This window comes from Hippoglossus hippoglossus, chromosome 12 (genome assembly GCF_009819705.1).
Source record: "Hippoglossus hippoglossus isolate fHipHip1 chromosome 12, fHipHip1.pri, whole genome shotgun sequence".
Lineage (NCBI taxonomy): Eukaryota > Metazoa > Chordata > Actinopteri > Pleuronectiformes > Pleuronectidae > Hippoglossus > Hippoglossus hippoglossus.
Window position 1 is genome coordinate 12,794,340 of NC_047162.1, and position 511,632 is coordinate 13,305,971.

At 41.1% G+C, this 511,632-nt stretch overlaps 28 protein-coding genes and 3 long non-coding RNA genes across 56 annotated transcripts; 14 read left to right on the plus strand and 17 right to left on the minus strand.

The window, feature by feature from the left end:
* Positions 1-5,568: 5,568 nt before the first annotated feature.
* drg1 (developmentally regulated GTP binding protein 1) lies at positions 5,569-11,472 on the minus strand. Its single transcript, XM_034602095.1, has 9 exons — positions 11,267-11,472; positions 9,837-9,960; positions 9,363-9,538; positions 9,197-9,266; positions 8,774-8,943; positions 7,668-7,798; positions 7,123-7,290; positions 6,799-6,921; positions 5,569-5,923 (listed from the first exon to the last, which is right to left on the minus strand). The coding sequence occupies exons 1-9, from the start codon at positions 11,303-11,305 to the stop codon at positions 5,824-5,826; spliced, it is 1,101 nt and encodes a 366-aa protein (XP_034457986.1). The 5' UTR covers positions 11,306-11,472; the 3' UTR covers positions 5,569-5,823.
* Positions 11,473-12,228: 756 nt separating this feature from the next.
* kcnn2 (potassium calcium-activated channel subfamily N member 2) lies at positions 12,229-38,165 on the minus strand. Of its 3 annotated transcripts, none has more exons than XM_034602088.1 (9): positions 37,127-38,165; positions 36,675-36,767; positions 24,244-24,662; positions 23,809-23,950; positions 23,523-23,633; positions 23,303-23,430; positions 21,230-21,238; positions 18,112-18,181; positions 12,229-14,228 (listed from the first exon to the last, which is right to left on the minus strand). In XM_034602088.1, exons 1-9 carry the CDS (start codon positions 37,934-37,936, stop codon positions 13,953-13,955), a joined length of 2,058 nt encoding a protein of 685 aa, XP_034457979.1. In that variant the 5' UTR covers positions 37,937-38,165; the 3' UTR covers positions 12,229-13,952. The 3 variants fall into 3 exon arrangements, with proteins under 3 accessions (XP_034457979.1, XP_034457978.1, XP_034457980.1); XM_034602087.1 differs by having other exon boundaries at positions 36,675-36,770; XM_034602089.1 differs by lacking the exons at positions 18,112-18,181; positions 21,230-21,238 and having other exon boundaries at positions 14,075-14,228; positions 36,675-36,770.
* A 1,738-nt stretch (positions 38,166-39,903) lies between these two features.
* LOC117771579 lies at positions 39,904-44,476 on the minus strand. Its single transcript, XR_004615616.1, has 3 exons — positions 44,419-44,476; positions 42,025-42,097; positions 39,904-40,092 (listed from the first exon to the last, which is right to left on the minus strand). It is a non-coding gene; the product is annotated as an uncharacterized LOC117771579 (long non-coding RNA).
* Positions 44,477-48,939: 4,463 nt separating this feature from the next.
* slc2a11l (solute carrier family 2 member 11, like) lies at positions 48,940-53,535 on the plus strand. 2 transcript variants are annotated; one of them, XM_034602094.1, is made up of 12 exons: positions 48,940-49,030; positions 49,341-49,439; positions 49,915-50,066; positions 50,210-50,334; positions 50,525-50,654; positions 51,086-51,234; positions 51,342-51,529; positions 52,161-52,271; positions 52,513-52,614; positions 52,721-52,796; positions 52,909-53,036; positions 53,120-53,535. In XM_034602094.1, exons 1-12 carry the CDS (start codon positions 49,007-49,009, stop codon positions 53,330-53,332), a joined length of 1,497 nt encoding a protein of 498 aa, XP_034457985.1. In that variant the 5' UTR covers positions 48,940-49,006; the 3' UTR covers positions 53,333-53,535. The 2 variants fall into 2 exon arrangements, with proteins under 2 accessions (XP_034457985.1, XP_034457984.1); XM_034602093.1 differs by having other exon boundaries at positions 49,007-49,030; positions 49,915-50,075.
* A 900-nt stretch (positions 53,536-54,435) lies between these two features.
* nt5c2l1 (5'-nucleotidase, cytosolic II, like 1) lies at positions 54,436-61,155 on the plus strand. Of its 2 annotated transcripts, XM_034602090.1 has the most exons (19): positions 54,436-54,658; positions 55,737-55,810; positions 55,961-56,078; positions 56,417-56,512; positions 56,830-56,877; positions 57,606-57,697; positions 57,920-57,977; positions 58,112-58,205; positions 58,292-58,345; positions 58,431-58,514; positions 58,601-58,636; positions 58,716-58,823; positions 58,912-58,978; positions 59,304-59,474; positions 59,571-59,622; positions 60,169-60,229; positions 60,380-60,556; positions 60,644-60,731; positions 60,809-61,155. In XM_034602090.1, exons 1-18 carry the CDS (start codon positions 54,585-54,587, stop codon positions 60,728-60,730), a joined length of 1,551 nt encoding a protein of 516 aa, XP_034457981.1. In that variant the 5' UTR covers positions 54,436-54,584; the 3' UTR covers position 60,731; positions 60,809-61,155. The 2 variants fall into 2 exon arrangements, with proteins under 2 accessions (XP_034457981.1, XP_034457983.1); XM_034602092.1 differs by lacking the exon at positions 56,830-56,877 and having other exon boundaries at positions 54,438-54,658.
* Positions 61,156-76,506: 15,351 nt separating this feature from the next.
* sppl3 (signal peptide peptidase 3) lies at positions 76,507-97,678 on the minus strand. 4 transcript variants are annotated; one of them, XM_034601933.1, is made up of 11 exons: positions 96,959-97,678; positions 86,393-86,470; positions 84,594-84,682; positions 84,310-84,429; positions 84,022-84,100; positions 83,009-83,127; positions 82,296-82,402; positions 81,419-81,582; positions 80,146-80,336; positions 79,922-80,031; positions 76,507-79,550 (listed from the first exon to the last, which is right to left on the minus strand). In XM_034601933.1, the coding sequence occupies exons 1-11, from the start codon at positions 96,982-96,984 to the stop codon at positions 79,479-79,481; spliced, it is 1,155 nt and encodes a 384-aa protein (XP_034457824.1). In that variant the 5' UTR covers positions 96,985-97,678; the 3' UTR covers positions 76,507-79,478. The 4 variants fall into 4 exon arrangements, with proteins under 4 accessions (XP_034457824.1, XP_034457822.1, XP_034457825.1 ...); XM_034601931.1 differs by having other exon boundaries at positions 84,588-84,682; XM_034601934.1 differs by having other exon boundaries at positions 83,009-83,121; positions 96,959-97,474.
* Positions 97,679-105,120: 7,442 nt separating this feature from the next.
* Positions 105,121-131,786, plus strand: gnaz (guanine nucleotide binding protein (G protein), alpha z polypeptide). The gene is made up of 3 exons (XM_034601935.1): positions 105,121-105,450; positions 119,003-120,332; positions 129,677-131,786. Exons 2-3 carry the CDS (start codon positions 119,610-119,612, stop codon positions 130,019-130,021), a joined length of 1,068 nt encoding a protein of 355 aa, XP_034457826.1. The 5' UTR covers positions 105,121-105,450; positions 119,003-119,609; the 3' UTR covers positions 130,022-131,786.
* Positions 131,787-147,161: 15,375 nt separating this feature from the next.
* slc5a1 (solute carrier family 5 member 1) lies at positions 147,162-154,978 on the plus strand. Its single transcript, XM_034602572.1, has 15 exons — positions 147,162-147,412; positions 148,029-148,100; positions 148,938-149,042; positions 149,247-149,306; positions 149,468-149,572; positions 149,694-149,799; positions 150,244-150,324; positions 150,433-150,641; positions 152,069-152,204; positions 152,297-152,404; positions 152,491-152,641; positions 152,742-152,910; positions 153,301-153,516; positions 153,634-153,739; positions 153,825-154,978. Exons 1-15 carry the CDS (start codon positions 147,263-147,265, stop codon positions 154,037-154,039), a joined length of 1,989 nt encoding a protein of 662 aa, XP_034458463.1. The 5' UTR covers positions 147,162-147,262; the 3' UTR covers positions 154,040-154,978.
* A 3,831-nt stretch (positions 154,979-158,809) lies between these two features.
* On the plus strand, positions 158,810-167,377 carry rnf208 (ring finger protein 208). The gene is made up of 2 exons (XM_034602573.1): positions 158,810-159,538; positions 165,243-167,377. The coding sequence occupies exon 2, from the start codon at positions 166,237-166,239 to the stop codon at positions 167,014-167,016; it is 780 nt and encodes a 259-aa protein (XP_034458464.1). The 5' UTR covers positions 158,810-159,538; positions 165,243-166,236; the 3' UTR covers positions 167,017-167,377.
* A 260-nt stretch (positions 167,378-167,637) lies between these two features.
* si:dkey-106l3.7 lies at positions 167,638-172,085 on the minus strand. Its single transcript, XM_034603051.1, has 6 exons — positions 170,957-172,085; positions 169,322-169,474; positions 168,986-169,148; positions 168,779-168,861; positions 168,526-168,623; positions 167,638-168,238 (listed from the first exon to the last, which is right to left on the minus strand). The coding sequence occupies exons 1-6, from the start codon at positions 171,572-171,574 to the stop codon at positions 168,130-168,132; spliced, it is 1,224 nt and encodes a 407-aa protein (XP_034458942.1). The 5' UTR covers positions 171,575-172,085; the 3' UTR covers positions 167,638-168,129.
* A 609-nt stretch (positions 172,086-172,694) lies between these two features.
* On the plus strand, positions 172,695-176,348 carry fam166b (family with sequence similarity 166 member B). The gene is made up of 6 exons (XM_034602373.1): positions 172,695-172,992; positions 173,714-173,919; positions 174,563-174,717; positions 175,092-175,209; positions 175,761-175,970; positions 176,104-176,348. Exons 1-6 carry the CDS (start codon positions 172,928-172,930, stop codon positions 176,196-176,198), a joined length of 849 nt encoding a protein of 282 aa, XP_034458264.1. The 5' UTR covers positions 172,695-172,927; the 3' UTR covers positions 176,199-176,348.
* A 301-nt stretch (positions 176,349-176,649) lies between these two features.
* Positions 176,650-187,514, minus strand: LOC117772028 (iporin). Of its 4 annotated transcripts, none has more exons than XM_034602950.1 (11): positions 187,354-187,514; positions 183,386-183,742; positions 182,272-183,253; positions 181,710-181,974; positions 180,577-181,581; positions 179,265-179,341; positions 178,944-179,118; positions 178,727-178,832; positions 178,580-178,626; positions 177,702-178,383; positions 176,650-177,567 (listed from the first exon to the last, which is right to left on the minus strand). In XM_034602950.1, exons 2-11 carry the CDS (start codon positions 183,685-183,687, stop codon positions 177,456-177,458), a joined length of 3,753 nt encoding a protein of 1,250 aa, XP_034458841.1. In that variant the 5' UTR covers positions 183,688-183,742; positions 187,354-187,514; the 3' UTR covers positions 176,650-177,455. The 4 variants fall into 4 exon arrangements, with proteins under 4 accessions (XP_034458841.1, XP_034458842.1, XP_034458840.1 ...); XM_034602951.1 differs by having other exon boundaries at positions 181,710-181,926; positions 187,215-187,514; XM_034602949.1 differs by having other exon boundaries at positions 187,215-187,514.
* Positions 187,515-188,423: 909 nt separating this feature from the next.
* On the minus strand, positions 188,424-189,946 carry LOC117771821 (liver-expressed antimicrobial peptide 2). The gene is made up of 3 exons (XM_034602604.1): positions 189,527-189,946; positions 189,271-189,410; positions 188,424-188,987 (listed from the first exon to the last, which is right to left on the minus strand). The coding sequence occupies exons 1-3, from the start codon at positions 189,638-189,640 to the stop codon at positions 188,954-188,956; spliced, it is 288 nt and encodes a 95-aa protein (XP_034458495.1). The 5' UTR covers positions 189,641-189,946; the 3' UTR covers positions 188,424-188,953.
* A 490-nt stretch (positions 189,947-190,436) lies between these two features.
* scarb2c (scavenger receptor class B, member 2c) lies at positions 190,437-199,675 on the minus strand. Its single transcript, XM_034602603.1, has 12 exons — positions 199,436-199,675; positions 197,849-198,006; positions 197,076-197,220; positions 196,768-196,959; positions 196,577-196,668; positions 195,692-195,811; positions 194,441-194,619; positions 194,212-194,330; positions 192,806-192,879; positions 192,329-192,380; positions 191,948-192,100; positions 190,437-191,582 (listed from the first exon to the last, which is right to left on the minus strand). The coding sequence occupies exons 1-12, from the start codon at positions 199,556-199,558 to the stop codon at positions 191,544-191,546; spliced, it is 1,446 nt and encodes a 481-aa protein (XP_034458494.1). The 5' UTR covers positions 199,559-199,675; the 3' UTR covers positions 190,437-191,543.
* Positions 199,676-201,946: 2,271 nt separating this feature from the next.
* Positions 201,947-234,014, plus strand: rai14 (retinoic acid induced 14). 2 transcript variants are annotated; one of them, XM_034602553.1, is made up of 20 exons: positions 201,947-202,256; positions 203,796-203,877; positions 221,136-221,266; positions 222,983-223,071; positions 223,267-223,331; positions 224,433-224,490; positions 224,785-224,855; positions 227,535-227,641; positions 227,770-227,954; positions 228,573-228,598; positions 229,004-229,093; positions 229,469-229,558; positions 230,347-230,472; positions 231,039-231,140; positions 231,508-232,167; positions 232,370-232,857; positions 233,168-233,338; positions 233,435-233,602; positions 233,699-233,860; positions 233,948-234,014. In XM_034602553.1, exons 2-18 carry the CDS (start codon positions 203,842-203,844, stop codon positions 233,478-233,480), a joined length of 2,541 nt encoding a protein of 846 aa, XP_034458444.1. In that variant the 5' UTR covers positions 201,947-202,256; positions 203,796-203,841; the 3' UTR covers positions 233,481-233,602; positions 233,699-233,860; positions 233,948-234,014. The 2 variants fall into 2 exon arrangements, with proteins under 2 accessions (XP_034458444.1, XP_034458445.1); XM_034602554.1 differs by lacking the exon at positions 229,004-229,093.
* LOC117771788 lies at positions 224,793-231,620 on the minus strand. Its single transcript, XR_004615649.1, has 3 exons — positions 231,502-231,620; positions 227,546-227,665; positions 224,793-224,925 (listed from the first exon to the last, which is right to left on the minus strand). It is a non-coding gene; the product is annotated as an uncharacterized LOC117771788 (long non-coding RNA).
* Positions 234,015-239,290: 5,276 nt separating the features above from the next.
* LOC117772104 lies at positions 239,291-322,340 on the minus strand. The gene is made up of 3 exons (XR_004615714.1): positions 322,210-322,340; positions 319,362-319,442; positions 239,291-242,071 (listed from the first exon to the last, which is right to left on the minus strand). It is a non-coding gene; the product is annotated as an uncharacterized LOC117772104 (long non-coding RNA).
* Positions 266,615-283,205, plus strand: fgf10a (fibroblast growth factor 10a). The gene is made up of 3 exons (XM_034603046.1): positions 266,615-268,058; positions 280,392-280,495; positions 282,329-283,205. Exons 1-3 carry the CDS (start codon positions 267,608-267,610, stop codon positions 282,527-282,529), a joined length of 756 nt encoding a protein of 251 aa, XP_034458937.1. The 5' UTR covers positions 266,615-267,607; the 3' UTR covers positions 282,530-283,205.
* Positions 322,341-324,490: 2,150 nt separating the features above from the next.
* LOC117771587 (NAD(P) transhydrogenase, mitochondrial-like) lies at positions 324,491-353,438 on the minus strand. Of its 3 annotated transcripts, none has more exons than XR_004615617.1 (22): positions 351,010-351,163; positions 347,736-347,965; positions 347,437-347,654; positions 347,167-347,254; positions 346,963-347,051; positions 346,381-346,568; positions 345,755-345,888; positions 345,425-345,616; positions 343,863-344,016; positions 342,503-342,664; positions 339,630-339,740; positions 337,072-337,217; positions 336,668-336,863; positions 335,807-336,040; positions 334,742-334,902; positions 333,520-333,699; positions 333,013-333,172; positions 330,281-330,362; positions 328,813-328,931; positions 328,109-328,224; positions 325,210-327,047; positions 324,491-325,179 (listed from the first exon to the last, which is right to left on the minus strand). XR_004615617.1 is itself a non-coding variant. In XM_034602132.1 (22 exons), exons 2-22 carry the CDS (start codon positions 351,161-351,163, stop codon positions 326,898-326,900), a joined length of 3,264 nt encoding a protein of 1,087 aa, XP_034458023.1. In that variant the 5' UTR covers positions 351,164-351,212; positions 353,353-353,438; the 3' UTR covers positions 325,567-326,897. The 3 variants fall into 3 exon arrangements, 2 of the variants coding, with proteins under 2 accessions (XP_034458023.1, XP_034458024.1); XM_034602132.1 differs by lacking the exon at positions 324,491-325,179 and adding an exon at positions 353,353-353,438 and having other exon boundaries at positions 325,567-327,047; positions 351,010-351,212; XM_034602133.1 differs by lacking the exon at positions 324,491-325,179 and adding an exon at positions 353,321-353,430 and having other exon boundaries at positions 325,567-327,047; positions 351,010-351,215.
* A 2,543-nt stretch (positions 353,439-355,981) lies between these two features.
* Positions 355,982-361,317, plus strand: ccdc80l2 (coiled-coil domain containing 80 like 2). 2 transcript variants are annotated; one of them, XM_034602896.1, is made up of 13 exons: positions 355,982-356,179; positions 356,248-356,622; positions 356,692-356,780; positions 356,863-357,036; positions 357,131-357,282; positions 357,717-358,043; positions 358,236-358,476; positions 358,576-358,729; positions 359,511-359,647; positions 359,741-359,889; positions 360,105-360,208; positions 360,366-360,446; positions 360,797-361,317. In XM_034602896.1, exons 2-13 carry the CDS (start codon positions 356,328-356,330, stop codon positions 361,120-361,122), a joined length of 2,229 nt encoding a protein of 742 aa, XP_034458787.1. In that variant the 5' UTR covers positions 355,982-356,179; positions 356,248-356,327; the 3' UTR covers positions 361,123-361,317. The 2 variants fall into 2 exon arrangements, with proteins under 2 accessions (XP_034458787.1, XP_034458786.1); XM_034602895.1 differs by having other exon boundaries at positions 355,982-356,175.
* Positions 361,318-362,399: 1,082 nt separating this feature from the next.
* On the plus strand, positions 362,400-374,707 carry fybb (FYN binding protein b). Of its 3 annotated transcripts, XM_034602893.1 has the most exons (19): positions 362,400-362,573; positions 364,912-365,887; positions 369,057-369,183; positions 369,280-369,353; positions 369,525-369,547; positions 369,969-370,024; positions 370,496-370,628; positions 370,878-371,037; positions 371,253-371,373; positions 371,563-371,582; positions 371,714-371,786; positions 371,960-372,046; positions 372,448-372,488; positions 373,169-373,235; positions 373,365-373,464; positions 373,660-373,822; positions 373,930-373,963; positions 374,043-374,074; positions 374,164-374,707. In XM_034602893.1, the coding sequence occupies exons 1-19, from the start codon at positions 362,571-362,573 to the stop codon at positions 374,184-374,186; spliced, it is 2,313 nt and encodes a 770-aa protein (XP_034458784.1). In that variant the 5' UTR covers positions 362,400-362,570; the 3' UTR covers positions 374,187-374,707. The 3 variants fall into 3 exon arrangements, 2 of the variants coding, with proteins under 2 accessions (XP_034458784.1, XP_034458785.1); XM_034602894.1 differs by lacking the exon at positions 371,960-372,046; XR_004615692.1 differs by lacking the exons at positions 373,365-373,464; positions 373,660-373,822; positions 373,930-373,963; positions 374,043-374,074; positions 374,164-374,707 and having other exon boundaries at positions 371,960-372,063.
* A 1,386-nt stretch (positions 374,708-376,093) lies between these two features.
* Positions 376,094-377,629, plus strand: LOC117771985 (ATP synthase subunit e, mitochondrial-like). Its single transcript, XM_034602897.1, has 4 exons — positions 376,094-376,221; positions 376,767-376,821; positions 377,314-377,412; positions 377,542-377,629. The coding sequence occupies exons 1-4, from the start codon at positions 376,186-376,188 to the stop codon at positions 377,565-377,567; spliced, it is 216 nt and encodes a 71-aa protein (XP_034458788.1). The 5' UTR covers positions 376,094-376,185; the 3' UTR covers positions 377,568-377,629.
* A 1,057-nt stretch (positions 377,630-378,686) lies between these two features.
* pde6b (phosphodiesterase 6B, cGMP-specific, rod, beta) lies at positions 378,687-388,752 on the minus strand. Its single transcript, XM_034603045.1, has 24 exons — positions 388,620-388,752; positions 388,219-388,520; positions 387,743-388,054; positions 386,373-386,525; positions 384,655-384,744; positions 384,423-384,563; positions 384,249-384,323; positions 384,085-384,149; positions 383,758-383,824; positions 383,595-383,642; positions 383,311-383,460; positions 383,033-383,176; positions 382,817-382,882; positions 382,529-382,678; positions 382,296-382,403; positions 382,031-382,140; positions 381,638-381,725; positions 381,419-381,519; positions 381,216-381,323; positions 380,995-381,058; positions 380,808-380,882; positions 380,613-380,696; positions 380,036-380,189; positions 378,687-379,837 (listed from the first exon to the last, which is right to left on the minus strand). The coding sequence occupies exons 2-24, from the start codon at positions 388,375-388,377 to the stop codon at positions 379,785-379,787; spliced, it is 2,565 nt and encodes an 854-aa protein (XP_034458936.1). The 5' UTR covers positions 388,378-388,520; positions 388,620-388,752; the 3' UTR covers positions 378,687-379,784.
* A 4,609-nt stretch (positions 388,753-393,361) lies between these two features.
* rbp4l (retinol binding protein 4, like) lies at positions 393,362-395,437 on the plus strand. The gene is made up of 5 exons (XM_034603052.1): positions 393,362-393,499; positions 393,884-394,001; positions 394,098-394,234; positions 394,613-394,725; positions 394,818-395,437. The coding sequence occupies exons 2-5, from the start codon at positions 393,885-393,887 to the stop codon at positions 395,039-395,041; spliced, it is 591 nt and encodes a 196-aa protein (XP_034458943.1). The 5' UTR covers positions 393,362-393,499; position 393,884; the 3' UTR covers positions 395,042-395,437.
* A 3,202-nt stretch (positions 395,438-398,639) lies between these two features.
* Positions 398,640-406,957, minus strand: si:ch211-243g18.2 (uncharacterized protein LOC559906 homolog). Its single transcript, XM_034603042.1, has 10 exons — positions 406,856-406,957; positions 405,026-405,298; positions 404,748-404,873; positions 404,256-404,338; positions 403,800-403,956; positions 402,325-402,489; positions 402,071-402,196; positions 400,762-400,979; positions 400,505-400,533; positions 398,640-399,238 (listed from the first exon to the last, which is right to left on the minus strand). Exons 2-10 carry the CDS (start codon positions 405,287-405,289, stop codon positions 399,123-399,125), a joined length of 1,284 nt encoding a protein of 427 aa, XP_034458933.1. The 5' UTR covers positions 405,290-405,298; positions 406,856-406,957; the 3' UTR covers positions 398,640-399,122.
* Positions 406,958-432,744: 25,787 nt separating this feature from the next.
* ndufa8 (NADH:ubiquinone oxidoreductase subunit A8) lies at positions 432,745-437,882 on the minus strand. Its single transcript, XM_034601921.1, has 5 exons — positions 437,691-437,882; positions 436,024-436,187; positions 433,991-434,156; positions 433,040-433,269; positions 432,745-432,985 (listed from the first exon to the last, which is right to left on the minus strand). Exons 1-4 carry the CDS (start codon positions 437,739-437,741, stop codon positions 433,132-433,134), a joined length of 519 nt encoding a protein of 172 aa, XP_034457812.1. The 5' UTR covers positions 437,742-437,882; the 3' UTR covers positions 432,745-432,985; positions 433,040-433,131.
* Positions 437,883-437,887: 5 nt separating this feature from the next.
* morn5 (MORN repeat containing 5) lies at positions 437,888-473,137 on the plus strand. Of its 2 annotated transcripts, XM_034601918.1 has the most exons (7): positions 437,888-438,086; positions 439,260-439,367; positions 439,776-439,923; positions 441,331-441,442; positions 441,558-441,689; positions 449,311-449,460; positions 473,090-473,137. In XM_034601918.1, exons 1-6 carry the CDS (start codon positions 437,953-437,955, stop codon positions 449,427-449,429), a joined length of 753 nt encoding a protein of 250 aa, XP_034457809.1. In that variant the 5' UTR covers positions 437,888-437,952; the 3' UTR covers positions 449,430-449,460; positions 473,090-473,137. The 2 variants fall into 2 exon arrangements, with proteins under 2 accessions (XP_034457809.1, XP_034457807.1); XM_034601916.1 differs by lacking the exon at positions 473,090-473,137 and having other exon boundaries at positions 449,311-449,530.
* On the minus strand, positions 450,548-464,971 carry lhx6 (LIM homeobox 6). Of its 3 annotated transcripts, none has more exons than XR_004615598.1 (9): positions 464,361-464,971; positions 463,346-463,417; positions 462,971-463,153; positions 460,905-461,026; positions 453,375-453,595; positions 452,886-452,986; positions 452,687-452,782; positions 452,258-452,412; positions 450,548-452,112 (listed from the first exon to the last, which is right to left on the minus strand). XR_004615598.1 is itself a non-coding variant. In XM_034601913.1 (9 exons), the coding sequence occupies exons 1-9, from the start codon at positions 464,436-464,438 to the stop codon at positions 452,033-452,035; spliced, it is 1,125 nt and encodes a 374-aa protein (XP_034457804.1). In that variant the 5' UTR covers positions 464,439-464,970; the 3' UTR covers positions 450,548-452,032. The 3 variants fall into 3 exon arrangements, 2 of the variants coding, with proteins under 2 accessions (XP_034457804.1, XP_034457803.1); XM_034601913.1 differs by having other exon boundaries at positions 452,258-452,432; positions 453,375-453,592; positions 464,361-464,970; XM_034601912.1 differs by having other exon boundaries at positions 452,258-452,432; positions 464,361-464,966.
* Positions 465,820-479,121, minus strand: rbm18 (RNA binding motif protein 18). Of its 2 annotated transcripts, none has more exons than XM_034601920.1 (6): positions 478,887-479,121; positions 477,847-477,960; positions 473,735-473,861; positions 472,729-472,809; positions 469,549-469,649; positions 465,820-467,602 (listed from the first exon to the last, which is right to left on the minus strand). In XM_034601920.1, the coding sequence occupies exons 2-6, from the start codon at positions 477,951-477,953 to the stop codon at positions 467,419-467,421; spliced, it is 600 nt and encodes a 199-aa protein (XP_034457811.1). In that variant the 5' UTR covers positions 477,954-477,960; positions 478,887-479,121; the 3' UTR covers positions 465,820-467,418. The 2 variants fall into 2 exon arrangements, with proteins under 2 accessions (XP_034457811.1, XP_034457810.1); XM_034601919.1 differs by having other exon boundaries at positions 472,723-472,809; positions 478,887-479,084.
* A 119-nt stretch (positions 479,122-479,240) lies between these two features.
* Positions 479,241-494,877, plus strand: mrrf (mitochondrial ribosome recycling factor). 5 transcript variants are annotated; one of them, XR_004615601.1, is made up of 9 exons: positions 479,241-479,378; positions 482,788-482,961; positions 483,087-483,239; positions 487,745-487,863; positions 491,983-492,074; positions 493,360-493,519; positions 494,041-494,142; positions 494,176-494,201; positions 494,255-494,877. XR_004615601.1 is itself a non-coding variant. In XM_034601915.1 (8 exons), the coding sequence occupies exons 2-7, from the start codon at positions 482,790-482,792 to the stop codon at positions 494,116-494,118; spliced, it is 774 nt and encodes a 257-aa protein (XP_034457806.1). In that variant the 5' UTR covers positions 479,241-479,378; positions 482,788-482,789; the 3' UTR covers positions 494,119-494,142; positions 494,176-494,877. The 5 variants fall into 5 exon arrangements, 2 of the variants coding, with proteins under 2 accessions (XP_034457806.1, XP_034457805.1); XR_004615599.1 differs by having other exon boundaries at positions 494,041-494,201; XR_004615600.1 differs by having other exon boundaries at positions 494,041-494,201; positions 494,258-494,877.
* A 7,833-nt stretch (positions 494,878-502,710) lies between these two features.
* On the minus strand, positions 502,711-510,461 carry LOC117771561 (CD276 antigen-like). 2 transcript variants are annotated; one of them, XM_034602063.1, is made up of 10 exons: positions 510,364-510,461; positions 509,348-509,408; positions 508,990-509,246; positions 507,984-508,080; positions 507,424-507,690; positions 506,231-506,341; positions 504,460-504,528; positions 503,975-504,020; positions 503,503-503,631; positions 502,711-503,381 (listed from the first exon to the last, which is right to left on the minus strand). In XM_034602063.1, the coding sequence occupies exons 1-10, from the start codon at positions 510,436-510,438 to the stop codon at positions 502,916-502,918; spliced, it is 1,578 nt and encodes a 525-aa protein (XP_034457954.1). In that variant the 5' UTR covers positions 510,439-510,461; the 3' UTR covers positions 502,711-502,915. The 2 variants fall into 2 exon arrangements, with proteins under 2 accessions (XP_034457954.1, XP_034457955.1); XM_034602064.1 differs by having other exon boundaries at positions 503,503-503,626; positions 503,973-504,020.
* Between the last annotated feature and the right edge of the window lie 1,171 nt (positions 510,462-511,632).

The following is a 511,632-nucleotide window of genomic DNA, read 5'->3' on the forward strand; positions in this document are numbered from 1 at the left end:
ATAAAACTGCAGCTGTATCCGAAAGCTTCACTACATACTAATTCTATACTGGATGGGTTGTCCTCTGATGGTCTCTCCATACAACAAAAATACAAAATTATTTTAATATTTATGTTTATATGCATGAAGGGCAATGTGCATGACGTTGGTTGTCAGTCAAAGTTAGTTATATTTGAAAATAAAAAACTACATACAAACCTATGAAATAATTAACATGGAGTATATAAACATGAAATCTTCATCATAGTTACTGCCAATATAGTTTATTTTCTAATGGTCAATACTTATTTTTTGCTTCAAAATGTTTTATTTTAAGCTGCATCACCACCTGCAGTGCTTTGAGAAAACATCTACATACTAAAAACCTGCTTAGAATATATATGTATGTTTTCTGGATGTGGGACAAAATCCTTAGAATAAACTTATTATGATCACATTTTTTATAAACATACAAGTATATCATATAATGTCTGCTCTGATCTTCTATAGCTTGACAAGGCTTTCACTTAGTTACAGTTTTTATTGTAGATGAAATTCACAGGTTTTGTTTTGACAATGTGAAGGTTCCTCTAAATGTAGCTTCTGTGATCTATTTTTATTTCCAGGTTAAGTTTGTGCTCAGTCTGAGGTTATTGAAGGTTGAATTCCATTTAGCAGCGTCAGTTTCAGGGTCCTGAAGAGTCACTGTCACACTGTCACAGTTTATTGAGACACCAGAATAGAACACATTCATGTAATTCGACACGACTGTCCTTTTCAAAAACAACTTTATAATAAATACATTTCATAAAGAAGAAATACTGAATGAAATATATAGTAGCGATGGCAGCTGCCGCAAAGGTATAGCAAACAACCTTATTCGTAGTCAGAGTGCAGTTTGACAAAATGAAGGTGAAACCAACAACACTATCCATCATTTTAACTCTGGTGTTGGTAAGACTGTATTTCCCAAACAAAGCAGGGTGTCTTTTTCAGGAAATATGATGAATGCATGAATATATATATTTTCCAGGATGAAGCTTATTGACTCATACAACACAACAAAACAAGTCTCTTGATGCACTTCATGACAGCAATGGTCTTCGTGATTCAAACCAAAAACTGCTGCAACAACATTTCATATTTTGTTGTATAAAGTTAAGTACAAAGTTGGATCATAAAGAAACAAGTCTGGTTTAATCATCTCAAATTTATTGGTTGAATGCACTTGTTGTGATTGACGTTTTGAAACACCACATACTGAATTAGAAATAAGTATCCAAGCACTTTATGGAAACAGGAGCAATATAATGTTATCATCTTTTCAAGAACTCGCTGTCTGAACCCGGTCGGCTTGTCTGTCTCAGGAATTGCGCAATGTGTCACAGTTTGATTTATAGATGTGTGGTGTGTCCCGTGGTCTGAACTGAGAGCTTGTTGCTTTAATATATGACCTCCACCAGCTGGAATTATCCGCTTTAGTTAAAAGCCACTGGGCACTTACTGTAATTGATCGTTTCCACAAATCTACCATTTTGGAACCAACCAGCTTGTAGGAAATGACAGGTTTATCTGTGTGAACGCTATAAACCCAGCGACACACACGCACACACACACAAACACATACACACACATACACACGCACACTCTTGAAGAAAAAAGAAATTGGCGCCAGTAAAAAAACACACAGGATGTTTCGATAATATTTATTGGTCATACTCCTACATCTTATGACATCATGAGATAATAAAAGAATAAAGATTAAAGAATAAAGATTAAAGAATAAAGCATAAAGCATAAAGCATAAAGCATAAAGAATAAAGAAGAAGAACATCAACGCCACATAAAAGATCTCATGGTTATTGGTCCTTTTGTATCAAATGTATCATTTGCTCCAGAGTTGGTGCCTATGTTCTCTACAGTCTTAATTTTGCACTATTACACTATCATAGTGCTAGTTTATTTCTTTAATATTTTTAAATATAGAAAAAATGCACAAGTACATCAGTGACTTGAAAATGGAAATCTGAATTTTCTTAATTGCTTGTAAGTTCACGAAGAAGGCAGCTTGTGCTCCGAAGCCTCCAAGGTGCTTGGCACAACCATGGACAGAAGACAAACTGCATGGTTAGATCAAGCACAATGGAGTCCTGGGCAAAGACGAAAAACCCAACACAGGATCCAGCGTAGTGTGAGGTATCCGAGAGACTGGAAAGCTACGTTGAAGATGTAAAGTTAGAGGAAAATAAACAGTAAAACAAAAAAAATACATTTTTACTTTCTTGTCATTCTTGGTAAATGTGGTTCAGTGTCAAAACATCTGAAAGAAATAAAATATCGAAGTATTTTCTGGGTTCTTACAGTTGAAAGAAGGTCCAGTGGTTCGGTGGCGTCTGCAGGACAAGAGACGAAGAAGTCTAAAGGTGTGAGGGCGGAGATCCGCACTCAAAGACTGATTGTCAAAAAATAAAAATGGCAACGCTGGTTTACACAGTGAATACAAAAGCAAATGAACACAGTCGCAGAATAAAAAAAAAGATTCCCTCCAAAAAAGATTAGTCATAGGTCACACTCAATGCGGAAAAAAGGGCTACACCCTTCCTGCGCACAAACTGCGTCAAACCCCTCCCTCCGGGTCTTCGCGCCCAACGCTACCAGACACGAAGAAAAAAATCCCCCAAAAATGAAATCCTTTGATACAAACGTTTAATTTTAAAAAACATTTTTCAAGGAAAGATTTACAGAAGGCCCAGATGGGTGGCTTAATCAAATCAGTTCTCCATCAGTCTGTTGGGTGTTCTTCAACAGATCAATGGAAACTAAGTTTGGGTAATTCATCAGCGATCTTGTTAAGAGCTGCAGCAGACTCCAGTCACTGAAATTGTACTTGTAATTGACTAAAATAAAGAAGAGTCTTGCCGGCCAGTGACACAATGAACTCCAGGATGACAGTTACAGCTTTATCGCCGTTGTCCATCTGAGGACATTCACCGTCTCCTTGGACTAAAGACGCGGCCACTCCTGACGTTTTATCCCTAACTGCGTTAACGGTCACTGGGCGCAATGCTAAAGAGTCAAGTCAAACAGAGAGAGCGGTTTCTCCAAAGGCTTTGACAATCTCGTTACCTTCTCCTGCCTGTTTTGTTTCAGCTCCCCAGGGATGTCTTACTAGAATGAGAAAGCATGGTGCCATAATCAACTTATACAGCTCAGGCAACTGAGCCACTTTGTGTGATGAAATTACACCGTGATGCATATTTATGTGTCATGGAGAAAAAAACCTGGCGCCTGTGTTGGCGACCAAATGGCGTGAAAATGGGAGCACTTTGGGTGAGGATGGTGGACGGTGGCATGGGAAGAGATTTTCTGTTTTTCACAACAATGGGGATGTTTTGAAGTGATGGCTGATGGGATGGTGAGATGGTTTTTAATGCGTGGATGATTGTGACACATTAGGATGCTCTCTTACCTTGAGTTTGGTGTTTTTTTTCCTTCTTCAAAAATGTACAATTCTTTTGAGTTTCAAAGTTTTGTATAAATCTCAGAATCTGATTCTAAATTTAACTGAAGAAAAGTTTAAATGTTTCCAAAAATAAATTATCATTAGAAATAAATGATTTAAAACACAAAATTACACACCAACAAATTATTAAAATTTGAAACTTAAGTCATACCTTACTGTGCTTTACTGACAACCTCAAGCTGCTGTCTTTGGAAGGTCTTCCCATGAAACCCACCTTTCCATCCGCTGGACCCAAAGTCGATGCTGTAGCTGCAGCCGGTTGAGAAGAGTTGAAGTCGGTCGGGTGCTGAGCAGTCTTTGGAGGGGTCCTCCAGCTTGCTCTACTTGAGACAGACTGTCCAGACTGCGTCCTCAGCACCCTTCAAGTCCCCGTCTCCTGCCCCTCCTTCAAGCTAGGAGGGGTTTGGGATGTTCTCTTGGGATAGGTGCAATGGCAAGGAGGACTTGGTCAGGCTAGGATTGGACGTGGGTTGGGGAGTTTGGGGGGGGCCACCGGGTTCCGCATTTCATAAATATTAATACAAAGTCCTCCCTCTCCAAATGGGTAGATTCTTTAATTTTGTTAGAGGGGGAAGTGCTTTATTCACTTAATGGCTTTTATTAGTGCCCGGTCTTCAACTCTTTCATTAGCTAAAGTGCTGCTATAATTTACAGGGTAAAAGGGGGTGGGGAAGAGGCGGTGTCTGAGGAGGGTTGATCCTGCTGCTGCTGCTGGACAGCCATGCATTACCCTCCACCACTGCAGCTTTCCCTAAAAAAGTGCCTTTTCTCTCAGTAAGAACTGTCGACTATAACATCAGATACACTCTCAATAGCAGCTTCATTGAAGCATAAAGTCCTGTGGTAGGTGTGAGCACATTGTCTCTGTTGCACCTTTTATTCATACAGTCATTGGAAAAGAAACCCTGTTGCACATATAACATTAATAATAAAATAAATATCTTGTTCGCCATCCACGTTGTTCCGAATCACACACTTTGTAACCACAGAATAACCGAGTGCATCGATGGCTGCTTTTGTATAAGTAGAAAAAGATTTTGTGGTCATGAAAAACAGTTTTTCTCCACAACTACACATTTAATGAATTTTGTGGATTGGGTTAACTGGGGATCCGGATTTGAGATATTTTTTTTCTTTGCCATTATGTCTTTTTTAGTAAATGCATACATGCAAGATTGCTAAAGTTGCATTTTTATATACAATATATTCTGTATTGCGCCAAAGAAGATGCCTACTTTGATAAGTTTTATATATTGTGTATAATTTTAAATTATAGGTGAGTTTATTTCACTTGACAAATCTGCTACTGCATCTTTGCAGTTTATCAAATATGCTGTAAAACAATCACACACACATTTGGAAAATCTCAGCTCAACAGTCTTTGCTCGGTTCACTGGTCTTTATTCTTCAAATTTCCACTCGGACAATATCGTACTATTTATTCAGCTTTGCACTGGCGCCATCCACTGCAGTCACTGGCTGCAATAAGGTGCTCAGACACAAAATGGCTGCTACACTTCATACAGGTTGCAACATATTGACATTAGATAATGCTCGCCTCCAGCAGTGCTCCTGGGTCTGATGAAATGCTCTGGATTCTTACTCTGTGGAGTCTTGTTAGTTGTGAACAGCTGGCGGATGATGTCCCCAGACTGCGTCTGAGTGAATGAACTGATTAACCTGAGTGGCCGTCCTTACGAGAGAGAGGGGGTGGGCCAACAGCCTGAATAACTGCCTTCATCATCAATGTCACATAAATCACTTCTCTGGACAGGGCTTTCAAATGAGACCTTTTTTCCTTTCCTGTCGGAGGCAGACTCGAGTGGTCGTGGTAACGCTGCTGCTTAGAACTGCTGTGATTCTGAGAGGGCTGTCGAACTGAGAGCAGATTCAATGATGCAACGTTTCTGTGGTGCTTAAGCAGCAGTTTGCATGTAGCACATTAAATCACATCAATTTAAGTAAAGTAGTGTGCCTGGTTATACTTCTTATTCAATACATGCTAGCGTTCATATGTGATTAATAAACCTAATTTAAGATGGGTTAATAAAAAGTCAGAAGCAACGTTCCTTGAAGTTTTTATTGTACAGATTTTAATGCAAGTCTTAAACCAATATTCAATATGAACTATTCATGGTGGTAAGTACTGTAGGTTCTTTTAAAGGTGACACTCACATTCATTTCATTGCTTTTAAATTACAGCAAAGAATCTGGGAACCACACAACACAGTTGGTCTGATGGATATGTTTGTCGATTTACCCAGCAACTGTACAGAACACTTTGTGATACGCAGGCCATGCAGTGAAACGGAGACTCCTTTTTACTTCTTCACCAGCTGGATAACGTCTTCGTCATCCATAACGTGGTCCTTGCCCACCTTTTGAGGGTTATGTTTCACGGACGCTCCCCACACAAGAGCACTGAAAGAGGAAGATTTGAAAAATGAAAGTATAGTAAGTGAAGGATGAATTCATTTTTACACCATTTTAAAGAAAAGTAAAAGATGAGCAAGCTCGTCCGGCGGTCGTCGTCTTTAATAAACAAATAAAATAGATAAGAGAATTATTTATTCTTTCTTTGCTGCAGAAACACTGGATCTGCAGCTATAAAGTAACCTAGAGGGTACAATGACATCCTTTAGTTACAAAGGCTCTCTAATCGCATATGTGACCTGTTCATTCCCTGGAGGACGGCTAATGCTTAGTAGCACTAACGTATTGACTGATTGACGATCTTGGCTCCCCCCCATTTGAAGATGGTGGAGCAACACACCATCTGAGATCCTAATCCAAACTCTCCAATTAAAGCTTATATGGCATATCTCACCACTAAGAAGGCAATGGCTGTGATTAAAGCGACTGTATTGTTTCAATAAACACGAGTCATTTTGTTGTAAGGTGGTTCTAATACTGACTGTTATTAAAAAACCTTAAAGAAAAAAGCAAATGAATGAGATGAAATGCAGAATAAAGCACACAACACATCAATATGTTCTAAAAACTGCTCTAAAATTGATCTTATAGTCTTGCTTTGAATTAATTCAACCACGTCTTTTCTTTTAATCGTGACATTGCTTTAACACTTTTCAAAAAATATTTTATTGTTTTCAACAATCTTTATAGATTATTTAACCATCTTAATCATGTAAACCTTGAGCTGCATTCTATAATAAAATTATGAAAAAGAAAATTATGGAATAAAAATAAAACAGTTACTACTCTGAGAGCAGCGTTTAAGAGAAATGGAGAAATTATCAAATCTATGCTGGTGCTCAGAGACGGAGAAGGATACTCACTATTTCAACTCTTTGACGAGGTTTTTGTGAATCTTTAAGCAGAAATCCTCGACTGCAGTTCGGCCGTCAGGGAGGACAACAGGAGACGTGTAGTCAGGAAGCTGGCCTTTGGGTTTGGTGTAGCTGCGAATTAAAAAAATCATCTGTCAAATTTTAGCAAATGCATTTGTAAAGCTTCAAATTCACACACATTCATACAGCACTTGTATGTAACTCATCAAATTTTCCAATGAATCTGAACAAATTAAAATATCCATATTCTGCAGCTACCGTCTTTCCCCTCCATTCACACACCCCTGTGAAAACTGGATTAACATCTCTTACATGCGCACAAGTCTTAGGTAATCCCACATCCTCTCCAGCAGGTCATCGAAGTTCCAGTGGTGGTGGGCCGAGATGGGGACAGTGTGGGGCACCTTGTAGATGACGTCCAGCTCCTCAATGGAGATCTGATCGATTTTGTTGAGCACATATATGCACGGGACGTAGACCCTGTCGTGACAAGAGACTGTAAGTGGCTGCTGACCATTAAGTTACTGCACAATCCGCAACCATCAGTGTTCAACAGACGGAAATGAATTTCCACCTCTGGGTTTTACATACACTCACATCGTCCATATACTAGATTTTAATGCAATTGTTGTATTCTTATATTTAAGGTTTCTAAGTAAGTGATGATATTTGACTAAAGATTTCTAATAGAAGTGGAAACACACATGTGGTTGGAGCCCTGCACGGGACATATAACACATTTACTAATGTATCTGCATTGGTGTAGCGGGAACAGATATCAGATTTTTAAGGCTCCAGCAGGCCACACCCACTGGGGATGACTAAGGCTGGCCCATTCTGGCACTTCAGCAGCTTACCGATTTCCCTCCACCATATCAATGAGGTCATCGGCTGTGGAGTCGCTACGCAGAGTGATGTCGGCGTTGTGGATCTTGTACTCGGACAGGATGGATTTCACCGTTTCAGAATCCAGCTCAGTTTGTGCACACTAAGAAGGAAGAGGAGAGAGGAAGGGTATGATGTCGGTTAACACGAGAGGTAGAGGACACATATTCAAAATGTTAAATAAAACCAAACTGATATACAAGTCTATATCAACCCATCAAAGAGGCAGAATATGTACACACATTATATGTATATATATTGGAAAACAGTATATATATATATATTACATATAACGTAATGAATTGTCTGAGCAAATAAGGTGGAGACAGTGTTTGCTAAGAATACTTTTTTGGGGGGGAAGGCATATTCCTGAATTTACTTGGGTTACACATACACACACAAACATACACATATATAAATGTCAATATATTGAACCTAAAATTGGTTTAGGCACTGGATCCAATATTCCAGTGCTGGTTGGGCTCTAATATTAGGTACAGACAGTATTGAATATTTTCACATTGTACAACTAACATCACGCTTCGAGTACTCTAATGAAAATCTATAACTAAAAACATGTTAAGTCAATGATAACTGTTTATCAGATACAAACCAAATGTTAGCACATTACGGAAATTAAGTGTAATCTCATGCATGTCCACCGGGCAACAGCATCGGACGGTTTTCAGGGTTTGGTACCAGGGTGAAATCACATTTACCACATTTATTTCTGCAGATCGGTTCCAACTTTAAACAACTTCTTTGTTCCCAACGGATTCCACACATTTATTTAAATTAATGGGGTGCCAGAAAAAATCCCATCCTCAAAATACACTGACAGTTGACTGCAGACACCTGACAGCTGAAATAGTGGCAGTATCACCCCACGCTCTTGTAGTCTCCTCACTTTTCTGGCACATCAGTCGGTTGAAGGACAAGTAAACACAGCCTTTTATAACAATGTCATAAATCTCGTCACTGAAATCTAGTGGGAACTCAGACCTGCAGTACTTTATTAATTCCAGTGACATTTTAAGACGTGAAACTTTAAATTGCTGTTGTGCTTTGTGAGAATTACTGTGGCTGTGAAGTTGATGCCTCCTTTGTCCTTCTTCTTGAAACCGATGTTGGGTGGTTGCTTGTTCAGTCGGATGCCAAAGCCCTCCAGCTCATGTTCTATTAGTCTCTTATGGAGAAGAGGCTTCAACACATCGAGCACGATGAGGATCAGGTTGCAGGTTCGAGCCACTGAAAAAGAAAGGAATGACATGTAAAGACAGCACTCACCTCCACTATCATCAAAACACCAAATGAGGGAATTTAATTAGCAAGAAAGGTGTTTCATCGCTCCGGTAGAGGCCAGAGACTTAGAATAAATGACATGGTATATTAAATTCGTTCGAGAGGCCCATGGACGCACAACAACTTACTAGGACACGTATTTGTATTTGGCTAATAAAAACCTTCATTAGTCTCAAATCTTCACAGATCAAATCTTTACCTGCGATGACCTGTCGGCCTCTGCCCTTGCCATCCTTGGCTCCCTCAATGATTCCTGGGAGATCGAGGAGCTGAAAAGGAAGAAGGCAAGAACATAAAATAAGTCACTTAAAACATCACAAACAGAAATAAAGCTTACATGTATCAAACAAAATAAATTCTTGTACCTGAATTTTGGCGCCTTTGTAGCGAATGACTCCGGGTACTGTGGTGAGAGTGGTGAACTCATAGGCGGCAACCTCAGAGTACACGCCTGCAAGGTTACTTAGCAGTGTAGACTTTCCTACGGAAGGAAATCCAACGAAGCCAACACGAGCATCGCCGGTTTTTGCGACATCGAAACCTAAAACACAAACAATAATCATCAAACTTTAATCAAATATGTATCTAAACACGTCTTAAAGATGTGTTTAGAATAAAACTAAGCAGGACTAGCACAGTGGTAAAAATGTATTCAAACCATTTAAAATGACCTAATTCACCCAACTCTAAGACACCCTGATTAACTTGGTCAACCAGCTCCAAAGATTTTTGTAACTTGGATGAACATCTGACCATATACACAAATACAGGTAATCATTAATGGATCACTTGCTTTTCTTTCCACTGTAAGTAGACTGAAGATTTACAAATAATCGTACCTTCTCCTGTTCCACCACCGGTGCCTCCTTTAGGTGTGATGAGCTCCCTCCTCAGTTTGGCGAGACGCGCTTTGAGCAGACCCAAGTGGTGAGCTGTGGCCTTGTTCCTCTGCGTCCTGGCCATCTACAATCAACAACATGAGGTTTCAAACCTGTTCTTTGCACGACAGTTTTGTAATAACCAGTGAGCAGCACAGAAAAGACACTTTTTACCGCATAATAAAGCTAATGGCGACCAATAAGGTAACTTTGGCTGAGAGTAATGATTCTTTTTAATCTGTTAATTATGTTTAGAATTAATCAATGAATGGGTTGCTCTGAAATGTCTCAGAGACATGACTGGTCATTAAACTGCATCTGACAATAACAGAGCAGATGAGTATTGTATAACAATGAAAGCCGGTCCAAGGATCTGTTGGTTTTCATAACAGCTAATTGTAGATGGACTAAGGTTATCTTGTTATTACCATTTATGATTTTCCTGTTCTATTTCTGCTCAAATGATCAAGCTACTCAAAGTAAGACTACTTCTCTCCATCTTTAATATTTCTATTTTAACTAATACTTTTATTCTTACAATATTTTCTCCTTGTGCTGCTACTTTTTGGTGCAGTTTTGTCATTTTGGTGAATTTCCTCTAAGGACAATCTTATCTTACCATATTTAACATTAACAACGTAGTTTCGATATGGAAAAGCCTCTTGTTCAGAGCCACTTTCAAACCTTATACATTACTATAAACTCATCCAGGTTCAAGTCATTTAATTGTGCTACACTAATCTCTATCTGTGCAATTCAATGGCTTAATGCTTTCACACTATATATATTTACATATTCTGCTCACACTATAATGTATTAACAACGTATTAGTTGTTTCTATTCTATTCATTTCTGTTTTTCATTGCATGTTCACTAGTTTATTACTTTTACTGATGTCTATCCAATGCTGCTGTAACGCATAATGGGACTAAAATGTCTGATCTGATCTCATTTTAATTTCTCTCTTTGGAAACCACCCTTGAAAGCAAAGGAAACATCCAGAAACTGATACAAAACGCAGGCTACTGTGTAAAATTCATATTCCACTGATTTTTATCAAAGTTAACATTATTTGTGAGCTACAAGTTACATTAATGTGCAGTAGCTAACATTAGTTTAGCTGTGAGCCGGTTAAACCTGATCTAAGCCAGCAACTCGAGGGTTAGCAACAACATTCAATCAGTTTTATTCTATTTATAATGCAGCTACAAGTTAAATGAGCACGTTCAGATAAACGCTGTAACGTGTTAGTGAGCTGAATACAGAGATATGTGTGTGAGGCCCAGCTGTGGGAGCATCGCATGCTAGCAGCTAGCGGTTAGCCATTAGCTAAAACGTGACTGATCCACCGGGCTTCTTCTTCTTCTTCTCTCTCTGCTTTTAAAACTCACCTCGCTCTCAATCTCCGCTATTTTGTCGAGTATAGTCATGGTGGCGGTGATTCCTGTTGACGACCAACGATGCCGAGGGAAGCTGGGGAGGTTGTTTTACATGAGGAGTTAGCAAAGCTAGGTTGAGTCCGCCGAGCCCACGTTGAGCCGCCGAGCGCCGGTTCGCGGGAAATCTCGCGAGAGCACGGTATGCACACGTCACGCTGCGCCCAGAGCGTGGACTCACAGGAGGAAATATGATAGTAAGACAAGAAATACGGTAAAAAAAATCTGCCTGAAATCTAAAAATTACATTTGAAAAAATAAATTTTGTTTGGATGGATTTTACTCAACTGTGCTAATAGTAGTTTACATTTTTTTTTAAATAAAATTAAACATACAATGGTTTTAGTTTGTGCAAGATAATATTTTCCAGTCAGATGTTTGTTCATGATAAATCAAATAAATCCAAAAGCTAAATAATCAGCTGATTTTACCTCTATTTAAATAATCAAATAACATTTTTAAGATCTCTTCAGATAGAGGCTGCCACCTGCTGTTCATATTTCTTAACAGCAACAATTCTACCTAACACAAAACAGAGCCATAATAATACAAGCTTACATTTAATACAATAAGAGGACAATGAACCTTTATGAAACAGAATCATGAATAATCACACGTTTAATAAACTCCGTAATAAATATTGCAAGGTGTTCAATAAAATAGACAAGTGTCCAAGCTACTCTACCGAATTGCATATGAAATAAAAAAATTGCTGCACCTTTAACATCTCTAAAATTACATTATGCTACACCAAGTTAAAAAGACAGTAAACTGAAATGGGATTTGGATTTGGATTTGGACCACACATTATACATATTATAGTTTGATGTAAATAACGTTGGTTGCTTACCCAAAAAACACATTTTCCTATTCGATACAAATTCTCACCCAATTTTAAAGAAAAGGATACAGGCCTGTCAAATTGTATATTTTTATTGTTTAAGTCGCATACAGTGTAATCTGTCATTGGTTTCTATATTTGCAGAAGTTTGTGGACTGAACATCGGACATTTTCTTGACCATCTAATTGGCTTATTGGTGGGTTGGTGGGTGGGCTGGTTGAACTGGATCAGTGCTGCTGATTAGGTGAGTGAACACCACATCTTCTTTGACCCACTCTATATACTCTGTGAAGAGGTTACATTATAACTACATGTCCATGATGTCCAGGGGCTTTATTAGCCACACAGTTGATATGGAGATAGATGTATTTTTTGACAGTAAAACCTTTCAACCTAAAACACGCCAGCCACTATAGGTAGATTTACGTGTTCTGCCCTTGGATACTGCTCATCCAGCTCAGCCCAGAGCATCTTCTAAAGCTTATGTTAAAAAAATAGATGCAAACTTATTAATAATCTAATTAAAGATATGTAGAATTCAGGAAAGACCAAATCAGCAATTTAATGTATGTATCTTATCTCCAGTCCAGGAAATATGAAACCAAATGCTAGATATGCTGAATCTGTCACTTCTCACATCTCTGTTGTTGTCTGCTTGGTTGTAGGAGGTGTGCTTGTCCTCATCAAAATATATAAAAATAGGCATTTTCTTTTTAAAAGGTAGATACGGTCTCTGCGGGTTGTTGTTTAGCATTTGTTGTCACCCGGCTGGGATGACAGCGAGCATAAATAGCACAGGAAGGAGGAACAGGAGGTGAGACACAGCAAGACAAGGGGTAATTACAGATTATGTGATCACTCAATACATTTCTGTTGACTTCTGCAGGTCTAAGTTGATGCTTCTTAGTAAAAAAAACAAACAACAGAAAAGGGCTTTGACTTGATTCATCAACGTTATAGCCACGACTTGAGAACTGACAGTAATAAACCCATGCCCAAACATCTCAAATGTTCTTCTTTTTAATGAGCAACGCATCTTTATATCATATGTCAGTCAGCATTGAAGTGCATTGATTAAAAAGTAAGTGCAAGTACAGATTTTAATGCATTCATTTCGACTAGAGGATTAAATTATTTGCAATTTCGCCCCAAAAATAGTCATTCTACAGGGGCACTCTGCAAAAAGAAAACCGCTATAGTTGATGCTGTTTCTAACCTAAAAGATATATGCTTTTTTTCCCCCCTCATTTCAAGCTTTTTAAGTTATCTCTGAGTGACAGTGTGCAGGAGAGATTTTCATCTTCTCCTGCTATCAGTTCACTCCAGACCGTCAAACACAGCACTTTTCCTCAACATCATCATTCTCCCTGACTGATTTCTCACTGGTTTGCTTTGAGGAGCTCAGAAACTGAATCAAGCCCGCTGAAGCACAAAGTCCGTGAGAAGCACTATTTTAGTGCAATAGTTTCACACTTGTTAAACCTTGCCACCTAAAACTGGCTACCTCTGCATAGAGATGGAGTAGAGTCCTTATCGCAGCCCCATCGATAGGCCTTTTTTACTGAGGGAAGCGCCATTATTTGAGGTCTTGTCACCAGAGCAAGGATAACAACATCTTTTGAGGTAATAAAAAACAAATAACAGCATGAAGTTATCCATTAAAATCCATCTGTCCCCAGTATCTTGGATTCTGTCATCAGAATTTTGGATAATACGTATTGAAACCATAAGGCTTTACGATAAATGCAACTTTGCCATATGATGGCAAAAGTCTTCAGTGGAGGCATTCCCCTTGGACTCTAGCTGCTCTCGGAGGAGGTGGGCGGTGCAGTGGAGGACGACCTCCGTCGGGACACTGACTGTGAGCGCTCAGGGCTGTGTTTGTCATAAGGCTGGAGCTGCACCTCCAGGAAGTCCCTGTGCTGCTGGCTGATGACCTGGCTGATGAGTCCTGGCAGAGCCTGCAAGTTACTCAATAGAGTCTCCAGCTTTGTCTCCAGCAAGGCAATCCTCTTCTCCATGTCCTCGCCTCGCTCGTTCAAGTCCGATATCATGTCATACATGATGTTCTGAGTCTGGAATGAGGGAGAGGAAACACACTTAACATCAGCATTTCCCAATTTGTATATTAGTAGCAAAAAGAATAAAGATTAAAAACACAAGCTTCTTCAATTCCTTAGTAAATGTACAGATGATAGTGCTCAGCGTTATCAGATCATTCTGAGAGGAAAGAGAAGGTTCACATTTAAAACACATCCTGTTCAGACTGCAGAAAAATGTAAAGATGAAGATACATGTGTTTAGAGATTCCAACAGCAACTGACACAAATAATAAAGGATGCACTCATGTTTTTTTCAGGTCCGTCTCAAGACAATACTCACATGTTCAGGCCTTACAGAGGTCAATGTCTGAAACAATTTCAGTGAGTGATGGGGGACAGAATATTGTGTAAAATGCATTTAAAAGTTAAAATGAAAAAGTATTTGCTTACTACACCAGGACAAAATGTTAGTAACGCAACTAGAATTTGTTCGCGTGTGGTTGTGTGCCTCCACCAACCAGTTTCATTCACTCAAATCAGGTCACTGTGACCTTTGACCTCTGACCACTGAAATCTAATAAATTAATCTGTAAATCCAGCTTAACAAATGGTCAAAAAAGGATTCTCTCAAGGTATTCTTAAGATAACACATTTACAAGGCAAAAAAAGAGGTTTGTGAGGTCACTGTGATCTTGATTTTTAAACTTTGACCTCAAAATTCTAATCAGGTTAGCTTTGAGTCCAACTGAAGTTTTGTACCAGATTTGAAGAAATTCCCCTGAGGTAACACTCAATAAAAAGATAATGCCACAAACCACAATATATGATTACACCAGACTGTTGAGTCGTCACACCAACTTTGAGGGAACTTTTAATTGCATTGTTGCAGGACCTTGCAATACAATGGTTCATGTGCAATCAACTCACTGTACATATTCTCACACTGCACACATTTGTCTTGTTTTTACACTGTATATATTATTTTTTATTCCATTCATATTTTCCTATATCTTTTATATTTCCTTACACTTAAGTAGTATTATCTTTACACTTAAGCTTTGCATGTCACTTATTATGTACTGATGCCTATTTGTGACTCTTGCAGCGCTAATATTGCAAATCTAATGTTGTCCTCATCATTAAACGAACAGTAACACAGCTTTAAAAGATATCTCTTTATGACCAGTATGAAACAGGAGAGACAATAACAAACAAGGGCCCTTACAGTGCACGAACAGGCAGGTGGGCAGGTATTCATTGGAGACAGAGCTGACGAAAATGTGAACCTCAGGTTATCGGCCAAAAATCGTCCAAATTGGCTTTTACTATAGTGCTGTCATTGAGTCTATGTTATCTGTTTCCCAGTGACTGTCCCATTCTCCTCCACTGAGTTGAGCAAAAAAGTTGGTTACAGGTTTTAAGAGGACCGGAGGAACATCGGGATAACTTCATTTTTATTTTAGGATGAGAACCAGCACATTGTCTGGTGGCTAATAATTGAACATGTCTCAAGAGTGCATGTTTCTATGACGCAGGCCTGGAGCAGACAGCAAAGGTGCCTGCTGACGTTGCACGACACTTTTTTTCCTCTTTTGATTCATCAACCATCTGCTCACAGACCTTTGAAAAAACACACCGTAGCTGCAGTTTTGTAACTTCCAAAGTACAGCCTTCCAAAATAGTCAACAACACACTGAGAAATCTATGTCACACTGAGAATGAGGAGTGGGAGTGTTGCGGCTGGAGGGCGGTCTCTTAGGTATTATTCAGTGGAGGACTAATAATCCCTCACGGTGCGGAGGCGACGCCGTAATCCATCACTTACCTCGTCCTGCTCTGATTTAAGGCTTGAATAATGGGGTGGGTTGTTTATGTGAATCCGTGAGTGCTGAAGTTGCACCGACACAGCTCAACCTGACAGTTAATCTAATCCTTTGTTTCTGTGAAGATTGCTCGGTGGATTAGAAATGGAATTCAGCATTTAAAATGGCCATGTATGAACAAATAATACATGATGTATGGATGTCTTCTTCTTACTATGAACTCAATAGAGAATAACAGTGATCGCCCAACTTTAGAGCAGCCCTGGTTCTGGAAGTAGATTTCCCATTCATTTTCTCCAATGAGGTGTCAGAAAATCCATAAAGGGTTTAATCCATAAAATGACCATGACCATAAAAAGGAGTGAAGGAAAAAAGAAAGAAGGAACTACACATCCCAGGCGAATGATCACTTTCCCACGACTTCCAGTGCTTCATCTTAAATTTAACCTTAGTGTTACAATATACTGTAGTTTGTAGTTATCATGCAGGCTTGTTGCTACTACAGGAGCATATAACATTGTGTCACAATGTCGTAGCTTGTAGTAGGTCTACCTCGGATGGTAACAACATTACGGCTGGTAATCAAAATCTTTATTCAGAAAATGAATGGTATTTTTTACTTCTTTTGAGCTCTACAGCAACCAGGCAAAGGTCTACATGTAGCACTGGGTTAAATCAAGCAAAGACCTCATCTGTAAATCATGAGACAAAACAATACAGAGCATGAAAAGAGACCTTGTACACTGAGGAAAAAAATATACATAGAGGATACAACTGATGGAGCAAGAATATATATTGTTTCACTTCAACCCTACAATAAAACCAATGATGGACATTATCAACCTATAAAGAAGGAGGGGAAAGGAGAGTGGAGGAGATCGTTTCAGTGAGCAGCTTGTGGGCATGTTTGCAATTTTAGGACATGAAGTTTATCCCGAAAGGTGAAAGAGAAGAAAAATCTGTGGAGAGAAACAACATTCAACCAAATTCTGCATCACTTCATTTACACGATTGACCGGGGGAGAAATATGGTGGGAAAATAAACGGAATTTCACCTTTATTTCACTAAAATCTAACTTGGATCATATTTTATTCGCTGCTTCTCCTGTCATTGTTAATAACGGATAAATATTGTGGGGTGGGGCGTGAGGTTTCTTCCAGCCTCCGAAAGGTGGGGGCCACGCCAGAACCATTTTTACATTGCACTGCAGTGGCGGTGCAGCTGCCAGTGATATGCTGGAGTCCATTTAGCTCCATCTTCCCAGTGCAAGCAGGAGGTGACTGAAGCTACACTGCCCTCTCATGGCTTCAGACTCTCACAACAGCGATTACAGTGCCAGCTGAGTGGCACTGGGCCGCACGCCACCTCATCTAATGTCACATCCCCCGCCTCTCGCCACTGTTTTACAGCACGAGGCGACTGGGCAATATTAACTACTACCTTTCATGACACGCTGGCCTGAATCCAGTTTGACTGTGGTGTACTTGTGAATGTCAAAGCCCCCTGCCCGTCTCCCCTCTCCTCCGTTCTCCCCTTCTTTCTCTGCCTGTAATTCTGGCTGAATCATCACATCAGAGTGTCTCCCTTCCCAGGTTACTGTTTCTGCTGTGTCAGGCTGGCGCACTGCCTGGTCTTTCCCTAAGGTTTGTCAACTTCTGTTTAGTGCATCTGGAGACAAATATCAGAGAATGTATTAAAAGGGGAAAAACTGCACTGGGTCTTTTTATTTTATTTTTTTTCGCAAACACAAAGATTTTTTCCTCATTTGGTAATTTTCAGGGGAACATGTCCTGGGGATAGTAATTTTAACTGTAGAATAAAAATGATGTTATTTCACACCCACAGGATCCAAAGTGGAGGTGAGTGCAGTGCAACCACAGAATCATCACACAGATTTATCTCTAACACCCTTTGGAAAGCCTGTCTGTTTATTTGACACCTGTAGACTTTGATTATAGTAGAAAGCACAGCTAGCTAAGCGGGTGAACCAGCATGCATTGAATTCAGTCACACACAGGAAAGAAGCTTGTCAGGATAATTTGTCTGTCCTCGTGCACAGTGCAGCAGTAGACTGTTAGTTAGTCTAGCTTACCTTAGCAAGGTCCACTAGAGAGTTTGCTTGGTCATTCAGCTTGCGTTGCTCCATTTTAACACTTCTCAATCTGAACACAAGACCATTCAGAACCCAATGAATTAACGCTATCAAAGGTTTTATTTTACACTTTGCTTATTTTTTTGAAAAATGTGTGCACACACAAAGGCATACACATGGAGGACACTCCCAGGACATGCACAAGATGTGTGTATAGAGAATGCAGGGATTGCAGGGGTCGGTCTGTTTGGTTGAGCTGCATGCAAGTGGAAAGGAGACCACGGAGGAGGAGGAGGAGGAGGAGGAGGAGGAGGAGGAGTAGGAGGAGGAGGAGGAGCAGGGGGAGCTGCCACTGGAGGGAGAATGAGAACAGCTCTACATCTTACTCAACCCATACATAACTTAAAGGAATGAGGAGATGTCATATCAGCTCACCTATGTAATGTAAATTGCATTTATGAAGCGCAATAGCTGCACGACATGTCCGATTATAAAACACCTAAAAAAGGCTTTCGTATCTTTAAACTTCTCCTACTGGTTAAATCAACTTGTCCCTTTTTTTCTAAAGTTAATGAATATTTTATCAACAGATATCAAACACTTTTAAATAAACCATTTTCTCTCTGAGACTATCCAGTACAAACATGAAACAAATGTGACGTCAGTTAGAAAAATCCCCAGGTCTTCACTAACCCCTTTAATCAAAGCTTGTTTAAAAAAGGACGTAATTTTTCTAAGTAGCTGTTCACGTGTGAGGTATAATGATAATATGCAATACACCCCCCTCCTCACTTATTCTTTTTCATCAGCCAAAAATCCTACTTCTAACTTCTGCATAAAATAATCCATACAACACGCTTTAATAATTAACATCTCCTGTTTAATTAGGCTTCTAAAGCCTGTTTTACTTTTTCTCTCAGGGGGCTAAAAAACAGCAACTGTGCATATTGTGTAGAGCGTCGACCACAAATGGTTTCAAAATAGCAGAGATTTTTTTCCCCCTCCTTGAATCACCCACACATGCTAAATTACACTGGGCACAAAAACAAAATATCATCATGATGGCAGGGTTGCAAACATTTCAGATCTTTTGAAAACACTACTACAAATAATACAACTCGATAACTAACTGAGCCAATAATGCAGTGTGAGGTGATCATTAGGTCGTGTAGGTTACAGTAATGATGAGCACAGGGGGGGGGGGGGATTTGAGGGACCCCTGGGGGAGTCGGCTGATTCGCCGAGATTCACCCATTCTCATGCAATGCAGGATCATTTCTCAGTCTCCTGATGACAGGCAGATGTGGAGCGAAGATGACAGGTCAGACCAACAGAGGGTGCCACAGGAGGCGCTAACGGAAAACTACAGGCAGGGGAACATGTCCTGACAACTGAGGACCGAGATGCTTCACACCGAGCAGACTCTGAAGACAAGTGCAGAATGCTAAAGCAAAATATCACTTTTCTCAATTCATCAGTTGAATGCAAGAAAAAGAAAAGAAGGAGGTACTCGATCTAAAATGATGGGAGATAATAGATACTCAATGTTAGATGGTTTTTAGAGTTGATGTGAGACTTTAGATAGAATTATACATTTCACAGTTGGATGACTAATAGCTGTCGAATGGGGTCAAAGCAGAGGGCAGCTGGAGGTCAGGTGGAGGAAGGCCCACCGTGTTCTGTGTCTTTTCTGTGAGTCTCGCTCCCCCGGTCAATCACTCCTCGTGGGCAGTTGTGCTTTTGAATGGGCGCTCTAAATCTGCTCGCTATTCATCAGGGGGGAAAACAGCAACGCTAAGCTTTTCACTACCTCACTAAATCTGTTATGGCAATCTCAGTTAGTGCTATGCCATATTTACTACCCCCACATCTTGCTTTCTTTGTCGTGACCTCCTTTTACCTCACCGGGGGAAGGAAATGCTAATTCCTCCTCAGTGTTATGGACAGGGTGAACGTGCTGCAGCCCCCCCTTGTCCCCGCTGTGACAGCTTCACGCTGCCGGTTACAGTCGCAGCCTCTCGGGCACCAACAGGATTGCTAGGAGGCTTTACGCTGACCTTCCTCTCAGGTCACTTTCCTGTTTCAATCCACTGATCTCGGCGCTAACAAGCACTCACTCTCCTGACTCTCCCTGTTATTCCCCCACTTTAACCTTGTGGATGGGAAGGGACAGCACTCCCACGGGGCAGGGGATAGTAAAACTCTACTCACTGAGACGCTTGACTTAGCAGCTGTCGTGGCCTAAAACACATGGCAATGTCTGGCCCGTGGTGTGGTAAATCGCACCATCCAGATAACCTCAGGAGTGCTTCGGCTGTATCTGTCACTAATTCTGCAAAAGTCCTCTTAGCGCAGAGATGCATGACAGCTCCGTGTCCTTCATTATTATGCTGTTTACAAGCTGTGATAACACCGGATCAGCGTCTCCGCTACTGTGTCATCCAACAGAGAAATGGAGGAAATGCGGCTGCAAATGTAGTAAACAGGCGTAACAATGGTTCCACACGCCGAAAGACGACCCTGAGCCCTTATCTGCATGAGCATGACCGCTAAGAGTGTATAACATGACTTGAGGGATAGTTGTAAATCATGTACTTGAGCTATACTGCAGGTCTGTCTCCTGTAGAGCTCTAGTCGTCATCCTTCGGTACGTGAAAGCACAGTTGGTTGGAGTTTAATCAGTGGCTTTCTGATTAAAGATCAAATTCTCATCACATCCATGCAGAAATGGAAAGAAAAACACCCTCCATCACCGATAATTGAAATTCACTTAATATGCATCTGTGGGCGTGTTTAAAAAGCGAGGCATTGGTCTACTCAATAAAAAGGCGTGAGAGGTGTTGGCGCTGGTTAGTTAAAGTTGTTTGGTTGCAACATGTATGAGAGTGAATGTGATATTCTAGTGTGTTTTCATCAGATTAACATGATACTCGTAGTCTCATTAAAAAAAAAAAACTTTGTTGCAGTTTAAATGAATTAATCTGGAAACATGGTGGCATGAATTTCACTTATCAAATGAGGGAGTGTAATTTTTGGTCACATTATTGGGTTCGAGGACAAGCTCTCGTTGGCATGCACACAACAGGTCTATATCTATACATGTGAGGCGAAGACTTACTTTCGAGCTCTATTGCATTGTGTAGACACAAACAGGAAAAAAAAGGAAACATGAAGTAGACAAATGAATTATTACAACATCAGATCACATATTCAGATGGTAGAAATCTCTTCACGCTCAAGTCTGGCTGCTGTGACCCTCGTCTCTAACGCTTTCCCCTCAACTCTGAACGCCAGCAACTATTATTCCTGGGCTCGCATCTTCCTGCGCCCGGTGCGTTATCTCCCTGTGTTTGTGCTTCTCGAAGCTGCAGCTTAGCTCACTCTCTAAGTCTTATCCCTTTTTCTCCCCCACACAAATGCTGGTTATCACAGTCCAACCTTCCTGTAAACATCTGTAAACATCTGCCGACAGACGCGGAGCCGCACGTCACCTACGTTCCCATTTAACACCTCACGTTCTTCACTGTCTTCCCCGCTTTGACCAGAGGAAACGAATCAGAATATAATCTAATTTGATGTCTGCTATCGCCTCATCAAGGTGAGCTCTAGTCCTTATCCGACCATCCACTTCCTGCTCACTGTCAGGCAACTTCCTGTCCTGCGCTCATCTCAATCGAGGATGTTTTATAACACACCCTGAACACAGGCTACAAACAAGACTTATATATCTGTCAGATAAGGGCTATGAAGCACAATTCCTCACAAGCCAAATAAATCCTTATAAGATAAAGCTGTGACAGGAGCATGTGGGCACCATGCAGAGTCGTCGTCCTTGCACACAGAGCGGGACGTGACTTTTTCTCATGAAATCTAGTTCTTCATAGATTTAACTTGAGCTCAGAGGGATTTCCATTTCCAGGCTGTGCTAGAGAACAGGAGGTGGACATGACACGCTGTCACCACCGCTGCAAATCGCCACAATACGGCAGCAAGGACAAAAGGACTCGACAAAGCAACCACGACAAAAGGCTTTTTAAACGACACAAATTTGGATGCGGGTTGCAGCAGCAGACGGTTTGTGTGCTTCTACTTGCAAGCTAACATCTTAATGTCTGTAAAACATGAATGTCTGTTCATGAGCAAAAGATTCATGAGCAAATCAAAGTTGTACACTGGAGACCACATATATACTGTAAATATATATATATATGTACGACCCATATACGTACAGAAAACCACAAAACTAAACAAACATACAAAAAAGGGGACATTTTCTTTTTGTATAATAACAAAGTCACTGTGCATCGAGTTCTTTACTGCAGGAAACACGCCACAGATTAGACGCGCATGTGAGCACTGTAGGTTGAAGAAAAACAAGCGTGAGGTGAGACTAAAATCAATACTGTTTTGGAGTTAGATAGCACTCAGGGGGTCATCGGGGACCCGCTTAAAGACTGGCTGACAGGTAAGTGTCCGACCAACAGCTAGAAAAGTAGGAACCCAGATGTATCGGCCCTGAGGTCAGCCTGACATCTGACTCACAGCGAAAGAGACACGCAAGAGCCGATCTGACAGCAAAAGGTGAGAGAGTGAGAGAGAGAGAGAGAGAGAAGGAGAGAGAGAGAGAGAGAGAGAGAGAGAGAGAGAGAGAGAGAGAGAGAGAGAGAGAGAGAGAGAGAGAGAGATCAATATCATACTGCTCTGTGAATGCCGTAACTTGAGATAGATTAAATTGGTTTTTCTTTTCAGTACTTCTGTAAAACTGAGGCTGCTGGGAGACAGTAACCCCTCGTTCAAAGAAAGAGCCATTTTACACAGATTAAGTATGTCTCCTTCATACTGAGAAAAAAGAGAATCACAAGAATTTCTTGTGTTTCAGGGATTAATATTAACACGGATTTAGCTCCTCGCATCTTTTAGCATTCCCTATGATCCTGAATAAAGAGGCCAACTCTTTACCACATCTGCAAATTTAAAGTTAGTCACGTCAGCTGAAACATGGTCATGAGGCAACAACATCTTTCAACAGTATAAGCACATGTTTTTTGCTACAGGTGTCAAACAAATTCAGATTTCAGCTTTGTGCTGCACTGGTGAGTCATACGAACACACTGCAGGGGAAGAAGGTTTGTAACCAACGCGAGTAGCGGAAGTCGGTTAATAGCCGGGGAGGGGGGGGGGGGGTACCTACTGGTGAATGGCTTGGAGGAATTTCCTCTGGTGCTTCCTGACTCTGGCGTGGTCCATCTTCCTCACCAGTTTAGTGTTCTTGTAGATGAGCCACGTCTCCCTGAGAACATTCGCAGCTGTGTTTTTCACCTAAGGCGACAGAAGAAGAAGACATGGGTCAAGAACGCAGACAGGGGAAATATCTGCGATGTCATTTTACTGAGCATTGGCTGCTCACGTACTCTTTTTGATAGCTGGGTGTCCATCATAAAATTGTGGACGTGTTTTTCAGCTTTGGTTAATTCCAGTTTCTTTGCCACCACAGCGACCACCAGAGCAGTGCAGCCAGCGCCCTGTGGAATAACAAGAATTGACCCAAACAAATGTACAACGTGGATTTTCACACATTTCATTTGCTTGTCATAAAACATTAACAACACATTAGTCACAAAGGTGATGAAGCCTCCTGTCAGTCTGTCAGCAAAAAGAAAAATTCAAACCCTGAAGCGCTCAGGCTGAGTTTCTCACCATGATGCCAGTCAGGAGGCAGACTCCTTTCCCACAGTATGTGTTTGGGACCATATCCCCATATCCAATGGTAAGAAACGTGATTGAGATCAACCACATGGCTCCTAGAAAGTTGCTGGTTATGTCCTGGTTGTCATGGTACCTGTAATAAATAATAAATGCAATAGGTTGACCAACATACATGTACCTGCAGAAACTGATGCAGAAACTGATGCACTCCAGCTTCCTATTATACTTATTACTTTTAAAATGTTTGAATAAAGATTTAATCCAATGTGCATAAGACTAAATGAAAACTGCGGGGCTGTGTAAACCTTTCTATCTTAATGCTCAGACGTAGAAAGAGCTCAGGACTGTGTACATTATCTATTTTTATGCCTTATCTATGTTTCATGCCGAGCAGCGCAGCATAACGTGAGAAACGGATCCAGGCACCTCTCGCAAGCTCTCACAGTCCATGCAGCAATGATCCACAGCGAGATGGTGAAGACCAGCAGCACAGTGCCAGGACAGATGGTCATGAGGGTCTTCATCACGAAGCGTGTGTTAAAGTTAATCTTGTTGAGTGCCCCGATGCTGCGGGATGAGGCGTCCGTGAAGAGCTTGCTGTGCAGCAGCATGACACGGGCGATGAGGTACAGCCGCAGGAACATGGGTATGGACAGGATGATGTCCACGTCCGCATCTGTCTTGGATGGCACGTAGGAGTAGGCCAGGCGCGCGGTCCAGGTGAAGGTGTAGTTCCCTGGGATAGGGTGGATGGCGCACACCAGGATCTCCAGGCAGATGAAGAAGATGCGCTCATACGTCATGGCTATCCTCCAGTCATCGGCTGCGTTGTCCACCATAAATAACTGCAAGGAAAGGGCAGGGTGAGGCTGATGGAGGGAGGAAGCAGGCTAACGTTTTCATCACGGTGACACAGCCCGCTACAGGAAATCATTAAACCCATTAAACAATAAGTCACATATTGCCCGGAGTCATTACCTCATGTTCTTGGGCCACATTTTTCTAAAGACCTTCGCCACATATATAATAAATAACTGATATGATAAGGGAAGGACGAAAGGCTTTTTCAAGGCCAAAAATGGCCAATGATATATAGTGTTGAAGGTTATCTGATGAAGGTTATAAGACTGAAATATCACACCGGTGTTTTTATAGAATAAATTCTGCAAGAATATCACTGTATTTTACAAGTTTTCAGGTGGTTTTCCTACTTAGTGGGGACCTGTATTTCCTATATATGTCTTTAAGAAAATCTGCCTTGAAAGTAAAAAGTAATTCAAACTTTTAGACGGTTAATCGATTTATTGATTAATTTCTCTTATCAGCACAATAATAATCTTTGAAGTAAAAACAATGAAAAGATAATGAGCAAAATGAGAATCTTTGGGTTTAACAGAACCAGCCATAAAACGATGTCATCCTCGGCTCTTGGAAGTCATAATTTGTATTAACATTTCACTGGATAGATTAAACAATGAATCGGTACATTAATGGATAATAAAAATAAGTTGTTATTTAAAACAATTAAAAATCCGAAAATCATATAATTACTGGCTGTATGATTCATTTCGATTAAATTCACATGTTCCTTTCCTACCTAGTGGGGACCATTCACTACTATTTATGCCTGTATGGTTAAAAAAAAAAAAGATCTGCTAAAAATAATAACTTATTCAAGCCTCAAATCTGCAGTTTTATTTTAATAATTTGGCACAATAGATGTCTGGAAGGTAAAAAGTCAGTTATTTGATTAGTTGCTTTAAACATCACAAGAATAAAATGTTTTCAAGTAAAAATTGTGATAAAACAAAACAACCCTTATGAAGATGTCGTCTTGGGCTATAAGGAGTTTTCATATAGTCCTATTTTCACTATTTGTCAAACCACTAAATAGACTAAATAATGAATCTGTACATCAATAGATAATGAAAAAATAATAGTATATAATTCAAAAATAATAAAGAATTACTCTAATTCATAGCTAAATAGTCTTATTTCACATTCACACATTTCCCCCTCACTCTCTTTCTCTTTACGTTCACACTACCTGCATTAAAAAAAGTCTCATGTATTATCAGCCCTCAGAAGCATCTTTAACTTCAAAGTGTCGTAAAGACGAGAACATCTGCCGCCTCCAGATTTGCATTAGCTTCCAATCACCTGGCCGCCCTGACCAGAAGGTAGCTCATCTCACGGGGGATTTCAGCGTGGGTGGATTTCAACACCCCCTCATCACTCTTCTGCACCGTGTCCTCTGTCATACACCGTAGCCTCCTCACATAGTCACCTCTGCTGCTGCTCCCTTTCGCTCTTCCCCTCCCTCCTCTTCATCACTTTCAATCCAATACACAGTCATCTTGGGGCCAGAAGATTCACTGCTGGGTGTACTCACCCTGAACTAACGGGCTGAGGCCACGACCACCATCAGCAGCTCATTCGCAGTGATCCCTGATCACGCTCATGGCTGCTTCTCAATCTTACACTCTATATTTACCAGTTGCAGATTAAACACTATCAAACTGTATTAGCCTCCCCCTGCATTTGTCAAATATTTCCTCCCTCTGACATCCCACCACTGATTTCCCTCCACAGCTGCTCTTGTTCTCTCCACTCAATCACCTCGAGGTCCTCTGCCTGGGTACAGACCATCACGACTGGCAGTAGATATTTCACAAAATGTGGCTGTCAGCAAATTCAAGCGAGGTTTCCTGGTGGCTGCGTTTTTTTTTTTTTTCTGCCGTGAGAGCAGAAGTCTCTCTAACGGAGAAGATAGAAACGCTGCACATGATTCCATTTCGTCACAAACCTCCCTCGTACGCTTGGGTAAAGAATTATATGATGTCCTGTGAAGAAAACTGGCACGCATGATGTTTTCAAGCCTCATTGTGAACAACATTGTTACTCAGGTTTGTCCATCCGTCAGCTCAGCTCATTTTTAAAGTGTGCAGTTTTGTCCTCTGCACGAATACCTGCCTGCATTACATTGCATGAGAGGGAATTTAATATGCATTTTAAGTTGCATAAATGTTTCTAGGGGCAGGAGTGGACAGGAAATGGGATTGAGTTATGTATTTTTTTTCTTTTTGGTGAAAGTATTGAGAGCAAAAGGGCCTCTTTCAATTTTTGATGCCCAAGATTTATATTTTATTTCTTTCTGGTCTTGCAGGATTTATTGTAGGAGCAGACTTGCCACATGCAGAAAACAACACTAACCAGCAATTGCCTTCCCTATATTCCGCACCATGTGGTGAGTTACATAGCATTAACCTACAATATACTAATGCAGTGTCAGCCCCACCCAACCTGCTTTACTAATGGATGAAGCAAAGAATATTACAGACCGGAAGCTGCTCACCTTTGCCCCTTTGACTTATTTAGTAACGGTGGCAATATCTGCTTGTGTAGCTCCTGGTTCAAAAATAGAGAGCAGCTGGAATACATGGTTAAAAAAGAACCATCATTTATTTATTATGTTTTTATTAATTTTGGAAATTGGGATTCAACGTCTTACTTGCAATTTGGGCATGTTTAAAATGACTGTTCCATTATGTATGATAAAAAAATGAACAATTTATTTTATAGGTTTTTTATTAAGTTTGGAAATTGGGACTCGACGTCTAACTTGTGATTTGGATTCGTAAAAATTATTGTTCCATTAAGATTAACTTTAAATTGAGGTTTAAATTAAGAAGGTGGTTTTCTGTGACAGAGGCAGAATCCAAACCAAATATTAATAACCCAGGACTTTAAAAAAAAAAGGCAAATATAAGTTTTAAGCCACATCCATCCATCAATCCTTCTTTGAGGGTCACGCTGTATTGGGCGAGAAAGCGTGGTACGGCCCCGGACAGGTCACCAGAGTAATGCAGGGCAAACAAATGGAGACAAACAAGCATTCACACTGACAATTAAGAGCATGTCTCTGGATTTGGGATTGGAACTAGGAACCTTCTTGCTGTGAGGTGGACCACTGCACCACCCTTTTAACCTCCTCTCCACCCAAATAAAGCCCCTTAACTATCTAAGTCTGAAATATGCTGTTTATGTTGATTCATCAGTCAACGAGCAGTTTTGATTGAATGAGAAATAAAATGCTGGAGGCGCAGATCATGACTCGGCCTCTTGCCAATTAGTCTCCGTCTACTTTTATTTGAGATTTCTCATTATAGCAGTAAAACAAAAAAACGTCCCAATCCTGGAGGGCTAATGGGATCTGTGACCCAGATTGTAATTGTAGCCCCGATATGTTACATAAAAAAGGAAAAGTCACATTTCTCGCATTGAAGAGAAACATGTCCTATTCAAGGACAAAGAAAGCAGCAGAGAATAATCAATACCGCTGTGCTGGGCTGCCACTCTTCTCACAGACATACATGAACGCTCCACATGCTGCAGTCTGACAGCTCTAAAGGCTCTGCACAAACTTCACCGGACACACAACAGCAAACACTGCGCACTCATTAGAGCTTCTGAGCCAATTATATGCCCAACAGCTACTGTACGAGAAACATCAACTCTCAACAAGCTGGCACTTAGCAGCGGCAGCAACAACAGTGGACACATGTCCCCGAACAAACAGCGCCGCTGCCCCACAAAAGCCTCATTTATATTTATTCAAAAGCCACAATCAGTTTCCCCCAAACACAGAAAGACACATGAATTAAAATTTCAGGGGCAGTTGTTCATATCAAATGAGCGACACCGAGCTCCTTTAACAAACTGACATCTGTCAGAGAAGTGTGTAACTCTAACCACAGCTCGTCTTGTTCAGCTTTCCAACCGAGTGTAATGTAGACATGGAAACGCAAGCTGGGGTTGCACTCTGCTGCGGTTTCTTACTTACAGAGTTAGGCCTCTGAACGCGGCTAAATCTATTGTTTGCACACAGCACAAGCGCACGTTTTATCTTACATTTTAAACAACAAAACGCGTCCTGTCAAAAGCAGTTACAAAGTTTGTTACCTCAAAACAATGTAATTAAAGATTTAAGCGGCTGGGTTGCATAAGGAAAGCCTACTTGGTGGGTAAAAGCAATTATGGTAATGGATGACCTGAAATACAATACTCAAGGGCCCTTTACCTCAGAGCATCAAATATTCCATGCTAGCAGCAGAAGCAGCAGTTATGACGGAGCGGTGGAAAAACATTAAACTGTGCGGTTTAGACCGTGTCAGAGACACCGCAGAGTCAGGAAATTAAAACAGACAGCTGATGAGCCAGGAAACTTCTAAATTAGTTACAGAAGGCTGACGAATAATTTAAACACCGCAAGTAAAAGCCTTTTTTTTTTAATTGAGCCAAATTAATGACAGTTTAACACATGTCTACAATGATTGAGGTCTGCAGTCTTGTAATCGGCACTTTGATATGTGAGATTTTAAATCAACTTGAACAACTACAGTAGCATAATCATAAACAGGTCTATGTGATAATCTGTGGATATTCTGCTTTATTCAAATTTAGTAAATCAATAAATGATGGTCACAGAAACACATTCATTTTCCACCTTGATCCTAGGCAGATTTTCCAAACTATATATAAATAACCTAGAAACTATAAATAAATAATAAAGACAGGTAAAAGAAAAACAGGTCAAGAAAGAGGAGAAAATCCCATCTGTCAAAATCAAAAAAACTGCATCAATACACCAGTTTCAAGCAAATTATGAATAAAAATAATGATTACAGTGTAAAGGGAGCTGTCGTTTAAAGGGTCAGTTCATCTAAATTGCTGCAAACATATATGTCACTGCGATTTCCTACCTCACTCGAGCACAGTGGAAGTGAATGGAGTTTTATCTGTGGATTCAACCCAAGCACTATATGCAGCAAAAGTATAAGGGGATCTGAGCTTCATCCTCTGGGGAACATGAATATCTTTACAACATTACATGGCAACTCATCCAAGAGCTGTAATATTCCTGAAGCTACACAGCAAGAATATTAGGTAGTGTGGTTTTTTTTTTCAGACCTAAATCTCCTTGTACAGAACTCAGGAAAACCTACAGAACAAAAACACAGGTGAATAACAACAAACACATGTATAATGGCACTTAGTAGAGCACATACCGCCACCAAGGCCCATTAGTCCTTTAAATTCAATGAAGCTGAACCAAATTAAACACACTGATTAGTATCAGTCCCCTAAATGAGCCTGTTTTTTAAAATCAAGATCCATTAATTATTCCCTGGGAATCAAACAAAATGCACCACTTCGCAATGTTGGAGAAAGTAAATGAGTAATTCTTTGAGTATTTCTGCTCCCTAATAGATTATGAATATATAAACTCCTTGGTGAAGGTAACAAACAAATATGTCTCTGATATTTCCTCCCTAACCTGAGCCTGAATGAAGTTTCATCTGCGGGGTCAACCTAACAGTAGCGCTACAGAGGAAACATCAGGGGATCAGCAAAGTCGCAGAGCTTCATCCTCTGGGGAACATGAATTTCTTTATATTTCATGCTAAATCACCAGAGAGCTGTGATATAACTATTATCCTAAATAATCCTATTATCCTAATCCTAAAGCCACAGAAATAGATTCCTTGTTTAAAACGTGCAGCTGCAGGGGTTTTGTGTCTTTCCAGACATGGATGCCCTTGTGCTCTGGAAAAGTTCAAACATAAACAGAGGTGGTTAAAAACCAAACAGAGGTAAAATAAATCAAAACGTATCTGCCTGATCGGGTACCGATAAAGGAAATTGTGAACTAATAGTATATTATTTTACCCTTGAAGTTATTTTTCTATTTATGTTTCCCATGTGGCCTTTAGAACACATGATTTATGACGTGGCCATGCTCAGACATATTTGTGACTCAGCACACACGGGGACATGTCCTCACCTCACCCCTAAAACTTAACCATTTAAACGGTCCCCGAACTAGAAACAATTCTCCTCTGTTTCCTCACAGTGACAACATAAGAACAAGAGCACACACAATAAACTGCTGCACCGTGCAACACATCTCAGAGAGCAAACATCCTGGTAATCACTTCTAAATGAGGACAAATCTATTTGTCACAGGCTTTGACATGCAGCTTATTTTTGGATGTATATACAGTCTTATCAGTAGGAGTGCACGGCATTTGCTCATCATGTGAAAGTTTCATTCACGTCAGGGTGAGAGATAATGCGGCTGAATCACTCCTGAGGTCTTCCCCCCGCCCGCCGCCGTCCTGCGTCTCAACCGCACGGTCTCCGAGGAGCTCACCTGCGACGCTAGCTGGGTTGGTTACTGGTTTCACCATGCTCAATATAACTAATGCAGTCCAGCTCAATATTTAATCTGTGTAATGTGGAGATGGGAGCATATATCTTGTCACTGAGAATGAAATCGCTCAATCTCATTAGTGAAATAGGTTGCGAGGTTCTACGCAATTAGACATTAATGCAATGCTTTATTTATGATATCAAAGTGAGCCTGTAAGAGGCCACTTTGCTGAGTAAATCTGAAGCTGTTGCAGATTTTCTTTGCTTTTGTTTGTGAAATTGCGTTTTCCCTTTGCTTGAATAGTTTCTTCTCTTCTCTTCATGCAGAGTGAAGCATCTCCGAGCCAAAGAAAAGCCTCGTATAAATCTCTCTTTTGACCATCGCTGTTGCAGCCAAGGTAATAAACTAAAATCATCTGCATGTTTAAAGCCACGTGCCGAGCACAATTTACTAAATGCCATCAATAAATATTCTTTAAGATTCTCAGCTCTTGGGGAGGATGAGTGTGTCTGCCCTTGAACGCCTGTATGTTCAGCGAAAACGCTGAGGTCACCAGCCAGTGGTGGTTATCTGACTCCAATCTGGAGTCCCAGGTAGAGGACAGATTTCACTGTGAGGAATGCAGAGCGTCTCCTGCAGTTACACCATATCTCTGACACAAACACACCACCCAGGGGCGGTCTGATGCACACGGCCAAGTTTGGCTTTGGCAGGACCCACTGGCACACTTTGGAGCAGGGTGTTGTTATTTTATCTTTTCCGCAGATTGTTAAATGTAATACTGTGCGAGTGTGAAACATCAGCGATGATTTTTATCACAAAAGTACACATCAAAGACAGAATAGCTCCCAGAGCATTTTGCATTAGTCTGAGGAATCTCTGCAGAGCTGTCGTCACAACGCACAGCAGCAGAGTAATGGCCTGAGCACAAATGCCCCCCCCCCCCAGCAAAACAACCTTTGATGTGAGAAGAGGAGAAAACTTTGAAAATGTCAGTTTCTGTCTGCTCGGGGGGGGGGGAGGTGAACTCATCAACCATCTAAGCAGTGAGAGCAGAAAGATGCTCCCAGCTCAAAGCTCCTGTCAGACTCTGACAATGAAAAAACAAAGTCAGGAAGGAGCTTCGGACTCTGACCTCTCCATTTCCACTCCAAAGTTCCTGCCTGCCAACGCAGCGAACTCTACCAAAACTCAAAAGTCTGGAAACTCCTTGGGCGGATCGCCAGCTGCCAACAGACGACATTACTGGGACTAAAACAGGCCGATGACATTTCAAGACGTATAAAGAGAAATGTGCTTCAGACTCCTGAACAATGCAAAGGCGGATTAAACATTAAAGTGGCTGAAGTGTCCCTGGAAATTCAAAAAATACCTTAAGAACGCAATGCTGGGAGGCGGGGCTAAGACACCACCATCGGTCCCCCATAAAAACACAAAGACATCTTAAACACACACGTCCAACAAACCAATTAGCTCAATAAAGCCAAGTTATCTTGATTCTCTGGATATGAGGAACGACTCCAGTAGCAGCACACACACTGACACAAATTAAGTAGAGGCTTCTGGCCAAGACCACATTTGAACCACTGGCACAGGCGGCCGGTGGTTCAAACGGTGTGTGTGTGTGCGTGCGTGCGTGCGTGAAGACAGCCGCGGGGCAGGGGAGGATGGGGGACGTCTCTGAGTGGTGGTTTTGGGGTTTAGTTCCAGCATAGATTTGAGATTCCCACTCATGAGCAGTCACTGGTGCCAGGGCAGCACCCACCTTTGATAAGAGAATGTCAAACTTTTAAAATATAAATGTCAAGATGTAGAGACATCCCAAACGGTCGACTCTACGCAAGCATTGGCCACTAGGTGGCATTATGAGCCATGATCAACCGATAAATTTGGTAATAAATGTAATTTTATAACCAGCGTTAATTTAATCAAAGAATATATATGATTTAGATTACAGCTCCAAAACACATTTAAGTGTAAAGCATAACTTTATTTAGTGTCTTGATTGTAGATGCTGATACTAAACTTTAGAGAATTGTGTAAGCACCGTCTGTGTGTGTGTTAACGCATTTGTCTCTGGGTCACCCATCACTGCCACCGTAGCACAAAAGATCCCTCAACAATTCAAATGACAGCTTGTGTCCGATATCTATCGTGTCCGACCTGACCTTTGGAGTCTTCAGTCACTCTGAGGAGAAAAAACGTTGTGTTGTTATAGCCCAGAAAAATGAGAGGGCAGTCTCTACTGAGTTTGACAAGTAAATCAGTTGTAAGGGGCCCGGAGTGCTGGGGAAACATTTCATCATCTTGACTCATGCCTCGACAGTGCGTCTGACAGGCATCTGTGAGTACACATGGATGTGCATCCATAATCTATTTCACTGCAGGGGCAAAATTTCCCACATGGAGGAGAGCACTTTGGAAACAACTCTAAAGTGCCTTTTTAAAAAAACAAAAAACTAGTGGGGGGTTCACAAACAAGCTACTTTATACTGAATAACTCAGAGGATGGTGCAATAATGCATCCAGGTGATGAGATGAAATAAGGAGTCATTGGGTTTGTGTTTGTTTAAGAGGAATAAAATTCTGTGGCGGAATAAATCAATCAATCAAAATGTATTTGCATTGCCCATATTCACAGATCACAATTTACCTGATAGAGCTACAACGTGTGACATCCTCTGTCTTGAACCCTCGACTAGAGTGAGGAACAAGTACAAAACCCCCTTTAAACAGGGGTAGAAACAGCATCTAACTAGAAGTATTTCAATGTTTAAGATGTGTATCATCTGATAAACATGCAGTAAAATAACTCACGTGTACTTAAGTTTATATTTCATGACTTGTGAGGAGTCAGTTATTAAAAAATGTTTCCCCAACTGGTTAGATAATGGATTAAATTTGAGGTTTGAAGGTGTCACTTTGAGCTCTGGTTTACTTATAATGTGCATCTCTCACCATTTACTTATGTTTTACAAAATAACCAGTAGATTAATCCGTAATGTAAAAACATTGATGTTTGAGGCTCTTTAGATAAAAAGGGCTTCAATTACTCCTCAGCCGACATCACTCGGACTAATGATGTTATAAACTGAGGGGCATGCAGTTTGAAGGACAGTGTTTACCAGGCAGAGAGGGTTTAATGAAGAGAAAAAGATTAAACAATTAGTCCATTAATTGATTAGTCAATCAACAGAAAATGAATTGACAACTATTCTTTTGATTGCTTAATATAAAATACAAAACTCTCACTTCTTTAAGCTCCTCTGAGGATTTGGTTTGTTTGAATAAGCTGCTTTTCTCTGTTTTGTACCGCAGTGACTTGAATTTGAGGTTCTAAATCAAATTACCTTCAGGTTACAGTATATTTTAGGTTTTGAGGCGATGTTCCGGTCTTTACATTTGACACATCAGTCTTCAAAGTCAAATGAAATGTGTGTCGAATCACATTTTCACGTCACGTCAAATCACATTTTTCAAACATTCTGGATCAGTTTAAAGTCTGAGTTCAGAAGCAAGACGCAGAAGCACAGAAATTGTTAGGGACATCACTTGAGCACCTTTGTGTGTGCATGTGTGGGTCATTAGCCAGTGTGCGTGTCTGTGTGTGTGTTTGTGGGTATATGTCAGTCTGTAAGAACCAAGTAATGACAGATTAGCAACAACAGGCACAAAAGCCCCTGAGGCAGGCAAAGCGAAGGAGCAGCTGGTGCTGGAAGTTGAAATATAAACACTATGAAGTGAAGTTAAATAGTGAGACAGAGTCAGTTTCCAGGTTCTGGACGATAGTTTGTTCCAAATGACTTAATGAACTAGAAGAGGGCCTTTATAATCAACTTTAGAGAGATGCAGCAGGAAGTGAGCGAGGCTGTGGTGACGCGACAACGTTTTTCTGTTTCATTCAAGTGCTCGGGCTTTCCACATCTGAATAAATTGTATATAAATGATGTGAAGAGAAGGAAAAGTCTATTGCAGTAATCAACTCTGAGGCAAACAATGGCTTTAAATTAAGTTTTCTAGGTCAGCAAAGGAGGAAATGCCTTTATTGTGAGGAGGGAGCTATCTCGGATGAAAAATGTTTTGGATATTGACGCGACTGTCAGAGGAGTGTGGATCAAAGAGGTTTGAACAGCCTGCCTGTGAGTTAAATCTGCAGCAACTGACAATGAAAGAAACAGAAAGAAAAGAAGCTCATTCTAGAGCTGAAATTAACATTTCACCTCATCTGTGATGAAGGCGAGGAGGCGGCTTCGCAGACATTTTTACTGTGTAAAAAGAGATGATCAGAGCTTTTAAAAGTTGATATATTCACCTTGTTTCAGTGTCCCAGTATAAGAATGTACTGTCGTGGTGGCCTTTAGTGTGTAGCACAATTAGGAATTTAAGGGGTTTATTGTGGACATAAATATGTGTCTGAATTGAACAGAATATGTTATAAAACTCATTAAATTAAACAAAATACACTGATGAGAAAATGCACCTTTTCTATCTATAAGTCACACTTAAACCATTCCATTATTTAGCGTCAAGGAAAGTTTGTCCAAGTAAGAGGTGAAAAAACTGGGTTTATGAACTGAATAATTTACACGGGATTAGAGGCAAAGGTGCGGAGGCCGAGGGAGGCAAGAAAGAATACGATACTCTCAAACTTACAGTATAGGCTCTCTAATTTATAAACGGCTACTGGGAGCTGACTGCGAGCAAAATGGAAACACTTTTGTTATGCATTGAAATATGGTAATGATGCCTCTGCATTTCTATCATTCCTCATAAAAGAAAGGTTTACAATGAGACATCTGAAGGGGGACGACACATTTTACTGTTGGGCTATTTCCATGATTGATACTCCCCCGAGACGTGCAAATCCTAAATATACCAACAAGGCTGATGAATATATACTGCTGCTGAGGCAATCTTTAAATTTTTTTTATCCAAATTGAATGTTTTTTCTGCTTCACAAAAACCTCTTCTACATCCTGAGTGAAGAATTAAGATAAAAACAGATGAATCCGCTCACTGAATTTAGCTAAATAAGCATAATCTTGTTTAAAAGTAAGAAAATCCATCAACATGATTTGAAAAAGAGAGGGGAACATACATCAACCCTGCGGAAAGTAGTGCAATTAATAGTGGGACTGTTCAACAAAGACACGAGTGCTGAGCAGAAAGAACTGTAAGTATTGCAACAATGCTCTGAGGCAGGATCGTAAAACTGTCCGAGAGTTGGAACATCTCAGGGGAGGCTGACAATCCATATTCATCCTCCAAACACAGTGAGGAGTTTCTAAATCGTATCAAAAATGCATAAGAAAGCGTTAATGTGGCAATAAATCAAAAGATGATCAACGCACAGAGCGCAAACCCCCACTGCCATTTGATTGAGACTGGAGCAAACAACAAGACATTCAATCTTAAGAGCAATGAAAATGAAAATAAGACTGTGTTCCTGCTGTAAAGATAAATTCATTGAACAATTACACTGTCCCATGCTGCGGAGAATCTGTAATTCAACACTTCACTTTGTTACATTGGCAAATCAATATCTTTTTTTTGGTTGCACTTTTATAGCTATGTAGAAATATGAGTGTTTATTAAATGTTATGAGTCGTAGAGAGAGGAAAGGATGAGAGTGGTGCTTCCTTACCTGTATCTCTCTGGCGTGGTAAATGATAATCAGCCCCAGGAGGATGATTGTAGAAAGGCTTATCAGGCATTTTAGAGCTAATGAATACAGGGACTCCTGGAAAAGAGCAATAACACTAAAGCCAAACAAAGCACAGCATCATGACATCTTCAAAATATGGAATAATATGGAAAGAATACACAAAAGTGGTTAAGAAATTTAGCTTCTGCAACAAATCCTGACATGACATCTTCTACTATGGGGTTCCCATTCATAGTTGGACAGCAGTGGGCCTTTTGGCCTACATGTGACAGGCAGTGTGACTACATGTAGTTTCTAACGACTCCTGCTGCAAAAGTGACAGCCTGCTTTTCTTTAACACTTTGGAGTCAGAAGTTGTTATGTGCTGCCTCAGTCACATGCCACTAAATTAACTCTGGACTGCACAGCATGAGCTCCGAGAAAATACGCACCTTTCCATAGGCTCCCCATGAGAGTTCAGTCTCTATAACCATAACAACGATCCCAAACATCCCAAAGATTAAAGCATAGTCGCTGAGACGCTTCCTCTTCTCGAACAGGGCCCTCCGGTGCCCGAGCTTCTCCCCAATGTTCTGGTTCTTCTTCTTCCCCGATTTGCCGCCGCTGTGGCCGCAGCCTCCCCCCGCGTCCCCCGATGCGTAAGGCATCAGGGTGGTGGAATTGTTCTCCGGCTTGGACGACAGAGGGTCCGACGCATCCGCGGCTGAGATGGGCTGCAGAGGCTGGGACTCGGAATCAAACTCGTGTATGTTTCTGCGGGACGAGCTCAAGTTGCTCAGCGGACGCATGACGCCGCCGTTGTATCTGCAGCTGCTCATGGCTATTTCATTGTAGGAGTTACTGTCTTTGTGGCCGCTGCCCAGGCTGCCCCGACCGCGGCACTGCTGCTGCTGCTGCTGCTGATGGTGGTGAGGAGGAGGAGGAGGAGGAGGAGGAGGCGGAGGATGGTGTCTGGATGAACTACCATGACTAGAAGGTGTGAGCTCGCACACGCTGTACTGGCAACCTTGCCTGGAAGACGTCTCCGAAGGTGTCCTCAAAGTTCCCACAGTGGTCGGCGACGTCCCGCGAAAGACGAGGCTTTTCCGCGCGTCACAGGTGCAGCTACTGCAGGTGCAGCATCGGTCGTGCGGCTGCTTGCCGAGACGATCCTCCCGCCCGCAGTAGTGCTGGTACTTACAGTGCTGGAACTGCTGCCGCTCTGGGAAGAAATCGTTGTGCAGCTGCAGAGGGGTTTCCATGTCAGTGCTGCCGTTTAAAGCAGCAGCAGTCGGGCACCACACGGCACCCGACGAAGGGCGTTATGGTGCTTACGGGAGGACGGAGCCGCCGCTGCACGGACAGACCCATTTCGGCTCCGGTAGAATGTGAGAGGAGCCTCCGATTGGGCAGGCAGGACCAAAACAACTGGCTCGACGTCATGAAAAGGTTGCAACCACGGGACGTGAAGCCCAGCCTCGTTCCATCAGGATCAACAAAAACTACACAATCATGGCTTCTTGTATACATTGATCTCTACCTGCACTTTTACACCTGATTGAGCTGCAATGTCCAATAAAAACACTTTACAGAAACTGCAGCCAAAATGCATTCAAATAAAACTTATATAAGTTAAAAGTCACTACAGGTGTATTATGTAATTTCACCACCTCTGCACTTTGAGGCTCCATTCTCCCACATGTAAATCAACTTTATCAGCCAAACCCTATTCATAAATCCCTGACTGATTCCCCATGTATTGACTTCACATGAAACGCACACACGGTACACGGCTGCATCCACTGATTTACAGAGTTGCACCTTTTCATTCAGCCCATTGGCCGCTCACCATGTGACCGCGCATGCATGCAGGCCCCGTCGCACGCACCTATATGACTCCCTGCAGCCGCAGATTGATGTGACCGCTGGTGGCTGCGTTATTAACGGAGCACAAGAGTTATATCACCCCGAGGAAATCCAGCCAACTGCCCGGGACTGAGCAGCTGCGGGGGCATAAAGCAAAGGCTGGGACCCAATCACCCACACGTCCCGGCGTTACAGCAGCAACAAATCCAGTCTTGGGGCTGTTAGGGGCTATATCTGGGTTGTGTTTTTGTATTTGTTGAGCATGCGGGGTTATAGTCAGAGGTGCAGTTTGCTCCAGCTGCATTGAAGTAGTAAAGTTGTGTCCCTCCTTTAACCGGAGTTCATATATAAATGCAGTATTTCAGGATGCAAACAGGATCAGGTGTTTTTGTTTCTGGTGACGGAAGCGGAGCTGTCCCCGGTGCTGAAGGGCAGTCCATCATGGAGTAACTTTCAGCACCGCGGACAGCTCCACTCTCCCATTGATCACCAGCGAGCCTTTAATAAAACAATCCTCCTGCACAGGATCGCAATGCGCACTTACTCCTCATTGGCTGGAGTCAAGGACCACGTGACACCTCCCCCCCTTACACCGTCTCCAGTCGGAAGCCCTCTCCTCTTTTTTTCCTGTGTGTATGTGTGGAGTCTGGTGAATGAACGCCAGCCTCATAAATTCAAGGCACATATCGCCCACAGGATGGACACGGTATCCAATCCGGTCCGAGGGAAACCGATGAGACACCACGGGAGAGCTGTTCGTTTAAAACTGAATGGTGATCATACTATATTGTATCAGCCGGAAGCACGAGACCCTTCTCATGCAGATCTTGGTAAATCTTGATCTGCACAAACAAGTCTGCATTCTGCACCCCCCCCACCCCCCTGATTTATCTATTGAGCCTTTCCTTGTCGTGATTGTGCTGGTTATTTAATCAGCTGTCCTTAATCACCACCTTTGTAATCGTATCCATAGTTTTTGAATTGGAATGAATGGACCTTAACTTTAGATGAATACAATATATCAGTGACAAGATCACAGTATTCCCTACCTCAACATGCAATACAAAACTTTATTGAAAGATGTTTCATATTCTGTGGAGCTCATTTCAAACTTGTCACATTTGGATAAGATTTACTTATTTGCCTGTTTGGTATGTGGTATCATTTTCACTGCCTGTATGCTGTAAAAATGGCAATTCAGAGTCAAATATCTCGTACAAGGCCTCCACAAGATGGAACTTCTATTTTCAAGGTATACAAGAGTACATGTAAAATTAATATAGGATACTAGAGAACAGTAATATGCATAACACTAAAAAGCTGAAATTATGTAATTATTTCAAAAAGGAGGATCTGAATCAGGAGGATGGGTGATGAGCTTCTGTTATTGGAATATGTCCAAATAGATGTATTTCGGCTGCAGACTTATGATCGAAGCACTATAATTAGTACAAGTGCATGTGTCATAATATTATATCCTGTTATTGTGTGTGGACCTGGTTATTGCTCCTCCTAGTGGTGGAAACGGTTATGAAGATACATCACAGTGCACCTGAAAGAGAAGTGGAAAAACATTTTACTGAGGTTCTTGTGCATAAAAGGCAAACGTGATTTAAGTTTTTATTTTCTATTCTACAAACTGCTGATGAGCATTTTTCATGATGATACTAAATTTCAGACAAAATTACATTCACAGGATGACTGGTTCCAAACCAAGCTAGATAGAAATCTAAAATCTACTATTACTAAAAGAGGTTTTTATCCTTCAGAAGGTAATGTACATCAAAATGTTGATTTTGGGGTTCCTGGATACAAAAACAATTGAGTTGACTTGAGCCCATGCAGCTCAGTTCACCTTGTGATGTACCTTGAAAGAGGAACACAACAGTCCCTCAACACAATCAGAGAGGCAGCATCACTTTTCTTCATTGATCCATGTGTTCACCTCCTGGACTGTTTTCATCATACTGACACAAGAAGGCAGACAAACTTGTTGTCCACAGTATTGAGTAGGGTCGTCTCTGTTCCTTTGCTGCCTATTGAATGCAGTCCCACACCCACATGTACTGTTGCTCAGGAAATTATCAGTATCTCTCTGCACCAATGCCGAGTTGTTTGAAGAACACTGATTGCTTGTGAATTCCCATGTTTCCCATGAAGGTGTGAAATTGCTTTTGTTATATTGTGATACGCAGAGGTCTCATTCTGTTCAAGTACTTTTTAATAACTTAAAAGCCTCGGGTGACCGACGGCACAGATGAGACTCCGCATGAGCAGAGCAAAACAATGGGCGAGATCAAGAACCTAAACGCTAAGTGACCTGGAATGACTGCTGTGAAAGGTTTTCATGTTATTCATAATGCTTCAGCACTTCATACAATATGCATTAATGAGTCTGCTGAGATCAATATCTGTTCATTGGTCCTTTGACACAGAAATATTGTTGAGAAATGTATTCACCCTTAAAACAAAGAAACAACAGACAAGGACAGCAACAGCTAAAATGGTACAAAAGAAATGAAATATCCCAAAATAGAAAATACTACCAAATTCTATCAAAAGTTCAGAATAACTGTGAAATTGCATTTTGAGATCCATCATTTCCTCCAGGTTTCACCAAAAAAATCCAAGGTCACCTGTGTCCATTGTGCTGAATATCCACTGAACATGATTTATCTGAGTCATACGAACAGAGGACACCTGACTTCAGTTAGAAACTCGCCCTCCAGCAGAATTCCACACCTGTTTTTTTACTCCAATTCCTCCTCTTATGTCCCTGATACCTGAATCCAGGAGGCTTTTAGGCAGCATCTCACCTGACAGAGAAGCCATTTGTGTTGAGCTGGAGATTTACTGGCAATCTGGTTTAAGTGCCACGCTCAAGGGCATGATGGCACGATATACAATGTGGGATTTTGACTCTCGGGTTTCAAATTTCCACAGGCGGAGTGATAGACTTCTGCTGCGCTGGTTCATTTGTAAATCTGTCATTTGTAACACGAAGCATGTGCAACACGCTGGCGTGCCCGGGCAGGAATTCACAGCGTAATTGCTCTGTCTCTCCGTCTTGTTACCTTATATGTGCGTTGGTCTCAGACTCTGGATGAACGAAGTCAGGAGTGCGTTTTCAAACTGGTGTCACTTTGCAAAGTCAAGAATACCTGGTTATTTAACAAAAACCTCTTTGACATCAATGCTTGCAAACTTCTTAAATTAAACTTGTTTTGTTTTTAGCGGCACCAGTTTCCTGCCACTGGAGATTAGAAAACGTATCCCTGGTGACTGGCACTTCGATGAGCTCTGCATGTTTCATCCTTAAATGTCACGTGTGCGTCTAACAAAGAGAACTTGAACCCAGGAGTCTTTGACATTCTAGATAAACACAAATCACAAAATATAGCTTTGCTCTGGCACTGTGCTGCCTTGAGTGCATCTACACCGACGACCGCTTATCCCCACGTCTGACACCAGCTGCATCACTCACCTCAGCTCCTGTTTGATCTCTTGACTCCTGCAGCCGGATGCAGTTTGGTGAATTAAGAGAATTCCTCCAACATCTGTCACAAGAGTCAGATACAACAAAGAATGTTAAATGAAGCTCTTCCAGGTGACTGAGCTTAACAGTAAGATAACAAGACAACAGGTGCACAGACACTGCTTGTTGCTCTGTTTGGCTGAAATGGTGAAGCATGTAAATATGATCACACACCAACTACAAACATGCTATAGAACCATCAGCATACACAATGCACTTACTGTGTAATGTTTGCGGTGTTGACAATCTCATTTTAACATTTTAGCTTGCTCACATTTGTTAATTATCTAAAGGTAGAGTGGCTGGGAATGTTGTTAGTTTTGCAAGTTGATCATAAACCAAAGTACCGGATAGAAATGGCTAAATGGCGAAAATGAAAGGTGAAGGGATCATCAAGTTTAGAAGGGAAACATGAATGTGATAAAGTTTCGAGTTTATGCATCAAATGTCATCCCTTGACTCACTAAGTCAAGCGAATCAAAATTCATCTTCTCTCTGTGACCCCAGGTGATACTCAATTCACAAGACCCAGAATAAACTGAAACCAGAGACGGCTGCACCACAATACACAGATTTAATTTACAACGCATGTAATAAAAGACTTTCATTGAAGTAGATGGCAGCAAAAGGAGCCCTAAACACAGGCCACAATAAACAAGGGATGGGGGCAAGTTACACAAGCAACACAAAAATCTAAATATTAAATGAACAACCCCTAAAAAATTAACCGTGTGAGAACAGACTGCATCAGGAAGACTGGGGTAGAGGTATACGAAAACTATGTAGGCAGATTACAACTGAATCACAAATACACACAAAACTATTTAAAATACATTAAAACTGTTCTGCAACACTGATATTTTCTTGTTCACAGCAAGCTTGTGTGACTTAAAGCACAAACACTATCACACACATGCAAGATGGCTGCTCTACAACTCATTTCACCCTTTAACACAGCAGAGAACGGGACACAAGAGAAACAGTGGTTGGCTCCTCTAATGCTTTTTTTGTTTGAAAACTAAAAGGAACCGAATCACATTGACATACAAAAGAAAAGGTTACAACCATTTTACAAAAATACACTTGTATGTAAACCTAACTATTATACCTTGCTAAACAATAGGAGACATGCAGTTTACTGGAAGTCATATGTATAAAAAGTCATGTTAGTATTATCTTAAAACGTCTAAAATCTATTTGAAAGCATTTCCTTGTTGGCCTCAGCTTTCACTTCAAGTCTCTGAAGAATCTAACAGATCACATTTCAATCACTTAACAAAACTTTAATTTGATACAATGAGATAAAAGATATATTTCATGTTCCACAGTTTCAGTATAGAAGCCATGCTTTTATTTAAACAAATAAAAAGGGATCCTACCAAATCAACCACCAAACTAAATTGGCCTCATGCTCTCTCTCAGGTGGGACTCAATACAGGAAGTGAGGCCCAGGTGAGCTCCCCCACCCCCCTTTATAGACTCCGCCCTTTTCCCTGAGCTTCCTGTTCCCTTTCCTTCCACATCCAGCTTTCACATCTCCACAAGACTGGCTTTGTGCTTGTTTCCAGTTTTATAGGCAAGCTGTTTCTCCCCCTCCTGTTTCTTATTGCTAAACTAGGCTAATGACCAGCTGGCTATAGCTTTGTATTTAGGAAGAGAGTCTAACTTTCAAACATTTCTGTCGCTCCAGATAAAAGTAGATCAGTTTGAGTACAGGTGCACATTTTATTTCAGGCCTGTCCAGTGGATAATGCTCAGCTCTCCTGGTGTAAAAACAGAAAATACAGTTTATCTCGCTCTCCTCTTTTCCACCCATCTCTGCTCTCTTACCCATTTTTCTCTGCTCACCCCAACCAGTCGAGGCAGATGGCTGCCTACACTGAGTCTGGTTCTGCTTGAGGTTTCTCACAGTTTCTTCTCTCCACAGTCGACAAATTGCTGCTCATTGTGGAAACTGTGGGTTTCTCTATTATTTTGAAGGTCTTGACCTTCTATGTACAGAGCCTTGAGATAATGTATATTATGATGTTATATACAAATACAATTGAATTGAATTGAAGTAATTGTTCAAATGGGCCTTTCTGGATTCGGAAAATACACAATTTCTTCATTTCTATCTAAATTTAGCTTCACCTGCATTTCTAATGTCCTGAGCATGCAGGGTAGCTTATACAGTCTTACTGGACACAATCATCCGAGTAGAAGTTGTAAACTCGTCAGTTGCTGCCGGACTGCAGCCCCCACTCAGATAATGAGAATGTAGTGAGTATGTGTCTGAGCCTGAAAAGCTCCTTGTAAAGTGAACCTGTGAGACATTCATTATTCATGGTGATAAAGCGTTACCATGACTCTCTGTCTGCTTGGGAGGACCTTAGGAGTTTGGCTCGGGTCCTTAAGTGTCTGTTTCTGCTGCCAAGTGTTTGATGGCCTGTAACAGAGAGTCCAGACTCAGAGATACATGCAGCGTTTGTTAGAGGATACATGCAACTGTCACTGCCGCCTCATGGCAAATTTAACGTTAATTCAAGAGAGCGACAGAGAGACGATGTCGCAAGGTCAATTATTTGATTCAATGATTACTCACAGCTACATTTTGGGAGGTTCTTCATGCAGAACTTCATCATAGTTCACAGAGTAGTTAAAGGTCCAGTGTGTAAGATTTAGGTGAAAGGGATTTAATGGCAGAAAGTGAATATAAAATAATCCTAGTGATGTTTTCACTAGTGTGTTTCAGGTAAATTGTACGAATTGTTGTTTTCTTTACTCTAGAATAAGCTTTTTATATTTAAATACTTTATATTTACATCGGGAGCGGGTCCTCTCTACGGAGGCAGCAATGTTTTTTACAGTAGCCCAGACTGGACAAACTTAACACCTTGTGAGTTTTTAAGACAACTGAAGGTTTCCACAGGTTCTCTTTCCTGTCTGGAAGGGGAGGGTGAGGTGAGGGGTATTCAGCTGCAACATGCACCTTCACCACTAGATGTCACTTAATTCTACACAATGAACCTTTAAAAGCTAAATGACAACACAACAAGTAATTTATTCCAATATCATATATATTAAATGGTTTGAATGGCAAGTTTCCCAGGTGCTGTTAACCTTTACAAAATCTTATTAAACTGTGTTGGATATGAATACTGCTGTGGATAAAATACATTTTAAATGCCACTGTGATAAAGACAAATTGAAACGGTTTTATTTCATTCTTTACTGGACTGTATTTTACATAATGCTATTCCACTCTTCTCGACCACTCAAAGGTCTTTACAGGACAAGTCACGTCCCCCCTGTTCACACAGTAGCTTGCCCCAAGGACCCTTAACACAGGTTAAACCACTGTCCTTCTAATCAGTGGACAACCCCCTCTAACCCCTGACCCACAGCCACTTACAGTATTTTGCAAGTTTGCAACAGATTAGTCAAAACAAGCTGTTGTGAAGCTCAGGAGAAGCTTTTAATGTGAATAAAAACTATTGTTATTGTTAGTGGTGGAAGTAGTGGTAAATATCATAACAATATATATTAGTGGTAGTAGTGTAGTTGTAGTAATAGTAGTAGTAGTAGTAGTAGTAGTAGTAGTAGTAGTAGTAGTAGTATTGTTGTTGCTATTGTTATTTTGTCACTTTTATTCTAAAAAATCTAAATGATAATGTAACATACTGTTGCTTATTAGACATGTTTATCATAATTGTATCCACCATCTTTCAGTAGCATATAAGCATGCTAACATTTGCTAATTATAAGTTAACATAAAATACAGGAAAGGATAATAGTTTTACTGTTAGTTTTACAAATATTCTTGTGAGGGGAGAGGATCTTTCATCGAAGTTACCAAAGTCATGAAGGATCATCCTTTGGGAGCCATAGATGTTTCTAAAGTCAACATGCTAACATGGTCAAAGTGGCAATATCAAATTTAGCAGGCAAAATGTTTACCACAGTTACTATAATTAGCACAAAAAGCAAAGTTGCTCATGACTCAGCGTGTATTCTGCTGTAGTAAATGTGTAACAGTAGCACAGGTAGAGCATTAAACTCAGTAAGTGACTCAGTGATGTCAGGCCTTGTTCATACTTCACATGTTACTGGTAATGCACTTTGATGCCAAGTATGAGCAGGGTTCATACTCAAAGTTACACACAGCCCCAGTTCCCCTGCAATCCCATCAGACTGTAGCAGCAAAGCCTTTCACTCTTTTTACATGAAAAGTATTGGTTGTGTGATGGAAATCTGGAAATACAAGAGGCTGGAAACACCAAAGTTATCCACGTGTATTTTAATAGGGGCTTTCTGCAGAAAGGATCAACACAGAGAGTCACAAGGATCTCAGAGTGAAGATGCAGGACACTCAAATGCAAGCATCTTATATAGGAGGACTAAGGCTGTCTCTCAGAACCAGTTAAGACTGGTTCTGTAGGCGCAGGAGAGAGAGAGGAATCTAAACACAAACAACTGATTTACATGTGTTTCCTAAGGAGATAAGCAGACATACATTCCGTTCTTTGGAGAGTAAATAAGTGGCAAAAGGGTCTGGCAGTTTTCAGGTCATCAACAGTTTGTCAATCATTCTTAGTTAATTTTTCTACTACAGTTGTGTCGTGTACTTTAGCTTTAAATGCAGTGATCTTCACAGCTCTCAGTGTCTTCCACACAGCGTTGTTTGTTTTGTGGCTGAAGCTGCAATCAGAGCACATCCGCCTCACAGTGTGCGGTCTGACAAATAGACTCACAGCTGCTCAAAATAACTCCTATCCAGCAATAAAGTCCACAACGTTCAGCTGGTTTGCAGTTGAACAGCTGGTGTGCGTTGGTGTTGCTGAAGAGACCCTGACCTTCGTAACATGTGCAGTGTAAGAAGTGTGATTTCATCCTGCAGTTAGCAGACGTACTTCATCTGTTTTTATAATCTCAGTTTTACAGCCATAGGATTTAGTTTGTCTCTTTTCTGATACAATTTCAGGCTTTTCTATCTCCTATCTGATCTCAGTGGCTGTAAACCAGTCACCCTGCTCCTCTGCCTTTGTTAGGTTCAGTGTACCCACCAGCTCCAATTCATAACACAGTATCTGGGGCCACTTTTCCATCATTAAACACAATGAGGTGCATCTCTATCGCAGTGCCCCAATTTTCTCTCTTCCTCCTCCCTTGTTTTCTCTGGAGGAACAGGGTGACACTCGTTCTCCAGGATGTCTTCAATATCCCGTCAGATTAAAGATTGATTGTCTCCTTAGTAAAGGACGATGCACAATTGGTCTTCCTCTGATTCTTAATCACAATAAATTCTTCTGGCGTTTACAGCAGAGAGCTATTGAAATTAGCTGTTTGCTTCGTCATGTTTTCATCCTCAATGATTATAATTGTTTGTCTGGTGATAATTGTGTTGTATTTTACCTTTAATCACTCAGAAGTATAACTTAACAATATTTTCACAATATAGCGATATGATTTTGATACATAATGATATCATTTAGGTTTCTTGTCAGTGATGCCTTTGTGGATACATCAGAGATTACTCCCTAGACTTTATATAAAGATGGACGATATGAAAGCTCCAAAAGTGAAGCCAAAGTGTCTCGTTGCCCGTTCACGTCATTTCAGGTCGTTTTAATCACACTGATGTGTTAATTTTCCCGGTAAGTTAAACTTTTGAATAGTTCTTTACATGGGGTGAAAATAATGAGAAAGTGGAGACATCTTTATGTACAGCTGATTCATTCAGTAACACAGGGCAGGTATGTTTGTGCAGCATTAGCCACTTTGATTTGAGTAAAGGTTGCTTTTTTGTACACACTGATACAGATGATAGAATAAATGCTTTTGTTGTTACATCGTCAGTCGTCCCTGCTCGCGTAGAGCTGTAAATAGAGCCCCTCTGGCACCTGAGAGGACTTTCATCTCCTGCAGGAACGTTTCCCCCTGCTGGCTTTTTAGATCTTTCAGTTTCTCAGTGTCTCAGTATGTGGGGCGTGTTGTCATTTAAAGCCGCCACCTCCCGCGGAACGATGCAGGACAGCCGTCAGCAGCTCCTTGCTGGAGGTCAGCTCTGTGACGTGTGGCAGGGTGCAGTCTGCTCGATGCAGAAATAAACCTCAAGAGGTTTCTGTTTTTAGTTCAGTGAAACCCTCATTAGAATTAGGGTTGCATCAACTTGGTACAAGGACAAAATTCAACAAAGGTTTCTAGCTAATGGTAAATTCCCCAAGGTTATCAGGGGAATTTATGCATCTTAAAGGAGCAGTTTGACATTTTGTATAATAGACGTAGCTTATAATACATGTTGAACGATTGGATCCATCAACTCCTTCCTGTTGTGATCTACGCAAAATGACAAACTCCTGATTCTTCTCATCTGTAAACCTAGAGTTTCAGTTAACTTGTGAAAGGCTGTTAGATTTTAAGGAAGGAGTGAGGGAGGACGTTGTCTTGGTAATTTGAGTTTTACAGCAGGATGAAGTTACTGTTTCGTTGGTTTCCCAAGCTTTTAAATAAATTGCATGACAATAAATAACTTTCTTTTAGTACAGCCGGTCCAAAGTCTCTCATCATAATTTGGCAAAATCCCTCAGCGAACAGATCCCAGATCCACAGATCCACAAACACTTTCACTAAGTGACATAATATACTTCCTAGCCCCTCAATCTAACATTAAGCAACACAAACAAATGCCTAACCCAGACCCTAACCTAAACCCCAGTCAAACATATGGTCAAACTGATCCTCACACAGATAGAAGAACCAGTACACACTCAATGACATAATGTTTTATGTTAACCAAACCCTAATTCTAAACCTGAAATCAATCATTTGCGTTCTGCCCTTCCATTGCATGTGGCCTATGCAGAAAGTTAATAATTCCTGTGTGTCTGTCACAGCTGTTTAAAGTGTGATTTGAAAACACTCCAAAGATCGCAACGACCAGACTCCAGCTATGTCACAATACTTATCGCTCCTGGTAAGTTGCCTTTAAAATAATTTTTGGGTCTCAACATTGCATTTGTTTACCGTGTGAAAGCCCAGGTTTGGAGAACGCTTCATTATGTAGACAAATAGCAGGAATACACTTAATTAAAGTTAAATGCTCTGAGTGATTGCCGTAGTGCAGCTTGCAGAATCAACATTGAATAATTTAACACCAGCGCTGACGAGTGTAAGCTTTTGGCAATGTGTTAATAGAAAGGTAGAACTTGTTGTTTTACATCAAACAAGAATGTACGAAGCTTTGTCATTTCTGAACATACTGTACGCACGCTCCTTCTCGGCAGCTGGACTGCCCTGTGGTGATCGCTGCCATTTTTATCACTGGCATTGGAGGAACGTTCCAGTATGGATTCAGTGTATCTGTGTTGACCTCCCCCTCTGTTGTAAGTAGAACTATTATTTTTAAGAATCACGATTTAATGTCAACAAATTAAGAGACATACAAGAAGTTCTTTTGTAAAAGGTTGTAAAGGTTCAGTGTGTAGAATCTAGTGACATCTAGTGTTGAAGGTGCATGTTGCAGCAGAATAACCCTCACCTCCCCCTCCCCTTTCAAACATGAGAGAGAACCTGTGGTAGCCTTCAGTTGCCATAAAAACTCAAAAGGTTTAGTTTGTCCAGTCTGGGTTACTGTAAAAAACATGGTGGCCTCCATAGAGAGGACCATTCTACAACAATTCGTACAATTTAGTTGAAATACTATTATTTTATATTCAATTTCTGCCAATAGATCCCTTTCACCTAATTCTCACACACTGGACCATTAAACACAACTGCATTGCACCTCGATGGAAAGAAAACATGATAAATGCTGCTTTTGAAGAAAAGTGATATTTAATGCACTCGTGGTTTGTTCAGTTTATAAAGGAGCTGGTGAACAAGACGTGTCAGCAGAGATATGGCGTCTCGCTGGAGCAGTGGCAGGTGTCTCTCATCTGGTCCTTCACTGTCTCCATTTTCTGCATTGGGGGGTTACTGGGGTCACTGGTGGCCGGTCCGTTGATGTCGAAGTATGGCAGGTTAGTGTTGACAAGCAGAAAAGACACAACTTTTGCTTATGTCACATCCAAGAAGAAACAAAATTCAGTTTTTAGCTTTGTTTTCCTGATTTTTTTGGCTCAAACGCAGACGTCTCTGTCTCCTCATCCATCAGAAAACAATGTCTCCTGTTCAACAATTTTACGGCTATTTCTGGAGCCCTGTTGATGCTCTTCAGCCAGAAAGCCATGTCCTTTGAGATGATCATGGCGGGACGATTCCTCTACGGCATCAATGCAGGTAAATCTACTCTGTGTAGAAAGCCATTACATCTCTTTCTTTCTTTTTCTCTCCATCACTCTCAAACAATCCATTTCTATTTATACCTGCGACTATTATATTTCGAAATTCTCTCAGCCATTTGTCACCCAGTTATTGATCCGTATTGACTCCCCCGGAAAATGTGTGATTCCCTCGTGGACGCATCCAGGAGTGAGTCTCTCGGCTCACACCATGTACCTTGTTGAATGCACCCCCAAGAAGCTGCGAGGGATGGTGGGAGTGACCATCGGCACCTTTATCTCCTTCGGCAAGTTCAGTGGTCAGCTGCTGGGGATCAGGTGAGGTCGATCGCTATGGGAGCAGGTGGTGGTCAGTTCAGATGACAGCTCAGGGGTTCTAATGAATGGGTGGGTTAAGGGAGGACTCCCAATTCATAGGCCGTGGTCAGATCAGTTAACTATATGATAGATTGCTATGAAAATGTGTTCAGATATTCTAGTTGATGATCAATAAATGGAGAAGACCTCTGTAACTCTCTGACTTTTCCTCTAGCACCACCATGAGGCTGACATGTCAGTTTTTGTGAAATATTATAACATCTATTAATAATAATAAACATAATTTTTATTCGTATTGCATAGATAAAAATAAAAGCATGTTGATAAAAATAAAAACATGTTAGAATGTAATTCCTACTCAAAGCTCGGGGCCTCTGGCCTGCTTTGCCTTTACCTGTAGCAACGCCCATGAGCTGATGTCTCTCTTGCAGCGAGTTACTTGGAACAGAGCAGAGGTGGCCCTGGCTGCTCGCTTTCAACGGTTTCACTGCGTTACTTCAGCTCGCCACCCTGCCCTTCCTGCCGGAGTCTCCCAGCTTCCTGCTCCTGAACAGAGGCGACCACGAGGCCTACAACAAAGGTGTGAGAAACCTTCTTTTTTAACCTCAGGGGGGATCCTTTCTACAAATAAAAGCTTTTTCACGTTTGTCGTGTTATCACCAACTAAATCTTTGTTTTCCCCCTCAGCTTTAAAGAGGCTGTGGGGCGATAAGGACTACACCTTTGAGGTGGAGGAGATGATGAAGGAGAAAGCTGCCATGCAGGGCGTCCGCAACCACTCAATAATGGAGCTGATTCAGAACAAAAATGTCCGCTGGCAGCTGATCACCATCCTCATTACCTTCATTGGACTGCAGCTCTGTGGCATCAATGCCGTGAGTTACATGTAATATACAGATGTAGATGATAAAGTGCACTTACAGCATCTCTCTGCACTGTCTGACATTTGACCTCCTATTCAAGGAAATGTGGCGTGAAGAATTAATAATCACTTTTATGTTGAACAATGTTTGCTGAACAATGTTGAGGCTGAACATACAGTATCTTTTGATATTTACGATATTTGATTAAGTTAAATGATATATTTTGTTGGGACATGAAAGAGCTTGTTGATCCGTGTTTGATTACAGATGTCGAAATGATTCTTACATTTATTACATTTTTACATTTGTAAGCATTAGCTAAATTGAGGTTTGTAAGTGATGTGTTCAAGGAACAAGGGAAAACACTTGATCCTGTGAAGAAAATCAGGTTGAAATCAAGAAAACATAAAAAATAAACCTTCACACACGCAAACAAGCAGGGCGATTTAGAAGTTATGATATACAAAACAGACTGAATTAGCATTTTCACATTTTTTTAAATGACCATCGTCAGTTTCCAGAGCTTCGTACTGATTAACTTTCAAAACTAGAACATCTCCTACCTTGCTTGCTGAAACCAAACAAACACCGTGTGCACATCTGAGCTCTTAAATATCTTTACTTTCTGTGTTCTATTCTCCAGGTCTACTTTTATTCTTTTGATATCTTTCGTGAAGCAGGAATTCAAGAAGGGCAGTTACGTTACGCTGCTTTGGGAACGGGGCTGTGTGAGGTGTCCACCTCCATCGCCTGTGTGAGTCTCATTTCTCTGATCTCACATCATGTCCCACATTAGTTTTATGGTCTATGAAATATCCTTCTCACGTCCTGACATGAATGCTTCGGTGATTTAGGGGAATTGTCCTATGAGAAGGCCCGTTCCTGTGCTCTCTCAGTGTTCTCCTGTAATGGGACTCCTCTGTGACAACCTGTCCCAATGTGCAGTTATAGCTTCCTCGTGTGGTCGGCTGGTGAAATTGTGTTTGATGTTGCAGTTCATGATTATTGAGAGCACCGGGAAGAAAGTGCTGCTGTTCAGAGGATACATGGCGATGTCAGCGACGCTGGTTCTCCTCACCATCACTCTGTTCCTGAAAGTGAGTCGCCTCTAAATCAGCCGCTGTTCGCAGCTTATCTCTGCAGAGGTTGATGACGACTGACAGCCACTGACATTACTCATGAATGTCTTTCTTTTCCCCTCAGACTCACATCTTCTGGATGCCGTACTGCAGCATGTTCCTTATTTTCCTCTTCATCTTTTGTTTCGCCAGTGGACCATGTGCGTTTACCACTGGAGATCTCAGCTATTTATTAAGGGTTTCATTTTTAAGTATTTCCTCTTTGAATCAACAATGAGCTGCATAAATCTCTCTAATGTTCTTGTCCTTCAGCTGGAATAATAGCTCCTCTTCCAGGGGAACTCTTCACCCAGCCATTTAAATCAGCTGCATACACCCTCGCCTGCACTCTCAACTGGACAGGCCTGTTTCTGCTGGGGATGCTCTTCCCTGTCATAGTGGTAGGCACATTCTTTTCCTCGCAGAAATTTGTATATTTTTTAACTGGAAGAAGTTAATTGAGATCAACATCTTTCCTCTCCAGGATAATATGGGTTACTTTTGCTTCCTCATCTTCCTGGTCTGCTGCACCGTCTGTGGCCTGTTTGTGTGGTCCAATGTCCCCGAGACCAGGCACAAGACAGCGTTGGAAATCGCCGCAGACTTCGATAGGATGCACTGCAAATCTGGGAAATCAAAGAAACAATTCAACGAGCAGGACCTCAACGGATTCAAATCACACGAGACCAGATTCTGATCCTATTCACCAAGCATACACAGTTTAAATTGCATTCTTGAGTTTCTACATGTGTGTTTAAGAGAGTGTGTGTTGCTATTTTAGTGATACTCTGAAAAGTGGACATTGGTGTAGAGACTTTTCATCTTTGTCCTTTTAGTTAAAAGCAGCTTCAGCTTTGGCCCTGGACATTATCAGTGGTGTGCGTGTGTGTGTGTGTGTGTGTGTGTGTGTGTGTGTGTGTGTGTGTGTGTGTGTGTGTGTGTGTGTGTGTGTGTGTGTGTGTGTGTTTGACGTCAGGCATCAGAACATCTACTGACCAGTTACATGCTGCAGAGGGTGGGGGCACTTTTGCATCGTGCGTGTTTATCTACAAGAAACGTGTGTGGTGAACATTTACTTTTTCTGAGGTACTTGATATTTCTTCTGACATGAATATTGTGCTTTTTGCTTCAGTGCATTATTTGAACAACTGTATCCTGATCTTAGAAAATATAATAAATTAAAGTACATACAGTACAGTGAAGTAGTAAAAAGCATCTGCATCAATGAAATGCTGCTCATTTCATCTACTGGGATCTATATTTAGCTCTGACAGGAGTGTTTCTGCTTTTGTATTAATATATATATTAGTAAAGGTATATTATGCAAATAATGCAAATTATGAGACAAAAGCTGTTTTTTTATTACAGACATCAGACACGTCATTAGCACGGCCACAACAATAAAACCAGAGCACAAACACAACAAACACAACAATAACAAACACAACTTCACAATAACAATATTTCATTGTATCAGGTTTGAGCAGACTCAACAACCTCAATAACAAACTAGACAAATGAATGTGAAACTCTGAGGTTGTACTCTGAGTCGTGAATCCTTGAGGTGTGTGAGATCTTCTTGTTTTGGTGAACATGGCTGAGCTGCGGGCCACAGCAGGACTGGTGCACCACGGGGAAAGTCCTTCCAATTACGCAGGCGCGCAGCCGCCGCCCATGTGCGCGCCTCTGATAACACAATCTGCTCCGCAAAGCTGAAAGTTGTGCAGGCGATTATGTCACAAACGTGCAGGGTCAGAGGTCTGGATGCGGCTGTCACGTTGGCTTTGACGTCACCGAGGAGTTAAAAAGTCACAGGGAGGAGTTCCAGCATCAAAACGAAACTGACTGCTAACAACACTCAGGTGTTTCGTTTAAATGCCTCCTCCAGTGAAGTGTAGGGTTTAAAGAGAACATCCCTCCACTGCAGCAGGACGCTTCCTTCCCTGTTCATGATGGACGTGATGGAGACTGGTCCCAGCAGCTCCCCGGATGAAGCCAGGGTGGAGAGAGGCTTTGACCAAAAGTGAGTTGATTTATTTCTGGTCTAATATCACACATGCAACTGAGGAACTGAGAGGAACTGAGCATCCTGTCAGGGGAAAGCTGGGATAATAATTTGTGTGGTTATATTAAAATCCAGCCTCCTTATGTCTTCCTGGTCAATAAATGGCTTATTCCTACATTATTAAAGATATTAGTCATGCAGTATTTTATCTGATGCCACAATTACAATTTACACAACGTTAATAATCTCCATCAGTCTCTCCTCACCTGCTTCTATCCTCTGCAGGTTTAAACCCTATCGAATGAATATTTAAACCAGTAGATACTGAAACCCGTCTCCCCCGCTCCCAGCCTCAGCTTCACTCACACTCCTCGCCAGCTTTTATTTGCTAGATTGATCTCAGGAGGAAAATCTGCTCATCAGCAACGCGCTGACATAAACAAGAGCTCGCAGGTAAATTATTTACAGCAACCCTATATGGATGAACTGTCAGGGAGTGTTGAGACGGGGGCCCGGCCAGCCCGGGACCTGCTGCAGATATAGGCCTCTCCGTCTCTGTCAGGGTGTCACTGATAAAGAGGAGCATGACGGGAGTGGGTGACACAGGAAACCATGTTCTGTTGCACCACCGAACACGCCAGTGAGTCAAAAACATATCACACATCTTTCGGGTTTTTATGATGCTCAGACTTTAATTGGTGGTAGAGATAGTCGAGGGCCATGATAAGATCTCCAGCCTCCACCCTGCTCCACTCCCTATAACAAGGTAACTCAAGTTGAAGTCTGCAAGGTCCTTCATTTCTGAACAACTTTCTGTGACAGAATTGGGTCGTTTAAAAACTCAGATACTATGTGAAAACAGCCTATGGTAGGATTAGTGCAAACATAAGCACAGAGGCGCTGCAACATGGTGCATCTCAACAAACCACATTCACACAATTCCACCTCGGACATGGTTGGATTGTCCACTGAACCCCAAAATCCACACGTCTGAGGTCTCCTCCTCTTCTCCTCCTCTTCTCCTCGGGCCACGCCACGTTCTCCTGGTCATGTGGCCGCAGACTTCAGCTGTGCTTCTTGTGTTGTTTGATCGCAGGGTGTTCGTCAACAGAAGTCTGACGCTGGAAAACATCAAATGCTACGGCTTCGACATGGACTACACGCTGGCCGGTACGTGAAGTCAAAGGTCGCCGTGTCGCGGCCGTAGACTGACCTCTAACGTGCTGAATTTATTCTGGATTCTCTCATGAACAGGCCACTCAAGATTCTCCGGATTTTTGTAAATGTTGACACTGTGTGTGCGTTTGTATTTAATTCAAGTTTACAAGTCCCCTGACTACGAGAGCCTGGGCTTTGAGCTGATAAGAGACAGAATGGTGTCTATTGGATATCCTCATGAGCTCCTACGTTACACATACGACCCCAGCTTCCCCACACGGTCAGTTCTTAACTCCTCCTCTTTACCTGAAGCTCAAAATCTCAATTAAGTCAATGGAAATACAAAATACAAGTCAAACTGATGCTCAGTGAAGTAAAAATATATTTTATAGGGTTTGTGTTTATACCTTATCTTTCATTTTGCCTGTATTTGTTGCCTAGGGAACACAATTTGTGAAAGGCATGTTATTATATCTTACTAGTGATGTAATCAACAATACAACAATGATTTTGTTTCTAAATTCAAGGATAAAGCCAGAACATGGAATGAAATAAGTAGAAAACAAGAATTAGTGAATTACTCGTTCTCCTCCTCCCTCTTTTCTCCTCCATCTTTAGCGGTTTGGTGATCGACACCATGTATGGGAACCTCCTGAAGGTGGACTCCAACGGGAATATTTTAGTTTGCAGTCACGGCTTCTGCTTCCTTAAGGGGTAAAGTTAAACTTTTTTTGAGAATACAGTACAAATACTGTTGAATCAATAAACTGTAAAAAACTCCCTTCAGTTTATAAAACTCTTACAATCAGCTCCATTGAAGACAGATATGACATTAAAACGTTTGCATGTGTTAATGCAGCAGAAATAACAATCAAATAGTTTAATAGACAGTTTTCTGCATGAGAACTTTAACTTTTATACTTAATGTATAATGTGCTGATAATATTTATGTACTATTAATTTTACTTTTAGTTGTAATGGAGTATTTTTACCCCACGGTGTTGCTACTTTTACTTGAGTAAAACTTCAAGCTCTCAGATGCAACATCCGTCGGACTCGCAGATGTTAACAGCTGCCCTGTGAGTGAGAGAGTAAAAGTCTTTATTTCAGTTGGATGAGATCAAATATGTATTTAAGGTGCATGTATGAATCTATATTCCTTCTTTCTACTCAACAGTTAATGAAGCAGTTAATATGTTTGTTAAATAAAATATAACAATGTAGCATTCTACATACTGAGTACTTTTATTAATGATATATATTCTTACTGATTCCTCAACCTCCACGACCTCCATGTGTTTAATCAAATTTTATTCAGAAAAGTTAGATATACTGACTGAAATATAAACTCATTTATCAGTTTGGAGACTTTTATTACTGAAACAAAAATGTATTCTGTTAATGTAGCTTGGAATTATCTATAAAAAAGTGGTAATTATATAATTTGATTAAAAAATGATCCACCTACAGTTTAATTGAAATCTGACTCAGCCAGTTAGTTATTTAATGAGAAGGGAAGCACAAACAGCCGCAGGCAGTGTGACGGTCAGAGAGGAGCTGTCTGAGGGTGATTACACACGTTTTCTGCTGGTTACACATACGCAGACACACACACCCACACACCCACGCACATACGCAGACACATACGCAGACAAGCACACACCCCACTGATATCAGCTGCAGATACACATAAGTGTTTCTCAGTTATGTTTTTAATAGATAATCACAAGATTTTTACCATTTGAGTGTGTTGGATTTTGTGTGTGTTCAAATGTCAGATTGTATAATGTGTGTGTGTGTTCCACAGAGAAGACATTCACAAGTACTACCCCAACAAATTCATTCAGAGAGATGACACCGATCGCTTTTACATCCTCAACACACTCTTCAATCTGTCAGGTTTGTTTTTTATGAATTTTTATTTATTGTATATTATTTCCAATAGAATCAGAAATGTTTATTTTTCAGTGTAATTTTTTGCCTTAGCTCCTCAGAATTATTTTTACACTATTAAATTAATATTTTGTTTGCTAGAATTTTAAACTAACTGAAAAAACGAAAGTAGGTAAACCTGAATCTGTCATGTGATTGGCTGGTGTTTTCTTTTTTTGCGCCGTGCAGAGACGTATATCTACGCCTGCCTTGCCGACTTCTTCACCAGATGCACCAGATACACAAAGTGAGTTTTATCGCCCCCCTGAGGTTTCTTTCTTCTTCGGTTACCTCTCAGATTTGGACTATAATAAATAAGCTGGTGAACTAATTGTTATTTAACCTCCCACCCCTCTTTCTCTGCTGTTAAATCTCCCGCAGCCTCTTGAAAGGTTACCAGCACGGAGACTTGTTCATGTCCTACAGAAGCATGTTCCAGGACGTTCGAGACGCCATGGACTTCATTCATGAAACGGTGAATCAACGCAACACATAAGACATACAGCAGATGTGGGTCCTAATTTGTCAATATTCTAAATGTAAAATCTGTGTGCTGCATAGGGAATCCTGAAAGATCGGACTATCAAGAATTTGGAGAAGTACGTAATCAAAGATGTGAGTAAACTGCCAACGTTACGCACCAAAATGTGTTTTATTTTGAAAACAAATGGCTGAAGTTTTCAATTCATTTTTTTTCCAGCCAAATATTTGTGTTCTCTTGTCTCGGATTAAAGAAGTAGCCAAGGTTTTTCTTGCCACCAACAGTGACTACGGCTACACTGAGGTGAGGAATACACAAACTGATAAATCAATGGAAATTAAAGGTAAACAAAGTTATTCTGACCTTTTGTTTTTTCTTTTTTCATCAAGGCCATTATGAAATACCTGCTTGATAATACTATCAAGGTAAGGAGATCTTAATTTAGATTTGAATTCTTTGGAAAATATAATGTTTATATGAGTTTAACATCATTTTTCAAACTAGACTGGAAATCCGAAAAAGTCCTGGCGCTCCTTCTTTGACCTCGTGGTCGTGGACACCAGAAAACCTCTGTTCTTCGCTGAGGGGACGGTGCTGAGACAAGTGGACACGGTACCAAAGAGTCTCACTGCAGATTTACATACTAATGTTAGTAGTGACCGACGGCAGCTTCTGATAATGTGTTGTATTTCTAACGCAGAACACAGGAAAGCTTCGGATCGGGACGTACACAGGCGACCTCCAGCACGGCACCGTCTACTCTGGAGGCGAGATTCAGAGTTTAGACGTTTGTTTTCAGAGGATTAGAAGCAGCAACAAAGAACTCCTACTTCATCTTTGCTGCCTCTGCTCAGTTTTGAGTATTTAAACCTTATTGGCAAATGAAATTTGGCCTATTTTGATCACCAGGCAGAAGGTTTGACTCCTACAGGCCTATTATTGAGGTTTGGGTGTAATTTAAGTGTGGGGATTGGAAAGTAAGCTTATTCTTAATTAAACACTTAAAAGTTCAAGCCTACTCTTCACAAGACTAGATAAATAATATGATGCATGGAAGAACAGAAAGGCCTTACATGTATTTCTCGGGTGCAGGATCCTCGGACATTGTGTGTGATCTGCTGGACGTCAAAGGTAAAAACATTCTCTATGTTGGAGATCACATCTTTGGCGACATCCTCAAATCTAAGAAGCGTCAGGGCTGGAAAACCTTCCTGGTTGTGCCAGAGCTCTCAAAGGAGCTGCATGTGTGGGAGGAGAAGAAAAGTGAGAATAAACGACGTTGATGTTGTGTCATCGTGATCTCTTTAGCGTGGTTCAGAGTTGTAAAGTTTGCTGGGGTTGTTTTTGTTTGTTTGTCAGATCTGTTTGAGGAGCTGAAACGTCTCAACGTCTTCTTAGCTGAACTTTACAAGTGAGTTTATGTATCTTACATTTTAAAATGCTGATAAGCCCAAAGTAAACACTCGGTTTGATCAATGATGAGTTGATAAGTTAACAAATAACTTATTCATCATCAGTAGTTGATATCTAAATTGTCAATAAATCAATCAATTTGGCCTCTACAATATTTGTGAGGATGGTAAAAATCTCTCAAATATTTAGGGTTACGAGATATTCGTTGCCACTAGATGTCGCACTAGCACCAGCGTCTCAGGCTTAGTCGGCCACACCCTCATGTTCTCAGCAAGGTGTGTGAAGGCCCAATGAGCGTGGCCCCTAAACAGCACAGGTAAATGAAGTAAACTTGGATACACGAGAGGGGGCTCAAATCAGCACGTCCACCCATGTTTACATCTTTACATCACATATATAACCTTTAAAATGGGAAAAAAATATTATTTAGCATTCAGTGAAAACTAGCAACTGTTGCCGGGAATTGAACATTTTATATTTCGACACTGTTGTGTGACACAAACCTGCAAGTTGCTAATTGTCCGCTGTGTTTGTGGTTTTGAAGACACCTGGACAGCGGCAGTCGAGAGTGTCCCGACATCAGTGCCATTCAGACACGAATGAAGGTGAGCTCCACATTTCATCATTTCATTTTTGAAGCTGTAGTCATACACAAGGCTTTACACTGGATATAATAAGTACTACAGTGTTTTTATTTTAACTTCTGTTGCTGAGAGGTTTCTGCTGTTTCTGCTGTTTCTTCTTCGTGCTCTCAGGTGTTGACCTACAGGATGGACATGTCCTACGGTCAGATGGGCAGCCTCCTGCGCAGCGGCTCCCGACAGACGCTGTTCGCCAGCCAGCTGATGCGTTACGCAGATCTTTACTCATCCTCCTTCATCAACCTGCTGCACTACCCCTTCAATTACCTCTTCCTGGCTCCTCCTGTCCTGGTCAGTCACCTCTCTGCACAGTTAATAAATCTACAGCTCATCGTGGTCACGTCGGTCGTTCTTCATCCCTCACTCTCACTGTTTCAGATGCCCCACGAGGTAGCAAGTCAAAACTCGGCCGAATTTGCTTCATCAGACCTCTCTGCCGTCACCAAAAACATTGTCCAAACCTGAGGTTAGTATTGATTGTAGCATTTTAACTCTTCTTTACTGACTTTTATTTGCAAACATTAACATGTTCCTCTCTTGTAGGACTGAGATGAGACAGAAGAACGTTCTACAGAAATCTTCAAATGACCTTCGACATGTCGTAGTCCCCATTTTTGAAGCTGACTTTTGCACAAGGAGTTTGTTGCAGCTACGATGCGTCTCCTTTAACAAACAACTCACTTACTGCTCCACCCACTGGACATGAAATACATTCCCGTGCAACATTTACCATAAACGAAGCTGTGATGATATTTTATTTTACAGGGTTATTGTATATAAGAGTGATGACTTATTTTTGTGAACTTTTGATGTGATGTTTAAGAAGTGACGTATTTGTTGTTTGAGTAACTTCTGTTAAATTATTCCAATAAATCTTCATTGAAGGACAAGAACTCTTACTAAGGTGCATATGTTGTTAGAGGATCTCAGCTGATGTTAAAGGTCCAGTGTGTAAGATTTAGGTAAAAGGGATCTATTGGCAGAAATTGAATAGAAAATAATATGTTTTCCTTGGTGTGTTTCATCTAAATTGTACGAATTGTTGTTTTCTTTACCCTAGAATGGGCCTTTATAATTAAATACTTTATATTTACATCAGGAGTGGGTCCTCTCTACGGAGGCTGCCATGTTATTTACAGTAGCCCAACCTGGACAAACTTAACACCTTTTGAGTTTTTATGACAACTGAAGGCTACCACAGGTTCTCTTTCATGTCTGGAAGGGGAGAGGGAGGTGAGGGGGTATTCAGCTGCAACATGCTACTTTACCACTAGATGTCACTAGATTCTACAAATTGAACCTTTAAAAGACCACGTTTTATATATCCTTTTTCTATATCGCTAATCCTTTGAGGGTCGGGACAAGCTGGAGCCAATCCCAGTTGACATTGGGTTAGAGGCGGGGTCAGGTCACCAGCGTATCACAGGCCCGATGTACAGAGACAAACAATAACTCATATTCACACCTACAGACAATTAACCTAACTCCATTCTGTATGTCTTTGGAGTATCCGGAGAAAACCCACACAGACACAGGGAGAACAAGCAAACTCCAAACAGAAAGACCCCAGCAGGGCCAATATTCAAACCACAAACTGTCTTGCTGTGAGGCAAATGCTGACCACTGCCCCACTGAAAATGAATGTGTTTTGTGGATTACTTAGGGTCACCAGGAAACTGTTTCTGGATAATACCTGTTGTTGTTTTCAGCTCTCTGAGTGCCAAACACAAAAATCCACACCTCTCCAACCTGGGTTCACAAAATCAGAGGCAAGTTGGAGAATTTTGTTTCACTCTTTTGTGTGAACTATGCCTTTAAGGTTTCAGTTGCCATTACATCGGTTGTCCACTGGATGGCAGCGAATCACCTCTGCATCCAAGTGTGTGAAATGACTAAAAGAGTCAAGATTATTTTTATTCACTGCAAAAAAGATCAAATCTCCCATGAATCGTCCTGGGGACAGTAAAACACTGTAAATACAGCAGCTCGTCTCTGACAGGATTTACACCAGTGTGTGTTTTTGTATTTCTTTAAATCTAATTTTGCTCCTTGAAGCGACTCCTGGTGTCAGGGGACTAAACTAGTGTCTTCACTCATCAACAAAAGCAGTGAAATAACCCAGATGTGATATTTGTGCTGCTTCTAACACGTGAACCCTGGTATGCACTCGCACACACACACGGAAACACACACAAACCTGTGAATTGTTGTAGTTCACACACTGTGTATTTGCCCCTTGTTCTGTCTGTGGATCAGACAATCCTGCTCCCACAAGACTGAGGCTTTATCAAGAGATAGCTCAGAGGAATGTGTCTCTCTCTCTGTCTCTCTCTCTCTCTCTCTCTCTCTACACACACTCACACACCCACACACACCCACACACACACTATGATATCAGCACTCACTTGCGTTTATCTATAAGTTGTGTTTTATCTTTGTACAGGAAATACACATTGTCCTTGCAGGGCTGAGGTGTGACAAGAATCACACTTTTCCGTCACATGTATTAAACTCTGTAGAAAATCTTCACAGGTGAAGAAGAGGAGGAGGAGACGAAGAGGAAATCTTCAGGGATCAGGAAGAAGTTGACAAAGAGATTTAAGTTTAGCTTAAAGAAAATAGAAGCATCATTTTATTCATGTGAAATGTGACATTTGTGCGTTTGCTGAGAAGCTTCCAACAACTGCTTTTAAAAATAACATTTCAGATAATTCAATGACGTGTTTATGTGATTCATGCAAATGTTAAAGAATTAATTCATGGTCCAACTTAATTATTTTCTTTCAGTTTGGATTTTAAGACACTTGCTTCTGCACAGTACTGCTCTTTCAAATAAAACTTGAGAGGAAGTCCAAATTAGGAAACACCCACTGCATTTTATTGGCACCTCCTCCTCCTTGTACGCACACACACACACACACACACACACACACACACACACGCGTTCCCCAGATGATTTCATTTCCTGAATGAGAGCTATTTCGGTTTATTTGGATTTCCCTTGTCATTGTCTGCCTGTCACCTGAATTCATTGTTTTTCTGTTTCTTTTTTTCTTTTCTACTCAATTAGTTGTGTTTTATTTTCTCACCTGAACAAATCCTCAGTGTTCAACTGTCCTGGCTGATTTTTAATCCACTGTTTAAACCAATACGTTTTGTCCTTGTGCACAGAAACTAACCTCATCTCTTACATTTTAAGACACATAGAAATAATCCCCATCAGCTTTTCTACACAATGATCTTGACATAAACTTTCATTTATGTGTCATGTTATTAATGAATGTCTATGTGAGAGATATGAAACTGAAGCCAGATTTTTAATTCTCCTGTCGTGTGGTCGACTCTTGATTTAAAAAGCTGACTGATGAGTGTGACACCAGACTGATCTGTATGCATGAACGTTATTATCTGGATTTATCTATTAACTGAATAAATGGTTGTGACAAACTGTAAGAAATTATGTTAAATACATATCTCACACTCATGCATGTGCAGTTAATCGTGCTTCAAAAAAATCTCTGAGTGAAAATTAAGCCTCAGCCATGACTTCAGCCCTCAGTATAAAAACTGTTATTTCTTTCTTTGTTCTTCTTGGTCTGTGTCTCCAGTGGGAGTTAAATCTTAGATTCACACCCTTGTCAGGACAAACACACACATGCACACCTTGTCACACTCGCTCTGTGACACCCTCCACCCATCCCCACAACACAATGTACACTGCACTGCACCGCACCGTGACACGAGAGCCGGCTCCTCGTCACCACGCACCTGTACAGCCGAGGTGTGAAAAGTATCAGTTTCTCTGTGCTGTTGTTTCCAGTTTCACCCTCATGACACTGCAGGAATATCTGTTTACCTTAAAATAACAAGGGACCTAATGACACCTTTAATAATCCTGTGAACATCAGAGAGTATCAGACACAATCAGAGGTTCCACACCTTTAAATCAGTTGTTTTCTGTGCAGTTTCATATCTTGTTAAATATCTTTGCTGAGGCCTTCAACACCAAATTTGGATTTTCAACCTTGTTTATATTATTTACATTTTTGCTGTCCAAATTTGAAACCAATAGATTTTCACACCCCAAACTTTAAGCAACTCAAAGTGTAAATTTCCCTTTACATCGTAAGTTCCAGCTTTTTCCAGTAATTTAAACATTAAACATCACTACACTACATTTGTTGTATTATTATATATGTTAGCTAACATAAAACAGGCCCATCTAAGCATAATATTTTACAATGAAGTGTTTGAACAAGGTTTTGCTTCAAATTGTGGGGTTATAATACTTTAAAAAATTGACTTGATTGCAGTTAGAAAAATACATCAGTTTTTTACTGAGTGAAAACTGTTATCATAAAATTATTAAAAAGTCACCAACAAGTCATATTTACACTGTTGATTTATTTTTAGACTCTTTTCATTAGCAAGCAAACGGGACCATTACCAGGCCTGAGATTTCAGTACAAGAGTTTCATAAACATTTCATTTAGAGAGAAAGGTTTTTTTGTTTTATTGAGTATTTATTCTTTTTCTCTTTAATACAGTCAGTCAGATATAAAAAGGTGTCAGACTGGCTATTTGAAGTCTGCAACCACATCTGATAACCTCTCACATGACTTCTTTTAATCATATTTAGCTTTTAAAATATTTTTTTCCCCAAGAAAAACGCAACAACTCAAAACATGAATTTAAATCGTCTTTATTCAGAGAGAAGGTGACCGAGACAAAAACCACACAAGTGACTAAAACAAATAAAGATATACATTCACATTTATTTCCTGCTAAATATTTAATAGTGATTTAAATGATGTTGAATAAATGAATTGGCAGCAGTGGGATGAAAACCACTCCTGAACACCAGACTCAAACAAGAGGGGAGAGGAAAATAAACAGTAGTTTTACACAAGGCGGTTTTGAGAAGGTTCTGTTTTATGTGTGTGGTGAAAAGCAGATGTCATTATCTTTTAATTCTAGGCAGTTTATTCTGCACTGTGGCTTCTCTCATTTACATTCAAAGCTGCTCTGACATGTTGGGTTTCAGTGCAGGATACTTGCTGCCTCTATGCAGTCAGATAACTGCAGAAGCACCACCGTCCCCCATTCCACACATTCCAGGATTTCCCAGCAAGCATTGCAAGCAAGCCTAAACAAGTCACGTTCTTTACTCCGGGAGAATTTCACACAGTCAAGTGACTGAGGTCTCCTTTTGCTTTCCTTTCACAGGGCGACCACTAAACACACTTTCACACCTGAGTCACTTTTAAGCAAAATCCAACACCGTTTCTTTTTGACATTACAAACTGGTTTTTCATACACGGGCTGGACAATCTGTTTTTAAAACACTGCAGTGTGTAATCTGTGCCCTGGACGTGTGCTTCCTCTCTGCTTTTTAATAATTACTCGTGTCCTTCTGCAGCAGCTTGTAACAGCAACTGGACTGTGGTTAAACATTTCCACCCCGAGAGGGTCTGCCGACAGTCATCAAAACAAACAAACCTCTTTACTCTCTTACTTCAGGGTTCAAACACGAGGCGCACACACACGCACACGCACACACACACACACACAGGAGCAGTGACACCTAATCTCAACACAGAAAGAAAGGAAGAGAAGGAGAAAAAAAACGAGGGGTGGGGGGGAGGAAGAGAGAGAAAGAGAGGGCCTTGCTCCCTACATTCCTCCCTCCCAAACCTCCCCTCCCCCCATCGACCTGCTACCACCGAGGATGCTCAAAACCCACATCAACCCCCCCTTACTCACCCACCCTCCTTCCCCCCCCATCTGCTTATTTAACCATCACCGATACACACGGTCACAGTGTTTGGTGTGACAACAACACAACATACAGGTGAAGACAAACACACAAGAGTCAACTTTATGAGGGGAAAAACTGTGGATTTAACAGAGAAATGTGTTCAGCGTAAAAATTTGGAAAAAGTCAGATTGAGATAAATTAAAGGTATTTGGAGGCATCAGGATTATAATTGTGTTTACCATTAAAATCTCACCTATTGGCTTTTATGTTCTTTATTTATAGATTATTAGTATTCATGCACGAGCTGTGACGTAAACTAAAAGTTGGGTAAATGGCAACTTCTAATCCAGGTCCCATCTCATAATGAGAGCAAAAAAATATAAATCTACATTAAAGCTTTGGAAACCACTTCATATAATTTATTTCCTTCATAATAACTTACTCTTCAACATAAATCACTTTACTGCTACTTGTTAATTTTTATTTTACGTCACATGTGCTTATGTCATTCTACATTTGGGTTTAAACAGTTGAAGAGATTTTTTTCCCTGCACCACCACCACCTGCTACGTTCATCACTTCCTCACCTTCTTTTCACACAAATTCATTTGAGACGAGCTCTTTAGCACCAGTTTAGTGTGAGCTGAGGCCAAATGCTATGACAATACTATTGCACTGCTAGAATGGATGGTACAGTAGTGCAACATTGTCAAAGCAGCTGACCTCAGCATGTGTCAGCACGTGGACATGGGGACAGCCATTCTTCACTGCCAAACTCCAATTTCATTTAAATAAGCAACAATGCTGTTTGCCTGGACGGCTGTTCTTTAAAAAAGATGAAAATAAAAACAGAACAGAATAATGCTGAAATGTTCAGATTGTGCTGAAATTTGAATTTAGATGGTTCGTTTTGTGTAATAGTGATAATGGCTGTTAAATGTGGGACAAATGATGATACATTCTGCATCTTTCCACCTTCAAAATAAAGCACAGGGGATGATTTGGTTGTTTTCTCGGACACGAAGAATTTTAGTTTCTCAAACACACAATCACATTTACAGCTGCATGTGTAGGTTTAGAGTTAAGGCAGTAAAGGGAGGTGTGGGTCTGTGTTTCATCAGCCAATGCCCTTTTAATATTGCACTGCTCATTTCAATGTCCAGTAGTGCAACAGAAAAAGGGCAGTGGACAACAACATGGACACCAGCAGCATCCACTGCAGATACTGACTCAACTATCCACCTTTTATCTCATTAAAAAAAAAATACTTAATTTTTTTTTACCATAAATACATTAAAACCAGATTTTAAAAAGCAGTTAAGCTGCATCACAAAACAATAAAAAGCAGGGAAAGGGTTTCAAACTGCTGACATTTCTTCTCTGGAGTTTCTTCTCTGCACAAAAATCACACATTAGGAGGAGAAATACTTTTGGTTCAGTGTAATTACAGAGTTAACAGTTTTAACAATGCAGCTTTTTTCAATGTAATGAGTCAAAACGAGCTTCCCAAATTAAACAGCATTGGTTTCTCTCACCCTGGGAGAAGGGGAATTTCCCAGCATGTGGGCCCATACTTTTCTCTCCTGTGAATGACATGCATTCTAATTTTGGGGGAGAAATGGGAGGTTGGAGACAAGAGAAGGGGGGAGACACACTCCTAAAGCTCCCACTCCACTACAGGCGTCACCCCTCTTTAAATATAACTATCAAATACATTTTCCTTTGAATAATTCCAGTTTTCACTCTGTCCTCATGGGTGCAGATGGTCGCTGAGAATCAACGCAAGATAAGAAATTAACTGGCTTCTTCTTTCGTGGAAAACCATAAAAAAAACTTTAGAGAAAAGTTGCTATTACGGTTTAGGGTGAAATTGCGAAGGAATAAAGTGCAGCAGCCGCATTCAAACACGCAGAGTGGGTCCCTGCAACTTAGCACACACACAACGCGTGGTTACACAACGTATAGAAACTATAGCATGAGAGGGAGAGAGGGCGCTGGGAGCCTCGAGGACACCGTGTGGCGTCCTCATGCTCGATCACACCGACCCTTAAAGCACATGAAGGTGTTTCCTCGTCGTTTGGTTTTTACCTGTTCGTGTAAAAGCTCTACGGTTCCTCCGCCACACACATCTCAGACAGCGGCCTATACGCCTCCTTCGCGTCTGAAGCGGTGGATCCGCTCTGCCAGCTCACAAGCCCCCTTCGCTACAACACTGACGACTTGTTAGATTGCACAACCGCCTATAGGCTGCACACACGCACGGGGGGGGAAATGTCGGGAGAGCCCGTTTACACTACACGACGGCAACGCGACGAGGAGGCAGGACGCGTTTTTAATTCTGCGTCCGAATCGCGTCCTGGGTTAAGTTTTTGGAGCGAGCGTCCAGATGCGCAGCAGCGCGCAGGATTCAATCAGCTCTCCCCACCGCCGCCGCCGCTGCTGCGTGGTTTTTTCGTTTCCCTCTCCTTCCCCTCAAGTGTCGTAAATACACGCACAATCCTCACACCTCGACCTTTGCAACTCCCAAGTTTGCGCCGAGCTTCCTGACAATTTGCGCAAAAGACGAAATGGAGAGAAAACGGGAAAAAACAAGAAATCGGCTACAACTCACAGTGGACACCCCCACCCTCCTCCTCCACCACCACCTCCTTCTCCTCCTCCTCCACCCCCTCCTCCAAAATCATGAATAGTATCTGGCCAAGGGAGGGACAATCCGTTATAGGCAAAGAGAGGGAGAGCAAGAGAGAGAGAGAGGGAGAAGGAGGAAAAAAAAGTTGTCCATAAAACAAAGAAAAGCAACCCTCTCCACAAACCGCACTTCACGCTCCGCCGCGTCGAGGAGTCGCTGCGTCGTCCCTGAGAAAAAAGCTGCGGGCGAGGGGCGACCGAATGCGCGGAGCTGCGGGAGTCGGGAAAAAATCGCCAAGTCTTCCACGCACAAGCACACGGCCTCGCAGATCCGGACTCCATCTTTGACTACTTGACATTCAGAGCCTGCCGGAGCAAATTCCTCGTTTGCATGCCTCCCACTGATTGGCCTCTTCCTGCGCTAGTCTTTGCTATATGATGAGCCATTGGTTTGGTTTCGGCGTGTTCGACATTCCCAGCGCGCTCGGGATTGGCTGCGTGCTGAGGAGCGTCACAGCGCGCAACGAATACCTGATGATTTGACTCCCATTCACAAATTTCTCATAGCCTCCGTGCACTGTATCTGGATACTTGATCACTAATTATTGTATTTACTTTTTGAGCGCAAAAAAGGCTTTGTGCGGCAACAAAGGAAGTTATAATGAGCCTTTAATTGGCCTCTGGAGGGAGAGTAATGCTGTTCATTAGTTCAAATATGGACTAAGCCCGGCTTATCGTCTCACACAGGCAGCAGGGATCAGGTCCACAATATTGATCGATTAAAAATAAGGGATTTCGATGTGAATATGGACACACAGACATACATTTTAGCCTTTGATTGTCACATCAAAGGCGAATTGAATTTAAAACACAAATAAAGTTCATGAATGAAGATAAGCGACTGTAAAAAGCTGCCGGTGTGAGTGAGTATGAAGAATATGTTGTATTGTATGTTATAGTTTGTGAGGGATCCGACTCACACAGCGCTGGAGGCGGACCCATGTGGGCGCCACGGCCCCTTGCGAAGCTTTGATTGACGCACAGCGAGGAGTAGCGGGCTGTGAAATTTGGCATTCCTGGCCAGAGGAGCTGAAATAATGGCATTATCCAGTGGGAGAGGGCCCACTTTTTACTCCCCACACACCCACCCGACCCCAGCCCACTCAGAAGGGATCTGATTGTGCAGCCAGTCGGCAAAAAATGTTTGATGTAAGGCGGGGCAGGCATGATGGATCCGGTGCAGGTCTGCAGCAGCAGCAGCAGGGATGTGCCCTCTGCCTCTGGGCTCTCCTCAAACCCAGGACTCCCAGGGTCCCGTCAAAGTTTACCAACCCGAATCAAAGTTCACCCCCTGAAAGGAAACATGAGACATTTAGTTATTGATCAAATCATAAAATTAAAATAATGATTTAATAACTTGCTGCTGATACTTTTCTTTTACTCACTTTCCTATTCCACTAACAGACAGAAAGGCAACTCATGCCTAAAAGCCTAAAAGATGAAGTCATTTAATTAGTCTGAAAATACAAATCATACACATTTCAAGACACTGATCATGATTATTTGTGTTAAAAAGTAGAATGAGATGTTAATACTGTGTGAAAATAAAAAAGCTGCAGCTGTTTGCCACATTAGATGAGATTCTTTTCTGAGATACAACAATTTCAGGGAGCGTTTAAATAAATGAAATGATTCAGAGATGATGTTGGATTTATTTAAAGAACTGAAATCTGATCTCATGTCATAAAAACAATCACAATCTGCTGAGATTAACTGTCTAAATGTTTAGGTGGAGATTAAAAAGTATTTTAAAGGTTTTACAGGTCTAATATTTCTATAATCACTTTTCCTTTCTCGATCACACGTTTGGTAAAATCATTCCACTTTGAACAGAACACATGAGACAACATACCTCATGTTTAATGTGAATAATTGATTTGTAGAAACGTTTGTTTGTTCATATGTTTTTGTGGCTTTAAAGCAAAAGAAACTCAGTGAAAGTTCATCCACAGACGTTAGTTCATCAACTTAGTTAAAGTAAAATGAACAAACTTAGGATCTAAATAAAGATCCTGTGAGATTTCCGTCCAGATTTATATAAACTAAATATCTATTTACCATTTAAATCAAACATCACCCAGATAAAAATTTACTTAAATGTAATTTATTCATTTACCAATTTTTAGTTCTTCAAATTACAAAATACAAAAATCCTCAAAGCAGTTTTTGTTGAACCTTGATACGTTAAACCTTGACAATCAGTTGAATTTAATCAAACTTTAACCTTTTTAAAGTTTTTCAAATAAAGAAAATCCTGCTATTGAATAACAAGAAATTAATTAATTGCAAAACAATGAAAATTAATAATGATGAATTTTTGAAATGTGCCTTTTGTGGGAAGACTAAAACAATTTCAAACGTTTGTTTCAAACGCGTGTGTTCAGGTTTTCACGTCACATTTGGTTTATTTTTACAAGGTTTCTGAAAAGAAAACATACTTCACAACTTTAACAATTTAAAAATGAACATTTAATTAATAGAGTCCTTTCAAAGTAGATACAATAAATATATTTGACTTCCTCTGACAACAGGCCTAATGTCAGGATAACCTAATTCATTTAAGTTGTTATACAATTCTTCACATAGGCTGTCTGATTGTTCTCTAAATGTTGACTTAGTACATTTTATATTTATTCCAAAAACATAAAGAACTAATGAGATCTCACCTAATGTATTAATTTGAACAAATGTATAAAAACTTAGTTAAGATATTTAACGTTTATTTTTCCTTCTTTAGATAAATGTCTTGTTTGGTTTCATTTTTAAAAAGCTTTTATGAAAGATCTTGTTAAAAAAAAAGAAAGTCAGTAACTTAACTTTAATTTAAGGGTTTCATTTAAAAGAAAAGGCAGATGGTGGGAGTTTTTAATGAAAGAAAATACTAAGAAAAGAAAAGAGAACAAACAGAGACAAAAGAACGAGCTTCATGTGTTGGAAAATGTTTCTTCTTAAAAATGGGCCTGAGGGGAAAGAGCCTGAAACTACCACTCCCTGCTGAACGGCCTGACTTCAAACTGCTGCCTGTGTGAGGTATCATGGGGGCTGAGAAAAGCCTTTTAAACATGGGAGTTATTGTTCCCTCTTTTTTTTCCAACCTCCCATCCTCCGAAAATGTACCTCCTTTCTTCCTCTGCCCTTTAACCTCTCCCAACCCCCATCCCTCCATCTCACGTCTCTCTCTCTCTCTCTCCCTCCACATTTCCCCTCTCCTCTCATCGGCCCAAGACCAAACAACTTTGATGGATCGTCATTGATAATTTCCCACCTCCCCCCCTGAAAAAAGAGTAAAGAGAAGAAAGAGACGAAAAATGTTAATGGGGAAGTTATTTTGGTGGAGGATGGGAAGTGGCTTTCCTGCTTCATCTTTTTCATGAAGCCGTGGCAGCAGAGGTAGCAGACCCCACCTCGAGCTCCGAGCCCCTGTGCACCCTGTCTCTTCCAAAGAGGGTTCCCCTTCCCCACCACTCCTCCCCCTCTGCCTCCCTCTTGAAACAGACTCTATAGACTGCATGCATGACATTCCAGCTGTGTGGGTGGCACAGCCTTTTACAGCGTCTCCAACAGTACACAGGGCTCCTAAAGCACAGCAGCGGAGGAGCCTCGACCCATGATCCATCCCCAGATACACTTGGCTCCGGGGCTCGGGTGTCCTCGCCTGTCTCCATGATCTCACCTGGGAGAGTCCAATGAGAAATGTTGACGGTTTGCTAGTAAAAGGCTCAGAGGTTCCTGTAGAGCAGGATGTTTCACACGTGTCTTTGCCCTTTCTGTCTTAAACCCTCCAACAATCAGTTTTTTTAGACGCCAGAATCCTCGTAAACAGCTCAAAAACATTCAGATCTTTTTTCATACCTTCATACTTCATGTCTCCTAACAAAGGAAACACTGGGATCCTTTACTTATAGGAAGCAATAACAACCCCAAGGCAAAAATGCTCACTCACAATAAATGTTCTGCATCCATTCAGATTTTCATTTACGTTAGAGTCAAGTTTTATCATCAAAAAATAATTCAAATGCATCAAAGGTAAAGCAGGATTTACCAGTTTCACACTTTCCACCACTGGATATTTTATGGTCAGGATGTTATCGTTGATTAATTTAAATGTAAACTGTATCCTCTGTTGTGTGGGGTCAAGTTTGGACTCATTTTAAATTACTTTCTATGCTATTGTGTAGTTTAACCTATAAAAGTGCATCATACTTTATTTGTTCACAGTAACCTGGATCTGCAAAGAATCTGCTAATTCCCACTGTCACACAAATGCGGTGAAGTAAAAAAGTGTTTTCGTTAGTGCTCTTAAATATGTTTAAATTGCAATGAAACTTTACTTCTGCTATAAAACACGTTTAAATACAGCGGATTTTCATCTGTTGCATATGTGTGATTGGTGAACGCACATTTGGATTCTTGGTTTGTTCATACGAGGTGAAACAGGGAATCAAACCTCTGGTAAAGAACATCTCAGTGTTGTTTTCTCTGTATAACTTTTTTTAGCAAACAAAATGAATGTTACATTTTTAATGCGGAGCTAAAACTTATTTTTGTACTTTTGTGGATTGTTGAGGTGTGACTGTGTCCTCATTTAGTAGTGAACTTGTTTTACAAATACGTTTATTCTCCACCTGTCGAATACAAAACTTTCTGCACTTTACTATTCATCAGTCAAACGTGTTTAAAACTGGTTTAGGTTTGTCCTGTTTCGAAGTCAAGAACATTTTATTTGTTCAGCTTAAGATAACACATTTGCATCAATGGATGAGATTACAACCTGCAGCACATACAACACACTTTATCCTCACGTGTAGTTTGTATAGGGGAGAAAAACCTATTGTCTTTATATGTCTCAGTGATTATTTAATTGATATTAAAGCAGCCATTTCCGTCCACCAACCGAGGCAGCAGCCAACGGAAGAGCTAATCAAGCTCCACTTCCTCAAACCTTCACACTTCCACTCTACAACATCCCCCATTAAATCAATTGGTCATGATCCCACAGGATTATCAGGGAGGTTTGCTGAAGCCTCCATGTTGTGACCTGCTGCTGCTGGATACTGTTTTATTTCTATTTTTATTTCACCACCACAGACAAACAGCAAACTTCATGTAAACTCCCAGCAGCCCCCGGTAAACGTGTACATTGAGCTTGTTTTTCACATCTTCCAACGCCCGAGTGCGGGAGCAGAGTCCAAAAGATGAAAAAAACTCAACCCCATTAACTGAACTTCAGAGGAATTCCTCACTTTACATATGGAATGCACTTTAGGTCAAAGGGCAAAGGGCCAGAGGGGAATCCACCCGCGCCCAGGCAGGCAGGCCTTATTTAAACAAGCCAGGAATGCCTGGTTGGAGGAGCGGAGAAGAAGGAGAAGGGGAAGGAACCTCTCAGCCATTAACATGAGCAGGGGGGCACCGCCAATAAATACCAGCGCTTTTTAAATCACCGGCACTGGTTGACTTCATGTGCTACTGACTCTGAAATTTATTATGAGCTTTTCCCACTCATATATTTCTCCAGTCAGACGGGGAAAAGGTGTGTGCTGCTGTACTGAGGAGGTGAACTCACTGGAAATGTGTGAAATGTGTTGAGCAGGATCAAAGAAGTGAAGTCAAACTCTTAAACTTACACTTTTTCCTCTTTACCTCCTTATGAAGCTTTAAAGTTTGGCAAATCCTCGTTTTCCACACTATGTAACTCTATTATAAAGATTCTGTACGTTGCCTTTTTGCAGCTTGGACTGGAAGCTATAAGGTTTATATGGTAGGTTTATATTGTGAAACCACACAAACCTATAGAATGGGGTGTTTTCTTATGCCTTTGCAAAGTTTTAAATACATTTCCTTCCTTAAAACAAATGTTTGGCATCTTTAAAAAGTCTGAGATCTCGTGTGTGAATGACAAATCCATTATAGATTAAAAGAACACGCACAAAAGGATTGAATGCACATTTTGTTGCTTATTTCAAACCGTTTCAGTCATTTAACATCAGAAGAACATTCTCTAAATTCACACACATCAACTGCAAATCAGTAGACTTTTGCTCAAACTGTACATTTTGGACTTTTCAGTTGAAACCTGGATGATTCCTGGACTGGTTGTTCTCTAATTGGCTGATCACCTGCCCATCTGTAAAAGTGCCTGTAAATACAAAACCCTGCATTCCAGCCGTGGGGCAACATTCTCCGTTTTTAGGACCATCTCGCCAAAATTTCGTACAAATGACATGCTACAATCCCCATGGCCGTGGTGGAATTCTGTCCACTTCAGGGCTTCAAAGCTGCACAGGACCCGCTGGGCGGCCTGGCCAATAGGTGAAGAGGGGTGGACCCTGCCTGCCTTGACCTCACCGACCTTCTCCAACCTCCCCCACCCAACCACCCACCCACCCAGTGTCCTGCTCCTCATCCCCCCACCCCATCCATCCATCTACCCAGCCAGCCAGTCAGTGGGTCGGGCTGTCCATCTGTCTGCAGGTTTAAATGTATTTCTGCTCATAATATTCAAATTCACAGCCACATTCCCCCTCAGCGTCGTCAGAATTAAGATCCCAATTAATTAAGTCTTTTCATATCATTAAACTGAAGGTTCACAGGAGGATAAATGGATTTGCTCAGTGAGTGTAATCACATTTTCCAGAAAAAATGTCTTTTCTTCTCTTCTGACACTGCTGAAAACCATCTATCCTGCATTTGTCATATAAACACACCGATTCTCCACAGACGTGTAATCGCTGAGCAGCTGAAGTGGAGCAGACAGACAAAAAAATGGTTTTATATCCACGTAGATACATAAACAGAAAAGTCTGAGAGAAACAAATCATCTCTTCTGGGTGTTATTCTCATTCTGCTGCAGCCGTTCTATAAATTCTTGACTCAGCGTCTTTGGTTTGTCATTGAGGCAGCAGCCATCTTCCCATGAAGCCTCACAGAACCTGTTCCCAGCACCCTGCAGGAATCAATTATCTCACCCTGATGAGGACGAGCTTCTCATTTCAGTTCACTCCCTGATTTATTCCTTTTATTGCTCCGATTCTGCTGCTTCTCGTGTCTCATTGAAAACTCACTGTGGAAACGTGAACTCCATACAGTTGTGGTGTGTCTGTGTTTCTGGTACATTCACATGTAAAGGCTCTGTTAAACTGCATGAAGATGGCTAAACATACATATGCATGTATAAATGTATACATATACTTGTTCATGCAGTAAGTAAAAAACAAATTAAGCATGAGTTCCAACTCCCATAATTCTGACTTCTGTGTGCATATTATTGGACTGTGTCGCCATCTGCTGGAGAAGACGTAAAATACATTTGACAAACTCCCATCAGTTTCTTTAAACCCCACAATATGTCAGAGTGGCAGGTGCTGATGTTTGACTTCACCCAAACACTGCAGATTAAGAACACTGCAACAAATTTCAAATGCATTGATCTAATTGGAAAAGTAGAATAAAAAATGTGACGTACACACTTTTGTCCATGGCTTCACATTCCTTGTTACAAGTGTGTGCACGTGCTTTGCATTTTTGCGTTTTGTGAGAGCAGGAGTTTGGGATTTGTAACATAAGATTTGTGCAGCACGTGTAATATCGAATTTGAGAAGGTGTAGCTGTTGTGCATTTGAGAGAGAAAAAGGAAATCTGCAAAAAGAAGCTTTTCGTCAGCGAGCTACCGTTCAGGCAGGTACACGTTCCTCAGGAGAGTCTATATCTCCTGCAGCATAATGCTGGTATTGTTTTAAAGGGACCTCCTGAATTAATGCAAATACGACTTTGAATAACAGACGCAGACACAGCGTTACAGTTAGAGTCATGTTTATTTACAGCAGAATCCTGAACAGGGAGGGAGAGAAGGGCGGAGGGAGGGAGGGAGGTTAAAAGGAGACAAAGTGTTTTAGATCAAGCACTTCAGGATTCATATTTCACTACACAGTTCTTAATTTATTTTATTCACCAGTTTTCTATACAGAATCCATTCAGCCGAAATATCAACGCACCAACAGAGCTGGAGTCCTCTGCCGGAGGGGAGAAGAGGTGGGAAGTAAAATAAAAAAAATAACTAAAGCACTAAAGAAAAAGAAAAAAAAAACTAAGGAGGGGTGAAAAGAAATCCATTTTCTATAAAAAAGAAACTTTGTCATTATCACCATCTGTTATTTATATATGTATATATACACACACACACATTTATGTATATATGTATATAAATCTATATATTTTCTTTCCATGTCTATGAGGAGGTGAAGGGAGGGTTTGTGGTTCTATAGCGTCCGAGTTGAGAACTGCATTGAGCGGCAGGCCGGGAGTCCCGACCTGACGGCATCCAGGTCCTAATATTCTGCCTGTGAGAGTCAGTCAGAGCTGACCAACCGCAGTCTTTCCGACCCAGTGGCCTTTGCGCACGCTCATAGGTCCAGTGCCTCGTTTTGTCGGCCAGGAGAGACTCAAAACTGCAGGAGCCCTGTCAACACAGTCTGAGAAATGATACACTGTACACGTCACATGCACGGCCAGATACATTAGAAAAGTTTTTAAAAAAGAAAAGAAAAAGAACGGAAAAAAGCCAGCGCACTGCATCGTCCTTACTTCCGTGTGCTCTCTTGCACGTTTTCCTTCCAGTATACATTAGATATTAACTGACAAGCACCACAAAACAGTGGAAGGACCAAAAAAAAAAAGAAAAAAAAGTAAGACTCTCTGGTACAAAAATGTTGAAAAAAAACATCCTATGGGTTCGATTTCATTTCTAATTTTTATTTCCGATTTCTGAAGGGCACCACTGATTTTCCCTCTTTCCTATAGGTCCAAACAGACCTAATGATATCAGGCACACTCTCTCTCACACACACACGCACATATTTAACTGTCCACCCAGAAAAACATGTATCTGTAACTACATAAGAATCCAACCACAGTACGTCTTCATCACCCACTGACCCTCATCTCCAGTCAGAACTTTCACAATAGTCAGGTCTTCATCGACTGAGGTGAAACACTGACATTTACAAAGTTCAGATACGATGTGCTTCTCGTTTGTCAAAACATATAAAAAATTGATCGGATAGAATCATGCTCAGACGTTTAAAGACTCGTATAAGCCGACATAAGATACGCTTAGTGTTTCCATGACCATAAATGTGGAAAATTTAGGATGTGCACAAAAGAAGCTCAGTACAAAAAAACCCAGCATGATGCATGGTGAGGTTTCACGATGAAAACATACTTAAAAATTAATTCAACATTCATTTATTTGGAAAAAAAAAAAAACTGTTTACATTTTCACCTGTCTGCAAAAAGACAGATAAAAAATAAAAATGACCCCTGTTGAGAAGAAGTTTTCAGTAAATCTTTACAAGATGAAACACAAACTGTTTCCATCGGACATGTCATGCGTTTATGACAGTTTGATCCAACACGCCCAGCTCACTGGAAACCTGACTATTGCCACCGTTTATGATTTCAAATTAAAACTGAGTAAAACAAACACTCATCTGTTTCGCTCACTCAGACACACACGCGCGCGCACACACACACACACACACACACACACACACTTTAACACTAGAGCAGGAAACTTTTTCATCAACCAGCCACTGATGAAGATTTTTTCTTTTGTGTTTTTCTTTCAAAAATCCATCAGCTTTGTTTCTATCGCACAAGCCAACAAACTTTAGAAAACAGTCTCCGAATGACGGAGGCTCGACTCGACACAACTGGCAGCCGAGACTTTACCAAAACTGGGCTGTCGTCAGTTTCCCACTCCACACGACATGCTCCCGATCACAAATACAAACTCATGATACTGCAAATACATGTGTACACATATATACAAATAGAAGCGGCCCCTCAAACACTGTGGGGCAGCTTAAGAATTTATAATGCATAATTTCTGTATATGCCAAGAATAAAACTTTACTAAATAAAATACATAGTTATCTGGTGGGGTGAGGAATGGGGACAGCAGATGAACAGAGAGGAGGAGGAGGAGGGTGGGGCTTGCAGTGTCTGAGGAGGGCGGTAGTGCCGGGGAGAAGCCATCGTTTGACGAGTGACGACGAGAACAGACGAAGAGAAGCAGGGGGGGGGGAAACGGGGAGACGGGGGAGACGGATGGAGGGGGAAGACTCTTCTCCTTCACTGTCGCTGCTCCCGAGCACTGTCCTGTGCCACTGCAACACTCTGCCTCTTCCCTGTTTGTTTAAATCGTTCCAGAATAATAATATTAATAATAATAATGACCACGACAATGCTAAAAAAATATATATAAACCCCAGCCATGTCTCACATCCGTAAGTCCACAAAAAGGGGGGAGAGGTCTGGCCCTCGAGTTCATCTGAGTCGGCGAAGAACAGACGCAGAGGAAATTTAAGATGCAGGGGAAGAAGGAGAGACGAGGCCTGTTGAATGGAGCGGGCCATGGGAAGGAGGTGGAGAATGAGACCGACTGTAGAAGAGGAAAAAGGGAAAGAGAGAGGGGAAGGGGGCAGAACAAAAACAGCACAGGCAGGATGTGCTATAATGAAGAGGAAATAAACAGAAAAGAGGAAGCGGAGATGAAACGGGGAGGTTGTGGGGACCAGAGATGAGTCGTGTTGGGGCGTTGTGATCCACACACTGGTGTCCTTCTGAGGGTTTTCACAGAAGATTGGCGGAAAGCATGAACAAGTGATGACAACATGGCCTCACTGTGAGTGTACCCTCTCTCCTTCCATCTAATGGAGGGAAAGGATCCGCAGTCCTCCCCGCGCTGGTGGTTCATCCCAGGGTGCATCATACCTCCAGGAAGCGGGAGCTGCTGTTCTTGGTATGGAAGGGCTCGGACCACATGCGCCGCAAATCCCCCTGTGGACCACAAACACTGCTTCAAACACGAGTATCGAGTCTTCAATGTCTCTTTCTGCTTCAGAGGCAGAGAAATTGAAGTTTTCGGAAACATTGGTAAATCAGTCAGCTCTTCAGAAAACCCTCTGTTTGAAAACAACCACCTTAAAACTATGCTTAGGTGTTAGAGTGCATTTTAATTCAGAGCTTTAGGTCTTAATAGGTTAAAAGAAATAAACCTCAATAGGTTGAGCTACACGGTAGAAAGATCTGCGAGTGGAATAGTACCACAAAAACTCAACCACTCCATCTGGAGTATTTACACAAGCAGTTTGCAGATGTAAATGTATAAATCTTCCTTTAACTGATAATGTCCCATCCCATCAATGTACCTTCAGGTAGGCCATAGTGAGCAGAGGCAGCAGGGTGAAGGGCACCAGGTAAAGCAGAGCGGGCTGAGCAGCACGATGGATCCTGGAGGCCACAGTGGCAGTCAGCAGACCTGAGGACATTTACAGAGTCAAACATCAAACAATTTAAACTATCACCTCCATAAGATTGACACAATAAATCTCTTGATCTTCTACATTCATCCGTACATCAATCGCTTGCTTACCCACAAAGTATCCGATGAGAGTGCAGTGGAAATAGGAGACGCGCTGCATGCGTCCGGGCGCGTTACCAGGCCCCGGGACTTCCCCTGACGCTTGCTTCTTGTAGTTGTCATACCGCAGGACGAAACATAACAGCAGCCCCGGCATCACGATGTCTCCTATTCCCAGCATTGAGAAGTGACTTCCGGTGGAACTGCACGGATGGAAAGTAAAGAGCTTTAGAGAGGGGTGTAAATACTAGAAGGCAAAAGCAGCAGGATCACAGCGGCTGTACAACACAAATCCCAAGTGTATCATTAGTGCGTCATCACTTCCTTCTGAAACCAACCAAGACTCATCTCTGCACCAGACAGAAAGCGACAGTCACAGTAGCTGTATCATGAGGTTATGAACTACATTTTGGACTGAAGGAAATTACAGACAATTTGGGGATTCTTATGTTCTTACCACTGGCCAGGCACAAAATGTTTGGCCTCAGGGTGGCGCCAAAGAAAAGGCTGCTTAATGACAGACACTGGTTATCGACTGAATAGTGACCATTTTGTGACGGATCTACACTGTATCTACACGTCCTGTAAATAAAGATGTATGTGAACTGTAGACCCAGCTGTGCTGCTTTTCATCCGTCTTGCTATGTCCAAATAAAATAAAAACCAAATATATAAACTATTAAATAAGAAAGGAAATCCTTATAATTGAGAATTTAAATTTAAGGAATGTTTGGTCTTAATCTACAATTTAAAATGTTTCCTCTAACGGACAACCAACCATAACAACCACCTGACAACATTAAAATGTTATAATGGATGAGTGTCTGGCGCATTTGAACAAGCATTTATTTTTTAGAGGTGCAAAAAGTTGCATAAACAGTAGAAAATAAGGATTCATTCATCATCACACACTTGCAGCGCTGTAGTGCTCGGCTTTCTCATTCACACCCATCTGTCACAGTCAGGGGAAATCAGACACTTCAGTGGCTCCTCAAAACACCATAGTTCTAAGTTTTTACCATGTAGGGCAGACAGACACCAGCATAACTTTCTGCCTTAGCTGTGCGTGTTCCTGCAGCCGTGACGGACATACAGTCACCCCGATGCACATGAAAGTAAACGGTGTATATGTTCAGTGGGCAATCACAATAACCAACCCTCAATAACAGATTAACTGATAGTGTTAATCAGTCAAAATTCCTATTATCAGTTAAAATAAAATGAATAAATAAATAAACAAAAATAACACAGCACCACTTCGTTCGCCTGGTTACTTCAGTCTTACCTGGGAAAGACGAGTTTGCCAGGTAGTGAGAGGCGGGGGACATCACGGCCCATCCCTGGCCCCAAGTGGAGCTTCCTGGACAGAACATCTATGGGGTTTTCAGCAGGTTGGGTGGCAACTTTGACCATCACATTACTATTAAAGATGTAGGCTGAGAAAAACACCTGCAACGAAATGTAAGAAGACAGTTTAGCCTCTAGTCATGTTGACAAATGCTCATCACAAATGCTCCCTTTTGAGAGGCTGTGACAAATTAAATTTTCCCATCAATAGTTTCAACTCCAGATTATAAATGTAATGCTAACATTTGTAATAAAAAGTCTAGCAGTGAAGTGGAACATTTCTGTGACATTAAAACTCATCTTTATTCCTTTCTGAGAAGCAGTAGAACGGCTAACAAACATATTACATGACTGGAGGAGAAAATATATCTGAAGCTTCCGTGTACTGCTCTTGATCCCGTACTACGCTCAACTCAATCTGAATTATAAACCCTTTATTAGGCTCAGTGGTATAATGAAAATGTGGAAAATGCACTTAAATAAAGTCATAAAATCTTTCGTCACACACGACTGAAACAACCCTCGTAATAAAACGATCGTTCATGAGACACGTTCTTCTTGACTTCCAATGTAGTGACAATTCAACAGTGGCTAATAAATCACATCTGAATTCACAACAACCAGTGCAGAATTTCTCCAAAGGAAATATTGAAGTCCATCCTAGTGGTTTAAGAAGACAGACTCCTTTATAACAACTCACCTTACTGTTAGTGAATATTACGGTTTTATTATGGTATATATTTGCTGTAATTCACACAGTGGTTTGCATGTTAGCCGTGACAAAGGTAAGGTTTGTGGATAGAAGAATTTCTTACCCAGAACACATCATAAATGAGCAGTCCTGACAGCAGCAGGCAAGACACCTTCAGACTGGGTAGCCGCACGAAGGCGATCATGGCGACACACAAGCCCATGGCTAAAGCTAAGGGGAGGGAAAAAAACACACATGACCATTAACAACACATACATTTGAGTGGAAATTGGGTGAAAGAGCAACATGGGAGCAGATTCCATCAAGTTTATTTAAGACACATTAATTACTGTGGATGTAGGACTAATTAATTAGTTTAATGTGATGAAAATACTCCATCCTTGTCCCACTTTAATTTCATGAGGCCTGAACTGATCTGATACGTGAGATGGTGTTGAGATTAAACATGTCAAGGTTTTCAAACACTGAATATTTGTGTCATTAAAATTACAGTAAGCTGTATTCTTGTAGTCACCCGAGTCAAACAAAAGCAGTGAAAACAACCACACACTCAGAGTTAAATGCCAGTTATGTTTTACAAAGCAGCTGACAAGCAGGAGTATATTCTCCCTGTGTTGGCACGTAGCTCACTGTAGCAAGAGCCTGAAAATGTCCGTACTGATGCAAACACCTCTCACTACTGTTCAGTGTGAACTAATCCCACCGCCCTACAGTTCAGACAAATGTGCCATGGGGATCAATGGTTAACAACATCTAGCACAACCATTTCCTGTGAACCTAGAAACAAATGTCTTGAGTCACGACAGAGCAACACACCATCCATGAGAAGCCAGTGTCCAGTCAGCACCCAGATGAGCACCAACAAAACAGAGAGGGAAAAGGACAGGAGCTCGGCCAGAGTGAAACGCCCACAGCAGCCGAACGAAATCCTGCATCAAGAAAGAAATAAAACATAAAGTATAAATCACAGAGGACTATTAGGAGAAACACAGCATTACCGGAAAACATTTACAGGCTGATATATTTGACCAATCAGCAGCATTTGTTTACTTTAGTTGCTTAGAACAACTAGATAGAGAGAGAACTGATGCGCGCGTGTGTGTGTGTGTGGCGGTTGAGTAAGTGAGGACCACTGAAGATTCATTCATGCACTTCTGGTATATTAGCACCACCTTGTGGACTGTTGTGGGAGGGTTGTGTTGTTCTATAGCCTTAGTAAAGCAAGACTGATTGTTAACAGATAAATACATGGTTACATCTCAATTAATACATCTGTAATCTCATCTGGATTTTATCTCAATATGAGAATGACAAGATATGAAATGCATATTTCATTAAAATGCTAATTTTTGCCTATACAGCCATTTTAGGAGGGTGTCAAGATACACAAATAACAAACTACATATGTCAGAACATAGTTTTGGTTGAGAGGTTCAGTTATTACAGGGTCTGTAGAGCAGACAAAGGTTTAGTGAAACTCGATCAGAGGCTCTGAATGAGTAACCAGAGAGCAGCTGGTCATGCTGGCTATTGAGTAGGTGGGTTGCGCTGCTGGTAATTCCTCGTGCACTCGTTCACTCAGATCACAACATACATTTCTGACTTACACCATCTAAACCTTGCAGATATTTTCAGTTTTATTTTATAAAGATATAATGTACCTGCCTTTTACAGAGATGTTACTACTGTTGCAGCATTGACACTTATCTACTAATAGACAGAATCAACAAGCTTTCTGTGAATTTGTGAAAGACGTACAAACACACGGAGCAGTTTGTGCAACAACAAACTCAATTTTAAGACACAAATAATCGTCATGTTTTTCTTACTTGTTCTGCGGGGAGCAGGGTCTGGTCAGATACTGGCACATTGGCAACAAGAGGAATGCAAATGCAATTGTTGCAAGAACTGAGGAGAAGAAGAGAACACAGCAGTGAGACCAGAGGCCTTGCACACCTAGTCAGCTTGTTCCAGCCGTTTTCTGTCGGCTTAATGGGCCAGTTAATGGTCTTCACAGTTTCAATAATCAGCGCAGAGAAAAAGTCCTCCCCAGAGTGTAACTACAGTTAATTCTATAGCTGCGGCTTTCTTATGTTATGTTGACGAGCGGTACTTACCTGCAGTGCAGATGGTGAAGACCACCTGTACCGAGTCAAAGAAGAAGAACATAACTAGCAGAGACACGGAGGCTCCTATGGGCAGAAACAGGGCCTGTGTGGAGTCTATAGTCTGAATACCTGCGAAACAAAACAAAAACTGGGGTGAAAACACAACATACACAAATGCTATGACTTAAAAAATTTGGTTCCGTGTAGGAAGCTAATAAAGTGTGAGGTGTAAAATAAAATACAAGAAAACAAGTTGTCGCTGTTTTCAGGTCTTGGCAGTTACTAACACTCACTGTTGTTCGAGCTGCCATTATTAAAAGCACCCGCTATAGGGTTACCATCTTTATCCTTCTCCTGGTTCTCACAATCCATGTTTAATGACCTGCAGTCGGGGGGGACAGAGACAGAGGAGAGGGGAGAGAGCAGGAGAGTGTTTGGACACAAGCATCAGTAATCAAAACCCCCCCCAAAAGTAAGTAGCCTGTTAACAGGAGGAAGAGGCTGTACAGCAACCACAACAACACAGCCTGCTTTTACAGTGAATGAATCAGAGACTGACTCCCAGTGGCTCTTAGTGCACATAAATATCTCTGTCAATGGAAGATGAGTCAATTTTGCTTTGGGGGAAATTGGATTCAAAGTATTTCAAAGATAAACAAAAAAAACATCCTTCCTCTCCTTAAGTGTGCAAGTCTGTGAACTTAGACAGAACTGTGTCTCTAAAATGAATTTAAATTTAGTTGTTTTATTTTCCTGCAGACAGTCCTGAAAACATTCAGGCATTTTATTTTATATAAAAGATGCTTTTAGTGGGAAAAATAACAAGTAATATCACTTCAGTCCTGGTTTAATGTAGGTTAGTGTATGTCACATTGTCATTGCTTACAGGTAGAGGAGACATTGTTGATGTTATTAGTAACATCTGTTGTTTTTTATTATCATCATGGCCAGTCAGAAAGGCTTATGGCTCGGATAATCGCATTTAGAGTGTGAAGTATTTTTGAGAAAAAGAACCGTGACGGTTTCATATATTTAATTAACAAATGTAATATTTATTTATTGGTCAACACAAAACTAAAGTTTTCATCTATTGCCATTTTCTGTCTCTTCAGGGAAACAGAAGCATCAATGACATTTAGGGTCACATGCTTCATATATGTCAGGACTATTTCTTTTAAGCAAAAAACATCATATTTTGAGTTTTTTCCCCACTCAGGGTTTTTAAGCACAAATGGACAATGCATTTAAAACCATGTGGAGGGAAATGCACAAACTGGAAGAGCGTGTTGAAAATTGCAACTACAGCAATCAAAACACCATTAGGTGCAGCCGTGTAGATGTTTTTCGGTGCACATAATGCACCAAAATCATTACCCCACCATTCACAGGGTTCACTTAGCCTGCAAGAGAGCTGAAGAGTGCAGCAACAACAACCCAGCAAACATGTCAACTTAGAAAAGAACTGAAACATCAAAACCAAATCGAAACAAAAACTGAACTGAAATGAGGCCACAAGGTCAATCTTAATTGCATTGAATTATGGACAATAATTCTATTGCTCATTAAGCAAACATAATTTAGGTTATATATTACCCACACTGTAAGGGTATGAATTTAACTGGTTAAACATTTTCCTAATTCTAGTTGTTTTATGGTTCAGGTGCGACCTGCACATCATTTCCTCCCATGTCACAAAAGAAGTTGTACCATCGCCCTGCCATCAACCACCAGGATGATAAAATGTTTGCAGGAAAGTGTTTTTTAGTCACATTATGATGTACGATCTGATTTAACCCGGTGAGCCAGGGCCATATCTCTACTTCATGGTTAATAAACAACTTGTGGTATAAATTATTATCTAAGAAATTAAGGGCTGAACAGAATGCTATAAAACGTATGCAAAAAAAGCCAAAGGAAACTCCTTTTGCTTTAAATATTTGTGGGTGACTCTCACCAAAGCCCCAAAACTGAACTGTAGGACAATCCTAAACAAAGATATGACTTATAGGTTCATGTGAGAAACTAGACATGATCTAAGAGTCTATTTCCACTGTCCTCTAGACAGCTGAAGTGACCATGTATTGATGCTCACCTAAAGCTGCCATAGACGATGAGAAGGATGGAGATGAGGAAGGTGGACACCTGGCTGGAGTCAACTAGGGAGTACGCCCTGAAGAGGGAGAGAGAAATACAAATGTGAGAATCCATGCGCATAAAACTATTTAATAAAACAGTTAATACATATCACATTGTGTTTGATGTGAAGGAAAACATACACCCTTAACATACACAAACAATATTCACAAAAGCATATATTTTTCTTGGCCCGAACTGAAACCGTTTACACACCACAAGTTGTACCAAAGCCAATGAGTTGACTTTTACAACAATGGTTTAATTTTTGACCATATTGTTTATTCATTATATGCAGAGGTCAGTAAAACACACAAAAGGTTTGAGCTCAAACGTTCCACGATTTCCTGATACCTGTTAGAATGATCATATTTTCAATATGTAATGCATTTCTTAAAAAGCCTCTGATGTTTTTACACTCTTAAATCAAACATTCAAAATTAAGTAAAGATCTTTCAAAACAGACATTAACTTATGTTGTATTTCATTCATCAACCAAACAAAACACTTTAGTGCAAACATAGAATCTCGAAGCTTGAATGAAAAGGAGCAGAAAGAAGAATAATCTTATATAATCTGCCCACTTGAATCATAGAAGACTTCTACATGTCAAGGCCAGTAAACTCCATTCTTCCTCTCCGAGTTGTTTAACTGTGGTGAATTGAGCACGTATCCTTTGCTCTTGGAATAAAGGTGGTTTTTTTTCCTACTGGATTCGGCTCTATAATCATTTCAGCTTAAGAGTGCACACCCATATACACACATACCAACCGTCAGACTGACATCAGAATACATCGCGGTTGCACAATTCTCGGATTTTTTTTATACCACCATACTGTGGAAAATAACAAAAATGGAGACAAGTATGCAACTGTAATTTCAGTCAATCGCGTCAGACTCCGCACTGACAATCTCACACTGGTCGGGGGGCAATTTCATCACCATCACACACACACACACACACACACCCCCCAAAATGTATGTGCAGGGCAAATGTTGCAACAAGAATTAAGATGATACTCATATTGAACCATCTATCCATTAAATACAAAGCCAGTCTCTACTGTGCATTGGATGCTTAAAGGGAACTAGGTCAGTTGAGTTTTACTGTTTGATTATCGTCACAGTAGTATCGTTTATGATGTTGGGAAATCGAAAAATTCTTTCCAGTGATCGTCTATGAGAACATCTAATAGAACGTGAAAGTATATTGAATGCATGTTGTATCACAGCACGCGACATGAAACTGTCTCACAGAGCACATATTAACATATTCTGTTCCCCTGAGGTCACTGGGCCTCGTAATTACACACAACAAAGCAGCAGAGGGTAAGAAGAGTGAAACGATTCGATAGCAAAAATAAGAATTGCAAATTTTGTTTGAGTTTCTAAAAAAAGAACTGGTGGAAAACAGGTTATTGATTATGAAAATCAATCGGGCAAATGGAATCCATAGAGTCCCAGGCACATTGGAAACGGTCTACAGTGAAGGGGGTCTGTGCTCACAGCAGCGGGAAGTATAGGTTTCTTTGTTTCCTCCAAATTTTGAATAGGTCAATTGATTTAAATTTGGGTGCATATGACCAACTCATCGGATAATGAGCAGAGTATATCTATATATGTGTACTTTCTCTCAATGAATATCTTTTATACATTTTTATTTTATTAACCTTGAAAAATGCTTTAACTACTTTCAGACACGCACTAAACTCCAGACACTTTGTGGATCCTTTCCTGCCAGCCTTCCAGTAAAATGTGGAAATATTCAGAGGGTGTGTTGACGACGGACACCAAAAGGAGAAAAACACAAAGAATATAAATATCTCGGAATGAAAAAGAGGTTCCATACAAGTACAAGACACAGATGAAGATGTCTACGTTTGAGAGCTTTTGGTGAAAAGGGTCAGCGCTGATGTGCCGTAAACCAAAACACGTGATATTTGTAGTAGAATTGATACGTTATTTCCTGCCTTCTGCATAACCAGACGCCAGCCCTCGTCTAAACGTTCCAGACATTGTCCTGTTTTTGTGAATGAGCCTAAAATCGAGTAGTCTCCTGTTGCATTCTTCATATATGAAAGACAATAACAGTCTTAACAGCTATAACCTCACCCATGTAACACGGCATCTGTAGCACAATTTAAGTTGAATTCTAGTCAGTAGCAAACTCAATCTTCACACATATTTGACAACTGTACACCCTTTGAGAACTCTCAAACTTTCTATCCATCTGTGCAAAGTGTTTTGTCGATCTCCACTACAGCAGCCTTTTGACAAAGACTAGACTTGAGGCTCTGCGCCAAAGTATTTTCCACACAAAAGGAAACATTTTCCTTTTTATGTCGGAAAAATAGGCAAGAACATTTGTAAATGCTATTGTGATGTGCGAGACAGATGGATCTGCTAAAAGAGGATCCATATGTTTCAGTTTAATAATGATGGCATTTTCATTACGTTCTAGAAAAGACGAGCAGCACTGTCTTGATGAAGGATGAATATGACTTCACTCAACCTGCATCTTTTAAGTCTGCTAATCATCAAACAATTAATCTTCTAATTTCAACATTAAGTAAACGCTCTGTTTTTTCACACAGATGTGTAAACACGCTGCTAGTTTGCACACTGATGCTGTGTGTCCCAGCACCAAATTGTTCCCATATCAATGATCTGGGGCCTTGACACAGCGCAGTCTCAGCATGCACCCTCATAATGCAGGCCTTCTTTCTGGGGCAGAGGACAAGGCCGGCATTGTGAAGTGCTGACTTCAGGTGAAAGGTGCAGATTTGACCCTAACCTTGACCCGTCTCTCTCCTGTCAGTCTCTGGTCATGGTTTAGGCATGGAAAAACAAAACCTATGAGCCCAACAATGTCATTATCACTGGTCTATTTAAAAAAGTAGAGTTTACTCAGAGACTGAGGTCAAATTCTGCAGGAAATAACTTAACTCCTCAACCCCCTGAGCATTACTGGGGCAGGCCAAACATTTTAGGGTAAATTTAAAAAACACAAACATAATAGGCTGTGTCTTTTGTTACTTAGCGCACATTTACCCTCCACCATCTTGCTGTCCTTAATCCATAATGCATGTAAAAATGAGCACTTGAACAAACACCAGTGTGATAAAAAAAACAACCTAAAATGAAATGTATTTGATGTGTCCATGTCCCATCTGCTAACATGGAGGAGGCTGGGTTTTTAAGCTATACTGCAGCCAACCAACAGGGGGCGATTAAGCTTCACTTTTGAGAAGCAGCCATGTCGTAACCCTACACCGGTTCACACAAAGATGATACTGATGATTAATGATTTAAACTGATAAATTGGAATACAGTACATCAGTATCAATGAATATATCAGCTAATAAACTGCAGTACAGAAATGCTAATGAATGAGTTTTAAGCTTTTTTTTTTTTTTAAATGTGAAATGACAGTCAGCATAAAACAAATCCCAGGATACTAAATATTATAATATATTTACTATAATATATATCGTTTGTTTTATTACTTATATTTGAATCAAATTCGCTCAGCGACTACATACAGTCACTAAATGTGGCTGAATTTACTGCTCACTGTGGAGTCAAATACTGAGTTTTAATTATTCAGAGAACAGTAAATGAAAAGAAGAGGGTCACAGTGTTGGTGGGAGACAGTGACAGAGAGGAAGTATTCAAAAACAAGATGACAGATGCTCCCCACAGAGAAACCACATTAGCTTAGAGGAACATTAATCACGAGCTGACCAGCACTCACACTCACTGGATAACACTAAACAGGATATTTGTTACAACAAACTCAAGACCTAAAAATAAAACCTCTTGAGTTGGGAGTAATATTAGTCAAACTTTCCTTGATTTTTGCCACCATTACACTTCTAATTTAAAGCGGCTGTGGGTCATCTTTTCAAGAGGCAAGAACATCTCCCACTCTAGACACAGCCAGCAACGCCATCCTGTCTCGGTTATTGTGAAGCAACATACAGAGAATATAAATGGGTTTCCTCTGCAACATACTGTATTATGCAGGCTTTGTTTCAGTTTGTGTTGGCAATGCCAGCAAAACTCGAGTGTAACAGGTGCAAGCCTCTTCTGTGAATTACATTGAGAAGAACAAGTTTGAATGTCTGAGTCAGCAACAATATATTTGGACAAGGAAAATTAGATAAACCTGGCTACAAAGCATGAACAGAAGACAATGAACACAGTCATGGAATTGGCCTTATGAGAAAATGCACAGGTCAAATCATTAATTTGGATATCTGCTCACAAGGTGCTAAAGTGTTATTTCACGTTGAGGCTCTGCAAGTGGAATCTGTGTTTTCCTGCTGCCATGCAGGGAATACTGTTTCAGCTGTGTGCTACTGAACTGCATTACTAGTTTTCTGACAGAGTCCTGACAGAGAAAACAGCTTTAAAGACTTTAAATCATTGTTCATTCTGGTAAACATGTGAAAAAGGAATTCACAGGTTCCAATGTGATGCTGGGGAAAAGGAAAAAAAGAAAACAAGAACCCCCTGTCTCGTTCATTCATTTAGTAGAATGACTCCAATGTGTCTTGGAGGGGAGGGGTAACATGTAGTTCAGTGTAGAAACAGGACACCAGGACAATGCTGCATCGTGTAGCTCTGCCCTGGCCTTGTTTGTCCAATACAGGCCCTGACTTAATGACTGAAAAACACACTCAGCAGGCATCATCTTCACAGACAAGTCAAATTACAATGGGGCCCTGTATACTTGACCAAGACATAGGCTCTAATGAACATCTAACAATATAGCCGATGCAAATGTGACACCGTATTCAGGAAAGTGCTCCGTCTTTGTGAGTTATAACCTAAACGGGTTAAATGTCTTACACAGCAGTTTGGCTTCAAGCATTAAGAAAGCGATTAAGAAACTGACCTTGTTCCACACACAGACACTAATGATGTCACTGCCTTGCTGTCAACACTACAAGCAGATAGACAGCTAGCCCCCCCCCACAGACCTAATTCATATTCTAGCATCGAACGGGTTCGTCTGAATTCTGTGCACACAAGCCTGTAGAACATGGGTGAGATAGATGAATGGAACATTTAAAAACAAAATACAATCCCGGACTGTTGAAGGCTGGATGGCAGCCCAAAGTGCCATAAGACGTCCTTGTTCGCTGACAGACTAGGTTTTCAATAACACAATTCCAATACCGTCCTCCATCAAGTCAGTTGCATGCATGATTTGACCACTAAAGGCCAGGTCACTGGACCACAATGAAGACTTTCGCAAATGCTGCCCCTGTGAAGCAAGGGTATTTAAGACGAGGGTCCACTCATTTATCTGCCCGTGCATACTCAGAAGTGTGAATGCACTGAGCTACAACCTCCAGGAACAAATGCAGTTTGTGACCAGCTGTGACCTTTTTGCCTTCAGGAAAATATGTACACCTGCCCTGCATTGCTGCTCTGGTGCATGTTAACACTCTTCAGTGGGATTTTATTTCTATTGGATTGATCTGAGAGTTGATAAGGGATCAACTGGGAAACGGGCAGGAATGACAGAGAGCAAATGAGGTCTTGGGTTGGGTTTGTCCGTGATGTAGGCTGCATGCCTCAGCTAAGAGTCACAAGGATCGCCTGCAGCATAATGTCTACAGATCTTTTTTAGGGATAATGCAGGTCTCTACCAGCTGCTGGTAATACCCATCACCCAGTCCTAATCATGTTGGTTGAATAAGCTTCAAAATTTGAGATGAGCTGGTCTAGTGCGTTTCCTAATTAAAACTACTTAGTCCTTTACGTTCTAAAGAATCTAATCGTTAGTGCTGTTACTGTTCAGGACGCAGGCAACAGGTGTTTCAGTAATCCATCATGTTCAAACGGGTCAGTGTGTGCTTTAAGCTGAGATACTGAAATCTAATTCATGTCTATGAAATTTTAACATCTATAACAGAAGACCTAAATCATTTACTGCTCATTACAAAGCCTCCTTAACTATAGATATTACAATTCATTGAGTCTGATTGTAAAAATGTGTAAAAGTCAACATTTTCAGCATTACCTACTTAGTAAGTTGAGTGAATGATTAGTTGATTGGTCCGTGTCTAGAAAGGCCAAGCTTGAATTAGATTGTAGTGTGGATAGTCTGAATAATAGGATTTTAGGATTAGATCTTAATATCCATGTTTCCTGAGGAGGTTTTTTACGTAGATTCGTGAATAAAAAGGCTAAAGAAGAACTAAAGTTGTTATGGACCAGGACCAGTTATCTCTAGGGTTTGCAAAAAAGAAAAACTGTTGAAAAAAGCTATTGGCCCATGTTAGCTAATAAACACTGCTTTTATCCATAAGCCAGGGTAACTTTATCAAAAGTACAACATAATACACAACAACCTCAGCGACACTTGTAAGAACCATGATTTCAAAAACATTTTTTAAAGTGAGCTGCAGTAAGGGATTCTGCCTAAAGAAGACATGGTGAAGACACTAAACTATAGCAACAGGCTCAGCGTTTGATTGTGAGGATTAAAAATGTCCTCTACCTTGCTGCAGTTAACCCACTTGAAAACTCAACATGGCAGACCGTGTTTTCAACTATATGATGCGTTTCCTTTTTTTTGTTTTTTACTCCAGGCCGAGGAGGGTGAGACCCACATTAAACAAATTCGGCTGGCTTGCTCATGAGGCCAGGTGACGCCTCTGTTTACCGATGTGTCACAAAGAGATTCTACCTGCTACTTTACTTCTGCTTAAAGCTTTCAACTCACATCTCATCAAAGCCAGTGTATACCGGCTGCACTGAAGTGGCTGCAACGGTTTGCATCATTAGAAATGAAACAGATGTAGCTACACTAAAATGGTTTTCAGTGTTGTAACTCTTTATACAAACAGACAGTCTTCACAGCAAAGGGACAAAAGATCACACTTATTGGTTTAAATTTCGTCCTTGTGATTGTAATTGTAATTTCGTCCTTGTGATTGTTTTGACACAGTTTCATTTTGTCATCTTATGTCACTCTGTAGTTTCATGTCTATAAGCATTTCTACATAATAAGAAACAAAGTCAGGTGTGTGACTGCTAGGAAGATCTTGCACACAACACAAAAATAACACCTCATCATATTAACCTTTGATTGTTGACATGACTATCATTCTTACAGATTACTCTCCACATCACAAAACTCCTTCCTCACTCATCATATCGTAAATCTTACCCAGACACCTGCTCTGTGCAGGGCACTTGCCACATAATCACACTTGTACAACCTCCCCCGAAGATAACACAGATTGATCCATTTGGCACAATTTGTTAAAAATAAAAACAATGGCTGGGGCTAAATTTATGAATGAAAATTACAGACCAGAGGCCAATATTTGTCTTTATTTACACTGGGTCGCCAAGTGTTGGCAAAATGTAATGGGTTATGATTAAAGGAGTTGTTTATTTAATCTCACAATGAACAGATTAAAAGCTTTCACAAGATGGCACCAACAAGTGCTGCGAATAATCAGCGTCTATCAGACCAAAACACAAAGAGAGGTGACAGTGTTTGACAATTGCCTGGATGGAGAAGTAAGATGAAATAATATATGACAGCTGCATTAGTCAGCTCTTTCCTAAAATGTCTATATGACTGTACTCTTCATGGCTGTGTACACATCAGGAAGCACCAAATTCACAATCATACCATGTGAAAGGTTCTAACCACAAGCTCTAAAACATAGGAAATTAAACTAGACAAAACTACTTTCTACAGAAACCACAGAAGAGTACCAGTGTGACAGTGACATAAAGCCACTCACCAATTGTTAGGAACCGAACCAAGCTGCAAAGCCACCTGCTGCAGTGAAGGCTGTTCAAACCAGCATTACACTACAACTTAACAATCTTCAATTAAGACATCTTCAGAACTATACAATAGCACATTGGTTACTAAAAAGGGTTGATTAAAATAAATTACATTAGCTAGTAAGCAGCAATTTATCCAGGCGTAAATATAAAGGCTTTAAAACGAATTGTCCACAACGGAACTTGCAAATGCTGCCGAGTACAGCATCGTAACCCAGGATCTGTACACACAACCACACACTTTCATTACAGATCTTCAAAGGCTTGCTTTAGTGAAATGCCACCAATACTAGGATATATATCTGCCCATCTATGACTGTGGTTACTTAATTTAAGGGTTTTAGTTGTGTTTTCCTAATTTCAACATCAGCTTTGTTCTACAGCCCGCAAGTTATACACAGAAATAAAAGATATGTGAAAGAGTAACCCGTCATGTGCCAATGTTGTAAAACCGCAGATGACTATATGTTGAGAAACAATGTGAAAAACTGAGATATTTTTATGGTTACAAAGCAAAAATGTTTCCAGTGTGAAATGTACCAGCTTCGATTTAGTGTCAACTATATTGCTCATTATTCATCCGTGAGGGTCCTTGGTGACATTTAGGCTTTTTCTGGCACAATAGATGGCCACTGTCCTTAATATTTTTTCTTCTTGGCTTGCACATTAACACAAACATATATACACTCAAGCCCCATTCAGGCAGAATTTATCTCTGATGGGGAGGTTGAGTGGTTTTAAAAAGGAAAACACTAATATATATATATATATATATATATATATATATATATATATATATATATATATATATAAATAAATAAAATAAAGCAGCCAATTAATGAGTCAATTGAAAAATCACAACTGTTTTGATAATCCAAAGATCATTTTAGTTCGTTTTTTTTTTAGCAAAAAGTAGCTATTTCTGCTTTCTGAAATATGAGGATTCAAAGCTTTTCTTTCTCACGTGTGACACTCAATATCTCTGGATTTTGGTCAGACAAATTTGACATTTGAAGATGTCAAAAAAACCAAACACATTAATAATAACAGATGAGGTGATAATGACAATCCATCATTTGCCATCCCAATGTTAATATCAATGTGCTCCATACAATGGCGCACTTCACATTTAGCCTAGCTTAAAGCAAAGACTTGAGTCCAGGGGTCGTGTGTACAAGATGATCCTGAAGCTGCCAGACGGCGTATTTCTGTTGTTTGGCTCAGTTTGTGTATTGCTTGGCTTACCCCTTGTATTTCACACACTGTTCCACTTCGCATCTATTTCCGGACGAGAAACTATGTAGATGAACGTGTAATAAACAATTGGAATGCAATCAGATCAGTATGTCCATATTTCAAGTTTGCCTGACTCGCACTGAACAGTGTGTCCCCTCGTTGTAAGAAATAAGTCCACGAGTTCCAAACTAACTTTCATATAGTTAAACCTAGAACGTTTAATGTTAAATCAGCTCTGACATAGGGTGTGAATATTGCATTGCAGAACGAACTTCAAATATAAAATAAATAAATCAAGACACCAATTAAATGAGGTGACGATTAATAGTTAATAAATGTGACCTGCTTGTGTTCATTATGGACATTAATAAACATGGGATTTATTAAGAGGTGCAATCCTACATTCAAGTGGAAAACTTTGGGGCTGGGGTTTTAATACTGGAATTTATTTACCTCAAATCAAAAATATATAAAGACAGACGTACAAGGTCTACATTAGTGTGACCCTCAGCCAGTCAATGAATCTAATGTGGCCTTAGAGACATTGGTTTGCATTCATCATACACAAGAGGATGTTGGGCTAAAAACCATCATATTTAACAGGAACCCGTGTTACTGGGAGCAAACAGGTACAATTTAGCCTTCAGAAACGAGCAAGGCCTCGACGGAGTCAGGTCCTTTTCATTCATAGGGATAACGACAGTCACCCATCACATCGTGTCTATGGCTTCTCCGCCACACAAATTAAAATGCAGCCACATCATTAACCCTGTGCTCCGGGAGCTGGTGTCTCGCAAATTCCGCCAAGAGGAACCGTAGCAGCCGGCGGTGTGTCACGATGCCAGGCTCACCCTGAAACTAGCATTTCTGGGACTGCGATGCCAGTTAGCTAGCTTACCTCTACGGCAGAACCTTTGTTATTGTGTGCAAGCGGCTCGACGGCGGATGCTAGCCGTTTAAAAATCAGCTAACGCTAATTTGCTGACACGACCAAACATCCACTAATCTGCCCCGCACCATCACGCAACGCGGGGTTCACTGTGCAAAATTACCATTTTCATAAAAGCAAGCGAAGGAGCCAATTCACCAACTGACTCACCCCCCCAATGGGCTTTATCGGGGGGCAGCTAGCTCGTTAGCAACCGTTCACAATAGTGGAATCGAGCGCTGCCGTTAGCATTAGCATCAGCTGGTAAGGCTTGCTAGCCTGAACACCCAGCTGAGGTTAGCGAGTTAGCAACACCAGAGCTGCAGGGGGGAACAAATACACACCCGAGCAAACACATTGTCCCTCACACTGTGTTAAATACACCTAAATGCGTCCGTGTGAAGAGCCACGTGTTCTCGCTAATTGTCAGGGACACAACCCATTGTTTCTGTGACCCATATCGATCAAGCTTGGCATTAGCATCGGCTAGCGTTAGCTGAACGCGGCTAGTCGGGCAGCGATGTGCCTGTGCGCACTCACCAGGATGAGTAGCCCTGCTCCGCCATATCGCCGAAAACAGTGGGCTCTGCGACGGTGGCTAACGCAGATTCAGGTCCCGGTGACAACCCGCTGGGACCTCGGCGAGCTGGTTCTGCTTCTCCTCCACAGATCCGACGTCCTTCAGCGGTTACTTTTAGGTGACAACATGATGACACATCCCGGCGGCAGCTAGTGATCACTAGCTGAATATCTTGCGAGTGAAACGGGGGATGATGGTTCGCTCTCGTTAGGTGGACAAGACAAAGCACCCCGAGAAAAAAAAAAAAAAAGGAGAAGAAGAAAGACACGCTGGTGTTATGTTCGTCGGTTTTCGCGGATGTCCTGCCGTCACCCCTGCCCGGGAAGGCTCCGTCTCTAACGATGCTACAGCCGCTGTGGATCCATACTCAGCGCGATGTGTCCGGGATGAATTCGGTTATTCCTCCGGTCTGCAGCCCTCGCTGTTATGGAAGACGCTCAGCTTTGTTTTCTATGGCGAGAGTCACGGGAGCGCGCAAAATCGCCCCTGCTGTAGAGGTTTACAAGTAGGACGTGCACTGAAATGTTTTTTTTTTTTTTGCGTGCACGGCTCGCGACGGTTGGCACCCTCCGCTCGTTATTGCATCGCAGCCAATCACACGCACATGCAACCAAACATCACGTCCATTATATGAGGTCGTCGGTGGTTGGAAGGGAGGAGGTTTAATTAATGGCTGCATCATGTGGTGCGATAGTGAAACCGATTGTGGATTTTAGTTTCTGATGATAATAAAAACAAACTTAACAACCCCTCGCTATTGAAGACAGGTTACAGAAATACAAGTTTGTGACTCATGAAACATTAATGGAATGATTTATAAAAAATAACAAAATGTATGAATATCTTATGCTTTGTGGTTGTTTTTTTGTTGTTGCAAAGACAGCGATGGATGTGCCCTGAAATCACTGGGCAATAAAACAATATCACTAATTACCTCAGAAGTGCATATACTTGTATACATATTGATAAATGCATCGTGTAAGCACAGTGAGGAGGTATAACACGTAATTGATCTAAAATGTGTTGCTGTTTAAAAATAAACCAGGAGCAAAATCAGTCTTCAAACTTAACAGAAATAATAATGTGACATTTATCTGATAATTATCTGTATCGACTGATATGAACATTTTTATAATCATCTCCTTTTCAGCCATATTTCCCACTCCTATGCTGCAGGGGCCTCTCAAAAATATGGTGTGCAGAGTGGTCTGTACATTGTGTTACGTCTGTAACAGGTTATTTCAGTCATAGTCTGCAATACACAAGACCATGAAGTAACACACTATTAAAACACTACGGTGTGTTGCAATAAGCCAATCCATTTAAATCCACTGAAATTATTTAAGGCGTAGTTTTGTTTCTACACTTTTGATTATATGATTGCTGTAGGTATAAGGCAATTAAATGAATTTCGTGGTTAATTACAAACATGCTGGATCCATTGTTGGCCATCAGTCGCCTGCGTTTGGTAAAAAACTCAACTCCACAGCAGGCAGGATTTTGCAGATGATGTATTGAAAGCTAAATAAACGTTGCTAGGCCATCATTTATCAGGCAGAGCAGAGCTCTCGTTAGTCTTGTAATCGCAACTTGCACTGATTGCCAAACTTGCTAGAATGAGCGATGACACACTGTTTCTTGAGTCATGTTATTCACAGCAGACTTTCTGACATGTCACTGTAGAGAAACGTACAGGATGAGGGATGTCTGATGTCTAGGTCTGGATGTTGTACGTGCTGGTTCAGTAACACCTGAGCTATTCTTTCTGTGATATGTCAAAATGACTCCTGTGATACTAAGCGTTTTGGGACCTTTATGATCTTTGGATTTCTCAGTTTTCCCAGTTTGGGAGTCTTTACTTATGAGTCTCTCACAGGATGGTTGAGCATTTGAATCAGAGCTCTTGTAGCCATTCACTGCCCCGGAGCTGTGCTGGTGTTAATTTTACTTGATCTACATATACATGACAAACTTAAATGGATAGTTCACAGAAAAATGACAATTCACTCATTATCTACTCACCACTATGTCGATGGAGGGGTGGGTGAGTGTTTTGAGGGTGTTTGAGTCCACAAAATACTTAGTAAACGGTGACCGATTCCTAGTCACCATAGTGGTGAGTAGATAATGAGTGAATTTTCATTTTTGGGTGAACTATCCCTTTAAGCAAAATAAGACGTCCTTATTGTCTGCATTTTGTACATATCTAAGTTTTTCCTTCTCCGTCATTGAACTCTTGTCAGCTCTACCAGAGTTTTTAAGTGTACAAATAATTCAACAAACATTGTGATTCTCCATTTAGGCCAACTGCAGCACAGCCTCCATTATCACCATCAGGCTACAATATGCACCCTTCAGTATAAAAGTGGTTGACAGAGCAAACAGCATACAAATTTTATGAGCTACATTAGCAGCATGGTTTTAGGGACGGCAGTATCAGGAAACATTTCAACAACAACTGGATAGATTGCCATGAACGTTTTTGTGCAGCCATTCATGGTCTTTAGATGATAAAGTCCACAGATTTTTGAAATCCCCTGTTGTTTCCTTTAGTGCCATCATAATGTTGTAGTGAAATGCCTCAACAACTCTGGGATGGATTGCCGTGACTTGGGTTGTCACCCGACTTTCAATTCAATGGGTAAAAAATTTCACATACCCAATAATCTATCTCTCTTCTTTTGCAACATGAATTGGTACAAATTGTAAACAGCTATTCATGGTCCTTAGAGGATGATACCTGCTGACTTTGGTGATTTGTGGTTCATAGTGCGATGGTCAATGGTCCAACCCAAATGGTTAACAACTGATTTTAACAGCCTGTATACTAATCAGACTATAAGAGATACTGTGTGCAAAGTTGACATTTTCCCCACAAGTGCACACAAATTAGGATTGTATTTGTGCTCAGTAAATTGAATTGTTATCTGCCCATTAGGCTTAGTGGATATTTTGAGGGTGGGGATGAGTGTTGAGCGTCTAACACAGAAACAATATGTCCTTTGGGGAGCATGGATGTGGTCAATGCATTTCATGGAAATCTGCCAATTTAGATTTCTTGAGGTCAAGAAGAAATGTTACTTTGATTGTGACACTAGAGATTCAGGCGACCGCCACTTAGATTCACTCTCTGAGGACCATGACTACCCACAGCAAATCTCATAGACTTTAATTTTAAGAAAGGGTTGGTTGTGGTAAATTTTGATTAACAGTGTAATCAGACAAAAGCTCATAGATGCTGATTAAATAATTTTGACTAATCTACTTTAGTCTTTGTTAAAGTGTGAGAAAAGGCTGTCTGGTGGAGTCATCTGTGCTCGGCAGCACTGGAGCGTGAACCTGTACCTGTTGTTAAGACTGGTGTTGTTCAACATGACACAGCTTATACTACAAACACCTTTAAAACAAAAAAAGCATAGCTGAGCAATAAACAAGGTCAGGACCTGAACTGACAGGACATTCATGAATGTGCAATGCACAGAGACAAGATGTGTATTTGAGAATGCATAATTTTACATTAATGCAGCAAGCCTTTGCCTTTGGATATGCACATGCAACATTGAAAAAAAGAGTCATATAGAACTCAAGCTACTATTTAAAAATCTGATCACGTAGCCTAATTATAAATGTGTGAGCACATTTGCATTTCAAGTTATATGCACACAAGCCCCAGTGCTCAACTTGAAATCTACATACAAGGTTGTATATCTTGCCACACCTTTGCAAACGCCTACTGTAGATACTGTACAATATCTACTGTAAATGGACTCTAATTTTGTTCAGTATATGAATCCATGTAGATGCTTTACACGTGGCTGTTGGTTGCAAAAGCTTTTAATTCCCCCATCCTGATTAAGTCTAAATCACAAAGAAAATGTGTAGGAAAAGACTTGTTTTTCATTGTCAGCATAACCACTATTAGATTTTCTACAAATTTAACTTCATGCTTCACAATAAAAAAAAAAAAAAAAGTTCAGATTAAAGCTTAGCCAAAGGCTGATGAGACACTGTCTTTTCTGTAGATAAAGATGGCTTTAGGGGTTTAGAAAGGGGTCATTGGGATTCCCTCTTGCCAAAGAGTGTGGGGATTACCAAAGTCTGTAAAGAGCTGCTTTTCTTACAGATTATGTACAATCTGTTGTCAATGGCAGAGTCTCATATTCACAAGACACAGGAGCAGCGTTAACCAAAAACCTCACTAATTCACGCACAGCCAAGTTTTCTTCTGGGCAGCATCCACCAGCCTCTCCTCAGCTACACAAAACTAGAGCTCCCTAAGGTTTATTAGAGACAGTTCAGCCTTTATGAAAAGGATTGGTCTGTACTTTTTGGAACATTTAGTTTATTCTGCTTCAGGGTCAGATTGAAAACACTTCACGCCACATCAAACCTTCATAGGCATCAAGAGGAGAGATTTATTTTTCTGTCAGGAGACGAGGAAGGACAAAATAACACTTACTGAAATTAGCCACCTGAGACTGGAGTGTCAATCATTCTGAGCTATCAGCAACACTTAGTCAGCGTTCAGGCCGATGAACTGCTAAATGTTCTGTAATATAACGAGCATCATGAGACTCACAATAACTGCAGATATGAGAGCATCGCAAATTTAGGCAATTTAGCTCAAAATTTGTGAGTCAGTAGAGCCTCTGAGAAGAATAGTCTGTTAGTATGTGATAAAAGTCTGTACTAACATTTAAAACAATCACACCTTTACAAAGATTCCAGTAGGGAATGTTTGTTAACCACATAATTTAGCAGAAGAGAAACAGAACAGCCGGCCACATAAATAGACTGCACAAATTGCTGTGTGCACTGTCCCATTTAAATGAAAGAAATGCCAAAAAGTAAAAGCCTTTCACGTTTTAAATCAATTGAATTTTTTACTTTTACTTTCTGTCATATTTTTGTTTTAAAATTCAAGTTAAATCATGTTATTTCTTTGTTGGCCTTGTTCAAATCCCCTACAAAATAGTGTAGGACATAATTATGTCCAGTAGGTGTCAGTGTTTACTCAAAGAAAGGAAGACAGACAAAATGTGGCAGACCATTTATGCAGGGGGAGTGAATTGTACAACAAAAAAAAGTAGGCATAACAGTTTATTCAGGAATATACACTTTAAGAAATGCAGTCTTCATTGCATGATCTTATTGCCATTATCATGTGCAAGATTTAATGCAGATACCACATCACTTCACTTCACTTTCACATTTAAAAAGCTGGACGGTGACGACATAACATCAGTTTTGATCATATGATTATAAAATGTGATGTTTTACAATGATATTCATTTTAATCTATTAACCCTCGCCACTTTCCTCCCAACAGGTGGTCACATATCAGACGTTGCACATCCGGCAGCGCGGCCCTGCTAAATGCTTCATTTGTCGAGCTGATTTAAAGCACCTGACTACACTTCTGAACTGATTAAACAGGGAGACTGAGTACACTGTCAGTATTGTTGTAGATCTGCAAAAAGATCCAACCTCCAGGTCATGTGGTTGTGAGAAGGAGAATTACCATTTCTGTTGGTTCTGCTTTGTGAATTACTCATAATATACAATACTAATCTAACGATGTATGATCAACTTCCATCTCAGACTCTGGAAGCAGAAACAATGAATTACTAAAAGAATGCGGGTTTAAACTACCCAATTATTCCAATGTTTCTTTCTTCCTGCGCTGAACCTGAAGTGAGAGCAGCAGATTTGTTTGAGTTACTCTATTGCAGTGATCCTTCAAAACATCTCCTCAGGGTTGGATGCTTGGACAAAAATGTGGGCACATAGCCGAAATCGCTTCGGCACAATTCAGTTTTTGTATTTGTTTCAGATGCTCTGTACAAAGCTGACCTTTAATGAAGGCTAACTGTCCTGCATTGTGCATTTGTGCCACAGGATGTGTCAGGGAGGTAATATCCCCTAACTATGGATTGCAACACCTAAACACCAGTGACACTGATTCCATGCTTCCTGTCACAGACACCACTGACAAAACCAGAACTGGCTTTCACATGTCTGTATTGTGCACTTTTCATAACCACAAGTGGCTGCTGAGCCATATTCCCACAGCAAGTTCACTTCATGCGGAAAAAGCCTTTCCTGAAGCAAATGTGTTATCTCAGATAAATGGTGTCAAATCATGATTTGCTGAATCTAAAAGGCGAGAGACTGCTGTCAGAGTCTGTGGCTGCCAGTTGAGACAGGAACTCTGCCTCTGCCTCCAGTTCCCCTTCCTATCAAGCAGAGTCGGGGGCTGAACACCTGTTTGAAGCTCTCCCTCTGGGCTCCAGGGTTCTGTGGGATCCGGGTGTGCTGACACTGTTAGCACGCCTGATATGAGAGTCTGATCAAAGCTGGCTCATTCTGCCTGACCGATTTCCACAGGATTAAGGATTAGGGAGACAGGAAGCTGGGAGAGGCACAGAGACAATCTGGGTGAGACAAAAAAGGGATAGTGAAGGTTATGGAGAGTGAAAGGGATGGAGAAAGGGTGAAGGAGACAGAAGAGTCATAAGACAATGGCAGAGACCATATTGAGAAAAGACGAATAGAGAAAATAGGGACAAATAGTGCATTAAAAAGGAAATCATTTTGAAGATCTTGCTTCTTTATCTTTATGTTTCTATCCCACCTGGACATTCATCTCCTTTGCCACGTTGTCAGGTCGTCGCACATTTGACATCTGAATGTTAAATATCAACTACAGCGATTGAGCCTGAGTGGAAACACTGACCTAATTCAGATCTGAGACGATTGAACGTGAGGTTTTCTTAGGTTTTGAAAATGGTGTTCTATTGACTGTCAGATAGATTTCAACTGGATACAAACTGTAACATTGTGGGTTCTTGGTGGCAGGTATCAGTTCTCTGCACCTGACTTACAGTAATTTATTGCACTATTGTATCTAGTTCCTGGTTTTTTCTTTGGAGAAGTTCAGCCAACGAAACCGAGAGATGATACTTATCTGCAGTATTAAATGGCAGTGAAAGAGGAGGGGACTGTGTGTTGAGATTCAGTGGCTGTTAAAGGTAATTAATCATATACATTAAATGGGGGTAAAAGGGACGAAGAGACACGCTGAGGGAGAAAGCTAGAGGGAGAAAGAACGGAGACAACACACCACCTGCCTGTCGGATTAAAAGGCCCAGATGAAAGGTCAGGGAGAGGAGAAGTTGTTCACCCCCACCAGATGTGCAGTTGCGCTGGTCAATAGCCAATTAATTATCTCACAGTTCAGGACACCAGGCTCGGTGTCCAGGCAATTACATAACACTACACACCCTGAGCAACCCGATCTGGGGGATTTTACTGCTGGACAGTGTGTGTTTATGTTTGATTGTGTTTGGAGGAAAGGGAGGAGTCTCTTTACACACTGGTGGCGTCCATAATGACCATGCAGTAATTCACGTCATGCTCCATTATGTTTTCCGTGTGTTCACGCATGTGTTCTCTGGAGCTGCAGTCAAGCAAAACACATTCTCTTATTTTCCTCCCTCGCCTTCTTTTTCTGTTGTTTTCCCAGAGATTAACAAGAAGTGGAAGAAACACATGAAGAGAACCACCCATTCACACCCCATGGCACGCTGCCTCATTTGCCCCAGCCTCTATCAATTCTTGGTTATAGCCAATAGCAATAAAGGAAGTGGTCCCACTGTCACAGAAACAGTTGGCACGGAAACAGCACATTACACCATCGTCCAATCCCCCTCCCATTCCTTTGTCGTCATGTCTCCCCTCCCTTTCCTCTCCTCTCCTCGCCGGTCCCCTCCTCCTCTTCACTCTCTCCCTATCTTGTATGTTTTTTCAGGCATCAATGAAATCACAACCAATCCTGCTGCTGGCCTGTCAGCAAGCATATAATACCCAAAGAAACAGATCCCTTCACTTTATTGCCTCCATTCTAGCCAGCAAGGCTCAGATTCCTTAATGGCCAATGTATATTTTATCATTCCAGCATGAAATAAATATACGCTGGATGTTGTAGCTAACCCATCAAAGCCTGTTTTCCCTCTCTCCCTCTCTCTCTCTGTTACTCTCATGATTTAATCCTGACCATTTCCCCCTTCGCTCTCTATCCCTGCTGACTCCTCCCTCCATTTCTGTCCTGCACTCCCTAGCTCTGCCTCTCTGTCTCTGGCACACTCAAACACACGCACACATATATACACGCCCTCCACCCCCATCGCTGCAGTGTCTCAACTGCCTTGGAGCAAACAAGAGAGGATATAGAACACAGACGTTAATAAGACAGCGAAAGAGGGGTGCTGGAAGAGAGATGTATGCTTGTGTCTGTGTTTGTGTGTGTGTGTGAGAGAGATCTCCTCTGAATATGAGGAAGAAATGAAGATGAAGCAGCAGGACTAAAGGTGGATTGCATACAGCCTTTTCTCTCCCTGCAAGGGCTTGTCTGCAGTATCCTTTTGTAAATGGATGCTGGCTTGTGAACACGGTAAGCCTGACTACTCTCACACAGCTTATTTTTCATTTTATTTTTTTATTTCTCTGTAATCACCACAAGGTGGGCCTGCCTGTGAGGAGTGAGATGTTTCATTACAGCAGCTCTGGGGAGGGCGAGTGTGTTTTCTTGATGAAATGGGGAAGGTGATGTTCAGAGATGGCACCATGGCAGGCAGCCTGTCCAGTCCCCTCCTCCACCCTCCTAGCTCTGTGCCAACGGACGCTGCTATCTTGCAATTTGACTCATCATCTCCCCAGAGCATCCTTGATTCTTCATTCTGAATGCAGTGCTGCTTTCATGTAATTACTGTATGTAGGACAGGCAGAGGATGCATCACATGTATGTGTGTGTGTGTGTGTGTGTGTGTGTGTGTGTGTGTGTGTGTGTGTGTGTGTGTGTGTGTGTGTGTGTGTGTGTGTGTCCATAATCTATGAAAGGGGAAATGAGAGCGTAAAAAGCACCACCACACACACAATCAGGTGTTCAGTACTTACAACTGGCTTTACGAGACACTGGATGTGAATGTGCAGTGGGAGGTGCACAAATCCCACGGAGCCTGGCTCTGCAGGCACTGGGATAAGCGGGCAAAATTTGTGGCCCGACAGCAGCACAGGAACGTTGTGAGATTTGCCAGCGGAGCTCGTCGTCTGCCGTTCGATGGGAGGGAATTTATATTGACAATGATTAATAATCTAAAGCTGGGATTTGTTCGGTTCATTTGTGTCCAGCTGTTTGTGTCTGCTTGTGAATGCATGTCTTAATGGTGAGAGCGGGGAAGAGGAAGAGAGCCGAGCGTGGTCATTACTCAGCAGCCTAAACAGGATGATTTGTGACATTTTTCTGTCTCTACAATATTTCATATTAGTAACGGAGCATTATCGATTTTTTTCTCCCAGTGGGGGGTTGGGATCGGTTGTGTATCATCGGGAGGGCATGAGTATTTGTGTGTACTGTATGTGTGTTTGTGTTACATGCTTGTGAGAGAGAGAGGAGCAGTGCAGGGAGGGGTCGAGGGGCTGGGGGGGTTTAACAGTAGGGAGGCAGATGGGGCAGAGGGGCGGAGGTTGATGCAGCAGAGAGCAAGCGAGAGAAAGAAGGAGAAGAGAAGATTTGGATCAGATTGGATGAAAGAGAAAAGGGGAAAGGCCGTGATAATTTCATGGGTGTAGGAAGACGGTGCTTTTCCGAGCATAGAAAGAATGCTGGATGTGTCTGTGATCCACCAGCAGCCGCTCACACCGAGGCCTTCAGACATCTGTGAATCAAGGCAAAGATGGTGGATAAATTCCTCTTGAGCACTAGAGGAAAAAAAAATCTATCAGGAATATTAGAGTCCTACTTTTGCTGAATCTTCTGTAATGTTGCTCCTTTGGGGCTTGTGAGCAAAAAGCAAAAGCCCGATGGGAATATTGATCGTTGTCATAGCCAAATGCTGACAGATTGGGATAAGCCTCTACGGGTAGATTGAATTTGGGTTTACTCCTCTTACTCAAGACATTGCTTCACATTTTGGAATTCAGATGAAGTAGCTTTTACAGAATACAAACCATATTACAGCAACTAGCTAGGCACAAAGATGCATCTACTGTACATCATTTCTTTTATCCTTTATTTCTATTTCCGATCAGTTCCACAGATTATACGACCAATATCGATGAATCTAATTCATTAAAATCAAGAAGGAAATGACTGAAAAAACTCTATGTGTGTATTGGGGTTAGTACAGTCAATGTAATATTGTTAGAATTATAGCTTGTGTTGAGATAAAGTGGTATCCAAAATCTGCAAACACTAAATTTTTCATGATGCCGTCTTGAGAGACAATACGTGTCAAGTTGCTGCCATGTCAGTTACTGAAAGAAAAACCAACAGTGGCCCATAATACCACGTCCAGAATCAGACGCATAACAACACATTTTCTGTGGGCAAGACTGTTTTACGTCCCCAATTTTGAATCTTTTAGAAGATTTTTGTCCACTTGAGATCTTGTTCTCTTCTCAATATGAACTACTACAGGCTGATTCAGTGGTTGGTTACCATCGTAAAACAAACGAAGGGCACGTGCGCCAAGACAACGGCTTCAATCAGCCCTGCAAGCTGCGTTAACATCTGATTCGTGCCTCTTGTTTAAGCTGTAAAATTTCAAAAGTGATACAAATTTTTCTGAGGTCTCTGACGCCCTTGGTTTTTAAAATGGCAGTATGCCGTATGCTCCCACTCAAGTAACCTTTATGCATGTACAAAACGAGAGCAGTAGTGTGGCGAAACCTACGCTGAGTTGACCTCCTTCCTCCTCTTTTGTTACTTGCTACATCCACTCCACCGGGTGACATAATGGCAGGGGACAGCAGGGACCGACTTGGTTTTAAAGTGACAGCGGCTGTCGAGGCAGCAGCTCTCGCACGGCGGAAGGCCAATGTATCAGGTGCACTTTTAGCCATCCATAACCTTGTAGGTGAGCACACGGCTGATTTGGACAATTAGACAGAGCTCTATTACAGCTAAGTACCAAGGGGGCCAAGTGAGGCTCCCACGGCAGCCTAGTTAATAAGATGATTAATCTGAGATGTCATTTATTTCCTGGAAAAGGAGTCACAGAAATATCACAGATTACTTACACATTTACTTCAGTAGATGAGAGAATCAGCATCAAGACTGATTGTCATGCAAAGGCAATGAAATATCCTATTAAGCAAGTATGTGTCCTTTAAGTCTGCATCTATCAGCTGCTTTGTCACTGTGTGTTAAGACAAGGCCTTGCTCTTATTCAGCTGGCTCAGCATTTGTGTTTGTTGTGGGTCTCTAATCCTCGGCAGGTACAGGGGCAAAGTGTCATCTCCACACAAACGGCTGCAGGAGACACTTTTTGGCAGCCTCCCCTTTTAGACACGCGCTGATGTGGAGACTAATAATAATTAGCTAACAAAGGTTGACTTAAAGCAACAGCGAGGAAGGCTCGGACCAAATCTTAGGGAGGGGCTCTGTGAATGAGTAAGGATTAAGTTATCTTTTTTCGGTGTTACATAAAACAACATCAGCTCAATTCATCCCTCTCCTTCCTCTTTGGCCTCCTTTCCAATCTTTGCTGGTAGTGACATACAGGGGCCTGTCTGTTTTCCTGAAGCCAGCGAGTGAGACAGCCTTACTTCCAGCACTCAAATCAGAGAGGGCAGAGCAGAGGGGACTAACAGAGCAACTTTGTGTTCCACTGCACACACATAACAGCGGTCATATGACAACAAGGAGGTGGTGGAGTAGCCGTGTGGGGAGGGAGGAGGAGGAGGGCTGATGAGGGAGTGGAAGGGCCTACTACCCACTGAGGGATGTTGGTCTGAACTGAAATAAACAAGAGAAAGAAGGTGTGTGTGTGTTTGTGTGCGTGTACGTGGATACCAACATGCAGTGTGTATTGCATTCGGTCATAATAATACAGGTTTTGTGGAATACAGCCAAAATAGAGTTGTGTACTGATGACGGTGTGCAGAGCTGCTTTTTACATTGGAAAGTTGGTCATGTGTGTCAGTGACCTCTACAGTCCTTTCTTTCTGCTGTTACCTTATTTACAATAAATAATAGAACATGATACTGTCTGGGGTATTGTCGTCCTGTAGAGGAGTCCACTCTGATTCCCAGTGTTTCACAAGAAGTAAAATTACCTTTTCCTGTTTGAACAGGTGACATTTTCTCATATCTAATTCTTCTCATATCTGTCCCCTACCCTCACACAGTCCTTATGTAAACAGAACACAGTGCTACCATTGTTGTCTGTTGGGGTATTGGCAACGGCAAGATTATACATATTTGGATTAAAAGATAGATTAATTTAGTATTTTGGACTATGATTTCATCGTTCGTTGTACGTTAATAGTGGTAATGGATCAAGTGGGTTAATTACATCTGCTGGAGCATGAGATATTTTCCTTTTCCTGTTCCAGTTATCGAATCAACTGCACATCACGTCTGTGGGTTGAAGCCTGAAAGTGTCCATTACCCACAATTACCCTCTGTTGCATAAAGAGTTGATCTTATCACGACCAAAGTGAAGATCACACTGGAGTATTTCTGAATGTAGAATAGAATGATTATAGCACTAACCTGAATATTTGAGATTCACAAATTATACACTGCACAACAGAAGTTCATTCTTTAAAAGCAGAAAAACGTCTGCATTCATCAGCAGCAAATGTATCAGACAGATAGCCAGAGGCTGACACACGCATGTCCACCCTGTGCCATCTTATCCCTTCACATCAGACAGCCTGCCCATAGCTCGGCCTTCGCACAAACATGCCATTGTCATCACTGGCTGGCCTTGTGACTCAGTGTGACCCGCTGGATTGGAGCAGGGGGAACACAGCCATCGAGATCAGGAACGTTAAACAGAGCATTATCGCAAAAAAGCATCTCGCGTACAGAGGCTCTGCCCCCACCCAATCTCCAACCTCTAAACAGCCCACTGTTTTGGGGGAGTGGAGAGGAGAACACTGCCCATCATTGTTTTCCGTAATGAATGAGTAGTGTCCTCACATGTGTACAGGCATCTTTCTCAGAAGCCTGCATTCAGTGCAGCATGTCGGGAAGTGGAAACACAAAATGTTGAACAAACAATTTTTAGAGCTAAGTTAAGAGTTTAAAAAGCAAATTTTTACATGTGTCTTTGCATGTTACAGATGTCCAGAGACAAGAACAATTAAAGATATAATATAAACAATTCTTCATTCAAATGTCTAAAAACAACTAGACCTCTATAATGTTTTTTTTGACTTGTGCTATCCAAAATGTTTTCAACAATGTTTAAACCAAGAGAAATCCCCAATTTTATTCAGGGGAACGGGACATTTAATTTTGGTCGCCTTTTAATTGCTACATATTGGCTGCTAGCCAGTTAGCCAGTCGGCATTAGTCACACTTAGTGGATCAGGATTATTCAATACGGTTTGCTGCGAAACAGGAATAAAACTTAAATACATTACCTCTTCCATGAGCATGATTTGGGCCTAATGGTGGTGATAAAGACTAAAACTCCCATGATCCCACACTTCTTCACAACATAATCAAACTAGGTCTTTTATGATTGTTTTGTTTGAGAGACCCCTAGTGGTCAAAGTTGCATATCGTGCGTTAAAGCTAAAATATTTTTTTTGCATTTGGGGAGCACAAAAATGGACTTTAGCTACACAGCGAGCTACACACACTTTTGTATGAAATTGTTAAGAAAAATAATTTGTCTACTTACGAAACATTAGCACTCATTTGGCGTCATAATTCTGGTCACCTGATCAACACCACTTACTTTTAGCTCCATTTTGGTCTCTAGATCTGTTTGCGTCACGTTAGACTTTCTTCCCCAGTAAATCATTGATATTGTCGGTCTACCATTTTAATGCTTTGCCTTTCCTCTGCCTTTTAAGAGACTGTAAGAAGCTGCTTGTGGTGTTAATAAGCGGCAGAGACTGAATTATCGTAAAACCTGGAGGCTGCAAAACAACAATATACTAAAAGAGGAGTGACCACAGAGTGATCCATATCAAAAGTATTCTTTCAGGCAGGTTTAAGTAGTTTTCTTTATCATACACATAGCTGAGTTGAGGGGATTCTGAGTTTAACAGCTAATTTCTAAGAACAAAAATCCCCTGATGTTCTCACTATGAATTTAAAACAAGAATCCTGCGTAATCTATTAGATACAATGACTCATAATTTCAAGGAGAAGGTGCTCTCTGCCATCGGTGGCTCTCAGACACCTCCCCCAGGAGTTTTATTCAATCCCAGACACACGGTTGCTGACAAGCTCATTCTTGAGACTCTGACAGCCCATTTAAATGTGTCTTCACTGCATAAATGTGGTTAACTAGCATCTCTTCTCTGGCCTGAATGACGAGGCCCGCTGCTTGTTCAGTATTCGCTATACAGTCCAATCTTTTTCCTCAGGAACAGATGACATACAAGGAGACAGGTTTTTATTATTTTGTTATTTTTTAGGTTTTTAGACGATAGACTGGTTTATCATAGTAAAATGAGTGTTTCCTGCATTTTTACGTGGCTCTTTTATGATTATATGGCGAATCTTGCACAAAGTGGTACAAATGGTTGAGTAGTGCTGAAGATCACTCCGTCTGCAACCTATATCTCATTTGATTCTGACGCAGGATAGAACGACCACAAAGCTCTGACTCATCTAAACAGGCCTCCTAGGTTGGAATACTTCGCTGTGTTCCACTGAGATTTGCACAGCGGAGCATGCATTCTGCTTATTACATGCAACGAGACACACAGTACATTTTTCAGACGCATCACATGATGCACTGTTATCTACGGAATCTGTGTTACTAACTCTCATTGGGGTGATTTTGTACTGATCGTTCTGCCGCTGTAAGCATGACATTGACTGTCTGGTTTTTGTCCCAGATTCCAGAGCATAATAGTGGCAGCACATCGACTGTAAAAATTAAACACAAAAACCACTCAGTGCCGTGCCCTGCAGATCACCAACCTATAATTTAAAGATTCCCCTTTTTTGCTGTGGCAAATCAGAAATCTCTCCATAAACATGATCTGATTTGTGCGGCCGGATTTCTGCCTTGCATGTTCTGCTAACTCAATACTGGCTTTATTTGGTAAAGAGACGACTGTCGATTCAAGTCAATCTCAGTTTTTGTCTTTGGCCTTTGAAACTGGAACAAAATATTCATCCTGTTTGTGACATTTACTAATCAGTTAAAGATACCTTCACTTGTTTGTTTTAAAGGAATCACAAACACCAATTTAAAACCCTGTCGGTTCCCTGTTTATTTTTAACAGAATAAGATCATAATTGCCAAAGAAGCCATTTCCATCTTAACTCATATCATGTAGAGTAATAGCTGCCAGATATAATCAAACCAAGCCAGACTGTTAACATGTCCACTCCTTCTTTCCAATAGCTCTCGCCGAACTGATTTTTTTCCTTTAAGGCAGGACACACCACACTAACCAGAGAGTATGATTAAACCATGTAGTCTCTTATTAGATTGGATTATGTAACAGCTTGCATTGCATCTAACCAATTTGTCATCGGTGTCCACGGGGACTTTTTCAATATTGTCTTCTTATTTTAGATTGAAAGATTCCACCTTGAGATTGAATGTAAATGTTTTTTTAATCAATACAGCAGTGTAGCTGTATTTTTATTTGGTGATAAGAAACGCTCTGGTTAATCTTCAGAATGTTAATAAATAAATATACACACAATCATCCAATATATTAATGACAATATTGCCCCTCATATAAACTTCTAATTAATAATTATCCTTCTAATTAAATTCTTCATTATTCATCAAACTGGTCAATATTATTACTGACAACCAATTAAAATATAGTGAATCACTAATTTATAATTTATATTTTGTCCAATACAATACAAGACACCTGCAATAAATCCTTCCTTTGTCATGTCTAGTTGTGTTTTCTGAGAGGTGTTGATTCAACACTGGCCATTTTAGAGGCTGCACTTGATGTACATAAATATGACAACATCTCTAAATAAAATCCCTTTAATGTAAATAAATAATGAATGAATTATTAAAGAGTTGCTATTTATACAAAATGCATCACACCCACATATTATAGGTCCGTGTAATGTCCAAATTCAAATTGTATTTGTATTATAAGATTTTCTTTCATGAGTATCAACCTCCCTCAAAAATGCAATGCCCCCAGGCAGAGTAGCTAAAAGTGAGTTTGAGCTTTAAAGACTTGATTGGTGTCATGTGTAGCCCATCAGACACAAAGATGTCATGGTCCACAGTGTGAAGCATCCTACTGCAATGATTGAAACCTCATGTCTTCAACTCAAAATTGAATTTTTCTTTAAAATAAGAGTAAAATCAAATATTTCCTCTTAATGAAAGACTTGCCCTTTTGCATTAATCAATGTAATCGCTCGATCTTAACAGACTCCAAATGCATTGTTTGCCTAAAATAATTTATTTCCTGTAATTTTTACTTCCAATTTTGTTGGTAATCTTTTTATTTGAAAAAATTAAATGCTTTTTTTGCAGGTAAATTTAATGGAAGTTCAATTTGTCGGTTCAGTAATCACAAAGCACAAAAGAATACTGAAGTGGGCTTGATTTCTATCAAGATGTGCACTCTGAAAGCTACAAGTCATGGGAATATTTACCTTTGCAGTGCTCTATTGAAAAGGCAGGAGCTGCTATAACATGTCTGCTCCTGATTAAATATTTAAACAGCTCCAGACTGTTACTGCTATGTCAATGACCAACCAGGCACGGCTAACATTCATATATCAATATGCACAAATGTACCCTCCCACAGAAATTATCTTGTGATTTTTTACAACGAAACTTAAGTGTGCTCTTTCTAAAAGGAGTTTACAGTTTACAGCAGCAACCGGAAATTTTCTGATAGTGTGTCACCCGTGTCAATACCACAGTTTTTTTTCTCAACCCCCTTCAATGCTATAAAGTTATTTGCTACCATGTTATGTGCTTTACTCTATGTTCACAAAACTTTTAGCAGGTGTGCAGTGCCAATGCTCCGCTGTAGCCTCACCACAGCACCAAGTGACCTTCACATACCGGTCAATGTCACCCTGCCCTCCGCCCCAAAGTTTCATACACAGGCACAGATCCACTTCATTTGATCTAGATGTATCCACCGTCATTCTGTTTTCCTCACAGTCTCTTCCTCCCTGGCACATTTCAAACCACTGCCCTGTGTGGAAAGAATGCCAACAATCATGTCAATGCGAAAGAGGATTAGTCGGCCAAAACATCGGTTTACTAGATTTTCTGTTATGTATGCCGTCATTTGAGAATCAAAGCTTTCCATGAATCCCTTTTTTCCTCGTAACCAAACCGTCAACCTTTGGTCAAATGCCTTTTCTGGCTACTGTCTACAGTAAACAGTCTGTGACCGTATCAATGACTGGTGTGGCCAGTAAAAGCAGTTGGAGACAGTAGCTGAGGAGAGCACGCCAATTGATGACCTCAGACGTTCTCACTAATGCCTTGGTTATTCACAGCCTCTGTGGCACCACAGAAATGAATAGCGTCTCTACAGCCATCTCGCTTATAGAGGCCGTCTTTGCTTGGCAGGGAAACTTTCTGTTCCAGCAATTTCTCTTATTTGCTTGAGCATATTTTTATCTGTTGATTTATCTAAAAAACATTTTTTTCAAAGAAAGATATTTTACATTTTAGGAAACAACAATATGAATACACAGCTAAATAAAAAAACATATGGCTGGACTTGACAGCCGTCTTAGAGCTCATAAATAACTGATACAGCCCAGAGGTTTGATCAAAGTTTCATTAACTGCTTAATCTTGGCACAATAGCAGGATTTAGTACAGATTTAGGGATTAGCTACTGTTTCACTCCTGGGGTTTCGGATATTATTGTAAGAAATCAGTCTACTAGATCCCAGTAAGACTCTGACATTGTATATGGACACTGACCAGACAGCCTTAAGTAATTCAGTAACCTGTTTTTGTCAGACAGCCAGGGGAAACAGGAAACCACCCTCCAGCTACTGAAACTGCTGCCTTTGGATTAGAAAGAGTTCACAGTGCAGCTGATCGTAAGGCATGTGAGCAGTTTTAGTTCCTCTGTGCATGTACTGTATGTTAGCTTGCTGCAGGGACTGGAATGCTTCTTTATGCCATGCAGACATCCGTCATTGAGATAGCATTGCACTTTCTGCTTCTGCAAGGATCTAATGCTAAGCTCTTAAACTAAAAAGGGTGGAGGAATCGTCTACCTCTTCTCCATTTGAACATTTCTGTCGTCCAATAGGATTTATTGGGGGCCCGCGCCGGCAGGTCCCAGCAGCTTTTCCTCTAGCCATGATGAATGATGGTGACACACAGAGTTCAGCAGGCCTGTTAACCCATCGGTCAAATGGATATGAATTACAGTAGAGTTGCACATTTTCCGAGCACAATATTCTTGTGAATGGTCACATTTAAATTGGCCGCACATGTGCATTTCTGAAAAGCCGAATGAGAACACGTAATTTAACAGTAGCGGTGTTTGTCATTTTCCCGACACAGGTGCCGATCCCCTGGTCGCTGCTATCAAGTCTTTGTCCTTCTTAGTTGTGATGAATGGGCCATTTTCTTGCTTTGGTTAGTTTTGATGTAAATGGGCACTGGTTAAGTGCTTCATAAATGGGAAATTTGATTGCTCGCTGGTCCCCTGTTGACTGGCAGATGTTGTGGAGAGCACTGCTCTTCCTGCCGCCTGTCCACTGCAGGTTTATTCTCACTGGAACACCTCATCCGATACCTCTTGAAATGCAAGCCCGCTGACCACGGCGCTGACAAACACACCTGCACCCCTCATTCATAAACCATGACAAGATGACTAAAAGGACACCTGCGCCTTTCTCCCTCCTTTTTAACGTCGCACACTTTTGCTTTTCATTCATGGAAATAAAACACCTTCTGTGTTTGTTCCTCCTCATCTCTGACACACCTGCGTACAAGCTGGGCTCGGATGTGCTTTAATTTGATTTAACTCATGTGGTTTCAGAAGATTGATTTCACACCAACATGTACAATTAACATGCTTGTATAGCTCTTTAAATAGCTGCTATACAACTCAATGTACAACTGTACACTTGACTTGACTGTATATATATGCTTTACAATAACTGCTCTGAAGTGGAACCAGTATATTTGCGTTCACTCAGTCTCATACAGATGAGTGTATACCAGAAAACTGAGCTTATTTCCCCTTTTTAAAACTCATGATTTCGATTAAATGATTAAAACACTTGTTAACTGACATCCCGAAGAGTGTAACACTTTATCCCCTTAGGGTTGGATAGGAAAATCCACACTATTTAAACACAAGTACGTCCTTTTTCTTTTTAGCTAGCTATAAACACACTTTTAAAAAGCAGATTTAGATTTCTGTCTGAGCGAAAACATCCAACCACTGATGGATTCAAATCACCCCTCAATCGTATGTGATTGACTCTAATTTTAATAGCATCTTTGTGGACTCAACAACCGCAGTGAGAGCGGTATACAACAGAAACACTGACTACATGTACTCATCTCTAATAAAGGGCATGGTTGTAATTATTTGCAGCTTGGTAACTAAATAATAGGTGGTACGCACATGGGAGAGCGCTGTGCAGCAAAAGCTGTAAAGGAAAAGGCAGGAGAGCGAGCGGACTCAGTCTCATCTCGGCTATCACATTACCTCAGCCCTCATGATACATTGAGATGCTGCACCTCTTTCTCGGTGGCCCCCATGGCTCTGCCTCCACTCACTTACTCTTAAAGTGACACGCTTCTTCTTTATACCAGAGCCAACTGCACGATAGCACGGGTGGTTTTTTCGGAGATGGGTTAACGTATATGAGGGTAAATACAAGTTAGGCCTGAGGAGGTAAGCCTGAAAATGTATTTTGACACTGGAGGCCTCATGTGAAATCCTGATTAAGGAATATTGCAACTTTAAACTAGACTATGTAATTTGTTATAAGGTATGTTTTCATCCTGTAGGCGTTTTAATTAATTAATTTTGTTTCTTTATTCTGTAAAATTTAAAAGTTCCAGGCATTTTATCCCACTGAGTTATGCTCCAGTTATTAGGGCGAAGGTAACCACAAGACTGCGTTTTCTTCTATACTCTATACTAGCATGAAAAATAATTAATACGAATTTCATGTGATAATAATATTTACCGATATTGCACTGCCGGCGCTCGACTTCCTTAGCCATTATCTTAAGTGGTGTAAAACTTCAAAAAGTGTAGAAATGCGAGTGCTGCATATTTTTCTGGGGAAAAAAAAGCAAATTGGAAAAAACTTCACACGCAGCTTTCATGTGTTCGGTTGGCCCTCGAAATCGGTGATGTGCATTAACCGGTTTGGCTGGCTATGCCATTTTGAGAGGGTAGTCAGGTTTGTGTTGTGATGCTTTGTTATGGCTTTGTTCTACTCTTTGTCCTCTCAGTCTTTTGAAGACTGGACCTCAACCCTGAGAAATACTCTCTCCATCTATCTATCTATCTATCTTTCTATCTGAGGGGTCTGCAGAGTTTCACCACCAAAACTAGGCCACAGTATGATTTCACATTTGTTACTCAGCCAGTAGCATGCAGCCTGTTTCAATGTGCATCTATTTATCACAGAATCCCACAGGCATCCACTGCTCCAAATTTGTTTCTGCTTTAAATTTGTCACATAGTAAAATATTGTATTTTATTAGAATTCATGTCCCCAAACGTATTAGCATTCAGTATTTGTTTTATCCAAGTAAAAGTGCTGCCTCCTGAAAAGCTAATATATGAAGGCAGGATCAGGAATATTCTCAGAAACATGGTTTATTATTTTTCTGATCACAGTGTGAATCAGAAGGAATCTGGAGGATAACAGCACAGATGTCTGGGTAAGGAGAAGGGGCTTTACAGCGGTATGAAACTATGAGAGGCCGGTTTGAGCCTGTTATTTTCCACTGTGGTAGTAAATAACCATTTCATCTTATGTCCACCAGAGAGAGGACAGTCAGAGGCAGTGGGCTGTTGTGTGAACAGCAGGAGATGCTATTGGTTACAAGGAAACACAGTCATCTTGTATATTCTACACCATTTTCCTTGGACAAAGGAGTTTGTTTTCCTCTGCCTGTTTCTATGCATATGTTTGACCTTGTTTGTGTATATAATGAGTGTGTGTCTGTTTGTGTGCATACGTGCTTGCGTGCGTTTGGTGTTAAATGGATAGGCGTGGTCAACTGAAATCTACTTAAGCTAAGAGTCTATGGTAACACAGGACTGCAGATGGAGCGAGAAGGGGTGTGTGACTGTTGGCAGCAGAAATCGGAAGAGGTAGTGAAAACAGAAACAGGCAAAGCATAGCAGTGGTTGAATGGGAAGTGTGCAGGTCAGAATCCATGTGAATGTACATCCTTTCAATGTCAAACATCCGTTTACTAAATATTATATTTGGTATTTTGGTTTTGAAGTTGTTATTACACTAGTAGTTCACAAATAGAAATGTGTTTAATATCCAAGAGCGAGATAAGAAGATTGATGTCACGTCTTCAGTGTGGTGCTAAAACCGGGAGGCAATTAGCCTCTCTTGTTCGTTTAATTAGTTTACAAGCAGAACTGGAAAAATTGCTACATGTGGTTAATCCATCTACCAAGCACTTCTGTGGAGAGTGTAGCAGGTGGCTAGGTTCAGGTTAGTTTGCAGCTCGGTCTGCAGCTCGGTCTGCAATTGTCAAAATGTGTGTCCCGACGGGCTCAGGTTCAACTCCAGTTTTGGGTCAGCAGGTCAAGTCTCTCAAACTGTTGAAATTACCATTTTTACAAAAAGTATCAGTTTATAAAAGGTTCAAACCGAGTGAATTTGGATTTTGAAGAGAGAGATGCAAGCTATTTTTCGCTGATTTATGCTAAGCTAGGTTAACTTTCCTCTGGCTCCAGCCACATATGGTATACATTATTATCTCGCTTTTTGAAGTGAATACTACTACATACAAACATGTAGGTGAATGATTTCTCTCTGTCTTCTTATGTTGGCAGACTCCGAGGACTTGAGTTGTCGGGACGAAATCACACCACAGAAGAACCAGAAAAGATTTCATCAGGAAGATCAAGTGAAACTGGCCAAATATCGGACTGAAGTGGATGTTTGCAGAAGCCAAACAAGGGCAACGCACCACAATAGCCATGTGGGAGGAGAGTGAGGGGGTTTTGCTTTTCATGTGCATCAAGTCCAAACACTTTCTCTACTGACATTTTGTAGCCCTCCTCCAGAGCTGTTCCTGAGGGGGAGCCCCTGCTATGAACCCCAGCTACCTTGAATTGAGCAGGCAGTCCAACCTGGGTGCCAGGCGTTGTGTTGGCATCCCACAAGTCCGCATGGGTTCTGCCCACACAGTACTCACAGACTGCCCCTGAACAAAAAGAATGAAATACTCCTTAGTCGCTCCTCTGTGTGGTGACTCTCCTGTCTCTTTTTAAAATTGGTCTGTTGTGAACTTGTATCAGCCTCCTCCCCAGTAAGCTTCTACCTTTATTAAAACCCCTCTCCAACTCTTCCACAAACTTAAACTTAACTTCGTTATAACTTGCTTTCACATCAAGCAGCAGCACGAGTTCCTTTGTGCTCACCACGTGGTGGAGGACCATGGGATGCCGTCAGAGCTCGGAGGAGAAGGAAGCTGCGCGACGCTCACGGCGAATCGACCGCCACTTGCGTTCAGAAAGTCAACGGCAGCGGCGTGAGATCAAGCTACTGTTGCTGGGAACCAGCAACTCAGGCAAGAGCACCATAGTCAAACAGATGAAGATCATCCACAGTGGTGGCTTCAACTTGGAGGCATGCAAGGAGTACAAGCCCCTCATTCTGTACAATGCTATTGACTCTCTTACCCGCATTATCCGGGCCCTCACCACCCTCAAGATCGACTTTCACAATGCTGATCGCGCCTACGATGCCGTGCAGCTCTTTGCCCTCACAGGGCCAGCTGAGAGCAAGGGAGAGATTACTTCAGAGTTGCAGGGGGTCATGAAGCGTCTGTGGGCTGACTCAGGGGTCCAGGAGTGCTTTCAACGATCTAATGAGTACCATTTAGAGGACAACACTGCCTACTATCTGAATGACCTGGACCGCATCTCTGCAACTGAGTTCATCCCTACTGTTGAGGACATCCTGCGATCCCGCGACATGACCACAGGGATTGTGGAGAACAAGTTCACCTTCAAGGAGCTCACCTTCAAGATGGTAGATGTGGGTGGACAGCGTTCAGAGAGAAAGAAGTGGATCCACTGTTTCGAGGGCGTGACTGCAATCATTTTCTGTGTCGAGCTGAGTGGCTACGACCTCAAACTCTATGAGGACAACCAGACGGTAAGAAAAATCTATTATAAAAGTTAATTCCAGTATTTTTAAACCTGGACCTTATTCTACCCCTTTTTTGGCGAGGAGGCTAAATGATTAATGGGGTTGAAACTGTTTGGAATGAGTCCAATATCGAGCACTATAACCACCAACCGCGACGCGGCTGCAATGTAATCCCACGGGGCATTTGTCAACTCAAAGAACTGATGCCTTGTCAACCAAAACATTTAAATAACCTTACTTCCTCTCTGCCTGCAGCCAGTCTCTCCATTCTTGGAAAAGCATTTATATGAAAAGGGGTAGGATTTCTTCTACAATTTGACATCCTCCAGTCCTCATCCTGGTCAAAATGATGCAGGCACAGTGTAGGGACCACAGTTTTGTCCTTCATTTGCAGCAAAACTAGCCTCAACACCAGTTGTTTTGCTGCCACAATTCAGAAATGTGCAAACATGAAGCATTATTTGTTGTTTAAATAACAGTAAGCTATGCGCTCCATATTCGCTCTGCCTAACTTTCACTGTTGTTTACTCATACTGTACTGTTTCACTTCCTCTCTGTGCATCCCCGTCTACGACACAACCTGCTGTGGTTACATAGATAATATACTTTCTCAATTTTTAAGATGGAGTCTGACAAAGGGGGAGTTTTATTTTCTCGGGAAATTGAGAAAGAGCGGAAGGTCTGAAGGGTGCGTGCTTGTGTCTGCGTGTGTGAGTACGTCTGTGTTCCTGTGCAGATGGATGCGATGCAGTTAATCAAGACATCAAGACAAGAAAATGATATTTTCAGTTTCTTATCATTTTAAGCAGGAAATTGACAACAAATGTGTATAAGTTCACTCAACTAAGTGGATGCTGAGATAAACAGGTCTTAAGCAGGATGCGAAGATTTAAAGCTCTAGTTCAATTTGAAAATAATAATTTATCCTAAATTCAAGGTCAGTAGTTACAGTACATAAACCTAGAATAACTAAATATATAATTTCTCGTAAAGATTAATAACAGCATAGATAGACTGTTGACTGGATTCATTGTATTAATTTGTTGGAAAAACTAAATATACAAACCTTGACTCAGATAATAAACAATTGGGAAAGTCTAATCCAAATTTAACCTTGTCGAAAGCTGTTTTTCTGTGGTCACGAGTGAGTTTATTTTGTTGAAATCGTTGAATGCATTCAATCATCAGCCATTTTAAATCGGTCTGAATAAAGAGTGGTCAGTGCCATCTCCTTTTAATAGTTATGGAATTTGAAATATTTCTGCATATCCAACTTCTTATCCGAGTGTTATGGAATAGTCAGGCAGCAATTGTTTGTTTAAGGCTCTTTTATGATAATGGAAGGTCAACATTAGATAATATTTTACCTTTTTCTGACCAGGACAACTATGAGGGGTCAGCTATTCTCTTTTTCCTCACAGGCATGATTACATTTTTTAACCTGAAGAGGTTCCAGTATGCAGGGTCACCTTGATGTCTTTATACAGTGTGGACTAAAAATAGCTTGAGCAGAGAGGAAACTTTGTTATGCCTGTAATTGAACTGGCCTGATAATGCATGGGTTTCCCGGATAAAACAGGGTGTGCATTATACCAGGCTGGAACATGAAATCAATTAGTTTTATAGGTTAAAAATAAAGTCTGAGGAGGAAAAATGCAGTATGGTGTTAATTGAGTTCACAGAATAAAGTGTGAGTCTGTACCTGTGAGAATTAGCAGATCGGAGGCACTGTGTAGCAATGGGAGTTCACAGGTACAAGGAAAAAAAACAACTTTTTTTTTTTATTCTAAAATGGGAGGGATCAAAAGAAGGAGAAAGAAAGACATCCTGAATTTGGAGCAGCCATCCTGCTGCAGAGTCTCAGGAAGTGTTGATTAGCAAAGAATCACAAGTTCAATATTTCTAATCCATGGTGCATTCCTTTTAATTCTGACATTTGGTCTGGTTGATCAGCCCTCAGTCAATTTAGTGCATTTTGTACATTTGAGATTCCGATGGATTTTGAGGTGTTTTATGAATGGCATTATTGTCTGTTTCTTAGTGCAACCGCCTGAGTTTCTGTGATGAGCACACATGCACAGTGTTAAACCCCATTACAAGATGGATGCTGTCCACATGCAGTCATATGCTTTTCTTGCGTAAGGTCGAAGGAAACTCCTTAAATGATTACCCATATATTTTAGTAACCACTTAATCTATTCAGGGTGAGAAGCTGGAGCTAATCCCAGCATGTCATTAGTTATGGGTGGAGGACATCCTGAAATCGTTGTCGGCCTATTGTGTAACTATCTTTGCTTTAAGCAAAAAAGATTAAATCCAAATTACTGATGAAATCATGTAGCTGATTGAATACCATTAATAGTGATGATATGGTTTCTTTAAACTTTCTTGCATGGGTGTGGCTTGGATGTACAAAGCGACAAAACACACATTACATGTAAATTCTGAACACATTTCATGGCTGCAATGTTGAAGTCATTTGTGACATAATGTTCACTCATGAAAGGAATGCTGTACTGGCATATAAAAAGAGGCTATACAGGACATCTGGCCACACACACACATCACACAGTGCAGTGAGACTCAAAGTCATATTCAGTCCACACCTCATCTAAATGTTACTGTTGCAGGTACAACATGTTGCTGTCGTTACTTCAATGTCTACAGAAAAAGTGAAAGTCTGCATTTTGGAACCACCCACTTCCATAACCGCAGTCAGCTGACACAACACGGCTGAACAGCTGTTTCCTAAGACACAGTTTAGATTCTCCATGCTCAACAATGTGAGAAAGAGAAGAACGTTTGTATGAGTGGACTGTATATATATTTTTGCATGGCTTACATGATGTTTGGTTTCGCTAGTGCAGATTCTCAGTCATCCAGGTCATGGTTATGCAAGAATTCCATTTAACCGCAAATTAAGGATGGCTTGTAGGAAAGAGAAATTCCAAACCCACTAATGCCTATGAACACTAAAACGCTGAAATCCAGGACAAACATGGTTCCAGATAAAAGGTGTATCAGTGTTCTGAGAGGGCCAATTCATTAAATTACTTTTATGGTACATTGAAATAGCAAAATGTTCGCAAAAATCAGCTCATCAAACTTGTGTGGTACAGACACTGTTCTCACACATCTTTCCCAGGAAGGCGGCAGGACCAGTCACTACTTCTGGCCTTCTGTTGAAATCATGCAGTGAAGAGCTGGCAGAGGCCCGGTGCCTCATCCACCAGAAAACTCTGGACTTGCATCCAGTTCCTACCATCTGGAAAAATCTGTTCCCAAACACCAAGCTGGAGGAGAACAGTGACTACCATCCAGTCACATTGACTTCAGTAGTTATGAAGTGCTTTGAGAAAATTGTGATCAACATAGTGAAAACAGAGGTCAGCTGCTCTCTAGATTATTTTCAGTTCGTATATAGATGCAATATGTAGAACATGGTAGTAGGATGTGGTCATAGTAGTAGCCATAGTACATTTAATATCTAAGGACTTAGAGGACCCTACCTCAAAAATGCATCTTTTTTTTAAAGATTTCAGCGTTTTATATGTTTCAGCTACATCTATTGTCTATTATCTAAGAAGCTGAATGATCTTAATGTCCATCATCTCTTTACTAAACGGTTCAACTCGTTTCTAAACAATCAAAGGCAACAGGTCAGTGTCCGTGGTACTTTCTCAGAACCTAACTTGAGCCCTGTGGCCCTAGGGTTTTAATAGTTTTTGAACAGTGCAAGTGCAAACTGGTCCAACTGATGCAGACTGCATGGGGAGAATATACAGACTAAAAAAACACAGGTCCCTGCTGTCTATTTACAAACAGGCTAATTTGTGGAGATCCAATAGGATAGTAACTAGACCATTTCATTTCATTTTGCATGCTCAGCAGCTCCAGAGTCCTTCGTAGCAGATTAAATAGTGTTAAAATTCCTCCTTTTGCAATTAAATTTATGTTGATTACAGTTACGATTCCTGGATTGTTTCAGTGGAGCTGTAACCGTAAATATGTTCAATTGCCTCAGCAGTGGAGGTAATAATGTTCCTGCATCAGTAACATTTGCTTTTCGACTCAATGACACTGTGACATCTGGTTAAAAGACCTTCCAGAACTGAACATCTGTGAATCCTGAGGAGTATATGTTGAAAAGCATGTTTGAATAGAGGCTCCATACATTTTCTTATCTCATGGGAAATAATACAACATGAAGCCGAATGGCACAGACAAATCACCACTGTCATTAGGAATATGGAGACATTAATCAGTTGTAGATCAGTGGCTCCTGAAAACAATCACTGTCAATGTACACAAACACGTCTCAGATACTTTGATGGTCCTCCTTAAAAGGGAATGGGTCGTTTTTTATAATGATAGCCTGCTGTGTCCAGTGGTCATCTTTGTGATCTTCAAAGCTTCACACACGTAAAGACCAAACTTAGTCGAACCTGTCATGGAAATTTCTATTTAATCATACACAAAGTCATGCATTGTCTCTCGGTAAGTTCAATTCTAACACCTGCAGGTGGACTCACCCCACACATCACCTAGCGTGAGGTGTATCAATGAGCAAAGAGCATAGGAGAATCAATACATGTTTACATTACAGGCCCCTCCCTGCGAGGAGCAGAAGGTTATCAATGAGTCTCTTCGATGTATGATCAGGGTGGGCAGACATCCTGTCTCCATCTCTGTCCCAGCCCCCTGGAGTGACTTCTGGCCTGAACCATCTGTCTCCGAGATCCTTATCTTCATTTACAAGACAAAAGACCCCAGTCCTGTATACATGACAGAGATCCCCTCACCCATCTACTCAGACACCTTGACTGACCCCTGCAGTGAAACCTTTGCCCAGTGACATCAAAGGGAGGAAGCCATAAACATCTATTACCTTAAGCAACATTCGTAAAGTGTAAGTTAACTCACGGGAAACACATCTGTTCATACATACATGTCTGTTCTTCTATTAAACATTACCCAAATGCAGAAATTCCCATCACAAACCAGACAGACGCCCGTTCAGTTCCAATGCACCAGCTCACACAAGCCTGACAATAAACTATAAAAATTACAGTACAACATTTGCCCATCAAGCCATTCCCTGATGCATTTTCCCTGTCCCATCCCTGTCTTCATAATGAATCAGTTGCCATGGTTACTGTTGCTTAGCAACAGGCCAGTCAAATGCTCCTAATCCTGCGCTGTTGACAGTGAGCTGTGACTAGGGAAGGGAGGATGAGAAGGGGAGAGGAGAGGAGGGGAGGAGAGGGAAAGGGAGGAGGGGGGCTGTACAACAAACAACAGCGCTGGAGAGAATCAATGCGAGTTGTATATGTGCATGCATTGTGTGCGTTTGCGTGCGTGTGTGTTTGGGGGCACGTTTTTCTGAATGTGCAGTGCAGGTTTATAGCTGCGGCTGAGCGACTGCAATGAATTCTGTGTGTATGTGACATGAATATGTGAATATGAGGTTGACGATTGTTTCAGCTTGTGTTAGTCAAACATTAATTAATGTAATTTCATGTTTTTAGGACCGAGTCTGTCATAAATCAAAGCAAAGACAACATCAGAATCACTATCAGTCCTGTGTCTCCAAAATGCATTCAGGAATCTTTCCCCTCACTCAGACACAGCATTTTCACTGGCTAATGGATTAAGGCATTACAATCGTGTGATTTAATCAGTCCATATGACATAATGGAGATTTTCAGAATAGCTCAAAGACACAACGAGTGAAAAGAACAGGTTATGCTTTTTGCCTATAATTTCCATATCTGACTGTACATCTTCAGCCAGGTATCAATTCCTCATCTATATCATCGGGATATTTCATTTATAAATGATAAAAGCGATGTTAAAAAGATGGCAAACCTCCAGTCTGCAACTACAACGACTGTACATATAGAATTTATCTCTAACTAGTGCAGTGCCTGTTCTAAACCTGCCTGCTAGGAATGAGCTGTTTGCTTGGCCTGTGGTGATGCTGGTTGCAGCTTCCTTTCTTAAAACTGTAAAAGTGTCCTGCAGTTATTGAGCCAGAGCAAGTTGAGACCGGCTGCTAGACTCAGTCCACAGAACCCTGAAGCTGCACCACCGCTGCTGCACAAAGATCTTTTTTTGCCTGTTCATTCATAGTTCAGTGAAGCTCGACTCAGTACGCAGAATCCTGAACTGGATCATCGTTTTTTTATTGCTGTTGTCGTAAACGTCGCAGCTGCCAACGCCAGAGAGTAGTGCTGGTCGCCTATTTATTTTAGGTTTATTAATATTGAATGTATCACGTGTCCAAATTGCACCAAATTGCACACTGCACTTCCTTGGGCCCTTAACAATACACACACCAGATGGACAGATTTCTGGACAAAGCTACTGTGTCATAACTTGTTGAATTTGATATCAAATTATCTCCATCATGCTCATTTCACAAACGAATAAATATAGAACAAATGTGAGCCTTTGTTTCACGTCCAACCCCTGCATTTACAGACACATTAATACAACAGAAAAGCAGCACCTTGAACAATGTAATTCTCAGGCGCAGCAGAAAATAACATGGTGACAAATGGAAACAAATAATCTCGCTGGATAAGTGCAAATCACACATTTAAAATGAACCCTGATGAATTACAAAGGAGTGGCTGCACACTTAGGTGATTTGTATTTGTGGGAAACAAAGCAATTACACTGGGTTGAACTTCCTCATTAATACTTAAGTTTAATTAAGGCCTGCGCCTCTGGAGTACTCTGACAGGAGGAGGCGAGGGGGAAAGCGGTGTGTGTGTGTGTGTGTGTGTGTGTGTATGCCACAGGTATCTGTATCCGTGGATGTCTGAAGCAAAGGAGGGGGGTCTGCGTGCTTTAGCGCCCCTGGTGCCGTCCTCCCCCTCCCTTCACTCCCCATTAAGAAACGCTTACTGTACGAGCGTCGCAGCGGCCAGGTGAAGAGACGAGAGACCCCCTGGGCTCAGCTGGTTGTCTCCTGCAATCCTCTCGCCGCAGCTGGGCTCTTGTTTTGACTCCCTGAAAAGAGGAGGAGCGAGGTCAAACAGCCTGACATAACTTTGTGCAGTGTACAATGTTTAGCGGCCAGCCTCAGTCCCCGGGGGCACATGCTCATACAGAAAGGAGAGCTTATGTTTCGATCTTATCGGGTGACCACATGTGGGAGAAAGGGATAAAGAAAGTGTCGTCTTAACAGGAGTTGAACAGAATTTGCAGACACACGCTTATGCAATTTGTTTTGATTCCCTTCTCTCTGTGGTGTCTCATTTTAGTTGTTCCTATCCAGCGGCTAGTTTTCTTCAATTGTGGTTCAAACAAACGTCAATTTATGTTTATTGTGTTTTTGGTATACTATGTGTAGCAGCTTCCTTTAGGGAGGAATTTTCTATTACTCAGATTTATCAGACTGCTTAGAAAATGTCTTCTATTAACAGGGACCAACCAACATATCCAAAGAGCTTCTTGCAACCAATGTGTATTGCTATTATTACTAAGTGAAAACATCATTATTATTTAATTGTAGACATAAATAATTCACCATGGTAACTTCCTTTTTTTAAACCACATTAGCTGAAGTTGAAATCATTTTGGAAGCTGTATCTTTGGGTTACACACAACTTTGCTCTCTCATAACTGGTGCCTTTTCATCATTATCCCAAAATAGTACACTTACACCACTGAATAATCAGGGTTTGCTTTGAATCTGCACTATGATTGTCAATTCCTCCACTATTTGCCTCAGTATCTTTTTTCATGCTGTGCAGATCTTGTGATTTGCTCAGAGCATCATGTTGTTTCCGTAACCTTTTAAACAGCAGTCTTCTATCAGACAACCTCCCAGTCACAAGCTACTGGCCAGTCGCCACATGCCAGCAGCTGCCATGAACAGCTCAACTTTCTTTTTTATATATTTTCTCTTATACATTCTACCCTCACATGAGCAAAAAAAAAAAGTGTAGGGCGCACACAAATGCATGCCACATACACACACACTGACTCTTTTCTTCTGCAACAGAACCAGCAATATTTTCTGCAAATCAAATGAGGAAATTCTACCCAGTTTCAAATACTATCTGAACATTTCTATTCAAAATAATTGATGTTTGTTATATCCAGCATATAGCTAAATATGATGATGTCACAGCGAAGCTTTTGAGTTTAAAATGTCATTACTCCATCATTTCGTTCTATTAGACGTTTGTGTGAGATTAACGAATTATGAATCCTGAGTCATGGCCCAAAATGGGTTTTATGAGGTCGCAGTGACCTTGTTATTTGAACTTTGACCACCAAAGTATAAAAGATTCCCTTTGAAATATTGTGTCCAATGGAATGGACGGACAACATGAACATTAATATATTGCGCCTGGCCTCATCTGTCGCTGGGATGGAGGCATAAAACGTTTTAATTACGGCATAGTGTCGAAGGTGAGGCCCATATTTCTTTTCTTATGGCAAAGTCTTGCAGATACTCATCCGTATGCTCCATTTACTGCATCGTATGAGCTAATTTGTCTGAAGGACGCGGCAGACATTACTGATTTCAATTATATAGTTGTGAAATAAATCTTAGAATTCTATTTAACTTTAGAGAACAAAAAAAAACTGGGACACATAATCTGGTCGTACTACCGAGAAAGAATAAAGTAGCTTTTAAGCATTTAAATGATCCCCATTAGCACAGAGGCGGACGCTAAGAGGAAGAAGTCAGTATTTTTCTTATCATTCAACTATAAGCCCTGAGAAGTCCCGCAGGATGAGTGATTGTGTTATGACACACTGTATAAGGTCAAACCTGTCTGTCCTCAGTGTAAACAGCCTGTCTGTCAACAGTCTTTGTCCCCGTCTCCACAAGATCCATTCACATTTTCATACAAACAGTCATTGCCAGTTTATCAGCTATTCTTCTCTATGGAGGTTTCTGTAACGAATAGGATTAAGTCTTCCACACTATGACTAACCAATGTACAATTTTGGATTTAGTGATGGTAAAAGAAGTAATGTGCCGTTTTAGAGGAGAATGGGAAAGTTCAAACGCAGGTCTTCAACTGTCTGAGTCTCAAGGCTCTGTTGACATAACAGAAGCCGTCCCATTGGCTGGTCAAGTGTATCTGTGACGTGTATCTTGTCTTCATTTTCATCCTCAAATGGTGCCGTGACCTTACACGCTCTACTTTTCCCTCTTGGGTTTTGCTAAATCATGTGAATTCAATTGTCTGAATGAGATCTGATAGTGTGATAGATTGGGCTGACTTGGGTTGTTGCTTCAAAGTAAATACTGCATTTGGCTGTGAAATCATTTGATCGTAGTCTGATTTTCTTTTATCTTCTTCTTCTTCTCTCTCTTTCAGAGCCGTATGGCCGAGAGCTTGCGCCTGTTTGACTCCATCTGCAACAACAACTGGTTCACCAACACGTCGCTCATCCTCTTCCTCAACAAGAAGGACCTGTTGGCTGAGAAGATCAAACGCATTCCTCTGACAGTGTGCTTCCCCGACTACAAAGGTCAAAACACCTATGAGGAGGCAGCCGTCTATGTGCAACGGCAGTTTGAGGACCTCAACCGCAACAAGGAGACCAAGGAGATCTATTCGCACTTCACCTGTGCCACTGACACCAGCAACATCCAGTTTGTGTTCGACGCTGTCACGGACGTGATCATCCAGAACAATCTCAAGTACATTGGGCTGTGCTAGGACCTGATGCTGGGGGTTGGGGGGTGGGTGGGTGGGGGTACAGCGGGCTGCTTGGCAGCAGTCAGCCCGCCAGTGGGCTGGATAAAGAAAAGGCGCATCGGCCTGCCCGACGGTTTATCTCTTTGAAGATGTGCAAGAGGGAACTGCAAAGGAGAGAAGTAGTGAGATGGTCAGGGATTGACAATTCTGTAGATTTCAATTGAAACAACAGAGATGATGGGCCGTGGTGAAGATGGGATTTTTTTAACCCAATGTGTTTGCACTGAATATGAGTATGCAGAGACACCCAAACACACACACACACACCAACACACAACCTTATGTTTGCTCACACACAAGATCTCCGGATCGACAGTCAAGCACTTGTCTGACAAGGCAACACTGGAAATTTTAGACAGCTACCCCTACCTGCCTGCCGAACCTGAGACTGAGTAGTGCCGGTGGTTTTTGGTTTCTTTTGTCTCCTTTCAATTTATTTGCCTGAGTCAATTAATGCTGCTTCACAATTTGAATTTTGACAGAAACAATGTTCTCTTTTGGATTTTCACCCCCAACAATGGTGACCAGTGAGCGCACCTGATGAGAAGTAGAGAGAGGCTGTATTTCTGGGGGCAAAAAAAAAAAAAAAATGTCAGTCGACATGATGTCACAGGGTTTCTGCCTAAAAGAGGAAACTGCCACAGTCTAAAGCTGAAGTGAAATAATGTTTTCTTTTTCTTCACTTTTTTTTTTTACACACTATTTCTGTTTCCCCCTGGTTGACTCTCTAATGTTGTTCTGTTCCCCACTTCCTTTTTATGTTTTTTGTGCTTAAAAAAAAAAGAATATGTCTCTCTAACCTGCCTTTTACAGCGGGTCACTGACTTATCTTACCAGGAGTGTTATGCTCGGTAGAGTCAAAAGTATTCTTTATGATCATTCCAGTTTCCAGCAAGAGACAACAAAAAACAGTGCCAAGATCAGTTTGTAAATAAACCAGATCCCATCCATTTACATTACATTATTTTATTTTATTTTTTTGTTTTTATGGAGAAATACATTAAAACATGCATGATTTTGTTACTTTGGGATACTAATATATTTTCTTTGGGATTATGTTCCTCTTTTCTTAGGTTTAAATAATATATTCCCAAAAATATATATAAAAGTCAAACACTGTGTACGAGTGTACAGTTGTCAGAGAGGAATCTATTGAAAAGAATTATACGAATAAAATAACAGTGATTGTGATGTTATGATGATGGGGATGAAAAGGATGATGATTATGATGATGATGATGCTGATGATTACAGTGACGACACAGAAAAATCTCACTACAAAGTTAGCATGAGATGAGAAAGTGGATCAAAAGGAGAACAAGACTGTAGAAAAACATGAAAAACGAAGATGCAAATCTAGAAACCTTCAATCTTCCTTGCATTACCTAAGTGGGAATTGTTAAACAGTCAGTCAGTATGATGTGTAAATATACGGTAAGGTACACTCTTTGTTCAAACAAAATGAAAAGAAAGGTTGAGTTGGGATGCTGTTTGAGAGATAGAGAGAGAGAGAGAGTGAGAGAAAGAGACGGAGGAAAAAGAAAAAAAAAACCTCTCCACTCCTCCTCTTGCCCTTTCTTTTCAGTTTCAGAGGGTGATGTGCAAACAACCCAGCTAAGGGCTTCAGGCTTGACTTCATGGGATGTCCACTTCAACAAAAGACAAAACAATTAAAAGAGAAATATAAAAAGAACAACAACTATGAATAAAACAACTTATGCAAATTTCCACGGTGTAGTAAATGTGTTTTTGGGGGTGGTGAAGAGGGTTTTCAGGGTGTTCTCCGGCCTCCTGCGTCACTAATCCTTCCTATTATTTCATAAACTTGCCGCTTTCAATGATCCGCAACTTGGAAGAGAACGTTTCGTCCAAAATCCTTGCTTCTGTCCTCATGACATAAAAAGTGTTTGTCCTCGCCGTACAATGTGGCCGCTGGAGCAAGAATAATTCGGACATAGAGTATGCAATTAAATTACTCCTGAATGAACTTGGCCTATGTGTGACGGGGTGACAAGCGTACAGTGCCATACAGATTCCACTCTAATTAGTTTATAAACCTCAGCTGACCCGACATGTCAGCTGACGGGTTTGAGTCCCCGTTCTCTGTCTTTTAAAAGCGTTCAAATTGTCACGAACATGATTTCTTCCAATGACGAATTTATCTGATGTCTTTTCGGGGGAAATGTCAACCATTAGATGAAAACTGAGATGCTGTTATGTCTTAAGCTCTTCACAAGCTCTACATAAAGGGTCTTTCAGTAGTGTCTTCACAAAGACACGCAGACGAGACATGACACCACATGTGGCTATGATCAAACATCTGTAGCACGACAATGTTTCCAAGCACTGCTAGCTCGCTGTTATGCTCATATGCTATTGATTATTTTTCATGTTTTGACATTATTTAGTATTGATGAAAAACATTACAGCATTGCAATGCTACGTTTTTTTTTAACATAATTATTTTCTACATATTTCTTCAATCTAATATGGATTAACATCCCCTCTTGGGGTCATAGGGGGAGGGGGCTCTATGTGGATTGATTTAAGCAACACTGGGAATTTGTTTGTGAGATGAACATAAATAAAACACAGAAGAAGGGAGAGTTCCGCTGCAATCATGCCTTGTGACTATCATGTGGTCCCATTCTGTAACCCATTCTGAGTTACAGAATGGGAGAATAAACTGCTAAAAACAAAATGAATCAAACAAAATAATCAAAGGAGGTACAGAAACGTTCTCTATTTATTCATCCAGATGAACCAGAAAGTAAATAAGAGGAATTTGTAGTTTTTTTAAAGGGCAAAGTGGTCGGTCTAAGGACTGCTTGTCACATGGTGGTGCTACGCAGCTGATGTTGATGCCACTGACTGATTCATTGCAGGGGCATTTTTCATAGAGGTAGCTTATAAACAGTCTAGTTTGAGAATCAACACAATTAGCAACATGCATAAGTACAAATACATGTTAGTGGCTATTGCTAATCTCCCATTGGGTGAAATTCCTGCGGCTATGAAAAAGAGACAGAAATAAAAGTAAACATCCCATGTTACACATCATCAGAGCAATAATAATGTAATTTATTTCAAATACCTCATAGTGTTCACTGTGGAGGGTGTGTTTTACAAGCATTAAACCTAAATGAGCAAATACAGACTTACAGTTTCAAAGAGAATATTTTCACATAGAACTAGTATGTCACTCAGTAGAGCGCATATCTCTGTCAAGGCCCAACAGCCCCATTATGAAACCACATTTAAATTCACTAGAACTGGATTTTTATTTTAATCTGCACCAAATTGCACAGACTCATAAATATCCTTCCCCTTTCCGTGCCACATTTTTTTAAATCAAGACCAATGAATTATTCTCTGACAAATCAAGAAAAAATTCAAAAGCCTTAAGGTAAGTGAAAAAAAAATCATGGATCCGCCTCCTCATCCGGCTCTACAAAAAAATTCAGCGGGTTCTTCCCTGACCCATACCGCATTCTACTAGCAGGTTTTGTAGTAATCCGTCAATAAATGTTTGCATAATCCTGCTAAATAACAGACAGACAAACAAACAAATAGAGATGAAAACAAATGTCCTTGGAGGAATTTAACTAGAAGGTCGATCAAGAGAGGCTATATCATCATATCGAAGAAAGTGTGATATGATAAATGTTAATAAGCCCTGATCAGAATTAGTTCTGCCTTTACTTTTAGATTTTGGAAACGTCAAAACATTTTTCACTGTCGATGTCAGATTTAAGCTGGAGCCGGTCCAAACCCAGATTTATCATCAGTATTGAGACTTCCAATATCTAATAAGGAGAAGAGATTGAGGGCATTTCTAAAAAGTAGTTCACAAACAACCATGGGCACAAACAGAAATTCTTGGCCCTATGAAGACAGTTGTGAAACAATAAATATCTATAATCCCTGCCATGTTCCGTGGCCCTGTCTATTTCTAGGACTCGTGAATCATTTAGACATTTGTAAAAAAGAAAAAGGATAAAAGGAGAAGACGAAGGTCCTTGCCACCAGCCTTTTACTGTTAGCAAATTCCACAAATCTGCTTTCCTGGAAGACTTTTAGAATCTCATCTCCTCTTTTCTTCGCCTCTATCCGCTGTCAGATCAGCTATTTACCGCTTTAAATCCACATCTCTGCTTCTGACCCACAGAGGCTCGTCTCGATCCTCTGCTCTCGACTTGGCACCACTCCCCCCCCCTCCTCTCTTCGCTCCAGAAAGAGGAGCGATGAAAGCCGAGGATCATCCTGCAGGCTACCCTCTGGTCACTGTCTCCTCCACTGACCCCTCTAACATGAGCTTAATGTCTCCTTCATCCCATCCTAAATGAAGTCCTAAAAAAATTCCCATGGGTGGACTTATCTTCTGCCTTCCGTGAACCCGCTCCCTTCTCTTCCCCTCGCGGACCATCACTGCTGATCTGCTCTACTTCCTGACTGATATCATCAACCCCTCCCTGACATCTGGCTGTGAACCATCTGTCTTTGAGGCAGTTAAAGCCACTGTCCTCTCTTGACCCGTTTGACATCTATTAAAGTCTCCTGTCAAACCTTTCTTACCCTCTATGCTACCGCTGCATGTAGTTTTAATCAATCCACACATTGGATCCTATCTAACGCAGTGTCATTGTTAGAACCATGACTGATTAAGAGATAAAATATTGCTGAATTTTGAATTTTTTGAATTTAAATAATGTTAATTTATCAATGTGCTGGTCTAGATTAGTGGATTTTTAAAAGGAAGTGATGTGTGCCTGTGCTAAAACTGCATATTAACACAGCCAGAAGCCAGTGAGCTGTGAGAAACAGAATTACAATCAAGTCTTTGAAGTGTAGGCAATATTATATCAGTGATTTATGCACGATATCCAAATTCAGACGGTTAATACGTCGTTTTTTTTTACTAACATTTGCTCAAATGAAGTTATAGACCAATTTAAAATCTTATATCTTATTACGTCTCAGATGTTGAAAATGTGTTGTGTACTGAAATAATTCCTTTTATACACAGCCAATTTGAGACCTTCTCTGCAGGCTCAGTTGTTGTTTTGTTAGGCCTCCTCTTGTGCCAGCCGGATATGCCAGGAGACTGCAGGCCCCGCAGACAGTCTGGCCAGTGAACCATCTACAGTCTTCCTCTGCAGCTATCTACACTGAATGTAACCGTTGTCTTGAGCATTTCTCTATCGACCCCAATCACACATGGCTTTTGTTCTCTTATGTGCTCCCTCTGAAAGTGACGCTCGCAGGAACAGTTGGCCCAGGACTAAACCTCTCGCTTGATATCATTAACAGCAGAACAATGTTCGCTGAAGTTGCGTTGCTATTGTGTGTGAAACAATACCAGGAATCTCTGCTGAAGCCTGGATGCTCTGAAAACAGTGGTCTACCTTACCTGACCTCTGGTGAAGCCAAAAACTTTGATCAAGTCCATCTTACAGAGCTTTGCCGCATCAGTTAAATATGTGTGCCAACATTCTTCTGCTGAATCAAAGGATATCAAATGTGACTTATATTTAACTCAGCAGCGAGAGGTTGTGTGTGATGGCACATGACTGATCAGGAAATACTATCATAACAATAAGACTAAGGGTTCAGGCTCAGTCATATTGGTGTTTAGAGATTTTGGGGATTCAATCAATCAATTCAATTCATTGAATGATGAGGGTTCAAATTCTATTAGTTTTAAAGATTTAAATGAGCAACATTAGAAAACAAAACCAATGCAAAACTAGGTCATTATGTGGAACGGATATCAAGGCCCGACAGACAAACAAAAAAAACCTCCTTGGTAACCAGTGGTATCAATCAGGCTCTGCAGAGTTGGCAGTGATTATATATAATACCAATTCAATCATGATCCTCAAGCCTAACAAATACAGTGGCCAAGAAAGCTAAATGCATCACAGCTTAAGAAAACACATGATGAAAAAATGTGGATACATAAGACTCACTTGAGAAACAGATTCAACAGCAAACAGATTGTGGAGGGCGGAACTGAATTCCACAGAATCTCTAAAAAGATTTATTTCAAAACAACTTTATTTGTCCCCGGAGGACAATTCTAATTAATAGATTCCGACTGTCCTGGCAGTGGCACCAACAAACCCGACACAAGCAATATGAACTGAATACTAGAGTATTAAATCTGTATTTCTCCCTCTTTTATTCCATATTTCAACACTCATTACTCCCAGTGAATGAATGTGTGGTTATCTGAATATGAAGCTTTCATGTTCTCAGTTATCTTTTCAAATGATCACAGTAAGACTGCTGAAGTAAAGTTTCTGAAAAAGAACAGCATGCAATGTCATACAGATAATACTGTGATATGTTACCGTTAAAAGATAATGGGGGATTCAGTGATATATTAGTCATATCATCTGCCAATCATGGGTTCAGGACAGTGTGACATGTTCGGGTGGCACGGGGGGTTCAGGATGTGAGGCGTGTTCTTTCAGTTTTCTTTCATTCTACAGATGAAAAGCACCCGACTGTCACTGCGGCACACCGTGTCTCTTCAGCCTCCCTGTGCCTCTGTGCCTACTCTTTTCAGCAAGGGAAAAAAAGATTCATCTTGGCACTTTTTTTTTTTGTGATATTTTATAAACAGCTTGCTCTGTATTCACTTGCAACACAACTCAGAAATGTAGAGGGTAAAATATCATTTGTGGCTTATCTGTATCGATTACTGCATCATCCGAACTGTTTGGATGTTGATAGAAAAGCCTGTGGAAACAAATATACTGCCTTAAGTTAACTCCACCTCATTTGCTGCTCTGCTTACTGTATACAAACACACTGCATTGCCCTTATTGACTGCCTGCGAGGCTTTGTGCATCTGCTGCTCTGGGCGTGAACTGGTGTGCCACTTTTTTCTACGAGCGTGATCCTGATTGGCCACGGTCCTCGATTAACTCGCTTTTCGTGACTAACTGACACATCAATGTGCATATGCATGTTATACTACAGCAGCTCGGAGAGCGGCGTTCAGGCAGAGAAGCAGCAGTTGCTTTGCATCAATCAGTTTCCTCTAGTTAAAACAGTGCCAGCTGTCCAGATGAAGACCTGACCTGTTTGAGGGACTTCTGACTCAGCCCCTTAACCCAAATCCTCATTCTTATCAACTTGTATTAACTCTATTACTGAGTCTTGTTTTAGATTTGTTGATGGGTGCATTTTTTTTTGGGGGGGGGGGGGGTCTGAAAGGTCGCCTCTTAAAGCCCCCCTGAGGAAGTTATATAAGTGTTTGCACAAACTCATGTTGAAAGAAAAAACGGCCAATGAGAAAACTCCAACTATCTGTCATTACTTAGTCATGTAGGAATTTGGCTGACGGATGGGCGTAACTCTGTCACTCAAACATTGGCGTATGCATTAATGGCTTGTTTTTGTACAAAAGTAGGGTTACAGGTTATATCAGGCTTTGGAAAAACAAACAATACTTTCTAGCAGGATAAGTAAATTATAGGCTTTGATTTTTGATGAGATTAGATGAATATAAAGTTATCCTTCCAAATCAGAGGAGGGTGATACTATTTACTGTTTCACAAATGCAGCTTTTACAAAATTGAATTGACTGGTTCAAGGGCATGTTGCACAAGACCTGGTTGCACAACTTATAGAAATGTTGTTTGAACTGCTGGAACGATGGAACATCTTTCCGGTCAACTAATGTATATTTTGCATTAAGGAACAAAATAGATTATTCTTCAAACTCCGGGTAAATACAACACCTGATGACAGGAATCATTTCTTTATGATTACTGACTAACTCTCAAATATATAAATCCTCATTTCCATCCACATCAAGAACACAGATGCAACCCGTTTCCCAATTTATCTCCTTTTCCATCGTGACCCGCAATCCCATGACCCCTCGTAAAGACATGATACATTTCCAGCCTCTGTAAATCCTTTCATTGCCATTTGTTCCATTACTTCACAAAGATCACAAAGATACCATTTCAGAGGAGCAATCCACCTATAATTAATAGGCTTACTGGCTTCCAAATTCTGGGCAGTCTGCCCTCCTGCCATACTTTATTACACAACTCTAAAAATGCCTCTAATGCTTTATCACTAACACCATATGAGCTAACATTTTTGATCATTTTAGTCTTGATGTATGTGCATCTAATAATATTAAAACTTAAATTTATAACTGGCTATCACTCTAAATATTGTTAACTTTGTCCTTGTTGCTTTTATCAATGTCTTGTCTCATTGGACATTTCACAGGAGTATGTGGTAGAGCTAAAAAATATATATATATCTTTAACATTTAAAATAAAATATGTGGATCCTTGATATTTTGATATTCCAGACATTATCTTTTGACATATTCATTGTTAGAACGTTATAAAATGGAGGTTCTATGAAATACATTTGAATTTGTGTTTATACGACAGAGATATCTTTGTATATAAAAACCCCAATTCAAAATACAACTCCTCCTCAGCCACCAACCTAAGTGGTTTAAAGCAAGTCAAAATGTCTGCTGTGAGAAGGGCCTGTTTGTCTGAGAATACACACAACGACAGCAACAGAAATGGCTTCAAAATGGCTCCTGCATTATAAATCTGTTTATTTTAAAACCAAGCCAAATACTGAGTTTTAAAACTGATCTGTACAATATGTCTTTCTCTAATTGTGTGCTTTGTGCATGTTTCTAAAAAGCTGTTCATCACGTTGCCACATATTAATTGCAGGATGGTCACTGAGGGTCAGGCAGAAGCACTGGTTGGAGATACTGACTGGGTTCAAGTGAGTTGTTTTCACTGATGGTGGACATGAAATCCACAGACAGTGGGAGGACAAGGGGGAAGTCAAGTTTGGAGTCATGACTTTGTCTTTCCACGTGAAAACATCAAGGATTGCGATGAACGAACGCGTACGTTAAATGAATAAATACAATTTTCTTGAATTACTTTCTCATCAAAAGTAGGTTTTGACACAACTGATTTATTCAAACATTTTATAGGTTTTATTCATTTTGTTTCATATTATGTTATTTTCCTTTTTGCATGACATCATTATGAGATGCATATAAGTTAAAGTGCACTAAAACTCTCTAAATATATTTACACATGTGTAAGGCCTTAAAATAAAAAGTCTGAGATACTGCTACACAAAAGAACACCACCGCGTGCTGTAACCGTCATTGAATCCAGACATACGCATTTATCAGATTGTAGGAGGAAACCTTTGCACATGTCATCGGTGATTTATAGTTCAGGTACTGTATGTTCAGACTGCATGTTCAGCAAGTGGGAAGGGTTCAGATGAGGGGAGGAGAGGATGGTACATTAGGACACCTGTATAAAAGCATCCAGGGCTAAATCAATTCAAGGTGTCAGATTTAAAAGAAATGTCAGCATTTATGTGGAATCAGAATGAATAGGCAGTTTTTTTTTCAATCGGTATAAAATAACCTGCAATTTGAAAATGGAAAAATGGTTTAAATGACAGGTGATAAACAATCTTGGGTACAAACTGCATTTTACATTCATTTTAGGTAAAGACATAAATGTTTCCCTGAAAATAATTCCTAAAGTAAATGATATTTGCCACAAAATAAAAAAATTAAAAACAGGAGAGGGCTGGAAGATAATGGGGGCTTAAAAGCAGGAGGTTAAAAAAAAGGAAACTCAGGAAATTTGACTGAAATTGGTGCAAGATTGTTGACAGGCCAATCTCTCTCTCTCTCTCTCTATGCCATTAGGCAGTAAATGGTCTCCTCTCTGTGATGGAAGGTTTTCTTTTTCCACTGCTGCTAATAGCTGCTTCAATCAGAACTCTCTCCAATGAACTTTGGATCAGATGTGCAATCAGGGCAGATTTTACTTTGAAATCTTCTGAAACTCGACATACTGACAGTGGGGGGTCCATCATGAACAAGTATTAAAAAAAAACATGTATATAATATTCAATTTCTTTAAACCTCCTATTGTGTTGTTTGGAAATCAAGTCAAACGTCCATTATAAGTGTCATTAAACTTTCCAGGTTGTGACCAGGTTTTCACAAACAACAACAAACAACAATAATGTGTTGTTGTTGTTGTTGATTACTTCTAATGACTAAACCATGAAGCTCACCTCTCTGTAGCTTCGTCCACACGCGGACCCAGTGACAGCAGGTGAATCCCACCTGGGTTCACGTCAGGCTTCGGGCTCGCTGTCTTCCTGGGGGTCCTCTCTGTCCTGGTTAGCGTTAGCGTTAGCATCCCCGGATATAACACTCCCTCTGCGCCATGTTTCTTGACCTGAACTTGTAGAAGCTGGTTCTCCTGTGAAAGTCTCTTCCACCACTTTCCACTGACTGAAAAAGTACATATACATATATATATTTTAAAAAACAGGAGGAAGCAGAAAAGGATCCTTGTTGTTTAAACTGGACTAAAGACTGACTGGTGGGACTCATGCTGAATACAACACTACTTTTTTTAAAGGAAATATTCATTTTGTTTCAATGACAAAAATGTATATTTGTATTTTAACAGCATTATATGGACTGTGCAGTGTTTCACACCCAGTACATACAAGTAACAATGTGATACACGATATTCAAGATTCAATACTTTACGATTACAACAAAAACACATAACCTCCTCCCCATATATCTGGGGATGTAAAATACAGAATAAAATCAAGTACAGTAAAAACTAGTGCAATTATAATAGGATATCCGGTGCTTAAAAATACGCTAAAATACAAAATACACTAACATTCAGCGGTAGTTATTGCTTTGTGTTAGTAAAGTGCTGATGCAGGATTAATGAGCCATTCAGTGAGTTGATGGATCTGCAGTAAGTGCTAAAGAATTCACCTGCAGTAAAACATTATGAGAAGATTTTAAAGATTATTAAAAGATCACTGTTGGGTCATTTATACTTTACTGTTGCTGATGTGCCGCCAAACACAACAGGAGCTGAGCTCAGCCTCCGACCTGCAGAATAATAACACAGTACAGTTGATGAAATGAAATGAAAACATGGACTCCATCTCTCTGACTGTGCTTTTGTGTTTTTAGTGCAACCAGAGCTCTTTCAGTTTATTGTCCCTCACGTCACAGTGATGCATCATTTCTGCAGAGCTGTGTGACTGCGCCACCTAGTGGCCAACACAATAACAGAATGAAGAGATAGATAGATAGATAGATAGATAGATAGATAGATAGATAGATAGATAGATAGATAGATAGATCAACTGAAATTACTAGACCCTTATAAATAGATATATAGATGACAGGCACTGGATGGATGGATGGATGATAGATGGATGGATGGACAGACACGTCAAAAGAAAGGTCAACTGAAATTATCAGACCCTTAGATTTATAGATGACAGACAGTGGATGGATGGATAGGTGAACAGAAAATATCAGACCCATACCCCTGTCCTTAAGTACCAGCCACCTGGTCAAAGGTCAAACCCACGCCCATAATAATCATCAACACAGGCTAAATATTAATTACTCGTGTTGTACTCGTCATGTGGCCCTAAAATCCATTCCTTCGTTTAAGAGCCCCTTTTTCCTGCTCACGTGAACCCAAGTGTGATCAGCGGGAGGGGGGGACATCACCGGGAAGCATCACTTCTAACGACCGCCTCCGGGGGGGCTTGTGTGTGCAAGTTCCAGCTTATCACCAGAAAGCTCTCCCCTCACCCTTGTCTTCCCTGCACGAAATCAACAGCTGCTTGTGTGAAAACCCCTCAGTCTTTGTCATGGCTTGTGGTTACAAGGCCCCTCTGTCATAGAACATGGAACCATGCCCAGGGATGGTGTAGTGATTACAACTCTTGAACTCCTGCAAACGAGTTATGCTGGCCCACAAGTGAACTCTGCCACGTCTCTCTTTACTGCTCATTCATTGCACAGTAGATACATCCAATCATCAAAGTATTGGTGGAAGTGAACTTTCGTAATTCAGTACGTGAACTACAAGACAGTTACATCCTCAGCCCATTTGAGTGTATAAGAGTTATCAGAATGTGTGTGACTCAGTTCCAGGCCAGTCTCCACGGTGTTTCCTATTGACTGACATTGGCATCGATCTGGTTCTTTGATTTGTGAGAGATGCTTTATCAAACTTCTGGGTGAGGCCTTTATGTGAGAGTCATTCAAGAAGACACAACCTGAATCAAACAAACTCTGATAATGTGAAAATAATCGTGTGAAATGCTGGTTTTGTTTTCTGATGTTTAAAATAATCAGTTAATCCAACAAAAATGATAACAACAAGTATTATTATTACTAGTATTATATTCACAGCAAAATAATAATACAAACTCGCACATTTAGTATTTTCTAATTTAAAAAACAAAAATGTAGGTCTTGAAAATAGGCCATTGCCACTGTATATTATTAGGATATTAACTCTGACAATTAATCAAGCTAAATGTAAAAGCATAGATACGTATTTAAATTCGAAGTGCCGTAGTGTATTTTAAGGCTTCATTTTAAGGCTGCATTTTAAGGCTGCATTTTAAGGCTGCATTTTAAGGCCTGGATAAATGTGTTCTCTCCTCTTGGTTCTGGTCTTGTTGCAGTAAAAGAGTTCCATTCAAATAAGGAAAAATCTTCCATTCATAGATGTTTGTACTTGAGATTTTTTAACCTGAAACATGGACAAAGCACAATGTGAAGCAGTAACTTGAAGTCACAAGATAAAATACTTCCCATACGCCTTCCGTCTGAGGTCAGGCCTGAGGGGTTAGCGTCCCTGCTTCAGTCCATGGGCCCCTCCGCCTGAATCATACATGTAGACACAAATTCGTGTAAGATACAATTGTGACTGTCTTGACCACAGGACACACACACACACACACATCGCTGCTCCGTTTGCCAGGACAACTACAGTATTTTCTCACACTTTCATATAGACTACAGGCTGCTGTGTATGAGCAGCCAACTCCTGCCAGAGATCAATTCCTCGCACTACTCAGCACTGTTTGTTTGCAGTCTCGCTGCTGTTTGCTGATCTGATCGGCTCTGAGGCATTTTAAACACCACTCAGGCACTCGCCAGCTTTGTGATCAGATTTCTCGTCTTGGAGGACAATAGATTTAAACTGAGCCTCATGAAGTCAAACACGTCTGAGGAAACATTGACCCGTGCGGAGGTGTTAGAGGAGGGCACAGATCTCCTCTCTGGGTCTGAAATCAGCAGGTGTGACCGAGGCTTAATCCCCACTGAGCGCTGGCCTCATTCCAGTGATTGATTCTCATTCAAGTGAATATTGATTGTCCCCATTTAGAGATTTCAAGCAGCCATTCGTAACAATACTGGTCTGATAACTCCCTCATCTCACCCACATTATGTCTTCCTCTCCACAAAATCCAGGCTGTGGTGGTCATTTCTTATGGTTTTGTTTCTTCCTCTGTTGGTTGATATGGAATGATAACACAAATCCAATAACATTGTTAAAGGTTTTAACTTGTTTTTTTGCCGCTAAATTGGAAAAGCAGGCACTTTATTTGATGACTTTCTTACTGACTGGAATTAGTTGTATATAGTTGTATATATAATATTCAAATAAAAATAATTTGTCGTATATTAATGCGTGTTAGATTAAAGGAAAAATTCAATACATGCATGTAACCATTATCAATATCAACATTAAATCATTATTGTGAGTGCACACCTTACTCAAGAGTTAATGTTATGTCAATGTCAATGTCAATGCATAAACTATACTGTAAATGATCAGTTATTTCTTGTACATACCTTAAGGTTTTGTTTTTGTGTGTGATAATCAATAAAAGAGATTTAATTGTCAGTGTTCTTCTTTGAACTTGATTTTCATTGTAACTCTACCATCTCACGTTAACCACAAAATTCTCGATGCTTGAAATTAGATGTTTATGTTGTGCCATGGGCTTTGACAAGGCTTCTACAGTGGAAGCTTCACATATTCCCTGTGTGTTTAGTGAAAGATAACACAGATAAAGATAAGGGTGCTTATCAAGACAAGGCAAGTGACCCTCCTCAGAAAGCACTAGATAATCAATTTATTCTAAAAACAAGGCTAACTAGTTCTTTTTAATCTGTAGGATTATTGCACTTGGTTCTTAGATCTTCAGTTTTTGCAATGAATATATGCTTTTATGTTTCTGTCACATCATCAATCATAACACCAATAACTACCTCTCTGCTTCCTCGCCTGGTTCCACCTCTGCTCTTCCCCCACTGCTTCAGCGGTGATGGAGACTATAACCTTGGACTTGGATGTCGGCATTAAAATGACAGATCAAGCTGCAAGCAGCAGTTTAGCAGGTCAAACTGGTCCAGACTCACTGGGGGCATAGGTGCTGAGGAACGACTCGAATGTTGTCAAGAGGTTGGTGCATGAAATCAGCCACAGATTGGATTTTGTGGCCGGAGTAATGGGGGGGGGTTCAATTCAAGGTCTGAAGGAGTGACAGAAATTAACTCATATTTGAAGACATCCCTACTCACTGCTTCAGGATCACACATATTTCATTTCAGTAGAACAGCTTTAAATAAACTGAGTGCAAACTAGATCACAGACATTTAATAACAAGAATTTAAAAGCATTTTAAATTTTTTTATTGTCTATAATCAACTTTATGGGTGTTTTCAAAAAGGGTCCCAAGGTGAAATGATGCATTTTGTTGGAGGAAACATGTCTCATGTGCTTAGTGGACATTTGTCCTGTTTATCGTTATATGACTCACAAAAACTACAGGTCAGATTATACCACGAAATGCAGGGGAAGGATGAAGTATGGGTCAGTGTATCCAGGAATCGTTTATCTTTAACATTGTGAGATAGATCATACATTTTTTGGACATTTTCATTGATTTCCCTGTGAATAATTCATGGTTCTTGATTACATAAATCAGGCATATTTAGGGAATTAATATCTATTAATGTGTGGAATTTGCTGGAGCTTGATTAGATTTTTGACTTTCACAGTTTTAATCTCTGACAACGACCAGAACCCCTTAAAGGTTCAACTGCACAGAATTAATGTCTCTGGCTGATTAGACCTGCAGTCAGGCTGAAGGTGTGATGATGTCATCTGATTCAAAGCTAACAGGACAGTGAGGGAGCTGTCAATCAAGCACCGTCTGTAGAGAAGCAGTGTGATCATCCAACATGAGTGTAAACACCCGGGTGAATGAATGTGAAATCAATACTATTGTGTGATTTGTTCTCAGACATGATGCAAAATGACCGTTAAATATGAAATATCTGCTTCTCTTTGGTCTGAGCTGCTGTGTCACTGATTAGTGTCCTGCAGAGACACCTACAGGCGGCTGAGAGTCTTTATAGTTGTACAGATAATAAGGCCTTAGTGTGTGAGGGGGGTGGTTATTTAAAGTTATCATTTCCATTATTTCTTCATCAATTTTACCTTTATTTTAGCATTTTTAGTTTTCCAATGTATTGTTTTTGCAGGAAGCTTCCTCGAATACACAATCAGTACTGATTCTGGTCCAGAGGACAAGAAATGTCCACACACCAGTAGAAGTTCCCACAAACACTTTAATCGCCTCCCATGTTCACTTACAGATTTTGTGTCGATTCTGTCCGGCACCTTGTGCTTTTCCAGTTTGGACGTGTGCTTATATATTGTTTCTGAACCATGCTGTCTTAAAATCAGATTTACAATGGAGGACAACAATTCCACCTTGTGTCCAAAGATGGGTACAACAACAACGACTTATTTCTATGATATATTTGGAAAAACATGATTTAACAGCACAAACTGAACAATCTCATGCACCTATTACTAACATATCTCTCAGAAGATGTTTTCCATTACATGAGCAAAGATGTGTTGACCTCATTCTGATGCATTTGTGAGTCAGCAGGATTAAACAAAAAGCACTGAAACTATTTGCAGCAAACTTGGTGCAGAGGTGGGGCCTGGATCAGGGAAGAACACACTAGACTTTGGTTTGTATGTAAGGTGCAGATCCAGGAATGTTTTTAAAAAAAAAGTTTTTCAGGAGATAATGTTGGAAACTTGATTTCTTTGCATACTTACACATATTTATGGTGTTGAGATCTATGAGTTCAAACAGATCCTTCATTATTTCCATGTATTTATCTATTTGTATAAGTGCGAGACAGACTTGAAGAGATTGCTCGGCCTTGATTGAGGTACAGACAGAGTCTAAACAATGAAAACTGACCGTCATCTTCTCTGTTTATTATTCCCTCAAACTTTGGCCTTTCGAACTAATAAGTAACACAGAAACTCTCGAGTGTATTAAGATGTTTGGTGTTCTTCACTATGGGCGGGAGGAGTCAGGGTTAAGTGCCTTGTATTTGTCATCGAATTACAGTAAATGTGATCGTATTTCCTTATTGGCAGGTCTTAAGTAGAGCTCAAAGGTAAAGGACTTGCTTTGATGGAAAAAATATTCTCATGTATTTGATAATCGTATTTTACAGTCACTCGATACAGCTAATTGATCTATGATCCTACAAACATGAATACATAAAACTATTAATTTATTAATCACCAGGAATTATGTTTTTTTTCTGTTGTATTTACTGACAGAGTCAGTGGGAGGGAGCAGTAAATGTTTGTTATAACACACAGTAAAATGGTTTTACTTCCATTATGAGCTATCTATTCAGTTGTGTTTTAAAAATAGTTTTAAAAACAACACACTTTTATTTTTACAATTTAAAGGAAACTTCTGTAATTACATTTAAATTGAATTAAAATTATTTAAATTTATAACTTTATTAATTTATAATGAATTCAAAATTAAATGATTTAGTTTTAAATTAATTGAATTGAAATTGATTTTAAATTGAACTGAAATGAATTGAATTAAATGGAATTGAATTCTGATGAAGTTTATCTGTAGGTCCTTTGTTCATGAGCCATTTCCTTGTGGGTTAATGTTAAACAGAATTATTTGCTAAAAGGTTAAACATTTTTACATATTTAATTTTCACATGAACACTTATGTTTACTGGCCAGGTTCATATGTACATTCAGATACAACCAAACACCATATCTGGTCATTTATTAGATAACACCCCCCTCTCCTTCCCACACTCATTTACACACATACACACATGCACACACACTCTATCAGGCAGGACCCAGGTACACACAGTCAGTCTGAAGCAGGTGCTTCAGTCAAAGAGGAGCGACTCCAGAAACTCTCCTGTTCTCTGGTCACACTCTCGGCCAAGATGTCTCAAGACTACTTTGGATGGTCCCTCACAAGGAGCAACATGAGGAGCAACACGAGGAGCAACACGACCACTGTGGCCCTGAACAATGCAGCAGATATCTCCGTCATTGTGATTTACTTTCTGGTTGTGTTGGCTGTCGGAGTATGGGTGAGTTGTCCAGTAACATTATTTGAATCCTTCCTGTCTGTGAATAGTTGACTCCTCTTCGGCTTTATGGCTGTGAGAGATTCTGTCTGTTTGGGGCCACGATGGAAAATGTCATTATAATGCTAATAATAATAAAACGTAGCTAAACAAAGTTATAAAGTGATTATGAAAATACATATATTGATAATATGTATTATTTCATCTGTGGGAAAACACAATAAAATCATTATTTATGGGCCGATTTAAGACGCTTCTCACTTTTGAAAACAAAGTTGTCTTAGTACCTTCACAGCAGAAACTTGGAAACAGAACAGAGTTCACTCATATTCTGCAGATATATTATCTTACTTAACAACCTTTAATAATTGTTTTACAGCAGATCAGAGGATTTTAACACTTCCTTTGTTAAATTTGCATCATTTATTGCAATAATTTTACCGAGATTTTAAATTTGCATGTTTCTGCTTTTTTCCTCTTGACCACTTTTACAGCAGCTATGTAATGAAATAAAATGCAATCATTGACAAATGTGCAGGGAGTGTTGGAATATGTGCTGTTGCTTTTCCACATAATAGCATTTATGGTTCCTCTAAAATGTCCCCGTCTCACGTTGCAGGCGATGGTTCGCACCAACCGATCCACTGTCGGTGGCTTCTTCCTCGCAGGGAGGAGCATGGTGTGGTGGCCGGTGGGTAACTCATTGATCAGAGAGCCACTTCCATGGTTGTCAAGGTCAATCTCTTACAGTCAGGACAAAGCAATAACAGCTGCAGAGACACAAGCTTACTGTGCTAATTGGTGGTATGAAATATGAAGCACTAATCAGGAGTGCGTATCATCCGGTGGGCTACTTATTAATTACACTGGTTACGTGACACAGCACAACACACGCTATGGGATGGTGTAACGACTGTGGTGCATCAGCAGGAACAAAGGGATGATGGGACGTCATCATCACTGATATTCATTTACAATTATTAGACAGTGCTATAACTAATCATTAATCAGTGTTAGGGCTAACAAATGCAAATGGCACTTCCCATGACTCTATACACCTTAATGTTAATTAACCTAGAAGAGTGATTGGCAACTCGATGGTATTCCAAGAGAGAAATACACAGTAGGCTTAGACCACTGTCAGTGTTGATGCACTTCACAACATAAATGTGGACTCTGCAATAATGGATGCAACAAAATACATTTACGTAGTTACTGTGCTTGAGTAAATCTTTCATGTATGTGTACTTTAAATATCTGTACTTTCTAATCCACTTGACCACATTACAAAGAATTGTAATCAATAGTTGCAGTTCACTGTGGATTTACGAAGAAAGTACTTCAATTGGCAACACACAAATGAATTAAGTTTGTTCAAATTAAAGTTAACAAGTTAAAATTAACTTAAATTAGACATTTGGTGGGGATAAGGCTACACTTGACAAGTTCCACCTGATGTTTTTGTTGTTTTAAATTTCAGGAAATTGTGCATCTACATCACTTTCATATTTAACGCTGCACTCCACAGATCGGAGCGTCACTATTTGCCAGCAACATCGGCAGTGGCCACTTTGTAGGAATCGCTGGGACTGCAGCGGCCTCAGGAATAGCCATTGGTGGATTTGAATGGAATGTGAGTATAACTGATGTTCCAATTTCCCAACTATCACTTCTTACACAAATGTATTTCTGATCTGTAACACAAATCTGTACATTATCATGTGAATGTCACTCGATTCACAACGTCAGAATTCAATTTTTGCCGTAAATGGTGATTGCTTATTGCTTATATCCTTGTGTGTGTGTGTGCGTTTGTGTATGTGTGTGTGTGTTTCAGGCTCTCATCGTGGTTGTCATTCTGGGATGGATCTTTGTGCCCATCTACATTAAAGCTGAGGTAAACACAACAAATATTTTAGACACAAAAAAACACTCACTTTTTACGCACACACAAATGTATTCCCCTTTCCACATGTGCATTTACATCTGTTGTGAACTGATGTTTGTATTTACAGTTAGAGAGTTCATTTAAACCTTATGATTTGTGGGTGTGTTAAGATCATCACCATGCCCGAGTACCTGAAGAGGAGGTTTGGGGGTCATCGTATTCGCATCTATCTCTCTGTGCTCTCCCTCTTCCTGTATGTCTTCACCAAGATCTCAGTAAGTCACCCTCAGACATGCCCTATAAGCTACCATCACTCAAATGCAATATTTCTATTTCATCCATGAACCAGTGTTGGACATATTGATATAAATTATATGTTTTCTCTTCTCCTCTCAGGCTGACATGTTCTCTGGTGCAATCTTCATCAACCAGGCACTTGGACTGAATATCTACCTCGCTGTTATCATGCTACTATCGATCACCGCCTTGTACACCGTCACAGGTCTGTTCACTCAGGATGCACTCGCTTCCTTTAACTTTTAGTAGACCGACATGAAACTCGTAAACAGCAGCCAGAGGAGTCTTATCTTACTTTCTGAATGGCACCCTGACTGGGGGTAAAGGTAAGGCCATACATAGACATATAGATATGCACACGCTCTTCTCCTGGCCCGTTTATCTGTGGTGTGTTGTTGTGGTTAATTACCCGTGGACTGTGATAAGCAGAGAGTGGCCTTCTGTTGCTGTTCTGTGACAATGAATCCACACATGAGTTTAGTTTCGCAGGTTAAGCAGTGAAACCTCACTTTAGACGTAATGCTGAATTTGGCGAGAAGAATTGGATGATGTATGAACATTAGTTGATTTATTCTCCACAGTGATTTTACTATGTAGATTAGTGGAAATAAATGTTGTTGATTGATAAAGTTATTGTTGTGTATTCTAGGTGGATTGGCTGCCGTGATCTACACAGACACCCTACAGACCATCATCATGGTTGTTGGATCCTTCATCCTTATGGGCTTTGGTAATATTGTATTATTTTGATTTTTATACGTTATTATGACAGGACAAACCCAGTCTGTGACAGAGGAGTAAAAATGTACTTTATTCCACCTTGTTCACATATCTTCAGCTTTCAATGAGGTGGGAGGCTATGAGCGTTTCCAGGAGCGCTACATGGAGGCAGTCCCTTCTATGACGGGTAACATCAGTGCAAGTTGCTACGAGCCTCGGGCGGACTCCTTCCATATTTTCAGGAACGCGATAACGGGAGACCTGCCCTGGCCTGGCCTGGTGTTCGGGCTCACCATTCAGGCCACTTGGTACTGGTGCACTGATCAGGTCAGTCAAGCAAATCGGCCGAGCAGTCAGGGCCTTTGTCTTGTCTTGGGAATTTGGTGAAAATATCTTATGCTAAACAAAGTTTAACAATGTTAAAGAAATTGAAAAAAACAAAAACTCCTGGGTTCCAAATTTTAATGGGTTCTTCCTTGGCACATGTCTCATCCTTCCACCAAGTTTTGAGAAAATCTGTTCGTATCTTTTGCGTAATGCTGCTGACAAGCAGACCAACCAACAATAGCAACCAACACAACCTCCTTCAAGGGCAATACATTTATAAACAATACCACCAATCCACAATCACAATCGCACACACACCGACTCATTCAACTGATTACAGACCATTTGTAAACACATAATGCATCTTTATCTCTCCTGTTTTTGCTGGACCGCACTAAAGTGGACTTAGTTAGCGGGCGGCTGTGGCTGAGGGGTAGAGCGGTCGTCCTCCAACCTGAAGGTCGGCAGTTCGATCCCCAGTCTTCCCCATCTGCATGCCGAAGTGTCCTTGGGCAAGATGCTGAACCCTGAATTGCCCCTCATAGAACAACAAAGTGCTGCTAATAGATGCACTGTATGAATGAATGTGTGTGTGAATGTAAAACTGTACTGTAAAGAGCTTTGAGTGGTCATCAAGACTAGAAAAGCGCTATATAAATACAAAACCATTTAGTTGGCCTGCTTTTAGTTGCCCGATAAGATAAGACGTAAGATACACACATGAACACTTTATGGTCAGTTTCCCTTTATTCTTGTTCAGTTAACAAAGGAGAGTAGCAGTTCAGTGAGCATGTCCGATTGGCGCCTTTGCCTTAAGGGTTGTATTTACTCTGCAAATATTTTGAGTTGAACCTGAGACTTAGATAATAGTTTGGAGTCAACAACCACTTACCGTTGACTGTATAATGGCTCTCTGCCGGAAAACAGTGGATGGCTCTCTCCTGGTTGGGGGTGATTTGCTGCGCCAAGTGAAGGAGTCTGGGTATCGCAGGGTCTGTGTTTCCGTGTGAGGGGAAGATGGAGCTGGAGATGGACAGGGCGCTTGGTACACATCAGCGTCGTACTGTAAGGCAATAATATTGATTTACTGGCCCATCTACATTCCAACCCTCATGGCCACGAGCCCTGGGTAGTGAATCAAAAACGGACAGTTGAGGTGGTTCAGGTATCTAGTCAGGATACTTCCTGGGCACCTTCCATTGGAGGTTTATAGGAGGAGACCCCAGTGTAAACCCAAAACTCGCTGGAGGGACTACATATCCCATCTGGCTTGGTAATATCCCAGGATCCCCCAGGAATAGCTGGAAATGTGGCTGAGGAGAGGGATGTCTGGGAAACCACAATCGAACTGGCTACCTCCACGACACTAGCCGGATAGGCAGAATAAAACGGATGGATGGATAATGGCTCTTTCTTTCTTTCCGTAGGTCATTGTCCAGCGCTGCCTCTCAGCTAAGAACTTATCTCACGTGAAGGCCGGCTGCATCCTATGTGGCTACCTGAAGCTGCTGCCCATGTTCCTCATGGTTTTCCCTGGAATGATTAGTAGGATCCTCTACCCCGGTTAGTGTGTTGTGTTTTCTTTTTTTAAATAACCAATGAATGAAGGATTTAAATAGTCTAAATGGTTGCTGATCTTATTCATTGTATTCTAGATGAGGTTGCGTGTGTGGAGCCAGAACTATGTGAGAAATACTGTGGGGCCAGTGTGGGCTGCACCAACATTGCTTATCCCAAACTGGTGGTGGATCTCATGCCCAATGGTCAGTCGCATGCAAAGCTTTGCCTGATGCCTTTTTCTAAAAGTTATCTACTTCTCCATTTCAATCTGTTATTCTGTCTGTTTCAGGTCTGCGAGGTCTTATGCTGTCTGTGATGATGGCCTCACTGATGAGCTCACTTACGTCCATCTTCAACAGTGCCAGTACTCTCTTTACAATGGACATCTACACTAAGATCCGCCAATCCGCCAATGAAAAGGAACTCATGATTGCCGGCAGGTAAAACAACACGCTCGGGGGTTGTGTTCAATTTGATTTCTGATTATTGTACAAATTCCTAACTGCTACTATTCCCGTGTGTGTGTTTGACTGTGTGTAGAGTGTTTATCTTGGTCCTGATTGGTGTGAGCATAGCGTGGATCCCTGTGGTGCAGTCGGCCCAGAGCGGTCAGCTCTTTGACTACATCCAGTCCATCACCAGCTACCTCACACCACCCATTGCAGCTGTTTTCCTGCTGGCCATCTTCTGCAAACGTGTCAATGAGGCTGTGAGTTTCCATTTCTATTGCATCTTTATTTACACTTGTTATTTGTAAGAGTCCACAACCAAGTCAATGGCACTGTGACACGCTATGGCCGGTTAAGTATTTGGAGTGTTTAATAAGTTAAAGATGTTAGTTTAGGGTGACATGTCGCCTCACAGCAAGAATGACCAAGAAGGGTCATTTGTAATATCGTTTTACTGCTTTTCTGACTCCTTGTGGAATCGAGTGTCTTCTCACAGTAGACCAGATGAATATCATGGACATAATATGTTATATGTTGTAAAAACATGGAAAGCCTTTACATTTGAAATGTGAACACGTAGCCTCTGTTTGATTTTTACATCTATGATCGTCAGTTTAAATCCATGTATCTAAGCTTCTTTCTTTCCTCAGGGTGCGTTTTACGGCCTCACTATTGGCCTGCTCGTCGGCCTGTCCAGGATGATAGCCGAGTTTGCGTACGGCACGGGCAGCTGCGCCAATCCCACCAACTGTCCCACCATCATATGCGGCGTCCACTACCTCTACTTCTCCATCATCCTGTTTGTGGTGTCCTGTATCATCATCCTGGGCATCTCTCTCATGACAAAACCCATCGCAGACAAACACGTACGTGACTGCTGCTGCGAGATAAGGCCAGATGAATCATTGATTTACCCGCAGCCATTTACACAAGGACACTGCCATGACAAACGTTATAAATATTTCGTTTGGTTGTTTTTCTAGCTGTATCGACTTTGCTGGAGCCTGAGGAACTCGACGGAGAAGAGAGTGGATCTGGAGAAGGACGACTGGGTTCAAAACAACGATACTGACTCTTTGGAATTAGAAGGTAATCAGCAGACAGTACATTACATTACAGGCACACACAATTGCACACTGGCTGGTTTTTCTCACAGATTTTTCCCCCGTCCCAGAACCTGAGGAGGATCCCAGCTTCTGCAAGAAGGCAGTGATGCTCTTCTGTGGCCTGGAGCAGAAAAACGCCCCCAAGCTGAGTCCGGAGGAGCAGGCGGAGCTGCAGAAAAAGCTCACCGACACCTCAGAGAAGCCTCTATGGAGGAACATCGTCAACGCCAACGCCATCATTCTCCTGTGCGTGGCTGTTTTCTTCCATGGGTTTTACGGTTAAAGAAACTCAACTCACTCCACTTGCTGTATGGTAATTTATATTTAAGTTACAGGATTTTGCATGAATGTAATGTATGATTAAATATGTATGATTAAATAAAACAGAAAGTATCTCTCGACACAAAACTCTCACGCAAGAACTGCATTCACCTGAATTCTGCTCGTTGCAGTAGAAATGTATTTTGTATATACGACCTTGATCAAATAATCAAAAGGCTTTTAGCATTAGCAATAATGACAACACTTATTCTAACTCAACCCAGTCACCGCTCAGCCACAGCATTAAATCCAGTTTCTAGATCTAATGAGTGTAAATGCTTCTTTATAGTTTACAAAACCCCCCGGCCCCTTTTTCTAATATTATCGTGTTTTATTTCAACATGCTGCCCTAAATCATGGAAAAAGACATCACATGATAGATAAAAAGCCTGTAAATGACATGTAACACATTATAAATGTAGGTTCATGTACAAAATATGGGATTTTTAAATTCCTGACTATTTCTGTATTAGCTGCCTCATTCTACCGAAGGCCTATTTCCCCATTATGTGTGTTCAAAGTCCATGCGTGGTGTCAGCTCTGAGATCTATGCACCACTACAGTTTGTTATTTCAGGTGTTAATGAATAAAAACGTCTCAGGAAACAGAGGTTGTGAATTACTTTGTCACTGTCTGAATTTCTTTACTGCCCCCTGGTGGCTGCTGCTTCAGAACATCTGGTTGAATCTGCTCTCACTCAGGATAAATGCTCCTTCTTTAATGTGCTTGTTAAATCAATGCTGAATAACAAACAGATGATCACTTTTTAATATGCTGCATATCTTAAGAGACATTCACCGTGATGGCTCCATAAATATTTATACCATCTCTTATCGTTTTTCTCTTTTAACCTGTCATAATTCTCCACCAGCTGCATATCACCTAATATCTGTTTGACTCATTAGTGAAACAAGCAGCGGTTAAAGGTCAACATGGAAAAGTGTCTCGCTCTCAACAGTCAGGACACACAGATCGGTTGTGGTGCTGCAGCCACATTAACCCACTGTGATGAGGACTGAGGAGACCAGACAGGATTTGAATTCCTTGAAAATTGCAAAGACTGGATAGTTTGTGAAAGACGAGTGGAAGAGGATACATTACAAGTATTCATGGCTTTTCTTTAATAATAGTAAACGTAAAAAGTATTTCCTTTTCTGTCAGTTTCCATATTCTTTTTTCATTTTATTGGGGTCGGCTCCAAACTATGAGGGTTTTTGTCTACTTGATCCAGAGGTTAAATGTCACCCCACAGGGGCGAGATGATCATTTTCAACATAAGATACACACTATCTCTATTAAGGTTTGGTTACCACCTCTTTGTGATCCTCAAACGATAAGCGGCATAGATGATAGATAGATGGAAAGATGTGTTAACAATACGCCCATTTAAACTCTAAATACAGATAAATTGCAAAAACATTTAAAAACTAGGGTACGTTACATTTTTTCTAATGATACAAAATTGACATAAACACAAATTTATTTGGTTATCCACATGGAAATAATCACATAACCGTACAAATGTTTCCCTGAGACGTCAGAATAAACATCCATCACATGCAATGAGCATCTGCCATACGTTAAAACAATTATAATGATGCAGTTAAAAAGAGAGAAGAAAAACAACAACTCTCTCCCTTCAAATGTTTAAGTGAGGAAATGCACAAACGTTGCAGGAGGTATTTTGTGCAGCCCTGATGTTATGAGATTGAGATAGTGCATCATCTGATTGAAGAATAACACCTTTGAAAAATGTCACAATCATGATACAAGCACAAGTCCATCCTGAACCTTTAAAAACACGTAAAAACCATAGACTGTATATAAAACATGGTGAGACGCCTCCTACTGGCACAAGATGCAACATTACAACATGCAGGTTTTTTCAAAATTAGCCTAACAGCTATAGTGATGTACACATTAATGCATTCAACAATAAAGTATGTAACATTAAATTATTCTGAAATGGTGTATTATGCATGATGAGAACGTTTGGTACTCATACACTTGGATGCCACTGCTTGTGCACTTTTATTTTGATAAGGTTGTGAATGCAGGAGTTAAATGCAGAGTATTTGTGCTCTGCAGCTGAAGTAGAAATCAGGCCTTGTTGACAGAAACATGCCCGAGGCCATTTGGAGCCTCGGTGCATGTGACAGGTCTCATTGTCCCGGCAGCTACAATTATGGAGGTCTTCAATTCCTAATCTCTGAACTGCACTTTTATCTGAAGACGACAGTGGGAATATTATTAAAGGAGAAAACACACTGCAACTTTGTGACTGTGCAACTGTGACTTTGTCCTGCACACACATTTCAGGAATGTTTCGGGTTCACGGTTCAGATGTTTTAATGATTTGTAATGAAGTTGCTCATTCAAGATTTGGAGCCATGTAGGTGTATTGAAAAATAAACAATGCTATGGTCCCGAAAAAGTTTTATTTTGTAGATTTTGTTGTTTTGATCTGGATTAACTTTGTTTTGCTGCTTCAAATAGAATAAAAACCTTGAACATAATTTGTCAACTTTTAGTTATTTCACATGAGAGATTTTCTGTTTATCTTCAAGTTATTTTTCAGAATTTTAATTCGAGTCTGACTTGAGCCAGAAGCAGAATCACTAAGTTCATGACGAGTGTCAAACTCAAAGATGTTTTTTTCTTTTCAACGTTTGAAAGACTTTGATTCTTATTTAATAATTCAGTAGATTTGACTGTAAGCATCCACGCAGCCATAAAACTCAGTGAAAATGTACTTTAATAATTTAATAATTAGTCAACGGCAAAAGGAATAAGTGGCATGAGAGCACAGAGGACTCAAACAACTCCAGAGGCTCCAAAACCCCACACTACATCTTTTATATATATCTGCCATGTGGAAACATTAAACAAGACGTTGTGGTTGGTGGGGTTTATTCGGTTGTAGGCTCCTCACTGTGAGGCCACGCTGATCAAACAGCCTCTAACTCTGGACAAAACCACGCGATTCACTGTGTGTGAAGAAAACAAGTTTGGACTTTACCTGGAGGTTTGTTTCTCTTTTCTGTTCCTAAAAATAGGCTCAACACATCCTGCACCAGACTGTCCACCATGCACACACAGAGATGAACCACAAAGCTGAATGTGACTCCAAATGATAAGCTAATGCAGCATCACTGGGATAAGTAACTGTTTTGTAGTTAGTGAATATTACATTTGAATCCCTGTAACACATTTATACACTTTATGAAACATTTAAGAATTTTCAAAAGGTGGTTTTAAATCACACTTTTATGACATTTTTTGCAGAAATAGACATTTTGTTTATTAATGTCCAGAATTTGTCAAGAAATACAAGTTCTCTTCTGAAGACATATTTAACATTTATCATTTAATGTCTGTTTATACAGAAGCTACAATACTAACACACAAACAATTATTACAACATCATAGTGTGTTATAAAACATGTATTACATTACTTATCAAAGTAAAGTGTTGCTTTATCTTAAAATAACTAAAAAAACATTACTGCAAGACATTAATAAGGAATATATTACTTCACACTTCGTCTTAAAAATTATGATGAACATGACATATTTACCTAAGAAAGGCTGCGGGGTAAAATAAATGAGAACATAACAGAAAACTGAACAGCAAATAACCACAGTTGGAGGAACTCAGATTACATCAGTGATGTGTTGAGCTGATTCTGTGGCTCTTTCACAATCATCTCACTTCTGAGAAGTCTGAAGATCTTCAGAAGAGTTTAGTGAACTAATACACAGACAGCTGACTTCTCAAACTAATCTAACATGCAGCTATTTGGTGTTCAGATGTTACAGCCGGTAACTTATTGCTTCCATTACATTATGCGTGTCATGGCCACATTATGTAAACAACCGTCTTACAATGACTGACAGATCACAACAGCATTTGATCAGATGATTATTTATTGGTCAGCATGGCGGCTCCATCCAGCAGCAGATACAAAAACCCTCATTATGCAACATCGCTGCATGTGCAGATCTGTGGTGGGAGCTTATGATGCTGCCTTCAAGTCAGCGAGTGAATTTATAGAAACTCGGCCGTGTCAGATTTAGCAGTCAAGTCAAGGACGACTGAATGCAAATGACACCTCTCTGCTGTACTGTTCACATTTTGTGCTTTGAGGCCGAGCTTGCAGGAATCCATTTCCAGGCCTCGACAAAAATAAATACACAAAGCATGTCGTCGGTGCTGAATGCGATGGGTCTGTTGTTGTTTTTTGCTGCAGCCTCCAGTCAGCATCCTGACAGAAAATTAATTTGAGAGTGAATTTATGTTTTGTTTTCATTTTCTGAGATGAGCTGCACAGTGTAGATTAGATCTATTTGCTCCTTAACTTCCTGTGTGTCTGGCTGGTGTGTGCAAAACTGTGCGTGTGTGTGTGTGTGTGTGTGTGTGTGTGTGTGTGTGTGTGTGTGTGTGTGTGTGTATGTGTGTGTGTGTGTGTGTGTGTTGATGCATATGTTCATTGGGGGAGGTGGGGTGGGTGGGTAGCATAGTTGACGTTCCTCATCGGCTGAAATATTTTCTCTGGCAACCAATAACAGTGATCCTGTCTGCAGAGCCACTGCAGTGTGTGCTGCAGTGAGAGAGAGTGGATGAGAGAGAGAAAGAGAGGGAGTGTGTGTGCGTGTGGATGAGAGAGAGAGAGAGAGAGAGAGAGAGAGAGAGAGAGAGAGAGAGAGAGAGAGAAGAGGGGGTGGGGAGGCAAAAACAAGCCACATGCAGAAGGAGGGAGCCAGAAGCACAGAGACAGAGAGGGAGAGCGTGTGCGAGCGTGCATGTGTGTGTGTGAGTGCATGTATGTGTGAAAACACTGCGCATGTGTGACTGTGAGGCGCACTGACTGAAGCAGACAGAGGAGGACGAAGAGGAGTAATGAACGGCAGCTGAGGCGAAAGGAGAGGGACAGAAGGAGAGGAGGTGTTTCACTGAAGACCAGAGGAAAGAGACGGGCAGACAGAAAGAGAGAGAGAAGCAACACAGATCCTCAAGTCACTGCACAAAAAAAGGCAGAATAATTTAAGCTCAGCAGGAGAGAGAGAATAGAGGGATGGAGGGAGAGATACCAGAGGGAGACGAACAGCCACAGCTCATCAGAGGAGGAGTGAGGGCGGGAGAGTGAAGGACGAAGGTACCAGGGAGGAGAGGAGAAGATGCAGAGCTCGACGAAAGCAGACATGACGCATCCACCTTGCAACAGCCTCCTCCATCTTACTTCCCCTCCATCTTTTCCTGCCCTCGCTGCTGCTCGCCGTTCACCGTGCTAGAGCCAAATGGGCAGAGGAGCGCATCCTCCCTCTGGCAACACATCCCCCTGAACAAAGAGACAGAGAAGCTTGGGTTTATCATCACGGGGCAGCATCAACAACATCGACAAGGACTGGAAGAGGAGGGCTGGAGAAAGGACTGGAACAAGACGAGTGTGTAAGCAGACAGGTGAGGATGAGGAGAGGCGTGTTCATCTTCATATTCTGTATCTGTGTCATCCGTATGTTCCAGATGTGCGACGCATAGGGCTCCTCTGAGTGTGTTGCATACTGACATCTATTCCTCCCTCTTTGTGAAAGGACGCAATAGACAATCTTTGCCGTTTGCTTTGTTGCTCTGAGCTGGGATTTACATGGTTGTTGCATCATGGCCGTCCATTTTGCAGACACACACACACACACACATGGCTGCATGAATGGCGGCATACGTGCCCACACACACCTGCACCACCCTCTTATCTGAGCAGACAAATAGAATGGTTTGAATGTGCAAACAGGCCGTGATGATGCATGAATGTGGGTGCGGATTGGTGTCATGTAGGTGTCACGTCCACAGCGGTTATGACATTTGACAGAACTCTGCACACACACAGTGGGGGGGCGGGGGGATGGGACGAGGAGGGGAAGGTGGGGGGTGACAGGGACAGGGCAGGAACGGCCTGTTCTGTAGTTGTCAGCAGGCATCTCTGTGTTGGCCATACATTGGCGCTGCAGTGAGAGTGCTGGGTACACCACGCTGCGATTGCATAACTGCTGCTCCCCCCCCCCTCCCACAGGCTCAAGCTGCTGCTCCATCTCACACTGTGCTGAAAATTTTAGCCACCTCACCTCTATCCCCCTGATGACCCCACCCCCCACCCCCTGTCGAGTCATGCAACATCAACAACCGAGCGCTGAGACAGCCTCCTCCAAATATGAAAATCAATCACCTCAGTCAGTCAAGTCACCGGTGCTTTTGCAGAGCTGAGCCTCTCCCTCATTAATCTTCCACGAGGTCTGTGTCGGGCGCAGAGATGCTGGTTATCGCTCACGTTTTCCTGCCTGTGTGCAGCTCTGCCATGTTGCTGTGGGGGCAACTCAGACGAGAACAAAGAGCACTTGAGTTGTAATGAATCGTTAGGCAAAATGGCCGATGTCTGCCATGAATGAACGCAACCTCCCCACACGCCCACCAGGCAAAAACACAAACACTGGACTGCAGGTGTACAGTGCACGTGTTGCAGGTGATGACAGTGTGACGGACTATATACATCGTCCCCCTGAGACAAACATTATATCTGGAGTCAGAATGTACTTTAATGTGCATCAGCCTGAAACCAACCTACTGTAACATGTGCATGGGATTTATTCTGCAGAAAATGATGGTGTACAAAGAGTCTTTGCATTTTAAGTTTTGTATATTACATCTGCAACATACGACTACAAAAAAAGCAGAAAGAGAAAAACCAACAAGATACAGAGCTGCATCTCTCATGTGCAAATAACATCAGCGTGCATACAAACAATTCACAATACTTCCCTAAATCCCTAAAAGCAACATGATTGCCACAGAGAGGAGATGCGGCCGGCAACCCTACAAAAAAAATCTGGGGATTTGTTCCCAGATTACGCAAAATAAGTTATGTAATCAAAAATATAGAGCATTAAAAGCCCACACGGACTCGAGCAGCTCTGTGGTGGCAGATGTTTTTTACCAGCCAAGGCACGAATGTGGATACACATCTCGACATAGCTGGCATACCTGACATACTGCAGGTATGTGGTGTGCGGGGGCGCAGAGACCCCGGACCCCTCTGCTCTGATCGAGAGGCAGATTTTCATTCAGAGGAAAGAGGGAGAGGGAGAGAGAGAGAGAGAGAGAGAGAGAGAGAGAGAGAGAGAGAGGGAGGGAGGGAGGGATGCATGCAGACTCATGTGCAGGGTCTGTATGACTCATTCAGAACATGGTGCCCTTCTCCTGCTCTTCGATTTGCACAGGTGGAATCAATTCATTGAGATTGTGTGTGTGTGTGTGTGTGTGTGTGTGTGTGTGTGTGTTTGAGAGAGAGAGAGAGAGAGAGAGAGAGAGAGAGAGAGAGAGAGAGAGAGAACACAGTGGGTGTGTGCAAGGCCTGTTCCTGGCGTGTGGAGCATGTTTGTATTTTCCTCTCCTGCAGGTCAGGTGTGTGTGTGTTTAATCAGACAGCGGTAAATCTAGACTGACTGATAGTGTGCACGTTCAGAAATATTCCTCTTCTTGGCTCCTGTCTGCTTGTTATCAGTTTGTTTGTGCGTCCACTGGAATGTAAAGGGTGGTTCCGTGTACGTGATGGGAGTATGTCTGAGGGTGAGAATGTTCTAGGTGGGACACGCGCTTGTGTGTGCGTGTGTGTGCGTGTGTGTGTGTGTGTGTGTGTGTGTGTGTGTGTGTGTGTGTGTGTGTGTGTGTGTGTGTGTGTGTGTGTGTGTGTTTTAATGGCATGAGGAATTCGCTGCTCAGACAGACTCTTCTGACATCCCTGTGGTCAGCTCTCCTCTTCCTCCTCTTGCTTGTGATGACGAGGTCAAATGCCTGCCATGATTTCATTAGTGTGATAATTCCTCTGCAGGGAGAGGAACCAGAGATATGTACACACACACACACACAAACTCACACACACATACACACACACACACACACACCCTCTCATGGTGCAGCAGTTTTAACTGTGGTAATATGATGGCTGCATGGGCCCGAGATGAGCTCCTTACGTAACCGGAGAGAGGGCTTGTGTTGATGAGGAGGAGGCTGCGCCAAAGTGGGCCCATCAGCAGGTCGTCTGCATCAGTTATCAGCCCTTTTCATAGCACTGTCACCAAATTAGAGGGTAATTTTAGCTGCTTCATCTCCCCCAGGCTCAAAGGCTCCTCTCATGCAGTCTGGCTGCTTTATCAACTCGAACCTATCGGCCAGGATCAGACTGAAGTATTCTCACAAAAGCTGTTTACAACCACAAAAAACAGCTGAACATATAATATCTGATAGAGAGAGATGTGAATTTCCTTCATGGGAAAACAACAGTCCACCTGATGTTGGATATAAGGACACTATATATTACTATCTAAGAGTTTTAAAAACTGTAAACTAAATATAAGTCGGAAAAAAATATAATATAAATACAACATATTATATATAATATAGATTTTTTTGACTATATACACTGATAACAAAATATCTGCAATAACAGTGGAAGGTGTGTGATGCAGCAGATTCTTTAGTCTATGTTTAGTTTTTTTTGTAAAGTTTGAATTAATTTGGAAAAACTCACACATTCCTCAACAATTTAATATAATATATTTTAGGTCATCATTTTGAATCATTTGATGCTGATGTTATCATTATAAGTACTAAATGATATATTTTGAATGCCTTATGTTGATGAATACAAAAATGTATAAATACAAAACAGTTTGATGGAGCCAGAACTATCAAACTGTGAATTATCCAAACACAAGCAAAACCTTTTCTAAATACAACAATGACTTTATTTTTATCTGTAAACATCTGATCATAGAAATAATAAATAAGACTAAGAACCTGTTCAGGCATGAAACACCAACACATCGGACAGGTTTAGATACACTGTGGCAAAGAGACACTGTGATCAGCAATTTTAGTATTTTCTTTAGATGTTCTAACATTTGTTCTAGCTATACATATCCAACAAGTGATTATTAATTTCAGGATGTTTTGTTCCCACCAGATCAGTCAGCATTTGTGTAGTGATATCAAATTCACAATCATCTTCGATTGTTCTCTGGTGATGCAGGAAAGATTTGGTCTCACAGCCAAATCCATAACTGTGAAATGGATTCTAAAGATATTTTCCAGTTTCTGTTCTAGCTTGGGCCTGCTAGGGAATCATAAAAACATTCTTGATGGTGGTTTCTCAAAAATGTCTTGCGTAAATATCCTCTGACAGCAACAAGAGGAGATGCACCTGGGTGAAAATGATTTAATATTTATCTTTGTAGCTGATTCCTCTGCAAATGTGTGTGAAAATGTGCATGCAGCGGGATGAGAAAGAAAAAGGAGGCTGTTTTTAGTGTTGCAGCACTGCAGGGATGCAGAAACCCAATAGGTGACTCTATGTGTTTGAGTGTGGAAACACGTCGAGAGATTCAGACAGAAAGAAGAAAGGGGACAAACAAACGTCTGCCTCAGCTTCACATATATGTGCTCAGTGCGTCACATGAACATAATCGACCAAACCACTCGGGACTGTTACATCTCTCTCATTCAATCTTGCAGGTTGAGGGCAGGAAACCACTGAGAGGTGCGTAGATAAACAAACCATAAATAGAAACCTGGACCAGTGCTGCGCTCGCTCCCTCTTTCTTTCTCTCTCCATCTCCGCACCATGTAGGTCACCTCCTCTGCTCGGTTCTTTTATTTCTCCCTCTAATGAATCATCGCTCATGACAACCGTGCGCTGAATGAGAGATGTGTCATCCTCCCTCTTGTGTTGTTTGGCAGCTATTGTTTTGGTCATGCTAAAAACTCGTTCTCTCTCATAAACCCACACACAGTTTGACACAGGCCCTGCACGCAAAATTAAAAACCTGTTCCCACTCAGGCCAGAGAGGAACTGACGCAACTCGCGACGTGATTGAGTGTTGTCAGGAAGCAGCAGCCGTGTCGAGAGCAGGGCCGCAACGTGTGTCACAATCACCTGCTCTGAAAATACAGTGTGTGGTGGACGTTGTTTGTCAATTTAGTCTTAATCAGCTTAAATCCTGCATTAAGGCTTGATTTTTACAATATTAGTGTCTTGCTCGTGCTCAGGAAAAGATGATTTCCAAACCAAGCACATCATATCATCAACAGAACGACAGAACTACGGAGCAAATTAATCTTAACCCTCCTTTCAGAAGTGCAGCAGTGGGAAGGGAGGACGCTGCAGGTTGAGTATGATTGACACAGACCCAAGCAATACATGTATTTTTTTAAATATACATCAGTGTGATAAGAACTACCGTAAAGGACAAAAAACATTATAATAATTTTAGCCTATACTTTGACTTTTTAGTTTGGTCCATGCCCTATCCACTAACATGGAGGAGATAGGGTTCATGACATATACTGCAGCCAGCCACTAGGGGGTGAGACACCTTGGCTTCACCTTTGGGGAGCTGTTATGTCGTCCATATTAACAGTCTATGGTCTCAACATATGCTTCATATGACCACACCTTTTATTTGTGTTATAGGAAAGAAAAGTAAAATTTGTTTCCACCACTGTGTCAAGGAAAATGGTAAAGATTAGAAATAATATTTTTGACAAAACGTTTGCTGCCCCCTTGACCCAGAACCTACTGACCAAGCGTGACTAAAAATATTTTCATTATAGAAAACTAACATCTCAAAGCCTGTATTCTGTCGTTACTAAGTTTAGCAAGTCCTCCATGTTTGTATATCATTTGTGTTCCATGTTAAGTGCCATTGAAATTCAGCAAAACTAGAAAATGTTGGTACAGTGGCCAACACTGTCACCACGCAGTTCCAATCCCGGTTTGCCAAAAGGACGTTCTGTGTGGAGTTTACATGTTCTCTTTGTGTCTGCATGGGTTTTCTCCAACTGGGCTTCATCCCACAGTCCAAACACATCCAGATTATGGTCAGGAGATTAGAAGACTCTCAATTGTCTGTGTCTGTGTGAATGAGTTTGAACGAGTGTACGTTGGCCCTGCGATACGTTAGCGACCGCCTCTTGTCTGATGTCTGCTGGGATTGGCTCCATCACCCCCATGACCCTCCCAACAGTATAGATGATGGAAGGATAACAAATGTGTTTATAAGGGCAGAAATTTGTATTTGATATTAACTATATCTTCCTTTTTTAACTGTTTTCACAGGTGGATTGACCAAAGGAATCAGTTATCAAGTCGGACTCACTGAAAAAGGGAGACAAGCACAGAGGCACCTTTCTGACCGTTACCACTTCTGCTGCTCGGGTGGGAGGACTGTTTGAAAACCAGAAAGAAGAAACACCCTTCACTCCCACCTTTGAGGAATTCAGGAGTCTTGGAGCTCATTCCAACAGCTCTCTGGAACACTATAGGAAACCTCCCAAGAGAAGACCTCCCTCCCTCTTATCAACGAGACACCGGGAGGGGTCGCACAGGGTCACCTGACCCAACTGGACCAAGAGCAAGGAGAAAGAGGTTGTTCTCATTTTCAGAGAAACAGACTCGCAGCCAAACACAAGGAAGTTCAGCGAGTGTTTTAAGTGAGACACATGTAAAGGCAAGAGTTTCCCTTGGCAGGCCACAGGATCTAGTTAGAGACAACAGACTTCTTGGACTTTTCTGAACTGCCTGTATTCAACCCCTCACTCCCTCCCCCCCTCTGTGAACGCAGAAACCCACCACCCTGTACTGTATGTATATATGAGCATCTGTGTGCATATGAGATTATTTATTGATGTTCACCGAGTGAGAACATATCTTTGTGCTGAAGTTCTAACTGTCCATGTGTGTGAATATTTGTTTCTGTAACTAGACATCAGAGACAGCACAAGAAACTATCTTAAAGTCGCCAACACTGGTTCGGTTCTGTAAGCCGGACTGTTAAATCATCCACATATAAGCTGTGACAGTGTGAGAGCTGCAGGTTGTGCTGCTCTGGCGGAGCTCCACTATCTGTCTTCCCCTCATAAAGACTCAGGCTGACAGGGACGTACACCAGGGGGGGTCTCTGAGGGAAAACATGGAGGCAACCATCCGTCCCCATGTCCCCTCAAATGGCTGACTTCAGACAAGGAGCCCAATCCGTTTCCCCCTGTGCAGAACCAGGCAGGGGCGTCAAGCGCTGATCTCTCTCTCACGACCACCTCCACACAACGTGTGAATGTCCTGCCTCAGGCGTCCGACCGTCACCATCCCTATGGACACCGTCAAGATCATCCAGTCGGAGAAGTTCCCCAGAGAGTGCCCCGTGCCCGTCACGCAGCCACGCTATGCCCCGCCCCCCAGAGTGGCGTGGGACGGCGGAGGCGAGGGCGAGATAATCGTCAACCAGGCCTGCAGCGACCTGACCCTGGACATAACAGTGTCTCCCAGGCCAATGGTGTCCACCCCGGCCCCCGTGACGCGCAGGGAGCAGAGCTTCCTGGCGCAGCGCAAAACCAGTGCCAACGAAATCTGCTACCACCAGTTCCAGTACAAGATGGAGGACGTCATAGTCAACCAGTACGTGCTACGCTCCTCCTCCACCTCCTCTTCCACTTCCTCCTCGTCCACCTGCTCGGGACCCGTCATGCCGTGCGAGCCCCTGGACTGCCCCACCTGCGGCCACACCTACAACTTCACCGGCAAGCGTCCACGCATCCTCTCCTGCCTGCACTCGGTGTGCGAGGAGTGCCTGCAGATCCTCTACGAGTCCTGTCCCAAGTACAAGTTCATCTCATGCCCCACGTGCCGGCGCGAGACGGTGCTTTTCACTGACTATGGCCTGGCTGCTCTGGCCATCAACACCAGCATCCTGAGCCGCTTGCCCTCTGACCCCAACGGGCCCGTGCAGTGGGGCGGGGACGCCGACCGCAGCTGCTACCAGACTGTGCGCCAATACTGCCAGTCAGCCTGCACCTGCCAGATAGCCAACCCCTTGTCCTCCTGCGGTATCATGTAGGCAAGGGGGGGCACTGCAGGTATGACTCGACGTTGGCCCCCCAACACCACTCTTATCGTCTATAAGCTCGACCCTTTCTGCCAATTCCTTCCCCCTCACACACACATACAGTAAATAAATCCCTCCACAGATGTTATCTCTATATATTTAATAGCACAGATGGATGCTATGTGGGACTAATGGATGCTGGTGGTTCGATAAATAGTAAATACATGTATTTTATGTATGGACTGGAATCCTATTCGCCCTCTCTTGTTTGGTTGGACGTGTTTGTCATTGACATCTCTTTACATGGGAATGCCAGGGGAGGTCTATCCCCCCCAACCTCGGTGAATAAAGATTAAATAATGATAAAAGGAAACGCTGTGTGGCCTGGACTTGTTATACGTCAAACGAGTGATTACAGCTGAAGATTACAGCCTTTTCTTCCTCTAATTTATTATTAGTAGTATTTTGTGACTTCAATATTTGTCTGGGGAAAGTTCATGGATTAAATAATGATTATGGATTATATTTTCTTATGGATACTGTCCACAGTTTAAGTTTTTTTTTAGGGTTTTGTGAAAACTCATTGAAATGCATTAAAACACAATCCATTTAAATACAATTTACAAAATGTATTGAATTGGTTTTAATGCTTCACAAATTAACATTTTCATTGTTTTTTGTTAATGTGAAGGGGTTATTTACATATTATAAACCCACATGTTTACCTGCAGACAAAAGCAGCTAAACATCTTTTAATTTCTCCCTAAATTTTCTCCAAACCTGAAACAATTAATTTATCAAATAATTTACCAGCAACTCCAGACGAGGACGCAAATAAAGAAGTTATTCAAACAAAAATAACATTTATTGTACATTGAAATTTATAATTAATGGATTATTAACATTTTATGTACATGACTGAAAAAATATACATTTATTTTGTTCTGAGTTGCACTTTTTCAGTATAGAAAATGAAGGCAGGTATACAGCGTAGATACATGGTGGGCAATAAATTAATATGGCAGATTGCTACATCACATGGGCCGAACAGGAAGTAGGAGAAATCAGTGGTCGTGCTCCGACAAGCTCATTCCACTGCAGAACCTGAACCAACAGGTCCAAACATCATGGCTGACTCTGTGGTTCGTCAAATACAGGCAAAGGCTTCCTCCTCCTGAACAACTGACTGAGCCGTCTTCGGGCCGAGTTTTTCTCAGATGACTGCATCTGCTGGCTGTGGAGATAAAAAATTCATCAGACATAGCTGAGGCAAGGCATTGAGGAAAACATGGGGGGAGCTGTGTTTCATGAGGAAAGGACAAACTGTTCAAGAGGAACAAATCCACGGACTGAAAATGAACTCCCACCAGCGGCTCAGCATCCACTGTGGGCCTCTGCCATCACTGTGGGCCTCTGCCATGTTTGAGCAGCACATACACTTCCTCAGAGCATCGTGCATCACATGAGATGAATAACACTGCTTCCTCAGAGGAGGTTATAAATGCTTAATTAATATTTTACCCCTTCGTGTCTCTCAGAAAAGGCTCCTCTCTTCTGAAAGATGAAAATTTGGTCCTCCAGTTCTTGTCAGTTTTATTCCTCTCCTTTTTTGTAGACTCCTGAAAAGACATTGAAATATTTGTCATGCATTTGTAAAAATAACATATTTCTTACAAAAGTCAGTGTAAAATAATATCTATATTATTTTGCTGTTTGATTGATTGTATTTATTACAGAGATAAAATGTTATATTTTGCATTAGAGTGTATGTTACCTCCTGTAGATGCTCTTCCTCTATCCTCTCCTGCAGGACATCTGTGCTCAGATGCTGCCCCCTGCAGTCTGACCTTATCTGTCCTGCACCAAACACACACACGCACAAAAATATTACACAGCATTCTTCTCTTCTCTCTTAAGACAAGGTGTCCATTTCTAGAAATATCTTGAATATACAAAAAATATCAGGTAGGGCATGACTTACTTAAATGCAGCGTTGTAAGCATTGTTTCTGAAGAAGATCTCTGTCGAAAATGTCCATAAAGGTTCCTCTTAACCTGCTGGGCTTCACTGGAACTGTGTTCTTCGTTTTCTACATGTCCATCCTCCTCAGCGGCTTCACAGTCAGTGTGACAGCTGTCAGGAGCCTGAAAGACAATGTCTTCATGGTTTAATTCATTTCAACCCTCCAGCGGCAAGAAGACAACTCGTCCTCCCCCAGCTCGACAAGTCCGTGTCATGTTCATGAACCCAGCACCGTGTGATGACTGTGACAGCTTCTTAATTGTCTTGCAAAGATGCCATACACAAAAGTCTTCACCTGCACGTCTTTCTGTTCCCGCAGGGCGTCCACCTCCATCCGTAATGCTCGATTCTGAATCTGCTGTCTGGCGATGTTCTCCAGCATTTGGCAAACCTGCTCCAGGTAGCACAGCCCAGGACTCGGGCCCGACATGTCCTCCTCTCCGAGCTCCTGCACAGAGCATTGAGCAAGAAAGTGTTAGGATATATATTTATATTGATGACCTCTCCTTTTGTGGGCAAACCGTTGTGGTTATCAGAAGACGAATGTTGATGACTTAGGTTTTCCTATGGCGCCACCATGAGGTTAATATTTGTAGTTTAGGTGAAACAACCATTTGACAAATTTCACACATTTATGATAACGTTTGTGTTTCCTTCACGTCTCATACAGAACCATCACCAGATCAAATCTAAGTTTTGTCCAATGCTTTGTGTTTATACAGCATCAGCCTCTGTGGTAACCCGCTTTGCCAACGTGTTAAACATTCATTGTGCACATGTTAGCATGTTGATTTAGCATTTAGATCAAAGCACTCTCATGTCCAGGCATCGACTACATACAGTATAAATAAAGATGGACGACACAACAGCTCAGCCAGAAGTGAAGCCAAATCATCTTGATCTCCCCATTTTGGCTGGCTGCTGTATAAGTCACAAACCCTGTCTCCTCCATGTGAGAGGACGAGATATGGACCAAACTTAAAAGACAAAGTTCGCTTCACTTTTTTTTAACCCTAACCCCTTTATTAATTTTTTTCAAAGATGTTTTTTTATAGGTTTTTATAATGTAAATAAAGTGATTATAATATTTTAGACTTTGTTTTACTTTGTTTTACTTTTTTTAATTCATTCTCTCGTTTACCTTTAAATTAACTTTGTAAACAACAATGATGATCTCAACCTGTTCTGTCAGAATATCCAGATGTGTCACATTTTTTATTAATGCTTGCATGCATGAGGTGAACAATGGAAGTGTAATTAAATATAATTATAGGAATATATATGTATATAATTGAGTAATTACAGCTGATTGGTACAGTTTTATATTTTACCTCTAACCCTGATCCTCATACAAGGAAATAAACACAACCATAGTTTAACGATGATACTCGAATGACTAATATGAAGAGGAGCCAAGGTGTCAGTCATCGTAAATCAAAATCCAATCTTGAATCCAAACTTTTTTTCCCGGGGCCTTGTTAACAACATGTCGCAGGTATATCAAATGAACCTCACAGACTGCTCCACTTCCCCCACATCTATTCCTCTCATGCCTGTGGGCATAGAGTCAGCTGGGCAGACTGGTTTACGATCCCTCACACCACAGACGGACTCATGTCACGTTGCGAGCATTAAAGAGATCCTGCTAAAGTAGTGACACACCTGTCTTTCAACTCGTATGTTGAAACCCTGTAACTAGGTGAGAAATAGAATCTTTGTTAAACTTGTTTGACTCTCTTTCATGCTTTCCTTTAACATTCATAAGCCAGTGCTGCTGTGCAGGACCGAACATGTTTGGGTGAAACTCGTGTCGTTGTGAAAGTAGGAGCAAATGAGAACAACCCTTTTCATTGACGGGAATAAGACGCAGCGTAGATTTGTCTCCTGCTTTTCCAAAAATGACAACACAGTTTGGTTTGTGACATCTCACCTCTGATTTCGGCTTGTCCCATCTCAAAGAAATCGGCCGTCTGCACGTCTCTGACGTCTGTCGGAGGGACGCTGATTGGTTAAGTGTCTTCCTTGGCCCAAAGCTCTCTGACCTTTGACCTCTCAAGAATCCTGCTGAGTGCCGTTTGGCCAGGGAAGATGCTCGAGGCTGTCTCCTGAGCACCTCCTCCACTGTGAGGAGCTCTGAGTTGTCCTTCTGATGTTTGGAGTCAGTCCTCTGCAGCGCTTGCTCCACTTTCAGCTGCAAGGCACGGGAGCCGTCCGGAGATTTGCTGGGACAGAGGCTCGGGGACGAAGAGGAGAAGGGGGAAGTCAGAGGAGAGGACAGCACAGGAGACAGTGAAGTGGAGGTCGGAGTGAGTCCCGTGGCTTCTGGTATGAATGCATCTATCTCTGCATTATCTGCTGAGATGGGGGAGGTGGGGGAGGACAAAGCAGGAAAGGATGTGTCCGTGCTGGCCGTCTCCACTCCAGAGTCCACCGATTCTGAGCGGAAGTTTGGTCCAGTGTCAGAGGGCGGTGTAGGAGAGCCTGGGTACGTCCCTCCTTCATTCACCCAAGCCTCCATGAGGTTTCCAAAGCTCCTGTAGAGATTCATCCCTGAAGGTTTCTGTCCCTCACACCTGAGCCGCTGAACTGCAGCAGGAACAAGAAAGAGACGCGCTCACCCACGCCGTAATTAGCTGAAGTGAGGTGGTGATGTAGCATTCAAGACATTCCCAGAGATCCACCTCCTCTGCTACACCACGCCTCTGCCCATCATCCGTCCTGTCACAGAGCCGTGCTGCATGTCCACACCTGCTCCTTCCTGTCACTGAATATAGGAGACATGCTGTGACTCACCCGCAGCAGCGTTTCACATGATTTATTTGTCCGAGCATCTGTAAGAAACCCCCCAAAAAACAACAAGAGCAAGTTAGGACCTGGGTGCACAGATTTAACCTGTGTTCACCCTGACAGTCCTGCAGCAAAGGGAGTAATTACAGAGGAATGCTGGTTGATATTAAAGACACAACAACAAGTCTGTGGGCTGTTTTTAAATATCACCAACGAGGCAACACAGAAACAAACACATCTTATGAGCCACACGTCCTAGTGTGAGCGACATCCGTTCAAATTCCTTTGTGGATATACAGTACAATGGTATGTGTGTGAAAGGAGTGTGTAACAATGAGCTGGAGCAGATAACACGTCTGTTTCGTCATTACAGCAAACTGAGATTGACCTGAGACTGCAGGAATGTGTGTGTGTTGGAATGGACTCCTGTCACATCTGTTGATATGATCTCCATTCCCCAGGCGAGGAGAGACAGAGCAGCTTGTCAGATAAAAACAAACCAACTCATTCACAATCCTGGAAACACAAAACAAAAGCATGTTAATACTGAGTCACTGCAACGGTCTGGTGACATTTATGTTCACTGATGTGGTAATGAATGTTGACAGAGAGGTTACTCAAGTGGAAAATACTGCAGTTCTCCATATACTCCTACAGATACCTGAGAATTTGTTCCTCATCAAATCATGTAAACATAGGGAACACTCCTTTTTCCTGTTAATGAATCTGTGATCACAACTGCACATCATATCTGGTTGTATGGAAATTCTACAACATGGAAGATAAATAAGTATTATAAAATATATAAAACAATATCTGTAAGGCTGAGCCACTGGTTGGCTGAAGTAAATGGTTGTTATAGTCAGTCAGTAGGTTACGATAACTGAAACTGCGTTCAGGCCACAGACCAGCTGAGAGCAGCAAAGCTCCACTGATGACTTATTGTTGGGCATCATTGTTGTCCGGGAAGTTTTCGGTTTCAGTTTGTCGACACTGAGCTGTGAGCCACTGTGCGTCTTTGTTTGATTCTCTGTAGCAACCAACACACTCCACAGGCAGGAGGCCCCCAACCTCAGTCCTCAGTCCTCAGCCTGCAGCCTTCAGAAGGAGCAACATGGAGACGTACGCCCCCAAACTCAGCAAAGCTCTGCTGACACCTGATCCACATTATATTCCGGGGTGAGTTCACATCTGCAGATACGATAACGCTGTAAAATATTCTGAGGATTAAAAGAGATCACATGTAGGCTCGCTGCTAATTGTGCTACATTACATTTGTTTGGGGGTTTAGGTTTCTATAGGCTATGTTTCTCATTTAAGGGGGGCATTAATTAATTAAATTACATTTTTGAAGCTCTAAATGAATCAAAAGACACACAATGTTAAATAAAACTGAATTTGTATTGATTAAATGATGATATAATGTTAAATCATCAGTTGAACTCAAACAAAACATTTCTTTAGTTCATCTATTCTTAATTGTCGAAATACTATTATATCAAGGTGAAAACCTGATGATAAATCATTGTTAGATTTAAACATTGATTCAATGATAGTTTTGATGATATATTATTGATTCAATATTGGTTATTTATTACATTATGAGGAGATAATATAAAAACGTAATACAGTCAGTTATCACAATTATAATAATTTATTTATTCAAAGTTGACTGGTAATTAATTACCAAAATTATTTGTCATAAAAACATAGTGAAATCATGGATCCTTTGCTCAGGCCCCCCAAGTCTGGTGGAAATTAGTTTTTCAATAATTCTAACAAATAAACCAATTGATCAATTGTGTATTAAAAATATAACCTACAGTATACTTTACGTTAAAAAACCTTAAAATTTAAAAACCTGCGACACCTTTACTACAGATGCTTCTTTATTTCCCAGGTATTCAGGGTATTGCCCACAGCTGAAGTTTAGCATGGGGAAGACTTACAGCCAGCACACGGCCGAGCTGCTGAGCAGTCCTGATGTGAAACACTCCAGTCGCCTGGTCCTCCACACGGGTCACTCTCCTTCCACCGACACAGCTGCTCTGACACTGAGAAGCATCCCCGACGGTAACCTGAAGAAGGTGATACCTGGATACACAGGTAGGTGTCACACACTCACTCACACTGGGAGTCAGCAAAGTAACCGAACACCTCGTGGAAAAATCATTTTATACTGGAGACAAACAAGGTTTTATAATTCACTTTAACTCTTTATTACTTAGTTATTATTACTATTACTATTATTATTACTGCAGGTGTCAGGTATAAATAATGTCAATTAGGCAACATGAGAAGAAATAATCTGTTTGCAGCTGCTAAATTATGAAGTGCACACAACCAGGCGAGTGCAGAAGTGTTGAAAATCAGGTTATAATACACACACACACACACACACACACACACACACACACACACACACACACACACACACACACACACACACACACACACACACACACACACACACACACACACAACAGACAGCTGCATTAGGGGTCACAGGCTGAAGCTCACAGAGATATGATGAATTTAACGTGCAGCGTGTGACTGTTTGTAATAAGACCAAGTTAGTGTTTGCAGTGGTGTTGTTAAGGATAAAGTTTTTTTGGTAGTTATTTATTATCTATTTATATTTGCTATTTACATTCTATCACTCTTCCTGATAAGCCATGTGGATAGCCTTATTGTGTTGTTTCAGATTAAGGTGAAAACAACCCTTTAATGTTGCTTGGTGCCGTTTCAGGTTTCATCCCAAGGAGTCAGAACTACTTTTCCCGCAGCTTCTCTGACATCTGCTTTAAAGCTCAGGCTGAGTTTCACCAGGAAAGAGAAGCGAGGAACCTGCAGCGATCAACAGAGCTGCCGCTTGTTTTCACCTCCACCAACCGACAGTTTGAAGTAACCCCTCTCTCACCTCTGTCTTACACATACATGACCACTGCACCTCAGAGTAGGTTCACTCTGGTTTAATTATCCATGGTGGAGCTCTCCTGATACTCACTGCGATGTAATCAGACTAAACACAAACAGAACAGGAGGCCTCGACAACAACCACGGACAGATTCCCCCATTTTATTTCTTGATTTTTTTATATTTAGCAGCATAACCACACCTCATCTATATAAGTTGCCAATGTTATTCTTATTAGAGTGTTTGTATTCATTATATAGTATCATACAGAATCTCGCATCCATAAGAATTATGTTACATTTTGTAAACAGCCTCATAGATTCATGCATGTTTTAATTATTCTCCATCATCATTCGACCCAGAGACCAAAACGCTCCCTGACAGCCAACAAGATGGTCTCCTTCAAGCCGTCCTTCACCCCCGTCACCATTTCACCGTATTTAATGGACGATGATAACCAGCACAAGCACTTTATTTCAGGTACAAGACAGAGTTTGAGTTGGTAAGCATGAAATATGCATGATTCTTACTGCATGTTATTGCTTATTTAAACATCCACACGGAGCAACATTAGTATTCATTTGTGGTCACATTTTCAATATTTAAATATCGTTTTAGCTCTGTTTTGGTCTCCACCAACCCCTTAAGAAATATCTCAATAATCGTCAGCTTTGCATGTCACTTGGTGGTTGGCACAAAAATAGATACATTTTATAATTATACTGACTGATTTAAAGCTGTGTTTATCAGTGTTTGACCTATAGGGGGCTTAAGACGTCACAAACAAGCTGACAGACGCATAGTCCGAAAATGCTATCGACTTGCAAAACCTTTATGGCTAATTAATTAACAATAGCAGTCAACATGTCCATCAAAGCCAGAAAACTATCCAGGTTGTTAGCTGATAGAATTTTAAACTGTGCAGGCTGTAAAAGCAAAACTAAATTTCCTTTCAATGTGTACCCTCGCATAAAAATACCAAAGAATTACTAAAATATTCCTCTGACATACTGAGTAATGTTTTTCTTCAGGTTTTACGGGGCACGTGCCAAAGTCCCGTTTCCTGATGGGTAAAGGTTACCCCATCATCACCAACGAGGCACTGATCAAGTTTGGAAAGCAGCAGCGGAGTGACCCCACTTCCCAGGAGATCCTGAGGAAGGACAGTACAACACCTCCCATGCCAACCATCTACCAATCAAAAAGCGGTGCGGTGCCATCATTCACGGGACACATCCCAGGTCTGTATCAGAGCGACAGACACATTTAACACCACAAAAGCCTTGTGTTGACATAAATTATGAAAGTTGATTTAAATCAATCACTCAGTGGGAGGAAAGCATCAATTACGTCTAATGATAAATCATCCCACAGGAAACAAGTTCATGTTCGGACACACCTTTGGTCAGATTTCCCGGGAAGCGCTGGAAAGGTTCCGCATCGAGAGGCTCCTTCGAGAAAAGTCCTAAAACTGTTGTACACTTCAATCTAATGATCATAACCGGCATGATGGAAATCTACTAATTTATCAGGGTCTTCACATTTACACAAGAGCATCTCAGGGGCCCCAGGCAAAAGGGACCTGTGGGGTCCTACATCAAACCAAACCAAGTAACACATTATACATGATACACATTCTCATCCTCTAAAATGTGGATGTGTTTTACAGAAAGCTAGTGGCACGGGGTCTTGTTAGGGAGGTTCTGATCATGGTGCAATTGCAATAATTTAAGGGGTTTCTCAGAAAGTGGTTGTTACCATGAATCAGCCTTCCTGAGGGGGCCACCTCCAAGCTCAGGGGGCCCCAGGCAATTCCTTGCTTTGCCTACCCTGTTGCAACGGCCCTGCATTCACATGAAAACATGTATGACACACTAATACATTCAAACACAGATAAACTGCATACAAGAAGAAGACAGGTAAATATATTAGTTCTTTATTAACAGAGTTTGATTGTCACTGGGCATTAGAGGAAGCATTCAGAGGCTGAGGAGAAAATACTGTGGTATAATATCACAGACTTCACATTACTCAATGCAGGGAACATATTTTTCTTACTTCTTATCCAACTATCAGTCTATCAAAATATAGCTTACACACATCTAAGTACCTGAAACAGCCGGACGATGGCTGACAGTTGTGTAACTGAACAAACCTCACATGAACATACTCATTATAACAAACTATTGCACACATTTGAAATTCTAGTGCCAGAAATGTTTCCAGAAGCTCATTCTACGGCTATAAAAACATTTACAAGAGAATAACAAAAGAAACACAGAAGCACCTATAGCAGCCGACTGCATGTTTTTCAACTCATGCACCTAAAGTAAATCCATGCTTGGAATTTGCTAAAAAAAACAAGTCGATAAAAATCACTGACACTACAAGAGGTTGGCGTGTGGCACATTTGCCACTTTAACAGTGTATTGCTTTCTTTCTTTTTTTCCAGACGATCAATAAGAGGAAGGATAGAGACTGACAGTGTAATATGAGAAATTTATGATTTTGTACCACATGAATGTTTAACAGTCTACTTTGGGTCAATATTCACATTTTATGATTGATTTTTGCCCTCAAGGAAAACAGATTAGAGTAACAGAAGTGACTACTTACAGTTCCTCCACAGGGCAGGTGCAAACTGAGGCTTTGGCTCTCATTCATCAGGAGGTTGAAACTTTTGTTACTACAGTAAATAGGCCTTCACCCATAGGGGGCGTAAGTTTTCAGTAGTCCTTGGTTTTGTTTATCTGTGCTGCTACTATCTTCATTGACTTTATGGATTGAGCCAACAGTCCAAGCTGCGATCTGTCCAAATGAAGCCACTGTGATGGTCGTCTGAAATCAATCACACAGAAACGTCATGAGAACATTGTCAAACTTTCATCGATCTAAGAAAGAAAAACTGATTAAAGTAGTTTAAAAATCAAAGAACAGAGTCTGTGCTTGTTTTGATTGAACATGGTTCTCACCTTCTGGTTTGTGCTCCGATGGGACTCTGAGAAACTGTCTCTGCTCTGCTGGAAGAATCGGCCGCTCCAAACAGTTTGGCCCAGCGCAGCCCCCCCTGACAGGGGCTCTCCACCTGGACACAAGCTGATGCATTCAGGGTCCCATTGTCTTTATCTCTCCTCTTCTCTTCTTGCTTACTGTCCATACTTATCTGAGACCAAGTATCTGCATAATTCTGGCTGCAGTCCTCCCCTTCAACCACACCATCCACGAGGTCAGGCTCTTTCTGGCACCACTCTGGAATAGGAGCTAACCATGGGCTCCTGTTGGCCTGCGTCCCTCCACATTGCAGCTTGATGGAGCTTGAATTGAGACGACTGGGTGACTCTTGGTGATGCACACCTATGTGTTGTGACATCTTGGTTTGCTGACTGATGTAGCTGCTGTCCACCTTTCTGTCGGCTTGCAGAAGTGGCCAGTTGGTCGCTAGGAGGGCTGAGCACGGCTGAGGTGGGGAGACCCCCTGCTCCTCGGGACACAGCTGTCTGTTACACAACAGTCGGGGCTCCAGGAGCAGGTTGAGGTCAAAGGGCAACACGGAGAGCGGCTGCAGCAGAAGCAGCAGTTCCTGAAACAAGGGCTGACACTGGCCCAGGGACATTGACAGGAACCCCCAAGAATGGTAGTTTGTTGTTATTAAATCTGTGGAGTTCAGAACATACACAATAATTTGTCTCAATAAGTCAAAACTCTTATTTATAATTATTTAAGGGTCTAAAGGGATGCTAACGGAGGTGTGTACTTCAGCAAAATGCTAAACACAGCATGCTAACATGGTCACAACGTTACAAGTGACGCTGCCAGTTTGAAAAACAAACATTAAAGTTGGTTCACTCACTTTTTTGACTCTGAAAGTGACTGAGCCAGAATTCCAAAGCCCTTAAGCTGAAAAAGAGCAAATCAAAATCAAAAGATATAAAGGTTTTCATCTACAGTAATTTTTATTAGCATCATTTAGCATCACTAAGTCCCAGATGGTCCTTACTTAAGCAAACCCATTATGAAGGCCCTCATTCTCATACAGTGGCTGGAGAGCTGGGGACATTGTTTGATTTTGGACACCAGGCTGTGGAGGACTCTGGTGGATGGACCTGTCAACATCAAAGAGAGTTCATCAAAGAGCCCACAACAAGGGCTGTTACATTCATGACAGTCGCTTTGAATCACATTCACTTCATTATGCTTTAACTACTCACAAATACCTATTCTTGTAGAGATGTCCACCAGCGTCCAGGAGTGGTTTCGGCGCTGCCCGATGATGAGATCCAGTTTGTGATCCCTGAGCCCGTCCTCTAAAATATTCTGGATCGTCGGACACAGATGCTCCAGGACCAGACCTGCAATGGTGGGACTCCAAGAGCTGTTCCCCAGACGCATCTGTGCCAGAGAGATATAAATATGATACAGCACATCTCCTGCTGACTCAGGTTATTTGACTCCAATCCTATAATGTAAGTAATGGCAGTTTGGCGCTCCTCCATTGAGTCACATCGCTCGAGGGGCTCAGCTCTGCCGGTTCATACCTTTTCTTCTGGGTCTCTGCTGCTGCCAAAATGAGCCATGATCAAATCCACCGCTCTGCTCACAGATCTGAGCAAACCTACAGACAATAGACAACAAAGAGGTTTTGACAGGTTGAAATTATAACTGATGCTTCATGCATTCTAAAAGTCTAGCGATGTAATTACCCCCGCCAAGGAGGTTATGTTTTTTTGTGGGTTGGTTCTATGTTCGTTGGCAGGATAACACAAAAACTACTCAACCGATTTCCGAGATTTCCGTACATCATTGCAAGAAGAACCTGTTAAACTCTGGTGCTAATCAGGATCAGGAGGCTGAGATAATCATTCTGATGTTAAATATACTTGTCTGTTTAGGAGAGTGCAATGTGGTGCGGATCCAAATAAAAATCAGGATCTAAATGATTTAAATGTGGTTTCATAAGGGGAGCGAGGGCTGAAAGTCTTATTATTCTAGAATAAGCTGTTAACCTGTTTCCAGTGCAAATCAACTTGTTTCAAGAATCTTCCACAATATTAATTTTAGTGCAGCGATTTTATATCTATCTTAACAGTGTCATCAGATTTATTTTTTACTTGAAAGACTCCTTAATAAATTAAATGAATTTTTTAAAGATTTTCCTTATGAACTAGGTCAGTGGAAAGATGAAAGAGAGAGAGCGCTTTCAGTATTTAACCTATTGCTGGAATGCAAATGTGAACGAGAGCAGAAGATAATTGAGTCAGTTTTCCATTTCAGCAGTGACCCTGATTGAATTGCCTCCCTCACAGTCTGCCTTTCTTCATCTCATGGCTAGCCTCTGCAAATGTCACGGTGAATTCTTTATGCATGTTGACGCTGCCTGCAGTGCTGCACCACACTACCTCTCCACCGCTGCTGCAGATACCTCCACGGACAATCCCCCATCTCAGGGTTCACACTTATGTAATTACATTGGCACCAAGATTCCATATGGCAGCACTGAAACAAAATGATTAGGTGCGTAATAAATCATTAGCACCGTTTCTACCGCATCATTCTCCCTCTCGCTCTCTTGCAGCCTCACTCACATAGGCTGCAGAGCAGGAGGCTCAGCCAATCCCGAGCAGGGAGAGTTAAAAATAGGTCATGTTTGAAAGAAAGCCCCTTCAGGGTATTGAAGGCACTGCTGCAGCACAGTGAGATTTTATTGCTGTTCTCAGCGGCTCATCACTGAATAGCCAATCCAATTACGGTGGAATCCTTGAGTCGTTCCTGCAACCGAGTCACTTTTTACCCCATTCAGATTCTTATGTGTGTCATACGCTAGTGTGTCAGTGATGAGTTGACCCTCACCTCTCCTCTGAAGATGGCTGATAGACAGGGACTCATACGATGTTTCAGGCGAGAGGCAGAACTCTGTTGGCGGCCTGTCGCTCAGGATCAGAGATTCACTGTGCTGACTCTGACTCTGTCTCCCACTGTGCCCGGCAGAGTCCTGCATTTGCTGTGGATGGAGGCCAAACGCAGCAGAGGAGAGCAGAGAACTCAAAGAGGAGAGAGGAGTGACCGAGGAGAGGGCAGCTGTGAAGCTCCCGTGGAAAAAGCCAGAGTCGGCTGAAGGTGTAGCTCTGCGATGTGGCAGTTTCTTTTCTGTTTGTGAGAATGTGGGGGTGGATGAGGAGACCTGAAGGTTTGGGTGACGTGTATCAGTGGTTAGGGGTAAAATGGGGGGTGTATGAGAGAATATTGAATGGTAGGAGGTGTTGTTCTGGGGCTGATGGTCGACGTAGCTCTGCTCAGGGGTGAGCTCGATCAGGTCCTCGCAGGTGGGAATTTTAACTCGGCTCGACTGATTTGGAGCCGAGGTCAGATTTAAACAACTGTTAGTCTGAGTTGTGCCTGAGCATGTTTTATCCAGCTCCTGACTCGACCTGGGCTTTGGGCTGGTGTGAGATGGACCCAGGCTGCTTTTTGATGTGCACGGACTGACACGTCCTTGGCTTCTGCTGGCCTGGCTCCACGTGTGTCTGCGGCCGAAGCACTCCGGGCTCGGCGTGCAGGTGGAGCAGGTATCAGAGCTTGACGGGGCTTCAAGGAAGATGGGGCGGCGACTGCTCGTGGGCGATGGCTGAAGATTAGAAAAGCACCGACTACTTTTGCCCTTGCCCTTGCGGCCGGGCTCGGAGCTGCTGGACCTGCTGCTCTTTTGGTTGATGTACTGCTCCAGGAGACAGCCCAGGTGCTGCGCCTGAGTCTGCTGTTTGTCCGCGGGACTCAGAACGAAGGGCTGAATGGGCAGCGAGGTCGGCCTCTGGGCTTTACTGTAGCGCACCAGTGCGTTTTCCAATGAACACGCGCCTAGGAGGAGGTAGAGAGGATAAGAGAAAGAGAAACAGATTTAAGATTTTACACTGAACAAAAACTGCTTCATCTTTTTCTGATATCTTTGCATGGGTATGTGCTTTGTGTTCCCCCGCTTCCCTTACCCTCCTCAGCAGCGTCAGTATAACAGTGCTCCCGGTTCAGAATCCCAGATGGCTGAATGGACGCATCACTTGTGTTTTGGCCTTTCCTGCTCTGTGGGCTACACGGGCTGGGGCACAGTGAACAGGGCGTGCGGCAGAGGTCCTGGATGCTGTCTGTATGTTTCCTCCTGCAGAATCCTTTGTCAGTGGAGGTGGAGGCAGCCTGGTAATCATCGGTCTGGAAGTGGGAGGAGAACATGTTTTCTTTTTGTTGATCAACTTTGTCCTGAAAGGAAGAGAAAAAATAGAACTGCTTTAATTTATAGAAGCAAATCAACACTTTTAAGCCTTTTAAGCCTTTATAAAGGATTATACTGTCAGGTATAACTAAAAGCTTTATTCATTTACTAATGCTGTACAGATCTATGATAACCTAGGCTGCAAAATATTAATAATCACTCATTGTTTCTCTTTAGGGGAAATCTGTATCTAGTGGATTTAAATGTGGTGTTATAAGGGGACTGTTGCTTGGCAGATGTATCCACTCTACTGCACACAGTACGATCAGAAGTGTATTAATTACCTTCTTCTCTTCTTTGTGAGGTCCTTCTTTCACATAATGGATGAAGAGGTGCTCAGAGGGAGGGAGGGGGCTGCTTCTGCTCGGACCCTCTGGGCAGCTGTTGACGCTGGACCAGGCCGGGCTGGGCGACTGGGAGGAGAGGTCGCAGGTCACAAGCTTGTAGTACTTCTGATTGGTCTCAATGGCCAGTGTGCTCTGGCTTTGTAGACAGGCAGTCAGGTCTGATACCTCCAGAGAGGAGAGACCCGGGGGCAGCGGCTCCAGGGAGAACAGGTTACAGTTAGAGTCGAGGCCCTGAGGTGACCAGCGGGAAGCAGAGGGCGTCAAGTCGACCTCATCTTTTTGGGGAGAGTTACCCGTCATGTCAGCTTGTTGGAGGTCCTCGGTCCGAGTCTGGGGGACAGGATGGAGGTTGAGGAACACAGATCCCTCATGCGACTGAGATGGGGGAAATGCAGGACTGCTGAGGTCACGAGGTGTGGCGGGGTTGTTGCTCCGGTTGTACATCGTGCAGAAGTTAACCAAGACGCCATCTGAACTGTTGCAGGAAGAGTCGCTGACATACTCTGTGTTAGACATCACCTCCGGGGAACATTTGTGTCTGTCGGAGTCCTGCTCTCCACAGGCCATCCTCGTGACACCAGATCTGTTCACATGAGAGTCCAGGGGGTTGGGCTGGTTAGACAGCCACTCTTGGTTGCTCTCAATTCCCAGCACGGTCCCTTCCTTGCCCCATTCACCCTCCATGTCTCCAAGGGGCACGGCGTAATGTCTGGCACCATTACTCAGTGGCCAATTAGAATTTCCATGCAAAAGAAAAGAGGAGTCCTCGTGATATCTGTGCAGATTATCTCCATCGCTATCCTCATCTTCCTCATCCTCATCGAGCTGTGTGCAGGGAAGGAATGAGTTGTGCGACCTCACACTGCCTCTCACCTCAGAGCTTTCCTTCTTCAGGTAGGAGCTCGTCTCCTCTGGTGACAAACTCACACTGCCTCTCACCTCAGAGCTTTCCTTCTTCAGGTAGGAGCTCGTCTCCTCTGGTGACAAACTCACACTGCCTCTCGTCTCAGAGCTTTCCTTCTTCAGGTAGGAGCTCGTCTCCTCTGGTGATGAGGTGGAGTCGTATCTCCCGCTGCTGTCGCTGGCCCCCCCCTCCTCCTCTGCTCGGTCCTCATTGAGTCTGCTGTAGCTGCTGGAGAAAGGTCTCCTGCCACCGACGAAGCCTTGTTCTCGGTTGAGCGAGTCTTGCTCTGGGAGCGACACAGCTCGGGTCAGGCCTACGGCGCACAGACGGCCGGACCTCTTGGCCGAGCTGCACAAGTCCTGGACAGGAAGTTGCCATGTGGGAAGCTGGACCACAGGGAAGTGGCACGCTATCAGGGTGTCGCCTGAGAGACTGGATGCTCCAATCATAACGCTGGATGAGGTTGGACCAAGGAAACTGGCTCCATGTTCCTAAAATTAAATCCTGCAAGAACACAATCACTTGTAAGTGTAGTAAAAATAGACGAGTAGAAAATAGAGACTTTACTCTTGCTGCACATTCAGATCAAGCACAGGCTGGTTGTCGAAATCTGATAAAAAATCCATGAGAACATAATGAGAATTAAAAATGGATATAATTCAAACGTTTAATGGATCTTTAATACACTTCCTGAGGCTCATCAGACATTATCAGCAGTGCAGAATTCTTCATGCAATGATAAAGTTGAACTGAGGGATTCTATGAGGGAGGAGGTGACATTATTTCCAATTTGATTTCCTAAAATTTCAACATTTTGAATTTTGTCCTGACAATGGTGACATGCTGCATGTAAATGTTATTTGTATAAATCATTTACTTGTTTTTGGTGTTTGCTGCATATGAAGTGTTTGTTTTTATCTCCCTGTGAGTCGGCTGCTGGGTTTTCTGGCCTCAGTGATCTTTGTAATTCAGGTCTCATCACAAACACACATTCATGAGTGAACACGACTTCTGTAGGTGTCAAAAATAATCCAGTGGCTTTTCTAGCTGCAGAGCTGAAACAAGCTCAGCGCCTCAGGGATCCAATTATTTTTTTTAAGTGGTTAGTGAAGAAAAATGTGTGTTTAATTCTGGCGTAGGAGCTGCAGACAGAGCAGAAAAAAGATAAATATCTAGAGAACACCTGAAGACTCCAGCTGTCCGAGTCTGCTCCATCACTTCACTTCACTGGTCCCCCAGTAAAACTGTGTTTTCTGCATCTGGCCCTCAGCCCCCAACACAGCCAAACCTCCACGATTCAGTCAACCATTTACTAACTCCTCCTCTCGCTGCCTGAGCCAACCAGCATCTCTCCCTCTTACTCAGCTGCTCTGTAACTAGGGCAGCTGCACTGCAGAGATGCTCCGCTGGCTCTGCTGAGAGTAAATACTTTTCCACATGAGTTTAGTTAAAGCCAAGAGTCGTAGTCACACATACTGCTCCTGATTGGAGACGCACCACGCTTAGTAACATCATAGTAAACGTCATCTCATCATGAAATGCAACAAAAAGATCATTTCCAGGTAAACAGGTGATTAGAAAACATCAGGAAGCTGGATGTGAAATATTTGATGACACTTAATCTTAGAGAAGAAGAAAGCAAAGTGAATAGAGATCATTCATGTCATTAAATATTATTAGTGTTGCTAGGATACAATTACCACTCTTTTGATACCTGCCTTCAATGGTAATACATAACCCTGACGCTGTGTTACGAATTTAAAGTAGATGGAAAATCATGTTTGAGATGAAATATTTTAGATGGAATTTAACCTTCATTTGTGTCACAGGCATCAGTTCAGGGCTGTTAAACCGCTGTGCTACTGTCTGCAGCCACATGATGTGTAAACAATCTAAACATCTGGCACAGACGACCATGAGGATTGTAATCCTCTTTATCGTCACGCCGCTACAATAACAACAGCCTTACCATGGCAACAAAGAGTCAACACGTCAATAACATGCTCACAGGCAGTAACGCACATTTACAGAACCCTCTCATCATGAGCACCAGCCATGATAAATCTGGTTAATCAGTGTTTACGGTGCAATGTTAACACAAAAACCACAGAACAGACAGATTCATTCTTGAATTTCATTTAATTTAATTTAATTCTCTTAAGCTGAAAATCCCAAACATTTGTCTCTAGTTTTATTTTAAATACATATAATGATATTCATGTTGCTTTGAGGTGCAGGGCAGATTATTAGTGCATCCCTCCATCACCAGAGGGGTTTTATTCTGCACTGTAAAGCATAAAGATCAATACTTTGATCCAATTCTTTTTGCTGTGTAAAATGTTTTTGCTCAGACCTGCCATTTCATGAAGGGGATCTATCAAAATGATGTAAAGAAAACCACGGTTGTGTTCTTGTGATCTGAAAACTGAGGCACTTTTGAGGATTTGTGTCTCTCTTTCTCTCTGTGTGTGTGTGTGTGTGTGTGTGTGTGTGTGTGTGTGTGTGTCCATTCTTCCCTTTTCACTGGCCCCTAATCACAAAGTTGGTGTCTTGTCCTCGAGCCTCACTCTGAAGCCAACACTGCTCCTGACGTGTATGTGGAAAGAATTAAAAAAATGTGTTTTTCTCATGATCATCATAATAAAATCAATATGTTAACATGTAATTAGTGCCTCCTGTAATGTGTTATGATGATATGATTGAATCTGGATCCATCCGTTCTCTGCGTATTGTCACAGTTCAACAGTTCAGCTCCACAGGAAACTAGGACACTGTGACTGACGAGTCGTCTGCAGAGGACTAACAATTTCACTGCAAAGCGGATACGACTCCTGCGTGTTTCATCGCTGCAGGAAGTCCCCTAAACTTGCAGCATTAAAATCCATGGCACAGAACTCTGTCGTCTGGATACTGGAGCGCACTGAGATGGTTGTGATGAAGGGAACTACTTCACTGGAAATGTCTGTCAGGTCGACTCAGTCGTCTTGAAGGAGGAGACTGTGGGTCTGTGAAGAGGCGTCTGACTTTCTGAGTGTCTGAGTCTCTGTTCTTGTTGTCGTGACAGACTCCGACCGTGATGCTGCTGATACGTCACTACAGCTCAACTTTCACTCACAACTAAGTGACAGTGTGTGTGTGTGTGTGTGTGTGTGTGTGTGTGTGTGTGTGTGATTTCATTTCCTCATTTTTGTTACCTCGTTGGGACCTTTTTGAGCTTGTCAGGGTGGAGACCTGATGGGGACCAAGGCCCAGTGCTAATAGGGCCATTTCTGAGGTCCTGGTTAAGGTGGTAAGATGTGAATTGTGGTTAGGTTAGGGTTAGGCATGAATTGGTCCTGGTTATGGATAAGGTTAGGCATGAATTAGTCATAATTATGGTTAAGGTTAGGCATGTATAGGGCCTGATTAGGCATGAATTGGTTCTGGTTAAAGTTTAGCATGTATGGATCCTGGTCCTGGTTAAGGTTCGGCCTGTATTGGTCCTGGTTAGGCCTGTATTGGTCCTGGTTGAGGTTAGGCCTGTATTGGTCCTGGTTAGGCCTGTATTGGTCCTGGTTGAGGTTAGGCCTGTATTGGTCCTAGTTGAATTTGGGCCTGTATTGGTCCTAGTTGAGGTTAGGCCTGTATTGGTCCTGGTTAGGCCTGTATTGGTCAGGGATAGGTTAGGGATGAGGTTTTGGTTAGGCTGCCCACAATGAATGGAACAAATAGCTAATAAGGATAGCTGGGCAAACTGTGTGTGTGTGTGTGTGTGTGTGTGTGTGTGTGTGTGCGTGCGTGTGTGTGTGTGTGTGTGTGTGTTTTGGATTTCATGAAGAGAATGATTTTCAAATAAAATGTTAAAAGTGGCTAAAGTAGGACAAGTTTGCACACAATACAGAAGGAGCAATTCATGACAAAAGTAGCATCATCATCATCATCATCATCATCAACAACACACACACCCTCCTCCTCATCCTCTCAGATAAACACGTACCTGGGAGCAGTGCTCAGTCTGAGGTGATATCCCTCCGCTCCACTCTGCTGACTCTGACTTGCAGGTGCGGTTCGGTCCAAAATACGCAACCAAACATTTATAATAAAAATTAAAAAAAACATGCGCGAGCTCGACGAACCTTTGACGTCAGAATAAGCGACAAAGAGCAGATGCTTCCAGCTGTAGAACCAGATGTGTTAACCCGGTACTTAGTGAGTGTCACACCGCGGAGCTGCACCGTGGAGCCGGTTCTGACTCTGAGGTCCGGGGAGAAGCTGCGGTCCCGATACCCACGCCGGCTGATGGAGGTAACGCGTCATCGCGTCTTTAGCCAATGAGAAGAGAGCGAGAGAGAGACGTCTCTGCCAATCAGAGCATCCAAAACACCAGGCAAGAGAAAAAAGGCTGTAAACACCATATATTCATGTTTTGTATAAAATAGATAAATATAAATAGTAAAATATAACCAACAGCCTAAGAATAACAAATATAAAACATATACACCATTTAAAAAAAATGAAAATGAATTCATGAATTAATTGTATTTATTTATTGTTGTTTCTTTGTCTTTTAGAGGCAAAACACAGCTTAAAAACAAAAACATAATGATTAATTCTAACAGTATAACATTCTGGTCATGTTACTGTTCATTATCTGGCAGTATTCCTCAGTTTCTTAATATTTGCAATAAGACTAGTTTAATATTCGCAATTTAAAATGAATAAATCAATGAATTGTATTTATTTATTTGGTGGCAATTAAAAAATGCATAAATGAGGCATAAAGCCACATTAGTGTGATTAAAGAAACATAAGTTTAAATCAAAAACAACTTCATTCTACCACTATAACACTTTTACTCTTCATATTTTCTCATTTTCATCTTTATAACTGATGAAAATTAATTAATTTCACTTTTACCTTTTTAATTTGTTGATTCAATATCAGTTTATAAATGAATACAGTGTAAAGTATTGATTCAATATTAGTTCATATATGAATATTAATACAGTGTAAAGCTCAGTGCTATAACATTACAATGGGCTGATGCATTATTCAGCTCAGTGAACCTGGCTCAGTGCACCCCCCAGTGGTAAAAATGAACGGTCAGCTATTCCTTTTAGCATCTCCAAAATGCAATATTAAATATGTTGATTTGATTTCATCATTCTTGGTGTTTTATTATTAACCAATACTTTATTCCCAAGTTATTTCATCGCACTAAAAGGATAAAAATAACTATTAATAATTATTTTATTAGATTTTTTTTCATAGTTAAAGACAAACAAAGTTTGGGGCAAAGAAAACTCTTAAGATGCATATATATGTATTTGTATAGTATATTTGCATATTTATATTTCTTACAATATGTACAAATAAATACCAACATGAACCAATAAACTCAAACATTGCATGAATATTTATATTTTGTATTAAAATCATGTTGCAGATGTGAACAACCTGTCTATGGACTTCAGAGAAACAATAAAGATCAATATCAATGGAGGTGGAGACATTTTACTGTTCATGTGGATCCAACTTTTACAGCTTGTTTTTGCTGCGGCACCACATCAAAGGACTCTGACTGATAAACAGGATCCAACACATCATCAGTTCAGGCCAGAATATCAGAGCAAACATTTCAGGATTCATTTCGACGAAGGTCCCTTCAGTCCATAAGACGGATGTTTGTTTTGCAGACAGTTTCCCTGATGGAGTTGTGTTGGTGTATCTCTGTCTTCAGATGGAGATCCAGAAGGAACAGATATTGTTCCTGTGGAGATAAGGAGCAGCTTTATTGCACTGACTTTATTACACCATGTGAAATGCACGTGGACACAACTACACACGCTGCACAAATATAGTAAAGAAATGGATGCATGAAAGTCAAGGAAAGGAATATGTCTATTTAAAATTGTATAGTGTCATTTGATTGCAAAACATTTAAGATTCAGATTTCCTGATGTTAGAAGCCTTTGAACATATAAATAAAAATCTTGTGACAGTTATCTGTGAGTGGAAAAGTCTGAAAGCGCCACACGTGTGCCCGGCTCTACCTGCAGTATTGTGTGGCACACTCGGACTGATCTCTGCAGCTGGCCCCGACGGCCTTCATGCTGTTCCAACGCCACAACAGAGATCGCTTTGTCCGCACGATCAAACCATTCCAGTCTTCAGGCAGAGGCAGGCAAGAGACCTTCAAAATCAAACATAAGACCCTTTAGGAGCTCATGATGACCCTCATGATACAGTGTGGTATTAAAATCACAAACTGCAGACATGGAAAAGAATCTGCTCTGTATATGAACTTACCTGGACGGCACAGATCAACGACAGAAGAGCTGTAAGAACAATGATTTTCTCCTGAAGAGTCCTCATGCTGGATGCAGGTCCTTGGAGAGATGCAGGCCTGGTGTGCTGCCCCATGCCACTTGTATTTAAGTCTTTAATCGGGTCGGGGAGGAGTTAACCTGTGACAGATTTTACAGATTCATTCTGAGGGCTGAAGTTTGGCAGAAAAAGTGACCTGAAGTCAAAGCCAACTATGCAGACGTCTCTGCCTGGTGGTAGTTATCAGTTTTATAAAGACAACAGAGGTTTATCTCCAGGGAGCCAAAGTACACTTTACCCTGGTAATTGAGGGCAATTCCACGTCGGAGGTGTCGAACTGAAACCTTTAACATAGGTCATGAGCTGCAGACATTCTCGCTTTGACCTCACGCCTGGAGACTCCATTCATGCGAGATGTGCACTCAGAGAGCGATCACCTCCACCAAGGCCCCACAGACCCTTCAAGAAACCACATTTAAATTCATCCAAATAAATACAAGATTTTTATTTGGATCTGCACCCAAATGCAAACATTTATAAATACTAGTCTCCTGAACAGGTCAGATTTTTTTTAAATCAAGATCCATCCACTTTCCTGCCGAGTTAGACGAGATGGAGACGGTCTACAGCCATGAGACAATTAGCTTAGCCTGGCATGCAGTGGAAACATGTCTTTCAAAATGCTCCACTAACTATTAGTTCTATTAGATGATTCATCCGTCTAAATCAATAGGTGTGTGTGTATAATTATTTCAACACAAATTTCCGATATCTGCAGACTCGTCATAAAGCTGCAGACCAAGAGTAAAAAGGTGACGATACGGCATCTTATCAAGTCGTGTCACTTTTGACGCAACGTCCGGGTAGGAAATAGGAAACACACCCGCATAGATTTAATGAATCACACAGTTTATTGAAGTAGTGACGAGACATTGTGCAAAGTGATAGATATGTGACCTGTTAGGAGTAAACTGTTATTACATACTGAGTTAAATATGTAGAAGCAGAAGTGTAAACATGATCTTTAACGTACAAGACAAACGTCACAACATGAGACAAGCTTGACAGAGGTGCGTGTTGAACAACGGTTAAAAACAGTACATTATAAATATATATATATATATATATATATATATACATATAATAGCCAAATAAAAACTAAGCCTTTCCCCTGAAACCTTTAAATGAAGCAATGTGATAAAATGTCTAGAAAGTGCAGGCATTAACCACACAAACCATAGACCAAGCCTAGTGGTTTTGAAAAAACATTATGAAATGGCATTTGGCAAACATTTATCAGTAGTGTCTCTAGCAGGAAGCGGTTTATACACTGACTTTAACATAATATCAGTAGAATGAAAAATCACACATTCATGCCAACATGTTGGAATTAGTGGGTGAAACTACGAGGATATTCCATCACGAGATGAGACAAACTGAGCCTTTATTTACCGCTAATGTTGAAGTAATACTATTTGGCTGTCGGAGTATTTACATGTTGATTACTGTGTTTTCACTGAAAGCTACGATCGAGAACTTGTTTTCAAAATGAAACTCATCTGGTTCACGTAGAACTGCAGACACGTCTCAACAAAAAACATCCAACTGAACTTTCTCCAGACATCAAACTCCTTCGATATCAACATGACACTGGATCTAATTTAGAATTTGTCTGAGGATTTAATCTGTTCAGGTTTAAAATCCCATACTTATAAATAAAATCAAAAACACTCAATTAAAGAACCTAATATATAAAAAAGGGATTTAAGCATCATCACTAATTAAAACATTAGTTCCAACCGAGCAACAAACAACACAAAAGACTTCTTAAACCATTGATTAAAATAATACAGGAATCCTATTTTACAATGGAAACTGTGAAACTGTTACTGGGGGGTTAATGGTTAAAACCCTTAGAGCCGCTGAACTGTTGAAATGTTGAAATGTTGAATTATACTGAGAACATGGCAGCTGTCGTCTTTTCACTTGCAGTTTGGTGCTATGATGAGAGCAGCGGCTCTCGTTCAGCAGCTGTGCTCTGAAAAATAAAAAACAGACAAAAGACGGTTAACGCCGATCAAAACCAGATTCTTTCATTACTGTTCTCTGCTGAGTTTTGTCCACATCAACCCGATAGTGATGCAGCACTAAAGGTTATTCCCTCTCTAGGTATTTATATCTGACCGGGATTAAATTTTCATTTTCTCTCTCCCACAGTTTGTGCTTTTCCCTCTGTCATCATCCTGCTAGTATCTCTGACTCCAAACATGGAGGATCCAGATCTGCCACTACAGCTCAACTATTGCTCTGTTTTAAATCAATTTAAATGGAATATTAGAGAGAATGCAGTTTTCACTTCTTTCAAGTTGCTATGTCACAAACTGATTCATGTCAAACACTCACCTCGGGGACCTTGAGTCGACACATTAATAACATGAAGATTCCACCCAGAATGATGCCAAGACCAATCAGCATGAATGGAATGTTCACCACCACATTCTGCTCCACGGCAACCGCCCGCAACTTCAAGACTGATGTGTCGTCAAGGACGACGCTCTGAGACGGGAACAGACAACATCAAAAACACCTCATCAGTCTCAACGGCCATTAGATCCAGAGCAGATGAAGCAAACATTTAAATTTTAAAAGACAAAATCATGTACAGTGTGTATTGAAAAACGAGAGTAATTAAACTCTAATAAGGAATTGATGTGTGTGTGTGTGTGTGTGTGTGTGTGTGTGTGTGTGTGTGTGTGTGTGTGTGTGTGTGTGTGTGTGGCCCACCTCATTTAGGTAAACCACAGGAAAGACCACTGTCCTCACGTTTCCTGTTTGACTGAAAAAATTAAAGAATTCACAATGTTTACCTCTAATATTCATTGACGATGTTCCTGTGAGTAATTTTAAGTTAAAAATAAAAAATGCCATGAAAGTGATATTCAGAAAACAAATGGTGGCTGTATGCGTCACATTATAGTGAACATTACATTTTTCTACATGATATTTGACATCTGCTGTTTCCTCCTTCAGATTCCGGGCAGATGCATAACAAGTGAGTCTCCACTGTCCAAAAGTCCATTCACACTGATGATGGTGGCATAATTGCTTTACACTTATCTTACTGGCAAACCTCCCCACACATAGGTCGTCATTGAGCCATTACAGCTTCCTTCTGAGCCACTATGTTGATGGTTTCTATTAAAAAAAGAAGCTGTATTTCAATTGCTAAGAGGATGGTGATGAAACCCATGAGGTGATTACCTGAAGGCGGGAATTTGCTCGACATACACGTTGATCTGGAGCCGCTTTGCCGCCTGCAGAATGATTCCTGTCAGCTGCAAAACAGAATGAGACTGTCAGGAACAAAAAGGTTTAATGGGAACTCAACAGTGGTGATACGTGTGCAGAACTAACATCAGACTGGTGGATCAATAGTTATTCCTCATCATAGTGCATTCAGTACTTCAACAACAACATATACAGAGATACTCAGTATTATTTCCAAGATCATTAAGTTGCAAATATTTATCAGTAAATGAGTTTTCAAACATATATTCAATGTGACTGTTGTAACAGGAATGTGCCTGCGTACATCTTTATTGTAGGTGGTGTGAAAATCACAGCACTGGTGTTGGTAATTGATTTAGTTTGCTAATACACATGAATATGATCAACCCTGGATTTATGACATGCTTAAAAGAACTTTGATCTGTCGCTGTGATCTCATAGTTGCATCATTAAAATATTGGAAGGAGCATAAACAGTCAAAACAGCAGCTTGTTTACTGGGTTCAAAGACTCTCGAAATTGTTCCACGGTTTGTTTAAAAAAGAAAAAATGAATAAACCATTCCTGAAACATTTCACCCTCCTTTATATTCCTGCAACACAATCCATTTCTTAAAATTTAGTTTGACTGAACAATGCCTGTGTCAATAATAAAACAAAGCAAGCACTGCATTACTGCTAAAGTCTTTGACCTCAAGTTTTTTATAACTGCACAAACATTTGAGACTTGGTCAGTTTCATGCCACATTCAAAGTTGTGTCATATTCAGGAGCAGAAATATAAATTGTTAAACATTTTGTCACAACGGTCAATATCTTCATTCATGTCTGTGGATGTTGACCGGTGGTGCATGATACCACCACTCGCACAAAATACTGCAAAACCAAAGTGAAAATGTATTTTGCACTAAGGTGTTTGATGCGTCACAGAATATGTGATTGTACTTCTCTCACACATTTACTACATTTTAATAGGTAGTTTACGGATTTAAAGATTTGCTTTTCAACTGGTGATGTATTCACAGGTTTAAAATTCTTATAATTCCACACCAGTGAGTAGATATCTGGCTAGATGTCATTCTCCTAAAATGTTTTTTATGATTTTCTGTATCTCAGATTTACCACAGGCTAAACTAAGTGATTATTACACAGGATAAGAGCTGTTGAAGCTTCTCTCTGATGGCAGCCGATTTAATTTTTAACCACTTTTTACAGACGCTTTCACCATCTAGTGGTAGATGAATGTAACTGTCACAAAAACAGATTTCAAACCATCTCTCTACTCCACTGCAACTCATTTTGACTGTAAAATAGTTTAACAAAATAAAAGGCTTAGATAAACAGAGGTTAAACAAATGAAGTGTTTCAGTTGAGCTTCCTACCGGATTGATATCGATGAACGTCTCGTGGTACTCCTTCTTAGGCACCATGCCAAATACATCCTTTATAATTTTCTCATCTGCCTGGTAGAAGTGTGGTGAGGACATAATGATGGGAGCTCCTAAACACAGAAAACAAATTCAGATAAACAACAGCACTGGCCAAACCCCTGGACTACATTTGCCTTAGTGACACAACGAAACCTTGTTCTGTTTTGTATTTTTCATGTACCTTGTTTGCACACACTGACATTCAGCAGCCCGGAGCCCAGGCATTTTCCAGCCGGGACACAGAAGCCGGCGTTTGCTGGGTTCACGGTCATATTGGCAAAAACCTCGCTGGGGGGAACGAAGCGATACCCGTTGACCCCCTTCACGGTCACATCCCCCTCATACAAGGCGTAAAGAGACCTTGGAAACAGAGTCAGATGCTGGTTAATCTTTGCAGGCACAAATACATTCCATGAAGCTGAAAGTGCAACAAAAGTGTGTGTGTGTGGGGGGGTTGTACTCATTTTCTACAGATCTGTGGTGAGCTGATTTACTAAAAACCTGATTACATCCCAACTGCCTCAGAAACTGTAACCCTTCTGTGACGTGCACCTGCTTCACTCAGTTTTGACATATGAAAGAGAGCTGATATTAGTTTCTTTAAGCAGCTCCAAACAGGTATCATCGTAACAGTGACCTCATTAAAGAGCCTAATACTGACCAGCCAGGCCAAACTGGTGCGCTCAATCCAATATCCAGACCTGAATAATACAGGGGGACGGCTTAGGGAGACATTCTTGCGAGTGAAGCTGCTGTACAACTCAAGCCAGGTAGATACGGAAAACCAGAAAAACAATGGTCAGCAATAGAGGAAGCAAAACCCCACAACTAACTGAAGTCACGTTCATATTGACCACTGTGAAAAAGAGGATTTAAGGCTGAGTGGTGCTTAATAGACACAAAACAAACATGAAGAAATAACATAACGTCCAAATCTAAATCCCTTTCAGAGTAAACTAGCCTCAATTCTGCTTTAGGGGACTTTACTTTTAAGAAAACATTCAGCAGCCACCAAGACGCCCATCAAAAACATTTGGGGGTAATACTGTGTATAACAATGAAATCGACATCTGAACATTCTCATCAGATGAATATATGTAATGGTTTGGTGAGTGCTGAGTAACACTGGTGAACACACAGCACTTAGTCTCCGAGCATCGTGGCTCTGAGGCAGTTGTGTAAAAGTGTCCACCTTCTAAAGTGCAGTTTTCTGTCTGCACTTGTCCAAGACATTGTAATGTGAGCTGCACTGAGTTTGTGCTACACTGTCTCTGAGACATATGCTTGTAGCTTGTTTTCGCCGATCACAGGCATGTGCAGTGGAAAATAGTCATTAATATGTGACCCAATGTCCCAACAAGAACCCAGATATCATTTCAGAAAATGTTTGTCCGAAGCCGGCTGAGTCAGGAATCCACATTGTATCACCCACCTGCACAGGTCGGAGGTGAACATGTAGAGGGTCTCGTTCTTGGTGAGGACTGGGTGGAAAAACGCTCCGTTGGTTCCATTGATCATGTTGCACTCATCAGACGTCCACCAGTTCAACGAGCTGTAGACATGCACAATAAAACTCTGATGTAAGTTCTCTTATTGCATCAGTTTTTCATTTATATATTGTGCATTTAAAAACATGGGTGTTGCAGGAATTACGTCGGCCCCAGCACTCAAACAGTTCATCACTTTTTGTTTTGCAGTATGATTGAATGACTGCTCACCAATGTGTTGTCATAAATAGGTTTTAAAGCTGTGTCAGGTTGATATTACGTGATGGGAAGCTTAGCCAAAGCTGCTGCTGCTTTTGCTGAACAGTCGTCCTTTGTATGTTAAAGGAATCGTTCAATATTTCGGTCTTTGTGCTGAGCTTTACTATCCACCTGTAGGTCTGTTTTTAAATGACAGATAAAGGACGAGAGTAGCATCGATCATTAAACTTTACTGACGGAGAGACAACAGAAGAATGTGAAACGCGTGAAAGACTGAGATGAAAGAAAGATCTGCGAGGGTAGAGAAAGACGATGGACTCTGCTGTGAATTTGTGAGATTAAAAACCTCTGAGGAGAGACTGTGAAAGACTTGATGAACGTAAATAATCATTTCATCGACTGATGTGTCAAAGGCATTGAAGAACTAACAGGACACTCACCTTGTGCTTTCTTAATCTCATCAACCAGAGTGAAACGAGCCTTGATCACGTGATACAACCAGGTGCTCACCACACGTTTAAATTCCATGTGATCAATGAATCCTATTGTTTGTATAGAGTGATAGATAATTCTATCATTTTCTCCTGGAGGAGAGTGGATTGAGTGATTACCTTTCCCCGTTCCACGTGTCCACTCTAGAAAAGTCCTTGTAGTTTTGCCGTCCAGTGAAGAAAACATAATCACCATCGTTGGAGGCATTGCTCTAGAAAGAAAATGAATAAAGCCAAGAGTGAAAAGCTGTTCTCATTGTTTAAAACAGTTATTATTGTTATTTCTTTTGTATACAAAAATGTCCTGAAACCTTGGAGAAGAGTCCGAAAACAACATCCACTTCAGGTCTTACAAGGTGGAGGGCTTTGAGCAGGGGGTCCTCGTATCCCCACAGCAGCTCCCCTACTGTGCGGGTGGTGAACAGTTCTTCACCAGTGGACTTCATGTAGGCGGAGATGACATTTGCTTCAAAAGCACTGTCCTTGACCGAATCCATCACCGTCTACAAGGAGGGAGGAAGAAGAGGACTATAGTTAGAAAAATATGACTAAATACAACCATATTATGCTGTGATGTACTAACATATAATCTAGTTAAACACTGGTTTCTGCAGCTCACCATGGCAGGGATGTTGACTGTCCGGATGAGCTCACTCTCTGGACCTCGGGACATGTTCGGCTGGAATATGTAGGTTTTAGTGTTGACTGCTGCTACTTTCGTGTCGTTGTCCAGGAAGTTGACTTGCTCCATCGGTCGATACTCCCTGTGTGGGAAAACCGAACAGTCAACTGGGTGATTCTAAGTATTATTAGTTTGCAATGACAACGAGCTCAAAGTTCAGATCCAAATAAAAATCGGGGTCTAGTGAATTTAAATATGGTTTCGTGAGGGGAGAACATGTGTTGGGCATTGGCGGAGGAATGCGTTCTACTGAGTGCCATTCTATTTTGTCCTAAATCAATCTGTCTGTGGATTTTACAAATATTTAACCAGTGAAAAATGTTAACAAGATCTTGTGACAAAATCTTGCGGTATTCGAATATTCAGAAAAAAATGGGGCTTTCCATTTCGTGAAAAGTACAAATTTTGTGTTTGAAAATGATATTGAATATCCGATTTAACTATAGTGTAATGCATTGGAGCAGAGGTTATTTTCCTTACTGCCTAAACAATTGTTGAGCAATAGTGACAACTTACATCAACACTTTTTTTGACAATTTAGCTTCCTCTGTTCACTCTTGTTAGGAGGCGACATCTTGAGTGCAATAGTTTTAGTTTTCTCTCCTCTGGGGCCGAGTGTCTCTATTCCTATTGTAACGTCTGCACTTCTGTTTTATTGAATAGACGAATAGTGAACAAAAACTGAAGCTTTGCTCCTCTTCCACTTTCACCTGTATGTATACGGTCCAATCTCCACCACAGCAGGTCTGTCCCCATCCAGCACCTCCAGGGGATTGGTCACATTAAAGAAGTAAAACTGCATGTAGATCGGTGCCGGTGGATTTTCCCAGGCCTCAAACGTTTCTGTTCCATTCTCCAAAACTACTTTCTATGGGGGACAAAGGTCAGTGGGTTATTTTTATTGTGCAACAGAACAGACAGACCATCTTGTGCTGACTAAGGTGTCCTCACATCATATGACACATTTGTCATATGATGACGGATGTCACTGCAGCACTGTATCAGCTTTGTTCCGACTTTATCTATAGAAGAGTTGGCTCACAAAACTAAGACTAGTGAAAGTCCTTGATATTTTTGACTCTATTTCCCTCTCAGAACTACCTTATCTCAGAAGTCATGTTTGGTAAAGTCAATGGTTTTGGGCCTTGATATCTTGAACAGTATTTATTTAGGTAGTGAACTTTGTAGGTTGAAAGACAAACATGTTCTTGTTATAACTGGACCATTAAAAGGTTGTACTGCAGCGCACCTATTGGTTTTGTGTAAAGCTGGAGATTTGGAAAGAGAAACCTCATATTTCCTAAGTGAGATTGGAATTAGGGGCAAAATAAACATTTATGGCACCAATATGATACCACACCTTGTTTTAGTATTGATTTCATTGTGTTCATTTGTGGTGGAGACCTCACATATTGGCATATATGTTAGAAAAGGCTTTTAAATGACTTTGAATTACAGAAAACACGTTTGTCTTCAATCCTATAAAGTTTGCAGAGACTGGGAGCAACAGTTATACCACATGTTGAATGACTCAGACATTTTTAAAGCTATGAACATGAATCATCTAGGGCAGAAAAATATGACCTCATAGGATTGGAACAGGGATATTTTACTGGCATTGGTTTTGGGACCCATTTATAATATAAACAATATCTGGCTTTAAATAAACCAAACCAGTGATCATGTGTAATTACTCCATCGTATGTGATTTAGGTAGCATGTGTATCTGTGGCTTCATGTTATATTGTGTATTGATGGTAGGTATAAAGCACATTCATTATCCATTTATAAATATGATAGATCATTTTATATTATTTCAGTTTAGCTTGTACAACTGGCTATAGAGACAGCAAATGAAAATCAGCTTGTACAACCAACTGGCTGATTTACAGTATTTTATCTGCTGATTAATGAGAACTCTCCCTCTTAAATAAATAAATAAATGGACCCAATTGGATTTTGCTGATCAAATACTTGATTTTAGAGTTAAGACGCATAACTAGTCCTCCTCCATGTTGTTTCTGACTGTACAGATACAGCTGCTCGCACATGTTTAGCTCAACGAGTCTGGAATTCATTTGTATGTGAGTCAAAGGTAAAACGTTCAGGAGCTGCTCGACCACATTTTTCTTAATAGTGAAACTCAAATCAGGGAAATGAAACTGAGCCAGTGTCTCTGCTGTTTGGCCAATTCTAATAAATAATCTAGCATTAGCAACACGATCAGCACAATAACACCTGTTTACTGTGGTTGACGCCTGTTGTTTGAATCTGAGGCTGAAAACTGCGACACTCACCTTTTTGACCATCGACTGCACAAAATGTGGGAACACGTTAGAAAGCACCAAAGCGATTCCAGCGATTAAAAACAACATAGAAAAGACTCCGGTGGAGTAGATGCAACATGATTTGAGGAGCATGATGAGACAGCAGGAAGATCAGTGACACACACACACAGCTTTCTGTAAGAGCTTCCTCTGTGTGTGTGAGTGTCTGAGTGTTTGTGTGTGTGTTGTGTTTGTTTTCATCCCAGGAACTTGCTCAACGAAGCGAAGACACACTTCCGGGACGAAACACTCCCCCTACACCACTTCCGGTTTCCTCGACAGTCGCCTGCTCTCTGAAGCATGAAGTAAACCCCATTCACACGTCATACGATGTATTGTAAATACAACATGTAAGTTATATGATGTTGATATGTTACGGTGCTCTAACACACAGCTTCAGTTAGATAACATGGTCATTTTCTACATTAGCTGCTTGTTTCAGACAAAATGCGGCGGGATATCTATCTTGCACATAAATAATCTTTGTTTTCGATCACATGACAGTAACCTCAGTAATAAGACCTCAGTCGACCCCTTTCTGGATTATTTTATATCATATAAAGGCTAAGAAACATTGATATACATATAATACAAAGTATGTTTACACGAGATGAACATCAGGATTTAATTCACTAGTAAATGCACTAAATTGAACATTTAAAACCATAATTGGTTGCAAATGTGACCCAAAAGTTTGTAGACAGGATCTACGAGAAAATATAGAACTATCACCTTCAGTAAATGTTTATATCAACACAGAAACCATGCTAATTGAATGACATTCCGTCCCTCATGAAATGTATGTGTGCAATGTCTGCATTCTATATAGGTTTCAACATAACAGAGTAAATCTATAGATTGAAAAGAAGTGAAATATTTTATAACATATGCAAATAGCCCATGTTACTATGTTTCTATTCTATTACAATTTTGAAATGTGTGGAGTTACTTTTAGAACATTGTATTATCTATTACATGCATTATTAATTTAACAAAACCATAATGTAGTAAATATAGAAGTTCACTTTTAGTTTTAACTGACTCTTCCTCTTTAATCTCCTATTTTGTATCATTTTCTATCTGCCTGACGTCATTGTAAATATGCCCACCATGATTTTAAAGTTTAATGACATGCATTCTCCACGAGATGTCGCTGTCTTAACATTAAGGGGACAATGCCACCGCCTACTTGCTTTGCTGCTTTATAAACTGGAGTCATTGTACTTGTTGAGTCATAATTTCATATAAAACTGGCCACACCTCAACTAAGATGACTAACCAGTGATATTTGTCTATGTTTCCCTGTCATTTCCCTTTCATCCGGCTGATTACACAGAACTCATTTGAGAGACAGAGCTGCTATACTCATTAATACTAACAAATATTATGATATCTGTCAGGTTACTGTTTGTAATAGACCACAAGCTGTACATGAATGATATACACTAAATAGACTTAAACGTGGTCAATTTACTCAGTTAGAATATTTACTTTGAATGAATAGTTTGTGTTTTCTGACACACAAACAGTGAGGGAGCCTGGGTTGATTATCTCAGCTTCTCAAATAGCATCAGTGTTACAACATTACAGCTCAGACACGTTCTTACCTGCATTGATAAGTTTCATTGCAGAACTGTTGAGACATCAGCCCATAAAATCCACACGACTTGTCTGACTGGCAGTTTCACAACTTAACAGAGGACAAACACTGATACACAACAAGTCCAGGTATCATGTTACTGGTGAGACAAGACAGGCTGTAAAAACTGCTAATTAATGTCTCCTGTGGATCTGGGGGAGCTCGGTCAAGTCTGAGATGCATTATGGGAAATGTAGGATCTGAAGAAATGTCTCAAAACAAGGACAACTACATAGAGACCCAAAACAACAAAACAACTATAACAACTCAAAACAACCCCACAAAGACACAAAACAACAACTAGTGACACAAAACTACTTTACTCGAGAAAACCAACCAGAAGTGGCAAAACTACAAATAGACTCAAACAAGTCTGTTCCCTTTGTCCCATCATTCAACCAATAACGTAGGAGAGACTTACTTTTAGATGAAAAATAAACTTAATACTATATATTAGTTTTCGATAGAGAGGAATAGATGAGGGTTCATGATCCAAACATGCACATTGTGGTGAGTTAACGATAACACCTTTAAAATGGTTTCTACTCTGGATCCCTGTCCTGACTGTGTGGGTTTGAGGGAAATGTCCCTTTAACCAGAACATGAATGGAGGAACACTGGAGGTCACGAGAGCTCTGGGGGGGAGTGACGTCACTTTCCTAAACCTGGGCAACGGCCCCTGAGAGAGAGAGAGAGAGAGAGAGAGAGAGAGAGAGAGAGAGAGGAAGGGAGAAAGGGAGGGAGACGGGGAGAGAGAGAGAGAGAGGGAGAGTAAGAGGAAGGGAGAGAGAGTTAGACAGAGTTAGAGGGAGGGAGAGAGGGCGAGAGACACACATACACACACAGAGATAGAGAAAGAGAGAGAGCGAGAGAGTTAGAGGGAGGGAGAGGGAGAGAGAGAGAGAGAGTCAGTCCACGAACAGCTCAACTTTTGAATGTGTGCGAGCCGAGCTGAGTCGAGCCGGGTCAGCGTTGAAGCTCCGGACCGGGCGCCCTGTGTTTGCTCCCCCGCCCTGTGCACCTCCTGCTCGGCGTAGCTCTCACCAGCGGCTCGCTGCCTTCTCACTGGTTCGGCAGCAGTTAATGTGTTTTCAGCTCAGAAAGCGGCGGTGAGTCCTGCGTGTGTCCCGCTCTCCTGCTGCTCTAACCCGGGTAAGACGAACCCCCTCTGGTCCCACGTCCTGCTCCCTGCATTGATTTCATGTTTTATTTTCTAGAAGCTTCACAAGCGGCACATTTAACAAGTAGCTGGTGCGCGGTCCCGCGGCGCTGTTACAAAGGGTTCAATCTGATATTCAAGTGTTTTGTGTACAACGATGCAGGTCGCGCGCGTTTCATAGTTTCTGTGCTGAACGAGCTGCAGCCTTTTCTCTGGTTTATTCACTTTCATACTTCATGTACACGCGCGACTTTCACTGTCTGAGGAGCTGATGAAAACATGCAGGTAACTAGTGGCTGTTTGCTGCTGTGGAGCCAGTGTAGTGACTCCTGCCTCACTCACTTCACTAGTTTGCTTTCTTTCCGCTACATTTACATTTGTATTATTACCGTTAACTTCTGATATCTATAGAGATGTTCTACCTCTTCTTGTTTATGGTTTTGAACTAGTATGCAAAGCCTCGTCACTTATGGACTGCTGCTATTTTCCGTTATATTTGAATAATGTGCTAGGACATGTATTCATGTGTTGCCACAGGAGTTAAGTGTCCTTGGTGTTATTGACAATCAATAACCGATCATTATCACTATTGCATTATTGTTTTTTATTTAAATTGTTCAAGTATTTTTCTTCTGTGTGAACTTATTAATGAGCAGAGAATGACAAACACTTGATCAACAGCAAAACACAAATGTGAGGTAGATCAGTTATGTGTTACTCCTCCTCACTGTGTTTGCACACCTCTTAAGCATTATATCCATATTGGACTTTTGTTATATTGCTATTGATGATTATATTGCAATAGTTATTGCCTTATTACCTTAAAAAATCTCAAACTCAATTCTCATTGTAACTTATGGTTTGCTAAACCTTTTCTGAATACAAACATTTGAAAAGTATTTTCCCTTTAGGACCAAACTACCAGCCCTCATGGTAATAAGTCTAAATGTTACACTTTCAGTTGAAATACAAGCAGACAGTTAGGACCAATAATGAAGTAAGTAGGTTAATTGTGGCTGGAACTCTCGCCGGGGACCAGGAATGAAGAAACTAGAAAATTCTAAAGGCAGTGTAAATATACAGTCACCAGACATCCCCAAGGGTTCTGTGGTGATTTGAAACATCCCTGTAGGAAACGATCCAAAGCTGGATACCATTTCCAGAAACAGGTTTAAATTAGAAATGCATGTGTTTTAGTGCATTCCTAAAAAAGCATCCATTATTACCTTTAACTAAGTTCCCCATAATTCCTACAGCTTGAGTTTAGAGTGTTGTGATCAAACTCATTATGAAAACAATCAAACTTTTAATGAGCAGCATATTTCAGTTTTTATCAGAAAAAACAGACCATGGTCACTTCCTGCTGCTGCTCTGCACATTTACTGATATTGACTGTAACTTGTGTGCGGTGTCCCAACACGGTGCAGAAGTCAGGTAGTTTGGTCTCTTCAGAAACTCTAAATCTCATGTGAACATGGAGTAAACATCGCTGGGGCCGAGTTTAAACATCTGGATTTCTTTTTTCTTCACAGCCTTGACTGTGTGATAGAGTGAGTGACTGCATGGACCGGACTGAACATGAAGAGCCTTAAAGCCAAGTTTAGGAAAACTGATGTAAGTACTGTAACATATGTTCATGGCTGTATGCAAAGTGTGTGCACACGCGTCTCCTGTGCGTGTGCACGGCTACATTGGCTGAGTCAGTGTCTGTGTATGTATGGCATGAGCAGGGGCAGATGATTTATGATCGAGCTTCTTAACCGTGGGATCAGCAGCGCCCAGTGGCTTGTTGATGTTTTGCTGTTTGTTTAAGAAAAGAAAAATAGTTTGGGAAAGTAAAATAAATGTAGTTTAACGATAGTGTCTAATCCATTCAGAACTCCCATATTTTAAAATCATGCCATGCGCAATTTCACATGACAACTTGTCGGTTGTCATGAGCCGAAAAACAGGGTCACAAGGGTGAAAAACCACGATTTGTGGTGATAGCGATATGACACAGACTTTCATACAGACAGACAACACAGAAACCGCACACCTCATGTTGAGTCACTCTGAAAGTTTTTTTTTTATGAATCCTACCACAACCACAAATATATATTTGCACTCTGACTCGGTACTGTCCCAGAGGAGGATTGGACCCAGTCGATTATGACTCAGTCTTTAGGGAAGAGTTCCTCCATGTTGGTTCAGTCAATCACTCGGTCACAGCCTAAGATACTCTGCACTCACAGGAAGTGAGGCGTCTCCGCAGCATCTGACTCATCTGTTGTCACGGTGACCATAATGACACAGAGTTTAATGCCAGACAGGAAAAGTCTGGAGGTTTGCCGGATGACTGGGATACGTTTCAGGGGATTGAGGGAGTGTCACAAGACTTCAGGGGGGAAATGGAGTGTAGAATGCAGAGTAAAGAAGACACTCGTTTAATGTCGACAGTTTCCACGAAATTAAGAGCGTGTGGCGGGGCAGGATGGCGAGCTCCGGTTAAATAGCATGCTGAGACTAGAGAGAGAGAGAGAGAGACTGTCCCACAGAGGAATAATTAAGTGGAATACATGCTTTTACTCAATTATAGCCTCAACATACTTCACTGCAAGGCATAAACAGAGCATGGATTATTATAGAGAGCAAGACTTCTGCACTAAAACTCTTTCATAAAGGAACAGAAAACCGAAACTGCAAATTTGCATGCGCCTATGTCCTGATATTAGTAAATGATTGCAAGTTCAGTCAGCTATGTAGCATAACACAAAAGCGTCCATTGTTCTGGAAAATTTTTAGTCCAGGATTGGCCCGCAAAAGGTCAAAATCATTCCTCCTCACTGAGCAAAAACGGTTTGGGGGCTGTTTCACCTTTTACTTTCAAGTCAAAAGCTGCATCGTCACAGTAAAAGTTGTTTGAGATTGATGCTCCCTGAGTGAAATGCTCGTCTGCGCTAAAGTAGCTGGCTGTAGGCAGTTCTGAGAGAAGAAAGAGAGGAGCGGTGGATGTGAATGTTGCTTAGAAACACGACTGAAGCCATTTGCAGTCACGCATGCCTTTGCAGAGTTCACACCCACATACATTGTCGCAGTTGGACGGCTTGGAATCGCTCATCATTTTTCACTTCATCTTTTAATTGTAATAAATTCCCTGTACATCAAGTTTCATGCAAAAAGTCCATCTTCCAAATCGATACTACAGCCTCTCTGTATGTATGTCATGATGTGTTTGCATTGATTATGTCCTATAATTAACGATGTGTTTCTCTCCTGCTGCATGTGTCTAAAGAACTATGTTACAGATAAAGTAGTCGCACAACTATGTTTGCAGAGGAAACCTGGCTAAAACCATGCCACTATTATTCTGCATACCTAATGATTAAAATAATGTTCACGATCAAGCATGGCAAAAAAAAAGCCAGAATGTTTATCCGTAGAGCCAAGAGTCATTCCATTGCTTTTTATAGAAACCCAGAACAACCGTAATAGAAAGAAAATATCTCTTAGGTTCTATTTTAGGCCGAGTGTGTCAGTGACAGATTACCAAGGAATGTTTCCCCCCCAAAAACAGCCCTTCAGTCTTTTCTTTTACAAAATAACAGAAACTTAATACCCTTGTAAATAGTTTTTAATGAAGTCATGACATTGTCAGATAATGTGTAATGGACTATATGTTTTAGTGTTGAATCTTTGCTAAGTGCTTCAAATGTTAAAAGCATAAGGGAGCGGGGGTCTTAAGTCAAACACCTCTGCAGCAAGAGGCCTAAATAAAAGTGTGAAAAATGAGACAGAACAGAATAGGATGTGTTTTTACTGTAATACGATACTAAATGTAGAGCTGACTGATAAGGCAAAAATAATAAAACCCTCACTGTATATTTTTCAAATTTATGGATGGTTCATGATTTAAATGTTCCAAAGCTAGAGACCACAACATAGTTCAAGAATGAATAAAAAAAACACTCTGTTTTATTTAAAGTTCCCAGTAAATCCATCCCAGTGAACCACCAATACCAAAGCCCTGGATCCAACTATGTAGAATGCAGCCAATAATGACTATATTTACATGGACCAATAGTCTGACTCTTACTCTGAATAAGACTCTGATTATGTTGTTTACATGAGTTGCTATTAGAATATCCCATCCATATTCCTGTTTACACGCTACGGAGCATAATCTGTTTACGACTCATGTCAACATTACGTCCTACTACCTATTTACCAGGGCATGCATCATCAAGCAGTTGCTCATTGTCTCATCCAATAGGATGTTATGATGCAATTAAGAAGTAGACATGTTATTGTTGCTCATTCCGTGTACGACCATATTTGTGTAAAGGAAATATACTGTTTATGTGGCAGCCTTATTCAGACTATTGTCTTTAATACCGGAATATTGGCGTCCATGTATATGTGTCTAATGCCTGAACTGCTCCGACATGTCGTAAAGTCTGTAAAGCCTTAAATCTCAGCTACATGGTTCACACCACGCAAACACTTCACCTGTTCAACATCACCTGGCTCACACAGGCTTCTTTACACCAAAGCACAGTGCAGATACACATACATTAATTTTAAACTGTATTTCGTACTTCATGAATTTTTCAAACCTAAGAAATAATTCATGATGAACAGCAGACATTGTGTAACAGTTTCTGTACAAGACGTCTTCAATTTAATGCAGTTGTATAATGACATTTTGGGTTTAATCAATAAACTCAGGTAGGATAATAGTAACAAAGAGATACAGAGTATAAATACACAACACCTGATTGGCCTTTATACCATTAGCTATGAAACGACTGCTGATATTCACATGAGCAACTGTATGCACTGATTAACAAAAGTAAACTGTCAATGTACTTAAGGCACTAACACAACCAACCATTAACTAAGTCAATATGTGCCATCATGGATTTAATAACCCTGACGTCGTACACTACATTTAGGTTTGATAAAAACAGACCTTATTTCCAATTTATTTTTACCTAACCAGTGTGTTTAATTGTCTGAAATATGTCTGGCCGTGCAAAATTTTACAGCCAGTCAGACTCAGCAGAACGTGTCACCAGGTTAAGTAGATCGGCTTTAATCAAACACTGCACTGTGAATGCACTGTTAGGCTAAGTAGTGTGAAAAGGCCGCCTACAGTAAACGTGCTTTCCAATCTCAATATTAAAGAGAATTATTGCCGCACAAAGGATTAACACAGAACAGCTGAATTGTGTGATTTTTCTCACAGATTACACAGCAGTGGTTATAGAGTAATAAAAGAGATCCGTGCACTGCAGGAACACCAGTGCTGCGTTATCAAAATCTGTGAGCAGGTGTGTAGATAGTTATGCAAGGTCAAAGTGAATCAGCGGAATTCTTTCAAGTGTGTGTGTGTGTGTGTGTGTGTGTGTGTGTGTGTGTGTGTGTGTGTGTGTGTGTCCAAGCACGTGTGTGTTCTGACATACTTGCAGGTCTGTCTGCTCGACTCTGTGCGAGTGTTTGTCTTTTTCTGCTGGATTATTTCTCTGGAATAGATTACTGACATTTTGGTTTTGTGGATCAATTCAGATAATCCTATTTGGCCAAACAGTAATTATAACAGTGAGTATAATGAAGGAGGGCGTGCATGTTAGCAGTGTTAAAGACGAGCAGACGGTGTAATCTGGTTTCTGGGAATGGGTTTGGCAAACAGACACAAACAGATTTACAGGCTTCAGATGTGTCTGAACAGTCAACTGTCATAAATGCTTCGGCTGTCCTCTGCACGGATGATGTCGATAAGAATGGCTCTTCTTTTATTGTGCTCAAATCACACCTCATTGATGCAATTTCAATTCCGCTCAATCACTTTCACTTATTTATTTATTTTGACACAAAGAGATTTTTCTACAAACCCTTGTTTCCATAGATGCTAAAGATCCCAAATGTGAAATGTTGTTTAAACACAAGCATTTGTACAACAGCTTTGCCTTGAAATACAATAAGACTTTGTGTTTTGTTAGATTTAGTTGCAATGGGACTATATTCAGTTCCAGCTTTCAGGACTTTTCTATATGTAATGCTACAAATATCGACTAATAACTAAAAAATAATTGAGTTTCACTAAGCAGCTCTAAAGACTTTACTATAATACATTACATACAGTGAAGCAATGGAAACACCATTCTGTCATATAGAAAAAATGTTTTTCTTGAGGGTGTCTTGAAACAAACTTAATCTCAGAACAGTCATGTGTAATTAGAGGAATCTTAATTAAATCTCGCAGTGCGTGTCGACCCTTTGAGACCACGCTCACAACTCGGTCCCTGCTGTTTGAGCAGAGCTGCTCTAAATGACTTAATTTACTTACACTATTATCTTACTCTCAGCCCTTTACCACCATCCCCCAGGCACATTAGTGGCTGCGCTACGTGCACACACACAGTTACACATACCCAGTCTTTGTTTATTATCCTCTCTGTTTCCTATTGTTGACAGCGGTTCTGGTACTAAACCCTCAACCAGCCCTTCATACTGTCGCTGTATTAAACCTCCTCCTGCAGCTGCTAGACTAAGCAGGATTACTGAAGGCACGCACACGCACACACACACACACACACACACACGCTCCCCCCCTTATCATCCACTCTGTGTCTAATTGATGTGTGGATTACGCTGTCTCCTCTCACTCCACACAGCTGTTTCATGGCTCCAGTTCATCCAGACTACGTGACACTGGAGACTAAACTGCGGGTTTACTGTTTACAGCATCTTTGGCACCTATAGGATCTGAATGGAGCTGTGTAAATATTGGAGGAACAGAGTCCTGCTTATCAAACGTTGTAAAATGTGTCTGCTGGAGCAGCTCCTCAGAGGGAATCACATGCTGATCATCTGAACGCATTTCTGAAAAATGCCCTGAGCACAGTTCGGTTGACATTAAGTTACAATATTCCCTTGGCTTCTTAGTACGTCAGGGAATATTTAGCCATTAGAGAAAAATGTTACACCCTACTTTTTCCATAACAGTTGAAACATAGCTCAGCCACAATATAAAAATCATTATATAGTAACCTAATAATGTAGCAGTCCATCAATTATAGGTTTCCTTTAAACTGAGGCGCAGCCTGAAGTATCTCCACTTGGCTCTGTTTTATTTGGCCCCAGACTGACGTGGTTTGGCATGGAATGGTTTCTTCTGGCTGGGTGTAGCGAAAGGATATTAGTACTGAGAGGGACAGTAAAACCTCAGGAGCAGCCCATAGCATTAATCTGGTAGAGAGGAGGTGGAGGAAGGGTGTGTGTCAGTCTGTGTTGGCCCTTGTCAGCAGGAGATAGTTTGAGGGATTACTACGATTCTGTTCACACTCACTACAGACACTAAATTCAGATTGTGTCCAGAACCAGGGTGTAATTCAGTGTCAACACATGTAAAAAGTCTATAGGCTAGAACAGAGAAGGAAAATCTGTCTAAGAGAGTCAAGCTGTTGCCTTCCCGTCATCCAATGACATGAATGGAAACGGAGCTTTGATTAATTGATTAGCTGATTGACAGAAAATCAATGTACACTTATTTTGCCCATTGATATAATCTCATTTTAAACAGTCTTGTTTTAGCTTCTCAAATGTGGAGATTTTAAACTGAATATATTTGGGTTTTGTTGGTTGGACTTTGATCAGATTTAAGACATTTAAACCATACCCTAAGTACAATACCAGTACTGATTTAGTATAAATTGATTATTCATATAATTGTAGTATCACATTTGCAAACCTGCCTCAGGTCTGTTGGTGAGATGTTGTGCGAGGTTCAATGTGCTTCCTTCCTTAGTCTGTGTTGGTTTCAAGCACTTTTCACAAAAAGGTCCTGTGGTGTTTGTGGGTTTGCCCCTCGCTGTCTGGTATGTAAACGTAATGATTCCATATTCCATATTTCAGTTGGCAAGAGCACTTGGGTTTGCAATCATAGACTTGGTGGAATTTGAACGCTGCACACACACACACAGCGCTGCTGCTGCTCATTGACATAACTCAGGAAATACAGCACTCATTAAAACACTGGCGATCTTCCAGTACAGCTACAAGTAAAATGTGGTATTGTACCATTTTTAACAGCAGGGTATTGTGATTTCTTTCTAGTATCAGTGCAAGTCTTATGATAGTGTTTGTAGTAGTCTTCATGCTTACAGTAGCATGGTGTGTGTGTGTGTGTGTGTGTGTGTGTGTGTGTGTGTGTGTGTGTATGTCCAGTCTAGTTAGCTGTGATCACTGTGTTTGTAGTCCTAAAGGTTCACACCCTTGATTTTGACCACATGAACCTTCTCCATGAATCTTTAAAAATAAGTCTGAATAACACTTGAAATAGTTAAATTAAATCCACGTCTGGGCAAAGGAAAATGGTTTAGAGTCTGTGTAACCATGGGTCCAATTAAAGCAGGAACTGCTGGTGGTATCTCTCCATTCCTTATCGCCTGTGTAATGAACTGCCAGATACAGCCCTGGAACCTGCTCATACACTAAGCAGTGAGCATGGTGAAGTGTAATCCTTGTGTCTGTGCATGTGTTTGCATGCTCATTTTTGTGTGGGTGTGTGTTTGTGCATGGGCTTGTTTGTTTGCTGCATGTGTCAGGACACCGCTGCTGATTTGTGTTTATGAAAATTTCTTTGTGGAGAGATACTTATCAAGTTGCAGTGTGGGAAGACTCACTGCACTGACACGTCCGTTGACATGGTTCAAGCCACAGACTAAAAAGATGGACGACATGACAGTTCTCCATCGCCCCCTGGTGGCTGCCTGCAGAATAGGTCATAAACACAACCCCCCTATGTTAACAGATAGGACATGAACTAAAAGTCAAAGTACACATTAATTTAAATTTTCTCCAAGATGTTTTCTGTCATTGTATGGCGCTATTTGTATCCGGGATATTTTTGCTTTTATTTAATGCAATGGGTGGAAGTGGAGACGCGCCGTCCATCTTTATATTCAGTCCATCGCTGAGACCTACATGTAGACGTCGCAATGATGTAAGACACAACTAATCACTGATAATGATGGCAGCACCAGAAAGATGGACAGAAGCAGATAAGATGAATGAGGAATAGTTAGTTCTAAGCAACAGGGGAGGAGTGGTAAAGACTAAGGAGAGAGCAGAGACACAGGAAGACGTAATGAGGGACAAGAGCTGAATAAAGGAAGAGATGATTAAAAGACTAAGATAAAGGAGGAGAGATTGTGGATGATGGGAAGAAAGCGACCCAGAGAGAAACCCCATTTGTGTAAGGAGGGCGGGCGGCACCCCCCCTGCTCGGTTCAGACTGGTTGTTTGGTTTGGCCTTCTCCGAACAACTGGAACAATATTCACGCTAGGAGATGGATAGAGGGAGGGTTAAACTCAGTTCACCTGAAAAAACTATGAGAACTTTCCTTCACGAGACACTTTTGGCGTTGCACTGCGGTGATTTGCTGCTCACTTCCGAGAACTGTTCCCACTCGTTTGTTGGCCTACATGTGTTTTTACTTCTGTCTAATGATTTAAGTGATGGAAGTGAAAGACAGCTTTATGGGTACAGCTTTAAAGTCAAGTAGCCAGATGAACACGGTTTCCTTTTTTCAGGTTTGTTGTACAAAATTGTCAAAAATGACCATGGAGCTCAACAATGGTCAATGAGGCCTTTTTACTCTTCTTTAAGTCCTTCTTTCCCCGACTGCGTGTGAGCATCTTTGAGCTGCCTGCCCTTTCTGAACTGAATTGAGCGGTACAGTATATTTTTGCCTTACTCCACTGACTTTATGACCAGCCCTCCAGTGTAATGAGGCTGGTCGCTTTCCAAGTCCAGCCGTGTTTATTTATAGGGCAGGAAAGGCTATTTGTGTCAGGAGGAAGTGTTGCATGAGGGCTGTTTTTTTACTGGAGGTCATCTTACACCCATAAATGACCCAATGCTGGACTTTTGCATCAATCTTTTATCTTTAAAATAACTTTTCAATGACAAGAAGAATGTAAGAACACATATTTCAAGGGTTACAGCAGCAGACCTGAATACAAAATTGCTGAAATGTAGCTTGTGCTCACATTTTCTATGAATGAGTCCATGAGTACAATGGCTTTGTTTTCTTAGAGTCATGGTGGCCTCGTAGTATTTTTGTAACGACACAAGTTGTTTATAAGAGGAGCACAAGAGAGGCACTAAAATGAGAAGTAATTAGTGGGGTCAAAGGGAAATGTTTGGAGTAAAGTTAGAATAATGTGAGTTTTTCAAGGGCTGATACTGAAGTGAAGTGAGGGCAGGGCAGGCTGATGGAGGACGTGATGACAGTTTAGTTGTTTTCTTTTTCCTCTTTGTGAAATTTAAGTGGAAAGGCTCCCCATGTCTAACTGTTAAATACAATGGAATTCCACTGCTGTTTGAAGAATTTTAGGGCAAAGTGATCAAATTTGAAGAAAAACATCAAATCACCATCAATAATAATAAACACAATTAAAGGAAGTCTAAAAAAAAGGACTGCAATAACGACTTTAACTTTAAGTTTTCAAATTTATTGGTTTACAGTCGTCAATCAGTTGTGTATTCTTTAAACTCCATGATTGTCTGAGTGCGGCTCGAGCTGCTGTATTCGGTCTGAACACACCCAACCGAGCCAGAGAGAGCTCGAAGTTGTCCCCGAATTCAGGCACGTGCATTTTAAAGAATCAAGCAGATGACCGAACCCAAATATCATTTCAAAACTTTTGTCCGAATCCAGGCCGACTCGTCCCAATTAGCTCAATGTATGTGTAATGCACATACATTGAGAATATATTTACTGTACCAATGTTTGCAAATTTTTTGATAGAAAAATAGGATTCTTTATTTATCCCCAAGGGAAAATTGCAGCGTCAAAGTCAACAGTGCACAAGTACAAATTGTAAAAATTGCAGTTATTCTAAAACAAAGTTGCCAAATAAGAGAAATGTTGTAAATATGTTGCATTATATAAACGTGTGGTCCAGTATTGTGAAACACGTAACAACATGTTTCATTATGAGAGCCACCATCTGGCCTTTGTTTAGCAGTCGTGTCGACTAACTCTCTTATTCTGGGTTTCAGAGTCCAGTAAACTATTGTGGTGTGTGTGTGTGTGTGTGTGTGTGTGTGTGTGTGTGTGTGTGTGTGTGTGTGTGTGTGTGTGTGTATGTGTGTGTGTGTGTGTGTGTATGATCTGTGTTTGTGCTCCGGAGGGCAGTAAGCAGTTTCAGCTGTGGCCCAAGAGAAAGGATGTATTGTTTGAGGACAACTGAGCATCTGCTTTGTTGCAGATAAGGGGTTTGAAGTTAACAGCCACTGGTGATCAAAAGGCTCTGATATTGTCGATGTGTCAAACTCTCTTTCCTTCACTATTTCTTTTCCTTCTTTCTTGGCCTGTACATTGTTCAGCCTTCCATCCTCTCCCCTCCTTCCTGTCTGTGGTGCCCTCCCATGTCTCTCAAACAAAGAATATTCATGCAATGTGAATGGAAAGTGTTATTTCCCTCTGGAGTTCAATCTGTGTTGTTTGTGGGTCTTACCTCCCATCTAACCTACTTTTCTTTATGCATTTATTCAGCTTGATCTCTAATCTCTGCATGTAATAACACAGACAACAGAAAAGACAAATCTACTTTAGTGTGTGAAAATCTGTATTTTCATTTTAATAATCCTGTTTTTTGTCCTTTCCTCTCCATGTTTGAGCCTACGTTAGTCCCTCTGTGAGTTATCTTTAGCCTGAATGCTTCCTCACATCTATTTCCCCTGTTCTTTTCTTGGCTGTTTTTTGTTTTTCTTGCCCTGCGAGCAGCCGGACCACATTGCTCGGTCTTGTCTGTCCGACGCTTCAGTCCAGAGCGAGATTTCCTGACAAATACTGGAGAGACCACCATGAACATTGTGAGGGATATCTTTCATTCCCAGATTATGACTACAAGTCATGTTGGTGCTGCAGCCAGATCAAGTTTTCCTTGAAATAAGACTTTAATCCACAACAAGTCATCTGGAAAAGTCATTCTCAGATTTCCATGAAATTTGCCATGGATATGCATGATCATTTTTCTAATCTTCAGACTTCCTGTTGAAGGATTTACTTCACATGTGTTTTCTTTTTTTGTTTCACCTGAGTTCACATGTGCACAGATTTGAGCTCCTGGTTTATTTGCTTAATGAGTTCAAGCTTAACTAAGTTTGACTACTTTATATGTTGAATATAAGCATTTGCATTGGAGTATACAGTCAATCCTGATGATTACCAAGACAAACACCTTTTTATCTATAGATCAACAAAGATGTTATTTTGTTGTCTTTATTTTGGAGGAGAATACCTAAGGTTTTCTTAAACAAATGTTTTTTTTCTCTTAAACTCTGTCTGCTACGAGTGACCGAGCTCTACAAACATACAGAACCTAATACAGGAATGACTGTTTCCCGATCTTGGTTTGTTTTTCCTCCGGAGAACTGAGAGAGTTCAGAGAAACAGAAAAAACACTGAGCAGAAATGTTTATGCAGCGACCATTAGATTAACACACTTGATGCACATCTGTTTTCTTTGTAATTTAGCCTGAGACGGAAGGAATGACTCCATGTTTGAAGCTGTGATTCCATAATTTGTTTTCAAGACTTCACAAATAAAGACAAGTTTAGCACCTGGGAGGAGAGGAGGGGTCCAAAGGAAAGACGGAGGTTAAAATATAACTTTAAACCATTGCACAGGATATGATAGGTAGTAGAAGGTCTCATATATACCACTCCAATGTTTCTTTGTCTCTCAGCGTGTCTTATTGCTCCTTGCTCTCTCGTCCTTGTCCTTGCAGCCAGTCTCAAACCTGCACAAACAGGAAACACTTAGTGTTATCAGTGAACCATTTATGTGTCATTGTAAGTGTCAGGCTTAAGACAGAGGGAACAAACATTACGGTCCACACCCTGATCCCATTGTAAACACTCTTATCAGAAACACCTCCAGGTTCTAGACAGAACCTGGAGGAGAGGCAGCCGGACAGACGAGGAAACAGAAACGAAAGCAGGGCAGGAAGTGAGATCCATTTCACAAAGACATTGGACTTTATTAGTTAATAATCTCAGGATTAGTGACCCTATGACTTGCAGTTGGTACAACATAATGTGGGCTAAGCCTATAGTTTTCAGTACAAGCAGATATTGTCCAAAGTCATTTAGAGTTCATGTGTCGTGTGCTTGTTACCTCTGAGGTTATGTTTTCATTGCCGTTTGTCTGTCTGTTACCAGGATTACAAAAAAGCTGCTGAACAGATTTTAGAGAAACTTGGTGGAAGGGGGGGGGGGGGGGGGGGGGCCAAGGAAGAACTCATCAATGTTTGGAGCAGGTTTGATTCAGAAGGCAGATCCAGGAATGTTTTTTACACTTTCTTGAACACGGTGAGAAATGCCTTTAGCCTTGGTGGAGGTATGCAGACTCCGAGCTACCTTCTAGTTTCCCACATACTGTGTTTGTACAGTATTTGACTTGCTATTTGCTCTGTCATCTCCAGAGTATATTGTACATCAGGAGGACGAGGAGTACGACTGCAAATAATAATTATTTGCAATTATTATATTATTGTCATAATTAATCTGCAGTTACTCTTTTGTTTGATTCATCATTTGGCTGCTAAAATGTCTTAAAATTGGAAAAAACAAAACAATGGCTTTCACAATTTCCACTTTACACCAATTGACAGTCTTGTTTGTTGTAGAAAACTTGAACCCATTAACACTGTTTCAGTTTGACCCAAGGCCCATGCTGACTTTGCACCATCGCTCCCATCACCATCATTTCATCAACCTCCTCTGTGTGTGTGTGTGTGTCCGAAACTGGAGCAGTGCATTCCGCTCCACTTAAACCTGTCCATTACAATGCAGTCTAATTCTATCGGTGTCATGCTGCTCGCTGGTGATGGCCCGCTAGTTTTTTTTTCTTCTTCAGCCTATTAAAATCACAGAGACCATTAGGCAAGATCATGCTATGCAGTACATCACGAGTGTCCCACTGTAATTCTTTCTGTTGGTGCTCGTAGGGGGTTAATATGTTGGTAGAAGTTAGAAGTCCATTCCAGTTTTTCTCATCACGAGACAATGTCAACTGTATACGTGTTTTTAGATGGAGATGTTTCTTGCATGTTAATATAGTGTTTTAAAAACCGAACTGTTCGCCTTGTCACATTATGGATGTTTTTATATTTCCTAATTATTCAAGTATTGTCTCTTCTTTCATCTTTGAGAGTGACCATTGTGATGCTTTGTGCACAAAGAGGAAATCCTACTTTACACGTGTACTCATGAACTCTGCAGACATGTTGACTTCTACGAAACAGCTGTGCAGATGTTGCGAGACTGGTTTCTCTGTCGTACCATCCCATTAGTGTAATAATACATGGTAATAAACAGCAACGGTGCATATTTCTGACTGATAGAGAAAGGGAGTGTTGACTCTGCTCTGTAGACATAGCAGAGGTTCAGATGAGGTAAAAGCTTTTGGAGAGTTGTGTATCTCTGGAATGAAACTTTTGCCAACAAGGCAGTTATAAGGAGACACGGGAAACTGGGCTTTCTACTCTTCTCTTTGACCCAAATCTTCCTGTAGTTTCTTGATGCAAAGCAACTGACAACAGCTTGAACGAATCATTACAGAAGCAAATATTGGTACAGAAACCTGGTTGTCTGGTAGTTTTCTACATGACAATGACAAGTTCTGAACCAGGAAAATAAACAAGGCATTCCTGGTTTTAAAATGCTGCTCTAGCCCATACCTTCTTTATAGCTCTCTACTTTGGAACCACACTCAAACTATCTCTTGCAACGTGGCTTCTTATTGCCCGTTTGGTCAGACGTGTTTGTGTGGTTGACCGCCTTTCAGAGCAACTCTGCCCCATCTCCCCTGGACTGTTCTCTAAATCTTAGGTTGGTACATTTTGAAGATAAACCTTTTGCATGGTGCATTTAAAAACCTGTAATTTTTTTTTCTCTGCAAGACATTTTCCCAACATACGCCGCCTGTAGCTCGACTGAGTGTGATTACTCACTGTATTTTCAGTTTTCAAATCAGTCTGTCACTTGTGACACACTTTTCCAACAGAACAACTCATGATCACAGTTTAATACTATTCGCTGCTCGAGTGGTAAACAGGAACTGAGATTACACATCATCTAAACCAGCCAGCAAACTAAAGATCTGTATATTTTATTCTACTGGAAAAACTTATTGAGGTTCTGCAGCATGTCTGTGGGGAGAAAACCTTGCACACATTTTATTTTAGATTGTGGAATGGGGAAGTGAAAATTCAATCACAGGTCCTCACCACAGACTGTAAATTAAGATGGACAACATGACTGCTCCAAAGCATCCTGATCGCCACCTGGTGGCTCGCTGCAATATAGGTCATAAATTCCACCTCCTCCATGTTAGCAACTAAAAATCAAAGCACACATCAAACAATTTTTTTCTCAATTACAGTTTTGTCATTTAAGGTAGTTCTATGTTCATTGTTCTGGTAAGTTTGGTTTTAATTAGTTATTTGATATAATGGGGGGAACACGTGATGATTGAAAAGCTGAGACTGACTCAGGATTGGTCGTCATTGGAGTGTCAGTTTGTCATCCGTTCTGGTTACTGAATTATTCAGTTGTACACTAGACAAGTTGGTCATAAATTAAACTGTAGAAGCCTGGCTGAAGTCATATTACGTGTCACTTCACCATCTGCTGGATCTGACTGCTCCTGTTATTCAAACTGTCATACAGAGAAGCAGGCGCTCAATTACAGCGATAAGTTCCGCCCTTCCTGATGTTCTCATAACAAGATAAACAAGCAGCATCTGTTTCAAGTAAATGTTGTATAATGTAAACAGTCCACTATTAAAGTTGCTCTACATTCTCTTTGATGGTTTGGATTAAAAGGCAACAGACGCAGGTTCCTCTCTCTTTTCAGTTCTTCCACCATCTCTAAAGTTCACCTATTTTTAGAGGTTGATTGCCTCAGTGCTCTTCACGCTGATTAAATAACACATGACTGTCTGTATGAAAATCATGAGACTTTTTATACCATCACACTGGGAATCAGATCCACAGTCCGCCTCTGAGAAAACACTGCGCTGTATGAGATGTGTCCTTTATAGACTCATATCTTCCACTGTGTCATGTTTCACTGGACACTAATCACAGTGTCGAGTGTGTTCCACTTACACTCACGCCCCAACCCCGCAGTGACCTCCTTTATGAAATGTTAAACTTATTGTTATCATACAAAAAAACATGTAATGAACCTTTCTGATGTCCAACAATTCCCTTCCCAACATCTTAAAAGAACAAGCTATTGAAGAATCGAGCTAATGAACAGTCTGTCGTCATTGTTCTGCCAATATGTACATTCCCCATTGACAAAAACAGTGTAAATACATTTACACACCTTTGTTAACACACACACGCACGCACGCAGCATTCAGTGACACTATAAATACAGAAGCACTGCATTTTGCACACAAATGTAGGATATTTATGTTTTTCTGAGTCAGTTTTTTGTTTTGTTGATGTAGGTTTATAAAAATAAAATATAAATCTAAAATAATATTAATTTAAAAACATTTTCCGGGGTACAGTCATGAACATGCTATTATTTAGTAAAAATATAATCCCCAAAATATAACGCATGTGGTTAGTGTCTACAAGAATAAAGGAATTGTGCAGTCTGAATGTTCTGAGTGAACTTGGATATTTTTGAATACCCTTGGAGGTCTATGGCCATCATTGCCCAACATAGATTCTTCGTTTTCCAGTTCAGGTCTCCGCTGTGTGTCCTTATATATCCCGTCTGTTATTTCCAGTCTGTCAGGGAACTTTCTCATCTTACACCACCTCCTGAATATTATCTCACCTCTTGCTTTAATTCTTTGAAGCCTGGATCACTATCAGTCTCCGATATAGAGCGTGTGTGTGGGGGTGTTTACAACTGGACAATAATTCATTTTCCAGACATCCTTGCGAGAAAAGATAATTTCTTCACTCTGTCATCATCAACTTTGTTTAATTCGCAAAACAGCAACAATTAATTGTGTTTCATTCCCTCACGGTCCACATTAATGACTCTGGTTTTGACTTGATCATCCTTGCTGTGACAGCGACAGCAGAGATTTTCCACCAGCTTTGCAAAATCTATTGCAGTGACTTCCTTCACAGAGGCTATTTACACCATGTATAGCTGTGCTGGCTCATTGCTCTCCTGAAATAGTGTACAGTTCACCACTAGTATTTATGGAGTGTGAGAGCTCAGCATCTTATCAGGTGTATAGGTCAGGAGGCTATCAGGTCAAATTTAATACTGCAGTGCATCCTAACATGCACAGGTGGCTGCCAACATGTCTGGGGTCCATGGGTTCAGTCCTCCTCAGGTCAGTGTGCAGGCTTTTTTCAGTCTGTGCCTCTCATCCGGAAACAACCAGTCAGCTAAACCATCCTGAATCACAACAGTACTGTAAACTTATTCACAACCCAGTGACTCAAGGTGTCTCCATATATGATCATTTGAACTTAACTCACTTTGTAATATCTCAATTTCTACAAAGTACACATACACCTCATGCCACCAGTTACAACCACACAGACAGCTCCTCAAAAGAGAAGCCAAAGCAGCTCAACCGCCCCCTTGTGGCTGGCTGCCATATAGGTAATAAACCCTGTCTCCTCCATGTTAGGGTATGGGACATGGACCAAACAAAAAAGTGAATGGACACGTGAATTAGATCTCTCAAACTGTCGTTCTTATCTCACTGATGTTTGTTGGAGTGCACATTTTGTCCATAAGTATGGTTTTAATTAGTAATTTGATTTTATAAAAACAGGGTGAAATGTCATAATGGACAGTTGAGACTCAGGATTGGTCGAGCGTGTGTATCGGCGGAACCTCGATATGGCAGCTCCACACCCTGATCACTATACTGTATACACTACTGTATACAGTATTATTGTGTTCGTATCAGGGTTACTTTGGCTTCATTTCTGGATAGTGGGAGGAATCTTTATATACAGTCTGTTACAAAAAGTGATTACTGCCTATCCATGATATTTAGCACAGAAATACATTGTAATCCAGCCTTTGTATAAGCTCTGGTTCAAATAACCACATTGTTTATGGATGTGCTTCTTCTTCCCTGGTTTCATATTCCTGATTTTAGTTTGTTGAAGTCTGAGTCCTTACTCGTCTTTATATGGTTATTGTTGTAGATGTAGTTAAAAACGCTGTTTGCTCGCTGCGCTGTATCTTGTGCCATGTTGTAAGATGGTCTCTGTATGAGATCATGTGCGAAGCTTTCCAATTACTGACTAACTCAGTACCCTGTCAGAGATACAAATGTGGGGCCTTTTGGTTTGTGTGTCTGTGTCAATGTGTACATCCACACTCGATCTTGATTAAGTGTGTGTGTGTGTGTGTGTGTGTGCGCGCGCAAGCTCGCATATGGACACAAATGTTTTGTGTGGGCTGTTGCAGAGCCAGGAAAACATTCACCCCCTCTGAGAAACATTACTCAGATTTGGGGCATCTCAGCCATTTTGGCTGCAGAGTAAGATTTGCTAATGTTTCTGTTAATGTCTGACAACAGCTCTTCATTGTGAGGAATGTGCCGCACACTATTATTAAAGAGAAGGTAAAACATTGATGCAAGATACTTTCCTAGAATAAAAAAAACGTGTGTACATAATGTACATCCCAGTGATTGTAAACTTAATGTCCTAATGTGTGTAAAATGTCTGTTTACAGTCTGTGGATTATTCTGATGATGATGATTTTCTTTTAATCCACTTCTTGTTTTCCCATTAATTACATTTGATATCAGCATTTTATCTCACCTCATTTGTCTTATTTCCTCCATTTTCTGCCTTTATCCTCTTTAGGTCAATGAGTGGAACAAGAATGACGAGCGCCTGCTTGCTGCGGTGGAGCATGGCGAGGCGGAGAAGGTCGCGTCACTTCTCGCCAAGAAAGGTGCCAGTGCTGTGAAGCTGGACACTGAGGGCAGATCAGCGTAAGCATTTTGATTATGTTCTTCAGTAAATAGATGAAAACTGGCTTTGGTAAAAATTATCAATCTAGTAATTTCACCTATTGCTCGTAATGCATAGCAGTGAATTCAGTTTCTCAAGGTTCTCAGGTACAATGTACATGTACAGCAGAAACAAAACCTGCTTAATACAAATAAATACCTGCAGCGTTAGAATTGTCAGAGACGTGAGACAATAGAGAGCAGTACCATCTTTTGATTTTGTGTGAGATGGGGGAGGCAACTTTAATCAAAAAGAGAAATAACTTGGATTGAGATCTTTTTATGAAAAGGATTAAAAACCAGAGTAAAATAAAATATACAAATTTTAGTTTGTCGCCATTCTCTCATTCACACATACATTCATACAGTGCATCTATGTGCAGCACGTTGTCTATTAAACATCACTCATACACTGCCGGTACAGCCGCCTTGTGGGCAATTTGGTGTTCAGTATGTTGCCCAAGGACATTTTGGCACACGGGATGGGGGATACTGGGATCGAACAGCTGGCCTTCTGGTTAGTGGACAACCCGCTGTACCACCGGAGCCACAGCCAAAATTGGAGCTATTCAGGCACAATCTGGGGCTTTGGTGTAACTGAATCAAAATAATCATCCGGCCTTGGAGATTTTTGTGTTTTCCTTTTAAACTGAAGCATTACATGAGCCTCTACCGCAGGCTCAGATTCTCAAGTCTTCAGCTTTAGAAATCACTCTCAGGCACTGCAGCACAGTGTTTAAAAATGAATGGCTGATCTAAAAATACAGACGTTTTTCTTATTTCCAGAAAGGTGGACGTTTTGCAACCATTCATTCAGCCTCCAGGACATTCAGTGTTTTTGAGAGCGAGTTCATTTGGGGCAGAGGCAGTGCAGCTCGTTGCCTCACCGGGTTGAGATTGTTGATAACACAGAGGCTCAGTGTTAATATTTGACCTCTTTCTTTTTTTGAAACACAACACCCGCTGACCTGAATGTGTTGAGCAGCTCACGCAGAGACAGGAACATCAACACACAGGAACAAATACCCGGAGAGCAACGAATGTGCCGATTTTCACAGGCTGAAAAACACAGCCTTTTTTTTTATTCCACCAGCAGTTCACATCCTTGACCTTTTTGTGTGTGTGTTTCTGCCAGAAGACAGAAACACACATACAGATGCATATTCGCAGCTTTTGTAAATCAAGATGAATGCGGTGGTTCGGGTTCGCAATGCTCCGATCCTTTCAGAACGCACAAAGGAGGAGTCTACAGTATCTCTATGGTGATAAAACCTGATTGAAAGGCATGTGGGCATAGCCGTGTGTGTGTTTGTGTGTGTGCATCCTGAGCACACCAAGGGGAAGGCTGGGGAATGTGTAGTGTTTTTCTAATTCTGCTCGCTGAGCTGGAAAGGGGTTGTATTGATTGCCTACTGCTGCACACATGCACACAAAGAGACACACCATTCAGAGGGTGGGTTTTTTGCATAAAGGGTTGATATTGACTTGTGACATTCCTGCACACGAGGCAGCGCTTTATCTCATAAACTCCTGAAAGTAACATTGACCAAAAGGAAAGTTTAGATTCTGAAAACTGGTAAATTTGTTTGTTCAGGGGAGCTGCTCAACTAGCAAGAAACAATAACTGAGATTAACAAACATCTGTGTTCATTACTGCATCACTAATGTTTTTTCTTCTTGCTTTGTGCTGATGTAAAGTCTTCATGCAGCAGCTGCTCGAGGTCAGACGGACTGTCTCTCGGTCATCCTGTCTCATGGAGCTGATCTGTCACTCACTGATGCTGCAGGTACGGATCTGAACTGCTGCTAAAGATGAAGTGTGAATTGTTTAGAATGTGTTCTATTTGGGTTATTTGATTTTAGGACTTGACTCAAGTCTTGTCACATTTAAGGTCAAATGTAGGATTCATTTCTAAGGAGATTTATCCCTCAGACAATTTCATATTTTTTCTTAATTTAAGTCTTTTTTGCTTTATGTTCAGGTTTGAATCCATTACACCTGGCTGCCAAAAACAATCACACTGAGTGCTGTAAAAAGCTCATTCAGGTAAGATGGACAAAGGGAAGGAGGCTTTCAAAAGCCCACAGTGTTTGATTCTGTGTAATTATTGTGTAGTGTTTCTTGTCTAGTGAAATAGTTACAAAGAGATATGAAACAAAGAATGTTTAAATGGCCGAGAAATGCAGCAGGACGATTTCTTCTTGGAAGCATCACTCGGTGTAGAGAAGAAGGAATGTGTGAAAGCAGTGGCATGAACTGTGTGAAACCTACAGTTTGAATAGTCTCGATATTCTGTTAAGATGACACAAACACGCTCTTCTCTTTCTGAGAGGACACTCATTGGCATAACTCATTCCCAAGGACCTTATCCTAACCATAGCCATCACAACTACACAGCTAATCATTACCCATCCTAACGTAAAACTAATTCCAACCCAAATTCTAAAACTGCTAACTCTTAAACAGCCTTGAGAGTTAGTGAGGACTGACCAAATGTCCTTATTCAGTCAAATTATCCTCACAACAATTGTTTTAAACCAAATTTGGCCCTCAACACTTTAAACACACACAGCTTTGATTCCACCACAGTCTGCAGCATCTCACCGACACCTACCTGCTCAAACGCAGCAACTTTTAAAAATTCCTAAACACCCTTTCCCCCCCCCCTTTGTCCTCTAAACTTTGAAGTTGAGTTGAAGTAAAGTTGTGCCAGTTTGTTGCCTGGATTTTAGTAGTTGCAAACTATTACCTGGTCGTTAATCATTGACAAAATTGAATGCTCTTATTTTTTAGGCATATGCAGTTGTACATAGTTTGCAAACATGTGCAGTGAATTCACAGTATTGTCTAATATCACATTAAAATTGTTGGTGTCAGTACCTCAGAGGATAAACTCCATTCTGAAATTATGGTTTTTCTTAAGAAATCAAAAATGGTCAGCAAACAACATTTTTCACTCACATTATTTCAAATACTTGAATTCAGGTACAAGACATTTTGAGTTGTGAGATTGATTTGGACAAACTCAGGGTTTATTCTCTGGAATGTTTTGAAAGTCAATCAAGGGGATATTACATTACACTAAACATCCACTCTTCATGTGTGACATTGATTTGCTTTTCTAATACATTCCTGTTTTCCCTTCAGAGTAAATGTCCAATCGATGCTGTGGACAGTTCAGGAAAGACGGCGCTGCATCACGCTGGTACGTGTGTCACTGTCAGTTAATTACAACAGAACTGCTTCCGTTGAATATTGATCTGCTTAGAGAAGAACGTGGGAAAATATGTTGTGGGATTAAGTTTAAGCTCTGATTTTACTTGGAAGAAATCATCTGCTGTGTCTGGAGTTAAGTGATTACACGTGAACTCAGCCCAGTTAGAAAACAGGCAGGGAGACAGAGATAAAAAATCATGCGAAATTCAACTAAACCAAACAAGATCAAGCTGTGATCTGTGTTTTCTGTCATTGTCTGACTGTTGTTTTGTTTTACCTTCAGCTGCCAGTGGGAACATCCAGACCGTCCAACTGCTGTGTGAACTCAAATGTCCCATCAACCTGAAAGATGCAGTATGTACTTTTATTATTACTTCCACTCTGTTTTCAGCAGACTTATTTTTCCTGGCAGGGCAGTAACTCTCTGTAACAGAGAAAAGAGCACAGAAACAAACGTTCTTTTCAGTCTCATTCAGATCACTGACTCCACTCAAGGACTTTATACACTCTGGGTTTTCTTCAGCTGTTGTCAGACTTCTTGTTTCCTAAATTACAGCTTTTTAGAGGTTTATTAAGAAAGTAGAAGTAAAGTATTGTTGTCTCAAAACCAATAGAAAGCAGATGTTTCTCACAGCTGTAAACTGACAATATGAACCATCCTCATCAACGGACATTTCCTGTCCATGTCCCTCTCTGTTTTAAGATGGGTTAAAATTGTGTGCATATGTATGTGTGTGTGTGGTAGAGGGTCATTGTACTTTGGGAACTCTGTTCTCAAGCCTCAGACATGTGGTCTCCATTGCAGTGATGCTCCATGCCTGTGGTTTTTACCCAACTGCAGTGTGTTAGCATGATTGTGTGTGTGTGTGTGTGTGAGTGCGTGAGCAAGCAAGAGAAAAGAAATAAAGAGAATGTGTTGCACATTTATTTCCCTCCCTTTACTTTCATGCCACAGCTGCTGCAAGGAGATAAACATCAGTCTACATGTACAGATGTTGTTTCTTATTAAAAATATTGCAGCCTTGTTACTTGTTTATACATGTAACACATTCTATGTTGTGGCTTTTGAAACTAGTTCATGTTCTCACTTAACCGAAGGCTGCTGGGATTATAAAAAGTAAAGTAAATGGTTTCTTCTGAATCCTGGTGCAATCAGCCACTAAATGCTTGTTTTTCGCTTCCAACAATTGTCTCCCTGTTGTTAAAAAACTAAGAAGCTTCTTGGGCAAATTACACAATTAACTAAAAATGTTGCTTTAAGTGTTATATGCATAAACAACTGAAACAAACCTTTAGCACTGTTTTCTTTAGATATTAAGACAGTGTGTGATATCAGTTTCACTCATAACATTTACTTTTCTAGTCATAATCATCTGTGTGTGTGTGGGTCTGGTCCATGTATTACAAATGTTGTTGGGACCTAAATATGTAGTCACATTGTGGGGGTGTGTCTTCCAGATGGGGATAAAAAGCAAGTTCCCATAACATAAATCCTTCAATTCAAAGATGACACCATGTTTTAAGCTTAGGTTAGGTTTAGGTTAAGTTTAGAGCAAGGGTTAGGGTTAGGTAAGTAGTAACTATGGTTAAAGATAGGGAGAGGGAGACGTGAGCGGTTGTGTCTGCTTTAAGTCAACATATATTGAGAACCTGAATCAGTAAAGAACACATTGCTGTGTCTGTGCTGGGTAGAAGATGCCAGCTTGTTAGCCTCAGGTCTACATTACCGGCTACAACACACATCTATCTCTCTACTTGATCTAGATTTGACTTCAGTAAACACACCGAGATAAAGTGGAAGAAACAGAGGAAACATGATTCAGGTCCAAACATATGTCAGACAAAGTGTTTATAGAAAATCAAGCCAATGTAAACCGAAGTCTGCTCAGAGACGTTGGTACGATGGAGTATAAAAGCTTCCTTATGTTTGCTGTTGGAAAGAAATATATTTCTCATTTAGTGAAGAGAAGCTCAGCCTTGATATGATTCACAGACGTGGTCTGAGATTTCTTCAACAGACTTTGTTTGAGTGGGTGGGAAACTTCTCAAGTACTTAACTTAAGTATGAATATGTACTAAATTGTCACTTTGACACTTAATGCTTCCAGGGCTATATTGTATTTTTACTCCAGTACATTTATTTCTAGTTACGTAGTTATATAGATATTTTACATAGAAAACGTATATGATTAAAGTATAGTGGTGCATGATTGTAGATGTAATTTAACAGGGGCATTTAAAAAAAAAGTATACAGTTATATATTTGTTTGAATTCTCTACTATTACAGAACAGATTTTTTTTAACTTCTTGATTCACTCTTAATATAATTGATCTGTGAAAATAAGTTCCTGATCAGTTTTTGTTTGTATTGTGTAGACTTTGCCTTCATATCTCACTGTTGAGTCATTTACTAAAATCCATTTTATTTCCCAACTTAATCTCAGTAAAGTCAATGTTCCTGCCCTGCACTGAGACTTACAGGCAGCAGCTCCTCTCATGCCGAACGCTGCCCTCAAAAATATCCCAGCCAGTCAAATGTTTAGTTTGCACTTATGTAATAGAAGGTTAAGGTTAGGTCAAGGGTCGTTCTTGGGGTTAGGATCCGTCAATCCTGGGGAGAAATGTGGGATGTCTACGTTGCATGAAATACAGACCCAGCTGCCCAGCTCAGGGAAATAACCTCTTCTCAAGCCATTCATTTAAAATAGTAAATATATAATTTTGGAGTTTGCTCATAACTCTCTCTCTCGTTCTAAAACACACGCCTCTACGTAGTGGAACAATTTTAGCTTTTCTGTTCATATGCTGGGAAATTCATTTTCAGTCGGAGATATTCACTCCTTTCTCACATGAATCTGAGACTTCTCTCACCACACAGACACTTACTTCACTCTATGTTTACGCTCCCGTCCTGATGTCACAGAAAAGTTATGTAGACTACTGCATGTTTTCATATTCATCTGTGATATGTGGGTGTATGGTTGCTCCATTAGGATGATCTCACTCATGATTATCCTGTCTGTGTCTCAAAGGATGGATTCACCTCCTTGCTGTTGGCGGCTAAACATGCTCCTGCTGAGGTTTGCTGCACTTTGCTGGACTGTGGAGCTGAAATCAACGTTTCTGACAACAGCGGCAGGTACGAGCCGAATGAAGTCTTCTGCTGAGACACAGAAAATTCAGGAATTACATGCAAGAGCAGTAAAGACGGAGTAAAGATACTTGGATGTTGCACTGATGATGAACATTTGTGCGTTTGCGTTACAGGACAGCGTTGATGTTGGCCAGTGAGTCCAACACAGCGTCTGTTGTTGAAGTGTTGGTTCACCGAGGAGCAAATCTGTCAGCGGTCGATTCACAAGGCCATGATGTCACACACTACGCCAAACTGTCGGGCAACTCAGAGGTGAAAACTGCCCTCAGTGCCGCCCTAAGCAGACAGCAGGTCTCAGGTGAGAGTCACTCATGGAAGTATTGACTCACGTTTGTCCCCTGGAGTTATTTTAACAATGACATGATGAAAACTAACCCCAAGTCTTTACTTCCTGTTAGGACAGTTGGAATATCTCTTTGCCTCGACATCACAATAGTATAAAAGTACATAAATACACACAAACACATTCACATGCATGTATCTCCTCTTTGTGGCAAAGATTCAAACGGCTCGGATTTCAATGCAGTCAACACTGACACCTGGAGGAGTTCAATTGTTATTACAGTTTCTTTATGTCTTCATTGTTTGTCAGATTACACAAAAACTTGTTGTAGGGGCGGGGTTTGGGCCAAGGAAGAACACATTAAAGTTTGGAGTGGAAACGATTAAGGGGCAGGTCCAGGAAGTTTTTTTCCACTTACTTGAACTTTTAAGTTTTTCAAAATATTTTGGAATTTCTAAACAAATAATACATTGATCTTTATGGGAAATATCAGTATAGAGTTCTCATATCTATGAACAGGTGAAATTTAATGCAGATAATGATTCAAATGTATTGTTTTTATTTTCAAGAAAGGCTAGAGTTTCTATTCTATTCTTTTTTTTTGATGTTCTTCCTTTTTTTTGTGTTTGTCAGACGCAAAGTCTCCTAGAAGTCCTCAGGTAAGAAATTTTCTGTTCTTTGCTTTTCAGATCCTCACTAACAATCAATCAATGTTTAAAACAGCAACAAAAAACATTTGAATTTATTAAACCAATCAGTTAGAAGAAACAACATTCATTTTAGTGTTGCAATCTGATAGATGTGCTAATAATGACCAACAAAAGCCAAATGATGTCTATAATTTAGTCGTACAGCTTCTCCTCATGAGCAGTAGTTTAGTATCAGCTTCTGTAAAGTGTCAATATTCAATTTCTAAGCATATAAAAAAAACCTTTTTGCCATTTTTGTCTTACTGTAGCACTCATTGGTTGACAATCCTCTTACTAACCAGCACCACCCTTATCTTTCTCTCTCTCTCTGTCCGTCGTCACTCTTCTCCTCGCTCTTCTTTGCCGGCTCTTCAGCATGATCAAGTAGCTAAACTATGTGATGAACGGATCACAACTCCCAAAAAACGAAAAGCACCTCCTCCACCTCCTATTAGCCCACTGCAGGTAAACGCATGAGTCTGTTCATCTTTCTGCTTGAGTCAGTTCTCCACTCTTCCCATTTGCGCATGTCTGCAGTAAATACACAGTCCCACTTACTTGTTTGTTTGCAAGTTACCTGATATATTATTGTAATCTTGGTCCGATACAGAAAGTAGTTAAAGGTTTAAAAAATAACATGTAAGCTAATTTCATCTGTCTTATGAGACTATGATATATAAATGTACTAAAAACAAAGGTATAGAACAGTAATGACTCATTTAATTGTTGTAAAAGGGAATTCATTTTTTTTACTGTTTTTATCTGAGTTTTTAAAGGTTTATGAGGAAAATTAAACAAGTAATTAATCTAAAACTCAACAACTTCATCCTTCTTCCTCAGAGCTCAGGACCCTCCTCTCCTTCAATCGTTACCTCCACTGGGACTGTTGGTTCTGACAAAAGTGACACGCCCAAGACATTCAGCTACAAGGTAATAACACAGTCAAGTAAAATGCCTCCAGCACTGTATCGGTGGCAGCACAGCAGGAATAAGGAGACTCACATGACTCAAAGAAATAAATACAACTCGTTCCAACTTCCCAGGCAGGGTTTCCACAGGCTATTAATAAGACTCAAATTTAGTAATGTGAAAGTTCGACCTTAAAAATACTGCATACTAGGTCTTAAATCTATTAAGGTGGGTCTTTATTGTGTTCACGTTCATTTAACGCTACTTTCTTTGTGCTTTAAAATTAGTTTTATTTTTGAAAAGGAATATTTTGACTGCCAGCAGAGATCCTCTCTCAACAATAGAGATAGTAGTACGCTATAAAAAAACTACAATCAAGACCTACTGATAATTGATCGTCTACTAACACCAGTCAGAATTTATCACTATACACTCAGCCTGGCTGCGGAAAAGATTAGAGATAGCTTCGGTCTCTGCCTCTAGTTTTTGAGATAGTGGTGTTTAGAGGGTTATTTTCTACTCAGCCACTTCACCTTATCTGCAATCGTGGAGAGGTTAAAGTAAACCTGGGACTCTGATTCTCTCATATCGGTCGTTCTCGTCTTTAATTTCAAAAGATATGATCTTAAAATGTTTGAAATTCAACTTGTTGAAACCAATAGAGAATAAAATGTGTCAAATTATAAGTGGGTCAATCTACCTTCCTCTCCTCTCTCTTTTACTTTCTCTTCCTTCTCTCCTCCCCTTCGTCCTTCCTGCCACCCCTCACCCTCTTGTCCCTCTTTCCCCTCCCCTCTCTCATTCGTAAGGAGGATGAGATTCGAGGAACGGCACTGAGAGAGCAGGTTGAGAAGCTCCACGAGGAGAGAAACATGTTGCTGGACACAATTGAAGATCTGAAGCAGGCAGTGACGGGTCCTGAGCTGGATACTAAGGTGATAATGACTCAGAAACACTTTAGTGACACGCTGACGTTGCGAATCAGCAGATTTTAGAACAGATGTGATGGCAGGAACCGTGGCCTTGGAAGAACATGAAGTCAGACTTTTGTTTGAAAAGCAGAACATTGAAACACAGTGTTGAGTACAGCACATAGACAGTGAATGTATTCCTTGGTGTATAAATAGGTTGTAGATGGGTCGTCATCCACTGCTACTAATTACATGTTACTTTTTTACCATAACTGGATAAAAAGTAATGAATAGTTTGATATAACAACATGAGACGTTTCACATCGGGGGCTCCTCGAACTTTTAAGAATTTTGTTTCTGTTTCACCAAAAGTTAAACAAAACTCTGTGTCTTTAAGTTTAATACTTAAGTCTGTGAATAGACGACTGCTGAACCTTTTCACCTTAGCATTCTTGGAGGAGGTCTAACCTTCGACGTGTCTCGACTCGTTTTGTTTTTCAGCAGGTAGCGAGTGGTCCTGATCGCAGCTCTGATGCCTCCGTGTGTGTGTCTGCACATAATACATATGTGTGTTTTGTGTGTGTTGACAGGGCGAGCACAGTGTTACAGCATCTGCAGCTCTGGTTTCTGTTCTGCAAGCCAAGATTACTGCTCTTACTCTGGAGAACCAGACACTTGCAAGTAAACTTAAGGTATGTAACCCCCTCACTAGTGTTTAAGTGAAACCTTTGAACAGAGTCAAGTTTAGGGAAGTATATTGTACACAATCTAAAAAAGAGCTGAAAAACTTAAACCATGACTGAAACTGTGGATATAATAGTGTCATGTAGAAATAATGTAAATTTTTTTACATTAACTTTCTGCTGATCAATTAATTGCTTTATCTCTAAAAATCCACGATGAAATTAAGTAAATCAGAAAATTGGGTGCAACATGATGTTTAATGTACAATATAATGTCAATGAATGCTTTAGTATTTCAAATTTGAATCAGAAGACAAATGATTTATTTTTTAAATATAATCTCTCTAATTTCAGTTTTTACTTTTCTTACCCTCAGAAACATCCGTCTATCCCAGGAAACGAGGACCTGAAGGAGAGCAGTCGTCCGAACAGCATGGCCTCCAACTCCTCCTTCCACTCCACCCAGGATGAGTTTGAATCACCACCACAAGAGGAAGAGGAGAGTGAGGGAGGAAGAGGAGGAAGTAAAGAGGAGATCAGACTGCTGAGACAGGCGCTGGAGAGCGTCCAGGTGAAACTGCTCGAAACCAGGAAGGAAAACCGCTCGCTTCACGCTCAGCTGAAGCCCGAGAGAGAGGAAGAACAAGAAGAGGATGAAATAGTGAGGGAGAAGGGACAGGAGGAAGAGTTGATGGAGAGTCTGGCAGAGCTGCAGGCGAAGCTGACGGACACTCAGGAGAGATACCACCAAGCTGTGGAGGAGGTGGAGGAGCTGAGGGCTCGCATGGGAAAAGAAGGAGAGCTGATGGAGAAAGAAGGAGCGCAGAGACATTCATCGTCCACACTCGATCAGTTGAAGGCCCAGCTGATCCATTCAGGATGTGAGCAAGAGAAGGCGGCTCAGCGAATCAGAGAGCTGGAAGAGGAGCTGAGGAGGTCAGAGGAAGAAAGACGGAGCGGGAAGGAGAAAGTACAGAGGAGTGCAAAGATTGAGGAGCTGTACAAGGAGGCACAGAAGGAGATTAGGATGCTCCAGGTAAAAATGTTGCTTCTCTTCTGACGCTAAATGATTCCATCTCAGTACATTCAGTTGTTCAAACAGTTTTTAACCTGTTCTTTCAACGTTTTGCTCAATCATTTCATCTTCCTGTCATTATTTTAGTCTAATTAAGTCACTTCTTTAATTCAATGACTTCAACATTTATTCACATTTCCATTTGTTCACTCCTGTTGTTCAGGAGGCTTTGAGGGGCACGGTCCCTGTTGAAGCTGCAGCCAAAGACTTTGAAGAAATGAAGGCTGAGATGAACGAGGTGACAGCCGGGCTGCAGCGTCGCTTGCTGGAACTCTCGCACTCCTACAGTGAAACCAAGAGTAAACTGAGTGCCGCTCAGAAGCAGGCGGCGGAGGCCCGAGCTGAGAGCAGCGCTCCATCGTCTCCCACTGTGGAAGAACAGCAGCAGCAGGTCCAGGCGCTCAGCAGCAGGGTGGAGGAGCTGCAGACTCTGTTAGCCGACGCAGAGAAGAAGCACGCGGCCGCTCAGGAGGAGATTTCAGCGATGAAGCAGGAGGCAGAAGCTCAGGCGCAGAACACCGTGGCCCTCGCCGATCACACACAGGTGATGTCATCTCTGGGAAACGCCATCAAAGAGCTGGAGAGCCAATCAGAAGCCCTGAAGGAGCAGCTGCACCAGAAGAGCTTGCAGGTGGAGGTGCTTCAGAACAAGTGAGAGAAATGTGATAACGTCTTTAAGATGGGTTTATACAGCAGTATATTCTGTATAACATTAAACATTGTAGTAGAATAATGTAACTTAAGTACTTTTACTATAGGTCTGTATATATGTACAATTTTAATGTACCTTATTACTTTATTGTAAATTGTCCATGCTACTTTGTTCTTATTGACAGTTAAAATACTGCACATACTGTATATGTGCAGAAGCAGCAGAAGCATCTCGTTTGTGATCCAGTACTTGAGGACTAAAAGGTGGTTGATAGAAAGATAAACGTGCTGTTTCCACTTTCCTCCAAAGACTGACGGCAGAAAAGATGTCACCCCAGAGGTGTCAGTGTCCCGTCATGGATCACGGACACCCATGCGAGATAAGCTGGAGGCGAGGTGACCCCACTTCACCCAGCTCCTCCAGGGGGCGCTCAGGAAGCAGGATGAGATGGCTCTGGAGGCTACTGATGCATGGCAGAAGGTGAGAGAAAAGAGGAGAAGGCAGAAAACTATGTGTGGACACTAAATTCATGTATTTCCAAATACTTACCAAAACAATATGTTATCCCTCCATCAGGCGCGGGAGAGTCGTGCAGAGTGGGAAGCCCTGCAGGAGCTGGTGATGTCCAGGGAGAAGGAGAACCAGACGCTGTCGTCACGGCTGGCCGAGTCCCAGGATGCCGTGTGTCAGCTCAAACAGCTGGTGGAGAACCACGTCGCCTCTGAGAGAGAGAAAAACAAGAGGGTCAGTAATCTGTTCACCACTGCAGAACGCTCATCACTGTAGTATCTCCTGAATCCCTTTCAACCTCAAACGTTTCTGTTTTCTGTTCTCCCTCAGATAGATGATCTGTCACGGGAGGTGGGGAAGCTAAAAGACGCCTTAAACAGCCTGTCACAGCTCTCCTACAGCTCCGGCTCTCCCTCCAAGAGGCTGCAGCAGAACCAGCAGCAGCTGGAGACAATGCAGCAACAAATCAAACAGCTGCAGTACCAGCTCGCTGTACGACCTCTTCTACCCACTTCAAAGTACAACACACAGTAATACTCATTTAAAAACCATCATGTTTAACTCTCGTTTTCTTTGTAGGAGTCGAAGAAGCAGCACAATGAGACAGTGTCAGTCTATAGGATGCATCTCCTCTACGCTGTCCAGGTAAATTCAGTGACGATTCATTGCAAGTTTCCAACTTAATATTTTAAAATCAATCAATCAAACTTAATCTGTGTAGTTCCTCTCATACAGGTGAGTGCAGTTCAAAGTGTTTCTTAATTGAGTGACGAGCCAAGAGTAAAACAAAACAAATAAAATGTTGACAATAACATACCATAGAATACCATTGAAACTATAATAACAATAAAAAAAAAAGTTAACATATATGCCGTACCAGCAGTTTGCAAAAAGCTTAAAGCTGCCACACCAAAGATTTTAGGAACATTTCACCAATATTATAAACAAGCATATTTTCTGACCTAGTAGTTGTGGTATCTCATCATGCTGATAGTTAGATGTATTTTCCAAGGTTTTGAAAATGTCCATTTCTTAAATTGTAAACGTCCATGCAGTACGATGGAGGTGAGAGGGTTAAAACATTCTGCATCGTATTGGACCGTGTGTTTGCTAAAAAAAGTAGAAAGGGTTGTTGTATTTGAGTGATTTGAATCATAGCTCACTGATCCTGTGTTGTGTTTCCTTCAGGGTCAGATGGATGAGGATGTCCAGAAAGCCTTGAAACAGATTCTGATGATGTGCAAGATGCCAAGTCAAACCAAGGAGACGTGCTGAGACTCACGGAGCCTCTGCTCGCTCCAGAACAATGAGACTGACGTCAAAGTGAACTGCTGCTCTCAGATGCATCTGTCACCACAGCCTCTTCCTCACGTCCGAATCCACTCGCTGCTCGTGGCGATCACAAACACGGCCAACGCACGGTGCCTCTGAGTCAACCTTCAGTATTTCTAAATGTTTACAGTCATTCGTTCATTGCCTTTTTGACCCTTTTGTTTCTTAAAGTCATCAATCTCATGGTGGAAGATGTTTTGGGGGAAACTCCAGTGCAGCATACAGATACTGTACATCAGCCAACTGACCATTCAAATGAATGGCTACCAGCCAAATGTATATTGTATGTGCATGTAAACACTACACTGAAAATGTGCAGCAACCTTAACTCAACATGCAGTTGCACAAGTGCCATAACGCAAACATCTGTACACGTGCACAATTACAGCAGATGTGCCTGATGGGGTTTGCTCCTGTTACAACGTTCACTTAGAGGAAAGAAAAGACTCTGCTGACGCTGCCGTTTATTTAGTATCTATTTTATGATACAACAGTGTTAGTTTTAATGTTTCATGTGTTGTCCACATTTTACATCTAAATTATTTGTTCCCTGATAACAATGCATGTGACTTTGCTTCAGCCCAAATCACAGATGTTTTTTTTTTTGACCGCACTTCTTTGAAGAAAAGCATGAAACTGTTTGTATTACTATTTTTCCTATTAGCACAAAAAATGTATAAACATGTATTTTACTGAATTGGATTTGTTTTTGTCATGTTTTCTATGTTACTGTACTGGAAATGAAGAGGTTTGATTGCTGTAATTGAATGGCCTTGTTTTGTGTCTGTGTGAATGAGAAGCTTTTTTTCCTCCGCACTATTTGATCTAGTGACACTTAAATTAGTTTATTTTCCTGTTAGTATTCATATCTAACACATAAAGACGTAACTGTAACTGTTTACTGTAATCAACAACAAAAACACCAAACAGTTTGATAGTTAGGAGGCAAGTTCTTACGTTTCCTCTTCTCTCTTCTACTCTGTTTTCTTTCATCTTGTGTCACATGCCTGCACTTACTAATCACACAGTTTTTTTGCAGCTCTAAAGTCCTTATAGAGAACATTTCACCGTTAATATCATTAACTCAGTTAATACAGATGCTAATTTCACTGTGCTTCCCCATCATATTACTTCAAAGTCTTTGTTTGTGATTTCCTTGCGGGTACGAATGTTTTTCCAGTGTCTGAGAATATGTCATTTCTTTATTCAGGTTTTATGAATGGTTTTCACATCACTCCTTTGCCTTAGTACTGTACTTACATCCTCAGCTGCCACCTACACTTCAAACACAACCAATAACACTGTGTAACTCGACGTGAGGTGAAGCTTGGATGTGACTGATGCTCCGGCCCTCACGTCTCACCCAGGATCTGTTTTTTACTGAACATGATTCACACCTGACTGAGGTTCTAAGATTTGTAGAGTAAAGCCTTTGCATGTCTTTATTTCATCGCTTGTAAGATGTCAAACAACTTCCTCTCTCTCTCTCTTTCTCAAGGCCTTGACTGAACTGTTTTGTACAAAGAAAGGGAAAAGAAAGAACAACTCAAACTTTAACGGTTTTGTAGTGACGTGAAAAAATAAGGTTTTTGCCGATTGCTTTTTTGGTCCACATGAATAAATTTCCAAGATAATGCACCATGGTGTGACTGTGTTATAGTTTTTTTTGTATGTATCAAGGTCTTTGAAATGACCTGATTATTGTCAGGAAGGTGATATCACTTCTGGAGCACCACCAATATATCCTTACACAGATATATTGGTATCCATATTTATGCTGAAATTGGCTAATATGAAAACAAAAAAGATTAATGTTTTGATTTCACGTAAACTTGATTAAAGTTTATTTGTGTGGTCTTACTTTTGTTTATTTTTTATTTATCAAAAGATAATTACATTGAAAAAAAAAAAGAATCATGCCTGACCTTAAGAAAAACTGTAGGCTGAAAGGTTTTTTATCTTATATATCTAAAACAATTAGAGGTTTACAAGTCAAAATATTCCTTTAACATACTATCACTATATAGTATTTATATAATTATTGCTCAGGGATGTTTTACAGTGAGTGAGTGACGTGCACTGCACAGCTAATGGTACAGTAACATTACTCAGTTTGTATATACACAACAGTTTGTGTTGTAATGGTCTTGTTGAGATCATGCAGACCACGTGGGAATATAAATGTATAATAATACATTTATTTAATGCAAAGTGTTGGTGAAGCCCAACAGGATAAGACTGAACAGGCGATAAATGACCACTAGATGGAAACCTTTAGCAAAACTGGATCTCATCTCTCTCCCACAGTTACATCCTCGCTCAAGGACTGATTAAAGGAAAAAGCTGAATAAATGACTAGAGAGACATAAGAAATTGAATAATTTGAATATAAATAAAGTATCTGAATCATTTACTGTTGCCCTCGCAGTCAGTAGAACATGAAAACACCAAATGAGGGAATGTTTTATGCCAAGAAGTACTGATGTAGTTCTAGAGGCTTGTGTCGGCCCAAACCTTTCCTAAAGTCACGATATGTTGGTATTTATTTTATCTATTTATTTATTCTACATGACACATTACTTAGTGTTCTGTTTCTGATCTTCTCAAACACATGCATCCCAGAGCCATATTAAAACACTTAAAAACACTTCCGAACTTGAGGAACTGGGCAAATCAAAAAAATATCAGCTGCATTGTTTGTTTTCTCGTCGGGTTCGGCACACCTTCCTCCGTGTCAACACTCTGTCCTCCCTCAGAGTCCACTCAGCTGCGGCTCTCAGAAGTCCTGCCAGCCCGACTCTGGGTAATTTATCTGCCGTTCTGTTTCCTCTAACCGGTGGCACAACCACTTCGTTTCCTGCCCTGGCCCTGTGTTCTGCCTGCTGGGCAAACACACACACTGCCCATATGCACAGAAAAAAAGCACACACCTCTGCCTTTACACGACAACTTCCTGTCAATCTAGCTTTCCCACACGTTCTGCCCTCGGGCCTCGAGGGTTAGTGGAGAGAGATCTAATGCTATGATCCTAATCCAGGGAGGGCCCTTGTTTGTCCAGCATCCCGGGCTGCAGTACAATCTTAAAGTCTGTTGTGTGTGAGTGGAAGGATGAACTCTGCCAAACTGAAATGTCAATTTTAAATTATGTGAAGAGGATGTTTAAACATGGGACTTTTCTAATTCACGTTTTCAAATTGACAAAGATTCAATTGATCTTTTAACATTTTCCCTCAATATCTAATAACGTTCTAAGTGTAAGTTGGATAAAGGCTTTTTTCTACACAATGGCACACATATGATCTCTATCTGGTTATTTCACAAGTCCACTAAAATAAGAACTGAAACAGCTAGTTAATAATTGAACAGAAAATTGTTGAAACTTTTGATGATCCAATTTTGAGGAGTCAGAGAAACAGGATTAAATTTTACCTAATTTGTTTTTACAAAACCATCATTATATAATGTGACATTTCTTTGTAAGCTCGCAAAAAAATTGTTGTTTGGACACTTGCTGTTCTGGACTAGAGCTGATTTAATAATGATTCACCTTTGAAACAATGATGTTCAAGAATTTAACGGATTAAACCCATAAAATGTGAAAAGACATGAGGAGAGGACCCAGTTATGAACCCTGAGGAACCCCAGGGCACAGAGCGGGAAATGAGACTATCAAAAAGAACAACGAAAGACATAATACATGAATGCAATAAAAAAAACATAAGGCAAAAAGCTTTTGAATCATACAGATATCCAAGGAAAGTAGTATACAATTCTGTATCGAGAAACAGAGTTCAGTGTAGACAGAGTTTAGACGTTGTGAAGAAGTCATTACAGAAAGGTCAAAGACCAGGAGAGGAAGACTGTGGCTAAAGGAGGAAATGAGCGGAGATTGTAACTAAATAAAAAAACAACCTGCTGAAGCAGGAGTAGCAGATCCAGGGACAAATGTGTATGTTCAATCCCTGGGACGATGACTAATCTGTGACTAAGACTCTTGTGAAGTAGCAAACAAACCTGTATCAGCTGCCATAGGTATGAGGGGAACCGGATGAGGAGGAGGAGAGGAAGCTGCTGATTAAGAAGTCAGTTCTCTGGTTGTTTTTTTGACGACTGTAGCGCACCACTGATTAAGCATGGCAGCAATAAATTCAGTTTCAGCTGCCAACGCACGAATTTTATAACTTTTTTAAAAAGTCTGAGTGATGTGTCTTTGCGCACTACTTGTTTATATAGTATATTTCCTCCTACTCACAGTTTGTGTGCTTAGTAAATATTATGGAATGGCTTGTGTCTAAAGTGCGTCATCGCCTGTATGCTTGCTCTCGGTGAGCAGGTCTTGTGCTGTGTATGATACAAGTATTGGTACTTGTATCAGCCGCTAGCGTTTGTGTAGTAAGTGTAATAAACACAACCGCACTGGGACTATCAAGCTTGAGATATGAACGTTGTAGTTTCTGTTATTCTGTCTGTTATTTCTCTTATTTTTTTTTTTCTTTTCAAGTGTAGAGCATAGCTTGGGCTGCATTTTTCTGTCCAAGCCCAACCGACCACAAAAGAAATGAACAAAAACCCGACCCATAAAGGCCAATACAGTTTTTTTGATACATTTATAATCTCCGTAAACAAGATGTATGTGTCTCTACATCTACAACTGATTATTTGTTTATTGACCTTCTGATCAAAAGTTGAATTTTATTGTGACAGTAAACCGTGCAAAGTGCCTCTCAACAATGCTAGGGACAATTATCTGTTGGCATCCAGGCTCATTATTATTATAAATATTAGCACATTGAGTCTTGTCGTCTAAAAGGAAGAAAAATGTATTCTCACTGATTCTTGGCACTCAAAGAGACCACAGGAGTGTTTACAAATGTATTTTGACGTGCAAAAACATGGCGGAGTAATTAAATAAAACATGTTTGATTCATTTACAAATTAAAATCTTATTCTCATTTCTGGTTCCCAACTGTCACCAGCTCATCTCTCACTGCACCCACTTCTCCATCCCCCTTCTTTCAACTTCTGCCTCCTCTCCCACTTCCTTTCCATTCACTCCTTCTGTTACACATCTCTATGGTTTGTCAACATTGTTAACATGCTCATGTTCCTTCTAATACAACCACATTTTATTGTCAAGCAATTAACTGATGTGTGCAACATGTTGCCGCTGCGTTCGCCCGTTTAGCCCCAGCCACCAAGCCGTCAAATGTTCCCAGTTTGTCTAATGCAGGCTGGCCTTGAAATAAGACCCTGCAGTCGACGAGCGGAGGGGTGTAAGAGACGCATGCTGCTTAATTGCTGCAAGATGTAACCCCGCCTGCAGCCTACTGTGGCCTACAAACACACATACACACACTTAAAAAGCACGCAAACACACAATCAAACATGTAGTATATGCAACAAAGAAAACACAAACTGCTCTAAGTGTGTTACTACATTACAACACGGCGGGTTCAGGGCACGGGCCCAAACTTCATAGACACATTATTTGTTTGTTTTTTTGGTGAAAAACAAGGTTTTAATTCCACTACGAGGTCGTTCTTTGATGGAGAACATTCAAAAGTTCTTCTCTCTGAAGGAAACCAAATGGAATCAAACCAAATCGAAATGATTCAAAATCTGCGGGTTGCGTTTCCTCGAGGCGTCTTACGATGATGCTCTTTGAACCAGAGTCTAATGGATAAAAGATGATATTAGTGTAAAGATGCTTTTGTGTAATCTACATTTGGCTCCGGGTGCAGGCACATGAAGCTTTGCTGAGCAGAATTGATGAGGAGGATCAGAGAGACAGGAGATTTGAGCTCATATACGAAGGTTGTTCCTGTAGCCAATGAGCTCCTCAGAATTACACCATCACAGTATAATATTTCTATGTTTGCTGACTTTAATATTTAATGTATTAGAACATTTAACGCTGTCCCTCAAAATCTGAAATGATAAAGAGTCTGTGACCATCACACACGTCCATAGAAAATCAATTTTAGAAATTGGAAAAGGTGACTAACAGTACGCCAGAAAATTTCCAGCAGGATAATGTACATTTTATGACTCAAATCTAACATCACTGAAAGATTTACTCCCATTTTGATTGTCACTCTGGGCGGCGCACCAGGATGACATCACAGATTACAGCCTTCGCTCTCTGGTTTCTTGCTTTGGGGGGAAAAAAAACTACATTTAAAGAAAAGGGAGAGAGATTTGATGGTTCTACGCCGTGATGATAGCAGATGTGATTTTCGTAAATTGAGTGGTATTCCCATGACAACCAGTACATCGTCCCTGGGCACGCTGATGCATTCCCCTGACATCATAGCACTGACTGCGGCAGTAACCCGGGTCACTGAGATACAGTTACACTCACGACTGTGGAAGACCACAACACAGGAGACCACAGGGACATCCTGCACAAAAACACTGCAAGTAGTGGTTTAAGAACGCTTGTAAAAGCTACGGCTACAGGAACAGAATTTCAAATTCTTAAATTGTGTCTGGGAGGAAGCAACAGAAGAATTGAGATAAGTTAAATCAAACACAATCTGCAGCTTTGGAGAAACTAAAAAAAACCCACTAGTTTAATGAGCATCAGTTTTGATCAGTGTATTGATCATATTCAACCTGGAATCAATAATAGATTACCACACGGCTGCATCATTGAGCAGAAGTGCTGTTTTCCTCTGTATGGATGTGGGATATTTGGACGCGATCCCTGATGTGAGAGAGTTTTGGCTGCGGATCCAAACCCCAGAGATGTTTATTTCTGCATCTGATTTAGTGAAGAGTGATTGCAGCAATACTGTCTGGAGGTGGTGTAATAGCAGTGGGCAGAACGAGGCTTTTGATTTAGCTAGTTTCTTGTTTGCGTTTTACATTATGGCATCTTACGAATATGTTAATAGTGAAGTGAACTTACTCGTGTCACAGGGCAGTCACACTTTGCGTGGTGAGCAGGTCACATGACAGTATAAACGTATGATCACCTGCATGTCATGAAAGTTATGAGTCTATGAACTTTTGGCGGGCAGCCATGAAACAGAAGGGTCTGTGTGGGAGAGATGTTTTGTGCACTGTGATAATTCTAAATCATGGGAATAGACATTATTTGACTATTTATAGTGCAGTCTGGAGAATCACTTTTCGCAGCTCCACATCTCCCCCACGAGTCTCTCCCAGTCCAAACAGACTTCATATATCACTCGTGTATATACCTGTGCTCTGAAACTGTGGAGACCCAGTGATTTAATTACCTTCCCCAGTGCCGCCGTTCCCACTCTAGGCCGTGCTTCCCAGTTTCAGTCCCTCACGTTCACCGCGGCCTCCCCACATCAGGTTCTGATGAGCCTAACTGGAAACACGTGCTCCACGTTGGCTCCCCTGACAGATGGGACAATATCGTATTATTAATGACAGAAAGAGAGAGACAGAGGGAGGGACAGAGAGAAGTGGGGAAGGAAAATCCTCCCTCCTCAAAGGATTCCTGGTCTTAAATAGCTCAACACTGAGCTGCTGTCGCTTCTGAGGAAGTTATTATAGGAAAGGCAGCACATCTGTGTTTGCATAATATCAATCTAACTCAATACGCCGCAGGCTTAGCCCGTGTCACTGCTCCGGACCCGGTGGCACACTTTTGAATGAAATGTCAACAAATATATGGACATTCCTGTTGTGTATTTTTTATCTGAGGTTGATTTTCAGGTTTATTTAGGAAATTCATATACGTGCTTCCAATTTTGCAGAAACTTTGACTCATTTAATTTATAATTTTAAGAAGTTATTATAAGTACATGAGTTAAAATACATGAGTTTTTTCCCAGAACTTTGCAGCTGTATAAAAATTACAATTCCCCATAATAAAATGTTATCTTGATCCTGGTAAGCTTAAAGAACAATTGATGAATGCATTGACAGATTTAAAAGAAAATATTAAAATCTAGCAAAAATATTTCACAGAATGAGCTTCATAGCTGCTCTTTTCCAAAAGCCAGGGTTTATCTCCCACTACAGCAGTTTGATCTCCTCCACTCTCGGGCAAACAGGAGACACAAGCCCAAAGAAAAAAACAAGATAAAGCAGAGAAGCCATTTCATTATTATTTCATTATGTCGACCACTATCGGGAGATGTTCATCAGCCCCTCTGTTCCTGGATTACGAGGAAAACATCCTGAAGCTACAGGTTGAGTCACAAAGGCCAGATTCACCTGCACCGAATTACTCCAGGTTCCCGGGGCTACAGATCCCACCAGTGCAGGAAACATCGAGCATGTGTATTTCGCGGCTGTATGGAGACGAGTCACTGGGCAATGGATGCGACCGCTTTCCTTTCAAGAGTTCAAGTTGAACGCCGCTGCTTGAGAAGGAGCAAATCTCTGCAGCAAGTCTGGTGGAAAGACTTTGCAAAGAGAGGTTGCAAGGTTTTGGGTTTCCGCATACTTGGGTGTATTATAGTGCAAAGAAAAGACATAATTCCTCTTGAACCGTAACTAAATACTTACTATGCACACGAGAGCACATGCTGAGCGACAATTAGGTGGTCTACTGCTTAATGGCTTCTTCTTACCCCCAGTCACCACTGATTCACTTGGTATCAAAGCACCGGAAACTACATTAACAGTGAGTCAAACATCCACAAACCACCTCGGTGTCTCTCTTTCATTTGCCCTCGCCCTCACAAAACACACACACACACACACACAGTACAGTACCACAAAATATACAGGAAGGGGTCTGTGAGTTTGCAGCCAAGTGACAGAGAATTTACAGGCATGTTGCAAGGACCTGTAGTTCTGTGAGTGTGTGTGTGTCAGACTGTGAGTGGGAAAGACGGAGGGAAAAAAAAGGGTCTGACACTTGTCTATGAGCGCCTTATTAAAAAGGTGAGAAGTGAGTGTAGTGTCTGGAGGAGGGGGTTAATTGTGCTCTTAAAAGAGGACTTCAAAGTGGGGCTGGTGTCAGGGCTGAGGGGCATGAGAGGAGGAGGAGGAGGAGGAAGGAACGATACAGTAACTGATGTCAGGAGTTCAGGGGAAAAGCTGGGAAAGGGCAGAATAACTAGTTACTATAGTGTTGAGGTGCGACTGAAGAGAAAGAGGTTGTCAAAGAAGCTGGTTGAGAGAAGTTGAGATGTTTTCATGAGAGGCTGAGAGATGATTTGAATCAGGAGCAGAAATGTTTTAAAAAAAAATTAAAGATTGATACGAACTTTAAAAAGCTGCTACGGAGATAATTGATTCTTATTTTGATAAATAGGTGACAGGAATCCAATACCTATAGTGCAAGCTGTATGAATATACCATGTGTCAGCCTCAGTAACAGCGTGTCTCGGGGGATGGCAACGTCCATCTGTCAGTCCACCACTTTAGTACAGACTGAAATTTACTGTATCGTACACTGGATGAATTTCAATGGAAAACCCATTGGACCAAACACCACAGGATGAATCGGAGCGACTGTGGTTATGCTCAAACTTTTCATTTTACACCACCATGTCGATGACTATTGGATTGATGACTATGAAACTTGGGACAGACATTTACATCCCCCACGAGATGAACAGTAATAACTTTGGTCTTTCCAGTAACTTTTTTTCCGTTCCACCATCGGGGCAAACATTCTACTTGGTCCAAAACCTTTATGACCGAAAACCTGTAAAAATAATGACATTCCTGAACGGCCTTAGCTGTACTAGAAAATGTTAGCATGACAACAGAGCAAATTATGATGAACACGAAGGGAATGATACCAGCTCGTGTTTTTTCAGTTGGTTATCAAACTAGACTAGAGATATTTGAACGACCTCAGACATGTGAAATGTGAGTATCACACAATAAACAAACTGAATAACGTGTCTTCAGTTGAGGAATTGGAATTGAATTGCTCAACCACATGAAAGCCCAGGTTTAAATGCACCCAAGATTCATTGGGGACCAGCAGACCACCTTCAGAGGGGGTCAGGGACACTGAAGAGAAGTGCAAATTAACAATTAGGTGCAACTGTTCCAAACCAGTGAAGTATCAGTAGATGGGCAGTAGAGACACAAAGCAGATTTCTCCTCACTCCTCACATTATTCAAGACCTCTGTGGATGGAGTGAAGAAGAGATTAATGGAAAAGCAAAAACAAAGCCCTGATGTTTTTTTTGGGACCTACTCAAATGAGAGGGGCAGAGTGATTACATCTCAGTCGGATCACAACACTGGAGACACATTAACACCAGGTGCAAAATTAATCAGGATAAAATCATATCGAGACACAATCTGGATACAGGACACATTTTAATTCCGGGTGTAAATGGAGTCAGTGTGTGTGTGTGTGAGCCCTGCTCCCATCTTCAGTTCTGCTGGTTAGAAGATAAACATTAGTGGCCAAACTGTTATAAACCTTCACCTCTTTGATATTAACGGCTCTTCTCCTGAGCGCTGGGCCCTCATGCTCCCTGACCCCCTGATTGGCTGCATTAGATGTTAGCTTAATGTAGCATAGATGATTGGACATTACCATTGTTCTAATTAGCCCCTCTAACAGGCAGCTGTAAAGCAGATGGTGGAGTCGAGCTCTCAGACTAAACACTCCAGAGCCAGAGGAGACAGATTCACATTCTCCGATATTCACTGCTGCCGGCTGGAAACCTCACATTTACTACCGCAAGACACGAAGGCATGTTTCCCTTTCAACATATCAAACAGGTTTCGGTAAAGTCACAAATATCTCTGACCACATCAAATACTGAGTGAATTTCAGTCTTAAAAATCAGAGGTACAGAGGTTCATGTTCAGCACTGTTGACAATGATTGTATAAGTCAGAAGCAGCCTGATAAAAAATAATGACTGTTATAAAATATTCAAAAGAGAAAGATGCAAAACAGAAAAGAAAAACTACTGATTAACACCTTAGTTCCTTTTTTGCTTTTTAATCCCTTGTATACGAAATTAAAGATCAACCAATAAAATGTGTTACAATTAGCACCAGCTCCACCTGCTTTAACTATAAAATAAGTTTCTAAAAACATTTTTTTTTCAATTTAATCCTCAATTTATGCAATGACTGAGTATTTCAGCCACTTGGGGCAGCAAAAACAAGCTGAAAACAACACTGACATATTAACACCTTAAATTGACAGTGAGGGCACATACAGTACTTTGGCTCATACAACTCCAGGTGTCAGGTATTTAAACTGCCATGCGTAAGAAAATCTTCTGAAATATTAAAACCTGAGTCACATCGGCGAGTACAGTTGCACACTTGAATAGAAATCCTGAAAAACAGAGTGCTTTCTATGAAACGACTTCAAGGCCTTTTTTTCACGAGAGCTGTCCAAGGCACTGCTTCAGATTTCCAACACAGATTTCTAATCAACATTAGAAGTTTTCCACTGATTCATGGTCCATCCATGTTATTTCACCTGACACTGATTACTCTCCTCCTGGACAGATGGTTTTGCAGCAGTGGCGTTGAGGGATTTTTACCCGACCGCAGCGCTGAAAAATGAAAACGAAAATATCATTTGTAGCTGAATCAACTTGGCCCACAGTGCCTATGTGTCTTTTTCCATTTTTGAAAAAGTATTTCAGCACGGTTTAAACTATTTGTCCCGTGTAATGTGCTCGCAGGTATGCCATGAAATATCTAGAGACTTTCTTGGAGCGCAGATCATAGCTACAGGGAATAATTAGTGTCCGAATGAGTCCACGATATCCTGCATCTGCAGTCTCCACTGAAGTGATGCTGGTGCCCACATGACACTATAATGTTGGCCTGTGAGGTATTTGCTCCCAGCATCCTTCTGACAATAATTACAATGATTCATTTGGTTTTATTATACAACAGACGTCTCTTTCTTTGTGTGCGTCTTGGCCCGGGGAGACCCAAGTGTCTCTAAGTGACAGATCTTTAATTACAAGAGCAAACAAACGACACCGCGTACATGTGTTCTGGTTTACTGTAATGAGGGAGACACCAGCATGAAAATAATGTTGTCATCGGATTACTGAGAGAGAGATATCCAGTTCTCAGTTTTTATCTTTCGCTGCGCTCGCTGTACAAAGCAATCATCATTACTGTAAGTTGGGTAATCCAATCTGCAGATATTGCTTTGATCCATTGATGTCACTGAGGCAATGAATCTACATGTACTTAAAGTAATGAATTAGACAGAGTGTATCTGGCCCTTACACTCACTTCTCATCAGGCCCTCGCAGCAGTTTAACCATGTGGTTCTGATCAGTTAAATTAATCACCGTTTATCTGGCTGAGGTTAAGTTCTCACTGGGAGAAAAAGGAAAAACGGCCTAACAATCAGGTTTTCGTCCGCGTCTCGCTCTCCGTCTCTGTCACCTGCTGCAGCTTTGCTTGTCAAACGTTCGCAGGGAGAAGAGGCTTGAATTACAAACCAAACTTGGTCTGCGAGCTACAGTCAGGTAACAGGCCAAAGGAGCCTGAGAGCGGCATGCACACACTTGAAGCAGTGTTTTTGTGCACGTGAGCATGAATGCTGGAGTTCTATTCCCACTGCGTGTGTGTCTGTGTGTGTGCAGAGGGAGTAATGCCTTGGCCTTTGGATGTCTCTCATACGTCAGAGCCTGTTAGTAAATGATTAATCAACAATGTTATTTGGGCTATTGCTGTCTGATAGCATTTTTCCTGGAAGCTGGGGAATTCGTCTCCACAGCTGGACTTTTGCAAGATCTCTCTGCAAACGAGTTACAATGGAAGCGGTGGAGGAGCTCTGCAGTGTTGCAACAGTCACTTCTTGGAAAGTATGAACAAGATGAAATTTAACATATCCAAAACGGCAGACGTTGTTTAACCTTTCGCTTCCAAACTTTGCAGAACATCGCACAGAAACTAACTTTTATAGTGATAAAAGCATCATAATCGGAAGATTTCAACGAATTAGATTTAAGACTTTTTAAGACCCTTTTTAAGACCGTAATAAATAAAATGTAAGACCTGTGTCAAGTATGATACATGTAAATGGATCTTGGTGTCTTAGAATTACTTACACTCCCCCATATTTGAAGATAAGGTGAAGTAGCCTGGTAGAAAAGAACCCTTGATACACCATGTTATCTCACAAACTGTAATGTAGGAATCCATACAGTTTCCCACGGGCAAAAGTAGTGAGATAAATCATGACCCAGGCTTTGTTGACACTTATCAGTTCCATGTTGGTCTTTTTTAAATTGTTAATGTCTGTATCAATGAGAGGGAACTAGAACACGCAGAGCCTTTTCAAACTATGCATATCGCTAAACATTTCTATAAAAATGTTTTATTTTAAAGTGCGATGGAATTAGTGTAAAATGAGTGTTGCCATAGTTACAATCTAGTACACAATATTTTAATATGAGACTTTTAAAGTTTAAAAATTCTTATTACATTTTAGCCTTTTTTTTAAGACCCAACGGAAACACTAATATCAATAATAAGAGTAACATACAAAAGTAGTTTGTAACCCTCAATTTTGACAATTAAAATTATATTTCTAAGTATTTTTGTCCTAACTGAGGTGGAGATCAGCCTTTGGTCTCAGTGATGATATATCTATTTAACCTCTCTCTCCATCTCTCGGAGATAACTTCACCCACTCGTTTTTATCTCTCAGACAAATTGTTCACATGACATCATTGCTTGTTGTATATATAACAAAGCCCCCACTCTTCTTAATACCGTCCCTCCTAACACACCGAGAGCTAGAAAGTGATTCTTATGAAGTTCAATGTTTTAGCATAAAATCCAAGTGAAATGTTTTAAAAAATGTATTAAGATGAATTAAAAATCTCAATTAATTAAAGGTTATTTGATAAACTTCTTAATTAAGGTAAAGTGTGTGTTTCTGGAAGTTCTGCAGTAACATATTCCAACATAACAACTTAAAAGAAAACCTCTCTCATAAGCTGAGAACTTTTCCTCTCAACATGAAGACTCCTCTTGATTTCACGCTAGTGGCTGGATATGCAGGACGAGTTGGGACAGACGTATATAACATTAGACATATTGACAGATTTACCACCCAAAGGATCACTGCATCTGCCGGGTTAACAGTCCAACAGATGGGCACGTTGTGGATAGTTTGAGTTTGGGGATTGATTTAAGATGATAATAAAACTTTAGGAAATTAAGATTATTTACCGGGAGCATGAGAAAAACGTTAGATTGAGTGGTTGCGTGTATGCATGTGTTTGTGCATAAATGACTATGAAGACTGTGAGAGGGGCTAAAAACAAAACAGACACGCAGGCGATGAGAAAGAGACAGACAGAATGTGGGTCACCCTGTGCTACTGAGCTAACTGAACTGGTATGACCTGCTGCTGGAGGTCCCTGCCTGCTTAACTGACACCGACTGATGGCTTTAATGGACTCCACTCGGGCCAAGAAAAAGTGTTACGGCTTAAATAGTCCGATTATTTGATGATTTGAAATGTGCTTCTGACACATTGCATAAAAAAAAACAAAAAACATTTTAACGTTAACATATGTGGAGAGCAGCTGCATTGCACTCGTCCTCATAATGTGCTCCTGGTGTTTCTTTCAAAGGAGCAGTAGTCTCAATATCATTTACACCTCCACCAGGGAGGTTTTGTTTTCATTGCCATTTGTCCGACTTATACCAAGATTATGCAAAAGCTACAGATCCAGTTTAACTGAAACGTGGTGGAAGGCTGGGCTATGGGCCAAGGATAACCCCATTAACTTTTGAATGTTTAGATTTGATTAAGGAGGCAGATCCAGGGATGTTTAAACGCTTTCGAGACTTTTCTGGCATTGTCACAGATTTCCAAAGGAATAATTCATGAATCTTGATGAAAAATCCTGGCATCATATCTAGGGGACTGAAATCTATGAGAATGTGCAGTTTGATAGATGTTGGTGGTTATTATTTATTATAAATTTTTTATAAAAGATTGTACTGTTTTACATGAATCTATAATCGGTTTCATGTCTGGGACTGGACGGTGAACTCTGAATGAAGAGTTGCCTGAGGCACCAGGACAGTAATGTAATTTACTTTCTGCAAAAAGATTTCACAGTGATTGACATCAATGATTGACAACTACTGCAGCTGGTAAAAACATGAAAAACATACACGCTTTGTGAAACTTCAGTCATAAAACCACAATGACATTCAGCTGTAATATGACTACAGACTAAAACCATAACTCCTTGTTCAACATTTTGTTGACTAATCCAACACAATCTCTTCCCAAATGTTGTTTTGGGGGGTTTCTGAAACGGCCAATGTTGTCGTTTTTCTTGGTAGCTCAGTCTCACAATGGTCAATGACACGAGGGCTCAGGAGAGTTTTCAGGACTGAAGCTCTCAGCCCCCGCTGTCAGAGCGTTATTGCACACATGGCCGACATTAAGGCAGAAATTATCATCGTTTTCTATGAGACATCACATTGCGCATCAACACTTTTGTTATGCAATATCCTGAGTGCCAAATTCAAATTGTGTGTGCATTTTTGCACAGGACAAACCTAATAGGAGAGATTGCTACATATTTTGTGTGCAAGTGAAACCTTTCTTGTGTATGGGTGATGCTTGAAGAAAGGTCCTGAATGATTTGTGCTACAATACACTCTCCCACTGCCTCTCTGCTTTAACACAAATTCCCTTTTAACCAATGTGGTAAAACACCATCATGATAATAAAGAATCTCATATCTTCCAGCTAAAATGTCATGCTAATTTAATGAATCACCATCATGGCTGTCTATCATCTGGACAGGTGAACGACGTAGAGAAATTGCTTCAAGCTGAAGCTTCAGTGAGCCATGATCCAGGCCCCTCCTGTTGAGTCAGCGGATGTCTTGTCTCGGTCCACTGGACCCCATCAATGTCAGGTTCAGGATTAAATCCATAATCAGACGTGATATGAGGTTTCAAACCAGCAACCCACTAGGAAAAGGTACAGTAATCCCCTGCCAGTAAAAGCTTGAGTAGTCATCAAATCATGTGCGTTTGTTTTAGGCTCAGCTGGAAATGGCTGAGGGTTCCAATAATGTTTTTTCTCAGATTAGTTCATTGTCTCTCGTTACCCATCAAGGTTCATAAATAATCTGTGAAACATCTAAAACACCCACAGTCTATAAAACCAGTTAATATAAGAGGCACAGTCATACTCTTACAGTAAAGGTTCAAGTGTTTCTTGGGAAACCAAATCCTCATATGTCTTGTTATGTGTGAGTCCATGAGATACAAGCATATTCTGTGTGGTCTCTTAAACTGGATGAGATTTATCAGCAAGACGAACTCAGAGAAACAAAAAAAAGAAGCTCACACAGAGAGGAAATGATATACAGAGACAGAGGAGAGGAGAGCGGGAATTTGTAGTATTTCTCTGTGAGTTATTTCAGAAAGAAGAATCACTTCTTGCAGATGAAAAACAGGAAAGAAAGACACTGGTGATTAAATAAAAACTTCATCAGGTAAAAAAAGAGCTTCAATTACTCACTAGCAGGTAAATAGGAAGTTAGATGGAACCTAACGCATTGATGTCAGTTTTTGTAAGACCAGAAACCATCTGGGCCTACGATGGACTCCCTACAAGCCACTTTCATTTGAAGACATTTATGTGAGATTCATCTATTGTATTGGGGAAAAATGTAAAATAAACAAATAGGTCGATTGTGAGTCAGGTCATTTAGTCTCACTGTAAAGCTCAGCTGTCATCAGCCTTTTCTTCTAAGTCTGTTCCTGCTCCACCGACCCTCCTCTTCCAATGACGTAAAAAACATTTCTCCCATTATCATGCATTCATTAGTAAACATGCGGTAACGTCACTTTTCATGCAATCCCCCTTCTGCCCTCAATAAATGGTACATTTCCCATGACTCCACAGATTGCTTGCACATTTGCAGGAAATGCTGCCTTCACAGGAGGCCTGCGATAGGCGAGAAAATGTTACGTTTCTGGGCAGCAGCATTATGAGTGTTCCTGTTGAGTCAGCTGAGCTGCCGGAAAATTACAGAACCATTCTGCAGATTTTGCTGCACGGTGAAGAAAAGACCTGTCCACGGCAGCAGCAGGTGGTTAATGTGTCTCTGATGACAAAACTGTGCAGCCAGCTCAGCTGTCCCAGTCTGTCAGTCCACATGGCTAAAAAAGATGCTAAGTTAAAGCTGGCTTGTTGCTCTGCCCCAAATATGCCTTACATGCACCAGATGCTCCCCAGATCACATCAAAGATAGACTAAACATTGCTGACTGTGTCCAACCTCTGTGCTGTTTACTGGGATTCTGCCACATCTTAACAGAATGTGTTGGGCTGATGTAGACGACAGTATATCTGACACATTCACTTTGTCACAGGTGGCTTTTGTGGGCTCCAAAAGACACAGAATTTGGTATCTTGTACAACGTTGTGTGCAGTAATGGTTTCTCCTTTGAATTGAAGGTTGTAGCTCTGACAATGACACATCTAGGATGGGCTTAGAAGAATCTAAACCAAAAAAAAGAAACTAGAAAAAACGCTTTTCTACTTAAATGTAAAAATGTCAAGTGAACTTGTCTGAATAAAAAAACAAAAAGTGTTTCCTTCTGAAAAACATATGAATGAATGAATGAATGGCTGATGTTAACCATGTGTACCACCACCCATAGAGCACACAGACGTCACACCATGAGGCAGTACAATTAAAGACAGAACAAAAGCATGAGAAAAGTTAAAACCAAGAATTAACTAGAATGGCACACAGGACAAAATCTTCTGTCGAACAAACATGGTTGTCTGAAGTTCTTTTAGAAGAAATATAATAATTTAGCAAAAATTCCTGGATCTGCCCCTAATCTGTATCCAAAACAAATTTTAATGGGTTCTCCCCCAGCCTAGAGTCCGTCCCTCCTGGTTTGGAAGATTTTGCGTAAACCTCCTGACAAACAAAAAATAAACCAACTAGAATGGCACAGTTCCACCAAGGCCCAACAGTCTCTCTAAATTTCACACCCTCATAGATATCGGTTTCCTAAATGTGTCTGATTTTTTTCTTCCCTCGCCTATACCACATCCTTCCACAAAGTTTTGTGGAAATCTACTTAGTTGTTTTTGTTTAATCTTGCTTACAAACAAAAACAAACAAACAGACGGGTAAAAAAACATAATCTCCCAAACATAACCTCCTTGTTGCCAAAGAGGAATGATGTAGCATCATAACTGCTTAAAATATCATATCTAATTACAACCTCAGTGAGGATTCAGACAGATAGACAACACTGTATTAAAAACAGCACAGGGTTGTTGTTTTACGGCAATAGTAATTGAGAGTTGTGATACTTGAGAGGATTTTACAACTGAAAATCATCACAGTAGCAACTATTTCCACAATCACAAAGTAGAGGATAAAAAGGCAGTGTTTGCATGTATTTGACCGATCACTGAAGGATTTAACTGGTAAACATTCCGCTGCAGCAAAAGCTGAGCCTGAATCAAACATTTCACTAGAAAAAGATTATACTTTTTCTTCTTCTTTTACCTCCTATGACCCTCTGGCTCAATTCAAATTGAAGCATAGGATCCATTTTATCACGCAGGATTCAGGTTAGTCTGAACGTCGCCTTACATGGTCAAGAATAAAGCAGTCAGGAGTTAAAAATGAGAGAAGATAAAGCTTGAAGTGTGAACATAAAATGCAGGTGCTTACTCTTGCCTGTTGCTGCAGTGCTGTTTGTTTGTCTGCTGTGCAGTGTGAAAACAAAGAGAAAGGAAATGGGTGGGCAGAACAACCTAAATAATCAGTTTCTGGGAAGATGAACAAGGGTACAAATAAAAGGTTATGTAATAATTAATGTTTGTTGCCTTAAAATTAGTTACATGTGTAAGGTATTGCTGTTTTGAGCCCAGAGGTGCTGCGAGTTGTCCAACTCTGCTGATGTAACACACACACACACACACACACACACACACACACACACACACACACACACACACACACACACACACACACACACACACACACACACACACACACACACATATGCGAGCTCTACTGTACCAGAGCTGCAGGTTTTAGCCTCTGGAAGCTCCAATCACTCCACAATCTCAGACAATTAAAACCACAATGCAAACAAATGTGTCCCAATGTGTTTGTTGTGCACAAAGTTCATGACCTGTATTGCAGTGAATCTCATTAATCCCTTTCTGTTCTATTAGCCATGAATCATCTCTTTGGGAAACATGTGGACTCAGTTGGGTCTGCATCCAAAACATCAAAGATCTCTGCGTGTTGTTGCCTCCATATGAGGGAGTTGGCCTCAGCAGACGCTTTACACTCTGTAAAAAAGCCCTACAGACTGTGTGTGTGTGTGTGTGTGTGTGTGTGTGTGTGTGTGTGTGTGTGTGTGTGTGTGTGTGTGTGTGTGTGTGTGTGTGTGTGTGTGTGTGGCAGAGAGAAAACAGCCAACCCCAAAGAGAAGACACATGCTCATGGTGATGACAGAAGTCAATATACCAGTTACACTGGTCACCATATGAAAAACACTTAAAAGGATTTATCACAAAGAAGTCTCTGAGCTCCAAATCGTCATATCTTTTAGAAAACATCCACAGTTCTCACTATGCCCCGATTGCTCGGAAAACTTAATATTAAAGGAACCGTCTTTTTTCAAGGCTCATGCTTTGCTGTGACTAGAGGTCAACATATGGAAACATGAAGCGAATCCACTTTGACTAAAGCTGCTGCTCAGTGACAGAGGAAGCAACAGACCTTTCTTTTAAAGAAAGTGTGACATGTTGATTTAAAGAAAAAGGCTGGTGATGACAGTCAACAAAATCTTAATAGTCATTAGTCCATCACTCAAAGCTTCTACACTTTTCATGCCCGTCTGTGGCAACCAACCCCAATCTCATTTGTTCCGACTTTAAAAATGGAAAGACTTCATCTTTTTTTCAAAAAGCGAATTCATTTCCCAAAACAACTTAGCGCGGTAGATTTAAGATAAACAAAAATAAACACTGCACTTGTTGGAGACTATTTTCAGCTGTGGATTTGTACTTGTGGTAGCAGGAGAGTGTATATGGGATTGATTCAAAATAAACTACAGTGCCCATATAAACTGTGGCTCGTAACAAAGGAGCTCTATGGTACAGAGTAGGATCTATTAGGCTTTGGCTCCACAAACAATACTTAAGCAGGAATAATACATTGATACCAGAGTCTGGTTTCAGCAGAATTATGCTAAAACTACTGAAAGGATTTCTACCAAACTTGAAAGGATTGAATATGAGCTAAGAGAACCATTGGGGATAGATTCAGGATATATATTTAGAATTTCTTTAACATTTCCATGGGGATAATGAATGGATTTTGATAATTGTGTGCAATTTGGTGCAACTTTATTAAATTAATTATAGATACAGAAGTGAGACCACCAATGCATTTTTTATTTTTTCCATAGGATTTTTTGTCGAGTAAATTGTTCTCGATCACCAGCAGACTTTCCTAAAATAGCAAAATAATAAATAACAACTTGATGCTTTTTCAAAATGTGTTATTATCTAGGCTAATATTGACAAAAAAAGTCTGAAAAATATTTAACTTCATAATGGGATCCTTTATCCTGAGGCCACTCATGTGGGTCTCAAACCACAAGCTGAGCTGGAGTAAAGTGGGATTTGCCGTGAGTCAGGAAAACCACTGCGGGAATCCATGACTCAAGGCATCAGCAGCTTGATGAGGGGAAGCCTCGCTGCACCGTCCTCATAACAGGCAACAAACCATTGTGATGATGAAGCGCTATGACTCCTTTCATGTGAGACAAAGTCTCATGTCTAATGGCCCTCTCATTACTGGAGAGTGTAAACAGGAGGAAACACTACAAACAGACAGGGGGATTAATCCTGGAGTAAGTGTTTGTTGTGGTCTAGAAAACCGCGGGTTCATGTGTGTGTTTTATGTGTGTCTATGCGAGTGTGCGCCATCATTGGAAGCAGCACTTCTGATGCTGTTTGAGAATTTTTTCTGTTGGGAGCTCCAGCGGGGAATCAAAGTGACTTTGAGCACATGTCACAGGTGTTCATGCAGGCCCCGTAAAAACTTATTACAGACAAATGACAACTTACATCATCAATCAAGCATCACTAACAAATTAAGACTGAAAGGAGACTGGAGTAAAGGTGTTTACGTGAATGTCAAAACATTTCACTTCACTACTCGCGGCTTTCACACTACGTCAGCATAATAAGACTTGGAGTGAACCTTCTATGGGGCTACAGTGCTCTGTGCAGCAGCAGCACAGTGACCACTATGATCTGTGAGGGTACATTTATATTAGTTTTACAGTGACCTTTAAGAAAGCAAGTGTTGGAATTGGGATGAAGCCGATTTAAGGAAATAGTCCACTAAAATCTCAAATACTTCCCACTTGAAATGTGGCTTTTGTAGTTTGAAGAGTGCAGCTGTAGTCGGCTGAAAATGACTTTTGTAATGACTATGGAGCCACTTTTAATACTAAAATACTCAACTTATATTAAAATGATTAATTTAAGTGCAGTATCCCTTCAAGGTTTAGTTAGTTATAGCAGAGCCAACCATCTGGCGACAGAGGGTCACACACACCTGAAAGACGAATATTACTGCTGGTATGTCCGCTCTGATTGGCTGTAGCTGTTGCCAATCTGTTCAGATTTTTAGCCTGCTAGAAAACTAGTCAGCCCCTTGAATCAGGTCTTTGAAGAGTTCACACTCAGCGATTGGCAACAGCCGGACACTGATTTGTCTTTGTTCTTTTGTTGGTGACATTCAAAAGTGGAAAATCAGGCTAAAAATTGTGGTGTGAACTATGCTATATACTAATATACTATATTAGTGGGTTCCTCCTTGGATCATGCACCAACCCTGCTAATGATTTAATGGAAATAAGTAATCCTGCTGATAGACAACAAACGGCAATGAAAACGGCCATGAAAACATAAACTCCTTGTTGGAGCTAATTATATTTGTAGCAAATATGATTAAGGTAAATTATTCCAATTGCTAATTGGCTAACATAACACACATGAACGTGAGAACCTTGAGTCTTCTTTCTTTAGACATAGACATGTTTGAAATATCTTCAAATACCAGACACATGAAAAACAAAGATTGATCTTTGAACTGAAGTGCCTCTTACAGGGCTTAACAGGTTGATTCAAGTGCATTTCAAGTGCTTCAAAGTACTTTCAAAACATTTCCAACTTCTTTTTTTCCATTGCTCTTGTATCATCGACGACTGAATGCCTTTATCTCATCTGTATGGACTATTTTTGCTTTGGCTTGCTCGCGTGTCTAGACAGAATGCATTTTGCAGGGCTTTGAGTTGGCTGTCTATTGTGTACCTGGGGACGGCTGCACGGCTTCACCACATTACACGGCTTTGTCTGCCTCAGTTTGCTCTCTCATCAGAGACCAGACATAATTGCCTTTCAACTCCAGTCGCCCTCTCTTCTCCTCACTAATGTGTTGTGCGGGGGGAGGTATACTCTTACATTTAGCTGCCGTGCATATGTATAGGACACAGCTACAGGTAAACTGGTCACATGCTCACTGAGCATGTAGAGAGGTTAGGAAAAAGGACAGAGGAGGGGTCACTGACCCATTTCAACCTGATACCTGAAATCCAACCTCAGTGCATGGAACAGGGCAGGTGTCTGGTTCCAACGATGGCCAAAGTAATGGACAGGAGTGGTGTGTGTGTGTGTGTGTGTGTGTGTGTGGTAGGGCCTGGTGTGGGAGGGACAAAATCCTCTATAACAATAGGAAGGAGATTACAAAACTTCCCATGCCTCACTCTTTCCTCTGCCCTCTAACCCTTATCTGACCTTTTTGAAAATAAATGTGTGTGTGTGTGTGTGTGTGTGTGTGTGAGGACCTTTTCCAGAATAAACACTGACCTTGACATGTCGAATGAAGCAAAACTTATTTTCTGAGGTTGTGGTTTAGGTTAGGGGTGAGATGGGAATTGTGATTTGGTTAGGGCATGAATTGAGGTTAATGCAAAGTCCTAGTAATGATAGCTGCACAAACCTGTGTGTGTGTAAAGTTGTGGCAGCATCATATCAGGGGAGAGGATTGTAAATGAAACAAGGTGCCCCCCCTCTGTAGTCTGAAGTAGGACAGTTTTCGTGCTACAAATGTCTGGGAGCATTTTGGCCAAATAACCAGCGAGCCTCAGCTCACACACACACGCGCGCGCACACACACGCACACACCTGGCCTCCATTTTACCTCCTGCACGTCATGGCAGTCACTCCTTACAAGTTTCCCCTGCAGAGGGTTTCTCAAAAAAATTCTGTGACGCATGGTGGCACGGGTCAAACAAGAGGAAACAAACACAGCACTAAATGTGTTTATGAAACAAATTTAAAAGAATGTGTTGCATCAATATTTCTGTTGGCAATAATAGGCTAATCATGGAAATCCATCCAATAATAAAAAACACAATATTAAAACAGCAATCCATCCAATAACTTTTGAGATCTTTCAGTCTGAACCAGTGGTGCACTGATTAACAAATGACAGAAGGACCACGGCTGATCTGTGTCACTACTATGGCTAAAAACATAACAGTTAAATGTTTAAATGAACTGTTTTCATTCTACAGGCAGCACTACTCTGCTGTATTTGACTAATAAACATTAGTAATGTAACATGTAAAGTAACACGAGGACATGAAAGCTTTACAGACTTGACAAATACCTCTCGTGTGTTTTCCTGCCTTCAGACAACATGGCGGCTTTGCTCTCGTATTTCCCTCTAATGAACCCGCGTATGATTGGTTCTGGCACTCATCACGCCTTTTAATGATGACCACTGATTGGTCGCAGGCCTGGCTCTGCTTTCAACTTCCCGCCTGGTGAAATAAACAAGAAACGAGAATTATGAATCACCAGAGACAATTACCCTCTCTCCTCTTCCTCTGCTTCTCCCCCATCTTGTTTACCTTTTGCTTTTTGTGCATCTTAAAATCCATTTTCATGTTGACTGACAAACTGTCTGATCACGTGGAAGCTGCTTACTCAAGTTTGTGTAATGCAGATTAACAAAATACTGCTGTGCCTTTAACACAACAGACTACAAACGATTTAAGAGTAAGATACCTACTTAATAGTTCAGTCTTTAACATGATTTGTAACTTCGCATGCAGGCTTAATTTTTCCATTCCCATGAATGGGAGTTTTAGACCCCACTTCATATGCAATCAATAACAGAGCACTAAATGTTTCATGTTAATTTAAAATCACAAAGCTAAACTTCAACAAGTTTTTGAAGATTTGGTGTTTATTTTTTATGTAGAGTTTGAGTGAGTAAATGAATACAGATTTTTTTTTCCTCTTTAATTCTTTTATAAAGCTGCATGGAAGCAGCTATAATCATTAATTTATCCGTCCGCTCGCTTTCTCTGAAACCAGACCTAATCCACCTGTTGCATTATTCACCCGGAACCAACACTCCCAGTCCTGACATCAATATTTCAGTGAAGATCATTCACCTCTGCTGGGCTTTGCTCAAACAGTGACGGAGGGAGATGTGGAAGTTGATAAGTTACGGTCCACAGTGGATTTTGTTCTAGATTTTGTTCGAAGCAGATATATATATTTTTTTGCATATATTTTTATGTCAAATGTTGGTAATATTTTAAGTCCCACTATTCCGCATTTAAAACAGCCTTAAAAAAGCTATCATTTAATGATTTATAAACATACTATGATGAAATGAAATCAGTTTAAAACATTAATTATCATTACATCTGTGTTTAACTATATTGTAAATATCATCTGTTGGTGCACCAGATCAGTTATAGTTGTTAATAAATATATTACGAAATTCTTATGAAACTCTATATTCTAATGTAAGAACCTGACAGGCATTCACAGTTTTTTGTGTCCGAACCTGACCCGAGCTTGATGTTTTCGGCGATTAAAAGCAGATGCAGTAGAGAATCAAGTAGGTTGTCCAGCCAACGTGGCCAAACCAGAGTATCATTTCAAAAGTTGTGTCCAAACCCAGCCACAGTCTAATGTGGTGGAGGGCTGGAGCTAATCCAGCCCGTCAGGGTAAGGTAACAGAATAAATTAATAGATTTAAATGCTCAAAATATAATTATATGATGTGGATACATGACTAATATCAAATAAGAGATATACCTCATATTGTGTGTCAGAAAAAATATTTTAGTTCTGAAATGATGAAGTTGGAAAATAAAGTTGAGCTGACATGACCTCTGCTGTAACTTCTCTTCTCAGCTGAAAAAAACTTTTCCACAACAGACAGTGGAGGCGGCTACAACTGGAGAAACTGGGATTCATCCGTGGATCTGTTAGAAGCTGAGTCACAGAGTTCATTTCACCGACACTCAGGTTTGCTGCCAGTAAGTTAACAGCCAGTCAAGCGATGGGAAAGAGCCTCACTTCAGTGAAACGCAGTTCGTTACCATGGCTAATGTATCATGAGAATTAGCATTCCAGTGGCAGTTGTGTTTAACATTCTTGCTTTTTAGTCTCCTGCTTAGGCCACGCAGTAATTACTTCCATGTAGTTAACATTATTTAAATATGTAAGCCATCTCAGCTTGTGGAAGAAGGAGCTGTCAGCAGAGTGTTGGGCAAACTTTCAAAACTTTGGGTTTACATCTCAAAATGTAAACTCAATCAAAGGACCCGGCACCATCTGATATGGAGAAACGGTTTGAAATTTAAGCCAGTGGTTGACAAATTAAGTATGAAACTGGCTGCAGATGGATCAGATGAGGTTTTGCGATGTGATGTAAAACTTGAGCCGCTCCAACATGGACTAATCTTCAAGTTCAACAGTAACTGCTCCTTCACTTGAACCATTGAAAGTTTTACAACTAAAAACAGGGGTCAGTTTCATCCGTTTATATTCTTTGATCCTAATTCTTGATCCTAACCCACATCAAGCATTAATGCTGATGTTAGTTTATACTGACCTCCCTGAGCCAACACATGAAAGAAGCAAAACATACTTCCGATCGAGGAGGTCCGCAGCCATTAATAAAATCAACACCCGCTGCACACACATCCTTCGTGCTCTGTTACGTTTATGTTTCGGAGGGTTGTTTGTTTGACTGTACGGATCATTATGGCATCAGCGCTCTTGGTGTAAGGATATATCTGTAAGGCAGATGTCAGCGGGTTATGGTCTGCTTCGCAGATGCGAGGTTTGGTGTCTAAAAACCAAAATATGGCAGCACTTTCCCTCAAATGTATAATTAGCTCCGTTATGACTTCATATTGAGTCATAATTTTCTGCGTGGCGGTAACGGTTCCTTCTCAGTGTCAATTTCAGAGGACTTTTGTGGATGAAGAAGAACAGCAGCCCTGAACCAGGCTCAGGCTCTGTGTTGTTGTTTTCACTCGTTATGACTCTTAAGTCTTCTGACCTCCGTGTTTGCGTTTATGAAGAAAGATTAATTGTGATGTCTTCAGCCAATGATCATGTGCGTCAACTCCTCTAAGACACAATTGCTAACCCCAGAGGACAGTCCTCATGCGTGGCTCATATGATGCTGCATAATTACATTTTTAAACAATAAAACATGGCCCTGAATGACAGAAACCAGATCAGCAGGAGGGTTCTAATATGAGACCGCTGTTGACTGAAAGAGAAGACAGTGCCGACTTTATGTGTTTTGTCAGACTTGTTCACGATTATAAACCTGTCGGAAACACTGTTGTATCATAAAACTCCCTTAAGCCTAAGCAGCAGTCTTATTGTTCTATGTCACTGTCTCAGAACATCTTTGTTTATGTGATGTGAAGGTCGTGTCTCTCCGCTCAGGAGTCTTGGCGTACCTTCTAAGGCCGCCAGAGAAAGAGGTGTTTACTTATGTTTCTCTTATTGCTGCAGTTGACGCTGATCTGTGTTTGTTTCCATTTCGAGTGCATGTGGTAGATTAAGATGGAATGACACAAATAATGCACCCAGAGGGAAGGGGAACAGAACAGAGCTTTAAAAGGACTCAATACTGCTCCAAATTCAAACGGCTCTGGCTTCTCACTGATGGTTCACATTGACAAGTATTCAGCAGCTTGTCCTTAAAGATGTAATATGTGACAATTCTTCACCAAGAAAAAAATGACTGGACCTATGTTCTATATTCTGTTGACTTGTGTACTTTATCCAAAATGTTCAAACCTAGAGAAATCCACAATTTTATTAAAGGTAATGGGACGTTGCATTTTGGTTCTTTTAATTGCGTCACATGAGCTTCACCTTTGGCTTTGTCCATCTCAGCTATAACACCAGAGGCAAACGACGTATGATGAAAAAAAAAAACACGACATCAGCCAGTTGCCTGTTTTCTCCTTCCAATGTTTGTATTGGTCACTCGTGATTGATCATGATTATTCATTACCGTTCGATCATGGTTTGCGCATCAGTTAGATTTTCATAGGTGGGGAACACAACAACTCCCATGATTCCACGCTACTTCACAACTTCATAAAACCACGTCTTTTCTTTTTGTTTTGATTAAAAGACCCCTAGAGCGGCCGAAGTACACATTGTACTTTTAAATGGAGTGTATCCAGTGTTTACCATTTAATGCCAAGACTGTGGTAGCACATATACAACTTGGCAAATGTTTTTGTAGATACAGAAAGTTCTGGGTACTCCGGCTTCCTGTCACAGCTCAAAGACCTGTAGATTGGGCGAGATCGAGTGGTCACTCTGAATTGACCATAGGTGTTAATGTGAGGGTGAATGGTTGTTTGTCGGCCCTGTGATGGGCTAGCAACCTGATCCAGGGTGTACCCCACCTCTCGCCCGGTGTTAGCTGGGAATGGCCCCAGCGGAGACGGCTGGAATGAATGGATGGATTTTATAGATACCCATTTTGTTATGCACGACAAGCATACAGATTTCCGCCAGCAGGCACACCTGGCCTCACTTTGCATTGGGTGCACATGATATCGTACTGAATGCTTGTTTACTGGGCAATCAACCGCCCGGCAGCTACCGCCAAAGATGAATCAAGTTCTGTGGGAAACACTGGTATCTCTAGATTAGCGCACAGTAAGATCTCCTTTTTTGTCTCACAGTGCTTTAATGTGTCTGTAATTAAAGTTAACTGCCAGGGTCATTTCTGCAGAGCTGGTTTGAAGACCATAATGTGTTCAAAGCCACCAGCTCAACCGCGATGAAACAATTAGAATCACTGGGCCAAACTGCTGGTCCCTAATGGCGTTGTCTTTCTCGACATGAGCATATCAAGGACTTATCCAAGGCATGACCAGTGGAGCCAGAGGCGACCTGTGTGTGCTGGAATCTGCAAAGCCACTAACATTTACAAGTGTAAAAATCTGTGTAGCTCTTGTACATTTGTTTTGGGTGATGACCCTGGATCAGCACTTTAAAGGCAGTTTAAGCCAAAACCAAGAGACTGACTCATTTCTTTCCTACAAGAGGATTTTTAGATAATAATAAATCTATAATTTTAAGTTTTCTCACTATTATTTCAGCTGCTATAAAAATGCTTGTAGTGAATTATGATGCTATTTAATTTAAAGCAAACATCATTTAAATAATCCTTCCCAGAAAGGGAAGCCCCTACAGCTTTCCTAAGTAGTTTTAGAGGTAGGAAAAAAAAAAATCCAATATGTGGTGCTTCAGTGCATCCAACAAATTGTTTTCTGGTGTGACGAAACATTTTCCCTCATGGACAACTGACTTTCAACATCTGAGTCTTGTTAGGACTGTTACACACAACAACAAGGCTGCAGGGCGAGGCAATGAAGAGATCAGTCGGTAATTGATCAGTAACTGATTATTACTTCAATACTGACTGATTCGTGCTAACGAGTGCAACACAGCAATAGGTCTGAAAATGTCAGTGCAATAAAATACGGGACAGCTTGAACTTTGTGTATTTCTGCATGTGCGTGTGTTGTTATCCTACAACCCAAATTCAAGCCACAGACCCACTGACCAGATGTTATTTCTTCCTCTTTGTCCCTCTCCCTCTATCTCTTGGCATTTTCTTCTCTTCTTCTCAGTCCTTTGTTCTTTCCCGCAGAGTTTCCATTTTTATTGCTCTTCAAGTTCACATTTATTCATCCGTTAAGCCAGTGTTCTGCCTTTGCCCTTTCTGTCTCATCAACCCTTTAAGTGCTTTCTAGTAATCACTCTCACACACACACACACACTCACAATTATACACCACTTCTCTACACAGCACTATTTTTATATTACACACCATTCATACACCGTCGGCACAGCTGTCAGGGTTCAGTATTTTGCCCAAGGACACTTCCGCATGCAGACTGGAGGTGCCGGGGATCAATCTACAGACCTTCTGGTTAGTGAACAACCTCATCTACCTCCTGAGCCATGCACAGCTGCCCAAATATAAGACCAAACTAATATTTTCTTGACTAATGAATCTGAATATTTTAATTAAAAGGTACATTTTTGTTGATGAAATGGCAGACTACAGACAACTGTCCATAATAATTTACCAGAGATAAGATGTCATCATCAACAAAACAAGTACCAAATATTCATACTTAAAATGAACCAGTGAATGTTTGACACTTCAACCTAAACAAAAAAATTGTTGATGTTTATTTTTGGTGTCGATCAACTTATCTTTTCTTCTTCAAGAATACATAAAAACAAACAAAAACGTTTTGGATTTTATAGCAATAGTGTTTTATTATCTGCCAGACGTTAATAAAAGGATATGATCGTATTCACACTGCTGGGATTTGTTCCACCTTGATGCATTCATGCGTCATCACGTATCAACACTGCCAGGAGCTAGTCTCCCCTTCCGAGGATCATGTCTGAACATGTCCGCCTCAGATATTCCCTCACACCACACTCAGCTTCTTGTTACGCTATTTGACATTTATTAACTAAGAACAATTTATGAGGTCTAAGACGAAGATCTTCAATAACATGCGGCATGATGAAGAACCACATCGTAAAGTGCTGTCCGTGGTGCTGAATGCTGTCAGCAGGTGTCGACAGATAAATGGTCCTGTGGTACCTGAATATAAGAACATAAGGTGTGCAGCTTGAAAATCAACTGTTTTAAAGATGAATTGTTATCTGTGGAAGTTGATTAATGGTTTCAAGTCATTTCTTGTGCCAAAATGCCAAATGTAAACTGAACATCTTTGGGCTTTGGTTGGTTGGACAAAACGAGCAACATGAAGACATTATCTTGCGCTGTAGGACATTTGTACAGACACTGGTTTCTGACATTTTATTGACCAAACTAAAGATTAATTGACAGAATATTTGGTATTTAATTTATATCGAAAATGACCTATGACAGAGACTGGAGCCATACTCCTTTGGAAATAGAAGACTATAAAGTTGATGTGAAGGACAGATTGTTGACAGCAGCCAACATCTGTAAATTCTCACTTCCTTTACCACCTTGATACAGAAAAACGCATAGGTACAAAGCATGATGGATTCACACAGAGGAACTAAATGTAGGAGGAGTATAGAAGAACATCGTAAGTTTGCAGCATACCTTAAGCATGATTCAGCAAAAGAGGAGAGAAGAGGCGGAGATATGGCTGTTGTCTGACAATGTGAAAAGGAAATTAAACAATGCTGAAACCAGACAGTAGACCAAGATTCTTAGGAGTTGAGAGACAGCAGAACACGAAAAGGTACAACCTCTTCCATCCAAACACAGAGAGATGTTTATCTAAAGATTAAACTAATGATTCCGGTACAGAAATATCTAGAACGCATCAGCTGAGGGGAACTTGACTCAGCTCTCAACTGATCTGTGCATCTTTAAATACCCCCCCCCCCCAAAGAAAAATAATCATGGGGTAGATAAGTTGACCAAGAGTTATTAGTTTTACTCCTTATAAACTCTAAGGAAGCAAGTGAGCAAGTGAATGCAATATGAAGAAATATTGTCTTATCATAATGTGTCCTGGGTATAAAAACTTTGTCATTGAATAGATGGTCAGAATGAACCTTATTTAATTATTATCTTCTTCAGAAATCTCCTGGTTTAAAATAAAAAAGGTATTTTGTAAACAAAAAAAGTAGAATTATTTTGGTACCAGAACTAGAAAAACTCATCAGCTCTTCTATTGAAACTAGTAATGGTTCTGAAACAAAGACTGAAACCATGACACAAACGTCCAGTCTTGTATTGTGTTGCACGACAACAGAACCAGGATAAACCCAACCACCCCCTGCTGCCATTCCTGAGCTTTCATTGCTTTACTAATGGAACACAACTAATTTTTCATTTCAGAAATAACACAAATACATGTAAATCACAAAATTATTATTGTAGTTGGGGCCTAGAGGCCTATATCTTACACATTGCACATATTTTATTGTCTATGTGTCATGTGACTATTTTGGTCCAATCCTCATTAAGTGATCACACCTGCGGTAAAAAGTTAGGCTACTTTACTACTTTAATCAGCTCAAGATGGTGTATAACCCTGAAATCCCCCGCCAAAATAAAAGGTCTGTTATGGATTGGGAGAATCATTGGACTCCTATTCAAATCATTTCAAACAACACTGAGCTGTAATCAAGAGGACGAAACGTCAGAGGGATGGACCAAACTAAAAGAGAGATAGAGGGAAAGACTTTCTTCCTTCTTTTGGACCTGCTCTGCTCAACTGGTGGGGTTTGGTCTGGAAAGGGGAGGAGACGGAGAAACGAGGGAGAGGGAGGGAAAGAGAAAATGGGGGTGGGACAGACCCCCCCCTTCCCAGCACACACACACATGCACACACAAACACACGTACATGTGCAGACACACATGCACACACACGGCTCTTCAAAGCCAAGTGGTTTTCACAGACATCCAATTACACTAAGAGATGACATCTGGCGAACTGCAGCAGATAAATAAGGTGAAAGGAAAGACAAGATTCAGTAACCTCAGAGAAACTCCAGATAACCAGGCAGAGCGCCGCTGATAGAGATAGGAGAGAGGGAGAGGCAACGGAAAGAGGGGGGGCCAGAGGAGAGGGAGCCACACACGGGAGGAAAGAAGAGAGGCAACGCACTGCTCCAGCGCTCAGAACTCCGAGGTAGAGAGGAGAGACAGTGAGCTCAACTCACTGACAGACGCACAACAAGAGAGGGCAGAAAGACGAGAGGTCCCGGGCTCAGTTACACACTCAAGTGACTTCAAACCAGCACCGACCAAACAAGAGGCACAAAGAGACAGAGACAGAAAAGAAGAGAAGAAAGTCTGGATTTTGTGACTTTTTTTTTATTGTGGCCCCTCTTGCATGGATTTTTCTGAACATTTTATGAGAAGCAGAATTATTTTTTTATTTTTTTGACTTCCTGTTTTTATTTATTCAATTTGTAGTCAACACTTTGGCATCTTATACCCAGAATTCCTCCGCCTTCTTGTTATCCACCCTGGACTGAAGGAGATGAATGGACATGTGTGTGGAGTAGATCTTTAATAGAATATATGAATGAACTGATATTTTCACTCTGAGTGTTTTTGGATGTGAGAGTGAATCTTTAGAAAGAAAAAGGAATTTTTAGAGGGTGTGTGCGACCAGGAGCAAGAAGTAGCAAGAGGACAAGGAGAGAAGCCCCCGGTTGTTCCCGTTGTGAGGTGATCTGAGTTATGGATGTTGACGCAATCCTGAGGAATAAACAGCACCGGGGACTTCAGCAGAGTCAGCCACAACACTGAGGGCTTCCCCACCACCACCAACTGCATCCATCACCAGCATTACTGACAACTCTACATCTGCTTAAGACTTAAAAACTGATCAATCTTCAAACCAGACTTCTACAAGTTTTACACCACAGTGCCGGTGAGGTTGTGGGTCCCCAGACAGAGGAGGTGTAGTCGCTGGGCCGGGGGAGTTTCTCCCACTCTTGTTCCCTCTCCCTGCACCCAGCTCAGCATGCCCCAGCCCCTGTGCACCTCCACAGCTCTCCCAGCTCCACTACCATGTGTAGATGGACAGTGACACAAGGTGCACCGGTCGCCTGGTTCTCCTCCTGCCCCTGCTGCAGACCTTCACTCCTCCTCCCCCTCACCTTCCTTCTCCTGCTTCTCCTGCTCGGACCCTCCTCGTCCTCACCGCTGTCTGCTCTATCATCACGGTCAAACCCGGACAGGAACCACAATGCACCGGGAGGGACTCCTCCTCACTTCTTCATCCCTCACCCGCCACCTTCCTCATCACCCGCTCCTCTGCATGCATCTTCTGCGAGGTTGCCACGGGCAACCAATGTATCATCGTCCTCTGCGACAGTTGTCGGACGCCACGTGCGGAGCAGCTACAACCATCTACAAGGAGACGTGCGGCAGAGGAAACTGTTCTCCTACCAGAAATTCTTCCTTCGCATTGACAAGAAAGGGACGGTTAATGGCACCAAAAGCGAGGACGATCCGTACAGTAAGTGAGATTTGTCTTGCTCTTGAATGTGCTTTATTTGTACTTTAAATTTTAAACAGCAACTTATGAGGATTCAAAACTGTTCTTTCACTTATGCCCATAATCTGCCAATGAGAACAATATGGCAGAAGATGCACTGGCCGTCTCCCATTAGGTCTACTGTGTTTATATGTGCAAAGTGATGTTTCTGTTTTCCACTTCTAAGCAACCATGCACATGAAGACAGGTGACTGGGCAAAAGAACAAATAACAGAGCTGCGTGCCTCTCAGCCTTCTCACCATGTGTACAGGCAGGCATATTTGCCAGACTACAGAGTTTAAGAAAAGACAGCATGACAGTAGGAGAGTGGGAGAGAGCGGAGAGGAGAAAACAAAATGAGTAAGCCAAGCAGATAAATAAAAGATGATCCACTGGAACCAATTAGAAATTGTTCAGTTCTTCCTCTTTGGGGAAATATCTGAAACACAACTATCACCAGTCCCCCAGGGAGAATGACAAGAAGACTAACTCATTGCTGCTATTGTGCCGCAGCTATAATAGTAGTGGGCATATGCTAAGTATGAGGTTATACTGACTCAGATGTAAAGTAATAACCTGCTCATTCTTCTGGTTGTGCATTTTGCGGCTTGTGAAGTATGATTTTAACTTCTATTTATCCTGAGAAGGGTCACTTAGCACACATGCTCTTTTGTCAGCATCACTCAGCCTCACATTCACACACAGTTACACTCACACACAGCTCTTGAAATATGTTAACTCTTAAAAGAAAATGACTGGATGAATGCAGTATGTACGCATTTTGCAGAATATTTTATAACATACATATTTAATGAACATAATTGTGACATATGCGCTGGTTTGAAACTGAACTGCACCAAAATGCTTGTTGTATGATTGCATGCAAACTTCAACACATCTGTACACTAGCAAATAAAAATAGTTTTAAGAACTTTTAAGGGCCATTATAATCATTTATGACTGATCCAGAACAGAAAATCAGATGTTCATTCTAAAGTCCACGTCTTTATCTTCTAGTTAAACACATCTGGAAATTCTCCAGGGCTACCACAGTCTTCTGGCCTCAAAGCAGCTCAGAATAGCTGCTTCGCCCGAGGCCACATTGACAGTAGTTGCTGAGGGAGAGCAGAACATTACTCCCACATTTACCTGCCCAGAGTTTCCCTGCCAGTTAACAGAATCAAATGGGTGATGTCCAAAACACAAACTAATCTCTTTAAGATGAATACAACAGGCCAGCGCTGCATTACGCCTACTGCGTGTGTGAGAATCTGTAACAGCATGTCATGCATGCGTCTCTGAGAGTCTAACCGCATATGAAGATCTTTATCGCTCGCACACCTTCATACACATGTCGTAGGTTTGAATGCATGTGTCTGTGGGTCTGTGGTGCTGTACAAGCCTCTCCTGCTGAGCGCTCACACACTCGCACACACACGCTTGAGCACAGAGAGGCCAGTCTTGCACATGGCCTCCATATGGCAAAGCCCACTTTTATTAGGGCCAGGGCCAGTGTGAATATGTGTGTGCGTGTGCATGTGTGCGTGTGTGTGTGTGTGTGTGTGTGTGTGTGTGTGCCACTCAGACACCAACGCTCTGCCAGACATGGCTGAAGGAATTTCAATTAGCGTCTCTTCCTCCCTCCCCTTGCCTGCAGTCCTCTCTGACACACACACACACACACACATATAAAGAGTTCAACCATTAGAGTGCAACCAGTCACCAACTATAATGGCATCAGGTCATGGCATTAGAGGCACAATCCATCAATTTCAACAGCTCTTGTCTTGATTGTTGTGGGAAATGGGTAAAAACTCTCTAGAGGAACAAACTTTAAATATGAGGACTTTAAGCTGGATGTACCTGATAGCAAGTGCAGATGTAAAACATGTTTCAGATTAACAGACGATGGGTGGAAACGTGCTGCTTTGGCTGTGAGGAAATAATGATTAAATGGTGTGTGAGTGCACACCGCCACACTATACACTATAGTGTTTGCATCTGTGCAGGGACTTTGCATGTACAGGAGTTTGTACACTTAGCTAATGCGCCACCTTCTGATACTTTGCATGTGCTTTAAAATCTGCAGAGAACAAATTGTACCCTTCAGAACATAATTAAATTCTCCTCCCCTAACTGAGAACGACGATGTGGTATTTGACATACTAGACATGTTTTTTTACACATGACCCTGCTCAGGAGCTTCGTGATATAATGTGTGCATCTACATTTTCAATGTACTTTTTATGCTACAGACTATGAAAGTTCATTATGTGTAGGATTAATAGTGAATTAAAACAAATGTTTCAAAGCTGCACAGACTTATTGGGAATTTAACGCAGGTTTCTGGCCTTTATGTGCTTATGACAGACAAACTTTTTAAGATAATGCATTCAACATACTAAGTCACATAATTAACCCTCATAACACAGGATGCTACAATTGCACCAATGTGTCAAAGTCAACTCACGTGTTGCATATCTGGATTTTGACCCCGGAGCTCATTGTCAGAAATGGACCACTCCTTTTAGGAAAGCATTAAACTGGAAAAATAAAGTGTGGGAGCAGTTGTTAGTCCGGTTGTCATGGTCTAGTAGTCTGGTAATGTTCAGGAGGTCAGATCGCAAATGAGTGTCATTAGATGGTGTCAGAGGTGATGAAGAAGTTTTAGGTGCAGCTCCGGGGTCGAGGCTGTCCTCCGCAGCCGAGCCTTTCTAATCATCTTGTCAAAGCTGGGGGCAAAACGTCACTCAGGGTTAAGGTGGTGTGAATGCGAGCTCACCGGTGCGCGTCAGTGTTTGTCTATTAGTGTTCATGTGATCAGTGCCCGTCTGTCCATTTCACCTCATCCTTCGTAACCCTGCTGCATGAGCCATCATGTGGTTCTTATCGATGCTGCCAGATCTGTCCTTGTTTTCTTACATCCACGTTGTCCACAGACTGTTACACTATGTCTACAAACACACAAATAAAGTGTACATGTGTTTGCAGTTGGACCACAGTTCATTTATTATTAAATGGTGCCAACTTTACTTAAGTCGGAGCTTTGATTCTCACTGTGGCCACCCAGACTGTAAAATCTGCCACACATACTTATTGTTGACATGAATCAGAGTGGACACATTACCCACTGACATGAATGAATCTCACGCTCCAGAATTTATGGATAGTCTAATACAGGGGACGTTATTTTGATTTAGGGCAGCTTTTTCATGTCCGGGCTAAATACACATGTCTACCCCCTCTGGTTTGACCTCTACCTATTGACCCAAGTCAGGAAGCTTTGTTAATGGAAAGGTCAACACCTTACACAGTGCATCACTTTTAGCTGCTTGGTTACTCAGCAGCCGCCGCTAGCTATGTAATGTAGGTCAGGGGATACAGATTTTGCATTCTTTACCGTTTACTTCAGATTAACATAGTGTGCTAGTCTAATACAGTACAGTTGTATTTTCACTGAGGAGGAAACATTTTCTCTTACAGAAAAAATTCTCCATCTTAACAAGAATTTCTTCCTATTATTGAGTCCTGAAAGTCTTTATTTTCTCCTACAAAAGAAATAAATCTGCAAGTTCAGTGAGACAGTTTCAATCTCATTCTAAAAATAATCTGTCTGGATCAAATAGCGTCCGTCAGCATCTTGAAACAAGACAAAATAAGGCATTTCGATAAAATGCAATTGATTCTACGACAAGAACGAAAAAAAGGTTTATTTGTGTTAGAAAACTTTATTATTTAATTCCATTTGCACATTCTTCTACGTCGTAGTTTAGTTACAATCCGAATGACAAAAAACGGGGGGAAAATACTTTAATCTGTTGTTTTAAATGAATGTAAATCTTTATCTTTCTCCTCTGCTGCCATAAACCTCCAATGACTCAGCAAGTTTAAAACAAAATAAAAAGTTTTCCTTCAATTTATCTCCTTCAAATTATTCCCATCTTCCCCCTTTTTTCCCTCTCTCGTGGTATCTTCCGGTGTTTTTCTTTCTTGATGAGCATGTTTAGAGTTCTCGTGGGAAAACGTAACAGTGTGGCCCATAAAAGAGAGTTATGAGGAGGTATTGGATGCACCAGAGGTTAGTGTCAGCATTGCTTTTCATTCAAAGTTACTCTGACATCTTCATGGTCTCCCCCTTCTCCAACGGCCATAAATAAACGTGGTGCGCAAATGTCACTGCACAAGCTTGTTCAGGAAAAACTGAGCCCATCATCAAGGGCTCCTTAAGCTGCCAGAGCCAAGTTTCACATCAACAATCCCATTCAGCTGCAGAGTAAACACGATAAACATACACTACCTACACACTCCCTCCTCAACTTGATCTCTTGTGAGCGTCCCTCTAACATCGATTTTGCTTATTGCTTAAGAAACAGGAAGTAGTCTCAGATTCCCAGGTTGTTATCTGACTGCAATGATGAGCAGCACTGATGAATTCAGATACAAATCCATTTGCTTACGTACAACACTCCTCATAGTGATGCTCTGTTAATAAACTGCAGCAGGAGTCTGGATCAAATCATGTCAGTTCTCATTCATGACTCCTTTTACTGGAATCTACTGAGCAAACACTGTCTGTGACCTGGAGGAACAAAATTACATAATATTGATTATCTTACATAAGAGCAATTTGATTTTACTGTAAATAAGACAGACTGACTATGAGCATTGATCATTTATTGCAAACTTTAAAAGAAATATGGATTAACCAAGCAATTTCTTGGTATTTACTGGGAGTTTAATGGCACTTTACAAAATGTTGTTGCACAATCTTTGATGCCTTGAGTCTGAAATGCTTAGTTAGGGACTAAACATTTAATGAGAGTCCCAGAAATCAGGCCGAGAAAGAACAAACTGCACCTACATTTGATGAGGTGTTGGTTACACTCTGAACCATTTTACAACAATAAAAATAGACCTAATCTAAAACTTTTGAAACTTTCAAAGGCTCTAACTTGAGTTGTTATGCAATAGATTCTCTGGCAAATCTCTCAATAACTTTAGTAATGCACAATTCTGCACAACATCCATTTCTAGTTGAAATAGTCGTCAAAGGCCTCCACATGGATTTGTTTTGACACTAAAATGCAATGATTTCATTGACAAAACCAAACTTTCTAGTGAATCTTCAGTTTTTTGCCATTTTAAATGTCGCCAAGTTGTTTTCCAGTTACAGCATGAAATTGCATCATGTAGATTATCAAAAACATCTAATACAACTTCTTTCCGTTCCCTGTCCTCCCTCGTCAGCACCATTTTCCATGTTTCACATGCAGCGGTGAGTGTGAAGGTCTCGAGGTTCAGATGTACAAGTGCCTTTGACCCCATCACTTCCCACACAGGGTCATTTAAAGCATGCGTGTGTTGATGCTTTGGAAGTGCTCTGACGACACATGCAGAGCAGAAAACGATCACAACAACACAGTTTTCCATCAAGATATTTTTTTTCATTGCTTTTGAAAGCTCTGTGCTTTGCCAGGCGTCACTGAGGACAATGACAGGGTCCGTCTCATTTTTCCATCACTGTTCACATATTTCCTGACATTGCAGCCCAATATTTTTCCATCAAATCACTCCCCTGTCCATTAATGTGTCAGCTACAACATGACTGAAATAGGAGCCAGATTTCTGTAGGCAGACGGAGGTAGCGTGGCCAAAAGCCCCACCAGTCCGGCACCACCTTAAACAAAAGCCTTTCAGCAGCAAATCATGTTTCTGTAACATCCTCCGCTTCGTTGGAGCTTTCCAGCTCTCTGAAGAGAAAATGGCTCCAAACACAGAGAGTCGATTACTGTCCACAATCTTAACTCAGACATCTTTGTTTTGATGGACAGCTTTTTTCATCGTTTGTGTTATGTGGAGGATTCTTCCATAGTACGATCATACACCTCCCAAGGTGATACTCTGACCTACGTCTTCTCAGTAATATTTCTGCTTTCCAAACAACTTTCAAGCTTTGGTGCAAATCATCTTTTCCATGAAATATCTGGAAGCAGAGTTCATATCTTTAATATGGAGAAGTATCATCTGTGTGAATCCAAAAATGTTGCACATTCAGCTCAGTCCCTGGCTCACCTCAGAGATGTCCTCCCAGTAATCCAGCAGTTTGTTGCTGTCTAAATAACAAGTCATCACATCCCACAATGAACTGCAAAACCGAATCACAGCAATGTTCACTTTGGAGTAAACATTGAAGGAAAAGTGAAAGAAAAGTTAAGAAGTGATAATTGTGGTATTTGTCGTGTCAGAAGAAAACTTAACTCAATGGTCTCTGATGTGATGTTGCATCATGTCAGAGGATGTTCTAGAAATTATAATAAAAAAATCTATCTAAAGTGTTGAACTTAGAAATATTCTGTAGTTTATTCTCTTTACTTAGCGTAAAAAGTTTCTGTTTTCTCTTTGTTAAGCCCATCACACCAACCTTTACACTGTAAATTGAGCTTGACAGTGACCTCTTGCAGAAGAAAAGAAAACAACTTCCTGATGCAAATTGTATATCCAGGTGAAAAATTAAGATTTATTGCTGCAACAAGCATTGTTCACAATTTTTCATATATATATTTGATTAGACCAATTCATCAAGAATATTATAGCTGCAGCCCAAGTTATTTTCTCAAACTAAAAACATCCAGCCCTGAAGGTAGCTTTTCTCGACCAGTAACTGTGCTGTGAAGTGCAATGGAAGCCTAATACTGAAAGTGTCATTTTGGTGTTAGCCTGGTGCATGTGAACAGGCAGAATTCATGGCCAGTAAAACAGCAGGAGGTGAAGAATAGCATCTGTGAAAGATAACATCCAGGACTGCCGCCATATAGACACCATGTGCTTCAAGAAAAGCCCCCTACCAAATACACACACACCTCATGTTCCTGCTCCCCTCCTATACTCTCTCACTCACCCCTAACCCTGCTACACACACACACACGAAAGTGAGGCTCTTAATGGAGTCATCAAAGGTAAAGCTGAGAGCTCAGAGTAGAGTTCAGAGGCATCTGGGCCAGTCTGGCCATTTGAACAGAGAAGGCAGGAATGCCAGCTAATTACTCTCTCTGTGTGTGTGTGTGTGTGTGTGTGTGTGTGTGTGTGTGTGTGTGTGTGTGTGTGTGTGTGTGAACATAATGCACATGTGAGAAGAGACAATAGCTATATAGAGAAAGCTGCATGGGACAATCTGAATAATATTTATGCTCGTCTGTGCATAATATTTGTGGTGTAAGATAACAAGATTTCTGAAGCTGGAAGTCCAGAGCCAACAATGCCGACCACAACAGTTGGGAAACATCGCACTGGCAGCTGAGGAGTAAATGAAAAATGTGTAAATTGCAGACAACCGCCAAAGCACTTTGACTGCAAACAGAACTCCCGCCGTGTCAGGCCTGTGAAATGTTTTGACAGAAACTGGCAGCTTTGCCACTTTATCGTGTTACAAAGTCAACTGTGTAATCACAATATCTCAGGTGGTTATGTTTTGTTTCTCCTCTTTTTTCTCTCCTTTCGGTCCAATCACTGTGAATTTCTGTCGGTTTCCTCCCAGCTTCTCACAAACGCATGTGACATAACTCGCTGCGGTCTCGCTGCGCTCGGAAAAGTGAGCTTAAATTATGCGGACTGGAATGATGAGCCACGCAGACGAAACTTAACGCTATCTGTTGGCTAGACCTCCGGTATTTTAAACACTCAGGTGATCTGTTTTGTTTGATTCCAGAATAATCTGGGTTTGTTTTTCTTAAGGAACCTCAAGCCAGTTCCGAAATAACACACAGCCTGAACACTGTGCGGTTATGGCTATTTCTGAGGGAGACGGTGATGTGAGTGCTCCTGTCAGGAGAGGAAATAAAACCATTATGGGGCAAGAATAAGCTAAATAACACTGAGTACATGTCAAATATAAATGGAAAATATACTTGAGAAGAAACCCAGTCAATGAAGCGAACAAAAACACTCCTTTATCTACTCGATATGATTTATAAACCCCAAAATTTAATAAATACAAAATAAATTTTGAAAAAATAAATTACCTTCCCAAAAAATTGCATTTGTGAAAATATTTTGACCGTGTTAAAATCAGAAACAGGCCTGTGTTTTCTCAGCTTCAGTCGTCCACATGGGCTTTGATGTGGCCACTTAACACAGGATGATACTGTTGTCCACCACATCAAGTCTAAACCAATACCTCAACGCTCCTCAGAGCACATGATATACAGCAGTTTCTACTCCAACCCAATATCTTCACCAGCGCTGGCCAAGCAAACTGCACAAGCAAGAAGTGTTTGTTCTCTCTCAGACTTCATAAAGGGCCGGAAATATTCAAACAAACTCAAGGACAAGAACAAAATGTAAAGGAAATAGTTTGATCCTTTCAAAACCACAAGTGGCCTTAAACGCAGCAGCCAAGAAGACTTATTTGTTTTTGAATGATTTTTTTTTTTATGCGTTGGGTCATTGTGTTTTGTAGTTGTATGGACAAATAGAAGACTTTAATATTTTCACTTCATATCTGATTTTAACATTGGTGGTTTGTATTTTTTGAATTCCTCTATTTTTCTTTTGTATCTTTTATTTATTTTATCGATTATTTTACTGGAATGGATTTCGGCTGTTGCGACCACGTAAACTGTCATGTCACAGTGAATTCAACACGTCGTCAGTCACTCTGTTGCCATGGTTTCAATGAGAAAACTGATCTTCATGTTCAGACCTCAACCGATGCAAATCAGACATTAAATCATAAAAACAATACATAACAGGGCTGCTTGTGCTTTATGAATTTTACGTCTTGAATGTTGCATTCATTTTTCACATTGGTCGGGTTGAAAAAACACAGGAAATTCGAGGGCGCGTCCAAATACCTTCGCTAGGGACGTAGAATAAAAAGAACCATAAACCATTTCACTGAGGAACCGGAGTTCATGACACAAGCTTGTCCACAAGTGACAACATTACACAATACAGAGCGAGACCTCAGCGGGTCTGCAGGCCAACAGTAGACCCACTCACAGCTGGTCACCGCGTCGAGGTCACGATGTGAACAACCGCAGTATAATCTTCAAAAAAGCCCCCGGATAAACAGTGGAAACATTTTCACAACCTCTTTTAACCTTTAGGTTCAGCTGGAGTCTCACGGACCGTGTTTCCAAAGGGGCTAGCCGGGGGATGACGGGAGGGGCTGTGTACGTCCCTCTGTGTGAGGTAGTTGGGAAGATTATTTAGTTAACGAAGCCAACGTCTACTTCTCATCGTCTCCATTTGGCTCCAAACTGACCATTTGTTTTAATATCAACTTGTGTTTGTTGCACTTTGAAAGACGTACAATGGTGGTTTATTTCAGAAAGTGTCAAAGCACAAATACTGAACTAGCATGGTTTCCGTCGCCCTACGGGACCTTCTTCCTGTATCTCTGTTCTTGTTCCCATCCCAAATGCTTCCAACCAATAAGCAGAGTGAACATTTCTCCTGTGGTTTGTAGTGGTGCAATTTGGTTTGTTAGGATTTTTGTGTGAAACAAAACAAGTAAAAAAACTGTCCAAGTTTAGAAACTCATCAGCCGACTTGGACCAGAACAAAAACTGTGGGTGTGAAACCGCCCTGAGAATCAGATGACAAAATCAGACAAACAATAGATGAGGAGCATAAACTACAGCAACCACCACAACACTATCATCCAATAAAACCATCACTATGATCCATAAAAGCTGTAGATCATAAAATGTTGTATTTCTGAGTTGAAATGTACTCTAATGGTAGATTTCCATGTACATTATGGATACGAGTCCCAGTGGAGTTCCATAACAAACCCAGTAAACAACGTAGTGGTCTTTATGAAGTGGTTAATAAACAGTTTCTTACAGTTGGGAGGCCAGACTGTGTTTATATGAACTCTGAGCTCTGTTAGTGTTCTGGTTTGAGTTTGAATGGAAAAAGACTCTTTTGGCTCGTTTTCACCAAAGTTATTGAGTTGTTACACACAGGTGTTTGCCCTTGGTAGTTTCTTAAAATATGTTGATATCAGAAAATGTCCGTGCCTTTTACATTAAATGGACCGTGTGCAATTTGCGCTTTCAGTGTTGGGTCATAAAAGTTTTTTCTTTGCACGTGCAAACATAAATTCATAATAAATATGCTGGGCTGAGATCCAGGGCGGCGCATGAAGGGAGAAAAAAAAGAGCATTCGACAAATATGTAACCTAAAATATTGATATGGAAAATTGTTGGATTAAAAAGTAGTTTAAAAAAGTTATAATTGCAATTTAGGCCAAGTACAAGAGACCTAATTGTTTGTATGTGTGTACATGTCTACATCTGCGTCCTGACGTGTGTGTGTCTGCAGTGACACAAGGCAGGCTGCTGTTTCTCTCCATCCCACTTGCCATAAACTCTGTTGCCATCTAAGCCTTTTGTTGCAGCCTGGCCTTTTAACTGGCAGGCAGACAGGCTGCTTCTTGTAACTGGTAAAGGGGCCATAAAAGAGCCTTGCGCTTTTGGTTTTTGACAAACCACATCAAACGGGAGGAGGGAAAACGGTTTGAACAGGTGGACCGGCCGTAAGCGCAGCACAGACCGATCTTATTTTGACCAATCGCAGCTCAGAAATGTTGACTGTGGTGCAGGGAGATGGACCGTTTGGAATCTGATTGATCAGTTTTGCCCTGAGGTACATGCCTCTGTGAGTAATGCTCTCAACATCCCAAGCCAACATGATGCACTGGGAGCTACAGAAATCTTCTTGAATTTTAGAGGTTCAGCAACAGCTTTTATCAACCAAATGTGGGAACTGTTGGGACGGATTAATGCCTGTAATCTTCGGCCAATGACTACATTTAACAAAAAGAAACGAGGCCAAAGACCATTTAAAAGACAATACATACAAGATGGCAAATTGTTTGTCACTGCAAAACATTAAAAACGTATAAAAGCAAAATTATTTTAATCAAATGCAAAACTGTTTCTCACTGCGCTTGCAAAGAAATGAGAAGAAGCACTGGGACACAAAAGTGGAAATATACGTGTTAATGCAGTGAGAGACAGTTTCTGCGTAAAGAGGTTCAGAATGAAGATTCACAGCTTCACTCCTTCATCTTCATCACTCTGACCATCATAAAAATCACACCAGGGCTGTAGAATGTGGCAAATCTGTCTGAGGATGAGGGAGTTGGAGTAAGGGCAGGGAAAGGCCATCTTGTCTAAAAGCAGGTATGATTTATATCAGCATTGAAGCTTAAAGAACAAAGTGAGGGTCAATTGCTTGGTCTTTTAGTTCACTTCTATATCTATAATTTCCAAGCTCTTCCTGATCCACTGTTTCTTCCATAACATCTTATCCATGTGTCTGAGCTGCATCCACCTGCAGTTATTCTTGGTAAACCTTCCACTATATGTCTATGTGTTTGTGGTTTTTAAAGTCTTCCATTCCTCATTACTCCAATAGAAAACTGTCTAAGAAAAGCTCTAGCGATACTGTAAACGGTCTCCCGTTCTCACTTTATCCTTTTGACTATTCCTGCAACCAGGCCCCACTTCCCTCTGGCCCCTTTAGCTAATCCTCTCAAAACCCCTGATAGTTTTATGGCTTGGTGTAACTGACTTTAGGATGAGAGAAGAAAGAGCCGGCGACCACAGCTTAAACCAGTAATTGGTTCAGGCTTGAAAACTGATACGGATGCCTTGACCTCTTGCCAGTCTGGCAGCCAAAAAGCCTCTCTCCGTCCTGTCCGTGTGCCTGCCTGCAGCTCCCCTGGTCAGAAAAAACAAACAGAGCGGAGAATTTTTTTTTCCTGGCTTACACCTCGGTCCCAGGGCATGCAGCCCACAAGCTAACCAGCAAATGAACAGGGGGCAAGAGGCCAGTCTGAGGTCTGACAGTCGCACAGTGAAGAAAAGGGGCAGACAGGACTGGGGTTCACTTGTGAGGAAGAAAGTGTAGGTTTCTGCTGCAGGATTTAAGGGGTTTGAAGCCATTTAGCAAAATTATGAAATGCAATTTTTTGTGATGCATGCAAATGTAAAACTTCATATTCCATGATAAGTCTTTGCACATTATAAACTGGCAAGGTTTTCTTGCACGGTTAAGGAAATCTTTTTGATAAGATTTTGTGCTTCCCTCGGGTTTGTATCAGGATTGTCATGGGTCGATGAACAAGAAAATTATAATTTGTCGGAGCACTAAACTGGACCCTAAATATTTGTCTGGTATGAGAAAAAGAAAATGCCAGCAGATCAGAAAGAAATCTACAACATACATGAATGCAAATGTATCGGAGGAACTGATCCTCACAACATTTTGACATGGTTTTTCTCTCTGTCCCCTGCTTTAACAGGTATTTTGGAGATCAAGTCAGTGGATGTGGGAGTGGTGGCCATCAGGGGCCTCAGCAGTAACCACTACCTGGCAATCAGCAAGAAGGGATTGCTATACGGAGCGGTGAGTCACAGTTTGTCGCCTTCTTCTACCTGATACTTGTGCATCCAAAGTCTCCTCTACTTTTCACAAGAACACTCACATGACTATTGAATTCATCTGCTGTCGTTGTCAATAGAAGTGATTCAAAGTCCTGCAAAGGACAGTTTTCACTCTGCAGCTTCTCCTCAATGCTTTTTAAAACAATGGCTGCAAGACTCTATTCCAGAAATAGGAACCGCAGTTAGTCAGTGTGAGCTCTCCTCTCTGCTACCTACCTTTCCTCCCCTCTCCATTCAGAAACAGGAAACACAATCCTTCAGTTTCTCTATTCTGCTTCAGTCCCTCTGGGGAGAGCAGCCCTTGTTTCATCCCTTTTCTATCACTCTCTTTCTCCCTCCTTTTCTTCAGCTCAGTCTCTCATCCCTCCTTTTTACCCCCCCTCTTTTCCTGGCTTTGAAAGGACCCAAACTTTCAGCATGTCTCTCTGGGGCCACACCACAGATGAAATGACACACGGTAGAAAAAGAAAGAAAAAGAGGCATTCTGTTGCATGGCCTGAAACTGAATTCCCATGACGTCTTCTGCCCGGTGCAACACAAACCACAGTAGCACGGCGGTGAAGGGCTGGCGTTCGATTTCACCTGATGGGTTTACACAGTAACTTCTTTATCCAGTGGTAATCAAATGAAATCATTGTTTCATTATATCGCCAGATTAATACATGTGTGACACAAAGGATTATAACTGGATTTAGGTTTTTACCATGATTCACTTTGTACAAAACTCTCAAAGATATTAACAGTGAAGGATATTCACTGAGTAATTAAAAGTCTATTAGATGTAAAGATGTTTTACTTTTTAACATCCGTAATGTGATTAATCTGCTTTACTAGCACTTTAATTGAAAGGCAGCCAGCTCCCACTTGTTGTTTGGTCATACCGAGCACCAGAGTTAGTTAAAAGGCTGCACAGCGTCTGTGAAATATTCTCATTTTGCTTCGGGAACATTCAGTTTTACTTCTGGAACCAATTTGAACAGCTGTGGCCAGAGAGAGAAAGAGAGGGAGACTTAAAGTGTGTGTGTGTTTGTGTGTGCGCGCGAGCGAGCAGGAAAAGTACAATTTTACTTATGAATATCAACTGCATATAGTTAACTCGCTGTTTATACGATATTCGCCTTAAGCACCACCGCAGCTTTGAGTGAACTGACTCTCAGATCATTTTCTCTTCACTTACCAGTGGGTGGTCACTGTGGTAAAGCTCACAAACATGGTGTCATGATGCTCTTTGTTGGCATCGAGCCTGAAACCTTTGAGACACCACATCTCATGGTAACCTCTCTGGCCCTGTCCCATTCCTCACATTGGATACTGGTCTTAAGCAATGTCTGGGCCATTTGTTGATCCCTGTTGTCACAAAGTAAATTATCAACAGGATATTGTCGTATGACAAGATGAAGAACTACAATGAAATAAACATTAGCGCACATGAAAAATATCTTACTTTCCAACAAATAATCACAAATTTCTTGGTGAATTTGGGACAGTGTTAATGAAATTTAAAGATCAAGAAGAACCCACAAAACGCGCGGATATAGGAGAAGAAAATAGGAACACTGCGGCTCCATTACAGAAACAAGTTTATTCACTTTCATTTCAGTGAACCAAACTGTTCAAGTGATGTTTAACAAATAAGAAGCCACAGATGTAACTAAGCCTCCTGTTTTAAAAACAGATCAAGTGTTTTTTTACAAACACTGTCTGATAAATATTTGGCAGTAGCCATTCCAGACAGATCTGTTATTTTTAGTTTCTCTACTCTGATTTTCACGTCTCCCGTGTTTCTCCTCCACAGAGGGACTTTGGTCCGGACTGTCGTCTGATTGAACGCATTGAGGAGAACAAGTACAACACCTATGCTTCGGCAGAATGGCGCAACAAGAAGAAGCACATGTTTGTGGGATTGAACGCCAATGGAAAGCCAATGAAGGGGAGGAAGACGCGGAGGAAAAACACAGCCACTCACTTCCTGCCCATCGTGGTACAACCACGGTGATTGGACGTGGGAGAACTCTGCAGACTGTAGGGTACTGGACTTATCTGGAGTTATAGTGGTGGCTTTATTGGACAGATCTGAGCGGGATCTTAATGATGCACTGAGGAGGACAAGAATGGAAACCTAGAGACATTTATCTCTGTTGGATAAAGACATTTCTATTTTTAAAGAAAGAAATAAAATATATTGGTATACAATGTATATATTATTTTCTGTTTTAAGTTATAAAGTACATAGGCACAGTAGAAAATATGAAAAGAAACTGACTTCTGTGCCAAAATGTGATTTAGTAACTCACATTTCTAGATTTGTGTATATGTGAAGCGCTTGACTGGCAAGAGATGAAAATGAAATGACAGGAGGCAAAGATGCAAGAGAGGAGAAGAAAGAGGAAAGAAGAGGAAGTAGTGATCGAGAACTGAGTGATGGAAAAAGAGAAAAGACAAGAAAGGAGGGGAAGAAGGAAATGGCAGAGCTGAGAGGATTGAGTCAAGAAAGCACCACCACAGCAGCAAGTCTAACGCTATCATGGTTTTCCTTTAAATTTATTTATTTTGTGTAATATTTAACAAAAAAAATCAAACACAAAAAGGACAAAGTCTTGTCTTTTTTTTTACCATTTATGCTTCTCTTTTTGAATACTAATCATTTAAACCTGAATAAATATTAAAAAATAACATATTTGTCTTTAACTTGTTTGACTGCGTTTGAATCTTTTGCTCATATTTTAAACTAGAAGGGCGCTCCGAGAGCACGTACATCTGCCAAGGCTAATTCCACTTGATCGCCTGGTAAAAACAGTGTTTCCAATTAATTATCTAGATTGGCAGTGTCACAGTTGCATGATGAACTTTAAAAAGTTATTACGTCTTCTCATAATAATCCATCCACAGCGCAATTTGACGCATGCTCCCGCTTTCGTCCATGAAGTTTTTACCATCTATACAGACAGTCCGACCTCATAGTTACAACTCTATCACACAAGAATTTGTCCTTCACCCTGTAGCTGTCACACAGAATCTGTTGAGTGTGTTCATACATACGCCATAGATTATCGCCATAAAGTGAATGGAATCTGTGGGAAACTTCCTGGATCCGCACCAAAATTAAATAGGCGCTTTCCTGATCCATACTTCATTGTTCCAACAAGTTTCAAGGTTATCCCTCCAGTAGTTTTTGTGTAATCCTGCTCACTAACTGACAAACTAAACAAAAACATCACCACTTTTGTGGAGGTGTTAAAAAGCAAAGAGAAACAAACACATTAACAAGATTAATAAAGTTTTCCAATTACTTGTAGGGGTTCCTGTTTTCTTTAAATATTACCAGCCCTGTGTTGATGCTGTACTGGAGGTCATTAAACAAAGCAGTGCAGATTACATGTCTAGATTACGTACATAGGTGTCTTATAATGATTAAACAAACATTTAAGACAATTATTGAAGTTAAAATCTTAACTCAAGGTCCGTTTAAAATAAGCCTTTTCCCAAAGCTTTCAGCCACATGGAATTAATCATTTAATGCCATTACCTTCGTCTGGGCAAACTAAGCAAATACCATCTGCTGATGAAGACCATACAAGCTTTTTCTCAAGCTTCTAACAACATCTGACAGTCTTCGTCAGCAGAGGGGCTTTGCTTAATTTGCCTAGATGCAGAAAACTCCATTCAGTGATGAAACCAGTGTGATTGAAAGCCTCAGAGCTACTAGAGGACCAATCAGTTAAGATTATATTGTCAAAGTATTATAAGGTCAAGAAAGGCCTTTTATGTGCAAATACTCAAATATATTGGCTATTCCAAAACATCAGAGTTGTCCTTATCCAAGTAATCAGGGTTTACAATGAACTGAGTAAGGCAGTGAGGAACCTTTATAAAACCAAGACGTGAATCTGTAAGAGATTAAGACTTTTGAAAGAAGCCCAGCAGACAACCTGGTTGATGAGCTCAGGGGGGTTTAATTTCTCGCTGCAAAAAAAACTCTCTCTTACAAGTACACACAGCAAACATGGCTTCCTGGAGGATAAACACTGTCTTCATGTGATAACAACAAAGATTAAACAGGCTTTGGAAATGGCCGACAAACACACTCACATACACACACACACACGGGCGGCTGGGTAAAGAGGTGTGTGCATCAGTGTGGTCTAGCAGCTGGGAAAAGCCTCCTCCTTGACCTTACTTGTCTGAAACCTGTTGCTGTGCCCCCCGAGACAGAAAGACACATGGAGCAGGGCATATGGTATAACGTAAATATCACTCCCTTGTTTATCACCTGATTCTAATTAACTATGATGTCATGTTTTCTTTATTCCTCTCTCGTTTTCCCCCTTTTTCCTTTAAACTCCTTCTCTCGTGTTGTTGCTGTCCAGGTCCTGCAATTTTACCCCCCCCCACCACTGTGTTTTTTGTCATGTCTTGGTAAAGTTCAGATAGATTCCAGAAATAGGGGGATCAGAGCGAGAGCAAGGTTATCACACACACACACACACACACACACACACACACACACACACACACACACACACACACACACACACACACACACACACACACACACACACACACACACACACACACACACACACACACACACACACACACACACACACACACACACACACACCAGGGCTGCAACTGTTGCAATTTGTTCATTGAATCCATCACTTTCAACTCTCTGCCATCTGTTTGTGTGTGTGCGCGCGCGCATATATGTGTGTGTACACGTTAATTTCCGAGTATGATGGAGCCCTCCAGAGTTGGTCTATCCCGCTGTGTTTATTACAAAAAGGTCCTTGATCCTCTTTTTGTGCTCAGGAATCCTCGGTGTCTCGCGCTCATGTCAAAACGTGAGTAAGTATGATGCATCAGGGGGATATTCAAATTTCCTTTCATCCTCCCAGGGCATCTAGTCCTTTGTTTATATGATTACTTGGGTGTTCTGTAAACGACATATCAAGTACAATTACTTTGAAATGTGTTCAAGACACTGATCCACCCCCTTCTCCCTCCCTCATAAAGTTCAAGGGCTGGCATTCCTGAGCCAAGATGTCTTTATTATTTGGTGGTACAACGGCAGAGATCTAAATATCAAAAACCTCCCATTTACGTCTTTATTGGAACATTGGGAGTCTGGGTTCAAACTAGAGATATCTGAGACAAATTCGTCCACTTGTTCATTCAGAAAACTTGGAATCAAGTCTGCATATATATCATGTGTAGACCTCTTGGAAAAGCTTGATGTATTTTTATTGCAACTTTAACATGACTTAATGTGCTCTTGCCTTTACCCGTAATGCATAACAAGGCCAGACTTTAAAAGCGGGGGATTTATTCAAGACAGATGTTTCACACTGATTATCAACCCCAGTGACATCTGAGTTAGTCTGCTCAGCGGCACCGAGCCACACATCGTTTCTCCCGTTTCTACAGTGCGCCTAACATGTTTCTAAAAACTGTTTGCCAATGTCATTTTTTAGTGTTGTGCTTGGGTATGTTTGGTTAGTGTTTGGTTTGTTGAGGCATGTGGCGAGGCTCAGTATGCGGTTTCTGTTTTGACTACATCAGGATCTATCGGACCTGTGTCGGACCTCAAATGAAACATACACCATTGGCTTCACACATTCACAGCTCCTCTGTTTGCTCAGAGAGTCTTGTGGCCGTGCGACCTGACCGCAGCAGCAGCTGTGAATATTTTACATCCCGGAGAGAGAGAGAGAGAGAGAGAGAGAGAGAGAGAGAGAGAGAGCCAGTGAAGGGGGAAGAGAGGGAGAGAAAGAGTGAGAGAGAGAGAGCAGGGTTGTAAGCTTTGAATGGGTGGGTTTGGAGGGGAGGTGAATAACAGAAAGAGCTGCAGTCCTGGGGGCATTTACAGCAGTGGGGCGGTGGTGGGTGGGAGGGGGTGTTTGCTGAGAGGGCAACGGTATGGACGAGATGCCAAAGGGTGAGAGGAGGGGGGGTGAGTGGTTGAGAGGAAGAAGGGGTGATGGGGGCGATTAAAGGAGTTGCCAGAAAATTTGGGGTTGGAAGGTGGGGGGATGGTTTAAAGAGGTATTTGCAGAGGTAAAGAGGGTTGGGGTGGGTTGGCTTGGGGGCAATCATTGGAAGCAGACCAAGGGAGTTCCTGGAACCAAGGAGGTGAACCAGGAGTCCTCCTCCTCCTCATGTTGAGTACTTTTACTTAATTTCTTGTCCTCTGCAGGCCGACTACTTGTCATTGTCTCTATTCCTCACCGTCAAATAATGTAACCTCTTTAGCCTTAAGTGATACTATTTAACATGTTTTTATATTTGATCATGATTCAAGTTAAAGCCATCAAAAAACCCTATTAGCTTTTTGTCTTGATGTGGTGGTAATGTCACAGCCTTCAAAAACACCATGTAAGGGAGTTGTAAGCTGCCATTTCCACTTAGACTGTATATGAAGATGGCCGACACGTCTCCATTTCCTCCCATTGTACAAACATTTAGCTAAACTACCCCTGATACTGGTGTCGCAATCTTGCACTCAGGCATCATTTGGAGTCTGTGCAACAGTGATTGTGGTGTGACCCATACACATGATCGCCAGACAGTCTCAGCTGTCAATCATAACATTTCAGCCAGTTTTCTTATTAATACCATATTTAATGGAAAACTAATAACTTGAACATACATCAGTGTGATTAGAACGAGCTGAAATGATTTGGTTCATGTCCAATCCACTAACATGAAGGAGGTGGGATTTACGATCTGTGCTACAGCCAGCCACCAGGGGCTTTTGGCTTCACTATTGGGGAGCTGTCATGTCGTCCATTTTTAAATACAGTTTATACTTCCTCCAAAAAGACTGTTTCAACCTGCTGGCTGCTTTGCACTAAACAGCAGACGAAAAAAAGAGCGATTAGACGACTAAATGTTTAACTTTCTCCAGGGGCTATAGAGCCTGAAATTTCACTTAGAAGTCGGAAATCAAAACGAGGCTGAAAAGACAATAATTCATTGACAAATGCATGTCTACAATTGGACAGAAATGCAGCTCAGTCTGCATCTGCAAGAGGTGTGAACATTTAATCATGATTTTGTTGTGCAAACCCCTAAGTTATCCGCAGATGCAAAAGCATAACAAGCTGAAAGCTTAGAAGTAAAAACTTAATTTTTCCCTTTTCCCCAAAGGATCCCTTTTTTTTCCCTTTTACTTACGTGCCAGCAGATTAAACACACTTCAGTTTAAATACATAAATATTGTTCCCCCCATCTTATTAGTGAATGTGCTTTAACACACAAACACACGTACAAACACGTCATGTGTAAATTTTATTTACATAGCGCTATATCATAACAGAAGTTATCTCGGAGCACTTTTTATATAGAGCTATTCAGGACCGTACCTATTTACAATATTATTTACACAGACCAAATATTCCCCTGTGAACAAGCACTTGGCGACAGGGCTTGACAGCTCTGGGCCGGGCGGGTTGAGAGAGACCGAGAGGGGGAGGACATTCAACTGAAGTGAAACCTGACAGCTGAACGCTCCATCTCCTCTTCTACTTTTGGAGACTCTGGGAAACACAAGCAAAGCTGCATACTGGTAGCACAGTGCTCGAGCGGGGTACTAACTACTGTCACATCTATAGCTCACCCCCCCGGCTGTCCCTTGACACAAACGCACTCGCTGCTCAGCTTTTTCCATACCCCTTTCTGTCCTGGTTCAGAAGCGACCCGTACCTGGAGCGCAGCCTATAGCCCCAGCTCCATCTTCACATCTCCTGAGAGCTTCAAGTTTCCTGCAACAGGTGGCTCAAACATTTGCCTTGGCGTGCACTGAGGTGAGGCCTCTGTTTATCGATTCCGAAAGAGTGAGGAGAGTCAGGAGCGGGAGGGAAAGACAGAAATCAAGACAGAGTGGAAAAAGAGCCCAGATAAAGTTAAAGCATGTCGGCAGGAGAGAGGAATATTCTAAGTGACTGATACAGGCGCCCTGAAATGTGAGTCACTTAAGTAGCGTGTTTCATCTAAATGCATTTGCTACGTGGAGATAGAAACAAGAATGTAAACATGTATTTTGTACTAATATGTTAGTCAAGGCTTTGATAAACCCCTAAAACATTTTCCAGAGACTGAGCCAGAGCAGGGGCCAAAACCCCCAAAATCAGTCTCCTCTCCTCCTCCCTTTTTCTATTTTTTATAAACTCTCATATCTGCCTCACTTAATCAATTTTGTTTCTCCTTTCTCTCCTCGGTTCTGTTTTACTTCTCAACTCCTTTCCTCACCTTTACTCCTCCACCCCTCGACTCTCCAGAGGAATATGCCTGCAGTCTAAATGAAAATATATTTGTTGTTTTTGTTGGCCTTCTCTCCTCCAACTCCGCTGGCATGATTTAGCCATAGACCCAGGGTCGCTGGAAGCGGCTGTGGCAGCAGAAAGCCTCTATTAGTCCTTGATCACTGGCTGCCTGACAGCAGAGTCAACATGCAGGGCATTAGGGCCTGACATGGGATCAAATAAAGACTAATTTATTGGGTGCCTGTACATAGTAAAACCACATTAACCGTTCCTCTTCCCTGTTTAGGTTTTTAATAATTAAATTATCTGAAATGAGTAAATGAACTAATTAGGTGAATGGGGACTTTTTTTGTACTCTAGCAGAACACAAAAATTGAATTAGTGGTATATTTTTATAAGGTTTGAGAGACAGGCAGCTGATTAGAAATAATAACGAGAATGTTACTCAGTAGAGCCCATAACTTGCCAAGGCCCAACAGTCCCCTTATATTCAATCAAGCCACACACTCACAGATCAGCAGCCTAAATATGCCAGATCTTTTTTTTCCCATCAAGATCCATGAATTATACCCTGGTGAATCTGTAAAAATGTTTAAAAAGTGAAAAAAAAAAAATGTATGGTTTCATTCTTGGCCCATGTCCCACCCGTTTACAAAGTTTCATAGAAATTTGTTCAGTACTTTTTCCATATTACTGCTGATAAACAAATGGACAGAGGCAAATACACGTGGAAGATGTTGATGAAGAAGTCAACTTGGAAAGAAAACAAGTTCTGAGAGCTTTTGGGGATAAGGGCCAACACTGGTGTCAATGTGCCGTAAACAAAAACATGTGATTTGTGCAGCAGAATTTGTCATTTCTTGCCTCCTGCATGCTCTGGTGCAACCCATCGCCTTCATTTTCCAGATATTTTCTTTTCGTTGTGAACACGTCTGGCCTGGACAATCTACTGCTGTGTTTTTAGGTATGAAAACGGACCCAAATTTACAGACATTTTCCAGAGGCCACGTCTGAAAACGGCTTTGGATGAAGATTCTTGCATTATCGCCATTCAGAGCAGGTAGTAACAATTACAATAGACACTTTTTAATGTATATCGAATTATGTAAATGTTTCTTTCAGGTTTTGCATTGGAAGGTATTTGCTGATTTTAAAACTATCAGGTGGATTTGGCTGGATGTCATGTTTACATAGCAGGGTGCAGAGTTTGATACAGAGCACTGGAAGCTGTTATGATAGAAAATACCTTCACCATCTGCTGCTGATTCATACAGATTTAGCAAAGTGTTTAAATTAAGAGGATAACTCTTCCTGAGGGCTTTTTTAACAAATCAAACATCCAACCAATAATGTGAAGGTGTTTGGAGGACGGATTAAAGCATTTAGACGTCACTGCTATGAACCAAAATTACTACACACTCAAACTGATGACAGAAATATAAAAGCCAAGGTTATTATAATTGTTCTGTTCCTAATTATGTGCCACACGTACCTCAGTACCTCCAGTGCACCTCATGATTCACACTTTTTTTTCCCACAGACTAAACTTGTTATCCTCACTGAAGAGGTTGTTTTAAATAGATTTATTAGTTTGCAGGATTTTTCAAACAGTTACTAAACAAACTTAAATGATACTTGGTTGAACATCAAGTAATGGGACGAGGGTAAACTGATTTTGATGAGGATGGGGCGGGTATGTGATCATTTAGGTTTTATTCAAAACCCCAGAGCTATAATTGGGCCAGGATGTTTCAACATGTGCATAGTCATTCTCATATTTAACAATTATCACCTCTCACACTTTTGTGTTCCCAAAAGACATTTCAGCGCGTACTTTGATGCAGATCCACATCAATAAAATCAAAAAATAGCTTGGCTTTTAAGTTCTTGGCTTGTTTGTTTTTTTTCCTCATACACATGAAGTTAGAAAATTATAACAACCGATGCAATTTATCTGGTCAGTGCATTGGAAATTTAAGGAGTAATAGTTGTGTGGTGAGCGTGAGTTAAGTAGGAACAGAGTAAATGTGCTCAACATGGCAGAAGGAGTGAGTGAGTGGGTTTTCTGTGGTATCGTGGTGAGTTTAAAGACTCAAGTACATAAATGAAGTATGTATTAAAAGGGTAGAAAACTATGTTAATTTTAAACAAACTTTATTGCAAAGGTTCAGACATTCAGTTTCATGCAGAGTCAAGTTTATAATGTGTGTAATGTGCCAACCCTAATACTGCATCCAAAATGCTCCCTCAATTAACCACTAACTCATTAATACTGATCAGCTATGACTGCAGCAGCTGTCAATGCAACAGTAAGAAAAGTAACTGGCTGAAGAAGGCAGAGCGGCTGGCAGAAAGCTCTGCATCATCTCTAAGCCTGATGGTACTGTTACTGTCAAATTCTTAACAGGAATAATAACCACATGGAGATGATGATACCACAGTGAAGTCTCTGGGTCTTGAACGTAATATTTTGATTTCTGTCCAAATGTGAATTATAATGTCTCATGTTCCCCATCACATATTTTGCTGGCAATTACATCATGTCCTTTGGAATCTTCCCTACTTACCAATACTCCTGAGTGGGAGTTATTAAAGTGATTTCTTCTCTCAGTTTGCTCTCATTGACCCCCCCTCCTCCAAGCTCACCTCCTACTGACTTGCTACAACTGAGCTTATTCTTGGAGACTCTTGGACTCTTTCATGACACACAAGCCAAGAAAATCAACAAATCTAAAAACGGAGCGTCTCAGGGACCACAAATCTTAAAACTTGTCATATAGTACATGATCATTTACACAGACTGTCGGGCCTGACAGTCGGTATTGAATCAGAGTAAAAATAGCCTGGTATGATTTCTTGGTAATAAGAAATGAGTGCTTTTGCATTGAGAAGGTCTGCGAGTGGTTTTGATGGCATAGTGCAGCCGACAGCTCCGAACCTCAGCTTCAGGACTGTGTTACATCACATAGCTATGAACACCAGAGGAGTGTTTCATGAGTCAGGTTTAACAGGATTTTACCCATTCATGGCACTGCCAAACAGCAGATGGATATTTAGACTTATTTTTGGAGTACGACTATTCCACACAGTCATCCTCTTTACATTGTTTCTTGACAGGTATAAGACATTTGCAGGAGAATACACAACCTGTGCAAGCTGAAGTCTTAAACTATATGCATCTCTGAATTTACCCTTTCCTAGCCTTCTAGTTTGAAGGTAGTTTGATTTTTGGTCTGTGTAATACTGTCAAATAGTGGGATTTGTTTCAATTTAAAAAACAGGCCTGTTCTCAGGCCTTTGCATTTTCCCTTATAATAAATCAATTCTCTGACTTAAAAACTCTTTATAATCCATTTTGCAGTGTCCCCTAAATATAAATTGTTTCATCAGAGACACAGATTAAGTTGCAAACATGTTTCATGTTACTAACAGGACCAAAGACCAGACAAAATCATTTCAACCAAAGTCCTGCTGGGCCCCAAACAGAGGTAATCATGAAGAAGAGGAGTCCTGTGAGGGTTTGTTTTTGTCGTCTATCTGAGCGCACACATGCATGACTATGCTTGTGATCCCATCTGCAAGGAGCCCACAGAAACACTGATGAGGATTTCAGTGATGCACTTTGGCTTTCAGCACTGCAGAAGAATCCCACTGATGTCATATTCGGCAAGTGCTTCATGCCAGTGTATCATTACCGGACTGGAGCGTCAACTGATCTCTGTTATAATACAGGTTCAAGATGCTTCAAGGAACAGCGCCACTCACGTCCAAAGCAGTAATTCATGAGGACAGAATGTTTTGGGATCCGGAACTAGATTTATTTGTGTAAACTGAAATAATAGTTAAATCCTAATCAAAAGCAGCCAAATAAATGTGTTTGATGAATTGCAAACAGAAAACCACCATCTCCACGCAGAGGAGCCACACACTATTCTAATGCTACACTTGCAGTTGCATCTATCAAACTCTGATCTGCACCAGTTACTAAACAAAACCGTGTAATCTATTTATATTGTAGCAGCACAGTTCATTTGACTGGCTTTTGTTTTCATCCATTAGTTGTAGTTTTAATAAATGATAAGGTGCAGTAGAGGCAATGTGATAATGATGTCTCAATGGTAAGAGCACCCAAAGTGTACATATTACAGTAAAAAAAAAAATAAGGCCCCCTCCTGGCAAATGTGAAACACATGTTGGCTCCATATGAAAGCAATAAACAGCTTCTGGCCCCATGTCTTCAATTCCAGCCATCACACAAGGAAAGCATAGATAATAGCAATGATGACTGCCCAAAACACATTTATTGCATTTAATTATTTAGTATATGGTGCTTTCCAGCCCCTAAGGTTACACGAGACAGTCGTTTGCCATTGATCACACAGTTTGAAATCCTAATCAGAGTCATATGCGACACCTCAGTGTAATGAGTCAATCTCAGAAGTTGTTTATTGTCATACTGGCTTATGTTGAGAAACTGAAATGCGATATTATGAATTCATTTGACATTTTTATTAGCTTGGGTTCAATAATGTAGTTTATATTTTAAAAGTTCAAATGTTAAAAGCAGACATACACTTGTACAAAAGAATATCAATTATGCATCATATTCTTCCATGCATGTGTCCACTAGAGTTAGCATGCTTGCTGCTACAGTAGCTATATCGTGACCTTAGCTAACACTGGCTAGCTAGTGCCCCTCGGGTGTCCCCACAGTCTGGCAACCCAGTTCACACATGGACACACAAAACATGCTACAGCTTTAACAAATAAAACTGAAGACAAACCGTTCAACAATACATTCTTGCTCATATTTTTCTAGACACTGTGGACAATAGCACCAGACATTAAAACTTCAAAACTAAATAGCACAACGAGAGAAAACAAAAGGAAAAGACCTTCCTGAAAAGATCGGGCTTTATTAGACTGTCAGAAATGATGGCCGGCTAATAGGAACCGCGGGTCGCTGGAGAGTTGTGGCCCGAGGATAATGGAGTTCGCTTCACAATCATTTTTTTTTTTACTGCAGAGACAACAGTGGTTATGGCAGAACAAGAGTAGGATCGGCAACCACAATGTCACTCAAAGCACTGTGTCCAGACTCTGTTTGGGTGCATGTGTGTGTGCAAAAAGGCATTTTTATTTGTTGTAAAAGTGCCTGAGATTCATGTCCTTCTGCGAGCATCAACAGTGTGTGTGCCTGTGTGTGTTTTGTCTCTAATCCGTCAACTAACCACCCCACTGTTTGATCACTACAGCATCGGGACTGCGTGAGGACAGCGGTGGTTTAGACTGGTATTCTTTGTCTATCCCCTCAGGTCACCTACAGATCCAGATGTGAGATAGCTTGTAACCTACAGTGACTCTGGTGGAGACCTCCAGCAGTTCAAAGTGTTTTGAGTTTGCAGCTGCCGAATTTGGCGGGAAGTGTAATTTCGCTGGAACTGGTTAAAGTCGGTTGTACTTGCGTGTCAAAGTCGTTTTTTTAAACTTGGGAATGCTCGTGTGTGTGCTTGTGTGTGTCCCATAAAGGATGTCAGACTATTTCATAAAGGACTCCTAAACGCTGCGCAGCCGCCGGCTGTTTGTTTAGAGAGAAAACAAGCCGAAAGAGACAGAGGAAAGACTCTTCAATTTCCTTATCTCTGAATATCCCTGGTAAGTGTCCAATATCCTTAGTGTGTGTGTGTGCGCATCTGTCTTCTCCTGCAGAGTCCAGTCTGTGTGACCTGCATTCACTAGCAGCCTCTTTTGCTTTGCTTTCCATAGTAACAACCTCCATATGGCGAGTGTTATGATGTTGTGCTTTATCTTGTATGAAATGGATCAGATAGAGCTGATGACTGCCTGAGCGGTTCCACTCTACACAGCCCTTTACGTCATACACACAGAGTTACTGATATGCTGTACATAGTACTGGTATAGACACTTTACTGCACACACACACACACACACACACACACACACACACACACACACACACACACACACACACACACACACACACACACACACACACACACACACACACACACACACACACACACACACACACACACACACACACACACACACACTTTTCTGCTGCTGACCAAGACACCAACAAAAAAAGTGGTAGACAAAACAATACAAAATCAGTCCAACAGCCACAACTAAAAAACAGCCCACAACATACTGGCTAAAAACAGTAAAAAACATTAATGATTAAGATTGTTTAATATACTCCATATTTAATCCACTAGCCCATCACAGTAAATCATAAAAACCACTGTATGTAACTATTGCTCCATAGGTTTTTGTATATGCTTTCCACCTGGATGTATTTTGGTTGGAGAACATACAGCTGTAGCTACAGCATGGTATGTACACTTCTAAACATACTTTCCCATTTAAATTTCAATCCTTCATCCTGCTCTTTACATCGAGCTCATGTCTGTACCAATCTCTCTGCTTTAGTGTCCTGCTCATCGTGCTCGGTCTGCAGCTGCCCTCACCCTGACATCGCACTGGCCTGCTCTCCTCCTCCTCCTCCTCTCTCTCTCACTACGGTTGTTTTATTAGCAGAGCTCTCCAAGCCAGATGTAGTCTACAGTCAAGAGTTTATCTTACCTTGGCTTTAAATACTCAGGTCCTCCACATGATTACAAAGTCAGGGACAGAACAGACTTCAAACAAGGAAGGAGAGAAGAAGAGATTAACTGAGCACCTAAAGATGACACTGCATTTATTTTAGGTTATTCTACTAGTGATGAACCCTCAAGATCAAATGACGATCACCACTTTGGAAACAGTGTAGATGCGTGAGGAGAAAAAATATTGTGAACAGCTTTGTAGTCCCTCATGTCATGACACTATCATGTAGGAGGCCCAGATAAACTCTGAGTTTCCCACGACAGGAACAGGACTACATTGCCAAAACTATATGAATTCAAAATATTATGTGACATGCTAGCCTGCACACAGTAGACACGTTTGTTTGATTAAGATAATAAGACAGAAAAGGCGTGTTGGTCATCAAAAGCTGGTGCAGTCTCTGCTGCATGCCACTGCAAAAGAAATCTGTATCATTCTGCTCCACAGTCACTCCACAAACTGGACAGAACACTGACTGTTAGATTAGCTTGTACAAGTGTTTCCCACCCCCAGAGGTGGTGGAGTGTTTCAACAAATAACTCCACAAAACTATTTATGGTTCACTGCAGTGATCCATAAATCAATGCGCAAAGACATCCAGAGAAAAATTGTAGGATCACGTGATTTACGATGCGGGAGGTACCCTCCAGGGGGTTTCCCTCTTTGGATTGTTACATGTTTGTGGCCAAAAACCTTGAGGTGTCTTTGACCTGTAATTAAACAAAGCTGGCTGAATGAAAGGTCCGAGCGCTGTTGCCACACTGAAACTCCCCACAGGGTTGTGATGTGGTCGTGCTCCCAATTCCTGTTCAAACACAAGCTAAAAGTTGTTCTGGCTGAATGGAGGCAAAGCCGAACATGGGAGTAATAGATGAATCCCACAGTGACTGTTGCAGCTGTGTCTTTGTACTTATGAATGGAATATACACAATGCCGTGAGAAACATGCAGTATGTAGAAAAAACTAACTCATACAAGATACAGCGAATCATTGACAGGCCACGAATACCATGTTAAATCTGTAGATATCCAACATGCAGCTGCAACTACAGTATAAAACTATAGCTTTTACACCACATGTGAATAATCAGGGCCAGCAGGCTGATTAAGCATCAGAGATGAGATGATGATTGACCTAATGCATCAGTTTGTGTCCCAAGTAAACATGCATGCGTTTAAATGACGCAAATGAAACCGTATACATGTTTGAGATGGTAAAAATAATGCAACATTTTGGCAATGCCATTTTTTGTGTTTTAAGTTACATAAATATCTATTATTACAAAAGAAAACCAAATTATAGACAAAGTGTAAACCATTATATCTAATTAGAATTATATCCAGATGCATAATTATATATTGTCTGCTTTCATTCAGTTTGTAACAGAACCAGATTGGAAAAATAAAGGGGATTTTCAGTGATGTTTTGTTCATCCAAAACCCTGAAACTTTACATTTCAACATACTTTAATTTGTGTGGAATGTGTCAATGCGTCACACGGTTTCTGTTAATCCTCAATTATGGAGACGCTGAAAAGGCAGGCGTGTTGATAATTACACTTTATCCCAAAAAGCCCAAACTTGATTATGAAGAGTGTGGAAATTCTTTAAACAGAGACCTAATAAAACAGTGCTCTGGACTTGTGGTGCTCTTCAACACAGAACCCGTCTGGAGGCAGCGTTTTATGGCTCACAGCACTCTCCCTCTCAATAACTGTCCATTTGCTTAGAATTAAGGGCAAAGTTATATTAACAATCATGAAAATAGAAAATCAAGTAGAGTAAGAAACCAACATGTTCTCTGTGACGATCCTGGGCTCTGTTTCAGTATCAGTGGGGAACCTACACACAACCAATGGCTGCATTGTTGAACGTGTGTGTGTGCGTGCATTTGGGGATGTCTGTGTTGGAAGTGTTGGGTACATGTATAATAACATTTAATATGAATGCTTCTATGAATATTAACTTAGCAAATCAGACTAAAACTTTTAACTTCACTGATTAATAGGTAAAAGTTCAAGTTTTAAATGTTCCTTTATTCATAGATTTCATGTTAAAATATTTTCACTGAGGAAAATAGAATAAAAAAATCGATAGAATAATAAAACAAATATTGTTGGACTAATTGACCAATCGAAAACACAATCACAGCACTAAGCATAATCTCCAACTCTACTAACCTCTTTTTATCAACTCTGCAAGAATCATGTGAAACAGTTGGAGTCTATAAATGAGCCATAAAAGTACAGTTGATCGCTCAAAACAAACCTGTGACACATCAGAGAAACAGAGAAACACGAAGACATGAGATACAAGCTGCTGTTGCAACTTACACCTGCAAATACATTTACTCCAAATTCTTCAGTTGAGAAAATGAATAACTAATAATACTAATGATGCATATGTTATTTGGACATATTACCTCAATTGTTTGTTTTTTTTATTTTGGTCATATCGTACAGACCCAACAACCACAAAAAATAACTGGCATTTCAATAACTAAAGAAATGTCAGTAACAAATGGATCACTGATTTAACAGACCCCTTCATGTACTCTGTAGTGTCGATTGAGAGGAAATAGAGAGGCCAGAGAAGTGATGACAGGTGACAAATCTCACAAGCATCTCACACAACAACATGGGCATGCCTCCATACATTTGTGTTCCTTCGAATTGACTGCAGTCCCACTATGGACGTGACACATGAGACAGAAGCAATGCGTGGAAAACTACAAACACCAGCGTATCATCCAAGTGTGAAGCATCCTACAGTTCTCAGCCCAGAGCCTTGGACCAACCTGCTCATCAAAGACAGACCGGGAATTACCCTGGCCTGGTGAACACACACACATATACACACATACACAGGTCTAATGAGTCCCAGCTGTGAATGGTTGCGTGATCCAGCAAGACAACAACTAATGTGGAGAGGAGGCAGGACATGTTGACCTACTAAAGAGAGAGAGAGAGAGAGAGAGCCAGAGAGAATGAGAGGGAGATGGAAAGATGGAGGGAAGGTGAGAGGGATGAGAAAGAGTGAGGAAGTAGAAAGTGCAAAAGACAAAAACACAGTTAAAGAGATTTACTACAGAAGTACCAGTGCTGACAGATCAAATGAAAATACTTCATTCCACAATATTTTCTCAATATTGACAATGAAATATCAATAAATAAATAAAACACATGCATATAGTCTCATCCCTCAGCAGCGGTTGGAGGGAAGTGCATCGATGTCAGTTTAACTGCTCCTGACAAGCACCGTAGTGAGGAGAAAAACCACTTCGCATTTCCATGTGAAGATCTTACATGACTCGGATAATCATTGTAAACAGGAATATGTCTCTCGCAAAGCTTTAAACCAGAGAAATTAAGGAAGAAATGGAGGCTGAATGTTTGTGTTTGAACTTTACATCCTTTATTTCATTGTGGTGTTGACGTCTCTGCACCAGAGAATGTGCCCATATCCCCATAAAACTTCCCCCAGTACTGCCAGTGCCTGTAAAGTCAGTTTTTCATTATCTGTCAAAGGAGCAACTGTAGAGTTTGTAAGTTAAAGTGTACAAATCTTGACTTAACGTTAAAACAAAGCACGTTTGTTGGGAATTCGACTTTAGTGTGTTTAACCTCTGTCTGAGAAGGCGTAGTGAAGAAAAGCTTCAGAAGCCAAAGAACAGAATCTCTACTGGGTCTGTGCGATATGACCTGAACCTCATCTCAACAGAGGCCATTTCAAAACCAGGAGACAATACATATCATTGCTTGTTACGTGTTACTTATTCTCTTCCATGTCCTTGCAGATGCAAGTTACTTCCTTCCACCTTCATGAATCATGATCATTTGCCATAGTACCGTGAGTGGAAGCCTCTTATTACGTCCGACTCTGGGCTTCAAAATCAGCCGAAGACTTTCTCTGTACTGTTTGACATGATTCTTCTCTTCTTTCTGTTGTGGGGACCAGTATTAGCATTACTTTAAAAGTATGGTTTTCTGGTCCGTGTCAGACTTGTCATACCAGACCAGACCACATGCTAGAGAAGCAGCCCCTGTTTTATTTATGAGCTCCTTGTTCATCTGTGTAGAAAAACTCCAAGTGTCATCTGGAAAATATCACTGCTAAGAGTGTGATAACATGAAATAGACAATGGAGCTTAATATGGAAGACGTTGTTCTATTTTCACATGATATACATCCTCATATCGCACAGCCATAATCTCAACCAGGTTTTTTGTCTAAGAAATTAGTTGTTCATATTACATCTGTGCATGCAAGGAACAGAGAGTTTGAAAAGTCATTCTTGACCTCAGACAATAAAATCTTGTTAGAAAGCCTGGGAAAAGCAATATGTTGAATTTTATTTTAGACAATTATTATTGCATTTTGTTACTGCAAACATCAAGTAACCCCCCCATATGGGACAATGGTTGATATGAAGTGCAGAATTAGTATTCCAATGGACAAAAAGTTATTTAAGTAATTAAGAACGTATGTTCAAACTTTAAAAGCCTGATAACTGAATTCCATGCATCTGCAATTCATGACAAAGCAAAAACCAGAACGGAATTTTATGAAAATGTAGGATGTGTTATCACAAGAAATATCTCATGTAATAGTCTTACTTGGTCACGAGGACCACTATCAACAAGGAATACAATTTCAGGTGAGATCATGATGACCACATGACAATGTAATCTCTCAAAACCCACAGCTCTATTCATCTCTCTCCTTATCACTGCATGTATCTGTCCATACAAGTTATATAAGAATAGTTCTTACTCTCAAACTGGCCTGTGGAGAATAAAAGTTAATCCATTTCGACTGCGATAAAACAGAAATGTGTCAACGCATACATGTTATTCTCAGCGAGTAGACTGGACGTCGACTACTCAGCCAGCAGAGCTGATGATGTTTAACTGGCAAACTGCTCAAGAAGGGAAACCTGAGAATGTGAAGCTTACACTAAAACGACGACTGTGCAATGCACTTTATTTGAGTTTGGGTGTATTTACATTTGAAAGTTATCAGATGATTAATCCTCCATTGACCTAGATGACTAATGTATATCAAACATGTAGGTCACAAGTATGAAACTGGGAAGCTGGAAGATAAATGTACTTTTCCCGGAGTGAAGGAGTTGTTTGAAAAGACCTGTTGATATTATTATACTAGATACTGGTACTAAGTGACTTACATAAACTTACTGATGCTATCAGGCTATACACCATTTAAAAGTCATTCAAATGTTAGCGCACCTGTAAAACCTCTGGTTGTCCTGTAAACAATTAAAAATAAATATCATTGCTTCGGCCTGTTAGATACAAGATCTGGTGCCACTTTGGCAACGTTTTTCTCAGTTTTCTTGCCATATATATATTAACGATTCCGTTACCATACCATTCTTTGTGAAAAACTCCAAAAGCACGAGTAATAGTGGTCAATATCTTGCAGAGCTGCGTCGCACCTGTCAGCAGGTGAAAACAGCTGGCTGAGATAAATACGTGTAGACTCTGTAAAACAAAAACAAATAATGCAATAATCACCTCCCCGCTAACATTTTAAGAGGTGAAGTCAACCACACCACAGCAACTGGTCAAAAGTGGTCTAAAACATACACTCGCACACAAACAGGTATGCACATAAATATATAAACTCCCTGTTACAGTTGTGCATGTGCGCACACATGATTAGCAAACAGTCACGCTTTCAGATTTGGCCACCCAACACTTATCTAGCTAATAAAGCGTTTGGGTCGCAGCCCAGAGAGGGCCTGGGTTTGAGGGCCTGTTCAGAGTAAACAGAGCTTTAAAAACAATAACAAGTCACTTGTGAAAGATTCTGATTTTGCCGCTCTGTGGACTAATAAACTTTGTATTAGCAGGCAACTTTATTGGGACCTTAGGGGAATCGTGTGGAGGAGTTTGCTTGAGGAATGAGGCCGGGATCAGATGGCCTGGTGTCAAACATGCCCACAGATGCGTAATCCCGAACACATAAAGCACATTTCTAAAAAGCTAAAGATCACTGTTAAACAAACTTTCACGTAGAGGTCACGTGTAGAACAAGTCAAAAGTTGTTTTTTTTTGCCGAAGAAAACGAGAAGTGCTGATGCAGCTAAACGTTTACCACACAATGTGTAATCCTTGTGTTTGGATTAGTTTGTAATATCAACAGCTTGACTCCGCTGTTTATCTAGTATTAGTCAGTGTTTTCTAAATCTCTAAAGTTCTACATCGAAAGCTGGTGAAAGAAGCGCCAACATAATTTGGTCACTTCTTCTCCTTAGTTGTGGCGCCTGTGCTGCCTTTATGAGCAACAAGCGAAATTTGTCTTCAGATTTGTTGCAATTTGTTTCCTCCAGTGACGAGGTTTAGTTTTCACCCGTGTCTATTTGTCAGTTTGCTTGTTAGTTGGTTTATTGGTTTGCTGGATTATGCAAAAACTACAATTCCGAATAAGGAATTGTTTAAATCACTTTCTGTAACTAGGATTTCTGTTAGCAGGATTTCACAAAAGTTCCTTGGAACTAGGAAAGATGGAGTTTGGGTCAATGACGCATCGCCTTAACTAAAGAGATAACATTTTATTTATTGCAATTTTCAAATGAAAGTTAAAATTCTGAAGAACAAGCAAGAGCCCTAGTAAACACAGACGCACTTACAAACAAGCACACACAGCAATGTTCTCTCCTTCGGGTCACCCCGCCTCACCCCAGTCTCCACAAACCAGGGAAAATTTAAATGAAATAATGTTCACACTGACATAGAATAAACACATTCTCCATCCAAAGAATGAGCTGGGAAAACAGGCAAGAGGCGCAGCTAGTGAGGTGGAGAAGAATTCTTCACACAGAGAATCGCCACAAAAGGCCAGGCAAGCTGGAGGCTGGAAGATGTAGCCACAAAATCCTGGCTACACAAAAAACAATCATATGGGTAGAAACAAAAATCTGCCTCGATTAGTTTCAATGCAGAGCTGTAAAATTAGAATGTCTGCCTAGAAACATCTGTGTTTTTCCTAATCCAAGACAGCAATGCCAATATTAATACACCACTTAGAACACAGAGGCAATGTTATTTCAACTGGATATTGAGTATCTGTATGTGTGTTTGCGTGTGTGAAATTATATCTAGAATTCCAAAACGACCCCGAAAGGCCAAGTTAAAAACCACACACACAATGGAATCTGCACTATGTTGGTTTTGTTTTGTTTTGTTTAATACCAGATCCCCAGTATGAGGGCTGACAGGACAGTGAAACAGGAGCTGAACAAGAGCCAGACAGAACCAGGAATGAGACCAAAACTTTCTCACTCACACCTTCCTAAGTCTCCGCCGAGGTGCACTTCATCCGTCATATTTACAGCGATCTTGAAACCATCTCTCAACAGAGGAGAGGAACCTGGGTGTACACTAAAAGGAGGTCGTCTTAGGGTCTACTCGCGGTACCTTGTACCATAGAAGAACATCTACACAGGGGACAACGTTTGAGGATCTATTAAATCAGCAAGTAAACGTTACCACAGAAACTACTATATTTGGGCTCTTAATAAATTGATTAAAATAAAGTGTTTCTGTAAATAGTAAAGATCACCACTTGAGTTTGACCAATTAATCTGTTGGCTAATTAAAAACAGGCCGAAAGGAACTTTGTTTGCTGACGTGTCAATATGAAGACTTATTTCATGGAATAAACAATGATGCCTATATGAGACAATACTGCTGAATATGGAAGAAAGAAGGCTCTGCAATATTATGTTCAGTGACGCATTACAGCCAAAGTTTATCATTGAATATTTCTTGTGTTTTGATTTCAGTTCTTATAGCTCCGTGTTCGACTAGGTCTCCATTTTGGACAACTGCCTCATGCAAACAACTTTGATATCATTTCAGGAAGTAACCTTAGGAAATGACCTTCTGTAAAGGGCTATACAAACAATGCTGATTTTGATTTTATGTGAATGGCATGAACCGTGGTCACTGATGGGAGAGCAGAAATGATCTGTGCCTCTCCACATCCAAACAGACAGGCAGGTAATTTTAGATGCCGGGAGAACAAATTGGCCTGTTCACCCACACAAGTCAATCAAGGGGATTGAGGGGGAAGGGAGAAGGAGTCAGAAACTAAGAGAGAAAGAAGGCAAAATGAGGGATAGCAAAATGATTTAGTTCAAACGAGAAAAAATGGGTGATCATAGACAAAACGAGGAAGGAAAATTTTTTAAATCTCTCTCCATCCTCCCACTGGTGGTCCATGTTCCCACTGTCCGCTCTCTTGATTTAATTACCCAGGTAGGAGTGAGATCAGAGCAGCAGTTCAGCACTAAGCTTCTATCAGACCTGAGAAACAATAACAAATAAGAAATTAAAGAGTTGAGAGAGGAAGGAAAAAAAGTACGAGGAGGAAGACTGAGTGAAGGAAGGAGAGAGAGAGAGGAAAAGCAGAAACAAGGAGAGCCGGTGGTCCATTTCCCTGGTTCCAGATATATTTAATTACCCAAGTAGGAGTAAGTTCAGTAGATCAGCAGTAGGAGTAGCAGGCCTTCATCAAAGCAGCAGTCACTGCTTATTAGAATATTATTACAGAACAGCAGCAGCCAGCCAGTGGGCTGATTACTGACTGGGCCCAATGGGAGGCCTCATTTGACTGGAATGTATGGAGGCTGAAATGGAGAACAGGGATAAACACAGAAATACCATTTATAGACCAGACGTTTTGATATGCTCTTATAAAGCTTTGCGTCAGGAGGAGTGGGAGTTAAAGAGCGGGTGTGCTTTTCAATTACGCAATGAACTCTCAATGGTTTTGAAAATGCGCGAAACTACAAAATTAACAAGATACACAACTTATATTTAGAAGATGATTAAAAGATATTACTGTTTGTAAAATGGTTGATGGGTGATTTCATGATGACTTGCACAACTTTATTAAAAGATTCACGATTGCTTTAAACACCTGATTAATAAAGTGACTCAGCTTCAAAACTACAATTAGCGAAACCTATATAAAAGATTAAATATAAGAATTAGGTAAAGGTAACAGAGTGCAGTGTGGTACAGTATCCATCTTTCGGATTCATTTACTTTCATTTCTGGAGCATGACCTGGACCAAAATGTAATGCATGGCTTAGATAATTGGATGGAAAACTGTTAACAAGTAGATCCTTGAACATGGTTGTTAAAAAGTCTGGTTTTTGCTCAAATCATTCTGCTTTGTTAGTTAAATGGTCAAAGTCATGAACAAGGTAAATATGTTTAACTTTAATTAGACATTGAGCCTAAACTCTGAGTAGGTGAACAACAGAACTGATCTATGAATACCAATTCTAGGATTAAACACAAGTAGAACAGCATGCTTGGTAATTAGCATAACCTTCAGGAATTCAGATTACATCCCCTCCACCAATCAGCACAGAGACTGCAGGTTGATTGGTTGGGTGAAATTAGGCAAAGCGATGCCAGATATTTATCCTCAGATTTGATATGGCTAGTTGATATGGTCCTCCACTGCAAAACCCACACACATACACACAAGTAAGCATGCAAGCCGACACATTACATCCCTCCAAACTCACGCACATGTAGAAAACATAACACACCTAGTGTGGTCCAACCGACGACCACCGTGACTGAATGAGACACAAACACACCAACCACAAGCAGTCAGGCTTTCCTGACTGGGACTGGGTCAGATAAAAGTTTGATTTGGTAAAATGCAAAAAGTGAGTGAGCAAGAAATTAACACATGGAGCAGAACACCAGTAAATAGGGTTAGGTGTTCATTTCTGAAGTCCTATGATTAAACTCAAATAAATAGAACAATGAAGCACAGATGAAACTTCCAATGAACTGAATCCAATGTCTCCTCACTCCTTTCCTTTATCTCCCCCTTTAATCTGCCCCATGCAAACACAAACGGCACCAACATGAGCACATACCAAATATGAGGCACATCATGTGTGTAAAGCCCAGGCATGGAGCGAGTCAAGGTTGGCCTAATTGGAGGTTGTTTGTATGTCTGGGAGAACGTGTAAATGATGGAGGTAAGAAGAAAATGAAGGAAAGGGAGGGAGCAGGTGGCCTCCTTCATCTGGACCACAGCTGTACACAGCATGACTCACACACTCCTACCTTGACCAAAAGACAGACACACACACACACGCACGCGCACGCGTTCCAACAAATTTGTAAGAGCACAACACTAAAGAACCTGGAGACATCTTGAACCGGTCTACAAGGATCTCCATGTCCCCGGCTGACGCACGCTTTGATGTGGAAGACAACACATTAAATGAAACATTCAATTACACAAACAAATATTCACATGTAGTGTTTTTGCTGCATCACTGCTCATTACACAACAGGAAATGTCTAACTACCCTAAACATTTTAACCATGTTTACTACTAAAGCTCCAGAGCGTTAGGAGGAAGTAGTCTACTTTTAATTTATCCGACATTATCACATGTACCATCAACTTTAACCGTCTCCACTCTGCATCGTCATGGAGGACTTGTGATGAGGAAATTTAGATCTCAATTTAAATGCCTGAAAATTATTCATCTCATCACTGGATGAGAAAATTGTTTAAAACATATCAAAGTACAGAATAGAAAATCGTCATATATCTGCTCTGTTGTCTTTCTGGGGTTCAACTATGGGCAACAGGTTATTTTGATGTGTGTGCGTACATGTGGGGGAGAGATGGGAAGGCTCACCCTCCAGGGTGTAGTTAACGTCCTTTGGAGCTCTAACCTTTTTTCCCCCCTCTCATTTCACTCCGATTCCTGGAACACTTAACGTAGCACACGCATGAGCACGCATACACACACACACACACACACACACACACACACACACACACACACACACACACACACACACACACACACACACACACACACACACACACACACACACACACACACACACACACACACACACACACACACACACACACACACACTTACCTAGACCACAGCGCTTACGGACAACAAGTTGGGCAACAGCTCAAAATGCTGTATTCAATTGAACCGGCAAATGACACTGACTCACCCCTGTCTCTCTCACTCTGAATCACTACAAACCATGTGAATGTTTCTTTGATTTTAATCAAATTTGGAGCAGTATGAAATCAAGAAGGCATATAGAGCTAATGGTTATTCCAATACTGTGTTTATTTGAAACTGAAGATGAAACTGTATTTTTTTCCCCATTTAAAATGAGCCAATGGAAGATATTTGTTCTGTCAAGGATCCCTTTATCATAAAATCAATCATAGCACCTCTGGTCAAAATGTCAGTTACTGTTAACAGGTAATTGGATTGGAATATATTAGCTAAGGGCAGTTTTATTTTCTAATTTAATGGTCTGCCTCCTTAAGAACTTAAATTGGTGTATAATTCAAAGTGTGTGTTAATATGGGAGCTGGCAGTTGGAGTTTAGCCACACACCCGTTGGCAAGGGCAGGCAATGTGGGTGCAGGTGAGTCGGCTGTGTCCACCCTGCATGAGCCTCCATCCTTGAAGTAAGAGTCGCACCAGTTGGCCCAAAGGTAATGGAATATAAATATTAGACGTTTCTTCAGGAAAAACTGCAGCAGGGTCGTCAGAAGAGAGTCACAGATGGGAGGTCCGGTAAATCTAAGACCAAACCTAAGGCATTTCGACTACTTAAACTTTCATGCCACATTGAAAGCTTCTCGATGGGTTATGCGGTTCACCACAGATACATGAGGGTTCATGCTGGTGTTTTGAAAAACAACTTAAAAGTTAATTATTGTGTTTGGTCTTCGGCCGGCTGAATTTTAATAACCAAACATTTCTGCATTTTACAGATTCACAAAAAAATGCACAGTTGTCTCAGTTTTGTCTCAGGGGGGCCTCAGTGCCAGACGTTGAAAACCACTGGGTCAGGGCAGTGGTTGGGGAAAACTTGAGTTTTCCCTGATGAATTAATTTCTTCAGAACTTTGCTAAACCAACATGTGTGTTGAATCTTTAGTGTAAACCAGGGAAAAGTGCATTTTAGACCTCCGCTGAAGATTCCTTTCCTTCTCCTTGTAGACTTTTTGTCTACGTTTTTTTACACTCACTTTTCCACATTCTTCATGGCTTGTTGAGATTCCATGTCTTATATTGTGGTTTTCCCTTTGTCGAGATCGTTATTTGACTGAAACATGGCATTGCTCACATTCTGAATTCTTAACATGCCCTTTTTATGCTTGGATAAGAATTGTATTTTCCATTGTAAAAGGAAGCCAATGCATGTTTGTTTTGAAATTAGTTTGGCACTAAATCAAATCAGTTTGAACATGTTTTTTTTTTATTATGGGCATCTTTATGATCTCATTTAAACAATGTTGGGGTTAGGGATTAAATTTCAATTTATTGTAATTGAGGCCGCATTTGTTATTTTATTGATTAATCTAATAGTTGTCCATCTGTCAGGATGTGGCTTTAGTATTTGGAGAACAAATTCCGGCTTCACATTTGGAATGTGTGTTGGAGAGGGCCCAAGGAAGTGCAGTCAGGTGGAATTTGAACAGGCAATCAGTTCAATATTGTTAAACTTATTGCCAACCAGCACTATGTAGCAATGGCAGGTCACTTTAAAGTTTCCACAAAAAAAGCGGCAGCCAGCATCACCACAGGCCAGACAAACAGCCCATTCCAAACAGGCACATTCAAAACAGGCACTGCACTAATATGACACATACGTAAAAAAAAAGGTTTGAGTGATGCTCTAATACTGATTAAACTTAAGGAGAAGCTGCCTCTTGTAATTGATTGGGTAAAAAAAAAAAATGAGAAAGATGACATGTTGAGCAACACAAACAAGACAATTAAAACTGATACAAAGCAGATTCATAGAAGAGCATAAATGTGTGGTGGCAGGAGAAAGCTGCATGGCAACATACTTGAAGAAAGTATGTAGAGTGTAACAGTGTTATAGTAGCTCCACAGCCAAATACTCCACGCAGGCCTGGATACAGTCAAGTTATAGACAGCGACATTAAGGAACACAAACAGGCCAGAAGAGAAACAGCACCATGAAGAAAGATGCAGAACAGAGAGCCACCATCCTCCAAATGTCACGGATATTAGTCCAAGATAAAAGAGTATGCTGCTTTGCATAGAATGTTCTCCTCCTTTTAAGGGAAAGAGTTCTACTCTTACTGCGTACTGTGCCCATTTCAAACTACATAATGACTCTAGTTTGCTGTTTTGTCTTGGAGAAACTTGTGGCCAATAATTGTAGTGTGGGGATGGGTGGATGGAGTCCAACATTGAGTGTGTGAATAACAGCAGAGATAGATAATCAGGCTGGCAGATGTGCTTTTTAAGATTCCTGAAACCTGACTCCAGTACTAATATCTAAACATTTCTCAGAAGCTGGTTCGAGAACAAATATTGCTGAAACAAAAATTGAGAGATTAAAAAGATTAAGTGATCTTAAGGCCAAATTCTGCTCTGACCTCTCTTTTGTTAATAGAAGTGCTTGTAATCATTATCACTCAAAAGCAGAAACATTGCTACATCTCTGTAATCAAAATGTATGGGACTCTATTGTTATCCAGGAGACAGACTTTCCAACAGCCTTGGTATTGAATTGTTTATTAGATAGCAGCAGTCACCTCCTCCCTGTTGTTCATTTCTCAGAAAGTAAAGGTAATCTGCCTGTAATCAGTGTTACAGACAGTTTTATCAATATTGATATAATCTTAAACTAAACACTAGTGCTGGAATGGAAAGTTTTCCCCTTGCTGCCTCCTATCCCTTCATTTCTTCCTTTCCACTCATCAAAACGAAACTGCAGCGTACACTCAAATCAGGGGAAAATGAGACATTAACGACTGAACAAGTTGTATTTTATTTTAAATTCAATTTTCCAATGAAGGATTTAAATGAGTGAATTTCAGATCATGTGATTGTGGTTTTGCTCAGTTTTTTGATTCAGAAAAGGCACCAAACTATCCTCTTCAGTTCATGAGTTTCCATCTGGGTTTCTCCCACCTGCCTTCACCTCTTTCCCACCACACAATCTGTTTCCCCCCCAACTCTCCCCTCTGTTACATCACTCCTCCCTCCTTTACACCTCCCACTCCCCTCTCAATGTCTCAACTCTTTGTCCTTTACCACGTTTCCATCCTTCCCTCCACCACCCTTCCAATAGCTCCCCCCATCCTTTTCTTGATCACTCCCACAGTCCCATCAGTGCTTTCTTGAGTCCAGGCTTGCATATCCATTAGTCAGTGTTATCTTCATGTCAACAGTTCCTCTCAAATATTTACAATAGTCCCTGGTGGGGAGACATCCAGCCAGAGGTGGGATGATTCACCCTTTTTGTTAACAGTCACCCCAAAGTAGCTCTGTGCCACTCACAAACACATGCATATGAGTAATGGGCCCCAAAGTGTCCCAAAACATGTTTGGTACACTGAAGCATTTGACCTTTGAGAAAGGTTTTATAATGTAATTTAAAGACGGGAAAGAACAAATGACTCATCTACGATTGAACGGTAGCAGAAGAAACAATCATAAACCCACAGTCTGGATTTCCTTATGATAATGAGGAAAATGCCAATAATGATAGAAAACAATGGAGTCTGTAAAGACCACAACACAAAGAAATATATGGACCTAGACCAATTAATGCACTGTCGTCAGGTGCCAATTTATTAGGACCACCTAGCTAAAGCTAATGCTAACAGTTATCCAATAAATCCTCCTTTATGAAGGTTATAATGTGCAGTTCCTGTGAAAACTGATTATTGAACTGCATTAAATTATAATTATTCATACACAATTCAATTCAACGGAACAATTCTCAACACTTGAATAGTAATCAGTAGAATGCATAACTTTGCCGGGGCCAAACAGTCACCTTATGAAATCGCAATTCAAATTCACTAGATCAGAATTTTATTTAGTTTGACACTTGCACTCACTTATCAGTCCTGTAAACATGCCTAATTCTTTCCATCAAGATCCATGAATTATGAGAAATGAACAAATGTAGAACAATTTTGAAGATGGTGATAAAAACAATCCTGGATCTGCACTCAAGTTTAATGGGTTCTTCCCTGACTCATCCTGCATTCTTCCACCGAGTTTCATGGTAATCCATCAAGTAGTTTCTGCGTAATCCTGCTTACAAACAAGCAACCAACAAATGGCCTGGGAAGAAAACATAACCTCCTGGTGTTGGTAATGATGACTGTTGAATCAACACCTTTTAAGCGGTTTCAAGAACTTAATTATAACCTTCACGAATCTACGATGTATTTTGCAGGACTGTTGTATTAATTGGCTGAACCGAGTTAAACACTGGAAAGTTTTAGAACCACTGTTGTCAACTAAAGCTCAGGTCCCTTTTTTTTTTTCTTCCAGTAAACGCATCAGTGTCGTGTTCTCTGTATGATTCTGCAAAAATAATAGTCATTATAAATTGATGTCAACATAAAGTCATAAAAGTCTGAGACAAACCAACATTCACAAATTCAGGAAGGAATCCTTCATCCAAGTCTTACATCACTGTTCTCGTCAGGCCAAGAGAATACACACAAGGCATCAGTGACACACTTTTTCTAACCACATGTGGGGCAGTAGCAGTAGCTGAAGCAAAAGACAAAACAAAACTAAAACATACAGTTTGAAGTATAGACCGGCAGTGGCAGATAGGCCACCCCAGGTATACCACAGTTATGTTGCACATGTACACATGTAACACGTACATTCAGGGACACCCACTGCCAAACGTACACAGAAGACATGAAAATAACAATATTTAAAATGTACAGACAAATCAAGAGTACAGACAGGCAAATGTGAACTTGTGCTTACACACGTATAGACACACACAGATGCACAAACACATAGACAGGCACGCAACAAAAATATATCCAGAGCTAGTCGGCAATAAACTCGTAGATAAACAAGATGTTGGAGGCCAAAGAGTTTATTTAACTCTCCCCTCTTCTCTTTGTGGTGTCTAATTGGCCCATGTTTGACCTCCTGCCCTACTTTTTACTTGCGAGGTTGAACTGTAGGGCTGTTCAGACACACACACACACACAAATTTAGTTTGACAATGTAAAATACTTGCTAGGATTATTTGTTTAAGAATCAGTCTCTTTATCGTCAGATCATCAGTTGACTAGTGTTTCTTGTATACAAATTTAAAGATAACACAAACCAACATGTGATCAGAGGCTTGGAAACACTATGGAAATATAACATTTAGATTATTTTTTAATAACTATAATTCTCCTTTGTTATACACTTCTACCAAGGACGTATATTATGTATGTTGGTTTGTTTGCTGGCAGGATTGCGCAAAAACTACTGAACAGATTTCCACGAAACTTGGTGGACGAATGAGACATGGGCCATAAAAGGACCCATGAAATGTTGATGCAGATCCTGACAAAGGTGCTGATCCAGGGCTTCCGTTACCATGTTTAGGTTTTACATTTTTTCCAGAGAATAACTCATGGATCTCGATAAAAAGAAAATTAAGCCTATTTAGGGGACTGATTTGATTGAACTGAAGGGGACTGTTGGGCCTTGGCAGAGGTATGTGCTGTACTGAGTGCCATTCTAGTTTTTTATTCATTTTTCTTTCTGACAGGGCAAAACAAATGTCATTCCTCAAATGATCATAAACAACCCCTTGGTTAGCCCAACTTCTGTGAGGAAAAGAAGCTGTCCATTGGAGGCACAACAAAACTGTTTGTCCATCTCCTGGCAAAACTCCAATCAGACCATAGAGTTTCAAAGCATGTGCTCATGGGGTTGTATAAATAGATGGGTTTGTTTTTTATATAATCACATCCAGAATTTGGAAGAGAATGCAGAAACAGATGAAGACGACCGAAGGTACAAAGTCAGTCTTTTTGTATTACGGTCATTATGAAGTCATCAGCTCAGTTTTGATGATGATGATGCACCTTTCAGGGTAGTCTTTCAGTAAATGCTGCACTGGTAGTTAACCTTATACCTTCATAGACTACAGAGTAATCAAGGAACACCCACACATCAACGTGCACGTGCACACACACACACACACACACACATGCACACGCGCACACACTCTCCAGGCCTGGTGATGAGCTGGCATGTGGAGCGATCCATGTGCATGCTGGGGTGTGAGGGGTAAAGTTTCAAACACACGGCCAACTCTGTTCAGACACACCTGCGTGGAAAATTTGGAATGAATATCCAGAAGTGATGTGAGCAGATGACAGAAGAAATTATCTGGCAGCAAATAAAAGAGCTTAGCTTTGACTATTGCTTATTCGACTTTATTGATAGTCCTTATATTTACCAACAGCTGAATGCATTTTGTATACAAGAGCACTTTTGGAATTAATAAATCATGCATGTGAGCCAGTGTACAGTATGAAGGGGAACCGTCTCCTGTTTCACTCTTAATTCAGATTAAAAACTGCTTGCTCAAAGACTTGGAGTTTGTACCTTCTCCATTTTTGGCTCAGTCAGTCTTCATACTGTTCATCAATTCTCTGACCACATACGGTGCAATGTCATATTCCTGTTTCTTAACAATTTAGAACCATTCTCTTGAAAATTGTGCCAGCAAAATCATGCCGATATTGTTTCTAGACTGCATCACCGACACGTGTAGACTGAACTGTCCAACATCATCGCAATACCAGATTTTATTTGGAGAGGATTTTCCAATTTACAGAGTTACAACATTCTGCTTGAGCCATTTCCAACTGATTACGCAAATGTGATCAAATATGCTGCATCTGCAATTGTTAATACTCATATACTAATCATCCATTGCATGGTATTACTTGCCATTTGCATCGTGGATGGGTTGCACGCAAACTGTTGAATGCAAGCTTGGCCAATGTGTCTTTGGGCCAACATAATTGATTGTGGTCTCTATCTATCACTCAAAAAGACGAGAGTTTCATGATTCGGTGCATATTTTAATCAGGCACAGAATCAAACACGCATTGTGCTGAACAATATATTGCACTCTCTGGAAACACCACATTAATTAAGAGTTTAAGATCCTAAGCTGCAGATTCAGATGCTTGATGTGCCAGATTTTGGCAGCAATAGAGCAAAAACAGAAGACAAAGTATTAGAATTCATCCTCTGTGGACAATCAATGCCTCTGCGAATAAAGTAAAATTCAAGAAACTCTGCACATAGCTCTTCTGCTCTATGACCATGATGCTTCGACTGAAAGAACTAAGGAACATCTCATACTGATGCTAGAACACACATCTGAAAATGGCCACTTAATATTTCCTATTCTGCAGCATTCTCTTGGCAGACTGAGTTGCAGCAGTGTGTGGCCCCTGCTGCACAAACACATCAGAAATTCACAAATGCCCTGCAAATTAAAATGTATGACCATTCCATATAGTGAGTCATCAAATGAGGGCTCCCCCAACTCTATTGCATTTTTCTCTTGCTCTTTTTGTTTCTGTATTCTGGTGATGGGCTTATGTAAATGTTTACATAGCAAATAGCAATATCAAGCTAAATACTGGACTGGTATACCAAATGTTACCACTGGGTGTCACATCCAGCTGTTCCCTAAAGGGTTGGGTGGTAAGCAATTTCTGACATCATTATAGCTTCCCCAAAGGTTTACTATGATATAACCAATGTTAAAACAAATTGTAGGGCTTTAAGGGAGTTGCCAATCGCTGCTATACTGTTTCTCACCACAAGTCAGCAGCAGTGCACTAACCTGCTGATTTCCGTCTAATTTGAATTATCATCAATATGTTTTTGTTCATTTTGTGCAAAGCACGTATGCATGCAATCTGTGTGTTGTGAGACATTTTGAGACAACTGTGGTCGGTCAGCTACGTTGTCACTGAATTTCCTCAAATAGTGACCAGAGCATTTATTTACCTTGGCTACAGAAGGTAACAGGACTCTTTGATTTCATGTTTGTGTTCCCTTGACTCATTTTGGTCACTGCTGCTGTCCATTTCCATGCAGCATTCATCTGCATTCTCCATTGTTTCCATACAAGACTTAATCTTACCTCCCTTTGCATTTTCTCTTTGCTATAAAACAAAACTTTTTGCTTTAAATAGGCCATTATGCCAAAACAACATCTGAGTCTGTACGGAGCAGAGCTCAGTGGCATTTGCCATCAGCACTTTCTATAATATCAGTTATCACAATAAATCCCAGATGACATGTTTTTTTCTGATTAAAGTATGTAAAACATAAAAGTTCTCTCAGGGGGGAAACTCTTTTGTTCATATAATGTTATGTATTTTGTTTGATGTCTTCTGAATCTGTCATAGTGATTGGATGGATTGCTGAAATTCCCATATGCACAACAAACAATAGAAACTTTGAAACCTTTAACAGAAACAAAGTGGACTTAAATAAATTGAAGTACTTAACAATATGCTGATCAATGTTTTGTTAAAAAACGATTATACAATTACCAACTAAACAAAATCAGTCCAACATGTGCGTGACAATTAAGCAAGACGGCCTTGTACCATCTCCTCTTGTTCCGTCTTTTCACCCCTCTGCTGGCACGGGAAATCTATTGTCCATCCCTCACACGAGGACATGAAACACCCACAACTGCATCATCTTCTTTTATGTGCTTTAAGAACTCATGATGATGTGGGTATCACAAGTTTCCATCCACACCCTGATCAACCATTCACACGATTATATTGAAGACGTCATCAAACCCCGCCCCCAACTGCATCTTACTGTCATTCCTTTACTGATATAGTGCTGCCCAAATAGAGATCTTTGTATACACGGTGTCTAGCCACTTAATACACATGGTTAAGACTGAAGTGCTGGGCTTGGTCAATCTAAACATTACAACCGGTGCATGTATAAACAGTTAAAATGAAAACAGCAAGTATTTTGTCAAACCCAAATTGCTGTATGTAACTTATGCATCCCAGCACACATACAGAGAGTAATTTAGTAATGATAGATTTATCTTTTGACTATATTCATGTGGTGCAAAGCTGCAGTCCTATTATTTGTTCGTACAGTTGGATAGAAAAGGGAAACGCTTGCTTTGACCCAACAAATTTCATTCGGATGCAAATTAGGCAGAATCGCTGCAAGAATGAGATTGTTTAGTGGTGTGAATAAAGATTGTGATTAAAAAAAACAATCATGCATCCCATTAATATTGTAAAATGATTACTCAATAAGCATGAAGTCCAACTAAACGAGGGACTGTCGTCACATTTTAGTGGTTGGCTTATATCCAATGTGAGGTAAAACACAAGTCCAAAATATCAGCATCAGTGTCTCCCTGGCAAACAAACAGGTTCCATCAGATACCCATTGAGACTGTGTGATCAAACACTTCATGCAAGCCACTGATCACTGAATGGGCCACCATACAGCTGGGGAGCGTTCAAAGACTCTCAGGTAGGTAGGCCAGTGAGGTATGCTGGCTCCTGCCGTTTCCCCTCATTCAAACACCCAAACAAACACGCACATTCAGCTGCACACACACAAGCGGCACATTCCTTCTATGACATTAGCGCTGCCGAAATAAGGTGCTCAGGTGTTTTCCCTTTGTAGTTTTACAAACACTAAGAAAGAGACAGAAAGTGAGTGAGGCAGAAAAAGAAAAGGTATCTGATGTTTTCCTTTTTCGGCCTCGGCTGTGAAACCTCATCCCCCTTTCATTCCCTCCTTCATTGTGTCAGTCGCTCTTTTGTGTGTGTTCCTATGAGGCCCCCCTCGACACTGAAGAGGTCATCCAGTTGATACCTGAATCCCATTGAAGACACTTTTCTCCAAAACACACACACTATCCTCTGTCTCTCATTTTCTCCCCTTCTGCTTTGTTATTTTAGTCACCTCTGTGCCACCCTAACACAGATACACAGGTCACACCACAAAAAAGGCACCACAGAAAACGTGTCAGAAAACACTTACATCACCATTGAGAGGGGGCGAGGGAGAAAAGAAGAGTGGGAGTGAGGGAACAGACATCAATCTGCATCTTTTTCCCCCTTGTTCCTGCCTCTTGTTTGCATTAGCAGTAATAATAGTACAGCTGTTAGTCATAGTGGCAGTTCTAACAGTGGTAGAAAATATATTCATTAGCAGCAGCAGAGCAGTCAGTTGTTCAGAGCAAAAATAGTGGTGGTTATGATAGAAGTGTTTGTAGTCACAGTAATCAAGGTTTTTCTGACTGAAGTTGTACATCCTTGGTTTAAAGATGAGCTCCCAAACATTCCAGCAGGTTTTTATTAAGAGAACTGTAAAAACAGATCCTCAAGGAACCTTTTTATTTTAGGGTGCACTGTCCTAGAATGCCCTGCTGCAAATGTAAAAGCAATCTGTTGCCAAGTCCATACACTAAACATGGAGGATTAGACTTAATCCACAGCCAGCTAAAAATGGCCATAAAAAGGCTTGAATGTAAACATTAAGGGCCCCATTTTACACCAGGCGCAAAGCTGTCTTTGTAGTTGTAGACAGGTCATTTTCCCACTGTCCACTTTGTTTAAATAGCAAATGCACGTGCACCCATGGGCCTGTTGGTCTCTTAAAAATGGAGATGTGGTCAGGCACTTTGTTGATGCATTACAATCTTGAGGCAGCAGAAAGTGACAAAACCTGGTCTCAAGCCAGAAGCAGATTTATTATATCTTCATCGGCGGGTACACAGCATGTTTACACTGTTCTCGCTACACAGATAGGTAGCGAGTTTTCACTTTGATCCCAGACAAATCCATCATTATAAAATTAATTTGTCAAGGTGAAAGCATACCTGACTTTTAAAAAAGGCAATGGAGGATGGCATTCTGGTTTGGTGAAAAATATGCCCTGAAAGCACCAATGATTACTAGACTTTTGAACCATGCCTCTGGTGCAGAGACCTTTGCTCCACTGTTAAACCAGCAAAAGGGGATTATGGCAGACACGTTTGCTTAAGAACATGTGCTTACATTGTTAAAATAGAGTCCTATGTGTATATCTGAGCTGAAACTAAAATATGTTACGACACAAAGTACAGCCCATGTTGTTAGAATGAAGGCAGACACCTGAACATCGATGAGCATATGCGAGTCTGTGTAAACCGGTATAAATCCACAAGTACGCGACAGTGCGGTGCTTTTGCGTCACATCATCGAGGATCAATAAACATTCAAACAGACCAATGAGACGGGGTGTTTAAAAATATCAACAAAAAAGACCATGGCAGCCTTTACTGAACCACCATTTCTACACAAAGTTTAAACACACAAACCCCTTGCTGAGACAGAGCTGTTCAAACTACCAGCCTATAGATGTTGCATTTTACAACCCGACAGGCCCAATTACACACAGTGGGGACTTGGCAAAGTTAGTGAACGTTTGACCCCAACCTCAGACTAAGCTGTGGCTGTCTGTGTTGCTTTGTGGGTAAATCTAAAACCTTTATGCAGTAAATATAAAAAAGAAATATGTTTTCTCACAATAAACATTAAACAAAAGGAAACTGAGCATTACGACCACATTCAGCATGAAACACTGGCAAGTCAAATTGGCCTCGTTACTGTTTTACTTAGTCAGCATACAGGACACCTTCGGTACCTTTACCTAATACAACAGCTGCTAGTTTGCAACATTAGCTCTTTTCTTTCCCACTATAGGCTATCTTGAAAAACAAGGTCAAGGAGGTCCCTGTAATTAATGTTAGCCGAGTAGCTAACTTGTTAAATAACTCAAAGTGAATGACTTCATGTGCAGCACCATGATGGACAGCCACTGTTGAGTGGTGGCGTGACTACATAGGTCACATAGCTGTTCGTCAGATGATGTCTAAGGATAAAAAGCATTGAAATACAAGTGTAATACAATTCTCTAGATCCCTGCATCATGCTTTAGTGGATTCAGTTGTCTGTCTGGTTTGTTAACATTATTGAAGAATCATTGTGTTGAGTAAACATTTTGTTGTATCGACAATATAACAAACCCAGCTATCCACACACATTAATGATCGAATGAGAGTCGATGTTCGTAACGTTGTAATCTCTTTGCAGTGGATATTTAGGGAAATTATTTCTTTGCTTTTATCAAATGCACCTCAGAAAAAAAAAAGTTTCAGGGTTACCTGAGTGGAAAGTACTTTTCTCTTCCACTTGCCCTATTACAGAATCCACTTGTCTTGGACATGTGGACAAGTTTTAAAGTTTAAGTCTGGTATGTAGTGACTTAACTCAAAACGTCTCATACTGGAGGACATCAGTGTTTGAGCATAACAGCGACAGTGAGTCTAAATTCACTTCAAAGACATGCAGTGTACTTCACCCCTTAATTTGCATATATTTGGTTTCCGAACAATTCAGCGTAAATACGTTTTGCATTTCTTTTTTGCCCCAACAACTCTCGCCTGGCCACCAGACAATAACAAACTGATGTGAAGTGGTCTGGGAAGATGTTTCAATGAGCTTTGTGATGCCTCTGCTTAAATGGCACATATGCTCACTCACACTCACACACACACATAAAAACCACTCTAAATGATTCCCTTCCTCACTTCAGAGAAATTCTGATCCCCTCACTTCTTACCAATACATTAACCACCCCCTCACCTCTTTTCCACTTTTTCTCTCATTCATCCCTCCTAACTTCAACAATTTACATCCAGAGTTTGGGAAGCAGCTGGACAATAAAAGCAGCTTAAAAGGACACACTCCCACCATGTTTATGTTAGCCAGCCCTAAGCAGCAATGAAATGGTAAAGAGGCCAGTTGTGTTGCTCGCTGGTCAGGTTCGTGGGTCTACACTTATCTCTGGCTGTCACAGTCAAAACAACTTCAGGACAGTCAGGGCCAGACAGTGTACGTTTGTGTCCTCAGGACGATGTATCCAAGACGCCTGGATCTGGGGGTTTTAAGGCTTCTCCAAACAAGCTGTTAAGACGATCAGATTAGACATTAAGGAAGGGAACTTACCCGAGATCAAGGATGAAAGATTCCTCTTGTTTAGAGGTCCACAATTTTTAACCACAGACCAATGGCACACCATCTCTCCACCTGTAGAACAAGAATAGTAGTGCTGTAGTGATTGATTAAAATGTGGGTATAGCCTACTATTTCATCCTTAGAACCTTTATTGCGATAATGGTGGATTACAGAAAGAGACATGTTTTTACTTATAATCTGTCATAAATACACAGTATAATATCTCAATGTTGGATTTTCATATTAAACATGGCTTAGTGGCAGGGATACATTTTAATTAACAAGGTGTAAAAATTAATCCCTGCGAGACTGACGAGCTGAGTCAGTTTGGTTTGCAGCCAGAGAATCTTACATAGTCAGATGTTATGGGAGGATCATAAAACCGCAGTAAAAATCCAATCACTAAATCTTTATTTGCCAATGTTCTTCTTAAATGGCACACAGAGTGAATATTCAAGAATACAGACTCCCAGACTGGAATTATTGGTACTGAAAAACAACCTGTGTTGTGTCAAGAAATATTCTAATGACAATGGTGTAAAATGATGCGACAATGTACCCAGTCCCAAGAAAACCCCTGAAATACTGCTTGCTTCAACCATAGGCTAAACCGAGGGGCTGCATAGCAGACACGACATAAAAAAGGACTTTATGTGACCTGTAAATCATGGAAAGCTTCTCTGGTGGAAACAGAGCTGGAATGAGCACAATAGGTCAACCTTCATAACAGTAAAGCATACAAGAGGGCTTTAGTTTTTGGCAAATGCAATACGGTACATCCAAATTAGGCAGGAGAAGTCTACTGTAAGACAGCATCATGATGACACTAAAACATATAGACAAAGCAAAGATGAAGAGTTACAGTGTACATGCATTTTTAGACTTCTTGTGCAAGACGAGTCTGAAAAAGAAATGGAGTAGAACAAACAAGTTTTACAGTGCTAATCCCAAGGCCTCACATTTAGCCTAAATAAACTGCCAACAGGGGACACACTGTACTAAACTTAAATTATAGTGGGTTATTAATCCTGTTTAATATTTATTATAGTGACATCAATATGGCATCTTTAAGTTCATGATATAATGCGCTTGGGGTTGTAACATTACAGATGTTAATTCCTTTAAATCTAGCAACTTTAGCCTGATGCCTTTCAAACTATAATGTGGGCATATTTTTCAGTTGAGCATAAATAAAAAGAGCAACGGGCTCTAATGAGCCACTGCTGTGAGGGTACGAGAACAGATTTGTCTGATTTGGGACCACGGTTTAAAATGTCTAATAAGACCTCCTGTGGTGAGGTCAGGCTGTACATCTCCATATCGCATGTGAGCAGAGCAGCAGAGATACAGCACGTAGTTCATGTTTACCCTGACAACTGGTTGGAAGGCATGTTAAACACATGTTGTTCCTGGTATAAAGATTTGTTGGGGAAGTTTCATCTCGTACTAAAGCCACATTTTCTGGTTTGATTTTGACACACACACACGCACACACACCCACACCAAATCTACATCATCTGTGATGGGGGAGCATCTACAAATCTCTCCAATCACACATGGTTTCATCTGTACGGCTTTCAGCGAGGATTACTTCATGTACACAGGGACATGTGCGCTCCCTTTCAACTGTGGGTTTGTCGCAGTGATGGTTTTAAGTGCTGCTGGGAAGCTCCCTGCATAATACTCCAGACCAAGCGTTGACTTAAATAGTCCTGGTTGAACCAACAGTGCTGGGAAAACCACTTGGTTCTTACTGTGGCGAGTGAGGGAAGTTGTTGCTGTAGCAAGCCGCGTGTGGTTCCAGGGGATTTAGCAGCAGGGTTTGTTAAGACAACTCACGAGGAAACATTTGTACGTGAATTCAGAAAGTGTATACGTTCATATTTGGTGTGTAGACTAGCATACAACAACATAAGCATGGCACAGATTAGACAGTAGAACATCTTTCCAAAATCCACTTGTTATGCAGCATCAGATCACAAAGCTACACAGACTTGAATTAAAAATTATATACAATTAATTCTCCAAAATCCTAGGTTAGTCGACTGGAACACTTAACGATGGGAATTGGTGTAATTTGGTGGAAACAGTAGTAAACAGCAGAAGGAGCATAATGAGATGTAGTGAAGTAACAGTTTCACATATTTCTTCAGTGTTCAGCTGAATGTAAGGTGCTCAGCATCATAACACAATAGTGTTTAAAGACTAAAACACAATGTTAACACAACTCACCAGCAGCAGTACTGACAGTGAGCAGACTTTAAAGACTAAACACAATGTTAACACAACTCACCAGCAACAGCACTGACAGTGAGCAGAGTTTAAAGACTAAACACAATGTTAACACAACTCACCAGCAGCAGCACTGACAGTGAGCAGAGTTTAAAGACTAAACACAATGTTAACACAACTCACCAGCAACAGCACTGACTAAACAATGTTAACACAACTCACCAGCAGCAGCACTGACAGTGAGCAGAGTTTAAAGACTAAACAATATTAAACACACCTCACCAGCAGCAGTACTGACAGTGAGCAGAGTTTAAAAACTAAACACAATGTTAACAAAACTCACCAGCAACAGTACTGACAGTGAGCAGAGTTTGAAGACTAAACACAATATTAACACAACTCACCAGCAGTACTGACAGTGAGCAGTTTAAAGACTAAACACAATATTAACACAACTCACCAGCAGCAGTATGAGCTCAGTGGAGAAAGTCCTTTAGTCCATTGTTAGCTAAAACATGGCAGTGAACACAAGTGATGTTTGAGGCCCACACCTGATACCATGACTCCTCACTTTAACACTTTAACACACAAAAACTCCTTTTCTCACTTAAAGACGTAATTTAGTGATAAAACCCTTCCTGGTGGACGCTGGACTTCCGGATTAGCTTCTTCCCTCGATGCTACACAACAACAGCTGTGTTAGCATTTTGCTAATTGGCTAATTTATCACGCAAATCAGCATCACCTGCGCAAAATGCAGGTTGACATATGTACAAACTCTGTATTTACAATATACAATGTATACAAATCAATATTTCCATTTGTGTTATTTTACATATTATTACCTATTTTGTGGGTTTATTTGAATAAATTTAAGTTTATAGAATATGGTGCATTATGGAGAAGAAAAAATGTTTCTCGACTAACTACATTAAATGGTGATAATGCATTTTTATTATTCAGTCATATAATATAATATAATATAATGTAATGTAATGTAATGTAATATAATATAATATAATATAATTACCAACTGGGGAAAGTGAGCAATTCAAGTTAAATTCTCCGTTCATTGTTGTGTTCCTTCTTGATGTTAAAAGCCGATACCACTTGTGTACTTGCACTGAATTAAAGTTTTAAAAGCAGGATTAGCTTTTATGTTGCGATAATTCTACTTTTACATGAAGGAACCTGAATACCAGAACACCAAAACACATTCTTGGTATAAATAATTCAATCACATCAAATTGCATGCAAGGCCGGGCAAAACAAAGTGTGTTTTTCCAGGAATGACTGACTTTGCTTGTATGGAGGAGGGATGGAGGCGTATTGTGTCTGCAGCCTGCTGGTTATCTGGATAAATACTGGCTGTGTGACAATAGAGCAGCTTGAGCTGAGGAGGCTGTCACCTCAGCCCTTATCAGATCATGGATCTTCATGCTCTCACACACCACAGACACACACATGACCTTTGACAGCACTTCAGACCCTCTTCGTGTTTATTTATCAGAAATAAAAGGAAAATTAGATTAGAAATTACTCATTTTCAAGAAAACAACAATTTCAGATGGACGATGCACATAAAATAAGTCGTCATACACACAACAGACACAAAATCCTTGGTGGTAATTCCTCCAGCTGATCTTTTTGTATCACTATCGCTGCATCTCATCTCTGCTGCGGGAGTGACAGCTCTCTGATCTGCTCCCGGCCTGAGAGCAGATAACAGCCCGTCTGAGTGCTACTTGTTACAGGATGAAGCCACCCTCATCGCACACACATGCAATCCTCATCCCCATAAATCTATCTACGGTCTAATCTGCTCCATCTCAGTGGGCACCACTCCCCTCCTAAGTGCCTCCAGTTCACTCTCCCCTGCTGATGAATAGCAATCAAGTGCCACTTGTGGGTGAAAATGTCACACAAACTCATATTTACATTTCGGTCATTATCCCAACCCTCATGGCGGACTCATGCGATCTTATTCCGTCGCACGGGGACACTTCAGGGTTATGGAGGTGTCTTCTTCTCACCATCCCTCATCGAGGCGGAGCTATTGTATTGATACCTTCATGTTTTGAGAGAGGCTGGGTTCAGGAGGGCAAAGAGTAATACAGTATATTTTTACGAGATCATCTTTGAGCAAAAGTGTGAGTATCTTCTTAAAAACCATGTTATACTTATAGTTATCTTGAATTGTTCTGGATTTGTTAGTTAGCAGCATTACACTAAAACTACTGGAGGGATTACTAAGAGATTTTGTGAAAATATGTAGAATGGGTCAGGGATGAACCTACACTGGGTATCCTATGGTGATCAAGGTGTAGATCCAAATGTTTTTCCACTTTCTTTCACATCGTGAGATAAGGTGTTTTTGACATTCTCAGGGAATAATTCGTGGAGGACTGTTTGGCCTTGGCAGAGGTATACGCTCTACTGAGTGCCATTTTAGTTAGGATTTAAAATAATTTTCCTTATTTTTTCTGGCCAATGAACCTGCAGTTTTGGCACCAGTTCACCCCTGTCAGTAGAAAACTCACCTATCAAAGTACAGACTTTGTTGAGGCTAAAATTCCCCTTGCACAATATGTGTACGTTACTTGGTCTACCCTCTTTTTTCGAGCAGCTCTGCGCAGATGAACTGTGTGAGCCAGTGTGGGTACAACTCCTTCCCCTCACGATCCATCATCCAGGTAATTGCAGCAAATATTTGAGTTTTCAGACCCTGCCGTACAAAATTGGGCAGGTAGCATTACCATCAAAGCTGTGGTAGACCTCAGGGGAAAGTCTGCAGATCAACTTGTTTACCATAAGGAATTTCATTTGCATCTTTAAGAGATTTGTCAGTAAAAAAAATAAATTAAAAAAATAGACTCCTTCAGGCAACATTTAGTGTAAATACAGTTTTATTAGGAATGAAAATGTTCCATGAAAAAGAAAGGAGGGGTGAAAACACATTTACAGTACATTTCATCTTTTTATCTCCTTAACATGGTGCACGGAAACATCGCACAACTTCAAAAACCCTTTGTTGCTCTGCACAAATACGAGGCCTCTTTACAAAAATACTCTCCTTCAGAAGAAACACGATAAGGGCACATGGGGCGTTTAGGGCAAAAGTATCAAGATTTTCTATCCGTCTCAATTTGATCAATCACTCAAAAATGGCGACAAGCTACAAATATTAAGCCAACTCCTCAGTCGAATAGTTCCTAATGACTGCGGTTGTTTGTGTTACTCGACATGTTAAAGTAATAAACCTACATGAGCACTAATGACATCTGCAGCTCTACACTAGCACAACAAACAGCAAACTGAGGTCTGGTAGTTAAAAATGTGAGCACAAAACAGAAGGCAGTTGGTCAGGTTCAGGACACAAGGTGAGTGGATGGAAGGCGACTGGTCCGTTACACATCCTGTTGCAGATTTAGGAAAAGCTGATTGGTCTGATCGGAAGGTCCTGTGTAATGCTATTGGTCGTTTTACGGAGAGGTAGGATAGTTGTCATGGTCAACGTATCAGGTCCCAAGATAACTAACTTCTTACAGTACAGTACTTCTTACATGGGCTCTTCTTCCTCAAATCGTGAACCAGGATAAATTCTCACCAATTCATTTAATGCATCGTGACCATTTAAACTCAGAAAAGGCAAAGACAACAAAAAGGATGGCAGCAGTTCAACCTGAGCCAGAAATTAAACTCCATGGGTTTTTAGTTCTAGTTGAGCTGTGTCAGGACAGGTGTAGAGTGAGGAGTCTTTCTACTCAAGTGGTTATTTAGCAGCCAAGCCTTTTACAATTGTGCCGTAGAATCTCTTCAGATTGAGAGTAAAAGGGGGGAGGATTGGCACAAGTTTATGTTTATGGCAAATGTGGGAAAGAGAATGATGAAATGACAACCTAAGTGTAGACATACTCGCATAATTCATGTTTCGCTTTTAAAAATGTGCATGGTTGTTGTTTTAGACTCGTTCTAGACTTCACGCGACAGTCATTTTTAACATCTGGCCCTACTTTACAAACCCTTCATTTCCATCGAGAGCAAAAATATCGGAGTGGATTAGCCTCATTCACCTTAAAAAGAAAAAAAACCTTCTTTACCGCAAAGGCCGACAGAGCATCACGTGTACTGTACCATCTGAAATCACACGGGATGAAGGGGACACACGATTCCAAAACATACAATCCATTCAGCTATCAGAGCTACGTCAGCGTGTGTGTGTAGGAATACGTATTACAGGACAGCTACCGTCTCAAACGTAGATCTGTTTTGGTTTATTGCGTTTAAAAGCTGGATAGACGAAGTTTGAATGGATTTTGGAAGTTTTGGATCCATGTGACTGTTTAGAGGCAAGGGCCACAAGACACACTCAAGTGAAAAGGAAAAAAAGCAAATAGCACGACTGTATTTCTACAACTGGCTATGGCTCCTAAAACTTGATCGCATAGACATTTTTCTAGGTTTACAATGACTTTAAGTTCCAATACAAAAATCTCCCAATACAGTATAAAACTGGAACCGAAAGAACTTTACAAAAATGTTGCACTATTCTGCTTTTTTTCTTCCACTTGTCGAGAGAAAGAAGGTGCTGAGAGGAGAACACACCGTGTCTGACATACGCATGTGAGCAAAACGATCTATTGGAGAAATAATGAACTACTTTACTTCAACAAAAACAAACTCAGGGGGAAAAAGGCAAAGACGTTTTACAGTGTGGGGACATGTTAAACGTTAAGTTCTCTCATTCCTCTGTCTGGGGTGGTTCACCTTCACGTCTTTCAATTCATCTCAAATTTCCTTTTAACGATTTCCTACAAAATATCTTAACAGTGAACTGTAACATATCTAACATCTTAATGCATCTACATTTCTGATTGTTGTTTTAGATCTATGTAAGACGACACTCCACGGAGGTGTTTGTGAGATCACACATGGACGTTGTTGACCAACCCTTCCTTTGATATCTGGAAATAAAAGAAGCGATAAAGAGAAAGATCTGGATTCAAGTACATTACCACAAGGGGAGCACTAATCAGAAATCTACAGTATCTGCATTGCCTGGCTCCTTCTGCACATGCATTTTCTTTTACAATAAACTGTTGCTTCTTATATTTACAGATCATAGGAAGGGTCGACCAATCTTATATTTAACTTAATGATCATCTTTGCTGACCTGATGGAGTCACAGTCAGACAGAGATGATCTTAATGCTGAATAACTTTGCCTCGTTGTTGTATTCCTTCCTCGTTCCATGTGTGCTCTTTGTGGAGGTCTCAGTGGGGGGGCGGAGCCGCCTCACTGGTCCTGGGTCTCGCGGACCTTGGCTTGCAGGGCGTCGCAAGTCTTCTTGGCGTCGCCTAGCAACATCGCAGTGTTGGGCTTGTAGAAGATGGGGTTGTCGACAGCTGCATATCCCACACCCAGGGAGCGTTTCATCACGACCACCTACAGGAGCAACACAACCACATACATCACATGCTATCAGCAACCAGATGAAAACACACCAGGTTCACCAACTGTCTCTGCCTCCTCCCTCCAGACTCGCTCTCATGTTATATGTCTTGTATTAGCATTAACGTGATTTGATTGGCTAGCGTCTGTCCTATTTCTTTAAATGTGATTTAATATGCTGCTTTGAAAAGCAAATCAAAGGAACCCCGATGCAGTTCGGCGACGCGTGACGTCATCCCATTCAAAGTGAATGAGCAGCGTTTCCATTAAAGCCTCCAACACGTAGGCGTGAGTGCTCTGTAACAGCTGCTTTATTACATATTCAAAGTTATTTTCAAGCAGTTTGACTTTAAAAGTTTAACTGTTGTGTACGTACAAGTAGTTTACGTCAGTGAGTGTTCTCACGTGACTCATGCATGCATCACATGTGAGTGACTACTTTAATGCATTAGTGTGATTACTCATAAGCCCAAATTGAGTGTGTCTGTGTTTTTTGTATCTGTGCACCTGAGTGTGCATCTCTGTGGGCGTTTATACGAGTGTGTGGGGTGAGGCAGAATGTCCTCTTTGATTTCCCCAGAGCAGAGTGTGTGGAAACCAGTGGGAGCGCTCTCTATAAATCCCAGATCTCGGAGCGCTGCCAGTGCGATGCTCTGAATGTCGTCATTCCACAGCGACACAGGCCCCGCTAATGGGATCAGGATGGGACTGCACCTGGAACTGCAAGACTCTGTCTCTCTCTCTCTGTGTGTGTGTGTGTGTGTGTGTGTGTGTGTGTGTGTGTGTGTGTGTGTGTGTGTGTGTGTGTGTGTGTGTGTGTGTGTGTGTGTGTGTGTGTGTGTGTGTGTGTGTGTGTGTGTGTGTGAGTGAGCATGCATTTCTTTAAGTTTGAGTGCATCTTCAAATGGAGGCCCCCCTCCATGGGTGTGGACGGCAACATTCATTTAAAGCAATAAAACACAGTCCAGTTGTTGTAAAACCTTCAATCCCTCTTTATCTGTTTCGGGGCTTCAGGACAACCTCATTATCACACATGCCTGTCCCAGATGTCTCACCTGCTTAGACTTCCAGACCTCCAGCACAGGCATACCAGCGATGATTGAGTTGGGATCTTCCTGTGCAGCTGAGTTGACTGTATCGTTTGCACCAATCACCAGGACCAGGTCAGTGTCTGATTGGACAAACAACAAGTTCATTAAAAACAGACCTCATCTTTATCCGTTTACATTTTTTCACCATTTGACTCTTTCTTCTGAAATGGCAATTTCTTTTTAATTTGGTAATATATTTTCTTTCCATTCATTGTTTTAATCATGTTTGGGAGTCAACAACACTTAAATTCACTTGATCTTCAAATCAAATTACTTTGTCACGGTTTTGTAACCACCTAAAACAATGTTGCCAGAAAATTCCATGTGCTGGTAAAAGCCCAATCTGCTGCATATTGTCACATTAACTTCCAAGAATCATCTGGAAATATTAACTACTGCAACCACTGAAAAACAGGTGATGGTAATACTTTAGCCTCATTGCTATAATTTACATTATATAAACAGTGGGTGAGATTTTAAACTTATCTGAAGCTAGTTCCTCTTAACATACAGACTGAAAGCAGGGGAAACTCCACTGCAAACTCACAATTGTACACTGCATTCTCGAATAAAAGTTGCAGAAAAAGCCAACACATTGTGTCAGAGTAATTCTAAATGACAGATATTGACGGCAGGTACGTAAGCACATGAGAAGAGATCAATCTTACCGGCGAAGTCCTCGTTAATCTCCTCCATTTCCAGAACAATGTCATATGGGACACCAGCTTCAGCCAACAGCACGTTGAGCTGACCAGGCATACGTCCAGCCACCGGGTGAATTCCAAACCTGAGGAGACATCAGGCTCATTTTTAGTCCATGAGCACAGTCCTCCCTCTATTCAGACCTGTTTTTTTTTTTAAAACACTGTTAACGTTAACCTCTTAGATCAGATAGAAAGGTGTGAATAAGGGAGAAGAAAGATGTGAGGTGGTTAGAGATCAAAATAAAAAGGTGTCGGGCAGAAGAGGAGACGATAAGATGAAGATTTTTGACAAGTGCAGCTGACAAACACACACACAAACTCTTCTACCATCTATTATATGCCGAGTGTGTTTGCATGTGTGTGACTGGGTATACATAGCTCTCAAACTCAATTAGCCATGTCATGCAATCAGTGAAGGAAATAAACACCAGCCACTGAATTCTAGTAGCTTGCTCGTTCTTTATCCTTCGAGCCACATGCCATGTGACAGAACTTTATTTGGAAATTTACTCTCTATGAGTCTGGTGAGTTTAGGCGGACACAGATCGCAGATGGCCTGCTGCTTCTGGGATGTATTAGCTGCTGTGGCTGATTGAAAAAGTCAATTTCTGCACTCTGTGTTTTTCTGTACAGTCGAGCGTATGACGGCAGTGGGAGGAGGCAGGAAGTGTGTTGTGGGTCTTTATTCCATACAGTTGATATACTGCAGTGTCCAAGGAGGAGGAATCAAATGGCAGGAAGCAGATCAAGATGGAGGAGAAGAGGTGTAGAAGCAGTTCAGAGGCAGGTATGAAGAGAAAACAAAATTGAGATAAATCGTGGAAATGCTTGAGAGTTAGAATCCAGAAGAGAGAAAGAGCAAGAAAAAGATCTGGGTGAAGGAGGTTTTTTCTCTTTTTCACTGACCACCCACTTTCCTCTAATCAAGTACAAATGCTCTAAGTAGCAGCAGCTGCTCAGTCAGGATCAAACGACTGAAGACAATTACACGAGCTTCCGCTGTACCTTTCCTCTCCTCTGTTGCATTTCCCTTTTTGCTCATGCTTTATTTGCACACAGGTCTCAATCTGTCCTTCCTGTCCCATCTTCTTGTCAACCAGGCCAAAGCTTCAACTCTTCTTTTCTGTCCTTCATGTGACAGTTAACATCTTCAGTAGAGTACATGCTTCCATGTACATTTATCTATACTGCCCATATATATATATATATATATATATATATATATATATATATATATATATATATATATATATATATATATATATATATATATATATATATATATATATATATATATATATATATATATTTGTCAATCCACCCATCTCTGTGTGGAGCTTTTACTAAGAATATAATATCAACTACGCTGATTGACCAGGGTCACCCATGTCATTCCAGTTTCTTTTGCCTGATTAAATGAATTTAAACCTACCTGACTTTCTTGCCAGCCTCTTGGAGCATCTTCACCAACTCAGCGATGGGATACTGGGCCTTTGCAGCACAGAGTCCATAACCTGAAAGAGATTTAAAAAAAAAAAAACAACGGTTAAGAATGACCTGACGTCACAACCTAGTGCTGACTACAAAAGTTGTGTCATGATTTGTTTGTACAAGACAAGACGGCATGTTTCGACACCGATGTCACAACGGCTTCTCCAGGTCGAGTGGATCTGTGTAACTTCCTGACCTCACTGTGAACTGTCCAGGAAGCTTTTGACAGTTTTCTAACATGTTTGATTTTGCTGTAACCAAAAACACAAAATATTTGGAGCGCCACAGGGAAAAGTCTGAGGCAGGAGATGATAATCCAAGGGAAGAAGGAAGCAATGGATGCCCCCAGTAGCTTCCCATTCATTGAAGCTTAATACTGCTTTCATCATTTGCCCAAGCTGCAGGTTAATGTGATTGACAGATGATGTGGTGGTGCAGGTAGAAATCGACCTTTTCAACCGGACAATAAAAGTTTAAAGGTGGATTCACATCCTTTTTCCTCCTAACGGCAAATGGTTCAAGCAGGTAGAATGTGGTTGTTGTGTCATTAATGCTGTGTGTTTGGAGCAAGATGATAATGCGTGTGTCTGAACAGGACTGACATTTAAATATTAAACACATGACCAAGCTTTAAAATAATTCTGTTAAATCTTAGAAATAACCGATGAAAGATAAATGTCAGAGGATTTCACTGATCAGGACCCAGCGCTCGGAGATTTTCCAGACTTGGATTTCTTTCACATTCAATAAAACTGGAGTGTGTAGTTGATTTTTATCACCGTCTCTCACACAAACACTGTCACACGGTCCAGTGGTGTTTACAAGCCTTGTCACAACAACCAGTCAGAAATCATGTTGTTACAACCACCACCAATCAAAATGACAGTTTCAAACAGGAAAAAAAAAAAAAAAAACTCTACTAGAAACATGGTTGGCCTGTCTGCAGTACAACAAGTTAATGGTTTTTGTGTTTTTCCCCCATACATCACAATTCTTTCATTCCTTGTGCTTCCAATATTCTCTCTGGAGTTTCTCCTATAAGAACAACAAGTGGACCCAGACCATGGAGAGATGGGCCAGACGAAGCCAGGAAAACACTTATGTTTATCAGGCAGCGTCTTAACCGTTTCCACAGATGTCAATCAGGCAAAGTGACTGTGACGGCTCCAATTAGGGAGACTGGTCAACATGGAAACAAGGGGACTGAATGAGAGCCTGTGCTGAGGAACAGTACTAGTCTGACTACTGACTACAACAGCAGAGAAAAGAATTAAGTATTCAGATGGCACAGATTTAGAGAATAATCTTCGTTACACACGCTGGCTTGTGTGATAAATTGACTTTTGCATAATTTTTTATTCGCAGAGAAACTCTTCTTCAAGTTTAGAGGCTTTGTGACACCTTGAATTGAAGGAGAATAGAAATAGTAGTGAACGCATCTGACACACAATCTCCCGCTGCAGTATTCTTCACCTGTGAAAAGCGAACTCCGAAAAATGTCCAGATTCAATACACAGGACATATCCCGAGTTCATGTCAGAAAAAGTCTTGACTGATCTTATTAAAAGTGCTCAAATTTGAAAATTACCTCTTATGATTTGTTTTTAATTATTCTAATCATCACCTTTGCATTGACATGTCCAGCATTTTGTTATGTCTCATCTCGGTGTGGTATTGTTTGTAGTCCATTTTAAATAAAAAGGCACCAAAGAGGGAAAAAAAGCACCATAATTTTTAATTTCCGCTCCTTCATGTTTCCCCACACTTTCCAACTCCACAATTCTTTGGCCTGTTTTTGGTTTCAGCTGTCAGATGTGTTCCTCTTTTACTTAAAGCAGCTAAAAAACAAAAGATGGTTTAATCTACATTGGATGTTGTTCTGTGAAGCACTTCTGTTCCCGGCTCTCAACCATGTGACCACTTAAATTTAGCAATTTTTATAAATTGCAGCACAATCCTCTCAAGAGTTGTTTTTTTGTATACAGGCACTCAGCGCTGTGACTGGAATCACCAATTAGCAGGCTGGATGCCTTTAGTCTGTGTTTACATGTACCCACATGAGTAAAATAACTGTGTGGAACCATGACTGGTTAACAACAGTCTGGTGAGAGGAAAGAACTGTCACTGGGCCACACAGTGATGGTTTTGGGACAGCAGCTCCGAGGACTGCTGTTGTTGTCCAAGTGGGAGGTTCACACGTATTTAGAGTCAGATATTGGAAACATGTGAAATGAAGAAACCCCATGTAGCTGGAACAAAGGTTGGACCCCACACTCCAGCCCCCAAAAAGGAAATAGGAGCCAGTTTTGAAAGTAGAACTTGAATTGTCAACAAAAATTAAACATACCCTCATCCCATAGAATTTTCCCTTGACCTTGGACATATACGCAGCACTGTAGAATGTCTATTTACCATGGACAGACGACCACACAGAAACCTGTGTGGGTGTGTGTGTAACCATTCTACCATGACTTGTCAATTAACCTAGCAAAATGGTGATGCAACATGGGTCAAGAAAAGGTTAAATAAACAGAACACACACTTCGCTAATGCTGGAGAAAAAAAAGTGACTGGCAAAGACAGAGTACCATGTTTTTCCACTCACGTACAAGACCTCTGAAGTGGGGCAGGGGTGTGTGTCTGTGTGTGTTCTTGTATTTGTGTGCGTATTACCTGGAGTGATGATTATGTTGTGGGCGTCTTTAATCATCTCGACTGTCTGATCCACGTTAACCTCGGTGTGTGTGCCTGTGATCTCCATGGGCTTTCCTGTGCCCGTGGAGGACGTGCCATAGCCCCCAAGGATAACATTAGCCAGGGAACGATTCATGGCCTGAGAGGCAAGAGAAGAGATTTTTGTTTATCATAATCCTTGATCACACTTTGCTTTGTGTTTACAGCGAGTTGTGGCGAGCGGAGAACATTTCAAGGGTTAATTTCCTCGTGAAAACACACACTTGAGACCTGGGATTTTCCTCAAATCCGGAGATTACACCATCTTGCTATAACATTAAACTTAGAGTCCCTCCTGGTGGACAGGAGAGGAACCACATGAAACAGACGTCCCATCTACAGTGACTTATCAAATGCAGTGCTTTTAAATGTTCAGTGGTGCTGAAACTCAAAACGGCTACATTTTAGTGCATGATCTTCTTTAATCTGAGACTGTGCTTCACTCACCACACACATGATGTACGACAGGATGGCTCCAGATGAACCGATGAGAGCTCCGACGATGGTCAGCAGGTTGTTATTGAGCAGGAAGCCCTCAGCACACAGGGCCCAGCCTGAGTAACTGTTCAGCACCGTGATCACCACGGGCATGTCAGCACCTCCAATAGCTGATGTCAAGGTTACACCCTAAAAGGGGAGAAGGAGAAACGGCAGGAGAGAGGAGTTTCATCTATTACTGTTGTAATTACATTAGTTTAATATAGTGATTGAAACAGGTTTTAGTAAAGGGCAGTTAAGAGATGAAGTGATGGTTTAAGGACAGAAGAAAAAATATAATTAGGTATGAACACATTTTCTCCACAATGATGCACATAGCTTAATAGGATGGTGTTTTTTTTTTTTATAAAAAAGGCACCAGTTTCTCTTTCACAAGAGACAAAATAGCTTCAAGCTTGAGATATATATATATTTAAATAAATTTGTGAGTCACGTATCATCTGACATTTGTTTTTAGGAACATGACGTAAATTACACATTATATTGTACATTGATGTATAACTGTAAAACGTTCTAACCCAGGGGTTAGTCAAGTAACTGATTTCCCCAGTCACACGTAAATACGCAATAAAGCAGAAATGTTCAAATTGCAACTGTAAATAAATAAATAAATAAATATATATACACACACACTTAGCTACTGTAGTAATAAAATATCATTCTTATTCTGCTAAGCATTTTTTCATAAACATTTTGCCACTCATGCAAGACATCTGTCTTCATTGTTGGCCGTGGACATCTTTGTCACTGAAAAAAATCGGTGGCACATTTTCAAGTTAAGCAAGACTCCACACTGGTGAAGCCCGATATAATGAGATGACAAGCAGGAACGTGGCAGATTTACAAAGTCAAGCCTGTTTGCCAGTCTGCCAGCCAGACTATTAACAGCTTTCAGCTCGACTCTGAATGAATTTCTGGGCAGCTACTGTTTCCTGTGCCTCCCTTCTGTTGTCTCTTTCTCTCACATATTACAGCCAAGTCTGTCTCCAGCATTACATTTTTCTGACCCTTTTATTCCTTTTCCCTTTCCTGATGTTTATGAAAGTCTTTTAACAACATTCTTACATGTTCAGTCTGTCAGCGTGTAAGAAAATTCCAATCCGATTTTCCTCCTCAACGGCCTCAACAAGAGCAAAAACAGACCTCAGAAATACGAAAACACATGGCGTACCATGACAGCTGAGAGAGCAGAGACAGATCCGAGACAGGTGAGGCCTGTGGTGTAGCTGGGATCCATCATGTAGGGAATCATCCCACCGACACAAGCTGCCATAAGACTGGCGTTCAGAGCATGGCGACCAGGGAGCATCAGGGGAGAACTGCTCAGCACGCCTGCATGGTGAGAAGAAGGATGACAAGGAAAAGAGAAAATGACCCACAGTGACTAACAGCAAATAATCGTGTATTTTTCTATTCAGCAGTGAGTTTTTCCTCAGCAGCCTCCACTGGGGGCTTGACATAAACTTAAAGTCATGCTCATGCATAATGTGTCGTTATGAAACCCTTGCAGCAAACATGGGAATTACAGTGTGGCTGCCAGGACTGGTGCCAGCACATGAACCTGATGAACCCATTTACGCTTTCATTCACAGGTATGAAGCATCAGGTCTTCCCTTGTTATATATGTATAAAATCAAGTTTAGAGTTTTTGATTTAATTCAATTAATAAAAAACTATTATCAAATCAATTCAGGAAACTTAAAAAGGAGTTTAGGCTTTTTCTTTGTCTACTTGTGCCGAATATACATTATAATACCATAACATCGATACAAGTACCGTCTGTAAAGTGTAAATGCTCATTTATGCTCCAAATTAGATATGTATATGGAAACAGTAGGAGCCTTTTGTATATATTCTGCTTTAATATACAATTAATATATAATAAACAGACAAAACGAAGCAATACCACCAGAAATCTAGGGGGGGCAGTGTAGCCAGTAGGTCCAGTGACATGGCCATAGGACACGAGGAAGAAATTTCAACAATGGCAGAAACTACCAGCATCTATACATCTTCAGCTGCTACTGTCGCCATGTTTGTTGTTAGGAGAATGCCTCGCCTCTGTGCTGCCCTCTAGTGGATGTATTGCTTGACAACCAAGCCTTTGAAAAGGACGCATGCAAAGTACATCTGCAGTGATGGTTACATTGTTTGAGGCGGATGCATCTCTTTTCCTACATAAAAAGGCCTTAAATGAGCCTGAATAATATATTAACCACACGAGTGCTTCTCTCACCTTGCAATTTCCCGTACGCCACCAAAGAGCCACTGAAAGTGATTCCACCGATGTAGGTGCCGAGGTATGCGACTATCTTGGTGAGGTTGGCTGCAGGATCAGTGGCGAAGTGAGGGTATTCGATCATGTACTCGGCCACACAGGTGAGCACAGCAGCCAGTCCCACCAAGCTGTGGAAGGCAGCCACCAGCTGGGGCAGGTCAGTGATCTGGATCCTCTTAGCGATGGCCAGGCCTACACAGAAAAAGAATAAATAAGGTTCATTGGCCCTGACAAATCCAAAGACAAATGGTATGCAAAACACAATCATATGCACGCACACACACTCAGAGGACTGCTGGGAAGTGGGTCCATCTGAAGGACCAGGTGTTGCTGCTGTTGTGGAAGCCTGTTCGGGGGAAATTCCTCATTTGTGAGTGGTTGAGTGGGTGTGTTTGTGCTTGTGTATAATGCAGGAAACCTTGCATCGTTTCTGCAATCGGAAAAAGGGCTTTATTGTCTGTGTGGACAGTTCAGTCTAGTGTTCATCTTTGTTACTGGAACAATTAGCATTGAAATGATTAAACTGTTGTGAGCGAGTGAAAGTGAGTAACACACGGGGATGACCACGTCGACAAACCTCCTGGGTCTGATGGGAAGTTAGTCACGTTGTGTTTGATGTAAACATCACAGAGAGTCTCTGCTCAACACACCTGCTGCTTCATCTGGCCACGCTTAGAATACATACTTGCATAAACATTCAAAAGGCAAAATCCATGTCCACTAATTTACAGACTCTCCATCGTGTGCGATACATTTATGTAAATTCTTTGCCTGCAAGTCTCCCTCTGCTACTTGATGTAAAAAGCACAAAAGACTCACCAGCAGTGCCACCTACAGCCATGGCTGCGCTCATTTGTGCCAGGAGTTCAGGACTCGGTTTGAGAGCACCCAGAGTGGCAATGACCCCCCCGGCAACTCCCATCATACCCAGGGTGTTACCGAGACGGGCTGTTTTCTGGTTGGAAAGGCCAGCCAAAGCACCGACGCAGCACAGACCCGAGCCCAAGTACATCATCTGGTGAGAGAGACAGAACGGAAATAAGGTTACAGACAAGAATGGCGGGACCACACTATTGAGAAATGATTCACTTGGAAGGTCCTGCACAACATCTGGGCAAACAGAGAATACATTTGGAGGATGAGCTTTTACATGGACATGGGTTGTTTTGCATCAATTCCTCTGACACTATACATGTGGACAAAGCATAAACATCCTCTCACACCTGTTCAATGTTATAACCAGCATTCAGTGCAGCAGCGTAGCCTCCGATGAAGACGCCACCAGGAAGCAGGTAGAGGTATCTGTGCTCGGGAGGATCGGTGGGACGCTTGAACATGTCCAACATCTTCTTAGTCACCAGGAAACCACCTGGGTGAGAGACAGAGAGAGTGAATCCACCTGGACAAAAGCTGGTCGTAACAGTTTTATTCAAACATATGCAGAAAACTGATTTAAAAAGACCAAGTGAGTGTAACTTTGTAATGGCTGAGAGTCAAAGCACCTGAAGTATATTAATATTTCTAATTTTAGAGAACAGGCCAATCGTTAGAAAATGATGCCAAGCACAATAACCAATGTCAGGAATTTAATGACTCTACATCAAAAGTGTCAGATCGGGACCAGACAGTGTCTCACCGCTTTACAGGAGGAGATCACTTTACCTTGTGCATGTCTCCCTTTTCCCCTCTGGCATGACTGCAGCCACGTGCGCACACACACACACACACACACACATGCACCCATACGTACGAGGGTGAATCAGAGGGTAGCACCTGTTTCTTTTCAATTTTAGTCTTAGTCTGCCCCAGTTAAAACATGTAATAACAATCTGACTATTATTATTGCAGACCAATCTGTGTCAATATATTAATATGGAGGAATGTTCACGTATTGAAAACATGGCAAAGCCAGTATCCACTCATTTCTTTTCATTAGTTTTCCCCCCAGAATGGTTCTGCCTGGCACTATATTAAGAACAGTCGCAAGAATAAAAGCAAATCAGTTAACACCATCATCAGGCCTAATAAAATACATCTGGAATCCCAACTAGTCAATTATTTTTGCAGTCAAAAATAATGTCAACATTATTTTTAAATTTCCAGTTAATATTATTTTACTATCGAAAGGAACCAAAAAGGTCCTATGGGATATTTTACAAAATGCTACTTTTCTGTAGAGATATCTCACCTGCTAAGTATCATTAGCAGCACACGTGGTGGAAGTTTGATTGGTCACAGATATAAATGTTTAAAATTAGAATAGCACTGAGTTGACGTGTACCTCTGCTTAGAGGTCGGATATTCTAAATGATTTATTTCTCATAAAAACTGGATGTGCCCCTTAATCCACATCTGCACCAAAATGTAATAGATTTTTTCAGGACCCACGACCCATCCCTCCACCAAATTTGATAGAGATCAGTTTAGTTTTTCATAAATCCTGCTAACTAATAAACCAACAAACACACACAGATGATAACATAACCTCCTTGGCACAGGTAATACAATGATTTCAGTTCACATAGACTACAATGCTCTCAATCTATGTGGACATAGAATAATGTCAAATTCCCTTCTGCAGAATAAACAAAGAGGAGGAGCAATCATGAAACTCAGAAATACCAAAATATAAATATCACCCTTAAGTGTTGGGGCTCATTTCCTCAAAAGAGAGCATAGGCCATGTGATTTACAGCAGATGTGCACTGTATGTTGCAGCTGAAATAACACGTAGAAATACATGTGCTTGAGACGGATGAAAGTCACTGTATTATTAATTTAAACAGAGTTACTGAGAAGATTTAGCTCCGTGACTGAAACGAGTGGCCTGGTGCAATAAAGAAAAACATGGAATCTGATAAAGTCTGGTAGCACAGATTGAGATTTGGATTGTGCAAAACTCAAGATGTTTAGCACAGCCAGGTGTTTTCCATGGATTTCCACATCTTACCACCAGCACAGAGACATGGAGGGAACAAGAACCTACAGCCAGGGACACAGACACACAAGCCGAAAAAATTCAGGGTCTGTTTTATTGAAGCCAAATTTCACTATTGTGTTTCGGGCCCTTTCCATGGAATTCTTGTTTTTTTCTTTTCCCAGGGGTTCATGGGTAATGTGGTGTACCACTCAGCAATGTGTGTGGAAACAACCCATGGAGGACATCAAAAATGAAATCAAACAATGGGTAAGCAACTAGGTATGTGTATGAAGGCTGTGGTGTTTTTCCTTTTGTTAAGGGATCTAAAACTTGGTGATGCCACAGAGCCTGGAGGGCTCGTGACTCGCGGCACGATTCACAGCCTCGTCTTGAACTTAAAACCTTGTGGTGTCCTGCATCTCTCACAATAAACTCAAACATGTTTTGGTGCAGCCTTTACAGACACACATACATACATGGGGAGAAACTGAGCCATTAGGCCAGTTAGTCTCTGCTTGTGTCCAACTGTGTGCCAATAGAAGACATTAAAACTTAATTCATGGCTGAGCACTGGTGGCACATTCTGTTTCCCAGGACCATTAGAGAGTGATGAGTACGATAATGACTCCAGGAACACTTGTCATTATGATGGGAATTATTAAGAGCAATAGCAGGGGTGAATGTGTGTGTGGTCCGAGCAGGTGGGTAGAAAGGGCAGCTGCAAATCTTGGTCGAAGTCATGTTATTGTATAATCAATATAAAACGCTTCAATCGTCAAACTAGGTTGATATTTTATTGGCTGAAAGTTGCTGTAACTGGCCGGGATCACTGCGAGGTGTCTACGTGCGGAAGAGACTCACCAGCAATGTTGACCGAGGAGATGAAGGCAGCGAGCACGGCCAGTGACTGAGCAGAAGTTGTTGGGGTGTAGCCACCTCCCATCAGGGACAGACCACCCACAGCCGTCAGACCTGCGGATATTTTAGTATTCATGAACCTCCATTTTCATATTACATTACACAGGACTGTAAAAACTTCAGTGAAGATGTTACAAAAACAATATTGATTCAGGCACTGCAGGATTGCATCTTATTGGGTGATAAGAATTGAATAACCAGCACATCTATAGAATTGTTTTATAGCTTCTTGGATTTAAAATGCTCTGTTTGCTTCTTAAATTGGAAAGATAAAGACATTTTTAGATGAAAAGAGGAACATAAAAGAAACAGAGGGTGTATGCGAGTGTGTTTTACCGAAAGAGGGTGAGGAAACCTTGATACCATCACTCTTGTAATTACTTACAGGCAGCGAGATGCAACAGACAGCAACGCCAGAGCCAGCATTCACACTGACTTGTTTGTGAACAATTTAAGTTGAATAACAGGTAGAGTGTGTGTGTGTGTGTGTGTGAGTTGGTTTGTGTTTGAAGTCAATCATGTTAGATTAGACATGAAAAAAAATGAAAAAAGGCAAGTTTGACCTTCCCTCACTTGTCTCCTTTTTTCCTCCGACAAAAATCAGCTTTATAATTATGTGTGTATATCGGCTTCTAAACAAAGCAAGTTTCAAACGCTGCCAAACATCATTTCACCACTGCTACGACATAAACAAACTAGTTTTAAATTTCCATTGATACGAAAGCGGCGACTACAACAGGAAACATGCTACGTTACTGTGATGAGCAAAGGACGGGACAGGAATTCACGGGAAAACCAGTTTGACAGGCATTTGTATGTTTGGTTTCTGGAACAAAAATATCAATAAGTGTGTCAGGCTGCGTCAGTTTTCTCGACATGCTAATGATTAGCATGTTTATACTGCTGACAGATGTAAGCCAATTGCCACAAGGTGAACTCATAAGTTCATATCTACTGGTAGACATCTAACACGTGACCTCTGTATGCCTTCAAATACATCATTGTCAAATGCAGATATACATGCACACAAACTCACTTCATTCGATGTGGACAGCCTACCCAAACCCTAATCCTTAGCGGAACCTCAACCTGGAGATACGAAACACGGTGGCGTGTTTTCTCTCTGACCTGGTGGTTTGTGTCCTTTGATGGAATTAAGAAATGTGCACTGTTTTTCAGAAGTACGATGTGCCGTTTTGTCTTGTTCAAAGATTTATAATTCTATTATATTCAAAAAGAACATTTTGCTTCATCAGAACCAGGCTTTGGTCATACTGGTCCTGACAAGGTTAGCGTGTTTACCAGAAGGGCCCCAGTAAGGGGGGGAGAGAGAGAGAGAGAGACACACACACACACACACACACACACACACACACACACACACACACACACACACACACACACACACACACACACACACACACACACACACACACACACACACACACACACACACACACACACACACACACACACACAATGACCTGTAGGTGTGTCACCAGACTACAGGCAGGGGTGAGTCAGAGCTCTCAAGTAGATTAAAGCTTTTCTACCAAACAACAGGTATTAAGATGTTCTTCAATGAGCCACTGGATATGAAACCAGCATCTGAAGAATTTAAGATGACCCACCAGTCAGAGTCACGACTGGTTGTAACACAATAATCTCCCCATGAAGAATGCAACTGTCCCTCACTCAAACCCTAAATTCCAACATGATTCCCTAATGTCTGAGTGATTGTTTGAGAGCGAGTGTGCCTTAACGATAGCTGGCACAACAACACAACTCTGCCGGTCTCACAGTTTCCATAGCCAGGGTCAGTCAGTGACAGAAATAAAAAAATAATACCATTAAAGACCTTGGGTAATATGAAAGGAAAAATACCTGGACACAGAGGAAAGGGGGAGAAAAAAAAAAGAGGGGAAGAAAGGAAGGCAGAGGAGAGAGAGAGAGGAAAACCTCCCAATTCTTTCATGTGTGGTCTCAGTTTCTACCGATATTCAATGTCTTCGTGGCTTTTTGAATGATCCTATTATAACGTGTCCAAAATGTGAAAAAAAATAACCCCAGAAAACATTGAATGATTGAAGCTACGCAATGTGAAATGGTGAAAAGACAGATATACTGACACAGGGAAACAAGTAGAACGATTCAAAGATGGGAATGTGTCACCAATAAAGTTTTAAAGACAGTGAAAACTGTCTCTTAGCTGCTGTGACACCACGACTCAGCTCTGGTGTCTGGCTGTGAGCACGAGTAAATGAGCGGAGGACTCCCCTGAGCCTCAAAGATCAACGCCAGTGTGTTACTTCCTACCCTCAGTGTGAGTCTTCGAGTGATCAAAGCTGTGAGAACACACACATGCAATCACCTCCCTAACCTCTTAACCCCTCTGTGTTAAGCGACAATAAGGACACAATCTTTAAAGTTTTTATTTGGACTAAATGGCAGTAGCACTGGAAGCAGAGACCTGCTGCACTGATACGTGACTCGTTTGATCTCTGAGGTGGGGTTTTATTCCACATTTTAATGTTTAATACTTTAAAGTAGTGTCTACTTTACTTTAATGATGTTTTGTACTATCTTTGATTCTGCTTTTCTGTGATGGTGAGTTTAAGACATTTTTCCTTATTGGGGCAAATAACATTTGGATTTTCTTCTGTCAAAATCTTATTTAATTCAATTTAGTGCATGTGTACTTGTTTTTCATCTATATTTTTAATAAATTGTATTGGTTTCATTGTTTTGGTGCGATCTCTTGGATTTGTACGTGTATAGAAATCATATCAGAGGATCAGTGCCTTTATCCAACTAACCTGAGATGGCGTTGGTGACCGACATGAGTGGAGAGTGCAGAGCGGGAGTCACCCCCCAAACCGTGTGGTATCCCACGAGGCCGGCTAGGCCAAAGGTAGTGACAATCTGCGTGAAGGCAGCGTTTGGAGCCGACAGACCCAGACCCAGCAGGGTGGCAAAACCTGGAACAGCAAGAGAGAGACAAAGTTAAAAGGAAGTAAAGGAGAAGTTCTGGTAAAGATCAGGAACAGATTTTAGTTTAAATCTGTATTCAACTGAGAAAACTAAAGAGATTTGTTAAGCGTGTTCATGTGATTAATTTCACCAATTTCATAGTTATACAACAGTAATGTCAAGAGTCTCCCCAAGGAAAGAGAAAACACTTCATTTAAAATACACCTTTATCTGAAGAAATTTGAAATACATATTTGCTAAATTTATATTCTGTTCACAGAGAGTTTTGTTTTTATTTCACATATTTTGACACAGAGATTGGTTTGGGGAATCCAACGTGGATCAAGTTTCCCTCCCAGCAAAGCCAAAGTAAGAGTAAATGGCCTGAAAACATGAAACTCGCCAATATTTCACAAATAAGGCAAAGAATCCAGGAATGTGGCATAAAAGAATTATTTTGGGAAAGAACATTTTGTTATTTTTCCCACCATGTTTCGACATATCTGTGCTAACAGCAGCACATTGGTTGTCTGTAGAATGTGGTAGACATTGTATCAACCATGTTTCCTTCATTTCCTACTAGTTTATCTGACGTGTTGATGTTTGGTCAAATATTTTTTTAATTTAGTCACTGGTATGAGGTAACAAACTTTCTTTACCAGACTGTCATAGTCAAATAGTTTGTCTATGTCCATGACAGTCGATATAAATATATTAAAATGTCTGCGTTACAGCCCAGGTTAATGAGCAGCAGGTAACCAGCACTAACCAAGTTCTCGCTCTTTAAAAAAGAGCGCTTAAAATCAGTAGCTGTGTGGTGGTGTTAAGTAGTAAACTACTCCAGCACCTAAACAATGTGTGAACCATATTAACTGCATGTGGTGCACTTACACACGGCACTGTGTGGCACCACTGGAGCCACCCACGACACCACGACTTCAAAACAGACACTCCGCACGACACCGTTTTACAATGCACACTTCCTGACACTAACAGGGTGTCTGTGTTTGCGCGCTTGTAATCTCCCTCTGTCACTTCTCGCCTCCCGTGCACATTCCTGCAGCTGATTATTAACGTATCCTTCACCTAATGGCAGACCTGAGCCTAATGAGCACTTCACTCAGATTTACCGTGATCCTGATTTTCTCTACTTAGCCAGAACATTTTATTTTAATGACACACTCAGTTTCAACGACAACCACTGACCTCCAGTGTACATGCCAGCCGTGGTGAGTGTAGCCCTGAAGGGGGTGATCAGTTTGGCCTTCTCTGCCGCCAGCTCCTTTTTAGACTTGGGTTTAGGAGGAGCTGCAACGGGCACGTTGTTGGGCTGGGGAGCGGGGAACAGGTTCTTTCCATTCTGGAAGTGATAATAAATAGAGAATGGTTACAGAAAGTCGTGGTAGTTGGGGCAACCATTCTTAAGTTCTATCAACAATATCAAGTGACATTTATTATGAGGTGATTGGTAGTCGGCTTTTATTTCCTGATCTCCTTACCTGATTGTCTGAAATGACCTCTGTGAAAGTCAGGCATGGTGAAACATTACACCATGCCTGTCCAGATCAAAGTAAGCTAACTAATGATGAGTGGCTACAGTAACTAATATCTGTATCATTTATAAAAGATGTGTGACCACTGCTTTGATCAGTTATGAGTCTATCAGATCACCTGAGACTGATTAGACTAAACCATTTCCAAAAAGCAGAATTACAAACCATGACTCAAGTCTGGCAAATCTTTGACTCAGATAGTCTGGGTTGAAAAACATGGATTCTGAAGAAATACAGTGATTACAGTAATTGTAGCAGAAGCATCTCACCTGATACACAATCAGCTGTGAGGCTTTTCCTCTGTAACTATATGACCAGACATATGCTGGACATTTACATCAATAATGACACTCTTATTAAAAATTAAGAAATCTGATAACATACATTACATAGGGATAATATTTTTTTCAGAACTGTGACCAAGAAATAAAACTTTGTAACACTGTTTCCTAATTTAAACAAAAAAAACAAACAAGTGAACTGGCAGTTACTACTGATTTCAACATGTTTTAACCTTTTCATTCATAACCATCTGTCTGTGAAAAGCTAATACACGTTTAACAGGATAATAAATTTTTTAAACAGTCCTTTATCATTTAAAATCAAAATCTTCAGCATTTAAATATCATATTAGGTGATCATGGAATTGTATTATTGAAATTAAGATTTCAAATATGTCTGTTTATATTGACAAACACAAAATCAATTTGATGAAGTATGGACAGAGTAAATCCTAGTGGCAGCTTGTTGATTAGCCACAGTTAGACTGGAAAACATAAATTAATTCATTACAGAAATTAAGGTATAATTATGCCAATAACAATGAAATAAAATTAAGTTCTCAAGAGTAGATTCTGCCAGATATAACGGTCATATTTATATAAGGTAATTGTATTTACTGCAATTAAAGATCTTCATTGTCCTAAACATTTGAAGTAACAAATTCTAACTGACGAAACAATTTGACTAAAAAGCTGAATTTAGATGTTAGTTTCAGTAAAACAACAAAGATAGAAAAACATGTCTGATATACTCAAGGGCAAAACGCTCCTGAGAGAATTCTAAGTGAGGATAATGATGTGTCCAGGGTGACATCTAGTGACTGCAGTGAAGACCTACAAGGCCTTTCTAATGATTTCCAACATGTCTGCGTTAATCCTCAGCTTCTATCAACATGCACGAGTGTTTGAGTGCTGGCTACACGCAAATTCGTACCTGCATGACAACAGATCCCCTGACAACGTGATCCATGGTCCCATAGTCAAACGCCTCCTTGACATCCAGGTTGAAGTTCTCCGTGCCGGGGCTGATGGCCCGCACCAGCTTAGTGATGTTGTTGGAGTACAGCGTGCTGGACTGTGTCGGCAAACGGCTGGGGAGGTCTGTGAAGCCGATATGCGTCACTCCCTAAAAAAAATAAGCTACACTAAATTACAAGAGCAGTGACAGATGATGGTTGACATCCTCGAAAAAGCCATTAAAACAAACAAAAAAAATTCATATTTGGTATGCATGTGTGCACATGTGAACATTACGTGCACTGACCTGGTATACCGACAGCTCTCCAGGTACTGTGGTCTCAATGTTTCCTCCAGCCTCAGCAGCCAAGTCCACCACCACTGACCCGTCCTTCATGCTCTCTACCATTGGTTTGGTGATCAGGATGGGAGCCCGCCTACCTGCAAGGTTAAAATAGACAAAGTGGCATAAAAAAATTTAATTCACCAATGTTTTTGTCACATTAACTTCAATCAAATGGCTAAAATGAATTTAGAAATATAGGGGAAATAAAAAGTTATTGTTATAAACAGACTTCCAGGCCACATCGTTAAACATTTTCACAACAACTGAGCTTACTGTTGATATGTGGCCATGTATAAAATGCACCCTATTGAAACCCACAGAGTAATGGAACAAATGTGAAGCTGCTGGAAAATATGTTGACACATCCCAGTAAAGTTATTCCATGACATATAGCCCACGACTTCTCCCTTCTTTCTGCATTTTCTGACTTCTTGCCCAGAATACACATTATGTGATAATCCAGGACCAGTGGGAGAGGCTGTTACAAGCCCTTGAGTGAGAGCACAGTTTAGTGGAAATGCATCCTTCACTTGCTACACCTACAAATCAGTGTTTACGAAGTGTGCGTCTTCTTGCTTTGTGCATACCAGGGATAAGAGCTGTGCTGATGAGAATGTCCACGTCCCGACATTGTTTGGCAAACAGCTTCATCTCAGCCTCAATGAACTCTTTAGACATTACTTTGGCGTAGCCTCCCTGGCCCTCTCCTGACTCCTTGAAATCCACCTCCAGCGGCTCAGCACCCAGAGATTTAAACTGCTCCAAAGCTTCAGCTCTGGGAGGGAGAGAGAGACAGATATTATCCATAGGTCAGCCGGCGGTGAGATAATAGTTAAGTACTTATTGTAAAACTTTCAGTAAAGCAAACGGAGGATGTTTTTCTTTTTGCTAGAGAAATCAGATCCACGTGGAAATTATACTAGTACAGTTGTTTATCTTTAACACTTTCCAGCTTATCGGTTTCTGCACAAGTATTTAATATTAAATATTTGCAGCGCATCAGACAGTCACTGCTGCTGTCAATCAAATATCTAACTTAAAGGCAGGGTAGGCAATGCTGGAGAAACCAGGAAAAGTGGATTGATTTTTTTTAAAAAGTGGAATGCAATCAGTATTCTTTTAATTTGTTATTCACATACATCATATTCACTCTTATATCAGAAACAAACCTGGTATCAAATCCTCTGACGATGGCGCCCATGGCTCTGGCAGTGCCAGCAGCCGCCAATCCAGCCACACCACCTCCGATGATCAGCACCTTTTTCAAAAACACAAACATGAGATGAGCTGAAAATACAGTCACATAACCTGTTCAAACTTAGAACTAGCATAGACACATACACACTTGTGATTATACAACAGTCATTATTCACCTTTGCAGGCGGCACTTTCCCGGCTGCTGTGATTTGTCCAGTGAAAAAGCGCCCGAAGCTGTTAGCTGCCAGCACCACAGACTTGTACCTGAAATTACAGAGCACAACAACACAGGAAACACAATCAGAATACATACAAGTATGAACTGTTCCTTCACGAGTTTGAACATTGCATAAATAAGAGGAACAATGCCGTTATACATAAATATAAAAATGCTTTGTCACCATAAAAACAGTCAACACTTTGAAGGCACCATGTACTGTACATACCCTGCAATGTTTGCCATGGAGCTCAGGGCATCAAAACCCTGGGCGATGGTGACTCGTGGAACCTGGTCCATAGCCAGGACGGTGGCTTTCTTCTGGGAGAGCATTTCCATCAGCTCAGGGTTCTGAGCCGGGTAGATGAAGCTGATCAACGTGGCTGCTTCCTTCATCATTTCCACCTCATGGATGTCCAAGGCAGGGTTGAAAACAGGAGCACGGACCTGGAAGCAAGAATTGTTGGTCAGAGAACAAAGTTGAAAAGTTGACTGCCACCCCTTCCACCTCCAGCACTTTAACCTTACCTTAACCACCACATCAGACGCCAGAACATCTTTAATGTCTTTAATTGTTGCTCCAGCCTGGGTGTACTGTTCGTCACCAAATTTGGAAAACTCTCCGGCTCCGGACTCCACAACTACATTGAAGCCCTGCTTGATGAGGGCCTGGACGCCAGCGGGAGACAGCGCCACACGACGTTCATCCAGGAAGATCTCTTTGGGGACTCCAACTGTGAGTTGCTTGTATGGAATACCTGGAGAGGCAAAGAGAAACAACCCAGGAGGATGTGAAATAACAGCGGTTATATTAATAATGACAAAGACTTTGCATATTTTAACAAAGAGAGCAGAGAGAACAAAATTATTATTTTCATGCAGATTCCATTGCAGCTTCAAGGAGTTATCACCTCAGTAAATGACAGAGTTTATACCATAAATACTGTTTGCAGTATGTAGTGTCCCACAGCAACATTACAGCCTGCAGCCATGCTACTCTCCCTGAGATAGATATATATATATATATATATATATATGCACTGGCCTAGTCCAGCGTCCAATAATCTGTTTAAAAGAGGTTGATGGAAATGTCAATGTTTCATTTTGTGGAGATTGAAGTGTCTGATCCAAATATCACATAGAATGTATCAACGGACAGTCACAGTCAGCAGTTTTAATCTGGGTCCCCAAACAGATTTTTGCTGTTCTAAGCACAGCTGTTTCAACATGTGTGAAAACCAGAGATCAGCTTAATGTGTGACTGACACTAGTAAAGGAAAGAAACAGGGGAACTAATGAACAGCAAATTCATAAATGAGTCTGACAAAAACACATTAAAGTGGCTTTAGGATCTTTGTAGTTCTCTGTCCACGTCTAGTCTGCAAGCAGCAGGTCACATGTTGGGTTGGCTCCTATGGAAAATTCCACTGCTGCTCTCTACCGCTGTCTCCTCGTCTATATATAAACACCAGAGGCTCTGACAGGCTGCCTTTCCTCTCACCCTGCACTGGTGACCTGTCCTCTAAAAACTGGAATTTTACAATAAACTCCACAACACAAGGAAACTAAAAAAAAAAAACTGGCTGCAAGCTGCACATTTGATTTTGGGAGACTTTCGAGCAAAAATCCTCACATGGCACCGTTGGTTAACAATTACTGTGTCACATTATGAGATGGTCATGCATTGTCCTCAGTCGTAAAACAAGCAGTCATCTTTTAATCTCTGCCACAGTGCGACGCAGTTTTTCACCTTATCCCCCTTTGGAAGTGCAAGATGACTGAATTAACAACCACTCTAAGTGCTGTACACTACAAGTCATTTATAAATGCTCACATTGATTATTTACCATCTGGGACAGAGGTCATATTACAAAAGAAAAATCCAGTTTGAATTATGTTCAGAATGAGTAGACACCAGACGATACAACCACTCACCACTGTAACCCTAAAAACCTTATCTCGTTTCCACTGTACATATTTGAACTTTAAATGCTGCAGATGATCTAACAATCGAGATAACATGATAACCTTTAAACCTCAACATCTTGACTAAAGATGATAACAGTGTGGGAACTTCAGTGTCTATAAATAGACACTAAAATATAAAAAGCTCAATGGGCCACATGTAAAGGTTTGTATGTTGGATTTCATCAAATGTTTTCATTTCAGAGGATTCTGCTTAAGGTATCCTGTTGTGTTTGTTGTGGCCACTGAGACGTGCTACTCAGAAAAGCAACAAACCACCACAGCCTCAGTTTTCAGTTTGAATGAATGGTTAGGGGTTAAGATGACAGATTATCATCGATAGCATCTGCAAACCAAAGACCAAAAATGATCGTGTCCCACAAACAAGTGCATCTAAGTCGGTCAAGCGAAAAGTGTGTGCATAAAACACAGTGACAGTATGTCCACATCACAGCTGACCTCACACCAACACACCGCCTCACTCTATAGTGTACTGTACATCTATAGGTTCCCTAGAGGTGAAAGTATAGTGTGTGTTCCCCCTCCTCTACTAGTCTGTGAGATTGTAACCTGATACTTGTGTGTCCAGAATAGACGAAGCCAGCTGTTACTGGAGTCGACTGAACTGCAGGAATCTCAACCTCTAGTCACCGTGAACCAGGTCACCAGCACCTTCAACACTCAACTACAGAGAGAGAAAGGGGGCGAGGGACACTGGCACAACCCAGCACATAAAGATATGATGCACCTGCAACCGGCTGGTGCTGGCTTTTACTGCGCACACACACCCACACACACTCTGTCTGGTGAGCAAGAACAGAGTGAGGGCATTGAAAAGGGAGAATAATGCTGCATTAACCTGAATGTGACCTTGGAGCAAACAAAGTTAGCAACCCAACGTTTATAACAGACTTCTAATAACAAACATGACTGTATGTTTGGTTTTATTTTTCTCTATTTTGTCTAAACAGTGGATTAACTTCTTCATTACAATGACATTGTGCAGACCTTCAAAGGAAAGAAACGAATGAAGGAACAATCACTCAACTGTCTAATTACTCGACAATGACATTTTTTTTTATTCACCAGCTACCAAGGCCAGCAAAGGACAATAGTATGAATACCCTCTCTAGCTGTCCTCTTTAATTGCTAGTCGTAAATATAACCTGTTTTAAAACCTGCACCTACTTCACAGGTACAGTACATGAGAAAGGTCACAGAATCTACAGGTGGCTCTGCTTCCATGTTGCTATCAGTAGTAACACATGAGTTACAAGTGTTTTAATTTCCGACAGGAAGAAAATCAGCCTGGTATCATTGAATAAAACAATCCAATTATGATCCTGTTTACTTATAGTATTTTTACTATGAAAAAAACATGCGGATACGTCTAAGTGCATGTAAACTCTCCTGTATTAACTATATTGACCTGTTCCAGCTCTTCCCTGCAAGGCTGAAAAGAAAGAAGAAAGTAACAACCCTTGAAATATGAAGAAGAGCCATCTAATGTGAATTAGCTTATTCCTAATCTCACAATGTTAAAGCTCATCCCCCAGTGAAGGCTGCAATAAATCACATATCCAAACCCTGTTATATTGGCTCCATCGTGGCTGGAACAGATGGAAATGTTGCTGTGACAGTGCGATAGTGTGCGTCACCGTGACAACCTCCATGCTTTCTATCTGTATTGTACATAAAGGACACATGTTGTCAACTCAAACAACACTGAGCTCATTTGTAATGAATGGGTGATGATTTCTATTTAAAGAAAACCCCTGTATTGCATAGCTTTGCACTGACTTTAGTTACAAAACGTGCGTCAATGCTAAAACCTTACCTGGACTGACGCATCGTCCAAGAGCTTGATGGGTCCTGAAAAAGCGGAGGCATGATGATTGGATTGTACGGCCAGCCTGCAGCTTCATGCAAGAAACCCCACTGAACACGGGGGCAGAGCAGTTGGCCGCCACAACACGAAGGAGGCTCGCCATGGTGCACACACACACCGGGAGGAGCTCAACAGGACAGGCAGCACTCCTCCTGGGGAACAGACAGGAGAGACAGGTGAGAAATGAGGGCACAGACAGACAGCACAGACAGGGGGAGGGGGGGGGGGTTGTGGGCAAAGAGGAATAAAAGTGAAAATAAGAGTCTCAATACGTTTAGGCTAGCCTTATAAGCTAATTGCACACACTCGAATTTGAAAAAGTTGAGCAGAAATATGTTCCACCCTGTTCACTTGTAGAAAACCACATACAGTATGTTTGACCTTCTGTTTAAACAGGTCACATTCACTGACATTCCTTCCTGTATTTGCACATCCAACACATATTCTGTCGGACGAATCCTGTCTATCCGAGGTTATAACTATTACACAAAGTATATATGAAAGAAGAAAATGGTTATTTTTATATCCACATATTAACAAACTCAAGGTCAACAGTCACTTCTTGAAACTGCAGACGACTGAAGGACTCTGAGGCAGTAAAACAGCATGAGGGACTAGCATGTTGACCTAAAAGAGAGATACTAGGACAAGGACAGACTGGAGCAGCTTAGCTGGTGAAGTGGAGAATGAACCAGAATTAACTGGCAATAAAAACAACTCTGTGACTCCACGTGTCCTTGTTTGATAGTTTAAGGTCAAAAACACACATTAGTTTGAAAGTCAAATTCATACTTAGAATAATAACACCTTTATTCGATAGTGTTGACATTAGAATTAAATGGATGAGTTAGTCAACTGTCAGAAAATGTATTCTTAAATCATTTTAGTAATCGATTTATCATTTAAGTCATTTATCTTTGGACTCTCATGACCTTGACCCGGTTATTTAGATTGAACAATGGACTATTTGTATAAATCATCCAAATATAAAATACGATAATACTAATTGTTAGTTACAGCCTTAGAGGTGGTTTTCCACTAATTAGCACAAAAGCACAACATAAAAAGACATTAAAAAAACTCTAATTTGTCATGTCCATGTATTTGAATTAAAGGATCAATGTTAGGGATGCAAGTATCAATTGTTTTATAATCAATTAACTGGCCGAAAGTTCTCAATGAAACAATAAACCTTTTTATTATATAAAATATCTGTTATAATTCCCCAAGTTCAAGTCGACACCATATGTCTTGTTTTGTCCAACCAAGCGTAAATCTCAAAGATAAATCAAAATGTCTAAAACAGTTATTTGAAGACTACAATTCCTGCCAATTAATGTCGTGCTGCAGCTCCATTCAATTCATCCAAAACAATAAAGCTGCAAAGCACGAACCCTTTAACAATCTACCAAAGCATTTAAAAAGGAAAATGTCATTGATAGTGATTATACTTTTGATGAGATGACTAATTGTTTGGACGATAAATGTCCATCAGAATTTACCAAGTCGTGTCCAAGTGGCTTTTTTGTGCAACTAACAAACCAAATATAATTTATTATTGATCATAGAAAACAAAAAGGAAGCAAATCTGTTGATCAACTAACTGATTAATCGTCTTTCAGCTCTACTTAAAGCAGACTATGATCTTTTAATCAGAGAGGATTAACTCTGGCATTAAGACCCGTGTACGTGTGTGTGTGTGTGTGTGTTTATGACCTGATATAAAAAAGGGGGGAAATAAATGAAAGTAACACGTCATCAAAAATATGAATGACATCCAGCTAACGGTTTGCTAACATGCTGCTAACGTTAGCACATTGAACAATATGAAATAAATATAAAATACATATGAAATAAAAAACATCAGTGGTTGAACCCGCGTCATAAACCTCCGCCTGTGACCCAGTGTGACGACAATAAAAACAAAAGGCTCCAGACAACAACACAAGCGAAAGCGTGTGTAAAATGGTGGATTTAGTGTGTTTTTGATGAACCAGAGCAAAGTGTACAAACCAGCACTTGTGTGTTTTTGTCTCCTCTCACTGCGGAGTGAGCAGGAGGAGGTGGAGGAGCAGGGAGCGGGGCTGAAGGCTAAAAACGAGCTAACGTGTTCGCTAGCCGCCGCTGGCTAACACACACACAGACACACACACACACACCCATGTCTCCGTTAGGGAAGGAGACGTGCGACTGAAAAAGCTGCTCACACGCACACGAGGAGGAACAAAGCGGAACATGTGCAAAGGAGGAGAATCGCTGCAGGAGCAGTTAGCGGAGGAGAAGTGGACTGACCTTTGCAGACGGTCCCGGCTCGCTGCTGCAGCTCAGGAGAACTGTGTGTCGACCCGGAAGATGAACGCTGCGGCACCCGGCCTTCGGTTATTATTGGGTCGTGTGATGATGATGATGATGATGATGCACCAGAGTGTTTTTCATATTTTATTTGTATTTTTTTATATTTATACTTTATACCACAGAAAATTCCATGTCTGTGTAAACCTGGTTGGCAATAAAACTCGATTCTGCTTCGGGTTCATTTCATTTATTTGATCACTTTTTAACTTCAAGAACTTTATTCATTTACCCTTTTGTTAACTTTTTTCCATGCACACACACACACACACACACACACACACACACATTTGTACTTCTGTCTTAGTGAGGACCAAAAACGTTTATTTGCAACATAGACTCTTACATGTGCAATGATACTTGAAGATCTAGACTCATATTTATCAATACTCATTTGCACCTTTTTAATTGCCATTGTTTTCATTTGCTTCTATATAAACACAAGAACATTGATTTTTAGTTATATGTTGGATCATATCAGAAATGACGTCCCAAAACTGAATCATGCAGAAGATGCACATTCGCCGTACTTCCACTGAGGGGCGCTATTTTACTATTTTTATCCACCAAGGCCTCAGATCTACTTTGTTCACTTTTATATACTGTATGAAGCAGATCTCTCTCTCTGTCTCTCTTTCTCTCTCTCACACACACACACACACACACACACACACACACACACACACACACACACACACACACACACACACACACACACACACACACACACACACACATTGTATATTTATCCTATCTAACCTAAACCCAATTCTCAACCTAACCATAAAAGCAAGTCAAACAGCCCATTACAGGTGGGCCAGAAAGCGAGGAGCAGCCAAAATGTCCAAAGATATCTGTACAATTATACACACACACCCACACACACACACACACACACACACACACACACACACACACACACACACACACACACACACACACACACACACACACAGGGATCATCTGTTTCTCTTTATCCGGCTCAGATTGTGGAATGCATTGTTACTACGTCTGCTTCTCATTGTGGCCCTTCACCAAAAAGACAGCTCTTCTAATTGCATTCGCTTTGCGTTGCACTTCTTTGATTTTCTTCGCTTTTAGTCTCTGTCCCTTTTCGTCTTCCTCCTCTGTGACATTTAAACTGTAAATCTAACCAACACACGTGTCATTGTGATTCCAGGAAGCAGGTGGAAGAACATTTCTATGTTTAAATCACTATTTCAAGTCAGTTTAAAGGAAACCACTGACCTGACTGTATTCAAGGTTTCACTCGTGTCCGTCTTCTATTCTCAAATCAGTTACCTCTTCTTCTTATCAGAAGTGATAAAGTGATGTGTGTTTTCCATGTTGTTGTTTGGAAAATTAAAACTTTAGTTTGCAACCACGGAGCAAAACTACCAATTATGGGTTCCCAACTTTCATGACACTGTAAAAAAAGAAAGTATGGATTCAACATGAATTCACTGCCATCTTTCACATCACACACGAAAACATCTTTCGCTTGGATCAGAGTCTTGTTCCAACATTTTATGGCTTGAAAACAGATTTTTGTAGAATTTATGGTGACAGTTCCAGCGAATACACAGCAAAGAGTAAACAATAGGATGATGTCCCATGTGGATTTTAAGAGAACTCACTGCATAAGATTCTCAAGGAATGGTCTCACCTCCCTATTCCTGATGTTTTGTGTCATGTTACTTTAAGTTTAGTTAAAAAAACAAATTCACATCTGTTTAAATTTTCTACTGCACTAACTTCTACTGATTTCAAATGTGAATAAAGACATTTGTAGTGGGGACGGTTGTGGGAGGGGAGACGTGGATGTTCCTGTCAGAGAGTCGTCACAGTTAACTCACCTGTGGGCACGTTTGACCCAGACTTTGAGGTGTGAACTATTTCAGACGGCAGCATCAGTTAACCCGTCAGCTTTATTTATGGTTGCTGCCCTTTCTCTTCATTTAAAAGCTTGAGTTTCAGTTGAAAACAAAAGGCTTCGGGCCACTTTCACTTTTATCCTGCCCCCATTCAGGCTGCAGTGTATCTCCTTTCATTTTACTTTACAAACCCACCTCTGAAGGAAAGGGACACATGTTAAAATCAAAACAATCTACCATCGGTCTTCACCGTGTGTAACAATACAAGTCATTCTGTATTTTACTGATCCTTGCAGTGATGTTGCCTGGTCACTTCCCTGACACGTGTGAGGTCAAAGGTCAGGGATCAGCCTTAGCACCCTTGAAGCAGGTTGGGATTAAACCTCTTGATCAATGACAGAGAAACAGGCAACAATGAAATGAGAATGATTTTGATTGTGTATGTGAATGCATACTTGCAGTTATTCGGTATATCTGATTTTGTGCAGAATTTACTCTATGTGAGGGATTTTTCTATTTGATAGCAAAAGTCAGCTGAGAGAGAGAGAGAGAGAGAGAGAGAGAGAGAGAGAGAGAGAGAGAGAGAGAGAGAGAGAGAGAGATTTTTGAGTAAGAAAATGCTTTGAAGTAACAGAGAATTCCAGGAGTTTCCTGTTAACAAGCCTCGGGTATAATGTGAACCAGGAGTGTGTGTGTGTGTGTGTGTCTGTGTGCGAGCTGAGAAAAGTCTGCCCAGTCAGTCTCTGGCTGCCGGTGCGAGCTGTTACCATCATTGCAGTCTTTTCTATCCTCTTATTCCTTTGAGAGTCATTCCAGATTGGGTCCACCTGTTTTTTTTAAGGACACATAATGATTCAGTTGTCAGTGGGGTTTGGAATTTGGAGTCAAAGTATGTACGTGTCTTTTGATTCCTTTTCTTTTTAACTCTTTGAGTCACTTGCATCCATCTCGTGTGTTTTAGAAGCAACACTGCTGCCCGTGAGGATTTGTGAGATGAGATGGTGACCAGTTCCAGCTGATAGACAAATAAACCAACCAACCATGTCAGTAAGGATGTGTAATTACTACACCTCACATTTGCACCTGCTGTTGTTTGCGGTTTTGTGGAGCCTCAGCTTCCCAAGTCTGCTCTCCGCCTGGCCGGGCCCCGGTCGCAGTGAGCCAAAGGATCAGCTGGACCCTAATGTTCGGGACTGGGGGGACTATTCGGACCTCCCTACGGGGATCGAGCAGGGACAGGGGTTGGATGAAGAAGTACAACACGCAGGCAACAGAGGTGCAGGAGAATCAACATCAAGCCTGGCTCCTGAGCTGGATTTCCTGGCTGAATTTGCAGGTAAGAGAACAGATCAGCTGATGTGTGTCTTGTGCGTCTTCCTACTCACAACCTCCTTCAACCCTCCAGGTAAAAAGCGACTGTGGGTGATAACAGCCCCATCGCACAATGACCACTATCTGCATATGATGGAGAAACAGCTGGAAGAGATGGAGCAGGTACTCTACTGATTTATTCCCTCGTCAGATCAATAACCCTACGTGGGAATTTCACTCTGAACTGTTTTCGTCTCACACGCAGAAAGTGCTGAACTGTCGTCTAGCAGAAAGAGACACCTTCATCATCACCATCATCCAGAACGCCATGATGGAAGGTCGGATACAGAAAACAACTTTCCCGGGAGAAGCCATGGTCGAGAGCCTCGACCCGGACACAGTTACCAGGCTGCTGCACTACCTAGACCTCAACAACCAGGTAAACAGGCTGCCATGAAAACAAACCGTTTTTTCCTTTGTGGTTCACCTGCTCTTGACTTTTTTTTTTTTTCACTCAACACCCATCGGTTCAGGAGCAAGGCTTCACCATGCTGGTTCTGAAGAAGAATCTGTACGTCAGTGAGCGGTTCCCCTATCCGGTCCGAGTTGAGGCGATTCTGGAGCTCATCGATCAGTTCCCCATGAGGAAGCTGGAGAAGATGACCAGAAAAGGAGCCAACATAAGGTCCCATTATACCACTGTGTTCTTCACTGTGCTAACAGAAAACTAAAGAGTGCTTTTATAAGGTCATTCTGCACAGTTTACTATTTAACAGGTGGGGATGGAGTGAAATTTGACAGTCACATAGTTCATGATCTAAAGCTGATTACTTAATGACAAATATTATAGTAATTCTAGTTTGCACTTGTTAAAACTGCTGAACATATTTTGTGTTTAGCTTTATCATGTGCCAATTTTCACATTTCTCCGTCATATTAACGTAATGCACAAATTTTCCAAATGTCCAGCAATATGAATGATCAAGATGTAAACATGTATTATCCAAGTGACTCTGCTGTACAATGCAAGTTAATGGTTTTTATATGATACTTTAAAGAAGTTATTTAGAAGAAAAAAGAAACCCAATATGCTGATGTTTTTTCTTTTTATTATTTCAGGTGTAGCCCTGTTAAAAAGAAGGTTGTGGTGAAAAGGAAAAAGATAAAGAGGAAGATGGTGCTGAGCTCTCAGAGGCAGGGAAATAGGACTTCTGTGGGGGCGCTACCAAGAAAACCTCTGGACAAAAAAGCCGCTCTGAGGAGTAAGATCCAGGAAATACTAAGCGGACGGTCGAGGTTTGTTATCCGTAAGGTCCCTGCTGCGGGGTCCACGAGGGGAAAGGCATCGAACAGCGGTGGTCGAGCCGCTGCCAACGGACTGGAAAAAGAGAAAGAGCACAGTTCTCCCTCTGTGTCAAAGAGCAACGAAGAAGTAAAGAAGCCCAGGTGCAGTCTCTTCATATTCCTTGACAGCTTTTCAAACATAAACGGAGGAGTATGAATATTGTGATTTCCCTGAAACCACGCTTTGGTTTTGTGAACCCATCTGGTTTGTCACGCCTCCCATTTACACCAGATACGGATTATTTTCTTGGCACTGGATGAACTTCAAAGTAAAGCTTTTGTGTTGTATTGCAGGGCCGAGTCCACCGTGGAAGAAGATAAGAAAACACATGGAGGGAGAAACAGTGAGGACAAAAGAGAGCAAAACGTAAAGGACGATTCACAGGAAAAACCTGGCTCAAAGAAGAAGGGAAAAGGAAAGAAAGGAAAGAAAGGGAAAGGAAGAGGGAAGAAGTCCAACAGAGAAGCCAGTGATGAGGATAAAGCGGCCTTGAAGGACCTTTTGGAAAGTTTAAAGGGAAACAGAAGGTTGATGGTGAGAACTTCCTCTTTGTGCAGCCTGTTACGGCCTTATCTTTATTACAAATGCATGCGAAACCCTGGACAAATTTGACTAATGTTCATGTTTTATTAGCTGATCTCAACGCCCAGCAGAGACGCGACGCTTTACATCCAGCAAAAAGAGGAGAATGAGAAGAGTCACTGTGGCCTCGCCATCAGGAAGATCAGCGTTGCGACCATTGTGGAAGGCAGTGACGCCACACTCACGCTGCAGCACCACCAGCTTGGTAGGCAGTGTTTCTATGTGTGTGTGTAAGAAGTTGAATATTGGCATCCAAAACATTTCCGTTACCAATAAGCCTCATGCGTACACGTTTAACCAAATGACTTCCATGGTACTACAGTACAATAGCCTGGATCTGTCACACGGACCATGCTCTTTTGATGTGGTTGCCAAAATTTGTTGTTGTTGTTTACATGCTGTGGGACCGTCTGACTTCCAAGACATCAGTCAGCAGCGGAGCAGCAGCTGTTAGTGGAAAACAAAGCGTCGACCGCCATGCTGGTGGTTCTGTGAGGTTGTAATCAGGCACTTGAACTACAAAGGTTTTAGCTAAATGGTAAAACAGCTTTGCTAAACTTGTGAGCATTCTGACATTTGCTAATTTGCAGTAAACAAAAACTTTGGGGGAATGTTATTTGTCTTTGCAGGAGGAAAAGTCGGGGACCACCAAAGTCATTAAAATTCCTTATGGGGGAATGTATGAATGTGGGAACCTAATTTCATGAGAATCAATTCAATAGGCTTGGATGGATTGTTTCGCTTTATACATTCATTGTGTTTTGCTTAAAACCACAAAAATCTCTTGGTGGCACAAGATGACATTGGGATTCATTTCTCAGGAAAATTCATTCCTAGAAAAAAGATTTTAGGTCAAAGAGTTCCAGGTGCTTTCGGTTAAAATGCAGCTATGTAGTGTTGTGGTTGTTTTTGGGCTCATCACACAGTTCCTGTTGTTTTATTTGCACACGTTCATTAATATATTCATATGTATGTGTGTGTTTCAGAATCAGAGCCTCCACTCAGTGACGTGTCAGACCAGCTCTTTGGTTCAGGCCTGATCTCCCTGTTGAGAGCTGAGCTCCGCCTGTCATCCGCTGACCTCTTCTCCATGACCGTCACAGACTACGACATGAGGCCTGATGTAAGAACTTCTTTTTGTCTGCTTCTCTCTTCTTTCATAATCTAATACGGAAAGAGGAAATATGTGACAAACTTTCAATGTATCTTCCCCCAGAGAGTTTTTGAAGCTCCCCCATCGAGCCCTGCTCTGTTCGAGTACATCGATAACTTCCCCTCAAGGCGCCCAGAGAAAGAAAAAGAGAGGAAGAGCCCAACTGTCTGCACCAAAGACAAAGAGCCTGGAGCAGAGAACTCCCTGCTCAGGTAAATTACCGTCATTCAGTGATCAATATCTTCAACTACCCTCGAGGCAACGTCTGGGTCCCTTTCTTGCTACTAGGAAATCCAAAGTAGCATTGTCAACTGAAAGTAAAGTAATGATTAGCATTTATTTCATATCAGAGTATGAGAATGGCCTTCGATTGTGCATGAGACATGAGACGATAAAACTTGACTCACTCTTCTTTATGTACGTTTAGGTTCATGTCTAAGAGGAGACTGCTGCTCATCTCTGCTCCCTCTGAGGACGACTACTCCTTCCAACAGCAGCTCACTGCTCTCAACGGACAGAAGTGCCACCTGGGTGAGTCCACATTACATTACACAATCAATGTATGAATTAAAACGTCATAGATGTGCTTAATGTGATGAAAATAATAATTGTTAGTATTCAACCACAATTTGTTTGTTTATTTGAATGCATGAGCTGCTGAAAGACATATTCTTGGGTCTCTCCTCAGGTATTCGCCACTTTGCCATGTTAAAGTTGACTGGGACTGGAAACAAAGCGTCAGGAACTGTTGAGTTATTTCCACTAAATGGTGAGTCACAGTGATGTGGGGCAGTGAGGTGGATGTGCCTGTTTATGCAAATCTGCTCCAAATGGGTCCAATGGGAAATTTCTTGGGTCATGCCCTCCACAAGGTTTCATGGAAATCGGTGTAGTAGTTTCACCTAGTTTGAGTAGTAGTTTCATGTTGACAGCGATGAAAACATCAACAAACTCTTTGGTGGAAGTAAAAATATTATATGAACATACATAAATAATTTTAGATTTTAGGTCGATGTGCCATGATCTTCAACAAAAAAATGTGAAACTATTTTTCGGGATTCAAAGCTGCACCAACTTTTGCTGTGGTTTGTAAATTTTCCTCTGTCTTCCATCCTCCAGGTCATAGTCAGAGTGAGGTCGAGCCGTTATCCCGCGACATGGTCAACAACATGAGAGAGCAGCTGAAGATCAGCAAGGACTACTTCAGCATGCTGATCGTGGGGAAGGACGGCGACGTCAAGGCGTGGTTCCCATCCCCCATGTGGTCCCTGGATAGCGTTTACGACCTGGTGGACTCCATGGAGCTTCGCCTCCAGGAGGAAAAGCTGCAGAAGCGACTTGGGATCCACTGCCCTGAGGACAGAGGGACAGGAGGCAGTGAGGCGGGACACTATCACGGCTATGGTGACGAGGAGATGTACTCATATCACCGGTCGGAGAAATGATGGGAAAAAGGAAAAAGGAGGAGGCAGTGGCTTGAGGATCTTAACTCTTGAGATGAGATGGACAGTACATGAACACAAGGATTTTATACATGAGCAAACTTATAAAAAAATGGCCTCAAAAACTCGGGACTGAAAGGATTTGATGTATTATATGTTTTTTATGTAATAAAATTGCGAAGTGGAGAAAACTGAAAATAGTTGAATGTTTAAATACGAGAAAGTCTTGATTAAATGAAGCATATGTGCACTCGTCGAAAAACTCTGTCTTTGTTTTGAAGCAGAGGAAGAGGAGGGATTTCCATACAAGGCCGAGCAGTTTGCTCATTGGCAACACATCTGTCCAATCTTTTCCAAATACATTCACTGCGTAACATGAGAACACAAATGGAAAGTTGCTGTATTTTATTGGAACAAATAGTTTTTTTAAACATCTGTTTTTAAAGACCTCGAGTCAGTAAAACAATGAGTTACTGATGCTGGACTCAATATGTTTTTGCACATTTTCCATGGTACCTTCAATCCAAGTTTTCTACGTGTTCTACAGTTGCAACACGCATTAAGAAATCTTATCAAATGAAGTTCACTTGCTGCACCGGCAGCCAAATTTGCTTGTTCTGAGTAATAGCGTGAAAGTATCCAGACAAAATGGAAGTAGAATTGTAAACTGTAAACTCCACAGTAAGTGGTCGTAAACTTTTTTTTAAAAAGCCCCAGAGAGCAGAAATTTACAGTCTGGATAATACTGTCTGTAACCACTTGTTAGTTTTCTGCATCATGCCCCAATCATGTTTTTGTATTTTGTAAATTCTAGCATTTTGAACCTTATACTATTTACCAAATGTTAGCACGTTAACATGTTAAAGTAGTAAGCATGGTAAACATTACGCCTGAGCATGTTAGCATTGTCACAAGCATGTTGGCATGATAATCTTGCATACAGCTCAAAGCACCACACTGTGTGTCAAAGCACCACACTGTGTGATGCAGAACACACGGCCACATCCTTTACTGCTGTTTCTAGCCATCTCATTCAGCCTTGTCACATCATTGTCACCTTAAATAAAAGGGAATTTAAAATATATATATATATTATAATAATATATCTAAAAATATAATTGACATTTTTAGCTGCTTGAGGATGAACGAGCATCGGTTGTTGAGTACCGAGGGAAAGTGCAGGGAGAGGCACAGGCAAATCCGTGAGATCAAAACACACTGATAACACAGGCTGTGACGCTCACACACACAAAACACATACCACTGAGAGAGGAAGTAGATGTAGACAGAGGCAGAAAATCCCTCCAACGCAAACACACACTCACTCATTCAGGGTCAACCAGTATCGCTCTCGCTCGCTTCCGACAGCAACAGAAACCCACACTGACACTGATCAAACACTCTCCACCGCTTTCTCCAGCAACCATCCCCTGGTCCTCAGGGTCCTCAATATGGTGAGTACAACTTAATAATCAACTAAAACAAGATAAAATGTTCACCTGACAGATGTTAGAATTTCTCTGGATTGAGTAAAAGAAAAGCTGCTATTTGAAATGTTTTGACATATTTACAGACTTCTTATGAATGGATATTTCTTCATACTTGTGCACGAGATTTTGCAAGCATCAAGATCGGAGATGAAAAGCTGCAATCTTTCATATGACCTCAACAGAGCTTAGAATAAAACTTGTCTTAATGGCTTTATATCAAATCTTAGATCTGCCTTGGATATCAAAGACTTTAACTTTTGACTTTGTTTTGACCCATTTCTTCACAGATGTTGTGTGAAAACAGTAGTAGTCACAGGTTGCGTTGGTACTTTTTGGTTTTGGGCCAACTAGATTAAGCAAGGCGACTTTTTGCCTCCACTTTTACATCACAGTGGAAAGAGAGATAGTGGTTCCTCTTTGCTCTGAGCAGAAGAGCTCTGTCTTCGCCCTGCTCCGTCTCTGCAGCCCATAAGACTTTAAATGTACAGATAACTACAAAGTTCATGGCATTTAATGCACTAAAAGAATAATGAACTCCCACATGCTGCCTATGCATAATAAAATGACTCTGTCTGAAGAGAGTTGTTGATTGATATTTGCATTCATGTTGGAATCTTATCGTTCGTAGGGTTTTTACAACATTGCAGCATCTCACGATTAGAGAAGCAGTAACTGTAACTACAAGACGTGTTGGGTAATTTTTTGTTGATGAGAAACGAGAAGCACAAGAAGGGAACTTTCCTCCGTTTCTTTTCCTCTGATTGAATATTCTGAATATTCAGTGTTGTCACACTTTGTCACGCCGCTGCTGAAAGGTGTCGCTGACAACTCTGAAGTCACAACCCAAATTCGATCAAATGTTGCTTAAGATGCAGTTGTTAAAAAACATACAACTTGACGGCTTTCTTCCCGATGAGGATAGCAGCCATGGGGAAACCAAACTGAGGCCAGATCACGTTCCCACCACAAACAAACACCTCTGGCGTTTAGGACCACCTCCTCTAAAATGTCGTTACTGTGGTTACTGTGTTCACACCTGCCCAAACAAGTGTCACCAAGCAGAGTCTGATTTAGCTGCACCAACAAAACACCCTCATTTTGGATGACGGCTGTATAAACTGATTTAGCAGCATGTTCACAGCTCTGTATCCCACTGCTCTTATCTCCACTTCCTGTTCAGGTGCTTCTGACTCTATTCAGACCGGCCTTATTAAAATAGGTGTGGCTTTATAAAACAGCAGAAGTGCTGATATCAAAATGGAGGAAACCTACTTTTTAGGGGCCCACTTAGGATGCAACTTGTGGCTGATAATGCATCTCCCCATACATTTGCTCATTCTGCACTCTTCTCAGAGGAAAGACACCAGATAATGAGATGGCATATTAATTTGTGTCACAGCTGAAGCTGTAACCAATATGTTTCAGTATAATTAACTATTTAATATACACCAGAAACCAATATGCTGCCACGCCATGTCCAGCCTAATGCAAATATCCACTCCTATCCTTTGAGGGTCGCAGGGGGAGCTGGTGTCAGGGTTCACTCTGTACAGGTCGCCAACGTATCACAGGGCTGACACGTAAAGACAAACAACCAATCACACGCACAATCACACCAACTAACTTAGACCAATCTGCATGTCTTTAGGCTGTGGGAGGAAGCCGGAGGGCAATAACTACTAACAGACAAATTTGACCTTTTGTTTACAACGGGACATTTGCACATGATAGATGATCACCTAATGCCTTCATATGAAAAGACAAACAAGGAAGTCTAGAAAACTGTGATTGGACAAGTAATAAAACTTGTTATAAATCTATTAAGAAGTGTTATTGAAAATAAACGCTCAGTATAGCAAATGCTTTCACTTCTAGTTTTAAAGTATTATCTGCGGAGTTCTCATGCTTTGTCACGCATGTTACAGCTAAGATTAATTGATGACTCTAAATTTGAGAATTGTGATTAATGGACGGCCTGTAGCTCTTTAGTCACAGCTGTGTGAGAATTTGTGTTTGTGTAAATGAGAAACAACCAGATCACTTATTTCAGTAACCAAAGTGAAAGCTGGAATATCTCTGATTGGGTAAAACATTTGTAAATAAGAGAAGGAAATGTCTTGACGGGAAATAAGGTATTTTTAAAGTGTTGCAACTGGGTTTCTGTGTGAATCTTTGTGTCAATGTAATTAAGAGTGTTTCTTTTATTCCTCTTTTGCTTTGCCCCACAGTTTCTCTTTAGCACCTTTAGCTTCTTCTTTATTAATCATTAACTCTGCCTCTGATCCGCTTCCATTCATTTCAGGCTAACAAGTCTGATGTAAAGGCCATGAAGGCTCGCTTCGAAGTGAGTGAGTCAAGCAATGACGACACTTCACCGGCTGGACGTACTAAACAACCCCTGGGCCCCACTCTCTCCTCCGGGTCGACCACACTGACAAAGAAACCTCTCGGGCGAGAGAGCTTCTCGGGCAGCGCGATTATAATTCCTCCTAAACCAGCTTTCCTTAAAAATGCTGTATCCCCAAGAAATGACACAGTGGTCCATGAGCCAAACAAAACTATAGCCCCGACTAGCAGGTTTGCCAACACACAGGATGACCTTAACGCCAGAATCAAACCTTTTATAGGTAATAAACAGCAAATACCCATGAAGCCACATCTGTCAAAGCCTCCTGAAGCTAAAGCCCCCATACAGAAGACTCCTCTCAACAAGCCCCCCCTCAGCTCCACCCTGTCCGACGCCAAACCTAAACCACCTCCAGCACTCACCTCCAAGCCCAGCTGGGTAAAACACAACACTGGGGGTGTGCCCTCCACAGCCAGCTCCGCACTCAAAATACCACCTTTACAACAAAAAACGAGCAGCAGCCTTATAAAACTATGGCAGCAAAATGAAGATAAGGCAGGGGCAAACATGGACACCGCGGACAAGCCTTCACCTCAGACAAAGCCCCCGTCCAACTTTAGGGCTTCTCAGAATATGTCCAACAAGGAGAAGGACAACAGCGAGCAGCCAGAAAATGGTGGAACCAGCAAAGCGCCAGGCTCTGCCGCTAACTCCGTACCTCCTGCCAAACCTCCAGCCGCTAAAAAGCCTAGCTTGAAGCGGTACACCAAGGACTCCCCTCAGCTTGGCACCGATAACGGTGTTGCCATTGGCCCCAAGCGTAACCCTCTACCCAACAGTTTAGCTTTGGGTACTGCTCCTGCTAAACCCAACCGACCCCCCAAAGTCAACCTGGAGAACTTCAAAAGAGGTGCTGTGGCCTCTGAGGATGGTAAGTTACAGCTTGGTTTGTTTAATAATGACTTAGTGAACAAAGATGCTGATTATGAGAAGCTGGAGCTCCAATCCGTGCACCAATATCAATATTTAAACAATTTAATCAATCAACACTATGGGGCAATACATCATTATCCTATATACGAGGTGCCTATTCACTGTTTAAGTGTAGTAAGGGGCACTGCCAAAATAATTACACCTTAACATGCACTATCTCAAAGATGTGTGATCAGTAAACTTGAACTTAACTCGAGCAGGTACTCTTCATTTTAACTCATCGGAAAGTTCATACTTATACCCCAGCAGTTCAGAGCCCTGTTAAAGATATTCACCCTCCTAATTTCAATGAGTCCCAATATTGGTCTTGCTCGATGGATTCTGAATAGTTCCAAAAGTATAAAAATATATTCAAAACAATTACCTGATAAATTGCTTTCAACTTTTTTGGCCAACAAATTGAACAAATATAATGAAACAAATATTTACAAAGCGTCAGTGACTGTTAATAAGTTATTAGCAAAAACAATTTATGTGACTTTATGATGCTAAAGCATTACTGAGGACATCGTTGTTCCTTATTGTTGTTTCAGGGATTTTTCTGTGGTTTATTAACCTGAGAGAATTTACATTGTACAGTTTCGAACAAGTTAGACATGCTGGCGTTTGTAGGCAGCTTCAGATATTAATTCGACAAGTATAGTCGGCCTCTGCTGGTAATTCAAGAGATGACAGGTTGCAGGCACTTCCACATTGGCTTCACTTCACAGACTACATCCATTTTTTGTCCGTAGATTGTCAAATTAAAAAAAGAAAATAATTGGACATATTTCTCCACAGCAATCTGGAGAAACAGCATTTACAACGAAATGCAGGGAGATGAATACATAAAGTAAAGACCCAAAACAGAGGAAATGTTATATGTTCATTCCTACAAAATATTTTGGAGTTGCTCTGCATCAGGAGTCTCAGTATTTCTAAATAATTAGTGGTCAGGTCATTGACCTTTCAACTGAGATCATGTGGAGATGTAGTGTTGCCGTGTCTCTCAAAAAAATCTTGACCTCAATTACACTTTTTTTTTTTAAACAGAGCTGCAGAACAGAAAATTTAAATACAAGTATATAAGTATAAATCGTCATCACGCTTGACTTTTACCATTAAGAATGGGAGGAAGTTTAACAATGTGTTGACTGAAAAACAAAGGGTGCGACGGAGGAGGAGAGTTTCAGGTGACAGGTCAGCAAGCAGAGAAACACACGTGGCACCAAAGGCAGAAGTGCGTCAACTATATCTGGCCGTTTAATTTGAAATGGAAAGTCTCCCCGTGTGCGACAAATATAGCCAATCAAACTCTGCAAAAGGTGTCGGCATAATTTCTTCTAAAATACATTTCATCCAGTCACCAGGCTCTGTGGGCGGAGCCATGCGGGTGTTACTGTGATGCAGGGCACCAAACAGTCCGCAGGTCTTGTGACCAAAAAGGAAAAAGGAGAAGAGAAGGGCTTTGTCTTGTTTTGCTCTCTCAAGTGCATTTCCTCTCCATCTCTAGCAGGACAGAGTGTGTGAATACATGTCAGAAATGTGCAGAGGGGGGCGGGCTTCAAACCTGTTTGTGGTTTCAGTGGCATTGGTAAGTGCAAGCTGCAGCAGTTGAGGTTACTTTGGGTTATTTGACCAAACAACAACGCAAACAACCTCCTCGTCTGCAGAACTGCACCGAAGTTACATTATTATTTCCATTTCCAATGTGTTCTTTACATATCAGATTTTCATTTTGTATATTCCGTGCAGTGTGAAGTGTGTTCAAGTTGGACAGAAGTAGCTCGACAAATGCTCAGAGTGTAAGATAACAGACCAAAGTGACAGTAACACTCTTAGTTCTGCTATTTCACCCGCATCAAGTTCCTCGTCCAGTTTCTCCTTCTCCTCCCCCTTCACTGTCCAGTCTGACAGCTGACTTTCACCACATGAGGAAGTAAGGGATCGTTTTGAGAGAGAGGCTGTTTTTAGACGCACACCTGATCAGCATTTATTTCCAGTCAGAGGTGAAGGATGAATTCTGATGTTCATCATAAATCAACTGAAAAAATACTGGAGGACAGAAGATCGTGGCTCCACAGGCACGTCCTCAAACGTTTTACCTTTTGTTCCTCATCATGATGTCCTCTGCTATGTTGACTCTGAAAGATTAGTGACCATGAACACGAGTCAGGTTTAAAGATTGCATTTCTTATGCATTGTGTCTTAGAGCATCACTTTTGATTTGTCCTTTACTCATAATTAACTGCACGGATTTGTTTTTTCCTCTGGCTTGATGGTTAGATTTGCTCCAGGGTGGTGGTGGTACTATGGTCAAGTAATATACCTATGTTCAATACCTATGTTTGAGCTGCTTACACTTGAGTATTTCCAATTTGTGCTGTTTTATATTTGTACAACAACAATTCAGAGGCAAATATTGATACAAAACCTATGACGAGCTTATATTTGATAAAACATGAAGCAGTGTTATGGATTAACTATTTCAAAAGCTTCTTGCAGATTCAGGTAACACTAATAATAATAATAACACAATATACAGGAGCCATTCTGCTCCATATTGGCTACTTTCACTTTTAATACTTTTAGGTACATTTCTGTTTGATTTTGAATGAAAGACCTTTACTAGTAGTTGAGTATTTTTACATTGTCTTATTGGTTCTTGTAGTTTTCTTTCTTATTTGTTTGTTTTTCATGAGCTGATTTAGTTTGACAAGAACACTTCTGCTTCTGGCTGTAGATCGTCACTGACTCGAGATTCTCAGGATCGTCCACGATGTGCATGAGCAAACATCTAAAAAATGTTGATACTTGTCCGCTTGACTATTCCCAGCCTTTGTAAATGGGACACTGCCATTTCCACATAAATCACAGAAATGATAAATGCTGCGGATGATGGTCCATCTGGCTTCATGAGACAATAGTTGTCTGCGGCCGCAGGAGGACAGTGTATTACAACATGAATGCAAACAGGCCGTAATGGGACACAGAGTTCCACAATTAGTGTCTATTTTTTAGCTTTAGTTGGTTAAACACTGCTTGTCTTGATTCTCCTTATGTCACAGCACCGCTATACACAAAGAACAGATGTGAGACAGGTTTCACTTCTCTATTTCAACACACAGGTCCAGGCACCTTGGGGAAATCCATCATCCCAGCTCCTCTTCCAAGTAACCACCGCAACCATGTGATCCCTCCTCCAGCAGCTCAGGCTGACTTCCCCAGTCTTCCCCCACGACACCCTGGATCCATGTGAGTCACACATTCCTGCACACGCACACAAACACACTTAGTACATGTTGCGAATAAAGCTTCAAACTAAAGATCAACCCTGACTGTGCTTTTCAGGATCGAACAAGAGGAAATCTACGATGATCTTGATGAAGTAAACAGCAATCCTCCACCTCTACCACTACCCTCAGGTTCAGATATTGATTATTTGATCAAATGAAATGCATTATTATATCCTATATAATGTCTGTCTTACTTCTTACTTCCCAAGTTTTGTCTCCTTTGTACGAAACTTAGCGCATAAAGGTTGTTTTAAATAATGCCGTTCCCAACATTTACAATTTATTCTTCCTCCTCCGCAGGTCACCCCAGTCAGTGGGCAAAGGTGAGCCACGGTGTATTTCCTTCATTTACATACATACAAATTTGCATGCAGGTATCAGAGGCAGACACAAGCACTAGGATGTGACTGATAAACTCTGTGGAATATTGACACTGCAGCCGCATGAAAAGATACAGTGTCACAAGTAAATAAGAATAGATAAATAGTGTCCATAAGGATAAACTAAAGTGTATGTATAGAGCAAAGGGGTGATTCCAAGTTCGTTGACACCAGAACACGGAGAATCAGATGAAAAATGTTAGAAATTAATGATGTGAAATATCAACAGTATGATGGGAATTAATGGAAAATAGGTTTTTACATGGTTTACAGAGGTATATGTGTTGCAAGTTGTATGAAAGACACACAATGATCAGAATTCTAGGTTTTAGTCGCTGATTTGACTTCTATCTTCTCCATCCAGGAGGGACTTGAGGATGATGATGACGGAGACACGTATGATGATCTCGACGAACGATGGTGAGAGAATGTTTAGCTGTTTATTTTGCCATATTGTTAAATTTAAAATATCATAACTCTATATTGTGTATATGGAGGATTAGATAATCTTTTTTTTTTTTACTGACACTAGTTGGGGACTTCATGTGTTTCTGTTAAGCCGGAAACACAATGTGATCTTCACTGGCTTTTGTGTATTTTTACAGATGCATCACTTCAATTTGGTTTCAGTCCCAGTTCAGCTGTGTCGTACTTTACTAACACTGCTCTCTGGTGGTTATTTTGCAATACTACAACATAGTATATTAGCAGAATTCATTAGATTAGTTGCCTTAATTTCTGTACTGTATGTATGTGCATGTGGTATTATTTTTTTATTCTAGTACTCCATAATAAGTAGTTTTTAATTCTGTAATCTCAAAAGCTTCACATCATAAAAATACATTTGTTTTTCTATCAAACTCAGCACTCTCTCTCTCTTTCACTCTGAAGGGAGGAAGTTGAACAAAAACAAGAAAAGCAGAAAGAGAAAGAGGCAAAGGAGATGAAAAAACAACAGGAGGCTGAGAAGAAGGAGCAGAAGGAACGGGAGAAGAAGGAACAAGATGCTAGAAAGAAATTCAAGGTGAGGAGAACAAGACTGACACGTGTTACATCCACGTTGTTGCATTTACAGTATGTGAACATGCAAACACTTGAAGGTCTGAATATTACTTTTCTTAAAACATGACATAATCTACTGTATTTTTTTCAGTGTACCTTTTTAATATATGTTTGTGTCTGGCTGTGTGTGTGTGTGTGTGTGTGTGTGTGTGTGTGTGTGTGTGTGTGTGTGTGTGTGTGTGTGTGTGTGTGTGTGTGTGTGTGTGTGTAGTTGGTTGGGCCCCTGGAGGTCATCCAGCAGGGTAAAGCTTGTGTGGACTGCAAAGGCAATAAAACCGACCTTCTTCTGAAGCTGGGAGACAGTCTGGACATCTTACGTGTCCAAGGAAACCCAGAGGGGAAATGGTTGGGACGGACTCAGGATGGATCCAGTACGTTCACATGTTTAAAACTCATCTGACTCCTTTTCTTCCAGTACATGTTGTGACATCCCTTCAGTCCCACCTGGAATAACAGGACAAAAACAAACAGTACTTGTACATGTGCACTGTTATACGGCACGCCCTCTTTTACACTGTCCATTTGTGCAAAGAATCCTAATTAAGAGCAATAATTCAAATTCCATTTTGTTCTTTGTTTCTAACAGTCGGTTACGTAAAAACCGTCTCAGTGGAAATTGATTTCAACTCGCTGAAGAATCGTTCAAGTCAGCAGGAGTCCGACCCTGAAGTCTACGATGACATTGATGTGCTCTCCGCTGATAACGGGTACCAGGAATATGAAATGAAATGTTTTACTCCACATTCCGCGATTCTTAGTTTGTAAGAATCAGGAGAATTGAAATGCAAAGAATATTTTCTCAATGGAAAAATATTCCAAAATGAAGTTTTAAATAAATTATGAGAAATCAAAGTTTGAAAATGAAATTGATATAATCTCTTCTTCTCTCTCTACAGTGGCATTAAGGGACCAGGAGGTATGACTTCAACCTGACAGTGTTACCACTTGTTTCGTTATATTCAGTTACAAGCTTTACATTGAATCAATGTCAAGTTAGTTTCAGAATAAAACATGTCACCGATTAAAATATGTGTGTTTATCTTGTAGTTGTCCTTCCGCCGCTGCCGGGAGAGGAAGGAGAAATATACGATGATGTTAGTGATCCAAACCTGGAAGGCAGGTAGGAACTGATCCATCGATTTGGAAGAATTGGGTAGATGGATAAAAAAAGTGTTACAGCAGTTTAATCTCTCTTTAAACTTTTCTGAAGAATAAACGCAGGCTGGTAATGTTAAATGGTTAAAAAGGAGGGATTGAAAATTACACATAAATAAATGCTTTATAAATTTCTAGTCCCGTGGACTCCAGGGCTTCCTTCGTGAAGTCGCGCAGCTTCCTGCGGATGTTTGAGCGGAACAATCGTCTTGCCAGCACTAAAGTGTAAAATACACTCAGTAGTAAGACTGATCACAGATCTACTGTCCACTGCTGTTGATCTCTCATCTTTCGTCTCCTCTCAAGTCTCCTTTGAGCGTTGACTTTCCTCACAGCTCTACAACAGATCAACAACTCAATTACGCCGAAGGACTCAAATTGACAAACTGACAATTGCATGAACAGAATCGTTGCGTCTGATTATCTGTGATTTTACTAATAATTATCCCGCTGTTTCCTTTTGCTTGTGTTGGTATGATCAGAAAATCAATTCTGCTAACACATGTTTTAACAAGTATACTCTTTTAATATGATTCATGCTGTGATTCATGAATATTACTCATTTGAGCTGCCTCAAATCGTATACATCCACTTCAATGTTATATTGTTTGGTTGTGTCTTGCCAGAGTGCCTCCACCGAGCCAGTTCGCTGCACAGGGGAATTCAGGTAATGCTCACTCTGATCATACTAACATGTTGTGTATGGATACCTAATGAGGAACATACACTTGTTTCTCATTATGTTCTTTCCTCGGCTTTTACAAAATAAATCTTTGGCCTCTCAGTTGAAAACAAAGTAGAGATGTTCTGGTTCGAATCTCCAAGCTACTACATGTAGAGTATGTGAAAGTGCCCTTGAGCAAGGTTATAAAACGGACATCTGGACATACACAAAGGGGTTTTACAGCGACGGTTTCATTCGGTTTGGTATGTGTGCTGACACTAGCTCATATTACCACAGTTAAATAGATACTCTCGTTAAGTTACTCACTTTGCTGACTTCATGACACTTCTTCATTTTAGCCTTTACCAATTAACTGTCGTAACTTGTGGCCACAGTGACTGTTGTTCAGCAAACGTCTCACAAACGCTCCTTTGACAGCTTGTATTTTATCTCTAAGAAATATTAGAATTGATTTATATATTTATACTTCAACTTAAAGTTTCACAAGCCAAATTGTGAATCAACCCCCCACCTCATCTTTATACCCTTTACAACTCACAATGTGTTTTTGTAATGTGTAGTGTGATTAAAACATGCTCCCTCTGAAAGCATGATGATCTCAGGTGCCAGGTGAGCATTATTTGTCTTTTTCCCTCACTGACTGTTTCCACACATCCCCACAGATCAGGCAGAGGATGAGGAAATATACGACGATGTTGACTCTCAAAATCAGCCTCCACCTCTGCCCAGGTACAATTACATGGATCTCAAAAAACATCGAAGACAACAGTGTCCATCCAATTTACGACCGAGAATATACTTCACTAAACTTGTTACTGTTTTGGTTTTGTCCTCTCGTTTGTTTTATTTTGTCTCCAGCTTTCCAAACCTAAAAGGCAGAAGCAGGAATGAAGAGATGGACCCGAAGAAGCAGAAGAAGTTTGAGAAAGAGGAGAAGGAATTCCGGAAAAAGTTTAAAGTCTGTTTCTCTGATTTTAAGCATAATTACAAATCCAGTCCTAATAATAAATAATAATAAGGTTAAACTTTATTCATTAAAATGACTTTTGCTTTCCAGATATTTAGCTCGAACCTTTTCACAAGAATAAATAAATAAATAAATAAATTGTCAGTCACATACTTAAGAATAATATATCATGTCAATGTCTTTCAGTATGATGGCGAGATCCAGGTGCTGCACCAGGTGACCATCGTCCACACGCTGACCAATAAGAGGTGGAATGGGAAAGAGCTGCCAGTCAAAGCAGCCGAGCAACTTGACGTCATTGTTGAAGCTGTGGACAACAAACTTATCTGTCGGAATGAAGAGGGCAAATGTGAGTGTTTGCTGTTTTTATATATGTTCGTTGGCATCTGATGATACCATAAAAAACTAACTTTTGCTTTTACATTCTTTGCTCCCAATCTCTGTCTTGTTAAACAGTTGGTTACGTTTCAACGAGCCACATTGTTACAGAGTAAGTATCAGAAACAATTGCACATTCACACACAGGAATAGATTGACATCTGTGCTGATCCCTCTGTTTTTCTTCGCAGCGATGCTGATATCTACGATGACATCAGAGACGGTACAGTTTAAATTAATCATTTTTATCTCATGAATAAATTTCAGCACAGTGACATACACTAATTCTAATTTTCTTATTGTATTTCCCAGACTGTGTTTATGACAACGACTGAGAAACATCCTGCACTGGGTTGAATGTTTAACACTGATGTTTATCACGTTATTTATTACGTTTTATTGATGATACACTCTAGAAGTCCACCTGAGAATCAGACTGATTTGTCATTTCATTTTCATGCCATTATTTATTATTAGATATTTGGCATATTGGACATGTGGGCAGAATTTGAAGATTTGAAATCCGGCTGGCAGTAAAGTCCTTTTGAACAATTCAATCCTTTTAATTTTTATTTCGAAAAAACAAAAAAAGCTTGATGTTGATATGTTACTTGCAATGTTTTGGGAAACCTTTGTTGAATCAACAGTATTTCCATATTTCTGTTTTTATATTGTACCTGTTTCTCCCCTCTCATGTATGCATCTACTGTGTTGTTCAATAATATCATAAGAATAGCAGCATGTTTAAATGATAGTTGTAAATATTACTTCCTACTTTGTCATAAATTGCTGTACATGATAAAATACTGATCATAACTCTGGTTTCTTTGTGTCGGGTTTTAAAATGTAAAATAAACTATTTGAGTGTCAAGGTGAAGTTTTGTTTAATAATATAAAAATGTGACAAAAAAAAGACGTGCAAATGAATGCAGTTAGAAAGACTAATTAAGAACCATTTCATTCTACTTTTTACAATTCAATACTTCTGCATTCCTCATGTTGGAGTTTCCTTTGCATGTTTTGTACAAGAAAAGGGATCAGTGACATCTAGTGGAAGCCATTATACCACTAAACACTGAGAATTGGGTTAAAGTAGTTCCAGTAAGAGGTTTGCTGTGGGTTTTTAACGAGGCACCTAAGACATAAGACCAAACTCTGCACTGAATCACAACTTTTGGCACATTATCCATACATACTCATTTTACACTTACCGGTTTCCCCCAGAATGACCCAGGTGAGGCGTTTCAGGTGAGTGAGGTGGGAGCCACGTTTTGTCACAACTCTGGCAGCAAAAAGAATCACATGATGAATTCATTCACAGATTCTAATCAGCAGCAAAAATAATAAATCAATTAGAGGCCGAGAATTGAACAGAGGCCCTGGAATATAAACAGGCCACAGACACACAGATATACATATTAATTGAATGTGCGCTGTTTCCAAAGTGGGTCAAACCTCTTAACACTGCAAGTGTCCCATATAAGACCTAATGCATTCTGCTGCCACATATGAACAGATATATTGTTAAAAGTAAGAACTAGATCCACTAAACACTGGGTGACTCTGAGAACGGCAACATTCACTGAGTGAACAGCAGCATCTTCTGTCCTATGGACGACTTTGTGCAAAGATTATTCTCCTACATGGAAGACTAAGGAAATACTCACTTTCAAACATTGGATAACAACTTTGACTGATACTCTCAACTTGGAAAAAATCAGATTCCTTTGTGATAATATTTTTTGAAATGAAACAATGTATGTTGAACATTGGAAAATTTCAAGTAATGCTTCACAATAAAAGTATTTGAGTAAAAGTAAAAGTATCTTATATTAAATGTTTCTGCAATATTCAAGCATATAAAACTAACAAACATTGTTAAGTTACCACTAATGGAGAAAAAGGCAAAGTGGATAAACTAAATTAATTTAACTACTATATATATATATATATATATATATATATATATATATATATATATAACACATTGTTAGATTAAATAAAAAGATAACTACGTGGTTATTTTGAAACAGTTAGTTCTTAATATTCTGAACAATAAGTAACTGGATATCTAATTACTGAGAGTTGTTAGTATCTGATGATTCACAAACCTTCATCCAATCTGACATTGTATCTTCAGTTTCCCTGTTCTGAAGTAAAAACAAATACAAATAAAACAAAGCAAACATAAGTCAAATAAAGTTGGAAGAGGAAAAGTCGACACAACGTTTAAAGTTTAGAAAGAACAGATTTAACTTAGCTGCTAGCTCCTCTATCAAAAGAATAAATAAAACTCACTTCCGCTTTGACCGGAAGTCACTTCCTCGCGTCACGATGGTTCCTCCAGTCGCAGTTTCTCCGCTCATCAAGGTAAAAACACAGATAACACGATATTTAAATATTATTCTTATGTTTCTTTAAGTTTAGAGGAAAGAGCTCACAGTAGAACTGTCGTCTCAGGATGTGTAGCTCTCAGCTAACTAGCCACCGGTGTCGGTTGTTGTGCTAGCATGCTAGCTAGTGTCTGCTAGCAGTGACATTGACAGGTGAACCGCACTCACGACACAAACCGCTGCAGAAACACTGGATCTTACACATCTGTCTGAGGCCAGGCTCATGGTTGTTGTTACTGGTTGTAGTGTGTTAATAAACCTGGTGTGTCATGTCAGTCAGGTTATAGAGAAACAGCGTTAAATCCGTTTAGCAGGAAGGTCAGAGACTGAACTTCGCCCCACACACTCACTGCAGAGCCTGGTGTTCACTGATCTGGAGTCAGTTCGTAGAGAAAACAGACATTTTAGCTCTCAGCTGTTTAAAAGAGTCCAGTCACAGAAGCATGATAGTAACCTTCAGATCACTGACATGTCCCAGCTGGTACATGTCTGGTTAACACTTGTGAATCATGTGTATTTCAGACGGCCAGGTGGTCTGCCCTGCTGCTCGGCGTCTTCTATGGCAAACAGAGGTTTGGTGAGTTGCTTCTCTTCATGTCTGAACATAGATTCATACTTTATTACCACACATCTGTGCCCAGGACGAGACAACAATCACAGCACAACACATAACAAGGGAAGAAACCAAACACATAAAAACATAACATACATCTGTTGACGTTAAATACAGAATAAAATGAAATACATTAAAAACTAGTGCCACTAGAGTAAGATGTCCGCTGCTTCAAAATACACTAAAGTACAAAAAACAATACAATTCACAGGTAGTTTTTGCTTTGCAACCTTACAGATTCAGATTCATATGGCTAACATAGGCCTTCTCTAATCTACAGTATATCACATCTATTGATCTTAGTGTATTAGAAATCTTCTTACTAATACCTGTAGGATGTGCACATGACGATGAAGTCCGTAGTTATCAGTAGAATATTTTGCACACTGCATCAAGCTAATTTAATGATCTACCTTGACTCCATCATTAAGTATCTGTGTCGTTCTCCTTTATCAGACTACCTAAAGCCCATTGCTGAGGAGGAGAGGAAGGTTGAGGAGGCGGAGAAAATGGCCAGAGAGGAGCAGGAACGCATCTACAAACAGCTGTCAGAAGGTAACAAAGACACATTAATTTGTCTCCACCGGCCTATCAAACAAAGATTGTCTATAATGTGCGTTATGATAATGTGACATCACAAACTGTTTTGTTTACATTTCCCCCTCTTGTCTCTTTTCTCTGCAGCAAATTCTGAAACCATCCTCAAGTGATGTATCTGTGGACCTGTGTCCGTGTGTTTCAAACCCAATAAAACTTATTTTTCATGTAATCATCAAAGTGTTCTTCTGTTACTTGTGTTTTTTTTTATGTGGGTTTAAGTTCATACTAAAATAACAATAACATCAACCCAGTTAATATCATAAAAATAAGAATCAAGTTATTATTCAGGTTTAGTTTGTTAGTTACAGTTCAGCAAACGTGTGTGTGTGTGCGTGTGTGCGCGTGCGTGCGTGCGCACGCACGCACGCACACCTGTCCTTCAGAAGATGAGCCTGGGGCTGGAGCACGGTTGTAATCCTGGCCTAGTTTAGCAGCAATCCCAGGATTGGGGTCAGGGACCAGTCGTAGAAAGTGCAGTGTGGACAGAAATGTCCCCTCAATACTCTTGTGTGTTGTGTAATATCTTAACCTTCATTATGAACTCTGCATTGCATTATCGCATTAAATAGTTCATGCTAGTGCATTATGATAACAGTGATGGCTAGGAAACTACGAGCAGTTGCTGACTCAAACTAAATGTGTCTGTTTTTAATTACATTTCTGGCAGATAATGTGGTAATCAATATATTATCATTTTAACTTCTAAGTAAGTTGCACTTTTAATATCAGACAATTAATTCACTCAGATACCTGATAAAAATACATTTGCTTTATTTGGATCTTCATTGTACACATGGATCACATAAAGAGACAAGCTTGAATATACTGACCAAAAGGTAAATAGACTATTTAAAAATGTTAAGGGTATATCCACAACATGTTAATAATTACTGACTGTATTTCCTAATACAAGTTGGTCATCTCTGATAAACCCATTTTCATATGTTGATAATAAATAAGGAGACAACAAAATTACTAGATGACTCATTTACCAGTGCCTGTTAATATCACTAACATCCTAATTAAAAAAAATAAGCATCTATATATCAACTAAAAAAATATTTTTTCTGTATTTACAGGGAGGGAAAGATATGTACAAGTTTTTACAAGAAGTTCAGAGGCTCCCTGGAGCCTCTGCAGAGACCGATACACGATGGGCTGGTTGTTTAGAACCATGCCTTAAAACAGATCACGGTTCAGATCTTTTATGTTTGGAGTTTGAATTAGAGCCATATTTTTTTTTTCATTCCCCCTTCACATGGAAAAAAAAAGCCATTGTTGCATATTGTGAAACAATGGCTGCAGATCTGGAGTGAGTCCTCAGGTTGTTAACTGTAACTGACTCCTGCTCCTTTTCAAGAAAGGTAAATTTTATTATTTATTTTCTACTTTTAGTAGCAGGTGGAGAAAGATAGTTGCTCCTGCTGCTGCTCAAAAAATTTGACTCATTATGTCGTCCATAATAAAATAAATCTTATCTGACCCCAGCAACAAGTCTGGGTTTCAAAATGCTGCAAGACATTCGTAACTATCTATATTCATAAAATGAAATAACAGCTACTCTTTCAGATGTATGTACAGTAAGAAGGCATCATGAGAAAGCAGCTACAGGCTTGTTTGCTGACAGTAAAGTTAAACGTCTATGACATTTTTATGAAGCAAAGAAAAGCTGAGCAGCCCTGAGCTCCCCCTCTACCTTTGGCTCTCTGCGATCAAGGTAAACAAACTCTCATTTTGTAAATGATAGGTGACTGGAAGGAGTGAACATGACCTCATCATTTTTGGAATATATGTACAGTAGTTTAATAACAGTTCTATCTACCCATGATCTGGACTAAGATTCAGAAAAATCTATACTCAATGAACATTACATTAATGTACAGTGTGCTAGAAACCAACAGTCTACAGTGACTGGGACTGGAAGGTTCACGTTTACATAACTTCTACTTTATCCTCAAACATCAGGAAACTGTATGAGAGAAAACCCGAGATTCAAAATCCACCTCAACTCTTGATTCACATTTCAACTTGAAGTGAACTTTTTTCCCCGGTTGTTCCTGTTTTTATTTTTGTGGCTCATTTGCTTACTTTCCCTTCAAAATAAAACACTGCTCTTCCTGGTGAGGATTCTCTCCTTGTTCAGCTTTGTCATTTCCGATCAGAAGCAATTTTTCTGAATTAATATTATTGGGCTTTTACACTCACTCAAGTCTTTGCTGACTCTTTGCATTTGTTTTGCTGGAGCTGAGACTGATAGAAGGTGAAGCTGAAGTCCGTCTGTCAGGAGCTGCCTATGTGCACAGTTTCTTCCATTTTTCTTTGACCTTCTAGCACACAGAGCAGGTCTTGGAGCCTCCACCACCGGGGTTGTTTGCAGGAGCTAAGTGAACAAAGAAATGATCAGAGAAAATAATCAATATATTTGTGAATCAGGTTACATTTTCTTTTTTGTGTTATGGCTAAAAAACTGATTAACACACAACTATTTAACTGTACAATTTCAAGCTTCACTGTCTTTTCGTAGGCTACTACTCCACCATATGATATACCAGACAACTGCATTATTCCACAGAATCACCTTTACTGGGTGCAGCCGCCTCTCGAGCAGCCTTCTCTTCCTCTATAACTTTGAGTTTGGCTTCATACTCCTCTTTCCTAGCGTTCCACTCCTTCCTGTTGTTGAGGATGCCGTCCAGCATGGGCTGGATTTGTGGGTGGAAGCGAGAGAACTCCTGAACGGAAAAAAAGGGGAAGCGACAAATTACGTCAATACAAATAGTTAAAGTTTAGTCAAGGAGGTTTTTCTTCATGCTTTTTGATGTTACTGTGAACATAATGTGAGGGGGTTAGTAGTCACATTCCCCCATTCAAAGAAACGGTGCTTCTATACGGCTTCGCTTTTCTATCGCACATCATTCTCACCCTGACTTAATAGCAGTCAAGGTTGGGTTCTGGGGATCTAACCATTCTGATACGTGGACGTCCCACTCTACCACCTGGGCGGTTGTGGCTCAGGAGGTACAACATGATCTGCTGGCCTTTATTTTTTCAGACCCATCTTGTACACAATTTCACAATCCAAAATAAAATGGACCGGGAACCCGCCCCCCCCAAAAAAAACATAAACCGAAAACAGCACAATTGTGAATCATTACCTTGTAGACAAACGTGCAGACAAAGTCAATGAAACCACATTGTAGTTTTGGAAGATCGGCTGACTTGTTCCTGTCCATCATGGGCTGTTGGGAGGGACATTGACAAAATAATTAAATTAAAAACAATCAATATAGTTGTATTAGTGCTGCACACAGTTTCAGATTGATGCTCATTGTTTGAATTTGTAAACTCACAATGGGTTGCTGTTCTAGTACCGTCCTTTCCAGGTCACCCTGCTCCCAAAACTCTGCTGCTACAGACAAGGCAACCTGAGACACAACCACACACACACACACACACACACAGACACACAGAGTCAAGATTGGAGAAGCAGCAAGCACTCAGCGAGTCTCTCTTTTATTGAATGTTTGAGCTTCTCACCTTGCTCTGTACCTCCCAAGGCTTCGTGATGGCGGACAAGTCACATGCGGTCATCATCATGGCCCTGAAACGAAATGTGTGAATCAGAGAAACCTCAAGCAACAAAAGAAAGAACTGTCTGTGTGTGTGTGTGTGTGTGTGTGTGTGTGTGTGTGTGTGTGTGTGTGTGTGTGTGTGTGTGTGTGTGTGTGTGTGTGTGTGTGTGTGTTCGTTTGACTCACATGAGGATCTCTTTCCTGGTCGTTTCTAGAGACATGAAGTCGACCCACTTCTTCTCGTCCTCATACGTGTGGGAAAGGTCCACGATCTTCTGGAACATGGTTCTTTTCCTGGGAATACAAGGAAAGGAAGTATTTCACTGGTATATTCTTTACCATATAGACATGAAGGTAGTAGAGAGCAATAAGTAGGAGTCTGTTCTGACTTGAAATAAAGAGCCAGGTCCGTGGCGATGATGGCGATGTCCATGAGATGAATGACATGGTCCACCTGTCGCCTGTGGAGGTTCTGGTAGATGTTCAGTGACTGCAGGTGAGAGGAAGGGAGGGAGGTGGACACCAGTCATAGTTAGCCACTGTAGGAGATGACGAGGTGTCAGTGATGCATGAGTTAAGTTGTATTTTAGTTCACATCTTTTTCTCACGTCATCATTCAAAAGGAACTTTCCAAACTCTAGATGGTGCCGTTCCAGGATGGAGGAGCCATGGAGCTTGGCCATAGGGTTCCCAGATCTGTTGGAATCAGAAATCAATGGGATTAAACATGAGATTAACAACAATCACAATCAGCTTCGAGTATAAAGGCTTCAGTATTGACAATGGGAGTATGAGTGTAGGGCTTCTAATCATTTCTTTTATTCCAGGCTGCTGGTTATAGTCCCAATGGAATAAGTTTTATTTGCAAAGTCTTCATGAATAGTTAACATCACATACACATACAATAAAATAAATTTGACTTAAAAAACAGGTGTTGTGTGTTTGTATAATTTGGGGTTTAATTTTGTTTCTACTGTGAAGAAGTTCCCATCAGCACTTACTTGACTTGGTACAAGTTGTTTGTCCCTCTGTGATCGATATCATGCAGGAAGCCTGCGGTTATCATGGCCATCACCTCCAGGTCAGTGTAGTATCGCTTCAGCATCCCCGTCTGAACACACACACCCACACACACAAAGTAGTCCAGTAAAACAATTACACAAAACATGGTGGAGTGCAGTAAAGACTTTGAGATATCAAAGTTGAACATTTATATGCAGAAACCTAAAAAGCTCCTACTGTAAATAGAGGTGAACTTAATAATACCGTTAATAGCGTAAACATGGTCTGTCCAACGTTGAAGCCATGACGCCAGTTGTGGTAGGTGATTCGTCTGTAGCCTTTACTGACAGAGTACAGGAACCGAACCAGCACCTAAAGTGAAGTGTAGAACCAACACTGTGAACCTGGAGCTGGTGAAATCAAGACATAACAAACCTGTGGCACACAATCTGGAGAGGGAATATTAGTACGTGTGATTATTTGTTGGTCTAGATCACCTCTTGAGGGACCTGGAACTTCTTGACCACCCCGACCTCATAGTACATCTGGATCGCGCACTTCACCAGCTCCATCTCTGTGCAGTTAAAATCCGAGAAGTGGAACTGGTAGACCTCGAACTTGTTAATCATCGGAGGTAGTTCTTTTTTCTAAGAGAGGAATGAACAGGAAGCAGAGTGGGATAAAAGCACTGGTGGCAAACATAACAGATTTAGTAACTGACTTGGTTTCTTGCAAATGCGATGTCACACTCCCACAAACTTGCACAAGTCAAGTTTTAGTTTTACCAGAATGGCAAGAAGCTCATCCTCTTCACACGCTGCAGGTTCACGGCTGTAGACCTCTCGGGTGTTCTGGGAGAAACGAGAGGTTGTCATGTGCATTGGTTGTAAAACAGTCATAGTGAACAGAGAGTGTAATTTTTTTCATGAAACACTGTTGACAAGGTCACTAGACCTTTGACAAAGGTACATACAAATATAAATCTAATATAGAGCACTGACCAGGACATTCTGAATCTCATCATCCCGACATTTGACATGGTACAGCACCATGTCCTGAGCGATTTCTTTCCGGTTCTCCAGCTTGTTCATTTTGTCGTAAGTGTCCGTGTTCAACACCGACCAGCCCAGGAACTGGGTCAAAGCCTGCGAGACAAGAAAGAGGCTCAGCTCATTGTGAACTTTACATTTTATGTATTTATCCACAGACAAATACAAATAAACAGAAAAAAAAACATATTTCCATTGTATCACAACATTACAGGAGTGATTAGTTTTACCTCCATGAGCTGCTCATCCTGATCATCAAAAGGCTTTCCATCTTTTCTGTTGTAAAAAGTGGCCACACCCACAATCTCTTCTTTTTTGTTGACAATTGGCAGCGAGAGAACGTTTTTTATGGTCCAGCCACTGCTGTCAAGAGGCTCAGTCTGCAAAATAACAATAACAATAATAATTATAGTAATAATATAAATTTAAATCTTATAAATAATTGTAATAATCTTGTATGAGATCCAAGTAGTGTTCCACTTCAGTGGTGTTTGGCCTTTCTTAGGTCTCTTACCTGAAACTGAAACGTCTCATCAGCGGCTGCATTCATAATGTTACAAATCTACGTAGAAGGAAAAGAAAAAAGATTGATCACAGGGTTAAATATGCAAATAGTTAAATTTGGTGTTAACTGATTCAACATCTTTTTGTAAAGTGTAAAAACAAAAACAACTCACAAATCCGCTCTCAGCAACATAGGTTGGCAGCCCGCTAGACAAGGCCCAGTGATCTGCAGGTGGGCTCCTGTGTGACAGACCAGTGAACAGACAAGTTAACAGTTATGTGATGGTCGACTGACAATCTGCTTTGATCAATGCATTTGTCATAGTTTTTAGTCTGTGTTTATCACTGAATAAAATTAGCATAAAATGCCATTTTCTTCAATTAGTCCTGGAAATTCAATAACTTAAAAAGGGGTATTGGTATATTGTTGTCAATCATTCCATCATCACATGTGGAATAAATATTCAGCCTGAGGTGAACGTGACAACATCGTTACTTACGGTATTACTTTGATGTCTTCTTTTCCGTGTAATATATAATCAATCACTTTGTAGAAAATTACTTCCTGGAGAAAGAATCAAATGTAGAGGTCAGAGAAAGGCCATCTTCAAATACTTTAGAGCGCTGATAACACTGTAAGATAAATGTGATGAAACAAAAGTACCCTGCCATCTGGAGTTATGGGACCAGAGTACGGTGGCTGCTCGCCCATCAACACAGGCCAGATGTCAAAGAACTCCTGGGAAGAGACACACACAGAAAAGTGCAGAGGAAAGAAGTGACTTCATGGTTTTAAATACATATATGCACAAAATGTGCGATACTACAGGTCAGCTACCTTTTCCTTTGTCATGTCGAGTAAGCCCACGGAGTAGCGGTCACAGTTGAGGTAGGCTCGGACTGTGTACAAGGCTTTGTGAAACTGTCGCTCAATGTCTGTGAGCTCCTCAAACACCTTGTTGGCCGACCAGAGCAGCAGCTAGGAAACGCAAAACACATGGAGTATGTACGCTCATGTGCAGCGTTTAATTCAAGTAGTGCAAATGCAACAGTATATAAAAAGAGTGTACCTGTCCTTTACGTGTCTCGCAGTTGTGCAGGTAACTCAGATGGTAGATCTTCAAGTTCAAAGAGGCGACTTTCAGATACTTTAAAAAAAGCTAAATGAACAAACGAGAGAAAAAGCAGTTTTAAGGCACCGTAGGACACAACAAACATTGTGACTTAATAATATAAGATGCAGTTATGTTTGATAATATCAAATATGAAAGGCTGCACAAAGACAAGGTGTGATTTAAAAAAAACACTGCACCATAAATGTGGGTTTGAATCAGTCCGTGATTTTGCTTGTTCCAGAAACAGGATTTGGTCAGAGGAGAGTAAGATGACTGTGTTTTTTTAATTAAGTTAATTAAATATCATGACAAAACTGAAGCAAATAGAAAGTGTTATTATTTACAATCCGTCTTTGGAATTTCTCTGTTCTCATTCTACTTGTTTCTTTCATTATCTGTTGATATTTGACTGTTTTAGTGTATAGGCCTAAACAGTTAAAGAACATTATAATGTATTAATTTAATGATGATATTAAGAAAAGTTAACAGCCCTGGTAGCTACAATGTATAGTTTATAGTTTATTTATATTCTCTTTCATGCACCTAATTGAGCATCAGCTATTTGGAACAGTTTGATTCATGTCTGTCTATTAATTATTCCATTAATCTGCTGCCCACGTCTCTTACTGACCTGTCTTAACCTCAGGCTTATTTCTATTTTTAGTTCATTCCTGATAGGGATCACCATCCATGATGGATTAATGACTCAACCTATGTTAAAGGGGACATAGCATGCCCATTTTACCACAAGTTGATATGGTTCCTTGGGGTCTTAATGAAATGTCTGTAACATACTTTGGTCAAAATACCACAAGGATCATTTAAAACAGCACCCTTTTTACCCTGTATAAAACAGCCCTCCACAGAGTGACCTGTTTTGAGTGCCTGTTCCTTTAAATGCTAATGAGCCAGCTCCCCCCTCCCCCCTCTCCCCCATGATTTTAAACGATATAAATTACATATTTTATATGATATAAATTATCAAATATGCATCCCATACTTTGTATTCCCCTTCTGTTGTCCTGGAGTTTTAATTTTCCCAATCACATAATTAAATGTCCCCCTCTGCCCATCCACTACAAGCACACAAGCAGACAGACAGAGAGAGAAAGAAAGGGGTGGGGGGGGCTATGAAGACCATCATTTACCCCCGAACCCCGACATTCAACGGGTACAACAACAAGCGGAGAAAGCAGAATCGCGGGCTGACCTTATATATACAGTCTATGGGGCTGACCAGCGCGGAGAAATGCGCGGAGAAATGCGCGTGTATTGTGACGACACAATACACAGGAAGCTCATTCCAGTCACTCAAGCATGACGTTTCTGACTTAGAGGAACCATAACAAAACGCGCGAGTGTTTTTTTTCCAGAGTTTTTGGGTTGGTAGACATGCCAGATACCCAAATTAATGTGTAGAAGCACTAACAAAGTGGAATTTTCATGATATGTCCCCTTTAAACACACGCCTCATCGGCTCAAAGGGAATTCCCCTCCAGCTGTGGTGACACCCTTCATCAAAATGTGATAAACTATCAATGCTCAATTTCTTCTGATTGAAGCCAAAAGCAGAATCAATAGTTTAGCCTCTGTATTATGTTCTGTGTGTCTGTTCTGTGTGTGTTCTGTGTGTGTGTTCTGTGTGTGTCTTCTGACGTGTAGTCCGGACTCACGTCTTCGTCCTCGGCAGTGAAATGTGGTCCGTTGGTTTTGTTCAGAGCCATGATCACAGCCACCATGTCTTTACCGTTGAGGATGGGTGTGGCCAGAATGTTCCTGGTCTCGTATTCTGTGAGCTCGTCGACAAACGAGCTGAAGTGCTGGTTCTAAAAGAGAGAAAATATTATGAAACACTCTTTTGTGCACACACACACAATTTATTAATATTTTCATGAATGTATTTTGTTGTACATAGGAAGTGAAGTGGGGCCTCTAAGCTATGTACATAAATCAAGTTTAACAAATTACTTATGATAATGTCAAGAGGTAATCATTAGATTTATTTCCTGCATGATTTACAAAAGCAAAATGTCCCACAGTCATTATCAGCTTTCTGCTTCACAAAGCTCATAAAGATGACACAGTATTCATTTAAATCGTGGTACGATACATTATTAGTGTCTTCTGATAGAAAGGTGCAGTATAACATGGACACACGGTGCAAAGTGAACCAGTTTTGATCTGTTTTAGATTCTTGCTGACTAAATGCCAGAGGCGACTAATCCACAGCCAGAGCAGAGGCTGATGGGATCTGGAAATAAATGGATTATGTCTGAAGGGGGATTTACACCCTCACTTGGTCACAAGTACAGCTACATGTTACTGATGCTTCTTTCAGTTGTCTGCAACCAGCAGGCTCTGTTATGAATGTGTTGAGAATATCATACTTCATGAAAACATCTGGATTATTAAGGACAATGGCTGCTCCTTGTCTGTTTCTTGTTATTGTCTCATTACCTTTTAATACATCCCATAAAAAACAAATGAGTCGTCCTGAGTTTTGTCACTTGAACGTCATCAAGCTGACACAAGATATGGTAAAGTCTTATTTTCACCTAGAAGTGAATTTACTATCAGATATAGATTTTAAAAATGATTAAAATTTCTGAAACTTTGCCATAGCGCTGTGATTCTGCTTTGTGCTGCAGTATATCAGTGTATATGCTGATATACACAAATGTTGTGTATATGCTGATGTACACAATCTTTGTGTATTTGCTGATGAATACAAACAAACTGCTCCGAATGCAATTTTAACTTATCTCCATATCACATCTTCAGGAGAACAACTACGGGCAAACCCATTAAAACATATTTAATCAATGAATTACGATTCTTTCCTGCTGGTAGAGAAATTAAATTATAAATGTTAAAAATGTAAAGTGGTTAAAGTCAATATGTGTGAGATGTAGGAATTGAAAGCTGTCGCACCACCTGGTGTAAATATGATGAATTACACTGTGATAGCATTAAGGCTTCATCAGTCCAGGTTTAAGTTTAGCTTTCATTGATGGATTTTCTTCCCCCCCACTCCCCCTCTTACCTCTTTGACATTTTTCACGTTAACATTCTTCTTGGTCTGGGCCACGTTGCCGACTATTCCCATGTCCAGCGGATAGACGATCTCGGAGTCCGGCGGCACCACACAGTCCTCCAGCTCTGCCGTTGCGTTGACGTTGAAGAGCCTGGTGGCGAGCTCCCCGATGCCGTTCCGCTGCCGGTACATGAACAAACTGCACCGGTCGGCATTGATGAGCATGCTGATTCTCTTCAGGATCTTGAAGACCACTTTTTCCACGTTGATGTTCTCCTGCATGTCTTTGATTAGTTCGTACATTATTTGGCTTTCCTCGACCTTGGAGAAGAGGAGAAAAAACAGAGACACTTTTAGAGTTTGGTCTTACAGAAGACCAGAAGACGTAGGCCAACATAATAAATACAGACGCTGGCCAGAGGTCTTGCTGTAATGACAGGTTCCATTTTTTCTTCAGAAACAAGTAGAGGAACAATTGAATTTACCTGACTGAGCTCCTGGAGCTGGCTGAAGTCGATCTGTTTCTCTGCGAGTCCCGACGCCTTCGAAATGGAGGCTGGGCTCATCTTCTTGGCAAAGTACTGTTTCGCAAACGCAGGATTCCCATTGAGGAACTTTTCCACGTCCTCCTTTTGCACACTCATGGCTCCCTCTTCCTCCTCTTCTCCCAAATGTCCCTGTCGTCTCCCTCTTCTTCAGCCCAACGCTGCTTTACGTGAGCTGCATCCAACGGCTCCGAGTGGAAAAACCAAGCACAACGACGCACGCTGTTTGTCCAGTTTATCCCCTAAAGAGGAGAAGAGCAGATTTTACCCATGTGTCACAGAGAAAGTGGGGATCAGATGTGGGCTCATTCAAACTAAAGGATAAAAAAAGATAAAATCACCCGTGTTGGTGGGATGAGCGCAGCGAGAGAGGGAGAGCCCTGAGGACAAGGCGGAGGGCTGAATCCAAACAATCCCTGTGTCATCAGCCGATAGTGCTGAAGGTTAGCGGGGATCTGCCGATGCTAAACTTGTCAGCTGATCATCTAGTAACAGATATGTGGCCTGATGATCCAGCCCCTCTGTGTGCCTCAGGATATTCACTGTACCTTTTTAACAGCACAAATCAAAGTCTGACACCTCCAAAATACACAGTGTTCACTCAAACACATGTTGGGTTCCACTGAAAATGAAATAGATGCCGTAATGTACTGTATGTAGAAATTATGACAGCACAGCATCATGTAACTACAGCAACACTCAACTTCCCTTTTCTTTTTTGCACTCCACTGCAAATCGAGATTCATTACAGACTTAAAAAGATGACATAGATATTAAATGTATGTATCTGAATGCATGTCTCTTTAAGTTTCGCAATGTGTTCACCTTAATTTCAGCAGATATCTGTCATCTGCTTTGATATAAACAATACAGGAAAAGTCTAAGATACACTAAACACATCCATGCATGTTTTTGTTCATCATATCTACAGTATATTCTCCATATTTTTCCTTTTTCTATCTATCATCTACTTTATACTGTGTCAGGGATGTTGGCCCATACTGCACAAGCTCTTTAAGTCCTTATTAAACAAGGCCTCTCCTGGCTTAAGCCCTATTTAGTTAGGCCACCGGCTGATTATCTCAGCCCCCAAACTCTCCCACTTTCTCCACATGCAGAGTCTCCACAGAAATGACCATGACAGTGACTCGGGAGACGAGGGAGTGAGCGCCACAGATTTTCTGAGAAGACGGAGAGAGAGAAGTCAGTGAGAGGCTGGATACCGATGTGACAATAATGAGATTGTACTGTTAGTCATAGTCGGACTGGCCGCGGTGGCCAGTGTTCCCATGGATGCAGCAGGTAGTCACAGTGTGGACAATGTTCAGTGGTTCTGTGTAGAAATGAATCAATTTGTTTAGAGCAGACAGAACCTGTCTATAATCAGGTTTCATAAACACCTTAAACAAAGGGTCAGATAGATAATCTGCTTCCACCATAGTAGATTAGGTCCAGTGTGTGTGTGTAAGGCGGCCGAGACAGCTCAAACAAGCACATTAACAGAAAACACGAATGTAAAAGCCACAAAACTGAAACACAATCATCGCAATTACTTTCATTTGTGCGGTGAAGCCAGTCGCTGCTTAAATTGTGATGCTTGTAATTCGAGGTGTTACGGTACGGGTGCCTGTCGCAGCCAAAGAAGAAACGTGGATGACAACACCTCAAACGGACACGCATCTTATTTTAAACAACAATTCACTTGACCTCACACGTCCATGACTTGACCTCAGTAATAAACTCAGCTGTAACTGATGCATACTGGTTAGAGTTGAAGTCTGTCTTTTCCCTGCAGATCATTGTTCTCCCTCCAGCTGCAGCACCTGTAACCACCTCTGTGACGACGCAGCTCTGCTCTGATTGGCTGAAGGCTTCACTGACACACCTGACGTGTTTTATGTTTTTATTCTAAGAAGTTCCGATTTATTTCTCTCCAAAGAGGATTGAGATGTATTTGATCTCTTTCTGACAGATGATTAAATATTCACACACAGCTACTTTACACTATGGTGTTAATCTGCAGGAGTGAATTTATTTCAGGAGTTTGTTGGAGTGAAATAAGTAATGATCTTGTGGCTTGTAACTTTATCGCTCACATTTATTTTTATCATTTTATTTAAACATAAATTAAAACATACTCATTAAGGACGTAACATACTATACAATGAAACATGTGTATATCCAAACCACTACTTGTAATGCTGACATGTACCACAGGATGGCAGCAGACTCACATCTTATCCCCTGTACCCATGAAAGTCCTCATATACCCCTGGTTCATGTTGTTACCGCATTTACTTGATTAAATGTGTTTTTAGGAGTTTGTGGCAAACACAGAATAGTAATTATTACTGTCAACCACTTGGTAGTTTAATTTGCGGGCATTTTATGTGAATGACAGTAAATGCATCAAAGATCCCGAGCTAGACACTAACTGGGGGTAATATGGATCCATGGTCCTAAACACCCATAGGCCACCGGGTTGCGCCAATAAAGACACAATTTGACATAATACGCAAACAGTTATTGCAAATGTTTTCGATGACTCAATACAGAAGGAAGCTTCAAGAATTCGGCTAATTGAAAATAAACAGTAAAACTCATGAATTTCTTCTTTTTGTATCTACAAAAAAAAGAGTCATGATCCCACATACCAGGAAATATCACCACGTTTTGTGACTGAGCACTTTGCAGTATAAGCTAAAGGTTTCAGGTCAAGTGAATAAAGATATAAACGTAGTAAACATGACATTCAGCAGAGGAGAGCAGAACATCCTCTCAGCCTGGGTCCAGCCGAGTTATCAGCCAAGTCCTGACCTGAGGCTCGGAGGAGGCTCTGGTGATGGAGCCGTGTTTGGACTCAGGCCAAAGGGTCAAAGGTTGATTTATATAAATGGTCTTAGAGGATCAATAGAATTACTTACCATCAATAATTACTTTACTGTAAATGGACTTATCTAGAGTCATAACATGTGTGTGGGAATCAAATCCTTGGACGATTATACTAATTCATTTTTACTTTATTTAAACGCATTGAAAAATAGAGGAGTGGCATTTGTATGTGCCTCCTTATAAACCTTGTCGTGGCAATTCTGCAATCCCACTCTGACAACGAGGAACGAGACACAAATCTCTCACAGTGTTGTCACACTTTAATGCTCAGAGCCTGGTGCACAAGACAAAGGTTGGTTTGTAATATGCACACCGATGGGAAGCTGTTCTTTTTCTTTATACATTTGGCTCCTTCCTCCCCCTCTGGTTGAGGGTTAGGGTTTCTAAGCCAAAGGTCAGGATCTGCTGATGGCATCAAGGCAACAAGGCCATAGTTTAGGCAATCAGGCCAAGATTCATTCAGTTGTACAGGATACAGTGTGATCAAGGTTACATTGTCTAAGATTCAATCATGATCAATCAAAGGGGAAATTAACATGATTACATTGTGAATGATCAAAATGTTACATTTCCCTTACAACCTCTAATTTTGATTCAATGTATTTTATTTATAGGATTGTTACGTGTAACTATAAAAAGGTGTGTAGTAAATCTATTTCTGTCAATGATGCATTTCAGGACATGCAAGTAGGATTATAGTGCTGAGCAGCAGAGTCTGTCTGGACTGTCTCTCCTGTCTGTGTCCTCACATGTGGTTCAAGTCTCATATTATTATTCTGTAGTATTCTTATTATGAAGAAATGTGCAATAGTATTATAAAGCCACAATTGGAGAGGTCTTTACATGTCATCACGTGATACAGTGTGCTGGTGGTAATCTCATGTGACCACACTTAATCCAGGAAATAAGAGTTCACAAGTTCACAGAAGGGAGTAGGTGTGTGTCTGTGTGTAGCTGCATTAACACACACACACACACACACACACACACACACACACACACACACACACACACACACACACACACACACACAAACACACACACACACAGGGCATGTTGTAGTGACAGTGTTTACCACCTCTCCATTTGCAATTACATGTAAGAAGAGCTGCCAATTAGATCTTTACTGTGCTGAAACACAGTAAAGTGTATACAGACAAGGCAGTTTTATTCATAGAGCACATTTCACACACAGATGTAGATTCAAGATGCTCTACCTGGACATTTTTTTACATGTACAGCTCAACAGGAGCCACAGTACAGAACGAGATCAGAAGATTGCATTTAGTAAAACATTATTCACTCGTCCCTGTGACTCAGCCTGGGACTGTGAGTGGTGCACAGGCTCAAGTGTGGATTCCCTGAATGTGTAAATAGGGCTTTACTGACTGAAAAGCTGTTTGCCAACAATCGCTGTGTCAGGAAAACAAAGACGTAAAAACCAACTTTAATTTCGCAGCGTTTAATCGTATTCTCTCGTTGATCCCACACAGGCTCAGTGTTTTTTAAAGCCCAGTTTCACAGACGGATCAGTGCCATTGTGCGCAGCCATTTCTGAGCCAACTGGCACTGTAAGGGCTGTGGCTCAGCAGGTAGAGCGGGTTGTCCACTCACCACCAGGTTGGTGGTTTGATTCCACATGCTGGAGTGTCCTTGGGCAAGATACTGAACACAACATTCACACAGATTCACATAGACATGTGAATGAATGAATGTGTGTGTGGGTGAATAGCAAAAACTGTACCGTAAAGCATTAAGAGTGGTCATCAAGACTAGAAAAGCACTATATAAATAATATTACACTTAAAATCTTCTTATCAAATGGAGCTGAGTTATTATTGGTATTGTGGCATCTAATATTTTTTAAATGATCTCTTCATCCTTATAATATTTGTGATGCTCCCTTTTTACCTGAGAACACATGTGAGGCTCCAAACTGGTTAAAATGATTAAATTGGAAAAACCATCTCTTTAATCAAATCAATCACATCCTGTATTTCGAACAAATGCAAACTCGTTTGTCAGCTCTGGCGTACGTGTGTTTGTTTTCTTTGTGCTTCCAGTCAGTTACATAAAGGTCTGAGTGTTTTTATAATATGTCTTGGGCAAGTTTGAACATAGAAGCCAGATTACGGTTAAGGATTTGAACCCAACAGGATTACCTCCAGGTTTAAGCACCTTATTTAGCTCCAAGCAATGGAACTCAGCCATAAGCTCGTCTGTGGTGTGTGTATAAAAAGGCAGCGTCCAACACACAGGCCTCAAACTGGTGAATAACCACGTACAGAGCTCCAGTTTTAACCACTGTTGATACTTTGATCCAAAACAGGTAAGAATCTGATATTCTGTTTTTGTGCCACTCTCTAGTTTTGTGATTTCTTTCAAAGATTGTGAGATCACTTTATTTCTGATCAGTCAACAATCATGATGCTTTGTGAAATCGCTGTTTGAATAAAGTTAAATTTCTAAAGTGGAAGTTTTTGAAATGACAATTTAACAGATAATTGTACGTTTTTTTCCACAGCGTTGTATTGCACCAGCGTAACTTGAGATCTAATGTTCGTCTCATGGTGGTTTTATATATTGATGGTGCATTTATAATATTTGCAGTTGGTGGACTGAGTTTGGTTATAAATAATGAAACTTTTCTTTAAATTCAACAATTCCATGATTCCTCTGGTCATTATAGAGCATTACTCTCTGTTTATCACAGAATGGGATCCTCTAAACTGGCCCTGATCCTGGTCCTGGTGTCCTGCGTCGAGCGCTGCCTGTCGGCCTCCTGTGTCGTGGACAGCTTCTCAGTCAAAGAGGACTTTGACCCCAAGAGGGTGAGTTGATTAAAAACATACACACACGTACATGGTGTTTCGAGAAAGTTTAAAAACAAGTTCTGACTTTGTTTCTCCTTCTCCTTTCCGTTGCAGTATGCAGGGAAGTGGTACGCGCTGCAGAAGAAAGATCCCGAGGGTTTGTTCCTGCAGGACAACATCTCAGCCGAGTACACCATCGACGATGACGGCTCCATGACCGCCGCCTCCAAGGGACGTGTCACTCTGTTTGGGTAAGTGGTCAGCGCGTGATTTATCAGACATTATCTGCAGATAAAGAAATGACAAAATTCCCTCTAACCAAAGCAAAACCAGTTGGTCTCATCTCCTAAGCCCCCTCATGTGAGCCTCTTGGTTCTTTAAGATCTGGGGAGGGGACCAACTCAAATATTCAGTTTCCAGGGCCAGAAGTTAAGAAGGTGCTCAGGGTCCACATTTTCCTGGATTATGAAGGATTAGGTAGAAAATGCAAATTAGAGGAGTGGGATTATACACAGGAATGTGGGCTCAAATGTACTTTCACAAACAGAAAACAAGAACCTCTGCTGATTTAAGTGAAGAAGAAAAACAATCTTCAGTTGTTAACTTGTGTTTGCATCTTTGTGTTGCAGTTTCTGGGTCGTGTGCGCCGACATGGCCGCCCAGTACTCTGTCCCTGACCCTGCTACCCCCGGCAAGATGTTCATGAACTACCAGGGCCTGGCCAGCTACCTGTCCAGTGGAGGTCAGCTACATGCACACATGTGCCCCCTCACATCCTCCTTTCACATCCCCTCACTCCTTCTCACTCTGACTTCTCCTCCTCCTCCTAACAAGGTGACAACTACTGGGTGATCGACACCGACTACGACAACTACGCCATCACCTATGCCTGCCGCATCGTGAAGGAAGATGGCAGCTGCGATGACGGCTATGCCATCATCTTTTCCAGGAACCCCCGCGGCTTTCCCCCCGCCATCCAGCGCACCGTGCGTCAGAAGCAGGAGGACATCTGCATGGTCGGACAGTTTCAACCTGTCCTGCAGTCCGGAGCCTGCTAGAGAGAGAAGAGACACAACTCATAGAGAGAGGAGAGGAGGAGGGGGGGCCGGCAAGCTGCAGTCTAGGTGGCCTGAAAGCAAGAACAGGGAGAATGAGAGAGTGCACGTCAGAGAAAGACATGTGCATGTGAGAGTGATCGTGTGGAGGGAATGGCCTTCTCTCATTCTTTTGCAAAAGTCAAATAAGTCAGAGGAGGGAAAGTGAAGTGGAGACAGTAAAGTAACCTGCATGTGTCCAATCACAGCTTTGATTTCCAAAATTTGCATCTGTTTTTTTTTTTTATCCATTTCCTCTTCTATTTCTCATCTTCATTAGTTGATTGTCGAAAAGAAATGTCACCGTGGCTCGGGGGTTGTGAGTGAATGTGAAGATTAAAATATTTTTCTAAACATTCATTGGAGTTCTGTCGTTTTTGAAGCTGCGGCGTTCGGTCTCACTTTGAGAGAAGCACACACACTGAGCTTTAAGACGTGTGTGTACACATTAAAGCTGTGGTCATGAGTTCAGACTTGTAAACATGTCGCACTTTGGCCATGTAATCGACTGTGATCCCTCCTGAGCTCAGGGAAACGCAGCCAAACCAAACACAATGTGCACTGAGCAGGAATGGGCTTATACTGAGATTTAGAAACTTTAGTCCTATTATGCTAACTGGAGTGTGGGGCCACTCAGCGTGCTCCGTGGGTCAAAGATCACACCAGGGGCCTTCAGTCTGAACAGATCTAACAGGCAACATCATAACTGTCTTTTAATATATTATTCCATCATAAAAAGCCTTTAGTGCTTGGATTACATAGATGACTGGCTCTATGGTCACAGGTTAGAAAAAGCAGCATTTTGATAAATTCTACAGTGAGAGACAGTGAAACAGTAAGAGTCTGAGAGAGACATTTTCTTGAGAAAGTCAGAGTTACATAATTCTCTAAAGGTAAAATAAACAGACGTTATAAACATTTAAACAACCCTGTGTCAATAACTCCACTGACTTTCTGTTGTCACACCGTTGATGTAAAAAGTTGTTCTGTCAATGCATGAAACCGGAAGTGATTCGATTTTTCTGACTGATCTGTATACAGCATCATAATATGACTGAGAACTTGTTTTTTGCTATAGCAGAATGTGTCCACTAGAGTGCAGTCAAATCATGTCGAACATTCAACAGTACGCTTGAAGACAAGTGAGTTCACAGACAGTTATAATGGTCATAGTTAAGATTATTTCTGTAAAGGTGTAGATACACTTAACTGTTGGTAAATATTTCCATTAAAAAAAATGTATTGTAGAATTGTTATATATAATTCACCCTCATATTAAACTGCTCCAGCCAGTAGGGGGCAGATCTCACGTTGATCATGTTCATGCAACCAATGATACTTATCTGCAGATTCGCTTGTTTTGAAAACACCAGCAGAACTTAATCCTGAAATCTGTCCTGCTCATCTCTGTGGTCATTTTCTCCATTTTCTGATTATTCTCTTTTCCTTCAAGAATTTGTAAAAGTAAATGATTTGATCCAAGTGCAGTTTCTTTTTTCAGTAAAGAGAGTCTATATCTTCTGTAATACAAATTCTATTGATGCACTAATATCAAGAAAATGACACCTGAGTCTTCCTGAAACAAGCTGATGTGAGAACGATGGAGACTGAATCTTTCTTGCAGGGTCAAACTACAGAGGTGCAAGAGTTAACATCAAAAGGTGCAACTCTCAGTGGTTGGATTTTCATTATTCAAATACTTTTCACTTGCTCCGAGTACAAAGGGCATTTTCATTTTCTCTAATACACACCTACACATTATATGAGATGTCAGTCTGAGCTGAATGTGAAAGTGTTTAAACAGTACTTATTATGATCAGAGGGCCCCAGCGTGAGTTCACCTCAGTCTCATCTGTATATCCTGATATATTTACCTGCTGTACACTGCCTCCTAACTTTATTTGTTTGTGCTCCAACCTGACTCGTCTCCGTCTCTGTTTTATGACCCTTTGAGTCGTCAGACTGGGAATCTGTCTGCTCTGTCAACTGACGGTGCCTTTATAGTGAGGGAGGGTCAACAAGGTGCTGATTAGAACAACCTAAAGGCACAATTAGTGCATCCATCCAAACTGAGGCTCCAGTGATTACACAGGAAATGTTTTAGATGTTATTTACTTACACATTTTCCGTCTCATTTTACTGTGGCATTTTAAAACCACGGCTCGTGTATTGGGCTATTTATTTAAATTGTGATCTCAGGTAGTCTGTTGTTATCGTCCTCTTTGCTGTTCCTCTCTGTTCGTTACGTTTGCTCTGTAAACAAAAAAAACTGTTTGGAAATGCCGAATACCTCCTTTGAAGAAATTGTTTGCACAGTGAGAGAACTTCTATTATTTTGAGTCAAGAATAATGATCGATTTTTAGAAACATCGTGACAATTTTGGGAAAAGAGCGAATACCGCCCTGCACGTGCATGGGCCATTCCATATGAAACGTTTTATTTTCTCAAGACTGTTCTTTGTTCATCAGTTCATTATCGTTTCATCTCTTCTTTTGACTTCTTTTGGATTCTTGGAGCACGGTGACCCCACTCCAAAAGGTCATGACCTTAAATTACAGGGCTGAGGGAGAACTTCATGACAGACAAAGTTTTTGTTCAGGTGGGACAAAATCATTAAGGGATTATCAGAGCAGAGGAAAAATCCTCAAATTACTCAAAATTACTTCAAATTTTATCCGTCTGCAGCTCAATTAACAATAACTCATGTTTGTGTTGCATTGTCACCACCCGACTGTCTCAGAGTAATTTTACTGTTCATTAAATCATTATTACTCATTATTAGATGTCTCAGAAGTATCACTGATGACTGACAGAAATATAACTTTACACCTAACCTCAGTGATGATGGTTGTGTTGACATATTAATACCAGCAGGACTAATTATAAGGGAAGTATTTCTCTCCTTGTCATCTCTGTTTTCAACGGTTGTCTGTTAATTAAACAATAATGCGTGACATAAAAAGTACAAAATTAGTGTGATGGTAGGAAATTTCAGAGGGGGCCACAGAGAACAGCGAGAGCCCCCATAAATTCTATGACTGGCTCTGTACAGGAGACTATTACAAATAACTTTGTGCCATAAACTTTGTGAGTTCAGATGTTTGGTTAAAGACCAGGACGTCTAAATTTGTGTATGATATGTTTAGGGTGGTGGTCACTTCACTGTGTTGCTGTTATTTATTTGTATGCACAGTTAGCACGTTGTTTATAATTTGGATACTAAAAGAATCATTTTAAAAGATTAGAACGATATGGTTGGTATCATGTGTTTTTTAAGGGGTGGCCCTTTTGCCTGGGGCCCCCAAATCCCTGGAAACACTCCTGCCTTATAATAGATTGAAGACTGCTGTTTGTTGAATACTACTGTGGTGTTATACAACGTTTGCTTGAACTTATGTCAAAACAATTTTTACGCAACCAAGTCAACAGAGAGTGAACGTTAGGGAGCAGCATCACCACAACATCCCACGGATTCACTGTTTGTTGCCATTTGTTGAATTCAGTCCAAAAGTCATTAAACAGTTATTCCGAGTGACTCAATAACAAATAAGTAAACATGTGATGGATTAATGAAACTTTTTATTCAGACATGGTACAAACACAGAAACAGCAAAGACGATTAAATGATCTTTTTTGTAGAGTAATGTATTAAATTCACTATAGTAAACTTCACCACACTAAGAAATAAATATTTTTGTTTAAGTAGACAACATGTTATAAGAGAAACAGTATGAAGATGTAGCACTGGTTCCTCTCTCACGCACATTTAAACTCAAAAATCACTTTAAGCATGCAAAGCTATGCAGTAGCTAGAGTAATACAGGGCAGGTTTATTTGTAGTTGCATCAGAAATAACTTTGGTTGTCACTGTCAACCTCTTTGTCTCTGAAAGCACATAAAAGTTCCTATTCAAAACAATAATTCTTCTGTTAAACGATGCTGATGCCTCATCTGCAAACCTCTAAATCTTCGTTTCCCCTCTTCCCTCCCCCCCTGTCATTTTGTTTTCCAAATCAAATTCCGTGCTACTTTCTGTTGTTTACTCTATTTCTTGGTCTCCTCGATCTGCTCCACCTCGCTGGATTCGTCCACCACTTTGCCGTTGATCATCGTCTGAGTCACCACCTTCACGATCTTCCTGGTGCGAACATCAGGCTCCTCTGCACGGAGAGATGAGATGAGATGAGATGAGGTTAAACAAGATGAGATGAGACGAGACGAGACGAGATGAGATTAAACAAGATGAGATGAGACGACACGAGGCGAGATTAAACAAGATGAGATGAGACGAGACGAGATGAGATTAAACAAGATGAGATGAGACAAGATGAGATGAGATTAAACAAGACGAGATGAGACGAGACGAGATGAGATTAAACAAGATGAGATGAGACGAGCATGAATATTTTGGAATGGGTTGATATAGCATATGACAATATATAGTGTATATTAGATAAATGAAATCAGCCAAGACTGATTCGAGTGAGATTATATGAGATTTACACACATGAGCGTGGAAACTAAGATTGAGAGAGAAGAGATGATCTAAAATGAGATTGAGAAGTTAATTTGAGAGGAGAAGACAAAAGAAAAAAATATAAAAAATGAGAGGATGGGATCATGTGAGACAAAATAAAACATATTGATTGACACAGGTGGAGAAAATTGAGAGTGATGAGATGTGAGGTGGAAGAAGAGAATGAGAAGAAATTTGAGAAGAGAAATGAGAAGAGATTAGACATTAGAAGAGTTGAGATGAGAAATAAAATTGCATAGATATTTTAAGTCATTTTAATTTCACCTTTATCCCACATTCCTGTGGTTCTCATTAAAAACCCTTGATTTGTAAAAAGAAAACTGATTCAACTGTTGAAGTCTGTGTTGTTTGTGGTTTTTCTAATGGTGTCAGTCAAAGATGAACATTTTCAAAACACAGCGCGGTTTGTTAATCCTGCAGATTGAGTCAGTCGGACTGAGACCGAGTTACAACACTGCGATAGTGGCTCTCACACCCACGCTTGTTGCTACTGGAGCTGAGCTGTTGGTGGTGATTTCATTGTGTGGAAATTCATTAAACTGTCATTAGTCGTGGGCGTCGTGGGTGCGTGTGGAAACCTACGTGTCAGTCCCACGATGACGTCGCCTCAAACTCACACCTGAGTCCATATAAGGTGTGAATCTTTACGCAACAGCTATTAGATAAAGATTTGTGAACGACTTGTTCATCATTTCAGCTTTAGTCACTCTTCACCTCCCTGTTGTTTCCTTCAGGTTGTGATAAGATGTATTCAAGATTAATAAATGACCTCTGCGGCCATGTTGCTGTATTGTACTATTGTATAATACAACATTATATAAAACTGTGATTGGGTGTCTTTATGTTTCAGTGATTCATTTATTTTATAAATCAAAAGGCAAGGACTCACTTTTCGGTGGAGGAGGAATCTCTTTGACTCTGAAGGGAGGAAAGAAAACATAGAATTAGCTTTTGGGCCTGAATACAAGAGTTACACGTTTATATGTACGGTTCAACGGGATGTGAACTATGTTTATTCACTTTCCTGCAGAGTTGGATAGAAATATTGAACAAGACGAATGATCCTGATGTCACAAAATCTGAAAATGTCGTACACATTTGTTTAATTTGTAGTTTGAATTTCAACCATTAATTTAAGCTTCTCACGTTTCCTCTCCCTCCAGCAGGCGCCTGTAGGTGGCGATCTCCATCTCCAGGTTCTGCTTGATGCGGAGGAGCTGCTCGTAATCGGTCTTGGTGCGCTGCATCTCCAGCCTGAGCTGGGAGAGGTCGTCCTCCAGCTGGCTCAGGGTGGCCTGCAGCCGCTCCATCTCTCCGGAGTATTTGTGAGCGGTCTCAGCCAGGTTGCCCTCCAGCGCTGCAATCTGAGGAGAGGAGGAGAAAACAATGAAGGAGCTGGATATGTTTTGTTAATAGTCATTATATCAGTTTATACATTTCCGGACTGGCAACCAGGCGCCATTGTGAGCATTTATACTTGTATGCTATAGTTTGCCCAGCATTTACATCGTTAAACACTAGATGGCGATAGCATTTCTTTGTCCGTGTGGATCATGTTGGAGATGATTGAACGGATTGAGACAGAAGGACAGTTCTTTGTTCTGGTCTGGCCACTGAGAGACATGGATGAGACCAAGCTGCCAAGCGGACCAATCAGAGTTGTCGTTGTTTGTCCCTGTGACGTGTAGCTACATTTCATGTTAGTTGCACGTCAGGCTTCAGAGGTAGAAATTGGCCTTAATGTGCGAATGTGATGCCTCAGGTTGGCTGGGTACAAAAGAAAAAGAAAAAGTAGTTCTGGCTTTTCAACCTCCTCCTGTGTTTATAAGAGGAAACCAAACCTCACATGTCCTGATTCTGAAATTACTTCCCAAACCATTATTAACAAATACCTGCGACCTGACGAGGCTCTGGCATCGACAGACACAAACACACGGTGACCAAAACCCACCCCCATACAATTTAGCAACTGAATCCAATGTGGCCTTGCATGACTTAGCAGCGTGGGAGTAGGTGTTGACTGTCAACACAGGATTACAAAAACAAAACCATGTTTCCCAGACGGCCACACGATACAATAACACGGAAATACACAAATTAAGAAACTGGTCTGACTGAGACTGGATCTGAGCATCTGAAAGGATTTGTTGTTTGACAAATCCCTCATAATACCAATATTTTTTCAAATCGTTATCTCGGAATTTTCATTAGAGTTTGTTTTTACAGCTTCCAAAATAACTTGCACAATTACCTTTGAAGGATAACACATGAGCCGTCTGCCTCTACAGTCCCTCCTGGCACCACAAACATATTGGCGTCTAAATTGTTTTGTTAATAGATTTTCCCCAGATCTCGGTGTCAATCATTTCTTATGCAACCAAAAGTTATGAAAGCAGACATGGTATGTGGACATGGAAACACCTTTTATCTATAGACCCAGCGTGTAGCAGCTCACCTGTTTGTGCAGGCTCTCCAGCTCCACCTCCAGGGTCTGCAGGAAGCGCTGCCTCTCGGTCAGCTCGCTCTGGGCGTCTCTCAGAGCCTCGTTGCTCTCCTTCACCTCGGTCTGCACATTCTCCAGCTGGAGAACACACGTACACAAAAAACACAACCATTTTGAAACATTTGTCCAACTTCATTCAGGCCATTTGGCAAAAACTTCAGCTGAACTGATATATTACAGAGTAGACTTGTAGGTTCTTCCTTCACCTTCTTGTGGTACCACTGCTCCGCGTGCTCCTTGTTCTTCTTCACGATGCCCTCGTACTGGGAACGCAGGTCAGACAGAATGGTGCCCAGCTCCGGCCCGGTGGCAGAGTCCACCTCCACGGTCACCTCGTCTCTGGCGAGACGAGACTTCATCTCCTCCAGATCCTGCAGGAGGGGAAGTGGTTTGTGTATTTTGTGCTGCTTTGCCACAGAGTGTGTATGGTTGTTATCATCTTAAATTTATCATGTGCATAAATGTGCCGTATTTGCACAGAGGCGACATATGGACGCAGGAAGAGTTTTGTGAATTCTACACCACAGGATGGCAGAGAGGATGTGAGGGCGTCTTTATTATTTAGATGTTCTCCATCAATAGTTGATGGGGCAGAGCTCACCTTACCCCCCCCCGACCTCACCCACTCCCCTACACACACACACAGCAGACACATGTTAATGCATGCTCAGTGGCTCACTCTCTCTTCTGTGTGACACTTTGTCACAGGCAGTTTGTTTTAATTGGATCTGGTCTGATGTTAATGATCTTCACGCACAATTTTTCAGCCTGTGTTTGACGATTAAGGTTAAATAAATATCTGTGCACCTAATTGCTCGGGGGAAGCATGAGGGAAAACAATGTGATGTAGTTTCTAAAAGAAGTATTTATTTAATTCTTAAAGGCCTGATGTAGATTTCATAGGAGAGAGTGTCTAGAAAAAAGACACTTACTCTGCCTGAGAGACCGAAACACCATCTCACCACTTTCTTCACAATCTAAACCAGTTTATATAGTGAAACAAGACAAATCCAAAATACGTAAATATAAGTTATATACAGGATAAATGTACTTGTTCTATCGAGGATTCCAAAAAGCAAAAATTCTCAAGTCTTATTTGGTTAATTTTTTTCTCAATAAAATCACAAAATCATAGTTTGGATGTAAAATGGAAATTTAAAACCATCCAACATCAGATCGAACAAACACTGACACAGTGCTACTCTGTTTGAACCACATTATTGTCGTGTACCAACCCTCTTAAATGACTTGGATCAGTTCGCGTTCATTTCAGTAAGAGGGAGATCAGTCCCTCGTCTGGTGAGAGAGAGGAGGGGGTAGGTTTATCTAAGTGTCTCTTCTCCCAGCTCCCCCCCCCCCCCCCCCCCCAGAGGCCTGAACGCCTTGTATCAGCTGACTGGACAGAAACAGCAGGTTAGAGGAAACCAGATCCACCTGCTGCTTTTGTGTGTAGTAACCAGAGGAACACCACTCTCTCTCTCCTCCGCGCCTCCCTACACGTCTTTTTCTGTCCTCTCTTAAAAAGACCTCATGAGAATGTTGAATTGGGTCAGTGCGATATCAAGCGGCTTGTTGTTTTTGGGAGGTTGGAGGGCCAAAGGGAAAACGAGACCAAATGTCAAATGACACAAAGGTAATATAACTACGGAAGGTAATAAAACAATGAGACAAACAGATGTACCTCCTCGTGGTTTTTCTTGAGGAAGTAAAGTTCTTCCTTCAGACTGTCCAGGTCTCCTCTCAGGGAGGCGATGATCTGCTCGTGGTCGGTCTTGGCCTTTTTCAGAGCGACGCAGTCTCGCTCCACAGACTGACACATGACCAGCTCCGTCTCCCACCTCGTCGACGCAGGGGGAAAGAACACGGGACAGTGAGCACGGGGACGATAGCTCGGAGTTTAAACTTAAACTCAAGGTTTATTTACTATTGCAAAAAGAAAGTTCTGTGTACATATACATTATAAAGCTCAGACGTGTCTGCCTGTGGAAAGTAAACATTAACACTGTGTCTACGAGAGAAAAGAACATTTTGTATTTTTTCAGTTTTTGTCCCTGACATTCTTTGCAAAATATCTATCGAAGTAAAACACGAAAGGCAAATAACCCAAACCAGTTTCAGTTCATCATTAATCACTCACTTGATCCTGAAGTCATCAGCAGCCAGCTTCGCGTTATCGATCTCCAACATGAGACGAGCGTTCTCCAAAGTCTTCTTCCTCACCTGACAAACATGGGGTAACTGTTAACTAGTGTATTTCCTCGATGCTTTGTGTGTGGAACTTAAACTATGTTTGCTAAACTGGCAGAAACAGCATATTTATATTGTGAGATTACTGATGGTTACAACACATCTAATCCTTGTTGAATAAAATCAAATTATTAGTAACTATTTCCTTTTGGTGAAACTAGTTTAAATAATGATTAACTTGGCCTTGGATCTGTTTGGTACAATATTAACTGGGTTGAATTTGGCCTCTGAGGAATGATCCAGCTCCTGTCTAGGGACTCAGTGAATTTACATGGAAGTTTTGTCTATGTAAAATTAACCAAAGTCACCTTTGGGCTTTGTGCATTCACAAAACTCCAAACTTGTAACCTGGCTGTCATACACACCTACAACACGTGCCTACCTCTTGCTCAACAGCATGAGCCTGAGCCATCATGGAATCAAGGTCGTGACCTTTGGGAATGCGGTCGAGCATGAGCTGTTTGATCCTCAATTCCAGGTCTGCGTTGGAGCGCTCCAGTGACCGCACCTGCAGGAAGACGAGAAGGAAGATGGGGCCGAATGATCAAAGTGTGTCCGTTTGCTAATAGCATCATTTCCTGGTATGTAGAGATAAACCCATCATGCACTTTGGCTGCTGTCCAACAGCCCAACAGTGCAGGGCTGTGTAATGTGTCCCACCTTGTCCAGGTAGTTGGCCAGGCGGGAGTTGAGACTCTGCATGGCTTCCTTCTCGTTGGCGCTGTTGCCGTGCAGGCCATTGAGCTTGATGCCAGTCGGCCCGTTGAGATCCTGGCCGATCGAGGCTGAGCGGGTGAGTGGGCTGGCCGCCGCGAAGGACACCGAAGCGCGGGAGCGAGAGCGGCCGGTGTCCATCAGGGAACGACTGGAGAAGGAGGGCTGGCGGCTCATGGAGAAACTCCTCACGGACAGACTGGAGGCCATGATGGGTGGCTGTGAAGACGCAGAGTCAAAGTGGACATTAGACAACGCTGAGGGTTGTGTTGGCGAGACGTGAAGAGACAAACACAACGAGAGCACAATCACAGATGTTGAGTCTGTCACATCTCTTGTGGGAGCGTTTCTCTGAGGGGAGAGTGGATGGATGGTTAAATTACGCAACTTCAAAAGCCAGACTCTTTTACCTGGCGCAGTCATTTACAGCTCGTGTTTCATGAGATCCGGCTGCAGAGAAGCTCTTCTGTGGCCCTCAAGCAAATGTGTTTTATTCTATAGCATTTGGCCAGACGTTAATGGAAACACAAGTAGGGCCTAATATTCGAGACCACTGAACGCCCACTGAGCACGACGAGTGGAGCCTCCAAACGAGTACATGGATCGCTGGAGGCTGTTCAGACTAACCATCTGCGTGGAAGAGATGACTTTACGGCCGGAGCCACTTCAGACTGTCATTCTCAGCTGTGCTCACAAACAACTTCAACTCGAGTCAATGTAAAATCAAAATGTAAATGAGCGCAGTTCAAACCCCGGGTCGGAGAAGAGCCTCTCAGGGGGACTGAGATCGCTCTCATGTCGTCTGTTACTATGATAATAGGATCCATTGTATATTTAAGAGGAGACATGAAAACAGAAACAAACAGAAAAGATGAAACTTGGCTCAGAAAAAGGTTTAGACTAAATATATCTGGTTGAATGGTTAATGGAAATATTTAAAAGTCAAAAAGTTCAAAAGTTAGAGTTGTGCAAGCTAAAATTTGGCATTTTATTGAATACAAAGAACATTTTTCCATGATGCTACTTTACATAAATATTCCTATTTTCTTTCTTTTCCTTTGCTTTTAACCTCATTTGATAATAAGTTTAACATGTGTTTACATTACTTTCTGTACTTCAAGCAGGGCTCGTTGGTGTTTGGATGTCAAACATTGATGTGGTATCTTTGTCTGTGTGTATGTGTGTAGGCCAATGGGTGTGTGTTTGTGTGTGTAGGCCTATGGGTGTGTGTGTGTGTGTGTACGCGCTTGAGGTTTCGCGCATGCCTGCTTTTGTGTGTTTCTCAGCAGGGTTTCAGTGGCAGATTAGCGGTCAAGGGAACCTCTCATTCTCTCTGTCACCTGATCCCTGCAACACCGTTCCCACAACACTACAAAGGAGCCAGCAGGAGAAAGACGCTCGTTGTTCAGATGACAGATAGAGCTTTTGGAAAATGATCGGGAAAAATATTCAGAGAGAATTCCAGTTTCACAAGGAGGGACTTTGTTCTGCAGGAAATGGACTTTAATTTCAGGCATCTTTTTTTTTTATCATCTCACTGATGGTTGACAGGTAATTGTGCATTCAGTGTATCTGACAACTTTAAATGAAAGAAAACATTTGCTTGAGGAATTACTTTGAATTAGTTCTATGCTTTATTTAGATCAGTGCCTGATTGTTTCATAATTCCAACAAACTTAACTTTATCAAAAAGCTGAATTATTGAAAATTGAATTCATCTTTAGAGGTGAAATTGTTATATAAAAATGAGCATTTAAAATAAAGCATCCATCTTACCTGGAGGTTGCTCGGACGGAGTCAGGATGGGATCCAGAGGAATGCAGGTGCTGGTGCTGCAGGTGAGCTTATATGCATGTGTGCAGGACGGAGGAGGAGCTACGTCTGGTCAGGGGGTGTGGTTACTCCACCTTGAGAAAGAAAGGTGCAGATGAGTGTTGTAATTAGATTGTACGATGGCATGAAATCCATAATTATGGATAAGCACTTGTTTTTCAACTGTAAATATGTTCAAGTGCTTGATGCAGAATAATCTTCATTTCTTATATGTATGTGCTCGATAGTGTCAAGTTTCTATGATTGATTGGCCTCTAAAATATCACATACTGTACATCTGACTGTGCATTCATGTCCATTTGTTTGTTGTCAGCTCTGAAAACAGCTTCAAACTCTTCAAAGTTTGGGTAAAAGAGTCAAACGAAGCAAAAATATTTTTTTTACTTTGGGGGATTTTAAACCTCGGAGGCAACACGACTTGCTACAGAAGAATGAAAAGAAGAATTTGAAGAAGCAACAGATCATTGACATATCTCTGTATCAAGCTGTTACTGTACGTGAAATATGTAAAGAAACAATTACCCGTTACACATTCACATTTTAAGTTATATCTCCGGTCACCTTAAAACTATTTTTTTGCTCAGTTTTGGTCTCTACCAACGTCTGAGGGAAATATCTGTATCTCTGATTTCGAAACAATCCACCATCCCCATTCGCTTGTTTCTCAAAGTGTCTACGTGCTGTTTGTTTTAGTGAGAACTGCTGACTATTGATAATTGAGGCTGAGCCAAAAGTCGTGGTCTGTTAATTCACAACAAGGAGCCGAAAAACACTTCAAAACCTGTTTCACTTGGATTCAGTTGAAACATTTTCTGTGGGTTTTTCATGGGGGACTCTTTTCATTACCTCCATCAGGGAGGGGTTTTTTCCGTCTGTGTTGTGTTATTAGAAGGATTACGCAAAAACTTCTTAACTGAATTTCATGGAATTTTGTGGAGGGGCGAGGCATGACTCAAGGAGGAACCTTTTTACATTTTTGGTGATGATCTGGGTCAGAGGGTTGAACCAGTGGTGTTTGTTTCGGTGTTCTTTAAACTAGGGAGAAAGGGTGTTATTCCACATTTTTGGTGATTTCTAAGAGAATAATTAACTGATCTTGACAATAAAAAGTGTGTGCAATTTGGTTAAATGTGGTTTCAGAAGGGGACTGTTGCTATTGTAGTATTACACATAAGAAGTGAAGCTATTAATACTAAAAAGTTGACGGCAATCCTTATAAAAGGAGATCATTTTGGACAAGCTACCAACACACGCTCCTCTCTGACAGTCTGTGTGTGAAGTGGACATGCATCAGCCTCTCTGGTCCCAGTACAACACACCCAGCCCTCTCATGTATCTGTAGTAAAGAGCTCATTATGATCCCCATCTCTTCCCTGTGTGTGTGTGGTGCGAGTGGAGCCCTGCCTGCAGTTCTCTGTTAGTCATCTTCCTGTAACTTGACGCTCCATCTACCTGCCAGAGATAAAATATTCACTGCGAGACAGAAAAAAACCGTCTCTCCTGCGTGAGGAGACTCGGGTCACATTGACCAGGATATCACTGAATGAACGGCTGGTGACAGTTTACATGCCGTCACAAAATGTGTTTAAAGTGAACACTGTTACTGTTGAAAACATCAAACTGATCAAATGTTTACTTATTTGAATTCTGTAGAACATCAATATTTACTTCCATTTATTGACAACACCGCTGCCACTCACTCTCACACGCACACACACAGACACACACACACACACACACACACACAATGTTCTCATGTGCACTCTTGTGAACTTTGTCCTTGCAGAATCTATTTGAGATGCAGAGATATGTGTAATATTAATTTTGTTAATTGTTAATTTTGACTTGAATTTGAATATTACAATACCTGGGAAACAGGTATTGTAATATTCAAATTCAAGTGTCTCAGCATTGAAATGTCTCTATTTGCATCAAACAAACACACACACACACACACACACACACACACACACACACACACACACACACACACACACACACACACACACACACACACATTCATTTTGCTTCTGCAAGTTTAATTTGAGCAATTATTGAATTGTTATCATATGAGATTGAAAATGATAAAACATCTACATTTACATCTTGTCTGTCTGAGTTAAAACCCAGGTTCATTGTATGGAGAGATATTTTATGCTTTTAGACTGCAGCTGTCCTACAATACAATTAAAATAATTTATTGGAATAGTATATTGGAAATCCAGTGTTACAATATTCTTTCCATAAATCAAACCCAACTGAAATAGATTTAGGACTTAAAATCAACAAGGTAGAAAACAGTAAGAATTTAGTTTAAAAAAGTAAAGATTTAAGATGGAAGATGATGATCTTATGTTTTAAGATCATGTAGGAAGATGACATTATCCTACCTGGATATGTTTTATTAGCCTTTTAATGTATATTAATATATTTTTACTCTCCACCGGTTAATAACATTGGCCATAGCTGTGGTGTGTATTCAAACCAGACCACACCAGATCTTTCAGCTGGGATCTATCCCCACTGTGTGGTGCAGGCTGGTAAACACAGGTGAAGTGTACAGTAAACTGGTGCCAGTAGTTTCCAAAGGAGGGCAGCAACGAGCTGTTCTACGACACAGCTATTCCACCTGAAAGTCTCGATTTACTCATGATAAGAGGAAAATGGCTTTTTGAATGGGTCTGAGTACAAATTCAAATGCAAAGAAATGTAGTATTTTAACTGTGTGGCTTTTTCATGAGACAGATTTTTGAGTGAAATATTAAAATCAATTTATTTATATATTTATTTTCTGCTGCAGGGCCATTAAATCAAATGCAAATGTATTTAATTTTTTCAGTTCCTGACATACTAGGATTAGCATTAGTTTGTATCGACGGATCCCTTGACAAAAAGGACACACGTAAACGTTATAGAAATGAAGGCGTGTTGAGCACATTGTCAGGAAACGCAGCTAAATATGGGACACACATCAATCATAGTCAAACTGAACCTTCATCAACCTTTTCCTCCCAACTTTCACTCTCTCACCTCCTCTCACTCTCGGTCCCTCGCTCGGTCTGGATCAGAGTTTGCTTGTTAAATAAATAAACAGGTGATTAGACTGGCAGGATGTCAGGATACTACTCATGACCCCACTTGACCCCCACTGACCCCTGTCACAAGTGATCATGTGACCACACCGGCAAAGTGCAACGCGCCGACGCAGAGAGGAGCGAGTTCACGTTGTGGATCTGACGACATCCAGGGTCTTCTCTCCCAAAAGCCTCGAAGAAAACAATAAACACTTTGGGCACTGAAATATGAAGGTGAATATGACATTTACACTGAAATCAGCTTTGACAGCTTAGGACACGAGCACAGCGTCAAAACACAGAATCCGTCAGTCAGTTTGCAGGGAAGATACTACAAAGTCTTAACAGAGCACGAACACACGCACGTGACAGTCGGCCGTGGAATATAAAAACATGCAAAACGCAGAATCTGCTTTGGAGACGAGCTGATTTGTGAGTTGTATCGGGTGAAGTCCTGGAGAAAAAAAAAAGGAGGTCGATGGAGAAACAAACTTCACCTCTCGACGGTCATTTTGCTCCTGAAGTGATTGTTTCCTGTTACAAATCTGCTGCTGGCAGAGTGCGTTGACACTCAGACGGACACAGATCAGCAGGGAGCCAAATCAGAATCAGGTCAACCCACACTAAAACATTATCGTATTTCTCAAGTTGATCTACAAAAACTAAAATAAGGGTCTCTTCTCTGATAAAAAGTTAACTTTAAGTTGGACTATAAAGCTCAGTGGATGATTTGGGGGATGATGCAGTTGATGCTACAAACACAGACACAACTTCTCTGCTGTGTAGAAATGTGTTCTCCTCACCAGCAGAGAATAACATGCCTGTTCTCAGCTGCAGTGTGGATTGTGGATTGTGGATTTTTCTGGCAATCAGCTGGAGTTTCAAATGTTTTATTTTTGCTTTAGTGTGAGAATTTCTCCTCGACTCAGAGAAACTTAATCCTCTTGTTTTTCCTACGTATTTCTACATCATCAAATTTGGAGATATTTTGTTTTTACTGGACAGTGATGAAAAAGATTGGAATAATTGGATGAAGCACATGTTCCCTTACGTAAAAGTCACAATGCAGAATATTGTGTGTTATAGAAATGACTTTTCAACTGATCTCAGCACGATCAAAAATAAAATCTATACATGTCAAAATACTGTCAAACTATTGTAAATAATGCACATACTGAAGTTAGAAATAACATCCTGGTCATTTTTGTTATGTTAAAACCTTAAGCTGTTTTTTAAAGTACTGAAAAAAAAGGCATCATTCCATCCCAGCAAAAGTACTGTTCTAAATACTACTGCTGTGTAGTGTGTTAGAACCAGTGACTCATTAAGGGTCAATGAATGTTGCCCAGTTCTCTTCAGCAGCCAGGAATCATAATAACATCAATCTAACAGGTCGGGTGAGCCCTGCAGGACCAGTAGGACAGTTTCACAATATAATGAATGATGGCTGAATTCCATTTATCTGCTTCAGTTTCAGGCTCCTGGTTTTGTGCATTCTGTGTCACACTTGAATAATACAGAGCCATTGTTATTACCCTGCAGTGTGCGTTGTATTCCCTGTTTTCTCATTCACCGCTGTCTGTTAGCTGTAACTCTAATATACTCATGTCCTGCATGCGAGTGTCTACACTGAACTGAGAACTGCAGATCACAGAAGTATGATTTTATATCCCAAAGCTTATCAGCTGCCCAACACACCACAGTTTCTCACAGTTTCCCCATCGAAAGTTTAAATCTGAGGTAACGAATGGTGGTAGATTCGTCATTGTGCCAGTTCGAGGCACTTGAAGCGCCGCTCCACTCCAGACCCTGATTGATGCAATTTGGGCCCTTAAGTCTGTGTTTGATGGGCGGACTTCAGTCCACCAGCCGCTCTCTGATAAGGAGATAAGAATCTGTGGCCGAGAAATTACACTCGGATAACGACATATGTGTGCAGCTCTGGAGGCCGGCACCTGCATCAGCTCTTTCTTTTCTCTCGCTTTAAATAACAGTTTCTTTTTTCCTCCCCCTCGGCCTGAGTGCAGGTTGTTTTGTGTGTCAGAAACACGTCAGACCACTCAGTGTGTGTGTGTGTGTGTGTACAGTAGATTATTATCAGAGGGGTTGGTAAGATTTAAGATATGGATCTATATGCATAGCTGGTGAGTGTATGAACAGTTGAAAGGGAAAGAAAAGTGTGCATGTGTGTGTGTGTGTGTGTGTGTGTGTGTGTGTGTGTGTGTGTGTGTGTGTGTGTGTGTGTGTGTGTGTGTGTGTGTGTTAGGAGGGAAACTTGGCTATGAACACACTCTTGTACAGCACCTGAGGGAGCTGCAACTGAAGGTCTGTTCACAGCTGTGCCACTGCAACAGATACAGTTCAGTGCCTTGCTCAGTGGTACCTCGGCGGCACTTTTTAAATGGAAGTTTCCGAGGCTCAGTTTTACTCCTTGTGTGTTCTGGATATAAATGTTGTCATTTTATGTATTGTACCAAAGATTAATTTTAAAATAGCATTTAGTAAATTTAGTTTTTTATTATTTAGATTAAACACAACCAAACACTGTCCATTATTTTGTACATATGACAATAACAACAAAATAAAATAAGTTAGTATAATAACGAAATAATCCATAATCCATCCATCCATTATCTAAACGCCTTATTGTCTTGAGGGTCATGGGGGGAGCTGGAGCCAATCCCAGCTGACACTGGGGGCAAGAGGCGGGGCACAACCTAGACAGGTCCATAACTAAGTTGTACAAGTACACAAAGACATGATACAGTTATATACAAATATACAACAAAGCATCATGTCAAATAAATCAAGTAGTAGCCTCCATTTCAGGGGTTAAGTAAGGTTGAGTTAAGCCGCTGTGTGTGATATCCACCCACATGTGTCTTTCCCTTTAATCTGAAGTTAGGTCAACATCTATCAATCAATGCTTCCATTTGACATTTGGTCTAATGAGGCAACTTTTCGGATTTCATCAAACCAGTCAGTGACTGATGGCTCCTCCCACCAGGATGCTATAGTCAGATGCTCTCAGTGGGCCTCTTGTGGAGGGTCCCCCACTATATACAACCTCGTATTAAACTCCACATTATTATTATAATTTTCAAACTGCAGAACCAGTTGATCTCTGGGTTAACCGCCATGTGTACTGCACTGTGTATACTGCACCTGATGACAGGGTAAATACACAATGCAGGACAGGGGTCAGTCTGGAGGCCCAGCAGCAGATCTTTGCCCCCCCCCCCCCCCCCCCCCCCCCCACATTAGTCCTGCGCTTCACCTGCAAGTCGCTCACTGCGGCTAAAGTTACTGCTGCATGTGGGAAAACAAATCCATGCACTCCCACTCATATATGCGTCTACTGCAGGTATTGTGACATGTTGGATCACAAAGTGGGACGAAAATCAAAATCAATAATATAAAAGAATCTGACACGAGAAAGGACGGTTTTGTGATTTCTGTTTTCAGAAGTGAAAATGGCGGAGGCCGAGACTCCACACCAGACAAGACACCCAAGACAATAATGACAAAGCTCTGTGATCCGCTGCTAATGTGATCATTGGATGTTTGTTTTGAGGGAGAGGGCTCGAAATCCGATGTTGCTCAGCTTTCCTTCATTTGGTCCCATTAACCGCTGGCAGCGCTCTTGTTTTTCCGTTTGTTGTTGAAAGAAGCCCTTTCATATTCATATTCCGAGACTGCAGCCTGTGTGTGCGTCTGTGTGTGTGTGTGTGTGTGTGCATGTGTGTGTTTGTGTGTCCTCAGGAATGATTCCATATAAAGTGTGCTCTATACAAAATATCACTGAAGTGCAGAAAATGTAAACTAAAGCAAGAAAACACATTTCTCAATAAACAGCTGTTGTTATAAGGACATTCAAAGAGCACTAATGCAGGATAAAACTAATTAAACTCACCTTTAATAAGTCAAGAATTGCATGACATTTAATTCTCTTCCTGATTTTGTCCAAATCAATTAACATCAACGGAAAATGAGTGTATTAAAAGTGAAATATTAATCTCGACAAGGCGAAACTTAAAGCTGTGTCATTACTGAGGGCAGTAAACTTTAAGTGCAGTTAATTAAGTAAAGTACAAGCAGAAATTCATATTTGAATTAAGACAATTTTCCACTGAATGGCATGTGTTGTCACTTCTTGAATGTCACCTATTAGCAATTAGCCCATACCTGCGCCTGATTAAAATAAATGCTCCTTGCATAGTTAAAGGGTTTGTCCTGCTAGATATTACGGTGTCAATTTTGACAACAGCTAAAAAGAAACTATTTTTTTTTATAGCCCTGACTGAGCGACATGATACATTTCAGTGCTTCTTGCTTGAAGTAAGTTGTTGATCAATATGCCCAGCGGGTGCGATGAATATGCACGAGGCGTCCGCCGCGGCGGCCCGGTAATTGCCGGTCGTCAGGGGTGGCAGGCACGGTAATTTGCATCTTGGGGATCCTGCAATCAGCGTTCTATTCATTAGCGTGCCAGCCGCTTCATCTGCTGGCCACTCAGAGCTGCCAATCTCGCCTCGGCAGCCAAAGCATTTGAAGAAAAAAAAAAAAAAAGAGAATGGAAAAGTTTCAATTACAAGCCGTGGCGGCGGGTAGTGGTGTAACAAGTCTTAAACCCTATATTTAGGCTGTTTCATGCAGGTGATTGACTGTTTCTGCATTGTGAGAGAGAATTGGAGGAAAAGCTCAATGAAACGACCCTAATCTCATGTATTTCATATCACCTTTATCTCCGGGCGACTGTCTGCATTCACAGGGGGGAGAGGGCGGCGGCTACGGCGTCGTTGCCCATCTGAAGTGGGCCTTCAGTGCTTCCAGTGAGACAGTGGGGGGAAGGGTCACATGAAAAGAAAGATCATTATACCTCTATGAGAGAATGCTGGTATTCAAGGTTATTGTCTCATGAAGATTACACACAGTCTGCAGCCTATAGGCTAACACACACGCTGGTAATCTATCATCGTCCTTGCAACAATAAAGTGGTGATTTCCAGTATGAAAGGATATTTAGCTGATATAAGGGCAACGGGCACCTGACACTTTCCTCACCAGCAGTGATCTCATAAATAAACCTGACAGCTCGTACGTGGACACACGAGACTTCTCACTTTTATTTCCTGTATCCACAGTTTGCTGCCATCTCCTATTTGCTTTTCCTTTTTTCTTTTTAACCTTTACATTTAAAGAGGATGCACGACTGCTGGAGATCACCCAGAGGGATGTGTCACTGTGTGTGTGTGTGTGTGTGTGTGTGTTTCTGCCAGCACTGCAGCAGGAAGGGAGTTCCTTGTGGTCCACTCAGAGGGTCTCAGGAGAAGCAAGCGCCAAAAAAGTGTGTGTGTGTGTGTGTGTGTGTGTGTGTGTGTGTGTGTGTGTGTGTGTGTGTGTGTGTGTGTGTGTGTGTGTGTGTGTGTGTGTGTGTGTGTGTGTGTTTGCTGTGAATCTTCTATTGTTTTGCAGTGACATAGTCTCTGTTTCCTGCATCATAAATCTACATGCTCTCTCTCTCTCTCTCTCTCTCTCTCTCTCTCTCTCTCTTTCTTTCTCTCTCACACAATTTCTTTAATTCACACACGTGAATTAAAGAAATTCTAAAAAAGAAGGTATGCAAGATATCCGCAGCCATGCACAAATTTAAAAACAGGGAAATGATGCACAGATGGAACAAATAGCTCATAATACACTTACACACATTTGCAAATAAACAGCCGACACACACATACACACACACACACACCTCTGTGCAGACACAGCTCCTTTGCCCTGCCATTGTCTTACAGAGGAAGCCTGCGAGTGGAGGAGGAGGAGGTCGGATCTTGTCCTCAGCTGGAGGAAAGCGCGGGACGGAGGAGGCCGATGGAGAGAAAACACCAGGATGGAAAGAGGTGAAGGAGGAAGAGGAAGAGGAAAAAGAAGACGAAAAGGAGGAGGCAGCGAGATGTTATTGCCATAAATTCAGATCTTTACTGACGGGGAGAATATAAGGTGTTGGAGATGAGAGACCAAAAGTCTCTGGTATGTTTGAATTTCACAGCTTTTATATCTTGTATCAAGCCAAATGAGGTTGTGGGACAAAAAACGAATAAATGGATCCTGTGTTAAAAGAAATACACACACACACACACACACACACACACACACACACACACACACACACACACACACACACACACACACACACACACACACACACACACACACACACACACACACACTGATGGCTTTATAATAGGGTCTACTAACTAGATAGAAGCACGTTTCATTGGCACAGAGCTATTTAGCTGATTAAAGCCACCACATCAACTATCATATAATATATCATGTGAGCGTGTGTGTGTGTGTGTGTGATTGATAGGTTATTGAGCTGATAGCTACCATGCTTGAGATGTGCAGCCTGAAACAAGGCAAATGGTAGTTGAATATAACAACATAGTTTTTATTCAGGGTTTCTGGAGGAGAAAACAGCCTGAGTTAAAAACAGAAATGACCTTTTTACTGGCTTTTAATTCTGTGATATTAGCAAAATATATTAAAGTGTAAACACAAGTGACATAATCACGCAATTAATATATTTTTATTCCGAGGAATAAGGTTCTTGTGAAGGAGAGAAACAGCTCAGTCGTCAAAGAAAAAGTGTCGTGAGAATATTTATTTTACTCTCTGACGACCTCATTTGAATGAAAACTGTAGTTGTAGGTTTTTTCCACACTAATTGTGAAGCTCTAGAACTGAAAGGTTGGTCAGATTTTACTCCAAACTGAAATACACCGACTTTTATTTTAATGCCCCCTTGATGTTGAAAACCTTTAGGTGAACAACCATGAAATTTGGTGGAGTATGTGTATGTCCACCTCAGGATGGATTTTAATAACTGACTTTTCACTCTTTCCTTCATCTTGTACCAAACCCTTAACAGAACCTTGTCTGAATCTAACCAGGACACTTGTTATGATGGACAAGTACAGCATTTGGCCATCACTGTATAATCCTTTCTTTCTTGAACGTGACAAACTGGGAATGTTAAATAACTCAGGATGGATTATATATATATCAAATATATGAATATTTGATTCTTGGTCTCAACCCAAATCTGGAAACAAAAATTTCAGACACAGACATTTGAAATCACCTTCAAATATATGAAATGTAGATAAGGAGACAGGAGGTGCCGCTCAATTCATAACAACAGCTTCTCCTTTATTATCTTTGCACCGCACCCGTATACTGTATCAATGAAACTCAAGACCTCTGTAATGACTGAAACAACACCATTGATTTGTCTCTCTCTCTCACACACACTCACACACTCACACACACACACACACACACACACACACACACGCACACACACACACACACACGCGCGCGCGCGCGCGCACGCACACACGCACACACACACAGGGTAACTCCCTCTCTCCAGTGACTGAAATAACACTATAACTCTTGCCATCATCGTGTCAAAACCCTTTTCAGTGTCAGTCTGTCTCAGCCGCCGTGGAGGACCAGACCTGCAGCTGTCAAAATTCCTCAAAAAAAGAGAAATAATAAAGTTGTCTGTGAAAAGAATCCTCCAGACACAAGCAGAGGAAAAGAGGAAGAGTTTGAAAAGAAAAGTGAATTCCACAGAGGTAGAATGCTGGGAATTTATGATGCTCCTTGTCCGCTCTACAACAACACGCTCTCGAGAGGTGTGAGCGGTACGCCAGCACCGTCACGGCCTCCTGGACATGAAAAGAGAGAAAGGCCTGGGGAGCCCTGGGAAACCACGGCAACCTCGTGGCCTGGCCCTCGGAGGCACCTTGACACGCACCTGTCAGAAACGTCAATATGGCTTTTTGTGCACGTGCACATGAGAGAGAGAGAGATTGAGAGGGGGGGGCAGACAGGGAGTGAGCGGCGTGTGCAGTGCGGCTCTGTGGGTGGCAAAGGAGAAGGATCGCTGGATCTGACAGGAGCTATTTGACTAATCCAAAACAACAGCTGTAAGGTAGGGATGAGGGGATGGAGGGAGGAGGAGGTAGAGGAGGGGAGGAGGGGGAGCAAGGGCTGTCAGTCGAGGAGGATTTTTTCTTGGGGGGGGAGAAAGGGAATCACGGAGAGGGAATATGAAAATTAATTCCGCATGTAAACCCTGAGGAGGAAAAAGAGCCTGAAACACCACAAATAGAAAATGTTGGAAAAAGGAAAGTGGAGGTTTGAGGTGATGTAAGATCTGCAGACATGTGACTGAGGGAGGGAAACAACCGGGGGGAGACAGGGTGAGGGGGACAGGCAGAAACCTGGCAGGGTCTCCCTGAGTTGAATCCATTTGCCTCCACACAGGAGGTTGTATTAGCACCCACTGCAACACAGGTGAGAATGATTATACACACACACACACAAACACACACGTATGGTCCACGCACTGGCGTTCATTACACATCTGGTTGAGTTTTGTTGAGGGGAGCTGCGTTGGGGTGGTCCGCGCTCCTCTAACACGTCGGCCCTGTTAACACGGCGGGCCACGCTGAGTCTGACACCCTGCGGGGCAGCATCTTAACATCTTAACATCTCTCCCTCTCAACATCTACCCTCCCTGTGCAGCGGCAGCAACCGCTCAGTGCACCAGGAAATAAAAAGGTCAAAACAGAAGGTTCGCGGAAGGTAACAAAATCCAAATGAAAGAAAGGAAGCAAAGAAAAAGCATTTTTCTTAATATCACTTAGTTGACCTGTTTAACGGTGAAAGAAAGACAAGAAGACATGAACAGTACTTTAAAGATATAATATGTAACAGTTCTTCAATAAAACGTCAATGATGTTATATACTTTGTTGACTTGTGTACTTATATTATCCAAAACATTTCCAACAATGTTTAAACCCAGAGGAATCCACAGTTTTATTCAAGCTAGCTAAGCTCTTAATTATGGTCGCCGTGATATCATCTTAATTTGTGGCTTTGCTTGTCTCTGCTATAACGACTGGGGCAAACTATGATGAAGAAAAAACATACCGCTAACCAGTTCGCCATTTGCTGCGTCATCCATGAACGTGATTTACACCTGAGTCATGTCAGGTAGATTGAGACAACAACTCCCATGAACCCATCGCTGCTTCTCGACGACATCGAGCTAGGTCTTTTGTTATCGCTATGATTGGGAGACCCCTAGTGGCCGAAGTTGCGTATTGTATTTCCTTTGCCGACACTATGAGAAAACCTGACCATCAATTATAAGACAACATGAGGCTTTCTTCATCCACAGGTGATAAATGGAGCATTGGATTTTCTGTTGCGTTCAAATAATCAAGAAAAATCAATCATTTGAAATATGTGCGTTTTAATCTTCGCCTCTCTTCATGGCATGAATGTGCAAAAACAAACATGAGGTTTAACTGGAATCCAGAACCCTCTGCATACTGAGACAGAGGTCTGCGGTTCTGGGTTCTATTTAACGGACTGAGGTTATGTTGGTTCTGCTCAGGGACTTGGCTGTGAAGCACAGTTCCTGTGGCTTTAGACCAAAACCAGGAACAGAAAACCTTCCCGTCACAGATCTTTTCTTCATGTCTGGCTTCTCTCATCTCGATGTTCGATGTGTCTGCTCGATTCCCACCCGAGAAAAAACGTGCGAGCAGAGGCGGGTTGTAGGTCCTCTCTGCTCCCATCGCTGTGGTGTATCGCTGGAGTATCTGAGGGTTTCACCGAGGTATTCCGAGGCATCACTTTGATGGGATCAGGCCATGTTTGGTCATGAATGTGGTTTTGGGCGAAGAGACGTGAGTGAGAGGGAACGAAAACTGACAGAGTTAAATGCTTGAGGGTGAAGGGCTGATGCTGTGGACGGCTCTGGCCAGACGAGAGCCGCCAACGTTAGGATCCAGGTGAACTGTTTGCCTTGGCCGAGGCTCTGAGGAATGAACAACCATCTGCATGTCAGAAAACTGACACATGAAGAAAGAACGCACACAGTCCGCACGTGCGCACAGGCTGAGAAGAAGTTAAGCATGAAGCAGGAAATTAAAGCTTTTGTTTGAGGAAACCATTGCGACTATTTAACAATCATATTGCAATATTTTATTGTAAAAGAAACGAAGCTGTTATTTTCAACACTATGATGCAGAAATTAGTTTATTACTCTAATTAAGAGCCATGAAAATGATTCTTCACCTCTTCACCTACACATTAAATCTGGAAGTCTAGACCTGGTCTCCTCTTTAAAGTCACTTTGGGAACTTAAAACACGTCTTCATCTCTGATTGGGCCTCAGTTCTTCAGTAATTTATACAAAGCAGCTCCTGCACCATGCATGTGCATGCATGTGTATGTGAATGCATGTGTGTGGATACATGCACGTGCATGTGCAAGAGCTCATGACTGCATCTTGGGCCTAAGTAGCAACAGATGCTGTGCTGACCTCAGAGGCTTCCTGGAAACTCAAATTTGTCAAAGTGAAGCAGGAAAAGGAGAGAGCTGCAGTTTAGGTAAATGTAACATATAGGGGACATAAGCAGACACACACACACACTGAAGGTCTCCCCCTCTAACCACAAACACACAGTATCACACAGTAACACACACACACACACACACACAGTAACACACAGCGCTCTGTGCTGATGCTGCTGATGTGAATTCCCATTGATATGATCAGTTTTTAGTCTCTATGACGACATCTCTGAATTCACTACCAATCTTAAAGGTTGAGCTGAATCAATATAGAAATATTTGACCAGCACATCTGTACAAGGAGAGAAACATTTCAACTTGCAGACAGAAAAACAGAAAAGAAAAAAGCTCTCTTCACCTGAACCTATATCTAAATTTATATATTTATAGGTGAAACCCTTCATCTGATCAAGATATGTTTTGTAGGTTAAAAAAAACCCATAAAACTGTTTAGATTTTGATAAAAGGACAATTTCCTGCCAACGTAATGTCGGAGCATTCGAAACACAGCTTGTGAACTTTGGCTTCTTTCCGGGGGGCTTTTTTCTACGTGCGATAACGCCAGAATAATCTGATGTGTGATTTAATGCCACAGTGCCTCACTGAGAACCACCATCATCCATCTCTCCTCTTTCTTCCTCTCTTTTCCGTCTTCAGCAGCGGAAGCAATCACGCTATCTCGGTGACGAACAAGCGGCCCGACCGCATGATATCACCTCTTTAGGAAAACAAGAGGAAACGCGTGCCAGTTGCTCTCACATGCGATCAATTATTTTACGGTGGAGTCGAGCAGGGGGGAAATTTTCAGCCATTAGCCCTTTAGTGCAGGGATCATACTGAGGGTAATAGTGACTAAACACTGAATAAACACATTTGGCTAATAGGTCATTCCATCCTGAAGCAGAGAAGGTGGGCCTGTTGATTTGCCAGAAGGTTGTCATGGATTCAGGCTTTAGTCAAACGTGCACATGTATGATCGCTCGTATGTGCATCCACGAACGTGCACCGAACAACACAATCTCAAAATGTTTGCTTTTTGTCAAGACTGTCACAGGCAATTATCGCCACTACTGTAAATCACCAGTTAAAGCTTCACCAGTGAGTCACGCAGCTGCACTTACAATTAGCAGAGTGTGTGTGTCAGTTTTAATTGAGCTTTAAGGGCAACACAACAATTTCAGACAGATCCAATCTTTGCAATTACAATCTGATTTCTTGGTCAAACGTTTGGAGGGATGGGATGTTGAAAGGAGGGAAAATCTCCAAAACGGGGGAATTTGTCAGGAAATCTGCTGTAAAAAATATAATAACAATCTATTTCCTATACGATGGATCTATACTTCAGGCAAAACTGCATAAACATTATACGTATATCAAAACATAATGAATAATGTCCCCTGTCAGAGATATTGATTGTATTATATATATATCATATTAATGTGCTATCTTTCACTAAAGTAAAAAGTTGCAATAACATCAATGCTCAATTCAGCATCAAGTGAGTGTAATAAGCCTTAATTGAGTTTTATTAGTATTTTATTGGATCATAACAACTGATGCATCGGCATGTAAAAATTTCAGATTCGCACATTTTGCATCTAAAATCTTAATCTGGAAAGTAATTAAATACAAATTAATTAAATAAATGTGGTGAAATAAAAAAGGTTGAAGTAGGACAAAAAGGAAAATACTTAAGTAGAGTACAAGCTCTTAAATAAAGTTTTATGTGGTATTAACCAATCAATAACAACTCAAAAACACTTATGTATCACTGAGTTGGATCAACACCTCTAAACACAATGAGCTAAAACATTACAAAAGCTGTTTAACTTTATTATAAGTTAGCTCTAGTAGTTTATCCAGCCCCAGCTTGTACACACACACACACACACACACACACCGCTCCAGGCGCTGCGTGGTCAGGGTGAAAGTTAACTGCTCAGCTAATTAACACAGGCTGAAGGTTCCCTCTCTAACTCCAGCACCTTTGACCTCAACACAAGAGATGCAGCTACTCTACCAGAAAACCTCCACCCTGCAGAACTCTGCATTAACTACAGTACAACATCTTTCAATCTATTTGTAGTATATATTTATATGTGTGTTTTTTTTCCATGCATGAATGGAATTTGTGGAGTTCAGCATCTTATCTTCAAACCCGATTTAGTCTGTTTACACTGGATTCATCTTCAGAATCATGAGATGTCGAGGAGTGGCTGCAGCACAGTGCGTGATTATACGTTTTAAAACGTATTTATTTTTACTGTAAAGACTGAGGAACACACTGGCCATGCTCTCTCTCTCTCTCTCTCGCCCTCTTTCTTCCCATCAACCTCTCTGTCTGTCCCCGCCTCTCTCTCTCTCTCTCTCTCTCTCTCTCTCTCTCTCTCTCTCTCTCTCTCTCTCTCTCTCTCTTCCCCCTGCCTCTGTTTATTCTTCTGGCGGTGCAGCAGGCCCCAGAGCCCAGAGGCAAGTCATGTTCTCAGGGAAACGGCAACTCTCCACAGAGCTGATATCAAAATAGTTTAAAATGTGAATTGTCTGATAGTTCCCAGTGAGCGCAGAGCCGAGCCAAACACTTCCAGATCCCGCTGCCAGCAGAATGTAAACAGAGCCTGGGCTGGGAGAGAGAGAGAGGGAGAGAGAGAGTGAATCTGCTGTGTTCTTGTCACACCACAGCGCTTGGAGCGGTCCGCTTGGATTCATTGGCTGGGACCAAGGTTTCCAAAACGTCTTTTTGCCAAGTTAAGAGTAGTATGTTGTTGAAAGTGAACGGTGTGCAGGTGGGGATGGGGAAATATTTTGTCATAGCTGGAAAACTGAGATGAACCAGACATCAGTATTATTTCTGCATGTTCAAAATTAACAACAGTGAGAAAAAGATGTATTTTTCTGTGCAAGAGATGATAAAATAAAAACAAATGTCTTTGTCTGTGGTATTTATTGACCTCAGGGTTTATGGTACTGACCATTAAATCCCAGGGTTCCCATACTCATTCTCTTTCTGCGCTCTACAACATCTCTATCTATCTCATAAACTAAAAATACCCCCTCTCCACCTTAAAAAAAATAGATAAAACTTAAGTTTTATTCTTAACCACGTAACAAGAGGAAGAAATGGTCCCAAAAAGAGTAGGAGACTTTACTTTTCCACTAATAAGGAGAATCATTTGTATGTGTGATACCTGAGCTTGGGGCCGCAGATATAAATTTTTAGTTTAAATAACAAAATGCAATAGTTGCTGTTTGTTCTTTTTTTTGTAAGGATTTTTTAAAGTAGTTGTTTATGTGCAATATTTGATGCGTTCTACATAAATCTCCAATAACAACGACTCTTTCTTTCCCTCATTTTTTAAATTTAACAGTGGAGAACAACTGCTTGTGTCACAGATTAAATCCCCATCTTTGTTTGCAGTGTCCAAAGATGTCCACTTAAATCCACATGTTCCAGCAGCTCCTTAAAGACGCATTGAACAAATTGACAAAACAGTTTGCTGGACCTCTGGACTGTTGACAGGGGAAACACTGGGCTTTCTCATAGAAATAAAAAAAGAAGAATGCTTACAGCATCTAATAAAATATGAAAAATTTACTTACTTTGCTGTTGTCAGTACACTTTGTTTCTTACTTCTACTTTTGAAAAGATGATGCACAACTGTTGAAGATTTATTATGATTTATCCATGTGAGCCCAGTGTGTGTGTGTGTGTGTGTGTGTGTGTGTGTGTGTGTGTGTGTGTGTGTGTGTGTGTGTGTGTGTGTGTGTGTGTGTGTCTGTGTGTTGATGACAGCCGTGCACTGACCTCAAACAACTGAAGCTCCTGTATGAGTAACAAACTGAAAACTCTGCAGAACATGGAAAATGAATTAATCTTCACTAGTTCACTGAAAAGTGTCTTGAAACATAATTGTGTATGTGAAAAAATAAATATTCCATTCAGCACATTTGCGAAGTGTTAGTTTTATTGATGTTAATTATTTCTGTGTATTTGTAAAAGCACGCCTGCGTTCTGAAGGAAAACAAATCCTGTGTAACGTTTCATCTGCACCTTCATTTCTTTACCTGTGTGTTTATTTGCACTGACATTCAGTTTATCAGGTAGTTCAGGTCGTTACACAACATAATGTGTGAGATAAATCATAATATCATCAGTATTATGTCTGGGAAAGTGATTCATGGGTGAGGGAGGAGGAAACTTCTCAGCTTTGCCTGATCATGTTTTGACCTGTTCATTTGGGCACTCTCTGTTTAAATCTACAGTATTATTTATTCATTAAATGTTGCTGTAATGCTTTGTAATTTAATTTTATCATTAACACATATAAATATCATTCATCCCTTTCTTCCAGTGTCATATGCTCGTATTGTGTTTTATTGTCTAATACTAAAGATGCTCACTCTTGCTCCTCTGGATGCTGTTGATGCGAATATTGAGATTTATCCTGTTTATTCTCACATTTGCAATTTTCACTCTTCTAAACTGCTGAAACACTTTTTTACATGGATGCAACATCTGCAGGGTTTAATTCTTGTCACGACTAAATGAAGATTGTACTGAAAAAGAAATGAAACTGCAAAATTTTTAATAAAAATGTTCACGAGCACGCCGACTTGTTGAGGGGGCTGCGGGCTCTGCTTGAATAAGCAGTGGAACTTTCCAGCATTTCTTTTCCTTCTTATTTATTTTTGTCTGTGTTGTTTTCTCAGTATTGCAATGCATCACTTGACATTACCCAAGCAAGTTTGAGCTGCAGCGCATCAGCTGAAAGCAATTTGGTCCAGAGCGCAGCTGCCAGGCGGATAAGACTTTCCTTCTTTCGTTTACTTTGAAATGTTCCTTTTTTTTTTTCAACATCCAAAATACACAAGGCAGCCAAATTGCTGACATATGTGAGAGGGGCAGCGAGACTCCTGCATTCTTTCATGCCCCACTATGCAAAACTCCACATTGTTTATTTAAAGAACACTGAACACTTTAGCACTATTAAGAAACATGTCATATAGTAAACTAAAGGTTTCCTCTCAGGAAAAATCCCTGTCAGTTTATTTTTCTTGCACAAAAAGTTGTTTTAGTTTTGACTCACAAACTGCCTGCATTCACAACCGAGCAGCAGCGTGTAATGCGGCCTGTGTCGCGCAGGACGCTAACGGGCAAGGTAAACCTGGAAGTGGTGTGATTATTTATGTGTTGAGGTGCGGACGAGTGAGACTGGAGGACTGGACTGTCTCTTCCTCACCACCTCGCAGGCGACTGGGAGGGAAGAGGAGGTGATGTTTCCTTTATTTGTTCTTAAATGTTAAATCCAACTAATCGGATTAAAAAGTGTATTCAAAACAGATTGAACACACAGATTGTTTGGGCTGCAGCCTCAGTGAGCGTGATGCTTCCAGGAAAAAACTAAACGTGATTCAATATTACCCTCACACCTACGGAAATGTAATTCAGCTCTCCCTGTGGCTCATTGGAGCCTGCAGACAATTACGGGGCAGCCATAGTGAGCTTTAATGCAGGACGAGGAAAATCAAGGACGACAAGTTAGGACCGTCCACAGACACACTAGGATCTGAGGGGATGTGAGGTCTGAGAGACACAGACGAGGCAAAGGGCAAAAACCTGACATGCAAACCAGGCTCGACAGCCAGAAAGCGGCCTGTGCGTCAGTGGTAGGTGGGAGGAGGGCGTGGAGGGAGGGGGGGAGAGGCTTCCAGAGAGAGAGAGAGACGGGAGGGCCGGGCTGTGAGTGATAGCCCACCATGGCCTCGGAGCGGCCCAACACTGGGAATAGCTAACCTGCCTTGACATGCGTAGGAAACCCAAAACTCTCTGAGCCCTCTGTCAGATAGGAGCCACCCAGAGGAGCCCTGCCACAACTGTGTAGCCTGAGCCGCTGTGTGTCCTTTTTAACTAGCAGTGTTTAGATGAGCGCACGGCCGAGGAATGCTTCAGTATACCTCCAAGAAACCACAAGCACAACAGGATCGGGCGACATCAGCTTCCCAGCGCATGGGAATAAGTCAACTCTGGCTACTATAGAGGGACTATTACTGCTGCCTGGGCCTCAGTGTGTGTGTGTGTGTGTGTGTGTGTGTGTGTGTGTGTGTGTGTGTGTGTGTGTGTGTGTGTGTGTGTGTGTGTGTGTGGGTGTGTGTGTGTGTGTGTGTGTGTGTATGTGTGTACATCCAGTATATCCTTTAAGTTGATAAGGGTAAAGTGACTCTGAGGTGGTTTGGGGTCATGTTAGTAAAAAAAAAACTACATGACATGAAACTGTTGACCTTTGGGGACAAAGAGCATTGGTCTGACTTTCATCCTGTTTTTCTTACTTTAAGTTGGAAATTTAAAACCAAACAGAGACGTCCCTGAAGTGAGTCACAGCGCGGGACTCCACACTGCTCAGTGAACCTCAGCGGTCAGACTTGGACTCCACTTGAGACTTGGCTGCCAGAAGAGACTCTGACTCAAGACGATTTCAAATATCAACCTCCGACCGAGTAAATAAGACAACGTCCGACGGGCGTTCCACAGAGACGCAGAAACGACTCGCTGTGTAGAAGATACTATCAAATGTCATGTAAACTCAACAGACATGGTTTTTGATTTACAAATCGAGTGTAAAGAATTGATTCGGACTGAACAGGGAGGTTAAAACTGTCTACTCTACTTTTCAAAAGTCTCCATGCAGAAGAAACTGAAACCTGCAACAAGTGCACTTTAAAATAAATTCATTTCATAATAGTGACATAAAAAAGACCAATTGATACCACTCAGCCAATGGGCCTTTTTCAATAGAAGGCATTAGCTATGTCACAGTAGGAAAAGCACTTATGTAAATATAGAAATTAATTGACGGATTGTGTTAGATGTTAGAACAGAGCGGTTAGAAACATCTACTTTTCCTTCTCTGAGTCAAACTGTCACATTATCCCCTCTGAGTCGATCTAATGGAAACTAAAAGAGTTTCAATCGCTCAATTATGAAATCTGTAATTTGGTGAAGCAGCTGAATTTTCTTGCATTTGAGAATCCAGGGGTTTTCTGATTGAAAAGCTGTTTGTAATGATACCTGAAGCGACCACGATGGACAGTGAGCACCTGCCAGTTTCCATTAACACAAATGGTGCCGTGGATTATTATTAGTCCACACGAAGGAGTAATAACAACGTTCTTTCTAAACTTTCTTATTAAGTTTAGTTTCCTGTTCTCTCAAAGCTCCACCAGCTCATTCTCGTCTTCATCCAATCACAGCCTGACAAACGCACTTTTAGCCAATCGCGTGTAAGCTGTCCAACTTTAAAACTGATGTCCTCCACTCCTTCACCACCCATGGATGTCTGGTCATGTCCATTCCTCATCTCCACCCCCAGTGTCTACACTCTGGGGGAATTGGGCTGTATATTGGAAACACCCAATTCACAGGATTTTGCTGCTGGGGTCTCAGCCACAAAGTCTTTTCCTCCGTTTTTTAATAATCAAATTTTGATTTCCAATTCTCCCATTGTTTTCCTCATTGAAATATGTTTTCTCGACAAGGAGCAGAGGAAGACAAATGCAAACAAACAATCCTGCAAAAAGAATGAGTAACGAGCGGGTGTTCATTTACACTTCAGCTCGACTAGTGTCAGTGTGTTTGGCTGTGGAATAGAAGAATGAGATTTTTTTGAGGGAGAGAAACAGTCTGAGATAAAGGAAATGATGTATTGAAAAGAGGAGAGGAGAGAGAAAAAAAGGGGAAGAATTGGATGTTGGCACGCAGGGAAAGGCAGTCTGCGGTAGACTTGTAAATAGCCGGAGGGACAGAGGGATGGAGGAATGGAGCTATCAGCGGAGAAGTGATGAAGGTCTGGGATCAGGCCAAGATAAACACAGGCCAGCCCAGAAGGAGCACACACGCGCGCACACACACACGCACACACACACACACACACACACACACACACACACACACACACACACACACACACACACACACACACACACACACGAACTTTACCCCTACATACGTGTACAAATGCACAAACAAAACACAAATCTGTAAGTACTTTATATCTATCATACTGCCACATATACACAAACACATTCATGCGCACGCACACACACACACACACACCTGCAGACAAATAAACAGTGTGGAGTGAGCGGGGCTCCCACACCACAGCTCCTTGAGTGTTCGGCTGTGTGACAACAGGCGGAGTTGTCATTTCGACGTCTCATTTCATCACATACTTCACATTAGAGCGCTCACTCAGATACCACAGAGTAAACACGTAGTAAAAAGAAACTGCTGGAGATTCATTTGTAAACGTGGAATAAACAGACTGAGCATTGAGAAGAAAAAAAAATCCCTCCCATTGTCTTGGGAGTCTTTTGAAAAATGACTCCCAAGAAAAAACCTCCTTCTGCTTTGTAATTGTTAATCCACAAATATGTCCTGTAGATTTGATCATAACTCCTTCATGGTGGGACATTTTTTTTTTCCCTGTATGCATTTGTTCATCTTGTGTTTATCTGCGTTCACACGTGTCAGTGTGTTTCACTGTGTGCTGTGGAGCGAGGGGCTCTCCTGCTCCGTCTTGTCCTTCAGCGGCTAACACCTTGAGTGAGACCATAAAATTTGCTAAATGTTGTCTTAGGCAGAGCATTCAGGGGCGTTCGGCGAAACTGCAGCATGGAAGAGCGGCTGCGAAGCGTGTCTGACTGGAATGTAAAAACACGAGTGATGGTCATAACTCTGTCACCACACGGATTTAGTCTCTCTCTCCCTGTGTGTGTGTGTGGGATCTTTAACAGAATTTGGATAAATTCCCTTTAAGCAGGGCACTTAGTCCCATTTGTTATGTGGATATGTTGTTTGTGTGAGGAAGGGTTAAAGGGGATTGAACACCAAGCAAATACAAATAAATGAGGAGGTATTTTAAAGTGGCTATGATCTATATTTATATCACAACAGTGGGGCGTCTGTGGTAGTGACCAACACAAGATTCTGACCTGACTCCACAGTTTCTCCATGTTTTGTGGAGCTGTAAAGCATCTGTCAGCTCTTTGTTTTGGTTCCACATGGGTGTGAATGTCCTGAGCAGCCGAGTCCCCGGTTGAACTCCTGGATGGTTGGACAATTTGCTATATGCTATATATAGAAATTGTCTTTCACCACATGTTTGATCAAAGTTATTTCTCCAATTTTTTCATTATCCACAACATCTCTGACTTTAGCAAATAGTGGGTTTGCTCAGTTCTCAGGCTCATCCTCACAAATTAAGTCTTTGGAGTTGTGTGACTTAGACACTGTTTGAATTCTGAGTCCCCTACTAAACAATGATTTAACAGTTATTTTAAAGTAAACTATATCAGCTTTCTTCGTTTCAGTTTTCAGTGCCTTGAAACAATTGTTGAACTTTTACATTTACATGCTCACCAAAGCTGAATCAAGGTGCAAATTTACTTGACATCAGGAAGCAAGTCTACAGACTGTGGCTCCTTCATTCATATCCACTGAAATGAAATCATTTTGGACTTTCTGAAATGCTGCTGTGAGCAGGTCAAAGACTTGAGGGTGGAAGCAAACAAAACCTTTCACTGCCGAGATGCTCCGTCTCGTGTAGCGGTGCCGACATCACTCCTCTCAGAAAACAGAGATTTAAAAACAACAGCATCTGCAGTGTAAGTGAACACGTGCTTCTGTGTGTGCTCCCCTCTTTTGAAGCTCTCAGATTATCAGGCTCCATGAATGCTGGTTGCGGATGCGGTGGCGGTACTTGTGGCCCGGTGGCCGAGCGTTAAACCCATGCAGCGACCTGTATGTCGGTTCAAAGCCTCCATGTGCAGTTTGAGGAGATGAGACATGAAAGCAGCACTCAGCAACATGAGCAGTCTGAGAGATCACAGAGTGAAGTGGCCGGAGAGGATCAGCAACACAAACAAATCAAACAACTGCATTTTTTAGTTTTTAAAAATCAAGTGCACCCACATGTTCATGGGACTTAATGGTGGGGATGCAGCCAGCGTCTCATAGAAGAGATAGTAAGATAAGTATTGCATTGATAATGTAATCCAGAACATGGACGATTTTATGTTAATGTCAGACAGCTTTGGAGGTTATGTTTTCACCCGTTTGTTTGTTTGTCAGCAGGATTACGCAAAAACTACGCAACAGATTTCCGCGGAACTTGGTGGAAGGGTGGGACTTGAGCCAAGAGAGAACGCATTTAATTTTGGTGCAGATCTGGAAAAAGGGGCAACATTTTTCTATCTCTTTCTTTAAATGTAAGATATGTAACTTTGGCCGTTAGAAGTCTCTCAATCAAAACAATAACAAGAGGCCAAGTTTGAACATTGTTGGAAAACATTTCGGGTAATGTAAGTACACAAGTCAAAATATTTAACATAGTTCTGCACATTTTTAGATGAAGAATTGTTACATATTATCTTATTAGTTACATTGCACGATAGGGTGTTTTTTTTTTTACTTTTTCACTTATTTCCCAAGGAATAATTGATGGTAAGTGATGATAATTTTATGTCTCTTGAACTTCCTCTTCAGTTTCAAACACTAATGACCCGATGAACAGCAAAATCCACATCTTCCACCTACGACTGTTATTGGCCGTCACCACTTCAAACATTCATTTTATTATGTCGAACATGACACTGAACAATGGGGATCTTGACAGTCGTGTGTGTATGAACGAGCGCGGGTGTTTGAGTATTTTAGCGCGTCGGGGCTCCCAGGCGGGCTGTAGCTTTGTGAAAGCCTTGTATTGTATTTCTTTCCTGTGCCAGAGCCCGTTTCCTGTGGCGGTGCCGTGTCAAACAACGATGACCCTCTGCTTCCTGCAAGTCGCATGGAGACAGGTCTGCCACGAGCCCTAGGGCCTCACCGCCAGCCACCGAACGACCTCCGAGCCCCCCACTCCGTCTGTGCTTTCAAGTCCTTCTCCCACCTTGCCCTCTCTGGGTCTCACTTCTACCTCCATTTCCCTTAACTCCCCATTCACTGCTACTTCTTCTCCTCTTTCATTCATCTCCCCTCTTCTACCTCCTGCACTATTTTCTTATTTGCCACCTCCTTTCACTCCCTTTCCTCCTCCATGTGTCCCTCGGTCCACACCTCCTTCTTCTCTCTTCACCTCCCTTCCTCCCTCCTCCCTTTGTCCCGGTGTCCAGGTCAGGAGAGGGTCTGTCAGACGTTTCCTGTGCAAGCCGCAGGTCCAGACCACACCTTGAGAGGGGATTTCTGCAACTACTGTCAGTGACGCACTATAGAAACACTCCTGTCTGTATATAAACACGCAGCTACTGTACATGATGAAAATATATGGTTGTTTTTGGCAACGAGCTGTGACTGGGCACTGCTGAACTTGGACGTTAAAAAAGAAACGTGTGGGAAAGAGCTGAAAACATGTCGTCATAAAGCAGTCGGCACGCACGATATCAGAAACTCCATCTAAAATAAGCAAAAAACAGAAAGGGCTTAAGTGTATTTTTACATCTTCTGAGTAAAATTACAGTGACCGTCAGCTGAGAGCTGTTGACCTCCCTTTAAAGGTCAAGTCCCTGTGTTTTCACGCACTGAAATGAGACACTTGCATCATATACAAACACCCGAGGGCCACATCTCAGCTTTTGAGTATGAGAAAGCTGTCAAATCTTATTGGTCCCCATAGAAATCATCACATGGCGGGGGTTAAGGACTCGAACTCCCTGACGTCTGTGGCAGAGCGATGCAAATCACCAATGCTATGAGCACAGAGTTGATATGATGCTGAAACAAAGCTTTTATGTGAACTTGTTTGCAGCAGAATTTCCTTCAGGACATTATAGTTCATCTCTGATTGTGGACAATGTCCCTGTGTGTGTGTGTGTGTGTGTGTGTGTGAGAGAGAGTATTGGCACGGTCTCATATACAAGCGAGCGTGTCTGTGAATTGGCTTCTCGTCTCCTTCCACTCAAGGTCACGAGCAGACGTGTGCTGGCAGCAATAACGTATTTTCGCTGTGCATCTCCGAAATGACTCCCGTAGCCTTCTTCCAGCCCAGGTCAGAGGCAGGAAGTGAGCTGGGAGAAAAGGAGGAAGCAGAAGCAGCTCTCTCTGGCTGCAGGTAGTGACCCCGAGTCTTGACCTTCAACCTCACCCTCCATCAGTCTGACAACACACACTACTGACAAAACACAGATGTGCAAACAAGGTGGTGTTGCCTGCAATTTGCCAATATCAAAGAAAGTGTGCCTGGTACCATTAAGCTGTAATTAAATGTTTAAAGCTTTTAATCCTGTCTTAATGGCAACATCGTAAAAAAAAAGAAGAGGCATAAAATCCAGTAATATAATTTATCTCTTTTATTAGTTGACAACAATAACAGCATGTTGCATTTGTTCACTCATTACATTTACATATGTGGTCAGGAAGGCTGAATGGATTCATGGACTTTTCTGACACAATCATCCATCCTTCCTTTATCAAACTGGGAGGATGCTGGAGGTTCAGTACCGCTGCTGGAGACACTGTTAGGACATGAGCTCTGTCCAAATTCCACTTTCAGACCTCACCAACATAAACGTGCCAAAAACCAGCATCGTTAATGTTTGGGTCTGAACCTGGGAGATTTAAACCTTTATAGTACCACAGATGTATCAGTGGTCACATGTAGTCCAGTGGAGTTTGGACAGAGCCCATGGCTTTGGAAGGTGACTGACGTTTATGGTGCTGCCTCACCAGCTCCAGAAGAATAACCTGCTGCCATGTTTGGAAGGTTCCAGTTTGCCCTCGATGACCGGGTTGGGCTCGGGACGAGGTCTAGAGTGGTAAGGGTTCTCAGGGACGGCCCGCGGGGTCGACACTTTGGTCACCTACGAAGAAAAGTACAGAGTTCACACAGGACGTTAGTGTGAACATGCTCAGCTTTAGTGATGCGACGTTTAATAAAAACCCTGAAACCCAACACAACTAGTGCAGTGTGTCAATCTGTAGTGTGACCTTTGATGATGTCGTCAGTGAAATGATCCAAGGGTTGGGTCTCAATTCAAAATTAAACACTGTTAACTTCCACTTTATTACATCACTATTTTCTGGTGTCTTAAACATTGTCACAGAGCAGATAAGCCTGAGAAACTCAAGCCAGTGAGTTTTGACGGCCGACCTGAACATTATTCACAGAAAGTTGGATTTCTGTTGTTTCCCTGCTCACGTGATTTGATTCCATGAACAATGACTCTGCATGGAAAGTGCAAAAATGGCCAGAAGGTTGATTAGAGCTATTCACAGGTTCGTGAATAGAAAGTTCACAAAAGGAAGAAATGTCAAAAAAAAAACTACCATCAGGATCAGTTTTCAATCTTGCTCTGATTTTTGCCTAATTAATGCCTGCGAGTCATGTACAAAGCCCTAAAAATGGCTTTTGAATGAATAGGAAAAAACAAAGAAAGGAAAGGCAGTAATACATGATTTTGCTGCTCCAAACTGAGTCCGAGTGAGACCACCAAGCAGATGCAATCAGAGGCTCTTGCATAGCCCACGACCGGCAAGAACAGAACCCCTCAAATCAGCCGTGCAGTCCTTCACAATCCTCACCTTAGACAGGTCTCCAAGATCAGGTCTCTCCCAGCCCAGCTTATCGAGGACACAGCTGTCGAAGCTCTGCTGCTGCTTACGGCAGTGACGCAGTTCCGCCAAGTTCGAATAATCCAGACAGGTCCAGTATTCCGTGAATGACTCGGCACAGTTACCCTTGATTTGCCTACGAGAAACATTATAAACAGATTTAAATCAAAATCGAATATGAGCAGAAACTCTTCCTCGAAAATATCAACATATCTTTTTAAAATATGATGATTCATATATAGATATAGTAAAGGATATAAAGGTAAAAAGCTTAATGAGGCAAACCAAACCTATTTAAGTGCGGTTTATGAATGTGTCCACTAGTCAAATAAATTCTGATTGCATCGTGAAGGTTTCCATAACAGCAACAGTCGTACCTGGTTGTGTGAATGAAGTGCACCTCGAGGTGTCTGGCAGTTACCAGAAGCACCAAAGAATCAAACCAGGTCCCAGGTGCAATTACAGCTTTTTCCCCTCAAACCTTTCCTCATTATAACAATTACAGCTTCAGGTTCTTTCACAACAACTCTGACTTTAGGTCTGGAGTTAGAAAGTCTCTTTTTTTGTTTCTTCTTAGGGATTTTGAAGTCATGCGTTTTATTGTGTTTAGTTTTTTCTGAGAATGAAACAAACAAATTGTTTGAGACACAAAAACACCTTAGTTACTGGAGGAGAATCGGTATAAACAGAGCTTTGTTTACAACTTTCAGTAAACACAGACGTAGTAGTTAAGAGTGAAAAACCCCAGACCACTTCCTCAAATAGCCCCCAGTGGCTCCTTTAAAGACACAACAGGCTCTGTGGTTAACTTATACAGGCTATGAAATTTGCATTCATTTTTATCTACTGGTCATTTTATAAAGAAATCAGCACAGAAACTGCAAATGAAAAATTCATCTCAAAATACTTTTAAGAATTGGAGGTTGAGGCTGACTTATCAAATATCCATACAAATTGATAAAAAAAAAGTTAATTCTGTTAAATTACTGTTAAATCTGAATCAAAGCAAAAATAAAATGAACTATGATAATAACAATAAAAAGACCTTTGCTGGAATACCACTGACTCGATAAAATAATCCAGATGACCCCAAAACACAACCAGATGTGGAATTAGATCTGTAACAAAGTACACTTACATAATCAAAAACAACTTTTCAGACATTTGGCAACAACTAAGGAAAGTTTGACCAAAAACCTGCTGCGTGTATTTTTACTTTCTGTAAAATAAGTTCTGCAGAGAGCACTACCTCACTGTGCGGGGGTTTATTCTGATGTTCATGTGAGAGACATGTCTTTACCTTATTTTACTTTGCTCTTTACTCTGAGTGCATTGGAGTTCTCTTCGTGCATTCACATTTAAAAAGTAATTTGAGTCATCTGCAAATTAATCACTCATCTTTCCTTCCTTTGAGGGACACTTTGGAATATCAAGAACAACTTATGCCCAATTTTACCTTAAATTTCTTAAATATGAGACATATATAAACAGGAAGTTAGTGGACATCTTGTACAGCTAACCACTCTCACCACTCATGACTCAGTGTTCTCAGTAGAAGCAGATGATATTGAAAGCTTATTCGCAGGATAAGTTGCAGAACAGGAACAACAGCAATCCAACACCAATATTCCGGACCTCAAAAGTACATATTCTGCCCAAGTGTCCATCAGAGGAAAAATGCAAAAACTCTAGACCACAAATCTCCTGACAACGGTTTAACATGGACTCTCTAGCTGGCAGCAGAGTTCAGCCACATCTTAAAATCGCTCTCTGACCACAAGCACAATGCTGAGTTTTGCAGATGAAATCAGTGTGGCTGCCTTCAAGAAATATTCTGCATGATACTTTTCTCACTGCTGCTTACTTACACAGTTCTCGTCTCTTCACAGTTCCACATATACCTGATTCATCTACTATTTTTGACTCTAAAGGAAAATGAACGATGTGCAAACCTCCTTAGAAGAGTGTTTACGTAATTGTGTCTTTGTCTGGGTGTGTGTTACCTGAAGAAGTTGAGTGCACACTCGTTGACTTTCCTGCCTTCTTCTAGACACTTCTTGGGATCCTTCTCTTCCCAGCGACAGAGCATGAACTCCTTGTTGGGTTTGTCACACTGGGAGCCATAATGGTGAGCAGCAGCCTTCAGCACTGCAGACGACACATTGATCTGATTGACAACAAAAAAAACACATTAGAAACAATGAAATTGGATGTAAATGAATAACTTAATAGTAAATTTGCTAGGACATGTAGCTAAATAAAAGTACATCGCTCTGGCAGAATTCTGTGAAATATTGACCATCTTTTGGAAAATATGATTGATCCTGCAGAAAACTTGTGGACTCTTCCATCATTTCATTTGTCACTGTACAGTTTCCATAAATACATAAAAACAATCTTTTTACTGTCCAGATAGTGTACATGTACCCTTCATTCTGAGAGTGTGTCACCACAGATAGTGCTTCTGATTGTGCTTTACATGCAGTACTTCACTAACATACATATTCATACAGTGATGGTGCATCTTTCAGTGTTTCGCTAAAGGACATTGTGGAACACGTGGACTGGAGGAATCAGGGATCGATCCACCAACTTGTCTGTTACAAGTTGTTTTACTATACATCTTTTCACACATGTTAGATTGTCAATAGAGTCAATGAGAACTCACAAGAAGCTTAACAACTAAAATTCAGGCTTCTCTGTAAAAAAAAAAAAAAAAAGTAGTGCGACTGTCTTTAACAAAATGGGGCAACTAAGCTGTAACTTAGCTAACATCAGAGAACAGCCTTTATGTTCACAACCACTAACACTTTGTTTTGAGAGGGGTGAACAGGTCCTGTAACAAAAATACATCATCTCAAAGGTGAAGAATGGAGGTTGGTCTCTGATATTCTGTGTGAGCTTCACGGGTACAGGGGATGTAGTAAACATTGATGGACAGATGAATACAGTGTGTTATCAGAAAATATAGATGATAGCTTTCATATAATAATGACGTGAACTTTCTAATGTCACAGACTTTAAAGCACACTTCATAATAATCTTTGTCTACAGGGGGAAAGACCTTGGGCAACAGGACAACATAGAATACAACAACAGTGAGGAGAAGTAACTGTCTTCACAATATCTCAATGTCTTTACTTTATATGTCTTATTTTAAAAGGCAACTAGCACCAGCACAGATTTCGTTTGATGGATCATTGGTGGAAATCAGAAGGATTTGACCTGCCTTCCAAGGACAAGTTCAATGTGTCAAACAACACTGCTGCTGCAGACACAACCCACCACAGGCTCGATCTGGGTCCCTGTAAAGTCACCATGAACTCAGGAGTGAAATAAAGAGGTCATGTGAACTATAAAACCCTGGAGAGACAAAGTTTATGATGATTCGCAGTCATGCAATAATACTGCATTGAAAACACACTTTGATTTCCTTTACATTCTTAATGTCGCCGTGGTGACTTTCACAGAGATGCCAGAATATTCTCCAGCTCCGGGTGCATTCACAAATACTCTTTAAATCAGTATAAATCATCTGAATACTTCAGAGTTCGCAGCCACTGAGGGTTACTGCAACCCAGTGGCAGCTAGCGTTAGCAGCTAGTTAGCTAGCCTATCATTAGCTGTCTTTACTAGTTTCCATCCAAGCTCAACAACGACGGCCGCTCACCTCGTCCACACTCAGCTCCTGCGCTGTGGGGACCTCCGGCGTCGGTGGCATGGCTGAAGAGTACAAATCACAGACGAATCAAACCGATGAAGAACATTCAAGGTCCTCGTCTGGCTCCGGGACGAGCGACGAGGCCGCGCAGAGGAAGGTCAGTCCGGTGTAACAGGGTTTCTGCTAGCAGCCGGGAGGCGCGCTCTGATGACATCACAGAGGGCGCGACGACAGCCGCCCGCCTCCGACACTGTAAAGGAGCAGAATTCAGATGAGTTTGATTTGTTGTTTTGTTTTGTTGTGTTTTGTTTTTCTTATTACTTTTCGTTTGATTATTCAGGACATTTTACACGTTGTGTATTTGAACAAACTCCTCCCAGAGCTTTCATCAGATCAACTTCAAATTCGGTGAGTGTCTCCATGGAGATCAACAACAAATAAGATGAACCACCAAGGTTGTTGTATCTCGGACATAAATGGTCCAATTGACTCCAGACTGGACATGAATGACAACAGTCCCGACCTGATGACATCTATACTGAAATCATGACTTAATATTACAGCGCCCCCTGGTGGCAACAGGAAATGTCTTGTTTTTTGCGCATCTTAAACTTTGATGTGCTCCTCCGCGTCCATTGACCGCAACCATGTCAAACTTTGTCAGAAGAGTCTCAAGACATTGATGTTGAAGTCTTATAGAAACTGTGAGTTAGTGACATGTGTCATTTCATTACGAACCTCTTGGATCGATATATGCTAGACCAAACAGGAAGTCAGCCATTTTTAATTAAGTGGCCATTTTTGACCATTCACACATATTTTGACAAACTCCTTCTAGAGCTTTCATCAGATCAACTTTAAATTCAGTGAGTGTCATCGCAACTCTATGGAGATTTAAAGTTATCAGCATTTTTAGAGAGAACGATTATTTTTCTCCTGTTCTGATTCCCGTTCACTTGCCTCTAGAATTATAGTGTCATATGCCACCTTTTTTTCAAATGTGAAAATGTATCAGCTGTTGTTCATTCATCTCGTGTGCCATTATGGTCTTTTCTTCGATTTACTGCACTGTTTAGTTGTTTAGGTGATTACTCTGAATATGTTAAGTTGAAACAATAACACTTGTTTGTGACTTACTATTTAACTCCACCCAGGATTTATATAAAAGACCACTTCATAGGATTCATTCAGCAAAGAATTCCTTGTTATCAGTTTTCTTTAATATCACAGTATCAGTGGTCAAAGCTTCCTTTGATGTCTTAAACTGTTGCAAAGGTGAATGATTTATACGATCTGAAGAGAAACTAGAGTGTTTTTGACCTGAACAGATCTACTAGTCTGTATGCAGTGATAGTGATATCACCACCTACTGCCAAAAGGAGGTAAGCCTCGTTTTACAACTTTAATTCGATTTACATAAAATCTTCACCGTGTGGTCTAGACTTGATGGTGTTGACCGTAATGCGTGATTAGTGGGCGTGTTTATCCTTCCCCCATCAGGTGGCCCCCCCAGTGCTGCTCGCAGCCCTAGTTTTGTATATTTTTTTTATCAGGCTGCTTTGTTTTCTTTATTCATAACAGTATCACGAGGAGCTTCCAGGATTTTCACAAGCTGTTATTGAGAGGCGCCGGATTAATAATGGAGGTCACAGGAAGCAGCTACAAAGGACCCATCAAAAATGGCAGGTAAATACACACGACTGTTTATTAAACCTAATAACACAAGCTAATGAACCATCAATCAATCAATCAATCAAATTTTATTTGTATAGACCATATTCACAAATCACAATTTGTCTCATAGGGCTTAACAAGGTGCAACATCCTCTGTTCTTAACCCTCAGCAAGAGTAAAACTACCAAAAAAATATATATTAACAGAGGAAACAAACGCATGAATTGAGGAGTTATGGTCAGTAATGGCAGAATATGCGAGTAGGGATATTGTATATCAAGCAGTCTTGTTGTAATCATAGTCCACGATCAGCTGCCACCACGATCAGGATCCACCACCACAATCAGATGCCACCACACACTGGTTTGTAGCTAGCTAAAAGTTGACAGCACACTGGTGACCTGTTCTTCTGTCCATCAGGATGGAAGGAGAAGGAGAATACCTCTTCCCCACAGAGACCAGGTATGAAGGAGAGACGAGGGATGGAGTGTTCCAGGGTGAAGGAGTGCTGTACTTTCCAAATGGAAGCAAATATGAGGCCACTTGGGAGAACGGCAAAGCTATACAGGTGTGTGTGTGAGAGTGTGTGTGTCAGAATATCTGCATCCACACGCACGACTGTGTGTTTCACATTGGTTATAGTCGACATCACATCTGGTCCCTTTTAGCAATCACTCAGCGCTATTGTCGCAGTTATTAGGTTTCCCTCCCTTCTTCCTGTGTGAAGCTGGAGTCTCTCCCTGCAATCTTTCACGGCCTTTTGCCACAACAGCGATCACTCCAATTATTATCATCAATGCTGTTGCGGTTCATGTGAAATGATAGCAGGCCTGCACCATGACTAACCTCGGACCAGACTACCCCTGCACCTGCATCCATGCCAGCCTGGCAGAACCTATACTTCCATTTAAAACAGAGACCTGAAGCCTTCAATAAACGCAGACATTCACACTGTAATCATACCCGGTAGCTCATAGCTCATTCTGGAACATGCACTGCTTCCTGCTGTCAATGCTTCTCAGCCTTGAGGTTGAGAATCCTGGACATACTGTTTGTATTTTCATATTTGCAATAGGATAAAACATATTTCTGCTGTGAAAAATTTCATTTTTGCCTCATCCTTTTAAAATACCGTATATAGTTTAGCTTCTATGCCTTCTATAACAATTAATAGGTATTTTAAAGGATCATGAGACAAAAGTTTGAAATCAAATGTATGTGAATCTCAAATTACTCTCTTTTCTATTTTATTTTATTCGCTCTTAAAAATCCACAGCAAATCAGAATCTGCTAATTTGTTGACTGCAAAGCAAATTGTTGACACTGAAGTTAAAATGTTGTTGGTACGTGCTCAATACACACAATTACTGAGCAGTTTATTTACAAAAGTCAGTTTTCCTTTTCACACACACACACACAAGTTGTGTCAGTTCACCCAAACTACCCAAAGACATATTTTTCTACTTCCCCCTCATGGTACATGTCGCAAACAGTTTTGGTTTTAATCTGCTGAGGTTTTTTAGATCGCCATCTCTAAGATTTCTGCCTCAACCCAAAGACAATGGAGGAAAAGTTCAACTCTCTTGTGGTTCTTAAAGCGCTGAAAAGTGACATTAAAAAACCAGCAGCTTATCTTTCTAGAGACCATGTCCCGTGTACACAGGATAACCTTCAGATCTCACTTTCAACAGTTTTAACTTTCTGCCAAAGAAGTAATCCCAACAAGAACTGCAAACAAAGAGGTCTGTGTATTATCTTGAGTAGCAAGGACAGTGTTTCTGCTGTTGAGGTTTTGAGTCCATTGAACTGTTGTGGTGGAAGATGAAGATATCGTCAAATTTTGGCACATAACACTGAAACTGCATGACCAGACAACTTGAGGCAAAATAAACTTTTTCTTTTCATATGTGTGAATTGAACCTTTAAACTCTATGATGAATGAATGATGTGTTTTTCATTGTGCTTTCGCCTCAAGGGATCTTTTACCTTTGCTGATGGTCTGCAGTTTGAGGAGCAGGACTGGGATTACTGCGATGGTTACGACAGACGCTTCTACTCTGAGAGGTGCAATGGACTAAGACCTGCAGGTTGGAATCTATATTCAGTCAGATGTTGACTCCCTCAGAAACACACTCACATTAACCACTGAGCCATTATGCCAACAAATAAATCCATGACAAAATATCTATCCTGTCCATACAGGAGAATCTCAGCTCACTGATCTGCATCCTCCACGTGTTATCCCGGATTTGGGCTACGATTGTGGGGATGGTTTCTACGATCCCACCACGAGAGTCGTCACTTCCTACACAGGCAGATTCCTCAGGAACGCAGGTGAGACGGAGACTCTACTTGTAGACTGAAGACCACGACACATACATCTGACATATTCACAACATCTCTATCATAGTTAGAATATTACCTCAATTTCTTTCTCCATGTTTACAGTTCTTCAGTTCAGTCACGTTTGTTTTTACACTCACTTGTTTGCCAAATTGGCTCAACAGTATCTGTGTGTTGAGTAATATTCAGACATCTTAGCCAGCGGTGCCAAGGTAAATTTAGAAAGATTGAAGTCAAGAGCAAACACAAATTGACTTTTCAAATTAAGCACACTCTGTTTTCTACCAAACAGAAAGTCAACAAACGTCAGCGACAGAATTGCTGCATGTGAAATGTATTTATAGTGACATTTAATTACGCATCGCCACTGGTTTCCATAAATGATCCTAAGTAGGGATAACATCAATTCGTAATAACATTGTTGTGGATTTAACTAATGTTTCCAAGTTGCAGCACACGCATGCTTTAGGCTTCAGAGTTATAAAGGCCATGAAACTGTACCTACATGGTGGAGCTAATGGTTTGTTGGAGCGCTCCTTATTCAAGGAAGGAAATGTCCACTCAGGCCTACATCTCAGGAAGATCCACGGAGGTAAAAGCCGTGCTGTCAGCCAAATAAGTACTGAGGGAGTCTTTGTTGCTGCCTTGTCTCACTGTACCAAATGGTAGCTCATGAGTAAACTTTTCAAAAAGTCCACTTTTCTCCAAACAGGCCACTGAAGCCACTTTCTAACACGGTGAGGCTCTTGAATTGAATTTGTTTCAGGCGGGACCCTCTGTCTTTGCCTATATTCCAATAACTGCTTGTGTGACAGCCTACAAACGTGGCCACATGGGAAGGATTTGATAACAGTGAACCTATGGAGTGACTTTTTTAAATGGATTATCCCTGAATTCTCTGATGGAAGATTACTGCTACAAGCCATCTGATAAGAATGCTTCTTATAGAGGCTATTTCAGTCATTCAAAAAGTTTTTTTTTTTTTTCCTTTTTGTTATTTGTCAAAAGTGGAAAATTCAAGACACATTTTTCCGCTGAACATGTGCCCAGTTCTGGAACCCCTGATGTGAAGTGAATGCAGTTTGTCAGCTGTCCAGATAGAAATTCCCAATTCCTGACATCCTCTGTTCGTCATGTCTCCCCGCCGTGCTTTTACATAACGTCGGGAAGTAGGTCAGAGCCGCTAGCGTGGCTGTGGACTCTAATGTGCTGAATAATAACTTAAACTGTGTCCATGAATGTTTTTGTAAAACCTGGCGGTCTTACTCTTAGGTGCAGACATGCTGGAAACATTCAAATCGAACAATTTCTGGTATTTTTTCTTCAAGTGTTTTAAAAAACAAGATAAAGTCCAGCTTCCTTTTCTGGATTTTCACCTGAAGTTTCCCGAATCTGTTTTATTTTCTACGTGAATCGATTTGATTGCTTCTTACTTTACAAATGCAGACACGTGTCAAGTCCTGATCCCTGGACAGAGCGAGAGCTATGACTCACCAGCTCCCCGAGGTAGAAATGTAATTTTGGGCAGAGTATTTGTATTCAGATGAACTACTTGCAACATAATACAGATTAGTTCCACAAGCACACAAATCTCATTTACATATGTGAAGAGACAGGGGGAAACAGAGGAGAGGATCCACATCCTCGCCAGATGTCATCGGCATGCATAAGAAGACAAAAATATGTTTTGCGATTCTTTTCCTTGATGCGGGTTGTTCATCATCATTATAGTCCTGGTATTGATCAGTGGAATGATGGGGAGAGAGACGGGGAGGAAGAGAACAAAAGAGGAGAATTCTTTTGGGAAGTTGAGATGAAAAAGAAAAGGAACTGCACTCTCCGACACTGCTCCGACTCTGTTTTGATTTAGATAAATATGGAGTCAAACAGGAACCATTTAATTGATGTGTGCCTTGTTATTTTCCGTAGTGTTTATGTGCATGTGTGTGGAGAGATGTCTGTGTAGATCAAGTTCAAGTAAGAGCCCAACCAATAAGGATTTTGAGGGGAGCTATGCCAACACAGATATTATGTATATATGTGGTTATAAAACCTTTATGACAAAGAAATGTAATTGAGCAATATAAGCAATATAAAACTTGAAGTCAGGAAAAGATATTTTCAAGTAAGATAAAACCATTAATGCATATCTTTTATGCATTGTTTCATCAGGAAAAAAAAGGTTTTTACATCGGTCGTATATCCACAAACACACTGATACAGCTGAAAGGCTCATATCAACCATTTTTTTGTATGAGACAACCGATAAATCAGTCAGGCTCTATTTATATTGCATCAAATCATAACAGAAGTTATCTCAGTGCACTTTATAAAGTTGATTTTTATTGGGCTTTGTATGCCTTTGTTTGTCAGAAAGAAAATGAGAAGCCAGGAATTGTCTGGATCCTGTCAGGTCGTGACCACCTGCAGCCATCTTTCACATATCTGTATATGTGGCATGCATATACAGTATATCATATTCTTATCTTGCCATATATCCTTGAGAATACTGCTCCTGTATCCTGTTTGGATTTATTTTCCAACTCAGGAAAAGTGAAGGCACATTTGTCAGGGTGGGTGTGAGGACTTTTTTGAGTTTATTGCCTAATGGCTTCCGCCCCAAGACGAGGACTGTGAGGATGATGGGACACAGGGTAGACCCACCCTCCCAATGGGGATGTTTGCTGCGGCTCGGAAAGCGGAAGGGGCTCAGCATGTGCTGGCTACAACTGGTGGATGTAGGACAAAGACTCATATCTAGAAAAAAATGCAGAAATTATGCATATGGAAATGTTTTAAAATGCAGAGGTTTCAAGATTTACCACCTGGAACTAAATGTCGTTGCTTGGAAATAACAGGCTAAACTTTATTCACTGGCCGGTCCGGTCCCGCTCTCCGTAGTAACCGTTGCTAACTTGGACAAACAGGCCCTCTTGGAAAAGTGCCAAGTGGTGAAACAATAGGATCTGTTGCTAATATCCCCCAAGAGGTGCAGAGTATTTTTGGAATTGAGCTGATTTCTTGTCGTCAAGGAGCGGCTGATATGTATGGAGGGATCTGTCAAGAGTTCTGGTTCATCGTGTAGAAAATGTAAGGATGATAAAGGAAATGTGGAGAGATGAGTGTCAGTTAGGATTATTTAGAGGAAACCTTCAGTGTCTAAAGAGTGCATTACTGAAACTGTATATAAGATGGACAACGTGTCTCCTCTTCCTCCCGCTGTATGCAAGTCTATCTTGTCTTGTCTTGTCTTATCTTATCTTATCTCGAAATCAAACTTGCAGGAAGAAATTAACACCTGAACAAACATCAGTGGTGAAAAGTTTACGTGACGTGTATTTTGACTTTATAGTTAGGTCCCTGTCCCATCTACTAACATGGAGGAGGTGGGGTTTATGATCTTTATTCCAGCCAGCCACCAGGGGGCGAGCAAGATGATTTGGCTTCACTTTTGGGAGCTGTCATGTCGTCCATTTTTTATTTACACTCTGTGACTGAAACACTTACTCTCAAAATTGACCAACAGGATAAAGATCCTATTTCTACATTACCTTGTATATTTCCTTCACATTTTTAGTTCAATAATTCAGTTTATCATATCAGGGTGGGGGTGTAAGTTTAGTCCATTTACTCTAAGTTTAGTGGTTTGTCCACCGCACCCGAAAACTGCTCTCCAAGTACACGTCGCTTTGGATAAACAGTTCTAATGGAATGGCATGCACAGCACTCCAGACACAAATGTTACAGTAACAGACTTAGACCGATTCTGATTGTAAGTGGTGCACTCAGCTAATTCTGCAAAAACATCCACAAATTTCAGGAAACATTTACATGGGTTGGAGGAGCTGTTAATGGGCGTGACTCTGCGAGCAAAGTGAGCCGTGTGTGTGTAACCAATGGATGATGACAAATGTCTTCCTGAACTGACACGTGAACTCACAGGACAGACGCTGGTCATTGTTTCCTGTCTTCTTCATTTGGGGGGGGGGGGGAAATTCCACTAAAACGCCTCTCAAATTTGCTTTCTGATTAAATTTGAGAAAAGAGATGCCATTCATTTCCAGAATCATGCTTTATTTCTGCGAGGCCAAGTTTAAATACGGGGTTTCTGTGGAGTCTTAAAGGGGCTAAATACATTAAAATATTGAATACTAAACTCAAAACATTTAGGTAGGTCTTATATTATGTTGACTTAAATTAAGACTACTTGTGTTGCTCTTTGAAATTTGTTTTTTAAAGAACGTATGGTTGTGTTCTTCAACCTTATTTTTATTTATTGGGAAGTGTTAGTAATTCTCGGACTCTGTTATAACTGCTTCATCTTTCGTAGTTGACATAGATCTTACATTTTATTTATTATGGTCTTTAAAAGGTCTTAAAAAGTCTTTAAAACCTGCAGAAACCCAGTAAATAGTTACTCAGTAGGTTTACAACTCCTGAGAGGAGGAGTCACCATGTCGGACTTAAGCAGTTCTATATTTGATGTGTGTGTCAGTGGTGAGTGATTGCAGGTGCTGAAAGATGAACATTCATGGATCACAGACTTTGTTTCTGGCCGACGTTCCTCCCACCTCCTCTTTACTTCCACAGTAATTAATCATTAGGATGACAAAGTTTTCTCATCTCTTCAACTCATCTCTCACAGTTGGAATCGAGGACGAGCAGGCGGACTAATCCATCTCTGTCTGCTCGCTCTGAAAATGATCATCTTGTGCAGCTGATAGTTATTAGGATGTTCATTCTGACACGTGGCTCGCCTAATACTTTAGCATCGTGTAAACAAGTGTTTTAAAAACAGAAACACATTCGTCTCAGCCTCAGTTGTGGTTTAACCCCTGAATTAAACTGAAGTACAGCTAATAATCACAGGAAAGCTTGTTAAATTAAGACAATTAAAAACACAAAGATCGTGTATGAAATAAACACAAATAGATAATACTTACATACATTTTAATAGGGTTTAATGGAGGAGGTATGAATTATGATTTGATTTTGTGATAGCACTACAGCGAACATGTGCTTCCACTTACGGCCACCTCACTGTGTCCTAACCCGGCTTAAATACGTCAACAGACAACAACACAATGAAGTGATTACTGTTAAATCTGAAACACAAATCAAACAAATCCTCCAATACAAACACGTCAAAAAGGCTTTTCCCCCGAACTTCCACAGACGTGTAATTCGACTTATAATCTGTCGTTTGCTGATTGAAGATTGTTGCTGAAGTTGGAGGTGTGATATAAAACATTTGCATCTCTCTGTAAAACAGTAATTAAAGGGCAATGAAGGGGAAAGATGCACAGGCCACATCTGCACAATCAAATATCCACCAGCGGCTGATTGAGTGTGTTCTGTTACTACAAACAAACACGGACAGTTATGTATATTCTCTCTTGGCAACAGGCAGCAACACTCGGCAGCAGCGCAGGGGGCGGCAGCCGCTCCAGCAGGGGCCATGTGTTGCCATATTGTTTGTAGCACTTTCCTGTTTCTGGAATAACCGCTTCCCTTTGAAACTCGGCGCAGAAAGAGCTCCGCACTGAAAACATTCCACTGCCAAGGAAAACACCTCCGGTGACCAAACCGCGGGCCCCTCCCTTTGTCCCCGTCCAGCCGAGGTGTTTCACAGACAGATAAAATCAGCCGGGGGGCCCTGGGGAGGGGAGCATATCCTCACCCTGCCTTTCCTCAAACTCTCATTTTTCATACATCCTTGAGACAAAAATTCACCGTAAAATAGGTTTCACAAGTTAATCCTGCGAGCTGAGACGGGCGGATTAAAAATGTTATAGATCAGTATCTCGACTTCAAAGCTGGAAACCCCTTAAGAAAGCAGCTTTTTTTCCCGTGACGTGATCGAGACACCGAACCGAGGTCTGCTCTGCTTGCTGTGAATTGGAGACAGATGACTTCTACACGTATGAATGTTTGTTTGGGCTTTCACATTTAGGTGCGTTTGATTCACTGTAGTGTCCCAACTTGGAAACCACAAAACGTGTTTAAATTAGCATATAATGACCATGCTCCTTTAAGTTAAGGTCCAAATCCAGTAGAATCTTCATCTCTTATGCACATCAAGAAAGCTTTTGCTTATTAAGAAATGTGTGTCTGTATTTGTGTGTCTGTATTTGTGTGTGTGTGTGTCTGTGTCTTACCTCGCCGCCATTAAACTGGAAGGAAACACTTTTCCCTGGGAGTGTATTTTAAGGATTAAAATAAACAGACTTTAACAAGGTGCCATTATCGCTTCCACACACTCTCTCTGTGTGCACACTGCGTAAAGGTCGCCCGTGCAGGTTGTAGCTGTCGAGATGGACATCAACCAGAAAACTGCTTTAATAAACAAGTGTGTGTTTGTGCTGCACTTAGTTGTAATTTAAAGGTGATGCTCCAGCCAAAAGAAGAAGGAAAAAAACATTGGTGTTATTTTATTTATTTCGGTTTAACTGTCTAACTCTGGCCTAGTTAGTTAGTGTTGATTATCAAAACTGTGAAACTAAATCGCAAAACTACGCCACTGTTCTCAGATTGCAGGAAATTATCTTAAGACATCAGCCACCTGTGCCATGGAATAACCTCAAGGTGCCAATTACACGCAAGTTAAATCCTGAGATAAACGCTGCTACACAATCTGAAGAGGGCAGAATTACAGCAAATATGAAAATGTCCCATGCAATCTAATTATCATTAAGGCAGGTTGTGGTTTGTGGCGGAGAGAGGTCAGTCTCACAAGTGATGTAGTGACGCGTATAATTGCCGACCTTTATTTCCACCAACTCAAGTGGGCCGCAGTGAAAGCGTGGTTGGAAATGTTTGCGTGGCAGCTGCCCGCGTGTCCGATCTGTTCAATTGACCCCGGCGATCAGAGCAGGTAGAAAGAGAGACAGACGGACCGAGGGGAAGAAAGAGAAAGAGGGAAGGAGCAGGAGGGGAATGGGTGTTTTAGAGTTGAAGTGGCTGTTAGTGTCGACGCCCATCGCTGGCAATTATGCACAATCAGTGTTAGAGCCTCAGACCTGCTCCTCCGTACAATGGAGCCCCGCGCGCACTGCAACCTGGGGGTGAGGCCCGCGAGCCGCTCAAGTACATGCAGCTGCACGCTGCTCCAGAGAAAGCTCACTTCCCCTGCAATTAGCTCCTCATTGCAGTTTTAACAATGTAAAACTGCTTTATTCTCAGCTCCACTGGCAGTCGTTTGGGTTTACAAAAAAATTGGCTTCATTTTTGGGTGGGGGGGGGGTATTATTTATTGGTGTCTGAAGTGTCTCTGAGAAGTTATTTGCTTCTAATTGTCTGGGTTTTCTTGATTTGACGAATTTACCCCAAGACTTGAATGGCACTTCACTGCTGCAGCCTCGCACTCACACACACACTCACACATCCACAAAATGACCTGCGGCTTAATTATGCAGGCCACTGGCAGTGACTGCCGCTCCTCACTGCGCAGTGCAAACCCTCCTTCACACTTCAATCTGCGGTTTGTATTTCTGTTTCCTATTTGGACAAAGGTCAAACGTTTTGGAAAAAACGATTTAGTTTTCATCAAAACTTGGTCTCTAGTGCCACTACCAAAAATTCTCAATAATTTCCAATGAAATCTTCCCAACAGATGACTCGGAACATGAGTGGATTGTGCGCACTTGTCGGAAAGCTGGCGACGAAGATTTTGGCGCTGATCCTGAAAAATCTGCTGCAACCGGACCTGAAGAGACCAGCGAAATAAAATGATTACTTTTTCAACTGTACTGCACATAACAGTTTCCTTTAAAAGTCATTTTAACAGTCCAGTCATTTAAAAACTATTTGTTTGTTTGTGTGTGTGTGTGTGTGTGTGTGTGTGTGTGTGTGTGTGTGTGTGTGTGTGTGTGTGTGTGTGTGTGTGTGTGTGTGTGTGTGTGTGTGTTTGTATAAAGAGGGAGGACTGGGAACTTAAGATCAAAACAGTATGTCCTGTCTCTTATAGTTGAATAAAATATACTTTAATTTAAAGTGTGTGTTGAGATTAGTTGTTTATTATTAATTAGTCATATGTATTTCAACCTATGTATATATTATAGCATACATACAACCATTGTTTCTTTCTAAACTGTGTGTTTAGCTGCGTGTCATTTCCCTGTCAGTGAATCACTACAGGGACAAAAGTCAGATTTAACTTGATTGAAACAGAAATCAACTCTGAAGTAAGTGAAGGGATAGTTTTGATTTCTGATGCAATTTTGATCCCTGATATCCGTCACATACACCCTGACAATGTCCCTACATCACAGATATTGGTCATATTCCAAATATCACCATGGAAACATGTGATACCAATAATAATTTTAGTGCTAAAGGTATGACATTGTCAGCGTTGTCATATAAGCAGGAAGATGAAGGAATATTGAAGATGTGTGTTGTTAATATGCAGGTAACATTAAAATACACAGGTCTGCATCATAAATTCCTTCAAAACCAAACTACTCTTTAAAATATAATAACTATTAACTGTTTCTAGTAGATGATACGTTTTGGTATGAATGTAGCTCATCGTTAACAACTCCACCTTAAGTTATACATTGAAAATAGCATCAGTAATTAAATACAGTAACGTACAAGTTAGTACTTTTAAATCTCTCCCATTATGTACCCGGCACATTCAAATTACATTATACACATATTAATATGATAATAATAATAATACTATAATATTTCGACAAATTGAAGATACAACCACTTTATACATTATGTATTGAATTTATTTAGTTTTTTGCCATTCGAAAAATCCTCATAATCCTTGTATCTGATTCTCATCAACATGTTGTTCAGGAAAATCATCCAAAGTGAATTATTGTTCCACTAATTTCTGCTCAGAAATGACCCACAAAAGTATCACATTCTATTTTATTGCAATTTAGTACACAAAACATTTATGATGCACAGTCTATCAAATAAACTTTTTGTTTCTTTTCATTTCCTGTTTTCTGTAACAAAAACAAAAACATTTTCAGAGGGAAAAAGTGCTTTACAGGGATTTACCATCTCAATAAATACAAGGACATTGAGGTCTTGTTGGATCCTGTTCTTCACACATTGGTCATGGCACTAAAATACAGATGCACACTCTCTCTCCCCCTGCCGACACACACACACGCACACACACACACGCACCCACACACACACGCACGCACACTCACAGCTATGTACAACCCAGTCTGTTTTCTACTGTCCATTTTGTACCAATACTCCATTTCCCTCCTTTGAACGAAAGACACATGCACACAGAGGCTGAACGAACAATTAAAAAAAAAATCATAAATTAGTGACAATACACCTGAAATATGAAAATATGTAACTTTTAACATGTTAGATTTTGCAGGAATGTGTAGTGTGACTCTTCTGCTCATGTCAGACTTCCCTTTGCTTCTGCGTCAGTTTGAAGAGGAGTAACAACTTTGTGGCTTAAATTCTGTTTGTTCCTGATTTTAATATTACAGTAATAATTTAACAACACACAACCCAACATATTGTGCTTTGTGGTTTTCCTTCATTATAAGCAGTCGGCATGCTGCAATAGATTTATGATTTTCAACCAATGGAAGATTTAAAATTAATACAAGGCCAAATCTTATTACAGGCTAGAATATTACCGCTGTAAACAACTACAGTTTAGTTTTAATGGTGGTAAAGATAAGGCACACAATATTTTCATTCTTTCACAAAAATGAAGCTGGGAAGTGTCAGTTTTTTGAGATGCAGAATCACAATGTCATTCCTAAAAGAAATATTTCAACAGTGAAGATATTTTATTAAACGTTTCTCCTTCATGGCTGCTCGAGAGAGAGAAAAGAGGGAGGAGTCTTACCTCGATTTGTGGTCTGCCTCGGGCCACAATGACAGTTCCGCCTTAAATTTCCCCTTTCTCTTTGTTTTTCTTCAATATTCTGACTCTCGTTTAAGAGACATCAGTCCTGCTTCCCTGATCAGTCTCATCCTTTCAAAAACTCCCTCCACCTTCCAGTCGGAGGGTGGATGAGCAGAGTGGAGGACGCTGTACACTTGAAGCAAAATGGGTCCTTTTGGTGGCGTAAACCATTTAGTCTGTGAGTTCCTGCTGAGGATAAATGCTTTGTCAGACGACTGGCCGCAGGTGGGATATTCCTGTCCCCCAGAGAGACAAAAAAAAAGACGCTTTTCAGCTTTCCTCTTCTGTGTCCGAGTGGGCGGGGCTCCTGTGTGTAAGATTTGTCTTTTCTCCAAGCTTGACCTCCGGGTCAGTGTCGGCAGAGGACGCTGATGGCGAGATGGAGGGTTGGGGTCTGGAGGTCAGAGGTCAGGAGGGTCACGGTGGAGTGCTAGCGGCTGAGGGGAAGCTGGGGCAGCGACATGGCCTGGTGAGGGAGGCTCTGAGAGGTCAGGACAGAGAAGGGATGACCTGAAGAAAAACACAAACAATAGGATTAAAAAACGGGCCAAATAAAGGAAAGTTACTCTGAGAAAACACAAATAGTCAACAAATAAAAAGCTGAAATCGTAAAGTAATGCATCTGTTTATCACAAAAGGCAAAAGCACAACTCACTGTCGATGTACCCATGGAGGGCCACCATGCGCGCCCGCTCAGGACTGCCGAAGGGCGAGTAATGCAGCTCATCAGACAGGGACGAGGGTATTCTGGACTGGGGATGACCTTGTGGAACCCCACTGTGCTGGGGCGTGTGCTTTTTGTGTCTTGCTCTGCAGTTTTGAAACCACACCTATGAAGACGCAATGTAACCAGACATCATGTAGCTATATTTTTTTTTCATAAAATAAAGTTGTTTTATTTTGAAGGTACGTTTTTCTAAGTTCATAAATGACAGGGAAGGCTGTGTCAATATATTAATATAAATATTTAATTCCATGCTTTAACATAATTTGACCTTTTCTCATTTTATCCATTGTTGCTGCTGTATTATTCTATTGCAATACATTAAGCTCCAGGCAAACTATTGTGGACGTGTGTACTGACCTGTATAACTCTCCTGCTCAGGCCGGTCATGTCGGCTAGTTTCTGTAGCGTCTGGGCGTCTGGGTTGTTGTCCTGGGCAAACTGAGCCTGCATGATCTGCACGTGGAGACAAAACGCTAGCATCAAATCAAGCCGAAATTAAATACGATGCAAATAGAATCAGAAACACATTTGTTTTAGTCTCTGTATTGTGTCTGACCTGTAGCTGTTCTGCAGTGAAGGATGTCCGTGCCCGTTTGGCCGGTTTGGGTTGACTGTCTTGTTCTGTGGGGACAGCTCCTTCTAATGTGATGCCGTTGCCTGGAAAACACAATGACCGACATGTGAGATACTGGTCAGAGGTGATGTATGTTAATGTGGAGCAGCCACAGAAAGCATATTTAAAATGCCGAGATGTTGTATCGTGAGAGGACTTCAATATTTTTTGCCTAATTTGGGAAACAAAGTCTAACATGACCTACTATTCCTGTGGGAATCCATGAGAACCACTGAGAAATCGGGAATAAACAGACTAAGCACAGTAATATAAATATTAATGTTACTTAATGTGAGAAATAAGACATTATAGAATTAAATTACTTAGTAATTATGTCTGGATTCATTCCTGTTTGGGGAGGAGTCTTTTGAGCAAACATCTGGACGACCACCGAGAAGAATTGCTGTACGCGTTCCCAGAACCACTACTCACCACTCTCAGCCGCTCGTTTGAGGTTCTCCACCATGGTGTCGTAGTGGATCCGGCACAGGACCTTCTCCTCCACCAAGCCAAACTCCTCTCCCGTGGACAGCTGCCTCTTACACGAGAAGCACGCAAAACACGCCAAGTGGTATGCGTTTCCCCTGGCGCGCCGCACCCAGTCGCTGGCGAAGATCTGCCGCCCACAGCGGGCACACTTAGTACCGAACCTACTGTGAGGGAGGGAAGAGGAGAGGCAGCAGAGAGAAGCACAACGAGGGATGATAAGTGGAGTGAAACCAACATTTCGGGAGAGAAAACTGCAGCAGTTGATGATTATTTTGAATCTTATCTCAGGGCCGTTTCCAGACAGTGCACACATAGAATTAAACATGAACAGGCGTCCTTCTCTCCGACAATATTTTGGGAAAGCTGAACTTTTAAAATGAGTGTTTTCGAGCCTGGGGTTTTTGGCAGAACTCGAGAGGCTTGGAGGGAGAAAACCTCGGAGGAGGATGTGGCCTTCAGAAAAGACTCCTGACTGCGGCTGCAAGCCGAGCCTTGAATGCAAACAAACCAACACCTGCAATTTCCTGGCTGATGCATGAAGACCCTGACATATACACATGCTCCCACACAAACACAGACACACACACACACACACACACACACACACACACACACACACACACACACACACACACACACACACCAGGGAACAAACCAGCACACGTAAGCAGGGGTGGTTTTACACACAGCGGAAGACGAAAAAAGACTTGGATGACATCACTCTAGATCGCCCCGCTGTAACTGATAGCAACAGTGTGATCAGGCGGCATAAACTTAAACCACCTGACTTACTGTTCTGGTTGGGTGGTGGGGGTGGGGTGGTGGGGGTGGGGTGGTGGGGTCGTGGGGGAGGTTGAGGGGCACACAGGGGGGAGAAGATGTGAGATAAATGAGGAGAAAGTTACAAATGCAAGGGAAAGAGTTGGATAGAAACTAAAAAATACGTGAATTGCTTTAAATGCGACTGAAGAGAGAATGTGACAAATTCAAGGATTAAAGAGCAAAAGGGCCGAACACATTTAAATTCACTGACTTTCATGTCCTTTATTCTGAAAACATAACCCTAAAGTACTAAAAAAAAAAAAGATCTCCTCTCAGAATATTTTCAACTTTCCTCCTTGTCTGTGGTCTTGACCATTTTTAATCTATTTAACTTGTAAGTCTTAAAAAAATGGTTAGATAAATAATAAATAATAAAAACAGATTAATTTCTAGTTATTACGTTTTTCGTCTTTAAACATTATTCAAATGTGAGTGTATTTTCAGCTGTGGATTAATACACAGTTGGTGCTCTAAGGACAGTGGACATATAAATTAACTGCAGATTTCTACTTTCTATGTCCACGCAGACGACTTTGTCAGCTTTGGGTTTTGTCAATTGGATTTATTAAAAATAAGTAAAATCCTGATATTTTCTACAGAGACACACTGATATCTAAATACCTTAATGCAACTGACACATCGTACCAAGAATCTGATGTGATCAAACTCCTCAGTTGAGCCTCGTGAGCTCATTGTGGGTTTAGTGAATCGCTTTATGGTTACAGGCTAAGAGCCATTGTTGGTGTCGGCTGCTGCCAATTCTGGTGAAGGAGGCAGGGTTTGTGAAAGCTGTCGGAGAGAAAGTGCTACCTCAGGAGTTAAACTGAGGCCCAGAGGCATAAACAGGCACATTATGACAAACTGCGCAGCCAACATTAGAGTTTACAACTGGCTCAGATTCCTCAAATGTTCATGAGCACGCTCTGACCCAGAAATCAAGATTTAATCCCTCGATATTTCTGACATTTTTTACTAATACGTGAAACTATTTCTTCTATGTACGACCACGTTTCAGCAGAGATGTGTCCGAAAATCACCCACTTCGGACACTACTCCAACAACAACATCGGCCGGTGGAAAATCCCACAATCCTTTTAAAATGTTTATTTTACACTTAGTATTAATACTTTAAGGTTAAATAAACATACTGAATGACCATCTTTAAAAGTAGAAATAAACTTGCTTGCGACAGTTTGTGCTGCGATACTCGTCTCTCCGCCGCGGGCGCAATGCATGATGGTACATTACTCGCTTAGTGACCATCGCTTGTGCACTACATCCGGACACCAATACAAAATGGTGAACTCACTGTACAGTGGACTAGCATTTTCGGACACAAGCCAAAGAGAAAACTCACAGCATCACAAACACGAGCTCGAACTCAGAGCAGTGGAAAGCTGTGAAGCAGACGAGGGCTGGGGCATCAGGATGAGAGGCGAGGCAGAGAGCTGCGCCGCTGAGGGGGGACAGCAGAGTAAAGAGCGTGGATGGCAAGGGAGAGAGCAGGATGACGGGGCTGCAGGAGAGCATGGGGGCTGCCAAGAGAGTGGGTTTGGCAGCTCATCAGTGCACTCAGCTCCACTCTATCTGGAATCAAAGCGCACTATAGCCCTGACATCTCACAAGCCCAGTCGCCCCCTTATGTACATGAGCTCGTTGGCCAGAAGTGGCGTCTCCATGTAGGATGGTAGAGAATATTTATAGATCAGACTGTTTATGGGATCTGCCTCGTATCTGTCTGAGAGGGTTCGATAATCTACTTTGAATTAGTGCAACAACGTCCACATGAAAGCAGATCATCAAATTCAGTTTAGCATCAGAGCTACGCGACAGAAAAGTCTTCGCAGTGACCTTGGAATGAAATTTGCCGCCGCAGAGATCTGCCGTCACAGCGACGTGCAACTTGACCAAATAAAAAAACCTCTGGAAACCCAATGAAGCCGCTCCGGAGACCAATCGACTCCCTGGCTTCCTGTACAAGCGCGTACGTATCATTTCATATTGTAATGGAGAATTCCGGCCTGTTCCTACAGCAAAGAGGAAAACATTGTGGAACGTTGCGGCTAATCCGGCACGACAGCTTGTCAGTTTCATGCTCCGAGACAGAACCCAGAAAAGCTGCAAATCATCCCTCGTTTTAACCTCTTCCTCCATCTTCATCTCCTCCAACCCCTCCCTCTGTCTTCTATGTCTCTTTTTTTTTTATCTCGTTTTGTCTTTGTACCAAAAAACCTGGTGTTTATTTTGGAGCAACGTCAATCCCCATGGCCCCTATATCACTCACAAGAGGGAAAATCCCACACCGCAAAACTCTCTTTTACCCCAGTCCTCTCCCATTTGCTCCCCTTCTTTGGTCTAATCTTTACTGGTTGTTTTGTTTTTTTTCAGAATAATTCACCTGCTGCTGAAAGAGGGGCTTGAGGAGGTACATGTTTTTTGGATTATTCCTGATGTGCTGTGAGAATACACTAATCTCTATTAGATTTGTCCCGGGAGAGTTCTTGCTCGACTGTGCGGTTTTAGGGCGCGAGGTTCACGTTGGGCCTGCAGTGTGGAAATCTAAGACAGGAGGAACGTGAGCTTAATACCTCGCAGACAACCTCTTTTCACAGATTCAACATATTATCAGGCTTTGGAATATTAACCCTGACTGAAAGACACCTTGACATTTTTACTCTCCGTTCTTTGAGCTGGTTAAAATGGAGTAACAGGCGGGTTTTTTTCTCTTTAATATCCATTCTTCTTTTCACCATGAAATAAATGCTGAAACTGCTCAGTCTTTATTTAAATGTGTAGAATTGTGTGACAGATGTCTTATTATAATTTTGAATCATTCAGCTTTTAATAAAAACGTACTCCGTCTCTGTACACGTCTTTGTTGCTATGGAGACCTAATCAGCTAACCAGAGGTAGGCTGATGAATAATTACTACTACAATGCACACACACACACACACACACACACACACACACACTCACTAAAGAGGCCCGTACACATGCACACGTGCACACATCTCACCCACAAAGTTCCCTGCATACATGGACTCTGGTTACAGTGTCGGTATCCCAGGGTGCCCCTGATTAGTGCAGCAATGCAACTTCCTGTGTGGCCTGCAGCTCACGGACAAGGATGAGGTTTCTACGGAGAGCGAGCCGTGGGAGGGGGGGGGGGGCGTGTAGGGAGGCGAGGGGTGGGTGTTCAGGGGAGGAGGCTGATAAAGAAATGGTTAGCGTGTGTGTGTGTGCATGTGAGCGTGTGTGTATGTGTGTGTGTGTGTACGTGTGTGTGTGTCGGCCAGCCCCTGAGGCCTGACATGGGCTCCAGAGGCACAGTGCGGGCTCTGTCCGGCACCCCCTATACCGAAATGCACCCCCCTTTTCTCTCTCTCTCTCTCTCTCTCACACACACACACACACACAGGTATATGGAGGGAAACCCACTCTGATTTCCTGCTATTACGCCCCATTAAAGCAGCTGTCAGTCCAAAGCCAGATGAGAGGCTGACACAGATGAGGAAATATCTCCAGAGGTTTGAAGGCAGCCCAGAGGATCTGGACTCGCACCGGTGTTTAGCCTCGTTAGAATCTGGCCTAAACCCAGATTAGAGTTTATATTTACAGAAGTAAGCAGTGTGCAGACACCCGGCCCCGCAGCGAGGCTCCGCTGTTACTGCAAGAGTTTTTTTTAAATCATTTCTCATTTTTCTTCCAGCGAAATCCAATCAAAACTGGCAAATATTGTTATGCAAATGAGGACTTTTGTTCACATTTTGTAACCACACGGAGCAGAGGATGCAGCACATGAAAAATGTTTAATTATTTGATCTGCAGAATATACAGACTGTCAAACCAAATGTGGTATCACTTTGCATGGAGTCACAGTCCCAGTGCACTGCAGAGTGTTGTTCCACTGAAAGGTGGATGAAAACTGATAAATGACAACTTCATACCGTTAATCAGGGAATTAACAAAAAGCAACTAAGCACACGGCTACACTGCTTTACACAGCAAGAGAGGAGAGACAGGGGAGGATGAGAAAAAGATTTGAAGTTTGAAGGTGACTTTGTCGAGCTGTGTAAATGATATAAAAGATATAAAATCTTAATTTACTCCCGAGTGTCTGCAAACTAAATTTTCTTTCTTGCTCATCACAAATCAACACATTAATCTGTAGATTTAAATATGCAGTTTTCGGAGTGGTACTCTTTTATCTTTATTTTCCATTATGATTAAAGTGCTGTATTATTTATGTGATAAAACAAGCTCACTGAGGATTATTCAAACTGATTTTACAATTAAAGGAAAATAAGCTTTAGCTATAAGGCTAACCGTGGCTCACCAGGTTGTTAATGTTGTTAATTACTATAATTTAATATTGTAAAACCTTTGTCAAACAGATTCTGCTCTATATGACTCTGTTTAATCTTCAGTGTCTTTAATATACAATATATTCATGGTGAAATTCAGATCCTTATGCTAATGGGGCAGCATAACTGCAGTGAAAACATTTAATGCTTCCACATTCAGACATGCTCTGAATCTAAATGACTGTACTTCACGTCCCTTCCCGGTGAGAATATAACATGTGACTGACGGCTGCATTACTATTTCTGGAGAGCTAAAGCCCTGACATATTTAAAGTGTGTGTTTAATCACGGCTCACGGTTCAGAAAGCAGAGTCGAGCTGTGTGACGGGTAAACGATAAAAGAGCTTTTAAATGGAGACGAATCAGGTAAAATATTATTATGATGTGGCCGAGCAAAAACTCAAATGTTGGGGAGGAGAAAATGAGCAGAATGATTGGCAGCTACTGGACAAGCATAAATAAACAGAGATCTCAGTGTGTGTTTGTGTGGCTGTGTGTGTGTATGTGTGTTTTGAGCTGTAAAAGGAGGCAATGTGTAATATTCTTGCTAATATATGTATGTAAATGTTCATATTTGTGTGTGTGTGTGTGTGTGTGTGTGTGTGTGTGTGTGTGTGTGTGTGTGTGTGTACAGGAGTCACATTCAGATCAGGAGCATGCTGACCAGGCACTCGGGGGCAATCTAATTGCTGATCTGGAGGCCTGAGGGGTCTGGGGTGGGGGGCGACTAATTGCTGGTGATTATAAACCTCAGAGTGTTGGTCTGGTGTCATGTTTTGATCAGACAAACACCAAAGCTTGCACACAGTTCAGAGCACACACACACACACACACACACACACACACACACACTGATAAGCACAAACAGGCATGTGTGTCCATACACACCAGCTCCAGGCTACTGAACAGAATTGCGATGGTGTGTGAACCCCATTTAACCTCAGATACCACACACACACATTAATGCACATTTTCATATCTGCCGTGCACTTTTCAGATTCAGAGGCACAGAACCTGAATCCACACGCGTATGATTCAAAAGTGGAAAATATCAAATCTACAAAGACACAGGTCAATTGAGACATATTCCTTCTCTGCTGCAAGTAAATGATTGTAAATACGTGCCTGAAATAGAGCAGTTCAACATGGTCTCTCTCTCTCTCTCTCTCCACACACACACACACACACACACACACACACACACACACACACACACACACACACACACACACACACACACACACACACACACACACACACACACACACACACACACACACACACACACGCACATTTGCATGATGATAAACCAGCAACATTTCCTTCTACACTTTTCCCCAAGTGTGTGTATTTACAAGTGTGTCTGTATCACTCTCTTCTTTTTCTTTCCCTATAGCTTCCATGAAAAAAGATGCATTGGACCAAAACGTATAAAAACATGAAGAGTATACGTTTAATAGATTTTTCCCCAGCAGCCTGTATGTTCCTGTAGTAAATGTATATGAGTGAGCAGCTATGAGGAGCTAATTCATTTTTGCTTTGTTTGATTTTGATTTGTTAGATTCTCTGAAAGTTATTACTATGGATGTGGCATTTTGTAATATATACTATATAGGCTACATGTTTGGATAAATAGTTATAACCTGTTGTATATTAATTAGATGTTTCCATAATGTAGATTAGAACAGAGTATTTCTCACTGTGTTGCACGAGTTTTCGTTTCACTTTTAACATTTTGTTTCCATGTGAATGAACTGAGGCAGAAACGCACTCAGAGTATCACAGATCGTTTCCGTTGGTTTCACGCGTCCCTCTGAAAAACGTGTGAGGAGGGTGAGTTAAAAATAAAACAAAATTGTAAAATAATCTAAATTAATATTGTTATAAATATTATTACGCTGCTTAAAATATGAAGTCTGAATCCGACGATTACGAAATTACATTTTGAACTGTTTAAAGTCATTTTCCTGTCTCTCTCTCTCTCTCTCTCTCTGTGTGTGTGTGTGTGTGTGTGTGTGTGTGTGTGTGTGTGTGTGTGTTGTGTGTGTGTGTGTGTGTGTTTTGGCCATAGCCATAACAAGGCTGTGGATCTTTCAGCTGTTCGTTGTAGGTAAAGACTTTTGTTTTGTCACAGACTTTCAGTTTTTGAAAAGGTCTTTACAAGGACACATGAAGCAACCCACATCCCCCTGTGTATGCGTGTGTCCGTGTGTGTGATGCATGTGTGTGTGCGTGTGTGTCAGAGTGGTATTATTTTGAAAACACGAGTCACAAACTTACCCTACCTGAAATAATCCATTTTACAGAAGATCTCTTTGTTCTTGATGTAGCAGCTGCTGTGCTGACGCAGAGACGTCCTGCACACCGAGCACTCCAGACAGCGCACGTGCCAGATCAGGTTGTTCACCTGCACGGAGACACACGCACAAACACACACACACAGACACACAGACACACGATAAATCGCTGCAATGAGGACAGTAGAAAGTGACAGAGCGAATTTCCGAGGAGTCCCCAAAAAATGTTTTTGTCATAGTGATATAATAATACAACTTTAATATAAATATACATGTTTTACAGTGATGCTCAATAACAGGATTATAATAATATGTAATAATCTCTGGGATTCTCTCATGTTTCTACGACGGTTTCGTTTTAATATTCACTAAATATTAGGGACTGGTTCATAAAGATATTTTATACAATGCACATCTTTTGTAATATCTAAAATGGATCTGTCTTTTTGCTTTAGATGTGTTTATATCATATTCCACATTTTATTAACACCCCAAGATTACCGTGGTTATTTTTGCAGTAGATTCATATTATGTCAATCCGCAGCCAAGGTATTTTCCTCAGGCCTCAACGACGTTTTTGGATTTATTTTTGCAATAAAGAAAGTAATAGGGATAGTTATCAGACGTGAAAAAAAAGTGACCAATCCGTCAAAGTGACTGATGGAATTATCCAATGCAGTTTTACAGAAAAGTCTTATTGTTGTAGCCAACATGGAAATTAAAACAATTTATTAATTATTGCCGAGAAATCACAAATGTTACCATGTAGAATAAACTATAAAAAAAATGCCTTTGATAGTGTAAACATATACAAATCATTTTAGAATATTAAATTGTTAAAAGTGCATCTTATGACTATTATTCTTCTCAGTGAGCTGGCTGAGAATTAATGCAACTTTGGTTTTAAATATTTAAATATATGTTCTTTCGACCACTTATTATAACAATTCTATTTTATAACCGTTATATTATTTTACTTATGCATACATTCGTTTACAGCATCTGTATGGGAGATTTCCAGGCCGAAAAACAGGGTTAATTAACAAAGAAAAAAAATTTGCTTAAATAAATAAATCCTGCATCCAAGAGATTGTATCACATTATGCAAGATTACACATCATTATTTTACCAGTTTATTTATTTATTCGTAATTTACAAATTATTAACCAAAATAATTTCATAGTATTTTCGATTGTATAAATTAATTGAATCATAGAATTAAAGCTAATGTGCAATCAGGCCTGGACCTCGACACCACAACATAATGAATTCTAATTTTTAATTATCATGTTTTTAGTTTTATCTTTGAATTGATTTATGTAGACTATTTTTTTTATCTTCCTAAAATGAATTATTTGAATAAAATAAGAGTCTTGGTGTTTGAACTGTCTCTGAGACTGAGAACCAAACAGACTCAGATAATGGACTAATGATCTTCACACTTCCTGACGAACACACACACACTGGAGCGCGAGTAAAGGTTGGACACACGCAAGGGCACGCGTCAGGGCCCATGAACCAGCGAGACAGTAAAACAGTAAAAAACCAAAACATCCATGTTGTGTCTGCGGGCTCGTGAAGACCGTCTGTAGCTGTGACTGTGTCTCCCACTGTTAAACACTCGAGATAACATCAGTCACATTTAGAAACAAGGACTCAGTTGGTTATCTGGTTTGTTTTTGTTCCTGTTGCAGCTACAAAATAATTATAATATCACTAATTTCAACTGAATTAAGAGCTATATATGAAGGCTAGTTTAATAATATTCTGCATTAATAATAATGAAAAGAATGTAGTTATGTTATTATGGAGAATTTGTAGTTTTATTTGTGCCAAATGTTTATTTATTCTCATAATCCAACCGTAAGAAACCCTTTAGTTGAGCTTTCTGTTCATTCATCAGCGCACAAACTGAGCAGGCCTCATCAAATCCTGCTCCACTGGCTCCTGCTCCACAACATGTTAACTGCCTGTTTGTGCCAATGTAAAAAAAAAGAATCAAACATCGTGTGGTTTGGCCCTGTTTGAGTCGAAGGTTCCTCTCGGCCTCTCACCTTCAGCAGATATCTGTCCACGATCTCCTGACCGCAGCTGGCGCACACGTTCTTCCCGGTGGACGGCACGGAGCTGATGCTGGAGATCGGCGAGCACACGGAGGGGGTGGACGGGGTGCTCGGGGACGAACGCGTGTCCTCCCGCTCCATGTTGGACCGCTGCGATTCTGCGTCCGACTGAGACTGCAAGAGGGCATCAGCACAGCTCAGTAACACACCGTGGGGATGTCGCCATTTTTCATCACAGTCCACAGATTGAAATGTATATATTTGCATGGATCCTAGCTATAGATGCCACGGGTGCGCACGGGCCAAACTGTGCGTAAAAGGCGCACTGAAGGTATTTCACATCATAAACAGACATAAAGCTCTCACCATTGTCGCGTGTTTGGACTCCACACTGCAGCGCGAGGCTCCCGGTGTACTCTGGTGCTCGACAGAGATCACCTACAACACAACGTGCAGCACACGGTGAGTCTTCATCACTTCTCCCGTCTCATCTTCAGCTGAGAGACCCCCAGGAGACATTTGCAGACAAGCTCTTCACGGCTGCTCCTATATAAAGTCGTCCTGACAATAAACCCCGGTTAAAACCTGCTAAAAGGGGCCCCCGCCACAAAAGGCACAATTTAATGAAGCTATTTCAATTTGGATTGATTTTGTTCCCTGCAGCCCTTAACCCATGCCTCTCAGAATAATAGTATTTCCTTCGCAATCCAGGACACGAGAGTGGAGGGGGTGTTAGGGGTGTGTGTGTGGTGGTGGTGGGGGGGCTACCTGTAATTACAAATAGCTTGTGGATAAGAGGGACCCGGAGTGTCAATTTCATCTGTCAATCAGAAACAGGCAACGGGTCACCCAAAGAATTGCAAATTTGATTTTTAATGGCTGTAATTAAAATCTAATTCTTTCTCGGGCGCAATTGGCAGCGCTCGAGAGGCTCGCGCGGACCGCAAATCACGCTATTCATACCGGTGTGTGAGAGAGAGAGAGAGAGAGGCGCGTGCCTTCTCACGGCTGCTGGCGCGTGCAGCTGATCGCAGCTCACACACACACACACACACACACTCTCACACACACACACTCTCACACAGACAAGCGGTGAATCTTGCGACATCACAGAAGAGACAAAACAAAAATCCGCACACACGAAGATGCGCATGCAATAAGCTGCAGGGGAGAAGACAGACAGTTTGGTGAATCGAAATGACTTATCACCGAGGCCACTTATTGCAGCGTTACACTCAAATCACCATGTCACACCCACAAAAACCTCACTCGGCTCTAACTTAACATTAAGGCCCAAACGGTGCGTAAAAGCTCTCCAATTTGAGCCATTTTACGCACGGGGATGCAGCTTTTAAAACGTATGTGTCCAAAGTGTCGGTACCTGCTTCGTGGGAATTCCGTCGGACAGAATCTTATTTCCCTCTGAGAGAGGGGACAAAACTTCATTTTTCCAGTACATGAACCCCCTGGAGTGACGCCGCCGTACAGTGGCTCCAAACTCGGTGCGTGGAATCAGGGGACGAGTCGGCGATGCTGGGCGTCAAAGCTCGTACCATCCGTACCGTGCATGAATTCTGGTGGGACTCGTTTTTGGTGTTTAACGCAGAAGACAAAAAAAACAAAAACAAAAATGCTTTTCTCTACGTGAAACACTGCTGAGCTGTGCGCAATGCTCGGACCGCCGCTCACACACACAACACAGAAGTTTTGCAGAGACGTGGAGTTGCTTGCTGCTCCTCAGAGAGCCTTATTTAGACCAGAAAGATTTCTTCCTCTCCCCTGGTCTCCCCTCTCTCTCTCTCTCTTTCTCTCTCTCTCTCTCCACTTTTGGGAAGGAGTCTCTGACTACAGGAAGTGGATCAAATTGAAGGGTTGGCAGCTTTTACTCCCGAGGCTTTCATAGGTGCAGGAGAGGGAGAGACTGCGAAGACGACGAGAGCGCGACAGAAGGAGAACCGGGTCTGTCTGTGCGGAGCTGTGCTGGAAGTCAGTGCCTTATAGTTAAAAAGAAGGGGGAGGGCGAGGACAGGGCTCCGTATGCGTGAGAAGGGTGGACACAGTTTGGACCAGTTATGACAGAAACTTTACTCACACTCAAACTCTACGGGTGGACGTTTGATATCTCAGGTTTTTACAGCGGCTGCCAGGAGGGAAAAATATATATTTAGTTATATGATTGCCATTTATTTGCTACTGGAAATATCCAACTGCTGCTGACTGCATAACGCAATAATGAACGCACGTATAAGTGGAGCTTTTTTATATTAGACAGAGTTGAGTTTATGTTAAAAGTTCACAAGTTTCTTCATTGAAAAATAAAACCAATTGCTTTAAAATTAATTTAATTAATTAAATTTTATATATTTGTTCAAATTCCAATGTATAGATTTGTTATGGTGTACTCATTTGCTCCCATGCTTTTAAAATCCCATTCGTGATTTCAGATCTTATTTTTCAAAAACTAAATATAGGTTATTTTATTCTTTAGAAATAAATTCTGCAAACACACAATAAGGAGAAGCATATTTAGGTAATGAAGGAAAGAAAAAACAGATAGCTACACAAACATCCATGCCACAATTATGACAAATTGATGCTCATTAAAATCTACAATGATGAAATAAAATGGATTCATTTAACAATAGATAATCCAGATAATTACAGGATATGCACGAGGCCACAAACCGGTTTAGATCGATGTTTCAATCATTGGTCCGATTCCACAATTATCTGTCAATCTATAGTTCACAAACACCAAAACCTAAAAGAATACACCCAGACCCCCCAAAAATAATAATAAAGCTTCGTCATTATTCTGCAGGAGAAACGACTGTGACATATTTGAACGAACGGGGCCTTTATTTTGAAAACAGATAAATGCGCACACATGGCACAAAGGAACCGTTCAGCTGATCTGACGAACATCAGAGATATTCTGCGATCTGGTGAATTTACAACAACAAAGAAATCAGAACAGGAAACGAGTGGATGATGTCAAGAGGTAGAATTTGGTTTCTCCAGCGCGCGTGAAATAATGTTCTGTCATCTTGTTATCGATCCGTCTCCCTGCTGCAGTGTTATTTATCTTTCATATTAAGATGCAAGTTAAATATTATTAGTTAAAATATATTTTTGCCCTGAAAATGATTTTTTTTTTACAGCCTCGCACTGCAGGTCACACAATTCAGATCACATCAACAACATCCCTGTGCTCCAGTAGAACAACACACAAAACAAGATTAAACCCACATTCAGTCAGCCTCAAAAGGATTGAAATTATTGACTCAAATGTTTTTGGGGATAGCACAAATTAAGAAAATATTTAATATTCCAGTAGAAAAAAAGAAGGAAATGGGGCTTAAAACATAATCAGTGTTTAAAATAACCAGGATTATTCAATTATTACAGAAAATGTGGGACGTCATGGTAATTCTATGTGGTGGAAAACATTTATGATCCATGCTGAATAACAGTGGATCTGCTTTTATTTGTATTTTAAAGAGGTGAAGCGAGGTTACCGCATTTCTTAAGATCCTATTCTTTAATATCAGCAACAGCGTTTCGGGCTGAGGGCATTTTAATGTTGCTATAACAGCACAACTCATTTAACTGAATCTTGCGTACAACCTATAAAATGTCATGAAACCACACGCTGCGGATGAGATATTCAATTACCTTTAATTGAAAATGAAAATAAAAACAATCTCCATGCCACATAACGTTTGTAAAAATGATTGGACTGCAGTCGTAGAAAAATTGGATTCAAGAAAAAAAAAGAAAAAGAGCAAATTATTCGGGGGAAAAACACGACACTTTACACGTAACAAACTGCTGCTCACACTAATTGTCGCTGAGTGGCTTCTCATTTAAACTCCATTAATACAAACCCGTTATAAATCCTATTTGCTTTCTCCTGGTTTGACGTCTTGAATCAAGACAAACACTGAAAAGTGAGGACCTCTCATTTAAATAATTTGATCTGGAAGTAAAAAAAAAACCCAGAATCTAATAATAATAATAATTTCTCTTTCCTTTAGTGCCTGCAAACCACAGCTGGATGATGCACCTGTGTTAAGTCTCTGTAACAAAGTGAAAGCACGAGAGTGGTGAGGGATCCAACCTGTACAGCAGTCAGGTTTGGGGGCGTCATTGAAGACTAAATGATAACTAATTATGTACTGTAACCAAAAATAATCATAATAATAATGATCGAAGCAATTCCAATAGGGTCCGTGCTGAGTGCTTAGGCCCTAATAATAAAACACTTTAGGTACTTCTCCATGATTACTCCTAAAAGAGTCAAAGTTCTGAAAGGAACAACTTCAAAAATCTTTTATTCCCAGATAAAGTCTGTATAATATCTACTGTATAGAGTCTGTTTGTGTGTAGGCGGGGGGGCTGAGCTGTGGTGGTGGTGGGGGTTGTCTCGGAGCATGGGGTCATCTCCTAAACTTGCGGAAGGGCCTGCTCTGGTTGTTGTGGTGGGATTTATTGTAGGGCTCCCATCGTTTCCTCTCTGGCGGTTTGTTGTGAACGTAGGCCGACGGGCCCGAGTAGTCATCGTCTGGGTTCTCATCCATCATCTGGAGCTTGGCCTCGATGGCGCGGATTTTAGCACTCGTGCTGGAGGAGGGGAGGGGAAAAAGGAGAGAGAGAGAGGAGATGTGAGGTGGGGAAAATACCAGTGTTGGACTTGAGGGTGAGAGACGGAGTGAGTGATGGACAGATCTCGGCTCGTGGCTGAAGGGGGAAAGAAGAGGAGTTATTAGTGCTCTCGGTATTATGGAGAGAAATGAGGGGAAAAGGGGGAACGAGCGAGAGACTGCGAGAAAATCTGAAGGAGCAAGTGAGAGGAGGTTGGGAGAAAGATTACGGTGCAGGTGAGTGAACGAGGAAACAAGTGAACGAGTAAGAGCGAGGGAACACCTAGAGGGGATATCGGTGGACAAAGCAGGAAAAGACTGTATATATTTCCTCCCCTGTTCTGTGCGGAGAGTGATTTTGAAGTTTACACTAGAATCAAAGTGTGCAACCTTTCCTGAGAAGCACCGCCGGCCAACGCTCTGCTACACACACCGGATTGTCTCGGCAAGAGTTGACACCGCGAGCACAAGAGGCCTTTTACCGACTTAACAGTGCTCGATGTGACTGGCGTGCTTACAGTGTGTGTGTGTGTGTGTGTGTGTGTGTGTGTGTGTGTGTGTGTGTGTGTGTGTGTGTGTGTGTGTGTGTGTGTGTGTGTGTGTGTGTGTGTGTGTGTGTGTGTGTGCATATGCTGATGTCAGGTCGCAAGTGTAGCCACAACAACGAAACACGTTGTAATTTACTTTGACAGAACTTTAGCGTTTCCACCCAGAAGCTTTCGGAGCCAAAGTGTGAGTCCAGATGAACTCAACTTGAACTGAGGTTTGTGGCGAAACGCAACGAGCACTCAGAGCTCCGCTGTGATCGTTTCAGGGGCCGAGCTGGAGGACAGAGGAGGATGTGTGGAGGTAGGTGAGCGACACAGGTTAATGAAGGAGGCAAGTATGTTCAAAAAGGTGTTTGTGCCAATCGGAACACAGCTACAGGTTAAACGTACGATGTGTAACTTCGGCCGGTAGGGGTCTCTCCATCAAAACAATAACAAGAGAACCGAGTTTAATGATGTCATGAAGCAGCATGAGAGTTGAAAATGTCCCTGATGCCTCTCAGGTGCAAATCATGTTTACGGATGAGGTAATGTTTTCAAGTTTTATTCACGTTATGCAGCAAAGACAAATTGATAATTGTGATCCATTACGAGCGAGCAATACAAACACAGCTAACTGGCTAACTGGCTAGCAGTGCGTTTTTCCTTAATCATAAGTTGTTTGACCTGGAAGTTGTAGCAATTGCAGAGTAAAGAGAAGAACACAATTAAAAGGCGACCAAAATTCCATGTCCTGTTACCTTAAATAAAATGTTGGATTTCTCTCGGTTGGAAAATTGTTGGAAACATTTTTAAATATGCAAACAAGTCAAGAAAACATATAACAAAGGTCTAGTTGTTTTTAAACATTTTGAAGAAGAATTGTTACATATAATATCTTTGAAGGGTTTATAGCTAGGGACATAACGCTACGCACTTTTGGACAATGTTTCCTCAAAGGCGTTTATGGCGTTGCACCCATGAAAGTGAGAGAAAGTAATGTGTGGAAATTGAAAGAGCTTGAGCGTCTCGCTCGTTCAACATCGTATTTCCGCTGCATGACGTGCATGTGAATGTAACAATGCCAGTTTCCGAGAGTTACAGAAATTGCCAGAGGAATGTTGTTTCAGATGCTGTTCGATCGTCCAACACACACTTAGCTTAGTAACTTCTGTCTCAGGCAATTGGTTAAAATGACATTTAGGAGAAAGTAGAGGCAAATCATTTATTCCTTAAGTTTACTGCCAGACAGTTTCTAACCGTGTCACGTAATCTCGTTGGAAAGGTTCAGTCTTCCTGTCATTTGGTTGGTTTATCTACTATAACAGTGTTTTCACATTCAACACTGTACACACGGTAACAGCAACGATTAGAGGGGTGTTGTGTGGTTTGTACCAACCTGAGGTGATTGGCTGTTAAGGCTCCGTCCTCTCCGGCACCGCTCGACGACGGCTCCAGGCTCGGAGGCATCGTCTTGTCGTTACGGAAACCTTCAAACCTCTGCAGATGACACACACATGGCCCAAACAAAACAAAAACAAAAAAACACAAACAGTGATGGACACAGATGGAGAGACACAAACAAAGGGATAAATTCACAGGCGAGAAAGAGACATGTAGATAGTCACAGAAACAGACAGTCAGTGGGAGAGACTAAAAGATTGACGACTGTCCTGTTGAGGCCGAGAGTATCTAATGCAGATTGTGTGTAGATGATGATGATGATGATGATGATGTGGATTACAGCTCACACCCAGCGTCTAATTACATCTAAAATTTTGTTGTGGCTGATAAGATTGGAATTTTTGTTTCTGCTAAATACACAAAAACTTGAGCATCACTTGTTTTTATTGTATGTAGACAGCATCAGACCTCCTGATAAACACTGACAGCGGTTCTCGTCAGAGCCAACTCCAGCTTCCTCCCGCAAACATGAACGTTACTAAACTGCTGCATTGATTTTGTTTGCGTCTGGTCGAACAGACAGAAACCAAACGGGAGCCGTGTGTGCGTCCAGCTCACGGTCACGCCCTAAAAGGCATGAGGGAGGATAACATGGGAGCAGCTGAGGAGCAACAACCAACGTCTGCACTCATTCCTTTTCAAAACCCCCTGCCACACATCTCCACCAGCCAACACAGACTTCGTCAAACCTGTGGAGAGAAAAAAAAGAAAGAGACAAAAACAGGAGTCACATGACGAGTATGAGAGACATCCCCCCCCCAGCCATGGGCAGGAATGTGATGCTTGGAAATTATCTGACAGTGTCCCGGCTGCTGGACGTGGCACCGAAGTTACATACATGCACGAAAAGCACACGCGAGGTCTTACATTCTGTCCTGAGAAATAAAGAACATGTAAAGCCAAGAATAGGTCTAAAACAATGACCGCTCCACCAGCCAGGACCCTTCCCTTCCACCTATTTCTAAAGGCCTGGAGCTGGAATGCATCAAAAACATCCCAATAGCCGACACTATAAAAACCTCACAGCTGGATTTGAGTGTTGAACGTGTAACATGGCTGATTACAGTCACACGTACGTTACGGTTGTTAACACAGCAGGTTCCTGATGATGTGGTTTTTTAAATTATAGTCGGATTATAATTCAATTCATGTGCAAATACATTAACTACGACTGCAGATACATTTTATTTTTTATTAAACTGATGATTATTTTCTCAATTAATCAACAATTTACTTGATTTTAACTTTAACTAATTAAAATTGCTTCTTTAAAAAAGGGAAATATTCAAACTTATTTTTAAATATTTTGTAATTTTATCTTAAAAAGGACATATTAGCCGATATCAGAACAGTTGCCAATTAATGTTGTGTCGATTGATTGGAATCAAGTATTCATTAATTTTTCAATCTTTAAATGTGACACATAATTTCAGTTTTTTAACCATCAACCCGACTGGGACTGGTGATGAAAACAAAGCCTGCATGGCCGAATCTGGTTCATTTACATGTTGGATGCATGTTAATTACTGTACATCGTCCCTTTTCAATAAACATTCACAGACAATATGGCTCAATTTATCAATATAAAACAATAAGACACAATTGTTAAACAGTTGCAATATTTGATTTGGAAATTCACGGATGTTTGTTAAGACTTGGACCAAACACTTCAATACTAAAATATACATCAACATAATTTCCTCTCTTTCAATACAATGTAATTAAATCAAGATGTAAGTCCGGAATTCTGTCGACGACTTCAGCACAAACTGTTTCTGACTCACTTATCCCATCATGTCACTTTCCGAATGCCACTTTCATGGGATGTGTGTTCCATGACTGAGCAGAACGATAATCAAACTGTTAAGAAAATCCCAAGTGACTGCCACTGACTGAGAAAGTCTGATATATTTAACTCTTTCAGGATAACTGAACTTTTATAGTTTATCTCAATAAAAAGGATGGAAGAAAGTGTAATCAAATAAAAAATACAACCTTTGCACCCAAACCAAAAACTGAAAACACACTCGTCCCGCATCTCACTCTCTCCCTCACTCTGCAGCTACACAAACACACGAGAGTATCCAGCAATCACTTTAAGACACAGTTGTCTGCGCTTCAAGTTTTGCACAAAGCCCTAACACTAGTTTCTGTATGTTAATGGAACTTTTGGGATAAAAACAGCTAAAATCCACAGTTTATCACAGCATCAATAACCTGACCTTCTTTTTTTGATTGTAACGGTGGATCGAGCTCAGCCACAATCAATGTGTGAGCAGATTTATCCGACAGCGTGTTGTCTTAGAGTTGACCTTGACCTCACTCTACTATGTGTTTGTGTGTATGCGTGTGTATGTGTGTGTAGGGCGTGATTCGTCTCTATACAGGATATCCCTTCACCCATTGCCAGTAGGCTGTCCATTGTTAAGAGACATACATAAGCTTTGCTGGGATCCCACTGCTCTGCATACACTGACCACTGGAGGACTAATGTGAGAAATGAAAACTGACAGATGCTTTTAATAGCTTTTACCAGAGGTACAAGTGGTGTCCCAGTCAACAATGTCCATCTTAAGAATTATTGTTTATTTCTTTCAGATTTCCACTCTTTATATCTTATCTCTGAAAGTCAATGATACAATGTTTTGAATGCACAGCTGTATATTTCCTCTGGCTAACCTATGGATATGGATATACCAATATATATATTGAATTTTTTTTATGTTTCCTAAAATGGCATTATCAAATCGTTATGACAAAGAAATGTAACTGAGGCTTCATATATTACAATTAAAACAAACTTTATAATCATTAATTAAGTAAAAAGAAAACACAAATACAACCAAATATATAAACATTTTATTTAAAAAAAATAAACCTTTTTTATGTAAAATTCAAACATGAATTGAAATCTTTTCTGCATTGATTATTGTGTAAAAGGAAAGTTCTCTGATAAGGCTGAGGTTGATAACGATACGTCTATGAAAGGTTCATATCGGCCGATTTCATCAGCCAACCTCTAAGTCAGGCTCTACTTTATATGTATTAATTCACTGAGCCATCAGGGTGTGTAAGACTTTAAATGTTGGAACAGGAGTTTGACACTCACCCTCACCTGTGCGTGCGCCCATCGCACAACCAGCTTCTTGGACAAAGCTAGCTTCCCATTTAAACACTGGATCGCCCGCTCTGCCTCCTGCAGGCACACGATGAAACAGAGGATCAGATCTTTTACAATTATGATTAAACATCAGCCGGGATGATTGATGAATGATGCACTCGAGTCATTAAATCATTAGTCCTCACAACAGAGAGACGGCAAAAACAATAATAGATGATGATGATGTGCCACTTCATACACGTAGACAACAACTGTGTGTGTTTCAGAGGCTGTGTGAGTAAATGCAGGTTTATCTGATCAAACGAGTGGCTTTGACGCTAAATTATATTTTTATGAAGTACTTCTATCTGTGTGTGTGTGTCTGTGTGTGTGTGTGTGTGTGTGTGTGTGTGTGTGTGTGTGTGTGTGTGTGTGTGTGTGTGTGTGTGTGTGTGTGTGTGTGTGTGTGTGTGTGTGTCAGCGGGTTTCTAAGTGTGTGTGAGTGAGTAAGATAAACACACACTTCCTCTGTATATTCCTTTTGGGAGGGCGTCATATCCCACTGATAGATAGTAGCTGTGAAACGAGATGTTTATCATGATCCCTGAGCTCAGTCCAAAACAAATACTGCCCGCTGAACCCCGAGAGGCTGAGCCGACTATTGACTCCTGTTCTAAAACAAATGCAGTCTTGCCGTCCGACTTGATTTGATCAAATAAAACCTGTGATCGGAGTCTGTGTAACACAAATCAATGTAGACACGGTACAGTATAGTACTAATCCCCGTGATTGACAGGTAGTGGATTTAGTAATTTATTGAAATTTAAAAGAATTTATCTGTATTTACAAGAATTTTACTTTCAAAATGTGTGACGCATGTTGCATGTAGTTTTTATTAAAAGAAACATTGGGGATAGACACTTGCGATAAGCAGAAAGCTCCACATTTAGCGCATCTAAGATTAGTTTACACAAACATATATAAAATAAATTAAATACAAATCCCTTCATCTTGTGTGTACCTCTCTGGTGCTGAAGTTGACAAAGCAGTAGCCCCGTGGCTGTCCCTCTAAAGGCCCCGACTTGTGGAACAGGAAGTCAAACTGTTTCACCTCCCCAAACCTCTCCAACAACTTCACCAGGTGATACCTGCGGAGACAGAGGTCGTAAGACAGAAGAGAGGACAGAGTCAAATCATGGCTAATATGTAGGTTTAGCTTATAAGAATTTATTCGAACTTTAACATACATGATTAAAACATCCCTTTATGATAAAAAACATGCACTATGAACAGTTAGCCTGCATAGACCTGTACCCCACATTGGATTTGCCAGCCTGAACTCTGTGTCTGCATCAGATGGGGCTAATGAGAATGACAGCTTTCTCTCCATGACACCTTTTTAGCAGCGGGCCAGCTGGTGTGGCAGCCACTGACAGTAAATCTTTTATTGAGACAATGCTGAGGATACAGTAGCAGGACAATGAGGGAATAAAACAGAGGAAGCCTAAAATCCCCCCTGGGCACCGAGCTCCGCACAAACATCCACTGGCTGTGTGGACCTGCCGGAGACTGTTGGACTACACATGAACACAGATATGCTGTCACCGAAGAGATATGTGCGAGTGTGTGAGCACATGTTGCTGTCGACGAGCTGCCATGGGGGAAAAATAAAACATTATTATGTTGAGAAATGTCTTCAGGGTCACATATAAACTGCATTCATTGCCGCTGTATATGGCTGTAAAAAACAGGTGCTGTCTGCCTGTTTCCAAGACATGCTGAGCAGCAGGTCCTTATTTCATTTCACTAATCAACAGTGAAATTATAATGTGAAATTATAATAGTATATAATTTGGGATTTTATGAGGCCTGTTTTTCTCAGATTGTCATCTTAGATCTCTGATACTTGTTGGGCTGCAGCTATGGACCAATTACATTACTGATTAGTTTGCAAATTATTCTCTTGATTCATTGTTTGTTCAATGACCTGTAAGAAAATTGATTAAAATATCTTTGAATACAAGGAAATAGACTGAATATTCATATACGAGAGGCTGGAGCCAGTGAGTGTTTAGCAGTTTTCCTGAAAAGAACTTAACTAACAGAAGAAATCAATCACTTGTTTTTTGCAGATTTATTTTCTGCCAATCGATTATAATAATAATTTAACAGCTCATATACAGCGTCTTCTTCAGTCATTCTTAACCCCTGAGAGGTGCCTGGTTAAGACCTTGAAAAGAAACTACACATTAGTAGAGAAGAAAAAAACATTTAATTTCCTCTTTTGGCTGAATTGATGAGAAAATGACATTTTCTCATGTATCACAATATGAATGTTCCTCTAATTCATACATTTATGGAATATAAAAAGATATATAATATAAACATGTATCTAATGACATCTTCCAGTGTCTTTGTTTCAGTGCTGTAACCTTGTGTCCAGTCCCAAGAATGAATGCTTCGTATGACAGGACAATGGGGACAGGACAATAATCAATTATTCAACCTTTGATTGTTTATTGTTGTTATTGTTATTGTTAATCCTGAATGTGTGTGTGCGTGTGTGTGTGTGAGAATAAGATTCAGTGTGGGTCACTGAGGCTGACTTGTGGCTTTAAGCTACAGGTTGTACTAATGTCTTCCACCCCTCTACGACTCCCTCGGGGGCTTTAGGCCAAGGAGAATTTCTGCTTTTCCCAGACAACACCCTGTAAGGCTCCCATGTGAAGGTGGCTCTTCCTGCACTATAGGCTTATTTAAACAGGAAAGACTATACTATAATAAAGTTATTACTTATAGGACTTTGCTTCACTCTTACTCAAACAGTTTGCCCACCGCTGAACTTCTGCAACGCTGATCAGGAAATGACATGTCAGCCAAATGCAACAAAGCTTAAATTCTGTATATCAAGTAATATCACGTGTTTTAATACTGATATATATTCAAATAAATACATGCTGCACATCTGTGCATATGGGTTAATGTGCGAGGGATCACTCTAAGAACATTTTTGGATGCTGGTGAGCTGAACTACAATGGGCCGCTCCTCCTGGGGGTTGTAAAAACCACCGGAGGAAGAGGAGGAGAGGGGCCGAGGAAAGGGAGGGAAAGGTGGGGGAGAGGAAGAGTAAAGTTCAGAGAGGGGATGTTGGTGGCAAGGTGAAAGGTGGAGGAAGAGGAGGAGGATGAGAAGCCAAGAGAAGAGAGGAGGTGAGGAGCCAGGTAGGAGAGATACAAGAGCTCAGGAACCCACAAAAGAGGAAGGAAGGAAAGGGGAGAAGGATTTGATCCAAAAAGGTGCAGGTCAGAGGGGAGACAAAATTAGAGAGGGGGAGGAATGGATTTGGATGTGGTGGGGGGGTGAGGGGGTGAGGGGCTGCTTTCTGCCAAGGCTGCGAACTGTAATTTCTATATAAGTAAGATGATGGTTACAAGGGCTTCTATTAAAAACCACGACAACTTCCAGACACACAACACAACACTTGTAGCATGACGGCCAGAAGGCGAACAAAGAGGAGGAAGGTGATGGATCACCACTAATGAGAAATTCCCTCTCCGAGCAACCAACAGAACAAAAAACATGGATATGTGGTGAAAACTGTGGTTCCACCTGCTGTGCTTCTGCTCGGTGAGAAAGGCAAAGACAGAGGAAAAGTCTCACTGGATGCAACAAGCACATGGGATTTCTACCTCCGCGACAAGAAGCTCTGAGAAGATCATTTGAGCAACGTACTGCTTTATTGTAAATTCAAATTAACCACATTTTCTTCCAAATGATTGAAAATCTGAAAAAAAAAGTGTCAAAGAAATAAAGCATCATCATTAATTAAACCTAAAATCCAAAATCTAAGTCTTGATTGATGACTCAGATACAATCTTGTAGCTCAAGAGATTAGATCTCTAATTACCCAAGAAAAAAAACTTGCACAATAATTTTATTCACTATTCATTTAATATTTTGAAAGCAACCTGTGTTGTCCCATGTTTTGGCATCACACACTCATAGTCAGCACCTTGCATTTCCCACATTCCCCCTCCGCACTGAGAGTTTTGCCCTGACTTACCGGGACAAACAGAGGGAGCACTACGTATGCTATCCAGGAGCTAATTAATCTTCCCAATCAGCATCAGGGGCCACGGGCATTTCTCTTGTTTTCCCTCTATACTGTAACGTAGTGGGCTATTTAAGGAGAAGTAGAGCAGAGCAGGGAAAGGGGAAGGAAACGCCTGTCTAGACTCCCACCAGAGCTGCTGCCCATACATTCTCCAGCAGCCCCCACAGGCACACAAACACACCCCTCACCCCAAGAAAAAAAAAAACTACCTCCTCTCCATCGCATCATACGTAACAGGGTTCTCCAATCCCCCCCCCCCCCACACACACACACACAAACAACTGAAGGATGTCTACTTGTATACATTATGTCGTGTAAAGCAAGACACACAAATAATGATCACAGACACCTCAGTGTGTTGAAGCCTGCACCTCCACCAGCTGCCACCCAAACATCACCTGTGTACTTAAACACGCTTGTCCGTGCACACACACCAACACACACACACCAGACTGACACAGAGAGAGTAAACAGGGCAGGTGAGTGAGGAATGATGGCTGCTCCTTAGCACAGCAGGTCTCCACGCCTCGCTGCCTCTCTTTCACACACCCAGCCCAGTCTGCTCAGTCTCAGGTTGCGACACACACACACACATACTATGCACACAGTTAATCAATCATATAAGTGCACACACAATGTGTTGCCTCTCTATGAGGCAGAGGCAGGCGAGTTAAAAAGCACTGCTTCAGGTTCATATTGTAGACTACGCAACAGCCTCCTCAGATTCAACACTTATTGCTGCTAAAACCAAATACTAACTTTGTTGTTCACTCAGGTGCCGAGCTCACATGTTGAAATGTTAAGATTTTTGACAAAATATATTTTCAATTTATATTCCAGTAACTTTTAAGGCCTTGAAATAGGATGATTAGATTGTATGTCAAAATAAATTGCACTGTTCTAGTTGTTTTAGCTCTAATGTAAACAGATGCATATGTATCAACATGTGACTGGACTCTTTAATAACCAATACTCAACACGATGCTGCAGTTTGTTGAATAATTGTGGGTTTACTCACTCTGTGATTTTGGGATCGATGTTGCCTAGCCACAAGCGGTTTCCATCATGGGACACACTCTCTGAAATGATGGAGGCATTTTCCACCGTCTCTGCTGCCGACGACATGTGGACTCTGAGCGAGGCGGGAAAAAGGAAGACTGAGATATTAGACTTTCAAATAAATTCAAGAGAAAATTTAAAGTAGCTTTTTAAACACAGCGCTAGACAAAAGACATGAAGAGAGAGAAGTGTTGTGCAGAAGAGTAAGCTGTTAATTGTAATATTAGAATATAATCTTACAAATTAGCACTATATTATATTTCTGAGAACTGTGGATAACATGATTGATCAGAAGGCTTGTGGGATATTTAGACACCTGATCAGAAATAATCTGATCTGCTGCATATTTAATCACATATTCACATTCAACTCTCAAGACTGTTCATAGACTCAGTGTTGTATTGATGGGATAAGGTCAAACTATCAAACCTGCATAGATTGGTAATATTGATAACATGTGGACAGTGCTATCATCTGAAAGATAAAAGTATAGAACCAGGTAATTTCTCAATCTGATTTCAATGCAAGACTAATTTCTGCTTTTAAATTATTGATATGAGATCTAAGCATGATGTTATATGAAAGCATAAATGCTCAGTAAGTATGTTACATGGACACAAACATGTGCAGATCAGTGATTGCATGTCTCTGGGTTTATTTGCAGTTTAGATACCCAGCCTCTGTCAGGTTGTGATGAAGAGTGAGTTTTTTATTCTTCAGAGCCTCATTAGAACTACTGTGCTCCCACAAAACCTCTACACACAACCAACTTCTCTCATTTTTGACCTGCTGCTAGCTACCGTTAGCTTAGCTGACACCGGGCTAACTTATTGGCGTTGGCTGGTTAACGCGGGGGTGTGAAGCGAGACGAGCCTCAAACATCCACAGTGTCACTCATTCGGTCACGATCGTGTAAAACCTTCCCACGAAACAGTTAACAGTCGGGTTAAAATGGAGCAGCGGTGTTAGCTAGCAGTTAGCGGGCTAGCATTAGCTCACCTCCTCGTTCTGTCTAACCTTCCTCAAACAGCGTCTGGTTCCTTCAGCTCGACCCGCCTCTGACCCCACTGTCGGGAGGATTCAGCTGCGTGGAAACGTAACACGGATCATTATTGAGCGAGTTCTTCTTCTCTGTGCGCCTCCTGCAGAGCGGGTCGGTGATGCTAGCTGGGGCCGATGGACGGTCGCAGTCTGACAACAAAGGCGCGGGGTGATGACATGCTTTGTTTAGCTGGATGCGGCGTTAGGAGGGAGCGCTCGGTTTGTTCACCCCAACACCCCCTCTCTTCGCTGAGTGTCTCCGGGTGTGGTGGCTCCCCGCCTCGGAGTGAAACCCCGCTCACTCGGCGTACCCGTGTAGTGTATCAAACCCACACCCGGATGTGGGTAAACCGCGGCGCATGATGATGCTGTAGATGTCAAATGTGGCTTCCCCCCCGATGAGTGTCTGTCAGCAGCTCACAAGCCTCTGAAAACACGTTGCACCTGAAAGTAAGTCTCGTTTTAGTGTTTATATCCATTAGAAGGATGTTATTTACGTAAATGGACGTTGGATCCGTGTTTAGCAGTGACGTTTACTCGGTTTACGTCAGTTTCTGTCCTCTGCATGTGCACAACACCGACCTTCACACCCCTGGGCTTTCATTTAGTGTCAGGACCACAGACTGTGTATTAAAGTGTCAGGAGCTGCAGCTTCACGTGGTGACGCGTGAGTTTTTCTAACTCATGTTGTATCTGCTTTGCAATGTTGTTGTTTACTCTCGTTTGAAATGAGAAAACAAAGCTCTGCACCAACCTCGTGTCACCTGCAGGACTGAATGACATTTATAAAAATGAATGAAACAATGAAACCTTCCCACGTTGGATTATATTCTCATATCTGCTCAGTTTGCCTCTATCACGTGTGAGGCTTCCCTCAGTGAAAGATAAGATTATAAATAAATCATAATAAGTCATTTTCAGTTTTCTGCTTTTTGATAGAAATCTACGGTGGCCGAGAGAGGTCAACGCACTGTAAATTAAGAAAACACATGCAAATATCACAACATGTGCAAATACAGAAACGTGCTGCAAATAGTGAAACCGACACCAGAAATGTTTCCAGGGAACCCCCCGAAACGTGATGTACCTGGCTGTGGTTCAATGCTTTGTGAAGTTCCATCACCACTGAACTGTAGCAGACTTCAATAACTTCTCCAATATTATTCAAATGATCAATCGTTAACTAATTTTAAAGGTTTCAAAATGTAAGAACAAGTGTCCTTTTTAATCGGAAGCATTGTAACATGAATATATTTGGTATATTAGAACAGTAACCAAACAGAAATACAATGTGAAGATGTCACCTTGGGCTTCAGGAAGTAATGATCAGCATTTTTTAACAATTAATAGACTAAAGAATTCATCAAGTCAAGTCAAGTTTATCTATAAGGCACATTTACAATAACCCGAGTTGACTGAAAGTGCTTTACAATTAAAATATCAAGTCACATGCAAATGAAATAAATTTGAATAGAAATAAAAGCAAAAAAAGTGAATAAAAACAACCTAAGGACAATCAAAAGCTTGAGAAAACACATGTTTCTTTGGAGGAGGAACACTTCATTGGCCCTTAACCTGGTCCGAGGGATGGGCTGGTCAGAGGACCTGAGGAGGAGCATCCAGGAGTGGAAAGAGAGAAGCTCAGAGATGTATCAGGGGTCCATGTCATTTAACGCTTGAATCACTCGAACAAAAAGAGAAAGAGAGACGTGAGAGTGATATTTGAAATAATCAGTTGTCGCTGCCACAGTGGGAGCTGTTTATCTGATGAGGCAGAGCACCGTCAGATCCTCCGCCTCATTATTATTTTCTGCTCAAACGGTAAAAGGTACGGAGGTGAGATCATGCGGGCTCACCAGCTGGCTTCTTCTGCTGCTGCAAGAAGCAGGCGTGTGTCTGCAGCTGCTGCCGTGTGTGAAATGTACAGGATGTGAGGCGACAGTATCCCACCGAACACCTGCGCTTCACTTTTTCTGCTCCACTTCCCCTGCAAAGAGATCTGTCACTGTCCCACATCTCGGCCTATCTGCTCTGCCGCAGCTCACCAAATCATATCGGCGTGACAGGAAACCTGCCAGCCACGGGTGCCTGTTGTGGGTTTGTGTTGAAGCTGGTGGTGCACGGTCTCGCCTAAATATTGCCAGTGGAATATGTTTGGAATTCGTTGAAGTAACCCAGGACTAACAGTGGGAACTAGTCGTGGCTAGTTGAGGAAACCAAGATCAGTATTGTTTACAGCTATTATGATGGGTTATTTAAGGCTGATTGTGATATATGTTTGATTAAAAACCTCAGAATGTGTTTATTCTAGGGAAAATCAGCAAACACATAAAACTTGTTGAAAATAGAATTCTTAAGAGGTTTCGGCGGACTCCTAAAAAATATCACTGGAGAGCACTGGGTGAATAACGGGTGATGAGAAGTCTTTACTTGCTTTTAAAAATCAAGAATATTTGAAGAAAAACTAGACTGAAATCATGTAATCAGACTTTGTGAAACATCTGGATAACTTCTGACACACTGAAATACATAAATTTGTAGAAAATTTTAATACATTTACTCTTTACATTTATAAAGATGTAAAGAGTAAGATTAATTATTAATTAATTAATTAAAGCCTGTTAGATAAACCGTCAGTTTTTTAGTCTCTGATCCATTTTGTGTTACATTTTTTTTAACTCAAACCTGAGAATTAATTCCTAATCTTCATCACCTCCCAGAAAAAAAGCATCTCAGAACCATGATGCATCTGTGAAAGCTCCTCTCATGTGGGACCAAATAGTTTTTACTCCTGCACCATGGTTTGTTTCTCCTCGCAGCTCCGAGTTTACAGTCATAAATACACACCGCACAATGGAGGGTGTCAGTCAGGCTGCATTGCACCGCGAGCTGTTCACAGCCACTGACTGTGAAAGACGGGCTTTAGCGTGTGTTTGTGTCTCTGGGCTTCGATATCTCGGAGTTGGTCTGCACTTGTGTGTGTGTGTGCGCTGAGGCTCAGTAACACGGTTCACACTCCAAGAGGCAGTTTGTGAGATGGGAGGTTCCCCCTCAGGAATGCCATGCAGGATAGAGTAAGAACAGGGTGACTAATTTTTCCTGTTGTACTGGAGCCTGTGGATGTACGATTGGCTTCATGAGGGCGTCTTTTCCTCCACTCTGCTTTATATAGTCAGATAAAATCAGCTTTGAGGTGCAGTCCACGATCCAATCGGTGGAACTCAATTAATCAATTAGTTGATCAACAAATCTCTCATTTAAAAGTCAATTTATCCATCAATCAAGAATGCCAAACATTCCCAAGTTGCAGCTGCTCAGTTCCAGTTTTTGTTCATCTCTTGCTTACAAAATAAGCATATTAAATTGTATGACAACATTTGAAGACGTCACAATGGGCTTTAAGAAACTCTGAGATTTTATAGTCTTGACAATTTTAAATTGATTTATTAAGAAAGTAACAGATTTGTTCAGTGCAGACTATTTTGTTCGTCACAGGAGGACATACTCTCCACTGTAAAGATATTGTGATATGTACTATGACAAATTTGATAAATTGCATAAATATCCAATGGGAAATGTTTCTTACCATGTTTAAGGTTTGTAAACCACAAAACCAGCTGCTGTTTCTAATAATGATTCTCATCACCTATAGGAGAGCATGGCACTAAAAGTCAGTAGTAAGATGTAGGCCTACCTTTTACTGGCTGATATGAGTTACTACTTCATTTTGATGATATTACAACTGACATTACAACAGATTTGTGTGATCCGTGAATAACCTCTGATTATATGTAATTCAGAACTAAATGATGTTGCTTTGGACCCAGTAGCACTCGTGTTTCTGTTTCTTCTCTCGTAGTCATGGCTCTGAATCATCTGAGCCGGCTGAGACCTCTGCTGAGTCAGTCCCTGGTTCGACAGCTCAGGTCTCCTCTGGCGGCAGCATCCAGGGTCAGTGCGGCGCCGCGGTGCCCCGACATCACCGGTTACCCTGCTGCATGCACCAGACTCTACGCCACCAAAAAGGCAAAAGGTCAGTGAGGAGATTACAAACACTGGACTCCACATTCGTGCAACCTCTGAATGAGAGTTACTTGATTAGACATTATTTATCTTAATCCTCATCCCTCAGTCCTTCTCTCCCTCTCATCTTCCAAGCCAAGGCAAAGGGCCAGTCGGCGAAGGTGAATATTAATTCAGCTCTGGTGGAAGACATCATCAGTCTGGATGAGGTGAAGGCGGACATGTCAGCTGTTCTCAATGCGCTCAAAGACGACTTCACACGCAACCTCAGCATCCGAACCTCTCCAGGTATTTAGTTCATCTCTCTGCTTCTTTTCCTGTTCCTTGTTTTCTGTGTGCGTCTCCTCAAATACACTGAAACGTCAACTTATAAAAGACAAAATCAACGTAAAAGGTGACATATAAATAACTCTCCAATTGTGCCAAGTTGACATTTGATGAAACATGAAGTGGAAATAAATGGCAGAATAATTAAATATGTATAATCAAAAATTAAATCGCTAATTTAATTACTCAACTTGTCATCTCCAATTACTAGTTAACTGTCAAAGAAGAAAAAGTCGCAAGGACAACAGAATATGATCTCACATACAGCCACATGCTATGTCTCTGTGATAAATGGGTTTATTCTGCAGCCGGTTGAGTCTCAGTAATCCTCCAGTCCTCCTGACTGTAGCCTCATGAGAAAAGTAATTTTTTATCTATTTTCCATAAACATTTCCTACATTCAAAGGTATGTCTCTGCAGGGCCTCCTGGACTCCGCAGCTCAGACCGGATTTATAAAATGTTTGCCTCGAGTGAAACCTTTGTTTGAATCTGTTTTATCCAAATATTTTTCAGTTACATCTCTACAAACAGGCCCTTTAGCCTCCATTCTTCTCTCTGTGAACTGGTTGTTACATCCTCTGCCCCCATATTGTTATTCTGGATGGACTGCAAGCATCCATGAGATCATGCTCAGCCGTGAAACACCTCAAAGCAGCTTCAAAACTTGATGGAGAAAGTTGAGTGCTGAGGTCACACATGGAGCAATCTCAGAGCACAAAGTTGGGGGGGCAACAGGCAATATTTTGGGGGGGGTTCCAGTGTAGACGGCAGATATCCGGGCCAAGGCTCCGTCTTATGTTCTTCTGTTCAACCTAATTGGTCAATCGAGAAACTGAAACCAGAACCCTTGCATTCACATGCAGAATCTGTTTGTAGAGATTACTTCTAGAGCTACTTTACAAGATCTTAAGAAGAATTTAAGAAGTGAATACCAAACATCACAATGAACAAGGTGCACATGCATGAACTGTACAATGCCTGAATTAAGTGTTACTTTAAAGGTGCAGTTTAATATTTAATGTGTATCACGTACTGTGCAGAGTAGATTTTCCCTTTAAACCCAACACCACATGCTTCAGGACATAAGTGAGTAAACCTTCCTTTTTGAATCTACCTGACAAATCGCACCCAAAGGCTCAGAGCGAGGTGGAGCCCTGTGTGACCTCACCTTGACCCTAGTTTCCCCCCAACTACATCCAGGTCATGGCCCTTTGCCTCTGGGTTCTAACAAATGGGAGTCGGGCTGTGGGGGAGTTGGAGGTGGGGTGTATAATGGAAGCTCTCGTGGGAGGAGGCAGCCGCTGGAATCAGACTTCAAAACTGAACGTTTCTTGTTCTTTTCCTCCTCAGCTGAAGTTTCACTCTCTCTGACGCTGGAGTTGCTCTTTGTGTGCAGCCGCTTGGTTTTACACAACATACAGGCAACAAGAGCACAAACACAAACTAGATTTTTATGGTTTAACTCTCAACTTCAATTGTTTCACTTCCCTATTTCTTCATCTGTCCAGTTTTCATCTTGATCTTTTTTCAAACAACACTTAATCATTCAACAGCTATTGCTCTGAGTCATTTTTGTATCTTCAGCCCCTCCCTTTATCCCTCTTGTACTTACTCCTCTCTTGTTTTTCCAATAATTCCCAGATTTATATTTTGGCTTCTGCTTGTGATGCTTCATACCTTTTGAATTTTAAATTTCTTATTGATCCACATGGAAACTTTTGCCCTGTGAACAAAAGTTCAAGAATTTTCAGAGTTCCCTCCTTCACTCTCTCCATCTCTTCTGTTCTCCTGCCCCTGTGTCTCTCGCCATTCTTGCGTCCGTCCCTACATCCTGTCATCCTCCCTGTCTTCTCCCTCCATCTGTGTATCCCTCACTGCTCTCCTCCGCTCTGTGCATCCCCCTCTCATCCGTCCAGCTGCACTGTAATCCAGGGAGGCAGCAGGACTTAGAGCTGACAGGAGAGATGAGATGGTGGAATGGAATGACGTCAGTTGTCTCAATGTGTGTGTGTGTATATGTGTGCGTCTGGTGCGAGTGTATGTGTTTGTTCCATGAACCTCTCATCTGGCTCTCATTAAGCTTGTGTGTGTGTGTGTGGATTTGACTGTATGCACTGTTGTGTGTTGCCGTGAATGCACACTGCATGTGTTTGTTTGTGTGTGGCGTACAGCACAAAGTCACATATAGATGTAGAGAGAAGGGATCAGTGCAATGACCAGCACATTGTGGTGAGCCACAGATGGGTGATCTGGCCCAGAAACCTGTTCTGTTTCCAAGGATACTTTAAAACAGAGTGGACTTCGACTTTTAACAACACCACTACAGAAAAAACGTAACAAAAACACCTTGTCTGCATATACAGGACTTAAATGTTGAAGATAAGAACTTGTACAACTTAATAATCATACATTTTATTCATGCATCAAAAGCTGAACTAGAATCAGCAGAACGCCAAGGCTCAAGAGTCCCCTTGAATTCAAACAAGCCTTTGAGCTAAGGCCACATGTCATGGGAGAGATCCATGCATAAAAAGCCCAATCAATGTTAACGAAAATGAAAACAAATTCCTTGATTTGCTCCTTTTTCCGTATTTGTGCCAAAATGTTATGGGTTCTCTCTCGGCCCATTTCCCACCCTTCCGTAGAAAACAGTTTTTGATTATCCTGTGGACAATGGTCTCACAATAGCAAGGTCTCTTCTTTGTGGATGAGACGTCTGACCGAACTAAGAGGCTACAGCCATGCCAGTGGCTCTGTTAGGTTGTTGCTTGTTGTGCACAGCAGCGCTTTGGGCTAAATGCTAACATCAGCATGCTCACAGTGACACAATTATCAAGCCAGTGTTGAGCAACTGATCAAACTAATGTTTGATCCTAAATTAAGATGTGCACAGACAAACATGCACAATAACCACCTGATAAGAAAGGAGCACTATATATAGCAATGTTTTTATCTGCCTTTTTTCCAAGATGGTTCAGTAGAGAGGTTATAGGAAATTAGGGGAGAGAGAGAGAGAGAGAGAGAAGGGGAGGTGACTTTCATTAAAGGTCTCTGGGGGGAAACTGAACTGGGGATGTTTCAATCACAGAATGGTACCCGTCCTCTCCACCTGTCACCCCAGTGTCAAAATGTAGTGAACAAATGATGCAGCCTGATTAATGCTGTGCCAGTGACAGAAACGCAAATCAACACATCTCTCTCAGAGCAAAAGGAAAATGTTAATATATCATTTTTAATAGTCATTTATAATCATAATGTTAGATCACATGAAATATTTTGTCAAAGAACAATCTTTCTGATATTTGGCAGATACTTCTAAGGCAGTCCTCCTCTCAGCCCCCTCCTCACCCTCCATATTTATCGTTAAAGAAATGGCTGTCTCTCCGTCTGCCCTCCGAAAGTACTAGCAGATGTGTAGGTGCTCATTGTCGAGCCGCGGGTAACAAAGACGGACAGGCAGAAGGTCACAGATATGGACGTGAGCGGGGCTGCGTGTACATGGAGACGTGCTGCGAGATGGACAAGGGGACGGGCAGGTTCAGACCCGCACACAAACGGGATGTTTGAAGTCGAAGAAGAGGGGGACAGAATAATTGGCAGGCGGACAGTATGTCAGTGATTCAGCGGGGGTGCGGCTCTTTAAATAATAGGTATCCATTTCATCACATCATACCAACCTTTTGATTTCTAATTTCTTCTTCTGTGTTTAATCTCTGACCGGTGTGTTTTTTTTTTTTCTTGCCTCACGTCATGAACTGATTGTGTAGAGAGAATTATACCACTGGCTTCCCTTCAACCAGAATCGTACACACAGAGCCACCAGCAGCACAGCCCCCACTGGGTAAGCAGGGAGCGAGTGATGTAAGGCAGAGTTGGGGAAGAAGGAAACAACTGCGTCTGAGGTTAGCCAGATGGAGGAGAGGGAGAGGGGCGGATGGGTGGAGTGAGGGACGGACAGGGGAGATGAAGGGAGTGATGGAGGGAGGTAGGGACCGGACTCATGTTGGCAAACCTACCTGTGCTTCTCTCAGTGTCGACAGAGAGAAGAGACGATATCATGGAAACTCTTAACAGCCTGTACATCTACCACAGGCCATTGTTTTTTTTTTGATTGATTGATTGATTTTTGGGGCCGATTCCGATTCTGATACTTGAGATTAAAACAAATCTGGTAACAATATGATGTTGAGATTTGAATTATTAGAAATTATTTAAGCATTATCTGCAACTACTAAATTTATCTTGAATCTAGAATCTAAATAAAGTCAAATATACATAAAATACAGCGAATAAAATATCTATTCCTACAGTTTACAAATGCTGAAATGTTCTATATTGGGCGTTAAAGCTGACCTGCATGTTATAGATCCACAGTTAAAGTGTCTGCTCGGATTTTGTTCCTTAAACGGTCAATGTGGGTAAATTAATAAAGTAAATAATCATTTCCACGTATCTGCATTTGTAGGAGCTCTGGATCACATTGTGGTGACGACTCAAGATGGAAAGTTTCCTCTCAACCAGCTGGGTCAGATCTCCATGAAATCACCTCTGCTCATTATGGTCAACATGAGCAGCTTCCCTGAGGTAAGACGATCACACACACACACACACACACACACACACACACACACACACACGGACCAATACCGATTCTCCCTACTGGTATTGGTTTGTCTCACACAGACGAGCGCCCAGTAACTAAAAGCTTTATCAAAATAATCCCCAGCACAGACAGATAGCCGGTCCTCACTGAGGGAGAAGTGAGCCAGAGCAGAACTCAGATCTCACATCAGTCTGTGTAAATGAAACCTGACCTGCCTCCTTCTCTCCCTCCAACTGTGTCTCAGAGGCTAATTGATTGATGACTCGGGGAGCCCTTTGTTCTGGGGTGAAAGATAGCAACAAGAACCCAAACTCTGTGTGTGCATGCACGGAGATGTGGCTGTGCCTGCGTGTGAGTTGTCACAGAATAGGAAATGACCTCATTTTACCCCCAGGTTAGAAAGGAATAGATTATTTTTCTTTTTTCACTCGTTTTTCTCTTTTCCTTTTGTAGATGATATAACGCTGTGCTAATCAGAGCTCCCCAGAGAAATATCACACAGGGGGGGCAAAGCAGAGCTTCGGTGGCCAGACTCTGCTGGTATGGAAAATCCAAATGTGCCTTTTTAACATTTAATATTATACAATCATATATCTACACACAGTCAATGAGCGATGGCTTAACTCCCTTTGATATCATGAGCTATTGAGCCAATATACAAGTACATGGAGCCTTGTTTGAGAGGCCGAGGTTCACTGATTTACCAGTTAGTCGATAACATCGGCCGATATGAGCCCATGAGATGTTTCGGTATCCGCGTTTATGTCTGCAGATATAAAAACTAATTTCACAGAATAAACAAAGTAGAAAAGATGTGCATTCATATAAATGTTTATTTTCTTAATTCAAGTTCTATATATTTGGTTGTTTTTGTGTTTTCTTTGTGTTTGTAGTTATTTATAATACATTTTATGAAAAATATCAAGCCTCAGTTACATTTCTTAGTCATAAGAGTTTGAATAATGACATCTTAAGAATCATTCCTTTTTTTTTGTGTGTATTTCAGCTCATATATCAGTATTTTTACTCCCTTATATTGCTTTCTGCATTGGCTCCCAGAAATCCATATCTATTGGGTTCTTGTCCCAATCCATCCAGTAGAGATTAAGATATTGGATCACTTAATGAGTCAGTGGACTTCTTCCTCTGGGGACCATGAATGTCCGTATTAAACGTCATGGTGATCCATCCAAGAGATTTCAGTCCGGAGCTGGACCAGTCGACACTAGAGCCAATCCACGAGCCACTGATATGAATAAAAACAGCTCCAATAAACAGGAGGGGAAAAACAAAAGATGAAGACATTATGGACAAGCAATCAGCCGTTCTTACACAATATCATAATCTGCTCCAGATTTTAGTGTCTCCACAAATTAACAGCAGCTTTTCAAGGATTCAAAGATATTAACGAGCTTTTCTAAGCAGACATTCAAAGGCAGTTAGTTCTTGTAAAGAACCACCTGTTGGTTACGACAAAGAAAAAAAAAACGCTCTTACAAATGTCTTTGTCCTCCGTCTGTTTTTCAAGCTGTCGATGTTTGTGACACTGAGCGTTGTGGTTTCAGCTCTTTGTTCTGCTTTGTACAAATATCACCTGTGAATCTTAAGTGTTTATTAGCGTCTCAGATCAGGAAATCCAGTGTTCAAGGCTGAATGATCCAGCGGTGAGTCTGTTTCCTTCCCTGAAAGGCCGACCACAGACCACACACGTGTCAACACACACACGCACACACACATGACACACTCTACCCTGGCTTATAATGATGCCTATCCATTACCATGCACTCCAGAGGCCTGCCATTGTTTTCCACTGATCCATTAGGGGCAGTGGAACCAACAACAGCTAAGAGCAATTTGGTGCATGTGTTATAGAATGTGTGTGAGTGTGCACGTTAAAGCATCCCACCGCTTTGTCCATAAAACTTTATTTTCTTCTGGACTCACTTTTTTATGCCCACACGCCCACACGCACAAACACACACACACACACACACACACACACACACGCACACTCTGCTCTGCTTTGCTTTGAACCGGGCCGTCAGCGTTTGATGTGAAACTTCAGCTTAATCTCTCTTCCTCTCTAACATATTAACCAGAACCTGCTCGGCCTTTCCAGACAAAAATAATTCCGCTCGGTTTTCCGTAACCACCGGCGTGGACGTGGGACGGGGGGGGAAGCGGTGATAAATTCGACGCTGAGAACAATCAAACATAGGTATGGGCTGAATCTATCACCCCACACTCAAAGAGAGCAACCAGAGGCCTGCGCTCCGGATGATTTTAACAAATGAAAAGAAACTCCCATGAATTGATTTAATGCACACAAATAAATTCCTTTAATCTCGCTGCCATTTCTTTCCCCCAGCGGAAGAGGCCAGAGGGAGCTGTCGAGAAAGGAGAGAAGGGTAGAGCGGAGTAAAAAAAAAAAAAGAAGAAGTGGAAATGATCCGCTCGTATTCCTCACATTGCACATTTGCACACTTTGTAAAGCTCTGCTGAGGGAATTGTCATGTGGTTGCAGGATTGGTTTGAAGAGTGTGACTTCAGTTATTCAAAGGATCTGGCTTCCTCCCCTGTGTGTGTGCATGTGCGCTGTTTAACTCCAGCTCTCTGCTTGTAATGCAGTGTTCGCTGGGCCAGGGGATTGTGTTGTATATAGAGGATAATGTCTTTATGTCTCACATATGTGAGTGCTGTTTTAATAATTACCATTGAGTCTCATGCAAAGTTTCTATTTCCGCCTGCCTGTCGGCCTGCGCGCCTGCCAAACGAATGAGAATCAACATTTAAATAACATTACAAAGGAAGATCAGTGAGTTAATATTATCAAAGTATTGTGTGACTATGCACCAGCATCTTTCAGAACCTCTCGGCAGCTTTGTCTGATCTCGTGTTGAGATATCACGTATCAGCTGCCTCTGCAGACAGTGTCCACGCTTCCCTCACGAAACACAATGTCCTTCTTTTCATTTCCCTCTGATTATCTCCTTTATAAAGATGATAGGTGGTGTAGGTTTTTCGAGAACATATTTTGGACAACAGCGAAGAAGGAAATTTCATGCAGATGTTTTTATTTCTTGTGATGGATTAGACCAAAGTTACAGTTTTACAGTCTTGACTAAAGCCCAGGCTGCGTCCACGCCACTGCATTTTTGTTTTCGGAAGTTCGGAAACACTGCCGATCATGAACCAAACTATCTTCACTTATAAAAACCAAAATGTTTAAAAATACATGTACTTTTTCCGTATAGATCAGAAACATAAAATTTAAGGTTTTCCCCTAATGTAGATAAATGTGTGACCATCGCTGTGTCAAGATTTTATGTACGTAGTGATTTTTATGCAGCTCGACCATAAACCACAGAAAATATAATGATTCCAGATTTGAAAGGAATCTAAATTTGAAGTTAATCTGACCTCGAAAGAATCATCCTTTAGTAAAAAACATAATTGACACTTTCAGACACTGTAGTGTTTGATCAATCTGTGGAAGTAAAATTAAAGTATTAAGGTTTGTCCATCATCCTTGTTGATTAGCCTCCATCATTTATACCAGTCCAAAAACCACATCGTCAATGTTTCACCAGATATATTGACTCCTGCTCTCTTTCATCCCCACATTTAATCCTGAGCTGACCACACGCACGAAAATGTTTCTACGTTCAAGTGAATAAAATCATACAGAGGCGCTGCACATGTGTTCAGATGATATCTCCATATATCATACACAAGCATAAGCAGACTCTCCTGTGAGGTCACCAGAAGTCAGTGCCCTGCCCTGCAACCTCTCAGTCCGCTCCCACAGGGCCCAGTGCTGACAGTGGCCCGAGGCACTTCCACACTGCATGGGCTTCCCCTGAGACACACACACACACACACACACACACACACACACACACACACACACACACACACACACACACACACACACACACACACACACACACACACACTATATGCACAGTGTAACACCTTAATTATTGCCAGCTGGAGCTGAGCCCCTACCTGCAGTTGCAGTGCTGCTTTCCAATTCACACCAGTGCTCAAAGCGAAGCACACTTTCATACATCTCTCTCTGTGTGTGTGTGTAACCCCAGGCTACAGCGGCTGCCACCCATGCCCTGAGAGAGAGTGGAATGAATCTAAATCCAGAGGTGGACGGGACAATCATCAAGGTGCCCGTTCCCAAGTGAGTCTCCTTCTCTCTCACACACACACACACACACACACACACACACACACACACACACACACACCCAAGGGCTAAAACATTTTCATTCCTTTCCGTCTTGTTTTTTTTCTTTAAATCGTTTACATCTTTGATTGTATATTTTACCATCTGCTAGTTGTGAAACAATTACTTTTTCCAGATTTGTCGATTGCTGAACAGTCAAAATGTCCATTGTAGTTTTATGTCTGTGAAAATTCTCTGTCGTCCAGGTCATGTTTGGCCTCTTTTGACCTGTAACAGGCATTTTACATGACTTTTGAGATTCTGAAACAATTAATTTAATCATAAATCAATCAAATAATTTGTACATTATGTGAAGTATCACAGCTAAACCGGCTCTCGGCTCTGGTTTTGTATTTCACTCCATTAACAAATACTTTAGCGTCCGTATGCAGAACTGTAATTGACAGATTTATTAACTTTTGCTTGTAGACGTATAGAGACCCCCGGTGTGTTGATGTGAGCGTCGGGTCACACTCCACATTCTATGTAGATCTCTCTCTCTCTCTCTCTCTCTTTCTTTTTCTGTCTGCCAAGTCAAACAACTTCACACAAAACAATTCGTCACTCACTAAACCACCCAGTTTATACAGTATTTTTCTTACAGTATTTTTCTTTACATATATACACATGTGCATAAATACATTGCGGCCTAAGATGATATATGTGTGTGTGTGTGTGTGTGTGCGCGCGTGCATGTGCGTGCGCGTGGAGCAGCAGGTGTTAGTCTGGCAGAGGAGGGACACAAGAGTCAGACTGCTTTCCCCCTGCAATCAGTCTCGGCACGCTCCGAGCCCCCATTTGCATTTCCAAGGAGAAGGCGCTCCTTGATTGGCCCTGGAATCAGTAATTAGGCTGCATTGTTTGCGGTAAATAGACGCCGCACTTGGATTGTTTGCAAATAGTCCCCAAGGCAAAAAAAAAAAAAAACAGCGAAAAAAGGCCAATTGAGGACAAAGGGGGGAGAGTGAGATGGGAAGTCGGATTTTCTAAATGATCAACAAATGCAAAGTTATCTGCATGATGGATGTTTCAGCTCAGGTCCAAGACCTCGGAAAGTGATTGTTGTTATTCTGCTACGAGTCAGAAGGAAAATATTAAACTGCCTACAACCCCCCCCCCCCCCGTTATGTGTTTTGTGTTTTATAGGAACATAAAAAGAGCATGGATGAGTTTGTGTGTTCCATTGGTCATTACCGTCTCTGTTTTTTTTTTTTACCATCGTTCTCTTTCTACTTTGCAGAGTGACGCGGGAACACAGAGAGAACCTCACTAAACTCGCCAAGCAGTTCAGCAACAAGGCCAAAGACTCACTGAGGAGAGTGCGATCCAACGCTGTCACACAGGTGAAGAAGGCGAAGGAGGGACACTCGGAGGACACCATACGTCTCGTAGAGAAACAGGTACAAGACCGAAAGAAAGACAGTGATGTCACACACCAGTGATTATTAGTGAGCTTCATAAATATTCTTAATTGATTGCTCAGACTGAGAAGTGACATTATAACTAAAGCATGAAGTGGTTGTCTGATGATAAATTCAATATAATTAATATATTTTAAAATTTTAATACAGATTTATCATTTTTATTTACTCTCTTGATTCTGTGTATGTCGTTTTTAATGTACAGGACCTTGAACAAAAAAGTATAATTGAGTCATTATCTTTAACAGTTTAACCATAAACTAAAACTATAATTAACTATAATGACAGAGAAAAAACAAATGCAACCAAATATTTAAAACTCTTTTCCATAGAATCTTTTCTGCATGGTTCATTCTGTAAGAAGGTTTTAATATTGGCAAACATAACTGTAGACACTGATATTTCTTTGAAAGGCTAATATAGTTATATTTATTTTTATCGGCTAACTGATTTATATTGTTGGGCTGTAATAAAGAGGGTCTTCCTCTCTGCCCTCACAGATTCAGCTGATGGCCGACAACATGGCAGTGGACATCGACAAACAGGTTGCAGCCAAGACTAAGGAGCTGTTAGGCTGACGGTGACGGTAAAATGAAACACACAGGCCGTCTCATTTGGTTGCAGACAAACTTACAGGACATACACAACAACAACAGCAACATGTGACTGTGTTGATAACAGACAGTGACTGGATCACATTGAGGAGGTAGTTTCATTAAAATTCCCATCACAAACACGTCTTGGGTCCAGTGGTACGTGTCGGGTTCTCCCAGCAGCCACTGGGCTTCGGTTCCTTCTCACATCAGGAGCAGAGATCGTCTCGTCGCTGCTGGGTTGTATCTGTGTTTAACCGTCGCTGCATAAACACAGATTGGCACGGAAACAACAACAACAAGGACAGACTGCCAGTCACCTCCCTCCTCCCTTGTTACCCGTCCTGTCTTCAAACAAAACTCGGAGCGAGGGACGAATAGACTTTTAATGGGATTTGCGGGCCTCCTCCTAATCAAACCCTCCGCCACAAGGGCTGTCTGTTTATATAAAACAAGCGCACCCGTCTGAATGTAAACTGGCTGTGGGTTTGTCTCGGTGGCGAGAGAAGGAGTTTGTTCCAGAGACGCAGGAGCCAGCTGAACTGATATCATTAGCGTGTTGCCAAACATTTGTTTCACATTGATTCGAAGTCTGTTAAAGATGCACTTGAGGAAGAAGGAAAAAAAAGCTCTGTAATTTCTGCCCATGTCGAGGATTGATAATATGGCTACTCTCTTTTAAATACAATAACGTCAGGGAAGTAACATTATTGATGGACTCCATTAAAGAAACACTGCTTTGTACTTTGTGCGTCATCTTTCTTTCTCCTGTTTTCTTTTCCCCCACTTTTGGTTTGAAGTCGCCCCCTCAGCCATTAGTTGGAGTGATAATGGAGTTTTCCTGTGCACAGACCTCGCGGCCACGGCTGCTGCCGCCACAACTGTCCATTAGGAAAACAGGCTTTTGATGTCCTGTCTTTGTCTTTTAAGGAGCTGAACTCTGAACGGTCAGGGAGGTGCGAGCAGATCAGATCAGTAACAAGAAAAGTCTGAATGAGAAAAACACGCACACAAACAAACTTGTACTTCTGTCTTAAGCTGCACATGCACTGAACATTTCCCTGAAATCTTTTCGGAGGGGCTGTATGTGAGAACACAAATGTCCAAGTCAGTTGCTCCAGATGTTTTCTTGAACTTGAATCTTGAAAATTCACAGTGAGAAATGTGTCAGGATGAAAAAGAGGCGTCACACACATACAAGACGCCGATTTGAAGATGTCAAATAGGAAAGACGAGGAGATGCATGTTACATTTTCCTGTTGTTGTGAATGCGTCTTTCTCCTGCTGTGTTCTTCATATATGAAAGACAAGCTCTGAGAGTATCCAGAACTGATTTTTTTGGGGGGCATTTTCTGGAGTTCATGTCTGAAAACGTCTTTAGTAAGGACATTCATTGTCACAAGGCATTTCCTCTGCCCTTACCCTAATATTAACCAGCCAAACCTCTATCCTTACTCAAACATCTCTAACCCTAAATCAAGTCCTCAACAGCCCTTGGAAAAAGTGAAGGCCACTTTCCGAAATGTCCTCCCTCCGTTAGGTCTATACCTAGAATTGTCCTCACAGAGATATAAATACGAGTAGACACACGCAGCTTTGCTTTCATGCATCTGCTGTTTACACCATAGAGGCTTTCCATATCATTATGTGGTTGGTGTCATCATCTTTATTATCATTCGCTCTGCTTCCTCTGCTACTGGTCACAAGCAGCAGAGGTTGGTCCACACAGTTAGTTTTATAGCCACCCATTGATTTATAATTACAGAGCTGCAGGACGGCAAACTGCTAATTATGTCTCTACCAGAAAACCTTCAGATTTCTTCAAAATAGAGAGAATGAATTGAGGAGTAGTGACAATGCTGCGTTCATCGTGTTTTTTTTTCTTCATCTTTGTTGCTGCATGGTAGCAGTGCTAAATTGCATGCTACAGATTGCGGCTTCATTACATTTGCCTTGGCCCTGTGTCTCCTCGCACAGCTTGGCTTTAATGGCCTAAACAGACCAGAGTCGCTGGATAAACAAGAGTTTAGCAGAGGAGTGGCTGGGACGGGACGGAGCAGAGGCGGGGTGGAAATGGCAGGTTTCCGTGGTGATTCTTGGTCCATATGTCAGCAATTTGAGGGCATTGTGTACCTTGGCCTAAAACAGAGGCTTCATGATCGATGGAGGGGTGAAAATCTCCCAGGTCCTCGGTGCAGAACACAGACAAGCACGAGGAAATTGCTTTCAGCTGATAGCTTCATTTCGGTTGACATTTATCAAGTGAATTACCCCTGTTCCTTTCAAATGTTTACAACTAGCACCGCCTTTTGACTGTGTGTGTGTGTGTGTGTGTGTGTGTGTGTGTGTGTGTGTGTGTGTGTGTGTGTGTGTGTGTGTGTGTGTGTGTGTGTGTGTGTGTGTGTGTGTGTGTGTGTGTGTGTGTGACGGCATTTGTGTGCAAGCGGGAGAGCAACAGAGGGTTTTCTGTGTCCTTTGGTGATTCCTCACAAAAATATACAAATCTAAATTACTCCTGCAGACATTTGATAGTCGAGCTCTTCATCCACTGCTGGTGCATTTAGGGGAAAGACATCTACACACTTTACACACAGCAAGCTCCTTTTTAAAGCTGCACTTAAATAGAGAAGCATCAAAATATGCAGAAATTCGCATTTTCAACAAACGAAAAAAAAAAAGCTTTTTTTTAAGTATAACATGATGTTTCTAAATGCTGCGGAAATGGTCAACTTAATTTTTTTAAATGCCGTGAATGTGACAGAAGTATAATTGTAACATATAAGGTTGGAATGGTTTCTTTTAAGGGCAAATACATCAAGGAGGCATTAGATTCTCCCAGAGCAGCGAGAGAACAAGGAAGGAAAAATAACATTTTCTCTGTCTCACTTAAAATTATCTCAAGTAACTTCTGGATGTGTGCTAGATGCAGTGGGTTTCAGTTTAATCACTATTTTGTTGTTGGAAATGTCCCATATAATCATGAAAATAATACAATTTACACTCGTGTGACAAAATAATCAAAATCTCTTAAAGTGTTTCTCCACCCTTTCATTTTTCTTTCGGCCCCATATAGCTCTTATTTTCATGTGGATCTCTGGACTGCAATGTTCTTATCCACTGAGAGAAGCTTGTGACAATGGTCTGAAAACAACCTAGATTATATCATATGGTCGCTGTGCGTATGAGAGAATTATGTAAATGTATATAATAAAGATATATACAGTGCCCCTCTGCTCGCTCTCTTCCCTTTGTGCTGCCAGTGATTACAGCCGCAACATCGAGCCACATTTCCCCCTGCAGGAGCCAAACTGCCGAGGAGGCCTGTGAGCGAGGCAGAGCGGGCCACTTCAGTGCAGACAGAATTGGATTGAGCACCCACTCACACACACACACACACACACACACACACACACACACACACACACACACACACACCCCCCACACACACTTCTGATTCCCTCCTCTCTCTCTCTCCTCATCACCTCTGGAGTGTTAAAGAGCGTCAGAGTGCAAGAAGCCACCATCAAGATCTCATCAAGGATTCAATCAGCGCGTGAATGCGAGATGCACTCTCCTCCTGTGATGTGATGATGGGGACAAGGCACATCGAGGGCCCGTCTGGAGCGAGAATCTCTGCATATGCAAAGTGAACTTAAATTTTAAATGGATTTGATGTTCACGAGAGTATCTCTGACCCTTTGCCGGGATGCGGTAACCGACTCGGGGGAGAAGAATATGTGCAGATTAGCCCATTAATATTTATAGATGGAGCCGGCGGAGCCGTGCGGCGCGATGCTTCGCTCTCTGTGCCCGCTGTAATGCAGACCACGTTTAGGCCTAATCCAGGTGGGCGTGCTTACCGCCTCTAACAGGGAAATGGCCGGCCATTTTAGGAGGAAGCTGGATATCCTAATAATCAGGTAAACTAATACCGGGCGGCGAGAGTGTTTCCTTCCGGAGCTCTTGGCACGTCAGTCATTCACAGAATTGCTCCTGTCTGCTTCTGCGATCCATTTTAACTCAGTGGAACGTGCGCTCCCTCCCCCCACACGTGCATTTGAAGAGGACCACACGGGCCCCTTTTGGATAGTCTCTATATCCACAAGGAGGCTCCCCAACCATCATTGGTACCAACCAGATGCTGCAACACACACACACACACACACACACACACACACACACACACACACACACACACACACACACACACACACACACACCACCTGCTTCTCAAATCCGGACAAAGCGTTCCTCAGTCCAAAGTGGTTAAACTGTCATTTCAAATCGTCTGGACGTCGTGATTACCAGCATGGGAGGAATTATATATTTAGCTTTATGTCCGTCGCCATTTCCTCCCCCCGCCCTGATCTGAAGTGACTAGCCAGTAGTGCCCTCGATATTACTATCTCTGAGGAGTTTAAACCTTCCCCCAGGAGACAAGTGTAATCAAGGGCTGCCAGCAAGAGAGCGGGAGAACGAGGGAGGGAGGGAGGGAGGAGGAGAGGTGTGGGGTGGGTGGCGTTGGAGACCTGTATTGGCGAGATGTTGGAGGGAATGACAATGGACCCAATTTACAAACATATGTCATTTACATCCTTTTTTTAAAAACTCGAACTACTGAACCAGTTGTTAAGCAAAGAAAAATAACGAGGAAAAGTATCTGTTTTTATAATATCAAACATTATAGTATATAACAGAACATCTGGACTATAACGTATTTATTACATTTTCAAACGACTGTTCTTTGAGATCATTTCCTATCGTTTACAGTGTTGACATCATTTTCAGGCCTCATATTTCTATCAAGCAATTTTCCTCGGAAGCCAAAAGTCACAGTTTCTTACAATAAAACTGATTTAATTTTTTTAAATCTGCTATTGCTTAGGTATTTTGCAAGTCGTTTCCAATACACATCGGACTAACTTCACCGAAACAAGAGAGAATAAAGCAGAAGGCTGCGCGAGAAGGAAAAAGACGACACTTGGAATCTCTTGCTTGACATTCATTTGTCCTGGAACGTCTCCCTACACGGCCAGATTTATTTTCCAGTTGCTTTTAAAAAAAGATTCAGATTTTTCAGATCCATTAATAGACATGAAAATAACTCTATGAGGGTTTTTGCAGTGCAGTAGCCACCACTTCCAGGACATGTAACTCCCATATGCTGCAGCTCAACAAGACAAAACATACGCTGCTCAAATAATGAGGCGTGGAGGCTGTTGAATGTCAGGAAAAAGCATGAATGTGCACACACACAGACACGCTGTTGTTTTGGACTGAGTCATTGTTCATTACATGTCCGCACATATCAGCACCCCCACCCAAACCTCAACCTCCAGCCTGCAGCGTCTCATCCATCCTGAGCAGAGTCATTCATCCTCAGCAACGTCACCGCGTGCTCGTAAGTACAAGTGACCGTTAGGAAGGCAGCGGCCAACGGATTGGACAGGAAGCCTGTTAATCTGCAATCCAATCCGGTCCGAGTCGAGTGAAACGCGGCTCAGCTCGGCCAATCCAGGCCTTCGCAGGAAGGAAGTGAAGGACTCAGGAAACAGTGTTCAGAGCTTTCACCAGTCATATCCATCACTGTGTGTGTGTGTGTGTGTGTGTGTGTGTGTGTGTGTGTGTGTGTGTGTGTGTGTGTGTGTGTGTGTGTGTGTGTGTGTGTGTGTGTGTGTGTGTGTGTGTGTGTGTCCGTCCCTGTTTCACCAGTCATATCCATCACAGGGCTCTGTCTCCACGCCTGGGCAAAAGAACTGGAGAGTCATTAGAGGGGCTGGGCTGCAGAGCTGCACTTTAACTAAACATCTTTTCCATAAAATAAATGCTTCCAGGTTACCGTGGGTCCCAGAGAACCCAGGTTGCCTCGCTTCTGCTGCCACTCATCTGATCCCAATTACCCGACAGGCCGAGTCGGTGAGTGCAGAGTGTGGCTGCAGACTAAAGTCGTGTGTTCAAACTCCAGAATGGAACCCACAACTCAAAGAGCAGCATCGGTTTTTGGGCTTTAGTGGACACATCGTCACCCAGTGTTACCCCCCCCCCCCGGCCCAGTCCCACCTGTGTGCTGTATCATTTAATACAAGCCATAACACACGTTTATAACCAGTATGGTTTTTTTGACACTTTTTTGTTTCAGCATCTTAATGTGTGTATGTGCAGATTTTAAGGGAGATGAAGCGGTTGTGGTGATCAAACCTGTGACCTTATCTGCAGTGGGAATCTAACCACTAAGCCACCATGCCATTTATCTCGCTGCCAAGTTAAAGCATTTGACCTTTGAGTTCCGTGAGCCTGTTTGACCCGTTTCACTGTTTTTTTCCACATATGATAATATTTACACTCATTAGCTCCACTAAGCAGATTGTCTTTTCATTCCTGTGTGTTTGTTTTGTTTGTTTGTTTGCCAGCAGGATTACGTTAATGTTGCACAATGGATTTCCAACAAAATTTGGTGGAAGGATGGGCGGTTTTTTGTTTTTTACACAGATTTCCCAGGGAATAATTTATTAATCATGATGAAAAACATCAGGCATAATTAAAGGATGGATTTCTGCAAGTGTGTGCGATTGGGTGCAGTTTGATTGAATTTCAGGGGCCTGTTTGGAAAGTATGGGCTCGACTAAGTGTCATTCATGTGTTTCAACTATTGTCATTGCAGACATTCATTCTAGTTAAGTGGTATTTGTATGGCAAGGTTATTCAAAATGTGTCTCAATCGAAATCACATATGTGTATATGCTTCTAAAACTCTACATGGGCTTTTAGTAGCTTTTTAATGAAAACATAACAGTGTATATCATGGTGTGTAATGTCTTTAAATCCTTTTGCATGTATGTCTGTAGTAAAAAACCTTCTATATCCCATGATTGTATACATGACATGAGCATCATGAAAAACCCATCACATAGAAATGTTTCTTTGTTTAGATATAATTTCCTTAGGGAACACTTGTAGAAACATTTTCCAGCTTCTGTCTCCAGCGGCACACTGAGCACATCATTAAAGGGAGGATGGCACCATCTAGTGAAATTATGAAACCACACATTTTCCTCTTGGAATAGAAATCTTGTAGAAATGAATGGTAATACTTGTTTTTTTAAAAAGCAGCTTACAGTTAGACCTCATGGTTGGGGAAACACTTTTTTGACAGGCTTCTCGTCAAACATCATAAACCACTTGTTTTTGTTTGTTCCGGTATATTTGTGTTTTCCAAAATGTTGCAATATGTTTGGTGTTTCCCTTGATTCTGGCTTCTCGCAGTAATTCTTCTTAACAGTTGTTTTTTACAGAAATTTTACTGAAATGAACAAAGCAGTCATTTGTGATGGCTGTCAAAACATTTCCACTGAAAAAAGCTTCCTACTACTGTGAATAGAAACAAAGTGAATGACAGTGGGGGGTGGGGGGGGGGGGACTTGAATAGGAAAGTTTTAGGCCATAAAACCTGAACAATTAGCTGGAAGATGCTAAAATGAACTGTAGAGCTAAGAGGAAGAGTTGGATGATAATTTTAAGATCAAAAAACCTTCCATTACTTGTAATTCTTTGACCGTGTGCTATCATAAAAATGTGCATGATATATATATATATATAAAAGTGCAGCTTTAAGCAGCATTTGCGGCTTATCTTTTGGGGGTCGTGGGGTCGGCTGGAGTCGATCCCACCTGACGTTGGTTATACCCCGGGGACGTTCAGGGGATTTTGAGGAGTGAGAGAAGGGGAGTGGAGCTCACATGGGGTCAGCTACAGAGATAAATCACACAGACATTTTGAAGTTTCCTCTCTCCCCATGTGTGAAGGTTGATTTCACAGTTGTTGACACACAGCAGAATAGGATGCTGACCGAAAGAAAAAACGACTGATTCATGAATTTGTTCGCATTTAAGAGAATTACCAGAAAATAAAGAACAAACAGAAATAAAATCCAATGTTACTGGCATCAGCAGTCTCATGCCAGGAACACTGAGTCATTTCCCTTTTACTCTAACAGCTAATAGAAACTGTTGCTGCTCTGATTGCAGTAACTGACCCTAATCTCTTTCTCCTGCTCTGACACAGAACAGAAATTGAAACAACTTTTGCAAACTATCACATCTAATGGAGCCTGAGTTTAAAGTATAGCTGAAATCACTACCAGGGGTTTCATGACTGGTGCAAACTATAAAGGGATAAAACTGGAATTATCACCCTTCAGTTGTAAGCCTCCACCAATAAGTGCAGTTTCAGTTCAAATACATTTGTTTTCCAGGCACATATGGGGTCACTGTGACCTTTGACCTCTGACCACTGAAATCTGATAAAGGCAGACTTGAGATATGTTCAAGAGGCCAAAAACTCTGATCTGCTCATTCTTCAGTCCAAGTACATGTTTTTGTCAGATGTAATGAAATTCTCGATGGTTGTCCCTGATATATTACTTTCACAAGAACATGAGGTCCCCATGACCTTGTACTTTGACCTTTGACCGCTAAAATCTAATCAGTTCATCTGGGAGTTCAAGTCGACGTTCCTGAGATGTTGCGTTCACAAGCTGAGACATAATAAAAGATGTAGCTACTTTCGTTTTTTATAAACTTTTATAAACTTTATAAAAAAAGTTGACATGTAACAAAACATAGAACACAAAATGTAAATTAATTACATTTCCTATGTAAACGGAATAATACTTTAAATTTACATTTTGCAGCATTTGGGCTTTTAAAAAATTGGACGAGACAACAACTTCTTGAATATAAAAAGAATAAAAACGTAACAAGTGCATTGTTGTCATAAATCAGTATCACACAGTTTGTGTCTCGAGCCTCAGGATCCCTCCTGTTCCACATGTCGCTTTGAGTGTTGGGCAGTTTGCAGGAGAGGCCATGACCAGCACCCTGCATCCCCCCCTCTCAGTCAGGAACCTCTTTAAGGACTCATCAAAAGTTCTGCATCCTTCTCTGTACCCGTCCAACAACAGCAGAGCCTCGCAGCTCCTGGTTAACACTGTCCTCAGCTTGTCCTCTGTCGTGTTTATCAGCGAGCGTTGAGACAATACTTCCTGGAACAGTTCGCCCTCCACTGCACTGCAGTCGACGTAAACGAGAAGTCGGAGGGTGCTGAGATCGATGAGGTTTGTCCGTCCCTCGGTCCAAGAAGAGACCAGGATCTGAGCTAGGGTCGTCTTCCCGCTCCCTGGAGGTCCCTCGAGGAAAAGTGTCTCTCCAGCTTCTGGGAGCACAGCTTGAAGTTTTATGGCCTTGCCCTCACTGAAAAAACAAGACAAGAAAATGTATAAACTACAGGCCTGAAAAAATCACAGAATACAGACTTTAGCTTTGAATGTCTTGCTCCCTATGTTCCGTTCTGAAATGACAATTTGTGACTCACTTGTTTTGGAGCCTGCGAGGTAACTCCTCCACGGTGAGAACGTCCCACGAGCGTCTCGACTCTTTACTGAAGGAGTCGGAATAATGCTCTTTCAGAAACTCTCCCAGATTTTCCTCCATGCCACCTGCACACAACACAACACACTTGATAATGATCCTATCAACACTTTTGATTAAGACCAATGAAATGAACATTGACGTGAAGTAATTGGCTGATATCTTTGTAATAAAGGATGATTGTTAATCGTCTACAGTCTTTTTTAAAGGGTTGTTCAAAACTGTCCATATGTTGATGTCGGTATCTCAAGTGTTAAACATCTGAGCTCAGTCTTACACTAATCCTTTTTTGACTGGTATTGCTAAACAGATAATTAATAAAGAAAACACAGAAACCTATAAGATGTTATTTAATTATAATCATTTATACTGAAAATCATAAATCATGTTATAAATACTCTTAGAGTCACTTACATTTTAAAATAGTTCTCTCCTCCTCGTTTTCTGTATGTATTTGTAGACCTGATGGAGAGAAAAGTGTTGTTAGAACACACAGAACATTCACATAATGTATTTTAACTTTATGTAATTTACTTTATTAAATAACTTATTTCATATATAGCGTGTATATAGACGGGTGCGTAGGAGAATCATTTTTTAATAGCTTTGTTTCAGTCTATCAAACCTCATCAAGCTTTTATAATGTACAGGGTGAAATGAATCACCACGGAGACAGTACAGGATGAGCTCAGCCTTCTGAACGCAACACAAAACTATCTGTTGCAGAAAATCTTTCGTGTTCACAGTTTCCACCTCTCACAACCTGAGGCTGTATATGCTACCCTCAGCTCTGTCTTTGTAAAGGGAGCAGTGAGCTACTGAGTCATCGTAAGGTAATGCTGACAGTGAGCAACAGATGAGACTCAACAGTACAAATAAAAAGAGCTGTGTTCAGACTTACAGGTGGCAGAAGGACAATATCGACCCAGATCAACACCCAGAAGGTTCCTGGCACTCAGAGCGCTGGATCCTACACAAAACACATTTCTTTTAATACAGGTACAGAGTGTGTGTTTGTTTAGAGCAGTAACAGAGGGGAAGTCATTATCTGTACATGTTTGTTTTAGCCCTGTATGTGGTTTCAGTTAATCATTTAAATCAGCTTCATTAAAATGCGACACAATTGTGTGTGGAGAAGTGATTAACATGAACTCATCTCTCTTCATGTTTGACAGAATGCTGAGCTCATGTATCCTCTCTATGTCATGACCTGTCCCTTCTGTGACTCGACACGTGGACTGCGAGTTATAACCTGTTTTGTTTTTGGAAAATCACCTTCAACATGTGGTTCTACTTCCTGCTCCGACGTGTTTTCCACCTTTGTGATTACCTTATACTGTTTTCCATCATGTTTTGAATCTGCCTGCCTGTCTGGACCATCTGAGTCTCTTAGTAAAATATCTGTCTCTACCTGCCTTGGGTGGGCATCTGGGTCTTATGCTGTTATGATGATATAATAAAGAACGATTGTAATGTTTGAATATTTGGTATATTTTAGTACCGATACAACATTCTTGCCTGTGAGTCAATGTGCTATACTTATTTCCTTTTTTTAAGGTTCACTCTTTCACAAGTTTCTATTTTCCCACACATTTCCCGACAAGTAACTGAGGGAAGTCGTCTTGTTATCGTGTTCATACATTCATACAAATATAGAAACGTGTGATTAAGTCTTCTGTAGAAACGATGGAGGTGTTTGTTTGGGGATTACACAAACGTGCAACACTTAAAAACCAGCCATGCATTTACAAATAACCCTGAATTCCCCTGACACACACACACACGTACACACACTAATAACGGGATGTTTCTGTAGTTTTTTTGGTTGTGACACATGTCAGTTCCAAAAGAACGAAGTCATGTGCTGATAAAATTCCCTCGAAAGGAAGATGACAGAGCTTTACGGTACCTGTTCTGTAAACATGTCACAACACTTCCTCTTTTCAGTAGGAGAATGGTGTAGGTCAACTTTAATCTCAGTAAATATCAGAGCTCACGTGGACTTTACTGTGACGGTTACATTTTTAATGCTGAGTAACAAATCCAGTGATAGTGTAAGTTAAGGTGAAACTAAAGATATGTTTCCAGATCAGGTTTGACAATTAAGTTCTTTTGTTAAAGTTGTTCTCTTAAAAGTTTTTCTCTGTTTCAACTCACTGCAGTATTCTCACTTTTCTTTTCTTTTTTAAACTAAACCATTGTTAAAAACAAACCAGTGTGAACACCTACAATGAGGAAATAATAAAGTTAAGAGCTGGTACGTCCCCAAATAACTGGATTCTACACCTTCCTTTCCTAAAAATAGTTTGAGTGTCAACATGCCCATCATAACCACAGCCTGTTTATTATAAATTTAATAATCTTTTGCAGTTGTATCTGTTAGTTTCTGTTGTTGTGTTACTTCCACTGTGGCCGATGTGCGTTAATGTTCTGCAGGATTTATCGCTTGTATTGCCTTGTACTGCCATTTGTCACTGTGTCACTTTAACATTTCACTGCAGCTGTTTTGAGTTATGATGCATTGCTGTGCCGAGTGTGCACGTGCCAGTGGACAAGACCATTTTTATTCTGATTTAGATTTTCAATATTTTTCTCCTTTCTGCACCTGCGGTCTCTGTGTTGTTGACTTTAACGCTTGTGCTGTACACATGAAGAACAGAATGAATCGTTACCTTTTCGTCGTCTGTAGATGAGCACCGCAACGATGATCACGGCCATTACGGCTCCAATGCTCAATATGATGTAGAGAGCCTCGTTTTTTATCTGTGGAATAGGTATTTCATCTGTGGAAAGAGGGACAGAGTCAGGACAAGTGTTGGCATACAGTCATTTACACCCATGCTTTTAAGATGTTAGGCCCATAGACTGCATATAAAGATGGACGACACTTCCCCACTTCCTCCCGTTATCCAGAAATAAAGCCAAAATATCTACGGTAATAATGCTCATAAACATAGTGTAAAAACTTAACACTTAAACATTTATCAGTGTGATTAAAACTACCTAAAATGAGAAAACATCTTTGAGAAAAGTTTGGTCCATGTCCCATCCACTAACATGGAGGAGGTGGGGTTTATGACCTACACTGCAGATGACGATCGAGACGCCTTGCCTTCACTTGTGGGGAGCTGTCATGTCTGTCTGATTTACAGTCTATGATTTGGCCACAGTGGAAATCACCAAACATACCAAAGACCAACACGACAAACTTCCTCCTATCTCAAATAAATGCAGCTGTTAAAGTTTCTCATGCTTTGCGGAATTGTTGTTTGGATTAGTATTGCTAAACCTTGGTCTTTTCACTTTGGTCCATTTCCCTTTATTCATCAAAAAATTAACAAACAGCTCTTATTTGATTTCAGGTGCAGTAACCGCTGAGAATAATATATTCATTTAAAATACTGACGTGCAGCAGCCAATAGAGCAAAATTAAACATTGGCACAAACAGGAAGAGCCTTGATGTCACACGGTCCCACACATGAAAACACCTCTTGCGTCAGACCTCAAACACCACCTACAGCTTCACTGCTCATACAGGAATCTATACTGTCAGATGTCTCTATCTCAGAGAAGTTATGTAGGCCATGGAAACTGATGATGTATTTCCTATGCACACCCACAACTTCTAGCTTATCACACATCAAACTGGGACAGTTTTATTTTATTTGTAGAAAATGGCCGGATGTTGACGCGTTGGCTTGCATGAAACCCCAAAAACTCCAAATAACAACACAGAATGCAGAAGTTTGCAAGATTCTCAACTGATTCTTTTTTTCTTTTTTAGATTTTGTTTGAGCAGCAAACAGGGACTGAGGAGAAAAGGGGGGTTATATGTCTTCATAGAAAGGCTCAAAGGAAACGTACCTGGAACTTGAAATGTTGCGACGCGGCCGTCATTTGTAATGTTGCATGTGTAGTTGTTTTTGTCCCGTGCGCTGACACGTATCTGACTGGTGACTTTAAACAGCTGGTTTGCTGTTGGTACAGCGGTGGTGTTGGGTCTGAGTTCCTTCAGGCGTCCATCCTGCCACACAACAGACGACTCGGGGTATCCCTCTGATTGACAGGTCAACAGCACGTGATGCCCCTCTGCGGTCTTCTCTATGCGTTTAGTCACTGATTTATAAGGTGCTGGAGGAGAAGTGCAGAATAAATACAAGAAGAGAAATTAGAACCAGAGCAGAACAATACTATGATACGATCTTGCATAATGTTGATGGGAAGAGGCAGATCTTGAGGCATGTTTAAATAAGCCAAACAGACACTCGCTTGTAGGTTTCATTTTCAGAATGATTGAGATTCTTCACTTCCCAGAAATGTCAGAACACAGATCATTGCCAAAGAGCCTTCGCAGAACTAAGCCCCCGAAGACTTTACTTTACCAAAGTTACTGTTGCACTGTCACAGATGTGGTGTGTACATACCTACAACGGACAGAGTTATTGTTTTATAGTCGGCTCCTTTTGCCGTCGCCACCAAACACTGATACGTCCCAGAGTCGTTGATCCGGAGATTGGAGAGCTGTAAAGTGAGCAAAGAAGAACATTCCTGAATTATCCTCACAAGTGACACGTTAAAGTCACATACACAAACGGTTTGAATTCTGTGTTCCATGTTTTAAATATCAACAACTTTCTGAACACTTCATTAATTGAACTTTCATCGACGTAATAACATACTTTTTATGTATCTGCGAAGATTCTTATTCTCATTCATCCATTCTTTAAGAAAAGCAAGTAAGTCCAGTATCTTATGGACACATGTAGAACTCTTAAACTTTTGACAACTGCATTTATTTGAGTTCTTCACCAGAAAGAGGAAGTTTATGATGATTATCTCTGGTAAATTTGGTGATTTCCATAGTGGCCAAACCATAGACTCTAAATAAAGATGGATGACATGACCGCTCCAGAAAAGTGAGGCCAAAGCAGCTCCTAAACCCCACCTCCTCCAAGTTAACAGATGGTACATGGACCAAACTAAAAAGTCAAAGTACATGTTGGATAAATTTATCTCAAAGATGGTTTCTGTGATTGTAAGTAGTTCAAGGGCTCATTTTTCTGGAAACTTTATCCACATCTGAGACTGACTAGTGATTGGTCCTGTGTGTGTGTATCGAAGAGAAGCGTCATCCATCTGTAGAAACAGACGTTGGTACAGTTGCTGAAAATACCAAATTATGGGTTGGTAAAGTGAGAGAGGCACCAAATCTTAACAACTGAAAGATGGTGATACCGCAGATATTATTTCCTGGATAAATATGAGACTTTTTCAACTGTCAGCTGTCTGGCCCCTCCGCACGACAAGGGAGAAAGTTGACCCTCACATGAGTCATTCCCAACAGGATGAAAAGGAGACGGCTCATGTTTTATGTCACTTGGGAACATTTTACAGGAAATAACCTGCAACAAATGTTATATGAGAAATCACCTTTAGTTTGGCCCAGCCATTTCTCAGCTGCTCTGTGAGGAGTTTTACTCTGCCCTGATACTCCGGAGTTGCGGACTTCTCCACGCCATTATTCATCCGGTACACCTCCCGGGCATCGCCACTTTTGATCCAGTGCCAGGTCACCCTCAGCTCTGGGTCAGGATTTGACAGTTTAGGCTGAAACCTGCAGCCCATCACCACGTCTCTTCCGAGCTCCGACTTGTACGTGTTTCGATCCGCCTCAACAGTGAACAGGTCTGCACGGAGATAATCCAAAGGTTCATGTAGAGTTTAGGTTGAACAAGTCTCATGTAGATTAAATTTGTGCTTTTAATTACATTTCAGTTGTTGTACACACCTGAGAGCGATGGCTGAAACAAGACTTGCAAAATTACAAACAGGGCCCAGTCCATTGAGAGCTAAGGGAAACACACAAAGGGATTTTTTTCAGATGCTGACTCATTTAACCACGTTTGACCTCATGTTATTTACAACATGAGTCATTTTACTGGAGAAGACGCGATGTGGGTTTAATCACTTTGCTATTAACCCTGAACAACCATGAGGAGCAAAACACATGATTATGAGCCAAAAATTGTTTACCCCTATCTAAGCATGACTCAGCAGCAATACTTCCTTTTTTGGTTTAATCAAGATAAAGAAACAAAAATAGCTCAAGAATGCTGCGGTTTGGCTCTGTGTTCAACCGTCACCTTGTTTACATTAGCATGACTGTTTATGTTTAGTTATTCCTTCAGGACAATGCTCTTCCCATACATACAAGTAAAGCTTTTAATATATCATACACACATTTTGACTTGAGTGAAATGTTGACGTGAAAAGCACAACAGTTTTTATTTTCTGTGCTGTTTTCCTTTCAAATGGAGCCACAGCTGTAGACTGTATATAATATAAAGATATATATTCTTCATATACAGTCTATGGCTGCAGCTCGGCACAACTTTGCAAGCATTTGAATGAAGGTAAAGCTGTCACTGACTAAGCTTGGTGACCTGTTTTTCTACTCACTGTAGGTATAATTAAAATAAAAAAGGTTAACTGCATTTCTTTGTGTTTCTTGCACTTAGAGTCCATCCAAATAGTTTGTTCTTATTTGAACCTCAAAGTTAAGTGACATGATCAAACAGGTCGGCAGGGTTGTCTACAGTAATTCTAAACACACACACATGACATATCATAACTAATTCCTCATAAATAAACTTCTACTAGCACCAAATGATTAATAGTGAAAAACAATACAACAATACAATAATAATAAGAAACATGATAATATATAATAAACATATGAAATAAGAACAAATTAAGTTTTAAAGTTGCTGTTGTTTTATATGAGCTCATAAAATGCGTTCTTACCTGCAGTGACAGTAAGTGGTATTTCATGTGGTGTTTCCTTCTTCCTGTAGCTGTGAATGATTCGAGCTGCTGCATGAGCTTTTTATATGAAGGAGTTTCCTCTGCCGTTTAACACACCCACTCACAAACAGAGGCTCCTACTCTCAAAACTGATCTTTCAATAATCTGACATAATCTATTGATGGGAAACATTAAAAAGATGCCTGGCAGCTAATGATTGTTCTAAAGGAAGTAAAGAAGTTTCATGACTGTAAAGAAAGAGGCACTGTTATTTCATAATGCAACTGAACAAACCCTGGAAATAACAGCTGGAACTCTATGAGACTATCTACCAATCCATCTATCCATCTATCTATCTATCTATCTATCTATCTATCTATCTATCTATCTATCTATCTATCTATCTATCTATCTATCTATCTATCCATCTATACATATATCTATCTATCTATCTATCTATCTATACAACTACCTATACATATCTATCTATCTATCTATCTATCTATCTATCTATCTATCTATACAACTACCTATACATATCTATCTATCTATCTATCTATCTATCTATCTATCTATCTATCTATCTATCTATCTATCTATCTATCCACATATAGAGAGGTGCAAGAGAGAGAGAGAGAGAGAGAGAGAGAGAGAGAGAGAGAGAGAGAGAGCAAGAGAGAGAGAGAGAGAGAGAGCAAGAGAGAGAGAGAGAGAGAGAGAGAGAGAGAGAGAGAGAGAAAGAGAAAGACCGTCAGTTTTAGAAACTGCCTGACTCAGTCTCTGTGATCAGTTCTGTATTGTGTATGATATGTCATAAGTTCAGTTTAGTTTTACATCAGCAGTTCACGTTTCACTGTGTCTGACAGTTTACAGCGTCATGTAAGGGTAATACTGTGGTTTACACTTCAGTGAGAGTTATTTCTGTCAGGTGATGACATGTTGCCTTTACTGTAACTGCTTTGGTAAAACCCATTAAAACCTAATTTGATGGAATCACAGCAGCAGCAACTAAGTATTCAGGTTTGCATTATCATCAAAATCTGCTTGAGGAATCAAAAGTGAAAGTATTTCTTATCCAGCAACATGGCCCATAACAGATATTTAATAACAAACATACATAGTTTGCCAGTTTAATATAAAGAAATCCATCATATCTTACAAGTTGATCTCATGGTTTTTGTTTAAAAACCTAACCTGCAAAGTAAATCACAGAAAAAAGTATCTCATGAAACTTTCACAGGTTCTTTCAGATCCATCTCACTGTCTTCA

What these genes read in the sequence shown, in the direction of transcription:
- drg1 (XM_034602095.1), bottom strand. Translation starts at nt 11,305, where the DNA reads ATGACTATACTCGACAAAATAGCGGAGATTGAGAGCGAG. An exon ending in GATATGGTGGAGGGAAATCG is followed by an intron (nt 7,291 to 7,667) that starts GTAAGCTGCTGA and finishes TTGTCACGACAG; the next exon opens with GGTCTACGTCCCGTGCATAT. An exon ending in TACCTAAGACTTGTGCGCAT is followed by an intron (nt 6,922 to 7,122) that starts GTAAGAGATGTT and finishes TTTAATTCGCAG; the next exon opens with CTACACCAAACCCAAAGGCC.
- kcnn2 (XM_034602087.1), bottom strand. Translation starts at nt 37,936, where the DNA reads ATGGAAACCCCTCTGCAGCTGCACAACGATTTCTTCCCAGAGCGGCAG. An exon ending in ACCACGCCAGAGAGATACAG is followed by an intron (nt 24,663 to 36,674) that starts GTAAGGAAGCAC and finishes CTTTCCTTGCAG; the next exon opens with TTATTTATGGTGGACAACGC. An exon ending in GCCTCCTGACTGGCATCATG is followed by an intron (nt 23,634 to 23,808) that starts GTGAGAAACTCA and finishes GTTATTCCACAG; the next exon opens with GGCGCTGGCTGCACTGCTCT.
- slc2a11l (XM_034602093.1), top strand. Translation starts at nt 49,007, where the DNA reads ATGTCACAATACTTATCGCTCCTG. An exon ending in AGCTCTGTGGCATCAATGCC is followed by an intron (nt 51,530 to 52,160) that starts GTGAGTTACATG and finishes TCTATTCTCCAG; the next exon opens with GTCTACTTTTATTCTTTTGA. An exon ending in CCATCACTCTGTTCCTGAAA is followed by an intron (nt 52,615 to 52,720) that starts GTGAGTCGCCTC and finishes TTTTCCCCTCAG; the next exon opens with ACTCACATCTTCTGGATGCC.
- nt5c2l1 (XM_034602090.1), top strand. Translation starts at nt 54,585, where the DNA reads ATGATGGACGTGATGGAGACTGGTCCCAGCAGCTCCCCGGATGAAGCC. An exon ending in CACACTCTTCAATCTGTCAG is followed by an intron (nt 57,698 to 57,919) that starts GTTTGTTTTTTA and finishes TGCGCCGTGCAG; the next exon opens with AGACGTATATCTACGCCTGC. An exon ending in AGAAGTACGTAATCAAAGAT is followed by an intron (nt 58,346 to 58,430) that starts GTGAGTAAACTG and finishes TTTTTTTTCCAG; the next exon opens with CCAAATATTTGTGTTCTCTT.
- sppl3 (XM_034601931.1), bottom strand. Translation starts at nt 96,984, where the DNA reads ATGGCGGAGCAGGGCTACTCATCCTG. An exon ending in TCTCATCGGATACTTTGTGG is followed by an intron (nt 80,032 to 80,145) that starts GTAAGCAAGCGA and finishes AAATGTCCTCAG; the next exon opens with GTCTGCTGACTGCCACTGTG. An exon ending in TCACTATGGCCTACCTGAAG is followed by an intron (nt 79,551 to 79,921) that starts GTACATTGATGG and finishes TGTGGTCCACAG; the next exon opens with GGGGATTTGCGGCGCATGTG.
- gnaz (XM_034601935.1), top strand. Translation starts at nt 119,610, where the DNA reads ATGGGATGCCGTCAGAGCTCGGAGGAGAAGGAAGCTGCGCGACGCTCA. An exon ending in TCTATGAGGACAACCAGACG is followed by an intron (nt 120,333 to 129,676) that starts GTAAGAAAAATC and finishes TCTCTCTTTCAG; the next exon opens with AGCCGTATGGCCGAGAGCTT.
- slc5a1 (XM_034602572.1), top strand. Translation starts at nt 147,263, where the DNA reads ATGTCTCAAGACTACTTTGGATGGTCCCTCACAAGGAGCAACATGAGG. An exon ending in TTGGTGGATTTGAATGGAAT is followed by an intron (nt 149,043 to 149,246) that starts GTGAGTATAACT and finishes TGTGTGTTTCAG; the next exon opens with GCTCTCATCGTGGTTGTCAT. An exon ending in CTTCATCCTTATGGGCTTTG is followed by an intron (nt 150,325 to 150,432) that starts GTAATATTGTAT and finishes ACATATCTTCAG; the next exon opens with CTTTCAATGAGGTGGGAGGC.
- rnf208 (XM_034602573.1), top strand. Translation starts at nt 166,237, where the DNA reads ATGTCCTGCCTCAGGCGTCCGACCGTCACCATCCCTATGGACACCGTC.
- si:dkey-106l3.7 (XM_034603051.1), bottom strand. Translation starts at nt 171,574, where the DNA reads ATGAATCTCTACAGGAGCTTTGGAAACCTCATGGAGGCTTGGGTGAAT. An exon ending in GGGACAAGCCGAAATCAGAG is followed by an intron (nt 169,475 to 170,956) that starts GTGAGATGTCAC and finishes TGCTCTGTGCAG; the next exon opens with GAGCTCGGAGAGGAGGACAT. An exon ending in GCTTACAACGCTGCATTTAA is followed by an intron (nt 168,862 to 168,985) that starts GTAAGTCATGCC and finishes TGTTTGGTGCAG; the next exon opens with GACAGATAAGGTCAGACTGC.
- fam166b (XM_034602373.1), top strand. Translation starts at nt 172,928, where the DNA reads ATGGAGACGTACGCCCCCAAACTCAGCAAAGCTCTGCTGACACCTGAT. An exon ending in CCACCAACCGACAGTTTGAA is followed by an intron (nt 174,718 to 175,091) that starts GTAACCCCTCTC and finishes CATTCGACCCAG; the next exon opens with AGACCAAAACGCTCCCTGAC. An exon ending in GCACAAGCACTTTATTTCAG is followed by an intron (nt 175,210 to 175,760) that starts GTACAAGACAGA and finishes GTTTTTCTTCAG; the next exon opens with GTTTTACGGGGCACGTGCCA.
- LOC117772028 (XM_034602948.1), bottom strand. Translation starts at nt 183,687, where the DNA reads ATGATTGGAGCATCCAGTCTCTCAGGCGACACCCTGATAGCGTGCCAC. An exon ending in CAGCCATCTTCAGAGGAGAG is followed by an intron (nt 179,342 to 180,576) that starts GTGAGGGTCAAC and finishes TATTGTCTGTAG; the next exon opens with GTTTGCTCAGATCTGTGAGC. An exon ending in TCACTTTCAGAGTCAAAAAA is followed by an intron (nt 178,384 to 178,579) that starts GTGAGTGAACCA and finishes TGAACTCCACAG; the next exon opens with ATTTAATAACAACAAACTAC.
- LOC117771821 (XM_034602604.1), bottom strand. Translation starts at nt 189,640, where the DNA reads ATGGGGCAGCACACCAGGCCTGCATCTCTCCAAGGACCTGCATCCAGC. An exon ending in CGTTGATCTGTGCCGTCCAG is followed by an intron (nt 189,411 to 189,526) that starts GTAAGTTCATAT and finishes TTGATTTTGAAG; the next exon opens with GTCTCTTGCCTGCCTCTGCC. An exon ending in TGTGCCACACAATACTGCAG is followed by an intron (nt 188,988 to 189,270) that starts GTAGAGCCGGGC and finishes TTATCTCCACAG; the next exon opens with GAACAATATCTGTTCCTTCT.
- scarb2c (XM_034602603.1), bottom strand. Translation starts at nt 199,558, where the DNA reads ATGCTCCTCAAATCATGTTGCATCTACTCCACCGGAGTCTTTTCTATG. An exon ending in CGTTCATCGATATCAATCCG is followed by an intron (nt 192,880 to 194,211) that starts GTAGGAAGCTCA and finishes TCTGTTTTGCAG; the next exon opens with CTGACAGGAATCATTCTGCA. An exon ending in GAGCAAATTCCCGCCTTCAG is followed by an intron (nt 192,381 to 192,805) that starts GTAATCACCTCA and finishes TAATTTTTTCAG; the next exon opens with TCAAACAGGAAACGTGAGGA.
- rai14 (XM_034602553.1), top strand. Translation starts at nt 203,842, where the DNA reads ATGAAGAGCCTTAAAGCCAAGTTTAGGAAAACTGAT. An exon ending in CCATCAACCTGAAAGATGCA is followed by an intron (nt 224,856 to 227,534) that starts GTATGTACTTTT and finishes TGTGTCTCAAAG; the next exon opens with GATGGATTCACCTCCTTGCT. An exon ending in CTCCTATTAGCCCACTGCAG is followed by an intron (nt 229,094 to 229,468) that starts GTAAACGCATGA and finishes CTTCTTCCTCAG; the next exon opens with AGCTCAGGACCCTCCTCTCC.
- fgf10a (XM_034603046.1), top strand. Translation starts at nt 267,608, where the DNA reads ATGTGTAGATGGACAGTGACACAAGGTGCACCGGTCGCCTGGTTCTCC. An exon ending in AAGCGAGGACGATCCGTACA is followed by an intron (nt 268,059 to 280,391) that starts GTAAGTGAGATT and finishes CTGCTTTAACAG; the next exon opens with GTATTTTGGAGATCAAGTCA. An exon ending in AGGGATTGCTATACGGAGCG is followed by an intron (nt 280,496 to 282,328) that starts GTGAGTCACAGT and finishes TCTCCTCCACAG; the next exon opens with AGGGACTTTGGTCCGGACTG.
- LOC117771587 (XM_034602132.1), bottom strand. Translation starts at nt 351,163, where the DNA reads ATGGCGAGCCTCCTTCGTGTTGTGGCGGCCAACTGCTCTGCCCCCGTG. An exon ending in GAGAGCTGTCGGTATACCAG is followed by an intron (nt 345,617 to 345,754) that starts GTCAGTGCACGT and finishes TATTTTTTTTAG; the next exon opens with GGAGTGACGCATATCGGCTT. An exon ending in GGCTGGCATGTACACTGGAG is followed by an intron (nt 342,665 to 343,862) that starts GTCAGTGGTTGT and finishes TTGCTGTTCCAG; the next exon opens with GTTTTGCCACCCTGCTGGGT.
- ccdc80l2 (XM_034602896.1), top strand. Translation starts at nt 356,328, where the DNA reads ATGTCAGTAAGGATGTGTAATTACTACACCTCACATTTGCACCTGCTG. An exon ending in AGGGAAACAGAAGGTTGATG is followed by an intron (nt 358,477 to 358,575) that starts GTGAGAACTTCC and finishes ATGTTTTATTAG; the next exon opens with CTGATCTCAACGCCCAGCAG. An exon ending in CGGACAGAAGTGCCACCTGG is followed by an intron (nt 360,209 to 360,365) that starts GTGAGTCCACAT and finishes GTCTCTCCTCAG; the next exon opens with GTATTCGCCACTTTGCCATG.
- fybb (XM_034602893.1), top strand. An exon ending in CGTCTTGCCAGCACTAAAGT is followed by an intron (nt 372,047 to 372,447) that starts GTAAAATACACT and finishes GTGTCTTGCCAG; the next exon opens with AGTGCCTCCACCGAGCCAGT. An exon ending in TCGGAATGAAGAGGGCAAAT is followed by an intron (nt 373,823 to 373,929) that starts GTGAGTGTTTGC and finishes CTTGTTAAACAG; the next exon opens with TTGGTTACGTTTCAACGAGC.
- LOC117771985 (XM_034602897.1), top strand. Translation starts at nt 376,186, where the DNA reads ATGGTTCCTCCAGTCGCAGTTTCTCCGCTCATCAAG. An exon ending in CAGTTTCTCCGCTCATCAAG is followed by an intron (nt 376,222 to 376,766) that starts GTAAAAACACAG and finishes TGTGTATTTCAG; the next exon opens with ACGGCCAGGTGGTCTGCCCT. An exon ending in CTACAAACAGCTGTCAGAAG is followed by an intron (nt 377,413 to 377,541) that starts GTAACAAAGACA and finishes TTTTCTCTGCAG; the next exon opens with CAAATTCTGAAACCATCCTC.
- pde6b (XM_034603045.1), bottom strand. Translation starts at nt 388,377, where the DNA reads ATGAGTGTGCAAAAGGAGGACGTGGAAAAGTTCCTCAATGGGAATCCT. An exon ending in GCGAGACACGTAAAGGACAG is followed by an intron (nt 384,564 to 384,654) that starts GTACACTCTTTT and finishes TGCGTTTCCTAG; the next exon opens with CTGCTGCTCTGGTCGGCCAA. An exon ending in ATGAGCTTCTTGCCATTCTG is followed by an intron (nt 382,679 to 382,816) that starts GTAAAACTAAAA and finishes TTCCTCTCTTAG; the next exon opens with AAAAAAGAACTACCTCCGAT.
- rbp4l (XM_034603052.1), top strand. Translation starts at nt 393,885, where the DNA reads ATGGGATCCTCTAAACTGGCCCTGATCCTGGTCCTGGTGTCCTGCGTC. An exon ending in AGGACTTTGACCCCAAGAGG is followed by an intron (nt 394,002 to 394,097) that starts GTGAGTTGATTA and finishes TTTCCGTTGCAG; the next exon opens with TATGCAGGGAAGTGGTACGC. An exon ending in GGACGTGTCACTCTGTTTGG is followed by an intron (nt 394,235 to 394,612) that starts GTAAGTGGTCAG and finishes TTTGTGTTGCAG; the next exon opens with TTTCTGGGTCGTGTGCGCCG.
- si:ch211-243g18.2 (XM_034603042.1), bottom strand. Translation starts at nt 405,289, where the DNA reads ATGGCCTCCAGTCTGTCCGTGAGGAGTTTCTCCATGAGCCGCCAGCCC. An exon ending in TGGCCAACTACCTGGACAAG is followed by an intron (nt 404,874 to 405,025) that starts GTGGGACACATT and finishes GTCTTCCTGCAG; the next exon opens with GTGCGGTCACTGGAGCGCTC. An exon ending in TCAAGAAAAACCACGAGGAG is followed by an intron (nt 402,490 to 403,799) that starts GTACATCTGTTT and finishes CCCCTCCTGCAG; the next exon opens with GATCTGGAGGAGATGAAGTC.
- ndufa8 (XM_034601921.1), bottom strand. Translation starts at nt 437,741, where the DNA reads ATGCCACCGACGCCGGAGGTCCCCACAGCGCAGGAGCTGAGTGTGGAC. An exon ending in TGTGCACTCAACTTCTTCAG is followed by an intron (nt 434,157 to 436,023) that starts GTAACACACACC and finishes TGTTTCTCGTAG; the next exon opens with GCAAATCAAGGGTAACTGTG. An exon ending in ATCTTGGAGACCTGTCTAAG is followed by an intron (nt 433,270 to 433,990) that starts GTGAGGATTGTG and finishes TTTTCTTCGTAG; the next exon opens with GTGACCAAAGTGTCGACCCC.
- morn5 (XM_034601918.1), top strand. Translation starts at nt 437,953, where the DNA reads ATGAGTTTGATTTGTTGTTTTGTTTTGTTGTGTTTTGTTTTTCTTATT. An exon ending in AGAACGGCAAAGCTATACAG is followed by an intron (nt 439,924 to 441,330) that starts GTGTGTGTGTGA and finishes TTTCGCCTCAAG; the next exon opens with GGATCTTTTACCTTTGCTGA. An exon ending in CAATGGACTAAGACCTGCAG is followed by an intron (nt 441,443 to 441,557) that starts GTTGGAATCTAT and finishes CTGTCCATACAG; the next exon opens with GAGAATCTCAGCTCACTGAT.
- lhx6 (XM_034601912.1), bottom strand. Translation starts at nt 464,438, where the DNA reads ATGTACTGGAAAAATGAAGTTTTGTCCCCTCTCTCAGAGGGAAATAAG. An exon ending in TCACTGCAGAACAGCTACAG is followed by an intron (nt 452,783 to 452,885) that starts GTCAGACACAAT and finishes CTCCACGTGCAG; the next exon opens with ATCATGCAGGCTCAGTTTGC. An exon ending in CCTCCATGGGTACATCGACA is followed by an intron (nt 452,113 to 452,257) that starts GTGAGTTGTGCT and finishes GTTTTTCTTCAG; the next exon opens with GTCATCCCTTCTCTGTCCTG.
- rbm18 (XM_034601919.1), bottom strand. Translation starts at nt 477,953, where the DNA reads ATGTCGTCGGCAGCAGAGACGGTGGAAAATGCCTCCATCATTTCAGAG. An exon ending in TCAACTTCAGCACCAGAGAG is followed by an intron (nt 472,810 to 473,734) that starts GTACACACAAGA and finishes GTGTGCCTGCAG; the next exon opens with GAGGCAGAGCGGGCGATCCA. An exon ending in GGGCGCACGCACAGGTGAGG is followed by an intron (nt 469,650 to 472,722) that starts GTGAGTGTCAAA and finishes TGTCATCTGCAG; the next exon opens with AGGTTTGAAGGTTTCCGTAA.
- mrrf (XM_034601914.1), top strand. Translation starts at nt 482,790, where the DNA reads ATGGCTCTGAATCATCTGAGCCGGCTGAGACCTCTGCTGAGTCAGTCC. An exon ending in ACATGAGCAGCTTCCCTGAG is followed by an intron (nt 487,864 to 491,982) that starts GTAAGACGATCA and finishes GTGTAACCCCAG; the next exon opens with GCTACAGCGGCTGCCACCCA. An exon ending in TACGTCTCGTAGAGAAACAG is followed by an intron (nt 493,520 to 494,040) that starts GTACAAGACCGA and finishes CTGCCCTCACAG; the next exon opens with ATTCAGCTGATGGCCGACAA.
- LOC117771561 (XM_034602063.1), bottom strand. Translation starts at nt 510,438, where the DNA reads ATGCAGCAGCTCGAATCATTCACAGCTACAGGAAGAAGGAAACACCAC. An exon ending in ATGGCTGGGCCAAACTAAAG is followed by an intron (nt 508,081 to 508,989) that starts GTGATTTCTCAT and finishes CTCACTTTACAG; the next exon opens with CTCTCCAATCTCCGGATCAA. An exon ending in CATCTACAGACGACGAAAAG is followed by an intron (nt 504,529 to 506,230) that starts GTAACGATTCAT and finishes TGTTTTGTGTAG; the next exon opens with GATCCAGCGCTCTGAGTGCC.